General features: G+C 39.4%; 2 protein-coding genes across 3 annotated transcripts; both read left to right on the plus strand.

The window, feature by feature from the left end:
• Positions 1-22,060: 22,060 nt before the first annotated feature.
• On the plus strand, positions 22,061-31,611 carry GAPT (GRB2 binding adaptor protein, transmembrane). The gene is made up of 2 exons (XM_023545474.2): positions 22,061-22,642; positions 25,451-31,611. The coding sequence occupies exon 2, from the start codon at positions 25,459-25,461 to the stop codon at positions 26,326-26,328; it is 870 nt and encodes a 289-aa protein (XP_023401242.1). The 5' UTR covers positions 22,061-22,642; positions 25,451-25,458; the 3' UTR covers positions 26,329-31,611.
• A 100,052-nt stretch (positions 31,612-131,663) lies between these two features.
• RAB3C (RAB3C, member RAS oncogene family) lies at positions 131,664-440,485 on the plus strand. Of its 2 annotated transcripts, none has more exons than XM_023545475.2 (5): positions 131,664-131,938; positions 161,306-161,533; positions 284,237-284,355; positions 396,395-396,519; positions 431,837-440,485. In XM_023545475.2, exons 1-5 carry the CDS (start codon positions 131,921-131,923, stop codon positions 432,022-432,024), a joined length of 678 nt encoding a protein of 225 aa, XP_023401243.1. In that variant the 5' UTR covers positions 131,664-131,920; the 3' UTR covers positions 432,025-440,485. The 2 variants fall into 2 exon arrangements, with proteins under 2 accessions (XP_023401243.1, XP_064128271.1); XM_064272201.1 differs by lacking the exon at positions 131,664-131,938 and adding an exon at positions 132,000-132,738.
• Positions 440,486-567,727: the final 127,242 nt, after the last annotated feature.

Raw genomic sequence — 567,727 nt, forward strand, 5'->3', positions numbered from 1 at the left:
ATAGCAACCCTATAGGCCAAAGTAGAACTGCCCCATAGAGTTTCCAAGGAGTGCCTGGCGAATTTGAACTGCCAACCCTTTGGTTAGCAGCCTTGCACTTAACCACTATGCCACCAGGGTTTCCATACAAGTAATAGGATATTTAAAAAAAAAAAAAAAAGCCATCGAATCAATTTTGACCCATAGTGACCCCCCTGTATTACAGAGTAAAATGGTCCTGACAGGTTTTCTTGGCTGTGACCTTTATGGAAGCAGATCTACAGGCCTTTCTTTCGCTGTACCACTAGATGGGCTTGAACCGCCAAATTGTAGGCTAGCAGCCTATCACACACAACGTGCACCACCCAGGGATCTAATAGGATATATTGCAACAGTGAAAATGAATGAATTACAGATATCCACATTAATATGGTTGAATCTTAATAATGTTGAGTTATAAAAAGACAAAATTACCCTTTTTATAAAATTCTAAAACTACATCTAAACAGTATTTTGTTTAGGCATGCATATATATCTGACTAAAAATATTATTTTAAAAAACTAAGGGAGTGTTAAACACACAATGGAAAGTAGTAGTAATATGGTGTGGGTGAGGACTGGGGAGGAATATTCAAGTCCATATAAGTTATTGTCAATGATCTAATCCTAGGGTTAGATAGCAGGTTCATGGGTGTTATTATAATTCAATTAAAAAAAAAAAAAACACTCAAATGGGTCATGCATGCATGCAGAAACCAATGATAACTATGTCATGAGCCAAGAAGTCCAGCTAGGCCCACCTTAAATCCAAGTTAAAAAAAAAAAAATTACTTCTGCCAAGCAAGTGATGTGAGGAAAATAAAAGAATGAGAAAAACGTTTTGATTTGTGAGTGTGTTCCCAAGAGGATTCGAGAGATAGGTTGGGCATGTTAAATCCTGGATGATCTCTAAAACTTCACCTGAAGAGTGAAAAGAATCCAAACCTAATTTTATATTCATGACAACATAGGTAATTGATTAGATATCTAAATTTAATGTCCAACTCTTTGAAAAGTAGCTTAATGAATAAAAAAATAATAGGTTAATTTTAGAATTTAAAATTAAACATTAAACATGTGAACTATCTTTTATGTTATGTTCATTTTACATGCTGGCATTTTGAAAAAGAATAAAAACCCTGTGGTAAATCTTGCCAGTAATCTTTGACAGAGGTTTATATTACACATATTTTAAAATGTTTGACCAGAAATGATTTTATTTCTTATTTATTACCTTTATCCACTCATCCATCCGCCAGTTTTTTGCATGTGATAATAACAATATTTCAGGACAACTTTTATTTCCCCATTCACTGTTGCACCAACCTCAGTATATTGTTGTGGACTTAAATCTCCCTTTGCTGATACACAGTGATAACACCAATCAATACTGTAAAGTTTTTAAGGTTTTTTTTTTAAATGCAGCTATTCCGTTAAGTCCTACTCACCGCGTTGTTGCCTTGGGCAGCACCAGCGAAAAAAAGAAATCTGGCATTTGAATCTATATTAGACAGCACAATTATTTACTTTCTAAGGTCAATTCATTTAAAACTTTATGATTAAAAAACAAATCATTCCATGAACATAACATAAACAAAAACAAGCTAAAGGTGCTTTAGTTTTTCCTCATTCTTGGAAGTGAAAACCTCCCATAAATATTTTTACTATTAAAATCTTGTCTTACTGACATGTTAAAAAAAAAAAAAAAATTAGAGAAAAACTTCCATTCTTCCCTGTTTGGATTCTTACAGTTTGCTTATCCTCAGCGCATGAACTTCTAAATTTCCTATTCATTTACGACTGTGTCTTCAAATATATACTTAAAAAAAAGATGAAAACTTTTTTTTCTTACACTTTATACAGTCCATTGGAATTTAGACTCTTCAGAGTATTACCAACATCACAATGAAATCTCATTAAATTAGAATCTTATGCATACATCAATATCAACATGAAAAAAACAAACTTGCCGTCGAGTCAATTCCAACTCATAGTGACCCTATAGGACAGAGTGGAACTGCCCCATAGAGTTACCAAGGAGTGCCTGGTAGATTCGAACTGCTGACCTTTTGGTTAGCAGATGTAGCACTTAACCACTACGCCACCAGGGTTTCCAAATATCCACCTATAGTCCCTTAATAGCATTTTCTTTAAAGAACTTGCTTTTGCCTTTTCTGTTTTAACAGTGGAATTTTATGAGGTCCTGTTTTACTATTTTTAAGTCTACTTGAAAACACTAGTTAGTAATTGTTCGTTACCCCTGAAAAATTATTTTATTAGGAAATTTATGGGTACCTTAGATGGGAAATCAAAAGGTGGAGAAAAAAATCTGGGTAGATTTAGTTTTAGCTTCCCAGGACAACACAAAGACAAATGAAGATTATTAGAACTATTCCAAAATGCTGCTTGAAACACAGAATAAATAGCTAAAGCTATTGAACTTATATTTCTTATCAAGCTTGATAAACGAAGGGTGATTTAGCACACAATAACAAAGTGCACGCCCTCCCTGTCAGTGGATGGTTGTTTTATTAACCGGTTCGGAGAAAATACTACCCACTTTGGTGACTGCTCTGGAGTCCCTGGGTGGTGCAAATGGTGAAAAGCTTGGCTCCTAATCAAAGTGTTGGCCGTTTGAATCTACTCTGAGATGCCTCAGAGGAAAAGCCTGGCAATCAACTTCTGAAAGATCACAGCTATTGAAAATCCTGTGGGAAACCCTATGGAGCTCAGTTTTACCCTGAAACACATGGGGTCTCTATGAGCAGAATCTACGTGACAGCAATGGTTTGTGTGTGTGTGTTTTTTTTTGTTTTGTTTTCTTTTGTGACAACTATAACCCCAGGGTCTTTTTCCTCTTGAGGATTTCCAGTGAAGAACATGCATACATGTAAAACTGTTCTTTACTTTGAATATCCTGGTTCCAGTGCCTTTTTGTTCTTCCCAATAAAATCTCTTCCAGGGAGTCAAGGAGAGTTACAACTCAAAGTTGCTAAAATGCTTCAAAGACAGTCACTCTGGAAGGGCCAGTTAGCTTTGTGCTTGCCTTTTTCACCAGAGTCTAGACTTATATTATTCTTTTTCCATTTAAGAACTGAACTGTTTTCATTAACTAAAGGTTTTTTGTTTTTTTAGTTCTGTCCCACTTATTCTGTGTGTGACCTCTGTCAAGTTATTTTGAGTCTCTTTCCCCATCTATAAACTGGAGACAACACCACCTACCAAATAGGGTTGTTGTGAGGATTAAATGACATAGTCCATGTAAAATGCTTTCAAAAGTGTTGGAATATATTAAGTGTTCAATATATATTAACTATGAGGAACTTCTAATACCAACCACATCCACTGCCGTGGAGTTGATTATGACTCATAGCAACCCTATAGGACAGAGTAGAACTGCCCGATAGAGTTTCCAAGGAGCGGCTGCTGGATTCAAACTGTCAACCTTTGGATCAACGGCCTAAGCTCTTAAGCACTGTGCCACCAGGGCTCCCCAATAACAACATAGCTATATAAGTTAGCTTCCCCCCCACCCCCCGCCACTTCTAATCCAAGAAACTATCTAAAAGGAGAATGGATAATAAGACCACGACGTCCATTTTTGGTATACAAAGGAGAAAGACTGTATTTGTACAGGCTGCCAAAAACAAGCATAGTTGTTCAGAATTTGCATTAGAAAATCTTAAACAACAATTGGATCAAATAAAAATTGCAAACCTAAACCTAAATTTCAGAGTATGTAGAAAAAATAATGATAAAATGTTATCAGGACCTAAGTGATACAGCTAAAGCACGTAGTTCTCAACTGGGGCAATTTTGACCTCCCTTGGGACATTTACTATGTCCAGAGACATTTTTGGCTGTCACAACTCGGTGGTGGAGTGGTATTCACATCTAGTGGAAAGAAACCAGAGATATTGCTAAACATCCTGGAATGCGCAGAACATCCCCCACAACAAATAATTGTCAGGCCCAAAATATCAATAATACTGAAGCTGAGAAACTCTAAGCTAAAGTAATACTCAGAGGCAAATTCACAGCCTTAAATACTTCTATCAGTAAATGAAGAAGAATGAAAATAATCCTGTGTATTTACAAACAAGTAATAAAACGTATAAAGTGTTAGCTAGCTCACACTCTGCTCCCCCCACAACAAAAGAGAGGTAAGGGAAAGAGTAAATATACTTAAACAGAACTGAATGGAAATGTGAAAGAGAAATGGCATTCTGCCAATAGCAGTGACTTTAGCCTGGTTCTGGGGGCTCAGCATGGTACCTGCAACCTGGGATATTCAATCACTGTGAAAGGAGAAAGCCTTGTCAAAGAGGTGATGTACTGGGGCAGCTGGCTGTGCACTGTGACGAGAAAAATTATCAGTGGTGACAGGCAGCAAAGAGTCTTATTTTTTGTTTTAGTAAATTTGACAAAAATTGAATTATATAGAAAGGTGGAAAGAAGAGTACAATGAATATTCATATATCTACTACCTAGATTGACTTTTTGCCATATTTGCTGCATCTCAAATCTCTCTGATGTACCATTGAAGAGTATTTTACAGATACCATAATACTATCCCTAAATACTTACTCATGTGTCTCTTAATATAAGGAAATTCTTATATGTATTTCCAATACGCTTATTACACTTTTCAAAATAATAACTCTTCAATATCTAGTGTTGTTGTTTTTAGGTGCCATTGTACACCTATGTACAACAGAAGGAAACACTGCCCAGTCTTGTGCCATCCTCACAATCGTTACTATGTTTGAGCCCATTGTTGCAGCCACTGTGTCAACCCATCTCATTAAGGGTCTTCCATTTTTTTCCCTGACCCTCTACCAAGCATGATGTACTTCTCCAAGCACTGGTCCCTCCTGATAACATGTCCAAAGTACATGGGACAAAGTCTTGCCATCCTCGCTTCCAAGGAGCATTCTGGCTGTACTCATTCCAAGACAGATTTGTTCATTCTTCTGGCAGTCCATGGTATATTCAAGATTCTTCTCAAACCCCATAGTTCAAAGGCATCTATTCTTCTTTGGTCTTCCTTATTCATTGTCCAGTTTTTGCATGCATATGAACCAAAAACCCTTGAAAATACCATGACTTGAGTCAGGCACACCTTAGTCCTCAAGGTGACATCTTTGCTTTTTAACTCTTTAAAGAAAGAGGTCTTTTGCAGCAGATTTGCCCAATGCAATACATCCTATGATTTCTTGACTGCTGCTTCCATGGGTGTTGATTGTAGATTCAAGTAAAATTAAATCCTTGACGACATCAATCTTTTCTCTATTTATGATGTTGCTTTTTGGTCCAGTTTTGAGAATTTTTGTTTTCTTTATGTTAAGATGTAATCTATACTGAAGGCTGTGGTCTTTGATCTTCATCAGTAAGTGCTACAAGTTCTCTTTGTTTTCAACAAGCAAGGTTACATCATCTGCATATTGCAGGTTGTTGATAAGCCTTCCTCCAATCCCGATGCCGTATAACCCAGCTTCTCCAATTATTTGCTCACTATACAGATTGAATAAGTATGGTGAAAGGATACAACCCTTACGCACACCTTTCCTGATTTTAAACCATATAGCATCCCCTTTTTCTGCTCAAACAACTGCCTCTTGGTCTATGTACAGCTTTCTCATGAGCACAATTAAGTGTTCTAGAATTTCCATTCTTCGCAATGTCATCCATAACTTGTTATGATCCACACAGTCAGATGCCTTTGCATAGTCAATAAAACAAAGGTAAACATCTTTCTGGTATTCTGTGCTTCCAGCCAAGATTCATCTGACATCAGCAATGATATCCCTTGTTCCATGTCCTCTTCTGAATTCAGCTTGAATTTCTGGCAGTTCCCTGCCCATGTACTGCTACAGTTGTTTTTTAATTACCTTCTGCAAAATTTTACTTGTGTGTGACATTAGTGATATTTGATAATTTACAAATTCTGTTGGATCACATTTCTTTGGGATGGGCACAAATATGGATCTCTTCCAGCTGGTTGACCAGGTAGCTGTCTTCCAAATTTCTTGGCATACACAAGTGAGCGCTTCCAGCATTGTATTCATTTGTTGAAACATCTCAGTTGGTATTCTGTCAATTCCTAGAGTCTTGTTTTTTTCCAGTGCCTTCAATGCAGCTTGAACTTCTTCCTTCAATAGCATCAGTTGTTGATCATATGCTACCTCCTGAAAAAAAAAAAAATTGAGTGATGACGATGAGGAAAATAGAATATTATCTGGAAAGACCATTGGGGTTAAAGTCGTTTATTGCAGAAAGAGCAATTCAAGATGTTGGATAATGAAGGCTACTTGAAGAAATATGATCTCTGGCAGGGGTGGATTAACCAGGAAGCAAGGTACACACCGGCTTACATTAAGCAAGGTACACATGGGCTTACTTGTGTTTACTTCCTCATCTGTAGTGAACAATTTCACATGGATTTCACTGCATCTTTGATGTGATGGAAAACAGGTGAAATTGTTCACTACAGATCAGAAAGTATGCACAAGTAAGCCTTTGTATACGTTGTTTATTGGGTAATGCAGCCCTGGTTCCAGGGAGGGACAGAGGAGGAGGAGTTTGCCTCCAGGACAAGGAAGAAGCAAGTCTGCTCCTCTGAAATGGGCAGGAGTAATGAGAAGAGACTGGAGACAGCTGGAGAGAAAAGAAGTGATGAGAGCCCCCACTCAAGGCGATAATCATCTCAGTAAGTATAGAGTGAAGTCATGTGCTAAGAGTAGGGGTGTAGGAGGAGAAAAGAGAAGGTGTTAAACAACTGTTGGGAAGAGTATGCCAAGGAATCGATAGCAGAGGAATAGGAGAAAGCATCATTCAGGCTTGTTGCCCATCCTAGCTTTCCTGTGAGCTTTAAGTGTAATTTTATCAATATTGATCCCTTTAAAGTGTCTATATTTTTCAAACTTCCTACAATAAACAAGGAATAAATAATAATTTTTCAAAACAAGGCGTTTGAAAAAAAGATCAAGGAAAGGGAAGATAATCTCATCAGCAAGCCCGCTTAGTACTACAGTGTAAGAGGCTGCTGCATTTATGTGGAGTAATTTGATGATTCCTCAGGCTGTTTTGTCAGTCTCAGGTGGCTTATAAAGATTCCCTCTTAAATAGTAGACGGTACATTCAGGGAGTCTATCCACAGCTGAGCAGACAAGCTAGAATGGTCATCCCTCGAACTTTGCTCAAGTTGTGCTGGCCGGGAGTATGATGCTTCCTATCGATCAGTTACGTAGAAGTCATCTTTGTAACAAAAACAGTGATAACTGGACATGCAGCCAAAACTGGATGTGAGAGAGGGAAAAAAAAGCACAACCCAAGATTTTTAGCCAGTAGAGGGCAGCCTTTTCTAGGTTATTGTGGTTAAACAGCATTTGCTCCCATATTGTGAGGTCCTTCACTTATTATCTTTTTTCCCCTACGGGTCGTATAATCAAATTAAAAAACCGGTTGAGGTCAAATCCATTCCAACTCAAAGCAAACCTATGGGACAGAGTAGAACTGTCCCATAGGGTTTCCAAGAAGCAGCTGGTGGATTCAAACTGCCAACCTTTTGGTTAGCAGCACAGCTCAACCACTGCACCACCAAGGCTCTGGTGATACTGTAGAGGGTATGAAAAGTAGTTTAATGATAGAAATATAATTAAATACCCCCTTCTACAAATATAATAGTGTTGGTGCTTTGGAGCTGCACTGTGGCCTGAGAATTTGGGAGACGACTCCAAAAATAGCTATCTATGTCCTCAGGAACTGGTTGCCTGCCTTTTTCTTTTCCCTTTAAATAATGCAGCAGAACTGAAGGGGCCACCGTTGTTTTTCCTGCCCAGCATCCATTCTCTTCGTCTAGTCAGAACTTCATGGTATCCTTTGACGAACCAAGCACTGGTGGGGAAGAAGGAGTGGTTAACCTCACTCACCAGCTCCAGGGTGGGTATGATGCTGACCTAACACATTAGAAGACCACACACCTGTAGCCACAAAGGTTTTCCCAAGGATTGGCTTGAAACTTGACTCAGGCCAATAGTCAGCCTAGGACTTCTGGAACTGTTGAGAAGGATAAGCACTCTTGCCACTATACTGCTAGCTGCAAAGATATTAAGCCTGGAGCTTCAGGGGATCCCCATCTGGAGAGGGCCTACAGAGAAAAGGAAACCAAGCAAGAGAAGGCAATACCAAGCTATGAAGTTGTTCAAGTCCTTGGACCCAGCCATTTCATTTTTGTCTTATTTTGTTTTGTTGTACTTTATTATGAAATGTTTCAGATATTCATGAAGATTATTGTAATGATTATCCATGTACCCACCAGTTAGGTTGAGAAATAACTGATTACCAATGAAATTAATTCATGAACTCTTCAGTGACGTAGGTCAATGAATACATTTTGCCTAAGCCAGCTTGAGTTGTAGCTCTGTCCTTTGCAACAAAAAACTTCGGGTGGAATACACACATATTTTTGACTGCTGAATAAAAAGGACTTGAAGCACTTACTGATGAAGATGGAAGACCACTGCCTTCAGTAGGGATTACACCTCAACATAAAGAAAACAAAAATCTTCACAACTAGACCAATAAGCAACAGCATGATAAATGGAAACAAGATTGAAGTTGTCAAGTGTTTCATTTTACTTGGACCCACAATCAACACCCATGGAAGCAGCAGTCAAGAAATCAAAAGATGCATTACATGGGGGCAAATCTGCTGCAAAGGACCTCTTTAAAGTGTTCAAAAGCAAAGATGTCACCTTGAAGACAAAGGTGCATCTGATCCAAGCCATGGTGTTTTCAGTTGCCTCATATGCATGTGAAAGCTGGAGGATGAATAAAGAAGACCAAAGAAGGATTGATGCCTTTGAATTGTGGTGTTGGTGGAGAATATTTAATATACCATGGACTGCCAAAAGGACAAACGAATCTGTCTTGGAAAAAGTACAACCAGAACGCTCCTTAAAGGCAAGGATGGGAAGACTGCATCTCGTATGCTTTGGGCATGTTATTAGGAGGGATCAGCCCCTGGAGAAGGACATCATGCTTGGTAAAATAGAGGATCACCAAAAAAAGACCTTCAATGAGATGGAGTGACACAGCGGCTGCAAAAATGGGCTCAAGCAAAACAGCTACTGTGAGGATGGGGCAAGACTGGGCACTGTTTCGTTCTGTTGGACATGGGATCGCTAGAAGTCCAACCGACTCAGTGGCAACAACAATAAAAAAGCCTGTCCTAAGGTGGTATTTTTTTAAGGTGGTATAGGAAACTCTGGTGGCACAGTGGTTAAATGCTACGGCTGCTAACCAAAAGGTCAGCAGTTCAAATCTACCAGGTGCTCCTTGGAAGCTCTATAGGGCAGTTCTACTGTGTCTTTAAGGTGGTCTAAAAGCACGGTTTAAAATAAAAATGTTAGAAGTGTCAGTCACAGTTTTAGTTACACATGATACAACACAGTTAAGGCTGATTTTGTACCCTCTTTAAACCAGGGCTGCTATGAGTCGTAATCGACTCAATGGCAGTGGGTGGGTTTAAACCAGGGCTTCAAACAAGTTTATATTGAATCAGAATCTGCATTTTAACAAGATCCCCTGGTGATTCTTATGTATAATAAATTTTGAGAACCACTGCTCTACCAGTGGTTCTCAGAATTGTTCACTAACCGGTAGCATTAATATCACATCTCCCGGGAACTTGTTAGAAATGCAAATTCTGAGCAGGGGTTTGAACCAGAACTAACCAGTTGGAAGCCCTGTTTTAAACTTAAGGATGCGATGTCCCAGTGAACCTGGCCCGGATGCTTGCCTGCACTTGGTCTTGACAATATGCTGCTCTCTACTTCATGCCTTGTTGCCTAAAATCAGCTGAAGGCCCTTTTTACTCCTAGAAAAGAACTTGTTTTGTTTTTCTCTTTTGAAACCATACTTAGAAAATACAAAGCAACCCACTGGCTCTGACCATGTTTCCACTGAACATCCAGTGTCTGGGCCACACTAGAGCCCTGGCAGATGCCTGATAAGGAATTAATGTGTTTCCCATGGCACACTCAATACTTTCCCATTGACAACCCCAACCCCACCAGAAGAGGCTTTGTAAGCTCTCAGGGAAGCTGCGGCAGCCTGTGGTCTGCAGCTCGATGCTGCTTCTCTTACCCTGAAAGCCTCATCTAATACTGGTGGCCTTGCCATTTTTACATTAGTTGTGTCTGTACTTGCATTCCCGCTTTTCAAAGCTATTTAGAGACGCACACATAGGCGGTAAAACAGCAAAGAAAACCAAGGGAATGATTAACAAAAAATCAAGGATGGAAATGAGGAACGATAATATCATGGGATGGGGCAAATTGGGTGTTCCAAATCAGTGCTGCTTTTTGATTTCCTTATCTGAGTATTGACACACGGGCACTTATTATTATTACCATACATACATATATATTATCGTACACACATGTATGTATGCATGTGTATAAATGTGTATAGATATGTGTAAATTAAAAAAAAAAAAAACTGTTGCTGTCGAGTTTATTCTCACTCATGGTGACCCCATGTGTTACAAAGTAGAACTGGTCCATAGGTTTTTCTTGGCTTTAATCTTTAAGGAAGCATATTGCCAGGCCTTTCTTCTGCAATACATATGCATACATACATATAAATAATTTACATATTCTTTGGTGTATATTTATGTGTAACTCCAAAAATGTCATTTGTTTCAACACAAAGTTTATTCTCATAGAATTATCCTTGTTTCTTTCATTTATCCATTTAACAAACACTTATTGAACCCCTTCCATATGACATGACAGATACTGCTAGCAGTGAACAAGAATGACAAGGTTTCTGTTTTCACAAAATTAACATTATAGGAGAAGGGGGAAATAAGTAAACACATAAATATGAAAATATTAGATTGTGCTACATGCTACAGTGAAAATAAAATAGGGTGGTTTGATAGCAAGTGGCATTGTGTGCAGGACTGTACCTCAGACTAGGATAGCCAAGGAAGGTTTCCCTGAAAAGTGAATATTTAAGAGGATGCCTGCATGACAAGAAGGACGCAAGCATGGGAAGATCTGGGAGAAGAGCCTTGTGGTAAACAGAACAGCTAGTGCAAAGGCCTAAGGCAGGAACAAGCTTGGGGTGTTGGAGGAACAGAAAGACGGCAGTACGGCTGGTGCCTAGAAAGCAGTGGAGGAAGCTGGAGGAGATAACAGCAAGGCCTGGGATTTAATTCTGAGACTATAGGAAAGCAAATCTGCTGCAAAAGACCTCTTTAAAATGTTAAAAAGCAAAGATGTCACTTTGAGGACTAAAGTACGCCTGACCTAAGCCATGGTATCTTCAACCACCTCAAATGTATGCGAAAGCTGGACAACGAATAAGGAAGACCAAAGAAGAATTGATGCATTTGAATTACAGTGTTGGCGAAGAATTTTGAATATACCATGGACTGCCAGAAGAATGAATAAATCTGTCCCCAAAGAAGTACAGCCAGAATGCTCCTTAGAAGTGAGCGTGGTGAGACTTTGTCTCAAGTACTTTGGACAAGTTATCAGGAGGGACCAGTCTATGGAGAAGGACATTGTCTTAGTCATCTACTGCTGCTATAACAGAAATACCACAAGTGGATGGCTTTAACAAAGAGAAATTTATTTTCTTACAGTCTAGTAGGCTAGAAGTCCAAATTCAGGGAGTCAGCTTCAGGGGAAGGCTTTCTCTTTCTGTCGGCCTTCTCATCACCCTTCCCTTGGACAAGGAGATTCTCCTCATGGAGACCCCAGGTCCAAAGGACGGGCTCTGCTCCTAGCACTACTTTCTTGATGGTATAAGGTCCCCCCTCTCTGCTTGCTTCCCTTTCCTTTTAACTCTTGTAAGATAAAAGGTGGTGCAGGCCATACTCTAGGGTAACTCCCTTTACATTGGATCAGGGATGTGACCCTAGTAAGGGTGTTATAATCCCATCCTAATCCCCTTTAACATAAAATTACAATTGCAAAATGGAGGACAACCACACAATACTGGGAATCATGGCCCAGCCAAATTGATACACTTATTTTTTGGGGAACATAATTCCATCCATGACTGACATCATGCTTGATAGAAGGTCAGAGGAAAAGAAGAAGATCCTCAAGGGGATGGATTGACACAGGGGCTACAACAATAGCAAGAATTGTGAGGATGGCACAGGACCCGGCAACTTTGTTCTATTATATATAAGGTCTCTCTGAGTAGGAGCTGACTCAACAGCGCCTAACAACAACAACAATAGGAAGCTACTAAAGGGTCTTTAGCAAGGGGCTGATGTGATCTGATTTGTAATTTAAAAAATTTCACTCTGGCTGCTCTAAGGATAAAGTATTGTAGGATGACAAGGTTAAGATGAGGAAGACCAGTTAAGAGATTATTGCAGTTATTCAGGCAAGAGCTGATATGTTCTAGAATAAGCACATCCTTTGCATATGCAAAGAAGTGGAAAGATGTATTTTCAGCAGCTCACTAAGTTTAGTCAAAGCTAAACAAGAAGTTATTCCCATACATAGGCCCCATTTTGAACATGTCACTCCCCTTTAGAGAATTATACAGAACAAAGATTCTTAGTCGTGGACTTCATGAATCTTATACCTCAGCCTTTCATTTTTATACCTCCTCCATTATTTACTCATAACCCTCATGTTTTATTAAGACCCAGGCAAGAGCTGTGCTCCAGCCAGTATACTGCAAGCCCTCCATAGTCAGGATCACCATCTTTATCTCCAGTCAAATATTCCAAAATAGACAGGGACTCAACTAACTAGGTGCACACAATTTGAAATAAAGCAGCTCTTAATCTGGGGCTTCGTCATAGGAATTTGTACACAATTAAAGAATAAAAAAGTGAAAAGCACAGGCTCTGGGCTCAAGGTATGTGGCCCAAGTTTGAACTCAAACTCTGACATGAGCTATATGACCTTGGGTAAGTAATTATGCTTACCTTACTCATCTCTAAACTAGAGGATAATACTCACCCTTATACTCATTGTGCAGATTGAAAAAAATAATCCATGTAAAGGGATTATCGAGCTGTCCTTCACATGCTCAAGCGCTCAATAAATGTGGGCTATTAACACTATTTTAGCCAGTATGCAAATGCATGTTTTTCTTAAATAACATATATTTCTTTGATGACCTTTGAGTACTTCACAGATTATTATTTTTTTTTTGCAACACTACCTCTCAAGTTCCCCTTTTTACAGTGAAGAAAGCTAAAGTGTTAAGTGGCTTACCCAAGATGATACTGCACAGAGTCATGGAATATTAGTTCAAAAAAGCCCTAAATGCTTCTCAATACTGGCTGCCTGGGACTTTTAAATACCTGGAAAACTTAAAAAATACTGATGCTCTAGTTTTACTCTCAGAGATTTTGCTGTAATTTTTGTGGCCTGGAACTCATGCATTAATATTTTAAAAAGCTACTCAGGAGATTCTAATGAGTAACTAGAATTAAGAATCACTGACCCATTAAAATCCACTTTACAGATGAAGAAATTGAGGTGATATATGATTGAATGACTGGCCCAAGCTAGTTAATGTCAGAGACGGAAATAGATTCTGAAGACAGCAGTGAGATAATCTCAAAATTTTGATAAATCCATAAAAGGTGTATATCATTGTAAGGACTGTAAAGCTTTAAAAAGCAAAGATATCACTTTGATGACTAAGGTTCGCCTGACTCAAGCCATGATCTTTTCAATCTCTTAATGAGCATGCAAAAGCTTGACAATCAAAAAGGAAGACAGAGAATAATTGCTGCATTCAAATTGTGGTGTTGTCAAAGAATACTGGATATACCATGGATTGCCAGAAGAACAAACAAATCAGTCTTTGAAGAAATATAACCAGAATGTTCCTCAGAAGCAAGGAAGGTGAGATTTCAGCTCGCTTACTTTGGATACATCATCAGGAAAGAGCAATCGCTAGAAAAGGACATCATGTTTGACAGGGAGGCCCTCGATGAGACAGATTGACACAATAACCACAACAATGGATTCAAACATACCAACAATTATGAAGATGGCACAGGACTGAGCAACATTTTATACTGTTTTACATAAGGTTGCTATGAGTTGGAACCTACTGGACAGCAACTAGGAGCAACAACAACAATCATGGTAAGAAATATAGCTCTCTTAAGAAAGAATAACTTGACTTTAGCCTAATTTATTGTTAATACATCTAAAGAGAAGGCAGGAATCTACAAGGAAGCACAGAAAAATGGGCTTCAGAGATGCAGATTTTGCAGGAACATCACACCGGCATATCTGAGACCAAAAAAAAAAAAAAAAAAAAAACCCCAGTTGCCCTTGAGTCGATTCTGACTTATAGCGACCCTATAAGACAGAGTAGAACTGCCCCATAGGGTTCCCAAAGAGTGGCTGGTGGATTCCAACTGCCAATCTTTTAGTTTGCTGCTGAGCTCTTAAACGCTAGTTTGCCAGGGCTCCTACCTGAGTCCATGAACCATTTATGCCCCACACACTAAGGCCCCTGCATTCTGAGTGAGCTTTCATCAATCAGCCTTCTGAAGATGAATTTGTTTCCAAAGTATTTTTGCCCCAGGGGGAGAAAAAAGGAGTCCTGACTATCAGGACTCTTTTAGACAGGTCCTCGGCCCCACCCACTCTGTTAGTGTTTGCTTGCTTTCTTTAACCTGTCCTATTCCATGTTGGAATAGACTTATGCAAAGCACCATCCCAACTGGTAAAAAGAATGGATACGTAGTTGCTACTGCTCTCTGTCTGCCCTTGTTTCTCACCCAGAATCAGTGTTCAGCTGAGATCATGCAAGGTCTTAAAGCAAAAAGTTCTGAGGAGTTCAGCCTCTTTCTCCCTGCAGGCTTGAAATTATAATAGAGATTGACGCTGTCCATGGAATAAAGGCGTCAGCTCTGCAGTAGTTCTTACAGTTAGTCTGACTAGAGTGTGCACTTTCAAAATATTTATTTTAAAATTATGGCATATTATTATATACCTCCCTACATTTACTAAAAAGGTTGGAAGAATCAAAGACTGATATGGTGTCTTTTATTAATCCTAGTTTATAGTACTCTCATAGCGCTAGAAGTCAGAATCGACTCGACAGCAGTGATTTGGTTTTCTGGTTTTTGTACTACTCTCCTCCTCAAATGAACAAAAAAATCTGTTGAAATAGTTTATGAGTGATCTGACTTGTGAAATTGTAAACACAGTTGAAGATGAATGGGCTATCTACTATAAAACCTGTTGCCATTGAGTCAATTCCAACTGATAGTGGTGTGGAACTGCCACATGGAGTTTCCAAGGAGCATCTGGTGAATTTGAACTGCTGACCCTTCGGTTAGTTGTTGAGTTCTTGAAACCGCACTACCAGGGCTCCATACCTACTATAAAACAATTAAAAAAAAACATTGCCATTGAGTCAATACCTACTAATAGCCACCCTACAGGACAGAGTAGAACTGCCACAAAGGGTTTCCAAGGAGTGGCTAGTGGATTCGAACAGCCAACCTTCTGGTTAGCAGACATAGCTCTTTAACACTGCCTCACAGGGGCTCCATATCTACTATGGGAATCCTAAACCATGCAGCTTTCAATCTTATTTATGAAGAAGTAAAATGTTTTCTCATAAATTTTTTTTCATAATCAGTGGTTACTCAAGTTTCCCAGTGTCTACTTATTTTTACTGGAAGGAACAAAAAAGGTGAGAATAAGAGAGAGGGAGTGTCACTCAACCGACATTGAAGCAAACCTCAAGTCATATCTGATCTGCTTTAGCAATTAGGAAAGACTTATGGTGAAAAAGGGGAGTTGGACCAAAAAGAAGTTCTGTACTAAACATGAAAAGCAATGTCAAACATCCTCTTCAGAATGTGATGATGGCCATTTTTATACTGTTCATTTGTACTCAGTAGATTTTGGGGAACCACAGGGATCACCCAATTCATTACTGTCTTATGGGTAAAGAAAGCAACACTCACAGAAGTTGTGTTACTTACCCAAGCCCCAGAATCATTACTTAAACGAAAAATTACTTTATGCCTGTATGTTCTTAGGTTGCTTAATTTTTTCAGAAATAGATCTCTTGAGTAAGTCAAGGTGTGCCAATGACCGACTATATTCATGATCCCAGAAAGTATGAATTCCCTGCTTAGGCTCAAGATTCATTAATAACTCCCATCTTTTTTTACTGCAGTCTCATCAACCTCCACACTTGAGAAACTGCAGACAAAATTAGAGTTTATCTAGCTCAAAGTATACCTACAATTTAGCTAAGTATCCCTGCACTCAAACTAGTAGATCAATTTGCCAAAGATGGTAATATGAATAAATAAAGAACACATGTAGTCATCTCAATTTTTCATGGCTTTTGAAAGAATTCTGTGTCACTAATCATGACCTGGTGGTATAGTGGTTAAGTGCTACAGCTGCTAACCAAGAGGTTGGCAGTTCAAATCCACCAGCTGCACCTTAAAAACTCTATGGGGCAGTTCTACTCTGTCCTGTAGGGTCGCTATGAGTCGGGATCGACACAACAGCAGTGGGTTTTGGTTTTAATCATGACCAGTTTGTTTTGTTTTCTAAAATTAAGATAATTTACATAAAGAGCACAAGACTTTAATGTACAGCTTGATGAATGTTACATATAAATACACAGTATAACCACCACCCAGATCAAGATATAGAACATTTCCAGCCTCTGAGACTACCACCTATTTGTCAGTTTGTTGTTCTGCAGTGGCTTACATGTTGTGGTGATGCTGGAAGCTATGTGGCCAGTATTTCAAACACCAGAAGGGTTACCCAAGATGGACAGGTTTCAGCATAGTTTCCAGACTGACAGACTAGGAAGAAAGGCCTGACAATCTACTTTTGAAAATTAGGCAGTGAAAATCCAATGAATTACAACAGAATATTGTCCATTATAGTGCTGGAAGACTAGGCCCCTAGGTTAGAAGGCACTCAAAATACACAGTGGCCACACAATGGACTCAAGCATACCAACAGTTGTGAAGATGATGCAGGACTGGGCAACATTTCATTCTTTCATACCTGGGGTTGCCATGAGCCAGAGTCAACTTGGTAACTAAGAACAGCATTTGAGAAAGCTCCTTCATGCACCTCTCCATTTGTAATAACCACAGCTTTTCTTACCTCTAATAAAAAAAAAAAAAAAAGATTCATTTTAATAATTTTGATCTCATGTAAATGGAATCATACAGTATGCACTTTTTTGTGATGTGTTCTTTCATCCTACATTAGATTTGTGAAATTCGTCCACGTGGTTGTGCATATCCATAGTGTGTTCTTTTTCATTGCTGTGTAGTACTGCGTTGTGTGAATTTATCATGCTTTATTCACCCATTTTACTCTTGATGTACCTTTGGATTGTTTCCAAAGCTATAGCATATTATGAATAAAGTTGTTGTGAACTGAAATTTCTGTTGGATATATATCTGGTAGTGCAGTGGTTAAGTGCTTGGCAGCTAACCGAAAGGTTGGTAGTTCAAATCCACCAGCCATTCCATGGGACAAAAATGTGACAGTCTGCTGCCATGAAGATTTATAGCCTTGGAAACCCTATGGTGCAATTCTACTCTGTGCTATGGGTTACTATGAGTCGGAATCAACTCAATGGCAACTTTTTTTTTCTTTTCCTATACTCAGGAGTGGAATTCCTGGTCATTTTACTTTTTTTCTTTAAGTTTGTTCTTTTTTCAGTCCTAGACCATAATCTAGTCTTTCTAAGTTATCAAATGAACCATAACAACGTGCATCACTTTAGGCCTGAGAAGAGCAGGTGGCAGATTTCAGTTAAAAAAGGCTCCCCAGTTGGGTAACACCTTTCATGGTTCACTACCTCTGGCTCCCATGACGGGTTTTGCTCTCCCATTTCTCTGTCTCTCTCTCTCTATCGTAGTGTGGTGACTTATGTACTGCTACAATGCTGGAAGCCATGCTTACCAGTATTTCAAATAGCAGCAAGGTCATCCATGGTAGACAGGTGTCAGTAGAACTTCCAGACTGAGATAGACTAGGAAAAGAGGCCTGGCAATCTAGTTCCAAAAAGTAGCCAATGAAAACCCTATGGATCACAGCTGAATATTTTCTAATACAGCGCTAGAAGATGGGCCCCCGTAGGTTGGAAGGCACTACACAATAGCTACAACAATGGACTCAAACATGCCAATGATCAAGGAGATGGTACAGGACTGAGCAATGTTTCTTGCTATTGCACATGGGGTCTCCATGAGTGGGAGTCACTCAACAGCAACTAACACAGCAATAAAAATCTTCCCTGTCACGTGTATTCTGACTCAATGTTGGGGGGGGAGATAATCTCTTGAAGGAGACATCTGAGAACTTTCTCCTCATTTATTCCTCATGGAGGTAGTATGGCACAGTGGAAAAGCTCTGGGTCAGAATCAGAGGACTGGGTTTTTATACCCAGGCTAGGTTATTTTCTAGGCTGGAGGGTATAAATTAAACCACATCATTTCTCCAGCCCTCAGTCAGAGGTCTCATCTGTGTTAATGGTTTCCAAATCTGGCCACAAATCAAAATCATCTAGGGAGATTTTAATGTTTCTCTTTATTGCAAAAATGTTCAGTGGTAATGGAACAAGATCAAACAGTACAGAAGAATGTAAAATAAAAAGTAAAAATTCCTCTTCCTCCCACAGTCTGCACAATCTCCCATACCTCTAACCCAGAAATTCCTTGGTGGTGTTCTTAAATTTTAAAATACAGATGCTTGGGTCCTACACCAGACCTAACAAAATGGAATTCCAGGGCTCTAGGAATTCATTTTTGTTGTTGTTTTTAAGCTTCATATCTGATTTTGATATACTTTCAGGTTTGGGAATGCCTGACTAAATAATATCTGAGATCCCTTCCATTAAAAAAAAAAACCCAAACGTTTTATGATTTAAGTTTGCTGGCTGCTAACAGGATTGGCCCTAAGCATAACAAAAGCAACAATGACTTTATTTTGACCTCTTGCCTCTCTTCTCACCCTCTGCTGCTCAATTTCCTCATTTAAAAATTCTCCTAACTCCTTGTCCCACACAGTGAAATATTACAAGTTGAAATGACTTATTTCTTTAAAGCTCTAGTCGATCTGTAGTAAACATAAGCCAGCAAGTATTGATGAATTTGTTAGCTAATAAATATAGTATCTTTCCCAGGAAATATAATGCCTTATGTTAATATGTAGATTCCAATAACACCCTTAACAAGGGGCGTGGAGTTTTCAGTACCTTACAGAACATCCAGAAAGCTGCTTTTAGTCAGGCAGTTTTCAAATAAAACTCACACATACAAACATTTGTCAATGTGGTGCAGTGGTTAAATAAACGCTTGGCTGCTAACAAAAAGGAAGCCACTCAGAAGGAGAAAGATGTGACAGTCTGATTCTGTAAAGATTTGTTCTTGCTTTAAGGTGCCCTTGAGTCCGTCCTGATTCACAGTGGCCCTGGGTACAACAAAACGCTGCCCGGTCCTGCACCATCCTCACAATTGTTACTATGTTTGAGCCCATTTTTCCAGCCTCTGTTTCAATCCATCTTGTTGAGGGTTTTCCTCTTTTTCACTGACCCTTTACTTTACAAGCATGATGTCCTTCTCCAGGGACGGGTCCCACCTGATAACATGTCCAAAGTACATGAAACAAAGTCTCACCATCGTTGCTTCTAAGGAGCACTCTGGCTGCACTTCTTCCAAGACAGATTTGTTCTTTCTTCTGGCAGTCCGTGGTGTACTCAATATTCTTTGCCAGCACCATAATTCAAATGCATCAATTCTTCTTTGGTCTTCCTTATTCACTGTCCAGCTTTACTTGAATAAGCCATTCAGTCCCAATCACACTACAGAATTACCTCCAAGGCTTTCTACTGTCCATATCACATAACTGTAGAAGAAAAAGAAACCTAGGCACAAACTGCTGTGATTATAAAGGGAACTCTAGGAAGAAAATAAAAATGTGCCTTGCTTGGCGGAAGATCGGGAAATAGAAAAACAGAGCCCTAGAGATGATAGCTGATCCCTGCAAATAATAATTATACAATAATTTTATTTTCAGTGGATACAGCATTTTTTAAAATAAACTACAAGGATGATTATATCTATTACTCAAAAAAAAAAAATTCTTACCTAGTGGAACAGGCAAGACAATAAATATCCTTCCCTTGTATTTATTGGTAAAAAACACTGAAGTGATACAGGGTTCAATAACTCTCAAGTTTAAATGGCAAAACCTGAATGAGCCTCCAGTTGTCCTGGTTTTTAGGGTGGATCACATTAGTTAATACAATGTATTTACCGTATCATGTGCAGATTGTATACGTATGTGGTATTTGTGTGTATTTGGAATGGTGGCTAACATTGAGGTTAAATATACTGATGACTGAGGAATGTATTGAAGTTCATAGACTCACAACTTCATAATCTCACTCTGAGGTCTTCGTCTGGCCTCTCCTACTACACCTGATTAACCCCTTCCTATTCTTCGAGAGGTGCTCCTGGGGGGTTCAAACAGTTAATGCACTGGGCTGCTAACCAGAGGTTGGAGATTCGAGTCCACTCAGAGGTGCCTCAGAAGAAAGGTTTGGTGCCCGACGTCCGAAGTCAGCCGCTGAAAGCCCTGTGGACCACAGCTGTACCCTAACACACAGGGTAGTCAGCCGCTGAAAGCCCTGTGGACCACAGCTGTACCCTAACACACAGGGTAGTCAGCCGCTGAAAGCCCTGTGGACCACAGCTGTACCCTAACACACAGGGTAGTCAGCCGCTGAAAGCCCTGTGGACCACAGCTGTACCCTAACACCCATGGGGTCAGCACGAGGCAAAGTCGAGTCGTCAGCAACGCGTTCATTTTTTACTTCTATGAGGCTTTCGCAGGCCTTACCTTACCTGACCGCCCTGAGTTGAGTGCTGTTTTCCTGCTCCCACAGTTACCTGTGCGTGACTATCCGTTCCTTAGCTCTTGCCCTCTTGATCTGAAACGAGCTGTGGATTTAGCCCTCTCTGGCGTGCCATAGGGAGCGCCGTAAGGGAGTTTACCTGTTACTGCATCCCTGCTGCTTAGTGTAATGCCTGGGCACATTATTATTACTCTAATGACTGGTCGGTGTTTCAGTAACTAAATCCTTCTTTAAAAATTACCTTATTGAGCCCTGGTGGCACAGTGGTTAAGAGCTCTGCTGCTAACCAAGAGGTCGGCAGTTCGAATCCACCAGTCACTATGAGTCCGAATCCACCCGACAGCTTTGGTTATAGAAAGTTAACCCTCTGTGGCTGAAAAAGTTATAATACATTTTAGAAGAATTGTCATTACTTCATCATCTCATCTGCCTATGTCGTTTATCATCTTTCTCTTTCAATATTTCCTAATTTTGTATTCCATAGAGCTGGTCTCTGAGAGATATTGAATAAAGTAGTCTGTGTGGCTAATGTGTTATTCAACCCAGCAAGGAGAGGAGTGCAGTGGTTTAGCACTCAGGTGCTATAGTCAGATTGCCAGTCCACGCTGGGTGACATTATTTCACCTGTCTATAGGGGCATTGGACACACTGGTGGCATAGTGGTTAAGAGCTATGGCTGCTAACCAAAAGGTCAGCAGTTCGAATCCACCAGCTACTCCTTGGAAACCCTATGGGGGCAGTTCTACTCTGTCCTATAGAGTGGCTATGAGTCGGAATCGACTGCATGGCAATGGGTTTTTTTTGTTTGTTTTGGTTTTATAGGGTTGCTATGAGTTGGAATCAAATTGAGGGCAATGGGTTTTGTGCTTCCATTTCCATCTCTGTAAAATAGGAAATGACGGTGCCTCTCCCATAGGTTGGTGGCAGGGTTTACTGAGGGTTATGAAAAGGGGTTAGAATACTAAATTACTAAACAAAGTTAAACAGCTTTTCTTTCTTATTTGGTTTTGTTTTATTTATTTGCTGTAGGACTGTGCAGAGCTTTTAATGCTGGTATGCCTTTTGAATCACCAGGTAGTTTCTCATACTTACTTGATGGGAAATGTAGTAGAATATTCTAGAAATAGCATACCTCAGAATGTATTTTGGGAAATTCCAATCTAATCAATTTAAAAGAGTATCCTTTCAGAAAGAAAATTGGGACACTGGTTTGACAAGTACAGTTGTAACCTGAGGCACTGGGACATAGTATCTGAAGTATGGACTATTCTAGAAATCATACAAACAAATTTTTAAAAAAGCGAGATTCATGTTACTGCATTTAAAAATCTTTATTTTTGAACTTTAAAGTACCAGTGAAATGACTCATTGATTCTAAAGTGAGAACTTTCAGATGATATTCTAATAAAAAAAACACGCTTCACGTATCATTTTCTGATAAGTTGAAGAATTGTTAGTTGGTAAAGACGAAGGCTTGGACTTCCTTATTCAAAAACTCAAGCCATTTATCTTAATTCTGGTGCATCTGAAAAGAACTTCCTCTAGGGCCAGGAAATCTTGCAAGTATGAAATAATCTGAAAAGAGGAGGTAAAAAAGGAAGTAACTGACCAAAGTGAAAAAGAGGAACAAGTACTAAACGAAAGCAGGCTTAATGCATAACTGCACAAACAAGAGACAGTGTACTATGCCAGCCTGAAGGTAAGTAAGAACCTGGTTTAAGGTGTTTGGGTGATACAAAACTATAAGAAACAAGTTCATTTTTAACTAATGAATGCTCTTATGAACTCAATTTTTAGAAAAAAAAATTGCCTTAGGTAGTTATAGAAAAAACAAATTTATAACTGTTTGAGAGCAGTGTTAATGTTTTGTTACCAGTATGTATGCTCACAAATATAAGATCATGCTTTACAGCTGCCTTGTTCCCAAACAGAAGAGCAATATCTGATTTGGAAAATTTCAGAAGTTTGTCAATTATCTGTGATTTTAAAACAAATAAATAATTGTTAGATAACAGAACTGCTTTTCAAAACAAAACGAACACAGCCTTCTTCAAAACTGGGCAAACTTATTTATGGGTTAAACTATATCTGAAGTTTTCTTGTTTGAAATTCTTTTTTTTATTTTAGTATATCTTTGTTTTTCCTATAAAGTTGTTTTGATGAAAGGAAAGAATGCCTTTCTTTTCCTTTAAAAAATTTTCTTGTCTTTATCTCAGTGAACACCTCTTAGAAAAATTATTTTAATATTTGGCATGTCTGTGCTACATAGAACAGCATAGATGGTAAAAATAAATTCTCTTGGAAATCAAGAAGACCTTATTCTCAGCTGCAGAAGGGACAATAGCTAGACTTTCCCATAGTCAGGTCATGTTGCAGGCCTTGAACCTATTAAGCAAATGCTTGGTTTCAATATTTTCAATTTATTTCAAATATTTGAAATGCATTTCAAGTATGCTCGCAAATAATTACTCGACAGCACTGGGTTATAATCATTTACACCATAAAATATCTCACATATGATAGGTTCTCATCTGTTTCAGAGAAGGAAATGAGGTTGTAATGATTAAGTCATTTGTCAGACTTTCACCCTTAAATGAAGAATTGTGTCTGGCCTTATAAAGGAGGGACCCTACAGATGGTAAATCTCATGCGGTGGACCATATAATTCTCAACCCCAACACCACTTCCCAGAAATCCGAAGAAGATTACAAAGTGTCTAGATCTGGGATGTCTGTCCCTATATTATGACCAAATACATTTCAAAAAAAAATTAATTACCTGTGATATTCAATTTGATATCTCATATGAAATGCCAAATTGAAAATTTGCACATTGATGTCTTCTAACAGTGAACACATTTAGAAGAGTTCACTGTCATTCATGAGTAGTCAGTGAGGGCAGGGCACAACTTGGTGGGTCTTTTTTTTTCCTCCTCTCTGTTTATCTTTACTATCCTGTGAGCAGATTCCTTCGTTCACTCAACAGAGATTTTATAATGAGCTAATCTGTGCCTAGTGCTAGTGCTGGTGACACAAAGATAAATAAGACTTGGTCCCCCAGTCATCAGGAATCTCAGAGACAGTCAAGTGATACAAATTTAGTGATGAATGCGCCTGATAGCCATTTACAGACATTTGGGTAAGAATAACGTTTTGAGGAAAATGTTTCTTGAATCCGGGTTCAGCCTCTTCTTGGCTGTTAGTCAAGTTATATAATATCTTTAATCCTCTCTTTTCTTACCTATAAAATGGGAATAACAATACTACCTATTTCATACGGTGGCTGTAGAATTAAAGGGGATAATGCATGTAAAGGATTTAGAAGTTGACCCAAAGTAAGCTCTCAATAGATACTACTGATGATTGCATTCGTTAGATGATGATAATCATTTCACAAGCACTTTTACAATATTGACTGTAACCATTTCTATGTCTAGGTTGAAAACATACAGTAATAATGCTTCATTGATAACGTCTTAATAGAACATTCAGCCTAGTTGAACAATTCCCATTTTGCTCCGCTTTGCCATTTTAAGCCAGTGACTGAAAAACCCTTTGCTTTCGAATCTATTCTAACTCATAGCTACCCTATAAGAGAGCGTAGAACTGCCCTATAGGGTTTCCAAGGAACGACTGGTAGATTGGAACTGCCAACTTTATGGTTAGCAGCCATAGCTCTTAACCACTGAGCCACCAGGGCTCCAAACACACTAAAAATCTTAACTGAAAAAAGTTATTTCTGTAAGGTATGAGAAGACTGGGGATAGGAAGGGTTTCAAAGATATTTTGTTTTATTTCAAAGAGCTATTCTCATCTTTTAAATACAAACTAAATCCTTTAGAAGACATACTTTGAATTTTAAACTATCAACTTAAGCAATGGGGTACTGAAATTGGGAGTCATTTGCTCATTTAATTTATTTGGTTATTTATTCAATAAATATTGATTGAGTGCCTTTTCTTTGTTAGGTGTTATGATACTCTCTAGAAATATAAAGATGAAAAGACTTGGTCCCTGCCCACCACTTGATCAGATAGGAAGACACACAGTTCCTTGTAACATGAGGTTCCATGCTGTAGTAGAGAATGGGCTCATTAATATGGAAATAGAGAAAAGAAGCAGTGGTTAAGGAAAGGACGTGGTTTCTGCCCACTCCGACGAGGGATGAGCAAGGCATCACAGAAGAGGTAATGGGTAATGGAAAGTATATCATACATATGCTCTTTCCCCTTTCCTCCTACTGGGTTCAGAGCATTGTCTTTCACTTACTAATTGTTAGCCTTATTGTCAAAAAGCTTACTGAACTCTAAGTAATACAACCACTCAGGGCAGGGCAGGGACAGGTTACTCTAATTCATTTTGTCTTCACACAGCAGCTGGTACTGTATTCTATATTAAAGCAGAAACTCAATAAATTCTGGTACTTAATGTATTTGTAGAAATCGGTGATTTTTAAAATTATGCTGCGTAATAAATATGCAATTAATATATTTTTAAATTTATAACAGGTTACTGAATGGCAGATCGTTCAACCCTCATTTTCTTGAGTTTTCTGTTTTGTTATCATCTTCCATTCATTTTTGCTTCATCTTGTGATTCACTGATAGAAAAGGATATAGAATGGAGTAAAATCCCCTGCGATACTGTGCAATTGTACAGTAATGGTTGTAATGTAAGAAGCATCAGATGCAAAGAAAACTATCATCCAAGACAAAACTTACTCAATCTCTCCTCTAACTGCATCAGAACTTTGCCAGATAGTGTTTTTTCAAGGCTAAAAGGAAAGTGCCTGCAGCAGTTTCCAGAATTATTTTTGAACCGTACACCACTACAAAGAATTACGTTGGACTGTACCTGTGTATTCATTAAGGACAACATCAAGCTGCTAAACAATACCGTCTGTGAAGAAATGCTGAAAAGCTGTGGGGATACTTCAGTGGCCTTTTCCATAGGAATTTTTCTGTTTTTACTCGTGGTGTTCTTGGGAATTGGGTGCTTTTGGCACTGGAAACACCCTGACACAACCCGATTTACCTTGCCAAAGTTTTTGCGACGAAGAAGCAGCAAGAGAAACAACTATGCTAAAACGCCCTCCTTGAGTTCCCAAGTTATTGGCCCAAAGCATAAAATCTCAGCTCAAACCCAAGATCACAGATCTGCTATGGGGAAAACTACCATACACGGCAACTATGAAAATGTGGAAGTAAGACCTCCCAAAGCTAAAGAAGAAACTGATAAGGAAATATATGAAAACACAAGGCAGTCCAGTTTTGAGGAGCATATCTATGGAAATCAAACATCATCTGACTATTACGACTTCCAGGAGCCTCATACTTCTGAAGCCCCTCAAGATGAAGATATATATATTCTTCCAGATTCGTATTAACTTTTCAAAATACTGGATTTAGTTATTTGAGGATAAATATTCACTGGGGTTTTTATTGTACTAATATCATTATTAATCAAGTTCTTCTGATGAAATTCAGTGGCCGCTCATCTATCTCTACCCCTTTGAATCTTTTGTATGTGTATCAAGTAGATGAATTCTAGATGTCCTCTCTACCCTCTTTGCCTTTAGGTTAAATCTGTATTTATATTATTCTTCCTCCCAAATGTTACCTGAATTTATCTCTTCCTTCCGTTTCTACCGCTACCATTTTTTTCTGGCTCTGGATAATTGTCACAGCCCCTTCACCAGTCTTTCTGACCTTAGTTTCTACCCACTCAATTCCTCGTGATGCTGCCAGATTTTAATCTTCAGAAAATATCCTCAGTGTCTACATTACTCCTTTGCTTAAGAACTTTTAATGCCTCCTCTTTGCTAAAGACATAAGACCCATAACCCTAACTCCAGAATTCATGATTTTCCACAGTTGGGCCCAATTTACCTTTCCAATGACTTTTTCCTAGTAATTCCTCACTTCGCTGCTTTCATCAGAATCATCTAAAAACCTGCCAAACTCATCTCAACTCCATAGTTTTGCTTGTATGCCCCCCTCAAACCTGTCTTAGACCGTAAGTTCAACGAGTCTTCTGAATCATTTCAAACCTGCATTTACCTTTTTTTTTTTTTTCTAACTTCCTATACTTGTCCTGCCTGCTCAATGTCTTAGGCATTTAAGCATATCAATATTTGTTATAATATTTTATTACTAAATGTCATATGAAAATGCCTTAAATTCTCAGCTAAAGAATAAGGAACTGCCTCACATTCCTATTTTTATCCCCAATGCCTAGACCATCATATGAGGCAGTCAATACTTATTGAATTGACATGAATTGAATTGTATATTTTGCTAAGTAGCTTTGAGAAAAATCTAATAAATGAATTCATTACTCATCCACCCAGGCAATATTTATTGAGTACCTTCTGTCTGTTACAGTCCTGTGCACATGACCAGGGCAGGGGAGGGGAGCACAACAGTGAAAAGAGTGACTTGAATCCTGAACAGGTACAGTCTAGTAGGGAAGAAAAGCAATATACAAAACAAGCAAACAAATAAATACTGTTCTAGTTATTAACTATGATATCTCATCTCTGAACCTCCCTTCTATATGCTGCTCTGAATTGCTTGGGCTAGAACTTGTCAAAGTACATTTTTCCTTTGTCAGGTGACTCCATGTTAGGCTCTGCCAAAACTGGGTGCTAAAGAAGACTGGAAGACAATTTACCAGTTGCCATTAAGTCAATTCATACTTACAGTGACCTCATGTGTGTCAGAGTTGAACTGTGCCCCATAGGGTTTTCAATGGCTGATTTTTTCTGAAAGTAGATTGCCAGGCCTTTCTTCCAAGGTGCCTCTGGGTAGACTCAAACCTTCAACCTTTCAGTTAGCAGCTGAGGACTTAAAACCATTTATGCCATAAGTCAAAGCCAACTTGATGGCAAGTGGTTTGGAGCCACTAGGTGGTGAAAATAGTTAACACACTTGACTGCTGATCGAAAGGTTAGAGGTTTGAATCTACTCAGAGGCACCTTGGAAGAAAGGCCTGGTGATCTACTTCTGAAAGATCAGCCATCAAAAATCCTGTGGAGCACAGCTCTACTCAGACACGCATGGGATTGCCATGAGTTGGATTTGGCTTGACGGCAACTGGAAGGCTATAGGAAAAAAAAATTTTTTTCTTACTGTCCACATCAGGTCAGATACCCTAGCCATGTTCTTTACTCCAGCATTAGCTGGAGTTTTTAGCTTCCAGTTTCTGGCCCCTTCCAGCATTCCCAGAAACAGTTTTATTGCCCCCTGTCAGAAGTACCAGCACCTGCGAGGCAGTACTCACTCCTTACAGTCTGAGGACCAGCCTCCCAGGACTCTTCTCCAAATTCCTGAGGTACTAGCAGGAGCCAAGCAGCACCTGCTCTTCAGAGTCCTGGGTGCCAGACCTGTAGTTCTTCTCCTAGGTTCCAACAAACCCCAGGCTAAGGGGTGGTAGCTGCTTCCTGAAGTTACTATCTCTGTGGTAACTCAGTGTCTCTTTTTTGCCTTTTCAATCTGCTAATGCTTGTGTAACTAATTCCCTAGATTAAATTCTCTCTGTTAAAACAAGCTGGTATGTTTGTTGGATGAAACTGAATGATACACACAAAAATGGTTGTAGATACTTTGAAGAAAAAAATAGCTATTTTTAAGAGCGATGAGGTTAACAAGGGAAGAGGATTTTAATTTAAATAGTCAAAGGAGGCCTCTCTAAGAACATGCTTAAGCTGAGGGTAAGAAAGGATCTAGTCACGTTAATGTGATGATGGTCAAAGGGTAGGGATGGGATCAGAATGTGAAAAGAACCTGAAGCATGAAAGAATGCATGGTGCTTTAGGAACTTAAAGAAAGCTACCGTTGCTGGATCTTAGAGAAGAGGGGTTGAAGCGACGACACCTGATGGGTTGGTGAAGAAGGGACTAGCAGACCATACAACCTCTCATAGGCCTTTGTATGCATCTTAGATTCTATTATGAGTGTAATTATAATGTATAAAAGAGATTTAAGCCAAGAAGTGACATGACAACATTTTTTAAAAAGATTCTGGATTGAGAAATGACTGTAAAGGGGCAAGATGGAAGTTGACAGGACAGTTAAGAAATTTTTACATTTAATTTAAATTGGAGTGGTGGCAGCGCAAAGACATTGACAATGCTTCCCTATATTTTAGAGAAAATGCCTATAGTATGCACTGATGAACTGAATGTGTGTATTTGATTGGAGAGGGGTAAGACCTGGGATTGTGGGAAAGGGAAGAATCTAGAAAAGCCAACTCTATTTCTGGCTGGAGCAACAGGGGTGATTGTAAAGCATTTTACTGAAATGAAGAATATTTAAAGAAGAAACAGGTTTGGGGGTATATAAGTTAAGCATGAGTTGGACTGTCAATAACAGAAAATCAGGCTACATCGACTTAGACACCTAATCATTTTATTTCTTTCACATAACAAGGAGACTATAGTTAGTCATCCAAGGGCTTGTTGTATTGGCTCAGTGATACCATCAGAGATCCAGGATCTTTCTATCTTTCCTCTCTGTCGTTCTTAGTGTTTGACTTTTACTTCATATGTGCTGTCTCACAGTAACCATCTGGCTACGGAATCTCCAGGCCTTACATCCATGTTCATGAGGAAGGGAGAAGGAGAAAAGGAAATATCAGGAGATATCTGTGTATGTCCAGAATTGTGTCACATGGAACTCTCTAGGGTGGGAAATTAAATTTTAGTCTTTTTTCATCTCATAGAAATGGAGGTAAGGGAGAGCAGGAATTGTAAGTGGAATTTGGGTCAGCCAACCTAAAGATTTGCCGCATGGTCAATAATCAATTTTGGGCATGTTTATTTTGGTATGTTCTAAGACATGTATTAAGACCCAAGTAGAAATATGCAGTAGGTAGATGAATATACGTATTTGGATTTTGGAGAACAGGTCTTAGTTGGAGATGTAAATTTGAGACCTTTAAGCATTTAAGTGGTTTAAGCATTTACAAGAACAAGGATGTATGTAATCACCTGGGAAAAGACTATAGGGAGCAGAGAGTGAAGAACACGGAGAGAAGAAGGGGAGGAATTTAGAAGTTTCTCCCCAAAGCAATATTTAGAAATTAGATCAATAAGGAGAGTCTAGCGAAGGAGGCTGAGGAAGAGTGGCCAGTGAGAAGGGAGGTAAATTCTTATGAAATCTACAAATGGTGGTTGATATTGTGGAATATATTATAAATTGGAACTTATCTACTATAGTTAATTATCCAAAGGAGTCCCTAGGCAGTGCAAACAGTTAAGCCTTAAGCTCCTAATTGAAAAGTTGGTGGTTCAAATTCACCCAGAGGAACCTTAAAGGGAAGACCTGGTGATCTACTTCTGACAGGTCACAGCCATTGAAATCCCTGTGGGGCACATTTCTACCCTGAAACACATGGCATCACCATAAGTCAGAATCAACTCCATGGCAACTAGCTTGTTTTTGCTCTCCATTCTTCTCCCCATCCTATTTCCTAATTCCTCTTCTGTCTCCTCCTTCTTCTTTCTTTCTGTCTTTCTCCCCACCCCACTCTCCAGTTTCTATCTCCAAGGAGTGCTGATGGTGCAGCGGCTAAGTACTTGGCTGCTAACCATAAAGTCATGCTGTGGGAGAAAGATATGGCAGCCTGCCTCTGGAAAAATTACAACTTTGGAAACCTTCTGGGGCAGTTCTACTCTGTCCTACAGCTTCGCTATGAGTCACAATCAACTCAATGACAACAAGTTTTGGTTTTTATCTACATCTCAAAAGTAAAAAAAAAAAGGCCAATGAGAAATAAAGATAATAAAGTTCATGTCCATCTATTGAGAGCAGTTTTTATTTGTGTTATATTGTTAGCAAAAGTAACCACATGCACCACAATGAGAAGAGGAAGGATATTGGGGGTGGGAAAAGAGATGGTACCATCAAATACATTGAATGTGACTTTGCTATGCTATGTACTTAGAAATGTAGGCATGTTTATATCCTATGACTCATGGCTAGTTACTGTAAGACATCACGGCCAGCATCCAGCAACAATGAGCACTTGGCTTTGACCTCTCTCTCAGCCTGTAATTTGAAACACTTCACTTCAATCTGCCTTATACTTCACTTCTTAACCTATTACTTATTTCCACAGCAACCCTAGCCCATTTGTAAGCTTCCTTTACAACTTCCCAGTTATTGCTCAGCCCAGACACTTGAGGGTGCTTCTTCAGCATCCATTTCTGGCTTCTTACCTCGGTGGTGGCACTTACTCTCCCCTTAGACAATACTCCCTCACTGTCCTGATTTAACTCCCCTACCCAATCCAGCCTAGTCCCCAGGCTCCTACTGAGACATAGGCCCTGGTGGTATTTCTGTCAGGTTCCTTTCAGCTGCTGTGATCGGGTACCAGATAAACAAAAAAAAAAAATTTGCCTTTCAGCTGATTCTGACTCATAGCAATCATGTAGACAGTGTAGAACTGCCCCATAGGGTTTCCAAAGCTGCAATCATTACAGAAGCGGATTGCCACGTCCTGCTCCCATGGAATGGCTGGTGAGTTGGAACCACTACCTTTCAGTTAGCAGCCGAGTGATTTATTCAGTGAGCAATAGGCATGGATATTGATTATTCTAGCAAAAAAATGTCCTGTTTAGGACTTTAAAATTGTGGCCATCTTCTCCAAGTCCAATTCTGAAGTTGAGAGCAATATTAATACTTTCCTTCTCTAGTAGGCAAATAGAAGCAATTTCAAACATTGTCATTCATACTTTCTGAATTTTCCTCAGTGGTAAGGTATAGAAAAATAAACCAAACCCAAACCCGTTGCCATCGAGTCTATTCTGACCCCATAGGACAGTAGAACTGCCTCATAGGGTTTTCAAGGAGTGGCTGGTAGATTTGTACTGCTGAGTTCTTGGTTAACAGCAGAGCACTTAACCACTGCACCACCAGGGCTCCATAGGGTTTCTGAGGAGCAGCTTGTGGATTCAAACGGCTGAACTTTTGTCTAGCAGTCAAACTCTTAAGCACTGCGCCACCAGTAGCATATAGAAAAATACCAAAAAAACCCCAAACCCTTTGCCGTTGAGTCAATTCTGACTCATAGCCACCCTATAGGACAGAGTAGAGCTGCCCCATAGGGTTTTCTAGGACTGCCTGGTGGATTTGAACTGCTGACCTTTTGGTTAGTAGGGTTATATTTTAACCTGTGTTCGGCTTTACTGCTTTTAAAGAAAATAAATATGACTTTGATAGTGTTAAGATATGGAAACCTCAGACCAAAATGAGAGAAAATCAAAACAAAAAAAAACAGGCCATCCAAGGTCTGGGAGTCCACTGACCATAATCAAGCTATTTTGTACCAAAGAATGTGAATAATCAGCCTTCTGTGCTTTAGAATCAAGAAGTGGAAGCTGCCAGGCATTACAGAACTCCTTAAAGACAATCAAAGAGCCTGGTGGCACAGTGGTTAAACACTGAGCTGGTAACTGAAAGACTGGCAGTTCAAACCCACCAGCTGCTCTGAGGGAGAAAGATGTGGCAATCTGCTTCTATAAAGATTACAGCCTTGGAAACCCTATGGGACAGTCCTATTCTGTCCTATAGGGTCTCTATGAGCCAGAATTGATTCGACAGCAGTAGGTTTAGCACGAGTAAAGACAATCACTAAACTGTCCATTGGGTTTTGTCCTTTGCTACAATATAAAGCCATCAGGCCCTACTGTCTCAAGAATGGAGTGGAATATGGTGAGACTGGTGTTGCTATCAGAGTAATGGTGACCTCATAGATATTCTGGAATAGTTAGTACAGCACTGGTATTATTTTTTCCTTAAATGTTTAGTAGAACACACCTAGTTTACATATAAACCTGAGATTTTCTTTGTGGGAAAGTTTTTAACTACAAATTCAATTTCTTTAATAGACATAGAACTATTCCGTTTATCTATTTTGTTTTGATTGTATGTTTGATCAATTTCAGACTGCGGAAGTTGGTAAAAATCTTCAATTCCCTCATTATTGGCATTAGTGGTTGGTGCGTAAATTTGAATAATAGTCATATTAACAGGTCTTCCCTGTAAGTATATAGGTATTATCCTATCACTCACAGCTTTGTACTTCAGAATACAGCTTGAAATGTTCTTTTTGTTTATGAACGTGACACCATTCCTCTTCAATTTATCTTTCTCCACATAGTAGACAATATGATTGTCCAATTCAAAATGGCTAATACCAGTCTATTTCAGCTCACTAATGCCTTTTTTTTTTTTAATGCCTAGGATATCGATGTTTATGTGTTCTATTTCATTTTTGACAATTTCCAATTTTCCTAGATTCATACCTCGTACATTCCAAGTTCTCATTTTGAGTTGTGCCACCTCAGCAACTGAAAGTCCTGAAAGCTTTACTTTATCCACGTCATTAAGGCCCACTGTACTTTGAGGAGGGAGGCAGCACTTCTCTAGTTGTATTTTGAGCTCCTTCCAATCTGAGGGGCTTATCTTCCGGCATTATATCAGACAACATTCCACTGCTATTTATAAGGTTTTCACTGGCCAATTTTTTCAAAAATAGTCCACCAGGTCCTTCTTCCTAGTCTGTCTTAGTCTGTAAGCTCAGCTGAAACTTGTCCACCATGACTGACCTTACTAGTATTTAAAATATTAGTGGTGTAGCTTCCAGCATCACAGCAACATTCAAGCCATCACAGTGTGACAAACTGATAGATGCATGGGGTAATTACAGGTGATTGGAATGCAGAAGTTGGAAACAAAGAAGAAGGGTTGGTAGCTGGAAAATATGGCCTTGGTGATAGAAAAGACACCGGAGATCGAATGATAGAATTTTGCAAGATCAGCGTTTGCTCCATTGCAAATAGCTTTTTCCAATAATATGAACAGTGACTATATACATGGACCTTAGCAGATGGAAAACACAGGAATCAAATTGACCACATCTATGGGAAGAGACCATGGAGAAGTTCAACATCATCAGTCAGGGCAAACCTGGAAGCCAACTGTGGAACAGACCATCAATTGCTCATATCCAATTTCAAGTTGAAGCTGAAGAAAACTAGAACAAGTCCACGAGAGCCAAAGTATGACCTTGAGTGAATCCCACCTGAATTTAGAGACCATCTCAAGAATAGATGGGATGCATTGAACACTAATGACCAGAGACTAGACAAGCTGTGGAAGGACATCATACATGAAGAAAGCAAAAGTTCCTTAAAAAGACAGAAAAGAAAGAAAAGCCGAAAACAGATATCAGAAGAGACTTTGAAACTTGCTCTTGAACATCAAGTAGCTAAAGTGAACAGAAGAATGATGAAGTAAAAGAGCCGAACAGATTTCAAAGGGCAGCTCAGAAAACAAATTAAGTATGACAATGAAATATGCAAAAATCTGGAGATAGAAAACCAAAAAGGAAGAACACACTCGGCATTTCTCAAGCTGAAAGAACAGAAGAAAAAAATCAAGACTTGAGTTGTAATAGCAAAAGATTTTATGGCCAAAATTAAGCATTTGTCTGCTAATCAAAATGTCAGCAGTTGAATGTACCAGTTGCCACTTGAAAACTTATGGGGAAGTTCTACTCTGTCCTATGGGATCACTATGAGTTGGAATCGACTTGATGGTAGTGGGTTTGGTTTTGGGTTATGGGCAAAATACTGAACAACACAGAAGGCATCAAAAGAAGATGGAAGGAATGTACAGTCAACTGTTCCAAAAAGAATTTGTCGATATTCAACCATTCCAGAAAGTAGCATATGATCAAGAACCAGTGGTATTGAAGGAAGAAATTCAAGCTGCACTGTAGGGAATGGTGAAAAACAAGTCTCCAGGAATTGACAGAGTAACAAACTGAGGTGTTTCAACAAATGGATAAAGCACTAGAGGTGCTCACTCATCTATATTAAGAAATTTGGAAAACAGCTTCCTGGTCAACTGACTGCAAGAGATCCATATTTGTGCCCATTCCAAAGAAAGGTGATCCAACTGAATGTGAAAATTATCAAACAATATCATTAATATCACACACAAGTAAAATTTTGCTGGAAATCATTCAAAAGCTGTTGAAGCAACATATTGACAGGGAACTGCCAGAAATTCAAGCTGGATTCAAAAGAGGACATGGAACCAGGGATATTACCGCTTATGTCAGATGAATCCTGGCTAAAAGCAGAGAATACCAGAAAGATGTTTATCTGTGCTTTATTGACTATGCAAAGGTATTAGACTATGTGGATCATAATAAATTAGGGATAACATTCCAAAGAATGGGAATTCCAGAGCATTTAACTGTGCTCCTGAGGAACATGCACATAGACCAAGGGGCAGTTATTCGAAAAAAAACAAGGGGATACTGCATGGTTTAAAATCAGGAAAGGTGTGCATCAGTGTTGTATCCTTTCACCATACTTATTCAATCTGCATGCTGAGCAAATAATCAGAGAAGCTGGATTGTATGAAGAAGGTGACATCAGGATTAGAGGAAGACTCATAAACAACCAGTGATACACGGATGACACAACCTTGTTTGCTGAAAGCAAAGAGGACTTTAAGCACTTAGCAATGAGGATCAAAGACTACACACAGCCTTCAGTGTGGATTGCACCTCAACGTAAAGAAAGCAAAAATCCTCACAACTGGACCAATAAGCACCATTACGATAAATGGAGAAAATATTGAGGATGCCAAGGATTTAATTTTACTTGGATCCACAACCAATGCCCGTGGAAGCAGCAGTAAAGAAATGAAGACCTCTTTAAAGTCTTAAAAAGCAAAGATGTCACTCTCAGGACTAAGGTGAGCCTGACCTAAGCCATGGTATTTTCAATTGCCTCATAAGCATACGAAAGCTGTACAAGGAATAAGGAAGACCAAAGAATAACTGATGTCTTTGAATTATGATGTTGGTGAAGAATATTTAATACACCATGGACTGCCAGAAGAACAAACAAATCTGTCTATCTTGGAAGAAGTATAGCCAGAATGCTCGTTAGAAGTGAGGATGGTGAGACTGTATCTCAAGTACTTTGGATATACTCTCAGGAAGGACCAGCCTCTTGAGAAGGACATCCTGTTTGGTAAAGAAGAGGGTCAGAGAAAAAGAGGAAGACTCTCAACGAGATGGATTGACACAGTGGCTGCAACAATGGGCTCAAACATAGCAATGATTGTGAGGATGGTGCGGAACCAGGCCGTGTTTCTTTCTGTTGTACATAAGCGGCTATGAGTTGGAATCTACTCAAGGGTACCTACAACAACTGTATAAGAACCTTAAAGCAATACACTTCTGTTTATCTCCTCCAAGCCTTTGTGCTTTCATTATCATGCTTTTTACTTCTACATGTGTTATAAATTCGTAAAAAACTTGTTACTTTTGTTTGAAATAGTCAGTTATCTTTTAAAGATATTTAAATAACAAGAAAAAGTATTTTACGTTTATCTACCCAGTTATTATTGTACTTATCATACCTAGTTTGCTTTATTCTTTGTGAAGATCCACGTTTCTGTATATCATTTTTCTTTTGCTCAAAGGAATTTTTTTGTTTGTTTAATCTTGTAATGAAGGCTGTTGCTAAATTTTTTCATCATTTGTATGTCTGAAAAGATTTATTTCACCTGTAAAAAAAACCTATTTCACCTGCATTTTTGAAATATGTTTTTGCTGGGCATATAATTCGATATTGAGAGTAAAGATGTTGTTCCCCTGTCTTCTGAACTGTCTTGTTTCCAACAGGAATTCTGTGTGGATTCTTATCATTGATATCTTCTCTAAGAACGTCTTTCTTGTTTTTTTAAATGCTTTTAATATTATCTCTTTATTACTGGTCTTCAGCAATTTTGTTACGATGTGTCTTGTATGTTTGCTTGTTTCTTTTTTCTTGAGTTTAGTGTTTGTTTAACATCTTAGATTTGTGGTTTTATAGTTTTCATTGAATTCAGAAAATTTTCTGTTATTAGTCCTTCAAATCTTTTTCTGTCCTCCCGTTTACCTCTTTCCTCTTCACTAGAAACTACAATTGCATGTATATTAGGCCTTTAAAACAAACTAACAAACAAATAAACAAATCCATTGCCATCTAGTCAATTTCAACTCTTAGCAACCCTATAGGACAGAGTAGAATTGCCCCAAATGGTTTCCAAGGAGCGCATTGCATGGTGGATTCCAACTGCCGACCTTTTGTTTAGCAGCTGTAGCTCTTAACTGCTATGCTACCAGGGTTTCCATATTAGGCCTTAGGCCACTTGAAATTGTCCTATAGCTTAGTAATGCTCTGTTCAATTTTCTTTCTTTCTTTTTTTTTTTTTTTAGCTTTTCTCTGTTTCGTTTTAGGTAACTTCAATTGCTATGCTTTAGTTTACTAATCCTTTTAAAATGTTTAATCAGCTGTTTATCCCAACCAACAATTTTTTTTCTTCCCAGACACATTGTAGTTTTAATTTCTAGAAGTTTGATTTAAGGCATACATATATATTCCATGCCTCTATTTAATGTGCCAAATGTTTCCTCTACCTTCTTGTAAATGTGGCATACCATTATAATGGCTGTTTTCATGTCATTGTCTACGGCTTCTATCATCTGTGTCATTTCTCGTTCTGCTGCAATTATTTGATTTTTCTCCTCATTATGGGTCATATTTTCTGCCATTTTGTATAGTTTGTAGTTTTTTATTGGATGCCAGATATTGTGAATTTTATAGTGCTGGGTACTCAATGTTTTTGTATTCCTATAAATATTCTTGAGCTTTATTTGAGGGTGCAATCAGAAAGAGTTTGTTCTTTACAAGTTTGCTTAAAAATTTTTCTAGGTAGGAATACTTTAGTCTAAGACCAATTTTGTCCCACTGCTGAGGAAAAATGCTCCTGAGTACTCTACTCAATGCACCATCAACTATAGTGTCCCATTCTGGTGGTGGGAAAAGGAACTATTCCCAGCCCTGTGTGAACTATGGAGAAACTTTCCTCTAATCCCTTCAGGTGGTTATTTCTCTGACCTTGAGCATTTTCCTCACATGCTTGCACTGAGCAGTACTCAGCTGAAGACTCAAAAGGAACCTTCAGCATGTATCCAGAGTTCTCTGTGTACCTCTCTCCTCTTTAGTATTTTGTCCTGGTAACTCCAGCCTCCTTTATCTTCCCAGTCTCCTAGATCTTTCTCTTCAACTCAGAGAAACCACTGAGCTTCATCTGAGTTCCTCGTGCTGTGTGATGCAAACTTTTCCAGGCAGAAAACCTAGAATTATCTTACCTAGGAATTACCTTGTTTTTCCTGTCCCCCAGAGATCACCCTCTGTCCTCCGTTGCCTGATGTCCAAGGTCTTGAAAATATTCCTCATATATTTTGCTAGTTTTTTAGTTGTTTCTGGTGGGAGAGTATATCTAGACCCTGCTACTTAATCTTTGCCAGGGGCCAAAGTGGTCATTGAGTCTGGAATATTAAAATGACAACAGTCTGACACTTGGGGGTAATATCTGAGAGAATAGGTGAGTAATTGTCTGGGATGGATGGGTGCCAAATGAATTTCAGCAATCACCCACACCTTTCTTCCTCAGGTATTTCATAGGGATACACACACACATACAGAGAGAGAGAGAGAGAGAGAGAGAGAGAGAGAGAGAATGATGACAGCTATGCATCAGAACCTTGGAACGTTAAGGAAAGGGTACCTTTGGCCATGCAAAGCATGAAGAGAGTGGCCTTGAAAGCCAGTGTTGTTGGCAGGGTTGTAGAGTTCACACCAGTGACTCACTGATCAAACTCTCAAAGGTTACATTAGGTGGCAGTGAAAGGCAGTGTAGACCTGTATAACCTATCTCCTCTGCCTAGAATGCAAGCTCTACGAGTGCAGAAACATTGTCCGTCTTACTTTCTGCTTGATTGCCAGTGCCTAGAGTATAAGATATGCTCAGTTATGTTTGTTGATCAAATTAATAACCTTTTTTTCTTTAAGACTAACATTTTTATGTAATTACTGAAATATTATGGAAAATGACCTAATGGGAAGAATTACATTTATTATTTTAAATATCACTAACACGCAAGGATATATTAAGGCAGATTTTTGATTAATTCAGAGTCATATGTCTCCTTTGCTACCCATAAAACCCATTGCCATTGAATTGATTCTGACTTATAGCAACCCTATAAGACAGAGTAGAACTACTCCATAGAGTTTCCAAGGAGCAGCTGGTGGATTTGAACTGCTGAGCTTTTGGTTAGCCACCATAGCTCACTGTAGCTCTTAACCACTGCGCCACCAGGGCTCCCCTTTGCTTCTTAGTCAGATCAAAATCTGCTCCTGTGATTCCCAGTCACTAGAGCCAGGTGGTACCATCAGGTACTATGAGAGCAGAGGAGACCGGACACTTAGATAGGAGAGGCAGTTGGGACATTGGGCTCAGTGGAAGAGGTAAAAGAAAGAAATCAAAAAGCGAGTGGGGAATGGGGCCAAGATGGCGGACTAGGTAGACGCTACCTCAGATCCCTCTTGCAACAAAGACTCAGAAAAACAAGTGAATCGATCACATATATAACAATCTATGAACCCTGAACAACAAACACAGATTTAGAGACAGAGAACGAACAAATACGGGGAAGTAGCGACTGTTTTCGGAGCCTGGAGCCAGCGTCCCAGTCAGGTAACCTTGGCGCTGGGCTTAGGTCTGGGCCCAGGGGAGCTGATCTCAAAATCTTGTAATGGCACAAACAAGGGGCACAGCTCTACCTCCCTGAACTGACCCCTGGAGGGGGCCTAGCAGGTCTGCGCAGGCGGCCTGGTGATGCGGCTGGTGGGAGAAGTCCCCGGGAGGCAGTGACTGGATTTGGAGCCAGGAATGCAGCATCCCAGCCGGGGAACCTTGGCGCCGGGCTTTTGACTGGGCGCTGTCATGGCGCAAGCACGGGGTGCAGCCCTACTCCCCTGAACTAACCGCGGGAGGGGGCCCAGCCGGTCCACGGAGGCGGCGCGGCAACGCCACTGGCGGGAGGAGAAGTCCCCGGGAGGCAGCAACTCATTTTGGAGCTGGGAGTGCAGCGTCCCAGCAGGGGAACCTTGACACTGGGCTTTGGACTGGCAGCGGAGGATCTGACCGCGGCTTCAGAGGGACAGACCCTGGGGGGCAATCTCCACACAGCCTGCACACATAGGCAACACGCCCCTCGGGAATCTCAGATAAAATAGTCATTCCAAGCAAGATAAGCAACTTTGGCTATATTCCGAGGTGCTACTCTCCTATTTCTCTGAACCCTCCCCCACCCTTCCTAGGCGGCCTCATTAACATTGGAATTTCCTGAGCCAGAGGGAGAACCCCTCCAGCTCCGTGGCGGCTTTGCTTTTCCCTTTTTTTTTTTTTGGTCTTTTCCTAACCCATTCTTCCGGCCTGAGAGAAGGGACCACAAAAAACCCAGAGACCAAAAATCCATCCCTAATTGGACTAAAAACACAGAACCAGCTACAGCCAAGCACATATGATCCAAATCTCGGACTTTCATCCTTACAGGGAACAAGGTGGTGGTTATAATCCAAAGGCAGTTCTGACAGGGATCTGACTGCATTTTTTTTTTAGCGGATTTTCTGGAAAAACAAGTTTCCCAGGTCTGATATCTCTGCTTATTCAACAGAGCCCTAACTGACCCACAACAGGGAACTGAGGGCTGAAGCTCCCCCCAGACCACCTAGCCTCTTGCCTTAGGGGTCTAAGGAGGGTGACACCCACCAATCAGTAGAGGTACTTGCATTGGGGGCCTAAGGTACAGCTGCAGTGCCCTCCCACCAAGGTGCTATAGGAATAGAGACACACCTACCTCACTGACACTTGAGGGAAGCCTGTCAACATCCTACCCCCCCCCCGGAGGGTGAACCCCAGCTGCTAATAGAATCTGGTGCACACAACTATCACCACTACTTCTCGAGGTGGATAGGTGTTAGGGTGCAGCACAAACTTGATGACCCAAAATCAGATTCTACTCAAGAATAGTGAATAGACTCAGGCATATATATCTGGAAACAGCCCAAACCAGCTGGTAATAGGTCATAAGTAAGTCAAGGGCTACAACAAACAAGACAGCACAATCTAGTAGCCCATCCACGTATATTGAAAGAAAACAAAACAAGATAAGACTCAGTGAGCAATTATAGAATAAACCACTACCATAGTGATGGCTCGGAGACAGCAGTCAATATCAAACCACATAAAGAAGCAGATCATGACAGCTTCTACAACCCCCAAACAAAAGAATCAAAATCTTTCCCAAATGAAGATACAATCCTGGAACTATCAGATACAGAATATAAAAAACTAATTTACAGAATGCTTCAAGACATCAGGGATGACCTCAGAAATGAACTAAGGTAAACTGCAGAAAAAGTCAAGGAACACACTGATAAAACAGTTGAAGAACTCAAAAAGATTATTCAAGAACATAGTGGAAAAATTAATAAGTTGCAAGAATCCATAGAGAGACAGCATGTAGAAATCCAAAAGATTAACAATAAAATTACAGAATTAGACAATGCAACAGGAAGTCAGAGGAGCAGACTCGAGCAATTAGAATGCAGACTGGGAAATCTGGAGGACCAGGGAATTAACACCAACATAGCTGAAAAAAAATCAGATAAAAGAATTAAAAAAAATGAAGAAACCCTAAGAATCATGTGGGACTCTATCAAGAAGGATAACTTGCGTGTGATTGGAGTCCCAGAACAGGGAGGGAGGACAGAAAACACAGAGAAAATAGTTGAAGATCTGCTGACAGAAAACTTCCCTGACATCATGAAAGACAAAAGGATATCTATCCAAGATGCTCGTCGAACCCCATTTAAGATTGATCCAAAAAGAAAAACACCAAGGCATATTATCACCAAACTTGCCAAAACCAAAGATAAAGAGAAAATTTTAAAAGCAGCCAGGGAGAAAAGAAAGGTCTCCTTCAAGGGAGAATCAATAAGAATAAGTTCAGACTACTCAGCAGAAACCATGCAGGCAAGAAGGGAATGGGACGACATATACAGAGCACTGAAGGAGAAAAACTGCCAGCCAAGGATCATATATCCAGCAAAACTCTCTCTGAAATATGAAGACGAAATTAAGATATTTACAGATAAACACAAGTTTAGAGAATTTGCAAAAGCCAAACCAAAGCTACAAGAAATACTAAAGGAAATTGTTTGGGCAGAAAACCAATAATATCAGATACCAGCACAACGCAAGGTCACAAAACAGAACATCCTGATATCAACTCAAATAGGGAAATCACAAAAACAAATTAAGATTAATTAAAAAAAAAAAATGCTCATAACAGGGAATCATTGAAGTCAATACGTAAAAGATCACAGTAATCAAAAAGAGAGACTAAATACAGGTGGCATAGAACTGCCATATGGAGAGTGATACAAGGCGATATAGGACAATACAAGTTAGGTTTTTACTTAGAAAAATAGGGGTAAATATTAAGGTAACCACAAAGAGGTATAACAACTCCATAACTCAAGATAAAAGCCAAGAAAAACGTAATGACTCAACAAACATAAAGTCAAACACTACGAAAATGAGGATCTCACAATTTACTAAGAAAAACATCTCAGCACAAAAAAGTATGTGGAAAAATGAAATTGTCAACAACACACATACAAAGGCATCAAAATGTCAACACTAAACACTTATTTATCTATAGTTACGCTGAATGTAAATGGACTAAATGCACCAATAAAGAGACAGAGTCTTGGATTGGATAAAGAAACATGATCCATCTATGTGCTGCCTACAAGAGACACACCTTAGACTTAGAGACACAAACTAAAACTCAAAGGATGGAAAAAAATATATCAAGCAAACAATAAGCAAAAAAGAAGAGGAGTAGCAATATTAATTTCTGACAAAATAGACTTTAGACTTAAATCCACCACAAAGGATAAAGAAGGACACTACGTAATGATAAAAGGAACAATTGATCAGGAAGACATAACCATATTAAATATTTATGCACCCAATGACAGGGCCGCAAGATGCATAAAACAAACTCTACCAGCATTGAAAAGTGAGATAGACACCTCCACAATTATAGTAGGAGACTTCAACACACCACTTTCGGAGAAGGACAGGACATCCAGTAAGAAGCTCAATAGAGACACGGAAGACCTAATTACAACAATCAACCAACTTGACCTCATTGACTTATACAGAACTCTCCACCCAACTGCTGCAAAGTATACTTTTTTTTCTAGCGCACATGGAACACTCTCTAGAATAGACCACATATTAGGTCATAAAACAAACCTTTGCAGAGTCCAAAACATCGAAATATTACAAAGCATCTTCTCAGACCACAAGGCAATAAAACTAGAGATCAATAACAGAAAAACTAGGGAAAAGAAATCAAATACTTGGAAAATGAACAATACCCTCCTGAAAAAGGACTGGGTTATAGAAGACATCAAGGAGGGAATAAGGAAATTCATAGAATGAAACGAGAATGAAAATACTTCCTATCAAAACCTCTGGGACACAGCAAAAGCAGTGCTCAGAGGCCAATTTATATCGATAAATGCACACATACAAAAAGAAGAAAGAGCCAAAATCAGAGAACTGTCCCTACAACTTGAACAAATAGAAAGTGAGCAACAAAAGAATCCATCAGGCACCAGAAGAAAACAAATAATAAAAATTAGAGCTGAACTAAATGAATTAGAGAACAGAAAAACAATTGAAAGAATTAACAAAGCCAAAAGCTGGTTCTTTGAAAAAATTAACAAAATTGATAAACCATTGGCTAGACTGACTAAAGAAATACAGGAAAGGAAACAAATAACCAGAACAAGAAACGAGAAGGGCCACATCGCAACAGACCCAACCGAAATTAAAAGAATCATATCAGATTATTACGAAAAATTGTACTCTAACAAATTTGCAAACCTAGAAGAAATGGATGAATTCCTGGAAAAACACTACCTACCTAAACTAACACATTCAGAAGTAGAACAACTAAATAGACCCATAACAAAAAATGAGATTGAAATGGTAATCAAAAAAACTCCCAACAAAAAAAAGCCCTGGCCCGGATGGCTTCACTGCAGAGTTCTACCAAACTTTCAGAGACGAGTTAACACCACTACTACTAAAGGTATTTCAAAGCATAGAAAATGATGGAATACTACCCAACTCATTCTATGAAGCCACCATCTCCCTGATACCAAAACCAGGTAAAGACATTACAAAAAAAGAAAATTACAGACCTATATCCCTCATGAACATAGATGCAAAAATCCTCAACAAAATTCTAGCCAATAGAATTCAACAACATACCAAAAAAAAATTCACCACGACCAAGTGGGATTTATACCAGGTATGCAAAAAAAAAAAAGGCTGGTTTAATATTAGAAAAACCATTAATGTAATCCACCACATAAATAAAACAAAAGACAAAAACCACATGATCTTATCAATTGATGCAGAAAAGGCATTTGACAAAGTCCAACACCCATTTATGATAAAAACTCTCACCAAAATAGGAATTGAAGGAAAATTCCTCAACATAATAAAGGGCATCTATGCAAAAAAAAAAACCTAAAAACTTTTTTTTTTAGTTTTTTTTATGCAAAGCCAACAGCCAACATCACTCTAAATGCAGAGAGCCTGAAAGCGTTTCCCTTGAGAATGGGAACCAGACAAGGATGCCCTTTATCACCGCTCTTATTCAACATTGTGCTTGAAGTCCTAGCCAGAGCAATTAGGCAAGACAAAGAAATAAAGGGCATCCGGATTGGCAAGGAGGAAGTAAAATTGTCTCTATTTGCAGATGACATGATCTTATACACAGAAAACTCTAAGGAATCCTCCAGAAAACTACTGAAACTAATAGAAGAGTTTGGCAGAGTCTCAGGTTATAAGATAAACATACAAAAATCACTTGGATTCCCCTACATCAACAAAAAGAACACCGAAGAGGAAATAACCAAATCAATACCATTCACAGTAGCCCCCAAGAAGATAAAATACTTAGGAATAAATCTTACCAAAATGTAAAAGACCTATACAAAGAAAACTACAAAACTCTACTACAAGAAATTAAAAAGGGCATACTTAAGTGGAAAAACATACCTTGCTCATGGATAGGAAGACTTAACATAGTAAAAATGTCTATTCTACCAAAAGCCATCTATACATACAACGCACTTCCGATCCAAATTCCAATGTCATTTTTTAAGGTGATAGAGAAACAAATCACCAACTTCATATGGAAGGGAAAGAAGCCTCGGATAAGCAAAGCACTACTGAAAAAGAAGAAGAAAGTGGGAGGCCTCACTCTACCTGATTTCAGAACCTATTATACAGCCACAGTAGTCAAAACAGCCTGGTACTGGTACAACAACAGGCACATAGACCAGTGGAACAGAATTGAGAACCCAGATATAAATCCATCCACATATGAGCAGCTGATATTTGACAAAGGCCCAGTGTCAGTTAATTGGGGAAAAGATAGTCTTTTTAACAAATGGTGCTGGCATAACTGGATATCCATTTGCAAAAAAATGAAACAGGACCCATACCTCACACTAAGCACAAAAACTAACTCCAAGTGGATCAAAGACTTAAACATAAAGACTAAAACGATAAAGATCATGGAAGAAAAAATAGGGACGACCTTAGGAGCCCTAATACAAGGCATAAACAGAATAGAAGACATTACCAAAAATGACGAAGAGAAACCGGATAACTGGGAGCTCCTAAAAATCAAACGCCTATGCTCATCTAAAGACTTCACCAAAAGAGTAAAAAGACCACCTACAGACTGGAAAGAATTTTCAGCTATGACATGTCCAACCAGCGCCTGATCTCTAAAATCTATATGATTCTGTCAAAACTCAACCACAAAAAGACAAACAACCCAATCAAGAAGTGGGCAAAGGATATGAACACACACTTCACTAAAGGAGATATTCAGGCAGCTAACAGATACATGAGAAAATGCTCTCGATCATTAGCCATTAGAGAAATGCAAATTAAAACCACGATGAGATTCCATCTCACTCCAACAAGGCTGGCATTAATCCAAAAAACGCAAAATAATAAATGTTGGAGAGGCTGCGGAGAGATTGGAACTCTTATACACTGCTGGTGGAAATGTAAAATGGTACAACCACTTTGGAAATCTATCTGGCGTTATCTTAAACGGTTAGAAATAGAACTACCATACAACCCAGAAATCCCACTCCTCGGAATATACCCTAGAGAAATAAGAGCCTTCCCACAAACAGACATATGCACACCCATGTTTATTGCAGCTCTGTTTACAATAGCAAAAAGCTGGAAGCAACCAAGGTGTCCATCAATGGATGAATGGGTAAATAAATTGTGGTATATTCACACAATGGAATACTACTCATCGATAAAGAACAGTGACGAATCTGTGAAACATTTCATAACATGGAGGAACCTGGAAGGCATTATGCTGAGTGAAATTAGTCAGAGGCAAAAGGACAAATATTGTGTAAGACCACTATTATAAGATCTTGAGAAATAGTAAAAACTGAGGAGAACACATACTTTTGTGGTTACAAGGGGGGGAGGGAGGGAGGGTGGGAGAGGGTTTTTTACTGATTAATTAGTAGATAAGAACTGCTTTAGGGGAAGGACAACACTCAATACATGGAAGGTCAGCTCAGTTGGACTGGACCAAAAGCAAAGAAGTTTCCGGGATAAAACGAATGCTTCAAAGGTCATCGGAGCAAGGGCGGGGGTTTGAGGACCATGGTTTAAGGGGACTTCTAAGTTAATTGGGAAAATAATTCTATTATGAAAACATTCTGCATCACACTTTGAAATGGGGTGTCTGGGGTCTTAAATGCTAACAAGAGGCCATCTAAGATGCATCAATTGGTCTCAACCCACCTGGATCAAAGGAGAATGAAGAACACCAAGGTCACACAACAACTAAGAGCCCAAGAGACAGAAAGGGCCACATGAACCAGAGACCTACATCATCCTGAGACCAGAAGAACTAGTTGGTGCCCGGCCACAATCGATGACTGCCCTGACAGGGAGCACAACAGAGAACCCCTGAGGGAGCAGGAGATCAGTGGGATGCAGACCCGAAATTCTCATAAAAAGACCATACTTAATGATCTGACTGAAACCTTCTGTTGGCCCAGGACAGGAATCATTCCCGAAGAGAACTCATCAGACGTGAAAAGGACTGGACGGTGGGTAGGAGAGAGATGCTGATGAAGAGTGAGCTAATTATATCAGGTGGACACTTGAGACTGTGTTGGCATCTCCTGTCTGGAGGGGGGATGAGAGGATAGAGAAAGTTGGAAGCTGGCAAAATTGTCACGAAAGGAGAGACTGGAAGGGCTGACTCATTAGGGGGAGAGCAAGTGGGAGTACGGAGTAAGATGTATATAAACTTATATGTGACAGTCTGACTTGATTTGTAAACATTCACTTGAAGCTCAATAAAAGTTAATAAAAAAAAAAAAGCGAGTGGTGACCCTTGTTTGCACATTTTTAAACTGCCTTTCTAAGCCACAATAACCAGTTAGTTTTTAAAATTCAGAGGGGATAAGTCCAATACCTACTTCTTTGTGCTTACCTTGTATCTGTTTGCAGCATTATACTTTTGCACCCTCTTCTTTCCTTGTTAAGCTCCTTGGAAGGCTCCTTTTCCCTGTATACCCATTCCACGTAGTTCTCCATGATTCTTTCCTTGGCTATCAGATTCTTTCTTATCATTCTTTCCCCAGGTGACCTGAATGTTTAACATAAACTCACCTGCTCCAATATCTTTTCAGAGCTCTTGCCCCATATAGCTCATGACCTACTTGTGATGGTTAAGATTGTGTGTCAGCTTAGCTGGGGCCATGATTCTCAGTGTTTGTATGTGATCACTCACATGATGGGATCTGCTGTGAGTAGCCAATCTGTTGAAAGGGAGTTTCTTTGACTGCGTGGCCTGCATCAGAATATAAGTGCTTGTTCTGGGTTTTGTCTGCTCTGGGTCCTGCAGCTGCCTCTTCTTCGTCTAACCTCTGGCTCTTGGGACTTGAGCTAGCAGCTTATCTGCCAGTCTTGGGATCCATGGATCTTCACAGCCTGTGAGCAAGAGCCCTGCTCTCTGATCTGCCAATCTTGGGTTCACCAGGCCCTGCAGCTACATGAATCAGGAGAAGCCTTTCGGTCTTGCCTGCCATTCTTGGGATTTGTCAATCTTCAGAGCCCATAAACAAGAGCCCTGCTCTCCGACCCACCAGTCTTGGGTTCACCAGCCCCTGTGGCTACGTGAATCAGGAGAAGCCTCTGTCCTGATCCACAAACTTGGGATGTTCCAGCCTCTACAATCACATAAGCCATTTCCTTGATGTAAATCTCTCTCTCTGTCCCTCTCTCTCTCTCTCGTTCTCCCTCCCTCTCTCTCTTTCTCTCTCTCTCTATATATGTATGCTTTACTGGTTTTGCTTCTCTAGAGAACCCAACCTAAGATACTACTCTTTATTTCTATGTGAGAGTTCTTGGACACCTGAAGCTCAGCATGGGCCAACTTGATGAATTGGGGTCCAGGTGGAGGTGTCACTCAGAATTAGAGATGGAATTAGTGATGGGTTAGGAGAAGGCTCAGATGTGAAGGGAGGATATCCATTGCACACATTACTTGCTAATTGAAAAAGCAGAAAGCTCAAACTGTCCTAGTGTCAAAAATATAAGCCTTGAAATATAGCAGTAACAGTATACCATGTCCTGAGTGACTGCTTCTTCAAGATCAATGCCTGGCTCAAACAAACAAGGTTTGTCTCTGTGGACCCCCATCACTGGAGCCTGGTGGTAACACATTTAGAAAACAGCATGTCTTTTCCTGCTCTTTCCCTGCCTTCTGAGTGATGAACACTGTATGTGTAGTAGTAAGAAGGGGTCCAGGGCCATCAAGGCAGCAGGCAGAAGGACTTATTTGATAACTTCTAGGTGCATGGTTTGGTAGTGATTTATTCAATTTAATTCAACATTTTTCATTTGTTACTCATTTTTAAATTTCTTGGGATAGTTATATTGAGCTGGACCTAAAATCTATGGTTAATGAAATATATTATTTAAAAGAAAAAACAGAGCAGGTATTTTAGAATTTGTCCATTTTGAGTGAATGGATAGTCACTGATATCCTTCTGAAAGTTAAGAAGATGGCAAATATACTTTGAGTGAAAAACACTTTCTGGCAGATGACTGACTGCATTGGGATAGACAAAAGGTTGCAAAGCATCAAGATCATGGAATTTATAACAAGTGTCCTTCATGGGCTAGTAGGGTAAATAAAGTGATTTCAGTCTTTCACAAGTAGTTATTGAGGATATTGAGTGTATCAAGCATTGAGAGGGCACTGGGAATTTAGCAGTGGGATTAGTGGATGGAAGGTATAGGAATAGATGTTATCCCTACCCTCAGAAGGCTTACAGACTATGAGGGAGTTCAAATACTTATGTTGTTGCTGTTAACTGTTGTGGAGTTGGTCTCCTACTCATGATGACCCCATGCACAACTAAATGAAATGCTGTCCAGTTCTGTGCCATCCCCACAGTTGGTTCCTCCAGTGTTGTTTCTAACCATTGTGGTCCATAGGGTTTTCGCTGGCTGATTTTTGGAAGTAGATTGCCAGGCCTTTCTTCCTTGTCCATCTTAGTCTGGAAACTCTGCTGAAACCTGTTCAGTATCATAGCAACATGCAAGCTTCCACTGACAAACAGGTGATGCTACACATGAGGTTCATTGGCCTGGGTCTCATGCAGGGAAGGTGAGACTTCTACCACTGAGCCACCAATAACCTCTCAGATACTTGCACAGGCAAGCAAAATGTACTGTGGTAATAGTACGACAGTAGAGCACAGGCTGCAGTGGAAGACCAAAACCAAGCTTGGGGTTAGGAAAGCCTTTCTGCAGAAAGTGACCCAAAACTGAGACCTGAAGGACAATCAGAAGAGCCAGGCAAAGAAACTGGGAGAACAATGTTCCAAAAAGAGCAGACAACATGCGTGAGGCCCAATGCGTAGGGTGAGTTATGGGTTGAATTGTGCTCCCTCCAAAAATGTATTGAAGTCTTCCTCTGTACCTGTGAATGTAATCTTGTTTGCAAAGATTTTCTTTGCAGATGTTACCAGTTAACAAAGACATAATGAGTAGAGTGCATCCTAACTGTAATTCCTTCTGAGTGGCATCTTATAAAATAGAAGACAGACGTGAAAATAGTTGCACACAGAAGACAGCATGTGAGGATCCATTTACAAGCTAAGAATACCAAGAAGCTGAAAGAAATAAGGAAAGTTCTGTCCCAGGTGCCCACAGAGAGAGAGCGTAACCCTGCTGACACCCTAAATCTTGATTTCTAGCCTGTAGAACAATGAGAAAATAAATTTCTGTTCTTTAACACTACCCACTTTGTGATGTTTTGTAATGGCAACCCTAGGTAATTAAGACAGGGTTTGGTCAAGACACTGAAAGAACATAAAAACTACTTGATTGTGGAGTGTCAGTGGGCTAGTGGGAGGCAGGACATGTGAGCAAAGATCAGACGATGCCAAGTTTTAACATGAGGTTAAGGAGTTTAGATGTTATTCTAATAGACCTGATACCCATGACATTAGAATACAGTAATGGAAGTCAGGACTTTTCCTTCCGCTTAGGACCTTGCAAGCAAAGAATTTCCAGGCTGCAGTAGAATACTGGGAGCCCGATTCTGAGGTTTAGGATACAGCACCTGATTTCAGGAAGCACATATCTATGAGTTATAAAATAAACAGGGCTCTCAGTGTTTTATTAAAGGAAAAGTCCTTGCCTGCCTTCATAGCTTTTCATTTAAATCCAGTTCCTGTAGTTTTGCATTTTGAGATCCACCTAAAAGAGATGGGAATTAGAAAAAAACAAGAGCAGCTCAAACAAAAGGAAGCGCTGAAGGTGGTAAATTACCAAATGCAATCAAGGTTAGGGAAGGTGTGACTACAGCTATTGACCTATGCTGTTGCCATGGACACCAAAGCTCTGTGGTCCTGGAGTGCTTTTCCTTTTTAAGAGGAGATTGTCTTTTGTGAGTAGTTAGGGCCTTAAATTCTGGAAGTTGGATCATCCACCACCACATGGACTCTAAATTTCTGTTAGTGATAGAGACAATGGTTACGTGGATTTGAAAGGAACTTTTTTTTTCCCCAGTAGCCTAGAAGCTGTTAGAAGCTTAAGGTTGAAGCTCAGCGAAAGGCAGAGTTTAGCTGTTGCCTCAGGCTCAGCTCCTCTCTGTATCAGACAGACATGACATATTGTGAGTGATACCCAGAAATTAAGAGGAGTAATACAACTAACTAGGTTTACATCAAACTAGACAATCTGAAACTCATCAAACAAATAAATTCAAATATATGTTTGGTTTTTCTTCCTAGATATTTCTGAGAAGATTATAGTCTACATTAAATTCCAAGCACTGGAGTGCCTTTTCAATATGGAGTGTCATAATAAGGATTTACATGAATTATCTTTCTTGATCTATCAACAACCTTATCATGTAAATACTATCATCATCTTCATTATACAGATGAGACAATTGAGACTTAGAGAAGTTAAACTTTGACCAGAGATCTTAGAGCCAATACAAAAATAGAGGCAGTATTTGAACCCAGTTTGTCTGATGCCAGAGACTTGCTCAGGTTACTTTATTATGATATTATTAGTAGATGATAGTATTTTCTGTTTTGCCAGTATGGCGTTGCCATGAGTCAATTCTGAACATGGTGGCCCATTATGTCAGAGTAGAACTATGCTTCATGGGATTTTCAATTGCTAATATTTTGGAAGTAGATTGACAGACCTTTCTTCTGAGGTGCCTCTGGGAGGGCTCAAACCTCCAACCTCTCAGGTAGCAGCTAAGCACATTAACCACTTGCACCATGGAATTTTCTATCTCATTTTGAAAATAAGAACGATGAGCCCTTGAAAATCTAAGTGACATCCTTAAGCTCACACAGTGAATTAACTACTAACCAGGACCAGAACTCAGGGCTGCTGGTTTCCAGTTCATTGTGATTTTCAACATATGTTGCTGCCTCTCTTTTTGATTATGAAACTACAAAGTTTTTTTTTTTTTTTTTTTAAATCCAAATATTCCTCATAGCATTCCTTTGAGTCCTAGTTTTAAAGATCTTTGCTTCTCTCTATTATATCTTAGCTGGGCATTCTCTTCTCTGCATCCAGAAATGACTCTGATTTTCCAGATGTTGAGCAAAGACAGCCCTAAGAGAGCAGAGTAGACAGCTTTCCTAATGTGTGTGCTCTTGTGTGACCGGAATTAAGTAATGAAGGCAATCAATCAGGGGTGCAGCCATGTACAACATGTCCTCTTCTGGCCATTAGTTCTGAAAACATGCTCTTTTGTCCTCCTGCAGGACTTGTCCAGGCTAGATACAGTTTTAACTCAATTATCTGATAAGAGAAAAACAATGACCAGCAGAAGAGCAGCATTAAGAGTGACAAGTACATTACAATGAGAGGGCTGAAGAGCATATTTGAAGGAATGGCTGATGACAAAGTAAATATCCTCTCTCAGCTGGCATGGAAAAGAACTAGAGGGTATTTTTAGTCTCTTTGTTCCAGAAGAAGGTGAAGGAGAATATTGTGAAATACCACCGCAAAGAAAAAAAAACCTGACGCTACATTTAAGGGAGAGCCTCCTTTCAAAACAAGGGGATGAAGGAACAATAGTAAAATAATAATGAACTTTTAATTTACTAGGTCAGTCAGTTAAAGTTTAAAGCAAGGGTTTGGGAGAGGACCAGAAAAGGGCATGGGAGAGAGAAAATTAAGCAAAAGAAGTAATGAAGACATACACAAATAAAGAAGGCATTGATAGAGCTATACTCCCTTGATAATAAGCCAAAGACAGAAAGTTCTGTCAAAAGTTGTACACTGAGACATCTATAAGGGTTAGGCAGGGCCCATATAGGTATGAATTAGGTCCACTGAAAGGCAGTGGGTATCACGAGGCTTGTATTTTTGAGCAAGTGAAACACCTGCCTTAGTTGTATGCAGGGCATACAATATTCAAACAATATGTATCCCTTGGCTCTAAACTAAGATGTAATGGCTTGTTATTTCTATTTATATTGTATCATGCAGGTCTGTAGAAAGGATAAATATGGTTTTAATTTTACCTTTTTAGTAAAAGTCCTTTCTAATGAAATATTTTGTTGCTAAAGGAAGCCAGAGGGGAAGTGGGAATCTGTTCACTTCAGAATGTTTTTCATTTCCCTTTTTAATTAACTGCTTTGCTTAATATACTAATATCTTCTTCTCTCACATGTGTTGAAAAAGAAAGCTGTGAGACTTAATTTAGGAAACATCTCCTTGGTTGCACTTAAAGGCAGAATAAAATTATATGTGTATATATATATATACACAAAGATTTCTATTTTCAACACATGGATTAAGATCCTTTTGCTCCCTTTCCAAAGTCTAGGTTAAATCCCAGGTTATTCATCAAGCCTTCTTCAATACCAGCAGCCCAGACTGACCTCTCCATTTCCTGATTCCCTTCCTTTATCTATCTACCTATCAATGCATCCATGCATCCATACATCCATGCACCATGCACCCATCCACCCATCCACCCATCCACCCATCCATCCAGCTGTCCATCCAGCCATCCATCCACCCACCCAACAAATATTTGTTGAGTATCTATTCTTTGTTAATGGAGTCCCTGTCTGTTACAAATAGTTAAGAGTTTGACCACTAACTGAAAGTCCACCCAGAGCCTCCTCGGAAAAAAAGGCCTGACAATCTACTTCTGAAAACAAAATCAGTAATTGAAAACCCTGTGGAGTACAGTTCTACTCTGACACATATGGGGCTCACTATAAGGCAGAATCCACTCAATCGCAACTGGTTTGATTTTGGTTTATTCTCTGTTAGGCACTATGATAGGTGCTGAGGATTCATTCAGTGATGAACAAAACCACACAATGCCTACAGTCTAGTTGAAATAATTAAAAAAAAAAATCACAGAACACATGCATAATTACAACATAGATAAATACTACGGAGGAAAGAGAGACATGATGGTATGAAAGCTTATAGTAAAAGAAATTGACTTATTCAAATAGCCAGGACAGACCAATTAAACTGGATCACTAATATACTAATCATATAAGTAGAATTTACCCAGAAAGAAAACAAGAACTAATGACTGCCTTTCTACAAAAGAGACCCATTATTTTCGAACATTATTATTTGTGCTGGGTTGTTTGTTTAAAAAGGATAAAATCTCAAATTGTTTTTGAAGGGCTTGTAAACTGTGATTAAAAAATTAGAAAGAAATGTGAAAATATTAGTTGAGAAAATTTCATAGGGATTACTTTTCTACCCAGGTCTGATACAAACTTCAATAATTTTAGGTAGTATAATAAAACGGGAAAAAATAAACGCTATAACATATAGCACATGCAAGCCTGAATCACAGTTCTCTGAATATTAGCTACGTGGTCTTGCAAGAGTTATTTATCTTCACTGAACCAGAAAATTCACAGCTGAGAAGTGGTAATAATAAGAGCTCGACAAGGTTATCATGAAAATTGAATAAGATAATGTGTGAAAATGCTTCAAATATTAAGATGCATTTAAATATTAATCTGTCATATTACTTACTCAGTTATTTTACCTACATATTGTATGGGACTCCACCAATAAGGGCCACTCTTTATGATTTTCTTCTCCAAAGTTTCTGTGCTTTGAAATATTTTTCTCCATAAACTTTATTATATAATAATTCCTTTAAAATTTTTCAGCAATCATATGCTTGTAACTATCAGTCGGAACTTCTGATTAGCATGATCACACTGAATTTATGTATTTTTAAGTAAAAAAAAAAAATACAGAAACTGCCTGCACCATTTCTGCTATTTTGTTTTAATTAAAAATAACCACCCCTCGTCTGGGGTCTTGAATGCTAACAAGCGGCCATCTGGGATGCATCAATTGGTCTCAACCCACTTGGAGCAAAGGAGAATGAAGAAAACCAAGGTCACGCGATAACTAAGACTCCAAGAGACAGAAAGGGCCACATGAACCAGAGACCTACATCATCCTGAGACCAGAAGAACTAGTTGGTGCCTGGCCTCAATCGATGACTGCCCTGATAGGGAGCACAACAGAGAACCCCTGAGGGAGCAGGAGAACAGTGGGATGCAGACCCCAAATTCTCACAAAAAGACCATACTTAATGGTCTGACTGAGACTAGAGGAATCCCGGCTGTCATGGTCCCCAAACCTTTTGTTGGCCCAGGACAGGAACCATTCCCGAAGACAACTCATCAGACATGAAAGGGACTGGACAGTGGGTAGGAGAGAGATGCTGATGAAGAGTGAGCTATTTGTATCAGGTGGACACTTGAGACTGTGTTGGCATCTCCTGTCTGGAGGGGGGATGGGAGGATAGAGAAAGTTGGAAGCTGGCAAAATTGTCACGAAAGGAGAGACTGGAAGGGCTGACTCATTGGGGGAGAGCAAGTGGGAGTACGGTGTATGTAAATTTATAAGCGACAGTTTGACTTGATTTGTAAACGTTCGCTTGAAGCTCAATAAAAGTTAATAAAAAAAAAAAAAAATAGCCACCCCTCATATGAACGGTCTCTTAAAAGCAACTCTTGGTCAAATTCTTTTTCAGGAAAATCAGGGCACAAATGTTGAACCAAGAGCAAGGTTAGGCTTGGGCTGGAGGTAGATGAGGTATGTGACCCCCAACATCTCTGAGAAGCCCAACTGGACTCCAGTGCAGTAGAAAGATTTAGCTAAATACTTAGTTTCAATATTCATCAAGGAAAAATTATGCCTATAAACTCAAAAACATATTCTTTGTTGTTTCTTAAAGTTTCTGTTGATTCTAAAGTTAAATCCTTGACTCACATATTTGGATTGATTCTGTCATTACAGTGATATCTCGTCTTCTGAAGGTTGTCACATTCTTTTTTTTTTTTTTTTAAATAATATTTTATTGAGTTTTTGGTGAAAGTTTACCCAGCAAGTTATGCTCCCACTCAAAAAATTTCTCACAAATTGTTTAGTGACATTAGTTACATTATTACGATGTGTCAACATTCTCTTTGTGTTCTGTTGGTTCCATTTGTCACATTCATTTTTGTTGTGTTCTAAAAAATGTAGGAGCCCTGGTGGTACAGTGGTTAAAGCACTTGACTACCAACTGAAAGGTCGGCAGTTTGAACTTACGGCCGTTCCTTGGGAGAAAGATGCGGCAGTCTGCTTCCATAAAGATTGCAGCCTTGGAAACCCTATGGGGCAGTTCTACTCTGTCCTATAGAGTGGATCTGAGTTGGAATCAGTGAGTTTGTTTGTTTTGGTTTTCTAAAATATGTGTATAAAAATGCACAATTTGATTTACGTTTCTCCTCAAAAGGTCATCAACTTCTTCTGTATCTTGCTGCCTTGCCTTGGCTGCTGCCCTTTGAAGAGCTGACCCAGTTGGAGCATTATTGAATGCCTCAAGGTATTCTTACAATGGATGTAGAAGTAATGCTTAAAGAGAAAATGCCTTTAAAAATTAACAGCCTCCCTTATTTGAACCATGACGTGATGCTCAGAGGTGACCTCTTTTCAATCACCAAAATGGCTCAGGAGCCCTGGAGTTATCTGCACACACCCTGCCCCCCACCACACACAATGATTTGCTAGTGTGAATGAGTACACTTGACTATGTGTAAAGCTAACAGAAGAGGCTATCACTCTAAAAAAAAAAAAAAATCACTCTAGTCATGGTTAATTGAAGAATGTCAGCCATCCCCTTTACCCATATAGCTCCTGCTGTCACAGAGTGTGACGCTCACACCATTACAATTTTCCCCTGCTCTCAGGAGTCTCCAGGGTTTCTTTGTTTCAATGAACATATCTTTGTGTAATATGCTTTTAAACCATCATCTGCTATTTAATACTATCAAGAGTTCATGTTTCAGGTAAGTGATAGGAATTTGTACGAGAGCCACCCACACATTTGAGCAACTGATTCAATGCTTTCTTCTAAGGAAGACAAGTAGTAGCTTAGCGCAGGAGTTTAGGGGTCTGGGCTGGTTCCCATGAAAGTTGAGGTGGCTTTGGGTAAAAAGATACTGGCAAGAGACTTAGCCAAATTGCCCACATACTACTCCTATATTCCTGACTCCTGGACCCTGACTGTCCTTTTTAACCCCTAACTTTTGCCACCACTTCTGCTTAATTCACATCTCCTGCTGCCCTGCAGGTATCAGCCCATGCGATCCCCCAGCAAGATGTTAAGCTGAGGTATGACATTTGAAAGGCAAGTTCAGAGTTTGCTTCCTCGAGGGGACTTCTTGAAGAGTTTACAGTCTACTGAACCTTATAACCACATTTTTCCTCAAATCATGGATCGCTTTTTACTTTGCATTATTAAGCCTGAAAACTCTCGGAGCCCAGTATCATTCTAGGTACAACATATATTGCTTTATTAAAAAAAAAAAAGTGTCCACATATTAGAGAACTTACTAGGCTGTAGTGATATAATCTCACAGACTTCAGAGGTTATTGCGAATGTCACAAAAATAAAACAACAGTCTAGCACAAATATGAGTGCTATCTTCAGCAGAGGTGCAGATTCATAGGTATGTGAGCAGAGACGAGGAAGCCTAATTCTTCCCAAGAGGGCAAAATATGTCATCAGAAAGTCATGTTGAGCTGAGTTTGTGGGCTGGTACAAGACGTCATTACTTTGGAAGTCCCTGGAAATGTTAGATACAAGGTAAATGCATTTTCAAGTGAGAGAGAATCTGAGCATGGAGTCATGGAGTTAGAGAAGTATGGGAGCCCAGCAGGGGATAATGGGAAAACAGGGAGCATCATAATTAATTCTGGACAACTAGGGGCCAGAGAGGGTTTTGATGTCTGGAGAACACTAAAATTAGGGGACAGACTCAAAAAGGAGAGGTGAGAAGCTGATCAAATAAATATAAATGTATACTTAATGCTTGCAGAAAATGTATATATAAGTGTGTATACACATATACATATAACTCATTGCTGTTGAGTTGATTCCAACTCATAGCAACCCAATAGGACAAAGTAGAATCACTCCACAGGGCTTCCAAGGAGCAACTGGTGGATTTGAGCTACGGGTTAGCAGCCATAGCTAACTGTAGCTCACTGTAGCTCTTAACTACTGTGCCGCAGGGCTCCAGGGCTCCAATCTTTATGGGAGCAGACTGTCGCATCTCTCTCTTGCACAGCAGCTGGTGGGTTCAAACCACCAACCTTTGGTTTAGCAGCTGAGCACTTTAACTACTGTGCCAACAGGACCCCTGTTGTGAGTATATAGGCACTTCTAACATAAGCACTTCAAATAGTGCAAATTTAATAGAGAAGTTGGTTGCAGAGGTGTTGCAGGACTAGAGGAAAAAAGAAGGTAAATTTACTGAAAAGATCAGCAATTGCAGTAAGCCATTCCCTCCCCTACAGCAGGGAGAATCAAACCTCTGCCATAGAGTCAATTCCAACTAATAGCGTCCCTATAGGATAGGGTAGAAAACCCCCATAGAGTCTCTAAGGAGCACCTGCTGGATTCAAACTGCCAACCTTTTGGTTAGCAGCTGTAGCATTTAACCACTATGCCACCAGGGCTTCTCAGCAGAGAGAGCTAAAGGGAAATGGTGCTGCTGAGAGCTCACAATTACCATGACCCTAAGGCTGCTGCTAGTGGAATCAAGCTGTGGGAGCAGGAACCCAGGAAGCAACACTGAGCCATCATCGTTACTAATGCCATCACTGCCAGAGGTACCACCAGAAGCCAGAAATGGTGGCTTCTCACTTTCTCCCACCCTCCAATCTAACAGAAAACCAATGGGAGAGCAGTTTGAGAATTTGGGAAATATTTGCAGATTTCCAGCCGGGGGCAGATTAACCAGTAAGCAAGGTTCACATGGGCTTACATTAAACAAGGTATGTGTGGGTTTACTTGTGTTTACTTACTGGTCTGCAGTGCACAATTTTACATGAGATTCACCACATCTGTGATGAAAAACAGGTGAAATTGTGCGCTACAGTTTGGTTATTAAGTGCAAGTAAGCCCATGCATACCTTTCTGATTGGGTAATCCCTCCCTGTTTCCAGCCTTGGTGGTACATAGGAGAATACAGACATGAGACAGATGAGAGACAATTGGCACTATCTAGCAGCTTCATGTCCTGACTTAGGCATTTCTTGGGCCCCTCCGAGATCTCCAACAACAAAGAACAAATGGAGGACACACACGTACTTATTTATATTTTCATTATTACCTACATACATAGTTGTTTTTACTCTTGGAAAATTGTTCTAAGTACTGGAAAAAATTAAAGTTTGAGCAAATAAGAGAGATGCATATTCAGAAGTGAACCTTCAAAAGCAAGGAGAAAAGCTCCAGTAGTAATTATCTCAGAAAAGTAAGTCTCTTCCTTTCCCAATCTCCACTTTACCAAGACACAGGCACAAAATCAGATACACTTATTTTATACACTTAGGCTTTCATTTTAATGTTTTTCGGTCACCATATCTGATTAAATCCCACTGTTAAAAATTTGAGTAGAAAATGAGTTGTATTTTTTTTTCCAATTCAACAGTCTCTGATAATGAAATGTGACAAAGCTAATGCTAATATGCAGCTATTCAAGTTGTTCAAATATGTTCTATTGTATGCATTTGGACAGAAAAATAAAATGCATGTTTCAAAAAGAGATTAAATGGGTAAAGATTAGAGAACAGTGACAACAGGGAAACTCAGTTGGAGAACAAAACAGACATAAAACCAAAGATAGAAGTTTGGGTTTTCAATTTTAAATTATGAAATAATTCTGCTCTTAAGAATAAATCATTGCTTTTGTTAATATTTAAAAGATTAGTATAATAATAAAAAAAGTTAAAATAAGATCAGGAAAAATGATTTTATGCTTTTCTTTTTGCATTTCTATTTCCTCTACGTAACATTTAATTTTTAAAGGTACAACATACCAGTGGGACACACCTATACAATATTCTTTAGGGTCTATTTTAAATGGTAATTGGTGCCATTTGATTGAAAGCTCAAGTTGATAAACCAGGAGATGAAAGCGCCTGGAGTCTAAAGCAAAGTTCTTAACCTTACAATTAACTTGCAAAGTTATAAAATCATCCAAAAATTACTGGGTACTTGGGGCCAGTTTGCACAGTATTATTGTGTGAAGGTAGCATTCATGGTAAGGAACACCCCTGACTATTTGTATTTTGTTTAATAGTAATTTATTAAATGTATATATTTAATAAATAAAACTGAAAAATTTTTTTATGGATATTTAAATATAAATAACACATTGTAGTGAAATAAGTTTCTTTGTGTGGCCATTTTCCTTCGTTCTCTGAAAGAAGAGGTTGGAGATTTTTCCTCTAAACCCTGAAGAGTTACTTTTGCCCCAGTTTTCTGTTCCAGAGGATTTGTTACTTTTGTCCAGATTGATTGACATTTCCTGAGTAGGCTATAAACAACTCATAGTTTGATACTGTTTATCTGGTCCTGGGCTGCAGCCTGTCCTATGATTGGCCTGCTCCTTGCAAGGATTGGTCAATAGACTATGCAAATGAAGTGACTACAGACTATGAAAATGACATCACTATAGCCTGCTAAGAAAATGAAGTGTCTGCGGGCTACTGAGAGAGGATTGGTCAGTTCGTGGTGCCAGTGGCCAAGCCTTGAAATTGATGAGGAGTTTGTGTTTATATCCAGCCAAACCCACGAGGTTTTTCAGACAGGAAGCAGGAAGAAGCAGAAAGGAGAAAAAGCAAGAGAGAAGAAGCAGAGAGAAAAGAGGCAAGAAACCTCTTAAAAGAGCTGGAACATGGGTCAACAGCTGTAACACTGAAGACCGTGACAGGCCCGGAAGGGGCCCTGCAGCAGAATCAGTGGTGACAGACATCAGGGCCAAGAGGAACCTGTCCTGAGGGGGCCAAGAGGAGGCCTGTCCTCAGGGGGTCAAGATGGGGCATGCACAGCAGAGAGAAGGGCCTACATGTTGACACTGCCGAGAGGAGCTGAGAGAGCTGTCCTGCACTGAAGAAGCGTGACTTTGCCGGCATGCTTCTTGATCTTGATCCTGAATTTGTAGCCTGTTGATCCTGACCCCGAGTTGTACTGTTACTTCCTTAATAAACCACTTAACTGTAAGAATGGTCTGTGAGTTCTTTGTGACCATTGCAATGGATTATCGAACCCAGAAGAGAAGAAGAAAGTGTCGTGGAAGGAACAGCTAGTGTCAGATTTGGTAAAAAGGTTAGAGAGTAGAAATGTCTGACCTCCACCTCATGGGAATCTGCTTTGGGTTGATGCTGGTCATTATCCCCCCTGATGTTAGACAGGTTCTGATGTTACTACCACTCCTACCATTTTACACAGGTAAATAATTAAATTGCCTTTCAATTTAAGCTGGAAATAACGAATTCACTTGGACTTTTTGGATGCTTCGAACTTCATAAAAAGGCAAAACTTACTGTTCTACTAACTCATAAGCATTTCTACACCGCGATATGTGTTTCATTCATTCATTTATTAGTTCATACTTGCTATTAGTATATTAGTTATGTTGTTGTTATTAGGTGCTGTTGAGTCAGTTCTAACTCACAGCAACCTTATATACAACAGAACGAAACACTCTTGAGCCATCCTCATAATCCTTGTTATGCTTGAGCCCATTATTGCAGACACTGTGTCAATCTGTTTTGTTGAGGATCTTCCTCTTTTTCACTGACCCTCTACTTTACCAAGTAGGATGCCCTTCTCCAGGGACTGGTCCCTCCTGATAACATGTCCAAAGTACGTGATGCGAAGTCTCACCATTCTTGCTTCTACAGAGCAGACCAGTGTGGCTGCATTTCTTCCAAGACAGATTTGTTTGTTCTTCTGGCAGTTCATGGTGTATTCAGTATTCTTTGCCAACACTATAATTCAAAGACATCAGTTCTTCTTTGGTTTTCCTTATTCATTGTCCTGGTTTTGCATGCATATGAGGTGACAGAAAATACCATGACTTGTGTCAGGCACACCTTAGCCCTCAAAGTGACACTTTCTAAAAAGGTCTTTTGCAGCAAATTTGCCTAATGCAATACATCATTTGATTTATTGACACCTGCTTCCATGGGCATTGATTGGGAATCCAAGTAAAAAAATTTGATATATAGCTGGCACTGCAGTAATATAATTTTGATAACTTCCTGAGGTTGGAATAATCTTACCAAATCCAAGAGAAAAATATCTTCTCAGACCAGTCAAGGATTTTCATTACCAACGACTGAGACAAAGAATTTGACTACTTTTCCCAAAGTGAGCTTGCTCTGAATGGGTACACTTTACTTGTTATCTCATTAAGTCTTTTGAAAGGCCTCACTCTTCATGTGGATATTATTATCATTGTTATTTTGCCTCCGGGTATCTTTCCCCGGACATAATGTACTTTCAAATACTCACTTAGCCAGCATTATATAACCCACTGTCTTGTCATCATAATATATTAATCTAGTCTGTTAGCATTATTAAAAACTGGTGTAGTCCTTGCTAGAGTTTTATTATTATCAATGGTGTTGTATAAGAGTTTCATGTTCCAGGAGATAAGAAATTAGCTCCAGGTAGTTAGCTCTCTTCATTAGGGACATTAACTTATTTTTTATACTGAAACAATGTTGATTCTCCTCTCTATTTGTGTTTGTGACCACTTGTTCTGATTACTTGTTAATTCTACTTTTCTGCCTGACTCTTCTGTTGGATGACCTGTATTGCTCACTCATTCCTGGTCTTGCTACAGAGCCTATTCTTCCCCAGAACGTCTTGGTCTTCTCCAGGTTTCTCTTTTTATTCTTTCTACTATGCACAGGTGAAAGCAAGATCATACCTATTTTTTATAAACAGACAGATTGCAGACACATAAAAAGAGAAGAAACTGAACACCTTTATATAGTAATTCTTCTATAGTAAATATAGCCTTTTATATCTACCTTTCTTTACACTGTATTTTTTATAATGTTTATACAAATTGTTCTCTTTACACTGTATTTTTTTATAATGTTTATACAAAATTGCTGTCTTGGGAATGGCATTAGAAACTCAGTGACTTTCACAGATAGACCTTATTTAAGTTAACAGCAATGACCATTATTATTATTATTTAAAGTTTAAATTATCAAAACATGATCAATGAAACCTTTTTATGCAGGTTTTTTGTACTTTTGGAGCCCTGCTGGTGCAGTGGTTAAGTATTTGGCTGCTAACCAAAAGGTCAGCAATTCCAATCTACCACCCACTCCTTGGAAATTCCACGAAGCAGTTCTACTCTGTACTATAGGGTTACTATGAGTTGGAATCGACTTGAGGGCAATGGGTTTGGTTTCTTGCTTTCTCTTTTTTTGTTGTTGTTTCTGTCCTTTCAGACTGCCTTGCTTTTTGGTAATACTTGAACATATCCTGATATTTCTCTTCTCTATGACTAAGGAATCATAAGGAACCCATTACCTTCTGATGAGACCCATTGTGTCTTAGTGGAGAACAGTACTAGAGTGAAAAAAAAACCTCAGTGCTCAGATTGCACAGAGTGTTGGTAGTGGGCAAAATTGTTCCTTCTGCATTTGTCCTATTTTCATTAGTGACAGAGGTTAAAAAAATGCTTTTTTTTTTTTAAGGCATGAGTTTACCCTGATTTTTCAGTTTAAAATATATGAAGTTTCATCAAGTACCAGAAAGGATGTTTTGATGTGCCCACACTGATATTACGTAACTAGAGAAGAAAACTATTAGGCTAATGATAATAACACTTTACCCTGCCACTGCTAAATGATTAAGTCTAACCTTAATTCTGCAAACGATTAGGTTTTTGAAGCTGATAACTTAGTTTAGAGAATGAGTTTTACCCAAGCCTTAATCTCCTACTCAGGGTGCTGCATGGGTGTTTGACCTGTGCAGTCTCACAGGGCCTCTTGCTCATAAGGACCATCGTTTAATGCTCTGCTGTCTCTGTCTTGAAATTCTTCACAATTTTCTAACACAAGGCCCTGCATTTTCATTTTGTACTGGGCTCTGTAAATTATATACCCAGTCCTGATCATAATAGAGTCACTGGGTGGTACAAGTGGTTAACACACGTGACTGCTAATCGAAAGGGTAGAATTTTGAGTCCACCCAGAGGTGCGTTGGAGCCCTTGTGGTGCAGTGGCTAAGAGCTACAGCAAGCTATGGCTGCTAACCAAAAGGCCACTGGTTCATATCCTCCAGCCACTACTTGGAAACCCTATGGGGCAGTTCTACTCAGTCCTATAGGGTCACTAGGAGTTGCAATTGACTTGATAGCAATGGGTTTAATTTTTCTTTTGGTTAGAGGTGCCTTGGATGAAAGGCCTGGTGATCTACTTCTGAAAAGTCAGCCACTAAAAATCCGATGGAGCACAGTTCTACTCAGACATGCATGGTGTTGCCATAAGTGAGAAGTAACTTCACAGCAACTTCTCATAATGTATGAGCTGTTAAATTAGAGTTTAAGGTCCTTGTTCTCTTACCTTTTATTCATCCTAAATAAAGGGCAAATTCTTAGCATGTGTGCTTCCAAAGAATAACAAATTTATTAAATCCAAGGGACTTACAATTGCCCTCTTTTCATTCAAATTCTATATAAAATGTATCACCACAGACAGAGGAAACTCAGCCTAAAGTAAGTACTCTAAGTATTTTACCCCTCACGAAAAATCCTTATAGAATTTAAAACCATGGTTTTCTGGGCTCCTCTCCAGACTGAATTCAAATCTTCTGGGCTAGAAAAGAGAAATCTGTAATTAAAAAAAATTTTTTTTTTAAATCTTTAGCATTTTTTTTTTAATTGCAATTTACATATGGATGGGGGAATAGAAACAAGAGGCTTCTTTAGGCTGTTGAAATTTGTGATGTGAGAGGCTTGTAGTTACCATGTGGTGTGAAAGTTCTTGTTAGATATTAATCTGATACGGTTTCTGCCTACTTCCAATCCACCAGCAGGGTACCCAGTCCAATAATAGCTTCTGCTTATACCCACAGTGGATCTGAGAGCTCTCAGATTTTCTAACCATGTTCAGCTAATATTCCCAGGAAAACACTGGCAGAACAAGTCTCTTTTAGTTTTTCTAATATTACTCTCATTTATCACGTCCTCCTTCCCCTTTTGTGTCTCTATTTCCTCTGGTAACTATATCTGCTCAGTTCACTTTAAGTTATTCCCCTTTCTCTTTCCTGTATCTGATCTTAATAACAGCTGTTACTTTCTTCTGATCAGCTTTCCCACTTTTGTAGGAAAAAGAGAACAGAAGACAAAAGCAAAGCAGAAGCAAAAGTAGCATCTTAGCATTTACATCTGTGAAGTTACTGTTGCTGATCTCACATTTATGCTGCATAATTAGCACATAAGGGTGGCTGATTTCTCCTCTGCACTTGGGTTGTGTTTATCCTTTAGGTACAGAGCCAATGGCCCATAACCTTTAGTTTTTTAAGTTTAGTGGGTTATTAGGGAAAGGATAAAACAGGGGATCAGGATCAACTTGGAAGTACCAGGAACAACTCAGAACACAGTTCCTCAATCAGGACAGCATCTTCTTGCCCTCTGCCGCAGGATGCTGCTGGGGACCTTCTAGGGCAAATGTTACACCTCTTAGCTCCTTGTGTCAGCAAGCCCCACTGCAGAGGTCTCATGCCGATCTCCCGGTTCCTGCGGTCTCATGCCGCTGTCTCTTGCTGTCTTCTTTTCAGGGAACCAGGACCTTAGACAAACAACCAAAAAAGGAAGTATTGGCTCTAACATGAAAAAAATAAAACTGCGAAATCAAAATTGTTGTTGTTAGGTGCCGTTGAATCGGTTCCGACTCAAAGGACCCCGTGTACAACAGAATGAAACGTTGCCTGGTCCTGCACCGTCCTCACAGCCGTGGCTATGTCCGAGCCCATTGTTCCAGCCGCTGTATTCATCCATCTTGTTGGAGGTCTTCCTCTTTTTATCTGACCCCCCACTTTACCAAACATGATGTCTTTCTCCAGGGACTGGTCCCTCCATAACTTGTCCAAAGTATTTGATACGAAGTCTCGTCTCGCCATCCTCACTTCTAAGGAGCATTCTGACTGTACTTTTTCCAAGACAGATTTGTTCACTCTTCTGGCAATCCGTGGTATATTCAATATCCTTTGCCAACACCAGAATTCAAAGAGATCAATTCTTCTGTCTTCCTTATTCATTGTCCAGCTTTTGCATGCATATGAGGTGATCGAAAATACCATAGTTTGGGTCAGAATCAAAATAAGTAAATACCAATTAAATATATGTTACATTTACTTAATTGCCACTATAAATATTTGCAAACACTATATTACATTTGAAAATATTTTGTAAGTTCTTTTTTTCTCACTTTGCAAGAATTCCTGAGTATACACGATTGCTGAGAAATCATTGCTAAATGTTAATTAAATGCATAACCCGTAGCCAAATAATTTCAAAAACAAAACTACATGATTCCTGTCAAAATTATTCATGCAAAAAATATATTTATGGGCACAGATGCCAAATGAAAGAATTACCAATGGCCAAACCTGGTACAATTTGAGCAAAAAAAAAAAAAATAAAGAGCATAGTATTGGGTTATAACACAAAGTATAAAACAACTAATACTGTTATAAATATATAAATTTTAAAACATATTTCATGTGGGATGTAGGTAATTTAATATATTTTCTAAAATATGGGGAGGCCATCAAACCTAATGCCAAAAGTCTACCATGGTTTTAAAATATCCCCATTAATAAACTACTATTAGGTTTGTATCAGTTTAATAAAACTTTGGAAAGTCAGATTAGAATTGCTGTAGTAGACAATTCATTGAACCTGCCGTGTTGTGGTAGTAACTTCAAATATTTTATTAAAACAAAATTTTATTCAGTACTTCAATATTAAAAATATATAAATGGATATATAGATGATAGATTAGACAATGGATGGACGGACAGACGGACGGACGGACGGACGGACAGCTGATAGATAGAGGAGCTAATCTTCCCCTTATCTCCCGGGTAGTTCTTCAGAATTTAGACGCTCTGTGGAACTCAGTTTGTAATTTTTTGGTACAGTGGGAAAAGCTGGACCTTTGAAGAGAAGTCATAAGACTTAGAGAATAGCTGCAATATATGTATCTGATATACGGCATGCATCCAGATTATATAAACAACTTCTACAGCTCAATAAAAAAAATTAAGATGACAAAAATCTCCACTTAAAAAATGGCAAAAGATTGGAAGAAATACTTTACCAAAGAAGATATACAGATGGCAAGTAAGCACATGGAAAGTTTCTCAACATCATTAGCAATTAGGGAAAAGTACATTAAAACTAAAATGAGCTATCACTACATACCTAATAGAATAGATAAAATTTATAGACATATATCACGTGTTGATGAGTATTTGGAGCAAGTGGAAATCTCATATTTTGAAGGTGGGAATCCCAAATGGTGGAGCCACTTTTGAAAAGAGTTGGCAGTTTCTTATAAGTTTAAACATACATTTACTACAAGATACCCAAAAAAAAAAAAAATTTTTTTTTTTTTACCATGCCTAACTGAAGATAAATGAAAATATATGCCACACAAAGACCTAAACGTGAATGTTTATAGCAGCTTTATTCTTAATGGTCCAAGCCTAGAAGCAACTAAAATGTCCATCAACTGGCATATGGATTAAAAAATTGTGATACGTACACACTGTGATGTAAGGCCTAAAATTAAGACCTGATATTATGAGCTGCCTTGACATCTGGTGAAATTGTGAGGGCCTTATCTGGCCTAACTGCAATTTCCCCTCCTGGCTCTGTTCCCACAGATAAGTTCCCCTACCAAACAACCCTCCTTATCAAAGGACCATGCACAGTCCCTGCTTATCCCTGAGTAGTCAGTTTCAGTTCCCTGTCAACATGTGGAATTTTTCAAATGAACCTATCAATCCTCCCATGGAAACCAGAGGGCATCCCATTCTCTCGATACTACAAAGCCCGCCTCCCTAAGCCTTTGGTTGTTCACTCTATTCCTGAGTACAGTCCTGGTGTGGCTCTGGATGGTGTGCCGTGTTCCCTTCCCCTGGGTTGTGAGTATATGTGACTAATAAACTATTGTCAATCTCATCTGTCCAGTGTTGGATGTCATATATTTGGTCACCTCATACCCTAGAGTGAGAATACCTCCCTCATTAACGGGGTGAATGGTAGGCAATTGAAATGCTTACAGTGGAACACCACTCAGCAATAAAATGAAACAAACTATTGATACATCCAAGAAGGTGGATGACTATCAAAAGCATTATGTTAAGTGAAAGAAGTCAGAAACAAAGGGTTACATGTTGTGTGATTCCATATATGACATTCTGGAAAAGGCAGAACAACAGAGATGGAACTTAAATCAATGGTTGGCAGGAGCTGGGGTAGGAGGTGACTGAAAAAGGATATGGGAATTTTGGGGGTGATAGAAGTGTTCTATATTTTGACTGAGGTGATGACTGCATGACTAGATACATTTGGCAAAATAAATCAAACTATTCACTAAAAACCCGTGAATTATACTGAATATAAACTATATCTGTAAATCTGAACCTCATAAGACACTGTACGGCACATGATGTTGTTAGGTGCCGCCCAGTCGGTTCCAACACATAGCGACCCTGTGTACAACAGAATGAAACACCATGCCATTCTTAAAATCATTGCTATGTTTGAGCCCATTGTTGCAGCCACTGTGTCAATCCATCTTGTTGAAGGTCTTCCTGTTTTTTGCTGATCCTCTACTCTACCAAGCATGATGTTGTTCCCCAGGGACTGGTCCCTCCTGATAACATGTCCAAAGTACCTGAAATGAAGTCTCGTCATCCTTGGTTCTAAGGATCATTCTGGCTGTACTTCTTTCAAGAAAGACTTGTTCAATCTTCTGACAGTCCATGGTATATTCGATATTCTTTGCCAACACCATAATTCAAATGCATCGATTCTTCTTTGGTTTTCCTTATTCATTGTTCAGCATTTGCGTGCATCTAAGGCAATTCACATGCATCTGATGGCACACGATAAATGCCTAACAAATGTTAGTTTTGCTTGAAAACTTCAAAAAAATTTTTTTTAACTTTGTGATTGTTTTTGGTTCTTATCAGCCTTGGTTTGACTAAGGGAGTTAAATAAAAGAGCAACCATATTTTACCCCTCTTCTTTTTGAGGTTTGTTCTGCCTTTCCCATTGCTCCCCCAAATTTTACCCCAAAAGATTGAAACAGAGATTATAATCCGATTATGAGTTTCTATATTAATAAAAGGAATCTGATTTTTTTTGAAGCTGTATCCCAACATTTATCTTTGAAAAAGAAGACGAGCTATTCTACCTCTGAATATACATTCATTTCCTTAGAAGAATATAAACTCAAAAGCAAACAACAATTATCATAAATTGCCTTTCCTACCATGTTGTAGATTAAAAAAAAATTCCAGTTTGCTATAATGTTGTTTAAAAGTCAAGTAGTTCTTCAAGAACAAAGTACCATAGAATGACATTTTAATAAACAATTTAGACATTAAACATCACAGACTCATTACTTAATGTGTTCAGTACCGTATGTAAAGACCGTATGTAAAGCTAGCTAACTCAACACGTCTTCTTAACAACAAATAGATGTTGTAACATTTATAATATTTTTAAAATTATATTCTTACAACTGTCTAAGGTTATATTGAATTCGTATTTTTTAAATTCCTATTGCTAGTTTTAGATTACCACATTTATGCAGATAAATGACAAAGTGAGCTGATAATGATAAAGTGATAATGGATTCTTACCTACCGTATCTAAGAATATTTTCTTTTTACACTTTGGTCATCAAGAGAGAAATGACAGTGCAGAGCCTTCAGGACACAGTTTTCTAAGAGGAATTAAAAAACTTTGCATGGTAGAGATCCCCCATTAGCAGATTCTCAGAATAAAATTGCTAAATCATCTGTTAAGCGCTCTCTTACATTTTCTGCTTTTTGCATCCTCTACTAAAACTAGAAACGCTTTCATAGTTTTCTTTGGGATAAGCTCTTAGAATTCTTCTGCATTTCTTTTAAATGAGATGGCGGCATCATTTAATTGTGAAACCTGTTTCTTTTTTCTCTAAGAATTGTTAATTTACCCACCATACATCCTAAGAATTTCGCAGCTTTGTTTTTGTGCCTTCTTTCTCCTTTCATTGTATTCTGTGTTTCTCCAAATTGGCCTTTTTCTAATTGACATTTATTGTTTTCTACCTAAAAAGTTGCCTTCAGTAACTTCAGGGGTCTCAAAAGAGGGAAAAATAGTGATATTTGACCCCCAAACCAACTACTTTAAGGAGTCCTGGTGGCAAGTAGAGCCCTGGTGGTGAAGTGCTTAAGAGGTTAGCTGCTAACCAAAAGGTTGGCAGTTCAAAAAGCTGTTCCTTGGAAACCTTATGGGGCAGTTCTGTTGTGTATTACAGAGTCGCTGTGAGTCGGAACCAACTCAACTGCACCTAACAACCTTAGGCCAAATTATGAAGTGACGCAAGCAATTTTATATTTGGCATTTCTTATCTTATAGGGTCGCTATGAGTCAGAATCGACTGTGCACAGCCATGAGTTTAATGAGAGTTTTTACCTTTCCTTTCAGCATGGCTCATTTTTTTCCTTCCTTCTCCCTTTTTTGGTACATTTTTCCATCTCTCTTCAGCTTCCAGCTCTTAGGCCCAAGTGCCAAACTCCTGTCTGTAAATTAATGTGTTTGCTAGCCACCATGGGAGATAATCTGGATTTAATAGGAACTCAAACAACACAGTGTAATTTGAACCTCCTGGCAGCTTGCTATGGAGCTAATACAGGATGGAAGAAGTAAATCAGAGGAAAAAGGTAAAAGGATTTTTAGTTGTCAAGCCCCAATTTTAACTGCTTCACCAATGCATTAGGCTGGGCCTAAATCTTGCTAGATTCACTGGAGAATGGCTTGAAGTCATTGCCGTAATGAAAACGTGGTTAAAACAAATCATTTAAATATTTAATGTTAAAAGCTCACCATCTAATTTAATTTAATGGTAAGACAAAATCTTCCTACAAGTTGATGAAACTGTTACTATTATTCTTATTTGCTCCTTGTACATTTCTTTCACTTCTCAAACAAAACAATAACCCTCAGCATTTCTTTTGCTACTACCTCCATGTGCTTCTCTCTTCTACTTACTATAGAGTTCCATGAGGAGAGGATGGCAGGTGTCTTGCTCCAACTGCCAATTCCAATCCATATTGCTTTCACTCGTCTTTTAAGTTCATGTCATCCATTAAAAAAGTCAAATAAACAAACGTGTCTCAGTCAGGATTCTCTAGAGAAACACCGGAATCAGAGGGATTTACTTCAAGGGTTAGCTCACTGGATCATGGGGGCTGGCAACTCCAAAATCTGCAGGTCAGGCAGTAGGCTGGAGACTTCTGCAGGCTTGCATCCCAAGATCTGTAGGTCAGGTGACAGAAAAAGTGCAAAGTGGAAAGAGAAAGAGAGGGCCAGTTCTGCCAAAATACCTACTTGTAGCCTGGAGGCAGAACATACCCTAAGGGAAACTCCCTTTTCAACTGATCGATTAATTATACTACATTAGATGGCGTTGTAGAAGGTGATTACATTACATTGCATTGCATTGCAGAAAAGCAACTAGTCTAATATTTTGCCAACCTACTAGCCAAGTTGACACTTAAAATTAACCATTACTAAACCCTTTTTTGTATAATGAGAGACAATAAGTTTAGCATTAAGAACATGAAGTCAAACAGTCCTGAATTTAAGTGCTAGCCTTGTTCCTTCGTAACTGAGTAAATTTGAGCCTGTTACTAAAGTAAGTTACTAAGCTTCAGTTTTCTCTTCTATATAATGCAGGGTTAGTAATAATACCTTTCTCACAGGGTTGTAAATGGTAGCTACAACAGTTTTATACCAACTCTAAGACAATTCTGAATTTCTAGGAAAGTCTCCAAAATCTGTCTAAAAACCTAGAGTTATGCAGGACAAAATATGTCTGTGATAAACCTGGGGTCCATTATACTCTACAAAATTCTCTCTACACCATTTCATTCTATGGTGTCAACTTCCTGAGGGGACAGAGAATGCCTGTTCAGTTCAGCCATTACCTACCTAGTTGCTTTCAAATCAATAGGCTCATGCTTCTTTTCATCTTTCTGACATCTGTATTTTCTGCCAATAATTCTGGGGTCAGAAAGAGGCAAGCAGCAAAGAGGAGAGGGAGAGGTATGGATAGGAGGCAGGTGGGTTCAAAAGCTGGTTTAGAATTTAAGATCATAGAAGTGAAGTTATTTCTGATGACGACGAGACTACTGGCGAAGCAGAGCCTTAAGATGAATAGCTTCAGGAACGATGAGACTCCATGAAGTGTTGCCTCCTGAGTGAAACTCCCTATCTTCCCCCAACTTGCAGATAAGTTTACTTTATACTCCTCTGAGCTCCATTTACATTTGGGCCTCACAATTTCATCACCTCATGTGCCCACATCAAATGCTGAGTTTAATCTATTTCTCTTAAAACACTTTCTTGACTGGGCTTTGGCACACCACTCTTTCTTGATTCTTTTTCTATCTTCTTTGGATTTTCTTTTTTCAATCTCCTTTGCTTGTTCCTCTCCATCTTTCAGATGTCCTTGCAGGTACCATGTAGAAGTCAGTAGGGAGGCTAGTAGAAAGAGAGGGCCAGAAGCATGATAGGTCTAAACTAGTTAGTAGTGAGCATTTAGGATAATGTCACAGGTCAAGGACTATTAAGGCTGCATACAATAAGGTGATGAGGACTAGAAGAATTGAGAACACCTCAAAATAATACAGTGAGGGCTGAAGTGTGGAGTCTGGGGTCTTAAATGCTAACAAGTGGCCATCTAAGATGCATCAATTGGTCTCAACCCACCTGGATCAAAGGAGAATGAAGAACACCAAGGTCACAAGATAATTATGAGCCCAAGAGACAGAAAGGGCCACAGGAACTAGAGACTTACATCATCCTGAGACCTGAAGAACTAGATGGTGCCCGACCACAATTGATGACTGCCCTGACAGGGAGCACAACAGAGAACCCCTGATGGAGCCGGAGAACAGTGGAATGCACACCCCAAATTCTCATAAAAAGACCAGACTTAACGGTCTGACTGAGACTAGAAGAATCCCGGCGGTCATGGTCCCCAAACCTTCTGTTGGCCCAGGATAGGAACCATTCCCGAAGACAACTCATCAGATGTGGAATGGACTGGACAATGGGTTGGAGAGGGATGCTGATGAGGAGTGAGCTACTTGTATCAGGTGGACACTTGAGACTGTGTCTGGAGGGGAGATGGGAGGGTAGAGAGGGTTAGAAACTGGCAAAACAGTTACCAAAGGAGAGACTGGAAGGAGGGAGCAGGCTGACTCATTAGGGGGAGAGTAAATGGGTATATGTAGTAAGGTGTATGTAAGTTTATATTATGAGAGACTGACTTGATTTGTAAACTTTACTTAAAGCACAATAAAAATTATTAAAAAAAAATAATACAGTGGGGGGAGGTGATAAAGTGAATATGAGTATAGAAAAAACATGATTAGCCATTTGTTTTACATTTTGGAAGCTGAGTGATGGGTTGTTGTTATCTTTAGGTGCCATTGAGCCGGTTCTAATTCAAACTGACCCTATCTGCAATAGAATGAAACACTGCCCAGCCCTGCACCATCCACACAATTGTTATGCTTGAGATCATTGTTGCAGCCACTGTGTCAGTCCACCTCTCCGAAGGTCTTCTTCTTTTTCACTGACCCTCTACTTTACCAAGCATGACATCCTACTCCAGGGACTGATCCCTCCTGATAACATGCCCAAAATATGTGAGACATAGTCTCACCATCCTTGCTTCTAAGGAGCATTCTGGTTGTACTTCTTCCAAGAGAGATTTATTCATTCTTTTGGCAGTCCGTGGTATATTCAATATTCTTCACCAACACCACAATTCAAAGGCATCAATTCTTCTCTGGTCTTCCTTATTCATTGTCCAGCTTTCACATGCACCTGAGGCAATTGAAAACACCATGGCTTGGGTCAGGCGCACCTTAGCCTTCAAAGTGACACTTTTGCTTTCCACCACTTTAAAGAGGTCTTTTGCAGCAGATTTGCCCAATGCAACAGGTCGTTTGATTTTTTTTTTTAAGTTGTACTTTAGATGAAGATTTATAGAACAAACTGATTTCTCATCAAACAGTTAGTACACGAATCGTTCTATGACATTAGTTAACAACCCCACGACATGTCAACACTCTCCATTCTCAGCCCTGGGTTCCCTATTACCAGCTTTCCTATTCCCACCTGCTTTCCAGTCCCTGCCCTAGAGCTAGTGCGCCCCTTTAGTCTTGTTTTTTCCATGGGCCTGTTCGATCTGGCTGAAGGCTGAACCTCAGGAGTGGCCTCATTACTAAGCTGAAAGGGTGGCCAGGGTCATACTCTCAGGGTTTCTCCAATCTCTGTCAGGCCAGCAAGTCTGGTCTTTCTTTTTGAGTTAGAATTTTGTTCTACATTTTTCTCCAGCTCTGTGTGGGACCCTCTATTGTGATCCCTGTCAGAGCAGTCAGTGGTAGCAGCCAGGCACCATCTAGTTTTAATGGACTCAGCCTGGTGGAGGCTGGGGTAGATGTGATCCATTAGTCCTTTGGACAAATCTTTCCCTTGTGTCTTTAGTTTTCTTCATTCTTCTTTGCTCCCAAAGGGATGAGACCAGAGGAGTATCCTAGATTGCTGCTTACGGGCTTTTAAGACCCTAGATGCTACTCACCAAAGGAGAATGTAGAACATATTCTTTATAAATTATATTATGGCAATTGAGCTAGATGTTCCCCAAGACTGTTGTCTTACAGCCATCTCAGCCCAACAATTTGGTCCTTCGAGGAGTTTGGATATGTCTATGGAGCTACCATGACCTTGCCTTGTACAGATTGTGCTGGCTTCCCCAGTATTGTGTATTGTCTTACCCTTCTCCAAAGTTTCTACTTATCTATTGTCTAGTGTTTTTCCATCCCCACCCCTTCCCTTCCTCAGTGTTTTTCCATCCCCACCCCTCCCCTTCCTCATAACCATCAAAGATTGTTTCTTTTTGTATATAAACCTTTTCATGAGTTTTTACAGTTGTGGTCTCATACGGTATTTGTCCTTCCGTGATTCACTTATTTCACTTAGCATAATGCCCTCCAGATTCATACATGTTATGAAATGCTTCACAATTCATCATTGTTCTTTACTGGTGCGTAATGCTTCTTTGTGTGTATGTACCACAGTTAGTTTATCCATTCATCTGTTGATGGGCATTTAGACTGTTTCCATGTTTTTGCTATTGTGAACAATGCTGCAGTGAACATGGATGGGCATTTGTCTATTCGTGTGACGACTCTTATTTCTCTAGGATATATTCCTAGGAGTGGGATTGCTGGATCATATGGTATTTCTATTTCTAACTTTCCAAGGAAGTGCCACATCATTTTCCAAAATGGTTGTATCATTTTGCATTCCCACCAGTTGTGCATAAGAGTTCTGATCTCCCTGCAGCCTCTCTAACATTTGTTATTTCCTGTTTTATTGATTGGTGCCAGTAATGCTGGAGTGAGATGGTATCTCATTGTGGTTTTGATTTGCATTTCTCTAATGGCTAGAAATCATGAGCATTTCCTCATGTGTCTGTGGGCCACTTGAATGTCTTCTTTGGTAAAGTGTCTATTCATTTCTTTTGCTCATTTTTTAATTGGATTATTTGTCTTTTTGTTGTAGAGGTGTTGGATTTTCTTGTAGATTTTAGAGATTAGACCTTGTCTGATTTGTAAGAGCCAAAAATTTTTTCCCAGTCTGTAGGTTCTCTTTTTACTCTTTTGGTGAAGTGTTTTGATGAGCGTTTAAGTGTTTAATTTTTAGAAGATCCCAGTTATCTAGCTTATCCTCTGGAGCTTGTGTATCGTTTGTGGTTTGTATCCTGTTAATGCCGTGTATTAGGGCCTGTAGTGTTAATCCTATTTTTTCTTCTATGAACTTCGTGGTTTTTGGCTTTATATTTAGGTCTTTGATCCATTTTGAGTTAGTTTTTGTGTATGATGTGAGGTATGGGTCCTGTTTCATTTTTTTGCAGATAGACATCCAGATTTGCCACACCATTTGTGAAGAAGTATCTTTTCCCCATGCGATGGACTTTGGGCCTTTGTCAAAGATCAGGTGACCATAAGTGGATGGATTTGCATCTGGGTTCTCAATTCTGTTCCATTGGTCAATGTACCTGTCATTTTACCAGTACCAGGCTGTTTTTTCTACCATAGTTACATAGTAGGTTCTGAGGTCAGGTAGTGCGAGTCATCCTACTTTATTCTTCTTCTTCAACAGTGCTTTACTTATCCAGGGCTTCTTCCCTTTCCATATAAAGTTAATGATAAGTTTTTCCGTCTCTTTTAAGAATGTTGTTGGTATTTGGATAGGTATTGCGTTGTATTTGTAAATCGCTTTGGGTAGAATCGTCAATTTCACAATGTTGACTCTGCCTATCCATGAGCATGGTACGTTTTTCCATTTATGTAGATCTCTTTTGGTTTCTTGTAGTAATGTTTTATAGTTTTCATCGTATAGGTCTTTTACATTCCTGGTTAGATTTATTCCCAAGTATTTTACTTTTTTAGGGGCTGTTATAAATGGCATTGTTTTCCTGACTTCCTTTTCATTGTTCTCTTTATTGGTGTACAGGAATCCAACTGATTTTTGTATGTTTATCTTGTATCTTGCTGCTCTGCTGAATCTTTCGATTAGTTCCAGTAGTTGTCTCATGCAGTCTTTTGGGTTTTCTATGTATAGTATCATATCATCCACAAATAGGGGTGGCTTAACTTCTTCATTACCAATTTCGATGCCCTTTATTTCTGTATCTTGCCTTATTGCTCTAGCTAGGACTTCTAACAAAATATCAAATAGGAGTGGTGACAAAGGGGAATGTTTTCAGCCTCTCTCCAATAAGAATGGTGCTGGCCATTGCTTTTGTATATATATCCTTTATTATTTTGAGAAATTTTCCCTCTATACCTACTTTATTGAGAGTTTTTATCAGGAATGGGTGTTGGACTTTGTCGAACACCTTTTATGTGTTGATTGAGATGATCATGTGATTCTTTTCTTTCCTTTTATTTATGTGGTGGATTACTTTGATTGATTTTCTAATGTTGAACCATCCTCGCATACCTGGTATGAATCCTACTTCGTCAGGGTGTATTATTTTTTTTTTTGATATAATACTGAATTCTATTGGCTAGAATTTTGTTGAGAATTTTTGCATCTATATTCATTAGAGATATTGGTCTGTAATTTTCTTTTTTATGGTGTCTTTGCCTGGTTTGGGTATCAGGGTTATGCTGGCTTCATAGAATGTATTTAGAAGGATTGTTTCCTTTTCTATGTTCTGAAATAATTTGAGCAGTACTGGTGTAAGCTCTTCTCTGAATGTTTGGTAGAATTCTCCAGTAAAGCCATCTAGGCCAAGGCCTTTTTTTGTTGGGAGTTATTTTACTACCTTTTCAATTTCTTCTCTTATTATGGGTCTGTTCAGATTTTCAACACCATTTTGTGTTAGTATGGGTAGACAGTGTGTCTCTAGAAATTTGTCCATTTCCTCTAGGTTTTCAAATGTGTTGGAGTATAGTTTTTCATAAACTATGATCCCTTTCATTTCAGTTGGGTCTGTTGTAATGTCCCCCATTTCATTTCTTATTTGAGTTATTTGCGTCCTCTCCTGTTTTTCTTTTGTCGGTTTGGCCAGTGGTTTATCAATTTTGTTGATACTTTCGAAGAACCAACTTTCAGTTTTGTTAATTCTTTCTATTGTTTTTCTATTCTCTATTTCATTTATTTCTGCTGTGATCTTTATGATTTCCTTTCTTCTGGTTACTGTGGGCTTCTTTTGCTGTTCTTTTTCTATTTGTTCAAGTTGTGTAGTTAATGCTTTGATTTTGTTCCTTTCTTCTTTTCTGATGTGTGCATCTAGTACTATAAATTGACCTCTGAGGACTGCCTTTGCTGTATCCCAAAGGTTATGGTATCATGTGTTTTCATTCTCATTTGATACTAGGAATTTTTTTATTCCATCTCTGATTTCTTGTATTACCCAGTGGTATTTAAGTAGGATGTTACTCAGTTCCCATGTAATTGATTTTTTTTTCCTTTCTCCTCCTTTTTTTTTTTTTAAGAGAACCACCATAAAATCTTAGCAAGTGTCCACTGGGATTCAGAGATGAAGGAGCTGGAGCTTGACCCATACTTGGAAAAAAGGCATGTCAGTCAGTGTTCCACCAGAGAATCAGAACCAGTAGGATATATATAAGTATGTATACATACTTATATATGTGTATGAGAGAGAGAGGAGAGATCATCTATACATTTCTATATCTAGCTATCTAGAGAAATAGATTTATTGAAAAGAATTGGCTCATGCAATGTGGGGGCAAATCTGAAATCCATAGGGCAGACTGTTAGGAAGGTCAGGCTGGAAACTCTCAGGCAGCAGTTACTGCTGCAGTCTCCAGACAGAATTTCTTTTCAGGAAAACCTCAGTTCTACTCCTAAAGGCTTTCAACTGATAGAATCAGGCACACCCAGATCATTGAAGATAATCTCCTTTACATAAAGTCAACTCACTGTAGACATTAATGGCATCTACAAAGAGCTTGACTGCAACACCTAGATCAGTGTTTGATTGAATAACTGGGCACCATAGCCTAGCTAAGTTGACACATAAAACTGACCATCACAGGAGGTGCACTACCAGACGGGCAAAAAGCTTGTGGATGCATCACCCATGTCTAGGAATGTAGTGAGTACTGAGAAGAGGCCCATTGACAAAAACAGTCCACCTTAGAACCTGTCTTACCCAGAGATAGAAAATGATACTTGTGAAAAGTGAGCTTCTTGGATCAAGTAGACATACGAGACTATGCTGGTATCTCCTGTCTGGAGGGGAGATGGGAGGGCGGAGCGGGTCAGAAGCTGGCCGAATGGACATGAAAAGAGAGCGTGAAGGGAAGGAGTATGCTGTCTCATTGGGGGAGATCAATTAGGAGTATATAGCAAGGTGTGTATAAATTTTTATATGAGAGACTGGCTTGATTTGTAAACTTTGACTTAAAGCACTCCTCCTGTTGTTAATTTCTACTTTGATGGCATTGTGGTCAGAGAAGATACTTTGTATTATCTCAGTGTTTTGGATTTTGTTGAGGGTTACTCTGTGGCCTAAAATGTGGCCTATTCTGGAGAATGTTCCATGTGCGTTGGAAAAGAATGTGTACATTGCAGCTGTTGGGTGTTCTATATACATCTATGAGGTTCAAGTTTGCTGAACTTTGGTTGATTGTGCTCTTTAGTTCTTCTGTATCTTTGCTGAGTTTTTTTCTAGGTATTCTGTCCTTTACCAAGAGTGGTGTGTTGAAGCCTCCTACTTTTATTGTGGAACTGTCAATTTCTGTTTTCAGTGCTGTGAGAGTTTGTTTTATGTATTTTGGAGTCCTGTCATTGGGTGCACAGATGTTTATTATGGTTAAGTCTTCATGATGGGTAGTGCCTTTAATCATTATATAGTGCCCCTCTTTGTCTTTTATGGTGGATTTTGTTTTAAAGTCTATTTTATCTGAGATTAGTATTGCCGCTCCTGTTCTTTCTGGTAGTTATTTGTTTGATATATCTTTTTATCCTTTGATTTTTAACAAATTTATGTCTTTGTTTCTAAGTGTGTCTCTTGTAGACAGCATATTCATGGATCTTGCTTTTTTTTTTTATCCTTTTTGTCACTCTGTATCTCTGTACAGGTACATTTAGGCCATTTACATTCACTGTAATTATTGATAAAAAAAAAAAGATAGATGTGAGTTTATTGCTGTCATTTTGTAGTGCTTTTTTTGTGGTGCTAATGTTTTCTTTGTTCCTTTTACTTTCCTGTGCTGAATTCCTTTTGTTTGTGGATTCCTTCTTCTTCTGTTTTTGTAGGTTTTGTTGTTATTGAGACTTTATGTTTTTCTCTTTTTTTTTTTGATGAGTAGTTTTGTTAACTTTCTTTGTGGTTACCTTGAAATTTACACTTATCTTTCTAGGTTTGAACCAGTCTATAATTGCCCTGCCTTCCTCTCCATTAGAAAGTTCTATATCTACACAGTTTATTCCCTCTTTTATTGTTCTGATGTTGTTGTCATTTACAGATTAACCTCTCTGGTTCCCTGTTGCAATTCTTTTGGTTTTGTACACTGCTTGAGAGTTTATTTCCTATTTTGGTATCTGGCTGGGACACTCTTGGATCCTAGATTCAGGCTGTGGTCTGAAGTAGTTTGTTCTCAGACTAAAGGATTCCCTTTAATAATTCTCGTAGGTTTGGTTGGTTTTTATATATTCCTTTAATTTCTATTTATCTGGAAATGTCTTAATTTCATCATCATATTTGAACAAGAGTTTTTCAGGATATGTTATTCTTGGTTGGTAATTTTTTTCTTTCAAGGTTTTATATGTCATCCCCTTGCCTTCTTGCCTGCAGGGTTTCTGCCAAATAATCAGTGCTTAGTCTTATTGCTTCCCCTCTGTATGTGACTTTTTGTTTTTCTTGAGCTGCTCGAAGGGTTTTTTCTTTGTCTTTGGTTTTAGTGAGTGTGATTATGATATGCCCTGGTGTTTTTCTTTTGGGATCTATCCTATATGGGGTTCGTTGACCTTCTTGGATGATCAGCTTTTCATCATTCATGATATTAGGGAAGATTTCTGTCAGCACTTCTTCAGTGAACCTCTCTGTGTTTTCCATTTTCTCTCCCTGTTCTGGAACTCCAATCACTAGCAAATTTTTGCTTTTGATTGTATCCCACATAATTCTCAGGATTTCTTCCTTTTTCTTCATTCTTTTTTTCTGATTTTTCCTCAAACAGAGTTGTATCCAAGTGTTTGTCTTCAATTTTGTTGATTCTGTCTTCCATCATTTCAAACCTGCTCCTCAGCCCTTCTATGACACTGTCCATTTCTGAAATCTTGTTGTTCATCTTTTGGATTTCTAAATGTTTTTGTATGATTTCCAGTTGTGAATTTATTTTGGCATTTTGTTCCTGTATTATGTTCCTGAATTGTTCCATTTTTTTGGTCTGTATTTTCCATGAATTTGTCTGCCTTTTCCAAAAATTTGTCTATTTTTTCCTCATTTTTGTCAGTTCCTTGCTTCAACTCTTGGATTGCTCTGAATATTAGACATTCGAATTCTCTGTCAGGTAGTTCTAGTGCCTTTTCTTCCACTGGAAAGTCATCTGGTGTTTAATTTTGGATGCATACTGGAACTATCCTGTCCTTTTTTTTTTTTTTTTTTAATATGTTTTGATATTGTCTGCTGTCTTTGGGGCATTTAGTAATTATTTTCTTCATTTCTTCATTGTAGATTTGCTTGTTTCATCCTGATTTTTTGTTTTATTTGGTTATGTCTGAGCAGGGGGACTGTGCATTCTTTGTTGTTTGCTCATCTCTAGTCATGATACTGTTCATCTACTTGTCCAATGGGCAGGGCCAGTCACTCAGCTATGATACAGCTGGGCAGATCAAGCTGAAGGCAAGGGGCTGGGGTGGGTTGTTTGTGGCGCATACTAGGGTTGACAGGGCAGACCAGGAATCAGTGCCAGGCAGGTTCCAGTAGCCTGTGCCCGTGCTGCTCAGAGGTGTGATGTTCAGCACACGGTCATCATTTGATTTCTTGACTGCTGCTTCCATAAGTGTTGATTGTGGATCCAAGTAAAATGAAATCCTTGACAATTCCAATCTTTTCTCCATTTATCATGATGTTGCTGATTGGTCCAGTTGTGAGGATTTTTGTTTTCTTTATGTTGAGGTATAATCCATACTGAAAGCTGTGGTCTTTGATCTTCATCAGTGTTTCAAGTCCTCTTCACTTTCAGCAACCAAAGTTGTGTCATCTGCATACTGTAGGTTATTACTGAGCCTCCCTCCAGTCCTGATGCCCTGTTCTTCATACAGTCCAGCTTATTTGCTCAGCATACAGGTTGAATAGATATGGTGAAAGGATACAACCCTGACACACATCTTTCTTGACTTTAAACTACGCAGTATCCTCTTGTTCTGTCTGAAGAACTGCCTCTAAGTCTATGTATAGGTTCCTCATGAGCACAATTAAATGTTCTGGAATTCCCATTCTTCACAACATTATCCATAATTTGTTATGATCCACACAGTTGAAGGCCCTTTCATAGTCAATAAAACACAGGTAGACATCTTTCTGGTATTCTCTGTTTTCAGCCAGTATTCATCTGATATCAGCAATGATATCCCTGCACCCATGTCCTCTTCTAAATCTCACTTGAATTTCTGGCAGTTCCCTATTGATGGGTGATGGTTATATGGGATTTATTATACTGTCTTCCCTCCTTTTGTATACATTTGAAGTTTTCCATTATTTTAATATATTCATATGTATATATGCGTGAAAAGGAGTTCTGGTGGCACAGTGGTTAAGTGCTCAGCTGCTAACCAAAATGTCAGCAGTTCGAACCTACCAGCTGGTCCATGGGAGAAAGATGTGGCAGTCTGCTTCCATAATTTACAGTCTTAGAAATATGGGACTGTTCTACTCTGTCCTGTAGGGTCACTATGAGCCAGAATTGGTTAGACAGCAAAGGGTTTTAGATATATATGCATGTATTACATACATATGTTTATGTTCGTGTTTGTATTTGTGTATATATATGTGTATATATATGGAGTTTCTGAGTGGTTCAAATAGTCGACACATTTAGCTGCTAACGTAAAAATTGGAAGTTCAAGTCCAACCAGAGGTGCCTTGAAATAAAGGCCTGGTGATCTATTTCCAAAAAAATCAGCCATTGAAAACCCTATGGAGGACAGTTCTACTCCAACACACATGATGTCACCATGAGTTAGAGTCAACTTGACAGCAACTGGTATATGTATTCGTATCTGTATCTGTGTATACATATGTGCATTTGTATGGATGTGTGCATACACATACACATGTAAATATAAATATGTATATGCAGGCAGGAAGAATAGAAAGTTGACTGCATATGTCCACACATCTTGGATGAGCTCTTTTTTTAATATAACTTATTTCATTTTTGTTGTTGTCAAGAATATACACAGTAGATCATACACCAATTCAAAAATTTCTACATGTATAATTTAGTGACAATGATTACATTTTCGAGTTGTGCAACCATTTTTACCCTCCTTTTCTGAGTTGTTCTTCCCCCATTAAGATAAACCCACTGACCTCTAAGTTTCCTATCTACACTTTCGAGCTGATGCTTCCAATTCGATCCCGTATAAATAGATCTTAAAAGAGCACAATGTTCAAGGCAGGCATTCTTTACTAGTTAAGATAAATTATTGTTTGTTTTTAAGAAAACTTCTGGGGATATTTTTCATTTACAGTTTATAGGTTATCTCAGGGTAATAGTTTCAGGGTCTCATCCAGCCTCAATGGCTCCAGGAAGTCTGAATTCCATGAGAATTTGAAATTCTGTTCTACATTTTCCCCCTTTTGACCAGGATTCTTCTATAGACTCTTTGATCAAAATGTTCAGTAAAGATAGCTGGACTCCATGCAGTTCTTCCAGCCTCATGGCAAAGGGAGTAGTTGTTCATGATGTGGGTGAGCTCTTAACATACAATTAACTAGTTTTGTGTTTCTGATTGCATCGTTAGTGAAACAATGATGCCCTGATAGTGGCAATCTTACTACTTCATCCTGGGTACATTAGGTGCAAGATTATTGTTGGGTTTTGCCTAAGTTCAGAATCAATTAAAAGAATCCAAAGAATAAGCAAGATAGAGAGCAAAGTCCAACACTTATTACTGATATTGGCAGGTTTGGAGAAGTGGCTTTTGGTCTACCAGGCAAATTAGCTTGTTAATATTACAACACAAATTTGGCAGATTTATATATACAGTCACAAGCACAACTGGACATCCACAGCCGTTCCTTGTGGGAGCTTGCCACTATAAAATTCTGTACTTGGAATAATGAAAAATATGTGGTTTCCTGGTAACAGCTGGATCTTAAAAGAGGAAAGAGTCTGGGATATGTATGCCCAGTTCTTCTCTCCATGCTCACCAATAGCTTTTGGAGAGGCAGGGAAGAGCTAAGGCATATTCATCCACATAGAAGGAAACATTGTGAGTAGAATATAAGAGTTAACATCATATAGATGTGTTAAATAGAAGCTTTTACTTGGGAAATCAATAAGAAGGCACTATTACAGTTTTAGTCATCAACTAAGTTATTAGATCATATGCTATGTTTATTATGACTACATTTGAAGACTCCTTTGTTGACCCCCATTAAGGGCATCTTGAGTCTTGAGGCTTTGCTTAACATCATGGTTCTACTTCTATAGCATATGGAAGCTGTATAGTCTAAAAAATGATGGTTCCCCAGAAGTATAATTTTTTGAGGGCCTGCTTAGAAGGTAAATTTAATTATTGGCTCAGGAAGATTTATTTGATGTTTCCAAGAAGATAATTCCTATCATATTGATTGTACTTTTTGGAAGACTGTTTAAAATTCCAATAGATATTTCTGGCATGGAGGCTATCCCATCTATCATTACTGGGGTATCAGTCTTAGTTTCCTAGGCCTGCCATAACAAAATCCCACAAAGTGTGTGGTTTAAAGAATAGGAATTTATTTTCTTATATTCTAGAGGCTGAAAGTCTAAATCAGTGTCTTGGCCATGTTCATTCCTTCTGTGGGCCTCTCTCTTAGTTTTTTTTGGCTGCTGCAATACTTGGCATTCTTTTGTTGCTTATAGATGCATCTACCTTCGTAATCACATGACATCTCTCACTGTGTCTGCTCTGCTTTTTTTATACTCAGCACTCAGAAGCGATTAGGTTTACGATCCACCCTAGTCTGGGATGACTGTGTTAACATGACAAATGGAAACCCCTACTTCCAAACAGAGTCATATTTATACATATAGTGTTAGAACTTCAACATAACTTTTTGGGAACCCAGTTCAATCCATAACAGCATTTATTTTCAAAAAATATGGATCATTTTGACATTTGCCTTTAAGGCATTCCCCAAATATTCTGTAAATATGCTTAAGAATTGAGTACATCAAGAGATATTATTTCCCTTGAACTCTTACTACATTATATTTGCACCTCTCTTGTGATATCTTGTGATATTTGTTTAATGACATCTTTCACTCACTGGCAACTATTCTTGCCAATCCTGCACAATTAGAAACTCTTAAAGGGCTGGGACCATATCTAGGTCAATTCTTTATCACTACCAGCCTGAAGCAGAGTCAGTACTCAATAATTTTTGTTTTTAATGCATGAATAACCACATGACAAAGAACAAATCAAATTTCCTTTTTTATCATCCAGATTGTTTGCTGTGTTTTTCCCTTACAATTATTCTTTCCTGCACAAATCTTTCTGCCACTGAAGATCTTCTGCCTTCACGTATTTTTTCTGACATTATCTTTGTTGACTAGTATGTGATTTGTTCTATTTATTTCTATGTCCTCTAATCTTCAGATATTCTAGGCTTAAAATATAGCCGTGAGGAAAGAATGACTTTGGACAGAGAAAATAGAGTTAAAATGCTTTTTGTGTATTCCTTTAAAATGTCTATCAAAATAATACATATGCGGTAGTTTAAAAAATTAAATTGTCTAGAAGATTTTCTAGCAAAAAGACAAGTAATTGGTGACTGATGTTACTAGCCCTATTTTCCCTTCCTAGTTACAACCACTTTTAACAGCTTTTGAATCTTTTTCTGACTACTGTCACATTTCTAAAAAAAATATGGTGATACCATAATTTATTGACTATTCATACGACAGGTGAGGTGTTATCTCACCTGCTCTGCCAGCCACAATCACCCCTCTAGCTCCTCCTGTATATAGATGCATTTTCTATTGATAATCATTGTAACTTTAAGTTTTTGTTGTTGTTAGGTACCATCGAGTTGGTTCCAACTCACAGCGACCCTATGCACAACAGAATGAAACACTGCCCAGTCCTGCACCATCCTCATAATTGTTGCTATACTTAAGCCCATTGTTGCAGCCACTGTGTCAATCCATCTCCCTGAAGGTCTTCCTCTTTTTCACTGATCCTCTACTTTACCAAGCATGATGTCCTTCTCCAAGGACTGATCCATCCTGATAACACGTCCAAAGTATGTGAGACATAGTCTCGCCATTAAACGTAACATAAAATAGCATCCTTTAACCTTTTATTTCATCACCCATAAATGTATCTCAACATTTTTAATTTATTTTTTTTTATCATCACCTCATCACCTTCTCCTAAAGCCACCTATCGGTACACATAGCATATTTCTGTAGATTAGATAAAGATGCTCCTCCATGCAGAGTTACCCCATATGAGCATGGCTGATAGCTCTTTTACGTGAAGAAAAGGTACCCCTTGCGCTAAGTGTTAGCTTTCAGCCCCCATTGCTGTATCAGCTGGGTACCTTGGGCACTATACACTTGTACACTGACCCCAGACTTCACCCCTTTTTTCCTGCACTCTCCTTCCATTTACCACTAGTATCATTTTATCAACGGCACTTAATTTTTCAGCTCTTTCATTCTATTTTGTAACCATAGTCATCTATATTTTGTATATAAGCCAAATATTAATACTTACATTATTAAGTTGACGTATTCATGGCAGAAAAAAAGTGTGTTAAGATTACATTTCCTTTCTTTTCCATAGGTTTTTGTTTTCTTGGAATTGCTGTTTTTCATCTTTATCCTCGCTCTGCCTTTCTCTCCCTGTCCCACTTATCCTCCTTCTCCTCCCCATCATCCTCCTCCTCTTTCTCTTTTTTCTCCTTTCTCTCCTCTTTCTCTGCAGCTCTCTACCTTTCCCCTCTCTCTAGATATGTCCTATTCAGAGCTCTTCATTCCTTGCTTCAAGCTAGATTAATTAGTATCACACCTACTGCAGAGCTATCATGTAGGGTGTTTTCTTGGGTTTCTTTTTTTTTTTTTTTTAATTTACTGCCTTGTTTTGCTAGATTGAAGTAGAACCTCAAGCAACTACCTATGAAAGGAGATAAAGTTCCTCATTTCTTGGACATATAAATTATCTCGGAAACCCTGGTGGCATAGTGGTTAAGTGCTACAGCTGCTAACCAAGAGGTCGGCAGTTCAAATCCGCCAGGCACTCCTTGGAAACTCTATGGGGCAGTTCTACTCTGTCCTATAGGGTTGCTGTGAGTCAGAATTGACTCGACGGCAGTGGGTTTGTTTTTTTGAGTTAATAAGTTATCTCCTTGCTGCCCTCACACTTCATTGATAATTTGACTGAGTACCGAATTCTAGATTTAGCACAATTGCCCTTATAACTTTGAAGTAATGGTCCCAATGTCTTCTAATATCTGTTGGGGTAGATCAGATGTCTATTCTCAGTCATCTATCGTTTGGATCTGTTTTTCCCTGCCTTGTTCCGTGACCATACCTCTACCCTAATATAATTGTTATCAAGTTCTATTTCTCCTCATTGCTTTAAAATTTCACAGTGGCATGTCTAGGTGTTGTTCTTTTTAAAATTCACTTCTATGATATTCTAGTAAGCTCTTTCAATATGAAATCTTGTGTCTCCCTTCAGTATCTCTTGGGAACTTCTCTTCAAATTTCTTTGTAATTTACTCACCTCCCTTTTCTCTGTTCTTTATTTCTGACACTACTCTCAGTCAGATATTAGATTGATTGGATAGGAACCTTATTTTCGTATTTTTACCCCTTTGTGTTTTAGGTACTATAATAGACTCTGGAACAAGACTACATGAATTCAAACCTCGTCTCTCCACATGTTATCTGTGTAACTCATGGAGGTTTCTCAACTTCTCTTGCTTATGTTCATTCATCTGTAGAATGGTCTAATAGTGATACCTTCTTCATAAGATTGTCCTGAGAATTAAATGTGTTGATATATTTAGCATTATGCCTGTCAGAGAATTAAGTACCTAATAAATGTTAGCTATAGCACTTTTTTTTTTATATAGCACTGGGTTTCGGGGTTATAGTACTGAAAATAATATAGCATGGTATTAAACACATGGGCTCTAGAGCCAGACTGAGTTTTAATTCTTGCTCATTAGTTAAGCGACCATGGATAAATTGCTTAGTCTCTGTAAATCTCAGCTATAAAAAAGAGCTTCATACTACTATCTACATGTTAAACTTGGTGTGATGGTTAAAGTACTTGGAACAGTTCCTGGTACCTACAGCACTTAATAAATGCTAGTTATATGGAAAAGTTCTTTGACTTTATCTTTTAAACTTGATAAGAAGCCTTATATAATATATATATGTATATGTGTGTATATATACATTTAATTTCTATATAAACTAGTGTGACCCTTGTTGAAATTATATGTTTTAATATATAATATATATATTTTATATATTTACATATATATTTTGATGTATTCTGGAATTCATGTTCTTCACCTTGTCCAACAGGAGACATGAAGTGATTACACATTTTATCCACGTAAAATGTTTAGTAGTGTACTCATAGAGTGTCATAGCATCCAAGATTTAGAACATGAAAATGAGATTCCATTTTCAGCAAAGATTCTATGTAAAAATGAAGTGCTTCTACCAGAAGAAGTGGAATATAACCTCTGCGTGGGCAGAAGTCATGGTGCACAGACTTCTGGGGAACACTCAGACACAAGATGATTGTTAGGCCATGCAAAAAGAAAGACATGTCCTTGTTTGTGACTCAGTCAGACACAAAAGCTGGGTCATAAACACTCTCAATTTCTGCTTTTGAATCTTGACACTTAGAAAGATATAATAGCAAAAAGTAGTTCATAATTAATTTCTCCAGTTTTTAAAGTCTTTTACTTTAAGACTTCCATATTTGTATATAGACATACCAAGTATCAAAGATTTGACTTTATCTGGGCCTGCTTAGTAGAGAACATCTAGTTTTAAAAAATCAGGTTTACTATTGCTGCTGTAACAAACTATGCAATGTCAGAAGTCTGACATGTGTCTCATCAGGTTAAAATCACGATGTCAGAAGGCAGCATTTCTTTCTGGAGGCTCTAACAGAAAATCTGTTTCCTGCTCATTCAGGTTTTTGGCTTAATTTGTTTGTTGCAGTTGTAGACTGACATCCCCACATATGACTTTTATATTTTGTCAATCATATTTAAATTCTAAGACTTCCTTCACGTTCTCTGATAGTTCTTTTTTCATCACATACTGTTCATGCTTTGTGGTTACAGTATCTTCCCAAATTTCTCTGAGGATACTAATTCAACACTCTGTTCCCAGAATAATATTCATTTCTTTCTGAGAGATTCTAAAAATTTATTTTCTTCTTTTGCTTTTATTTAGAAAATTTCCCCAAAAAGCCTTATGCACCTTGATTGGTGATTTTATATTTCAGATCAAGGTCATATAAAGGTTAACTTGGGGTCCTGTGAATTTTTGTGGAGCATCTTAATGGTTACTATTGTTTTAGAATGAGTTGGCAAGGAGATGGTCAGTGGACTGGGCAAATCCCAGAAAGCAGTGGGCTTTGCTTTGGTATAACAATATTTACACTGGCTGCCTTTGTTCTCTCAGACAGTGTTTATTTAGTTTCTTTATGGAAGAACCCTCATGTTTTTCCTCAGGGATATGTCTGTCTCTGGCTGTCAGGACTGATATGGGAAAGTCGGCTACTCTGTACTCAGACATTCCGTTAATCCCCCACGTTTCACTCCCTCCACCAGGCCTTGAGTCTGAAGTCTTGCCAACACTCTACTGAGCAGGTTGTCAGCTCCCTTGGCAACATCACATACAGCATGAATTCTAGGCTGCATGCATCTTCCTCCCACTCAGCCTCTACAGTCAACACCATCTATTGCCTTTCTGTCTTGCAGAAATTTGTTAAATCTCTTTTCAGTTGATAATCTCTTACATTTTTTATTCATTTTCTACTGATATAATATAGACTTTGGGGAGAAAGGAGATAAATACAAATGTCCACTTTGCCATTTTTAATGAGAACTCTGGAGGTATATTTAAAAAGGTTTATCTTAGCCTCATTTTGGCACACTTTAGTTTTAATGTGTTAGTGCCTACATTATTCCTAGGTAGGGATGAGGAATGGTAAGAGAGATGTTTAGCTTTAAAGGCATTTGTCCTTAGTTTGTAAATACTAAGGAGTTTAATAAGGAAGCTAGTGGCACAATAGTTAAGCAATGCACTGTTAACTAAAATGTTGGTGGAGATGGAGCTCTGCTCTCATAAAGATTGCTGCCTAGGAAACTCTATGGGGCAGTTCTACTTTGTCACATAGGGTCACTATGAGTCAGAATCAACTCAACAACACACAACAGCAACAAGGAGTGTAATGACCCCTTCCTGCCTCTTGATAGTTGTAGCTCATGCCTCTTGGGTGTTAGGAAGCTTCTTCTTGTTGGTTTTATACCTTATTGGTTGCTTTCTGATTATCTTAACAAGATGTATTGTGGAAGATACTGGTAATATGCACATTGTTAGCTGACCTTTTCCCCCTTCTAGTCTCTAATCTGTATGAAAGGTCTAGACAACAAAGAACCTTCAAGAAGCACCATTCTATACAGCCTAAAGCAGAGCTATACCTAAGAAACTCATTTGATATATATATTAATTTCTATTGGAAAAAATATTTTGGCATCTCTATATTTGGAGATACAGTGGAGAGTGGGATAGACATCCTCCTTCTCATTATAGAGCTTATTCCACAGAATTCTTATTAGTCCAGGACTGACTAGTTCTTATCAGCTTTTCTGAGTTGATCGCTTCTCAGCAGAATGCGCTTCCAGTCCCACTTACTATTTGGGAGAGACTAGAACCTGGGAACCAGTAAGAGCTTCACAGAAAAAAGTCATAGTGTACTTTGCAGCTCCCACCTAAGGTTACATTGTTCCCGCTCATCTTTATCCTTAGGATCCTCTAAGTTGAGACTGATTAAAGGTAAGCAAATTCTGTTACCAACTAAACCAAATGTTGTTAGAAACTTTTTACGCCTACCCCGCATTTTAAGATGGCAATGAGAGGAAGGTAGAAGTACATTTCCTGGACCATTGTACATTGAACATCTCTCATATTTTCCTAAGAGAAGCTCCTGAACTACTAACTCAATAGCACATACAAATAAAGTCAAGAAGCACCAATAATGTTGTCTCTATTACATCTTCCACTCACCTTTTTGGTCACTTCAAAATTCCCTAGCTGTTCACATTAAATTCTGGGCATAAAACTCTTCAAATGATATACATTTGTTCTTTTTTTTTTTTTTTTTTTTGATGAGGCTGATGGCCACTAGAGGCCCTCCAAGCCCAGAACTCAACAATGGCACTGGAATACTAAACAGCTCTCAGCAGCATATTCCGCCCAGAGGTAAACGTGGGGATGATTAATCATTCTGAAAGCACTTATTTGCCGGCCACATACACAACTGGCATATTAAACACCTGCAATCTCTTATGGAGCCTGTGTAGCTTCTTTTCTGAAGACTACTGTCTAAGAGCAGCACGTTTGTTATTTTTCACCTGTTCACTTTACATTTCCTTTGCTGCATTTTTTTAAATAGTCTTCTGTTTCAAAACAAACTCTCAATGCTCACTGCCCCTTGTGAGGGAGTTCACAAACAGGCAAAGATGACTCTGCTTTCCCAATGCTGATAACACTCATTGTTATTCAACAAAGGATTGGCATAATATGTTTCATTCTATGTCATAAATAATAATGCTGAGCTTTGATTCCCTGAGTCAGATGGATGATTAAGGTTGAGTAGCCTAGGTTATTTCTTTGCAGCTTATCTTTACATTATGTGAGTATACAGGGAACTAGTTAGGGGATAGTCTAGGACAGAGCTCAATGGTCTCTCTTGTTTTCCACACAGGCACTGTCTTAGTCATCTATTGCTGCTATAACAGAAGCACCACAAGTGGATGGCTTTAACAAAGAGAAATTTTTTTCTTCACAGTAAAGTACTCTAAAAGTCCGAATTCAGGGTGTCAGCTCCAGGGGAAGTCTTTCTCTCTGTTGACCTCCTCATCAATCTTCCCCCAGACTAGGAGCTTCTCTGAGCAGGGACCACAGGCCCAAAGGATGCACTCTACTCCTGGCACTGCTTTCCTGGTGGTATAAGGTCCCCCACTCTCTGCTTGTTTCTCTTTCCTTTTATCTCTTGTAAGACAAAAGGTGGTGCAGGCCACACCCAGGGAAACTTCCTTTACTTTGCATGAGGGATATGGCCTTAGTAAGGGTGTTGCAATCCCACCCTAGTCTTCTTTAGCATAAAATTACAAGCACAAAATGGGGGACAACCACACAATACTAAGAATCATGGCCTAAACCAAGTTGACACATATTTTGTGGGGCTGCAATTCAGTCCATGACAGGCACCAATAGTAGAAAGAGACATTTCGTAATGGTTTTATCCTTCCAAGGTTGGGAACAAGATGTACATGCCAAGGCTGGCATAACTGTGGACCTGAGGAACACATTAAACCCAAGTATTCTAGGCCAAGAAGATCTCCCCACTAACTACCACCTCAATATTGAGAGTTTGTAATGATATTTTATTTCTATCCTCATTAAGATTCATCTTATTTCCAGAATGGCCCAGAGCAGACTGATTTCTCAGCTGGCTGTCAATTTCCCTTTCAAACCATTTTCATCCTGAAGCTATATTACCCTTTTAAAAATGTCACATCATCACATCACTCCTTTGCCCCAAGTACTTTAATGACTCTCCATTATTAGATAAGTTTAGACTTCTTTATCAACTCATTCAAGGTTTCCCATTGTTTTCTTCCCAATCAAAACTTCTCTACTACATCTTCCACTTCTCTTCTTCTCATAGCTCTTTCTATCCAAAGTTCATCTTTGCTGTTATTGTTCACCCTACTTGAAATTCTGCAACATGTTTCTGTGACAAGAACTCTACTCAGTTACAAGAAGTTCACTGCTAACCAAACCCTATGCATTTCTCTTGGACTGAGAGTTTGAGACAAGAAGAAAATGTTCTGGTCTTTGGGAGTGACTCCATTCTAATCTACTCCTCTAGTGAGGTTCTAAGAGCCCTAGAATGTGGCAAATACACTTGCCTTCTAGGGACATGGGCTGCCATATTTAGTTTAGGTTATTTGTCTTTTGAGAGATACCTTAGAGTTTCAAAGAGCACTGATACACCTTGGAACTTGGAACTGAGTAAATTTTCACGCAGAAAATACATTACTTGTAATTTATTTTAACTTCCTTAAAAGGTCATTTTTTTTTTAAAGGTCATACAATTGTAACTGTATCAAGAAAGGAGAACATATGCAAATAACTGCTCCTTTGCCATTAATTGAGATGTTGGTTCTATGATTAAATGCATTGTTCATATTGTACCTTAGATTTGCCCAGCTGTCTAGTCACTTAAGAGAATAATTTATTCAAGCACTCTTCAAGAGAAGAGTGCTTTAGAGTTTTTAATCAATTTAATCTGGCTGATAACAAGATGGCAAAATATCAAGATTCTGATCTTAACCAAATGACTTTTTTTAGTCATCAGATGGAAAGAATTTGGGAGTAACTGATTCAGCTCCTTAAATATTCTGTTTCTGGTGTGATAATTTCAAAAAGGAAGCAAATGTTTTCAGGGTGTTAACTTTTATTTGTATAGAACTGACCCAGTCATTTAACTTCCCAAATCTTAAAGAAAATGTCTTGCACATTAACATTGGTGAACTGTGACCTGTAATTGATTCCTTGTACCTTGATATTTTTTTTTACCTTGATATAGTGGACTGTTGACTTCTTGCTTCATGAGAATGTTTCTGTATTTTTAGTCTGAAATTCAAAAATTAAAACGAGCTATTCCCTACCACATTTGGACATGGCGATTTTAATAAGGCATGGTAGTGGTTTGCTGTTATCGTCACGACCTTTGACGCTGCATATGCACTAGTCACTGAAAAGAAAGAAGCTGAGAACAAAATTCATAATGATTAACACTGGCTGCTGCTTTTGAGAAGTGGTAGATTCTGTTGCTGGGAAACTAAGTGAAAGGGAATGAGAGAAAACTACAGCTTTTAAATTTGCAGATTTAACGTATGTGGAAAAAAGACTTGTTGCAAGAGTTTGATTCTCTTTTGCTTGATTTAATTCAGTTGATTGTGAGACAAGGCATCTGCATACTAGCTTTTAATATTCTCAGATCATTTAGTGATATTTAGGTGAGGATTTGTATTTTTAATCAATAGTTTGGAGCAGATAATCTGAGGGATTAGGAAACTACCCAAGGAAAAAGCATGCACGTGCTCATACACACGAGATCTAAAACGTGTAGCATTTGCCAGAAAGCAGAAAAATAACTCAATAAAATATGTGCTTCAAACATTGGCTAATCTGCGTGAAAACATCTCATTACTAAAGCTGAAACATGCTAGTGAAGAAAGCAAAAGCAGCTCTAAGATAAAAAATAATTTATGTAAAAATTTTGCTTTTCCCTACATAAGCAATTGCTCTAATTCACTACAGAGAGCTTACTGTTTTTTTTTTTTTTTTTTTTTTAGTGAGAGTCACCTTGCATTTATGAAGTAATTATCTAAAAATCTCAAATGGCATGGATTAACTTGCATTTAAGAATAACCTGTATTCTTTGAAAACTTTCTACCTCCCTAACACAGAACTCATTGACTATAATTCATTTAGGGCCTGGATTAATTTCATTTTAGAGTCACCTGGAGAGCGTTAAAACAAACACAATAAATAAACTAATGACCCAGCCCCACCGCTAGATATTCTGATTTAATCGTTTTTTTGTGTGTGTGTGTAAGGCCAAAAACCAAAAAAACCAAACCCACTGCCATCGAGTCGGTTCCAACTCATAGTGACCCTTTAGGACAGAGTAGAACTGCCCCAGAGAGTTTCCAAGGAGCGCCTGGCCTAAACAAACTGCTGACCTTTTGGTTAGCAGCCATAGCACTTAACCCCTACGCCACCAGGGTTTCCTTGTGTAAGGCACAGGTATTTATTAAGCACTCGGTGAGGTGATTCTAACATGCTATGAGCTGTTGCCCTAAAGATGACAGCCTAGAAAACCCTGTAAGGCAGTTCTACTCTATAATATAGGGTAGCTCTCAGTCAGAATCCAGGGCACCCAGTGACAACCAGGTTTACTAACCCCTGGTCCAGCTGGTTCATTTCTCCATTAGCCCCTTTCTCTTTCAAGCAGGGCTTCAAACCAGTTCTTCCCAGTTCAAACCCTTGCTGGAAATTTGCATTTCTAACAAGTTCCCTGCTAATAATTTGCATTTTGACCGGAACCTGAATCTATAGTTTAACAAGATTCTCAGGTGATTCTTATGTATAACTTCCTGGGAACTTGTTAGAAATGCAAATTATCAGCAGGAAAACTGTTAGAAATGCAAATTTCAGCAGGGAACTTGCAAATTCTCAGCAGGCATTCGAACCACTTCAAAGCCCTGCTTTGAAGCTATCCTACACATTGATGTTATGTTTTATCATGCTGTTTTATCACATCACTCCTCAGTTCCAATTCCATCACTTGCTCACCATTACTGGACCATTATCAGCTGTCTAAAATGTGATTTATATCAATGGGAAGGCTCTACTGTGTATAACAGTCACCAGTTAATATTAATGTTAATGCTGGGAAAAGGTTTTAAACCTTCAAAAACTAACACACAGTATGACATAATGAATCTAAATGCCCACGGTCAAAGCTGGGTCCACTGTAACATATGAGTTACCTATGTCGGATAAAACATTTCTTGCTTTGTGAATCATGTCTAGAAAACTGAAATTCCAGTATCAAGGCTTTTTTTCTTCAGGTTAAAGAAGTAGACTCTATTAAACTACAAATATCTATAAGAGGGAGGTCTAAACTGGGATTGCTTAGTATTTCCTTTCTAGCAGGATCCCTAACTGAAAGGAAGACATAATGAGGAGTTAGTAGAGAAACCCTGAGAACACTGGGTATCTCCTGGAACTCTCAGAATGAAGAAAAGCCTGCAACAGAGAAGGAGCGAGAATGCTGTAAAACCGTCTCTCTTCACTTCACGTTTTTCCTATAATGGTATTGATTTAAGATGTGTGTGTGTGTGTGTGAAATATGGATAATGGAATAGGGGAAATATTATTTTAAATTAAAACTATCCTCTAAACTTAGTTGTCGTTTAAGTAGCAGCAATCTTTTAGTTCAAAATTTTAAAGACAGAGCAATGAGAGAGAATTTGTTCAAATATTTAAAAAGCATTATACAGTTAAAAAAAAAAATAACCCAACAGTTGCAACAACTAAAATAGCATGGGAGTAGTGCAGGACTATGCAGGGAGATAAAGGAATGGGGAAAAAGCCAATAAACAGATTTAAGTATACAGATGTATGTATACATGTAAATATTATTTAGTGTATGATAAAGATTGCTTAAATATCACAAAGCCATTAATATAATGTAGAAGTATATTTATTTGCATAGAGAGTTAAAGTATGAGGCTCTTGTTTTAAGAATAGATAGGTAGATAGACAAGAGACTGGTAGATAATTCTGGAAATGTGTACACTCATGCTAAAAGAGGTTATTTCCAGGTGGTGGAACTTTAGATCATTTTTATATTTTCCTTTTTCTTAATCTGAAATTTTTAAAATCTAAATTATACTCATGTTTTAAATTGTTATAAAATTGTTTATTATTTAAAAATTTTAAAACTGATAAGACTTTATTTTTATATTAGATGCTTATTACTCAGTGATAATTTATCCTGATAATATTTTATAATTATTTCGCAAGGGTTCACAGAAGCTTAGACTGCTTGTAAAAACACAAGAGACACAGGAAAGCCTGCGGAGTATAGATTCACATCTTCAAAGAAATGATTCCCTAAAATCTCAGGGGAAGGTTGTGTAAATGTAGTAAATTCTAAGTTTAGAGAAAAACATGAACAGATGAATTGTCTTCCAGAAGCATGGACATGGAAGGTGAAAGTTCCAAAACTTTTACTGAGGCCTGGGAACTACAAGTTAGGTTGGAAGAACTTATTTTATCAATATTTCAAGATCAAAGAGGTCGGAATAAAGGGAAAATACAATTACTTTTTGCCTGTAATTTTCTCTGCCCTTTTTCAGGGACAAGCCAGCAAAGATTGAAAATGTGCACAGAATAACGCTGAGGATGGTGGCAACTCACTCACAGGAGTGAGCATGATCTGAGAACCCACACAAGGATTGAAGTAGCAATATGTTCCAGCAAGCCTCTGCTTGTATTGCTAAGGGGACTGTATAAATCAGATAAATGCCAAACTCATAATTCTCTCAGGCCCAGCTTTTAGACCAATCAGGTCAATCCAATTATCTCAGAGCAGGGACAATGGAAGGAGCGCCTGAGGATGTATCAGGCAGTTTTCCACAGGCAAAAGGGGTAAAAAATACAGATGTTCTCCACTACCACCTATCCCCTTTCATGTGTCCAAATGGCTCCCAGTAATAACCTGTTGGCATCAAGTTGATTCAGATGTATTTGTGATCCTACACACACACACACACACCCAGTGCCATATAGGACAGGGAAAATCTGTGCCATAGGGTTTTTGAGGCTGTAATCTTCACAGAAGCAGGCTGCGACATCTTTCTCCCATGGAGTGGCTGTTGGATTCAAACTGCCAACCTTTCGGTTAGCAGCTGAGCACTTAACCACTGCACCATCGGGACTTCTTCCCAACAATAACAGCCAATACTTATTAAGAGTTTACCATATGTCAGGTACTGTTTTAAGCCATTTGCAATTATTACCTTATTTAATGTTCATAACCCAAGGTGGTACGTGCTGTTATCTCCTTTTCATACACGAGGAAGCGCAGACATCAAAATTAGGTAACTTGATCAAGGCAATAGCCAGTGAGAGGCAGAGCTAAGATAAAACCAGAGTCTCCACATACTAGGTCATAAAACAAACCTTTGCAGAGTCCAAAACATCGAAATATTACAAAGCATCTTCTCAGACCACAAGGCAATAAAACTAGAAATCAATAACAGAAAAACTAGGGAAAGGAAATCAAATACTTGGAAAAAGAACAATACCCTCCTGAAAAAAGACTGGGTTATAGAAGACATCAAGGAGGGAATAAGGAAATTCATAGAATGAAACGAGAATGAAAATACTTCCTATCAAAACCTCTGGGACACAGCAAAAGCAGTGCTCAGAGGCCAATTTATATCGATAAATGCACACATACAAAAAGAAGAAAGAGCCAAAATCAGAGAACTGTCCCTACAACTTGAACAAATAGAAAGTGAGCAACAAAAGAATCCATCAGGCACCAGAAGAAAACAAATAATAAAAATTAGAGCTGAACTAAATGAATTAGAGAACAGAAAAACAATTGAAAGAATTAACAAAGCCAAAAGCTGGTTCTTTGAAAAAATTAACAAAATTGATAAACCATTGGCTAGACTGACTAAAGAAATACAGGAAAGGAAACAAATAACCCGAATAAGAAACGAGAAGGACCACATCACAACAGAACCAACTGAAATTAAAAGAATCATGTCAGATTATTACGAAAAATTGTACTCTAACAAATTTGCAAACCTAGAAGAAATGGATGAATTCCTGGAAAAACACTACCTACCTAAACTAACACATTCAGAAGTAGAACAACTAAATAGACCCATAACAAAAAAAGAGATTGAAACGGTAATCAAAAAACTCCCCCCCCCCCCAAAAAAAGCCCTGGCCCAGACGGCTTCACTGCAGAGTTCTACCAAACTTTCAGAGAAGAGTTAACACCACTACTACTGAAGGTATTTCAAAGCATAGAAAATGACGGAATACTACCCAACTCATTCTATGAAGCCACCATCTCCCTGATACCAAAACCAGGTAAAGACATTATAAAAAAAGAAAATTATAGACCTATATCCCTCATGAACATAGATGCAAAAATCCTCAACAAAATTCTAGCCAATAGAATCCAACAACATATCAAAAAAATAATTCACCACGACCAAGTGGGATTTATACCAGGTATGCAAGGCTGGTTTAATATCAGAAAAACCATTAATATAATCCACCACATAAATAAAACAAAAGACAAAAACCACATGATCTTATCAATTGATGCAGAAAAGGCATTTGACAAAGTCCAACACCCATTTATGATAAAAACTCTCACCAAAATAGGAATTGAAGGAAAATTCCTCAACATAATAAAGGGCATCTATGCAAAGCCAACAGCCAATATCACTCTAAATGGAGAGAACCTGAGAGCATTTCCCTTGAGAACGGGAACCAGACAAGGATGCCCTTTATCACCGCTCTTATTCAACATTGTGCTAGAAGTCCTAGCCAGGGCAATTAGGCTAGACAAAGAAATAAAAGGCACCCGGATTGGCAAGGAGGAAGTACAATTATCTCTATTTGCAGATGACGTGATCTTATACACAGAAAACCCTAAGGAATCCTCCAGAAAACTACTGAAACTAATAGAAGAGTTTGGCAGAGTCTCAGGTTATAAAATAAACATACAAAAATCACTTGGATTCCTCTACATCAACAAAAAGAACACCAAAGAGGAAATAACCAAATCAATACCATTCACAGTAGCCCCCAAGAAGATAAAACACTTAGGAATAAATCTTACCAAGGATGTAAAAGACCTATACAAAGAAAACTACAAAGCTCTACTACAAGAAATTCAAAAGGACATACTTAAGTGGAAAAACATACCTTGCTCATGGATAGGAAGACTTAACATAGTAAAAATGTCTATTCTACCAAAAGCCATCTATACATATAACGCACTTCCGATCCGAATTCCAATGTCATTTTTTAAGGTGATAGAGAAACAAATCACCAATTTCATATGGAAGGGAAAGAAGCCTCAGATAAGCAAAGCATTACTGAAAAAGAAGAAGAAAGTGGGAGGCCTCAGTCTACCTGATTTCAGAACCTATTATACAGCCACAGTAGTCAAAACAGCCTGGTACTGGTACAACAACCGGCACATAGACCAATGGAACAGAATTGAGAACCCAGATATAAATCCATCCATGTATGAGCAGCTGATATTTGACAAAGGCCCAGTGTCAGTTAATTGGGGAAAAGATAGTCTTTTTAACAAATGGTGCTGGTATAACTGGATATCCATTTGCAAAAAAATGAAACAGGACCCATACCTCACACCATGCACAAAAACTAACTCCAAGTGGATCAAAGACCTAAACATAAAGACTAAAATGATAAAGATCATGGAAGAAAAAATGGGGACAACCCTAGGAGCCCTAATACAAGGCATAAACAGAATAGAAGACATTACCAAAAATAACAAAGAGAAACCCGATAACTGGGAGATCCTAAAAATCAAACACCTATGCTCATCTAAAGACTTCACCAAAAGAGTAAAAAGACCACCTACAGACTGGGAAAGAATTTTCAGCTATGACATCTCCGACCAGCGCCTGATCTCTAAAATCTACATGATTCTGTCAAAACTCAACCACAAAAAGACAAACAACCCAATCAAGAAGTGGGTAAAGGATATGAACACAGACTTCACTAAAGGAGATATTCAGGCAGCTAACAGATACATGAGAAAATGCTCTCGATCATTAGCCATTAGAGAAATGCAAATTAAAACCACGATGAGATTCCATCTCACTCCAACAAGGCTGGCATCAATCCAAAAAACACAAAATAATAAATGTTGGAGAGGTTGCGGAGAGATTGGAACTCTTATACGCTGCTGGTGGAAATGTAAAATGGTACAACCACTTTGGAAATCTATCTGGCGTTATCTTAAACAGTTAGAAATAGAACTACCATACAACCCAGAAATCCCACTCCTCGGAAAATACACTAGAGAAACAAGAGCCTTCACACAAACAGATATATGCACACCCATGTTTATTGCAGCACTGTTTACAATAGCAAAAAGCTGGAAGCAACCAAGGTGTCCATCAACGGATGAATGGGTAAATAAATTGTGGTATATTCACACAATGGAATACTACCCATCGATAAAGAACAATGACGAATCTGTGAAACATTTCATAACATGGAGGAACCTGGAAGGCATTATGCTGAGCGAAATTAGTCAGAGGCAAAAGGACAAATATTGTATAAGACCACTATTATAAGATCTTGAGAAATAGTAAAAACTGAGAAGAACACATACTTTTGTGGTTACGCGGGGGGGGGAGGGAGGGAGGGAGGGAGAGGGCTTTTTATTGATTAATTAGTAGATAAGAACTGCTTTAGGTGAAGGGAAGGACAACACTCAATACATGGCAAGGCAGCTCAATTGGACTGGACCAAAAGCAAAGAAGTTTCCGGGATAAAACGAATGCTTCAAAGGTCAGTGGAGCAAGGGCAGGGGTTTGGGGACCATGGTTTAAGGGGACTTCTGAGTCAATTGGCAAAATAATTCTATTATGAAAACATTCTGCATCCCACTTTGAAATGCGGCGTCTGGGGTCTTAAATGCTAACAAGCGGCCATCTAAGATGCATCAATTGGTCTCAACCCACCTGGATCAAAGGAGAATGAAGAACACCAAGGTCACATGACAACTAAGAGCCCAAGAGACAGAAAGGGCCACATGAACCAGAGACCTACATCATCCTGAGACCAGAAGAACTAGTTGGTGCCCGGCCACAATCGATGACTGCCCGGACAGGGAGCACAACAGAGAACCCCTGAGGAAGCAGGAGATCAGTGGGATGCAGACCCCAAATTCTCATAAAAAGACCATACTTAATGGTCTGACTGAAACTAGAGGAATCCCGGCGGTCATGGTCCCCAAACCTTCTGTTGGCCCAGGACAGGATCCATCCCGAAGACAACTCATCAGACATGAAAGGGACTGGACAGTGGGTGGGAGAGAGATGCTGATGAAGAGTGAGCTAATTATATCAGGTGGACACTTGAGATTGTGTTGGCATCTCCTGTCTGGAGGGGGGATGGGAGGATAGAGAGAGTGGGAAGCTGGCAAAATTGTCACGAAAGGTGAGACTGGAAGGGCTGACTCATTAGGGGGAGAGCAAGTGGGAGTACGGAGTAAGATGTATGTAAACTTATATGTGACAGACTGACTTGATTTGTAAACGTTCACTTGAAGCTCAATAAAAAAAAAAAAACAACCAGAGTCTCCTATTGTAACCTCCATAATGTGTTTTGAGAGAAAAAAAATTGACTTAGTATAAAAGCATATTGATATTAACAAGTCTCCAACCCCAACATAGGATCAGTAAGTGTACTCAAATCTGACCAAATAGAGAAGAACTTCACCTCCTTGAAGGTAAGGATAGAGATGAGCAGAAAAAAAGAAATAAGAATTCAGGAAGAATGAGGAGAGGGAAATCTTAAGTCATTAAAAACAAGCCCCACAATGGTTAAGCAAACTGTGTGTTACAGATTGAACTGTCTCCCCCAAAAATGTGTATCAACTTGGCTAGGCCATGATTCCCAGTATTGTGTGGTTGTCACCATTTTGTGATCTGATGTGATTATCCTAACCCAGTGCTGTCGAGTTATTTCCGACTTGTAGTGACCCTCCAGGACAGAGTAGAACTGCCCCATAGAATTTCCAAGGGGCGCCTGGCAGATTCAAACTGCTGACCCTTTGGTTAGCAGCTGTAGCACTTAACTGCTATGCCACCAGGGTTTCCAAAAGCCTACAGCACCCGGTATTTCCAGGCGGTGTCCCATATAAGCACTAACCAGTCCAGAACCCTGCTTAGCTTCTGAGATCAGATAAGATTTGAGATTCGGGGGCATTTAGGGTGGTATGGCCCTGATTATCATCTGTGTTGTAAATCCTAACCTCTGTAATGTTAAAGAGGCAGGATTAGAGGCTGTTATGTTAATGAGGCAGGACTCAATTTACATTTTACTGTGAGATAATGTCTTTTTAAATTTAAAAGAGATAATGGAGCAGAGAGCAGAGGGACATTCTACCACCAAGAAAGAAGAGCTTGGAATGGAGTGTGTCCTTCAGACCTGGGGTCCCTATGTTGAGAAGCTCCTAGACCAGAGGAAAATTGATGACAAGGACCTTCCCCAGAGCTGAAAGAGACAGTAAAGTCTTCCCTTGGAGACGGCACCCTGAATTCGGACTTCTAGCCTCCTAAGCTGTGAGAGAATAAAATTCTGTTTGTTAAATCTACCTACTTGTGGTATTTATAGCAACACGAGATAGCTAAGGCACTGTGATTCATCCATACAATGGAATACTAAAAAAACAAACCAAACCCATTGCCATCGAGTCGCTTCTGACTCACAGCAACAGTATAGGACAGAGTAGAACTGCAGCATAGGGTTTCCAAGGAGTGGCTAGTGGACTTGAACCGCCAACCTTTTGGTTAGCAGCCATAGCTCTTAACCACTCGGCCACCAGGGCTCCAGTGGAACACTACTCAGCAATAAATGAAACAAATTACGGGCATGAACACACTCCGGAACATGAGTGAACTTCAATGCATTATGCTAACTGATGGAAGCCACGTACAAAATGTTTCATTCTGTGCAATTCCATTTACATGACATTCTGAAAAAAGTCAAACCTTAGGGTTACTGATTGCCAGGGATCTGAAGTGGGAGGAGAAGTTGACTGTAAAGCTGTGTTTCGGATGATGGCCTATGTCTTGATTGTACTGATGGTTACACAACTGTATTCATTTGTCAGAACTCTCAGAAGTATAAAATAAGTGAACTTTACTATATTTAGATTATACTTAGTTACAAAAATAAAAATATAGGGCCAGCAATATCCAGGACAGCTTTAAAAGTACCACTGCACCGAATCGACATTTGGTTGGTATTCAGTAACCACTTAGATACTACATTCTCTTTACGGAAAAAGCTCTCTTTGTGATGTGTAGTGGGGTGAGGGTTCTTCTGTTTTAATAGTGGGTTTTTTAGAAATTTCCTTTTAAAATTATGGCCTTGAGAATCGGTCCAAAGATAAGGGATATGGCATGAAATATACAGAGCTCACGTGTGATGATTCTATAGTATGGCCATTGGGGTGGCCTCGTAACTTCTAGTAGAGCAGTTCGTGTTCCTTAGCCCAAACCAGCCGCTCCCAAGATTATGGCATGAGATTCCTCCTAGAGCAAGGCCAAACTTTAAGTTTTGTACATGCTACACATATTTATTTAAAACTCTCTGAAGACTTTCCGTGCTGCCTGCAGGAAGGCACTCCATGTCCTGCCGCTTGTCAGTCTAGGTGTTTCAGGCCCAAAGATGTTGAACCATCCCTTCTTTGTCTCGAGAGGAGGCACAGCCATTTAATTAACTAAATGTAGTTAGTGTCTGATGACCCGGTAAAGTATCCTCCAGAGTCCAAGAACAATAGTTCATTCCCCTAATACAATGAACTCAATGAAAATAGACATATAATATCAAGAAATGCAAATGATTAAATATAATAATGTTTCCTGTGTGTACATGAACTGTAGTGTTGAAATATGCAAGGCCAGAATATTCAAACGTAATAATAATTACCACCTACCATTTACTGAGATAACAGCACGTCAAGTGCTTTCATGTATAATTTCTCATTTAACTCTTTAAGCAAGCATAAGAAGTAAGTTTTATTGTCCACGCGTTAAAAACTGGGCTCACAGCTTGAAAGAGCTTCCACTGGCTAAATATGGAACAATTTTTATATCAAAATAAATAATAATAGAAATGGATTATAACCCACTGGATAAGAATACATAAGCCTATATTGAAATATATGAATAAAAACATACCTGCATGTCTAAATGGGGGTAAAGAAAAGCTCTTCTTTACAGTAGAAGGCAAGATAATAAATGTAGAAGTAATGGAGTTTTTTTTTAAAAATCACCATTTCGTTGTCACCATAGTTATAACTATTCCTGCCAAAATTACATAAACTAAACCTAGTTATAACGGAACCTCAGACAACCCCAAAGGGACATTTTACAAAATTGAAGCTTGAACTCTTCAAAAATGTCAGAGTCGAGAAAGTGCATGAAAATCTAATTCAAGAAAATGAAAGAGACATGGCAACTAAATAAAATGTGTGATTATAGGGTTTATTAGGGAAGTAACAGATTACAATCCAGGCTCTGGATCTCTCAGGATACAGTTCTTCCCATCAGGACAGCCCTCTTGCCAGCCATGCTTACAGGCACACCTCTCTGGCCCTCAGCCTCTGCCCTGTTTGGCAAGTGTTACAGAGCTCTTTTAGCTCTGCCGATAACTGCCCAGAGGCACCCCATTCCGTCAGTAAGCCTTGGCTCAAAGACACTCAAATTTCTCACTCTGTGGGCCAGGTGTGGGCCAGAAAGTGCACTGTACCATCTCCTACTGGTCTTTCCTGTCAGTCTCTCCTGCCGCTATTTCTCTGCCTTCGTTTCTCACTGTCTTCAGTGACACAACTCTCTGTCTACTGGGTCCAGGCATTTCTCAGCACAGGGATCCTGGGTTCTTTGTAGTGGTAGGATCCTCTCCTTTCTGCCTCTGGGATGGCTCACCTCAAGCCCAACAGAATGGCAAAAACTGACCAATCCCCTTGGGGGGCCATGATTACCCTATTTGCACAGTCCTACCCAGTCACTTGAATGAGAATTACAAAACCAAGGCAAGAAAGGCCACACAAAAGCTACCCATTGCACTGCAACTGTCAATTAGGTAGTATTGTATCAAGGTTAAATTTCCTGATTCTGATAACTGTACTCTGATATGTAAGAAAATATCTTTACTTAATCTCAAGTAGCTCAGAAAAAAATCACAGGTCTGCAAATACGTACATACACATACATGTATCACATAGAGAAAGAAAACCACAAAGCAAAAGTGAAAAAAAAAAAAGTTAACAGTGAATTGAACTGAGGGCACATATTTCTTTGTATTCCTCTTGCAAGTTTTCTGTAAGTTTGAAATTATTTAAAAAAAAAAAAAACTTCATCCAAAAAAATCAGGGTTCAGAGAAGTTAAATAATCTATCAACAATCAGAACACTAGTATATGGATAGAATCAGGACTCAAACTCAGGACGGTCTGTTTACAAAGATCACTCTCTTTCCACTGATTCACGTTGATTTCCAACATGAGTCTACAGCCTGTCCCTGTGCCTCTGAAGTTCCACTATCAGAGAATAAGAAAAGAAAAATAATGATGTAGTTAGTTCACACAACAGTTCTAATGACGACAGCTTGACTGACACAGTAGAAATACTGCAAAACTACTGACATTTAAGTACTGAGATTAAGTAGCCCCATTCTTCTTCGTATAGTCTAGCTTCTCGTACTATTTGCTCTACATACAGATTGAATAGGTATGGCGAAAGGATATAACCCTGACACACACTTTTCCTGACTTTAAACCATGCAGTATCCCCTTGTTCTGTCCGAACAACTGCCTCTTGATCTATGTGCAGGTTCCTCAGGAGCACAATAAAGTGTTCTGAAATTTCCATTCTTTGCAATGTTATCAGTAATTTCTTATGATCCACACAGTCAAATGCCTTTACATAGTCAATAAAACACAGGTAAACATCCCGTGTCAATGCATGTCCTTGAGGGCCTTCCTCTTTTTCGCTGACCCTCTACCTTACCGAGCATGGTATCCTTCTCCAGGGACTCATCTCTCCTGACAACATGTCCCAAGTCTGTGAGATGCTGTCTCACCATCTTTGCTTCCAAGGAGCACTCTGGTTGTAGTTCTTCCAAGACAGATTTGTTCATTCTTTTGGCAATTCATGGTACATTCAATATTTTTCTCCAATACCACAATTCAATTCTACTTCAGGCTTCTTATTCATTGTCCAGCTTTCACATCCATATGAGGCGATTAAAAACTCCATGGCTTGGGTCAGGCAGACCTTAGTCTTCAAGGAGACATCTTTCCTTTTTTAACACTTTAAAGAGGTCTTTTGCAGTAGATTTACCCAACGCAATGCATCTTTGATTTCTCGATTGCTGCTTCCATGGGTGTTGATTGTGGATCCAAGTAAAATGAAATCCTTGTCAACTGCAATCTTTTCTCTGTTTATCATGATGCTGCTTATTGGTCCAGTTAAGAGGATTTTTGTTTTCTTTATGTTGAGGTGCGATCCATACTGAAGGCTGTGGTCTTTGATCTTCAACAGTAAGTTCTTCAAGTCCTCTTCACTTTCAGCAAGCAGAGTTGTGTCATCTGCATAACGCAGGTTGTTAATGAGTCTTCCTCCAATCCTGATGCCCTATTCTTCATATAGTCCAGCTTCTCAGATTATTTGCTCAGCATACAGATTGAATAGATATGGTGAAAGGATACAACCCTGACACACACCTTTCCTGACTTTAAACCACACAGTATCCCGTTGTTCTATTTGAACAAGTGCCTCTTGGTCTATGTACAGATTTCTCATGAGCACAATTAAACATTCTGGAATTCCCATTCTTCACAATGTTATCCATAATTTGTTACAATTCACACAGTCTAATGCCTTAGCATAGTCAATAAAACACAGGTAGACATCCTTCTGGTATTCTCTGCTTTCAGCCAGGATCCATCTGACATTAGCAATGATATCCCTGGTTCCATGTCCTTCTCTGAATATGGCTTGAATTTCTGGCAGTTCCCTGTTGATATACTGCTGCAGCCACTTTTGTGTGTGATATTAATGATATCATTTGATAATTTCTACATTTGGTTGGATCACCTTTCTGGGGAATAGGCACAAATATGGATCTCTTCCAGTCAGTTGGCCAGGTAGTTGTCTTCCAATTTTCCTGGCATAGACAGATAAGCACTTCCAGCGCTGCATCTTTTTATTGAAACATCTCAGTTGGTATTCAATCAATTCCTGGAGCCTTGTTTTTTTTTGTCAATGCCTTCAGTGGAGCCTAGATTTTTCCTTCAGTAAGTTCCTGATCATATGCTACCTCCTGAAATGGTTGAACGTTGACCAATTCTCTTTGTGTATTTCTTCCATCTTCTTTTGATGCTTCCTGCATCATTCAATATTTTCCCCACAGAATCCCTCAATGTTGAAACTTGAGGCTTGAATTTTTTCTTCAGTTCCATCAGCTTGAGAAATGCCAAGGGCGTGCTTCCCTTATGATTTTCTATCTCCAGGTCTTTGCACATGTTAATACCTTACTTTGTCTTCTCTAGCTGCCCTTTGAAATCTTCTGTTCAGCTCTTTGACTTCATCATTTCTTCCTTTTGCTTTAGCTACTCCACATTCAAGAGCAAGTTTTAGAGTTTTTCTGACATCCATTTTGGTCTTTTCTTTCTTTCCTTTGGTCTTTTTAATGACCTCTTGCTTTCTTCATGTATGATATCCTTGATGTCATTCCACAACTTGTCTGGTCTGCCGTCACTAGTGTTCAATGAGTCAAATCTATTCTAGAGATGGTCTCTAAATTCAGGTGGGATATACTCAAGGCAGTGCTTTGACTCTCATGGACTTGTACTAATTTTTTTTTATTTTCAACTTAAACTTGCATATGAGCAATTGATGGTCTGTTCTGCAGTTGGCATCTGGTCTTGTTCTGACTGATGATACTGAGCTTTTCCTTTATCTCTTTCCACAGATGTAGTCGATTTGATTGCTGTGTATTCCATCTGGTGAGGTCCACATGTACAGTCACAACTTATGTTTGTGAATAAAGGTATTTGCAATGAAGAAGTCGTTGGTCTTGCAAAATTCTATCATGCAATCTCTGGCATTGTTTCTATCACCAAGGCCATATTTTCCAACTACAGATCCTTCTTTGTTTCCAATTTTTGCATTCCAATCACCAGTAATTATCAATGCATCCTGATTGCATGTTCGATCAATTTCAGACTGCAGAAGTTGGTAAAAGCTTCAATTTCTTCATCTTTGGCCTTAGTGGTTAGTGCTTAAATTTGAATAATAGTCGTATTAACTGGTCTTCTTGTAGGCGTGTGGATATTATCCTATCACTGACAGCACTGTACTTCAGTATAGATCTTGAAATGTTCTTTTTGATGATGAATGCAACACCATTCCTCTTCAAGTTGTTATTCCTGGCATAGCAGATCATGTGATTACCTGATTCCAAATGGCCAGTACCAGTCCACTTCAGCTCACTAATGCCTAGGATATTGATGTTTACGCACACTATTTCATTTTTGATGATTAACAATTTTCCTAGAGTCATACTTCATACATTCCACTTTCCTATTATTAATGGATGTGTGCAGCTCTTTCTTCTCATTTTGAGTCACGCCACATCAGCAAATGAAGGTCCCAAAAGCTTGACTCCATCCACATCATTAAGGTCAACTGTACTTTTAGGAGCAGCTCTTCTCCAGTCATCTTTTGAGTGCCTTCCAACCTGGGGGGCTCATCTTCCGGCACTATATCAGACAATGTTCTGCTGCTCTTCATAAGGTTTCCACTGGCCAAGACTTTTCGGAAGTAGACCACCAGGTCCTTCTTCCTAGTCTGGCTTAGTCTGGATGCTCAGTTGAAACTTGGGTGCCATGGGTGTCCCTGCTGGTAGTTGAATACCTGTGGCATAGTTTCCAGCATCACAGTAACACACATGCCCCCACAGTACAACAAACTGGCAGATGCATGGGGGTGTACTGGGTTAGCTAGCACAAAAGTGGAAGAGCTAAGATTTGTTGGTCTGGTTGTAGGGTCTGTGCTCTAAATCATTCCCCTTTTCATCCTCTCAGGAAAGAAAAATGCTTGCCAATCACTTTGAAGCAAAGCAAACCTTCAGTGTCATGCATAAGCTTATGGCATCCATAGCAGCAACCTTACCTCAAAGATGGAATGATAGATCCCACGGAAGTTAATTCAAGTATATAGGGGTCTTTCTCCATCACCAATATAGAAAGAAAGTAATGACCATTTGATACTAAAGCAGAAAATGAACGTAGTATGATGATAATTCATTTTGCCTTTCTTGTTCTTCTTGGGACAAAATAAAGCAAGTGTCTGATCATCATCTCCCGACAGTACCTGATGACTGCAATCAGGACAATACATCATATTTGATCAATTCCAACATGTGCATTTTTACATTTCACATTTTAACATGCTTGAAATTGGGATGCAGCTTTGGTAGGAGCAAGGCATGGCTGATTGGCAGAGATTTTTTTTCTTCTTCTTCTTTAATGGTAAATAAAGTAATGATGTTTCATGCAGTGATGGCTTCTCAGAATTGATGAACTATGTTAATCTTCTCCCTTTCTCTCTCTGACCATAATCAAAGAACATGTAATATTAAAAAACATTATTTATTCTAGCTGATTTTCATTTTTTATTATACAGTATTTGCAGTATTGCAACATATATAACAGGAATTAATGAATTTGAACTAGTTTTTAGATAATATAATAAGGGACAAAGATATTGTAGGTGGCTACATTAGGTCTTATTTCATAATTATTATAGTGTAGAAAACTGTATTGTACTGATACTGAAGGAAGATCTTTATTTACTCCCAAATGTGTATTTTCACTTCTTTGAGGCATTTACTATGAGTCTAAGATCAATTGAAATGGTGAACATGGGTGAGATTACCTAGGGAGACAGTAAAGAGAGCGCAGGAAGGATATGAGGAATAACCGGAAGCAGCCCTAACATGTTCAAGGTGAGGAAGAGAAGAATAGCCCTTAAAAGAGAAAAGACTCTAGTTTTTAAATCAGGTTAAAAATAGGACTTACATGACAAGCCTCCTTTAGATTTAGAGATAAATTCACCTCAGTACCATTGCCTTTAATCAATAACAAAAAAATTTTTTTTTCTCCACAATTCATGTGTGGTTGTGAAAGAAACCAGCTGAGATCTAAAGACATCAAATGTGTCTGAGTTGTGGATATGCTCTCTTCCTACACTAACATGGTCTGACCAGCATGTGCTTTACAGGTTGAAAACCCTGTTCACATGGACGTATCCTTTCATTTAATCTGGAAAAAAAAAAGCCCTATAAGGTAGCAATTAGCATTATTCCCATTTTATAGACCAGGATGCTGAGGCTCAGAGAAGTTCAGTAAGTTGCCCAAGCTCACACAGTTCCATCCAAAGCCTCTGACTATCAGACTCATCAGTATAGCTCTTTAAACCGAAAAAAAAAAAAAAAAAAAAAAAAACACCACTGCCCTGGAGTCAATTCTGACTCATAGTGATCCTATGGGACAGGGTAGAACTGCTCCATAGGGCTTCCAAGGAGCGGCTGGTGAATTCCAACTGCCCACCTTTGGTTAGCAGGGCAGCTCTTAAATACTGCACCACCAGGGCTCTGATAGCTCTTTAGTGAACACAATATTCAAAAATAGCCCTGGAGCTATGGTTGTTCCTGTTTTGTAAACAGGAAAATGAAGGCTCACAGGAGCACAGAGGCCAATCAAAATCTCTTTGAAAGTGGAGTAACTGAACTTGCCTTCAGCTCTCTTGGCTCTAATGAACTTTTAAAACCTGCAGACTCACATTAAGCTGCTACTTAGTAAATCTTTATGGTCCATGACTTCTGTGACAGTTTTGTTTCGTTACATTCATTTGTCTGGGAATGAAACTGAGTCTCTAATTATCCTCAGCAAGCATTGTGTTTTTTTCTGGGAACTCACTAACTTTTTGCTGGAAGATACATAGTTCCTTCTGAAAACAAAAGAATAAGTAAATGTTAGCTCTAGTGATTATTTTTCTGCTTTAGCTCCAAACTCTCCTAGTATCATAAAGTAAAATTAAAATATGAGGGCATTATTTTGAAACCTTCAATTTTCTGCAAATATTAAATTTTGTCATCAAGATTATAAGTATCAGTTACAAGAAACAATGAGAAACAACAATGTAATTCAGTGGTTAATGCAGCAATACTGAAAGACCCTTGTAATATATAAAAAACTGATGAATCATTGTGGAAGAATCCACCTACAAATGATTGATTTGCCCACCCTTCACCATGGAAGTGCATACCACTGTTAAAACCGGTGTATTCATCTTCCACCTATAAGGTTGTTTTGAGGATCAATGATGTAATCAGTAAGAATGTCAATGGCAAATGCCCTCATTATCAGATTTCTGTTTGTGAAGCAGACCCATTCTGCCACAAAGCAAATCACCTTGCTTAAAACTTCTTCACAGGTAATATTTTCATCCAGATGAACTCAATCAATCCAGAACTCCAGCACCAATGAAAAGAATATTCAGATTTAGGACTGGGATGTTGTTGAAAGAGAAAGTGCCTCAGGGCCTTGATGAAGGCTCCTTTTTCACTTCTCCAAGGTTCTAGGTGCTTGGTTCCCAGGGCAATGCAAGTGCTGGAGTGCTGACCTGAGGAATAACCTTGTATTTCCTAGAATGGCGATTATGCCTAGCATAATTTGTGGTTTCTTTTGTAAAACTGGGTTCTAGTTTTGGGTCTTCCATTTGCTTGATTTACAACCTTATGCAACTCATTTTATCTTTGATTTTGTTTTCTCATCTATAAAATGAGAATTTCAACAATAATGCCTCTACCACAGTTGCTACAAAGGTATAAGGAATTATTATTTTATTACTCTACTTTTTCTTCTGTGTGTGGAGCCCTCATGGTACAGTGGTTAAGAGTTTGGCTGCCGACCAAAAGGTCAACAGTTCGAATCCAATAGCGACTCCTTAGAAACCCTATGGGACAGTTCTGCTGTGTCCTATAGGGTCGCTGTGAGTCAGAGTCAACTTGACAACAGAGTTTGATTTGGAAACCCTGGTGGTGTAGTGGTTAAGTGCTATGGCTGTTAACCAAAAGGTCGCAGTTCGAATCCACCAGGTGCGTTTTGGAAACTCTACAGGACAGTTCTACTCTGTCCTATAGGGTTGCTATGAGTCAAAATCGACTCCACGGCAGTGGGTTTTTGTTTTTGTTTTTCTTCTGAGGTTTTATAACACCGCATCCTTCTCTTTGAAATGACTGGAATGCAATGTTACAGAATTATTAAAGGGAAAATATTTGTATATAAGAAGCAATGTAAAAAAGGAGCATATGTTCTCTCTGTATAATACCATGAACCTAATGAATCTCAGAACATATGAACTATTTTTTATAAATAAATACACATATTCTTCCTTTAAGATTCTTATCTCAGACTGTATTTTTATTTTCATTATATTTTGCATTGGTTATTTTCTTAATTCAAATTTTAGATTATGGAGGGGCAGAGTGAAGATGGCGGAATAGACAGACACTTCCGTCGAGGCCTCTTTTCAACAAAGACCCGAAAAAACAAGTGAAACGAGTATATTTGTGATAAGCTGGGAGCCCTGAGCAACAAAGGCAAGCTTAGACAACGAACTGAGGGGCAGAGGGAGGAAGAGACCATTCAGAAGTGGAGAAGAGTTACCAGACCTGATTCACGGGGAGCCCTCAGGCACTATTTCCCGGAGCAGCTGCAGTGGCGGTGGCAGGCTGGTACTAGCGTTCTGCCGCAGTTTCCTCAGGGAGAAGCAGCCAGGCACACAGCCTACTCACACCTCCGGAACCTGAGGAGAAGGGCGCTCTCAGCAAAAGCTAAGTACTTACGTATATTTTACTGCACCCCCACCCCCACCCCCAAGCTGGCTTCAGCGGCTGAATCCCTGCACCTGAGATAGACCCTGGTGAGCATCTAGAGCCATCCTCCCTGCCTTGGGGAAGGAAAAAATTTGCAATTGGGGGAAAAAGATAATTTGCTAGCTCCATTAACTGGAGGAGCTCAGGACGGAAGCGGCTCCTGCCCAGGCATAAACCATCCATGGACCTTGAACACCTTTCCCTTCTGCATGGACCTGTGTGGGCCTATTTTGGGAGAATAGTCCCTTGTTGGCAAACTCCAACCATTTCAGCCGTGTGGTGGAGAGGTAGGTGTTTGATGTTTGACATTGCTTTGCCTATTAAAAAGGTCCTCACCTATCCACATCAGGGACCTAAGGACTGGTAGCTCCACTCAGGTCATCCAGCCACCCGTGATAGGGGTCCAAAGATAACTGTTACCTCCCAGTCCTTACAACCAAAAACTTTGGGTGCCCACGGTCCCTCTGGAGAACCCACCCACCAGCACACTCTAGGGAACATAGACGCATTTTCCTCAGAGACACTTGGGGGTCGGCTCTCAGCCCCCTGACTTGTTCAGACCATGACCCCTTTCTGCAATCAGATATTGGTATATATGCCAATCACCCCCTCCCCTCTAAGACTGTATGACAGAGCCTGTACCACACACTTGATATCAGCTACCTGGAAACCCGAGCTGAATTTATATAAGAAAACTGATTGGACTCCTAGACTGATATACCTGATAACAGCTCTACCCAGCTAGGGACAGGACACCAAAGCTCCAAAGGTGAAAATAATCAAGCTACCTCACTCAAGCAACCCATAGGGGTATACCAAAACAAAACAAAACAAGCAGCTATGACACAGTAAGCAAGCATAAACTAAATACAATAACTTATAGACGGCTCGGAGACAACAGTCAATATCAAGTCACATAAAGAAACAGACCATGATCATCTCAGCAGGCTGTCAAAACAAAGAATCCAGGGATCTTCTAGATGAAAGTGCATTCTTGGAATTACCTGATGCAGAATACAAAAGTTTAATATACAGAACCCTTCAAGACTTCAGAAAGGAAATGAGGCAATACACAGAACAAGACAAGGAACACACAGATAAAGCAACTGGAGAAATTAGAAAGATTATTCAGGAACTTAATGAAAAGTTTAATAAGCTGGAAAAATCCATACACAGACAGCAATCAGAAATTCAGAAGATTAACAATAAAATTACAGAATTAGATAACTCAATAGAAAGTCAGAGGAGCAGAATTGAGCAAGTAAAAAAACGCAGAACCCAAGAAAGTCAGAGGAGCAGAATTGAGCAAGTAGAAGCTAGAATTTCTGAACTCAAAGATAAATCACTTGGCACTAATGTATTTGAAGAAAAACCAGATAAAAGAATTAAAAAAATGAAGAAACCTTGAGAATCGTGTGTGACTCTATCAAGAGAAGTAACCTATGAGTGATTGGAGTACCAGAACAGGGAGGGATAACAGAAAATACCTAGAAAATTGTTAAGGATTTGTTGGCAGAAAACTTCCCTGATATTCTGACAGATGACAAGATATCTATCCAAGATGCTCATTGAACTCCACATAAGGTAGATCTTAAAAGAAAGTTACCAAGACATATTATAATCAAGCTTGCCAAAACCAAAGATAAAGAGAGAATTATAAAAGCAGCGAGGGATAAATGAAAAGTCATCTACAAAGGAGAGCCAATAAGAATAAGCTCGGACTACTCAGCAGAAACCATGCAGGCAAGAAGGCAATGGGATGACATATTTAAAAAATTGAAGGAAAAAAATTGCCTGCCAAGAATCATATATCCATAAAAAAAAAAAAAGCCTCTTAAATATGAAGGTGAAATTAAGACATTTCCAGATAAACACAAGTTGAGGGAATTCATAAAAACCAAACCAAAACTACAAGAGATACTAAAGGGAGTCCTTTGGTTAGAAAATCAATAATATCAGGTATCGACCCAAGGCTAGAACACTGGGAAGAGCAACCAGAAGTCAACTCAGACAGGGAAATCCAAAAAAACAAAGCAAGATTATATATATATATATAAAAAACCCAAAACAGGGTAACAGTGATGTTATTATATAAAAGAAGACAACATTAAAATAACAAAGAGGGACTAAGAAATGTAATCATACACCTTCCATATGGAGAGGAAGATACGGCGATACAAAGAAATAAAAGTTAGTTTTAAATTTTGAAAAATAGGGGTAAATAATAAGGTAACCGCAAAGGAGACAAACTATCCTACTCATCAAAATAAAATACAATGGAAAAATACAGACTCAGCAGAAACAAAATCAACAACAACAAATATGAGGAAAGGACAAAATATAAAGCAAATTTACTCAGCACATAAAATCAATGAGAAAAAGAAACTGTCAACACGGAAAAAAAGACATCAAAATGATAGCACTAAATCCATAAAAAAAAAAAAAAAAAATTACCCTGAATGTAAATGGACTAAATGCACCAATAAAGAGACAGAGAGTGACAGAATGGATTAAAAAACAAGATCCGTCTATATGCTGCCTACAAGAGACACACCTTAGCCTTAGAGACACAAACAAACTAAAACTTAAAGGATGGAAAAAAAAAGTTTAGATTGTGAAAGTTGAGACAGAGATTCCTGGAGAGGGAAATTCTATGAGATTTGATTTTTGAACACGCACCTAATGAAAACAACTAGCAATTTGTGTGCTAGTTTGGGAACTATTTGTTTAAAATTTAAAAACTGAGAAAGTCTAGAGTGACAAAGCCAAGCACCAAACCTACCTCTCTGGTGTTGCAGAGAATTATTCAAGAACTTCAGAAACTATCCTGCATATGTTTCTCATCATAACAGGGCGGGATACTTGTTCCCTTGTGGGAAAGGCCTGTGGCATGGCCGGATAAGCATGTAGCTCTGGACTTCGATGACCTGGATTGGAACCCTTATATTTTTGCTTCCAAAAGGCAAGCTTCTTAAACTTCCTGTGCCTCCTTACCTATAAACTGAAACCATTATAACATCTACCTTGTAAATTTTATGTGAATAGAAAATGATAAAATAATACATGTGAAAGGTTTAATAAACTCTCCTGAAAAGCTAGTTATTAAATGCACTGGTAGATTTTGTGCCTAAAAAATGACTTTGTCTTACCTTTGTCTTATCTGTGCCTATGATTCATAAGAATGAGACAACAAACAGGCCAGTAATCTAAACCTCATCATTCACGAGCATATAAAATATACATAATTCATAGGGCAAAACTTTTTCCTGTGTATCCTTATCCCCACTCTTCCAGAAATCATTTGAGCTGCATGAGTTAAACTTAAAATCACTTTGTGGATTCCAGGTTAAGGAAAGAGCTGACATAGCTGCTACTCTGAAGTCTTTGAATGCTAGGCTGGAGAGCACTTCTGAGATTATATATTCCATCTACCTCATTTCTTGAATAAGAAAATCAATTCTCCAAAATCTTGTATAATTTTTGTCTTTGTTCTCTACAGGCAAAACAATGAACACAGAAAAAAAAAATTAATAATGGAGTGAGTTAAACTGAAATCCAATTCAATTCAGTTCAATTCCAATAGTGCTGAAGTGCTTAGGTGGGAATGCTGTGTTCCAATCTAGAATCTCCTCTGAGGGTTGAAAGTAATTCTCTCTCAAGTAGCTTCTGAGAGTTAAGAACAAAAACCAACAACCACAAAAACACTTTCTGTAAGTCCATTGGTAATGAAGGGAAAAACTTCCTACTTGAAAGTTCTTATAATCTGTGATATCACGAGGCATCACAGGTGACTTTGAGAGAATCACTTACTGTAGTATGCTAAAAGCAACATAAATTGACAAAGTGCAAGAATCCCTGGCCTCGACTGGCTACTATTCACAGAGGGAGTACTTTTTTACCAAGACATAATGGTCCATTAGTCATGGGATGAAAAGGTTAGATCAGAAATTGCATTTTGCCACGCTAACTAAACGCAGCTAGAATTTATAGTCCTAGCAAAGTACAGAAAGTAAGCTGGTTATTTTTGTTTCTTATTTCTCAGTGTGGTAACTAACTTGCCTGGTTTATGCAAGACTTATAACACTGAACGTCCTTCAGTCCTGGCCAAACTGAAATGGTTGGTCACCCTATTTCCTAAACTAAGTCAGTCCTACTCTGAGCTACATTTATAGTGTAATATTCAGGATTCCAAAAGCCCCTATCCCCCTAAAACATCTTCATCAGCTTGAAATACATCATTTGGGAAGAGATAGCAGTATCATATTCATTCTGAGCTGTGGTCACAATTAGTATCACAATGGCTCAAGATCCTGCTTGTAGGCTAAGTAAATGAGCCAGATGCAGAAGGACAAATATTGTATAATTCACCTTCTGCAAAATATCTAGAATAGGCAAATGCAAAGGGATAGAAAGTAGATTAGTGGTTACCAGGGCCTTGGTGAAAAGGTAAATGGGAAATTTTGTTTAATGAGTACAAAGTTTCTGGTTGGAGTGTTGAGAAATTTTTGGAAATAGTGGTGATGGTTGCATTGTGAGTACAATTAATGCCACTGAATTGTACACTTAAGAAATAGTTAACTATCATATTTTGCATTATATGTATTTTACTACCTTAAAAAAAAAAGCTCCCCATTGCTTATTGGCAACACAGTCATTCATACATCATTTGGCAACAATAAGACAGTCCCAGATGTCCAGGCACTTATTGTGGGGAGAGAGGCCATTACCCAAGACACCTCAATACACCCGGATAAGAGCTGTGATAACAGAAGCTCTGAGCACTGTAGGAGCATGGGGAAGGGTGTGTGTGTGTGTGTGCATAATATACCTGGACTGTGGAAGGGCCAGGAAAAACCAACCAGAAGGAGGGACATCTAAATGGAGATCTTAAAACGAAAATAAATAAAATTTATTCTTAAGTTAGGGCTAGAAGCCAACAAACAATGCCTTAAACTGAGAAAGGAAGCCGAGCAGGCAGGTTTTCCTGAACATCCTACTACCTAAAACAGCAGACATCGCTGGGGAAAGCAGGCGATCCAGAGTGGGAGGAGGGGGAATGAGGGAGAAATATAGGTGCAGGCACTGGAAGGAGCATAGTGGGTAGCTCCAAAAGAGACTTTTCTCTTATCATGTTTGCCTTGATTTCCTGTGAGAAAAAGATAGTCCCCAGGACTAAGTCCCTCTCAAGTCTAAAGTACTGAAATGCCCTTCCCATTCATACCTATCACGCTCTGTTCATGTTTCAGTGGACCTCTTAACATCCCTATTTTCTACCAAGCTTCCTCTGTCTACTTCGATCCTCCTTGGTCTTCATCCTTCCTGGCCTCCTCTTTACTGCGCGTGCCACACATTTATGAGTTTTGTTATGTTTGACCGTCAGTATATGATTTTTCTTTATTATTTATTGATTCATCAATCCTTTGTTGAGGACCCACTATGTGCCAGGCACTAGTGCAGATACTGAATAAAAAGTAGTGAATAAGTCAGACACGATTCCTGCTCTCCTGGAGCTATAGTGCCTTTTTCTTCCCCCTTTTAAACAAGATAATAAAGAATGAAAGTTTCAGATCATGTCATGTATAGCTATGTATCCCTTAACTGCATACAACAGTCGTGGACACATATGAGGCAATTAATAAATACTTAATATCCTGAGTAATTAAAGCGCTGGGTAGTAAAATTGCTTGTATTAGGAAGGAATAATCAAAGTAGATGAAAGAGAGATGGTCCATAGAGGTTGCTTGGGGGCTGGTTACATGATGATGCAGGTAACCATCCCTTACATTGTAGTGCTGGGGATAATAAGGACATGAAAGATAAATGGTGAAATATAAGTATTTTTTTCTCTATACCACACTGAATAGGGCAGTTAGCACATATAATGCAAAGAGAACTGAAAAGACTCAAGTTTAAACGGTTTTGCCTCTGTGACCTAAGAAAGTCATTTTTTTTTTTTTTTGGACCCTCCAATTTGCTCATGTTTAAAATGGTGGATGTGCTGATATCTCCTGTTTGTCTTCCTTATCCACCTTTGTACACCCTTCAACGCCCTGCTCTGTATCTTAGGAGCAAATACGCACAGAAAGCATAGGCAGCCTCTCTGGGTTCTGGTTTCAGCTGAAAGAGAGCTAGCAGGAAGAAGAGGGTGGGACCCAGAGCGCTGGTTATTTCCTCCCACTGAAGGTCCTATCTCCTGCCAGGCAGCCCTCTGTGATCAGCAATTTCTCCTTGTTCTTGTAAATGCTCTCTTCCTGTGCCTTGACCCTTCTGGCAACAACTCATCAGGGCTCCTTGCTGTTGCCAGTCCTTGTCATTTTTTGTTAACCCTGCCCACATCTTTGCAAATAGTCCCTTTATTAAATTCTCTACAGATTACCCAGTTTGAGTCATCTTTTCCTGTTGATACAGAAGACAATCATATTGACCTCTTGCTGTTGTAAATATTAAGTTAAACTATGCGATGTATCTGGCACAGTGCCTAATATAAAGTAAGTCTTTGATAAATGTGGGTCTCTTATTCTCCTTCCTATAGAGAACTCTGGCACTTATAGACATGGTCTTTATCTATGCTCTGATGGAATCTGTGGTTGATGTGATTTGTAATAGTTTAATGAAGTTCTCCTTGAAGAGGCTTTCATTACTGTAAAGGAAAACACTTGGGTATGTAAAGATCATTAGCAAATAAAATTAAGAGAATACATCTTTCCAAAAGTCATGGCATAAGTGGACAACAGTAACTCTAAAATGCAGGCAAGAACTTTAAAGGGCAGAGAGCATAAGTTAACAGTGGTGAGGCAACATGGCAGAGAAGGGGGAATAGTGTCACAATGTGAAGTATGTAACTATCGTCAATAAATTGTACATGTAAACATTGTTGAATGGGTATATGCTTTGTTGTGTATATTCTCCTCCTCCCACCCCCCCCAAAAGTCATGACAATATAAAGGAAAACATATTTCAACCATAATTGTTTCAAAGAGAGTTAAATATATGCATTATAATGACATGATTTCCCCCCCATCAGGAATACTCATGTACACAGACTATAAGAGAGCTAGAGGACCAGATTGAATAAAAAGTAGATGGGAGCAGTCAAATTATTTGACAGAGACAAAATGTTTGCGGACAAAATATTGTTTACAAAAATTTGTTTTGGAAATGATTGATAACATGTTTAGCTCAAGTTTGTTATACATGTCCTGGCAGGGAAGTTAACTGAGAATTTAATATGACAGAATAGCTATTGAGAAATGACTGGGTCTTTTTTTTTTTTTTTTTTTTCAGTAGGATGCTCACACAACAAAGAAAGATGTTCTCTATTTGCAATAGGGGTAATTAGGCTTGTCAGTCCTTCTGTCCAGGAGTTCATACTTTCCTTTCTTTCTCAGGCATATTTAACAGCTAGAAGGAGAATTTATCAGCTATTGTGGGTCCACTGGAAGGAATTTCCTGAACTTATCCTTGTTATTTTGTTCGAATAGAACAAAAGGAATACTGCATGGTTTAAAGTCAGGAAAGTTGTGTGTCAGGGTTGTATCCTTTCACCATACCTATTTAATCTGTATGCTGAGCAAAAAACCCAAGAATCTGGACTGTATGAAGAAGAACAGAACATCAGGATTGGAGGAAGACTCATTAACAACCTGCATTATGCAGATGACACAACCTTGCTTGCTGGAAGTGAAGAGGACTTGAAACACTTACTGATGAAGATCAAAGACCACAGCTATCAGTATGGACTACACCTTAACATAAAGAAAACAAAAATCCTCACAACTGGACCAATAAGCAATGTCATGATAAATGGGGAAAAGATTGAAGTTGTCAAGTATTTCATTTTACTTAGATCCACAATCAACACCCATGAAAACAGCAGTCAAGAAATCAAAAGACGCACTGCATTGGGCAAATCTGCTGCAAAGGGCCTCTTTAAAGTGTTGAAAAGCAAAAGATGTCACTTTGGCCTGACCCAAGCCGTGGTATTTTCAATTGCATCATATGTATGAAAAAGCTAGATGATGAATAAGGAAGACCAAAGAAGAATTGACGTCTTTGAGTTATGGTATTGGTGAAGAATATTGAATATACCATGGACTGCCAAAAGAACAAACAAAGCTGTCTTGGAATAAGTACAACCAGAATGCTCCTTAGAAGCGAGGATGGAGAGACTACGTCTCACATACTTTGGTCATGTTGTCAGGAGGGATCAATCCCTGGAGGAAGACATCATGCTTGGTACAGTGTCAGCGAAAAAGAGGAAGACCCTCAATGAGATGAATTGATGCAGTGGCTACGACAACGAGTTCAGGCATAACAACTATTGTGAGGATGGCACAGGACCAGGCAGTCTTTTGTTCTGTTGTACACAGGCTGGCTATAAGTTGGAAGTGACTCAATGGCACCTAACAACAATCCTTGTTATTAAAGGCTTAAATAATTAGATTTGTCAAAGAGGAAATGTATCAGTAGAAGAACTGCAATTGAGGGTTGAAGAGGTGCCCTGTGTGGTTGATTATATCCCTTGAAACCAGGAAGATAGTGGTAGTTATGGTTTCAAGAGCAGCAAAGGCAGAAGCTCACTTCTTCACTTGTGGCTCAAATGCAGAACCTCTGAAGTGGTAGAGCCTTGGTGTGGTCAGTTGACTGTGGTAGATGGCAAAGATGGTCCCAATTTTCCATGCCTTCTTATACTTATGTCTTTTGAAATGTGTCTTTGCAGCTCCTCATATTCAGAGATGGAGCCTATTTTTCCACTTTTTAAATCTGAGCTGACTTTTGACTTCTTTTGGTCAATATAATGCAGCCAAAGCAAAGCTATGCCAATTTCAAGCCTAGACCTCAAGAGACATTTTGTGTTTCTGCTTTCTTTCATGGAACCCTGCAAAGCTACACTGTGTACAAACCTGATATAGCCTGCTGGAATAAAAGAGACACATGACCTAGTCCCTCCCTTATCCCCAGCCAACATTCTGATAACCCCCAAGAAACAGAGCTACTTTGCTGACTTATAGCTGACTGCAGATGCATGACAGATTCCCACTGAAACAGAAAGAGCCACTCAGCAAAGCTCAGCCCCAATTGCCAACCCACAGAATCATAAATTAAATAAATGGTTGTTATTTACCTCACTATGTTTTGAGGTTGTTTGTTTTACAGCAAAGCTAACTGATGAACTATGCGCCTGTGATCTTGGGACTTTGGTCAGCATCTTTGTGTTTTTGCTTGGCATGAGATGAATGTAGCTTCCTGCCTGCAAAATGATCACATTATCCTGAAAAAGACAGCATCAGCAACCATCAAAGAGTGAGGAAGATGCCCAGTGTCCACCATTTTCCTGTTCTACCTATTCTCCAGAGTTCTTGTGCAATGCAACGGAGGAAGGAAGGAAGAAATCTCCCCCTCCCTACTCCTGCCAAACCAGTTAATCCTGGACTTTATCCCACCCTAATATGTGGGTGACCTTGGTGGCACAGTGATTAAGAGCTTGGCTGCTAACCAAAAGGTCAGCAGTTCAAATCCACCAGCCACTCCTTGGTCCCATATGGGGCAGTTCTACTCTGTCCTGTAGGGCTGCTATGAGTCGGAATCAACTCGACACTAAAGTGTTTTTTTTTTTTTTTTTTGGTTTAATATGTGGCGACTTGGGTCAAATTTAAACTTAATTAGAAAAATTATGAAACTTTAGTTTGGTAGCTTAATTGCTATGTTACATTTTTTTAATTATATATTTTTCAACATTTTCTAAGCCCTTATTTGAAGGAGAGAGCATTATAACTCAACTCTCCTTGGATCATATACTCTGTTCTTGTATCACATACAACCTGTAAAGGAGAGATAATGATCAGATCTGATATCTTTCTATGATGAGGTTTTTAACTTCTGATTAAATGTATAGTAATTTCATGACTTTTGAGCAAAGGTATGGTAAAGGTATGAGACAGTAAATAAGTATTCGAGTCCAAAGTAGTGTTGTTGAAACATGTACGCTTACAAAGAGCTGTGGACCTGAAGTCACATGAATTCTGTCTTATTCTTGGCTGTATTACTAATCAGTGGTATTGTAGGTGAATCATTACCATCTTTGGACCTTGATTTCTTTATCTGTAAACTAAGAAAGGATAACTAAATACTTTTTAAGTTCCTTTCAAATTCTCATAGTCTATGTCTCTCGTTCTTCATTTACCACTGAATGGCCTTCTTAAACATACAAAGGCATAATTTACTCCTCCATAGAATGTCCCCTAACTGATAACTCTCTCCTATAAATCTTTATGGCAAATACTGATGATAAGGGTGCACAGTTAATCAGGCGCTGCTTTGTGTTATCTCTGTCACTGATGTGCTACTTAACTGTTAACCTGTTTATAAAAGGACCCCTGATGGTGTGATGGTTAAGTGCTTGGCTGCTAATATAAAGGCTGGTGGTTCTAATCCCCAGTGGAAGAAAAATCTGACAACCTGCTCCCTTAAAGATTAAAAACAAAACAAACAAACTCGTTGCTGTTGAGTCAATTTTGACTCATAGCAACCTAGAAAATCCTATGGAGTAGTTCTACTCTGTCACAGGGGGTCACTATGAGTAGAAATTGACTGGACAGCACCCAACAACAACAACCTGTTTGTATATCTGGTCTCCTGAACTAGTTTGGAGCCCCCTTGAGGATGAGGACAGTGTCTTACACCTTTTAGTGCTTCATTTTAAATTATAATAAAAACCAAAAAAATCAAACCCGTTGCCATTGAGTCCATTCTGACTCGTAGAGACCCTATAGGACAGAGTAGAACTGCCCCATAGAGTTTCCAAGGAGCTTAGGTACCCCTAAAAATAAAATCTATAAAATGGATTGTATTAATAATGTGCAGAATACTTTCAGAATAGCTGTCTTTTGTCAAATATTTGTTGGATAACTTGTAGGCTTTAGGTAGGTCATTTTACTTTCCAAGGACCTAATTTCTTACCTCCAGTGGCACAGTGTTTAAGCACTCAACTGCTGTCCAAAAGATTGGCAGTTCAAACTCACCCAGCAGCTCCGTGGGAGAAATACCTGGCAATCTGCTCCTGTAAAGATTACAGCCTAGGAAACCCTATGGGGCAATTTTACACTGTTATGTGGGGTCATTAGCAATCAAAATCAACTGGATGACATCTAACAACAAAAACAACAATTTCTTACCCATAAAATGGGGGGCTTGAGCTAGGTTATCCGTAAGATCTCTTCTTGGTGTACTAGTCCATCACACACACACATAGACTGTCCACCCTGTTACAAGCCCTCCCAGAGATGCTGCCTTTGGCCACCCTCTGTTCTTAGAGTCAATGCGTTGGATTGCATTTCTTTCAACAGGTTAGAAGGCTATAAACAGAATGCTTTACATCTAAACTGCGCATAAGTCAATCTGGTCTTAATAATAAAATTCTTATCAAAATTCCTAATAACTTTACAACTGTAATGATTTTTTTCTTTTAAGATAATGATAGCTCTGTCTTTGGAAGTACACCAAGGTTTAAAAAAGGCATAAGTCACATAACCCAAGGATACCAATCTGAAACCTGCAGCTGAATAAGTACTTTGCAAGAAATGTGGGGATTATTGCTTAGTAATGGCTCATTATTTGAATAATTATTATCTACTTATTCTAAAATTGTCTTCCACAAGCTTCAAAAGACCTGAATTTGATTTTTTTTAATTTCTTAATAATAATATTTCTAATTAATCAAATGCATTGGTATTTATCTGAAAATGTTGATAGTTTTCAAATTATCAAGTGTCACATGAAAAGATATGTGTAACCCAATAATTCTGTGACAGGAATGCTACTATAAAATAGTATCCTCATTCCCAAGCAAGCTCAAAAACAACAAAAATTCAGTAAAACTTCTTTGTAAGAGATTTTAAAACACAATGTTTTGAAATAACATTATCTTCTATGAGAAAAACTGCGATTAGGAAACTAGGCTTTGAAATCAGATAGCCCTGAGCTTAAATCCTGACTAGTGAGGTGTCCATAAGCCAAATACTTAACCTCTCTATTTGTTTCCTTCTTTGTAAAATAATAATTGCACTATTATTTAGTATTAAATGGAATAGTATAGGCAAAGCGCCTACCACAGAGGGGGTGCTAAGAAAGAGTGGCTATCATTAATAGTATCACTTTTATGTTACAGAAAGAAAATACCATTTTCGTTTCATTCAGTTAAAGTGCATTTATTTGTATTTTACAAAGCGACTTATATTGAGAATTTGTGAGGTTGGAAACATCATGAGCAGGAATGAGTTAAAATGACTTTTCCTTTTAATTAAAAAAATCAATAATATCATAGAGACATTTAATTTCTTCAAAAGGGAACACTAGACAATTGATAGCATCTGTTGGTATGGTTGCTGCATAAAACTGAGATCAAAGCCAGCACAATACAGTAAGCCAGACAAAGGTAATTGAGCTCAGGCCAGAAAAGCCTCTCATTGGATTGGAAATGGTCCCAGAGTTACCAAAGATTAGACACCCAGCCACATCCTCTTATTATGAATTTGAGCAAGGCTTAGGTGAGGGAAGAAGTGAATTCCCAGGGACATCCATATCCCTTATACCAATTCTCAGTAACTTTACTTTTCAGTGTAAATCCTAAGACAGAGATAGTGACAGTGATGGAAACAAAATGTATATTGTTATTTTTTTTTTTATTAAACTAACATCATCATTATTAATTGATACTTAGTTATCTTTGTTCTTGGCTTTGTTTTGTAAAATAAGTTATCCCCACTTGATCCTACTTGATATAATTTTACTGTTTAACAAAGCTAATGAAGACATGGACTGATAGTAACAAGGGAAATAATAAAAAAGATAGATAAATAGCAACACAAAGTAAATACTAGCAAATATTAAACCCAGAGTTGTAAAAAGCCAGTCAATAATAAATGGTGATGTGGGACAGTAAAAAGAAAACTGAGCCAGAAAAAAAAAAAAAAATTAAGAGTTCTAACCCCAGCTATTCCTATAGTGGTTTGTGTAACCCTGGGTAGTGGTTGTTGTTGTTAGGTGCCGTTGAGTTGGTTTCAACTCGTAGTGACTCTAGGTACAACAGAACGAAACCTGGCTCCATCCCGCATCATCCTCACAATCGTTGTTATCCTTGAGTCCATTTTTGCAGCCACTGTGTCAATCCATCTTATTGAGAGTCTTCCTCTTTTTCACTGACCCTCTATTTTACCAAGCATGATGTCCTTCTCCAGGGACTGATCTCTCCTGATAACACGTCCAAAGTATGTAAGACGTAGTCTCACCATCCTTGCTTCTAAGGAGAATTCTGGTTGTACTTCTTCCAAAACAGACTTGTTTATTCTTTTGGCAGTCCATGGTATATTCAATACTCCTTGCCAACACCACAATTCAAAGGCATCAATTTTTCTACTGTCTTCCTTATTAATTGTTCAGCTTTCACAGGCTTATAAGCCTATTGAAAACACCATGGCTTGGGTCAGGTGCACCTTGGTCTTCAAGGTGATGTCTTTGCTTTTCAACACTTTAAAGAGGTCCTTTGCAGGAGATTTGCCCAATGCTGTACGTTGTTTGATTTCTTGACTGCTGCTTCCATGGATGTAGATTGTGGATCCAGGTAAAACGAAGTCCTTGACAACTTCAATCTTTTCTCCGTTTATCATGATGTTTATCATAATGTAACCCTGGGTGGGTTGCTTAATTTCTTGGGTTTCTACATTCTAAAATGGTGATATGCTCATGTTATATACTTCGTGATATTCACTGGTGGCCCTTTCTCCTAATTGTATTCTGATATCTGTATTCTGCTTTTTTGAATCTTTTAATATCAACTTCTAATTAAGGAGCCTGGGTGGTCAAGAAGTTTGTGATCAGCTGCTAACTGAAAGGTTGGCAGTTCAAACCCACCCAGCATCTCCATGGAAGAAACGCCTGTAACCTGCTTCTGTAAAGATTACAGCCAAGAAAACCTCATGGAGCAGATCTGCTTTGTCATCTGGGTTCCCCTGAATCAGGAAGTGACTAGGCAGCAGCTAACAACAACTCCAGATTCATATGTAAGTGGAGGATGTTTCCTTCTTTCCCTGTTCTCTCATCAACAGTCAGAAAATTCTAACCTTTGGGCATCCTTTTAAGGCTTTGATTGTTGCTAAATTATAGATATTCCTGGAAATTAGTAATTTTTAAAATAGACATTTACACCTCAGTGTAATCGCAAGGGAGGAAAATGCTGCAAGCTTTATTTTACAGTCCCCTTTATCTTTTTTTTTTTTTTTCATCCCATGTGGCATAGACTGACAGCTGTCTGTACCTTTTCTTTCTTTCTTCTTTTGTAATAGAACTTCTGATCTTCAGCTTGACACATATCTACCTGGAATAAAGACTATATTTCCCAGGCTCTCTTGAAACTAGGCGTCTTAGTCATCTAGTACTGCTGTAACAGAAATACCACAAGTGGATGGATTTAACAAAGAGAAATTTATTCTCTCACAGTCTAATAGGCTACAAGTCCAAATTCAAGGCATCAGCTCCAAGGGAAGGCTTTCTCTCTCTGTCAGCTCTGGAGGAAAGCCCTTGTCATCAATATCCCCCTGGTTAAGGAGCTTCTCAGGTTCAGGGACCCCAGGCCCAAAGGACATGCTCTGCTCCTGGTGCTACTTTCTTGATGGTATGAGGTCCCCATGTCTCTCTGCTCAATTCTTTCTTTTATATCTCAAAAGAGATTGGCTTAAAACACTAATTTTGTGGATCTCATCAATATAACTGCCACTAATCAATCTCATTAACATCATAGTGATTTAAAACACGTAGGGAAATCATATCAGAGGACAAAATGGTAGACAATCATACAATCCTAGGAATCATGACCTAGCCAAGTTGACAGATATTTTGGGGGGACATGATTCAATTCACGACACTAGGTAGGGTGATATCATTAAGTCTTAGGCACTGGTGTGCTTAAAGGGATGAGAGATTGCCCTTCTGTATCCTTTCGTCCTTCTCTATGGCTGGGATGTGAATGCAAGAGCCTGAGCTCCAGCAGCCACCTGCTGACTTTGGGAATGGAATTCGGATGGTGGAGTGATTTTGAGCAAAGTTACAGTTTTGCTCTGACCAGGAAGATAATCAGCTCCAAGCCACTTTTATTTGTTTAGTTAGCTCCTGGCTAGCTTTACTTCCCTCAACCCACCTAAATATCCAGCTGAGACAACAGAAACAAGACAGAACTAAGTTTGTTGAAAACTTTTGCAACTCTATTTTTTTAACTCAATTTTCACAGGTTGTTCTTTGACAGATAAAAGACATGCTAGGAAAAAATAAAGAGGTATATCATTTTAATAAACAATAAGAAGGGATGAACATTTCAAAGATTAGTAAATTTGTAACACTTAAAATACTTGTAATATTTAAATATATTCTATAATACCAGACTCTGAATTCTTAGAAGTTTAGAAAGTGAGGGTATTACCAAAATTACAGGGAATTGTTCTGAAGAAACAGAGGCCCTAAAGTAGCTGGGCAAATATTTTACTATTAAATGCCAAAAAATTCTACACATTTAAGAGGCAGTGTTATTTTGTTAGTACTTCTCTTTCTTTTGTTATTGTTGTTGAGAATGTACAAAGCGAAACACACAATTCAACAGCTTCTACACGTACAATTCAATGAAATTGATTACATTCTTCAAGTTGTGCACCATTCTCATCCTCCTTTTCTGAGTTGTTCCTCCCCAATTAACATAAACTCACAGCCCCCTAATTTTTCTATGGAATCTTTTGAGTTGTTCTTGTTCTAGATCTTGAAAGAGCACAATACTCAAGGCAGACATTGCTTACTAGCTAAGCTAAACTATTGTTTGGTTTTAAAAATTCAGGGATTATTTTTGCTTTAAGTTTCAGGGGTTCATCCAGCCTCCATGGCTTCAGAAAGTCAGTAGTCCATGAAAATTTGGTATTTTATTCTTAATTTTCTCCCTTTTGATCAGGATTCTCCCACAGAATCTTTGAACAAAATGTTTGGTAGTGGTAGCCGGGGAACAATCCAGTTCTTCTCATCTCATGGCAAAGGAGGCAGTTTGTTTCATGGAGGCAATTAGCCACATTCCATATCCTCTTCCTATACCTGACTTTCCTATTCCTCTGTTGTTCCAGGTGAGACCAATTTTTGTGCCTTGGATGGCCGCTTGCAAGTTTTTAAGACCCCGGGCTCTACAAAATGAACAAGAAGGTAAAATAAAAGCACTAAACACATTATTAGGTTGATTAACTGGGATGTGCCATGAAACCATCACCCCGAATCTTCAAACCAAGAAACCAAATCCCATGAGGTATTTGGTTGTATAAAAGCAGCTTCAGCAGCTACTGGTTTTTTTTGTGTGTGTGTGTGTAAGTATATATGTATCACAACTTTTGCAAATTCATCTTTTTACAGGTGTACAACTTACTGACAGCAATTAGTACTTGTCTTGAAGGAAAAAATTTGTAAAAAGGTGCATCTTTAGATATGTCTTAATTTTTTAAAAAATTGCATAAGTCTAACTTCTAATAGGTTGCTCCCATTGAAGTATATCGTCATTGGATTCTCTTTTACTTTTGTTATTAGATAATTTAAACACAATTGCTTTAACCATCACATACCCCACAGCTATGAGGTAAGCATTTTTTAAATATATATTTTTTAATTTTTATTGTGTTTTAAGTGAAAGTTTACAAATCAAGTCAATCTCTCAAACAAAAATTTATATACACCTTGCTATATACTCCTAATTGCTCTCTCCCTAATGAGACAGCCTGCTCCTTCCCCCAAATCTCTCTTTTCATGTCCATTCCTCCAGCTTCTAACCCCCTCTGCCCTCTCATCTCCCCTCCAGATAGGAGATGCCAACATAGTCTCAAGTGTCTACTTGATCCAAGAAGCACATTCTTCACCAGCATCTTTTTCTAACCCATTGGCCAGTCCAATCCCTGTCTGAAGAGTTGGCTTGGGGAATGGTTCCTGTCCTGGGCTAACAGAAGGTCTGGTCTCAGTCAGACCATTCTGTCCAGTCTTTTTACAAGAATTTGGGGTCTGCAACCCACTGGTCTCCTAGAGGTGAGCATTTTAACATGTATTTTCTGAATAGTTACAGAAGCTATTTACCTAAGTGATAGTTCATTATTTTCTCACTGATTGGAAGATTAGAAGACAGATCTTAGTCAATTTTTTTAAACCTAAAATTAACAGAGCATTTTGAATATGGTGAGGTCTCAATACATGATTGTTGTGTTTTGAGTCTATGCTGTGAAATTTTTGAGGTTTATATGTTTGAGAAAGTCTTACATACAAATCCTTCTAAGGCAGTATTTCTCAAATTGTGGTAAAGGAAGCACTTGCATCCAGAATTGCTGGAATATTTGTTAAAAACACAAATTCCTGGACCACTCATTTAGATCTAGTGAGTTGGAATTTCTACATGTGGCTTGATAATATGAATTTTAAACAAAACCCCTCCAAGAGATTTTCAAGCCGAATGTTTTTCTACTGCTTTTTTCAATGCAACGAAGTTTCAGGCTGATTCGTTATTTTTTCCATGCCTCCCTGCCAATACTATAACTATTGCTTTTCCACTGTGGCTTCAATATCATATTTTGACCTCATGCCAAGGCAGCGATCGAAGCTGGATTTAACTAACGTTTACTCCTGAGGGGAGTGGGGTATCTCTAGCGGGGTGAAGACATGGGTGGTCCTACGTATTAGTTAGCTAAAGAGAATTGGGGGTGATAAGTGTAGCAGAAGTATAGTTCCAAAATTTCAAAACCATTTTTACACTAGTCCAGGCGGAGTAGGATTGTAACATAAGGAATAACTGTTTTAAAGAAAGGACAGCCTAACTTAAAAAAGGTCTCCCAGCTCATTCTGTGACGGTACTTCTGGGCTCTGGTGATGAATGTGTTCATGTTGCATGACTTGCTTTGGGTAAATAACCCAGTGCCCTATCAGCTCTGCAGCCCGCGGCCAGTGGCTACTGCGTGTGAGCGCTAATGACGATGGAAGGTGCCTGGGGGAGGGCCTGGGGAGGGGCTGCCCAGCGCGCTCGCGCCCCTGGCACTTCCTAGGAGACTCTCAGCCCTTTCTCTGCAGCTGCCAGTTGGAGACTCCAAGCTTCCCCTACAGAGGAAAGAAGCCGTCCATCTAAATCTGCTGTCCATTCCATGTCCCTCGTTTCTCCCTTCACCAGCTGCCACCCTTACCGCTTCCATTGTGCCGTGCCTTTCCAGTTCAGCCCCCCTTCCTGCGAACGACCCCAACCCGGTTTGTAGCAGAAAGGCTTTTTTGAGAATTTCGGAACCTCGGTTTGCAATGGAGCTGTATGGAAAGGTAAGCAGCTCAGCTTGCTCAGGGTGAAATTTCGTTCTGACGGACTTTGGAGTGTGTGTGTGTGTGTGTGTGTGTTGTGTGTTGTGTGTTCATGCTCATGCCTTCTCAATGCAATTGTGCGAATAAACCACTTTTCGTGTGTGTGTGTCATTTACCGTCTTTCTCCCCCGCGTTTGTTGAACGAGATTGTAAAACCACCCCACTCTGCCTATGGAAAGGTATAAACTTTCCCCATTTGAGAAGGGGAGGGGTGGAATGGAGAGTCTCAGAACGCAGCGCAGGCTTCGTTAGTATTAGGAATTAGCACAGGATACCGCGTGTCTTAACCAGGAAATCACAATCTGGCTTCGGAAGGCCATCGTTAGCGGAGAAAAAGCTCCAGCTGAGATGAGCTGGGTCACTTTTGCCTGCGTTTTGCGAGGAAACGGCCTGGGGCGGAGGAGAGCGCTAACCGCCGGGAGCGAGCCAGCCAGAGGAGAAGGTAGGCTTGGCGGCGAGGGCCGACTGGGGGAGCTAGGTTGTTTTATGCTTGTTTGCCGGGAAGTGTAGTTCGCGGCTGGCCGGTTTCCAGGGAAGTCCGGCAGGACGAGACTACAACTCCCAAGAGCGCACGGGGCTCTGGGCCAGTACGCGTGTGCGGCGCCAGGAGGGACAGCTCCGGTGCTGATGTTGGAGCCGGTTAGTGAACCCCAAGTGTGCAGAGTGTGGAGCGTGGAGCTGTGCACGCGTGATCCGGCCAGCTGTCTTAGCAAGAGATAAAGGACATTTTGCCAACAATGAGACACGAAGCGCCCATGCAGGTGGGTCTATGAATAAAGTGTGGCCTCAGAAGGCGTAAAGGGAGATGCTTGCTCCTCATTTCGGGCACGAACTGTGACCAGCCGAAGGAAAGGTCTAGGCGGCCACCGGCGGAGACGCGGCTCCGGGACTGGGTCCTGGGGACAGAGTTGGGTTCTTGAGCTCATGGCTGTGACTGGTGCTGTCTTGGTGAGGGACAGGGATATTCGTTATCTTTGCGGGCTCCGCAAGGAGGGTGAGAGGGTCTGTTTAAAACGAAAACCCCAGCAAACAAAAGTCAGAGGAACATGCAATCTCGTGCTGGCATTGATCTGCCCTCTTGGCTTCCCTGGTTTGTATTCAGTGTACAAAAGCACAGACTTAAGGAAGATCAGCCAGGTCCGGGGTTACGAGCTCTCCACTGGAGTAAGAAGAGATCGAATTCCTTTTGGATAGGAGCGCGTTAAGTAGGGGGAAGCCAATATTAGCGTCCGCAAAGCCCCCTTTCTTTAATTAGGGTCCTAATAATATCAGCGGAAAATGAGAAGCTCATCCAGGCTTGGCTCACCCTACAACTATACCCGTTGCTGTCGAGTCAATTTTGGACTCACACAGCTGGTTTACTCCTGCGTGCCGGAGAACTCCCTCTGAGCTTTCCTGTGTAATGTGCAGGTTGGTTGTACGCTCTGATTCCACATTTCAATCAGATGCTTAGATTTGCTCCTTCGAGAAATGCAAACGACCCCGGTGCAAAAGTGCTTTTGCTTAAGTTTTATTTGTAAGTAAAGATGAGTGATATTTTCTCCTTTGTATGTACAACCAGTTAACGCTAAACATCAGCCTGTGTTTGTTAACCAAACGGGGTGTTACCGTTGAGTAACAGAAAGGCACTTTATGAATGGGGTTGAGAGAATGGAACACACCATTTGAAATGTGTTTTCTCTTGAGAACCCTCCTCTGCTTTCAAATGCAACAATATAGGCATTTGACTTTATTTCACGTTTAAATGTTTTCCAATTGCTATCTTCTGAATCAAGAACTTTAAACTTAGGCTTCAATTTACTTTTAATTTATTTTCTGGGTTATGTATATTAAGATACACTAACTGGACTATTAAGTCTATAGAATGTGTTTGTTGAAAGATTATATAATGGAAGCCCTCAAATTACCTTATGAGTTATTGAAATTTTGATACGTTCCATAGGACAGTGACCCCATTGTGTCTTCTAATACCTCTGTTTGTAACTTTGCATTTCATTATAGACCTGATGTGAAAAAATCTGGACAGACAATAAAGGTACAGGCTGTTGCAATCAAGACCTATCGGCTTATGATAATTTTCTGATACTAGAGGGTCTGTCAGGAGCCAACAGATGAAATTAATCATACTTGATTAGAAATAAACATTGATGATAGACTTTAAAAGTAGCTTATTATATTTAAAGTCAATCCCATGTATCTTCGAAGTGTTTGTCAAAATAACTAACTAAAATATTAACCATACTGTGTATTCATTTTTATTTTCTTACAGAAGTTGCTTAAAATGGTAAGAAAGGTTATTCTAATTTTACAGAACTGTATGAAATTAATGCCTTTGGAAATATTTTAAATTATTTCATGTGCCCACTAATTATAGTAGGCACTGTAATTCTACATTTTAGTTAAAACTTGAAGAAATAATTAATATAAAAATCAGGCAACATAAAATTAATCTTCTGGTAGATAGAGTTTTTTTCATATTTGTGATGGATTTTATCATTGGACTAGATTTTTGAAATTTAAAGATTTAAATACCCAACTGGTATCAGGAATAATATGTACATTTTAAGAAACCAAATACTATTTTCTTTATCATATTTTATTAAAGAATATGCATTGATTCAGTTTAACTAGTAAATATGCTGTTGTCATGGTGACTTTCCTCTCCATTACTATAAGGTTTTTAAAAAGATATAATGATAGGGGGAGCTCTGGTGGTGCAGTGGTTAAGAGCTATGGCTGCTAACCAAAAGGTCAGCAGGTCAAATCCACCAGCCACTCCTTGGAAACCCTATGGGGCAGTGCCACTCTGTCCTGTGTGGTTGCTGTGAGTTGGAATCAGCTCGATGCCAATAGGTTTTTTTTTTTTTTTTATATAATGATAAAAAATAATGATAGGAAGAGTAAAAACTATAATGTGCTTAATTCTTTTTTAATGGCAAACAAGGTCTCGGCGCCCATGCTTGCTACTCATAATTGTATTTCAGGTGAGTTTGGTATATAAAAATGCAGTAAGATAAATAGTTGACATTTCATATTTTTCCATTTAAAGACTATACCACATCATCATTTTAAATATATGCCCAAACTATTTTTTACTTTGGTTTCCAGACGATGAGTCACAAGCAAAACCTCATTCTATAGTTTCATTATCTTAAGAGATTTGCTTCTCCTTTTGAAAATATCCATTTAGTTAATTTGCAAATATGAAACAAAATAAGACTTTTAGTTTAATTGTTGATTTTCTAATTTACTTATTATATTTCCTTAAAACAAGGAAGCCTTTTTGAAAATTACATAATGGCTTTTAGAAAGCATTTGATGCACCTATGTAGACAGTTCGGTGTTCTGTTCAAGGTAGCTATCTTTGATATACGCATATTTTCTGGGGAATCTTTATTTCTGAATCAATGGAAAATGAGGGATACTAATTGTTCTTTTATAGTGATTATTAAAGCAATATACAATGATGGTCTTTGATATCTGTATTTCCTTTGCAACTAAATAACCAGGAATAGCATTTGGTAAGTGTTCCAAGTGATGAGCTTAGAATTTTAGTGCAGGAGATGGTCATTTTATGTCTTCTAATCCAGTGCCTACAGAAGTGGAGAAGAGCAGGGCTAATGACTTGAGGGCATGACTCTGGTGTAAAAACTGTCCTTTGATTCTGGAGCCAGACTGGATATATTCCAGTTTATCCAGTGCCTTGTCTGTGCCAAGTACTGTGTCTTGCCCTCAGACTTCATTTAATATTTATAACAATACTTTAGCCTAATTACAGGCAAGATAACTGGAGCTTATGAAGATTAAATAACTTTCCTAACATGGTAGAGTCCAAATTCTACCAGATCTCTCTGTCTACAAAGCCTGTGTTCTTTCTTCTGTTATTTTTCGTTCCGCAAGAAGACCCAAAAGGGTAGTATAAAGAATGTGGACACTGTTGATATAATTTGATTCATTCGTTTTGTTCAGAAGACAGAAAGAATGACCCTGTCTTCTCTTTATAAAATAAATTGTGTGAACTTAACCAAATATTTGATATGGGCCAGTGTTTTATGTCTCCTGGATCTGTAATCACTTGCAGGACCAAAGTAGAATCAATTGTCTCTGATTAAATGCTGACTCTTCAGTTTTGTTATCCACAGGTTTTGTGGGTCATCTCATAAATGCAGAGCCTTCTGACTATGGAAAAACTTCAAAGAAAAATATCCAGCCAAAGCATGGAGCAGTGTGCTTGGAAAAAAAAAAAAAAAAGTTGTTTGGCTAGCAATGAGGTGGACTGAAAAAAGAATATAGTTGTAGGCTGAAGATGAAGGCGAGATGAAAACTGTAGAATATTAAATTATACAGTTGTGCTGTATGCAAAAACAACTTACAAAGAAAGTCCAAATATCATTGTTTCATTAGGCTATGGAAAGTACATGGTATTTTTGCATTTTATGTTGAATTTGTGACCATATCCAGCATCCTTGAGGATCCCTTTCTTTTTGTAAGAAATGGAAGTTTATCCTCATCCCTCAAAGAAACAGAGAAAATCCCTGGTGGGCTTTGGAGAAATAAGAAATTATTTTCTACTCCATTTGGGCTAACTCTTCAAGTATCTACCTGTCTTCCATAAAGCAAAGTGGTAGATACGGAGGGTACTTAACCCATAGTAAAAATAGATTTACATTGTGCAAGAATAAGTTTCCATTTCCAAGAGGTTGTAGATTTATTACATGGTGCCATTTTAGGCTTGCATTGGACCTGGATATTCCTTTCTTAACCACCATGAATTAAGAAGGAAATATATTTTATGCCCAGGCATGGGTTTTCCTGGGACTGCCCTTAAGCCAAGGACACCCATCTCAATGAGTACAAAAAACTGGGCCACTTGAAAAATATTCTTGTGTAAGTTAAATGTTGTCCAACGATTTCCCCCCTTTTATCATTCATTAATTTGGTTCAGAGGTTCTAAAGGAACCATTTTAGTAAGTCTATTACAAAGAATACTGCAACCTGTGAAGATTACATCTTTGAGAGCTAGATGGAATTATAGAGATCTATAATATTTTGTGTTTGTTGGCTTATAGTTTTTTGTTTTGAGGGAATATTTATATACATTGAAACACATAAATCTTATAAGTGAACAATTTGGTGAATTTTGATAAATGGATATACCAATGTTAACACATATTGCTAAAAAAATATAGGATATTTCCATCACCCCAGGATGTTCCTTCATGGTTTTTTTTTTTTTCCCCCAAGTTAATCCCTCTACACAAAAAGTTTGGACTTTTTCACTATAAATTAGTTTTGCTCGTTCTAGAACTTAATGTGTTTCGAGAACATACAGTATGTACTCTTTTGAGTCTGGCTTATTTTGCTCAGCATAATGTACGTGAGATCCATTCATGTTGTTACATATGTCAGTAATCCATTCTACTTTATTGCTGAATATTATACTGTTGTATCAATCTATCACACTTTCTCAATTTATTCTCTTCTTTTTGATAGAAGACATTGAGGTGGTTTCCAGTTAGAGGCTACCATGAATGAGGCTATAGACATTCTTGTATTTTATATTATTTATAATAATGTGTGTTCATTTATCTTGGGTTAATACCTAAAGAGTAGAATTGCTGGAATAAAGAGTAAGTGTATATTTAGTTTTATAAGAAACAGTCAAATCATTTTCCAAAGTGGTACTGCCATTTTACCTTCTCACAGAGTATGTGAGTTTCAGTTTTTCCATATCCACACACACATGGTATCAAGGGTGTTTCTAATTTTGGTCATTTTAATGGGTGTTTTTTGGTATCTCATTGTAATTTGAGTATGTATTTTCCTGATGACAAATGATGTTGAGCATATTTGTGTATGCTTATTGGCCATTTACATATCTTCCTTTGTGAAATGTTTCAGCGTTTTAGCCATTTTTTTGTGGAGTTGTTTGCTTTTTTATTGTTTAGTTGTAGATTTTTATATAATCTTGAAAAAAGCCCCTAATCAGATATATATTTTGTGTTTTTCTCTTGGTTTGTGGCTCGTGTATTTATATATGAGTAGCATCGCTTGATGAGATTACTTTTATTTTGACTCCAGTTTATCATTTTTCATTTATGGTTATTGCTTTCGTATCCTATCTAAGAAATATTTTCCTATACACATGTTTCAAAGATATCTTCTCAAAATTTTTAGTCCAGCTCAAATTATTTTTTCTATATTGTAGAAGGTAAAGATTGAATTTTTTTCCCCCCCATATATCAAGTTTTTCTAGCTTCTCTTGAGAAAATATTCCTTTCCCAACTGAGTTGCTTTGATGCCTTTGTCAGAAATCAGTTGACAATGTAAGTGCTTCTTTAGGTGGACTTTCAGTGTTCTATCTTTAGCCTGTTCATATTGACTCTGCTCCAGAGACCTTGCTAATTTTATTATTTCTAGTACTTTTTCAGAGACTCCTTATGAATGTCTACATTAATAATCATATCACCTGCAAATAGAGACAGTTTACTTCTTCCTTTCCAATGGCCCTAGTTTTTTTTTCTTTACTGATCAGGGAAGGACCTCCTGTGCAATGCAGAATAGAAGTAACGACAGTGGACATCCTTGTTTCCAATCTTAGAGGGAAATCATTCAATTTTTCATCATTAAATAGGATGTAAATGATTTTTTTTAACAGATACCTTTTATCATATTGAGGAAATTTCTTTCAATTCCTAGTTTTCTTTTAATATAAATTGATGTTGAATCTTGTCAAATGCTTTTTCTACATTTATTGAGATGCTCATGGCTTATCTTCTTTATTCTGTTAGATTTTCACTGTCTTTTTCCAGTTGCACTAAAGGTTTTTCAATTTTGTTTATGTTTTCAAGTGGCCAACTTTGGTTTTGTTAATTTTTTTGTTGTTTATTATTTCATTGATTTTGGCTATTTATACTTGTCTTCCTTCTGTTATTTTAGTAGAACCTCTATTTTAGCTACTTAAGGTGGAAATTCAAATAATTGATTTTAAATATTTCCTTTTTTTCTAACAAATGTAGGCATTTAATGTGATAAATTTCCCTCTTAAGTACTGCTTTAACTGCCTTCCACAAATTTCTGTGTGTAGTATTTGTATTGTCTTTTATTTATAACTATTTTCTCATTTCCTTGTGATGTTTTTCTTTGGCCCTTGAGCTATTTAAAAGTGTGTTGTTTAATTTCCAACTATTTGGGAATTTTTAGATATTTTATTGATATTTATTTTTAATTTAGTTGCTTCCAAAGAACATACTCTGCAACATTTCAATCTTCAAAAATTTTTAGACTTGTTTTAGGCCAACATGCGGTCTGTCTTCATGAACATTTCATGTACAATTGTGAATACTTCAATTTTGGTATATACCCAAAAGACCCGTTGCTTTTGAGTCGATTTGGACTCATAGCAACCCTATAGGATAGAGTAGAACTGCCCCATAGGGTTTCCAAGGCTGTAATCTTTATGGAAAAAGACTGGCACATTTTTCACCTGAGGACTGGCAGGTAGGTTTGAATTGCCAACGCTTTGGTTAGCAGCTAAGCACTTTAACCTGGTGTTGCTTAGATATTTTTATTTCGATTAAATTCTGGTCTAGTTATTCTATCAATTACTGAGAAAGAGTTTTTAAAATCTTCAACCATGATCACCAATTTGTTAATTTTATCTGTTAGTCCTTTCAATTCTTGCCTCATATGTTTTTGAGCTCTACCATCGAGTACTCATTTATAATTGTTGTAGTTTCCTGAAGAATTTTCCTTTCTGTTGTTACAAAATGTCCCCCTTTATCTCTAGTTATACTCCTTCCTGGAAGTCTATTTAGTATGAAATTGGTACAGACACTGTTACTTTCTTAACAGTGTTTTCAGGGTATGTATACTTTTTCATATATTTATTCAGTTTATATGCATCTCTGTATTTTAAGTGTGACTGTCATGGTCAGCATATTGTTGGCTCTTGCTTTATTATCTAGTCTGGAAACTCTCTGGCTTTTAATTACAATTTTGGTCCATTTTCCTACATTGCAATGATGAATATGTTAGATCTACCATTTTGCTATTTTACAATTATTCTTTCTGCTTATTTTTGTTTTGGTTTCTTCTTTCCTGCCTTCTTTTTGTTTAATTAAATATTTTCAAGTATTTCATTTAATTAAATATTTTAAGCACTTCATTTTAATTCCTCTGTTGGCTTTTCAATTATACATCTTTGTAATTTTTTAGAGTTTATTATAAGGATTATGATACGCATCTTCAACTTATCATAGTCTTTTTAGAGTTACTAATAAAAAACTAAAAAAAAAAAATTTTTTTTTTTAGTTTTTTATTGTAATACTAAACACAAAATGTAGTAGCTTTGCAGTAACAGAACTTCATTGACCTCATCCTTTGTGAAATTGTTATGATATATACTACATTTGCACTTCTTAAAAATCCCCCCAAAATAATCTTATGTATTTTTTAATTAAGATAAAAGCTATACACACACACACACATTTGTCTATCACCCATTTAGAATTTCTGGTACTCTTCATTTCTTCCTATGGCAGCTGTTAAGTGCCTTCCAACTCATAGCGACCCTATGTAAAACAGAAAGAAACACTACCAGGTCTCGCACCATCTTCACAGTTGTTGTTATGCTTGAGCCTATTGTTGCAGCCACGGTGTCAATCTGTCTCATTGAGAGTCTTCCTCTTTTTTGCTAACCATCTACTTTACCAAAAACATGATGTCCTTCTCCAGGGACTGATCCCTCCTGATAACATGTCCAAAGTATGTGAGATGAAGTCCCATCATCATTGCTTTTAACGGGCATTCTGGCTGTACTTCTTCCAAGACAGATTTGTTTGTAGTTTTGGCAGTCCATGGTATATTCAATATTCTTCACCAGCACCGTAATTCAAAGGCATCAATTCTTCTTCAGTCTTCCTTATTCATTGTCCAGCTTCTGCATGCATATGAGGTGGCTAAAAACACCATGGCTTGGGTCAGGCACACCTTAGTCCTCAAAGTGATGTCTTTGGTTTTTAACACTTTAAAGAGGACTTTTGCATCAGATTTGCCCAATGCAATGTGTTCTTTGATTTCTTGACTGCTGCCTTCCACGAGCATTGTTTGTGGGTCCAAGTAAAATGGAATCCTTGACAACTTCAATCTTTTCTTCGTTTATCATGATGTTGTTTATTGGTCCAGTTGCGAGGATTTTTGTGTTCTTTTTCTTGAGGCATAATCCATACTGGAGGCTGTAGTCTTTGATCTTCATCAGTAAGTTCTTCAAGTCCTCTTCACTTTCAGCAGGCAAGGTTGTATCATATGCATATCGCGGGTTGTTGATAAGACTTCCTCCAACCCTGATGCCCTGTTCTTCTTTGTATAGTCCAGCTTCTCGACTTTTTTGCTTAGCATGTGGATTGAATAAGTATGGTAAGAGGGTACAACCCTGACTGAGGCACACCTTTCCAGACTTTAAACCATGCAGTATCCCTTGTTATATTCAAATGACTGAGTCTTATCTATATACAGGTTCCTCATGAGCACAATTAAGTGTTCTGGAATTCCCATTCTTTGCCATGTTATTTCCTTATTGTCGTTCTGAGTTTCTGTCTGGTGTCATTTTTCTTGAACCTGAAAAACTTCCAGTAGCATAGTTTGTAGTGTAGTTCTGCTGGCAAAAAGATTCAGTTGTTTTTAATCTGATAATATTTTCATTTCGCCTTCCTTTTTGAATGATAGCTTCACTGCTTTTTGTTGTCGATTTGTTCTTTTTTTCCCTTTCAGTACTTTAAGCATGTTGTTTCATTATCTGCTGAATTCCATTATTATGTGAAGAAAGCTATTTTTCATATTATTACACTCTTATATGTAATAAACTACTTTTTCCCCCTCTGGCTGTTTTCAAGATTTTTTTATTTAACTTTGAATCTTAACATTTTGAGTATGATGTGCCTAGGTGTAGTTTTCTTTATATTTAATCAATTCGGGGGCTGAATGAGCTCCTTAGATATTTAAATTTATATATATATATTTTACCAAATTTGGAAAATATTTTGACTATTACAGGTCAAGTATCTTTTTTTTTTTTTTATCTCATTCTTCCCTTTTTTCCCTTCTGAGACTCCAGTTACATGTGTATTAGATTTTTGCTAGTGTTCCACAAGTCACTGAGGCTCTGTTCATTTTTTTCTCCCTTCTGTTGTCCAGTTGTATAATTTTTAGTGGCCTATCTTCAGATTAGTTAATCTTCTGCTGTCTGTAGTCTTTAGTTAAGTCCCTGTAGGACTTTTTGATTTCTGGTATTATGCTTTTCATTTTAGATTTTGTATTTGTTTCTCTTTGCATAGTTTAAATTTCTCTGCTGACATTACCTATCTACCCATTCAATATGACTTTATCTTCCTCTAATAATGCTTTAAAATAATTTCAACATCTGGGTCATCTTAAGTTCAGTTTCTGTTAACTGCTTTTTTTCGTGACTATGAATCATATTTTTTTATTTCTTCATATGCCTGTTTATTTTTTAATGTACATTGGCTATTATGGATGATTCATTGTGGGGACTCTATTTCAGTTATGTTTCTCTGAAAAGAGTTGAGTTTTATTCTAGCAAGTAATCCATTTGGCTGCATTTGAACTGTGGTCTGTCCTCCCTGCAGTGGGCAACAGCTTAAGTCTGTTTTTTTCAGCTTCCACCTGCTATCTTTACTAGGCCTTCTGGACTGTTCACTGTACGTATCTGCTTCATTGATCATCCAAGAATTTGGGCAGAGTTTATATGCAGATTTAAGGCTAATTTTCCTGCAGCTCCCTTCTTTCCAGGACTTTTCTTCTACATTTCCTGCAGTACCAAACTCAATCCAAAGTATTCCAACGTTAGAATTTCATTGATTTGAGTAAAAATGATATTTCATAAAAAGACTTAGTGCTGGCTTCTTTTACATTCAAAACATATATTGTCAAGTGAAGATAGATATAAGCTCTTGGGATGAGATATTTGAATACTGAAAGAAATTATTAGGACTCATTTATAGTATTGTACAGAAACCAAGAAAGCACAATGATGAACTGAGCTTACAGAGAAGGTGATATAGAAATGTCAGTAATAATGTTAGTGCTTCGATTATTCTTTTAGAATTTTTTGGAAACGTATGTTTACATTTCAGTTTCTACATTTAAAGTATATTTCTACTGGTCATTGTTTCTGTGGTGCTGTACTTTTATCTTTGTTGTTTTGAAATAAAACTGTGGGCTGCAAGAGGATTTTTAAAAAATTTGAACAAGGTACAGAATTATAAAAATAAAATAATAATGTTAACCATTACTTTCTTTTGCCAACTAATGTATTCCTTGACAGCTTTAACTCTGTGGACACAAAGTATCTTTTTCAACACTCCAAAACCAAACCAAACCAAACCCAGTGCTGTCAAGCTGATTCCGACTCGTAGCTACCCTACAGGACAGAGCAGAACTGCCCCATAGAGTTTCCAGCGTGCGCCTGGTGGATTCAAACTGCTGATTCGAACAGCTATAGTGCTTAACCACTATACCACCAGGGTTTCCTTTTCAACACTAGCATGTTGCAGATTGGTTTGAAGTGTGATATCAGTTCTATCGAGGTTGTGAAGTGTCGTTCTGCCCACTAAACGATGAAACCAGAGGAATAAATGTTCTAGATCTTCATTTATCTAAAAAAAACAAACCAAACACATTGCCATCAGGTTGATTCTAACACATAGTGATTCTATTGGACAGAGGGTTTCTAAGGCTATAATCTTTATGGAAGCAGACTGACAAATCTTTCTTCCCTGGAGAGGTTGGTGGGTTCAAACTGCCAACTTTTTGGTTAGCATATGAGCTCTTAACCACTGGGCCACCAGGTTTCCTCTTCAGTTATCTACTGAATGGTAAGAGGACAGGATTGCTGGTTATTTGAACTACTCCAGCATGTTGATTGGATTGTGTCTAGTATTAGGGATTTAGGTTTAGCAAACTTAAAAAAAAAAAAGCCACATTCTGTGCCTATCTGGCTTCATAACCAGGAAAAACTTGAAACTATAGTTACTTAGCTTCTACACACTGGGCTTTTTTGGGATCTGGGAAGCCAAATCATAGTTAACTTCAAGAGGTGAAGCATTGACCCTCTCATCATTTGTGTAGTTGCTTTTAACTCAGGGCTTTGATCTAGTTAGTTCAGGTTTGAACCTCTGCTGAGAATTTGCATTTCTAACAAGTTCCCAGGAAACTATATGTAAGCATCACCTGGGGATCTTGTTAAACTGTAGATTCAGCGTATCTTGGGTGGAAATGCAAATTCTCAGCAGGGAACTTGTTAGAAATGCAAATTCTCAGCTGAGGTTCAAATCAGAGTGAAACAGTTTGATGCCCTGTTTAGCTTAACTTTACTCCGTCAAACATAAATGAGTGTGACTTGTTAGGCAGCCAGTAGCTCGACTGGTATCTAAGGCTCATCAACTATAGAAAACTGTAAGCCAGCACTGATGAGGAACTTTTGTTGAAATGACCATAGCTTGAGGAACCTGAGAGAGCTTAAAGAAAGAATGTGTTAAGTACCAATTTGCAAACCTGTGATTTTCACATGGCACTAATCTACGATGCTAGCGTTAGCAGTAGAACAAGGCTTTTGTGAATGCTTGATTCACTGAACACCTGTCTGAGCGGTAGGACTGATGAAAAGGGATAATGGAAACACAGCACACCTGTGGATGTGAGCGCTCTTATAAATGTGCATGCCGACTTGTTCTTTGTAGTAAATAATAGCAGTAGCTTTTGAACGAAAAGCAGAGATGATTATAACTAGAAAGTGATTCTGTAAGTCATCCTGACTGGTAAGATTGCACACTCTGGAAACACAGATATGTAGACTACTAAGCCACCAATTTCCTCATGAATGGTACACAAATCCTTTTGACTCATAAGTACGTGGACAAAGGATGATTGACTCTACACATAACCTACCCTGATGAAGGAATTAAGGGAAGACAGATGTCAAGATTTGGAAGCAGTCTCTAGAGCAAATATTTGGAGGCATTTTGCAAGGGCCCAAATGTTTAAAAAAATGTCTTAATGATGAAAACTTTCTGGGAAGCAAATATGTTGATATCAAAACTTAGTTTTTTTTTTTTTTAATCTAAGGAATATTCAAAGTATTTTATTAGATAACTTTTGAGGTTTTTTTTCCTTATACCATTGTCTTAGGTTTGGTTCTCTAGAGAAGCAAAGCCAGGGAAGCATAGATAGGTAGGTAGGCAGGTAGACAGAAAGAGATTTATCTCAAGGAAACGGCTCACACAGTTATAGAGAGTGGCAAGTCCCAAGTCTGTGGGTCAGGCATCAGGTTGGAGGCTTCTCCTGAGTCACGTAGCTGTAGGGGCTGATGAACCCAAGATCAGCAGGTAAGACAGTAGGCTGCTGACTCAGTCGGCAGAGGCTGACGAATTCTGAGATCAGCAGACAGTATGGCAGGATGCTGGCTCAAGTCTCAAGAACAGGAGGTCAGAAGTTGATGAATCAGATGCAAGATTCAGAGCGAGCAAGAGCCAGTGAGCTTTGCCAGAATGTTGATATATATCGGATGCAGGTCGTACCCCCGAGGAAACTCCTCTTGCAACTGATTGGCTGATCACATCAGATCACGTCATGGAGGTAATGACATTATATTACAAAATAGAGGATAAATATTACATAAGTGCCAAAGTACATCATTATGTAACTGCCAAACAATATCGTTGCATAACTGCCAAACCTCTAAGAGTCATGGCCCAGCCAAGCTGACACACAATCTTAACCATCATAGTCACATAGTCCTGGGTATGTCTATTCTGTTTACGTTTTTCTTTTCAGGAACAGATATGCTTATATCATTTTGTTTACTCTTTGAACACTGTCCTCCTGTAGGTGTGTGATGCTTTCTTATGGAGTGAGGGGAAGTAATGTCCAATTATGCATCATTTTAAAAAGATTCATCAAGAAAGTCAAGACTACCTTACTACCTACCTTACAGAGCTAAGCAGAGCAGAGGTGCATGTGCTCTGAAAATGTGATTACTGCTTCTTATGCTGCCATTCCTCTTCATAGCCTACCAAGGAGCTCAGTGAGTTATATCTCAGGTCCTCAGGAGGGTCTTGTTTTTAGTACCAGTTGCCACCGAGTCTACTCTGACTCATGGCGACCCCATGTGTGTCAGAGTAAAACTGTGCTCCATAGAGTTTTTAATGGCTGATGTTTTGGAAGTAGGTCAACAGGTGGATTTCCACCTCCAGCCTTTTGGTTAGCAGCTGATCACATTAACCGTTTGCATGACCCAGGGACTGCCTGGCTCTTAATAGGAGAGAGATAATTCATTAGACACATTTCTCAGAATTCAGCTCACCTGGGCAGGCTGGACATTGTAGAGTGTAGACCCTTCTCAGCAAGAGTCAAACATATTATGGTGAGATCTGTTGTCACTGTATTGCTGGAAGAGGTGGCTAGTGACTACAGCAGCTGGTAGAGACCTCTGTGCTCTTATTTCACATCCCCTGGGATCTGGGCCTAAATGTCAGATTACTCAATCTCCTCTTACATACATCCCTGAGGCCTTGACAACATGCACCTGCCCTGGCTTCCATGAGACATTTGTTAATACATTGGATTGCAAGCCTTACTGATCAGAATCATAGGCGCAGCTTTAAAAACCATAGATTCCTGGTCCTTCCCTGAATATTCTAATTCTGCAGGTTACAGGTGGAGCTCTCTAAGTTTGAGATTCTTGAATCTAGTTCACCCTATGAGGATTCAGTTTTATATTCCTGAACAGTGATGAGATTATTTCAGGGAAAGCTTTAGTATACTTTACCCAGATCCATGAGAAAAGTTTTGAAGGATTCTTCTCATTTTGTAGCTGATGGAGAGGCCCTTTCATTTTTATAAATTAACATCTGCATACAGGAAGTGTGAATGTCAGAAATGTTTTATGATTATTTTTTATGTTTTAAGTTTAATTTTGTTGTGTCAAACTTATATATGGGGGAGGTAGTTCCTTGGCTATACAGAGCCAAGGAGGGATGTGGGGCTTGGGCTTTCAACCAAACCAAAACCAGACCTGTTGCTGTCAAGTTGCTTCTGACATAACAACCCTATAGGACATAGTAGAACTATCCCATAGGGCTATGGATGTAATCTTCACAGAAGCAGGTTGCCACATCTTTCTCCCACAGAGTGGCTGATGGGTTCGAACTACCAACCTTTCAGTTAGCAGCCAAGCACTTTAATTACTGTGCCATCAGGGATCCTTGACTTTCAGCCAGTCCTCCTGTTTTCCTGCCCTGGCGATCAGCTGTCCCACAATTCTGCTCTGACACACATGGGGTTGCAATGAGTTGAAGTCAACTCAACAGCAACTGGTGTCCCACAAAACCACTCAGTTTTAGGCAAACCAGGACAGTTGGTCACCCTGGCTACATCCCATAATCAAGATCTCTGTTGCTCTAATCCCTAGACCATTATAGATTCTGCAAGGTAAGTGTCTTGTGAGCTTTCCTAGCAGGCTTAGGATTCAGTGGTCTCTAGTTTATCTGGTTCCAGAACTCAAAATTTTGTTAAGCTTTCTTCTCTCCTGTTGTCTCTTTTCTTCTTAAGGATTTTTGCTTTTGCAGAAACATTTTTACCACTGTTTCAGAGGGGTTTGAAAAAGAATGGTGATAAACATCATGGGAGCCTCCAAATGATTTCTAACTATGAAATGAAAATATTGTGGACCTCAGTGATTTTTCAAATTTAATATCAGAGGTTAGATTAAACTTCACTCAAAACCAAATCCAAGGCCATATGAGAAGGCAGAATTTTCTGTAATCTCTATCAGTTCCTGGGCTCCTTTTCTCATGTTTTTCTCACTGTACATTATTACTTGCATTCTGCTTCTTATTAGTCCAGAAGTGAAAACTAGCTCTCTCTCAATGTTCACAGAAGTCTACTCAAATCCAAGGATTTCATGAGTTTAGTAACTTTCCAGAAGTTTCTGGGTAGTAGGCAGGGTCATAGGGCAGGTCACATCACAGTTATAGGGCTTTTGGTAACGTCTTCCTCCTCATACCCCTTTTGGTCACAGAAAGCTTTCCATCTGCTTAGTTGCCTTCGTCTCAGCATCTACCCTGAGCAGTATTTTGGTGAGTGCTGTCCATGTCATAATGTTTGAAATGAAAGAGTGTGTTAAGGTGTTCATTTCAATAATTATTAAAGTTTATAGAGTAGAAGTGTTGGGTGCCAAAACTGCTTGCCCTCTGAAGTTATGAAATAAGCATATTCTATGAAATTGATCATTTCTGTTTTGGAGAGTAGCATCAGTGGGAGTTGGGGAAGAAAGTGAGTGAATGGCGTTTGTATCATTTCAGTGTACCATAAGGGATAAGAAGGATGATAATGGCAGCTTTCATCAAGCACTTAACACATAACAACAACTTTAACTTGATGATCTCCTTTAATTTTTGCAAGAAAAGGTATACAGTCATCCCTAATTAACAGATGAGGAAATTGTGGCTGAGAATTGTTAAAAACAAACAAGCAAGCAAAACACTTTGCTCAACATTACACAAGTAATAGGAGTCCCTGTTGTTGTTGTTGTTAGGTGCTGCCGAGTGGGTTCCGACTCATAGCAACACTATGCACAGCAGAACAAAACACTGCCTGGTCCTGCACCATCCCCACAATCACTGTTATGTTTGAGCCCATTGTTGCAGCCACTGTGTCAATACATCTTATCAAGGGTCTTCCTCTTTTTTGCTGATCCTCTACCAAGCATGATTTCCTTCTCCAGGCACAGTCCCCTCCTGATTATCCTGATTGTCCAAAGTATGTGAGACAAAGTTTCACCACCCTCGCTTCCAAGGAACAATCTGGCTAAATTTCTTCCAAGACAGACTTGTTTGTTATACTGGCAGTCTGTGGCATATTCAATATTCTTCACCAATACCATAATCCAAATTGTCAGTTCTTCTCCAGTCTTCCTTATTCATTATCCAGCTTTCACATACGTATGAGGCCATTGAAAATATCATGGCTTAGGTCAGGTGCACCTTTGTCCTCAAAGTGACATCTTTGCCTTTTAACATTTGAAAGAGGTCTTTTGCAGAGGATTTGCCCAGTACAATATGTCTTTTAATTTCTTGACTGATGGTTCCATGGGCATTGATTGTGGATCCAAGTAAAATGAAACCCTTGACAGCTTCAGTATTTTCTCCATTAATCATGATGTTGCTTATTGGTCCTGTTGTGAGGATTTTTATTTTCTTTATGTTGAGGTGTAATCCATACTGAAGGCTGTAGTCGTTGATCTTCATCAATAAGTGCTTCGAGTCCTCTTCCCTTTCAGCAAGCAAGGTTGTATCATCTGCATATCACAAGTTGTTAATGAGTCTTCCTCCAATCTTGATGCCACATTCTTCTTCATGGTCCAGCTTCTCAGATTATTTGCTCAGTGTACAAACTGAATAATTATGGTAAAAGCGTATAGTCCTGGTGCACACCTTTCTTGATTTAAAACCATGCAGTATTCCCTTTCTTTCTTTGAACGACTTCTTCTTATCTATGTACAGGTTCCACACGAGCATAATTAAGTGTTCTGAAATTCCCATTCTTCTCAATGTTATCCATAATGTGTTATGATCTACATAGTTAAATGTCTTTGCCTAGTCAATAAAACACAGGTAAACACCTTTTGGCATTATCTGCTTTCAGCCAAGATCAGTCTGACATCAGCAATGATATTCCTGGTTCTGCATCCTCTTCTGAATCTGGCTTGAATTTCTGGCAGTTCCTTGTCAGTGTACTGCTACATCTGCTTTTGAATGACCTTCAGCAAAATTTTACTTACATGTGATGTTGATGATATTGTTTGATAATTTCTGCATTCTGTTGGATCACCTTTCTTTCAAATGGGCACAAATGTGAATCTCTTCCAGTCAGCTGGCCAGGTAGCTGTCTTACAAATTTCTTGGCATAAATGAGTGAACACCTCCAGTGCTGCATCTGTTGTTGAAACATCTCAATTGATATCCTATCCCTAAGTGGCACAGATGGCTAAGTGCCTGGACTAGTAACCAAAACATTATCATTTCGAACCTACCCAGAGGTGCTGTGGTAACAAGGCCTGGTAATCTTCTTCCAAAATGTCATAGTCTTGAAAACCCTATGGAGCAGTTCTACTCTGCACACACAGCGTAGCCATGAGTCAGAATCAACTCAATGGCAACTAACAACAACAACACACAAGTACAAAATAGCAGACCAGGAATTCTGTCTCAGGCAGCCCAGCCACAGAGACTGTGTTCTTTACCCATAAAAAAACAAAAACAAAAACAAAACCCCAGTGCTGTCGATTCCGACTCATATTCACACAAAAAGGTGGAATGCTGTTTTTCATTTAGATGTCTGTGTGCACATCATTTCAGAACTGCTAGAGAAAATGGTATTTCTCAACCTCTCTGCATGCTGTGATTCCTAAGCCTGGATTTGTTGTACCTGGGTGCTCGCCAGCATCCCAGGCATGCATGAAAGACCCTCTGGCTTCAGCATCAGGGACGATGTGCTGGGGCTGCATCATGACAGCTGTCAGAGCTGCATTGTCAGAGTCCAGAGCCCTCTCCCAGCCACTGCAGTTCCCAGCAGACCTTACTTACAGTCCTCTGTGGTCGGGGTGTCTCCTTTATCCAGCTGCACAGCCCCAGCTCAGGCTCCTCGCTTCTGTGAACCCTTCTGTACCCAGACCAGGAGAGAAGTGCAGCATGGGCTGAGAGGAAATCAATTGTCTTTGATACTAATAGGAACCATTTTTACATGGTTTGATAAATTTTGTTTCTTTTTTCTTGACATTATAGCATATGCATCTACAAATTTCAAAGTGGGTTTATTTAACAATCATAATGAATTTTTAAAATATATATCAAGTTTAGGTCATGTTTCTCTTCAACAAAGGAATCCATGCTTTCTAGAAGCAAAGAGAAATAGCTTCCTTGCCCCTTCCAACATTCTCCTCTGTGATTGAAGTTCCAGACTTGCTAATTTGGTGAAGAGAAGAGTGAACCAGCTGATCCTGCATATCCCTAACTCTTGAAAAAACTCATTTGGTCCAGGTAATCAGGGCTCAGTACATTGCCTGAGAGGAATGAAGATAACTTTTTGAGAAACAAGAACAATTACACTTCAGCTTTCTCTCCAACCCATTGCTGTTGAGTCGATTCTGACTTGTATCAACCCTATAGGACAGAGTAGAACTGCCCCATAGAGTTTTCAAGGAGCACTTGATGGATTTGAATTGCTGACCTTTTGGCTAGCAGCTATAGCACTTAACCACTACACCACCAGGGTTTCCAGCTTTCTCTCAGAGATCCTTAATTTTCTCACCTTTAAAACAGGGATACTAATAGTTACGCCTCCTTGGAATACCAAAAGGATCCTGGTAATTTATGTAAAGCACTTAGGACAGTGCCTGGTACATAATAAGAGCCGTTATTGCTGTTATTACATTACTGTTACCCTGTACATATGCTGAGAGTTATCCACATCTACTAAGGAAGCTATGAGTGAGGTGGACACCCAGACAAAGGCTGTAAGGAGAATATGGGATTTAGCCTGAAGAATGCCTTTAAAATCTTACAGTGATACACATCTTAGAAGCACCACTGTAACTTGGCATACCGTCATATTCATCCTTTCATGAGTCTTGTTGTTAGGTGCTGTTCAGTTGATTCCAACTCATAGCGACCCTATAGGACAGACTCGAACTGTCCCATAGGGTTTCCTAGGCTATAATCTTTACGGGAGCAAATTGCCAGGTCTTTTCTCCCTCTGAGCAGCTGGTGAGTTCAAAGCACTGACCTTTTGGTTAGCAACCAAGCACTTTAACCATTGTGCCACCTAAGATTTCTGAGTGCTGCTTCATTTATCCCAGACTGTTTATTTCAGAGGCCGGGGTTAGTTTAGAGTTTAAATCCGTTGGTGCCTTGGCTGCTTCCAAATCCCTGGACAGCATCCTCTCGGCTCAACAACAGTGACATAAGTAATGTCTTATTGCTTCTCAGCGGGCTTCTGCGAGCACAAACAGGAACAAACACATGGAGAGCTTGCTGGCCATGATTGCAGAACATCCCAGTCCAAATCGATCTTGACAGACAAGCAAACAGCCCCAAACCTGTGCCCAGATGAGGACATTGACGAAGAGAAAAAACTGGAGTCCAGATGACAGCTGCCTGGAAATCCTAACCTTTAATATTCCCTTCTTGGTTTTAACAATTTAGTCTTTACTTTGAAGCTCCCAGCAATACTTCTTGTTTTTCCCCAGCTAACAACAATTGAGATTTGAAACTATTTTATGTGTTTCCACACTTCTAATACAATGTCCCATTCGTACTTTCATCCTTCCAATTTCAAAGAAGAATTTCTTTTTCTGAATAATTTAACCTTTCCTACCCCCATTGTCTACCAGGCGCTCCTTGGAAACTCTTGGGGCAGTTCTACTCTGTCCTATAGGGTCACTATGAGTCGGAATCGACTCAATGGCGCTGTTTTTTTTCTCGGACCCCCATTGACCTTCAGGCTGTTACCCGTACTTGTAGCTGAAAAACAGTACATTTTTTAAATGACTTCTTTTTGTTTTCTTATGTCAGATCAGCAAAAAGGCTGAGTAGAGTTTAGATTTTTAAGCGCCTAAGTGTTTTCCTGAAAATAATTTGCTTCTCCTGTTTATTTTGAAAAACAAATGTCAAAACAAGGAAGAACAATTTGGAATAAGAGGCTGAGAATGGTTGCACAACTTGAAGAATGTAATCAATGTCACTCAGTTGTACATGTAGAATTATTGAATTGGTATATGTTTTATTGCATATATTTTCAACTACAATAAAAAAAATACTAAAGTTGGCTGTAATTGAATATATGAGTCAGAGACATTCTATTTGGCCCCTGGCCAATACGACATCCAGGGAAACTAGAATTGAGATTAACAAATGGCATATCACTGAAATCCATGATTACCTGCTAATGGACCAAGGTACACCTAGAGCAGCAGTACAGCTGCAAGATTTCTAAGGCACCAACTCCCAAAGGTTAAGGCTTTACTTCAAACTCGCCAGAGTCCTTAATGACATATTGTGGCGGTCTCATCTATAAATTTAAATATTCAACAAGTAAAAACATTAATTGTTATTTGTCTATCAACTCATTAGCATTTTCATCAGGGTCTTAGATGAATATATATAAAATGTACCTTGATCAAATTTAGGAATGATAAAAATCTGGAAAAGATAACTAATATTTTTGATGATTGGACATAAAGCTACCAGATCAGAATCAAATTGTAGATCAAAACAAGCAAGAAGAAATTTAACAGGATCCATATAAGGGTCAGTACCACCAATAAAAAATAAATTCCCCAAGAGTAGGGTAAGAATGGGGAAGACCTATGTTCATAAATGTTAATATGGAAAAAGAGCTGAGCATTTTACTGTTAAGTGGATCTCTGTGGTGGTACAGTGGTTAAGAGCTACGGCTGCTAACCAAAAGCTCGGTAGTTCGAATCCACCAGCCACTACTTGGAAATCCTGTGGGGCAGCTCTGCTGTGTCCTATAGGGTTGCTGGGAGTTGGAATCAGCTCGATAGCAATGGGTTTTGTTTTTGCATGATATCCTCATTGTACTTTGCACTGACCAGATAAATATCTAGAATATTATGATCAATAGGGAGACATATATGGGACTGTGACAATCTGGAAAGATGTCAGTTTTAACCTGGCAGTTTGAGTGAGGTTTTTAGGGCATGTCCTATGGGAAAGAGGGGAGAGGCTAAAGCACTTGGGCTCTTTCAAGCAGGAGAAGAGGAAGCTTAAGTAGCATGACTGCATTTCTATCAGGTAGAAAGGAGTGGACTCTCTCTTTCTTGATTCAGAAGGTAGACTCTAGAGCACATGGGCAGAAGTTACAGGGAGATAAATTTTTTTAAATAATTAATTTATTGTGCTTTAAGTGAAAGTTTACAAATCAAGTCAGTCTCTCATACAAAAAGTTATACACACCTTGCTATGTACTCCCAGCTGCTCTCCCCCTAATGAGACAGCATATTCTTCCTCTCCACCCTGTATTCCCCGTGTCCATTCAACCAGCTCCTGTCCCCCTCTTCCTTCTCATCTCACCACGAGACAGGAGTTGCCCACATAGTCTCATATGTCTACTTGAGCCAAGAAGCTCACTCCTTACCAGTATCATCATCTATCTTATAAAAAAAAAAAAAATTATAGTCCAGTCCAATCCCTGCCTGGAGAGTTGGCTCGGGTAATGGGTCTAATCTTGGGCCCACAAAGGGTCCGGGGACCATACCTGCCAGGTCCCTCGAGTCTCAGTCAAACCATTAAGCCTGGTCTTTTTACGAGAATTTGAGGTCTGTGTCCTACTGTTTTCCTGCTCCATCAGGGATTCTCTGTTGTGTTCCCTGTCAGGGCAGTGATCGGTGGTAGCCAGGTACCATCTAGTTCTTCTGGTCTCAGCCTGCTGGAATCTCTTGTTTATGTGGCCCTTTCTGTCTCTTGGACTCATCTTTACCATATGTCTTCAGTGTCCTTTATTCATAGGAAGGTATATTTTAACTCAAATCTAAGAAAGAAATTTATAACAGATGGAGTTATTCAGCAATGAGATAAGCTGCTTCACAGTGTCGTGAGCTTCCTTGGGTAAAAGACTAGACTAGACCCTTGTGTACCTAAGATGCTGAGATGTCATCACAAGGGATCCCTGGAATGAGTGAGAAGTGGGACTGCCCTGAAAAATATTTCCAAACTCTACGATTTTGTCCTTTCTGACATTCAAGATTAAGGCGACTTGAAGGGTTATCTTTTACATATATTTTATGAAATTCAATTTGCTCTCTGGGAGGTTAGTTCATGCCTACTCATATTTTCAAATTTTATATTTTCCCATTTTGAAAATGTTCACGTGATTTAGTATTTAGAGGTATCAGTAAATTTGCATAGTGACTGTCTACAAGTCCCTTTGACATTCATATGCTGTCAAATTGTTTCATTTCTGTTCTCAGCAAGATTAGGGCTGCCACTTTCTCCATGCTCTGAATGAGGATTTATTTCATTGTTCTGGGGTTTTTATAAAACACACATACATTCCCATCTTTTTTGCTCTTTGTCAATTTTGTTTTATAAATCGGGAAATAGTAAAAAGAAATTGTAGTCTTCAAAAATAAGCAGGTTAGTTAACTCATCTAATTCTTCAGGGGCTTTGCTCTGAGAATTGTACTGCATACACATATCCGCCACCTCCATCCTCCCTAATCCTAGACAGCCTTTGTGCTCCCATTACCCCCTCTGCTGCCAACACAGCAAGGCATACTAACCCTTGAAATTGAAGATGCTGCTGTCCTGGTATGGTTTGCTCTATCCAGATCCCCACAATTCCATACCAAAAGTCTGTATTGCGGTGATGTGTATATTTCTTCAGGTTTTGGAATCAATCTAATTTTGGTATAGGACGTGGGGTTGATAGCAACAGTGTTACCACGTTGTTTTGAATCAACCTGAAGATTCACAGGGCTGTGGGTGCAAGATGTGATAGGCTATCTGGCCAAGTAAATGCACTGCTCTAGGGAATTTATCCACCACCTGTCTTTCAGTTTGTCATACTGTGATGACTCGTGTGTTGCTATGATGCTGGAATCTATGCCATCAGTATTTGGGTTGGAAGGTAACAATGGACTCAAGCACACCAACAATTGTGAAGATGACACAGGGCAAGGCGGTGTTTTGTTAAGTTGTATATGAAGTGGAGCTGACGTGATGACAACTAATAGCAATAGTATCTCTATAGGGTCTCCTTTCTGGCAGTTTGTACAACCAAACAAAACACTGCCTGGTACTGCACTTCCCTTACCATCATTGCTATGTTTGAGCCCATTGTTGAAGCCACTGTGTTAATTGATCTTGTTGAATGTCTTCCTCTTGCCCTGGATATTTTTAATCCAGAGCCAAGAATCTGGGCTGTTTCATAAAAAGGTGGTAAGAGGATCTTATTAACAAAGGCCATTTGCAAGGCGTGGTTGAATGTAGCAACTACATAAGAGAAGGATTTTCATTGTCGAAAGGCCTGAGCCTTCAGGAAGAAGAGTGCCAAGCAGAACAGTTACCTGATTTTCTGAGGTATAAGAAGTTATCAAAGCAGGACATCATTGTTGAAATTGACAGTCGAGAAGTAATCCCACTTTTGTCCCTGGCTGTCTGCTTATATTAGGAGAGGTTAACCTTAGTAGATGAACTCTTGAGCCAGAAAGTGATAATATCTCCCTGTTTTAGTGGCTCAGTTTTTCTCACTGACAAACACTTGTTAAAAATTGTAACAATTGCCAAATAGGTAGGTGTGGTTGTTGTTGTTTTGTGCCATCGAGTCAGTTCTGACTCACGGTGACCTATGTACAATATGTTGCAGCCACTGTGTCAATCCATCTTGTTGAGTCTTCTTTTTTGCTGACCCTCTACCAAGTGTGATGTATTTCTCCAGGGACTAGTCCCTCCTGATAACATGTCCAAAGTGAGACGTGAGTCAAAGGCTAGCCATCTTTGCGTCTAAGGAACATTCTGGCTGTACTTCTTCCAAGACAGATTTGTTCCTTCTTCTGGCAGTCCATGGCATAGTCAATATTCTTCGCCAACACCATAATTCAAACACATCAGTTCTTCTTGAGTCTTTCTTATTCATTGTCCAGCTTTCACATGCATATGAGGCAATTGAAAACACCATGGTTTTGGTCAGCCATGCCTTAGTCCTTAAAGTGATAGCTTTGCTTTTTAACACTTTAAAGAGGTCTTTTGCCGCAGATTTGCCCAATGCAGTATGTCCTCTGATTTCTTGACTGCTACTTCCATGGGCATTGATTGTTGGATCTAAGTAAAATAAAACCCTTGACAACTTCAAGCTTTTCTCCGTTTATCACGGTGCTGCTTATTGGTTCATTTGTGAGGACTTTTGTTTTCTTTATGTTGAGGTGCAGTCCATATGGAAAGCTGTAGTCTTTGATCTTCATCAGTAAGTCCTCTTCCCTTTCAGCAAGCAAGGCTGGGTCATCTGCATAATTCAGGTTGTTAATGATGATGCAGTGTTCTTCTTCATATAGTCCTGCTCCTGGGATAATTTTCTCAGCATAGAGATTGCATAAGTATGGTGAAAGGATACAACCCTGACACACACCTTTCCTGACTTTAAACCATGCAGTATCCCCTCGTTCTGTTCAAACAAATGCCTCTTGATCTATGTACCGGTTCCTCATGAGCACAATTAAGTTTTCTGGAATTCCCATTCTGCTCAATGTTACCCATAATTTGGTTTGGTCCACACAGTTGAATGCCTTTACATAGTCAATAAAAGACAGGTAAACATCTTTCTGGAATTCTCTGCTTTCACCCAGGATCTATCTGATATCAGCAATGATATTCTCATTCCAAGTCCTCTTCTGAATCTGGCTTGAATTTCTGGCAGTTTCCTGTCAATGTACTGCTACAATCTTTTTTGAATTATCTTCAGCACAATTTTACTTACCTGTGATATTAATGATATTGTTCAATATTTTCTGCATCCTGTTCGATCACCTTTCTTTGGAATGGGCAAAAATATGAATCTCTTCTGATGGGTTAGCTAGGCATCTCTCTTCCAGGTTTCTTGGCATAAATGAGTGAGCGCTTCCAGCATTGCATCCATTTGTTGAAACATCTCAACTGGTATTCTGTCAATTCCTGAAGCCTTGTTTTTCACCAAGTGCCTTCAGTGCAACTTGGACTTCTTCATTCAGTACCATCAGTTCTTGATCATATGCTACCTCCTGAAATGGTTTAACCTCGACCAATTCTTTTTGGTACAGAGACTCTGTGTCTTCCTTCCATCTTCTTTTGATGCTTGCTGCATCATTCAATATTTTGCCCATAGAATCCTTCAATATTATAACTTGAGGCTTGAACTTTTTCTTCACTTCTTTCAGCTTGAGAAATGCTGAGCTTGTTCTTCCCTTTTGGTTTTCTAGCTCCAGGACTTTGCACATTTCATTATAATATTTTACTTTGTCTTCTTGAGCCACCCTTTGAAATCTTCCGTTCAGCTCTTTTATCATTTCTACCATTTGCTTTCGCTACTCTATGTTCAAGAGCAAATTTCAGAGTCTCTTGTGACATCCATTTTGTTCTTTTCTTTCTTGTCTTTTTAATGACCTTTTGCTTTCTTCATATATGATATCCTTGATGTCAACCCACAACTTGTCTGGTCTTCAGTCATTAATGTTCAATGTGTCAAATGTATTCTTGAGGTGGTTTCTAAATTCAAGTGAGATATACTCAAGTTCGTACTTTGGTTCTTGTGGACTTGTTTTAATATTCTTCAGCTTCAGCTTGAACTTGCATATGAGCAACTGATGGTCTGTTCTATAGTCAGCCCCTAGCCTTTTTCTGACTGAAGATATTGAGCTTCTCCATCGTCGCTTTCCACAGATGTATTCGATTTGATTTTTGTGTATTCCATCTGGTGAAGTCCACATGTATAGCTGCCATTTACGTTTTTGAAAAAAGGTTCTACCAGTGAATAAGTCACTGGTCTTGCAAAATTCCGTCATGCAATCTCCAGCATTGTTTCCATCACCAAAACCATATTTTCCAACTACTGATCCTTCTTTGTTTCCAATTTTTACATTCTAATCACCAGTAATTATCAGTGTACCTTGATTGCATGCTTGATCAATTTCAGACTGCAGAAATTTGTAAAAATCTTTAATTTCTTCACCTTTGGGCTTAATGTTTGGCATGTAAATTTGAATAATAGTCATATTAACTAGTTTTCCTTGTAAGGGTATGGATATTATTCTATCATTGACAGCATTGTACTTCAGGATAGATCTTGAAATGTTCCTTTTGACAACTGATGTGATGTCATTCTTCTTCAATTTGTCAGTCCCAGCATGGTAGACCGTATGATTGTCTCATTCAAAATGGCCACTACCTGTCCATTTCAGCTCACCAATGCCTAGGATATCCATGTTTATGCGTTCCATTTCATTTTTGACAAATTCCAGTTTTCCTAGATTCATATTTCATACATTTCACATTTCAGTTACTAATGGATGTTTGTAGCTGTTTCTTCTCATTTTGAGTCATACCACATCAGTAAATGAAGGTCCCAAAAGCTTGAATCCATCCATGTCATTAAGATCAGTTCTACTTTGAGGAGGCAGGTCTTCCCTACTTGTCTTTTGAGAGCCTTCTAACCTGAAGGGCTCATCTTCTAGCACTATACCAGCCAATATTCTGCTGCTATTCATACGGTTTTTGCTGGCTAATTTTTTCAGAAGTATATGGCCAGGTCAATTTTCCTAGTCTGTCTTAGTCTGGAAGTTCAGCTGAAATCTGTCCAGCAAGGGTGACTGTGCTGGTTTTTGAAATATTGGTGGCATAGCTTCCAGCATCACAGCAACACGAAAACCACCATGATACGACAAACTGACAGATGAGTGGTGAATAGGTATAGTTATATGGATTTAAAAAGAGAAATGCTTAAGCTTACCTTTAATAAGAAAATGTAATATGTGATCAGAATCCTTATTGCTCTTAGCTTTCATAATGGATATAGATTTTCTTTTTGTTCTTATAATCTTGGTGACAATAAGTATTTGTAGAAGGGAGTGTGTTGTCTTATCATTTACCTTTTCCGCTTTTATTCAGTTGCCTGTAAACACACACACACACACACACACACCCCTGACTTTAGTCAACCAATGTCTTAGATGAGACCGAGCATTGTTTTCATTTTCTAGCATTCCACCATCTGCTAGCGCTTCTCCCTTGTACCTGTCCCTCTCAAGAGAGTAATTATTAATCATCTTTTATGGGAAATGAAATAAGGGATTGTCTAGACCAGTACTGTCTGATAGAAATTTCTGCAATTTTGATACTGTATATCTGTGCTGTCCAATACAGTAGCCATTAGCTACATGTGGCTATCGTGCTCTTGAAATGTGGCTAGTGGATTGAGGGACTGAATTTTTTATTTTAATTAACTGAAATACAAATTTAAATGGCCATGTATGACTAGGGGTTACCATGTTAGACAGTGCAGCAGTACCCAAAGAATTCATAACATAAGCGAAGTTGATAGATAAAATCAATAGTGTTTATCATTCTAAATAACTCTCTTCTATCTTGAGCCAAATGGCACCTAGAGGTAATGTACCATTATTTTTGATAGATGTTGAGATTATCATCAAAAATCTGAGAGAAAAAAACAACTCAAACATTTATAGTTAGTAATACAGTCTATTCTCTGTTCTGTGCTGGGTACTTTGCATATATCATCTATTATTTTCACAATTATTCCAAGTAAGATACATATTTTTTTCCATTTTATGTAAGAGAGGCTAATGAGGTACACCAATTTAAAATAGCAAACCCGAGGGGACACAGCCATAAATGGTGTAGCCAAGATTTGAACTAGAAAGGGTTCTTCATTTATACATCTCACAATGAATATTTCCCACACCGTCTTTTAGAGCACTTACACATATCTTCTTAGTCATCATTGGGAATATATTGTGGGAATTAAGAACATGGACTCTGGGGTCACACTGCCTGATTTGAACCTTGCCTCTACTACTTACTACCTATGTGAACTTAAGCAAGTTACTTAATATCTCCGTGCCTCAATTTCCTTGTTTTAATATATAATCAATAAAGGTCCCAGTTTGTAAGGTTGTTGTGAGAGTGAAATAAATTATCAGGACCTGGCATGTTGTTTGAACTGTAGTGTTTGCCGTCATCATTGTAACTGATTTGGAAAAGACTGTCATTTAGGATGCTGATTAGATGTGAGGTTAAAAGATGAAATAGAGATATTCTTTGGGTGTGCTTCCCTAGGAAATAAGACAGACTCTGTACTTCAGGAGGAAACGCCCTGCTGCGCAACCACTTTGGTGTCTGCTTCACTGAGATCACAAAGTTTCAGGGCCCACAGGCCCCTGCCAATTCTTCATAGCTTTGCTTTTCATGTTAACCTTATAGATGTCTCCTTTGGTGTCTTTGATTGGCTCTGAATGCTGAGCAGAGACAAACACCAGCACAGCTGGAAAGAGCTGTAAGACGTGCTGTTCTCCCTTCCAGCAGGGAATTATTGCCATGGATACCAGCATCAGAGAAGACTGGGGAACACTCTCGGCTTGCCTCCTGAGTGGTCTGACATCTGTTTCTGGCAAGGCCAATAATGAGTGTGCTGCTAGCTTCATATCAAATGGGAGATTGATTCACACCTCTTTTGTTTTTACCACAGATGGCCTCTGCCCAAGACTCCAGGTATGGCCAGAAAGACTCCTCTGATCAGAACTTTGACTACATGTTCAAATTGCTTATCATCGGCAATAGCAGTGTGGGAAAAACATCTTTCTTGTTCCGTTATGCGGATGACTCCTTTACATCTGCATTCGTCAGCACGGTTGGGATTGATTTCAAAGTAAAAACTGTATTCAAAAATGAAAAGAGAATCAAGCTTCAGATTTGGGTAAGTGACTTTGACCTGACAATGTTCTTCAGTCTGGGGTGCTGAATGTATAAGTGTGTAAGGGAAAAACTTTCTTCCTTGTTCTGTCCCCATGGGTCCACAAGCTTCTATTTCTAGGTTCTTCGCTGCAGAACATTTTGTTTCAAAGGCTGTAGATGATATATCTTTAAGGTATGCAGCTGAATTATGCCTTGTTGTAAAATGATACTCCTTACAAGTTTTTCAGAAGAAAAAAATCCAAACGTCTCTCTTGTTGGTGGTAGAAGGAACACTCAGTGAGAAGTCTGGCTCAGCCTTTTGTTATCTGTGTGAACTTGAGCAAATCTATGAATCCTTCTATGCCTCTTTTCTAATCAACAAAATAGGCAAATTAGATCTAGCCTTTTAGTTCACAGGAATCAGCCTGTCCTGGACATTTTAAAGAAGATGGTCAACAGCTAAAGGCAGGGAAAGCTTGGGTTTAGTCCCTTCATAAAACCACTGGCACAACACTGAACATGGTCTATTTACACTTCACAGACGTTGTGTTCTTAGCTCTGAACCCATTGCCGTCGAATGTTTATACACACACTCAAACACAAACAGAGCAAAACAAAACAAAACACTTACTTGGAACAGGGTCTTCTCTATTCCAAATAAGGAAGGTTTCCTGATAAATTTTGAGACCATTTGTCTAGCTTTCTACCTCTCCCACTCTGTCAGGATGAAGATCAGAGGCTTCTTAACTAAAGTGCTGGGATCAGTTTAGGAGAATAGCTAACAGTAAATAGAAGGAAAACATATGTGGATATCAGGTTGTTGTTGTTAGGTGCTGTCGAGTCAGTTCTACCTCATAGCGACCCTATGCACAATAAAACAAAACACTGCCCAGTCCTGTGTCATCCTCACAATTGTTGCTGTGTTTGAGTCCATTGTTGCAGCCACTGTATCAGTCCATCTCATCGAGGGGCTTCCTCTTTTTCTCTGACCCTCTACCTTACCAAGTATGATGTATTTCTTCAGGGACTTGTCTCTCCTGATAACATGTCCAAAGGACATGAGACGACGTCTCCCCATCCTTGCTTCCAAGGAACGCTCTGGCTGTACTTACTCCAAGATGGACTTGTTCATTCCTCTGGCAGTCCATGGTATATTCAATATTCTTGGCCAACACCGTAATTCAAAGGCATCAATTCTTCTTCAGCCTTTATTCATTGTCCAGCTTTTGCAGGCATATGAAGCGAGTGAAAATATCATGGCTAGAGTCAGGCATACTTTAGACCTCAAAGGTAATATAAGAGATGAGATAACCAAAAAATTATTTATAACAGGAGGATTGTTGTTGTTGTTATGTGCTATCAAGTTGGCTCAGACTTAAAGTGACCTTATGTATAACAGAATGAAACATTGCCCAGTTGTGCACCATTCTTATAATCATTGCTATGTTTGAGCCCATTGTTGCAGCTACTGTGTCAATCTGTTTCATTGAGGGCCTTCTTTTTGCTGACCCACTGCTTTACCAAGCATAATGTCCTTCTCCAGAGATTGGTCGATCCCTCCTGATGACATGTCCAAAGTAAGCGAGACAAAGTCTCATCACCTTCACTTCTAAGGGGCACAGTAAAAAAATGTATGAACATCAAATAATGCATAGTACATAGGTAGAAGGTTTCTGCAGTCAGTTCCACCTATACACCTGCCATTCTTAATTGATTTTAGCTATCAACAGGCATTTCCTACGAGGTGCTTTCTACCTACTTCTGAGACAATTCTGGTAGCTACTACCATCAAGACCTGGTGTTAGGGTTGATATATAGGACTAATGAGAAACCTTCCCCCTCAAATATAGAAATTTGAAGGAAAGATAAATTCCAGAGCACAGCATTTATATTCCTTTTATGCCCTGTGTTAAAGTATCTGTATGAACTGGGTGACCTTTAAATATCTTAAAGCTCTTAGAAGTAAAATTGAATGTTTTGCAGCAAAGAACCTGGAAATAGAGGCTTGTGGATACCATTGGGACAGATAGAGACACAGACAAGTGTCTTCTTAGGTAGCTAATAATAGATTGTTGCTATTTCATTTAGCCTAACTCTGACATTTTCTAAGTCTAATCAGAACTCATTTAAGAACTTGGAAAAGTAGGCCCCAGGCTGAGTGTCTTTTCTGCTGTGCTGTTACCTAAAGCCATATTTATTAGGAAGGTCTTTCTTTCTTAGATGCTTTATCTCAAGGATGTAGATACCTATGTTTATAGAAGCAGAAGGAACCCTGTCCATGGCTTCACATTGGGGTCTAGGTTGTTCTCACATCCTTCTGAGCTTCAGACAACCAACTTTCATATTGAGATCACTTCGTATTCAGGTTTAAGAAAGGTCCCTGTACTCTAAAGAACTTTGGTGAATTGAAAATTAAATTAATTTGGTAACTACACACCTCTTAACTCCGTGACAGCTTTCTTTCTGGTGATATGAAAGAACAGTCATTCCTCTGGGTAACAACTTCTGTTTTCTCCTCCCTGCTTTGTATCTTAGAAATGTTTAAAGATGGTTAAAAAGAAAAAAAAGTTGTCAAGTCGATTCCAACTCATAGTGACTCTCTAGGACAGAGCAGAATGCCGTAGGGTTTCCAAGGAGCAGCTGGTAGATTTAAACTGCCAACCTTTTGGTTAGCATCTAAACACAACCACTGCACCACCAGGGCTCCAGAGATGATTATTGTGATAATTTAGATGAAACCCCAATGTGGTTTGTTAACTGAATACTATAATCCGTAGTAATTTCTCAATCTAGGCTTTTGACAGAAATTCTCTGTGGAGATATAAAATCATTTATCCTTAATCTAAAGCGGATATGTTTCAAACAATATAAATTATCTTTCATACTTTTTTTTTTTCTTCTTCTTTAAAATGCTTGCAACGAGGCCAGAGCTAATTCAGTCACTTTTCTTGAGCTGTAAAGTTATTCTGTCTAGGTCTTATTTCAGAATGAAGGTTGCTCTTCTCTGAGCCAACCAAAACTCAACCCGGATACTTGGGATGCCTCTATTCTAACAGCTCCTCATGCTTTGTAATGTCCATGACATCACTCAAAAGCCTTTGAGATATCATTCTGTTCAAATTGATTTCTAACCTTCCAGGTCCCATAATTTATCTAAAACCCTCAATTCTCTGCATAGACCTGTGCAGCCTGGGACCTCATTTAAGGGCTTCCTGTCTCCTATCCTTTGGACACCCTCACTCAGGAATTAGCCATTCAGGAACCCATCATCTTGGTCTCTTCTCATTCTCAACTGTATGTAAAAACTGTATGTAGATGACCATTATTATCTTTGTAATTAAAACACAAATCTATTTCTTTCTTTTTATGTACATTGGGAGCTCTTAACCCATATGTGATTCTGGGGGTAGAAAATGACATTTATAGTACTGTATGCAAACTGGCCTACCAAATTGTGAAACGTTCAAAAGGCATACTTGTCTTAGGCTGGGTTCTCTAGAGGTGCAAAGAACATTCATATATATTGGATGCAGGTCATACCTGCAAGGAAACTGATTGGCTTTCAACTGACTGGCCTTTGAACTGACTGGTTGCTCACATCAGACCACTAAAAGGGAGATGATTACATAATATCTGCCAAGCCACTAAGAATCATGGCCTAGCCAAGTTGTCACATAACTTTAACCATCATAACACTATATAAAGATTTTACACTCACTGAACTTGTAATATAGTTTGAGAGAGAAATTAATGCTTATGGAATAATAACATATTTCTACATGTAAATGCCAAGTTATGTAAATATACATAAAAAAAGCCAAACCCGTTGCTGTCCAGTTGGTCCCAAGTCATAGCGACCCTAGAGGACAGAGTAGAAATGCCCCATGGGGTTTCCGAGGAGTGCCTAGTGGATTCAAGCTGCCAGTCTTTAGGTTAACAGCCAAACTCTTAACCACTATGCCACCAGGGTTTCCATAAATATACATAGAAAGTGTTTATTGAACATATACTTATGCTAGGCATTATCTATGCCTCATTTCTAATTTTCACAACAACCCAAAATGATATTTATTATTCTTTCCCTTTTACATGACAAATCTGAAAAGCAGGATAAATATTTTGTCTAGGATCATACGTGATAATTGGCTCAGAGAGGACTCCAAGCCAGGTCTATCAGATTCTAATGCCTATACTTATTCCCCTTCACCATGCTGCTGTGATTACGATGAAGTCTTTTTGAATATACTGGTATTTTTGTGAAAATAGAAATCTTGGGAGAGACATCTTGGAATGTTGAAGGAAATGTTTCTGAAAGCGTTTGGCTATCTCAGTTAACTGAGGCATGGGGCGCATTCCCACAATAATTCTAAGAATCCTTGATTTATGTTATAAGTATGCTGAGAAAATATTTTAATGCAAAAATGTTTAATGACTTTAACAAATCATTTATTTTGAGGGTATGTTTGTTACTGGTGGGATTGTCATCTCATTCTGTTTTAATAACCAATTAACTGTACTTCCCAGCTCATAGTATTTTTATACACTTATCTTAATGTGTAACAAATTCATTAAGATGTGCACAATCATCTTAACCTGTTATATATTTCAAAGCAAGGGAAACAAAATAATTTTATAGTAATAAAAACCATCCTGGATTAGTGCAATGCACTATTACTTTTACCAGGACAGGTTGCAAATATTGATATAATTCTGATTACTGTATTAATCTTAAGCTGTTGACAAATAGAACTATTTCCAGGTTAGGAAAGCACAGTATAAGGAGCTTAAGTGTATTTGACCTTACCTTAGAGTTAGTGCTAGAGCAAAGCTAGAACAAATCCAGGTCTCCTACTAGCTGGGGCAGTCTGATTTCTACTACACCAAGTAAGCTCTTGGAGTAAGTGCTGTGCTGTAACAAATGTGATAAATCTGAACCTTGCTGTTCGTGGAATCCACCAGGCATAGAAAAATCAAACTGTATACTAGATTTCAAGTAGCATTTCTAAATATGTGAGTGAGGAACAGCCTGGGTGGGATGACTGCCCTGTGTTTCTGGGTAGATTGATGTGCTACTTAGCAGTTTTCTTTTTTTATTTAGAGGAAGGTTTACAGAGCAAATTAGTTTCTCTTTAAACAATTAATCCACGTGTTGTTTTTTGACATTGGTTGCCAACTCCATGACATGTCAACACTCTCCCCTCCTCGACCTTAGGTTCCCTGTTACCAGCTTTCCTGTCCCCTCCTGCCTTCTCGTCCATGCCCCTGAGCTGGTGTGTGCATTTAGTCTCATTTTGTTTTATGGGCCTGCCTGATCTTTGACCAAACGGTGGACGTCAGGAATGACTTCAGTACCGAGTTAAAAGGGTGTCTGGGGGCCATACCCTTGGTGTTTCTCCAGTCTGTCAGACCAGTAAGTTTGGTTTGCTTTTATGAGTTAGAATTTTGCTCTACGTTTTTCTCCAGGTCTGTCCAGGACCCTCTATTGTGATCCCTGTCAGAGCAGTCAGTGGTGGTACCTGAGCACAATCTAGTTGTGCTGGATTCAGTCTGGTAGAGCTGTGGTAGTTGTGGTTCATTAGTCCTTTGGACTAATCTTTCCCTCGTGTCTTTGGTTTTCTTCATTCTCCCTTGCACCAGTAATTAATGATTTTCTGATTCAGGAAACTCAATTACTAGATTTCTAATAGTGTACATTCAAATAAAACATTTTAATGGTTTTTAGAAACATCAACATCTCCTTCTGGAAGTGTTACAGCATCTCTCTGTGGAAGTTCATTTCTGTCTTAGGGTAAACTTGTTTATAGAAATATCATTGTTCATTTGTACTTAGTTAAAAACTTTGTCTTCCTCCAGTATATATATGAATCCCTCTATCCTTTACTATATTAACCTTTTTATTACCTTTACATTTTATTGTCATTTTTATGATTTTCAGATCACAAATTTTCAAAATTTTAGAGATCCCAAATATTTGGTTTGTATCTTTTATTATTGTGGCTGTTTAATGCTATTATGAATACATGAGAGATAAATTCAGTGTTGTTTTTCACTTTAATTACAGAAAAATATTTTACAGTGAGGGTCTGTGATATTTTACTTATAATTTGCAAAACAATTTAGCCTTGAGAAAGGATATATAGAGTGAATTTCTGCCCATTGAGAAGACTGAAAACAGTATAGTATCCATTCCTAAAGAGAAAGCCTCATGTATTTTTCGTCTAGATTACTAGTAAAAGAACATTAAGACTTATAGCAGATCTTTGCAAATTAAAGGAAATTATTAAAATTAGACTTTGTAGAGTGCCAGTCCTGAGACTATGGTTTCCCTGAATAAGTGGCAGTTTCTCTGGGTTAAGAAAGAACATGGATCTCCTTCTTCAACTACATCTGTGGTACATTGTTTAAGGCCAAAAATCACGGGTGACTCTAACTGATGGAAGGCTTAGCCTGCAAAAACCACAGCTTAAGTACAGAATATAGGTTTAACACGGGCAGGAGGCAGGATAGGAAAGATTACTGGTAAGAATTAGAACACATTTATTATTTTTAATGGTAAACTGCATTCATTCAGTTGAATGTAAGTTCTAATTATATTCTCTTTTTCCCACCCTAACCCTTTAACACTCCTTGTTTTTCCTCTTCCTCCATCCATGTTCCTGCTTTCTCCCTCCCTTCTTCATTTCTGAGCTCGGGCTGTGTTGAGTTAGTAGGAAAATCATCTTCAAAGTGGTCCGAGACCAGGGCTGCCCCACATAGATGTGCAAGTTGTGTACTGTTCAAGGGTGGCTGGCCAAAGGGTCAAGCAGGACTGAGATCCAGCAAGAGCTCTGCTTGCTGAGCCTGTGCACTTGCTCAGGGCTGTGACTGGATCCAGGAAAAGGTGCTTCTTTCTTCTTTTAAAGGTGTTTTCTGTTTACCAAGTATTTGCCTCCTGGTATGCAGGAAACCAAAAGGTTTTCTGATTCTCATAAAGCAGCCATATACATAGGCAGTATCTCAGTCAGATGCTAATGAAGGAGATGGAGAAGCAAACTGAGAAGGACAGAAGCCCTGATTATCTAGCACAGGCCAGAAAAAAAGCGCAGTTTCTTGGAACTGTAGGAGCAGCCTCTTCCACTGACTCCATTCTGACAAATGTTTGTGATTTCACCCACTCTCACCACAGACTGGGCACATTTCTGAGTCTAAGTATTTGGAACATTAGATCAGGAAAACATCTTACAGATTTTCTGGCTCAGCTCCCTCACTTGAGAACACTACTAATAATAACAACATTTACCGAGCCCTTACTGTATATCAGGTGTGGTGGTAAGCACTTATGTTTATATGCATTTCTAAATTTATTCTTTGCAGCAAATCAATGAGAGAAGGTGATATTATTAGCCTCATTTTATAGACAAGGAAACAGAGACTCAGACAGATAAGGTGATTGCCCAAGGTCACTCTGGCCTCTATCAGAAACAGAATTCCAACCTGAACACTAAGTTCAAAACCTATGCATGTGGCATATAGGAGGTTCTGAAAGGGCAATTGATTTGTCTAAGGTCTTCAGGGGATCCAGTGTTAAATCCTGCATACCTTAGTCCTGAAAAAAAAAAAAAAAAACTTTTTCCATGCTATTTCATCACTCAATATCTTTCATAATTCCTTCATTGCCTGTTCCAAAAATTATGCACCATTTCAGAAAGGAATCTGTTGAAACTTGCTATGTGCCAGCATGAGTGGTTTGTGCATTATCTATTTTATGTTTAAAACACATATATATGCACGGAGGAAGGACTGGAACACATTCAACTATCTTCTTCATGCACGTCCTGGATTGCCTGTTTCTACTTTTTTTTACTGCTGGAGATATGCATAGGAGGAAGAGTACATGCTGGGAGGGGATTGAATAAGATGGAATAAAGACCCACAGGAAAATATTTCTGCCTGTAAGGCATTTGTGCTCATTTAGCCTATTCCTCCTGCCTGTTGATTTCAGGGATGGTGTCAGAATCATCTAGTCTATAAAGGAACCAATATTTCCTGCCCAGGCGAGTTCCTTAAGAGACCCACAGAAGCCAGTGACAGCTGCCAAGACCATTCCTGGTGCTGTCATTTGTATGCTCTTTTCCTTCATCGCATTTCTTCTAACTTAGCATCTGCTTTTCCTGAGAGATTGGGAAAGGCAAGATTTAGTTTCACTCTGGAAAGGAAACTGATACTCTGTGTGAAATGTCAAGATGCATGAAAACATTCACTTTGTTAGGCAGCCTCAAGTAGCATCTCCTGCATGCTGCTGTGTTTCAATCACTCTTCTCATCAATGACAAAATACAAAGGACTGTAAAGGCTTTCTTTGTTCATAGCCTCTAGTAGAGTTGACCAGCTAAGTGGGAAGACAGGAGCATTATTAACATGGAAGAAAGTAACACCACATGAATCACATGGCCAAGAGGCAGTGTGGTCTAGCTACTTCAGAATGGAACATTGGAGCCTGGAGATCCAGGGATTCTGAACCTGACTGTCACTGCCTGTGTGACTCAGAGCTCTAACTTTTCTCTGTGCCTCCATTTACTTATTTGTGAAACCAAGGAAAATAACACCTACCACTTAGCTGCTAAGTATTTGCTATAATAAATACTTATATTTAGTAAAATACCTGGCAAAAAAGAAGCACTCTCGCTAAATGTTAGCTTTCAAAAAATTAATAAATGTTAGCTTTCTTCTTTTCTAAAAATAGTGTACCAACTTTCAGATTTTTGTATTTAATGGAGTAATTTACTTGATTCAAATTCTTGTTGGGTGCCTACACTGTGCTAGGTGCTGGGATACAATGGTGAAGGATATACAGTGTCAGCCACAAGGAGCTAATCATCTGGAGGGTAGATGAACAGGTAAAGAGAAAATTCCATCTGCTGAGATGAATGTCTCAATATGGGTGAGCACCCCAGTACACAGGAAAGATGCCTGATCTAGTCTTGGGGACTTAAGGAAGGCTTCCTGCGGCAATCTAGATATAAACTGAGAACTGACAAATTTACTAATCAGCATTTGAGTTTTAACTGTGTGCCAGACACTGTGAAGGAATTTAGAATTGCACATAAACACACAAAAATGTATAGATTGTGAAAGGGCTATGGAGAAATAACATACTCTGATAAATTAAAAACAACAACATAAGAGAGAAACCTTCTTTAGTTAGATGATTAAGGAGAATTTGTATAAGATGATAACTCAGCTGAGACCTGAAGGATAAGAAGGAACTGGTCTTTTGAAGATTCTTGTTGTTGTTAGGTGCTTTTGAGTTGGCTCCAATTCAGAGTGACCTCATGTACAACAGAATGAAATGTTGCCTGGTCCTGCATCATCCTATCAATAGTTGCTATGTTTGAGTCCATTGTTTCAGCCACGGTATCAGTCCATCTTGTTGAGGGTCTTCCTCTTTTTCTCTGACCCTCTCTTTACCACGCAGGTTGTTGTTCTTCAGGGATTCATCCCTCCTGATAAGATGTCATCCAGAGTAAGTGAGCTAAAGTCTCACCATCTTCTCTTTTAAGGAGCATTCTGGCTGTCATTCCTCCAAAATAGAGTTGTTTGTTCTTATAGTCAATATTATTCACCAACTCCGTAATTCAAAGGCATCAGTTCTTCTTTGGTCTCTCTTATCCATTGTACAGGTTTCACATACATGAAAAAAAAGGCAATTGAAAATACCATGGCTTGGGTCAGGTGCACCTTAGTCCTTAAAGTGACGTCTTTGCTTTTTAACACTTTAAAGAGGTCTTTTGCAGCAGATTTGCCCAATGCAATATGTCTTTTGGTTTCTTGAGTGCTGCTTCCATGGGCATTGATTGCAGATTCAAGTAAAATGAGATCCTTGACACCTTCAATATTTTCAGGAAAATATTGAATTTGAGAATTAGAAGTGAGTTTTGGCTTTTGAAAGGGGGTATGAAGAGAGAGAACTAATTTTATTTTCTATCATAGTTTCATAAAGAGCATTTATAGCCTACTGCTTCTTTAGCAAATCTAGCTTTTCTTCAGTTTTGCCCTTCATTTGAGCAGGGATGCTTTCAGAGTATTGGGGCCTGAAACTTTTACAGTTTGGGAACCTTCTTTAAGGAAAACGGTAAAAAAAAATCACTTTTGGAAAAGCAACAAAAAGCAGATACCCACGTGAATGCATTGCTGGGTTCCACTTCGAAGGAGAACTAAGGGTTAATCCTTAATCAAATTCATGATAACTCACCTCTGCTTTTGAGGAACACTTTACCTGGAGGTCAGTAGGGCTGAAAGGACATGTTTGGGTAAGGAGGAGCAGTTACATCTAGTGCAAAAGAGGAATGAACGGTGGGAGCGTGTGGGCAAGCCAGACAGAACTGTGTCAGGGCAAGTGGGATAGAAGGGAAGGGACATTGGCATAGAAGACTGGAGTCCCCACCCCACTGTGTGACCTTACAGCAAATGACTTAACCTCTCTGGCCATCAGTTCTGCAGTCTGTAAAATGAAGGAGGATGGACTCAAAAACAAAACTGCCATTCAGTGATTCTGAATGCGCCAAGCGTAATTGTACATGCTTTGTTAAGTCTTCAAATCCTCACAAAAACCTTATGAGATAGATGCTATTCGTATCTCCAGTTTATAGATGAGGAAACTAAGGTGCAAACAGTGTGAGCAACTTGCTCATGGTCATGTAGCTAACAAGCAGTTAGAAAACCTGGGTATGAGTCTTCTAACTTTGAAGCCTTTTCCTTAAACCATTTCACTGCCTCCTCCATAACGGCTACTGTCCAGCAATTACTCTGGACCAACCACTGTGCGGATTTTTTTTCTGATGTGTGTAACAACCTCCAAATGTTGGTATTAATAACACTTTTAAAGATGAGGAAATTAAGGCTCAGAGAGGTTAAAGAATTTTCCCCAGGTCACATAGCTCTTTCCACTGATTTTGGAGTAATTTTGAACTTTATCACTCTTCTGGTTATTGGGGAAACAATCAAGAAGTAGTCCGTAAGCAGTGGAGGAATTTTTTTCTTCCAGAAATGTATACATATGGTATTAATGGAGAAATCATGATGTCATTTTGCTACTAGAGATGTATCTTTCTTGATCCTCTAGTTAGCCTTTTTTTTTTTTCAATGACTTCTATCCCAAGACTTCTGCTCTTAAACCTTCTATAACTTGGAATACCACCTTTGGGAGCAGAGAATGATGATTTTGTGTAAGAGAAATTGCACATAATTGAAGCTTTAATTTACCAACATTTTAAACAAATATTTTAATAGAAATCCTTCTAACGTGTTTGTTGCACATTTACTAACCTTAAAAAAAAAAAACAAAAAAGACATTTCTGTCAAGTCAGTTTTGACTCATAGTGACCCTATAGGACAGAGTAAGAACTGCCCCATAGAGTTTCCAAGGAGTGCCTAGTGAATTCGAATAGCCAACCTTTTGGTTAGCAGCCATAGCACTTAACTGCTATACCACCAGGGTTTTCTTACTAGCCTTAGAGGACAAAAAAAGAACATGAAAGATAACCATGTCGTCTTGGAGTCTCAGTATTATCAGTATGAATCCCTTGTGGATGTCTATTCCATTCAGTCATCTCAGCATGATATTTTCTGTATTCTAAATTTTACTTTTTTTTTTTTTAATTTCTTTCTCCAATGTCAAGCTATTCTCCTTTGTATCTCTAGCTGCCTTCATCTCCCATCCTAATTTGTTTCTTCCAGTATAGTTTTCTTATAAGCCAAGTAACCAAGTTTATTGTCATTGTTGGCAGAATTAAGAGGAAAGTGGCTCAGATTGTGAACATACGAATCTTTATTATTACCACGCATGAGCTTTGGTGTATGGGTGCTGAGAAATCTACTTTGACCTCACAGAAGTCTCCCTTTGCTACCATATTGATATCTCCGTCTGTTTACCAACCAGATGTTTTATCTGCCTGAACACATTGGTATTAGCTTGACATTAGGCCTATTCTAGAGTTCCTGTTGTTTCTGCTTTGTGCCGTTGAGTTGATTCCGACTCATAGCAACCCTGTAGGATAGAGTAGAATTGCCTCCATAGGGTTACCTAGGCTGAGATCTTTATGGGAGCAGATCATCAGGTCTTTTCTACTGTGGAGCCAGTGGTGGGTTCGAACCCCTGACCTTTCAGTAAGCAGCTGAATGCTTAATCATTGCACCATTCTAGACTTAAACCAAAAACCAAACCTGTTGCTGTTAAGTTGATTCCAACTCATAGTGATTCTATAGGTCAGAGTAGAACTGCAACATAGGGTTTCCAATGCTGTAATCTTTACAGGAGCACATCACCACATCTTTCTCCCATGGAGTGGCCGTAGGTTTGAACTGCCAGCCTTTCATTTAGCAGCCAAGTACTTAACTCCTGTGCCACCAGGGCATTCTAGACTTAAAAAACTTGGATTTAAATTCCCCCAAGATGGTAGTATTGTGGTTTTATGATTTAGACTCAGAAACTGGGCTGTCTGGGTTCAAATCTTGGTTGTAAGACTTATAAATATTGTGATTTTGGGCAACTTAACTTCTTTGTACCTCGTTTTTTCAACCCATACACGGGGGTAATAATAATGTTTTCCTTATTGTCTTGTGTAATTATTAAATAAATGATATTTGTAAATTTCTTAGCACAGTACCTAGCACATAATAAGTGCTCAATAAATAAGTCATTATTGTTTCTCTCAGTCCCCTGCTCTTTACCAATACTGACCTCACCTATCTAGCCTCATACTCTCTGGAACTATAAATGGAATTTGGGGGTCATAAATTGCCAGTTATTACAGATGGACATTTATCTAAGGAACTATAATTTGAGTGTCCTGATACAGTTGTGAAATATACAAGTACACTGACAAGGTAAAACATTTTCTGGGCACTTGGGTTGATCTCACCATCCACTGGTAAATTTCAATATGCCCAAGTGTAGTCAGCTGTGCTGTTGAAGTGTTCCGTGGTGTTTTGAACCATCTGTGCATCTAAATAGAGGCATCAGCTCCATGGGGGAGGCAAACCTATACAGCTTGTTTATTAAGTGCTAATAAAATTGATGTCGTGCCCCAGAACAAAACAATTATAAATCATTGGGTCCATAGAGAGCTATTATTAAAATACAGGGATATAATTTTCTCAGGATATAGCCTAGCTCTGCTGACAGCTTCTGATCTAAGAAGGCTGTATCTGTGTCACCAAGTCACTCATTGTTATTTTCTATTGATTTGTTTGAAGTTTTACTGAACTGACCAGTTGTTTTGGCATTATATAAAGACAGACTAAATCTAGGTACAAATAAAGCATTTAATAACCTTCATGTTTATTCTTTAAGTTAGATTTAAGGAAAAAACACAAGATTTCCCTAGATAAATAGTACTTGGAACAAAATGACGCCAATTGTTGTCAAGTAAATTTCCTACTCATGGCTACCCCACGTGTGTCAAAGGAAAGCCATGCTGTATAGGGTCTTCAATGGCTGTGATCTTTTGGAAGTAGATTGCCAGGACTTTCTTCTGAGGGGCCACTGGGTGGATTCGGTTAGTAGCCAAGTGTTTAATCATTTGTGTCACCCAGGGATTCCTTAAATAGTGCTTACTCTACTTATTTTCAGTACTAGAAATTTCTTTCTTCTCCGTCTAGTTTTGCTCTCCTTACACACTAATTTTACTAGTCTTAAACCTTGTCACTATAGAACTGAACCAGAAAGACACAAGAAATAACAAATGTTAGCATCAGTTGATACAAATCACTTTGTTCAAGCATTGACTGATATGCAGAAATGAAAGGCAAGTTCTGTGCTCTCAAGGAGTTTACAGTCTTTGAAAAGCAACTGGGTCAATTTTAGGATGTCTTTATAAAGCATCTTGTGCAAAATTATAGTGTAGAAGCTAAATGTAAGTGTACAGAGAAGATATAAAAGTAAAAAGAATTAAGACTGGTGAAAATATCAGACAAATCTTGGCAAGAAACAAACAGGGTAATGTAGAAGAGTTTAATGACCCTGCAAAGGTATGGGCACGGTTTAGGGAACCAATGAAGAATAGTGCAGACTCCAGAGCTTGCACGTCAGAGAGCCATGACCATCCCTTGGACCGGAAGGGAAGAGGAAGGAGCAGTTGCTGGGACCAAGAGAAAGGTGGAGCAGTAGGAGAGGGCCATTAGACTGGAGCCTGGGCCTTTTAGAAGAATGTAGACACAGCTAATCAGTGGCTCAGCAGGGAAGGATCCAAAGGAATGAATAGTCTGACCTCTCATTCCTCCTGTTCTCTGATCTCTTACCAGTGCTTGTGTTGGCTGAACTCACCAGGAAGGTAGGACTCAGGGAGCTCTGCTTTAGCAATTCAAAACAGTTAGCCTCCTGGAGCACAGAGTAAGGTGGAAATGGATAAAGCCCTTGGGTCTGGAAAAGGAAAAGAAACATACCCAGCACAATGAAGAAGGTGGTTTTTGATTAATATTTTCAATATAAAGCAATTCAATATCAAAGAAGAAGGAGTATGATGAACATAGGAGCTCAGCTGCTAACCGAAAGGTCAGCAGTTCCAATGCCCCAACTTCTCCTTGGAAACCCTATGGGGTAGTTCTACTCTGTCCTTTAGGGTCACTATAAGTTGGAATTGACTCAACAGCAACAAGTTTTAGTTTGATATGAAGGATGTAAGGAGCCCTAATGGTGCAACGGCTAACTGAAGGGTTTGTGGTTCGAAACCACCCAGCAGCTCCATGAGAGAATGACCTGGGATCTGCTTCCGTAAAGATTACAGCCATGAAAACCCGTGGGGAAGTTCAGCTCTGTCACATGGGATCGCTATGAGTCAGAATTGACTTAACGGGAACGGGTTTTTTTATAATTTGGTAAATTTCACAATATATTTTATTTTGCTTTGATTGCCCACATGGTCTCCCATAACTATTTTAACAGGCATTCATTGGATAATTCTATTTATGCTTCATGATATTGTTAAAGAATCAGCCCTTTGAACATAATATGTTAATGAATGTGTGCTTCATAAAGAGACAAATTAATTTTCACTCAAAATTGGGTGAACCTCTTCATTGAGAAAATACCAATGAGCAAAGACTCTTTATCTAATCCTCTCTCACAAGCTCCTGTCCCCTGGAAAGGAAAAACAAGACAACAAATGGCATGAGAGCCTCAGTACACCTGCATTGACAGGTTGCTAAGTGTCAACACTGAGGGAAAGAATGAGCTGATATGTCATTGCACTTTATTTTAGTCAACAGATCTGTCCTCCTGTTTTAAAAGAGAAAAAAGTACAGTAGGTTTTTTTTTTTTTTTCTTTTCAAATTTTGCAAAGCAATTAACCTCTGGGTCAAAACAAAGCTCAGAAGATTTCATCTCTACTGCTTAATTCTTCACAAATTTATAATCAATTGGAAACCAGAAAGTGAGAATTCAAAGTGTTTTTCTTACTTTGCTGTATGGCTGGCTTCTGATATAATGAGGTCTGTAGGTCTGGTTTTCAGACGGAAATTCTAAATTGAGTTTTGTAATAACATGGCTACCAAGGGCTGTAAGCAGGGATGAAGGGAAAGAGGCTTGTTTTCTCAGGGACTGAGGAACAATCAAGACCTGCTGAGACCTTTTAGCTTGGCCTGATTGATGGCACGGCAAGAGCAACATGAAGATGATTCTCAGTTGTGAGGCACTCAAATTTGCAAATAGGCTAATCTCAGAATGTGAGATAAACTCATGTATGAAAGTAACCAGACAAAGAAGTCTGTATAAAGTAGGGGCGATGAACAGTTTTGTTTCCCTGGAGTTCACAGTGTTATTGTTTCCGGAGAAATTTCTGGTCAATGATTTGAGCACAGAAACCATAACCTCTCCAGAGATAACATTCCTCAAAGTGTGGTCCCACAGTCTGACCCTTGTCCCAGTTGTTCTGGCAATTTGTTAAAAATATAGACTTTTGAACCTTATCCCAGTTCTGCTGAATCAGAATCTCTCTGTGAGCAGAACCAGGGTCTCTGGAAGTTTCCCAGATGAGTCTGATGCAATACAGTTTGAGAACTGTTGTCCTAAGGAACAGGTCTCAAGTGGCCTAAAGGACCTCCTGGCACATGTTGTCAGCTCATGTAGAGCAGAAGGTAAGTCCACTTGAGTCAGTTAATGGTGAAAATAGATCTGGGGAGGGGCAGACTAAGGTGCTGTTCTCAGACTGCGTCCTGACTTCTGGGGCTGCAGAACAAGTGTTAAAAAACCTACTGCTGTAGATTCGTAGTGACCCTATAGGACAGAGGAGAACTGCCCCATAGGGTTTCCAAGGAGCAGCTGGTGGATTTGAACTGCTGAGCTTTTGATTAGCAGCCTGAGTTCTTAACCACTGAGCCACCAGGGCTCAAATATAAGAACAAGTGTTATGCTGGCCCAAATGTGGCTGCTGAACAGAGGTATATTCTTCAGCGTATCTGGGGACAAAAGGGCATACGCCTGGAAGAGTTACATCGACACTTCAGGGCCTTGAACACACTCTGTCTGACCACAGGTTTACTTACTCCTTTACCTCCTTTTCCTCTCTCTACCAGCAGATTGTCCATCCCTGTCTTCAAGGCTAAATACAGTCCAGCTTCCTATAGTTCACTAGCTTTGCTCTTGATTCCTGCTTCTCTCTCTTATTGGATTAGATTCCCCTCCTGTTGGCTCCTACATCCTTAGATAATTGAAGTCTGGAATCCATTCTCTCTCCATTCCCCTTCAGCTCAGGTTTCTATCCCATGTCTCTGAATATACCGTCAACTAAAATGGGATGGGGCGGGTCTAGTGCTATCTCTGTCCCAAGCAAAGAGAATTTTGTTTCCTCAAGCATTTGCCACAGTTATTTGCATGTATTTGTTAAGCCATGAATCATTTCTTCAAAGGAAGGCAAATGGAAAAGCCCATTAACTAGAGGGGACTGGCCTGTTTTCAGCACAGTAGAGAGTCCAGAGCCCTGTTCCTTCGTCTTCCCAACCCCATACTTGGATGAGGGCTCAGCCTAGAAAAATCAACGCTCTATGGGATCTTGTAGAAGGAAGGCTAAGGATTTTATAGGCCATGCCTCTTTCTGACCCCATCTGTAAGGCAAATTCCCTGGGAGATGGCATATCTTAATGAAAGAGCCCAAGGCCCCTTAAAACTTCAGCTAGGTTTCTATTCCATGTCTCTGAACATTCCATCAACTCAAATGGGATGATTCTAGTACTAGGTATAAAAAGGAAGGTGGCAGGGGAGATATAGGCTTAGGATATCCTACCCACAGGGCAACCTGCCATGACCTTAGTCTTCTAATTGTGTGTGTTCGTATGAAGACGATTTGATCATAAATAGTGCCAGTGAAAACAATTAAGATGGATATTCTTTCCTGATAGTAGAGAAGAAGAACAAATCAATATGAGAGCAACAGTTAAAACTTGCTATATCTAAGTAAAAATCATATTAACAGACATTTACCTGAACAATCTGTCATTTAGTTCTTGACTTTTTTATTTTCTTCTTCTACTACATTATGTGCGTCTAGGGAGGTGTACATTATCCAGCTCAGGGTTTCCAGCACCTCAGATGCCTGGTCTGTAGGAGGTGTCAGTGTGTGTCGTATACCCAAATGAGTGTATTATGACTGACAGGGCTACGACCATGCTTGTTAGCTCCATAGATATTTGTTGTCAAGTTTATTTGACTGTACTCCTAAATTTTATTCACATATTTTCATTTTCTCATAATAATCACCATTCTACCTTCCAATTGCAGGTAGTCCCTGCCTTATGTTGGAGTTGCGTTCCCAAGGACTCTGTCATAAGTCAATTCTGATGTCAGTCAAACACCTCTTCTTTTTTTTTTTTTTAGTTTTCATTATTATTTATAAATCCAATCTTTATTTGTCTTTTGGGGCTTGGTCCTTGTAACTCGAATACATCCTAAGTCAGGGACTACCTGTATTTCAGTTGCTCAGATTGAGGGATATTTGTTGTTACCTTTTGAAAAAGTGGAGGAATTATTGTAAGGGCAAGAAGATCACCTGGAGGAGCTCTGCCTCCCAGGAGAAAGTATAGCATCCTGGTTAGGAGCACAGGCGTTGAGGTCAAACTACCTGAGTTGAAAACCTGTATCTGCAGTGCTCTAGAAGCTTCCTAAGCTCTCAGGCTCAGTTTCTTCATCTGTAAAATGGGCATAATGAAAATGTTTACCTCATAATATGGTTTGAGGGATAATAAGGGTAAAACATGTACATCACTTAGCACAGAACCTCGTAGATGGTAAGATTCAATAAATGTTCACTCTTGTTATTATTTCAGGCTTGGATTAAATATAAAGCTCAACATTCAATCTCATAAAGTTGTGTTTTGTCTTTTTAAAGCTTTCTTCTGTTGTTATAAGATTACCAAGTCAGAGTGCCCCACCAACACCACATAGAATCACACTTCTCTGACTCTTTACCTGAGAAAGACTGGAAGGTCTAAAAGATGCAGGTGGGCCCCCAAATTGTATAATCCTCAGGCCCCACAAAACCTGGAACCACTCTTGCTTAAACTTCTCCTCCAGGGCAGTTGGAAGAAAACCAAGGAGTAACAGATAGAGGTACAGTGAGGGGTGGAGCCCTTGGCAGTATAGTAACAATACATTGGGGGTTGTTGATCCTCATTGCAGAAGGAACGGTCATTCAAGACACAAACTTAGAGCTGTACAAAAACAATAGTGATAGAGATAGTGAAGAAAGGACAGAGCGTCTTTTATGCAAAAGAATTCCACTTTTAGCTAAAGGTGCATAGTTGAATTCAATTCAATTTGGATGCCCACAGTAAAGGGTGATAAGGAAATTGTTATCACCATGTTCAATATGAGTTGAAGGGATGAGACATCTGAGCCATCTATCCTGCAGACGAAATGCTAGAACACTGACCTGTATGTAAAGCTCTTCTATATTTTCTCTGGTGACAAAATAGGAAGACATATGCTGAAATGACCTAGTGAAAAGCTTGTTGGTCAAATGCTTAGGGAAGAATGTCTTGTTTTGATATATGGAGAATTTGCAGTCCTCCCTTAACACAAGCTTTCCAAATGAATACATTTTAATTTGGCTTCAATAGTTTAAAGAAAGCGGAATATTAAACTGACAACTTATAAAGGTGCTTGCCTCCAAAAAAAAAAAAAAATTTTTTTTTTAAATTGTGCTGTCTGGCATGTGGAATAAATCCCTGAGTTTACAGGAACAATTTTGACACAATTGGATTTATTTTTTTAGCCAGACGGAGAATTCTAATTCTGGGAAACAAATTCAGACTAATTGTGTCTGGACCTGGAAAGTGCCTGTGACCTGGCTGGTACGAGTGCCTGTCAGGACCAGGGTTTGTACATTTCTCCCTGACGTTTCTTCTAGCTCCTGAGGCTGTGCTGCAAAGCAAACTTTACTTCTAGAATGCTTGTTCCCTAGTGTTTACTTCCTGTCCTGTTATAGGTAGTCGATGATCATAATGTGGGCAACAGGGCTCTCAGAAGGACAGAATTTACTTGATGGTGGACAATACATGGGGTTGTGTAGTGGAAGTGCTGGGAAATAATGGGAAGGGGCACATAAAAAAATAGTGTTTATGCTTCAGATGTTTATCTTAATATGTTATTTAATTATGATGCCTAATTTATACTTGCATTTTGGAAATGGATTAAATACAGACATTGGAAGTCTCTGAGTATATTAAAATTGAAACGCATTCAAATTAGGAATGCTTGAGAGAGGACCAGGAGTGTATAGCATTATGTTAATTATCTGTTTGGCTCATTGCTCCTGTATCTCTCAAATTTGCAAATATGGGACAGCTTAAATCATTACTTGTTATTTTGGTCCCACTTTGGGACCAGTCCTTTGTGGATGAAGGAAAATAATGAATCAAGACACACTTGTTCAAGTTTTAAGTCTTTTTTTTTTCTAGTTGGTCTTCTTTGTATCCCAATTTCCAAGAAATTGGATTTTCTTTATCCAGAATCCCAGTTATCTAGTTAGGTGGGTTCCTGCCTGGATCACCTTCCCTAGAATCTCACTCCTTGTGGGGGCTACACTCCTGTCCCTAATGTTAATCTCTGTATAGTCTGGACTCTGGCCAAGTGTCCATTAGGGCCTGACCTTTTAATCTGAGACCTATCTTTTGACTCATATCCTTGTGTGTCTGCCTCTTGATTAATCATCACCTTGCTTTTTTACTCACATTCCTTTATTTACTTTTGCCTTACCTTGTTGATCTGCCTGTAGGAGTGTTCCTGAGTTTTCTGATTTGACTCCCCATGTCCCAATCCATGGAGCCCTGATGGTGAAGTGTTAAGGGCTCAGCTGCTAACAAAAAGGTCAACAGTTTGAATCCACAAACTGCTCCTTGGAAACCCTATAGGACATTTCTAGTCTATCCTGTAGGGTCACTATGAGTGAGAATCGACTGAACAGCAATGGGTTTGTTTTTTTGTTTGGTCCCAACCTGTTGTTTGGACCCCATATTTGGCAAATGCTTCTACCAGTCTATTTTCAGTTGTGGTAAGAGCCCTAGTGGCATAGTGGTTAAAGTGCTCAGCTGCTAACAGAAAGGTCAGCAATTTGAACCTACCAGCCACTCCGCTGGAGAAAGATGTGGCAATCCGCTTCCATAGGGATTTACAACCTTGGAAACCCTATAAGGCAGTTCTACTCTGTCCCTGCAGGGTTGCTATGAGTCGGAAACAACTCTATGGTGATGGGCTTTTTTTTTTTTTGGTTAAGATCATTTTGTCAGTCTTCCTTGATGAGAAAAGATCAAATAGAGAGAGAGAGAGAGGAAAAAAAAAAAAAAAACAGGCCAGGATGGCAAATGAATCACCCATAAAGTGGTGAATCATAGTCCTTGGAGTCTTGCTTTTCATCCCCAGGGGATCAGTGCTGCAATGTGAAGGCAATAACAGACCATCAAAAAGAAAGGCATATGAGAATTTTAACCTTCTTATTGATTTTGTCAGAGCCTTTCATGTGTGTGCTTCTTAATTCCATGCCTTTGTATAATCTTCAGATTCAATATATCACTTGGAAATGTTGGGAAAACTGATAAGGGCGTATAGAAATCAGAAGTATGATTAGGAAAAAAACTTTTAGTAATTGATCAGGCTACCATTTTTCTAGCAAATTCACAGTTCATGAGCAGTAACCATGGAAAGAACTTGGCCATTTGGAGGAAAAACATTATCATTGAATTTCTTTTATCCAAAGAACAATTTTTCCATTTCTACTATCCAGTTTGTACTTTTATGGTTAATTTCTTATAGCCCACCCGTGATAGTTCTTACACAGATAACTACCACATGTGGGAAACCGTGGGTCAGGCTGGTGACTTCTCCTGATTCATGTAGTCACAGGGGCTGGCAAACTCAAGTTTGGCAGGTCAGAGAGTAGGGCTGTTGCTCAGAAGCTGCAAAAACCAGTAAATCCCAAGATCGGCAGGTAAGATAGCAGGTAAGCTGTTAGCTCAAGTCCTAAGAACTGGAGGACAGATGAACAGGAGCCATCTGCAGGATCCAGAGCGAGCAAGAGACCATGAGTCTTGCCAGAAAGTCTACTTATATATTCTATGCAGGACACACCCCCAAGGAAACTCCCTTTCATCCAATTGTCTACTCACAGCAGATCCTATTATGGAGGTGATCGTATTATATGAAATCTCATCATGAAAGCGATCACATCATCATATGGCTGCCAAACTGCATCATAACCGCCAAACCACTGAGAATCATGACCCAGCCAAGTTGACACATAACCTTAACAATCACATTAACTATAGCATTAAAGTAGAATTTTTGAAAAATAGAGTAATTTGTTTTTATTAATATTTAAAAGTACGTACGTGCATTGTAGAAAATGTGCAAATAAGAGTAGAAAGAAAATCACCAAAAACTTTACTACCCAAAGATAATTATTAATAGCTTGGTGTATAACTATTCATTTTTTTTCTGTATGCATATTCCATATTTTAAAAACAAAATATATACTATATTCCCAACTGTTTTTAACTTATATATTATAAACTTTTTCCAAAATACTTAAGTATACCTTGAAAGTCTGATTATAAATAGCAGTATAGGAATAATTTATTTACTCGATCTCTTATTGCTAGCTTTTCATTTTGCTTCTGCTTTTTATTTTTCTGTTATAAATTAGTCAGTTTTCACTAATATAAATACCTCTTTTTGTGGATAAATTCAAGGAAATAGAATTAGTTTTTTCTTTTTTTAATTTGTGTCATCCAGTTAACATCCTGGATAACTACGATTTTACATTCTCAACAAGACGTGAGAGTCCCATTTCCTTGAACCCTGCAATATATGGCATGATCACTTTTTAATTGGTAATTTTAAATCTGTTGTATTTTCCCTTTGAATTTTTTTGGAGGTTTTTTTTTTTTTCAAATGTTTGTTTTCATTTGCATTTTTCTTACTTAAATTACTAACTTTTCTATTGTGCTGTACACATTCTTATTGATTTGTGCCACTACTTTTTTTCCCCAAAATAAGTTTGTTCTTTCTGCAAGTAAGTTTTTCCTAATTCTTTGCCTTTAATTCTGTTAATGGAATTTTTTGGCATACTTTTTGTTTTTTTTTAATGGAGTCACATTTATCAATTTGTCCTTTGAAATCAGAATTTCCAAAAGAAAATCCATAGTAAAATCACACTACTATGAGACAAATACATCCTGTTGTTCTTTTGAAATTATAACCCACTTTATAGCTCAGGTATTTATGCCAGGATTAAGGATGATGGGAACTTCAGCAAAGACTTAGAACCTGTAAAACAGCAATGCCAGAATAGAGACACAAAGGAGTTTAGAATGAAAAATAACAGAATATGGACAACCCTCAAAATGTTGCTGGAGGTTCTAGATGTAGTTGACATCATCATTTGAAAATGGTATTTCCTTCTTCAGTGAATGTATGTAGCAGGTGCCTCAGGGGCCCCTTACTCATTTTCTTGGACTGCTTCTGATTTTTAGCTGCAGCTGCAGTAAACAGTTACGTGCATGCTCAGTGTTCTACTTCAAACACATCTCACTTGTCTTTCTGCATTCTAAGGGCTCAGAGCATAGCTCACCAGGTCCATGCTTGCAAGCAAAATCTGGAAATGCAGGGACATGGATCACCCTATGCTGACAACCCTCTAGTTGCCATCCAGTTGATTTTGGCTCATGCCGACCCCATGTAAGTTAAAGTAGAACTGCTCCAGCAAGCAAGGAAGAATGAAGAACACTAAAGATAAAAGGGAAAGATTAGTCCAAAGGACTAATGGACCACATGCACCATGGCCTCCACCAGGCTAAGTCCAGAATAATGAGATGGTGCCCAGCTACCACCATTGACTGCACTGACAGGGATCACAATAGGGGGTCCCGGACAGAGCTGGAGAAAAATGTAGAACAAATTTCAAACTCAAAAAAAAGACCAGACTTGCTGGCCTAACAGAGACTGGTGAAACCCTGAGGGTATGGTCCCTGGACACTCTTTCAGCTTAGTAATGAGGCCACTCCTGAGGTTCACCCTTGGCCAAAGACTGAACAGGCCCATGGACCAAAACAAGACTAAAGGAGCCTACCAGCCCTGGGGCGGGGACTGGAAGGCAGGAGGGAACAGGAAAGCTGGTAATAAGGATCCCAGAGTTAAGAAGGGAGAGTGTTGACATGTTGTGGGGTTGTTAACCAATGTCATAGAAAAATGTGTATAGCAGCTGTTTGATGAGAAACTAATTTGTTCTGTAAACCTTCATCCAAAGTACAATTAAAAAAACAAACAAACTGCTCCATAAGGTTTTCAATGGCTGATTTTTCAAAGTAGGTTGCCAGGCCTTTCTTCTGAGGTACCTGAGTGGACCTAAACTTCTAAACTCTTAATTAACAGCTGACCCAGTTAATCATTTGTACTACCCAGGGACTCCACACCAACAACAACCCTCGCTAATAAAGCATCAGAGCCAGTGAATAAATCCTCCAGCCTCTTTTCTTTCAGATGGACAATTCGGAAAAGCTTTCTGCATGCTTTTCAGGAGATTTTAGCAGAATGGAGACCCTCTCCTTACTCACTGCAGTGACTTCAATAATATTTCCTTACATTGTCTTTTTCTTCTGTCTGTCTCAGTCTCCCTTTTCCTTTACTCCTGTTTTCTGGAATCACCTCCCACCTGTACTCAGTTCTCCTCTCAGGCTCTGCTTTTGGGGTTAACCCAAATTAAAACAATATCTTCTTAAAGACATGTGTGTTAATTGCTCTTGGATGAAATACCAGATTTCTTAAAGACTTATTTATAAAGGCATTTCCTCTTCCTTTCTGATGTTTGACCGCCAGGGTTTCCTAACACTGCCAGCCTCTCTGTGTTCACCAGATTCTGTCAAATAACCAATGATTTTTAGATGTTCTAGAGATATTTACTACATACAGAGAAAATACTATACACATAGGTATAATGTAAAAAACCGTGCATGCTATGTGTCCTTTCTGTGAAGACACATTTCCATCCCTAGTACCTTTTCAAAGTGTGCTTGATTTCTTTCCCATCCTCATTCCAGCTAACAATGGAGTGGCGGTGTGGGGGGAGCCTCTCCTGGTTTCTTTCCTGGAGCCAAGTTCATTCTTGGCTCTTGGAATGAACGAGCTTCCAGCTGCTGGCAGTAAATTTGTCTGCCTGCCCGGGAGGTGTTTTACACCCACCCAGATCCCTGCCAGAAAGATGACTATCAGGAGTCGCTGTGTGAGCATCAGAACTTCCAAAGTAGTAGGATAGCCATTACCTCGCCCTCTTCCCCAAGCCCTGTGCATTCAAAATAGCCTCTAGGGCAGGGAAGATTCAGGCTGACTATGAAATCACTGCAGATTGCATTATTTCTATTCGGATAAGCAGTTATCCCCACAAATGCCAGGAAGGTTGGCGATCACCATTACAGAGAGAGGGCCATTAAAATGTATGAGCCAGCATACCGTGAGGAAGTAATTATAAGTAATAATTACCATGATGCTCACTGCTATTTTTATTTGGAGTTGCCTTCCTTCAGGTGGTTTATAAGATGCAGCTGAAATATATGATTCTAAGAATACTTTTCTAAGCATGGTCTAAGGATTCCTGAAATGGAAGAACAGAATGAAAAATCAGATGGCTTTCAGGGGCACTGTTGTCAGAGGAAATGCCTGCTTGTGGGAGATGCTGGCCTCCCTTAATGTCGCTGTAGGATGGGAACAGCAGTTCTCTTGCTGTAAACCAGGACTCTAGTGCAATATTGTAATGACATTAACTTTGCAATTATGTGACAAGAAAGGTTTCCAAAAGACAGTTTTAGTCGCGTTGCATTATTGGCATTTTGCACTAATCTTTTAGGAACAAGAAAATAAATGTTTTCTTTATCACATCTTTCCTTGGATTATGGTTTATCTCATCAGACCAAGCATCTGGAATCATGTCAGTGAAAAAACTGCTTCCACTGCTTTTGATCTCCCCTTCAGGCTATCAGCCATCACCTGCAATCAACGTCGTATAATAGAATCCAGCGTGCTTTGTCACGTTTACATCAGAGTTGACCCGTCAGGCTGGGATGTGCTGCTGGTACCGACTTGCTCAGTAGTCAATAGAACATAGAGCAGAAGCTTCTTGGGTACTTTTGCATCCATCAAAACTTTCCTACTTCCTCACTTTCTTAACTGAGAAAAATAAGAATCAGCCCTGCCAATTAGAATGGAAATACTAAAACAGGATGGCTTGTAAGTAAATCCAGGGGAGACAATTATTAAGAGAAGTAGGGATCCATCTGGACATAATAAGGAAAATATTATAAAAAACATAGGATTATAATATTTATATTATAAATATAATTGTATTATATTATAAATATTGGGCTTTCTACCCCCATATCTGCACCCAATATCTGCATATATTATCCTTAGAGCCCCAGGTAGACTAAAAACACCAGTAAAACCAAACCAAACTAGTTGCCATCGACCCCATGGTGACCCCAGGTGTTGCAGAGTAGAACTGCACTCCGTGGAGTTTTCAAGGCTGTGACCTTTCAGAAACAGATCACCAGGCCTTTCTCCCAAGGCACCTCTGGATGGTTTGAACCACTAACCTTTTGGTTAGTAGTAGAGCACTTAATCGGTTTTGCCACTCAGGGACTAAAAACAAGCAAAACAAAACAAATAACATTCTTATCATATTCTACATGAGAACTTTCAAAACAGCTTTCATACTTTTCTCATATCCAATCTCCATCTTAAAAACGTGCAGCCTTCCACATGTTTATATCATCACTTGCAACTTAGAACATATTTTCCTGTTTTGAAATATTAGTGAAGAATAGTTCTTCGAGAGAGCTACAAAAACCTATTTAGTTCATAATATAACAATAATAACAAGAAAATCAGGTTTGGGAACTATGTAAAGAACTTTGGAGTTGACTGGATACAAAAAGATCAGAAGCCTATTTCATTTTTGAGGGACTTGTATTGCCAAAGAAACCTATTTATATCCCCCAAATCTAAATCTCTGCTTCTGTGCCATATATGAGACCCACTAGACATCTCTACTTGATGTCCATCACATAGCCACTCAAACTTAACAGTCTAAAACAGAAGTAAATTACATTAAAATCTGCTAACTTTATCTTCCTGGTCCTTGGTGACCTCAGCTGTCATACTGACTGAGGCTTCTTGAGAACATTCCACCTACCATACAGGCAATGAGCTGGGCATCTTACCATTAAATCCTCACAGCACTATGCAAAGTCCTTATCACTCATCCCCATAAGGGACAATCAAAACTCAGAGAAGTGATTCTCTTATGGTCACTCAGCTAGCGAGTGACAAAGCTAGAAATTGAATCCAGTTCACAAAACTCGGGTGCTTAACCACTAGTCTGTTATCTCACCCAATTTCTCATGATTTTTAGGATCCTCTGTTTTTCTATTATTCTACACATATCACTTCATAAAAGACTGATACTTTGTGGCAGATAAAAATAGTATTCCTTTGGCAATTTAAATATACTTTTTATTGTGTTTTGTTTTTTAAGTTCTAGTTCTATCCCTTGCCATTTATGGACTATTCAACTTTTAGAATACAGTCCAATTTTCTACATATAGGTTATACTCATTATTTGCCCCCAGTCTGTTTTAAATTCACCTTTTCTTCTTAATTATTTTGTTGGCTGCATTTTATAGGAGCTGGAAAGATGAGCTGTGAAAACCTGAATGATCTTATCCTAGTTTCAGAGGTGGTATATTCCCATTATCTCTTGGGACAGGTTACCAAGACAACCTAGCTATGATTTAGACCAGTTCCTTGGATGACTCCGATAGGTGGGGATGTGGTCCTTTCCCAGCATGAGCTGGGAATCAGCAGGAGAGGAATTGGTGGTGTGGATCAAGGGGAGGCATTTTGGAGGAGGCCAAACCTGCTTGGCCTATATACTTTGATATAGATGGAAATTGATGCTAATTGTTTTTATTACTTTCATAATCTGCATTTAGTCAGCCCTATGTAGCTGATTTAACTTCTATCCCAATTTCTACAATAATTAAATAGAAGAACAATTTCTGTTTGTTCTTCTAAAAGATGTGTGGAAAGAGAAAAAAAAAAATCCTTGGACCCTAAAAATAGTCACAGGTGTTACTAGTAGCAGAATAGCTGAATGTGCATAGAAATAACCCGGATAACTGACTCTTGTGTCCTTTATCCTCAATTCACTGAAAAGGATTATTCCATATTGAAGTAGTACTGGAGACTTCAAAGGGAAAATGCTCTTTTAGAGGTTAATATCAATTATCTGCGAGTGTACTCAACCGCATACCCCATACTTGGGAAATCTAAGGTTACAACACGACAGGTATTTTAATGGTATGTAATTGGTAATTAGCTATAAAAACAAACTATTGGCAAATGTGCCACATTTTGCTTTTAGAAGTTTAGGCAAATTGCACTCAGTTAAAAACATACATTAAAATGTCTGATTTGGCTTCCAGGTTGATGTATGAGTGAAAGTAATGATTTTCTACCTTTTAAGCCATCCTTTGTGACCTTCTAAATTCCCTATTGTAAATTGCCCGTTTCTGAAATCATGCCTTTGTGTCGCCACATCCAATTAATTATGGTACCACTCCTGAAAAGGTTTCCTGCCTCACTCTCCATAAAATAGTTCATTAGCTTCTCAGGGATTTCACTCCAATACTATATTTAGTTTGCACTCCCTGAGATGTTGGAAACAGAAGAGTGAACTCCCTCAGGAGGAAGCAGCAGGGTTAGAAGAACAATCAGGAAATAAATATCTGGCTTTGAAAAATGTCCTTGGCTGTAAGGAACAAAGCATTACGAGGGATGATAGTAAGTCAACAGCACTGTTTCTCTAATGGGCTTTCTCTTAATGTGAGCTATCCCAGGCAAATCAGGCCTCGGCTTTCTCTAACAGGGAAAATTAGCTGTGAAGCTGAGGAGCTATACCTGCTATCACTGTTGTCCTTATGTTTAAAATGCTACTGAGGCCTAGTATTGTACCCTTCTAAGTACCACGTGGTTGCTGACTAGACTTAATAGCTGCAATAAATGGGCAAGCAGAGGGAATGTGAGAAGAGCAGTTAATAGAAATCGTAGTTATGAGCGAGACAGCTTAATGTAGAAGAAAAGCCATTGGCTCTGGAGTCCAGACAGGTGGAATGTCAAGCCTTGGTTCTACCCCATGTGACCTTGTGTGAATTATTTCACCTCTCTGGGCCTCAGTTCCACCTTCCATTGGAACCAGAGAACCAGTTGCTATTGAGTTGATCCTGACTCAAGATACTCCCGACTCATGACGAACCTATGTATGTCAGAGTAGAGCTGTGTTCCATAGGGTTTTCAATGACTGATTTTTCAGAAGTAGATCACCAGGCCTCTCCTCTGAAGAGCCTCTGGGTGGGCTTAAACAGCCAACCTTTTGGTTAACAGCCAAGCGCCTTAACTGTTTGTACCACCCCTGGATTCCTCTTGCATTGAACTAGGGCCTAAATCTAAGATTTCTCAGGTCTCCTTTAATTCTAGTATTCTGTGATTTAGTATGATGCAGGCTAAACAGATTACGTGCCTCAAATTAATGTTAGGCCAACAGCCAAAGCATCTCATCAAGCAAATGGTGTGACTTAATAATAACAGTAATAGTACATGCAAAATAAGCACTGGGATATGCCAGGCACGTTATACTTACAATAACCATAGGAGTAGGTGTTACTCTTATTCTCTCCATTTTATAGAAAGGAAACCGAGGCAAAAGGAGTTCTGTAACCTGTCCAATTTCATGAAACTGATAAATGGCTATGAGCCTAGGCAGCCTGACCACAGAGTCTGTATTTTTAATTACTATACTTTCACACAGACCAATTATTGGTCAGTATATTCCAAAAATGTTATTACATAAATATCATAAATAATAACATCCTTCCCCATCTGAGTTTTGAGGAAATCGAGGAAAAAAAGACAAAACTATTGACAGATAGAGACAAAAAACAAACAAAAAAACACCTTTAATAATTATAAGGCTGATATTGGAGGAATATTAGGTGTGAAAGCCCTGGAGTTAGATAGACTCATCCCTCAGTAACAAAATGTGCTGGTCTACATAGACCTCCCCAAAGGGCAGGTCGTCTTAAAAACTCCAGCCCCAAAGAGCAGTGAGCAAATTTCCCACAGGAAGAAGCAGTGCTTCACAGTCTTTGTCTATTTTGTTTGTTTGTTTTTGCTTTTCCTCAGACTCACTAATCAGCTAAGTCTGCCTGGGCAGAGTCGAGTGAGAGGCAGAAAGAGGCCAGGAGTGTTCTAGTCACTGATGGTCCCTCAGTTAGAAGGAAAAATCAGGAATGGAGAAGAAATGTTCCCATCTTAACCCTTTCTTCTGGTTCTTCATTTATAATTTAGTTCCTCATTTTCATGGTATTTACTTCTGGTGCTAAAATTATTTAAACTATTTTGACCAGCATGAAAAGAAATTAAGATGAGCACCAGCTGAGTTACTGTCGTTGCAGGCTTCCATGTCCTTCTGTCCTCACATTTGTAAGTGGGCCATGGCAGGGGGCTTGGAAAACGAAATAGTAACACACAGCAATGAAAGCCTGATCCATAAACACAGAGCACAGAGAACGTGGTGAGTTGGCTGTTTGTTGTCTAATAACCAAAATGAGTGGTTCAAGAATCAGACAATATTGAGGAAGCTATTTATGATCAAAAGCAGCTATCATTTGGCACCTCGATTCCAAGACGGTGTCCAAGACAGTGGAGCTATCAGGAAACAAAAGGTTACATGATTCAGATGAAGCCCCTTGAATATGGCTTTGAGACAATTGAAAACATCAGAGGATGACTGAGCCTCAAATGAAATTAAACAAGTCTCCCTCTGCAAAGCTTATTAGGCGGCAGCCTGTCGGCAAGTGTCACTGGTTGATTATTAACACCACTGAATACAAATTGAGATATCACTGGATTTTAATTTTCTCTTGTAAGTCTCCTAAGTGCATGTGTGGGTCATAAATTTCCATGACCAATCATGTGTCTCACTTCTAAAAGAAAAAATATGCTTCAGATTTACATAGATGCATGAAATATAACTAGCTGAAAATATGGAAGAAGAAACTAACAGCAGTTGCTCTTGGAATAGGATGACTGTAGGAGTTCTCGGGGTTCCTTAAAGACAACAGAAATATAAGGGCGTAACAGTTTTTCATCCCTCCATCTGTCCATCCGTTCATCCATCCATCCATCTTTCCATCCATCTATCTAACCATCGATCTACCCGTTCACCCATGCATCCATTCATTCTGTAATTGTGTTTGAGTATATACTGCTTACCAGACACTGTGTACAAAGAAAAAGAGGACATAAATCCTGTCCTTAAAGCAGACAGAGTAAAAATATAAGAGTGCCATTAGTGCAATTTGTGGTAAGCTTGAAGTAACCATGTTTGGCAAAGTAGCCAGCCAGTGCTGTTGAGTTGAGCAAAGTAGACGGCCGATGAAAACAAGGGAAACCCTCAGTGAGATGGATTGATACAATACATGCAACAATGAACTCGAACATACCAGTGATTGTGAAGGTGGTACAGGGCCAGGAAACATTTCATTCTGTTATATAAGAGGTAACATTAGTTAAAAAAAAAACCATTAGTTAGAACCAAATTAATGACAGCTAACAACAGCAACAGAAGTAACCAAGCAGCGAGTACCAGGCGGAGCACAGAAAATGGGTATCTAACTTTTATGGGGAGCCCTGGTGGCACAGTAGTTAGGAGCTCAGCTGCTAACCAAAAGGTCAGCAGTTTGAATCCACCAGCCGCTCCTTAGAAATCCTATTGGGCAGTTCTACGCTATCCTGTAGGGTTGCTATGAGTCGGATTTGATTCAACAGCAACGGGTTTGGTTTTTTATGGGGGCAGTGCAGGAATATTTTCTAAGATATGATTGCTTCTCTGAGCCCTAAAGTCAAGAAAGAATGAATAGGGGGTAGGTTAGGTGGGGAGTAGCGAATTCCAGGCAGAGGGAGAAGAAAGGGTCTGAGGTGGGCCTGGGGCTCCTTCTGGCAGATATTATGGACACCATGGGCCGAGTAGGGCCTGATGATGAGTGACTTTGAGCAGAAATGTCATTCTTGGGGCTTCTCAAATTATTGCTAAGGCTACTCACCTCCACTTGAGCAGAGAAGAGAGTGACTTTAGAAACAAACTTCTTTCACCTTCACTTTGCCTGTTGTGATTTGGGCAGGACAACAGCTGCTCTCTGGAGCCTCAAGTCCATTCTACCAGCTCAGAATTTCACTAATGGCCTTTTGCTATAGAATTTTCAAGAAAGGTGAAAGCTAATGATTTTTTTCTCTGCTGCATGATTACTACTTTGTTTTTTTTATTTTGGTTTGTTTATTTTTGAATTATAGGAAGCCTCTGGGGCACTACCCGTGCCCATCCCAAGACTGAGTTAGCCACCCTTCTCTCTTCTCATAGCACCTTCTGTCACTGTACCTAGCAAAGTATGTTGTAAATAATGTTTAAAAATAGTTCCTGTCTCTGTTTCTTGAGGGGCATAAAACAATGTATATCCTTAACAATTGGCATGATGTTTGGCAGATATTAGTACTCAGTAATGTTCTTTACAAGAATGAATCAATGAATCCATGAGATAGCTGTTCTGATGGATTTTAAGAAAACCTGCTGTGTGTGACGTTTCCTAGGAAAAACCCTGTTAACAGGGCAAGCGTCACACCAGTAACCCATTCGGCGAAGCAGATACCATATTCTCCCCTGAGCTTTTTGTAGGCAACCAGGCTGTCATAAAAGGGAAGAGCAAACCCAGCTCACTCAGATGGTTGGGGAGGGCTGTATAAGGAGAGCAGGGAATCCACCAATGGAAATAGAAGGCATCAAAATCAATTTCTCCTGCTTCCCAATGTTGCCTCTAGCCTCCCATAGCTGTCCCCCCAGCACTGTGGGGGCAGGGAAAGTCGGCCCCATGCATCACTAGCCTGGGCTTTAGAGCATCATTAAATGGAGAGACCAGTGATCAGTCATGGCTGACACATTCAATTAGGAGCGGAACAAATAATTCTTCTCAAGCTGCCCCTTGGCACCTTCTGCTGTATCATTTTAAAGTGCAGAATCAGCTAAGGAGAATAATGGTCACACTCCATATTGCTCATCTGTATTGCAGGCTATGACTATTAGTTCTAGGTCTACCTAGAAAGTGTCTAGATATAAAGGAGTAGTGTGTTACTTGATTCAGTATTCCCCTTCAGGAGCTGGAGGTCTGAAAGCAAAATCAGATCCTCTATTTTGAAGAGCTTTTGGATGAGGCCCTTAAACCAATTAAAAGAAAAGTCAGCATTCAGAATGAGTGAAAAAAAAAAAAAAAAAAAAAACCATACAGCAACTTTTCAGCTAATAAGATACTTCAGCTATTTTGTTCACCTGATGAACAGAATAATAGCATCCTGGACCCAAGACTTTGAGTTATGTATTTGTGCTGACAATTTATGCCTTCAGGCAACCTCACAAGCACATCTGAAAGCAGATGGTATTATGTTGAGTCCAGGATAAATAAGTACCATAGGATTTTTTAATGACATGCTCGACTTGATGGCAGCTGGTTACCGATAAAGTTAAAGATGATCCCAACCCTTAGATTCAATCATGCTCAGAGCCTCACGTGTACTGGAATTGACTAGATAGGTCTAGAGATTGAAGGTCACCATGATCCTTTAATATTGGAAACAAAATAGTACTTTGGTATTGCCTCTCATTCCCTTTACAGCGACTAAAAACCACCAAACCCATTGCTGTTGATTCCAACTCAGAGTGATCCTATAGGACAGAGTAGAGCTGCACCATACAGTTTCCAAGGAGTGGCTGGTGGATTAGAACTGCCTACCTTTTAGCAGCCGAATGCTTAACCATGGTGTCACTGGGACTCCTTACAGCAACTGGTTAAGGTTAAATGAATGTTATCATCTGTGTATTTCAGATAAAGAAAAACAACAGCAACAGAGATTAAAACATAAGTGATGCATTATGGGGAAAATAACACCATTCTTGGAGTATGAAAATCAGAGTTTTCACCTAAGTTTTGACACAGAGTAACTTCATGGGTATGAGCAGATCTCTTTACTTTCCTGGGCCAGTTTTCACACGGCAAAATGAGAAGCTAAAATGAAAAAGACATCTAAATCCTTCTAAGTCCACTGATTCAAGGAGAATTCTGCACCACAAAGTTAATTAGCAGAAGACCCCAGGTTGATCTCCATAATTGCCTTCTAATTTAATTTCTGCTAGTATATGGCTTTTCTAAGTAGCAATGACTTCATTTGTTCACTCAACACACATTTACTGGATCGGTCCAATAGACTCTGTGCTGTGGGTACAAAGATGAATGAGACACAGTCCCTCCCCTTAGAGAGATCACAATATAACATCACTTGTGCTGGCTTGGGATTCATGAAATGGGCCTATCCGTGTGAATGGAAACCCCTCATAATTCGCTGTACTACGGATGTAAAGCATGCTCCAAAATGTGAGAAAACAGAGAACAAAATCAAGCAAAAATCCTTTATTATTTCTGGGAAAAATTTTACCACCAGATCCAAGAACTTATTTCTTTAAATCCTTGTAGTTCTTCGGAGGTTCTACTTTGCTGAAAAGGGAACTAGGAAAGACCTGGCTGGGCAGCCACTTCCTAGAACACATCTCAGTTGTTCAGCCATATTCCTGTGGTAAATAGCTGCTGTCTCAAGTTCCCCAAGTGCCCTATCATCAGCTGGCCCACTGAGAACCTCTGAAACTCCCTACAGTCCAGAGACTAAAGCGTTAATACCCAAAAGGGTGCGTGCTCTAGGATTCTGTCCCACAGCTCTGCCTGACATCCCTTTTGATTTGTTGGTACCCATTTAGTGCTGTTGTTAGTTGCCATCAGTGGTCTCAGACTCATGGAGACCTTAGGTATAACAGAATGAAATATTGCCTGGTCCAGCACCATCTTCATGATTGTTGGTATGTTTGAGTCCATTGTTATGGCTATTGTGTCAGTCCATCTAATTGAGGTTTTCTGTCCTTTTCCCTGACCCTCTACTTTACCAAGCACGATGTCATATTCTGGCACTTGGTCTCACCCGATGAGGGGCCAAAGTAAGCATGCCAAAATCTCGCTATCCTCACTTCTAAGGAGCATACTGTTTGTTTTTCTTCTAAGACTGATAGGTTCATTCCTTTGACAGCCCATGGTGTATTAAATATTCTTTGCCAACACCGCAGTTTGAATGCATCAATTCTTCTTTCTTTTTCATTAACCAACTTTGGCATGCATATGAGGTAATTAAAAAGACCATGGTTAGTTGTTAAATATTTTGCTTATCACTGACCTCTACAATCTCATTTTCTCTATGGGAGCTCCTTTAAACTTGATGACTGATACTTTCCTGAAATTCTCCATCTTCCTTTGCCAGGATACATATCTAAAAAAAAAAAAAAAAGTACCTACTTCCCTCAAAACCTCATTTACCAGCTATGGTCTATTCCCACCCTCTTCTTTGTCCATTCCTCTCCTGAGTCCCCTAACAACCCAGAAAGAGAGTTTGATATTCCCTCCAATGTACAAAGGGCCTTAATCTCCCTTGGCTTCTGGGTTCTTCACTGTCAGGCTCTACCAAGCCTAATACAACAGGCTTCTGGGCTCTTGACATATGCTGTCTCCCTCCAATAAAGAAATATTGCCAACCCCACCTCATCAAAATCTGCCAGGCCAATGTTGCTTTCCCTGGAACTCTGAACTCTATTAGCTAAAGTAATGAACACATGTCTGCTAATGTTTTAATGAATGGCCTGCCCATCCCAGACAGCACATTTTCCTGACAACTGGAGACTGCTAAAGATAATGCCTTAACTCAAAACACCAGCACTTTTGCTAGTTCTTTCAGGCATTACAGCAGCTTCCAACTCGACTATTCCTCCCTTGTCTATGCTGGCCCTGATTGATTCTTTCTTTTCTGCCTTCCTTCCTGTCTGCCTTCCTGCATTCCTGTCTTCCCACCTTTCTGATTACAATTCACAATTTATATGAAAATAATTGTTCACCATCTGTCCATTACAACCTCAAAAAAAAAAAAAAAAAGCATAATATTCTTAGAATCCTATTTACATGGGATTAAAAACTGGACTCATTTGCCCGAACACTTTAAATTATCAAGTATTAATACTGACTTTCCATCAATTCACATTTTCTTAAATGTGACATGGGGATTTCTCTATTTTTCACTCAGATTTAAGGTGCAGTATTTTTATATAACTTGTGCTTGTAATTTAGAAAAAAGGATGATCGTTAGTAAATTCTTAGTAATGTTACATAAAAGAGTGGAGAGCAGAATCAAAGATGAAAGAGAGGAAATGAGAGAAATAAAGAGAGAGCTCTAAGGAAAGAGGGATAAGGGGAGAAGGCTGGTGAACCTGGGGAACAGAGTAACAGTCAAGAAAGATTACAAGAAACAAATGTAAAATTGTGGTGTTTGAATGAACAATGAGGAATAATGAATGATGGATTTAGCAAGTAATGAGGTAACTCTAGTAAGGAGGACCCCTGAGAGTTGCTAATACGTATGATAATTGGCATATGTATGCTAAAAGCTATATTATCAACTCTGCATTCACATATAATGAAGTCTTTTCATACCTCAGTTTATCAGCTTTCATAATTATATTTGTAAATTATAACTAGGGAGGCTAGTCCTCGAAAAATAAATATGGTCAGATTTGTCAAATTTCTATTTATTATCGCCTCAGAATCTCCTGTAGCTGTGTTTCTGCAGATGGTTGAGTACAAGCATTAGCAACCATGATTCCCCTAAGAATTACTGAGAATTGGCTTGGAAATCCCTGAGACCTGCTTTGAAAATAACTTCCACAACACACTTGTAAATTCCAGTTTGAAAAAGACTAAACTCCAAGACAAAGAAAATGGGAAAATTCCGAATTGAAACACAGAACAGCCTTGAATATTTGGATGAAGCAGGTTCATTCAAGATTCTCAGAGATCTTTTTTTTTGACCTGTGATTGGATTGGGTATCTGGTTCCATAGGAGCTGGTAATGTCTTTGCTTTGTAGCTTACATCAAAATGCATAGTCTGTAACATGTCACTGGCATGGGAATGTTGAACTTGGATAAATCTGATTCTACTTAAAGTCGGTGTTTTTTCCGTTTACCATGTAAACTGCAGGATCTGCAGTAATTAGTAGCAACCTCAATGCTTTGACATGAAATATGTCATGTCACACATTGTGAGACAAAATGCTGGTGTTCGTTAGTTATGGCCACAGTACCCTTGAGACTCTTGCGGGTGTTCTTTCACTATTAAATGAGACAACATGTGAAACTTTTGGTGACTATCTTTAGAGCAGTAGTCTTCAAAGTGACAGGCGTGGTAGAGGTAATGGATGTAATGGAGGGGGTGAAGGTAATGTTCACAAGACAATCCATTAGCAGTAGATATGAGAAAATGTATTTACCCTTAAAAAAAATTATTTTTAAGAATATGTTACCATGTACATATCACATCATATGTGAAAGCTGGCAACAAATAAGGAAGACCGAAGAAGAACTGACACCTTTGAATTGTGGTGTTGGTGAAGAATATTGAATATACCATGGACTGCCAAAAGAACGAACAAATCTGTCTTGGAAGAAGTACAACCAGAACGCTGCTTAGAAGCGAGGATGGCGAGACTGCATCTTACATACTTTGAACATGTTGTCAGGAGGATCAGTCCCTGGAGAAAGGACATCATGCTTGGTAAAGTAGAGGATCAGTGAAAAAACAACAACCCTCAATGAGATAAATTGACACAGTGGCTGCAACAATGGGCTAAAGCATAGCAATGATTGGGAGGATGGGGCAGAACTGGGCAGTGTTTCATTCTGTGGTACGTAGGGCCACTATGAGTCAGAACCAACTGGATGGCACCTAACAACAACAACAGATAATATACTAATACAGTGGTTAAAAAATAAAATAAAAATAAAAATTAGTTGCCATCAAGCCTATTCTGACTCATATAATTTATTATGTACATAAGCTTAAAACAAATAAAATGATTCATTATCAAGACTGAAATTCAAACCCAGCTTATTTATTATTCATTCATTCAACAAACACTTGCCTAGCACCTATTTTGTGTCAAGCTCCATGCTAGGCACTGGGGATACAATAATAAATGAGATAAGCACAAACCCTACATTCACAGCTTTCAGTCTACTTGGAATAGTAATTGTAAGGGTGATGGGTGCTATGTAGGCTTATAATATGGGGACCTGGCCTAGTCTGGGGCAGGAGTCATCGAGGAAGGCTTCTTAGGGGAGGGATGTTGAAGCTGAGCCTGAAGAAATAGTGATGTTCAATATTCATCAGTGATGTTTCACTCTTTGGTTGCATTTTATTCTACTGTGTTTTAGCTTCTGGTAATACTTGGGAATATTTCAATAATACTTATTGTCCTAATCTGAAGAATTAAATGCAATATAGTTCTTTTTTCCTCTTTGTCGCTGTTGTTATTAGGTGCTATTGAGTTGGTTCCAACTCATAGCAACTCAATGTACAACAGAACAAATTGATGGTGCTTTACTATCCTCAAAGTCATGCTTGAGCCCATTGTCATAGCCATTATGTCACTCCATCTCATTGAGGGTCTTCCTCTTTTTCACTGATCCTCAAGCATGATGTCCTTCTCCAAGGACTGATGCCTCCTGATAGCATGTCCAAAGTACATGAGATGGAGTCTCATCATCCTCCCTTCTAAGGAGCATTCTGGTTGTCCTTCTTCCAAGACACATTTGTTCATTCTTTTGGCAGGCCATGGCATATTCAGTATTCTTCAACACCACAATTCAAAGATGCCAGTTCTTCTTTGGTCTTTCTTATTCATTGTCCAGCTTTTGCATGCATATGAGGTGACTGAAAATACCATGCCTTGGGTGAGGTGCACCTTAGTTCTAAAACATCTTTGCTTTTCAACACTTTAAAGAGGCCTTTTGCAGCAGATTGGTTGTTTGATTTCCTGACCGCTGCTTCCATGGGTATTGATTGTGAATCCAAGTACAATGAAACCCTTGCCAACTTCAGTGTTTTCTCTGTGTATCATGGTGTTGCTTATTGGTCCAGTTGTGAAGCTTTTTGTTTTCTTTGTATCAAGGTGCAATCCATACTGAAGGCTGTAGTCTTTGCACTTCATCAGTAAATGCTTCAAGTCCTTACACTTTCTGCAAGCAAGATTATGTCATCTGTACATTGCAGGTTGTTAATGAGTCTTCCTCCAATCCTGATGCCCCATTCTTCATATAGTCCAGCTCCTCCTTAGGTTTTATAAATATGTATTGTTGGGAGTGGTGGACATAAAAGAGGAATGGACATTTTCTAATTCTAACATTCTTATGATTTTCCTTTGAAATTGAAATTAAAATATATTTCAAAATATTATCTACCACAATCAGTTTATATTCCCTAAGGAAGCCAAACCCATTGCTGTCGAGTCAATTTTGACTCATAGTGACCCTATAGGACAGAGTAAAACTGCCCCGTAGGGTTTCCAAACAGTGGCTGGTGGATTTGAACTTTGGACCCTTTTGGTTAGAAGCCGAGCTCCAGGGCTCCCCCTAAGGAAGAGAAAGTGATTTTTTTTTTTTTTCTCACAAAACTTTATGAGTTATATATGCTCTTTTCTCCATTGTCTTCTTGGAAGTTGAAATCATTATTATATGAAATGTGGCGGCAGAAATACTATTATTGCTAAGCTTAGAGTGTGGCCCAGAGGTTGCCATCGTTCCACTAGGAAATAAAAGGATAAATACTGTTAATCATACGTTGCAACACATAGTTTCAAACCCTGTAACTATGTGTGTGTGTATATATATATATATATAAATATATATATACCCAAAACTAAACCAGTTGCTGTTCAGTCAATTCCGACTCGTGGTGTCACCGTGCATGTAGAGTAGAACTGCACTCACTTGTATTTCTAAGGCTGTGACCCTTTGGAAGCAAGTTGCCAGGGCTTTCTTCTGAGGTGCCTCTGGGTGGGTTCAAGCTGTTAACCTTTTGACTAGTAGTTGTGTGCTTAACCATTTGTAACACCCAGGGCTGTCTCCCTGTCTCCTTTTCTCTCTCTCTCTCTCTATATATATATGTATCTCCTGATGTATTATATATTTAATAAAGCTAGCTGGTTGGAGACATGAAAAATAGCTAATAAGGTTTTTTTTTTTTTTCTTAATAAGGAAAAGAAATTCGGCCACAAAGACAAACAGAAAAGATGAGATAAATTCACTGATGGCCATTTATATAAGCTTTTGAATTTTAATCATCTAAGTCAGATTAAAAAAAAAAAAATTTCTAAAGGAAAATACGTTTTAATAAAATACATATCCTTCAGCAAATTAGGTGACTTTTTTAGTTTAAAATTACTGTAATAAAAGTGTCATTAATCATTGCACTGTGCCCAAAATATAGTTCCTTGTATTTTATTGTATCAATTTCATAAACAGATAAACTGTTATATTTAAAGTTATTATTTTACTTGTATAGCAAATGAGATACACTGGGAATGAAATATAATAATTAATGAGTTTAAAACTTTTTTCCTGTATACCAATCTACATAGTTTCTCTCTTTGTATATGAATTATGTGTTCTTTTCAAAATATGGAATTCCAGTTTATTTTTCTTTTGTAATGCTTTTGTAGGTATTTCCTAAGTTTATTCTTTCATATAAACTTTATTTTGTTTAAAATAGCTTTGTAAATGCTTTAAGTCCTCTTTTACAATTATTATACATGTTATTGTCAAAAAGGAGCCCTGGTGATGCAGTGGTTAAAATGCTCAGCTGTTAACAGGAAGACGAGTATTTGCAACCCACCAATCACTGCAGGAGAAAATGTGACAGTCTGTTTCCATAAATAGAACAGCCTTGGAAACCCTATGGGGCAGTTCTATTCAGTTCTGTAGGGTCGCTATAAGTCGCAATCAGCTCAACAGCAGTGGGTTTAGGTTTTGATTATTGTAAAAATTTCAAACAATACATAAATATTCAGAGAAGAACATAAAAATGATCAGAAATCTCGCTATTCCTGTTGGAGGATGATTATTGTTCTTATTTTGTGGTACATCCTTCTAGACTTCTCTCTGTATATTTATAGACTTGTAGAAATAGATGTAAAATTTTATAGACCTATTTAAATCTGCCATTTTACTCAACAATATTTCGTATCTATTAAAGCTTTGTTGTTGCTGTTAGTTGCCACTAAATCGGTTCTGACTCGTGGAGACCCCATGCATGCAGAGTAGAACTGCAGACTGTCAGGCCTTTATTCAAAGCTCCCCTAAGTGGGCTTGAACCACCAATCTTTAGGCTAGTGGTTGAGCACCTAACCATTTGTACTACCCAGGGACCGTCTAGTAAAGCTTTTTCATATATTAAGGATTTTAATTCTTTGTCATTTGTTTTGTAGATTTTTTTTGCAATATTCTCTTCATCAATCTTCTGAATTTTTTTTTTTTAAAGAAAGTACTACACTTCTAGGATTTCCAATATGTTTATCCATGTTTTCTTCAAGTAATTTTTTATTTTGTTTTTTTAAATTTAAATCTTTGATTCTTATGGAAGCTATTTTGGGGAAAAGATATATGGATCCAGGTTTTTTGTTTTTCCCAATTTCACTGGCTTTGTTGTTCGCTTTCATTGGGTGAATAGTTATCTCTCCCCAATTACTTTGGAGTGCCATCTTTATTTTTCTGTTATATATTTGTGTAGTTTTCTGCATACTGCTTTCACCGATCTGTCTGTCTAGTTCAGTGCTAGCGCCTTGCTTTTAATTATTCCAGTTTCAGAATATGTTTCAATATCTAATAGGACACTTTCTGTCTCCATATTGTCTACTGTCAGAAGCTTCCTCTATTACTCTTCTAGATAAACTTTAGTAAAATTTTGACAGCTTCCAAAGTAAAATTTTATTTGAATTTAATTACATTGAATTTATAATTTAGGAAATTGTTGCTATCTTTACAATATTGAGTTCTTATAACAAAGGGAAAATACATTTCATTTATTCAGTTCTGTTGCATTCTTCAGTACAATTATACAACATTCTTTATATAAGACCTACACATTTTTTATCAAATTTAGTCCTAGATACTTAAAGCTTTTTGTTGGTAAAGTTGCAGCTTTACTTTTAATTTCTAAATTGTTGTTGCTTTAGAAAAGCTGTTAATTTTTGTTTTTATAAAGGTCTTTTTCTGGCTGTTATTTAAAAGTGAAATAGGTGACATTTTATTGTAACTCTGGAAGAAAAATTACAGGTCATTACTAATGCATTATAAGTGTTTTCAATGTATTCATAAAATAAGTGTTGCCATCGAGTCAATTCCGACTCATAGCGACCCTATAGGACAGAGTAGAACTGCCCCATAGAGTTTCTAAGGAGCACCTGGTAGAGTCAAACTGCTGACCTCTTGGTATGCAACTAAAAAAAGTATGACACAAAGAACAATGCAATTTCTTTACATAAACTTAGTTTTACATGTATACAATTATAAAACACTGATATGCAAGAAGAATATTATTTTTATTTACAATGTTAAGTGATGCGAGGTGGGATGATGAGTTTTGGAAATGTTTCTTGTTAACAAATTAACGTCTCCCAAGAAGCATGGTATTTAGTAGCCTGCAGGAAGTGAAAGAGACATGATGGGAGATGATTTGGGAAGACTGGTTGAGTCCAGATTGTGAATGATTATCAGAAGTTTGAATTTTGAAGGCAGTAATGGCTGGCTTTGTAGCCCTGGTGGCACAGTGGTTAAGCATTCAGCTGCTGATCAAAAGGTGAGCAGTTCGAATCCAGGAGCTGCTCCTTGGAAACCCTATGGGACAGTTCTACTCTGTCCTGTAGGGTCACTATGAGTCGAAATCGATGCGACAGCAAGGGATTTGGTTTAATTACTGACTGGTAACTAGTTAAATAGGGAATGAGAGTAAGAAAGGAAGACTATGGGACTTTTTATTTGTGGAGCCAAGTGAATGGTAGTGTTATTGGCTGATATAAATAATACAGATAATACAGGAGATAGTTGAGTTTGTTTGGGCTCTGTTAACGTGATGATAGGTGATAAGATGGTGGTAAAACATTCGGTTGGTGATGTCCAGTGGAGCATTTCGAAGAGATGGGAACTGGTGATAAAGATTGGGACATCGTTGGCCTTTAGATGGTAGATGGAGCATGAGAAGATAAATTGTATTCTGATTGAAAAAAAAATTGTCAGAGTTTTGTGCATACTCAGTAAGTCCCACAATCTTTCAATTACATATAACCTACTTAAATAAAAAAATAAAGGTTCCCATTATTCTTATCATAACAGCAGTAGGAAGAATAGGCAAAGTGTTTTAGAGTAAATAACCTTGGAAATAAAACCCATAGTTGTAAAAATTCATATTTAATTTAATGTTTTCTGCATTTGCTTTTCCCTGACCATCATTTTTCAGACCTGATTTCTTCTGTTTTTTTTTTTTTTTTTTTTTTTTTTGTTTGTTAGATGAGCTGGCTCAGTCTAAGCATTTGATTTTAAAGCTTATAGCTATTTAAGGTTTTCCAAAGCATTCTTTGATCCACTACTAGACTGTAATATGTCACGGAGGTAATAAATATTGCTTGGACAGTATAATTTACCCAAAGGAAATAGTTTTTAAAAGCAGATAATAAAAGGACTTTTCATGGTCAATGATTTATGAGCTCTTTCCTGTTTTTTTTTTTTTTCCCCTGGGAGCCCAGTTAGTTGAAATATATTTTAAACTTAGAAATAAGAAATATTTTCTAGAAGTCTTATTTTATTCTACAAAATTCAAGTCCCACTTTTCAGATAGGTTTTATGACAGGGTATATACCTGATTTTGTAATTTATAGTTATGATTTAATTTTTTAAGTCAAAGGCATGCTACAATTTCTGCTGCAGAGAGGGTACTTACATAATTAAATAAATTTTGTTAATTTCAAATGAAATCTTTGAACTTGGATGAGAACATGCTTCAAGAAATTCTCATTGTCATTAAAAGCCATTAATAGAAAAGTTCATGGAGCAAGCAGCAATTAAATCACTTCATATGTTTCATAGTAATAATTCAGTAGCATTTGTTTATTTTTTTTACTTGACAAATATTTACTGAGTGATTACTGTGTCCCAGGCACTGTCCCAAATGGTGGGGATATAAAGCAGAATGCCTCAGAGAGCTTATATTCTTGTGGATGAGACAAATAATAAACAAGTCATCAGATATATACACACATACACAAACATTTAACTTCTGTAGTAGTAAATAAATTATATATATATATATAAAGTTCATTAAAGATTAGTAGTATGTAGAAAATGAAGTAGGCTAAAAGAGACAAAGAAAAGCCCTATAGGATGATGATTGCTTTCTAAAACCAAATCTTTTCTTTCATGGCCCCAAAGCTATGCAGATCAATAAGGAGAATAAATAAAAAGCACCTACAACTCATGCCTAAAGCATAATTGGGATACAGAGATACAAAACATCAGAGAATCCTATACTCAAGTTCCCTTCCTGTGGTACAAACTAGATGAGCTTTATCTAATCAAGAGATGAGTGGGGTGTCTTTGGCAATAAAGATTTACAGTGACCCTTGAAATAAATGGAAATCAAAGGTGGGACAAGAGTGGAAAAATAGCCTCTAAGAGTTTTGTGTTTTGACAAAGTAGAGATAACCAACTCAAGAAATCGAGGAGGCAGAGAAAAAGAAAAAAAGTAGACTAAGCTCTTTGATTGCCATATAGGTAATAGATAGGAGGCCAAGGATGAAACTTAAGACTGATAAACCAAATAGTAGAAAGTTAAGTAAGGAAAAGGAGAAATAAGAGAATTACAAAAGATAAAGAATAAGATTATTGACTAAGAAAAAAAATGTAAGCCTACCTAATTACCAGAATTGGTTAAAAAGAAAAAGAAGTGCAAAGAAGCAGATTATTTGTAGGAAAAATAAAAATACAATTAATATAATACCATAGTAAAAATAACTCAAAATTTCATGACATAGTTGAAACCAGGCATATCTATCATATCAATATATCAGCTAAAAAAAAGAAACCAAACCCATTGCACTGTTGAGTTGATTCTGACTCATAGTGACCTTACAGAACAGAGTAGAACTGCCCCATAAGGTTTCCAAGAAGAGTCTGGTGGATTCCAACTGCTCACCTTTTGGTTAGGAGTGGTAGCACTTAACCACTACACCACTAGGGTTTCTAATAACAAAAAATGAGGAGAAGGGACAGACAGTACCCTTGGGGAAGTAGCTTTAGAAAGGGTGGCCAAAGAAGGACTTACTGAAGAGATGATGCTTGAAAGAGATCTGAATGATGATATGTGCACCATGTGAATATCTGGGAGAGGAACATTCAGACTTGGGGAAGAGCAGTATAATAGCCATAAAGGCAAGGATAAATATGGAGTTCCCATGCACCAGTAAAACAGTCAGTTGCCTCCAAGCAAAGTTAGTGAGAAGAGTGGTGGGTGATGAGGTAGGAGAGATGGGCAGGGGCCAGACTATAAAAAAATACTGGGTGTTAATAGGCTGTTATGAAGTTTAGATTTTATTGTAAGTGAAAGGGAAACCACAGAAGGATTTCAATCAAAAGGAAGATGTGATCTCACTTCTGGAATGCACCTTGACATAGACAAGGACTTAATCCTCCTTTTCCTCTAATTTGATTCAAATGAAAAAATATTGTTATTTGTTCATGCTATGCTCTTCTTCTAATTACTAATTTTATTCGTAACATAAACTTTGGGAGATGTTAAATGTAGTAAACCTAGTGAAAAGACCCATGAATATGTTTTTGAAAAATCCAAGAAAAGAACCACTAGAATTAAAGTTAGCCAACCCTTTATCTCAGAGTGGTAGTTCCAGAACTAGTCAGTGACACGAGGGGCTGTTGATCATTTGCACATTTAAAAATAGAGGGAAAGAAAAGTTTGGGAGGAATAAGAACTGCTTTATAAGTCTCTATTATGTTTCAGGAGCCCTGGTGGATAGTAGTTAAGAGCTTGGGTGCTAACCCAAAGGTTGGCAGTTCAAATTCACCAGCCGCTCCTTGGAAACTTAACAGGGCAGTTCTACTCTGTCCTATAGGGTCGCTATGAGTTGGAATTGACTTGAAGGCAATGGGTATTACGTTTCAGGCATAGTATTGGGAAATTTATGTGTATTACGTTATTTAATTCTCCCAACAACTCTATGAAGTATCATCACTCTCATTTTACAGAAGGACAAAGTATAGAGAGACCAAATGCCTTCTCCAAAATCTATTTAGTAAATATGTGGGGAATTTGGAATTTAAACTCAGGCTTGCTTACGTGTTTACCAAGGTGAGTCCTGGAAGAAAGGAGAATTGTACATTAGTAAAGAGAAAGGAAAGCTTTACTTTTTAAAATAAATAGAATATTATTTAGCAACCTACTAAAAGCTGTGTTATGGTTAATGCAAAGATTTAAATATCTCTTACTGGTTGCATCAGTTATCTCTTACTGCTTAGCAAAACATGCTAAAGCTTAGTGGCTTAAAACAACAACCATTTATTTAGCTTAATATTTTATGGGTTAGTAATTTGGGCTGGGCTCAACTGTGTGATTCTTTGGGTCTTTTTCAGGTTCTCTCAAGCATCTGCAGTCATCTTTATATTGGCAAGGCGGCTTTGTTTCTGAGAGTTGATTGGCTGTTGGTTGGGGCATCGGGGTAGTGGGGTTACTGAATCATGTATATATCATCATCCCAGCAGGCTAGCCTGGACTTGTTTACATGGAGTTTTGGCAAAGGTGAGAGAGAAAGGGAATAGAAAGAGAGAGAGACAGCAAGCATTCAAGACCTCTTAAGACCTAACTCAGAACTAGTACAATATCACTTCAGTGTTATCTATTGACCAAGCAAGTCAAATTCAAAGCCAACCCAACTTGAAAGGAATGAAGAAATAGCTACCATCTCTTGAACAGAGAAGCTGCAAAGTCACATTAAAAAGGGGGCATGGAGACAGGTAGGTTTGGAAAATCGTGACAATTTTTGCAACCTACTACATTAAGCAGAAACCCTGGTGGCGTGGTGGTTAAGCTCTACGGCTGCTAACCAAAAGATCAGCAGTTCAAACCCACCAGGCACTCCTCGGAAACTCTATGGAGCAGTTCTACTCTGTCCTACAGGGCCGCTATGAGTCAGAATTGACTTGACGGCAACAGGTTTTGTTTTGTTTTGTTTTTTGGTACTACATTAAGCACACACACACAAAAATCATTTCCTTTCGAATGAGTTAATCACACAGGAAAGTAATTCTCAGCATTGCTATTTGAGATACACACAAATATATACATACACGTTATATAGATTATATTTCCAGATTGCCTTAGGCTGGGTTCTCTAGAGAAGCAAAACCAGTAAAGCTTATAAATATATATATATAGAGAGAGAGAGAGAGAGAGAGGGATTTATATCAAGGAAACAGCTCACGAGATTGTAGAAGCTGGAATGTCCCAAGTCCACGGATCAGGATAGAGGTTTCTCCTGATTCACGTAGCTGGAGGGGCTAGCAAACCCAAGATTGGCAGGTCGGAGAGCAGGGCTCTTGCTCACAGACCGTAAAGTTTGACAAACCCCAAGATTAGCAAGCAAGACCACAAGCCTTCTCCTGATTCACGTAGCTGCAGGAGCTGATGAAGCCAAGATCAGCAGGTTGGAGAGCAGAACTCTTGCTTACAGGTTGTTAAGATTAATGAATCCCAAGATCATTGCTGCTAGCTCAAGTCCCAAGAACCAGAGGTCAGATGAGCCAGAGGCAGCTGCGGGATCCAGAACAAGCCAAAAACCTCAGCAAGGCAAGCGGGAAAGAAGTAGGCGGAGGGCCGAGAAATGAAGCCTGAGGGAGTGGTGAGCCACCACAGGCCCTGCCCCCAAAGGTACCATTCAGCAGATTCCATCACGGGGGTGATCACATATCAGATTTCAACAGGGAAGTGATCACAACATTATACAACTGCCAAAACACTGAGAGTCATGGCCTAGCCAAGTTGACACACAATCTTAACCATCACACAGATAATGAATATGAATATATTTTTTCAAATTAATAAAGATACTGAATCGAAAGTATGTCTCTTCTGCTGGAAGCAGTAATGTCTTCACTACATATATTTTCTCATTCCCTCTTGGGGATTTATGCCTGTCATATAGTAAACTCTCAACAAATATTGGGTGAAAAATTATTTGCAGAGTTTATACGATTTGTTTTTTTCTTCCTTTAGCTTTACAGAGGAAGAAGCAATTATCTATTCTTATATCACTAATGTTTGCCAATGAGGAAGGATAGACTTGATTGTTTTTCCAGATGACCTTGTACACCTCCAGTCTACAGTAGGGAGGAACATTTATTTATACCCTCGGTGCTACCCAGAGATCAATTAGTCTACTACATTTCTCTGACAGAATCAAGCTTTACCTAGCTGACTTTAATTCTAGGAATTAAAAAAAAAATTTTTTTTTAATTGCCAGTGTTTTATTTTCCAAGAAATAATAAAATTAATTTTTACTCACGCTCCTGAAAAATGGTTATAATCTACTGGCCGTTGATCTCATAATGACCACCTCTTTGCTTAAGTTCTTAATTTGCTGATTACCTTGCGTTGCAAAAAATAAAAGTGCAAAGAAACAGAAAGCTTACTATTCTGTCCCTGTCTATGCAATGTAGATAAATGTGCAATTTCTTATATGACTTCTTAGACCTATGACATTTTAGAAGCCCATTATGGAAATTCTAATTGTTTTGCCTGAGATTCAAGAAGTAAGAGATGAAATAGTTTCTGAGACTGCTGCTCTAGGGCATAAACTTCCCTCCTGGAAAGGGAAATATTTAACCTTCTTCCCACCAACCCCTGACCCCAAGCCTGCCCATGCAGAAATAACAGTAAGAGGATGATCTCAATGGATCCCCAAAGATATCTGCATTCAGTCTCTGGATTTGGAGGGATAACTCATCTTTTATATATCCCCCATACTTTAAAGTTTTGTCATTTTTTAGGGCAGAATGTTGGCAAGTAGTCTGCATTTCAATCTATCATCATTAACCCATTTTATCATATGCCACATTTTTACACAGATAACATGCATATTCTGTGTTTGTCAACCGTGCCCTCCCCTGTGAGTATTTTTGCAAGGGCACTATGCTAAGTTTTTTTATGGCAAAAATCGGCATAGAGCACTTATGAAAATACCTTGAGGGGGGGAGGGTTGGCAAACAAATGCAGAAGATGTGTACATTATTTGTGTAAAAATAAATCAGATGTGAAAAAGAGACCATATTGGTCAGGGCAATTGATGGTAACACAGTAGACGAACCCTAAAGTCTTAATGAGGTAATACAATACATGCTGATTGATTTCCCATGTCATGGTCTGAAGCAGACTGAATAGTTTCTCTGTGTGGCACTCCTAAAAGCTTCAGGTCTCAGGCTACTTTTATCTTCCAACTTGGCTATCTGGGAGTCCTATATTTTCAACCATTAAGGAAAGAGAGAGAGCACACGCAGAAGGCACCAAAAAAAGAAAAAGAAAAATCCAAACCCGTAGCCATGAATTGATTCCTACTCCTGGCAATCCCATGCGTTACAGAGTAGAACCACTCTGTAAGGTTTCCTTGGCTGTAATCTTTATGGAAGCAGATCACGGGTCTTTCTTCTCAGGTGCTGTTGGGAGAGTTGGAACCACTAACCTTTTGGTCAGTAGTTGTGCTCAAAACACTTGCACCATCCAGGGACACTGTAGAAGGCACACATGTTCTTAAAGGGAATGGACTGAAAGTGAGACATCACTTTTGTCACAATCCATTGGTGAGAGTGAGTCACAGGAACCATGTATAATGGATGCACTGGGGCTGGGGAATTTAAAGGAGTATGTGGAGATTAGGTGAAAGCTCACTACCTCTGTCACAGAGAGGTATTCACAACTCTATCAAAATAAAAACATGATAATGTTCATGCCCACCAAAACCTATCATTTAAAGGTTCCATTAAAGTCATGATTGTACTTCATTTCTCATAAAATAAACAACAGGGTATTTGTTAAGATGTGAAAGAGTAGAAACTCAAATTTACTTTGAAGTGCAGTCATATGGTCTCATTAGAATTTTGCAAACCACAGCAAATATCATTATACTCAATGAAATAAGCAATAACCCGAGGCCAGGAAGGGAAGAGTGCTGACAAATTGTGGGGTTGGCAACCAGTGTCACAAAATAATATGTGTATTAATTGTTGAATGAGAAACTAATATGTTCTGCAAAACTTCATCTGAAGTACAAAAAAAAAAAAAAAATTGTAAAAGAAGCCCAAGACATATAACAAAAATTGAGAAAAATAAAAGGAGAAATGAAAAAAGAAGTAAATTAATGCATCACATAGAGTTATGTGCCCATATGTTACTTATGCTCTGATTTTTTTCTATGAGGTTGTTTTTAATATGTATGTTGATGTTAATAATTTGTCATTCATAGTAAAACAGTTTGCACCAACCCAAAAAAAAAACCCGTTAATTTCCTAGAACCAAACATTGGCTACTTAGAGAAGTCATTGTGTACATTTTTTTCATACTTACCATTGCATTCCTGACTAAGCCACTAGAATAATCCAAGCGTGAAAGACCCTTCTGAGCAAATGGAGCTGCAGCTGATTGAACAGAGAAGCCCTAGATGAGACAGAATTAACTTTCATCAGACATATGGGCTCTGGCTTTCAAGTGCTAACCTTGAGGAGGAAGGGGTAATGGTAAGAGAGAGACGTTGTTTAGCCAGTTAAAGCAAAGTTAGTTAACTAAATCCATTAGCCCTAATCCTGAAAGATGCGAATTGCTGGAATTATTAGCCTCCTTTCATAACCCCCTCACCCAAGCTTCCTCTGAATGATGCTCATGTTGTAATCTCGTGGATGCACAACAGAGGAAGAAATGGACCGGGGGCAAGAGAATAAACTCAAAATGGGATGAACAATGGTAAAAGCAAAACAAAGCTAAAATATCAGTTAAAGATTTTCTGGTGTGAGCAGGAAAGGATTTGGGAGAAGTCACCAATCAGGGAGGACACATGTAACCCTTCCTGCCACACTTCATCTTTCACACCCAGTTCCTCATTTAACTGAATCAGGGCAGGAACGATAAGACTATTTTTAGAAGAAGGGAAGGCCTTTGCATTTAGTCTTATGTATTGACCTTTCTGGGAGGGCTTAGTGAGGCCTTTGGTTCTGGTCTCTCACTCCTTTTCTAGTCGGGAGAAAGGAGGACATTTTGCCCTTTTCTTGGAAGTCATTTGATCCTGGAAGGGGCAGAGTAGAAACTGGGGCAGAGAAAACAGAACTGACGGCTGCTGATTTGCTCAAGTCCAAAGGTGACAGGGAAGAAGGAGGCAGATACTTGGAGAATATTTGTTCAATAATAAAAATTATGATTGTAGAATTTCCTTTGTACTGATTTCTTTCATAGAACATGTCAAACTTGAATAATGTTTGCAGAGCTTCAGTAGTATTTTCTTCCTTTGATAAGCAGAGTGGGTAAAGGATAACTCCACAGTGATACAGATAAATGTATTGAGCACCAAGCCAAGTACTTTGACATTAATTCTCACAACAACCCCATGAGAAAGGCACTAATAAGACCATTTTCAGCTAAGGAAACAGGTTAAGTAATTGGCCCAAATGTCATGCAGCTTGTAAAGAGCTGGGATTCATCCAGTGAGCTGGGTGAATCTCAAAAACATTATGCAGAGCAAACGAAGCCAGACACAAAAGAGAACAGACTGTATGATTTCATTTATATAAATTCTAGAACAGACAAAACTTAATTTACAGTGGTAGAAATCAGATCAGTGTTTGTTCTGGTGTGGGGTGGGAGGGAACTGACTTCAGTGGGTCATCAGAGAATTTTAGGGGATGATGGAACTCTCAAAAACTCATCAAACTGTAATTAAAAAATAAGTATATCTTATTACATATAAACTTTAACCCAATGAAGTTGATTTTTTAAAAGCCAATGCACCTACCGGTATGAAACATTTTTTCCTCTTGAAGATGTTGCCACCAAGAGAGAAACTGTTTCTGCCCACATAAGGGGAGCAGGATAGAGAATATAAACATAGGATTGCTTGCCTTCAAAGGAAGAGCTAGATTGTGTTTCCTTGGTCTGAATCATCCAGGCAGTACTTCTGCGTTTTTTGTATTTAACTGCTGAATGTTTCACCATATTAAATTAATAGAGACACTTACTAAAGTTATGTGTAAATATACAGAGTATGCAAAGTATAAAACCCAGGTAAACATTCTTTTGTTTAATTATCTACTTTCTTCAAATTAAAAACAAAACACGTTTTGTTGTTAGGTGCCATCAAGTTGGCTCCGACTCATAGCGACCCCATGTACAACAGAAAGGAACACTGTCCAGTCATGCTTGAGCCTCTTGTTGCAGCCACTGTGTCTGTCCATCTCGTTGAAGGTCTTCCTCTTTTTTGCTGACCCTCCACTTTACCAAGCATGATATCTTTCTCCAGGGACTGATCCCTCCAGGTAACATGTCCAAAGTATGTGAGATATAGTCCCACCATCCTTGTTTCTAAGGAGCATTCTTGTAATTCGTCCAAGACAGATTTGTTCTTTTGGCATATTTTAGGGAATTAAAATATTCACATGACTTTTTAAATTAATCTTAAATGTGTAGACATTGTATATGTGAAGATAAGGCTTTGTTTGCACAGCTGACTACTGCCTAGCTTGACCCCAGTAGGAAATGGAAGTTATAAAATTATGTCTCAGTTCAGATCAAAGGTATAGAATTAGTAGACTGGTCCTTGGCATAGACATTCTGCCCTATAAATACATTTCACAAAGAGATTTGGATAAAATTTTGTTATTATTTGTTGTAAAATTAATTTTTCAAAGAAATTAAATCTCTTTCTCCTAAGAACTTCAAGTTTAAAAAATTAAAGTACAACCAAATTTATTTGTATGAACCAGAAAAGGGAAGATTTATCCAAGTGTAACCATTTAGCTAAAAGTAAATATCACTTGGGGAAAAAAATCTGAACAGACATTTCACCAAAGAAGGTATACAGCTGACTGATAAGGATATGACAGACACTTAATATCATTAGTCATTCCAAAACCAAAACCAAACCCGTTGCCATCGAGTCGATTTCGACTCATAGTGACCCTGTAGGACAGAGTAGAGCTGCTCCATAGGGTTTCCAAGGAGTAGCCAGTGGATTCGAACTACCAACCTTCTGGTTAGCAGCCAAGCTCTTAACCACTGCACCACCAAGGCTCCCATTAGTCATTAGGGAAATGCAAATTAAAATCACAGTGAGATACCATGACACAGTTATTAGAGTGGCTAATGTAAAAGTAAAGTAAAACAAAGCAAAAAACTTGGTAACACCAAGTGCTGACAAGGTTGCAGAGTAACTGAAACTCTTCAACAGGGATGGCAGGAATATAAAATGGTACAGACATTCTGGAGAACAGTTTGGCAGTTTTTATAAAACTAAACAAGCCTACAATGTGACCCAGAAATTGCAGTCCTGGGCATTTTCCCAGAGAAATAGAAACATGTTCCTACAGAAACCTGTGCACGGATGTCTACTGCAGCATTACACTAAATAGCCTCAAACTGGGAACAACCAGTATGTCCTTAAATAAGCTGTAGTGCATCCATAAATGCAACCACACGGGTGACTCTCCGGAGAATTACGCGGAGTATAGAAAGGCAACCCCCAAGGTCGTATATTATGATGCTATTTAAATAACATTCTTGAAAAGATAAAATTACAGAAACATAGATTAGTAATTCCTAGAGGTCGGGGGAAGCTCTGGTGGCATAGTAATTAAGAACTACAGCTGCTAGCCAAAAGGTTGGCAGTTCGAATCCACTTGGTGCTACTTGGAAACTCTATGAGTCAGTTCTACTCTGTCATATTGGGTCAAAATGAGTTGGTATTGACTTGATGCCAACAGGTTTGTTTTGCTTTGCTTTTTTAGAGGTCAGGGATGGAGGAGGGCGTGAGATGCGAACGTGGCTAGAAAGGGCAACAGGAGGGATCCTTGTGGTGATGGAAATGTTCTGTAACTTGACCATATTAATGTCAATATCCTGGTTGTGATACTGTACTATAGTTTGTAAGATGTAACCAATGTGGGAAACTGGGTAAAGGGTACACAGCATCTCTCTATATTATTTCTTACAACAGCAAGTAATAAAAAGTTGAATTTAAAAACAATACATCAAATCACGTTATGTTATTCCTTGTCTCAAAATCATCCAATACCTTCCTATCACAGTAAAAATCCAAAAATCCTCAATATTGCCTTATAAAACCTGTTCATGCTGGCCCCTAGCATTCCCTCACAACTCATTTTTTACCATTCTCCTGCCAGCTGAGTTTGTACTAAAACCACATTTGACTTCTTTCCATTTCTCAAATACTCCAAGGCCATTTCTACTTCAGGATCTTTGCACTTGATGTCCCTGGCCCCTTGAATACTCTTCTCCCAAATTTTAGCATGGCTTATTCCCTCACTGTTCACATTTCAGCTCTGTAATCTCACTGATCTGATTTCGTTTGTGAAAATATCACCTCCTGAAAGAGGACTTCCCTGACCACTTTATCTAAGGCAGTACGCCCACACCCCATTCTCACAACATTCTCTATTCTCTGATGCTGCATAATTTCCCCTTTGGGTATTTATTATTCTTACTTAACATTATGATACCATTTTTATTTGTTTATTTATCATAATAATTGGTAATGTTAAGTTCCATTGTAGATGATCACTGAAAAAGAGGAAGACCCTTGATGAGATGGATTGACATAGTGGCTGCAACAGTGGGCTCAAACACAGCAACGACTGTGAGGATGACACAGGAACATGCAGCGTTTCATTCTGTTGTACGTGGGGTCGCTATGAGTCGGAGCCAAGTGGACAGCACTCAACAGCAATAACAGGGGCCCCATCTACCCTATTCACCACCAAATCCCCTTCCTCTATAATAAATATTTGTTAAATAAATATTTTTAAATTAATGAATGAATGAGCGAGCAGACAGAAGCAAGTTGGGAAAGTATACATACATATTTGACAGAATTGTAGATAAAATGTAGCACAAAAATCATTATATAGTATTTCATCCTTTTAGGCAGTTTGTGCACATTGCTTCACTTTATGAGTGACAGAAGAGGCTGTTACCTGATGGCCATTAGTGTTTTTGCAGAGGGTATGGGAGTATGATCTAAGGAAAGTATATTATGAACAAATTTGATAGCAACTCCTTTCTGTTGTAATAATTTTCCTAGTTATTTCTGTTAAGCTGTCCTGTAGATAAAGTAGATGCGATGGCCTTGTCCTTATAAAAATACACCAAAATTTGGGCCTTACCAGGAAACAGAATGTTGTTGATTATCTCCAAAGTATGGCACCAGTGATTTCAAATTTAAGCAGTATAATGAGAGGTCAGTTAAATGCTCTTGAATCTATGTGCTCTGATTCCATTATGTTATTCGATTAACTCCTCGATGGACTCTAGTTTTAGAAAAATAATCTTTCAAATGCAAGCCCTGGGACCAATGCTCCTTGAGGTTATTCAAGCTCTGTAGTATTCATTTTATATTTCCTTGGCATCATCATAGTGCTTTGCATCAGAACGTTGCCTTGGTTCTCAATAAATAATGTTTTAGAACAAAGGAATAAATGATCAAAGAACAATGCAATTCTATTCCACATGGTTAGGAATGGGCATCTTTGATAAGCTTATTTCTTCTGAATCCCCATGATGTCATGGAATACCCAACTAGTAAAAAGAAATCCTTAAATGATAGATTTAGTGGGAAATCCTTATGTCCACTGAGGACCATGAAGTCCAACACTTCTCACCACATTCTTGAGGGAAACAAGGAGCTCTTTTTATTGCCTGCGTTGCCAATTCCTGTTTGCTGCAATAGCTTTCTATGACTATGTAATAGGCAATACTATATATTAATTCAATGCTTCCAGCAGATATCAACACGCAGGGGTGAGAGGGTGAATCAATATGTAGGCAGCTATGATTATTTGGTTAAATTGTATAGGGTGACATTCATTGTCCCTCAGGAAATAGCATGGCCCAATATAATTGACTTCATTTTCTTATGTTTGGAATGTTCTTGTTTTGCCAAGCCAGCTACGCTTCATCTTAATGCAATTAAACCAACAATATTTAAAACATTCTCTGCTTGTAAATGGTCATTGACAGAGAAGGCAAACAAGCTATTTCTTGTATGAATGATTAGCCCCTTTTTTTTATCAGCATCTCTATTTCTGCTGAGCGTTGAGGGTACAGATAAGCTGAAAACCCCTAGAGGAAAGGACGGTGTTTCCCAAATTTGAGTATAAACAAGAATCTCTGAAAGTTTGCTAAAAGTTGAGATTCCTGCACCCCACTCCCAGAGATTCTAATTCCATAGATCCAAGGCAGACACAAGAAATTGCATTTCTAACACGATCCCAGGTGATGCTGGTCCACAAACTACACTCTCTGGAGCTCTGCACTTGGCCTGGAGAGGACCATATACATAGAAATAGAAATGGAGCCTGCTGGTCATACTCTTAGCTGAAATTTTAGGTGAAAATCAGCTAGAGGCTTGAACTGAGGTAGGAGCAGAAAGGTCTGCATTTTCCCCTGGCGGGAGGGAGGAATTACAACCTCTCTGAAGACAGATGATGAATATGAAGCTGATTATGTGGGAGATGACTCAGGATAATGGAAGTGATTCAGGGAAAATGGCGACTGCTCAATGGAACGGAGACGTGAGAACAGCAGTGAAGTGACAGTGTGCGTAGAATGTCAGACCAGAGCCACAGCTTTCTTTTATTTGCATTTGGACCTTTGAGCATTTAGTGCTAGGCAAATAGCAAATTGCCATTAGGATCAGAAAACAAAATTGTGTGATCCTTTGATAGAGTACATGATGTGTAAATTCATTCTAGTAATAGCTGTGGAAGACCCTCCTGGTTGTTTTCCCCATATCATTTCACCCACTCCACCTTACCAACAAAGCCACAATATCGTATTAAACTCTGTTGCTGTCAAGTCAATTCTGACTCATAGCGACCCTATAGGGCAGTGTAGAACTGCCCCATAGGGTTTGAAGGAGCAACTGGCAGATTCAAACTGCCGACCTTTTGGTTAGCAGCCAAATTCTTAACCAGCGTGCCACCAGGGCTCTACAATATAATATTAAGAAAAAAAAAATTTTTTTTTTCTTAATATTATATTAACCGGGGGTAAATGTGAATTGGTTTTATACACTGATGGTAGTGACAATGGGACAGATTACTTTCAGTATAGCAATGTGCCCAGGAGCCACTAGTGGTTCAGTGGTAATTCTCTCTTTCCATGCAGGATTCCTGGGTTCAGTTCCCGGCCAGTGTACCTCATGCACAGCCATCACCTATTTGTAACTGGAGGTTTGTGTGTTGCTATGATGCTGAACAGGTTTCAGGAGAGTTTATATATTAAACCAGACTAGGAAGAAAGGCCTAGCAATCTACTTCTGAAAATCAACCAGTAAAAACCCTGTGGATCACAATGGTCCAAGCTGAAACTAGTCATAAGTTTGGGGCAGAACTGGCCAGCGTTTTGTTTCATCGTGCATGGGCTCACCATGAGTTAGAGGCCAACTCAAAGACCGCTAACAACATCAAGCAAAGTGCCCAGTTATAAATTTGAATTCTTAGGCTTCTTTTTAGCTATGTGGATCTACATGCCTGAGTTCTAGCATGTGAGATATAACCAGAAGTCCGCTAGTCAGGCTTTTTGGAATCCTATTCTTTTCCTAAATTAAAGAAAAAAAAAAAAGACTGAGCTGGATCGTGCCCTTTGCCATTTCTTCCTCTTCCTTGCTTGGAACGTAGTCCTTAGGCCTGGAGACATAGGAGTCGTCTTTGGACGCATTAAGACAAAAGCCCTGTGGGAAATGGAAGGAGCCTGAGATTTTGACAGCGTAACAGAGCTTCCATACCAGCCCTGGGCTGCCCACCCCAGATTTCTTTTTGCATAACAAAAGTTTGTGCAATGGAATATTATTCAGCCATAAAGAGAAATGAAGTTCTCGTACATGCTCTAACATGGATGAACCTTGAAAACGTTATGTTAAGTGAAAGAAACCACACAAAAGGACAAATATTATATGATCCTGTGTATATAAACCCTGGTGGCATAGTGGTTAAGTGCTATGGCTACTAACCAAGAGGCTGGCAGTTCAAATGTGCTAGATGCTCCTTGGAAGCTATGGGGCAGTTCTGCTCTGTCCTATAGGGTCACTATAAGTTGGAATCAACTGGACGGCAGTGGGTTTGGTTTGGGTTTTATATGAAATATTTAGAATAGGCAAATGCATAGAGACAGAAAGTAGATTAGAAGTTGCTAGCAGCTTGGGGGAGAGGGGAATAGGGAAATATTGCTTAATGGGCATAGAGTTTCTGTTTGGGGTGATGGAAATGGTATTGGAAATAGTGGTGATGATAATACAGTATTGTCAATGTTCTTAAAGCCACTAAATTGTACATTTAAAAATAGTCAAAATGGTAAATTCTAATGTTATTTGTATTTTACCACGGTAATTTTTTTTCAAGTGTGTATTTGGTTAAGTAGCTATTTTTTGTGTACCAGTTGCCTGTTGCTGTCGAGTTGATTTTGCCTCATAGTGACCCTACAGGACAGAGTAGAACTGCCCCATAGATTTTCGGAGGAGTGCCTAGTGGATCTGAACTGCCAGCCTCTTGGTTAGCAGCCATAGCACTTAATCACTATGCCACCAGGGTTTCTGTTGTTGTTAGGTGCCATTGAGTTGGTTCCGACTCATAGCGACCCTATGCACAACAGAACAAAACACTGCCCAGTCCTGCGCCATCATTACAGTTGTTGTTATGCTTGAGCTCATTGTTGCAGCCACTGTGTCAATCCACCTCGTTGAGGGTCTTCCTCTTTTCTGCTGACCCTGTAATCTGCCAAGCATGATGTCCTTCTCCAGGGACTGATCCCTCCTGACAACATGTCCAAAGTATGTAAGACGCAGTCTCACCATCCTTGCCTCTAAGGAGCATTCTGGCTGTACTTCTCCTAAGATGTATTTGTTCGTCCTTTTGGCAGTTCATGGTATATTCAATATTCTTTGCCAACACCACAATTCAAAGGTGTAAACTCTTCTTCTTTCTTCCTTATTCATTGTCTAGCTTTCACATGCATATGACACAATTGAAAATACCATGGCTTGGGGCAGGCACACCTTAGTCTTCAGGGTGACATCTTTGCTCTCAACACTTTGAAGAGGTCCTTTGCAGCAGATTTACCCAATGCAATGCGTCTTTTGATTTCTTGACTGATGGTTCCATGGGCATTGATTGCGGATCCAAGTAAAATGAAACTCTTGACAACTTCAGTCTTTTCTCCATTTATCATGATGTTGCTCATTGGTTCACTTGTGAGGATTTTTGTTTTCTTTATGTTGAGGTGCAGTCCATACTGAAGACTGTGGTCTTTGATCTTCATTAGTATGTACTTCAAGTCCTCTTCAGTTTCAGAAAGCAATAGTTGTGTTAACTGGTCTTCCTTGTAGCCGTATGGATATTATCCTATCACTGACAGCATTGTACTTCAGGATAGATCTTGAAATGTTCTTTTTGACGATGAGTGCAACACCATTCCTCTTCAAGTTGTCATTCCCAGCATAGTAGACTATATCATTGTCCGATTCAAAATGGCCGATACCAGTCCATTTCAGCTCACTAATACCTAGGATATCGATGTTTATACATTCCATTTCATTTTTGATGATTTCCAATTTTCCTAGATTCATACTTCGTACATTCCAAGTTCCGATTATTAATGGATGTTTGCAGCTGCTTCTTCTCATTTTGAGTCATGCCACATCAGCAAATGAAGGTCCCGAAAGCTTTACTCCATCCACGTCATTAAGGTCGACTCTACTTTGAGGATGCAGCTCTTCCCCAGTCATCTTTTGAGTGCCTTCCAACCTGGGGGACTCATCTTCCAGCACTATATCAGTCAATATTCCGCTGCTATTTGTAAGGTTTCCACTGGCTAATGCTTTTCAAAAGTAGACTGCTGGGTCCTTCTTCCAAGTCTTAGTCTGGAAGCTCAGCTGAAACCTGTCCTCCATGGGTGACCCTGCTGGATCTGAATACTGGTGGCATAGCTTCCAGCATCACAGCAACATGCAACCCCCCACAGTACGACAAACTGACAGACACATGGGGTTTCTGTTATATAGAGCCAAATTTCCTAACTGATGAAATGGATAGTATCTATTGAGAATTTACTATATGCTAACTACTTTTTAAGAATTCCATGTGTTATATGTAGAAAACCCTAAGGAATCCTCCAGAAAACTACTGAAACTAATAGAAGAGTTCAGCAGAGTCTCAGGTTACAAGATAAACATACAAAAATCACTCGGATTCCTCTACATCAACAAAAAGAACATCGAAGAGGAAATCACCAAATCAATACCATTTACAGTAGCCCCCAAGAAGATAAAATACTTAGGAATAAATCTTACCAAAGATGTAAAAGACCTATACAAAGAAAACTACAAAGTACTAGTGCAAGAAACTAAAAGGGACCTACATAAGTGGAAAAACATACCTTGCTCATGGATAGGAAGACTTAACATGGTAAAAATGTCTATTCTACCAAAAGCCATCTATACATACAATGCACTTCCAATCCAAATTCCAATGACATTTTTTAATGTGATGGAGAAACAAATCACCAACTTCATATGGAAGGGAAAGAAGCCTCGGATAAGTAAAGCATTACTGAAAAAGAAGAAGAAAGTGGGAGGCCTCACTCTACCTGATTTTAAAACATACAGCCACAGTAGTCAAAATAGCCTGGTACTGGTACAGCAACAGGCACATAGACCAATGGAACAGAATTGAGAACCCAGATATAAATCCATCCACATATGAGCAGCTGATATTTGACAAAGGCCCAGTGTCAGTGAATTGGGGAAAAGATTGTCTTTTTAACAAATAGTGCTGGCATAACTGGATATCCATTTGCAAAAAAATGGAACAGGACCCATACCTCACACCATGCACAAAAACTAACTCCAAGTGGATCAAAGACCTAAACATGAAGACTAAAACGATAAAGATCATGGAAGAAAAAATAAGGACAACGTTAGGAGCCCTAATACAAGGCATAAACAGAATACAAAACATTACTAAAAATGACGAAGAGAAACCAGATAACTGGGAGCTCCTAAAAATCAAACGCCTATGCTCATGTAAAGACTTCACCAAAAGACTAAAAAGATCACCTACAGATTGGGAAAAAATTTTCAGCTATGACATCTCCGACCAGCGCCCGATCTCTAAAATCTATATGATTCTGTTAAAACTCAACCAAAAAAAGACAAACAACCCAATCAAGAAGTGGGCAAAGGATATGAACACACACTTCACTAAAGAAGATATTCAGGCAGCTAACAGATACATGAGAAAATGCTCTCGGTCATTAGCCATTGGAGAAATGCAAATTGAAACTACGATGAGACTCCATCTCACTCCAACAAGGCTGGCATTAATCCAAAAAACACAAAATAATAAATGTTGGAGAGGCTGTGGAGAGATTGGAACTCTTATACACTGCTGCTGGAAATGTAAAATGGTACAACCACTTTGGAAATCTATCTGGCGTTTTCTTAAAAAGTTAGAAATAGAACTACCATACAACCCAGAAATTCCACTCCTTGCAATATACCCTAGAGAGATAAGAGCCTTTACATGAACAGATATATGCACACCCACGTTTATTGCAGCACTGTTTACAATAGCAAAAAGCTGGAAGCAACCAAGGTGTCCATCGATGAATAGTTAAATTATGGTATATTCACACAATGGAATACTACACATCGATAAAGAACAGTGACGAATCTGTGAAACATTTCATAACATGGAGGAACCTGGAAGGCATTATGCTGAGTGAAATTAGTCGGAGACAAAAGGACAAATATTGTATAAGACCACTATTATAAGTTCTTGAGAAATAGTATAAACTGAGAAAAACACATTCTTTTGTGGTTACGAGAGGGGGGAGGGAGGGAGGGTGAGAGAGGGTTATTTACTGATTAGTTACTAGATAAGAACTACTTTAGGTGAAGGGAAGGACAATACTCAATACACGGAAGGTCAGCTCAATTGGACTGGACCAAAAGCAAAGAAGTTTCCGGGATAAACTGAATGCTTCGAAGGTCAGCGGAGCAAGGGCGGGGGTTTGGGGGCTATGGCTTAAGGGGACTTCTAAGTCAATTGGCAAAATAAATTCTATTATGAAAACAAACATTCTGCATCCCACTTTGAAGTGTGGCATCTGGGGTCTTAAATGCTGACAAGCGGCCATCTAAGATGGATCAATTGGTCTCAACCCACCTGGATCAAAGGAGAATGAAGAACACCAAGGTCACACGATAACTATGAGCCCAAGAGACAGAAAGGGCCACATGAACTAGAGACTTACATCATCCTGAGACCTGAAGAACTAGATGGTGCCCAGCCACAACCGGTGACTGCCCTGACGGGGAGCACAACAGAGAACCCCTGAGGGAGTAGGAGAACAGTGGGATGGAGACCCCAAGTTCTCGTAACAAGACCAGACTTAATGGTCTGACTGAGACTAGAGGAATCCTGGCAGTCATGGTCCCCAAACCCTCTGTTGGCCCAGGACAGGAACCATTCCTGAAGACAACTCATCAGACGTGGAAGGGACTGGACAATGGGTTGGAGAGAGATGCTGATGAAGAGTGAGCTACTTGTAGCAGGTGGACACTTGAGACTGTGTTGGCATCTGCTGTCTGGAGGGGAGATGGGAGGGTAGAGAGGGTTAGAAACTGGCAAAACGGTCACGAAAGGAGAGACTGGAAGGAGGAAGTGGGCTAACTCATTGGGGGAGAGTAAATGGGAATATGTAGTAAGGTGTATACAAGCTTATATGTGACAGACTGACTTAATTTGTAGACTTCCACTTAAAACTAAAAAAAAAGGCACAATAAAAATTACTAAAAAAAAAAAAAAGAAAAGAATTCCATGTACGTTGTCTCATTTAATCCTCACAACAGCCCCATGAGGTATATTGTTACAAAAGCTTGTAAGAAGAATGAATGACTTTTTTAAAAAAAATGCACCTTTAATAATGCCAGGGTAAATTTACTTGGGTAAATTTGGGTTGCATTTATTTTGACCTGTCTTAACTATTTAAATAGTCTCCTGACAACCCATTTTATACTGATATTGTTTTATGCCTATTATAAGGACTTGTAATTATCAGTCTTCACTTCCCATTGCAGTGAGAAACAGGTGAAACTTCTAAAAACAGACCAATTTTGATTCTTGTAATGCGGACAAAGACGATGGAGAGAGGCTGCCTTAAGTAGAAACTGGCCCGTTGTAGGTGCTGTCAGTACATAACATAGATTACCCATGTTTATCCTGAAATTAATATTACATTCCAGCAACACAGAAGGTTTCATTATTATTTTTTTTTTATTGCAATTGCCTCCTTAAAATACTGTCTGTGTTAAATTGTGTTTCTCCCTCTCCTCTTTAAAGAAAAGTGATTAGAACATTAAGTGGAACAAAGTGACCTGAACCTCAGAGATAAATAAAGGGAGAAATTAGCTTGCAGAGAAATGGTTTGCACTATTTAGAATTTATTAGCAGCTTGGGTATGGGGTTGGGAGGTTAGGAGCCTGGAGACAAATTGAGAAACTGCTTTCAAATTAGATTTAAATGTCAATCTGGAATTCTAGTTAAATATCCTTAAAATGCCTGAAAATTTCTTTGGCATTGGCTGTTCTGTAAAGTCATTATTAAAACTAATAGTTTTAATAAATTCCACAGCATAATCCCGTTTATGGAAGGTATCACCTGAGTTTACAAAATCGTATCTTCTGATTCATATCAGTTGTTATGGCCTGGATTGTGTCCCTCAGAAGTATATTGGAATCCTAACCCCTATTCCTGTGGATGTAGCCCTGTTTAGAAATAGATTTTTTATTTGTTTGTTTTGCTATGTCAATGAGACCATGTAAGTGTAATGTTTTCTAAACCTAATCATTTCTGAGTTATAAGGATCAGCATAAAAACCCAAGAACCAGTTACTATTGAATCGATTCTGACTCATGGCAACCTTATAGGACAGAGTAGAACCACCCCAGAGGGTTTCCAAGGAGCAGCTGGTGGATTTGAACTCCTGACTTTTTGGTTAACAGCCAAGCTCTTAACTCCTGGGCCACCAGGGCTCTAGGAGCAGCATAGACACAGACAGAGAAAAGCATTCCCTGCTGGGGAGGGTAGATGCCACGTGAAGATTGCCAAGGGACCTAGGAACGTTGGGACTGTACAAGTTTGACAACGGCCTTCCCACAGAGCTGGCAGAGAGCCTTCTAGCCTCCTGAACTGTGAGAAAATAAATTTCTGTACTTTAAAGCCACCCACTTGTGGTTATTTCTGTCACAGCAGCACTAGAAAACTAAGACGAACATCTAGTATCTTTTTTTATATCTATTGTTGTTTTTTTTTTTTTTTTTTTTTTTTGCCTTCGAGTTGATTTTCTACCCATAGCAGCCCCATGTGACACAGTAGAACTACCCTCATAAGGTTTTCTAGGCTGTAATCTTTATGGGAGCACATCACCAGGTCTTCGTCCTTCAGAGCCACTGGGTGGGTTCAAACAGTCACCCTTTCAGTTAGCAACCCAGCACTTAACCATTGTACTACCAGAAAAAAAAAAAAAAAAAAAAAGCCAGGGCCTCTAATATAATATCTAGTTTTGTATAAGGTGGCATGTAGCATCCAGTTTTATATAATAGTTTGCAAATAACACACTATAGCTGAGAGTTGAAGTCACCCCTGCTAGTAACTAAGTCAGGACTAGAATTCCTAATCTACATTAAAAACTATCCCATGATCTCCCATGGAAGATTTCCTTGGCATTTCTTTCTATATTCTGGGGATCACTAGGTGTGTATAACTTTTGAACTCAAGCAACTGATCGCCTTCAAATGTTTTCCTTTGCTGCTGCTGAAATCTAATCCCCATCCAAACTATGGTCACATACAGTATCATTTCCTGTGGACAGGAAGAGAAAATTCCCCTTTGGAAGTATACCACTGTTCAAAGAGCCTGCTGCCCAGGTCACCCCAGACTACTCCCAGAAGCTGCTAGAATAGGAGAGAAGGCTTGTCAGCACAGAGGGATAAGCTCAGCACACCTGCTTGCTGACAACTTCTCTCAGCCCCAAATCAAAGGTACAACAAACAGTGATGGCATAAATGGCCATTTTGAGGCCAGCCCAGCGTCTCCGTGGAGGCACTAGTCCTAGGAATTAAGAAAAACTGGCTTTGGAGTCAGAATGCCTGGGATCAAAGGCCAGCTCCAGCTCTTACTACTTAGTTCATTGATCTTGAGCAAGTAGTTCATCCTTTCTGTACTCTGGTTTTCTCATCTGTAAAATGAAGCTAACTTTTAACTTGTGTAGCCCTGGTGATGCAGTGGTTAAACATTCAGTGGCTATCCAAAAAGTCTGCAGTTTGAATCCACCAGCCACTCCTTGGAAACTCTATGGGGCACCTCTACTCTGACCTACAGGGTTGCTATGAGTTGGAATTGACTCGATGGCAAAGGGTTTTGGGTTTTTTTTTTTTTTTTTTGGTTTGGTTTTACCTCATAGAGTTAAAAGAATCAAATGAGATGAGTCATAGAAGGATCCTGGTCCATAGTAAGTGATTCTAGCACTAGACTTTTTCACAATATATGAATACTACTCGTACAGGCGAGACAAAGTCACTCAAAACTCAGCCTCCAGCTCTCATAAAAGATGAACGCTTCACGTTTCCTTTTCTTTAACCAGCACATTTTCCATGAGACGTTTTGGAAACTTCTGAATACTTTACTCTGTTTTGCCCTCATCCTCTTTTGTCTTGGCAATCTGAGAGGTAACACCACCATTTAAACGTCTGCATGAATATTCCCTCATTAATGAGCCTATCCACAAGTCACCCTTTCACCTGTTTCTGCATTCTCAGCACTGATTTTATTTTTAAGGGGTCATAGAACTTTTTGAGAATCTGATAACAGCTGTTACCATCCCTCCTCTCACCAACCACTATCCCCACATATTACCTACAATTTCAGAGGCCCCCCTACCTTCTGATGCCTATTCATAGACCTTCTGGGAAGGTCAGTAATTACAAAGTCCTCTCTTCTACATACACTTCTTAAAATAAAGATGTTTTCTGAAGAATAGATTAAGAAAAAAAAATGTTCAAACTTTAGCTAAGATATAATTTGAGAAAAAATTTGGTAAACAACAGAAGTGATTTGTGAGCAACTTCAGTGGAAAAGACATATTCCTCTTCAGCTGTCTTTCCCTTTTTGGTGATTTTGGACTTCCTCAGCTAGGCTGAATGTGGTAATATTCTAAGTCAAATCTTTCTTCAGGGGCTGCGAAATTTCAAAGCAAAGTTGTGTAATTATACTCTTTCAACATATGGAAAAGTTAAAAGGTACACATGGAAACATGCCCCCCAAATGTGAAAATGTTAGCAAAGACAAATTATATATTTACCACCTCAAAGTTCTGATCATAGAGAACTGCAGTTATTATTTGTTTCAATTATCTACCTGAGATGTAACTGTTAAGCAGAGGCCTTATGCCCAATTTTATGGTAAAGATATTTAATATGTTTTACTATAGAACTTTCAAGTGGGGCTACAGCTACATCTTCAGGACCATATTAAGCTTTTGAAGTTGAACCTGAAAGCCCTCTAACCACTGCCTGTGTGTGTCTCTCATTGAGTGGCTTTCTCATGCTCACCCAACAAGATTTGCTTCAACCTCAAACTGTCTCAGGTTTAGTGAGTATCTTTCTACAAGACTTCGCTGTGAAAATCACTCATGGTTCATCCCATATTCCATTAATTTAGGTTCCTTGAGACTAAATTTCAGATGACATTCAATATGTCTCTGAAAAAGAGAAACATATTTTTCCTCCAAACTTAATTCAACACTTCCTTTATCTAACTCCCATTTCTGTAATAACACTTTTAAGCTAAACACTTTTAAGATTATTTTATAAAGATACATTTTTACCTTTCTGTATATCGTAATTTAAGTTTTCTGTTCCTTTCTCCCATCTGCTGTTCAGTTTGTTTTGGTTTTTTTTTTTTCCTCAGCAGAAAACCATGCCAGTGCTTCATATCCACACATGGCAGGCATTCAAGCATAGCGAACTAGAGTCACAGTTACCCTGAAATGAGAAGGAAATGTGCTTCCCAAGGCCCTGCCAGTGTCTCCACGAGAAGCCATTTGTCTTTTCTGCCCCCCATCCATTTTTTTTTTTTTTTTGTCTTTTAAGCAAATGATTACTGAAATGATTATCAAATCCCAAATCAGTAGCATCTCAAGGATTGTTGTATACGTCACTGGATTTGATCATTTAAGGTTTAGAATTTCTATTAAAAATGGTGAATCTGAGCTGAATGTAGCATCTAAGCTTTCCTTTATTCTTTCTCAGCCTTCTCATTTTCATCTCATCCTACTTTAGCGAACCTTCTGCTGGCATCAGCTTTTCCTTCCAGGTGGTTCTTTTGGGCAGGGCTCCTTTCCATTCAGCTCGAGCCTAGCTCTTTTAGCAGGTCCCCATCTGCCCAAGAAATGACTCGTGCATTCTCACCCTGGGGTCCTGTGGAAGGACAGTCCTTTGGCTCTTTGCTCTGCAAGGAACATGCTCCAGTCAGCTTTTTACTTTTAGGCTGTTTTCAAGGAAAAATCCCTACATTCCCCAGGCTCCAGGGGACATGGACCCTGCTTTCTGAGTTGTTCTCTGAAGGTTTCCTCATTCAAAATCCCTTGAGGGCTGAGAAAATGCCATACCACTCTGAAAACTTTCTCTCTAAACTCTAAAGAACCCATCACCACCCTGAATTTCAGCCCTTGCTTGTATAGACTCAAGGTGGGGATGGGCTGATATTGGCAAACTCAGTTTTGATCACCCTCTTCACAAACCTTGCATGGGTGACCCAGCGCCTTGATTAGTATGTGAGGATACTTGACATGGATTTCGGTCAGCTTTGGAACCAAAACTTAATTTCAAAAAACAGGAAGGTTTTTTTGTTTTTTGCTTCATTTTTCTTTCCTTTGCCAGACAAATTATTTTTTTACTCTCTGTGTGTTCAAAATTATCAATTGTATGGCTAGATTTTATGTTTGCTTAGAATGGCCTTTCATATTCCAATATTTATTCAAATTGTCCCTACTCTTTTATATAACTTTCATGTAGCTTGATAGCTAGAGATAATCAACAGATAAAAACCAAAACCAAACCCATTGCCGTTGAGTCCGACTCATAATGACCCTATAGGACAGAGTAGAACTGCCCCACCACGTTTCCAAGGAGCGGCTGGCGTATTCACACTGCTGAGCTCTTAACCACTGTGCCACCAGGGCTCCAAGGTAGACAGACAGATAGACAGACAGCCAGATAAGATAGACAGGAAGATAGGCTTGCTTTTTGTTTGTTTTATTCCCCCGTTGGTGATGCGCTTGAACTTTATTTTGGTATAAGGAAGGAGATGGGCATAGGGATGCCCCTTGATACTTTGCAAAAGAGTTAGTGCTAGCTACAGTGTCTTACTCATTATATTATCCTTTCCAGAGCCTAGCAAGGTGCTTGAAACATACCAAGTATTCGATAAATAAATAAATTGAATCAAACTACTTTCTAGAAAGCTGAATTGTTAACTTTATGATTAGATGATACGTATCTACCTGCTGATTGTTCAAATAGGGTCTACCTAGAAGTTTGATCTCAGGTTGTGAAGAAATTCTAGAGAGTTGAAAGAGCCACAGCTGCAGTGATCTGAAAGGATATTGAGTTAAAGAAATACAAATATTTTTCTATTTATTGAAGAAAATGAACTTAGTTCTTGCTACATATCTTCTTTACGAGCCTAGAGGATGAAGTAGTGAACTAAATTTTAAGACTGATTTGCAATATAGATATCCTCTAGTTCTACTGTGAGGTAATAGTTAGATTGGAGCCCTGGTGGTGTAGTGGTTAAGAACTTGGCTGTTAGACAAAAAAAGTAGACAGTTTGAATCTACCAGCTGCTCCTTGGAAACCCTATGGGGGTAGCTCTACTCTGTCCTACAGGGTCGCTATGAGTCGGAATCAACTTGACGGCAACAGGTTAGTAGCTATATTAAGGAGCTCTGGTGGCACAATGGTTTAAGTGCTTGGCTGCTAACCAAAAGGTTAGCAGTTCAAATTCACCCAGTAGCTCCGTGGGAGAAAGACATGGCCATCTGCTTCTGTAAAGATTACAGCCTAGAAACTCTATGGGGCAGTTTTGCTCTGTCACTTGGGTCACTATGAGTTGGAATTGACTGCATACAAAAACAGCAACAGTAGCTAGATTATCTGAGATGTATGTATGTGTCTGTTAAGTTTATGTATGTGGGATGGGGTAAGGAAAGGTCTAAACCCAGCTATGGAAGCTCATGAAAATGTTTATAAGCACCATTTTAGAATAAGGACAATAAGTCATTGTTTTGGATCCACTCTGAATTTGAAGCCTTAGAGAATCCTATTTTATGGTGCAAAATTCACAAGTATTTATTTTTCAAATAATACATTAAAGTGATGGAAAATATTGAAAACTAAGTTTTGGTGACTAGTAAGAAAATTTGTATGCATCGTGTTTGATATTTGGTAACAGTTATGTACTTGGAACATTACAATGTGAGTAACTGAAATTTATACAATATAATTTGTGTTCATGTCCAATCTGATTAAACCAAACCCATTGCCATCAAGTTGATTCTGACTTATAGTGACCCTAAAGGACAGAGTAGAACTGCCCCATAGGGTTTCCAAGGCTGAAATCCTACAGAAGCAGACTGCCACATCTTTTTCCCAAGGAGCGGCTGGTAGGTTCCTACAGCAGACTTTTCTGTTAGCAGCCGATCACTTAACCACTGCCCACCAGGACTCCTCCCAATCTGATTACAGATACTAATTTGTGTTTAAAGGAGTATATGGTCAGCTTTATCCTTATCCTTAAATGAAGATGCTTTATATGGCAAGATAACAAGATAAGTCACTGACTTCAGGCAAGTGATTAGCAAAAATATATGTTAAGAGGTCATGTCTTAGCAAAACAGTTCATTGCTTTTTGAAAATTTATTTAAACATGCTCTTCTCCGCTTGTCTCAGAGAGAGTATTAATGCTTTAGATTCTAGAAACAAATCCTTCTTATATTATTAGCAGATATGTTTTTCTAACTCTGCCTAAGAGATTTATTTTAAACTGAGTAGAAACTGAATTGCAACCATTCTGTTTTCTCTACATTTTAACAATAGCCTAACTGCAAGTCATCCCAATTCCAATATAATTGTGATTAAAGAAAAAAAAAAAGAAACTTATATGAATTATGCCAAGTTTCTTTATCATTGATTCAAAAGGGTTATTCTAGTAAAATATTTTTCTTTTACTGTTTTTGCTGGATGTAGAGTATAAATAGAAAAACTCCGTATAACCAGGAAAAGGCTGTTGCTATCATTGTTAGGAGCCATTGAGTCAGTTCTGACTCATAGCAACCCTGTGTACTACAGAATTGAAACACTGCTCAGTCCTGTGCCATGCTCACAATCATTGTTATGCTTGAGCCCATCGTTGAAGTCACTGTGTCAGTCCATCTTGTTGAGAGTCTCCCTCTTTTTCGCTGACCCTCTACCTTACCAAGCATCATGTCCTTCTCCAGGAACAGATCCCTCCTGAAAACATGTCCAAAGTATGTGAGAGGTAGTCTCACCATCATTGCGTCTAAGGAGCATTCTTGCTATATTTCATCCAAGACAGATTTGTTTGTTCTTTTGACAGTCTATGATATTCAGTATTCTTTGCCAATATCATAATTCAAAGGGAAAGGCTATTGTGTGTCAAATAAGACTTTTTTTTCTATTTAGGAAACATTAGCATTTTATATTCTGACTAATATATGCTTCCTGACCTGATGGACTACAAACTGGTCATATTTTGGCCCCTGTTGTACACTTCCACCACAATTATCCAAGCCAGAAAAAGGAGACATAGTGTGGGGTGCTGTGAATGAGGAGATGCACTGTGTAGTGGTGTGAAAGAGGAGAGACAGTGTGGGGTGGTATGAATGGAGACACAGCGTGAGGTAGTGTGAATTAGGAGACACTGTGTAGGGTGATATGAACAGAGAGACACAGCGTGGGCTGGTGTGAACAAAGAGACACTGTGTGTGGTGCTATGAATGAGGTGGTGTGAATGAGGAGGCATAGTCTAAGGTGATATGAACAAGGAGACACTGTAGAATAATGTAAATGAAGAGGCACAATGTAGGGTGATGTGAATGAAGAGACGCAGCATGGGATGGTGTGAATGAGGAGAGACATTGTGGGTGGTATAAATGAGGAGATGCTTTGTGGGATGGTATGAATGAGGCGAGACACTGTGGGTGGTGTGTGGTGTGAACAAGGAGATGCAGCGTGGGATGGTGTGAATGAGGAGATGCAGTGTGGACTGGTTTGAACTTGAAGACAGTTTGGGGTTGACAGTGTGATTAAAGGCAAACAGTCAGGGGTGCTATGAATGCCCTGGTCCCGAGCTCAGGACTTGGCTCACTTTCTGTGGCTCTCAGTGGGTTCATTGATCGCTTTGAGTCTCATCTTCACAATTTGGACTAGATTCTCTCTACAGCCCTGTCTTAGTCATCTAGTGCTGCTGTAACAGAAATATCACAAGTGGATGACTTCAGCAAACAGAAGTTTATTATCTCACAGTCTAGTAGAAGTTCAAATTTAGGTGTCATCTCCTGGAGAAGACTCTCTCTCTCTCAGCTCTGGAGGATTAATCTTCCCCTGGGCTAGGAGCTTCTTAGCGCAGGGACCCCGTGTCCAAAGGACACACTCTTCTCCTAGCGTTACTTTCTCGGTGGTATGAGGTCCCCACGTCTCTCTGCTAACTTCTCTCTTTTATATCTCAAAAGAGATTGGTTTTAGACACAACCTAATCTTGCAGATTGAGTCCTGCCTCATCAAAATAACTGCTGCTAATCCCATTTTATCAACATCGTAGAGACAAGATTTATAATACATAGGTAAATCACATCAGATGACAAAATGGTGGACAATCACACAATACTGGGGATCGTGGCCCAGCCAAGCTGACACATATTTTGGGGGGATACAATTCAATCTATTACAGCCCTTTCTGACTCTCAGATGCTGTAATTCTATCACTCTGAACAGTGACTCCCCTGAAAGAGGATTCTTTTTCCTGATTGAGAGCGCAATATTTGGAGCATTTGAATCTCATTATTTTTGAAGTATAACTCTGTTAAATTATCAGCTGGTTTTCTTATTAACTCTGTTATGACCTATTAACATGGTGCTCTATTTCACATTAGTTCTGTTACGACTTTTAACCTTCTATGGTTTTTCCACATGTTAGGATGCATTCAAGTTCTCCATAATCTCAAGCATTCTTTCCTTTGACCAAAGGCATTTTTTCCAGTTAAACATGTTTTCAGTAGCTGCCTCCCTGAAAAGGGGGAAAAATATAAAATGCTTTCAGAAGGTGTCTGTACTGTATGTGAATGATTTTACCTCAAATTAAGCAATTTAATGCTGCTCTTCAGTTCAAAAATCAGAACCAGAGAATCCAAATGTGAGTTATCAGCAAAGGCATGCAGACTCTCCTTTGCACAGTGAAATGAGCAGAGGAAATGTTTTCTTCTGAGTCAGTGAATGGCAAACGTGTCCTTTAGGCAATGGAATGTTTGATTTTCGGTGCATAAATGTGTGCTGAACTTGGTCTTTTAAAGGTTCGGTTTGTCAGCAGATTTTCATGTCATTCAAATGTTTGTTTGTTTCTTTGGGAATTTAACATTTTTTTGTCTGGATATTTTAAATAACTTATGGCCACAACCTTATAAACTGAAGTAAATCAGAAAATTGGAGTTATTTACAAACAGTAAGCAGGGAAATGTGGCACCAATTTATAGCAGATAATAAGGATATAAAAATAGAAGGAGATTATACAATTTATGAATGAAGAGTTCAAAAATTTCCTATTTAAAGAAAATAGCATACCCCAGAAACAATACCAGCAATATAACTTCTTGTTAAGTGGGGCATTGAACCTTCCCCTGAGATTCAGGAATCTGAAAAAATAGGTAGCTTTGCCAGGCCATCTAACTAAGGAAAAAAAAACTTAACAGTGACCAGAAATCAGATCAAGAATGATTCAGAAAGATCACAGCTTTTGAATGTGATGTTATTGAATTGTGAAAAGAAAATGACCTGACTGCTCGGGAAAAGCAACAACAAAAGGCTAAGCAACTAACTAGGAAATAAAATATCACTTATACCCTGTGGTACTTTCTTATGGTGTAACAAGTTACCACAAGCTTATGGTTTAAAACAACACAAATTTGTTATCTTACAGCTCTGGAGGTCAGAAGTCCAAAATCAATCTCACTTGACTAAAGTCAAGGCGTTGGCAGGGCTTTATTCCTTCTGGAGGCCCTAGGAGAAGATTAGTTTCCTTGCCTTGTCAAGCTTCTAGGGGCTACCTGCATTCCCTTGGCTCCTGGCCCCTTCCTTTGAATGACATCATCCCAAATGCTGCTTCCTTTGTCACATCTCCTCCTCTGACCCTCATGTGTCCCTCCTACCCATTGATACCCGTTGCTGTCGAGTTGATTCCAACTCATAGCAACCCTATAAGACAGAATAGAACTTTCCTATAGGGTTTCCAAGGAATGCCTGGTAGATTCGAACTGCCAACCTTTTGGTTAGCAGCCGTAGCTCTTAACTACTGTGCCACTAGGTCTCTATACATTGGGTTCACCCAGACTATCCAGGATAATCTCCCATCTCCAGATTCTTAACTTCATTCCATCTGCAGTCCCTTTCAACATGTAAAGTAGCACAAGTTCCAGGGATTAGGACCTAGATATCTTTTGGGGACCATTATTCTGCTTACCACATATTCCTTGCTTAATTCCACTGTTTAAAAACCAATTGCATAACCCTTAAAGGGAAAGGAGCTTTTTTTTTTAAAAACATTCATATATCTATCAACAGAGACCTGACCATGTTTGTGGGAAAAATATATGCTGTTTATATAAATTTTTTCTTCTATCAAGTGTCGCTTATTTCTAATCTTTGAAATAGATTAAAAGTGTCAGAAAAGAGATGATTACAGAAGGAATTAATGTCTCACTGCTTTCCATGTTCAAAGAACCTCCACCGCTCTTACAGCATGAATGCTGGGATCTTGCCAGTGTGAAGATCTGCTTTATCCTTGAAATGAAGGAAATTAAACATGTACTAAACTAGAATATCATTTTGGAAAATTGAATAGGCAGTTAGAGGAAAATTCATATTGTGATGAGGTGCTTTTATTTCCCATGAGAGAACTTTACATTTAAATAATTACAATTAAGCAACTTCTTCTTAAATTAAGATGAAGTGGCTTAGGATACCTGAGCGAATAAATAAGATTTTGATTGCTCTGTTTCCTACAAAAATCAGGTTAAAGCTGTTAGGATGAATGTCTAGTATGAACCACCATGAGCCAAGATGAAGGAAACATTTGTATCTGGGAAAATAGTTGGAGTTGAGAATACATGAGAGAAAAAAGTCACCGTTGAAACTTCTGAGGCTATTGCATGGAGATCCTTAAATGCCAGACTGTAGACTAATATTGGTTTTAATAGAAAATGAGGGATGATTGGGAATTTTGAGCAAGGTTGTGATGTTTTTAGAAGTGTAATCTAACTGTTCTGTATTATTAGATGCAGGTTGAGTTAATTAGAAAAGCAGTTAATGAGGGGCTAAGCAAGTTGTAGCCAAGGTAATGCAAGAGGAGGGGAAGGAAGATATCTGAGACCGAGCAGAGAGAGCGTATTCATAATATAGCAGCCAATTAGATTTGGATACAAGGGAAGAGCGTGACTCCAAGATGAGAACAAGGTTTCCAGCTTTCAAGCTTTGGTAATAGCTGATGGCATTAATAAGAACTGTAAAGGCATGAGGGGAAACATTTGTGTGTGTGAGGTGGGGGGCATGTGTAAGTTCGGTTTGGGAAATGTTGAGTTTAAGGTGTCCGCAGACATGCCAATGGTGATGTCAATTGAACTTGGTGTGGGAAATTCAAGAAGAAAGGTCAGGGACAGAAAGGAGAATTGAGTCAATTGCTTAGAGGTTATATACTAAGTCACTAAATGTGAGACTGGCTGTAAGGTAGACTGTTATTCATTTTTTAATCAAATTTCTTTTTGAACTTAGGTCATTTTCCTACTGCCGTTATATTTTAAAATAGCATGGAAAATACTCTCGTGAAGCAATATCATTTAAATACAATTTTAAGACTATTTCAGAAATATAGAAAAAGTCCAAAGAATATTTAGTTCCATTATACTGATGAAGTTTAATTCTCTGCAAATCGAGCTCCACACTATATGATGATTCACTATTGTGATCAAAGTGTAAGTGGAGGAATTATAAGTAGTTATGAGTATGTCAGACCATTTCAGAGTAACCTTTCCATAGATCCGTGCATTGCTCGAGATTTTGGTATTGCTTAAAATATTCCTCAGAATCTACAATTCCCAGAGTTATAACACAAAATACTACTGCTGTGGATTGAATTGTGTCCTCCAAAAAGGTAGCCGAAGCCCTACTACCTATACCTGTGAATATGTCCATGGTTAGAAAAAGGGTCTTTGAAGATGTTATCAGTTAGGTTGGCATGACATCATACTGGAGCAGGGCGGGTCTTAATCCTGTATGACTGGTGTCCCTATAAAAGAGGAGAAGATACACAGAAACAGAGAGACAAAGACAATAACACCATGTGACGCTGCAGCTGCAAGCCAAGGAATGCCTGGAGCTATCAGAAACTGAGAGACAGGCATGGAATATTCTTTCTAAAAGCCTCGGAAGGAATCAATACCACAAACACCCTCATCTCTGATCCCCAGCTTCCACAACTACAAGAACTGAATTTCTTTTCTTACAAGTCATCCAGCTTGTGGTATTTTGTTACGGCAGCCCTGGAAAACTAACACGACTACATTATCAACTAGTAAGTCCCCTTACCCTGTGTTGTTATTGTATGTCATTACACAGGAAGCAAATAGTAACTTCCCTGCCTGAATTAGACCATTTTTCTCTTTTCTCTTACTGAATGGGGCCTTGTTGTCATACCATCAGTCTACTTTGAGAGATACTATATGAAATAGCCATTTGGTACTTATTGCTTTATATATATTTAGAGATGTTGTTGAGAACATTGTTTATTAAGTTGCACTGTGTCCACTCTATGAGGATACACTGGAGAAATTTCTCCCTCATATCAGGATCAGGAAGAAATATGTTTCTCATGAGCATTGTATATTATTGTGTGGCTCAAACACTGAATCTTGTATCACTTTGCATCATGTATATCTCTTTGCATTGGCTGCAGAAAAGCATAGAGAAAAATTTTATGACCATCTTAGCAAATGTTTAAACCTTAAAACATGTAATTTGGGTACTAATTTAATTCCTGGTTTCATTTTAGATTCTCTTTCTGCATTTCCACTTCTTTTGTGCATTATTTTTTACTTTCTTTAAAAAAAAAAAAAAACTTTATTATGTACATTTTGTGGGCCATTTGGAATCATTTTTGTAACCAGTTGTATATGTATGCATTTTTGTTATATCTGCATACAGACACACATACAAACATACTTTGTCATCTTACTAGGATAATGTATTAGTTTCTTATTGCTGCTGTAACAAATGTTGTCACTAGTTGCTGTTGAGTCGATTCTGACTCATGGCAGCCCCATGTGTGGAGAATAGAACTGTGTTCCATAGGGTTTTCAAGGTCATGACCTTTTGGACACAGATTACCAGGCCTATCTTCTGAGGTGCCTCTAGGTGGGTTTGAACCACCAACCTTCCTGCTACTAGTTGAGCACTTAACCTTTTGTCACCTAGAGACTCCTGTAACGAATTACCACAAACTTAATGGCTTAAAACATCACTAATACGTTTTACAGTTCTGAATGTCAGGTGTCTAAAACGGTTCTGCAGGGCTGCATTTCTTTTAGATGTTCCAGGGGAGAACCCCTTTCCTTGTTTTTTGCAGCTTCCAGAGACCACTTATTGGATCATGGTCCCCTTCCTCCATCTTTAGAGCCAGCAGCATAGCATCTCTTGTCTCTGAATTCTTGCCTCCCTCTTATAAGTACTTTTGTGATTACACTGGGCCCACCCAGGTAGTCCAGGATAATCTTCGCATCTCAAGGTCCTTAACTTAATTACATCTGTTAAATCCCTTCTTCCTAATAAGGCAACATATTCATGGGTGCCTGCAGTTAGAACTCAAATATCTTGGGTAAGGCGGAGGACGTTATTCAGCCTTCTATAGATAATGGCCTCCTACCTGAGGGAACTGGGCCAACCTGAAGTTGTTGTTGTTGTTAGGTGCCATCGAGTCGGTTCTGACTCATAGCGACCCTATGTACAACAGAACGAAACACTGCCTAGTCCTGAGCCATCCTTACAATTGTTGTTATGCTTGAGCTCACTGTTGCAGCCACTGTGTCAATCCACCTCATTGAGGGTCTTCCTCTTTTCCACTGACCCTGTACCCTGCCAAGCATGATGTTCTTCTCCAGGGATTGATCCCTCCTGACAACATGTCCAAAGTATGTAAGACGCAGTCTCACTACCCTTGCCTCTAAAGAGCATTCTGACTGCACTTCTTCCAAGACAGATTTTCTCATTCTTTTGGCAGTCCATGATATATTCAGTATTCTTTGCCAACACCACAATTCAAAGGTGTCAACTCTTCCTCGGTCTTCCTTATTCATTATCCAGCTTTCACATGCATAGGATGCCATTGAAAATACTATCATGGCTTGGGTCAGGTGCACTGTAGTCTTCAAGGTGACATTTTTGCTCTTCAACACTTTAAAGAGGTCCTTTGCAGCAGGTTTACCGAATGCAATGCATCTTTTGATTTCTTGACTGCTGCTTGCATGGCTGTTGATTGTGGATCCAAGTAAAATGAAGTCCTTGACAACTTCAGTCTTTTATCCATTTAACCTGAAGTTAGTTGATATAACTGACTGTTCATCTGTTTTTGTAATACATTTATCAGAATTTTGTTGAGTGTCTACTGTGAGCTAGGCATTCTGCTAAAAGCTAAAGATACCATAGTGAATAAATCCAGTAAATTTCCTTATTCTCTCAGGGTTTAGAGTCTATGTGAAAAAAATTCTAGGCACATAAAAAAAAAAAAAAAAAAAACTTAGAATATATGTACCTTTCCAAGACTTGAACGGTTTTATTTGACAGTAGCAGAGTACAGGGAACAAAAGAATCAAGTTATTGTGAGCTATGCTAGGAAATTTGGACTTAACCCATAGGAAATGTTTTCAAAAGGAAGGTAAGTGACATGATTAGATATGTAATTTACAAAGATTCTTTTGGCTTAATTATGAATTAGAAGGAAGCTAGACTGGAGGTAGGAAGACCAATAAGAAGATGCTGCTTTAAGCCAGTGGATAAGTTATCTGAATTAAGGTAATAGCATAGGATGAGGCAAGAAGTAGAATAACTTAAGGCAGAACAAAGTGATTGATGATAATCACTATGACAGTTGTAGAGCAACCTATGGAGTCAAATATGAAAAGGAAAGGGAGAAAGAAGGAGCCTGAAGGGAAGAAACAAAGGGAACAAGGAATTAGAGGTCTAGATAAAGTAGAAAAATAGGTATAGTGGGAGTGTCTGTGTGAGAAAACCGGAAGAATTAGTGGTTATAGTCAGAGAGGGAAGGTCTGACTTCAGGAATTCAGAACAGATGACCAGAGTGCGATCATAAGAGTGGTCAGATGACCTGGACTTGGATGTAAAGATTGCAGGTGATACATAGGTCAAGGAAGTAAGTAAGAGGCTAAGAAATGAGCCATGATTAGGGACATCGAAGTTACTACAAGAAACACAGGTTGGGTGGGAGATTATGTACCAGTGTTCAGAAGTCTTCAATGAATAATTAGAAGTAACTGGAAAGGATGGAGAGAGGGATAACCAAAGAGTCTGAACCTCAGTGGAGCAGGGTAATATTGATCTGGAGGCAGCATTAAAGGTATTAGCCCCAGTGACCAGTCTTGAGCATGGCACAGTAATTTTCTTGGGGACAAATTGACTTAAGGAAAATTTAAGAATATACTCAGTGAAGAAGTTGAGGTAACATAATTTGTTAAACAGAATGGTAAAAGAGTTGATATTTATGGGTAAACATAGAAATTTGAGCACAACATTTATCTTCTCTACTCTCTAAACCGCCAGTAAAATAACAGAAATAAAGAGAACAGGAAAGGAAAAGAACATTTTATGAATTTTGGAATATGGAAAGCTATGGAAGGGAGCGGTAACTGACTTAACAGATGGTGGAAGCCATAACTCAGATGCTAGGAGAGGATTCATTCTGAGGAATCTTGTAAAATCTCAGAGCTAGGTAACGCCAGGTACCATAAAAGGTGGAAGGGAAGATAGATTATCCGATGTGTTTTATCAAGTGACAATTGTATTAAGAGGCCAATGGAGTAATTACAAAGAATTAATCATAGGTCCATACACTATAAAACAAGTGAAAAATCAGGAAATAATTAACTTCAGGAAAATCTAAAAGATGAACAGGAAAGGAACAGCACTTCTTTCAATGTGAAAAATAGCCACATAGTTATAATAATATAAAAATGACCGTTTGATTAAATGAAAGTTTGTACTATTTTGCTCTTAATTCATTGAGTTTGGGAGGAAAGAAAGTTGGGGAGTAGGGGGAAAATTGAGCTCAGTTCCCCTCTACTATAATAGGAAGCCAATAGATATGTCTGAAACTAATCAATTAGAAGTAGCAAGAGAAATATATTATTGAGAAATACGGGTGTCAAGATTGATGTTGTATGGAACATTGGGGCCTTTGACTGCTATTTTTCATAATATGCCTTTCAAACTAAGTGTACATATTGCTATGATTAAAATTAATATTTATTAGGAATAAAAACAAAAAGAGGGTCAGCCAGCATTATCCTAAATGGAGAAAGTCTGAAAGCATTCCCCTTGAGAACAGGAACCAGACAACGATGCCCTTTATCACTGCTCTTATTCAACATTGTGCTGGAGGTCTTAGCCAGAGCAATTAGGCTAGATAAAGAAATAAAGGGCATCCAGATTGGTAAGGAAGAAGTAAAAGTATCTCTCTTTGCAGATGACATGATCTTATACACAGAAAACCCTAAAGAATCCTCAAGAAAACTGCTGAAACTAATAGAAGAGTTCAGCAGAGTATCAGGATACAAGATAAACATACAAAAATCAGTTGGGTTCCTCTACACCAACAAAAAGAACATCGAAGAGGAAATCACCAAATGAATACCATTTACAGTAGCCCCCAAGAAGAAAAAATACTTAAGAATAAATCTTACCAGAGATCTAAAAGACTTATACAAAGAAAACTACAAAACACTTCTGCAAGAAAACAAAAGAGACCTACATAAGTAGAAAAACATACCTTGTTCATGGATAGGAAGACTCAACATTATAAAAATGTCTCTTCTACCAAAAGTGATCTATAGTTACAATGCAATTCTGATTCAAATTCCAGTGATATTTTCTAATGAGATGGAGAAACAAATCATTAACTTTATATGGAAGGGAAAGAGGCTCTGGATAAGTAAAACATTACTGAAAAGGAAGAACAAAGTGGGAGGCCTCACACTACCTGATTTTAGAATCTATTATACCGGCATGTTAGTCAAAACAGCCTGGTACTGGTACAACAACAGATACATAGACCAATGAAACAGAATTCAGAATCTGGACATAAATCCATCCACATATAAGCAGCTGATATTCAACAAAGACTCAAAGTCAGTTAAATGGGGAAAAGATAGTCTCTTTAACAAATGGTGCTGGCATAACTGGATATCCATCTGCAAAAAAAAAAAAAAAAGAAACAAGATCCATACCTCACACCATGCACAAAAACGAACTCAAAATAGATCAAAGACCTAAAAGTAAAATCTAAAACAATAAAGTTCATGGATGAAAAAATAGGACAACACTAGGAGCCCTAATACATGGCATAAACAGCATATAAAACATTACTAACAATGCACAAACTCCAGGAGAGAAACTAGATAATTGGGACCTCCTAAAAATCAAACACCTATGGTCATCCAAAGACTTCACCAAAAGAGTAAAAAGATTACCTACAGACTGGGAAAAAATTTTTAGCTATGACATTTCCGATCAGCATCTGATCTCTAAAATCTATATAATACTGCAAAAATTCAACAACAAAAAGGCAACCCAATTAAAAGATGGGCAAAGGATATGAACAGGTACTTCACTAAAGAAGACATTCAGGTAGCTAACAGATACATGAGGAAATGCTCATGATCTTTAGCCATTAGAGAAATGCAAATAAAAACTACAATAAGATTCCATCTCACTCCAACAAGGCTGGCATTAATCCAAAAACCACAAAATAATAAATGTTGGAGAGGTTGTGAAGGGACTGGAACACTTATACACTGGTGGTGGGAATGTAAAATGGTACAACCACTTTGAAAATCGATTTGCTAAGCTAGAAATAGCAACTTCGCTAAGGCCACCTTTGATGCCATCTCCAAGACCTACAGCTATCTCACCCCTGACCTCTGGAAGGAGACTGTGTTCACCAAGTCTCCCTACCAGGAATTCGCTGACCACCTGGTAAAGACTCACACCAGAGTCTCCTTGCGGAGGACCCAAGCTCCAGCTGTGGCCACCTCATAGTGGTTTTTATACAAGAAAAATAAAGTGAATTAAACCTGAAAAAAAAAAAAAAGCTAGAAATAGAACTACCATACAATCCAGCAATCCCACTCCTTGGAATATATCCTAGAGAAGTAAGAGCCTTTACACGGTCAGATATATGCACACCCGTGTTCATTGCAGCACTGTTTACAATAGCAAAAAGATGGAAGCAACCAAGGTGCCCATCAGCAGATGAATGGGTAAATAAATTACAGTATATTCATACAATGGAGTACTACACATCAATAAAAAACAATGATGAATCCGTGAAACATAACATGGAGGAACCTGGAAGGCATTATGCTGAGTGAAATTAGTCAGCTGCAAAAGGACAAATATTGTATGTGACCACTATCATAAGAACTCAAGGAATAGTTTAAACAGTGAAGAAAATATTCTTTGATGGTTACTAGAGTGGGGGGGAGGGAGGAAGAGAGAGAGGTATTCACTAATTAGATAGTAGACAAGAACTACTTTAAGTGAAGGGAAGGACAACACACAATGCAGGAGAGATCAGCACAGCTGGACTAAACAAAAAGCAAAGAGGTTTCCTGAATAAACTGAGTGCTTTGATGACCAGAGTAGCAGGGGTGGGGTTTGGGGACCATGGTTTCAGGGGACATCTAAGTCAATTGGCATAATAAAATCTATTAAGAAAACATTCCGCATCCCATTTTGGAGAGTGGTATTTGGGATCTTAAATGCTAGCAAGTGGCCATCTAAGATGCATCAGTTGGTCTCAACCCACATAGAGCAAAGGAGAATGAAGAACACCAAGGACACAAGTTAATTATGAGCCCGAGAGACAGAAAGGGCCACATAAATCAGAGGCTACATCAGCCTGAGACCAGAAGAACTAGATGGTGCCTGGCTACAACCGATGACTGCCCTGACAGGGAACACAACAGAGAACCCCTGAGGGAGCAGGGGAGCAGTAGGATGCAGACCTTACATTCTCGTAAAAAGACCAGACTTACTGGTCTGACTGAGACTAGAAGGACCCCAGAAGTCATGGTCCCCAGACCTTCTGTTAGGCCAAGATAGGAACCATTCCCAAAGCCAACTCTTCAGACAGGGATTGGACTGGACTATAAGAAAAGGATACTGGTGAGGAGTAAATTCTTGGATGAGGTAGACACATGAGACTACGTGGGCAGCTCCTTTCTGGAGGGGAGTTGAGAAGCAGAGGGGGACAGAAGGTGGCTGAATGGACATGGAAATACAGGGTGGAGAGAAGGAGTGTGCTGTCTCATTAGGAGGAGAGCAACTAGGAATATATAGCCAGGTGTGTATAAATTTTTATATGAGAGACTGACTTCTAAACTTTCACTTAAAGCACAATAAAAATTAAAAAAGAAATGTTCTTATGAAACCCTTGGAAAGATGTTATATTTCTTCTCTCCAATTTTCTTTTCCCACTCTAAAATTAGGGTATTTATCTGGGTCATTTTTGCTCAGAGATTTCTTCCTAATCTTTCAGTCAATAGGACTTTGTGAGTAATATCATCTGTAAGTGAGGATTTTTTTATTTTTTGAAAACCAGAGAGGAAAGTGAGCCAATTTTCTGTATGATTTAGGTGGAAAAAAATAAATGTGATGCCTAGATCATCGAATTTAGTTGTCTATTTTATTCAAGTTTTACCTACATAATTGTCTACACAATTGCAAACACAAACCCCCAAGTAATAAACTAGTAATTACCACTGTTGTTAGGTGCCATTGAGTCTGTTCTGACTCAAAGTGACCCTATTTACAGTGCAAGGAAACACTGCCTGGTCCTGTGCCATTCTCACAATCTTTGCTATGCTTTAGCCCATTGTTGCGGCTACTGTGTCAGTCCATCTCTTTGAGGGTCTTCCTTTCTTTCGCTAATCCTCTACTTTACCAAGCATGGTGTCCTTCTCCAGGGACTGATCCTTCCTGATAACATGTTCGAAGTACATGAGATGAAGTCTCGGCATTCTTACTTCTAAGGAGCATTCTCGCTGTACTTCCAAACCAGATTTGTTCGATCTTCTGGCAGTCCATGGTACATTCAATATTCTTTGCCAACACCATAATTCAAAGACATCAGTTCTTCTTCGGCCTTCCTTATTCATTGCCCTGCTTTTGCATGCATATGACATGACTGAAAATACCCTGGCTTGACTCAGGCACAACTTAGTCTTCAAAATGACATCTTTGTTTCTAATACCTTAAAGAGATCTTTTGCAGCAGATTTGCCCAATGCAATATGTCATTTGATTTCTTGACTGCTGCTTCCATTGGTGTTGATTGTGGATCCAAATAAAATGAAATCCTTGACAACTTGAATCTTTTCTCCATTTATCATGATGTTGCTTATTCGTCCAGTTGTGAGCATTACCAGTAGTTGTCCTTAAGTGTTTCCCGTTTAGCTCCAACTAGCAAAAAATGTCTATTATTATTATGATCTGTGTCCTGTTGCTAGCTGTGTCTCTCTTTTCTATGCTGTCTCTGTCTCTGATTCTGTCTCTCTCTCTCTCTCACACACACACACACACATACACACATGAAGATTTGACTCATAGGGCCAGATTTCCTAATCAAATTAGGGAAGAAGAAAAAAGCCTGGTCACTACCTTTCATCTTGAAATAATTTTATAAATAGCAAGTCCACTTCTTGGCCTGTATAGTTGCCCAATCCAGTGACCACAAAACCGGTAAATTTAAGGAGGATATATGCCTTAACTTATTGAACAAGATCTCTCTGACAACATTACCAATGTTGATGCAAGCCCAATAACCCTTAGAGTTAGGGGGGGAAAAAAAAAAAGTCTTAAATCTAAAGAGATTTCAACCAGTGACCTAGAGCTCAAGGACTTTTCCATTGATAGCGACTACAACCACCCAGCTCCCCAGTGAATAATAATGTCAATGGAATCATCTTTGCTTCCGTTAATGGTTTATTGGGAACAGGATCATTCTGTCAGCCTTCATGATTTGAAGCTCTTCTAGAAATGATTGTGGTTCATTCTGTGCACCCACTAGATACCAAAATAACCTGCTGCCTTCGCAAAATGTGTATTCTCTCCCCAAATCGTATTTTATGCCAAGTTTGAGCAAAGAGGGAACCATGCCAGGATTCATTTTAAACCAAACTCTGTTTTCTATTTCTAGTTCTAGCTTGTGGTAGACAGCTGGAGAGTACTTCATTTAAGTTGATTTCATCCTTGACACTTTCTTTTCAGATATGAATTAGCTAGAATGGTGCTAAAAATGAAGTTATTTCATTCTGAACTAAAAAACAAAAAAAGGTCTTGATATGTGCTACATGCTACAACATGGGTGAACATTGAAAACATACTAAATCAAATAAGTTAGTCACAAAGGGACAACTGTTGTATAATACCACTTATGAAATATCTGAAATAGGCAAATAATATGTTATTCTTAATATATCAGCTATTTTAATTGATTCTTATAAATGCTTTAGAAAGGCCAGAATGTATGTTTTTATAGAAATGCCAAAAATTATTGTTCTTGGTATTAAGAGGTATGGATTGTTTCCTTTTTGGTGGAGGTATTCTCATGATCGCTCTAGAGAGTCCTATGAAGAAGGAGTCCCATAAAAACATTAAACTCAGTTGACTGTTTTTCTCATTCATTCCTTCTCTTTCTTCTAAATGTAAGTTGCTCCCCACAGCTCTGACCCAGGCTGGCTAAAGTTTCTTTTCCCAAGTAGCATATTCCATATTGGCAGTTCTGCACATCATGGGCCAACTCTACCTCTCCCTGCCATACTTCTAAATAAATAGGAAGATTTCCAGGACACAGAATAGGTCATGGACAACTCTAAATTGTGGCTTCCATTTTGGCAATTTATTTACCCCCATCCATTCTGTAGATTTTATCTGATTATATTCAGAAGGCAGTCTAATCCATCTATTTAGAGAGCAGCCTTTCTATGTCACTAATTTTGAAGCTGGTAACTAATGCAACATCCCACCCAAAAGGTTTAGTTCCTCAGTTTTCATAAGAACATATCAATACTACCGTTTTCTCAGGCCAAAGATTCTGCAGGAAAAGCAAGCAACCTTTATGTCCTTTATTTTATCACCTTATAGTCTATTTTAATAACTTTGCATTTTTATCGATATTTTATTAGCCTTTGAGTATATGGACAGGAATTTATCATAGATAAGCTCTGTGAGCATATTATACATCTCTGGTTGTCAATGCCAGTGACTTAATACTACGGAAAAAATTAGCAGAAATAGTCTCTTGAAGGATCCAGTAGTAATTTCACTGAAATTAAATATATGTTTGCTTTGATTCACCTTCTTTGTAATTTATACCTTAATAATTTGTTATAACTTTTTGGTTAATTGGATATATAGATATAGATATATCTTCTCTGATATATATCTTCTATAATATATATCTTCTATATATTTGTATCTTCTGTAGTTTGTATCTTCTATAATATAGAGCCCTGGTTGCACAGTGGTTAGGAGCTCAGGCTGCTAACCAAAAGGTCAGAAGTTTGACTCCACCAGCCGCTCCTTGGAAACCCTGTGGGGCAGTTCTGCTCTGTCCTATAGGGTTGCTATGAGTCAAAACCGACTCAACAGCACCTAACAACAACAATAACACATATATATCTTCTATAATGGGGAATAGAGATATTATTAACCTTTTACTGTGTGTCAGGAATTATGCTAATCATTCTATATAGTTCATCTCATTTAACCCACACAGAAACTCTAGGAAGTTGATGCTATGTTTACTTCTCATTTTTACAAGTAAGGAAACTGAAATCCAGAGAGATTAGCAAAACTTAGACAACTTATCCTGCTCCCTAGTGCCAAAGTAATGTTTTACATCAAACATCTAAAACTAAAGGTAAATTTGGAAACCAATTCCTAAGGAGCTTGAGTTACGATTCTGAAGCAAGTTAGATCTTTCAGTTACATAGATGACTCTTTTGTAACCAGTTAACTTAGAGGGCACCCTGTGAAGTAATGGTCTCCCTAGGTAAGTATTATCATATATGCTTTAGTAAAGAAAAACACGTATGGCTCAGATGGGTTTCTGGTTATGTTTGTTCAAAGATTTGGGAGTAGATGGTAAAATCAGTGTAGCCATGCTTCATGGTAAAGACAATAAGGCCTCAATTACTCATTTATCTGTTTGATGGAGCAGATGCAAAGTTATTTCTTAAGGAGACTCATGGTCTTCTTGTATTCCCTTGACACACTTTGAGTGAGATTGAAATGTCCTGTCTTCAGGCTGTTATCAGCAGCCTCCTCAACTTCTCTAAGAGGATATAAGAATTCTCCTTGTTCAGATGACTACTAAACCATATTGCTTAGTGCTTAAGGGGTATCATAGACCAGTTGCTCTCCAGATTCTTATCTATTCTCTGTCACACAATATTTATCAACAGCTCAGTTGAATGAAGCAGTATTTAGAGAGGATATCCTGAAGGTTATGTCTACCCATCCCTTTAAAGTGCTTTACAATCTGTTCTTTGATTTACACACACTAACAAAAAAATGTATATATATAACCATCCAAACCACCTCCTTCTAATAGAATGGCTTTTCTGAATTTGCACCTTTTACTAGAAGGGGTAGAAGTAAGATTATAGGGAAGCAACAGAGACTGCTGTATAGGCCTCCATGTCGTTCTCTTCTGCATTAAAAATAAATACTTCTAGTTAAGTAATTCTATATTCATTTGAGTTCTTTTTTTTTAACTTTAAGAGAATTATTTAAAAAAATAAAATAATAGTCACTGAATACATTGCTATTGCAGTTATTTGTCACAAGGTTACAAATCACCCAGAAGCTAAGTGGCTTAAAACATTTCACTGTTTTTTTTTTGTGATTTCATGGGTCAGAAATTTGAAAAAGGAACGGTGGGGATGGCTCATCTCTCTCTACATGATGTCTGCTGGATTAGAATGTCCAAAATGACTTCTTCACTCACATGTCTCACGCTTGAGCTAATATGGCTAGAACAGCTGGGGTTGGCAGGAGTGACTCAAGTTGAGTTGTAAGTTTGTGGCCGAGTATTTAATATAAGCATTCTGAAAAGGCAGTTTTGTCTATCATCTGGGTTTCTTAGTTTTTCTTCATGTTGTCTCAGGCTCTTTCCTTCTCTCTATGGTCTCTCCACACAGCCTTACCTTTCATGGGATCTTAAGGCTCCTAAAGGCACAAAAGTTGCAACTGATAGGCTTTTTTACTGATTAGGCTCACAGTTGGCACAAGGTTACTTCCAGTGCATGTATAGTTAAAGCAAGCCACAGTCCCAGCCCTGTGTAGGTCTGAATGTCAAGAGGTATGGTTAGTTGGAGACCACCAATGCTACTGACTACCACAGTTCCATTAGGTTGTAATACAGTGAAGTAACTGATAAGATTTGTAATAAATAATAAACCCAATTGCCACATTTTAAAATGCAGCAGTTGATCATGAGATAAGAGGCCATTATTGGTGACAATCTGTAGAGGTAAATTTCCTGTGTTCCTTCCTCCACCACTTTGATGCCCATTGTGGAGTGAATGAATATTAAGCAGGGCATGGTGGAAGGTCAGCATGTGGTAATTGATCCAACTCTCAGGAAATCATCTGGGCCCCACCCCTGGGTAGTAACAGGAAAATGCCCCCAGATATCTAAGGCACATCTGAGACCCATGGCCATTTGATTTTTAATAGATTATCAATTTTGAAGATTCTATAACTTCCACTGGGATACAGATCTAGTGACTTTTGATCTTTTATAGTCAAATAATTTTTCCACACAAGTGAAATATTTACTGAAAACTTGTTAGGTTCTAAGCACTAGGCTTTTAGATTTGAAAGACTCAGTCTTTGCCATGTGCAACTCATGGTAAGGTGTTTAGTTAAGCATGAGACTAAATGATGTCCTTTCTAAAATGGTATTGTCTACTATATAAACCAAACCATGGGAAGCCATGGGGGAAAAGCTGTTTGGTTTGATCATCTTGACTTGAAAGTTGAAATGTTATACCTGTCTCTGCTGTTTGGTTGTGAAAACTGTGAAGGGGTAAATATGAACAAGAAATAACGGGTTCAATAGATGCAGGTTTCTTCTCATGCTGTGCTTTTAGGAATGGGTTAGGGCTACCTCCTTCATTTTAGCCATGTTGACTTTAAGTGGTTTAACTTTGAGAAGTGGTATGATGTGAGATCTAAATTATGAGAAGGAACTAGCCTTGTGAGATTCTGGGTGAAGAATGTGCCAGGCAAGCAAGATCACATATGTTATTGTAGATTATGTTGAAGAGTATGAATTATGTTTTAAATTCACTGAGAAGCCACTGGAGGACTTTAAGTATTAGAAGATTATTTGTCCGCTATGGGGGAATATGGAGTTGAATCTGCATTTGTTAGTACGTAGACTGAGGTTTCTCCCTCCAGATAGTAAAGAGCTTAACAATCAGAGTGCTAGAGACATGCAGATGGGGATTCTGATTGATGAATATCAGTAGAATCCACAGGAAATGGAAAGCCAAGGAAAGAAACAAGGAAGGGAGGAAGAGAAGTTGTTCCTGTCTGCTTGCCATTTGTAGAAGCTCAGCATTAATGCAAATGTAGGAGAAAATCAGCCAAAACACTTTGATGATCCTTAAACACACTAATTAAAGTTCTGGCTGGAACCATTACTGAACGTTTTGATCAAAGATTCCATAGGAGAATGCTGATCAAAAGGGGAAAGTGCAGAATGGAATGCCAAATTCTCATGGACTTAAGATTTTCTGGAGCCACGGAGGCTGGATAAACCCCAGAAACTATTGCCCTGAGATAATCTTTAAACCATAAACAAAAAATATCCCTTGAAGCCTTCTTAAAACCAAACAGTAGTTTAGTTTAATTAGTTAAGAATGTCTGCCTTGAGCGTGTTCTTTTAAAGAAGTATCTACATGGGATTAAATTGAAAGCAGCAACTCCAAAGGTTAGATAGAAAGCTTGGGGGGCAGTGAGTTTATATTAAGGGAAGAGGAACAATTCAGAAAAAGGAGGTAAGAATGGTTGTACAATTTGAAGAATGTAATCAGTGTCACTTAATTGTACATATAGAAATTGTTGAATTGGCTTATGTTTTGCTGTGTATATTTGAAAAAAGTTCTGGGTGGAAGGGGAAAATATAGATAATTACTAAGCATAATGGACTATCTGAAAGACTTTGGCTGGCACTCAGGATGAGCAGTCTTGGTATAAAATGTCTTTTCAGGGAACACACGTAGTGTCCCAATTCACTGAAAGTTTCTTGTAGGCAGAGAGTGTGACTTCATTGTACGTTGTACCTAGAACACAGGCACTCAGTGAATACTTAGTGGGCGTTTGATCGCAAGAAAAAAAAATTTTTTTTTTCTTAATGTAGTTTTGAACTAGATTTGATCTATTTTCTCTTCATCTATGATGTCACTGAAAAAGATACATCAGATAAATTTCATTTATACCATGATTTGATTAGTGTGTGGAACTGGTCTTCCTGTTCTTTTAATCACAAATGAATCATTCTACTCTTCTCTTCACAAATGTCATTGTGTTCTGAAGATTGATGGATCCAAGTACATTTTGGACTAGGGGATCACAGTCTAGACTTCAGCTAAAGCAAGGTCGGAATACCCAGGATGAGTAGGCTTGATGCCTAATTCCCATTTAACAGACTAATCTATTACATTTGACATAAAAATAGCCCCAAAAGTTTGGATACTTTTGGAGTAATACAGCAATGAAAGAAAAAGATGGTATATACATAATTTAAATGCATCTCAAATATAGGTATTTGTCTTTTTATTGCAGTATTTTATAAGCCCTAAGTTTAGCTAACAGAATATTATTCAATGTGTGTTTAAATGATTGAATAGTGCATTTGTCAAAAAAAAAAAAAAAAAAAGGATTTATTTATGATTAACCAGAAATGTAAGATACATATTTGCTAGTAAGAAAATAGTGCTAAGGGAAAAAAGGAAAGAATAGATGGCTCTCATATTTATAAACGAATAGTAAGTTCAGGTATGACATCTTCTGCCAGCAGTTAGAATTTTATTGGGCCTCCTAGGTGGCACAAAGGTTAAGCACATGGCTTAAAGTTTAGTGATTTGAATCCCCCCCAGAGGCAATTCAGAGGAAAGGCAAGGAGACCTACTTCCAAAAGATCATAGCCATTGAAAACCCTATGGAGCACGGTTCTACTCTGAAACTCTTGGGGCCACCATGAGTTGGAATCAACTCGATAGCAAATGGTTTGGTTTGGAATTTTATTTTGATGTTAAGCACAAAGTTAAGTCAACTATCCACAAGATATGCTAAATGTAAATAGAGAAAAACAGTTTGAAAATTAGAACACATTCCATTTGCTCCTGTGTTTGACCCATGTCATTTTTACTGCAGTAAACATTGAGGTAAAAATGGCATTCTATTTGAATATAAGTAAACTATTAGCATAAACCAACCTCCTATTACCACCATGTGTTTAATGAGACTCTTCCTTGGGACAAATTTTCTGGCATTGCTTTTCCATTTCTATTTATTTTTAAATTATTTTCCCAAAAATAAAGTACTTAAGACAATGGTTGTAATACCTTAAAATACCTATAATTTTACAAACCTTTATAAACTCAACATTTAATTTTTTAAAGCTATGTAATCTACTTGGAATTTAAATTTTAATATAGCCTGAGAATGAAAATTTTTTGTTTCCATCTGTGAGAGATAGGGCATAATACATTAGCTCAATACCAGCCATCACATTTTTCTACTTTTTATCCAAATCTGCCTTCTCAAAGTAGAGACCTTAATGACAAGGATGGAGTAAAGCTTTCGGGACCTCCATTTGCTAATGTGACATGACTCAAAATGAGAAGAAACAACTGCTAACATACAATAATAATTGGAATATGAAACGTATGAATCTAGGAAAATTGGAAATTGTCAAAAATGAAATGGGACGCTTGAAGATTGATATTCTAGGCATTAGTGAGTTGAAATGGGCTTGTATTGGCCATTTTGAATCAGACAATCATATGGTCTACTATGCCAGGAATGACAAATTGAAGAATGACATCATATCAGTTGTCAAAAAGAACATTTCAAGATCTATCCTGAGGTACAACGCTGTCAGTGATAGGATAATATCTATACATCTACAAGGAGAACCACTTAATACAACTATTATTCAAATTTATGCTCCAACCCTAATGCCAAAGATAAAGAAATTAAAGATTTTTACTAACTCCTGCTGTGTGAAATTGATCAAACATACAATCAAGATGCAATGATAATTACTGGTGACTGGAATGCAAAAGTTGGAAACAAAATAGAGGGATTAGTAGTTACAAAATATGGCCTCAGTGATAGAAACAACACTGGAGATTGCATGATAAAACTTATGACCTATTCATTGGAAATACCGTTTTTCAACAGCATGAACAGTGACTACACAAGTGGACCTTGCTAGATGGAAGACATAGGAATCAAATAGATTACATGTATGAAAAAAGACAATTGAGAAGCTCAATATCATCAGTTAGAGCAAGGCCAGGGCCAGACTGTGGAACAGACCACCAATTGCTTATATGCAAGTTCAAGCTGAAGCTGAAGAAAATTAATGCAAGTGCAGGAGACCCAAAGTACAACTTTGATTATATCCCACTTGAATTTATAAACCCTCTCAAGAATAGAATTGATGCATTGAACACTAATGACCAAAGACCAGAAAGATTTTGGAAGAACATCATACACGAAGAAAGCAAAAGGGCATTAAAACAGACAGGAGAGAAAGAAAAGGCCAAAATGGATGTCAGAAGAGACTCTGAAATTTACCCTTGAACATCAAGTAGCTAAGGAAAATGGAAGAAATGGTGAAGAAAAAGAGCTGAAGATTTCAAAGAGCTCCTTGAGAAGATAAAGTAATACAATGAAATGTGCAAAGCCCTGGAGTTAGAAAACCAAAAGGGAAGAACACTTTCAGCATTTCTGAAGCCGAAAGAACTGAAGAAAAAATTCAAGCCTTGAGTTGAAATATTGAGGGATTCTATGGCCAAAATACTGAATGATTCAGGAAGCATCAAAAGAAGATGGAAGAAATAGAGTCACTGTACCAAAAAGAATTGGTCAACATTCAGCCATTTCAGGAGGTAACAAATGACCAAGAATTGATGGTACTGAAGGTAGAAGCCTATGCTACACTGAAGGCATTGGTGAAAAGCAAGGCTCCAGGATATTACAGAATACCAATTGAGATGTTTCAACGAACGGATGCAAGGTTGGAAAAGCTCAGTCATCTATGCCAAGAAATTTGGAAGACAGTTACCTGGCCAACTGACTGGAAAAAAAAAAGATACCCGTATTTCTGCCCATTCTAAAGAGAGGTGACCCAACAGAATGCAGGAATTGTCAAGCAATATCATTATTATCACATGCAAGTAAAATTTTGCTGAAGATAATTCAAAAATGGGTACTGTAGTACATTGACTGGAAACTGCCAGAAATTCCAGCTGGATTCAGAAGAGGATGTGGGATGAGGGATAACACTGCTGATGTCAGATGGATCCTGGCTGAAAGTAGAGAATACCAGAAAGATGTTTACCTGTGTTTTATTGACTATGCAAAGGCATTTGACTGTGTGGATCATAACATATTATGGATAATATTATGAAGAAAGAGAGTTCCAGAAAACTTAATCGTAGATACGAGAAACCTGTACAGAGACCAACAGGCAGTCATTCGAACAGAACAAGGAGATAATGCATGCTTTAAAATCAGGAAAAGCACCTCTCAGAGTAGTATCCTTCTACCATACTTGCTCAATTTATATGCTGATCAAATAATTCGAGAATCTGGACTATATGAAGAAGAATGTGGCATTAGGATTGGAGGAAGACTCATTAATAACCTGCAATATAAAAATGACACAACCTTGCTTGCTGAAAGTGAAGGGAACTTGAAGCAGTTACTGATGAAGATCAAAGACTACAGCCTTCAGTATGGGTTACGCCTTAACATAAAGAAAACAAAAACCCTTACAACTGGACCAATAAACAACATCATGATAAATGGAAAAAAGATTGAAGTTGTCAAGGATTTCATTTTACTTGGATCCACAATCAATGCCCTTGGAAACAGCAGTCAAGAAATCAAACAACATATTGTACTGGGCAAATCTGCTGCAAAAGTCCTCTTCAACGTGTTAAAAAGCAAAGATGTCACTTTGAGGACTAAGGTATGCCTGACTTAAGCCATGGGGTTTTCAATCACCTTATTTGCATGTAAAACCTGGGCAATGAATAGGGGAGACCAAAGAAGAATTGATGCATTTGAATTATGGTATTGGCTAAGAATATTGAATATACCATGGACTGCCAGAAGAACAAACAAACCTGCCTTGGAAGAAGTACAGCTGGAATGGTCCTTAGAAATGAGGATGGCGAGACTGCCTCTCACATACTTTGGACCTGTTACCAGGAGGGATCCGTCCCTGGAGAAGGACATCATGGTTGGTAAAGCAGAGAATAGGTGAAAAAAAGGAATCGTCTCAACAAGATGGATTGACACAGTGGCTGCAACAATGGGCTGAAACAGAACAAGATTATGAGGATGGCACAGGTCCAGGCAGTGTTTCGTTCTGTTGTACACAGGGTCACTATGAGTCAGAACTAACTCAATGACAACAAACAACGACATACATATACATACACACACACACACACGCACACACACACACACACACCATTGCTGTTAGCTGCTATCAATTGCGTACTTGATTTATGGCAACCCATGCACAAGGAAACCAATGAGATCCAGCCTTGTGCCATCCGCGTGATAGACTGCTGATTGCACAGTGTTTCCTTATGAACTATAGGGTTTTTTCATTGGCTGATTTGCGAAGTAGATCTCTAAGCCTTTTTTCCTAGTGCATTTTGGCCTAGAAGCTCCGCTTGATTATACTTTAGTTCACGTTGGCATTTCCTTTCCAGGATGTTGCAATTGCCTCCTTACTGTTTTTCCCAGCTTCTAGGCTCCTCCTAACAAACCTGTTTGTATAGAACCTGAATTAATTAGCTACTGCTGGTATAAACTTAGCGGTTTAAATTAATGCAAATGTATTATCTTACAGTTCTTAAAGTCAGAAGTTCAAAATGACTTAGCAGACCTGTGTTCCTTCTGGAAGCTCTAGGAGAAAATTCATTTCTTCGGCCTCTCCAGCTTCCAGAGTCACCTGCATTCTTTTGCTCAGGGCATCCTCCTCCATCCTGGAAGCCAGCAAGGTAGCATCTTCAAATACCTCTCTCTCTTTCTCTCACTCTGACCTCTGCTTTTATTGTCACATCTTCTTCTATACATGTCAAAAGTATGTAATATGCAGTCTCACCATCCTTGCTTCTAAGGAGCATTCTGGTTGTACTTCTTCCAAGACAGATTTGTTCATTCTTTTAGCAGTCCGTGGCATATTCAGTAGTCTTCGCCAACACCCCAATTCAAAGACATCTCTCCTTCTTTGTTCTCCCTTATTCATTGTCCGGCTTTCATATGCATATGATGTGATTGAAAATACCATGGCTTGGGTCAGGCGCACCATAGTCTTCAAGGTAACATCTTTGCTTTTCAACATTTTAAAGAGGTCCTTTGCAGCAGATTTGCCCAATGCAATGAATGTGTCTTTTGATTTCTTGACTGCTGCTTCCATGGGTGTTGATTGTAGATCCAAGCAAAATGAGATCCTTGACAACTCCAGTCTTTCTCTGTTTGTCATGATGTGGCTTATTGGTTGAGTTGTGAGGATTTTTGTTTTCTTTATGTTGAGGTCCAATCCACACTGAAAGCTGTGGTCTTTGATCTTCGTCAGTAAGTGGGTCATGTCCTCTTCACTTTCAGCAAGCAAGGTTGTGTCACCTGCATTACACAGATTGTTAATGAGTCTTCCTCCAATCCTGATGCCCTGTTCTTCTTCATATAGTCCAGCTTCTCACATTATTTGCTCAGCATGCAGACTGAATAATAATAAAAAAAAGGTATGGTGAAATGATACAACCCTGAAACACATCTTTCCTGACTTTAAAACACTCAGTATCCCCTTGTTGTGTCTGAACAACTGCCTCTTGATCTATGTACAGGTTCCTCGTGAGCACAATTAAGTGTTCAGGAATTCCCATTCTTTGCAGTGTTATCCATAATTTGTTATGATCCATACAGTCGAATGCCTTTGCATAGTCAATAAAACTCAGGTAAACATTTTTCTGGTATTCTTTGCTTTCAGCCAGGATCCATCTGACATCAGCAATGATATCCCTGGTTCCACATCCTCTTCTGAAACCAGCCTGAATTTCTGGCAGTTCTCTGTCAATATACTGCTGCAGCCACTTTTGAATGATCTTCAGTAAAATTTTGCTTGTGTGTGATATTAATGATACTGTTTGATAATTTCCACATTCGGTTGGATCACCTTTCTTGGGAATAGGTATAAATATAGATCTCTTCCAGCCAGTTGGCCAGGTAGCTGTCTTCCAAATTTCTTTGCATAGAGAAGTGAGCACTTCCAGTGCTGCATCCATTTGTTGAAACGTCTCAACTGATATTCCGTCCATTCCTGGAGCCTCTTTCACCAATGCCTTCAGTGCAGCTTGGACTTCTTCCTTCAGCACCATCGGTTCCCGATCATAAGCTACCTCTTGAAATGGTTGAATGTGGACTAATTCTTTTTGGTATAATGATTGTGTGTATTCCTTCCATCTTCTTTTGATGCTTTCTGTATCATTTAATGTTTTCCCCATAGAATCCTTCACTATTGCAACTCGAGGCTTGAATTTTTTCTTCAGTTCTTTCAGCTTGAGAAATGCCGAGCATGTTCTTCCCGTTTGGTTTTCTGTCCCCAGCTCTTTGCACATGTCATTGTAATACTTTGTCTTCTTGATCCGCCCTTCGAAATCTTCTGTTTAGTTGTTTTACTTCATCATTTCTTCCTTTTGCTTTAGCTGCTGGACATTTGAGAGCAAGTTTCAAAGTCTCCTCTGATATCCATATTGGTCTTTTCTTTCTTTCCTGTATTTTCAATGACCTTTTGCTTTCTTCATGTATGATGTCCTTGATGTCATTCCACAACTCATCTGGTCTTTGGTCATTAGTGTTCAGTGCCTCAAGTCTTTTCTTTAGATGGTCACTAAATCCAAGTGGGATATACTTAAGGTCATACTTTGACTCTTGTGGTCTTGCTCTGATTTTCTTCAGTTTCAACCTGAACTTGGATATGAGCAATTGGTGGTCTGTTCCACAGTCAGCCACTGGCCCTGTTTTGAGTGATTATATTGAGCTTTTCCCTCGCCTCTTTCCACAGATGTAGTCAATTTGATTCCTGTGTTTTCCATCTGGCAAGGTCCATGTGTATAGTCATCATTTATGTTGGTGAAAAAAGGTATTTGCAATGAAGAAGTCCTTGATCTTGCAAAATTCTATCATTCGATCTCCAGCATTGTTTGTATCACCAAGGCCATATTTTCCAACTACTGATGCTTCTTCTTTGTTTCCAACTTTCTCATTCCAATCAGCAGTAATTATCAATGCACCCTGATTGCATGTTCAATCAATTTCAGACTGCAGAAGCTGATAAAAATCTTTGATTTCTTTCATCTTTGGTCTTAGTGCTTGGTAGGTAAACCTGAGTAATAGTCATATTAACAGGTCTTCCTTGTAGGCATATGGATATTATCCTATCACTGATAGTGCTGTACTTCAGGATTGATCTTAAAATGTTCTTTTTGATGATGAATGCAACACCATTCCTCTTCAAGTTGTCATTCCCAGTATACTAGACTATATGGTTATCCAATTAAAAATGGCCAATACCAGTCCATTTAAGCTCACTAATGCCTAGGATATCAATGTTTATGCGTTCCATTTCATTTTTTACAATTTCTGATTTTCCTAGATTCATACTTTGTGCATTCCAGGTTCCTGTTATTAATGGATGTTTGCAGCTGTTTCTTCTCATTTTGAGTCGTGCCACGTCAGTAAATGAAGGTCCCAAAAGCTTGACTCCTTCCACTTCATTAAGGCTGACTCTACTTTGAGGAGGCAGCTCTTCCCCGATCATCTTTTGAGCGCCTTCCAACCTGGGGGGCTCATCTTCCAGCACTGTATCAGACAATGTTCTGCTGCTATTCTTAAGTTTCTCACTGGCTAATGCTTTTCAGAAGTAGACTGCTGGGTCCTTCTTCCTAGTTGGTCTTAGTCTGGAATCTCATCTGGAACCTGTCCTTCATGGGTGACCTTGCTGGTAACTGAATACCAGTGGCATAGCTTCCAGCATCATAGCAACAGGCAAGCCCCCACAGTATGACAAACTGACAGATACTGGGAGAAACAAACCCTCTAGAGATAATTATTAATATTCGTATATTTTCAATTAATCTTTTTGATATTTAGGTCTATATACTTCATTAAACAAAACTAGGATCATGCTATAGAATGGCACACCCTGCTGGGGATAGACCTGGCATTGGCCTGGATAGTGAGCATCAGTTATGACCAGAGATTTTATACAGAAAAATCCAGGGCAACCTATATATTGGGTTAAGGAATACCTAGGATATATGGTAATTAAAGGTGACTTCCATGAGGAGGAGAAATTTAAAGAACTTTTAATAAAAGAACAAAGAGCTGATTCAGAAATTTTATGTGGCAGCCAAAGTTGAACTCTGCAGATAAATAACATTATATGTATTTTTTCATAATCATATTTCTGAGGGCAAAAGAAGTTATTTGGAATTATTAGTATACCTTAATATCCTGTTGAGGCAGTTTTTCCAAGGATTAAGCCAGGGTTTTTGAGAAATTGCTTTGCTTCTTTTAAGTCACTAGCTCAATTTCAAAGTCCACAGGACACTTCCCAAGTAGTCTATCTCTGTCTCTGTCTCTCAGAGGCTATTAAGTGCCGATTCCCATGCCCCATCCTCTCTCCTCTGTCTTACTGAATCAGTCTTTAGTGATGGGGCTCAGAATTTCCACTTTTAGCAAGATTTGATGCATAATAAATTTTGAGCACTGAAGCTAGTAAAACCCTTAAATTAAAGTACTAAACAGCTTTTTAAGGGTTTTATACTGTGTGTGGAGTCCCTGCAAATAGTTAACATGTTTGGCTGCTAACCAGAAGGTTGGAGTTTTGAGCCTGTTCAGAGGTGCCTTAGAAGAAAAGTCTGGCTATTTACTTCTGAAAAATCAGGAATTGAAAACTCTGTGGAGCACAGTTTTACTTTAACACACATGGGGTCACCATGAGTCAGAATTGACTAAACAGTAACTGGTTTACTGGTACAGTGTGTGTTAATGTAAATTCTCCCTAGAAATCTGTTCATTTGTGTATATACATATATATATATACACACACACATATGTATGTATCTTGGGTACATGAGAATAGCAAAATAGAAAATATATTTATGGCACATGTTTTCATGAAATAGTTTTAAAAAACTTTTCGTTGTGTTTTATGTGAAAGTTTACAGTGCAAATCAGTTTTTCATTCAAAAATGTATACAAAACTGTTTTGTGCCATTGTTTGTAATTCCTGCAAATGTGTCAGCACTCTCCTCCATTCCTTTTCTACCCTGGGCTCTTCTGTCTGTTTGTCTGGGTTTCCTGTCCCTTCCCGCCTTCTCGACTTTGCTTTTGGACAGGTGTTGCCCATTTGGCCTCACATACATGATTGAACTAGGAAGCATGTTTCTCATGTGTGGTACTGTTCGTTTTATAGGCCTGGCTGATGTTTGGCTGAAAGGTGGACTTTGGGAGTGGCTTCAGTTCTGAGTTAGCAGGCTGTCCAGGGGCCATAGTCTCGGGCTCCTCCAGTTTCTGTCAGATGAAATCAGTTCCCTTAAAAAGGCTTAATCTTAGGAGTCTTTAGAACTGCGAGAGGTCTTTAAAATTTATTAATTCAGTCACCTCGTTTTACAATTAAGGAAACCAAAAAGATGAAGTGACCTCCCTGAAGCCACAGCCCTGAGTGTGGAAGAACCTAGCGTTTTACTCAGAAAGAACTGACTCCAAGTCTCTTCCACACTGGAGTATGTTTAATATGTCCACTGTATTATCTGTTTCAAGCCACTTTCATCACAGCCATTTTAATCCTTGCTTATTTGTTTTCTAATGACAAATCCTGAAGCCAATTTTTTTTTTATAAAAACACATTTTGCTGTTTAAGGAGAAACATGCCTGGCTTTAATGTAATGAAAACTGCAGAGCCATGAAACCTCCTTTGTTGATTGCATTCGGCTTGGGGCTTGCATGTAATTTGTTGTCCATAATTCTCAAGTTTACCTGCTGGTGTACTCTGATAAGAGGAAGCATTGGGATCTCCAAATTAAAGAGCTCCAATAAAATAAACTGCAAGGGTATCTCTATTTCCAGAAAAGGAAAGAACTCTGCTTGTTTAGTGAGGTGAAACGTAATCTAAACAGCTGATATAATCTCAAGCACAGAATTCTTGAAAGCACTGAGAATCTGGTAGGAAAAATACACAAAAACAATGCTGTACTAATGAACTGTGCTGAATGTATGAGAGGCTGAGATTCTATTCCATTTCACACCTGCAGTCATAAAAAGGAATGTGATGAGCAGGTAAAATGACTTCCTTTATCTGAATTATTTTGTTCACTATTATTTTCATAGGTCTAAAGAAGAGCTAACTATTCTTCTATTTTATTGCTGTGACTTCCATTCTACTCTCTTGTTAGATAGCTCCAGGTTTAATTAGGAGTGGTGATCCCATTGCTAAACAAGAGAAAGCCTGATTTGTAGGACAATGCCTTGTTCAAGATTAATTAACATAAGAAACCCAAGTTGCCAAATGAGAGAGAACTTCAAGGAAGTAACTAACTGTGGGAGTTTCCATGGATGGTAGATTCAAAGTGAGTCACAGTGCAATGATGTACTGAGAACCAGTTTCATCAAAGCAAAGCAGATAATAATTCATTATTTTAAATGATCACTGCAATACTTCATTTTCCCCCCTGGATATTTGTTAATGTTTTCCTAACCATGTAGTTATTATGGCATCATGTTGTATGTCACACCAAGGTAAGGTGGAAAGATATTTCTTCAAGGAATCTCTACTTTCATAGAACTTTTACAGTAAACAACTGACAAATAGAATAACTATACACCTTATAGAATATTTTTTAAGTTCTTATTTTGTAAGCAAAGCAATCTTGACCTTTAGGGAAAATAGCTTCTCACAAATGAATTTCCTTATAGCAATTGGAGAGAGACGTGTCTGGTTCAAATGTGAACAAGAGTCTCCCGCTTTTTCCAATGTCACTGTTAGGTGAAATAGCCGGAAATCTACTAAGAATTGGCTTTCTCTTGTGAACTCTTAGAATATTTTAATGATGAGTTTTGTGTTGTGATATTTAGATTCTTTAGATAGGAGGTAAGAAGTTACTTGAATTTAGAATCTGGGATAAAATAAATTTGTTTTTTGGTTAGCATTAGTAAGGTTCTGAGTTAGCAGGCTGTCCAGGGGCCATAGTCTCACGGGTTCCTCCAGTTTCTGTCAGACGAAATCAGTTCCTTTAAAAAGGCTTAATCTTAGGAGTCTTTAGAACTGAGAGAGGTCTAAAGAAAAGACTCCTTTTGGAGGTGAGTATAAATCACTTGGAACTGGATGTATGGAATAGAACTAGATTATTCCCATATTTACAATTGGAAGAACTCCCTGATTAAAATGACTTGTTCTCAAGCACTTTTGTTCTCTCTCTCTCTCCTTTCTGTCTCTCTCTAAGGACCTTCTGGTTCTTAACCCAATTTACCATGTTTCTGGAAATGAAGCAAATTACATTTTGTATATTAATTTCTTATGCCAAAGTATCTACCTCCTCATGACCAGGAGATTAGGGTTGCATTTGATCCTATGTTAGCCAGTCCATCTCCTGTTACTTTCACATTGCTTATAGTAACCTTGCAGTTTACTTAATCATAGCAGATACTTAGACGTTGCATCTTCAATATTTTCCATATAAAATTATGATTTTATGACCCATACTATTTCTCTGATTGTTTCTGGGATAATTGGGACAACCTGTAAAAATACAAATGAAAATGATCTAGTGCCAACAACCATTGGGTGATCTAGGAAGCCCTAATTCATATTCATTGCTAAGAGTAATGCCCTTATTAGTGCCATAGAGCATCAATAAGTATAAAGGATATTCCAAATATAGACATATTTTTTGGTTAAGGAGTAGCTTATGGTGGCTGCCTCGAATGGTAAGCTCTACTGTCCCACCAAGTGAAAAGATCTCACTCAGTTCCAGCTTTCAAATGGTGAGACAGCTGCCTCAGAAGTCAGAGAGATTGGACACACTCTGGAGAAGCATATTTTCACCTGCTACTTTAGATGTCTGTCCCAAATTTGCATCTCCCTTTAGAGATAAATGGCACATCTCCCTCACTGAACCTTGTAGGATAGGAAAAGCAGAAAACTGTAAGTCAAAAAGTTTTTGGAAGAAAAAGTATATTTGTAATAAAATGGGAAAATACCTCTTTATAGATTGTTGGTTTTAGAACAGCTCTGCTTAGAAGGTTCTACCTAGACCTAGAGTAAAACATGTCTAAAATCTGAGTTCCTTGTCTTTCCATAGACTTTCAGTAACTTCTCCACTCCTTCTGTAATTATCAATGACACCAACCTTCTAGTGGAGTCCTGGGCAGTGCAAATGGCTAAATGCTTAGCTACTATGTGAAACATTGGTGATTTGAACCCACCCAAAATCTCTGTGGAAGAGAGTCCTGGTGATCTGCTTCCAAATGGTCACAGCCATGAAAACCCGATGGAGCACAGTTCTATTCTACAACCCATGGGCTCACCGTGAGTCAGAATTGCCTTGAAGGCAACTGATTTGAAATATATATATATATACACCCATATATAGAACGGGAATTCCAGAACACTTAATTGTGCTCATGAGGAACCTTTACATAGATCAAGAGGCGGTTGTTCGTACAGAACAAGGGGATACTGATTGGTTTAAAGTCAGGAAAGGTGTGCGTCAGGGTTGTATTCTTTCACCATACCTATTCAATCTGTATGCTGAGCAAATAATACGAGAAGCTGGACTATATGAAGAAGAACGGGGTGTCAGGATTGGAGGAAGACTCATTAACAACCTTCGTTATGCAGATGACACAAGCTTGCTTAGTGAGAGTGAAGAGAATTTGAAGCACTTACTAATGAAGATCAAAGACCACAGTCTTCAGTATGGACTGCACCTCAACATAAAGGAAACAAAAATCCTCACAACTGGACCAATGAGCACCATCATGATAAACAGAGAAAAGACTGAAGTTGTCAAGGATTTCATTTTACTTGGATCCACAATCAACACCCATGGAAGCAGCAGTCAAGAAATCAAAAGACACATTGCATTGGGTAAATCTGCTGCAAAGGACCTCTTTAAAGTGTTGAAGAGCAAAGATGTCACCTTGAAGACTAAGGTGCGCCTGCCCCAAGCCATGGTATTTTCAATCGCCTCATATGCGTGTGAAAGCTCAACAATGAATACGGAAGACCAAAGAAGAATTGACACCTTTGAATTGTGGTGTTGGTGAAGAATATTGACTATACCATGGAATGCCAAAAGAACAAACAAATCTGTCTTAGAAGAAGTACAACCAGAATGCTCCTTAGAAGCAAGGATGGCGAGACTGCGTCTTACATAGTTTGGACATGTTGTCGGGAGGGTTCAGTCCCTAAAGAAGGACATCATGCTTGGCAGAGTACAGCGTCAGCAGAAAAGAGAAAGACCCTCAACGAGGTGGATTGACACAGTGGCTGCAACAATGAGCTCACGCATAACAACCATTGTAAGGATGGCTTAGGAGTGGGCAGTGTTTCATTCTGTTGTGCATAGGGTCGCTATGATTTGGAACCGACTCAACAGCACCTAACAACAACAACATATACATATATATGTATGTGTATCTATGTAGAGGCTTTAAAAACCCCATACAATAAACATAAAGCATATTAATGTATAAAACTGCATATGAAAGAGAAACTTCAGAAAATTAAAGAAGAGCTGGGGTTTTAATGGCTAAAACATGTATTCTCCCTTCCTGTGTTTGAGGTCCTTTGTCAAACAGGTTACCTGCATTAGCTCATTTAATCTTCAGCAACCTTAGGAAATAATCTAGCATGATCCTCTTTTTAAAATGAGGAAACTGAGAGGTTAATTGATTTATGCAATGTCACACAACTAGTAAGTGATGGAGCCAGAATGTGACTACAAGTCGTCTAACCGCAAATCCTCTTACCAGTTGTCTGGTATTGGTCAAACCAAGAGCATTCAAATCACCAAAGGTGCTTGGAGAAAATGCAAATCCCCACACTCTGCAGCCACACCTACTGAAGGAGAACTTCTGAGGGTGGGGTGCTACGTCAAGTTGCCAAATGTAATTTATAAATAACCCAAATAGAAGGAATAGGTCTCTTAAAACTTCCCTGATAATGAGGGATAAGGGGGACTCTCCATTGTATTTGTTTCTCCAAGTCAGCCCTGAGCTACATCAGAATTTGACTCCAAGAGGAGGAAACCTTGCCTCACCTGGTCATGTTCTCCAGTAGCTTACAGTAGTCTTTGGGTGCAAAGAATTACCCCTTCTTCTCCCTGTGAAGAATGGTTAATCTGTGCAAATCTGGCCTTACAGTCTTGCCCAACCTTCTGCCTCTCACGTCTGTGAAATAACTAGCCAGCTTGAGCAGATAGTTGGCACTTGGAGGGAGAGAAGAGCACGCAGGGATCAGACCCTGACCTTATTAGCACAGCATGATCATCAGGCCTAGCAAAGCCCAGCCTTGGTGGTGCCCAGCTGGAGAAGTTTCTATCTTTCCTGTAGGAGAAGGGTCAGTCGATGCCAGTGCATCTGCTCTCTGACTCTGCTATCCAGCTATTCATTGCAATAGTCTGTTTACACGGTAAGCAAAATACATTTGTCTGGCACGCAAGTCCTAAAAGAAATGTTTGCGTTGAAAGTAGGAATTTGGATTTTAGTTGGAATGCTAATACCCTTTTAGGCTTCTGATGTCAGCATTCATGTTGCCAGTGAAACATAAATGTGAAAAAAATGTCTTTATATTTTGTCATATTAGTAGACAAATGATTTAGGTGTATTTGGTCTAATGGCAATACAGCGATTTTTGTAACTTTTTACTATGAAAAAAACAACTAAATTGTGCTTTTTAAATGGGTTTTTGTTTTGTTTTTTCCCCCATTAATAATGATTTGCTTAGTCCTGACTAACCTTTCTTTTTAAATTTAAAATGCTAATTTATGGGTATATTGTATGTAATATGGCATATACTGCAGTGGCCTGCCTGCGCTCTCTTTCATACAAATCAGTACAGGTTCTTTGTCACGTGTGGCTTTTACACTCTTATCCTCTGTTGGTCTGGGAATTATGCTGTTGGTTCACTTGTAATGACAACTGGAAACTTACTGTTTCTTACTTATAGAGAATTTAAACCCTAAGTAGAATTCAGATTAAATAAATTCAGTAGATGCTATTCTAGATGTAGATTGCAAGTTTTAACACGAGTTTGGCTTCATTTTAGATTTTTTACTTTGGCTTCACTGATGGACTTTGTCCCATTCAAAGGCAGCATCACACAATAACAGTGTAAATGGGTGCTGGCCACTGAGACGCTCACTCTCCCCTCCTGGCTCTGGCCCTTCTACCTATCCAGAGGGCAGGGGGCTCTCCTCCACACAGGGAGAACACACAACTCATAGTCCTAGAACCGGGGTGACTGACTTTCTAGATTCCCCAATTCTTGCTACCAATATCCAGGTCCTGTTTCCCTCCCAGTGACGTCCAGTTCTGTCTTGAATAGAAAAAAATAAAAAGCCTCCCATGCTATCAGAAAGACATGTATATCTTCCTAGCTTGTAGGAAACTGAGGGCTGAAGGAAGCCCCCTTGAATCTCTTTCCATTGGCACATCTCTCAAATGTTTAGTCCTCTTTGTAGCTGGCCTCTGCCCCCTGTCTCTGATTTCGGTTCCTCCATCCGTGGAGCTGAGCACCAGACTCAGCTCTGTATTGGTGTCTGATCAGAGCTGAACAACTGAAGCCATCTCTAGGTGCTTTCGACATAAACAAAAAATGTAGACAAAAAGCCAGTGCTTGTCATCTATTTAACCACGTGATCCTAAAGCCTCACCTGCAATTACATTCATCTTAGGAGGCCCTGGATGGCTTTGTGCCTTGTAAAATTTGACATTACATAATCTTATACAGAAATATGAGGTCACAAAGGTCACATGTGAAAGTGTTCCATGCCACGCAAGGCCTAAATCTAAGGGTCTCTGTTTCCTGAATGCCAAGCAAATGGGCTTAATATTTTCCACTATTAACAAATTGTGAGATAACTACTCAGCAACCCAAACTGTCCTTTGATGTTTAGATATTCCAGTTGGAACGTAATATCATCTCACTGCCTTCTTAGTATTATTTAAGTCTAAAGGCTGTTTTTAGGAGTGGTTAACCACCTGGCTGCTAACTGAAAGATCAGCAGTTTAAACCCACCAGTCACTCCCTGAGAGAAAGATGTGGAAATCTGCTTTTGTAAAAATCACAGCATTGGAAACTCTATGAGGTTATTTTTCTACTCTGTCCTAGAGGATCACAGAGTCAGAACTGACTCAACGGCAACAGGTTTTTTGTTGTTGTTAAAGGCTATAAGTAAGTGCTGTTGTTTTTTGTTGTTGTTGTTAGGTGCTGTTGAGTCAGTTCCAACTCATAGCAACTCTGTGTACAATAGAACAAAACACCATCTGGTTCTGAGCCATCCTCACAATCATTTCTATGTTTGAGCCCATTGCAGCCTGTGTGTCAATCCATCTTTTCTTCTTTTGCACTGACCCTCTACTTTACCAAGCATGATATCCTTCTCCAGGGACTGGTTCCTCCTGATAACACATCCGCAGTACTTGAGATGAAGTCTCTCCATCCTTGCTTCTAAGGACCATTCTGGTGTACTTCTTCCAAGACAGATTTGTTCGTTCTTCTGGCAGTCCATGGTACATTCAGTATTCTTCACCAACACCATAGTTCAAAGACATCAGTTCTTCTGTCTTCCTTGTTCATTTTCCAGCTTTCACATACATATGAGGCAATTGAAAATACCATGGCTTGGGTCAGGTGCACCTTAATCCTCAAAGTAACATCTTTGCTTTTTAACCCTTTTAAAGAGGTCTTCTGCAGATTTGCCTGATAAAATATGTCATTTGATTTCTTGACCGCAGCTTCTATGGACGTTGATTGTGGATCCAAGTAAAATGAAATCCTTGACAACTTCAATATTTTCTCCATTTATCATAATACTGCTTACTGGTCCAGTTGTGAGGATTTTTGTTTTCTTTATGTTATTTTTTTTTTTTTTATGTTAAGGTATAATCCATACTGAAGGTTGTTGTCTTTGATCTTCATCATTAAGTGCTTCCAGTCCTCTTATAAAAGAGAAATGTATGTAATTTATTAATAGGAATATTATTTAGGTCAGTGAGGCATTGGTGGTTCAGTGGTAGAATTCTCACTTTCTGTACAAGAGACCCAGGTTTGATTCCCGGCCAATGCACCTCAGATGCAGCCACCACCTGTCTGTCAGTGGAGGCTTTCCAGTTGCTATAATGCTGAATAGGTTTCAGTAGAGCTTCCAGACTAAAACAGACTAGAAGGAAATTCTGGCGCTCTGCTCCTGAAAATCAGCCATTGTAAACTCTGTGAATCACAAAGGTCCAATCTGCAGTCCATCATGAGGATGGTGTAGACCGGACAGCATTTCCTCCTGTTGTACGTGGGGTCACCAAGAGCTGGAGGCTGACTCAGTAGCAGCTAACAACAACAACATTTGGGTCAAGTCAAGAAGCCTTTCCAAAGTAGACACTCAATCCTTGACATGTGTTCTTCTTGGCTTTCCAGTGCTGTTTCCAGAATCAGACAACCCCTTCAGCCTCTTGTTGCCCTCGTCTCTTGCACAGCCAGCTGTCTGCTGCAGTCTGGCTTTTTCCCTACAAGGAGTGCCCAGTGAGATGCTGCAGCAACTTCTGTTTCTCTAGCATCTGATTTCTACATTTTCGTTTCCTTTGTCTCCCTGTATATTTTAGAGCATACGTTTGCCAGATATAATTTTTTTTATACTTATTGTTAAATGATGTTTGTCAACCAATGTGAGCAGTAGTTTGAGATTGAGGATCATTGCTTTGATCTTGAAACACCATTGTAATTCACTAGGCATTTTCTCTCAATGAGGGTCAAAACAATCATAAAAATAAGAGTGTGCAGAGGACCTTGAAGGACCCAGTAAGCATAATTAAGTGATCATCATGATAGGATTTTAATTGCGTATTTCACCTTTGAATTCTCTTCCTTTTTTATATAGTGAAGGGTGGAGCGAGTGAATGAGGGCATATGGATTTGGAGTGATTTTGAAGGTCAGATACCTTTATTTTGCCTCTTCCTGCAGGGATGAGATGAGTAAGGAACTACGTACAGTGTCCTACTGAGCAATCCTATTGCATCTTAACAGACATGTTCTAGTGGGATTTGATGGACTGGCTTCGATTCTTTCCTCTCATTAACACAGTCAGTAATAATGATGCTATTTATAGCATTTTATACTTTATGTAGAACTTTTCTTATTTGCAGCTTGCAATTCAACTAAGTATTAGGCATAGATTTCATTTTGGAAATCAGGAAACTGAGGTTCAGAGAGGTTAGGTGATATTTCCAAAGCCACACAGCCTATGAGTCTCAGAACAGGGTAGGAACCCAGGTGTTCTAACTTCAAATTCCATGTTCTTTTGTCCAAACATTTCTGCTTCTGAAAAAATGGAAGTGTCATTCGTTGAGCACCTAGTGTGTGGAAGAAATGTTTGTATTTGTGATTTTATTTAACCCTCACAACAACCTCAAGTTAAGGAGACTGATAATATTATCTCTATTTTAGCTAGGAAATGAAAACCCAGAATGCTTAAGTTAGTTGCCCAAGGTCATACAGCTGGTCCTGGGTCATAGATTATATTTTCTCTCTTCCATTCCATATATGGATCCTGATGTAGAAGGAGCAAGAATTTGTCCTGTGGTCCCCCCCCCCCCGCTATTTGTTATAGTTTAAAGAAAGAGAAATGGAAATCATACTACCAGTTGCAGCACCTGAAGAATTTTTAGATGCCAAACAAAAGCCTCCTGCAGTACTTAAAGATAAACATTGTTTTAATCATTGCAGAGGAAAAGTGGTGAGCAATGCACAAAGGATAAACAGTGTTTTCATTTCCTGACCCAAGCCCATGGCTTTTCCCATCATCCTGACTGCGGCTGTGTCACTCCTCTGTTAACCACATCTTCTCAGCTCTTCAAAGCCTGCCCATCACTGGGGATCTGCACAACCCTACCTTTTCTGCAGCTTTTTCCAGCTTTAGTCTGTTCTTTCTCTGATTCCTCTACCACATATTGCACACATTGTATTATAAACACTTCATACACAGCCACGTTCTTGGATTGCTTTATTTGCCTGTTTACAGAGAATGTAAATTCCTTGATTTAGAGATTGCCTCTCATGGACACTTATTTTGTATTCTTCACAGTACGCAGCGCAATACTAGGCATATGAATTTTCAACGTGCAGTTGGTTTTTAATGGGAAGCTGAGAGAGAATACTGACTAGGTAAAATCTGATTTTTGCCTTACGTAAATTTTGAAGCCCAAAGCTAAATTTGACCTAGGCACTGAATTACTCGGACTAAGTCAAAAACTAGTTTCATTCTTGGTTAGGAAGCTCCAGAAAAAGAATATTCAGTTGATAGAGTATTTTTACTTCTTTTTGAAGACATTCTTGGGTTCTCTTGAGCTTGAAAACACAAGGCTAAACGAATGGGTGCTTTGATGAATATACTTGCGTGAAAAGGACACAGATATCAGGAAACATGGGGAGGAATTGGGAAATGTGGTCAAATTCTGACATGAAGGGTATAAAAAGAGGAATGAATACATATAATGAATAAAAAGAGAAAGTTGGAAAGGAATATTGGGCCAGATGAAAAGAACCTAAGGAATTTGAACTTTATTTCTGGCCAATTAGAAGACATAGGATGGTTTTGAAAAGGGAATAAAGGTTCTAGTCCTACCATCATGGTAGTATACTACTACTGATGATAGTGACGGTGGTGGGGTAGTCTCAAACTGCAATACCTCCGGGGCCAGGCAACCACATAAAGGAGAGAAGAGAGCCAGATGAGAATATAAAAGTGACAGTTGCTACTCAGTTCCAGCCTTCTGTGGCCACACGGTAATGCAGGCATCATTTTTGCCATCTCCTTTAATTTTTTCAAAAGAAATTAGAAATCTGATTCTTTATATAAAAATTCCCAGATTTTAAAACATTGGCTGCAGAAATTTTAAACACTATGTTAATCAAACAGAACCCTTTTGTGATTGAGATAGCAGTCTGTGATCCTGACCTGCAGAAATAACACAATCTCTTTTCACCATGGATAAAAGAAGAAAGCTGACCAGAGAAAGAAGTGAATTGAGCAGCCAACCTAATGATCTAACTGGATAGGGACTGAGTAAGGCACAAGAACTCTGCTATTCTAATATTAAACTCAGACCACAGCCATATATTTGCACCCAGCTCTGGTTTCATTTTAAAACTAGCAAGGTTTGCACTGCCGTTACTCACCTGACCTTTAGAACTTTTTCAAACCTTTTTTTTCAACTTTTTAGAACTGAGAGTGGTGGTATGACAGGAATCTATAAATGATCTCAGAAGCTATGGGTGTATTTTGAAAATCCAGACCTGGTTTCAAATGTGAATTAAAGTGCAGAAGTTCTAGAGAACTTTTGAGTATGAAAAGAGACAAATTAATTAATCAAGTTGGTATGTAAGCATGAATTGATCATAAACTGAGGCATTCCTGGGCTAGCCAGGATGTACAATGACCGTATCTACCTGGCATCTAGTTGGAATTCCAAAATAAAAGAATAATAAAAATGGGCTAAAAAAAAGAAAAAAAAAAGGGAGAGGGAGAGAATGGCTGAACTTTTTTCCCCCAGAATTGTCAAAAGATAAGAACCCTAAAAATTAGGAAGTAAGATGACCCCCAGCAGCATATGTAAAAGAAATATACATGTAGACTCATCATGGTGAGACTGGAGAACACCAAAGATGAAAAGTTCTCAAAGGCAGTTTCAGAGAAAAGATGTTGTATGAAAGATGTTGGTGTGTGCTGAAAACAATGGAGTAATGCTATAAATAGCAGAGGGACTATAACTAGCATTGTGTAACTAGATAAACATTAATTATGAATAATGGTTAAATATACAGTCAGACATACAAAAGTAGAGAAGTTATATCCTGCCCCTGCTAGAATACTCCATAGCCTATTGTGCCTCATTCAATAGACAACCCTCCTGGATGTGAGTCCATGGTAAGATGCCTCAAGTGCAGCTACTTGCTGGCGTGTTCACTGATCCACTGGAAACTCACATAACCTAGCCGTGCTAAGCAATGAGATATCAACCGCTGTACTGCATCCCCCTCCTCAATCCTGCTGTCTCTCTCCAGGTATCATATACTTCAGCATAAAGCACAGAGCAGCAGTTCCACTGCTTAAGCAGGCATCCGTCCAACCATCCTGGCACATGGCTTGTGGGAGTGGAAGCTCCCCATTCCTTTACAAGGAGAGTCCTGATTTGAGTCTTAGTTGCTAATTCTCACACAGCAGTAAAAGACCCACTCCATAGCCTGTTATCCTTCAAAACAGTGTATTTAATCTGATGCAGGCATTTCTATAAAGAAAAAGCATTTCTATAAAGAAAAACACCTACTAACCTTGGCTAAAAGCTCTAAGCTGCCTGCATTTAAATATTTATGCCCCAGGTTTTTTAAGAAGTTGAGTATAATCAAAATCACCCTGGAAGAAGCATGTCAAAAAGATTAATTAAGAAGGAAGCAAAAAATGGCATCTTCCCCTGCCTCTGTGCTAAGCATTCTTGGAAAACAAGCTCTCAAATAAAATGAGTAAAGACTCCTTTACACAGCTTTGATTGCAAATTTTGCCAAGGTCTTAAAGAGAATTCATCTGAGTATTTAAATAGTATTTACTAAAAAGCATCTCCAACTTTCATGAGCATAAGAATATAATTAATAGATATGCCAGGGTATCATTGACGATGGAGTCAAAGGCCCCCTATAACAGATCTATATATGGCTTTTTCTCTCTTCAGGAGAAGATGAATTGCCATGGTAACACTGCCATGAAATAATAGGTCAAGTTTTATCATTCTGCCTTGGGCTTATTTTATTAGGTTTTACTTAAAAGTGGATGCCATTGTAAAATGGAGGTTTTGGTATTTCAAAGCTAAACATCATGACAAGAAAGTCTAATCAATAAAATCTGCTGGCGTCAAGAGGATGGATAAAGGACAATAGGTAGGAAGAACATTTAATTTGATTGAAGAACTATTTAAAGGTAGGTTTTTTAGTACTGTCTTCTAAAATGTGGGCTTGTTTTACAAATGCTAGTATAGCTAAGTGTGTGTAAATGAATTCTAACTGACTGCACAAGATTAATAGTGAAAAGAGGTTTGTAAATTTTATTTTATTGGAGGATTAACTGCTCTAAGGCAAAAACATTCTTATTCTAGGTCAAAAATAAATAAGCAAAAAGAAAGCATAAAATATTTAAGCTTTCTGTTTTGCTTACTATTTTTATAAGAATGAATTCAATGCTGCTTTATGTCTATTTATGGAAATAAAGAAGTACAGCTTGGGGAAAAGTAATATCATGCAAAAGAAGTGATGTGTAATAATGAGCATTTTGGGTTTTTTTTTTGTGTGTGTGCATTTTTGGATGTTGTGTCTCAGTATACATGATGGCTTAAAAATTTTCTGTAACAGTATCTCAATCATTGCAGGATGAAATTCCAGCATGAAGTAATATATGATTTTTGTCACTTCAAACAATGTTATTCAGTCCTTCTAGCAGTCTTATGCATAAACAGATAAGAGAGATGGATTACCAAAGATCTAGTTTTTAAAATAACAACATATCAAGCCACCTTCTTCTTTTAACAGAATTAATTTTACATAAATAGGATATAAAAATACATTTTAGCATAACATCCTTCATGAATTCACACAGTAAGACTATGTTAGACTTCCCCGTAGGACTACCTTTAATTTTCTGTATTTTGTCTTCTGTAACATAATAAAGGGGTGTGTTAGTAACTGTGAAATTTATACTGTTTTCGTCATGATTATGAAGATTGCAAACTGGAGTCAGTCAGTATGAATTAAAGGACCTTACCACTGAGTGAATTCTCTTCCTTGAGATTTTTAATTGTTATGCTGTCTGGTTCTTTAAAAAACTGTATTTTCAACACTATACGTAACCTTTTGCACACATGTAGGAAATATAGCATTCTGGTTAATAAAATTGTTCTAGAATATTTAAATATACAAAACAGGCCTAGAACAGACAAAATAAATTTAATATATACATACACAGTCCCTGGGTGGTACAAACGGTTAATGTACTTGGCTGCTAACTGAAAGGTTGGCCGTTCAAGTCCACCCAGAAGTCCCTTGGAAGAGAGGCCTGACGATCTAATTTCAAAAAAAAATCAGCCATTGAAGACCCTATAGAGGAGCAGAGCTGGGAAAGATGGTGGCGTAAACAAACCATCTTTCCAACCCTCCCCACAAATACAACAAGGAAACTGCTGGGCTTTGAGAGACTCTGAATAGGGGAGCAGAGGAAAGCAACAAATCAACATATCAACAACAGGTTGCATGCAGTAGGAGAATCACTTCTCCCACCGTCCCTGCCCCTCCCCAAGCCACACAGGTCGTGGCTGCTATGAACTGGGATAGTGCCTCGGGGTGGGGGTTGGGGGGGGGGAAGCCTGCTTCCCTAACCACCACTGCTCCTGTCTGTACAAAGAGACAGGACGCCAAGTTTCTGCCCTAAAATCAACAAGGCAGACGCTCCATATAGGTCTGTTTGCTGTATGACGGCCTCTCCTCACCCAGACGCTGTCACCTGCAATCTTGCCGTGAATTCCTACAGAAGGGCCCTGCAATGGAGTCAGCTCTCACAGTCAGCTCTCTAGATGCTCCCTGTGCACTCCATAGCTCTGGCCTCTGAAACCAACAGGACAAAACTACCTGGGAGTCAATTAGGGTTAGTCTGCCGCCACTTCCAGTTACTGAGGACTGCTGACTGAGGCTGCTGCGTGTTGGGAAGCAGGAGTCTTGAGTGGAGGCTGCACTTACAACCAACAATCCACCAGGGAGACTCTGATAGCAACAAGGCAGACTTCCACGAGGATCTGACCAGAATGTGACACTTCCTTCTCCACCTGGTAATTGTTGGCTGTCAGGCTGTTGCTAACTGCTATAGAAGGCCCCCACAGTGGAGTCTACACCCATATCAGAACTTTACTTGCCTTCCTATGCACTCCATAGCTCAGGCCTCTGAAACCAACAGGACAGATATCTCAGGGAATCAACTGTGTCTGTTTGCTCACCCTTAAAGATGTTACTGAGGACTGCTGACTGAAGCTGTGTGTGCTAGGAAGCAGGCATCTTGAATGGGGGCTACACCCACAGCCAGCATATTTCAGCATAGTACTGGGCTCTGATAGCAACAAGGTAGACTTCCCTAGAGATCCATTCAGAGTGTGACTACCCCACCCCAATTGGTAACTGTTGGCTGCTGGACTGATACGAACTCCTACAGAAGATTCCCTTCAGTGGAGTCAGGAGGTGGGTCTTCTAAGCAGAGACTGCTCCCCCAACCACCACAGGGTTCACTGGGGCTCTGCAACCAATAAGACATAGCTTTTGTCAGTCCTTCTGGGAAGTGCCAGCCTCTCCTCCTCCTGAAACGAAGCAAATCTGCCTGTGTTTGCCCTGACTGCCAGCTCAGATATAAGCAGCCCCCACAGAGCAGGTAAGGAAACCAGAGACAAAACTGGAGGGCAACACCTATCCCCGAAGAGGGCTTGCTGGGTGTGGGTTTTCTGACTAAAAATGTGATTGCAGAACCACAGAAGGGAAGGGAGTAACATCCAGAGAAGGGACTGCACTACCTGGGGGACAGATTGATTAGTACACAGTATCTCACCTGAGTGGCAGTTCCCTCTTGTGGACAAAGTGACCGCAGCATGTTCTCTGGTCTGTTTGGGAGAGATTGAAAGTTGAAAAATGAGATCTGAAACTTTTGAATCCCAATTAAACCAAGGAGGGAGAAGGAGCTATGACAGAGAGAGAGGAACTGGTAAGCAAAGGCCAAAGGCTCTGCCCACCTTAGAGTTTCTTACAGAAAGTAGTGTGGCAAAAACATCAAATACAGGGAAAACCAAGAAAGTTAACACCCTCAAAAATCCCAGTGCCCCAACAAAAGATCACGAGACATACAAAGTTCAGAGAAACAATGACCCATCCAAATGAACAAGACAAAGGGAGTGAAAGCACATATAGCGATGACCAAATAATGAAAAAAAAAAAAAAAAAGGAAGAATATAATGCAGCAACATTAAGGGAAAACATAGACAAAAGCTAAAAGAAATAAGGAAAATAATGCCAGAACAAAACGAGGATCTAAAAAAAAAAGATATTGCAGCTGAAAGGGACATTAACTGAAGTGAGAAACACAATAGAAGTATTTACCAACAGATTTAATCAGGTGGAAAAAAGAATCAGTGAACCAGAGGATGTTGTTGTTATTGTTGTTAGGTGCTGTTGAGTCGGTTCAGACTCATAGCGACCCTATGCACAACAGAATGAAACATTGCTGGGTCCTGCGCCATCCTTACAATCGTTGTTATGCTTGAGCCCATTGTTACAGCCACTGTGCCAATCCACCTCATTGAGGGTCTTTCTCTTTTCCGCTGACCCTGTACTTTAGCAAGCATGATGTCATTCTCCAGGGACTGATCCCTCCTGACAACATGTCCAAAGTATGTAAGACACTTCTAAGGAACATTCTAGTTGCACTTCTTCCAAGACAGATTGTTCTTTTGGCAGTCCATGGTATATTCAATATTCTTCGACAACACCACAATTTGAAGGCGTCAATTTTTCTTCAGTCTTCCTTATTCATTTTCTAGCTTTCACATGCATGTGATGCAATTGAAAATACCATGGCTTGGGTCAGGTGCACTGTAGTCTTCAAGGTGACAGCTTTACTTTTCAACACTTTAAAGAGGTCCTTTACAGCAGATTTGCCCAATGCAATGCGTCTTTTGATTTCTTGACTGCTGCTTCCATGGGTGTTGATTGTGGATCCAAGTAAAATGAAATCCTTGACAACTTCAATTGAACTAGAGGATAAAAAAAAAATAAGCGAGTTAAAATTACAGGCACTGAAGAGCAATAAGAACAGAGGCTCATGAAGGCTGAGCTCAGTTTAATGGAATTATGGGACGGCAACAAAAGACCTAATAAATACATCGTAGGAATTCTGGAAGGAGGTAAGAGAGAGGGAGAGACATAAAGAATATTTGAAGAAATAATAACAGAAAATTTCCCCAATCTAATAAAGGACATGAATCTACAAATCTAGGAAGTTCAAAGAACCCCAAGCGGGATAAACCCAAAGAGATCTACTCCAAGTCACATCATAGTTAATTCAGTGCCCAGTGCTGTCGACATCATAGTTAGGCTCCCAAAAATTAAAGAGAGAATCCTGAAATCAGTGAGAGAGAAGCAAACAGCCACATACAAAGGATCTCCAATAAGATTAAATGCCAATTTTTCCTCAGAAACATTGGAGGCCAGAAGGCAATGAAGTGATATATTTAAAGTTGTACACCTGTAAAAAGTTGAATTGGCAAAAGTGTGATGGATGTATTTACAACAAAGCCAAAAAAAAAAAGGAGTAGCTGCTGGGGCTGATAATGTACAAACACACACCTCATGGAATTTGGTTCCTTGGTTTAGAGGTTTAAGGTCATGGTTTCATGGGACATCCCAGTTAATCGGGCTAATAAAAACATAGTTAGTGCTTCTGTTCTATCGCCTAGTTCATTGCCTAGTACCTGGACTCTTAAAAGCTTGCAAGTGGCCAGCCAGGGCGCAGCAATTGGTCTCTGTTCACTGGACAACAGAGAGAGAAGGATGGTCAGAAATAGGAGGAAGATATGTAATGAGTGGCTAATTGCCTCCATGAACAACTACCTCCTTTGCCATGAGACCAGAAGAACTGAATGGTGCCTTGCTACCATTACTGAACATTTTGATCGAAGATTCATAGAAAAATCCTGATCAAAAAGGGGAAAATGCAGAACAGAATTTCAAATTCTTATGGACTCCAAACTTTCTGGAGCCATGGAGGTTGGATGAACCCCTGAAACTATTGCCTTGAGATAATCTTTAAAAAAATTAAGCTGAAAATATCCCCTGAAGTCATCTTAAAACCAAACAGTAGTTTAGCTTAACTGGTAAAAAAGGTCTGCTTGGAGGATTTTGCTCTTTTAAGAACTATTTTTAAAAAACCCAGTGCCTTTTTGTAAGGGATCAAATTAACAACAGTAGCTTGAAAGATTAGATAGGACCCTTAAGGGGCAGTGAGTTTATTTCAGTGAGGGAGGAATAATTTAGAAAAGGAGGATGAGGATGGTTGCACAATTCATAGAATATAATTGATGTCATTAAATTGTACATATATAAATTGTTGATTTGGTGTATCTTTTGCTGTGTATATTCTCAACAACAAAAGCAAAATTTAAAAAATTTAGGAAGACAGGAAAGCCCCGTGGAGCACGGTTTACTCCAACACACATGGGGTTGCCGTGAATCAGAACTGGCTGGATGACAACTGGTGATGATTATGATGATAGTGAACTTGTAGTAGATATTCGCTAAATGTTTATTGACTCCATAAAGGAATTGATCAATCACTTTTAAAATTAAGCTATATTGAACATAGTTTAATCTTCCTTTGGTGATTTAAAATAATCCCTTCAAAAAACGCTTAATAAACAGTAGATAAATGGTAACTTTGGTGAAGGGTAAGACAGCACACAATACGGGGAAGCCGGCACAGCCTGTGTGAGGCAGGGCCATTGTAGCTCCATAGACACACTCAAACTCCCTGAGGGACCGAATTGCTCGGCTGAGGGCTGTGGGGACCATGGTTTCAGTGAACACCTAGCTCAATTGGTGCAACAGAGTTTATAAAGAAAATGTTCTACATTCTACTTTGGTGAGTAGTGTCTGGGGTCTTAAAAACCTGTGAGTGACCATCTAGGACACTCTACTGGTCTCGCCGCTTCGGGAGCAAGGAAGAATAAAGAAAACTAAAGACACAAGGGAAAAATTAGTCCAAAGGACTAATGGACCACATCTACCACAGCTTCCACCAAACTGAGTCCAGTACAACCAGATGGTGCCCGACTACCACCACTGACTGCTCTGACAGAAATCACAATAGAAGGTCCCGGACAGAGTTGGAGAAAAATGTAGAACAAAATTCTAACTCAAAAAGAAAGAGCAGATTTGCTGACCTGACAGAGACTGGAGAAACCCTGAGAGTATGGGCCCTGGACACCCTTTCAGCTCAGTAATGAGGCCACTCCTGAGGTTCACCTTTCAGCCAAAGTTTAGACAGGCCCATGGAACAAAACAAGACTAATGAGGTGTACCAGCCCTGGGGTGGGGACTGGAAAGTAGGAGGGAACAGAAAAGCTGGTAATAGGGAACCCAGGATTGAGAAGGGAGAGTGTTGACATGTCATGGGATTGTTATCCAATGTCATACAACAATGTGTGTACTAACTGTTTGATGAGAAACTAGTTTGTTCTATAAACCTTCATCTGTAAAAAGAATAGTTCAGTAAAAATAAATAAAATAAAATAATCCCTTCAGGTAAAATGTAGCAAGGCACAGGTTAAGAGATCTTCACTTGCTTGAATGCCAAATGACTGAGCTGTTATCCCATTTCACCTCTTTGTGTTCCTCTGGAAGCTCACTAGCTAATGTGTATTTTATGTCTTGTGTTGCAGTGTTCCTAGTCCCCATTTATACTGACTTTCCCTATAGACTATTGCATAGCCTTCAACTTATTTCTGTAAGTTTAATTAAATTGCCTTTGTTGATTGATTAACACCAGTGTGTTCTCTCCATCTATAAAATTACTTAGTTCATCGTGTATAAGGATTGTCCATCCTACTATCTATTTTTCTCTGTCTAGACATTCAATAAATGTATTTTGATTGTGTTAATATTGAGTTCTGTTTCTTTACTAATGGTTGGTTCCATTTAATTCAATTCAATACAGCGAGAAGTACCCGCCACAACAAAGAGCAAATTATAATACAACTCATACGTTGCAAATAAAAGCTATTTCCTCACTCCTAAAACTACATATTATTATCTCTGTTTGGCCTCCGGAGGATTTGAGAAGGCAGCACATACACAATTGAAAAAATAAAATGTTTCATTGGGGAAAATCTTTAAAAAAATATAAAAACAAAGACAAAATGCCAAAATTCAAACTGACAAAAGCTATTCTTCTCTTGACAGTTAATGAAGTATTTGTTAATCAAACCTATCATTAAAGTCAATTTTTGTTCTTAAAAATACTACTGGAAAGTCAAAATATTTGACCCAAGTAAAATGATTTTAGTATTCTTAGAAAAGGGGAAAATGAAATCACTCCTGGAAGAAAGTTTTTATTTTTTTCAGGTGTTTCTCCTTCATTTTCTTGGTAAGAGATTTCCGGTTGTGTTCTTCAATCACTAGAAGACTACATTTATAGGAAATCAGCAGGTATTGCAGTTACTAGAGTCAGTAGGGGCTAGGAGGAACTCAAAGCCAGGTTTAGAGCTGGTTTCCTGAACAAGCTGAGAAAAGGTACCATTTTAGTCCCTTACTTTCGGAGATTGCTCACATTTAATTACATTAGTGGTACTTGACATTATAAAATGGTCTTATTTTTTTTTTTTTTAAATATAACCTTCGGTCGTCATTAGTGAATGTAAAATATAATGAAGTGTTTTTCTGAGCTCTTTTTCTTCCGGATATCATGGAAGAAAATGCTAATGAGTTTATAATCCTGAAATTGTCTTAATTATCCAGAATCAATGCACAGCCAACTTGGAGTATGTTTATTAGTTTAGTTTTATTCTTTATATTTTCTTTATATACGGAGGGAAAAGAAATTCCCTCTGTGTTTTTTGCTACATTTTACTCATCTGGTGTGGTTTCTTATTCTTCTTAAAAGCTTTTAGGTAACAAGTACCTCCAATTAGATTGTGTTTCTGGGATTAAATCCATATAGTGTTGAAGATCCTGCCCCTTGCTGTGACTTGAATGCTACTGGGTGGCATGAACAGTTAACCACTCAATTACTAGCCAAAAGGTTTACAGTTCAAACCTACCCAGAAGGTCCTTGGGAGACAGGCCTGGTGATCTATTACCAAAAGATCACAGACTTCGAAATCCTATGGAGCAGTTTTACTCTGCACACATGTGCTTGCCATGAATTGGAATCAACTCAAAGGCAACTAACAACAACAACAACACTGCATATAACATTTTCTGTTTTATTTTTTCTTGAAAGCTGTTTTTTTTCCCCTCCCCTTTTTTTAAATTTTGATATGCAGTGGTTATACAACCCTGTAGTTGCTAGCAGTTTCCTGTAACATTTCAATCATAATATAATTGGGCCTTGATTTCAGCTCTCTCAGAGATTTAATACACCTACAATGTGAAATTAATATATTTCATAACGGTAGAGCTAGTTTCTTTACTGTCAAAATGAAATTAACATCTTAAGAAAAAGGGATGCTGTTCCTGGAAGAGGTCAAGAAGAAAGAGGTGAAGTATCATTTTTAATGTCTGTGTTGAAGACATGCTTGACAGGAAGGGTCCAAGTCACCTTTTAGCAGTGTCCTGGCTATATTGGCTGTTTTCCCCTGCTGAGAAGTTGGGGAAAAGATGCTTATTGTATAGAGAAGGTAGCAGGTATTGGGTCCCCAACCTGTAAGAATGTTAATCAATTCCAAGAAGACATTTTGCCAAGAGAAAAGTCATTTAAAGTTTTTTCAAAATGGCGGGGGGGGGGTGGGGTGGGGATACAGGTAGATAGATGATAGACAGACAGACAGATAGGGAGAGACAGACAGAGCGTTCTGGAAAATAGGAACGTAAGTCAATCAAATGTCGAAAAGTTTAAAAATAGGCTGATTTTTTCAAGGGGATCTGTTCCCCAGAGACCTAAAACACATTACAAAATCTCTGATTATACTTTTTTAAATGTAGTCTTTGGGAATTTGGTTCTGGCATTTTATCCATGTTCTTTATCTCTCTTCTTTGTTTCACAGTAGGATACACTGTTAACTGAGTTAAATGTAGTGGGTATCCAAGAGTATTCACTATTAAGCTCAAGATTGGCTTCTTTTTTTAAAAATATTTATCCCAATTATATACAGTTTCTAAGGTCTGTGTTTATCTCTAGTATCTACAGTTTCATTTTTAATATTTATAAAATAGTAAGCAAAGTACAATAAAATATTCAAATACTTGCCAGGTAAATTCTGTTATACAGGTATGCAACTCTGCTGCAAAACGAGAGATGATTCCACCCCATTTGCATTTCTGTTATTACTGTTGGGATTGAATTCTTTTACAAGTTAACTTACCATTTATGTGCCCATTTATAAATACTTTTTAATTAGAATATTTAACATTCACTTAATGATTTCTAACATCACTTAACATATTAAAGATATTAACTTTTGATCTCTCTGTACAATGCAAAAATACTTCCCAGTTGGTCATTTGGTTTGATGTCATTTCAATTTTATTCATAGCTTTTTTTTCTATATTCAAGAAATTGCCAAAATTTTATATTTTGAGATCTATACTTTCTTTCCTTTTTGTTTCCTGCCATTAATATTATGTTCTAAAAGATCCTCCCCACCTGTTTTGCTTTATTTCTGCTATTTTAGGTACCATAATCTGTTCTCATCCTACCTTTGAAGCCTCATTTCTTCATACTACCTAATAAACACCTTCTTCCTGCTGCAAGAGTAGAATGTAATTCTTGCTGGCTTTGTGAAAAGTCACAACCTTAGCTAGTTTCCTAGTTCCGTTTCACGTCCTATTTTCTTCCAGAATCATTCACCGATTTCCCCAGCTTTCTTTCATCACCCCTCTCTGAGTTTTTAGGAGGCAAATAGGATATACCACACAGAATTGTAAGCAATCTTGAGTTCTCATTGTTGATCTGTGATGGAGTGAAACATCCAAACAGGAGGACACCTGTGGGTGAAGAACATTATATTCAGTGTGATCCTATCTCAGTTGTGATATCCACAAGATGCTAATTTTATTCTCATAGTAAAGGATCCAGTTCTGTGTCATTCAATACATTAACATTCACTTTAGAACAAAAGAACTCTTGCCCTTGAGTAGACTTTGACTCAGGTCAACTTTGTGTTCCACAGTACTTTCACTGGCTGATTTCTCAGAAGTTGATCTCCAGGCCTTTCTTCCAAGGCACTTCTAGGTAGACTCAATCCTCCAGCCTTTCATTAGCAAGCAAGCCAAGTGTGTTAACTGTTTTCTCCACCCAGGGACTCTCTTTTTTATAGTTAAGCCATTTGCCAAGAACTGATTCCGGCTCAAGGAGATGCCATGTATGCCAGAGTAGAACTGTGCTCCATAGGGCTTTCAGTGGCTGATTTTTCAGAAGTGTGTCACCAAGCCTTTTTTCCGAGGCACCTCTGAGGGGATACAAACCACCAACCTTTCAGTTAGCAGTGAGCACACTAACCTGTACCACCAGTGACTCTTTCTATAGTCAGATGCTACTTAATAGGAGTGAACGTTAAGTATAAAGTATTTGCGCTAGATCTTTGCCAAAAAAAGAATTTTTCAGAATATTGCAGAGCCACCCTATGAAAATCATTAGGAAAAACAAGACTAAAAAATATAAAAGAAATATGTAGTTATATTTTGCAAATACATTTTAGAATTTGTGCTACGGATTTTCAGAATCATGTATCACTCTGCAAAAGATGTTTTGCCTTATTTTTGAGAAATTATTACTGTTGTTATTTTTTAGGACACAGCAGGCCAGGAAAGATACAGGACTATCACCACAGCCTATTATCGTGGGGCCATGGGCTTTATTTTAATGTATGACATCACAAATGAAGAATCCTTCAATGCAGTACAGGATTGGTAAGTAAGAACAAATACTTCCATTACTAATAATGATCATTTTCATTCAACTCTTTCTTCTTCCCTAAAGCAATTACCATATTGCAGCACAACATATATTTTTATTATACTCTACAGTCCTGTTTGTCATTTATAAAACAAACAAATCAAGTTATGCTTGGAACCATTATGTAATGATTGATGACAAATCGTTTTGGTGTTTTTTTTCTACATTTTTTCAGTTCTAATGCTTTGCATTCTGTCATCCTTAGTTCCATGGAGAGTAGTACCTTGCTTTTGATTTTTTTTTTTTAAATGCAAATGATGAATGGTTTGAAAATTTACTAGTCTAGAACGGACATCAACAAACTACAGCCTGTGGGCCAAATCCGACCTGCAGGCCAAATTCAGCCCACTACCAGTTTTTATAAATAAAGTTTTATTAGAACACAGGTGGGTTCTTTTGTTTATTGTCTACATTGCTGACACCCTACAGTGGCAGAAATGAGTCATTGCAACAGAGACCATACGGCCTGCAAGGCCCAAAATATTTACTATCTGACCCTTTACAGAAAGTTTGTTGGCTCCTGGTCTAAAAGAGTTGCTAAATAGGTTCTTCAAAATGAAAAACTTCAAAGGACTGGGATGAAGGAAAAGATAAAACCAAAACCCTTCCTGACTCATGCTACCTGAGACCATCTGAAGATAAATCTGTACATTATCAGTGTGACTGCAGGGGACAGATCACTACAACTTTCTGATGACTGCAGCTTTCTTCCTCCTTCCCCATCAGTGACTTGGGAAGAGACAGTGGAGATTTGACGGTAATGAAGTAAAGCGGTGAGGCTGAAGTGGGCTGTTCTTCTGTAGAATGTCCTAGAGTCTAACTACAGCTTTGTGTGACATTAGGAGGAAAACGAAATCCCACTCATGTGGATGGAAAATAGTGACCAGTACTGAACAGACACCACATTTTAACTCCAAATACTGAAACAGGCAGTCACCCCTCGTCTGTGTAAGGGAAAATTAGAATACCCAGGTGAAGCACAGATCATTTTTTTTTTTTTTTTAATCTGTTTTCCATGATAGTATTATCCAAAATGATTTTTTGTTACATGTCTATCACCTTACTGAGGGGCAGATGCTATAGAAACTTCAATTAGCTTTAGATTCTTTTTCATTTTAATTGTTCATCTGGGAAGACACCTACATTTTCCTCATATATACACACATACACACGATGCAAGAAATACTGTTTACGATAGTAACTCCAAAGGGAAATATGTAGTTATAAACTGAAAAGATTTAGGGCCTATATGGAAAAAAAAACACAAAACTATCTTTCATTGAAGGACATAAAAGGAGGTTTAAGTACCCTTCTCTTTAGAAGATGCAATATTATCAAAATGTCAGTTCTTAGCAATTTGTAAATTCAAGAATCCCAATACCAGAAGGTTTGGTAGAAATAGAGTGAAATAGAGTCCAGAAACAGACACAAATGCATATGAAGATTTAATTTTTGATAAAAGTGGATTTCAAATTAGTGACAAAAAAAAGTTTTTTCAGTTAATAGTGTTGTGATAGCTAGCTAATTGTCACACATAGCTTCGACACATGTGTTGGCCAGTAAAATGGTAATTTTAACCTTCACCATTTCAGGAAATAATGGGACCCAGTGTTCCTAGGCAGGACATGTTCATGAATGAGGTTCCAGACTTTCAGGGTGTCAAATGCTCTTTGTACCCGTAGTTCTTCTTGCCCTGCTACTTCAATTAATTGACTAATGAGATTACACTGAAGAATGCACTGAGCTCATTAAAATCAAATGGCAACAACGCCAGGACCCATGCTGTCAGTATCCCTGAGTCTAGCTTCAAAAGTCATTGGAAAAGTTCAGCTTTTTTGTGCCTTCCTCCACGCCTTTCCTCTATAACCCCGTCAGTCTGGCTTCCACCCCACCAATGCTTCCTCACATGTCAACAGGACCACCTCCTCTTTCTCAGTCTTCTTCCTCCTCCTCAAATCCTGTAACTATTTGACTTTATCTGCTCTTCCTTTTGAAGCTCTATTTTATGTCTCCTGAAAGGCTACATTTTCCAGATTATTTTTTTCTCTTTCTAACAGTTCCTCTTTCTCCATTCTAGATCTCACTACCCTCTCCCCGCGACCACCACCACCCACCAAAAGCAACTGTGCCCCTGTGACTTTTTTTCGTGGGCTTATTCTTTGTTTCCTTGGCAATTGTATCCTCTTATACAGCTTCATTTATCACTTATATCCAGATGGCTACCAAATTTAAATTTTTGGCCCCCAATCTGTCTTCTAAACTGCCGTGTTGCCTTTCCAAGTACCCAAAATATTTCTCCACCTGGACACCCTACTCGCACTTCAGAATCAATTATCATCACCAGAAGCTGCTTACCACCCTAGCATCATTATTTCTGTTCATTGAAGCCTCATTGCTGTACATCACCCAGGGTCCACCCCAAGTCCAGTGCTAACTTCCAGCATCCCAATCTGGGTCCTGATCTTGCATATTAATTTTTTTCTGAATATCCTGTGCATCTGTTCCTTCCTTTCCATGCCTTCTGTGGCCATCCTTGTTCAGTTTATGATCTTTTGCCTCTGCCCTCACCGTAATCTTTCAACTAATTTTTATCCCTGTAGACCTCTTCCTGTCCCGTTCTATCCTACCCACCGATGCCATAAGAATCTTCCAAAAGAACATGACTCTAAGGATCACAGAACACCCCGACTCAAAAGCCTCCCATGACTCACCATTGCCTCCTGAATTAATTAAAATTTACTCAGCTTGAGTTTTAGACACACCACATTATGGCCCACTATATCTTTTGAAGCTTATCTCCCTTGCCATTCTAGAATGAAACCGGACTATTCACTGTTTCTAGAACCCAGCCTATATTTTTCAAATTTTGTTTTTTGTTTCTTTTGCGGTTCCCTCTGCTTTGCATATCTTCTTTCACAACTTTCTACACACCCCTCAACTGTATAGATCTGTCAAAAACCTACAAAGTCCAGCTTATAAACTAATTCTTGCTGATTTTTTCATCCACAATTGGCTTAGTAGGTTCTTTTATTCATTCAACAAATATTTTTGAACACCTATTTTTTTTTTTACTCTTTGAGAGTAAATTTTCTAGACATTGTGTTTAGTACCTGTTCCAGCATTTACTATCTCAGTTAATGAATCCACTAACACTCGGTTATCTGACATAGAAATCTGAGAATTATGTTTGATTTCTCCCTCTTTACCCATCACATCTCATTGACTATCAAGTCCAACCATTTTGACTTTCTAATTGTTTCTCAAATCTATTCCTGTCCTTTATCCCTATTGCCACTGCCTTAATCTAGACTGTCATTAGCTCACTTCCTTTTTAGGAACCTTCTATCTTGTCTTCTTATGTTCAGGTCTCATTCTTTCCAGATTATCCATCATACTGCCATCAGAGCTATCTTTCAAAATAAACTTGAACATGACTGTCACGTTAAAAATAAAACCTTTAATAACATCTTATTACCATAGAATCTTATTACCATCGAATGTTATTAAAGGTTTTATTTTTAAGGTGAGAGTCATGTATTACCTACAGCAATGATTTGAGAGCACACCTGAATCACCTGTGGAGCACTAACAATGTGTAGATGCCCAGACACCACTCTGGACCTGCTAAATCAAAATCTCCAGTGATAAATTTGGACATAACATGTATTTGTTTTATTTTTTATTGTACTTTAGATGAAGGTTTCCAGAACAAACTAGTTTCTCATTAAACAATTAATACACATTGTTTTGTGATGTTGGTTGCCATCCTACAACTTGTTGACACTCTCCCCTTCTCGATCTTTGGTTCCCCATTACCAGCTTTCCTATCCCCTCCTGCCTTCTCATCCTTGCCCCTGGGCTGGTGTGCTCATTTAGTTTCATTTTGTTTTATGGGCCTATCTAATCTTTGGCTGAAGGGTGAACCTCAGGAGTGACTTCATTACTGAGCTATAAGGGTGTCCAGGGGCCATTCTCTCAGGGTTTCTCCAGTCTCTGTCAGACCAGTAAGTCTGATCTGTGTGTGTGTGTGTGTGTGTGTGTGTGTGTGTGTGGTCTGTGTGTGTGTGAGTTAGAATTTTGTTCTACATTTTTCTCCAGCTCTGTCAAGGACTCTCTATTGTGAGCCTTGTCAGAGCAGTTGGTAATAGTAGCCAGGCACCATCTAGTTGTGCTGGACTCCGTGTGAAGGAGGCTACGGTACTTGTGGTCCATTAGTCTTTTGGAGTAATCTTTCCCTTGTGTGTTTGGTTTTCTTCATTCTCCTGTGCTCCAGATGGGGTGAGACCAGTGGAGTATCTTAGATGGCTGCTCACAAGCTTTTAATACCCTAGACACTACTCGCCAAAGTAGAATATAGAACATTTTCTTTATAAACTGTTAGAGACATATGTATATTTGAAAGCTCAAATATACAAAGGAATCTGAAGCCTGTTTCTGGTTCAGACTGCTGATTTAGAATGAAATCCAAATTCTCTAATGCAGTGGACATTATAGCCTCCATATATCTTTTCACTAATATCATCTCGTACCATTTTCTTCCATGTTTCATTCAGACATAATTTTTCCCAATTTATAAAATTTCTGACCTTTTGATACCTCTGCCTGGAACACCTTCCTGTTATCTGCATAAATTCACTCTTCAAGCCCAATTCAAATGTCAACTCTTCCATGGAACTTTTTGAGACATCTCTACCCTTCTCCTACCCACCCCAATCTCTCATCTCTACATCCATCCTGCCATAAAGAACATAATGGACTATCTTAGGCTGGGTTCTCTAGAGAAGCAAAACCAGTAAAGCATGTAAATATATAGAGAGATTTATATCAAGGAAATAGCTCATGTGGTTGTAGGTGCTAGAACGTCAAGTCTGTTGATCTGCATAAAGGCTTCTTCTGATTCATGTAGCCACGGGGGCTACTGAACCCAAGTTCGGCAGGTGGGAGAACAGGGCTCTCACTCATGGGCTGTGAAGATCAATGAATTCCAAGATCAGCAGGCAAAACAGAAAAGCTTCTCCTGATTCTGTAGCTGCAGGGACTGGTAAACTCAAGATCAGCAGATTGGAGAGCAGGGCTGTTGCTCACAGGCTCTGAAGATCGACAAATCCCAAGACTGCAGGTAGGGTGCAAGCTCAAGCCCCAAGAACTAGAGGTCAGACGAACAGGAGCCAGCTGCAGGATTCCAGAGCAGGTAAAAGCCAGAACATCCACTTACATTTGGATGCAGGTCACACACCCAAGGAAACTGACTGACTACTCACAACAGAACCCATCATGGGGGCGATCACATATCAAATCTTAACAGGAAAGTGATCACAACATTATACGACTGCCAAAACACTGAGAATCATGGCCTAGCCAATTTGACACCCAATCTTAACCACCACACTGATTCTTTTGTTATTTCTGTTAGACTATGAGTTTGTTGATCTTTTTCTGAAGTACCGAATCAGTACCAAATACAGTGCAATTCAATATACGTTTTGAATGGGTGATCCAAGGAACCATAGAGGGTCACATCCTTCCTTGATTTCCCAATAGAAAATATAGAAATTACTTCAGACTGACATAGTCAGGAATCAGTGGTTCTATTCTTTCTCTCAACCAAAGATTTAAGCTTGTGTATACATTGCTGCTATGGTACTAAATATATTTAGCTTTTTATTGTTAAGTTATACTTCTCTTAAGCCCCTACTATATTATAAACTACTTGCAGGGAAAGACTGTATCTTACTTGTTTGTATCCCCTAGTTAACATAATAACTAGCATAACATGGGTATTTTATAAAATACTTTTAATTGAATAAAAGTATACAAAATGTTCCATCAAAAACTTGGGAAATGCTTAAGGGATAAGAACAGAATTACAGAGTAAGAGAACACCTGTTGGGAAAATCCAGTTCAGCAGGTCGAAGTTGCTTCACATGTACAGCATTATTGTGTGGGGTTGCGGGTGGGGAGCTTGCTGATAGTCAGTGATGACACCCTACTACTGGATATAAGGTATTCTGAGAGAAAAAAGCATGAAAGAACACATTCTTTAAATTACAGGTCTCCAGGTGCTTATCTGAAAGTTAGAGAAAACAAAATGGAAAGATATGTGTAGTAAAAAGAAAAATTAATCAAAACTAGCATACAACTAAAATTTCAAATATTCTTCATAACAAAATGTACTTTAATTATACAAAAAGATAAAATCATTCTTTCTGACTGTAATCTCAGGAAAATTCTTTAAATTAACTACAGAGAGATTTAGGTTAAGTATTACATTTCTTGAAATTTAACTACTCTCAAGGCATGGAGATTTTGAGAGTATACCAGTTGAGTCAATTCCAACTCACCTGTGTCAGAGTAGAGTTGTGCTTCATAGGTTTTCAATAGCTGATTTTTTGGGAAGTAGATTGACAGGCCTTGCTTCTGAGGCACTTCTGGGTAGACTCAAACCTCCAACCTTTCCATTAGCATTAGAGCACATTAAGCATTTGTACCACACAGGGGACTCCTTCAGAGATAATAGCCACAAGCGAATGGATTACTTTGAGGAAATAGAGGCTACCCCTTTTTTAAAAAACAGAGTAAACTAGGCTTTGAATTTTCTAACAGAATTTTATTTGAGGAATTAAATTAAATGAACATATCCTCTTTGTTGTTGTTGTTAGGTGCTGTCGAGTTGGTTCAAACTCATAGTGACCCTATGAACAACAGAATGAAACACTGCCCGGTCCTGAGCCATCCTTACAATCATTGTTATGCTTGAGCTCATTGTTGCAGCCACTGTGTCAATCCACCTCATTGAAGGTCTTCCTCTTTTCTGCTGACCCTGTACTCTGCCAAGCATGATGTACTTCTCCAGAGACTGATCCCTCCTGACAGCATGCCCAAAGTATGTAAGACACAGTCTCGCCATCCTTGCCTCTAAGGAGCATTCTGGTTGTACTTCTAAGACAGATTTGTTCATTCTCTTGGCAGTCCGTGGTATATTCAATATTCTTCACCAACACCACAATTCAAAGGCATCAATTCTTCTTGGGTCTTCCGTATTCATTTTCCAGCTTTCACATGCATATGGTGTGATTGAAAATACCATGGCTTGGGTCAGGCGCACCTGAGTCTTCAAGGTGACATCTCTGCTCTTCAACACTTTAAAGAAGTCCTTTGCAGCAGATTTACCCAATGCAATGCATCTTTTGATTTCTTGACTGCTGCTTCCATGGCTGTTGATTGTGGATCCAAGTAAAATGAAATCCTTGGCAATTTCAATCATTTCTCCATTTATCATGATGTTGCTCATTGATCCAGTTGTGAGGATTTTTGTTTTCCTTATGTTGAGGTGCAGTCCATACTGAAGGCTGTGATCTTTGATCTTCATTAGTAAGTGCTTCAAGTCCACTTCACTTTCAACAAGTAAGGTTGTGTCATCTGCATAATGCGGGTCATTAACGAGTCTTCGTCCAATCCTGATGCCCTGTTCTTCTTTATACAGTCCAGCTTCTTGTATTATTTGCTCAGCATACAGATTGAATGGGTATGGTGAAAGAATACAACCCTGGCACATACCTTTCCTGACTTTAAACCAATCAGTATCCCCTTGTTCTATCCAAAGAACCACCTCTTGACCTATGTAAAGGCTCCTCATGAGCACAATTAAGTGTTCCGGAATTCCCATTCTTCACAGTGTTATCCATAATTTGTTACGATCCACACAGTCAAATGTCTCTGCATAGTCAATAAAACACAGGTAAACATCTTTCTGGTATTCTCTGCTTTCAGCCAGGATCCATCTGACATCAGCAATGATATCCCTGGTTCCACGTCCTCTTCTGAAACCAGCCTGAATTTCTGGCAGTTCCCTGTTGATATACTGCTGCAGCCGTTTTTGAATGATCTTCAGCAAAATTTTGCTTGTGTGTGATATTAATGATATTGTTCTATAATTCCCGCATTTGGTTGGATCACCTTTCTTGGGAATAGGCATAAAAATGGATCTCTTTCAGTCAGTTGGCCAGGAAGCTGTCTTCCATATTTCTTGGCATAGATGAGTGAGCACCTCCAGCACTGCATCTGTTTGTTGAAACATCTCAACTGATATTCCATCAATTCCTGGAGCCTTGTTTTTCGCCAGTGCCTTCAGAGCAGCTTGGACTTCTTCCTTCAGCACCATCGGTTCCTGATCATATGCCACCACTTGAAGTGGTTGAACATCGACTAATTCTTTTTGGTATAATGACTCTGTGTATTCCTTCCTTCTTCTTTTGATGCTTCCTGCATCGTTTAATTTTTTCCCCATAGAATCCTTCACTATTGCAACTCGAGGCTTGAATTTTTTCTTCAGTTCTTTCAGCTTGAGAAATGCAGAGCATGTTCTTCCCTTTTGGTTTTCCATCTCCAGCTCTTTGCATATGCCATTATAATACTTTGTCTTCTCAAGATGCCCTTTGAAATCCTCTGTTCAGTTCTTTTGCTTCATCAATTCTTCCTTTTCCTTTAGCTGCTCAACGTTCAAGAGCAAGTTTCAGAGTCTCCTCTGACATCCATCTTGGTCTTTCTTTCCTGTCTTTTCAGTGACCTCTTGCTTTCTTCATGTACAATGTCCTTGATGTCATTCCACAACTCGTCTGGTCTTCAGTCACTAGTGTTCAATGCATCAAATCTATTCTTCAGATGGTCTCTAAATTCAGGTGGGATATATTCAAGGTCATATTTTGGCTCTCAGGGACTTGCTCTGATTTTCTTCAGTTTCAGCTTGAATTTGCATATAAGCAATTGATGGTCTGTTCCACAGTCGGCCCCTGGCCTTGTTCTGACTGATGATATTGAGCTTTTCCATCATCTCGTTCCACAGATGTAGTCAATTTGATTTCTGTGTGTTCCATCTGGCGAGGTCCATGTTTATAGTCACTGTTTATATTGGTGAAAGAAGGTATTTGCAATGAAGAAGTCGTTGGTCTTGCAAAATTCTATCATTCGATCTCTGGCATTGTTTCTATCACCAAGGCCATATTTTCCAACTACTGATCCTTCTTCTTTGTTTCTGATTTTTGCATTCCAATCGCCAGTAATTATCAATGCATCTTGATTGCATGTTCGATCAATTTCAGACTGCAGCAGCTGATAAAAATCTTTTTCTTCATCTTTAGCCCTAGTGGTTGGTGCGTAAATTTGAATTATAGTCGTATTAACTGGTCTTCCTTGTCGGTGTGTGGATATTATCCTATCACTGACAGCATTGTACTTCAGAATAGGTCTTGAAATGTTTTTTTTGATGATGAATGCAACACCATTCCTCTTCATGTTGTCATTCCCAGCATAGTAGACTAGATGATTTTCTGATTCAAAAATGGCCAATACCAGTCCATTTCAGTTCCCTAATGCCTAGGATATCGATGTTTATGCATTACATTTCATTTTTGATGATTTCCAATTTTCCTAGATTATACTTCATACATTCCAGGTTCTGATTATTAATGGATGTTTGCACCTGTTTGTTCTGATTTTGAGTTGTGCCACATCAGCTAATGAAGGTCCTGAAAGCTTTACTCCATCCACATCATTAAGGTCGACTCTACTTTAAGGAGGCAGCTGTTCCCCAGTCATCTTTTGAGTGCCTTCCAACCTGGGGAACTCATCTTCTGACACTGTAACAGTCAGTGTTCCGCTGGTATTCATAAGGTTTCACTGGCTAATGCTTTTCAGAAGTAGACTGGTAGGTCCTTCTTCCTAGTTTGTCTGAGTCTGGAAGCTCAGCTGAAACCTATCCTCCATGGGTGACCCTGCTGGTATCTGAATACCAGTGGCATAGCTTCCAGCATCACAGCAATACAACAACACGCAAGCCCCCACAGTACGACAATCTGATAGGCACGTGGGGGTATATCCTCTTTAATTTGGCTAAATTCCTCAATTCTGTGAAATTAATACAAAATTAGCTCACGTCAGCTTATTTACATGTTTATTTATAGTCTGTAAATTTTCAAAATGAATGTGAGAAACTAAAAACAAAAAATACATAAAAAGTAACTCATTGTCATTAAATCAATTCTGACTCATGATGTCGCCATGTGTTACAGACTAGAACTTCTCCGTGGGGTTTTCTTGGCTGGACTCTTTACAGAAGCAGCCCTGGTAGCACATTAGTTAAGCACCTGCCTGCTAACCAAAAGGTCAGTGGTTCAAATCTACCAGCCGCTCCTTGGGAGCGAAGACCTGGGGATCTGCTTCCTTGAAGATTACAACCTAGGAAACCCCATGGAGAAGCTCTACCCTGTTATACAGGATTGTTACGAGTCGGAATTGACTTGACGGCATACACCACCACCACCAACAATCTTGACAGAAGCAGATCGCTAGGGCTTTCTTTCATGGTGCCGCTGGGTGGGCCTGAACCATGAACCTTCAGGTTGAGCACAAACTGTTTATGCCACCCTGGAACCTCCAGAAAAATACACATGATATAGTTAATAATATAAGAATAGAAAGGGACTGAAGAACCAGGAGACAATATTTGTTTTAGTCCTTCTTCCCTAGAAAACAGATTATATGCTGATACTCTTTTGGGAAGTACAGTCCCAGGGAGGCAAGAGTGAGAAGAAGAGGCAGTACAGCAGTGAGGAAGGGAGAACAGCCACAAACAGGTGTGCTGTGAACCACACCACTCAATATCAAGTGTGAAGTGATCACTCATCTTGTAGGAACATGCCTTATGTCTCAGGACAAACCCTCTGGTCAAAGGAAGGGAAAATAATTTATCTGTAAGCTCTTGTTTTTATTGGTCAGAAGTTCACTTCTGGGGCCTTAACTCCTCCATACTTCCAGATTACATGTACCTGGGTGACTCATCACTTAGCAACAACAGGGAAGCTTCAGTGTAGGAGGTAAGAGCTGTGCTGTCTGGCCTGAGGTGAGGTGCTTTTGGCTTGTGCCCATTCCAAGTTACTAACAGATATAGTTGAGCACAACAGGTGGTTGGCAGCTGGAATGGAACAAGCGGACAAGAGTCCTGCAGAGAAGTGAGTCTGACAGGGTCTGAGGGGGCACATGGAAGGTGGCTGGTAGAGGATTTAAAAGCTTATGGAAATCCAAAGGGTAAAATGACTCGTCATGGTTGTCGTCTTTATTTGCCATCAAGTTGATTCTGACTCATAGTGACCCTCCAGGACAGAGTAGAACAATCCCACATGTTTTCCTAGGCTGTAATCTTTACGGGAGCAGGTCACCAGATCTTTTCTCCCTGGGAGCTACTAAATGGCTTTGAGCACTTAACCATTGCGTCACTAGGGCTCCTACTGTGTTAATATTAAATTTGATTCTGAGCTTCCTGCAAACCAAGGCTAAAAAAAAGTAAACACAGTATATTATGTTATATAGGTCTCATTATAGGAAAAAAAAGGGGCGGGGGGAACGATGAAATAAAAACTACCAATCTCCCAGGACAGAGAAAGTTTTCACTGAGCTAAATTCTGATGGAAATGCCTTTTATTTGGGGCACATTGGGTTTATGTCAACAATGACTTTTACAACTGGTAGAAAAAAAACCTCGTGAGACTGCTTTTTATAGCACTTTGAAAACATAGAAGGCAAAACATAAAAGCATCTTTCATGGAGGTCCCTGTGAGAGGCTAGGCTAGTGTAACCCAAGCACATACACTTCTCCAGGTCGCAGATGACCCAAGGATCAAATGGTAACCACTCAAGGGAATGGATGTAGTGCATCCTACCTAGACTGCCTTCCCTAAACATTGTTTTTCTATCCTATGCATTTGACAGGCTTTGGATAGAAGGCAATATGAGGTTAGGCACTCTGAAGAGGGCCTTGAGTGCTTATATTGCATCTGATGCTTTGGAAACCACATGCTGACGTTGTATTATTGTGCTGGTTAACTTCTTTGCAGTTTCTGAACTTCTTTCAGTCCCTTGGACTTCTCATACCTGCAAGCGTCTCTTCCTGTGGACCTTCACACATCACGAGCCTTCTGTAAGAAACCATATTCCTCCACCTTCTACCCTATCAAATTAGTTTCTTCCCACCCTTTAAATCTCATTTCCTCTGAGATTTTTCTAAGGTGACTCTCTGAACACCCTCTTCTGCATCTCTTGTGACATATTGTAATAGCTCCTTTAGTTATCTGTTTTCCTTCTGGAGTCTAAGTTCCCTGAACACAAGGACTATGCTTGTCTTCTTCACCTTTATATCCTCAGTGCCTTGTCTACTGCCTGGCGCTTAGTGGCTGCTCAATAAGTATTTATTGAATGAATGAGTGAAACCTGCATGAAAAGTGCAGACTGAGCGAGGTCATCCTAATTAATTGGAGTGTCTTGTTAAATTACCCAGGAAGTTAGAATGGTTGAAAACAACTACACTGGAAGCAGCAAAGAGGCTTACAGTGTTCTTCAGATTTGTCCATGTGGTGAAATGTGTATAATCATGGTTGGTAACTAGACTAATTTGCTCGGAGACCCATTTGCTTAAACCTGCACTTTGTTAAGGTGAAAACTGGCATGGACTTGCAGAGGGAATAACAGCAATCTAGTGGCATCATAATTTTAAGAAAGTAAAATTTCGAAAACCAAGTATTCTGTGATTTGAATCCTCGCACACAGGATTTTGAATCCTCCAGTGAGGAATTAAATGAATTATTTGGCAAAGAGACTGGTTCAGAATAGGTTAAATAGTTATAGAAGCACAAGATCACTACTGAAAACATCTCTCCTTTTGAAATTTCTCGAGTAAGTTGTGGCCAGAGAGTTTACGGGATCTCAGCTGGAATGCAGCCTCAGGTATATTGAATTAGAACCAGTCGTCTAGGTTTTTCTGGACATCTAGCACTGTGACTCCAAGTGCATACACATTTTTTAGTGCATTTGAACTTGACTTACAATCTTCCCCAGCCCCCACTTTGAACATTTTTCGGTTCTGAGCGTGGCATGGCCACAGGTTGCTGTGTTTCCTGAAGGAGAATGTATTGACTTATCCTCTCCCACCTTATTTATTTACATTCTGCTTTTTATGACACAATGAGGAACTATAAATATAAGGTCTTTTTTTAAAGCAGGAAATCTGTTGAGCAGATTGATGTTTTTCTAAAAACTACCAGACTGAGGATAAAAGTCTGACACCATCTTCCCACCAGTTTTCAATAATTCATTTCTATGACTTTCAGGGTCCCTCTGCAGATGTGTTGGGACTGAAATGAAATTTCACCTTCAAATATTCACTTCCTCCGTGGTTTTTTCTCTCTTTTTATTTTCTCCCTCCTTCCAAAAATATGTATCGGTCTTAAGTTAAGGTGACCTCATGTTAAATAGGAAAGAATTTTAGTCTGATAATAACAACTAAGACATGATGAGCAATTAATTGCTAAGCCTTTTCTCAGGCTTCCTAATTGCTTCCAATGTTCCTATCAACTATAAAGTAGGTACTGTCACAGCTTGAAGGTGGCATCCATGGGTGTAGAGTGCAGGTGTTTGACTCCCGATCCATCACCACCGCCCACTGGCAATCAAGGAGTCCCTCTCTCCCTGGATGTGAATGACTACCTTTTGAAAGCTGGCCTGAGCTGGCCATAAAACAATTTGCTTGTAAGGATAGCCCAGCATAAACTCAAGTTTATGTATAGAGGACAAATGGCTTCTAAACCATCGCCCCTTCAAAATAACCACCCCCGCCAAAATTTCCTCCGTGGTTTTTCCCATCTCAGTAAATGGCACCTCCGCCTTTCCAGCTTATCAGACCAAAAAAACTTTGGAGTCATTCTTTTTCTCAGACCCCACATCCAGTCCTTCAAAAAGTACCATTGTATCTTGGACCTAATTACAAAATAAATTCAGAATCCCACTGCTTCTTACCATTTCCACTGCTACCACTCTGGCCACGCCCCATCATCTCTTGTCTGGGTAATTGCAAGAGGCTCCTAATTGGTCTTGGTATTTCTACCACTGCCCCAGCCCTAGAGTCCTCCCAGCACAGCAGCTGGAGTGAGCCTCTCAAACTGTAAATCGCATCATGTCACTCCTCTGCTCCAAACTTTCCAGCTTCCACCACTCCTGGAATAAAGCCCAAGTCCTTGCAGTAACCTGTAAGACCCTCTGAAATGATCCACTGCCTCAACTTCTCTGACCTTACCTTCTGTTACTCTGCCCTCCCCCACCCAGCCTGGCGAAACCAGCCTCCTTGCTATTGCTAGAACATGCCAGGCATGCCTCCATCTCAGGGCCTTTGCACCGGCTGTTCCCACTGCCTGGAAGTCCCTTCCCCAGATATCCTTATGGCTCCCTCCCGCACCTCCTTCAGGTCTTCACTGTCATGTCACCTTCCCAGAAAGACTGTCCTTTCCCTACCCATTCTATATTGCAGCTGTCCTCAGTAATCTCTATCCCTTTTCCCTGCTGTATGTTTTTCCATCACATTTATCACCATCTGATATAGCATATAATTTGCTTATTTATTGAGTTTATTGGCTACCTCCCTAACAAGAATGCAAACTTCGTACAACAGGGATTTCGGCCCTTCCTGGTGGCACAATGGTTAAGTGCTTGGCTGCTAACTGAAAGGTTGGTAGTTCAAAGTTCCCAGCCACCCTGGGGGAGAAAACAGCTGGCAATCTGCTCTTGTAAAAATTAAAACCCAAAACCTATTGCCCTCGAGTCAATTCCGACTCATAGCGACTCTATAGCCTAGGAAACCCTATGGGGCAGTTCTACTCTGTTCTGTAGGCTCACTGAGTTGGAATCGACTAGAGGGCACACAACAACAACAACATATCCTCTGTGCCTAGATAGTCCCTAGCACATCAAATCAAAACCAAACTCACTGCTGTCGAGTCAATTCTAACTGATAGCAACCCCTAGGACAGAGTTGAACTGTCCCTTAGGGTGTCTAAGGCTGTAGATCTTTAAGGAAGCAGCCTGCCACATCTTTCTCCTGCAGAACTGCTGGTGGTTTTGAACTGCCGACCGATCGTTTAGTTAGCAGCCCAGCGCTTTAACCACTGCAACACCAGGACTCCTCCCTAGCACATAAGATAAAACCAAAAACCAAACCCACTGCCGTGGAGTCGATTCCAACTCACAGCAACCCCACAGAGCTTCTAAGGCTGTAAATCTCTACAGAAGCAGACCGCCACATCTTTCTACTGCAAAGCTGCTGGTGGTTTCCAACCGCTGACCTTTCAGTTAGCAGCCCATTGCTTTAACCACTGTGCCACGGGCTCCTTTCTCTAGCACATAATAAAAATAGGTATTTAATAAATATTTATTGAATGAATGGGTGTCTGAATTACCGAAAGAGAAAAATGTAGGACACTCGTTTTGTGTCTCCATTATCTCCAGGCACATAGTGGGTCCTCACCAAATAATTTATGAGTAAGGGCTGGAATAGTATCACCTCATTCTGATGAAAAAAGTCAATATTCTCAATTCTGGCAGAGTAGAACTGCCCCATTGGGTTTCCAAGGAGCACCTGGTAGATTCGAACTCCCTACCTTTTGGTTAGCAGTCAAACCCTTAACCCCTTCTCCACCAGGATTTCCCAAATATTGTACCAAAAACCAAACCAAACCCGTTGCCATCGAGTTGACTCCGACTCATAGCTAACCTATAGTATTGTAGGCACCAAATCTGTGCTTGTATAGCAAAGCCACACCTTCCTAGGAAGATTGAAAGGATATGTGGGTAGGATTGATATAGTAAACAAGAAATGTGTCTTATTTCATGTATTAGATAATGTGACTTGAAGTTATCTGGTTAGTCACTGTAGCACATTCTAGTATTAAAAATGGTATTTTTGGCGGGGGAAGGGGAAGGGTATTTGGGAAATGGATTGGTACAAATAGGTATGCAATTCAGGGCACCTAAAAAGAGCCAGAGATGTCATCTAACCTAATGGAAAAGATCTGCCTTTCCCTCCTGATCTCAGTTCAGTGTTTCTCTTGATTCTGCTTCCAATCAACTCAACTTTCTGCCTCTGGGTTCTCATCCCCGCCGCCCACCCCACCCCTCCTTTATTTTCTGTACTTGGCTCTGTCCTATTCCAAGGAATTCCATAACCTGGCTACAAAATGGAAAGTAGCTCTATGAAGAATGCAGACATGTTAAAAAATGTGTAGCCTTAAAATGAATGATATCTTATTTGAGCATTTTATTTTATCTAGTATCTATCCAGACTACAAAGGGAAAACCTGGGCTTATATTCTGGTCACAGAAAGTCTTTTCTTTGTGACCAAGGAAATAGCAAATGGCTTGAAGACTGAAGTGCATATTAGCAGCTAATGTGCTGATTATGTAGAGAAGGAGGTAAGGGAGCAGACAGAGGCACACGGCCTTTGTGGTATGGGTGCCTAAGTAACTTCAACTATACCTTGGAAGTGGCAATATTCCATAAATATTGACACTAATGTCAAAGCTAGAAGCTAAATTCCAATAGCTGCAGCTTTACCCCAGTCAGGCTATATAAGGAATATAGAGATTAAATAAAAGACTTGGCCTCTTGACTGAAAGGTATTATTTAAATATAATTGCTATTTGTTCTGCTTCATTTATACTTTGAAAATATACTCGCTGGCAGCTTGTAATGTGTAGATTTGTGTCACAGTATTTATTACAAGTACCAGTATTTTCTAACAGGATTTCCTTGGTTTCCATCTATCATAATATACCTTCTTTTCTTTGAAATTAGTTGCCTGCCTTTTGAGGAGGGAAGGGAGATTTGTCTTCAAGGACAATAATTATACCTATAACTCCTCAGGGAAGGAGTTTGAGATAAGTGCCCATTTCCTGTCCTAGATATTAAGCTTGGTATCTGGAGGGCATTGTTAATGTTAGTTGCTTAAAGAGCAAGTCTGTGGGATTGTTGACGATTCTATTTGGAAAAACAGAATGCTAGGTTTTAAAAATGAACAGATGCACTAGTGACTTACTTGAATTTTACCAGTATTTTCAGGTCCATCATCCATATGATTTCCATGAAGTCTGCTTTCTAACTTCAAGGGATATACTTAGTATTTTATGATACATGCCGTCGATCCTTATTTTCTAATTGCCCACCAGCAAGTTCTTTCAGGTAAATATGCGCTCAGTCAGTGTATTATAAAATGAGTAGAAAGGCTAACTCTTCTGAGTTGATACAAGCCCATTCTAATCTCAACCCATTTCCAAATCCATGTCGCTTACTCTAGTGGAAGGATTTTGGAGCATGTCTGTTCATTTTCCCTTGAGGCGGGTTTAGTCATTTATCTTTGCAGTTCAGTAATTTAAGGTAATTATACTAATTACTGTTTGTAAACCACCCTTCTACACACCCACTTCTCTGAAACAGGAAACAAAAGAGAGCCATTGAAGGGTACCTTTCAAAAGAGATTAGAAATATTGCACAACATTTAGTCATTGGAGGGTTATATTTGGTCACCAGAAGAGACAGGGCATGGTATATGATGTCTGATTCCATTAATTTTAGACAGAGCCTAAATTAAATATTGTCATATACCTCTCCCTTTCTGGACCATCAGTTTCCAAAGCAAGGGTAAGAATTGCAAACAGCCCAACCATATGTCACAGTGTTCATATCCTCAGTCTCTCGTTCCTTAAAATCTCTTCTCTTTAAAAACAGAATAACCCTTAGAATAGCTCTTATTTGAAGTCTATCATGTCCTATAACCTAGTTCATAATTTGTAAATGTCAAATGAATTTGTTTGTTATGGTTTTTCTCCCCATAGCATAGTGGATGGCAGGAGAGGGAAGAGACATCACAAGTCATGAATTTTCTAGATGGGCTCAAAAAAAAAAACCTTTTTTTTAACCAGATACCCTTAGCAATTAAAACTTTGGAGTAGCCATTCTAAAATATGTCCATTTATTTATTTATAAAAAATAAGCATGTTGTTGTTATATGCCATCGAGTTAGTTTTCAACCATAGCAAACCTATGTGACAGAGCAAAACTACTCCATAGGGTTATTTATCTAGGCTGTAATCTTTATAGGAGCAGATCGCCAGGTCTTTCCTCCCATGGAGCCACTGGTGGGCTCAAACTGCTAACCTTTTGATTAGCAGCCGAGCACTTAACCATCGTGCCGCCAGGGCTCCTTAATAAACATATACCACAGTGCCAAAATATTTAACCCATATAATTGATAACCCATATAAACTGTAATGTACATTACAAAACATAGAGAAAACTAGATATTAAAAAAGTATGAGTTAAATATAAATAGAGCTTCTAACATTTCCTTCCAACTCCCTGTAGAAGACCACTTTGGGAAAACCTGTGCTAGGAAACCCTGGAAGGCTGGCTAAAGTGGCACAACACCAGCTGCACCGACACTGGCACACTCAGTATTCTAGATGTATTTCACTTTCCCTTGACATTCTTTCCCACTCTTGTTCTTGTTGGCCATTCGGATCTGCTTCATTGTCACTGAAGTGAAACATAAGCCAATATGACAGGTCATTTTGACATAGTCCTCATCAAAATGTCTGTGTCAAAATGTCAAAACATTCTTTGTGTATTAGCCAATAGTAGAACAACAGATCTTTTGACCCCACTCCATCTCTATGGAGTCTGATGGCACAGTGGTTAAGTGCTGGGCTGCTAACCAAGATGTCAGCAGTTCAAACCCAGTAGTGGCTTTGTGGGAGAGAATACCTAGTGATCTCCTCCCATAAAGATTATAGCCTAAGGAGCCCTGTAAGGCAGTCCTACTATGTCCTACTGGGACACTGAGCCAGAATCAACTCAAGGGCACACGGCAACAATGACCCCATCCCTAAACCCATCTCCCCATCTCTGGTCAGACCCTTTCCCTTAGCCTCACACCCACTCTGAATCCCCTAGAGGCTTGATCCTAAACATAAAATTTTTGATATATTTGCTACCTGCCATTCAAAGAGTTAAATCTAGTAAAAACCAGCTGTGGCCCCCAAACCTAGCACTTCCTAATTGCATATCAAACATTTCAGCAATGTGAACACATAGATGTTTGCTACAATAGAAATTATTTCCTTATCTTTCAGTTTTTGATAAACCATGAATTTTAAATATGTATATTAACATGGTAATTTATGTAAATCTTTGTCTTCGTATTTTATATTCTGGAGATGAGTCCTTTCTGAATTGCTAGAGCACAGAATTTTACATTCGATGACCTTATAATACATATTGAAAAATACCAAATATGACTTAATTTGTGTAGCTGGATATAACAGATTTTTACCTTTAGAAAACTTTCTTTAAACTGGGAACAAAAGTTGCTTTTATTTTAATTCCCTTAACTTAAAACTGACGGAGGTAGGAGCCTGGGAGGGAATGAGAAAGGCAGAAAGAAGGCCACCAGTGTGGGAGTAGGGTTATTGGTTAAAACTCCATGTTGAGAAGGGGAAAGAGGCAGGCTGGGAATTTTGAGGCTTGTGAGGAGGGCTTGCAAGGGAAGCCTCAGAGACATTCCAGCCAAGGCTTTGTGAACCTTCCATTAATGTCCCTTAACTCAAAGTTCAACAAATCCAACAGAAGAAAATACTGTGTAACTCTGGAAATTTTTATAGTACTTTACCCTTCTCAGCCTTACTTGATTACCTGTAGAAAGGGGAAAACAATTCCTAATTTCCAAGCTGACTATGGGGAAGGGAAGAGAAATGTAATGCCCCTGGCATATCGCAGGCACTAAATGACTTTATCTCACCCTTAGGTCTATACAAGACAGTAGTCTTTAACCTAGACTGCACGTTAGAATCATTCCAAAAATCTTTGAAAGGTATACTTGTTTAAGCCCCATTCTATGCTGATTCAGTCAGAATCTCTGCAACTCCAGGATGAGAATTAAAAAAACAAAACACTCCAGGCGATTGTAATGTGAGGTCACATTGAAAGATGAGAGCTTTTCCCAAGGCAGTTTTTAGTCACAGATTATTAGAATTGGACTGTCATGTATTAATAATAACATTTTTGGAAAGTGTATATTTGATGGAGTTTCTTAATCTTTTGTACATTTAGATTCCGGAGAATGATTTTTCTTACTGCCCTTATCCTTAAAGCCAATTCATTAAAACCAGGGCTTTGAACTGTTTGTTCCGCTTCAAACTCCTGATAATTTGCATTTCCACCCCAGATATACTGAATTAGAATCTACAGTTTAACAAGAAATCATCTTGTTAAACTACATCAAAATGTAGATTCTGATTCAGTATATCTGAGGTGAAAATGCAAATTCTCAGCAGAGGTTCAAACCAGAAGGAACTGTTCTAAAGCCCTGATTAAAATTCCTGAAGCCTGCTTTTCGACAGGCCTCTAAAACAAAAAATAACACATGTGAGGAACGTGCTTCTTAGTTCAATCAGATATACAAGACCAAATGGGCAGCTTCTGTCCAAAAGCAAGACAAGAAGGCAGGAAGGGACAGGAGCTGGACAAATGGACACAGGAAACCCAGGGTGGAAAGGGAGAGCATGCTGTCACGTTGTGGGGATTGCAACTAATGTCACAAAACAATACATGTATAAGTTTTTAAATGAGAAATTAACTGGGGCTGTAAACTTTCACCTAAAGCACAATAAAATTAAAAACAAAAACTGACAACTCTATTCCACCTACTTTTAACTTTTTGACTTCAGCTTAATGCTATACTGTTTTCCAGTGTTTTTTTTTTTTTTTTTAGAAATTCTGTGATTCAGGTAGAGATATGATACAGAGTCTGGGCATGTGTCAGGGATTCAAACCAAAGAGTTTGAATTCAAGATTCTAATAACAAGCCCCAGTTATCATCAGTGAGGAACTGCGGCAATGCCAGTTACTTTCTGGGGCAGGAGTTCATTCTAGTCTTCCTCCCAGCATGAGAACTGTTCTCCAAAGAAAGGTAGACTTGAACTCAGAGGCGGAATCAAGTAGTTTCCTCTGGAAAGGGTATGAGATGCAGTGACAAGAAGGTGTTCCTATCAAAGATTTATCATCAGTGATGGTTCTGCAAAGGTTTACGGGACCCACTGACTTACTATGAAGTGCTGCAGAAGAACTGATATGGAAAAAATTTTCTGAAGGCCTGGGGTAAATATGTCATCAAACGTAGCTGTCACGTGATTTACGGGAAGTTTATGGCATTTCCAGCTAATTCCGTCTAGGACAGAATTCTCGTGAGGTGACTGTTACATGTTGTGCCTCCTCCTGTTTTCCTTTTTTTCTCTGATGAGATAACTACACAGAAAGAGGCAAGGCCAGAGTCTCTGAATTTTGGAGACATCCTGAATTGGCAACGGTGGATGATGGTCAGCTTCGTAGCTTTCAAACGTCATAATTTTTGTTTGTTTGTTTTAACTAGGTTGTAAAGCCCATAGTAGGCTGAATATAGCATACAAGATTTCATTCAGTCAATAAGGATTGGGTTTGTGTTTTGTTTTGTTTGTTTTTGTTTTTGCAATCAATGGGTTTTTGCATGGCAATCACTGTGAAGGATACCCAAATGAATCATATTCTCTTCTCTGGGACTTCAGAGTCATTCAGGGGAATAAGACAAATAGTTCTGTGGCCACCAGGACACTATTGCAGAATCTACCTTTGTCCTTTGTTGTTGTTTTAATTGGCTGCTGTCTGGTAGGCCCACAACTCATACCAACCCCATGCACATGAAACAAAATGCTGCACCATCTCCATGATCCGTTGCGATGCCTGGCAAGCTACTTCTAAAAAATCAGCTGATGAAAACTCTATGAATCACAACAGTCTTTGTCCCTCACCCATTGCTGTTGAGTCGATTCCAACTCATGGTGATCCTTTAGGACAGAGTAGAAATGCCCCATAGGGTTTCCAAGGCTATAATCTTTACAGAAGCAGACTGCCACATCTTGTGGAGCAGCTGGTGGATTCAAACCGCCAACCATTCAGTTAGGAGCCAAGTGCTTTAACCACTGTGCCACCAGGGCTCCTCTTTCTTTGTCCCTAGGATTGCCTTTTTGACTAGTCTGTCAGCTCCTACATTTCCTTCCTCCCTTATATGTCACCAAAGCTTTCATGCCCCTCTGGTTTTCAATACTTCCCCTCTCCCAGGTGTGCTGCTTAGGAAGTAGAAGGGGTATAGTAACACATGCCCCTCTCCACTCCAGCCACACCAGACCACAGGCCTTTACCCAGATGTGTCTGCTCCTGGCTGCCTCTGTATGGTTCCATCAGAGTGAGGGGCTCCTTTCCTTACTGCTGGCCTCTGCAGTCCTCCTCTTCTGTGGCTCCCTTCGACTACATCTTCCTGCTGAAAATGAGGGCAAAGTGCCTGGCTGAGGCCAGCCAGGAGGCATATACTCATTAGCTGTTGGTTATTTTGCATTCCTCCTGATCTCCTGGCCAGAACCAATTGCTTTTTTCGGGCTCCTACAGCAGTTACTTCTCTATCTTGTAAGTACTTATTTCTCTGCCTGCATTGTCACCTGTTACCTCCTCATTCCTTCTACTATGTTATAAGGTTCTTGGCAGTTGAATATGAATTAGATTTATCCTTACATTATCCAAGGATAGCTCAAAGAACTTTATACTTATTAGGCACTCAATTAATATACCAATGAATATAAATGACTGAATAAAAAAAAAAATGAATGCAGAACAAATACCCATGCCTGACTCTACCCTACATAACATGCCCTTCTGCATGGTTGTCTCCCTATCTAAACAACTCCTATTAGCTGATTGCTTTGATACCTTCCAGGGACTAATCATATTAAAATAATTCACAGGATGTACAAGTTGACATTTGATTTGATAGGGTTAATGTGGACATTTGCACTTTAAAAGAAGAGCTTGGTATCCTGAAGCTAATCTTCACTTTCTAAAGGATTTATGGCAAATATAAACAGAAGATTCTTTTTGTTCCTTGCTGAGGCTAGGGAAAATAAAAACAAAACAAAACAAAAGCTACTTCTCATTCTAGACAAGTCACCTTCCTCCCTGTAACTAGTCTAACTAGAGAGCAGACACATGGAACCAGCATCATTTTGTGGCTTTCTCACTGCCCACCCCTTCTCATCACCCTTCCAAAGAGCTCTGCTATACATGGGACTTACTGAAAACAAAGACATCACTGAGGGGACTGAGGATGGGTGCTGAATATTTTAACTGGGAGTCAGGAATCGGCTATGAGAGGGTGGCTGTACATATATGCCTATACACACAGCTATCCTTGTGGTATTTTCAGTGAAGTACATGTGGTAGCTTGAGCTTAGCATTAAGGACTTTGATTTATGATTTCTCATTAGCAGCTACTACAGAGAAATGTGATTCAGTACCATCTTGCATAATAATTAACTCATCCATAAACTGACAGCTGGAATGGAAAGCAATATTTGTTTCCTGTTATCTCTGCAGCTGTAGAGGGGACTCACACCATTTTCCAAAAATCAAGATAATCTCATGTATATCTTCCTGAAATGGGAAGGTGTTTCACATAGTTGTTTTAGGAATCAAATGTGCTAACAGATTCTGAAAGAATTCTAAAACAGTAACACTGCACACATAAAGATATTTATTAATTTAATAATTACCCTTGATATTTATGTTTCTAGATTAGGAAGACTGCTTGTTTGGATCCTTGAACTTAATAGCTAGTTGGTCTATTGGGAGACATAAGAAAGCTAGTAAGGGGACAGTGGACACTAGAACTGAATCAAGTACTTTCCTCTGGAAAGAGTATGAGATGCAGTGACAAGTAGATTGTCCCTATCAAAGATTTATCATCAGTGATGGTTCTGCAAAGGTTTACAGGACCCACTGCCTATCTTATTATGAAGTCCTGCAGAAGGGCTGGTATGGAAAAAGTTTCTGAAGGCCTGGGGTAAATATGTCATCAAACATGTAGTTGTCACATGATTTACTGGAAGTTTACGGCATTTCCACTTCATTCCTCTCATCAATTAAAAACACTCCCTGAGGAAATATAGCTCTCATTGATCCAACACCTACAACTAACACTCGTTTTTTTTTTTAGTGGCATTTCTTACCAAATCTGTTTTTAATGAGATTTGTTAGATGACAGTAAACATTTATTATGATACCATTTGAAATATCGTCAACAGAACTTTTAATAGGATGGCCAGATACAGCAAATAAAAATACAGACTATTCAGTTAAATTTGAATCTTAGATAAAGCAACGAATCAATTTTTAATGTAAATATGCCTCATGCGATGTTTGGGACATACTTATACTAGAAAAAGTAATTTTCTGTTCATTTCGTAACCCTACTTTTAGGGACATATAGGCAAATTGAGCACACTAGAAAAATTTTTAACATTCTAACATTTCTTTATTAACTTTCCTCTCACTGCTTCCTGCCATCTGCCTCTCCCATCTTCTGCAGGTCACAGCTGGTAACCAAAAACATGCTATTATTTAGTCAAAACATTTATCATTTCTACCAAAAGCATGTGAGCTTCCAAAGGCTACGGTGGGAAACTCTCACGCAGAAAACAGCATACTGTGGGTTCACTGTTAGCTATTGCAGGTCTCCCAACCGACCCGATTTCTATGATTATGTCCCTATATATATATATATTTTGTTAATCTTCTCTTTATTTAAATATCTGCTTTATTTCATCAATAGAATTATAAAATTCCTTGGCTTGGGATGGTGTAAAGTAAAACTCTATAAATCCAGTAACGCTAAACACCAAGTTATTAAATTTGTAAATACTTGGTAAATACTTATTTTAGGTAACAGAAATTATTAGAATTGAAGCCTTAAAAAAAAAAAAAAAAAATCCAGGGCTTAAATGGCTCTAAATGAGACTTGATATTGCCTATGTCCAACCCCTCCCCCCCATTAAAAACCAGTTGCCATGGAGACAGTTCCACCTCATGGTGACCCCATATGTGTCAGAGTAGAACTGTGCTCCATAGGATTTTCAGCAGCTCACTTTTTGCAAGGAGATCACCAGGCCTTTCTTTCAAGGCATCTCTGGGTGGACTCGAACCTTCAACCTTTCGGTTAGCACACCCCCTCCTAATTAAATCCTTGAATTCTTTCAGATTTTTAAGTAGTACATTTAGAGTCATCTTGGGGGAAAAAAAAAGTAGAGTTTATACTGTTAATACATGTGGCCAGAATGATAACTGCTGTATTACAAGATGGAACAACAATGACAATAGCCTCATTAGGGAGGTGGAGAACTTATCTCCTGCCTTTCTACCCTAGTCCTCATATTTGTTAATAGAGTGGAAGTGAGAGAATTCTTTAAAAGGCACATAGTCTATTCCATGTTATCCAGGAGGAACTTTAAGGGGAAACGATCTATCAAGACAGAGAGAATGGTGAGAAACACTAAGAATGAGAAAGATATTTAACTTTTTAAGTATTAAAATTATTCTTATTTGGTCATTGTGTTTATCCTTCATATTGTAATTATCTGCTTTTGTATCTTTCTGTCCATGAGACTGAGAATTCCTGTGAGGTGGGAGAAACCCTGCCTCGTTTCTACAGGTCTTATTATTGTCTAGCATAGTACCTGGCTTCTAGTGCAAGCTCAGTAATTATTTCAAAAAGTCTGAGAACTGGTGCTATAACTAGGATGCAATTAAACTGGAAGAGTTAAGTACACCTACATAACTCCCTAATTTGGGAAAGAATCAAATCTCTAACTTCCTTGGCTTACTTATAGCTCCAATCTTGTGTTTTTCAAAAATCCTGAAGTCATATGTGTGTGTACGTGTGTGTATGTATATCTTCTATTATTTAAAGCTAGCTAGATGGATAAATAGACAGATACCAAAAAAAGAAAAAAGAAAAAGCCCAAACCCATTGCCATGGAGTTGATTGCAACTCACAAAAAACCTGTAGGACAGAGTAGAACTACCCCATAGGGTTTCCAAAGAGCAGCCAATAAATTCGAACTGCTAACCTTTTGGTTAGCAGGAAAGCTGTTAACTACTGCACCACCAGGGCTCCTCCACCACACTTAGACTCCCCTTTTTTTCTATAGTATAGTTACTGGGAACTGGCTGCAGTCAGGGACTACGTTTCCCAGGTTCTCTTCGTGGGCCACATGATATACTTCTTACCAGCAGATTCAACTAAAGTAATGCTAAATCCAGGACACTGTGGCTATGAAATGAAATTGCTTTCTTCGCTCCCTTTTTCCCCTTTAACTGGCTCAATGCAGAGTTTTGGAAGCTGTGTGACGAAGATGATATAGAGCAAGGAGATGGAAGGACCCTGGGTTTCTAGAATCACTTGGCAATGAGCTTTACCCAACCCCCTCACTCAAAAACATGCATTTAGACTTTATGTGAACAAAGGAATAAATTTCTATTGTGTTCTAGCCATAGGTTTGTTTTCACGAGAAAATAGCCTGACTCTCAACTAATGTATTTTATAAGTAAGATATATTACTTACATCTTACTTATAACTTACTTCATGAAGTTCTTCATATAACTTCCTTCACGTAACTGACTTCATAACTTTCTATTGCTTTTACTTTTAGCCTTTTGCTGAACAAAACTTCCAGTTATTAGCTTATGTTTCAATAACCATAATTATATCTCATCCACAATTTTTTAAAGTTTGAGGTTTTTTTTTTAATCAAATTTTAAAAATCCATCTGGAATTTGTATTTAATAAATTATTTTATGCATTATTAATTCATTTTAAATATATGCTTATCAATCATTAATTATTTATTTTCGTGTTCATTATTTTATTTCACATAGTTTTATTACTTAATAAACTCATAGACTTGATTCTACCCTAAGGGTTTCCGGTGTGTTCCATTATTGTATCACACAATTTTGGCATCTGGTACTTTATAATTACATTTTTATAAATGACGGGGAGTTACTCAACATTAGTCTTTCCTCTTACTCTTCCCAATTTAATATAGTGTTCGCTCAAGCAAGGGACCGATTCCTGAAAGGCACAAGTTTAGAAAAGGGTACAATTAATGAGAAGGATTTGAGAGGGTTAGAAAAAAGAAAATAGTAATATATATACTTAGTGGTTCTTATTTCTTCTGGCTATTACACATGCTTCAGGGACAGAGGTCTCGTTCTTCATTGTAACCCTATTTAGGACCTAAGAAAATAGATGCATAGTATACATGTTGAGTTGAATCACTGCCTGGTCTTGGCCCATTTATTTGCATGTCAGTAACTCTGTTCAAGGACCAACTGGGGAATGCTTGCATTCAGCAACTGTTTGTAAGAGATATAGACACTCTAAGAAATATTTATTAGAAAACATTGGAACTTTTAGGTTATGAAGACTTTGTAAAAGAAGATAAATTAAGCCTCTGGCTCTCTCAAAAGTGATTAACTGCATATAAGATTTCACTCTGAGTCATTTTAATATATATGGAAATTATTCCCTCAGTCCATAGACTGCAGATGGTTTAATCAGACTGCAAAGCTTTCACTTTGTATGTAGCTAATTGTAACCTATGTCTTTACTTTAAACAAAGTTTTAAAATTAGGTCAAATTTGGGAAAATTCTTATATTTATAAAAAGGAAAATGTGTGACCTCGTGTATGGTCCTTGACCATAATTCTGTTTGCTGACTGTTAGTAGAAGTGTGCACAGTCAAAAAAAAAAAAAAAGGCCAGATCATAGCTGAGACAGGAAGCCAAAGGTAGAATTCAAGTGTCTGGCTTGTTTACTGCCATATCTCTAGTACTAGAACGGTGCCTGCAAGATATACAGTAGGTGCTCAATAAGCATTTGTTGAATGATTAAGGTGATGCCAAGCCTAAGTCACAACCAGAAAAGTGGCTCACTAAAGAATTAATCAAAAAGTCTAAGTCAGGGAGGTTGCAAAGAAGTCAGGGAGCAGAATACAGGGTGGATTAAGGCAAGCAGTTTGGACAGAAGCCATGAACAGTGGTATGTGGTGGGAAAGAGAGTAGACTTCCTGGGTTTAAGAAGCATGACAGGATAACAACACCTGTGTATTGGATAAAAAAAGTATTTGAAATTTTTGCATTTCTTCCATTGTCCTATGGCTAACGTCTATTTTTGAAAGTACACTGAAATTATAAGTAACTGCTTAGTAGAAATGACTTCTGGTCGTATTAGTTATGTTGTGTGTGTATGAAGAGCTTATTTTGACTGACCTGACCTTATATTTGGAGGCTTGATGGTGCAGTGGCTAAGAGTTCAGATGCTCAACCAAGAGTCAGCAGTTCGAATCCACCAGCCACTCCTTGGAAACCCTATAGGGCAGTTCTACTGTCTTATAGTGTCATCATGAGTTAGAATCGACTTGACGACAATGGGTTTGGGTTATTTTTGGTTTTGACCTTGTATTTGGTGAAATAAAGTGTTTTTCAGAACTCTGAATAATGTTTGCTGTTTTATTTATTTTTAATTTTATTTATTATTATCTCATTAGTTTTATTTATTTTTAAGTAAAACTGTAAATTAATGATTCAAATGTAGGTCTGAGATGTAATTGTTGATTTTTCTTAATGATCAAGAGGCAGGTGTTCAGGTAGAACAAGGTGATACTGATTGGTTTAAAGTCAGGAAAGTTGTGCATCAGGGTTGTATCCTTTCACCATACCTATTCAATCTGTATGCTGAGCAAATAATCCGAGAAGCTGGACTATATGAAGAAGAACAGGGCATCAGGATTGGAGGAAGACTCATTAACAACCTGCGATATGCAGATGATACAATCTTGCTTGCTGAAAATGAAAAGGACTTGACGCACTTACTGATGAAGATCAAAGACTATAGACTTCAGTATGGATTACAGCTCAACATAAAGAAAACAAAAATCTTTACAACTAGACCAATAAGCAACATCATGATAAACAAAGAGAAGACTGAAGGTATCAAGGATTTCATTTTACTTGGATCCACAATCCACACCCATGAAAGCAGCAGTCAAGAAATCAAATGATGCATTGCATTGGACAAATCTGCTGCTGCAAAAGACCACTTTAAAGTGGTAAAAAGCAAAGACGTCACTTTGAAAACTAAAGTGTGCCTGACCGAACCCATGGTATTTTCAATCACCTCATTGGCATGTGAAAGCTGGACAATGAATAAGGAAGATCAAAGAATAATTGACGTTTTTGAATTATGGTGTTGGTGAAGAATATTGAATATTCCATGGGTTTGGCCAGAAAAATGAACAAATCTGTTTTGGAAGAAGTAAGCCAGAATGCTCCTTAGAAGTAAAGATGGCAAGATTTCATCTCAGTTACTTTAGATGTATTATCAGGAGGGACCAGTTCCTGGAGAAGGACATCATGCTTGGTAAAGTAGAAGGTCAGCAAAAAAGAGGGAGATCCTCAATGAGGTGGATTGACACAGTGGCTGCAACAACAACGGGCTCAAACATAGCAACAGTTGTGAGGATGGCACAGGACTAGGCAGTGTTTAGTTCTATTGTAGATGAAGTTGCTATGAGTCAGAACCGACTAGATGTCACCTAACAACAACATTCTAGGGCAATGCCTTTTGATGTCCTGATTTAATGTGGTTATAAGTCTGAACTAATTTTACGTTATAAATGCTTAATTGGCTACTTACTTCCAATTAACATTTCTGTTTAATCTAGCTTTTTTTTTTTTCATCTGGCATAGATTGCTATTCCTTAGGACAGGATGCACTTTGTGTTTTGTAAAATGGTGTGTTCATGTTTCAAGTAACCAAAAAAAAAAACCAAACCCATTGCCGTCAAGTCAATTCTGACTCATAGCGACCCTATAGGACAGAGTAGAACTGCCCCATGGAGTTTCCAAGGAGCACCTGGCAGATTCGAACTGCTGACCCTTTGGTTAGCAGCTGTAGCACTTAGCCATTACGCCACCAGGGTTTCAGGTAAGTCATTCCTAATTATCACGTTTCTGAATATTGAAGGGACTATGTCCATAGGCTATTGCAAGAGAGCATTGGGGGCTGGACAGGACAAGGCATCAGGATTAGAAGCAGACAAGACAGGGCAAGAGTGGGTGAGAGCATCTGGAAGATTGCAACATTGGGGAAAGGAAATTCCTGCGGCAAAGCTTGTGCTGCAGGAGGAAACCTACTTCTCATTGACATCCAGAAGGAGCAGCTGGGAGTCTCTCATTCTAAATGTTTCCACTGGGCAGCATTTTGGAACCCAAAGATTTGCAAAGTGGGAGGACTGCTGAGTACTATGGAATAGTTTGTAAACTTTCACATTATCACTGACTTTATTATCCTCTCACTTTTGAATTTAAAATGAATTTTAGTAGGTAAAACATGACACTCTGAAAAATTATGATTTAAAAGAGTGTGGCATGATACTTTTGAATACATTCTACCCCTTTTTAAAAACTTTTTATTTGGAAATAATTTCAATGTTTTAGATAAGTTACAAATATAAAAATAGTACAAAGAACACCTGTATGCCCTTTACCCAGAATCGCTTAACGTTAGCATTTTCTACAATTCGCTTTGCAATTTGTATGCACTCTCTGTGGTTCTGTCTCCATAGATATTATATGTTGTTGGGTCCTACCGAGTCAATTTCAACTCATAAGCCATCCCATATGACAGAGTAGAACAGCCATATTGGCTTTTCTTGGTGGTAATCTTTATGGAAGCAGCTCGCCAGGTCTTTTTCCCGTAGAACTACTGGGAGTGGCTTCAAACCACCGACCTTACCATTAGTGCTTAAGTATTTGTACCACCAGGGTTCCTTACATATTATATACATACATTTTTATTCTGAACGAGTTGTCACATACATCCTGATCCTTAGTCCCCAAACTTCAGTATGTATTTCCAATTTTTGTTGCTGTTAAGTGCCATTGATTCAGTTTCGACTCACAGCAAACCTGTGTACAACAGAATGAAACACTGCCCTGTCCTGCACCATGCTTACAATCATTACTATGTCTGAGCCCATTAGTACAGCTAATCCATCTCATTGGAGTTCTTCCTCTTTTATGCAGACCCTCTGCTTTACCAAGCATGATGTCTTTCTCCAGGGACTGGTCCCTCCCAATAACATGTCCAAAGCACATGAGGTGAAATCTCACCATTCTCACTTCTAAGGAGCATTCTGCTGTACTTCTTCCAAGACAGACTTATTTGTTTTTCTGGTAGTCTATGATATATTCAATATTCTTCACCAACATCATAGTTGAAATTCATCAACTCTTCTTCAGTCTTCCTTATTCATTATTCAGCTTTTGTATGTATATGAGAGAATTGAAAAAACCACGGCTTGGATGAAGTACACCTTAGTACTCAAAGTGATATCTTTACTTTCTAACGCTTTAAAGAAGTCTTTTGCAGCAGATTTGTCCAATGCAATACATTGTTTGATTTCTTGACTGGTGCCTCCGTAGGTGTTGATTGTGGATCCAAGTAAAATGAAATGCTTGACAACTTCAATATTTTCTCCATTTATCACGATGTTGCTTATTGGTCCAGTTGTGAGAATTTTTGTTTTCTTTATGTTGAGATGTAATCCATACTGAAGGTTACAGTCTTTGATCTTCATCAGTAAGTGCTTCATGTCCTTTTGGCTGTCAGAAAGCAAGATTGTGTCACCTGCATATAGCAGATCATTAATGAGTCTTCCTCCAATCCTGATGCTGGATTCTTCTCCATATAGTCCAGCTTCTTGGATTATTTACTCAGCATATGGATGCTGAAAACCAGAGTTGTGGGATAACATCGAGGACATACCAAAGTACACTGAAGGCCGGAGAGTTGTGGGAGGACTTCATACATGAAGATCATTAAAAAGACAGGAAAGAGAGAAAGGGCCAAAGTAAATGTCAGAAGAAACTCTGAAACTTGCTAAAGCAAATGGAAGAAGTGATGAAATAAAATAGCTGAACAGAAGATTTCAAAAGGCAGCTCCGGAAGACAATGTAAGGTAATATAATGAAATGTGCAAAGACCTGGGGATAGAAAACCAAAAGGGAAAAAAACAGTCTGGGCATTTCTCAAGCTGAAAGAAATAAAGAAAAAAGCTAATCCTTGGGTGTTGTATTGAAGGATTCTATGGGCAAAATATTGAACGATGCATGAAAAATCAAAAGACAATACATGGAGTCACTGTACTAAAAAGAACTGGTTGACATTCAGCCATTTCAGGAGGTTGATCAAGAACTGATACTATTAAAGGAAGAAGTCCAAGCTACACCGGAGACATTGGTGAAAAACAAGACTCCAGGAATTGATGGAATACCAACTGAGATCTTTCGACATAAGGATATAATGCTGGTAGTGATCATTTGTCTATGCCAAGAAATTTGGAAGATAACTACCTGGCCAACCGACTGGAAGAGATCCATATTTGTGCCTATTTTAAAGAAAAGTGATCCAACAGAATGTAGAAATTATCAAACAGTATCATTAATATCACACACAAGTAAAATTTTGCTGATGATTATTAAAAAATGATTGCAGCAGTGCATCAGCAGGGAACTGCCAGAAATTCAAGCTGGATTCAGAAGAGGATGTTCATTGAGGGACATTGCTGATGTCAGATGGACCTTGGCTAAAAGTAGAGAATACCAGAAGGATGTTTCCCTGTGTTTTATTGACTATGCAAATGCATTTGACTATGTGGATCGTAACAAATTATGGATAACATTGCAAAAAATGGGAATTCTACAACATTTAATTGTGTTTATGCAGAACCTGTACATAGACCAAAAGGCAGTTGTTCAAACAGAAACTGCAAGTTTTAAAATCAGGAAAGGTATGTGTCAGGGTTGTCTCCTTTCACCATATATATTTTCTTAAGAATGTGAGTATTACATAGTCCCAAAACAGTTGGCAAGTTCGGTAAATTCAACATTGACAGAATACTTTAATCCACACTTCATGTTTCAGCTTTGTCAGTTGATCTAATGAGGTCCTTACAGCATTTCCGATCTACCATAGAACCAATCATTGGTCAGCTGTTGCATTTAGTTGCCATGTCTCTTTAGCCCCTATCAACTGGTGTATTTCCACAGCCTTTCTTTGTCTTTTATGACATTGGCATTTTGGCGTAATTAAGTGCTCCCTCTCCCCTCCCCGCCTCTTGTAATAGAACATCCCTCACTTGGGGTTTGTCTCCATTTCCTCATGATTAGATTCAGGTGATGTAGTCTCAGTTGGAATATTGCACTAGGTGATGTTGTGTCCTACTCAGTATATCACATCTGGAAGCACACAATGTCCATCTGTCCCTCTCTGTTGTTGTTAATTTTGATCACCCAGTCAAGTATTTTCTTATTTCTGCACTATGTAATTACTGTTTAATTTTCTCTCTTGCAAGTAATAAGCAGTCCATGGGGAGACACTTTAATGCCATGCTAATATCTAGTTCCTCATCAAGATTTCCCCCTAGATTTACCATCTGTTGATGATTCTTGCCTGATCCAATCTTTAATGTAATGGTTGCAAAATTATGATTTTCCAATTCCAGCAATCCCTGCACATCTGCCATCAGCCCTTAGCTTTCAACTTTAAGCAGAAGCCCCCATTTATTAATGTATTTGTTTATCTGTTTAATACCAGTGTGGACTTATAACTTTTTTTTTCTCAGCGGTTTATAGTTTGAAATAAAATTTTAATTGAATGGCCTATTCATTCATTTATTCAGTGAGTATTTATTGAGAACCTGCAATATGGTAGGCACCCTGATACGTTTTAGATCTACAACTGTGAGCCAAAGAGATGCAACTTGTTTTTTCCCCATATATTCAGACATATTTAAATATTTACATACAGAGGTTTGAGGACAAGCTATGACCTAGGAGAACATTTTTATCAATACGTAAATTAAATTTGTTTATTCAACACATTCATCAAACATCTGTTTGCTGAGCCATGTCCTAGGAGCTGAGGGTACAGATTGGTTCCCTACTCTTAGGGAGTTTACTGTCAAATGGGAAGGCAGGCAATAAGCAAAAGGACAAATAACATCAAATGTTACAGATTTTGGAAGTACAGTGAGACAAAAAGATGTCCTCCTCTACCAGCTGATCCCTCCTGATTATGTGTCTAAGACAAGCGAGTTAGACAGTGTTCTGCTGTGATCCATAAGGTTTTCATTGTCTAATTTTCAGAAGTAGATTACCAGGCCTTTCTTCCTCATCTGTCCTAGTCTGTAGGTTTCACTGAAACCTGTCCACCATAGGTGACCCTGCTAGTATTTGAAATCTCTATGGCATAGTTTCCAGCATCATAGCAACACACATGTCATCACAGTATGACAAAATGACAGATGGGTGGTGGCCATACCAGGAAGCAAATGGTCAAATAGTCAAACCAGGACAGTTAATACTACAGACCACCTCACTGAATCATTCAACAAATATTTAAGATGTGCCAGGCCCTGAAAGACAGTGGTGGATAAGACAGAGAGTAACTCTTCTATTTGGAATGTAGATTCCAATGAAAGATACAAACGATAGTCAAGGCACTCTGCTAAGTCTAACCATAGTGGTAAGCACGAGGTTTTGAGGTTATACAAGGGATTATAACCTAGTATAGTGGGGGCAGGATGAACGAGAAGAAAAGGCTTTCTAGGAAACGGAGCACATATTAAAGGATGGCTACAAATTAGCCAGAGATTACAAGCTGTTTCCTATGTCCAGGTACAGGGAACAGCATATGCAAAGTCACAAAGGAAGTGAGCATGTGGGCCCTGATTCTCTAGTTCACCATTGTACCCCAGTGCTGGCACATAATTGACACCTAAGTATTTTAGGAAGAACTAGTGAGTACATGCATGAGGGATCTTTCACCATTGGAAGATGGAATAGCTTCATAAGATTCAACATAAAGTTCTTTAAAATATTCAGTGTATGAGATTCTACTTAGTTTTCTATCAACGACACATCCATACTATAGTTTTAATCCCATGTAAGAGAAGAGCATGGAACAGTTATGGAGTCTGCTGGTTTTGAAATATTTTGCTGATATCTTTAAATATGTGGGTTGTAAAGTACATAATTTGTACTAGAAGAACTGGCTTCTTTCACCCATTTAATTTTTCTAATTAACTGAGAGCCAGGTTGGCTTGGCTTTGGTTCACTCTTGTGGTTGAAATTTCGCATCATGTGTACCGACTAATTAGTGATGAGTCATTTAGCTTATAAGAGCATAAAGTTCATGGTGGAAAATTTAGAGGATGAAAATTAGGCCACAGGGGGAGTAATGCCTTCAAGTGCCATTCTTCGTTATTAAAAATGTCCCTGCCAAAGTGGAACTAATAGAAGAGCAGAGAGAATCCAAGGCAAGTGTTCCTTCTCCCTCCTCTGCCTCTTTGACCTAGATAGGTCATTATCCCATCCCAACTACCATTATGGCAATGTAATGAATAGAATACACGTGTAATGAATTTATGTGTCAAGAGAATTTGGGTGTTTGTTTGTATGAAAAATTTAGACTGTTATTTGTTGTCTACCATACCAAAACCAAACACCTATTGCCGTCAAGTCGACTCTGACTCGTAGCGACCCTGTCTACCATAAGCATATGAAAAACAGTCGTGAAAGTTTGGGAATATAAACATAGAAGTTGAGAAAAGGAGTTCTGAGTCAAATGCCTAGGTTCAATGCCCAGTGCCACTACTTAATACTCACAGGTCTGTTGTGAGGATTGAATGAATTGATAAAGTACTTAGCGTGGTGACTCGCTGATGCTCTCTAAGCTTCCTGTCAGCATTATGATTCATCAAATCCCAAAAGTCCATACTCAGCTGAACATCACCTCTGACAGGAAGTATCTGAGGAATTATTATTTGTAACCAATCAATTTGTCTGGTGTTCAAGACTAGAATATCTTGCATAACCAATTAAACAAAAAAATAGTTGTCAAGTCAACTTCAACTCATGGTAACCCTGTGTGTGTCAGAGTAGTCAGGGTAGAACTGTATTTCATAGGGTTTTCAATAGTCGATTTTGCAGAAGTAGATTACCAGGCCATTCTTCCATGGTGTCTCTGGGTGGACTTGAACTTCCAATATTCAGTTAGCAGCCAAATGCATTTACCATTTGCACCATGCAGGGACTTCAATTATTATACACTGATAAAATAAGAACTATTATTGAGAAAGTATTTCTGAGAACCTGCCATGGACATATCTCTATGCTAGATTCTGTAGTACACTTAAATATGACTTGCTTTCTGCCCTCAGACAGATTACAGTCTAATTAATGGAGACATGGCATGCACACATGTGTCTAACAACTCCAATACAGCTGGTCATATTAGTACATTAGGCAACAGAGGCTGCCTGGCAGTGTCAAGACTCTCAGTTAGATCCCAAAGGAAGACAATACTGTAGTTATGCTTTTCAAAAGCAGTTTATATAGTAACATGAGTTGTATTATGTCATTCTAATGCAAACACATACACACACATATACCAAGAATGAACCTGGAAGGATGTACATCCTATTACTAACTGTGGACACCTCTGACAGAGGGGACGAGAGTGGGAGTAGGAGGCTACTTTTCACTTTTTATTCTTTATCCTTTTGTATTGATTGATTTTTTCTTTTACAATAAACATTTTATATTTTTTATAATTAGAAAAATAAATGAAATTATTTACTAAAAATATACAGAAAAAAAGTCCCTGAAAAAGCACAGTCTCTCACATTAATGAGTTTTTACTTGATAGGTATATATTTTGTTCTTTCACTGTAAATGAAAATTACACAGTTAATGTATGCATTTGCAATACACAGAAACAATTTTTTACTTTGGGGAGATAAACACCATAAATCCATATGCTACTTGCTCTGAAAAGAAAAAAAAAAAAGAAAAGGTCAATTTTCAGGATCTTGTTTGATCTAAGAATTCAGACTGTTTCCAGGGTAACCAATCATATCTGTAGAATGTTTAGCCAAGCTTATGCCTGTTTCTTCATTTTGAATGCTCAGCTCTTTTCATTTCCTCATGGAAACCTTGCACTTTCACACTCAAATACACACTCCTGATTTTGCTTGCTTTCCATTAAGGATAAAAGGTGCAACAAAGCTAAACATCTGGTTATTTGTTTTTAAACCATGTAATGTAGCTGTTCCAGTATCTTTTCTGCCTTTATACACTGAAAGGATGGCAGCTAATTGTTGTGTGATTGTTCATAAGAAGCAGCGTATTAATTTTGCATGAATTCCCAGGTAACTGCTCTTCAATTCATGATCTTTCATTATTCTTGCTTTGCTTTGCCTTTCTTCAGTGTAGATATTGAACCCAAAGAATATCTCATAATATTTAGTAAAATAATATTAATTTTTGTTTTTGTTTAACTCCTTAGACTAGGCCTGTGGCATAGAAAAATAATGGGAACTACATGTTTAATGTTAAAATCACTAGTGGCTATGTCAAAAAGGTAAAAAGAGACATAAAATTAATCTTTAAGATGTATTTTATCTAACCCAATTTATTCAAAATTATTTCAACATATAATCAATATAAAATTATTAAGATATTTTACCTTTTTTAAATACATTTTCAAAATCTCATGTACATTTTATTTACAACACATCGCAGTTCAGACTAACCACAGTTCAAATCCTCAGTAGCCGTCTCTGGCTTAAGGCTACCATATTGGACAGTGCAAACATAGATGATGGTTGTTCCTTCCTTAAAGCTGTTTATTATCATTTTATCATTGGGATATTTAAAGATATAAGATACCATTTTACAGGATTTTTTTTTCCTTTCTGAAATTTAGTTTATAAAAACTAAATTAGAAAAACACATAAAAAAGGTTAAGTTTACTCTCTTAATAGAAATTTTTTTTTTTTTTTTTTACTTTTCACAAGTATTTGTCCTTTTGGTTATTTTTTCCTACCAATAACTAGTCATCTGAGAAAACTATAATATAAAATATCTGTTACTTAGTATCTGTTAAAAGATAATTTTTAGGAAAAAAAAGTAAAATCAGGACTCATACAAAAATAAAATGAACATTTGTTAAGGTATTTATTTTACCTACATGATATGATAGAACCAGGCAGATGTTATAACTGGTTCAAAGGAAAAGTCAAAACAGTATAAATTTATATAGAATAAAGAAATATTGAGATGAATTGTAAATGGAGACAAAATGGGTTTTTCTACAGAGGGAGGAAGTCAATCAAAATTTCTACCAGATAGGCCAGAAGAGTACCTGTACTTATAGAGAGTTGTAAAAGAGCTCAAAGGTCATAAACAGGGCTAGAATCAATAACTTAGGAAGATATACTGTAGATGATACATAGTTTTCATTGAAATACAAAATGTTTTTTCTACATATCAAAATAATAAATCCTTATATTTCGCTTATGTTGACTATATTTTGTTCAGATACAGATATAACATATTATGAATGTACAAAATATATTCTGATGACGAGAGCCTATCAGCATTTATTAGATTTTATGTATATTGATACATTTGCTACTGAACTCATATTTTATTAAATTATTCTTATTAGAAGTTAAAAAAAAAAAACAGTTGCCAGATGAGAAGGCTAGGAGAGGAAGGAAGCAAAATCAATGGAAACAGATCAAACAAAACAGAAATATTGAGAATGTTGACACATTGTGAAAATTATAAGTAATGTCATGGACAATTTGTATAAAAATTGTTAAGTGAGACCCTAATTTGCTACATAAACTTTTACCTAAAACATAATAAAATATTTCAATTTTTTTTTGCTTTTGAGTTGATTCTGACTCATGGTTGCCCCATGAGTTGCAGAGTAGAGCTGCTGCGTAGGGTTTACAACAGCTGATTTTTTTTTTGGAAGGAGATTGCCAGGCCTTTCTTCAGAGGTGCCTCTGGGTGGACTTGAGCTGCCAACCTTTTGGTTAGTAGTTAGGCACTTAACTGATTAGACCACCCAAGGTCTCCCCTAAACACTTTAGAAGTATATATATTCAAACCTGATTTTCCATAGTAATGGAAAACTTGGATAACTTTTCAAGATAAGACTTAAATATGTCCTCATTTTGTCTTTGAGTTTACTATCTGCTTCAACAAAACCTTTTATCTTAACTGCTAGGAGGTTACTATTTTAACTGAGCTGAGGTTAGTTCTTTTCTTCCCCGAAGCATTTCGATTGGTGGGCCTAATAATAGTTGAGGGGAAAATAGGTAGCTAGAGGAGAGAGATAAAATAACACAGAGAATCCACATTATAAAATATGAGAACTAAAATGTACTCGTATTTATGTCTTCGGATTTGATAGTTTATATAAAGCCATTTAGGCCTCAAGTCCCAGCTCTGCCCCAAAACTATGGAATAACCTTAGACAATTCAGAGAGGTGATAGTTCACTGTGATATCCTTATTAATATCTGAGGGGTGGTGTTAGATGTTCTATAAGCCCTTTTCTAGAAATATGATTTTTTGAAAAGAAAATCTCCAAAAGTACATTTTTACCTACACATCTCCCCTGCAGGTACTAAAACAATGGAAAACAGAAGCAGGCGCCATCCCGAAAGCAGGGCCCCTGAACTAGACTGTTAGGTCCGGTTCTTTCCAACAATCTCCCAGGCTTCCTCATGATGCAATCAAATGCATACCGTAAGAGTTTGCAGTTCATCAGAAAGGAACAGATGACCAAGCCTCTCACACATCTGGGTGCTTACCCCTCTGTTTGCACTCCCACTGAAGAAAGGGTACTACCTTCTTGGTTTGCAATATATACATGTAATAATAAAATTTGCCTCCCCAGAAACATGGGAAAAAACAAACACAGCAACTTAGAGAAGAAAACCATTTGCTGTCCCACTAGCCAGGCGAAAAGGCAGTAGAGTGATCAGGATATCCTGGTGGAGAGGGAAATGGATGATGCCACCATGATAGCGTTCAAGGGCATATTGGGAAAATTCTTGTAGGGCAGGGTGATAGAGTGGAAGAGCAATGGATTGGAAGTCAGGGTCTGCACCTAGCTCTGTTGCAAACTTCACTCATTCTCGGGAAGTCTCTCTCAGCTTCTCCTAAGTGAGGTCACGCCCCTCTGACTGGATAAAGGTTTTGTTTTTAACTATTTCCTTTAAGAGTAAGAGTGGAAACACTTGGACAGCATTAAAATAAGTCTGATGTTCTGGCATATATCAATCTTTGGGATCCTTTGTTAGAGCCCAGCGTAAAAATCTGTGCTGTAAGGATGCAGAAATAGTGTCAAACTTCAGAGAAGAGACGGTTTCCTTAAATTACTCATTCAACCTAAGGACTAGGAGTCTCACCTCCATGTAAACTTCCAAATGTCTACCCACCCACCTCCACCCCCACCCCCAGGATGTTTCCGAATCTAACCTCCATCCCATGTGTTCATGGTTAAGGCCTTTAGGTCATAATGCATGGTGATGTGCTTAGAAAGCAGTTGCTCTACAAGGAGTCTTGCGGTGGAGGTGAGAAACCAAACAGGGTCACATTTGGTACAACCCTCAGCCTTCCACCGTGGGAGATAACTACTGCTGGATGGTACCCGAGGGTCTGAAGGAAGTATCACTGCCAGCCACAAGCCACTTTCAATTAAACAGATGCGTCAGTGGTATCTGGAGTACTTCCTGCCATATAATGTTAAAAATCCACTTGAACTAGGAAGACCCTCAAAGCTAAGAGGCATTAACTGCCAGTCTTTAAATGAATATACAGTTTAGCTTGTCCATGTTGGTAGAACTGAACCCATGTCATTGGACTATTCCCTTGTTTTTTAAATTAAAAAAAAAATCTCTTAATAACATGGTACATTTGCATTATCTTTTGTTCCACATCTGGAGTAAGTCACTTGTCTCTAGGGCAATCAGTTTGGAGGCTTTCAAGGTGAAATACTTCCATGGACTGATTTTATCGACTGTTTCTTTTTTCAGTCTTGCCACTTCCTATTCTATGCTATGATTTCTTTTCTAACAGAGGGAAGCATTAAGGAGAATATTGCCCTTAAGACATCTTCTTTTTTTTTTCAGGGGAGTTGGGGGGGGTGCAAGTTGTTGTTGTTAGATGCCATATAGTCTCTTCCAACTTATAGCTACCCTCTGTGCAACAGAACGAAACACTGCTTGGTCTTGTGCCATCCTCATGATCATTTTAATGCTTGAGCCCATTGTTGCAGCCACTGCGTCAATCCATTTCGTTGAGGGTCTTCCTCTTTTTCAACGACCCTCTACTTTACCAGGCGTGATGTTCTTCTCCAGGGACTGGTCGCTCATGAAAAGATATCCACTTCTAAGGAGAATTCTGTCTGTACTTCTTTCAAGAAGGATTTGTCTGTTCTTTTGGCAGTCCATGTTATATTCAACATTCTTTGCCAACATCACAATTCAAAGGCATCAGTTCTTCTTTGGTCTTCTTTATTCATTGTTCAGCTTTTGAAAGCATATGATGCAATTGAATACACCATGGCTTGGGTCAGGCACACCTTAGTCCTTACAGTGACACCTTTCCTTTTAGCACTTTAAAGAGGTCTTTTGCAGCAGATTTGCCCATTGCAATGTGGCATTTGATTTTTTGACTGCTGCTTTCATACGTGCTGATTATGGATTCAAGTAAAATGAAATCCTTGACAAATATAATCTTTTCTCCATTTATCATGATGTTGCTTATTGATCCAGATGTGAGGATTTTTGTTTTCTTTATGTTGAGATGTAATCCACGCTGAAGGCTGTAGTCTTTGATCTTCATTAGTAAGTGCTTCATGTCCTCTTGGCTATAAGAAAGCAAGATTGTGTCATCTGCATAATGCAGGTTGTTAAGGAGTCTTCCTCCAATCCTGATGCCCTGTTCTTCTTCATATAATCCAGATTCTCAGATTATTTGCTCAGCATACAGATTGAATAAGCATAGTGAAAGGATGCAACCATGATACACACCTTTCCTGACTTTAAACCACACAGTATCCCCTTGTTCTGTTTGAACAACTACCTCTCGATCTATGTACAGGTTCCTCATGAACACAATTAAGTGTTCTGGAATTCCAGTTCTTCACAATGTTATCCATAATTTGTTATAATTAACACAGACAATTGCCTTTGCATAGTCAACAAAACACAGGTAAACATCTTTCCGGTATTCTCTGCTTTCAGCCAGGATCCATCTGACATCAGCAATGATACCCCTTATTCCACATCCTCTTCCAAATCCTGCTTGAATTTCTGGCAGTTCCCAGTCAATGTACTGCTGCAGCAGCTTTTGAATGATCTTTAGCAAATTTTACTTGCACGTGGTATTAATGATATTGTTCTATAATTTCCACTTTCAGTTGGATAACCTTTCTTTGGAATAGGATCTCTTCCATTCAGTTGACCAGGTAGTTCTCTTCTAAATTTCTTGGCCTAAACACGTGAGCAATTCCAGCGCTGTATCTGTTTGCTGAAATATCTCAATTGATGTTCCGTCAATTCCCAGAACCTTGTTTTTCACCATTCCCTTTAGTGCAGCTTGGACTTCTTCCTTCAGTACCATCAATTCCTGAGCATTTGCTACATCCTGAAATGGTTGAACCATTTGAATGGTTGACACCAATTCTTTTTGGTATAGCGACTCTGTGTATTCCTTCCAACTTCTTTTGATGCTTCCTGCATCCTTCAGTATTTTGCCCATAGACTCCTTCACTATTGCAACTCGAGGCTTGAATTTTTTCTTTAGTTCTTTTAGCTTGAGAAATTGTGCGTGTGTTCTTCTCTTTTGGTTTTCTAACTCCAGGACTTTGCACATGTCATTATAATACTTTGTCTTCTTGAGCCACCCTTTGAAATCTTTTGTTTGGCTCTTCTACTTTATCATTTCTTCTGTTCGCTTTAGGTACTCTACATTCAAGATCAAATTTCAGAGCCTCTCTGATATCCATTTTGGTCTTTTCTTTCTTTCCTGTCTTTTTAATGACCTCTTGCTTTCTTCATATATGATGTCCTTGATGTCATTCCACAACTCATCTGGTCTTTGGTCATTAGTGTTCAATGCATCAAATCTATTCTTGAGATGGCCTCTAATTTCAGGTGGGATATACTCAAGGTCATACTTTGGCTCTTGTGGACTTGTTCTAATATTCTTCAGCTTCAGCTTGAGCTTGCATATGAGAAATTGATGATCTGTTTTTGCCACCTCATAGTTATTATTTTCAAGCATTTGCTTTTTGGAAAAAATCATATTTTTGAAGTATTGTATTTTGAAATTCAATTGACTTTCTTCAGAACTGCCAAGAAATTCAACTAGAAAGCAGGAAAATTTTTGCAAAAAGAAGGAGAAGAAAAGTGGAGAAACTGATAATGATTCTATGATGAGCATTATGCATGATCATTTGAGGTACTGTTTGGGAAAAGTAAAGCTAATAGCAAACAGACCCCTAGCTTTCTAGCCTGTCATAAGCTGCATTCATAACCGGTACCTCCTGCCCCTAAGGTAGGAATAGGCCCAGATTCTCAGTGTGCCTTGTAGGCCTGGGTCTATTAAGCTATGACCGGCACAAATTTGTCCATTTTCGCCTCCCTCAGCTAACATTTTCCTTTAACTTTTACATTATTATGAATCAAAAACTAAAGGGTCAAATAATGGGCCCTTAAAAAAAAAAAAAAAAAACCAAACCCACTGCCATCAAGTTGATTCTGACTCATGGTGACCCTATAGGACAGAGTAGAACTGCCCCATAGAGTTTCCAAGGAGCATCTGGCGGATTCAAACTGCCAACCTTTTGGTTAGCAGCTTTAGCATTTAACCACTATGCCACCGGGGTTTCCATGGGTCCTTAACATAAGTTTTATCTTTCTTTCCTCTTTTTAATTGTGTTTATAAAGATAGCACTTAATAATTTGTTGAAAATGTAAATACTACGTCATGTATACAGAAGGAAACACAGATACCCTTAATCTTACCACTAGTAATATTTGCTGAGCAACTTTTCTCACCTCCTTATTTTTTTTTTATACATACTTTCTGCTCTGGTTTCAAGGGACAGCTAAATTTTGTTGGTGCTGCTAATTTGGGAAAGCCAGGTTATCTGTGGAGACTTCACAGTTCTTATGATAGCTCAATAGGTTTTAAAGAAAATTTTAAAGCAGTTGTTTCATGAATTGAAGTGATGCAGGCAGCCAAACTCAGAAATTAGGCCAAAATAATTCGCTTGGTAATTCTCAGCTCTGAAAGGTGGGCTGAGATGTTGCCAAGCAGTCTAGTTTTGTTCTGTGATACAGTTCTGGCAAGCACCCAACCAGCAGATCCTTAGCCTTATTCTAGATACTCATTTCATTCATTCATTCACTCCTTCAATAAATATTTCTTGAGAACCTGCTATGTGTCAGACACTCTGCTGTGCACTGCAAACATAGATAAATAAAACACAGTCTTCACTCATTTCAATGAGAAGAGAAATCATACCATACCACAATTGCAAGAGAAAGTGGCTGAGGTATATTTGGGATAAAAGAGAAAAATTTTTCTTTTTCTTTTTGCAAAGACAGACCAACATCATTTTACACATCAATAAGAGACTTTTCGTGGGGGTGTGGATAAGCATTCCGGTAATATTTCAACTAGCACTTCTTAGGTACCCAGTGGATTCAGGGAACTAAGCTCATATTCATATTTAAGAATCGACTCTATGGCAAGTAGTATTCTCTCTAAATTTCCATGCTTGCTTTCTCCTAATCAAACTAGGGGTTTTCAAGGAGAGCACCACAGATGTAAAAACTAAAGCCAGGAACTTGCTGAGTCCAAGGAGCAACAAAATGGCCAATGTGACTGGAGCTTGGAGAGCAAGGAGAGGGTGTCAGAGGTGAGGGTGGGAGAGGTGACATGCCCTGGATCATGGAGAGCTTGTTAGTTGTATTGGGAAGCCAAGAGAGTGCCGTAGTACTTGTATTTTTATAAATCACTCTCAATGCTGTATAGAGATACACTGTGGGAATCCAAAAAAGGAAACCTAGAGGCCAATAAAGAGACTGGGACTATGGCCTGGGGAGAATATGATGGTAGTATGGACCAAGACATTATCATTGGAATGAGAGAGGAGTGGTCAGATTCAAATATATATTGAAAACAAGCCAGGCAGGGCTTGATGATGATAGGAGAGAGCAAGGAGAATCAAGGCTGGATCTTAGGTTTGGTTCTGAGCTACTGGTAGACAACGGTACCAGTAACTGGTAGGCAAGACCGAGAGGGAGGAGCAGTTTTGGTTGGCAGTGGGGGCAAGGGTGAAGGTAGAGATAGCAGTGTGTAGAGCCACACCTTGGGCATCTCACATATTCAATTTCTGTGGGACATCCAAGCAGAGGTGTTAAGTTGGCAATGAGATATTTGAGTGTGTACTTCAGGAAAAGTCCTCTTCACTTTCAGCAAGCAAGGTTGTGTCATCTGCATAATGCAGGTGGTTAATGAGTCTTCCTCCAATCCTGATGCCCCGTTCTTCTTCATGTAGTCCAGCTTCTTGTATTATCTGTTCAACATACAGATTAAATAGGTATGGTGAAAGAATACAACCCTGACGCACACCTTTCCTGACTTTAAACCAAGCAGTATCCCCTTGTTCTATCCGAACAGCTGCCTCTTGATCTATGTAAAGTTTCCTCAAGAGCACAATTAAGTATTCTGGAATTCCCATTCTTCGCAGTGTTGTCCATACTTTGTTATGATCCACACAGTCAAATACCTTTGCATAGTCAATAAAACACAGGTAAACATCCTTCTGGTATTCTCTGCTTTCAACCAGGATCCATCTGACATCAGCAATAATATCCCTGGTTCCATGTCCTCTTCTGAAACCAGCCTGAATTTCTGGCAGTTCCCTGTCGATATACTGCTGCAGCCGTTTTTGAATGATCTTCAGCAAAATTTTGCTTCCGCGTGATATTAATGATATTGTTTTGTAATTTCCACATTCGGTTGGATCACCTTCTTGGGAATAGGCGTAAATATGGATCTCTTCCAGTCAGTTAGCCAGGAAGCTGTCTTCCATATTTCTTGGCATAGATGAGTGAGCACCTCCAGCGCTGCATCTGTTTGTTGAAACATCTCAATTGATATTCCATCAATTCCTGGAGCCTTGTTTGTCACCAATGCCTTCAGAGCAGCTGGGACTTCTTCCTTCAGTACCATCGGTTCCTGATCATATGCCACCTCTTGAAATGGTTGAATATCGACTAATTCTTTTTGGTATAATGATTCTGTGTATTCCTTCCATCTTCTTTTGATGCCTCCTGCGTCATTTAATATTTTCCCATGGAATCCTTCACTATTGCAGCTTGAGGCTTGAATTTTTTCTTCAGTTCTTTCAGCTTGAGAAACGCCGAGCGTGTTCTTCCCTTTTGGTTTTCCATCTCCAGCTCTTTGCACATGTCATTATAATGCTTTACTTTGCCTTCTTGAGAGGCCCTTTGAAATCTTCTGTTCAGTTCTTTTACTTCATCAATTCTTCCTTTTGCTTTAGCTGCTCGACGCTCAAGAGCAAGCTTCAGAGTCTCCTCTGACATCCGTCTTGGTCTTCTCTTTCTTTCCTGTCTTTTCAATGACCTCTTGCTTTCTTCATGGATGATGTCCTCGACATCACTCCACAACTCATCTGGTCTTCAGTCACTAGTGTTCAATGTGTCAAATCTATTCTTGAGATGGTCTCTAAATTCAGGTGCGATATACTCAATGCCATATTTTGGCTCTCGTGGACTTGCTCTGATTTTCTTCAGTTTCAGCTTGAACTTGCATATGAGCAATTGATGATCTGTTCCACAGTCGGCCCCTGGCCTTGTTCTGAGTGATGATATTGAGCTTTTCCATCGTCTCTTTCGCAGATGTAGTCAATTTGATTTCTGTGTGTTTCATCTGGCGAGATCCATGTGTATAGTTGCCATTTATGTTGGTGAAAGAAGGTATTTGCAATGAAGAAGTTGTTGGTCTTGAAAAATTCTATCATTTGCTCTCTGGCATTGTTTCTATCACCAAGGCCATATTTTCCAACTACTGATCCTTCTTCTTTGTTTCCAACTTTCTCAGTCCAATTGCCAGTAATTATCAATGCATCTTGATTGCATGCTGGATCAATTTCAGACTGCAGCAGCTGATAAAAATCTTCTATTTATTCATCTTTAGCCCTGGTGGTTGGTGCGTAAATTTGAATAATAGTCGTATTAACTGGTCTTCCTTGTAGGTGTATGAATATTATCCTGTCACTGACAGCGTTGTACTTCAGGATAGATCTTGAAACGTTCTTTTTGACGACGAATGAAACACCATTCCTCTTCGAGTTGTCACTCCCAGCATAGTAGACTATATGATTGTCCAATCAAAATGGCCAGTACCAGTCCATTTCAGCTCACTAATGCCTAGGGTATCGGTGTTTATGCGTTCCATTTCATTTTTGATGATTTCCAATTTTCCTAGATTCATACTTCATACATTCCAGGTTCCGATTATTAATGGATGTTTGCAGCTGTTTCTTCTCATTTTGAGTCGTGCCACATCAGCAAATTAAGGTTCTGAAAGCTTTACTCCATCCACATCATTAAGGTCGACTCTCCTTTGAGGAGGCAGCTCTCCCCCAGTCATCTTTTGAGGGCCTTCCAACCTGGGGGTCTCATTTTCCAGCACTATATCAGGCAATGTTCCACTGCTATTCATAAGGTTTTCGCTGGCTAACGCTTTTCAGAAGTAGACTGCCAGGTCCTTCTTCAAAGACCACAGCCTTCAGTATGGATTACACCTCAACATAAAGAAAACAAAAATCCTCACAACTGAACCAATGAGCAACATCATTATAAACAGAGAAAAGACTGAAGTTCTCAAGAATTTCGTTTTACTTGGATCCACAATCAACAGCCATGGAAGCAGCAGTCAAGAAATCAAAAGACACATTGCATTGGGCAAATCTGCTGCAAAGGACCTCTTCAAAGTGTTGAAGAGCAAAAATGTCACCTTGAATACTAAGGTGCACCTGACTCAGGCCATGGTATTTTCAATCACATCATATGCATGTGAAAGCTGGACAATGAATAAAGAAGACCAAAGAAGACTTGGCTCCTTGAATTGTGGTGTTGGCAAAGAATATTGAATATACCGTGGACTGCCAAAAGAACAAACAAATCTGTCTTGGAAGAAGTGCAGCCAGAATGCTCCTTAGAGGCAAGGATGGTGAGACTGTGTCTTACATACTTTGGACATGTTGTCAGGAGGAATGAGTCCCTGGAGGAGGACATCATGCTTGGCAGAGTACAGGGTCAGCAGAAAAGAGGAAGACCCTCAGTGAGGTGGATTGACAGAGTGGCTGCAGCAGTGAGCTCATACATAACAACGATTGTAAGGATGGCGCAGGATAGGGCAGTGTTTCGTTCTATTGTGCATAGGGTTGCTATGAGTTGGAACCGACTCGATGGCACCTAACAACAACAACAACAGCTTCAGGAAAGAGTTTAACGTTAGAGATACACTGTAAGGAGTCATCAGCATGTAAAGGGTATTTAAAGATGTCTTTAAATATCTACACTGGCACTTCCTTCTTGGCACAGAGAGGGATAGGACATGTCATACATGTGCTGTTCCTTTCCTCGTAGTCTTTTTTCTCCAGGGAAGTAGATGCTCTTAGGGAAACCATATCTGCTTGGAAAAATTAAGAGAATCCTAACAACCTTGTCTTTAACAAAAGAAGAATTGTCAGGACTTGATTTGAAGGAGCTTCTGAAGTTCTGACTTAATCTTTCAGTGCATAATTTTAGTAGATTTGGGCTTATTTCCTTCTGCCTTTATGAACCTGCTATTCAGCTGAATTCTTATATATAATTTGTACCAGGAGGTAAAATCGTTTATGCATGTTTCTTTCAGAGAAATTTAATCATCTATAACATTTTTCAAGATATAAATTTACATTTACTCTTCTCCACTGGGAAATACTAGTAATATACAGTGTTTTCAGCAGGTTATTTCTGATAAAATATGGATGCTCTGGAGAGTGTTAATAAAAGTAACTAAATCACTTCTAAGAATGACAGTCCATGATAATAAATCTAAAAACACCTAGTTTAGAAGAGTAGAGTGTGTAGACAGTGATGCTGTGATCCATTCCAGGATGACAATTATAATTATTTTTGCTGGATTGTTTCTGTGTAATGTTAATTATTCACTTTGACACAGAATAATATTATTATTAAAGGATAAAGATTATTAATATGTCCTGCCTTAGGGTGGGTGCAGAATGTTTAATTAGTGAGCTACCCTTGTCACTTACCTTATGGAAGGCTCATTGATAAGATGCATGCAGTATAGCAAGCTATTATGTGTTCAGTCCTGCTAATGGACTATCCAAATCATTTTCTCAATGAGAGTGGAAAAGAAGTCACTGTCTATAACCCAGAAATGGTATTGGCAAAGAAACTGAATAATAAAGAGAATGGCTTGGAATAGTGTTTGTTCTGGGTGGCTAACAAAATACAAAGAGGGAATGAAGTTCTTCAGGGCTTGATACAAAGCTGAATTCAGTTCAGGCTTTCTTGGAAGTAGCTTCTTTCTTCGCCTCAGATGTTCCTTATCTTGGAGGGTCTCTAAAAGATGTTTCTTTGAACCTGTTGATAGAAAATGTCTTTAATAAATGGCATTTTATTGTAATTTGCTTTCTTTAAAGACTATAGGAGCTCTTCAGATCTTCAGCAAAGGAAGAAGTAAAATTTGAAAAGCTATCACTAATGTTGTTATATTCCACAGTCCTTGCCCAAATATGAGCCACAATTAATCTTAATTAACAAGGTATTCTTTCTTTTACTTTAAATGCATCATTTTTATACCTTCTTAATATTCATATAAAATTAATATGAAGCAGTTAAACACAATTTCGAATATTTTAGGAATAGACTGGATTCTGAAACACACATAGTCCCATAAACTCACACACAAAAAGACATAGATATCATGTAGTTATTCATAAATTCATATTTTAAATTGAAGTTTCAGAAATACTTAATGAATACTCCAAGTTTTCAAAAAGACTAAAAATGTTTTATTACATATGCAGTCTGACCCACAAAGAGATAAAAGTGTCTCACTATTATATTACCTGACCTATATTGGGGCCAAATTCTCAACTTTAGTGTCACCAGCTCCTGTTCTGCCAAGGCCAATTAGACATTGGTATGTCTTCATAGGGACAAAAATCATGAGTAAGCTGCTAAAAATAGTCATTCTACAATTACTTATTGGAGAAGGGACAATGCTAGATACTGGGTGACTGATTATATGTGTATGTATGTATGGAATCCCTGGTGGCATAGTGGTTAAGAGCTATGGCTGCTAAACAAAAGTTGGCAGTTTGAATCCACCAGGCGCTCCTTGGAAACCCTATGGGCAGTTCTACTCTGTCCTATAGGGTCACTGAGTCAAAATCGACTCGACGGCAGTGGGTTTTTTGGTATATATATATATATATATATATATATATATATATATTCTGATCTAAGGAGATTCCAGTTTGTAAGGGAAGAAGTAAATATTTAACTAAATACTGTAATTTAAATGAGACAAAAATTCTCAAGCTATTGCTTTAAATAAAGAATCCATCAGATTTGTAGGCTCATTGAACTTTAATTTATGAAATGAGAAGAAAATTCTAAAGCTCCTCTTCAGTTACGTAAAAAAATTGCAAATATTTGTAACTTAAAATATTATATAACAATAAATTAGTAGGCAAGACAAGTGAAAGCTACTGGCATCTGAAGTCCTCTAACTTTGTAAGGTGGATGGATAATCAGAATCAACATCAGCCCAAACCTGATTCCTGTAAGGGGCAGCTCAGACATACTCCTACTCTCCAATCTTTTTTACCAGGTCTGACACCAGCTGTCCCTCCCACAGCACTCTCTACTTCTCTGGTGTGTTTATTAACTCAAAACATTCCAATAGCCATACAGAACTCACAGACCATACTCATGATTATGGGGTTTATTAGGGAAGTAACAGGTTACAAAGGAGCCCTGGTGGTGCAGTGGTTAAAGAGTTCAGCTGCTAACCAAAAGTTGGCAGTTCAACCCCACCAGTAGCTCCACTGGAGAAAGATGTGGCAGTCTGCTTCTGTGAAGGTTATAGCCTTGGAAACCCTGTGGGGCAGTTCTACTCTGTGCTATAGGGTCGCTATGAGTCAGAATTGACTCAACAGCAATGGATTTGGTTTTTGGTTTTTGGACATGTTACAGTTCAGGATCAGAACCAACTTGAAAGCAACAGGAACAACTCAAGAGACAAGAGACAGTTCATCAATCAGGATGGCTTCCAACCAAGACAGCCCTCAGCCCCTACTGCCACCAGGCCCTTCTGCTCGGGCCTGCTGCCCTGCTCAGCAAGTGATATAGCTCTTTAGCTCTGCCCACAAGTACCTGGAGGCATCCCACTCTGTCAGAAAGCCTACTGCCCTAAGGCGCTCAGCTTGCTCACTCCATGAGTCTGTGAGCCCACTGCAACCACACTGCTCTATGGGCTGGGAAGCCAACTGTAGCTGCCTCACACCAGTCTTCTGGTTCTCACCACTTGTGCCATCTTGTGCCATCTTATGCTGTCTATCTCCAGTGTTACAGCTTTCTCTGTCTCCTAAGTATAGGAAGTTCTTAGCACAGGGACTGCAGATCCAAAAGACGTGCTCCACTCCTGACTTTTTTTTTTTGGTGGTAGTGAGGCCCCCATAATCTTTGTGGATTTGGCTCTTTTAAGCCTAGTAGCAGGATGGCAAAACTGAGCAACCCCTTGGTAGGCCACAGGCACCTTATTTGCATAGTCACTGTCCAGTTCCTGTAAGAGTTTTACACACATTATTTGCACAGGCCCAGACAATCATTTTGTGGAAGTTAAGAGACCATGGCTAGAAAGGCCATATACAAGTCATTTACTTCCACAACAAGCTATTAGAAACTCAAAGTTTTAGAAGAAAAGATTAGAATTCTTAGGACGTAGCAGTAGTTGCTGAGTTCAGGGGTTCTCTAACCCTTTTTATAAGTAACACTTGCAAGGACAGATTTTATAGTAACAGAAATCAGAAAAGAATGGTTATAGTAACACAAGCCTCCACACTGGAACAGAGACTTTAAGACTGGTACTCTTATGAAAGTTCTCAGTTGTAGAATTCTTCTATATGATGCAGAATAGTATCTGCATTTCTGAGTCTGCAGAGGAAGTAGAAACATCTCGTTATTTTTTCTTGTCATTCTTTTCACTGGCAGATGTTAATAGGAGAGTAAGAATCTCAAGGCCAAACACTGTAATTCCATTTGTTAGCAGCAGAAGAAGACCTTAAAGCTCAAAACTTAAAACATGGAAATAGAAAAGAACAATAATGAAACATGAGGAATGAAAAGTTTTCCTCCTACACTACAAAATAATATAAGTGCTACACTTTAAATGTTGGTGTACTATGGTAGAAAAAATTATAGTCACAAGACGTGAGTTTGTATAATGATTGTCTTCCACCTGTATGTCCTTGAACAAGATACTTAATCTCAATGAGTCCCAGTTTTTGCATGTGGAAAATGGGCATAAAAATTCTTCCCTAAGGATCTTAAATTCTTTCGGTAATGAAAATACAAATAAACAAATTAGTGAAATAAAAATAGAGCCTCACAGTGTTCGTTTAGAGACTAAATAAGGGAATCTTGGTTCTTGCTAGGGAACCTGTACCTGAATTTCCACATGAGTGATACAAAGTTCCAGTGGGTAAAAATTACAGCTCATTAGTTAATCAAGAGAAATTCAAAGAAGAGGTGATATTTGAGCTGGACTGTGAAAAATGGGAAGTATTTATTTAGAGGCAAGTAAAAGCATAAAAGGTGGAAACTTTTAGCCAGAAGAAACAGCTTGAAGAGAGCAGAGGAAGTGTGGTGGACTGTTACAATGGTAGTCCCAAATAAACATGCCTCTTGGTATTTACAGCCTTATACAGTCTACTTTCACACTGACTCTGAGCTTGGCCATATGACTCACTTTGGCCAGTGGGACATTAGCAAGTGTGTTATAAGCAGAGGCTTGATAAGTGCAGCTTGCTCTGTTGAAATGGTTGCTCTTAGAGCTCTGAATCACCACCTATAGAAGTTGGACTTCCTTAAGACCACCATGTTGTGAAGAAGTCCCAAATAGCCATATTGAGAGAACACTTGGAGGAGCACAGAGATACTGATGTGAGTGAGGATTCCCCAATAGATACCATACACAGCAGATGAACTACCCAGATGATCCCAGGTCATTTGCAAAAATAATAATTTTGAGAAATAGTAAATCATTGTTTTTTTATGCCACTAAGATTTGGGATGCAATAGATAACTAAAGCTAGAGGAAAGAAGGAAGGAAGGGAGGGAGGAAGGGAAGGAGAGAAGGAGAGGGAGAAAGGAAGGAAGAAAGAAAAATCACTAAATTGCATATAATACGATTTCACTGAATTATGAAGTTTACAAAGAAAACTGTAGAGATAAGACTAGAGAGAGAAGTTGCACCTCAATTATAAAAGGTGTTAAATGGCAGAATCAGAATAATGTACGGCATTTGGTTAACAGTAGGGAACTAAGTGAAGGTTTTTAAGCAAAGGATTGATGGACTCAAAGTAGTACTTCAAAAATATCAAAAAATTAGCAATAGATATTGGTGATGGCTACACAACTGATTGATGTAATCGATGTCACTAAATTGTACCTGTGAAAAATATTGGATGGGCAAATGTTGTGTTATCTATATTTTTACAACAATAACAATATATATATGAACCTGATAATGGTGTGTACAATAGAGTTACATGGAGAAGGACAGTTGGGAGAGGGAGAGCAGGGATAGGGAGAACATTTGGGTGGTTAGCATTATCTAAGTGGGTCTCTATTAAAATAGAAGAGCAGATAATCACACTGTTTATTAAAAAAAAAAAGGACTGTTATTAGGTGTCATCAAGCAAATTTTTGACTCATAGTGACCCAACATGAGAGAGTAGAATTGCCCCAAAGTGTTTCCTGGGCTGTAATCTTTACAAGCACATATGTTGTCATTGTTAGGTGCTGTCGAGTCAGTTCCAACTCATAGCGACCCTATGTACAACAGAACGAAATGCTGTCTGGTCCTGTTACCATCCTCATAATTGTCGTTATGCTTGAGACCATTGTTACACAGCTACTGTTTCAGTCCATCTCGTTGAGGGTTTTCCTCTTTTTCACTGACCTTCTACTTTACCAAGCATGACATCCTTCACCAGGGACTGATCCTCCTGATAACATGTCCAAAGTATGCGAGACGTAGTCTCACCATCCTTGCTTCTAAGGAGCATTCTGGCTGTACTTCTTCCAAGACAGGCTTGTTCGTTCTTTTGGCAGTTCATGGTATATTCACTATTCTTCACTAACACCATAATTCAAAAGTATCAGTTCTTCTTGGTCTTCCTTATTCATTGTCCATCTTTTTCATGCATAGGAGGCAATTAAAAATACCATGACTTTGGTCAGGCACACCTTAGTTTTCAAGATGACATCTTTGCTTTTTAACATTTTAAAGAGATCTGTGGCAGCAGATTTGCCCAATGCAATATGTCTTTTGATTTCTTCATTGCTGCTTCCATGGATGTTGATTGTGGATCACAGCAAAATGAAATCCTAAACAACTTCAGTTTTTTCTCCATTTATCATGACGTTGTTTATTGGTCCAGTTACGAAGATTTTTGCTTTCTTTATGTTGAGGTGTAATCCATACTGAAGGTTTTAGTCTTTTATCTTCATCAATAAGTGCTTCAAGTCCTCTTCCCTTTCAGCAAGCAAGGTTATGTAATCTGCATATTTGCAGGTTGTTAATGCACAGATAGCCAGGTCTTTTCTCTTTTGGAGCCATTGGGTATGTTAAAAACCAACAATTTTTCAGTTAGCAGCTGAGTGCTTAACTACTGCACCACCAAAAAGCAAAAACCAAATGCATTGAGTCGATTCTGACTCATAGCAATCCTATAGGAAAAAGTAGAACTGCCCCATAAGATTTCTAAAAAGTGGCTGATGGATTCAAACTGCCAACCCTTTGGCTAGCAGCCCAGCTCTTAACCACTGGATCACCAAACTAAACCCATTGCCATTGAGTCGTTTCCAACTTATAGCAACCCTATGGGACAGAGTAGAACTGCCCCATATAGTTTCCAAGGAGTGCCTGGTGGATTCAAACTGCCGACCCTTTGGTTAGCAGCCATAGCACTTAACCACTGTGCCACCAGGGTTTCCACTGCATCACCAGGACTCCTTAAAAAAGAACTACAAGAAAAGAACTGAAGTGCCCCAGTGATGCAGCAGCTCTTTCCAGCCACTAGGGGCAGAAGTGGAGGGCAGTAGCCGAGCCCTTGCAGATGATACTCTCTAGAGCTAGATCAGTTTCTCCTAAGAGCTGATTTTCCTTATGGGTTATGCGTGTGGGAACTTTTGAGTCTCTGCTGATCCATGTAACCAACTGTACATAAGCTGGACCAGGAGTTACATAAGACAATGATATCTAAGTTACTGAACAGTTTAATCAAAGCTTATCTCAAGAAATTGGAACATATTCTAAATACCATTTTAAGGTTCATATGCTCACTGTTCCTAGGCTCTTTCCTTTCATTGTCATGAGAACAAAGAAGACAGGAAGGCATGCTCATGGGTCTTGTCTCTTTTCCTGATATCCCATGATGGCATACTCCAAAACACTCCTTTGGACTCTAGACGTTTATAACTATGCCAAATGGGTCAGTTCCAACACAGTGATCCAAATCTTTGTGGTCTCCTGAATTCCAGCATTCAAACATCAAAAATCTTAAATTGCTTAGATTTTACATATCAAGTAAGAAAACCATAGGTCTATTGTTTAGTGAGACATAAAAATACAGAATAGAGAAGTAAAGTATTCAAAGATGACAAAATACCATGATGCATTCATAGGCCATGAAGCCTATGAGAGATTGTCAGGTTCCTGATAGAAAGGAAGGGTGGTCACCAGAAGCAGGCATTTTTATGGCTCTTATGCATCATTTGACTAATTCTAACCCAGAAGTATACATGAAGAGATTTTCCAAACGAGTATCAGACTCACACTGTGTACCTGGGGAAGTAATCATAAAAATTTTAGAAAAAATTCTAAGAGATCCAGGCAAAGAGGAGAATAAATCAACCTGGCTCATCTTAACAGCATCTTGTAAACAGTCACTGTGGACAGGTAAAACCAAGGTGAGTCTGGGGCCAGGGAACTAACCAACTGTAGATCTGGCCCAGAGTAGAATACGTACTGGTTCAAATCATTTTCAAAGAGGTATAGCAAATAGAGACTTGTATAACAGAGTACCTAGACACTGATTTAACTTGTATTTCATGATTTTTCCAGTTGGGAGAAAGATTGCTGCTTTGTTCTTGTTGTTGGGTACCATTGAGCCGATTCCAACTCGTAGTAACCCCATATGACAGAGTAGATCTGCCCCATTGGGCTTTCTCGACTGTAATTTTTACAGAAGTAGATCACCAAGTCTTTCTCCTACAGATCCGCTGGGTGGGTTTGAACTGCCAACCCTCTGGTTAGTAGACAAGTACTTAACCGTTACACCAACAGGGCTCCTATCCATCTACTCCCCCCTACTCCAGTTGCTGTCGAGTCAATTCCTACCCATAGCAATCTTATAGGACAGAGTAGAACTGCCCCATAGGGTTTCCAAGGAGTAGCTGGTGGATTCAGACTGCCAACCCTTTGGTTAGCAGCCATATCACTTAACCGCTGTGCCACCAGGGCTCCAACTTAAAAAAAAAAAAAAAAAGGAGGTGTAAATTCTCCTTGAGCAATTAAGACCTGATTTGAGGGGAGGGGAGGTGAAATAGCTCCTTTGTCTTAGAAAAGGATATAATTAGCCCTTTTACATTTGAAAGAAAAAGTCACCCACCTCTGAAAATATTGATCTCTAGGGAAGAAGAGAGGGCATTGGTTTGCAAGTGTCTGCAAGTTATAGATGCCAAACCAGTTGACACAGTGTTTCTTGGTGTTTGTAACCTTGGACCAATTGCTATAATAGGACTGAAAAAGCAATCGCTCAGAAGTATATCCTTGGGAATTCAAGTAAGAAACTCTCTTAAATGAACATGGAAATGACACATTAGAGTCATTCTCCTTTAAAGGACTTCAGCTGCCTGTTCCAGAAGCTAGACAAATAAGGATTCACCACAACACGGGCCAAAATTTCTGCCCTGGTGGCACAGTGGTTGAAGCATTCAACTGCTAACTGAAAGATTGGTGGTTCGAAACCACCAGCAGCTCTGTGGGAGAAAGATGTGGCAGTCTGCTTCCATGGAGATTTATAGCCTTGGAAACCCTACTATGAGTTGTAATCGCAGTGGGTTTTTTTTTTTTTTCTTAGTGATGGATCAGGTTTCAACACGTCATTGTGTGGACATTAAATGGATACACCCCTTTTGGATAATTTATGGGAGATAAGGGGAGTGGAGGCCCAAGAATATATAGATCAACATTTCTGTTATTCAAATTTTGTTGAGTAATTCACACTGGTTACACTTGTCTGAGGCAAGTACCAATCTAAGAGCAGTGGGGGGGTGGGAGGAGCCACAGTTGTCTTATCAGTGGCATTATTCCAAATCAGGTGAATGACATCAAGGTGTTTGACAAGGTAATGGACTGTTAGGTTTAGGGACTGATAAGTTAATCCCCTACCCCCGATCCTTGACATCACCCTCTCCTAACAATCCTCAAGACCAATTTATTCCAACCATCTGCTTTTCTCTGCTTCTGCTTCCAAGCTGCAACTACTGCTGGAGAAAACCAGATACCTGTGCCAACAGGCACCACTACAACCTCTGATGGGCCCTCTGCGCTGATCAGCAGTCCTTTCACATGTCCTCACCACCTCCCATTTACAGTGCCTAGAGCAGCTGTTCCAAACCCTTTACACTCTCCTCAAGTTTCCTATAGCTCTCCTTTCCCCTCATTCTCAGCTATGGACTTTGTTCCTACGTAGAAGAGAAAATAGAGGGCATTGCCTCTGCACCCCTAGCGGCTAGCATAGTACCCAGCATACATGGGGTGCAATAAATCAATGAATGAATAAATCTATGTATTAGTGAATGGTAATTGGTAACAGTCAGTTTCCCATCCTCACCTCCTAACCTGTACCAGTACCTATTCTCACCTTCTTCCCACCTACCTGAAAAGGAGAATTCTCTTTCTGCCTTTACAGGGCCAGCACCTCCACCCAGGCTCTTTCTCCTACCTGCTCCCATCTTACCCAGGATCATAACCTACCATTTATGTGCTCTATTTCCTGTACTTCTCATTCCATTTTCTATCTACACTTCAGCCCACATAAGTCTCTCTCTCTTCTCTGTCTCCAATCTAGCTAGTATGTACTGAGCACCTATTATATGCTAGGCACTACTCTCAGTGCTAGGGATATATTAGTGGGAAAAAAATACACAATTTCTATACTCCAATGAAATACAGGGGAGCCAGAAATAAATAAATTTAAAATAGCCCAGTATCTATAAATGCCTTGTGGAAAAATTACCAGGGAATGTGGACAGAGTATCCTAGGAAGGGAGCAGGGCAGTGGGGGGAGACTACTCTAAGTAGAACAGTCGGGTATAGGTGATATTGGGCCACAGACCTAAAGGAGGTGAAGGAGTAATCCACATGGAATATCTGGGGAATAGCATTTGAAGCAGAGGGAACTGCCACTGTAAAGATCCTGAGGCAAGGTGGGAGCGCTCCTGGTGCAAGTTAAGGAGCAACAACGAAGACTGGCTGGAGCAGAGTGGGAAGGGGAAGTAGGATAGGAGGTCAGGGAACAGGCTCTGAGGACCTGGTGAGACATTGTGATTAAAGACTTTGGCTTTTATTCTGGATAAATTGGGAAGCCTCTGGGAAGGTTTTGAGTAGAGGGACGACATGATCAAACCTACCCTTGAAAGAACCCCTCTTGGCCGCAGTGTTATGAGTTGACTGCAGGCGACAGAGGTAGAAATGGGGAGCCTGGTTAGGAGGTGGCTGTAATAATCCAAAAGAGAGATAATATAGGCCATCTTTCCTTCCATTTGCCACCACGTTTGTGTAAAGAGAAGTTCTACCTATTGCCTCCATGCCCTCAATCCTCATTTAGTCCCATCTGGCTTATGTCCACACCGATCTTCTGAAAATACTTTTGGCTGAGGCCACAAATGACCTAACCACCAAATGCTAAATCTGGGGCCTCTGTTAAGTGTCTGGTGTTCCTTTAAGAATCCTCAGAGCTAAAGCAACCTGAACTGTGTCTTGACCTATTAAAAACAACGCCAAGTAAGAAGATACCTCCGGAAGGTTTAGTGAAATCACGACAGCCACAGAGACTTGAGTTTCCCGTTTCTATTTTCTTAGAGCAGAGCTTGCAAATGAGTTTTACATCCAGAATGTATTTGTAGTCTTCAGCAGTAAAAAAGAGAGACAGTAAGCATTATTTCTTAAAGACCACGTTCTAGGACCACATTTGCCTTTCAGATGTAAAATATGAAGCCTTTTTGTTTTAACAGCCCTCTATTGCATTATGTCCTATAACATTATTTATTTCAATTGCTTCGGTTCTTTCTTGGTAGAAGATGACTATATAATCTCCCTTGATTTCCAAGAGATGTAGGTTGTAGATACAAACACTACTTATGTACGTATTCGTAACTATTCCTTTAGGCTTCAGTATTTCTCAAATGTTTCATCGGTGTAGTGCTGGCTGACTGAATGAGTGTTCTTATAATTATTCTTTCCTCTCCTCATTAGAAATTAATGAGAGCCCAATACAGACACATACATGTTTACAAAACACAAATATTCCCTACACCATATCTGTAACAGAGATAAGATTTTTAACACAATCCCATATGAGAGGTTCAACAAGTGAACTTTTTTCAGATTAAAGGTTAAAAAAAATCCTTACTTCAAGCTTAGCAGAGTAGAAAGTGTATTATCTAATTTTTATATGGTGAGAAAATTCATATTGGCATTTCAATCATTTAGAAAAAATGAATGTCTGAAGTACAGGAATAAAGACATGTGTGAATTATATAGAACAAAAAGATTTTCTCAAGCGCCTGGTACACCAAAAACAAATCTGCATTTTCTTCAGAAGAATTATAATTTTTTACTATTATATATTCCAGATAAGTAATTTTTGTTTCTTCTGAAGCAGGGAACACAGAAAATCCATTATTTATATTTTAAGTGGTTCACGAAATACCGAGAGAGGAAAGAGGCAAAGTGCTTTCCACATGGCGCTTAACCTGGCTTGAATACTTTTAAAGTAAATGCAGTAATGAGTATACTGTGATTCATGAAGGCACTTTTCCTATAGGCATGTTTGGGTATGTGGCCAGGCATAATCTGGGAGTCCACTAGGGGATTAAAACTTAAAACCCTCAACCATTGAGTCGATTCCACATCATATCAATCTTATAGAACTGCCCCGTAGGATTTCCGAGGAGCGGCTGATGGATTCAAACTGCCAGCCTTTTGGTTAACAGTCAGGCTCTTAACCATCGCACCACCAGGGCTCTAACCATGGAATTAGACATCGAAAATCTCTCTTTTCTTCTCTCCTCCACTTTATCTTCTAACCACAATTTTCCTCAAGTTTCCTGAGCAAACAGCCCAAACTCTGAGAAGCTATTGTTTTCAACCTTAATGTTGGCTTGAGTTAAACCCTTTCGTGGTAAATAGAGCATTTTTGTGCCACTTTGAGGCAAATAAAAGTCATTTGGAAGACAGAAAGTAGAAATGGGACTTAGATTTTGTTGTGAATCAAGAGTCTGTGGATAGAGATGAGGGAAGACACTTTAAAGGGTAGCCATGGGATGCTGTGCCAGGTGCTCCTTTCAAGGTGGGGCTGTGCAGGGTCCAGAGTGGCAGTCAGGCCATGTCAGCCATCCTTGACTGGATGAAGATCCATTTGCCTTTCTTGTTTGAAACCAAAAAAAAAAAAAAAAACTCCAACTCATGGCAACCCTGACTCATGGCAAACTGACTCTTGTGTCAGAGGAGAACTGTGTCCTATAGGGTTTTCAATGGCTGAGTTATCGAGAGTAGTTTGCCAGTCCTGTCTTCTGAGGTACCTCTGGGTATACTCGAACCTCCAATCTTTTGGTTAGCAGCTGAACTCGTTAACCATTTGAAACCATACCTTAAAAATAAATGGGTATAAAAGCCTAACCCACTTCAAAAATTAGGAAACAATATACATTTTCATTTTCATTTCATTTAAGCTCTGGGCTTAATCCATGACTGTTTTTTCATTAAAAAAAAAAAAAAAAAGTGTTGCCAACCGACTAATAAATTATCTCAGATGTCACCAGACATCTTCATCATGTTTCTTAATGCTGGAAGAGAGGGAAAGAATCAAGAAAGAGACATTGAAAAATGCTAAAAGGAGCATGCAAGGGAGACAAAAATTATCTACCTTTGTCTTACTTCCCCATTACGTCATTACCATGTTTGAAAAGAATCAATGAACTTAAGGATCATTAGCATGCTTTCATATACTTTGTGAGATGAAGTTGAATATATTTAAGAAAGTATTTCAGTTCTAAAAATGAGCTTGGAATTGCCTATCTCATTCACATATTCAAGGTATTGCCTCTGGTTGCTTATCCATGTCTGGTGTGCATCTCCGGGACTTTGAACTGGTTCATTCTGGTTTAAACCCCTGTGTTGATAATTTTTTTTTTTTTTTGATAATTTGCATTTCCACCCCAGATATACTGAATCAGACTCTACATTTTAGCATACATATGTATATGTAAGAATCACCTGGGGATCTTGTTAAAATGTAGAGTCTGATTCAGTATATCTGGGGTGGAAATGCAAATTCTCAGCAGGGGTTTGAACTAGAATTAACCAGTTTGAAACTCTGTGTATCTCACAGGAAACTAGTGGATAATGTAAGGGTGAAAAGCTAGAGTCAACTTTTTCTCTGTAGCAGGAAGAGGTGGACTAGATTTTGCATCTGGAAATAAGAGTGACCAGTTATCCCAGTTTGCCTGAGACTGGGATTTTTCTGGCATGCAAGACTTTTGGTATTAATACTAGAATAGTCTTGGGCAAACCAGAATGGTTGCTCATCCTGAAAACCTACAATTTAGACTTTCTTCACCATTGAACAAAAAAAACAAACCAGTTGCCATCATGTTTATTCTGACTCATGGCAACCCCATGAAGACTGTGCTCATAGAACTGTGCTCTGTAGGCTATTCAATGGCTGATTTTTTCTGAAGCAGATCCCCAGGCCTTTCTTCCCAGGTGCCTCTGGGTGGACTTGAACCTCCAGTCTTTTAGTTAACAGCTAAGCACATTAACTATTTGCACCACCCAGGGACTCCATTCACCTTTGAAATTCTTCTAAATCCTGAGCTTTCAAAGCTGGGTTGTACATTGGAACCGTGGGGAGTTTTAAAAGAAACCGATGCCAGTGTTCCACCCCCAAAAATTCTGATTTAGTTGGTACAGGATGCAGCCTAGGGGCTGGGAGTTCTTAAAGCTCCCCAGGAGACTCTAATGTGCAGGGCAATTTGAGAACCCCTGACTAAGGGATTTTGCTAAATTATTTAACCTCTTGGAGCCTGAGGGTTTTTTTTAAGTAAAATTTTGCCTACTCATTTGCATATTAATTTTGCAAGCTATCATAATTTGGAATTTTCTAGATCAGTGCATAGGAATCACCTGGGGATCTCATTAAAGTGCAGACTGTGATTCAGTGAGTGTGGAAAGAGGCTAGAGAATTTGCATTTCTGACAAGCTCCCAGGTGATGCTGATGCTGCTGGTTCATAGACAATGAATGTCTTTGAGTCATAGATTTAGAACCAAAGGATGAGAAGGATTTTTCAAAATAACTTCCACTTTCCTTTGAAGATTAGTAAAAGCTAGCCGAGGTGTCATTAAGGGGTATAAGAAATCAATAGATAATTTGTGTGTACATTTTGGGTATAGTGGTAGGAGAATAATGACCTCCCAAAGATATCCACTTCTGAATCCCTGAAACCTGTGAATATGTTATGCTACCTGGCAAAGGGGAATTAAGGTTGTAGAGAAAATTAAAGTTGCTGATCAGCTGACCTTAAAATGAGCTGATGATAGTGGATCATCGAGGTAGGCCCAATATGATTACAAGGGTCCTTAAAAGCAGGAGTAGAAGACAGAAGAAGAATCAGTGTCACAGTGATGTGATGTAAGAGAGACTCCACTGGCCACTGCTGGCTTTGAATATGGAAGGGGACCACAAGCCATGGCAGTCTCTAATAGCTGGGGAAGGAAAGAAAACGGATTCTCTCCTAGAGCCTCCATAAATGAACGCAGCCCTGCTGACACCTTGATTTTAGCCAGTAAGACTTGCATCAGATTTCTGACCACAGAACTGTAAGGTAATAAAGTCGAATTATTTTAAATCTTTGTGGTAAATTTGTTACAGCAGCAATAGAAAACTAATACAAGTATGACATCAATCTTCAAACTTGCGTGGACAAGAAATACAATTTCAGTTTTCATTAAGTCAGTTTCTCACTTTGACTTCCCACTCTCCCAGACCTGAACCTCAGTCCTTCATGAAGTTTTGAACTCTTCACCCCCATCTCTGGGTTTGGGTACAGTTCTGGAATACAGAGTAGGGATAGGTTGAGGGAACCAGGCTAACCTGTCATCCTTTTTCCAAATGGCCCATTCATAACTGTGTTATTCCTGGGCCAAACTCCAGGGCCTGGAATCTTGGCAGGGCTGCCTTTGGGGTGACCCATCCACCGTGCCGCCGTGTGGGTCCTGCAGATTCCCAGACATGCTGAGAAGAGGTGAAGCACAGTCTCCACTGCACCCTTCTTCTTTTCCTCCCCACCTCTTTACGGTCTCACCTCGTCTTCCTTTGTGGTTCTTCAAAGCGCTCTTTGGAAAATAAAATCCAGAAAAAAGTTTAGGTTATTTTGATTTTCCCCCAGACCACATGGCTCCCCTGAGGCTAAGCAAGAAATAGTTTAGAGTGGGTGTCTTGCTTTCCTAGGGCTGCCATTAACAGAATACTACAAAAAGGTGGCCTAAATGTATTTATCTCAGAGTTCTGGAGCTAAAAGTCCGAACCAACATGTTGGCGGGATCATGCACTCTGAAGGCTCTAGGACAAAGATCCTTCCTTGTCTGTCAGCCTCTGGTAGCCCCAGTTCCTTCACTTGTAGCTACAGTATAACTCCATCTCTGCATCCATCTTCACATGCTTGTCTTCCCTGTATGTGTCCCTCTGTATCTCCTCCTCTTTTATAAGGACATCACTCAGCTTGGATTAGAGTCCCCTACTCCAGTATGACCTCATGTTAACTGATAACGTCAAAGACCCTATTTCCAAACAGGGTCATTTTCACAGGTACCAGGAGTTGGGACTTCAACTTATCTTTTGGGGAGGACACAAGTCAGTCCATAAGAGTGGGGGTAGAGGTTGCTCTGTCTTAGTCATCTATACTGCTGTAACAGAAATACCACAAGTGGATAGTTTTAACAAAGAGAAATTTATTCTCTCACAGTCTGGTAGGTTACAAGTCCAAATTCAGAGCATCACCTCCAGGGGAAGACTTTCTTTCTCTGTTGGCTCTGGAGGAAGGTCCTTGTCCTCAATCTTCCCCTGGTCAAGGAGTTTCTCAGGTGCAGGGATGCCATGTCCAAAGGACACACTCTGCTCCTGCTGCTGCTTTCTTGGTGGCATGAAGTCTCCAACTCTCTGCAAAGGTAGGGCAAGCCACACCCCAGGGAAACTCCCTTTATATTGGATCAGGGAGGTGACCTGAGTAAGGGCCGTGTAACAATCCCGCCCTAATCCTCTTAACATAAAATTGCTATCACAAAATTGAGGACAACCATGGAACACTGGGAATCATGGCCTAACTAAGTTGGTACACACATTTTCGGGGGACATAGTTCAATCTATGACAAATGCCATGGAGAGCCCTTCATGGTAGTGAAGCACATATCTGGGCTCACAGTCACAGCAGGTGAGGAGGCCCAGGAATGTGGGCACTGCCTTTGAGCTACTCCACCCACTTCCCACATCCCTTAGGGTAATGGGGAGGGGGAATGCTAGGACCAAGAGGAAGGAACCTGGTGGATAATCACCTCTGTCTTTTCATTGTCTGGAAAGGAATGGGATGGTGGGCAAGGAAATGCCCAAAGAGGACTTTTCAGTGGCCTTTCACCCTGCCCATCACCTTAAACACATCTCAGGGCCCACAGGCCCAGGTGCTCACAGGGGCTGCTAAATCTAATTTTCCCTCTGTATCCTCCCTCCACACACACATCCTCCCTCCCAAGAGGCAACTCCTAAGCTTCACTGCCTGTGCCTTTGGAAATCCTGTGAGCAAAGTCTTTATCATGAGGGCAGGTGTGACCTAGCCAGGGTTGAGGGGTGGAACTGCCACCACTGAGCCTGGATGAGCCAGCAATAAGCCTTGAATCCCCCATCCCCAATCAACTGTAAGGGTTGACGGTTGGGGGAATACTGTTACCTCCAAATATAGACTTCAAAGGGATATATCTGCCAATCTTACTGGGCTAAGACTAGAATCACCATTAGATCCTGTCAATAATAAATACGTTAATAGGAATACAAATGACACATTAGTAATACTAATTACAATAGTAATACTAATGATACTACTAAAGACATTTTTAGACTTTCTTGATGTACATGACCACATTTGTATCTGCATATTGTCAAAGTTCTGTGCAGTAGGCAGGAATTACTGGCTCCTTTTCCAGGTTATGATGTCAGTGGCAAAGCCAGTACCAGTAAGTCAGTTGTCCAAATTCCTTTTCCAGGATGCTGAACAGTCCCTTCCACTATTGTAGGTCAAGGGCTACAAGCCAAGCTGCGATGAAGCCTGTCCTTTTCTGAAGAGGTGTTGTAGATAAATCTCCAAATACAGAGAGAAAGGAAACACAGATGAAGGTTGAGGGAGGACAGAGCCAGAGGGAGACAGCAGCTCTCGCCTACCTTCTGCCAGGCCGAAAGTCACCCAGGTCACCGTTTATTTCTCCGCCAAGCCTGCTATTAGCACTAGGCCAGAAAGCTTTGAACTTAACTGATGCACATAAAGCAAGCTGTTCATTTAATCTGCACATTTAATTCAGCCTGCTCTGCGTGCTGCTCCAGTCTGGCTTCTTTCCATATAAGGAGTTCGCAGTATCTTTTGCAGCAGCCCTGCCCCTGTCTTGGAAAACAGCCAAAGATAGCTTTGTGTTTAATACATGTGCTATAGGTTTCGCACCTCAACTGTACTGCTACCACCTTGCTCCCTCCCTCCGAGCCAGGTAAGTCCTGGGAGGTCCATTTCTGTTTCTCTCTCAAATGAGAATGTGCTCGATTCTCATACTTTGGCTTTTTTGATGGGAATGAATGGGAAGAAAATCAGTTTGAATTTTGCCTATTTATGAGGTTATATCAGGAACAAATACATTTATAATTTACAACGTGTGTATAATTTTCTGTTGGTGAAAATGTGGTTTGATCTGCTTTCGTGTATCTTAGGGCAGATTGGATGAAAGCTGCAGGCACGGTGTTCAGAGAAATGCATTCCAAATGCTTTCAGGTCTGTAGGAATGAATACTGTGTGGCGGGGAAAGGAAAGGACATTTTCTCACTCGTACAATGTACTGTTCTAAATAAATACTGCCAAAGTCTGCATCTAATCATAGTTTTATTAAAAGGTGCCAAGAGGTTAGCATAGATGATTGTATTTTAGTGCATATCACAAATAAGCAGTATTTGTTGTAGAAATCTCATATTTTTTAGATAATAGTCTGTAAATTTTCCCTTTTCTCTAAGTGGTTTCTATGGTTTAATGCCTGTCAAGGGTTTGCGAAATATCTGCAAAACTAGATGATGCTACTGAAGCGAAGGAAAAAGATGAAAAAATAGACTAGATTTGGAAGCTGTGCTAAGGGAACATGGACGCAGGCATGGTGGGGGTGGGGTGGGAGTGAAAGAGTACGGCCTAGGGAAAAGAAATAGTAATTAAAAGGCACGTGAGAAGGGAAAGGCATTATAAATACATACATATGTATACACTTACACATATAAAATACATATGTAAATGCAAAATGGGAACGGAGGAAAGATGGTGTTGGTGGAAAAAAACAAGGAACTGCTGCCTTGCTTGGTTAGGCCTTATCATCACTGCTCTGCTGGGTGCATCAGCTGCCTTACTTAGGATCCATTCTTCTCACAACATTAACCAAGGTTAGAGTATTACAGAACCCTGACAGTGCAACTCAAAATATACTGTGGATGTCTCCTCAGGGATGGCTGTAGACCTCAAGTGGAATGAACTGAGCTTAAGACTATTATCTGCAGCATAACATATATTTGTTCCTGTCTACTATGTGAACTATATACTTTTTTGCAGCTATTATTATCAATATTTTTAATAATTTTTTTTTGTTGTTGTTGAGACTATACACAGCAGAACATACACCAGTTCAACAATTTCTACATGTACAATTCAGTGACATTGATTACATTCTTCAAGTTGTGCAACCATTCTTACCCTCTGTTTTAGTTATCTAGTGCTCCAAGTCTAAAATCTCATCTTCTGAATTGTCCAAATCAAGTACAGATGGGACTTTAGGTGTATTCCATTCAGAAGCAAAATTCCTCTTCATCTGCAAACCTGTGAAATCAAGACTGCAAGACACCTGTTTCCAAAGTACAATGGTAGAACAGGCACAAGGCAGATATATTTCCTTTACAAATGAGAGAAATTGGAGAGAAAGAAGGGATAACAGGCACCAAGTGAGTCCAAAACCCAGCAGAATAAACTACATTAGCTCTCCAGGCTTAAAAATAATCTTCTGTTCTCTGAGACCATCTGGGCAATGGCCCTGCCTTCCAGACTGTGGGTGTTGGCTACACCCTCTGGATTCTGGGTGAAGGTCCCTCAGCCTTGGGCTTTGTCTCCACCTTCCAGGCCTACTGGGATGGCAACTTTTCTTTCTTGGCTTTGAGCGGCCCCGCTCTCCTAGTCCAACTGAGTGGCAACCCCACCCCCTTGGCCCTTTCAGCCCCTGTTCTCCCATCTTTTGGCCATGACAGCCCTGCCCCCTTAGCTTTGGGTGGTGGCTACATCCCCCTGGCACACCTTAATGGCAACCCCACACTCTGGAACCGAGTTGGCAAAAATCTGACTCTTTGAAACCTAGGGGTCTGTGTGTGGCTCTACCCTTTGAAATCCAGGAGATGGTGGTCCCACCCTTTGAAGCCAAGAAGGCCCTGCTTCCTGTGCCCCTTCCAACAGTTCTGCTGATCTCTAAGCTGCTCCAAGGATGCTCCTTTTCTTTTCTTGGAGGACAAAAGATGTAGCTCCTTTGACCTGTCTCCTGCCTGTAGAATTCCAAGAGGGAGGCAGTGTTCTTTCCTTTCATTCTTTCTCTGTCCCCTTCAGTCTAAGTTTATGGGTTTTCTACTGTGGTAAATGGTTAGAACCATCAGTCATAGGCTTAATCTCTTTAATGAAAGATTGTGTAGCCGTGTCCTTTGTGAACATCCTAGGACATGTGTCCTTAGTTCGAACAACAGAATTTTCCAAATCTTTTTTTTTTTTTCATTTTACACAGCCTATTTTTAAGTCCATCTCTTTCCTCTTGCATTTTACTATAAGCAGCAAGGAGAAACCACCTGGCCCCTTTAAGATCTTGCTTCAAAATCTGCTCAGCCAGATATCCAGGTTCATCACTTACAAGTTCTACTTTCCACCAAACATTTGGACATAATTCAGACAAGTTCTTTGCCACTGCATAAAAAGCATTGCCCTTTTATTGTCCAATAACCTGTTCATCATTTTCTTTTAAAGCCTCACCAGAAGCACATTTAATGTCCACATTTCTAGCAACATTCTATTGCTGACTGCATATGTATTCTCTAAGATGATACTTTATCTATAGCTCTCCTCACTTTGTCTCCTCACAAGAATCATCTTTGACATCCATAGTTCTATCAACAGTCTCTTCAAAGCAATCTAGGCTCTGACTGTTAGGCACTTTAAAACTTTTCCAGCCTCTACCGATTACCCAATTCCAAAACCAGTTTCACATTTTTTTGGGGGGGGTATCTGTTAGAGCTGGTGGTGTAGTGGTTAAATGCTATGGCTGCTAACCAAAGAGTCGGTAGTTCGAATCCGCCAGGTGCTCCTTGGAAACTATGGAGCAGTTTTGCTCTGTCCTATAGGGTCACTATGAGTTGGAATCGACTCGATGGGATTGGGTTTGGTTTTTTGTTTGGCTAGAGCATCACTCAGCTCTTCCAATATCAAATTCTGTTTTAGTTATCCAGTGCTGCTATAACAGAAATATCACAAATGGATGGCTTTAACAAACAGAAATTTATTTTCTCATGGCTTAGGAGGCCAGAAGTCCAAATTTAGGGTGCCAGCTCTAGGGGAAGGCTTTCTCTCTCTGTCACCTCTGGAGGAAGGCCCTTGTCTCTTCTAGCTTCTGCTCCTGGGTGATATTCATGTGGCTTGACATCTCTCTTCCCTATCTCTGCTTTTGACATGCTTGTTTAATCTCTTTTATATCTCAAAAAAGACACAAGACACACCCTACACTAATCCTGCCTCATTAGCATAAAAAAGACAACCCATTCTCAAATGGAATTATAACCACAGGCATAGAGTTTAAGATTTATAACACATATTTTGGGGGAAACGCAATTCAATCCACAACACCCTCCTTTTCCAAATGGTACCTCCTCCATTAACATAAATTCACTGCCCCCTAAGTTCCCTATCTAATGTTTTAAGTTACCATTATCAATTTGATGTCACATAGATAGATCTTAAAAGGACACAGTGCTCAAGGCAGACATTCTTTACTAGTTAAGCTAAACTATTGTTTGGTTTTAAAAAGACTTCAGAGGGTATTTTTGGTTAAAGTTTTAAGGTTTGTGCCTGGTTTTTTATTTGAATTCTCTCCTTTATTGCCTACACCATAATAAATTTATGCTTAAACTTAGCATTCTAAAAGTTAGTACTGACTCTCCCCATTTTTACAAATAAGAAAAATTAAGACTCAAAGGATTTAAGTATCTTAGTTGGGTCACACAGCTCACAAGTGGAGGAGGCAGGATTTGAACCCAGCTCTACCTACTAGGGACATCTCTATGTTCTTTCTATTTTTATGTAGCCTCTTTCGCTTTAATTTACAAATTTCATAGAATTATGGGATAAGAAAAAGTGGAAGAAGGGACATACAAAGAAAACCACATTTGGTAAAATTGGAACCACAACCTAAGTCAATAATTAAATCCCAAAGTGGTTTGATTTATTGCCTATATTTTCCAGTATGTTGAAATACTAGCCAGAAAACCTGGGGCATTGTTTCTCAAACTTGGTTACACATTGTGCTAACCTGAGAGCTTAAAAAATACTGGTGTGTAGTTTGTACTCCCAGAAATTCTGCTTTAATTGGTCCGAGATATGTCCTGGACATGATTTTTTTAAAAGTTCCCTAGGTGACCTTAAGGGTAAGCAAACAGGTACCTCCCCAAATTGTCCCCCTTCTAAAGCCTAGACCCATAAGTTGAACTGATTCTTAGCCGTATCTAACTTAGTATCCCTCAAGCATCTCAAACTTAACATGTCTAAAACAGAGCTTTGTCTTTTCACTTAAACCTGACCCTTCTTTTCCTACATGTCTTTTTTTTTTTTTTTTCTTCTTTTTTTGAGATATCAAACACCAGTCAGGGTATTGAGTGGAATAGATTATTATTCCAAGTTATTCATATCTTAGGTAAATAGAGTCCTTAGGTCAAAATAGGTATGCCTGACCACTAAGTAGCTACTATATAAATTTGTAGGGCTTCTTTGAGATTTCGAAAGCCTAGCAACTTCCAGCACCCACTGTAATGTAAATGTTAAGATATCTTCCTCCAGAATCCAAAGGAAGAATGATGCTCAAATTAAATGTGGTACATCAGAAGGTTAGTTGAAATGAACATGTGGGTCTTATTGTCCGTAAGAAAGTGAGCCACCTATCAAATCTCAAGTATTTATGAAATTTTTACTCTCCCCAAGGTACAGTATTTATGGAGTATTTGTACCCAATTTTTTATACCCAAGGTATGCCATGTTCCACAGGGACACAAAAACCAATATGACTTTGTGGGATAAAGAATTTAACTTTACCCAAAGTCATTTGATCTTTGCCCTTGTTTCCTGAGAGACAACTCTAAAACCTTGTAGTTTCCTGAGTAATTTAGGTACCTTTGTTATCTAAATCACACCTGAGGGTTTGTGCTGATGGATTGGGGCTGGCCTGACCGGAAAGACCACCACATGGTCTGATATCAGTGACCTCAGGGGAGGGAGAGGAGAATGAAACCAATAAAGGTTCTGGATACAGAAGCCCCAAAACTTCCTGGTTGGTGAGAGACATCAAGGCACTTGCTGAGCGCTTAAGCACTGCACCACCAGGAGCCCTACTTGAGAGAGTCCTATTGCCCATAATTGTCTAGTCAATTCTGACTCATAGAGACCCTTTAGGACAGAGTAGAACTGCCCCATAGGGTTTCTAAGTCTGTAAATCTTTACGGAAGCAGACTGCCGTATCTTTCTCCTGTGGAGCAGCAGGTGGGTTTGAACCACTGTCCTTTGGGTTATCAGCCGAGTGCTCAACCACTGTGCCATCAAGGCTCCTCCTTGGGAGGTAGCAAGCCTTTTTTGAGATTGGAAAGGTTTGTATTGGAAAACCCTCCCAGACCTTGCCCTATACATCTTATTTGTGGTCGTCCTGATTTGTATCCTTTTTGCCATAATAAATCTGTAATCGTTAAGTATAGCACTTTCTGTGAATATCACTATTATTAATAATAGTAGTGGTATTGAACCCAAGCAAATAGTGGGAGCCAGCAAGTCAGAAGTGAGGGAGCCCAGGAGGGCCTCAGGCTTGCAGCTGGCATTCTAAAGGGGTAGAGCGGGACCCCAAATTTGTAACCAGCAGGTCAGAAGTTAAGGTGTCCTGTGGACTCTCAAACCTGAGCTGGCTTCTACATATTTGACAGTCTGAAGGACAATGTCCTTCTTACTTATGAGATCCAACCTTCAGGTGGCTAAAGTCAGAGAAAAAGTGCTGCATGGGTGGCTGGTGTCAGACAGAACAGCATAGCCCTTTGCTGTCAAGTCGATTCCAACTCATAGCAACCTTATAGGACAGAGTAGAACTGCCCCATAGAGCTTCCAAGGAGCGGCTGATGGATTCAAACTGCCAACCTTTTAGTTAGCAGCCAAGCTCTTAACTACTGCACTGCCAGGGATTTGTTATAGCCTCATAGCTGAGGACAGACTAGTGGGATCCTGAGATTTCCAGTCAACTGAGGCTCACTCTCTGCCTTCAAAAAGCTTGCCATCCAAACCAAGGGGATTAGGTGGCTTCACAGGTAAAAACTATATGACAGAAAATGGGACATGATCTCAGAAGAATAAACTGATGTGTTTGCCTTAGCTATGGCTATTGGAATTATTTCATGAAAACTCAATTTTTCTGGAGCAAAAACCTGAAGCTATTGACTCAGGGGCATAAATAAATTCAGAAATTCAAACAATGGTGACACCAAAGGTCTCTGTCTCCCTGGATCTCTCTCTTTCTTGACTCTGCTCTGCCTCAAATTTGGCTTTACTCTATCATGCCCTTTCACCACAGTGGCTCCCCATAATCTAGCCCTGCCCAGCTCTTAGTCCACCAAAGCCATTTTCTCTATTCACAGCTGTCTTACAAAGCGTTTGAAATTGAGGTTCATTGGACCTGCCCCTGAAATAGTCACTGTGGATAAGGTAGTTTGTTTAGCTAGGCTTTTACCATATGCTTGTCCCTGTACTTGGGAGAGTTGGCCCAATCAAACTACCTGGGACTTAAAAGGGGAGAAAGGTGAGTCCACACGGAAAATACAGGCTGTTTTACAAGAAGAACGATCAGATTTGGTTGGGAAAAAGTGAGAAGTCCCCAATGCTGCCTCGACAGTTTAGCAAAAAAGACATCTCCACTGGAGGGTGGGGGAAGCAATAAAAGGGGGTTCAAGGAGAAGATACTATTTGGGAAGGATGATCTTGGGAGGATGGACAGGGTAGGAGAGGAGATATAAAAAATAATTAAATACTTAGTTTACACTGACTGTACTTTTTTTGAAATATAATTCATATCCCCCACTTCTCCCTCTACCATTATGAATTTAAGAAGCCACTTAATCATCTAATGTCTAAATCAAAATGTTTGTGTTCCTCAGATAAAGGTTCTATTCATAATGAAGGAGACCATATTACTTAGATACTTAGATATGTCGACCTACATTGTTAGGTCTTATAATGTCTTGTAAAATGACTGGTGTGGAGTGAGCTTCTTGGATCAAGTAGACACATGAGACTAGGTGGGTGGCTCCTGTCTGGAGGGGAGATGAGAAGGCAGAGGGGGTCAGAAGCTGGCTGAATGGACACGGAAAAACAGGGTGGAGAGGAGAGTGCTGTCTCATTAGGGGGAGAGCAACTAGGAGTATATAGCAAGGTGTATATAAATTTTTGTATGAGAGACTGACTTGATTTGTAAACTTTCACTTAAAGCACAATAAAAATTTAAAAAAAAAAAAAGACAAAGCTCCCTAAATTTGGGTTATTTTTTCTGTCTGTCTTTTTACACATAAGCATTGAAATGTTTTGAAACTATGAAAAAAAAGTGAGAACTCATTTAAATAAAGTGTTTAAGCTTAATGTTTTGTGAGTTCCTCCTACTTGATTCTGAATTTCTCCCGTACAGAGGCAGTCTTGTCCTGTGAATTCCTTTCTATCTTTCTCTAACTGTAAAATTGGGATGAACATTCACTAAATCTCGTTTACCAGAGAGTCAGAGCTAGCTTGCTCTGATAATGAAAAGAATGTTTGCAATGGCATTTAGAGGCAATATGATGTCAGGGAAAAGAAGTCAAATGAAAAATTTTCTTTCTGCCACTTGCCTTTCCATATGATTTTAGGCGAGTCATTTACATGGTTTACTTATTTTAATAAGGAGATGATATTAGATGGTATTAACAATAACTGGTAAGATTATTAGAAATATCAAGTGGAGTAACAAATGAAATTGCTTTGCAAATAGCAAGTACTACAGAAATAAATGTGAGATGGTGTTATTGTAGTGTTTTTGGAAGCAATACCTTATGTAAGGAAATTAGATGTTAATAGGAGTATCTCTTTTTTTTTTTTAATTGTAAGCCACCTCCATTTTATATTCATTAAATTCACCACCAGAGCTTATTATGATAATTTAACATTATGGGTAAAGTCTGTTACTGTTTACCTTGGAAATATATAACCCTGGTGATTTCTACACCTGGAATAATGCCAGGAATTAAGGGAAAGGCGAGAAAGAGCAGCTTCCAAGCAACTAACAGTAACGGCCTTGGCTACAGGGTACAGAAGAGTCTTCATCGTGTGGTAGGTGGGTTTTCTCAGCAGAGGTAAAGGGTCCTTCTCACTGGCTGGCAGTGATGATCAGATCCCAGCATTAGGCGAAGGAGTCAAGTACATAGAAGGAAGCAAGAAACTCTACAAAAGGAAAAGGGAAAGCACGAACTAGAAGAGAAGAGCAAATTCAAAAGCAGGGGACCTTTTAACAGTGAAGTGGAGATTAGACCACCAGGCAGGAGCCGTGACCCACAGAAACTCTGCCGCTGGGAAGAGCAGAAATGGAGGCCAGCTGCAGTGTGCCTGCCTGATAGACACCCAGATGCGCAGAGCAGCCCGTTTCCTGACAGCCCGTCCCATGTACAGCAAAAGCACCTTCACTGATAATTAAGATGTGAAACAAATAAGAATAATGACCGGAAAAGAAACGCAGTGAAAATATCCTTATACTGAACTTTGTGTATATGATCATCCAGTAAAATTAAATAGGATTAAGTGAATTTATCAAAACTGAAACATCTGCCACGGAAACAATTTTGGCAACAACTAAATTGTCCACTCAATATTTAATTCTATCGATTTGTTATTTTTCAAACAAGTAATTTAAATACTGAAGTTTATTTTCACTTTAAAGTTATTCAAATGTTGCAAAACAGTCTGCATGAACTAAAATTTGCATTTATCAAAACACAAATTAAACCTTGCCGTTCACATTCTGTTTCAGTGTTTTAAATTTAACTGCAAATAAAAACTCCAAGTGGTCATGTAGAATGGCACATTGAAGGAACTCAAGGTCTGATTCTTTTGTCTTTGCAAGCACTGAACTATCATAATTTGAAAATATTGTTCAAATATAGAAATACGTAGAAACACAGAGACTGGAAGGTAATAGTGCCTGTAGGGAGCCTAACAGTTGTTTAGAAACTTTATGATCTGACTCTCGAAACAAACATAGGTAGCTGAGTTCACCTGTGTCTGGGGCCAACTGTGTAACTGTGAGTTCTCCAAATTTACTTCCGTATAGAGTAAAATGGAAACCCAGCGGCGTAGTGGCTAAGTGCTACGGGTGCTAACCAAAGGGTCAGCAGTTCAAATCTGCCAGGCGCTCCTTGGAAACTCTGTGAGGCAGTTCTACTCTCTCCTATAGGGTCGCTATGAGTCAGAATTGACCGGACGGCAATGGGTTTGGTTTTTTTGGTATAGAATAAAATTGGAGCGTGGTGGCATAGTGGTTAAAGAGCTTGGCTGTTAACCAAAATCTCAGCAGTTCGAATTCACCAGCTGCTCCTTGGAAGCTCTACGGGGCAGTTCTACTTTGTCCTTTAGGGTCTCTATGAGTGGGAATTGATTTGACGGCAGTGGGTTTCAATGGGTAGAAAAGAGTTATCCTCATTTAAGCTTATATGAGTGTGAGATATATGTGTTTGTGTATATATATATACTTTTTTTTTTTTAACAGTAACCGCAGCAATTGTTTAGAGTTTAGACTAACAAAAGATTTTTGAGGGGAGGAGTATTTTATCATTGACATTGTTGAGAATTGCTGGTACATGGCGATAACAGAAACGTTTAAATAGTTTTGTTATTGTTGTAAAATCCTCTACAGAGAGTGCACTCTCTTATTACTTGCGCCTGAGGGGGACCCCTCCCACCACTGGAGGAGAGTCAACAGCCCAAATGGAAAATGTTTGGGTCATTCTGCAGAGAACAGACACCCAGCCTCAAACCTCCCAGTGACCTCTAAGGGCTTTGCTAAATTATATAAAAAAGTGCCAGGCAAAAATGAGCACTCAACTTATCCCATTATCTTGATCCCTAGAACCCTGTGGATATACAACACCAAAAGAGAAATTTCAGAATTTAATAGTAGGAGAAATTTGGCTTCTTTAGTGTTTTCTACTATAAAAATTTCTATTATGAGAATTATGGAATTCATTTTGAAAAAATATATACAAAGTATGTGTGTATAATCACCTTATGGTCTACATTAATTGTTATGAAATGTAGAGGAGAGCTTTAAGAAGTACAATTTCTGGGCCTCCCATCTGAAGAGATTGAGTCAGTATTTCTGGGATGAGACTCAAGAATGTGTAATTTTTTAAAGCACACCACATTTCTGATAGTCACGTAGGTGGGGGAATCAACTGGTGTCTAGATTTGTATTTTTCTAGTTCTGTTCTCATAGTATATATTTTACTTCTGTTAAATTTCTCTGGTCTTGATTTTATGTTTCTATTTTGTCTTTTTTTTTTTTTGTCTATGTTCTTGTTTAGGCTTGGAGATTACCTTAATATAGAATTATACTTTAATTATTAAAGGGAAAAAAAAAATCCCCTCTTTTGAAACCATGATTTCTTATAATTGTGGGCACAGGATGCGAACTCGCAAGGTTGAGAGGTCATAAATCAGCTGCAACTTTCTCAGCAGGGTGTATATTAAAATGTAAGACCTTCTGTTCTTCTAGTAGATCACTATAGAACTTTCCAAACCAGCAAATACAATGAAAATCATAGTGCTTTTCATATACTTACAGGTAATATATTACTAGATTCTCCCTCAGCGATGTATAAAACTATTTAGTCTATTTAGGTAATAACCTTTTCTGGTCCTTTAGACAAAACTCACAATCCCAAAAGAAATAAAGGGAAGAGAGAAGGATAAGAAGAAAGGCGAGCAAAACAAAACACAGAAGCTTCTGGGAAGCATGGTAATTTATTACTTCATTTTTCTAGCTGCGAGATTGTATGAAACATAGAAAAAGCAATATACTATGATTTTTCTGTCTCTACTGATATAGGCACAGAAACCATGATGGTTGGTTTAGAGCTACGGCCGCAAACCAAAAAGTCAGCAGTTCGGATCCACCAGGTGCTCCTAGGAAACCCCACGAGGCAGTTCTACTCAGTCCTTTAGGGTCTCTATGAGTCAGAATCGACTCGACGGCAATGGGTTTGGTTTTTGGTTTTTTTGTTTATAGGCGTGATCCAACTTGTAGCTCAGGTATTCTAATTGATATGCCTTTAAAAACCATTCTTTCACTCTGTGAGCCTTTCTTAAATACCAAACGCCAGTCCACGTGAATACAAGCAGTCCCCGAATTATGAACAAGTTCTATTCATTAAGTCGGTCTTTAAGTAGAATTTGTATGGGAGCAATTAGGTACGTTCATATCTAGCTTCAGTTAGTCATATGTTTGTCTTAGTATATAGTGTACCTTTCCATGTATTAAAAAAATTAAAGAAACACTTCCAGATATACTAAAACATCTTAACATAATGCAGTAATAGTAATAATGTTTTGACAAGCGTCACAAAGTAGCGCCTGTTTGTCATTATGAACCGTTGTATGTACCTCAAATTTTTAATATAATAAGCTTTACTAGGGTTGGTTTGTAACTATGGGTTATGTAAGTCAGATGTTCGTAACCCAGGGACTGCCTGTACTAACCGATTGATTCTATTTTATTATATAAGAGTCATTGGTTTTAATACTTATTAAAACTACCATTTATTGAGAGTATTCCAGGCATCGGACCAAATGATACTTTACTTTCTACAGCACCTCTGTGAAAGAGATATTCTCCCCATTTTACAAATGAGGAAGCTGAGGCTCAGAGAAGTTCAGTAACTTTCTCAAATTATTTAGCTTACTAATTGTAGAGTTGAAATTAAAACCCAGATCTGCTGGCTCAAAGCCTATATTTATATTCATAATGCCAGTTGTTCTTTTACTTTGGTATACCTAAGAGTCTCCTCTGAGAATTGTTTAAAACGTTGATTTCTCCCTAAAGACGCTCCTCCCATAGGTCTGAGTGATAGCCCAGAAATCTGCCTTTGTAACAAGCAAAAAGATGAGCCTGAAGCAGATGGTGCTTAGACCACACTCAGGGAAAGCTTGCACTGTGGGCCCCCCTTTCAGGAAGACACCTCAGCATTCAGGACATAAGAAGTCCATAACGCTGTGCTGTTTCTGTGTCATCACTTGGCTTTTGTCCCCTCAGATCTCAGGCCCCAGAAACACACAGCCCAGCCTAACCACCTTAGCCTGCTGGGTGTCTTTCAACTAGAAATTTTCTTAACAGATCATGTGAGAGGAAAAAAAAAGTACTTAAAATGCAAAATGAACTTCACTTAGGATAAAGGGCCAAAAGAACCTTGTGAGAATTATTGAGAAAGTGGAAGTTGAGAGAGAAGACTCAGGAGGAGAGAAGATAGGAGTAGCTTTAACTGTCTCACTGGGCCTCCCAACCTGTGGGCCTCTCATTTCCTATTAATGGTAATCTCCTTTTCTGCCTCAAAGAACAGCACACTCACCAAAAACTGAGGTAGCTTTGAGACAAGGAAAAAAAAAGAAATTCGACAGCAATAGTAGAAAAAAAGATAGGAGGTTGGGCAGAAGTACAGGCATAAAGAAAAGAGGAAAGAACAGGAAAAAAGAGGGAAGATAGAAGAGATAGACCCATAAAAATTACAACCAAGGAAACTCTATGGGACAGCTCTATTCTGTCACATGGAGTTGCTAGAAAGAGACTCATGGAGAGTTTACTTCCAGGGATATTGGCAAGGAAAAGAATTGGGATGGTGAGGCACCTGGAGACTAATTACTGTAGGAAACTATTACTACCCGTACAGCTGAAGGCACAGGGAATGGGAAGAGATTTAGCTATTATCCAGTGAGAGCGGGAGCTATGGAGGAGAGTGCTGCAAGAGCTGTAGTTGTGATGAGACCCAATTACTACCAGAGAAACAGGGAGGAAGTAACCTTTTTATCCTCCTGCCATCTGACCTACTGTAGGACCTTCCTATTACCAAACCCAATAGGGAGCCAGACTGTAAGGAAGCCCAGGTGACATAGTTCATAGGAGTCAGCCTCCCTGGGCACAGAGCAGGGCAGGGATAGACATAGAATGGATGTGGAAGGAAGAGGTAAATAGGAGTTATTCGATAAAGGTATGTATGCTTCTCAACCCTAATCCACCAAGAGCACACACACATACTAACTACCTCCTTGTATTTTCAAATAAAACTGCGTGTCTAGGGCTGGGAGAAGCAGTTTATATTTAGGTAATAAATCCCACTGATAATTATTTGCCAAATGCAGTAATGAATTCGAGCTAAACATTGCTTTTCCTTCTCCCAAACCTCAGGACCATTAGTGGTTATGTACTTGGCAAGACATATTAACTCTTGGACACAAATTCCATCTATAAGTTATTTAAATATCCTTTGGATCCCTGAGAGAATTAATGTGCTTCCCTAAAGACCTTACTAATTTATTGCCAATGACTGAATTCAGCACCGAGGATATCCGACTCCCTAAAAAAAAAAAAAAAACCCACTGCCGTTGAGTTGATTCTGACTCATAGCGACCCTATAGGACAGAGTAGAACTGCCCAAGAGAGTTTCCAAGGAGCGTCTGGCGGATTCGAACTGCTGACCTCTTGGTTAGCAGCTATAGCACTTAACCACTACACCACCAGGGTTTCCTCCCACTCCCTAGTAGAGTAATAAGAGTTATTAGAAAATGGGCAAGCAACTCACTGCATATTGCTACTGCCTCTACTTCCCAACTACTGCTGTTTCCCCGAGACAGCTTGTTTAGGTAGAGACCCTGGGAGATGCAAAAGGTTAACATCATCAGCTACTAACCAAAAAGTTGAAGGTTTGAGGCCACCCAGAAACACCTCAGAAGAAAGACTTGACAGTCTACTTCCAGAAAATCAGCCATTGAAAATGCTACAGAGCACAGGTCTACTCTGACACACATGGTATCACCATGAGTCAGGATTGATTTTCATGGCAATTGGTTTTTACTGGTGGCTTATTTAGGTAAGGAAATCCTGGTGGCATATTGGTTAAGTGCTATGGCTGCTAACCAAAAGGTCAGTAGTTCAAATCCACCAGGCGCTTCTTGGAAACTATAGGGCAGCTCTATTTGGTCCTATAGTGTTGTTATGAGATGGAATCAACTCAACGGCAGTGGGTTTTTTGGTTCTGTTTAGGTAATGGCTTTTCAGCAAACTGGAGCTACCTCCCATTTGAAAGAATGACCCTCCCCACATTCACCCTTATGTTGTTGTTATTAGGTGTCATTGGAAGAAAGGCTTGGTGATCTGCTTCCATAACAATTACAGCGAAGAAAACCCTGTGGAGTACTTCTACTCTGTAACACTGGGGTCACCACGAGTGGAAAGCGACTCAAAGGCAATGGGTTTGGTTTTAGTTGGTATAGGTAATACAGTGTTTGGTGAAAAAATGAGTAGTGTTATTGATCCTACTTTTTCAAAAATGGAAACTGAGCTTGAGATCACCCAGCTAGTACAAAATGCTGAGACTAATAATCAAACTCAGGTCTTTCCAACTCTACGAACCTTTTCCATACATTTGGTCCTAGCATAATCAGTATGCAACATGGTCAACATGAAACAGTCTTACCAAAGAATTCTATTTATTTCTCTTAGGTTCCTCATGACAGAAACAGACATAGGCCACTCCCTGAGGGATAAGGACCTGGCCTTCATTTACAAGTACACTTCCCTCCTGTCCCTGGTTAAGGAGGCAGGCACTTCCTCCTCCTATGAATATTACAGAGACTGGTTTTGAATTCATTCAACATAACACCAGTTATTAAGGTCCAATGAAAATTTGTGGAATGCTGGGATCTAAATTAGTCCTGACTTTTCAGTCATCTCATGATAAAAAAAAAAAAAAAAAAAGAGTAACAGACAACAGAAGGTAACTTTGCATATAACCTTAGTAGAGGTCCATGTAACACGCTGTTATTGTGGACTTATTTTACAGTGATAACATCAGAACAAAAAAAAGAGAATGAGGAAAAGAGCATTTCTTCAAGCCTATTGACCCCCTTTATTCAAAGAGATTATCAGTTATTTATGAAAGCAAATATTTATTATGTTGTTATGGTGGTTAGCTGCCATCAAGTCAGTTCCACCTCACAGCAACCCTGTGTGCAACAGAACAAAACACTGTCCAATCCTGGGTCATCCTCATAATCATTTCTATGTTTCAGCCCACTGTTGCAGCCACTGTGTCAATCCATCTTGTTGAGGATCTTCCTCTTTTTCACTGACCCTCTACTTTACCAAGCATTATGTCCTTCTCTAGGGTCTGATCCCTTCTGATAACGTGTCCAAAGTACGTGAGACAAAGTCTTGCCACACTAGCTTCTAAGGAGCATTCTGACTCTACTTCTTCCGAGACATATATGTTCCTTCTCCCTGCAGTCCGTGGTATATTCAATATTCTTCACCAACACCATAATTTAAATGCATCAATTCTTCTTCATTTTTCCTTATTCATTGCCAGATATTTTTCCTTATTCATTGCCCAGCTTTCACATGTGTATGAAGCGACTGAGAATACCACGACTTGGATCGGATTGCCCTTAGTCTTCAAGATGACATCTTTGCTTTTTAACACTTTATCGAAGAGGTCTTTTACATAAGATTTGTTCAGTGCAATACATCATTTGATTTCCTAACTGCTGCTTCCATGGGCATTGATTGTTGATCCAAATAAAATGAAATCCTTGACAACTTCAATATTTTCCCCATTTATCATGATGTTGCTTATTGGTCCAGTTATTTATTATATCTGGTATATATGGGGTGCTTAATCATAAAATAATGTACTCTATTGAATTTGAAAGTATCTGTCTCAGGTAATGCCTGCTTAAACCTATTGCAGTTGAGTTGATTCCAACTCAAAGCAACCCTATAGGACAGGGTAGACCTGCCCTCATACGGTTTCCAAAGCTGTCACCTTTATGAAAGCAGACTGCCACATCTTTCTCCCCTGGAGTGGCTGGTGGGTTCAAACTGCTGACCTTTCAGTTAGCAGCCGAGAATTTAACCACTGTGGCACCAGGGCTCCTCTTAATGCCTACTTGGTGTCTGTGAATTTAGATAAATCTGCCCAGACTCCTCAGTGAGTGGTGTTTAGAAGTTTACATTTTTGTCTAACTCATTATATTTCTCCATAATAGCATATTCTTATGGCATTTGAGTAAGATTCTCACTTAAAGGTTTTAAGTCAATAAAGGTTGGTTAGAAAGGAAACTCCTTCTTGGGTGGTTTACGGGCAGCAGCCCCACATCTCTATGTATGTGTGTTGTCTATTTTTACTGTACACATAGTTTTTAGATTTTATGAGTAGCCAACAGGAGACAGATCTTTTTTCTGGAAAGTTTTTGGTACAGACAGGAGGGAAGAACTCACACTAGGCTAGTGGTATCATTAGAAATTTTGTTCCTTATAGAGCAAGAAAATATAATCAGGGTTTTTAAGCTATTAATTCTGTAGGCTAGTACTTCCTTCCCAGCAGGAAACATTAATTTTCTCCACCCCTGAAGATGGATATATATAATTTTTTAATGTTTGAGCAAATCCCTGCCGTGCCTGTGTCCCTGTAAGTATAATGAAAGCACTGTGCTTCAGTGCCACCTGTGGGGAGTGCACCAGGGTGAATGCAGGGTCCTAAGTCGCGTCTCAGTTATCACACATGGAGGATTGTTGTTGGTTACGAGCCATCAAGTAAGTTCTGACTCACAGCAACCCCATGTACAACAGAACAAAACGCTGCCAGGTAATGTGCTAGCCTCACAGTCGTTGCTGTGTTTGAGCCCATTGTTTCAGCCACTGTGTCCATCAATCTCTTTGAGGGTCTTCTTCTTTTTGCTGACACTCTATTTACCAAACATGAATTCCTTAACCTGGGACAGGTCCCTCCTGATAACATGTCCAAGGTATGTGAGAGGAAGTCTTGCCATCCTCACTTCTAAGGAGCATTCTGGCTGTACTTCTTCCAAGACAGATTTGTTCATTCTTCTGGCAGTCCATAGTATAGTCAGTATTCTTCACCAACTCCATAATTCAAATGCATGACTTCTTCTTTGGCCTTCCTTAGTCATTGTCAAGCTTTCACACGCATATGAAGCAATTGAAAATACCGTGGCTTTGGGCAGGCACACCTTAGTCCTAAAGGCGACATCATTACTTTTTAACACTTTAAAGAGGCCTTTTGCAGCAAATTTGCCCAATGTCATAGGTTGTTTGATTTCTTGACTGCTGCACCCATGGCACTGATTGTGAATCCAAGTAAAATGAAGTCCTTGACAACGTCAATATTTTCTTCATTTATCATGATGTTGCTTTTTGGCCCAATTGTGAAGATTTTTGTTTTCTTTATGTTGAGGTGTAACCCATTTTGAGGGCTGTGTAGTCCTTGATCTTCATCAGTAAGTACTTCAAGTCCTGATCACTTTCAGCAAGCAAGGTTGTGTCATCTGCATATGGCAGGCTGTTAATGAGTCTTCCTCCTATCCTGATGGCGTGTTCTTTTTCATATACTCCAGCTTCTCAGATTATTTGCTCATTATACAGATTGAATAAGTGTGGTGAAAGAATACAACCCTGACACACTTTTCCTGATTTTAAACCACACAGTATTCTCTTGATATATGTACAGGTTCTTCATGAGCACAATTTTGTGTTCTGGAATTCCCATTCTTTGCAATGTTATCCATAATTTTTATGATCCACACAGTCAAATGCCTTTGCATAGTCAATTAATCACAGGTAAACATCTTTCTGGTATTCTCTGCTTCCAACGAAGATTCATCTGACATCAGCAATGATATCCCTCATTCCACTTCATCTTCTGAATCTGACTTGGATTTCTGGCAGATCCCTGTCAATGTACTGCCTCAACCATTTTTTAATTATCTTCAGCAAATTTTACTTGTGTTTGATATTAATGATATTGTTTGATAACTTCTGCATTTTGTTGGATCACCTTTCTTTGGAACGGGCACAAATATGGATTTCTTCCAGTCAGTTGGCCAGGTAGCTGTCTTCCAAATTTCTTGGCATAGATGAGTGAACGCTTCCTGAGCGCTTCCAGCATTGCATTTGTTTGATGAAACATTTCAATTTGTTATTTCATCAATTCCTGGAACTTTGTTTTTCACCTATCCCTTCAGTGCAGTTTGGACTTCTGCCTTCAATACCATCAGTTCTTGGTCATATGCTACGTCCTGAAATGGTTGAATGTTGACCAATTATTTTTAGTACAGTGACGTGTATTCCTTCCATTTTCTTTTGATGCTTCCTTCAGTATTGCAAGTCCAGGCTTGAATTTTTTGTTTAGTTCTTTCAGCTTGAAAAATGTTGAGCGTGTTCTTCCCTTTTGACTTTCTATCTCCAGGTCTTTTCACATTTCATTATAATTATTTTGTGTTCTTGAGCTCCCCTTTGAAATCTTCTGTTCAGCCGTATACTTTGTTATTTCTTCTGTTCACTTTAGCTACCCTACATTTAGGAACAAGTTTCAGAGTCTCCTCAAACATCCATTTTGGTCTTTTCTTTCTTTCCTGTCCTTTTAATGACCTTTTACTTTCTTCACATGTGACGTCCTTGGTGTCATCCTATAACTCATCTGGTTTTTGGTCATTAGTGTTCAATGCATCAAATCTATTCTTGTGATAGTCTCTAAATTCAGGTGGAATATACCAAAACTTGTACTTTGACTCTCGTGGACTTGTTCTAATTTTCTTCAGCTTCAACTTGGACTTGCAGATGAGCAATTGATGGTCTGTTCTGCAGTCAGCCCCTGGCCTTGTTCTGACTGATGATATTGAGCTCCATCATCTCTTTCTACAGATGTAGTTGATTTGATTCCTACGCATTCCATTTGGTGAAGTCCATGTGTATAGCCGCCGTTCATTTTGTTGAAAAAAGGCATTTGCGATGAATAAATCATTGGTCTTTCAAAATTCTATCATGTCATCTCCAGCATCATTTCTGTCACCAAGGCCATATTTTCCAACAACTAATCCTTCTTCTTTGTTTCCAACTTACCCATTCTAATCACCAGTAATTATCAATGTGTCTTGATTACATGTTTGATCAATTTCCAACTGCAGAAGTTGGTAAAAATCTTCAATTTCTTCATCTTTGGCATTAGTGGTTGATAAATAAATTTTAATAATAGTCATATTAGCTGGTCTTCCTTGTAGGCGAATGGATATTATCCTATCACTGACAGCATTGTATTTCAGGATGGATCTTGAAATGTAATTTTTGACAATAAATGTGATGCCATTCCTCTTCAATTTTTCATTCCCAGAATAGTAGACCACATGATTATCTGATTCAAAACGGCCAGTACCAGTCTATTTCAGCTCACTAATGCCTAGGATATTGATCTTTATGTGCTCCATTTCATTTTGGACAATTTCTAATTTTCTTAGATTCATACATTATACATTCTATGGTTCCATTACCAGGGGATGTTTGTGGTAGGTTTTTTTTTTTTTTTTTTTCTCATTTTTAGCCATGTCACATCGGCAAATGAAGATACTTTTGAAAGCTTTACTCCATCCACATCATTAAGGTCAATTCCACTTTGAAGAGGCAGCTCTTCCCCAGTTGTATTTTGAGTGTCTTCTGACATGAGGGGATCATTGTTTGGCACTGTATCAGACAATGTTCTGTTGTTATCCATAAGGTTTTCACTAGCTGTTTTTTTTTTTTTTCTCTTCAGAAGCAGATTGCCAGATCCTTCTTCATAGTCTATCTTATTCTGAAAACTCTCCTTAAACCTGCCCACCATGGGTGGGTGTGCTGGTGTTTGAAATTCTGGTGGCTTAGCTTCCATCATCCCAATAACTCATAAGCCACTACAGTGTGACAAACTGACAGCTGAATGGTGGATAGAGGGTTAAGGACAGGGAAAATCACATTTTGTGGAGGATCGTCCACATTTTTTTATAATGGAATTCTTTAGCAAGCTTGAGGAAAATTAATAAGGAAAAAAGAGAGAGTGAGAATGTGGGAGACTAGAGAGAGGCAGGGTCCCCAGATACTAAGCTGAGCTCTGAGTGACCTTGGATGAATTCTTTCATCTCCCTGAGTGAAATGAGAGGGTTATAGGTAAATGAATTTTTAGGCTCTGTCCAGTCATTCTTTGGACTTACCCCATGAATTCAGGGTGTCTTTCTTCCACCTGAAATGATTACCTTTTCTCTTACATCCATTTGATCGTTACCCACACTCACAAACACCCTGTTAATCTCAATATTCTGAATTAGGGAGCTTCTTTTTTCATATTAGTAATGGAGCCTATGTTCTTTACTAATGGACCAGAGTACAGTAGTTCCAGGTTCAAAAAGATAACAAGTAGGTACCGTGCTGTTTCTTTATTGTCAGTGCTTATAAGAAAATGCATTTGTGTGCACCCTGCCAAAGGGCAGAGAAATAAGTGATGCAGAAACCTCACTTTCAGAATTCACAAAAAGAAATGTCAGCTCATAACTAACAGCCATGACTGCTGTCAAAGGACAGATAATAATTAGACTGGTAAATTTTAGAAATTGCACTGGTCTTAGAACTAAGTAATGCATTAATAATTTGATCCCATTAGCTTCAAAATGACTGGCCCTGAGAAGAATTTTCCAGCTTCTGTGAAGAGGTAAGAATTTGCATAAAGAGATTGTTCCAGATGAAAGTTATACCGATAGGTGGGTGCAGATGAGGGCGTGTGCTGAACATGTGCAGATTTAGTTAAAGAATCCTGTATTAGGTAGTATAGAAACTAAGCTGTTGAATCAAAAAGACCCTAAAATACAAGGCTTAATGACACAAGACAATGCTTTCTGTCTCATTAGCATGACTAGACTAAGGTGGAAGGGGAGTCATGCTCATGAGGTCATTCAGAGACACGGGTACTTCCAATTTGATGCTTCAGTCTTCACTAGAGCCTTAACCTCGTCTGCATGGTGGAAGCTTGGTTACCATCTCAGCCACATTCCTGCAGAAATGAGCAAGTGAGGCAGTCCAGGGCAAGCGCATCTTTTACTCAAGCAAGGAAGAAGCTGTGCCCATCCATTCCATTCACATTGCATTGATCAGTGCTTGGTTATTGCCTTAGTTATCCAGTGGCTGCTGTAACAGAAATACCACAAGTGGGTGGCTTTAACAAACAGAAATTTATTTTAGGAGGATAGAAGTCCTAATTCAGAGTGCCGGCTCTAGGGGAATGCTCTCTCTCTGTCAACTCTGGGAGAAGATCCTTGACTCTTCGGAGCTTCTGCTCCTGGGCAGTCTTCATGTGGCTTGGCATCTCTCTTCCCCTATCTCTGCTTGTTTGCTTGTTTAATCTCCTTTATATCTCAAAAGAGATTGACTCAAAATGTACCCCATACTAATCCTTCCTCGTTAATGTAATCCCATTCCCAAATGGGATTATAACCACAGGCATAGAGGTTAGGATTTACAATTCAAATTTTTGAGGGACACAACTTAATCCACAGCACTCATATAGCCATATTTAGCATGGGGTCTGGAAAATTGTGTCTCCAACTGGTAAAAATTTCCCAGAGGAAACTGATTTGGAAGGGACAAATAGCAGTCTACTGTCTAACTTATAGTTCTCTCTACTAAGAGTCTTATTCTCTATAACAAAGACCTGTTTCTAAGAGTGTCATGATGATACATAATGGAGCTCTCCCAGAGAAATTCAGATAGATTTCTATGTCAATTTAATAAAATGCTGTGACAATAAAGCCTTATTCCCATGTTGAAGTGTCAACTCTTTGATATACACTTTTCTTGTATTAATGGCCTGTGCAGAGTATACCAGTTACTGGGTTTCCCCATTTTCCTCTCTTACTCTCTATTTTCAGCGGGGATTCTGATGCCAGAAGCATTAAGCAAGCAAGCTTCATTTCTGGGGAAAGCCATTAATGAAATAAAAACAAACTCAATGCATTAGACTAAGAGTTTAGGTTTTTGGTTTTCCCTGGTGAGATCATAAGTATCTTTTGATGGTCATTTCAAACTGTCCAAAGTGAAAAGTGGCTTGTGGTGTCCTAGAAGCAGTTGGACTGCCTCTGAGGTGTGCAACAGATTTACCAGATAAACCTGGGCTGCTCGCTGTCAGAGATAAACTCATTTTCTTACAGACACCAGCTCTATAGCTGTAAAAATAAGAACAGCTTCCGGTTGTCTATGTCAGACCCATTTTCTCGTGACCCGCCAGCCTCCTGCCAATGATCCAGAACTTCGTTAGTGTCACATCTGCTTCAGAGGCTCAGGGGGGATGATTTATTGTGCAGCCAAGTTGGAAAGGGTAACTCCTGGTTGGAAAATAGCTAGGGGACCAGGAAGACAAAGGTAGCCAGAACAATGAGCTTAAAAAAAGTTCAGACTATTCTCTGAGCTTCTTAAAAATACGAAATTTTTATAAACAGTTGGGATCTTTAGTTAATTGTCTTTTTCTAAATCCGGTGATCTGTCAATGGATTTCTTCAGTAGAAATTATTAGTCCTAGAGGACCAACTTTTTTTTTCCCTCTCATTTCTAGGATGTCTGATAGATAGCAATATACCAGCTATTTTTCATGTCTCCCTCCACATTTAAGTGCCAGGAGCCCCACAGATTTTAATTGGGTTTTTAAATCAGTATATTTCCTTTCTTGTGTGTTTTGCATTCCTTTTCCCTCCCCTGGAAACCCTGGTGGCGTAGTGGTTAAGTGCTATGGCTGCTAACCCAAGGATCAGCAGTTTGAATCTGCCAGGTGCCCCTTGGAAACTCTATGGGGCAGTTCTACTCTGTCCTATAGGGTCACTAGGAGTCAGAATCGACTCGATGGCACTGGGTTTTTGTGTGTGTGTGTTCCCCTGATCTTGAAGAGTCCCCAGGAATTGCTCCTGCTCCACTCAGATTTCCCCCTCCACAGGCAAACCCCCCATCAGGAAAGGGGTCTGAGCAGAGTACTCAGGGCTGCACTTCAAATCACATGAGTTCACAGTTGATTTCTTACTTCCACCAGGTTTTGTCTCATTTAGCACCATTGCTAGCACCTCTTTAACACTTCCCTAGCAATAAAAGCAAGTTTAAAGCAAGTTTAGAGAAGATTGTTAATCTAAAGCTGGTTTGGCCTGAATGCCAAGGAAGAAACAAAATCACTGTAGACAGTGGGTGTGTGTGTGTGTGTGTGTGTGTGTGTGTGTGTGTAGTCACACGACATAAAGCATCCCAGTACCTTTTCTTCAGAGCAGTGTTCATATGCACATACTAAATTAAACGAACATGCCCTTTATGCAGAAAGTACTAAGAATGTGTAGACTATGATTTCTCTACAAAACAATAACAACTTATATTTTGGTACTAATAAATGCCTAAAGATAACATGTTTTTGTTTGGTTGTCTGCCTATTTATCATCATAACATCCTTTGACCTATACTAGATGTTTCACATTATTTATAAATGTTGTTAGTTGCTGTTAAGTCAGATTCAACTCACAGTGATCCCGTGTACAGCAAAACAAAAGTTACCCAGTCCTGCACCATCCTCATGGCTGTTGGTATGTGTGAATCCAATACTGTGACCACTGTGTATTTTTAGTGAATATGTTAGAGATTTCAGTAGTAAAAAGAGTTAGAAGCAGGAAGAAGTAAAGGTATTTTTATTTATCTAGGTTTTAATTTAGTCTTGAAAAACCAACCTTTTTTTTTTTTTTCTTTCATTTCTAGGGTGGCTGACAAAAAGCAATTTACCAGCCATTTTTCTTGTCCTCCTTCACATTCCAGTGCCAAGAGCCCCATGGATTTTATTTAGGTTCTGTTTTCAGAGCCAGAATCGTCTTTTTCTTCCAAACTGCATTTACTCACATCCTTTATTCAATCATTTTCTTAATATTTTTCGGGCACTGTTAAATACTTTGGAGAATACAAAGAAGTCCAAGAGCTCCTATTTTCAAGAATCTGACTTCATAATTCAGGGGAAAAACTACTTGTGTGTAATGCGTTATAACGATACCAAATAATACTCCCTAGGATTAAGAGCCAAAAGAGCAGTATAGAGAGCAAGTACTGTAAGAACCGAGAAGACGGGATATATCACTTGAAGAAGGTGGAACTTGAGCTGGGAGTTGAAAGATGGATAGACTTTGAGTATATGGAAAGAAGACAGAAGGTATTCCAGGCAGAGAACATAGAAAAATGTGCCCTGCTAGAGATGAGGTAGCCCTGTTGGAGGAAACATGAACAACCTGTGAGAGTAGAGAAGTAGCAAGAAGTATGCTGGAAAGGTAATGTGAGTACTCAGCCTAGGTAGGCAAAGGTGAGAATGTCGTAGGTAGAGTACTAGAAAACCTGTCACCCCAAAAAGTGACTCCACCACGTGCAAGGGAGTATAGCTGGGGGGGAGACGTCTATATAGGGCAGCTCACATGAAGTCCACAATGTGGCCAGGGTCCTAACTTTTCCAGTTTAATTTCAAATGCATAAATGTTTGAATTTCTAGAATATGAGTTTCTAGCTCCCTTCTTATTTTTCCTGTCTCTTTAAGCAACCTGAGTGTGGATGGATTCACATCCAACAGAAATTTTGTAAAAGGAGGAAGGGAAATGTATCAGAGAGATAGAGTATCTTATCCTCCAAATGCAATGTCGGTACAGAGGTAATGTGTGCGGACTGATTCCCTATAATACCTCCATTTATTGCTGTGAAACTCTAGGCAAGGAGCTTAAACTCCCTGTGCCTTATTTTCCTTAACTGTAAAATGGGGACAACAGGAATCTCATCTCACAGGGTTGTTTTGAGTATTAAATGGGACCAAACACACTAAAATTCTTAGAACAGCTCCAAGTACATAGTAAGTGCTCAATTAATTCTAGCTATTACAATTATTCTAAGGAGGAAGAAAGGACGTAAGCAAACAATGCCTCAGTTTTAGAGTGGGAGGAAGAAGGACTGAGTGAAAATCTAACTATCTTGGCTACATGTAGTGATAAAAATGATGTAAAAAAAAAAAAAACTCTGATAAACCGCGGGAAGGAAATTGGAAGGTTTAAACCTATTCTGTCTAGTTGCAGACCTGTGTGGCCTCAGGAAAACAGGAGGCCAACGTATTGTTGTTTTTTAATCTGAAAAATGCCACCCCCCAAAAAATCATCCTATTTTAAAGAACAGTCTATTCTCTCTAACATTTTGGATATGTCTTTTTACTTTTCCAGTAAAGCAATAGCTGTTGCTTGCTGCCAGGTAACCAGTAGAGTTTTATGCTTCTTCAAAGCAGCCCGAGTATCTTTCTTGAGTGGACTGGCATAAAGAGTTCGTTTGAACTAATCACACCCCACCACTCTTCCGTTATACCAAGGTGAAGCACCAGCTCCCTCAGGAAGCAATTATTTAAGAAGAGAAATCTATTGTATCTGTTCAAATAGGGCTTTTCAACTGTGGCACTATTGACAGTTGAGGCCCGATAATTCTTTGCTGAGGAGATATCCTGTGCATTTCAGGATACTTAGCACCATCTCTGGTCACACTTTTCTGGTCACTATCCCCTAGATACTAGTAACAGCTCCTTCCTCCAGGCATGACTATCAAAAATGTCTCCAGATTGCCAGCTATCTCCTAGGGGGCAAAATCATTCCCAATCAAGAACTACTGTTTTAGAATCACTAAATGGAAACCCACTGCTTGTGTTTTTCAAACAAAAGAGCGTAATCAAAATAAATACTGGTGCCTTTCATTCAGACAAACATTGGCCCATGCCCACTCAAATAAACCAAGGCTTCCATCACAATGGGTTCATTGGTCAGTAATCAACCACTTCATGTCCCAGTGTTAATGGCAGGTGGGTGGTGAGGCGAAGATCATCAACAAAGAGGAGGAGTGGGAGATGAACTGATGACTTTGTAAAGTTTGAGTAGTGGCATTTTTTCAGCCAGCTGGAATGATCTGGTAGTGACAGCATCACCTCTCCTGCAGAATGGGGAAATATAAGAGTAGCCATTTTTCTTTTAGAAAGGGTTACTTTGATTCATACCTGAATTTTTCACTGATAATAGGTATCTTAGTTATCTAGTGCTGCTATAACAGAAGTACCACAAGTGGATGACTTTAATAAAGAGAAATTTATTTCTTTACAGTAAAGTAGGCTAGAAGTCCAAATTTGGGGCATCGACTCCAGGGGAAGGCTTTCTCTCTCTGTCAGCCCTGGACTAGAAGCTTCTCGGCACAATGACCTCAGGTCCAAAGAATGTACTTTGCTCCCATCACTGCTTTTTTGGTGGTATGAGGTTCCCACTCTCTGCTTGCTTCCCTTTCCTTTTATCTCTTGAGAGATTAAAGGTGGTTTAGGCCACACCCTGGGGAAATTCCCTTTAAATTGGATCAGGGATGTGATCTGGTAAGAGTGTTACAATCCCACCCTAATCCTCATTAACATAAAATTACAATCACAGAATGGAGAACAACCACAGAATACTGAGAATCATGGCCTAACCAAGTTGATACACACATTTTTGAGGGGACATAATTCAATCCATGACGGTAGGTATGTGAATTTGCGCTATATTTGACGCTTCTTGCTTCCTCAGGTGTGATGTGCTTTTTAAGGCAGCATGTTACTACAGGTGCTTCAAACGACCTTTCTGGCTACTAGGGTTCTGTTTCTGCCTAGCGAGCCCACAGCCACAACGCTGCACTCATTTTCAAGTTTCAAGGTCAGATATATATACCTTTATATGTAAAGGCATAGAGATAAAGGTCAGCAAATATACCTTTAGGGAGTTTTCTGTAAAGCTCACTATTCTTATATTGCTTGTCCCTACCTAACACAAACTCTGAAATCTGCTAAAATTCAAGGGTCATATACTTCTCATTTTTTATTTTGTGTCACTACTAAGCTTTTTTTTTTTTTTTTCCTCTCAGAAAAGAGCTTTCAAAACTAGAAAACCTTTTTTCTTTCATCAAAGGTCTGCCTTCAAGGAGGCTCCCGGCACAAATTTTCAGTGGTATTTTGAAGGCAAAGGTGCCTTTTCCAGAGAGAGGCATGATTCCCCAGGGATTCCTTTCTACTCTTTTTTTTTTTTTTTTAATCTAAGAAGGAAAAATTGGGGGTCAAAATTAAATATTTCAAACTCAGAATAAGTCATTTTACACCACAGAATTTAATATTACACTCCATTCGTACACAGTGTTCCAGTTACACTAAATATCAATATTCCCCGGGTACATCACATACTTTCATTTCCCTGGGCCTTTGCTCTTGTTCCTCATGCTGGAATGTTTTTAGCTAGAAAAGCTGATGACATTCTCTTCTCATATTAAAGCAAGCACAGAGAGGGTGGCAGAAACCTATGACTACCAAGAATGGTACATGGGATTAGGGAGGGTCAGATGTTAGCTCTGCAAATAGAATTTTTATGAACTTGATTACTGATATGCTAAGTCAACAGGGCAGGAGAGCTAGTTATGTTTCTAATGCTAAGGGGAGTGATACCATCCTCTGTGGTTATGTCTAGAAATGTTTCTAAATATCATGATAATGAGGCCAGTAGAAATCAAAGCACACAACAGTGGACAAATACGAAAGAGTACTCACCATGTAGCAGAAAATCATCAAGAATAAAAAGCTTTTTAAAATCATTAGGTTTAAGTCTGAATGAAATACAAATTACATATAAGTAGAATCTCTTCAAAGTAATTCTATTATTGATCTCATTATAAATTACTTAATTGTGTTACGAGTCAAAGAAATTGGAAAGAACTCTTGGGCCACTCAATCTAGCTACCTGTCAGCATAAGATTTTGCCCTATGGGTTTATTTACCAGATCAGGCTCAAATAATGGGGGGAGAGGGAGTAGTACTAAGATAAAAAAAAAAAAAAATCTTGTTGAAAATGTTATTTTTATTTCTTGGTACAAAGATCCAACTTCCTTGCCTTTAATTTCATCTTTAAGCTCTTTTCTCCTTTGGAGTCAAGCAGGAATATTTATTCTTTCTGCAGCTTTCCTCTGTGCACTGGTTTGTCAAATTCTCAAAAAATGCTGTATTTTTTTTTATCATTTTGTAATTCATTGGTTTTGCCGGAAACCAGCTAAAATTATTTCAAATAGCTCAGTAAACACTACAGTTTTAGAATTTTTACCCAAATTTTTTTTCTTTAACATAACCTATATTTTTCTCCATTTATAATTATTCATTTCTTCCTGTTGGTAATGTCATTTTATTTTTTTTAAATTTGTTGGATAGTGCCACTGCATAGTAGCTATAAACTAATATCTTAGTTACCTAGTGCTGCTGTTACAGAAATACCACAAGTGGGTGGCTTTTAAGAGCCGGAATGCATTTTCTTACAGTTCTGGAGACTGAGCCCAAACCACGGTCTTGACCATGTCAGTTCCTCTGTGAGCCTCTCTCTCAGTTTCTGGTGTCTACTAGCAATTTTTGGCATTCCTTGGTGTCTTTCCCCTTTGTGTATCTGTGTCTACTCTGGTCTTTTTACAACTCGGAAGTGATTAGGTTCAGGAGCCACCCTACACTGGTATGGCCTCATTAACATAACAAAAGAAAAATCCTATTTCCAAACAGGATCATCTCCATAGGTACAATGACTAGGAGTTTAACACATATTTTGAGGGAACACAATTCTACTCATAACACCTAGTATACAAATTTTAGTGTTCTCACAGATGACAACACATTCATTAAGCTAAATGTGATCTCCTTGGGGTTGATAAATTACAATGGGAGACCTCTAGGTACATCAGCTTTATTACTCACTGATCTTCCATTCCAAATTGAGCATGGCAGATGTAGCTTCCACAGCAGTTGTAAATATGAAGCAGCCTATACTTTTGGAGCTACAAAATAATGTTTTGTTTCCTGAATAAAAAATTATTGAAATATTAATACAGTATATTAGTGAAGGTCCAGTCCAGAAAACAGACCTGAGCCAAATCATTCAATAGAGGGAATTTAATCCAGGATAATTGGGAGCAATGAGACAACCCAGAGATTATTAACTCCTCAGGTTTGAGGGGCCAAGCAAAGAGGCTATGTTACCAGCACCCAAGAGCGTGGGTGGCTGCCTGGCAAGATCAAAAACCATAGAGCTACTTTACCTCCTAGAGAGGCTGCCCAAAGCTGAGCACCTGAGCTTCCCTCCTCCTTCTGTCCAGTCTCCTGCTGGTTTCCTCTCATTGGAAACCAGCTGTCAATATAGCCTGGAAAAAACAAGAGTGCAAGGGTCAACCTCCTGCCTTAGAAAGCACAGCAGGGAGGGCAAGCACGCATCCTAGAGAAAATAGGCAGATGACTGACGGATCTGGAAAATACTGGTCAAGAAACAGAAGTGCTCCTATTTGTCAAAAAGAAAACGCCATCCATGTGCTTGTGTGTGTGTGTGTGTGTGTATATACTTTTTTGGAAGTCATTTTGTTTTGTTCATTTTAACTTGTGATATGATTGTTACTAGTTAATGCAATGAAGAAATATGGTGATATTGAACAATTTCTTCTGAAGCAGGAATAGAAGGACTCATGTATACTTCAAGAATGTATGTTATTATGTGTTGTGAGTTTCATCTCCTTTTAGTAGATGTATTGCCCTTAGACAATGTGTCGCTTGTCTTTCGTATTCATTTTAATGGTGGACATTTGGGATTCGCCCCACCGGGATGGTGCAACCATGGCCTTATCTGCCCCAAGGAATATAGTGTGAACATGAGTAGCTGTGGTCATAAAGAGGCATAGATTTGACGCACCATTTCTCCATTGCACAACAAAGTGTATTAGCACAGTGCTACAGCTATATGCACGGCCTGCAGCTAGATACGTTATTGGACACATTATTTGACGTGGGATCTGAAAGACTGACTAGCAATTACTCTCTGCAACCAAGGGCAAATGGCAACTGTCGAGCCTGGCCTTTTCGTATTTTCTGGTTTCCTGAGGCTAGAGTTCTCTACAATGACAAAAGCACTCTGCTCTGGTTCATTTTAAAACTGTTGTCATTTTAAAGGTTAGATTGTGTGTGGGCATGGGTATGTGTGAGAGAGAGATGACTTTGCAGTGATTCTTATAGAATTCATAGGAAAATGCAGAGAGCATACCATTCCCGGCTCTTCCAAATCTGTTTTACCGGAACCCAAGGCTTAGAAAAGGCACCAGCAGCAGTCTTTAAATAAATCTATTACTTGGCCCTGTAGCTAATCTCTCCTTGCCTCTCTGCTTATCATTTCCCTTCCCTTTTCACACCTCTCCCCTTTTTCCACTACACAAAGCTAGCTGGGAAGACCCTTTACCTACACCCCACCCCTTTTCTCTCTCCTAAAGGCTAAGGGCTAAACACCATAGTAGTAAATCATTCAGAAAAGGACCGAGGGCAAATCCCAGACACATCCTCCCTCTACTGCCCCACATGTTCCCACCACCAGTGCCAGACATGATGCCCCCAATCAAGCCTCAGTTCCTCAGCCCCTTCCCCAGGCCTTCACCCCAGAGATTCCAACCCCGTTCTGTCCCCTGTGATCCTCTGTTTCAGTCTGAGCATTTTTCTGACTGGAGACTAAATCTAACTTTCAACTTCTGAATATTTGTTGTTGTTAGGCACCATTGAGTCAGTTCCAACTCATGGTGACCCCATGTATATCAGAATGAAACACTGCCTGGTCCTGTGACATCCTCACAATCCTTGCTATCCTTAAACCCATTATTGCAAACACTATGTCAATCGATCTCATTGAGGGCCTTCCCCTTTTTTGCTGACCCTCTACTTTACCAAGCATGATGTCCTTCTCCAGAGACTGGTGACTCCTGATAACATGTCCGAAGTATGTGAGATGTAGTCTGAATACTTAAGCACCCATAATTAGTTTCTTATTCAAATTTGACTGACTTTCTGGACCCAAAAAAAGCATTTAAAAAAAAAAAAAAAGTAGTGCAAAAGAATTATAGAGAGAATGCTTTACTCTGTTTATACCTCTCCTTTGTGGCAAACAGGAAAAAAAAAAAAACTCTTACAAAACTTGGATATGACTATGCACTCATTCAGAAAAAAAGAGAGAGAGGCTGGGGTGGGGGTGGGGGGTGGGGAATGACCAAAAACACATCCTGGGGTCATAAAATGAAGTAGAAAATCATATGAACCTAATATCCATCTCCCACCCTCGCCTCCACCACCCCAGCAAATACCTCACCCTTTTGACACCCCCACCACTTCTGCAAATATCTCATCCTTGTGAAAACCCTGGAGTCCCTAGGTGGCATAAATGGTTGAACACTGGACTATCAGCTGACAGACTGGTACTTTAAACCCACTCAGAGGAACCTGGGAAAACAAGTTGAAAAATCTGCTTCCAAAAGGGCACAGCCGTGCAAAACCTATGGAGCAGTTTCACCCTGCACACATGGGGTTGCCATGAGTCAGAATCCACTGGACAGAACTAACAACAACAGCGATGGAAACCCAGTGCACTAGTCCCTGTCGTACATTGTCACCACTCCACCTGCTTCCTACTTTGCAGAGGTCCAATCCCTGTCCCTCACTCAGTCCAAACACATGCCTTCTTTCTACCACTTGTTACCACTAATTTTTTTTAATAAGGTAAAATCACACCTCTCATACAAATATAAAATAAACACTTTAAAGATTTTATTTAACTCATTAATTAATGATGGGGCCAGTAAGATGTTACCACTGGTTCAAAGGAATGTTCAAAGAACACGCACATATAGGCAATCAAGAATGCTGAAATGGATTTACAAATAGATGCAAAATGGGATAATATCCATGGGGCAGTAATTAATTGCATCCCACTAGACACAATTCGTTTGTACTTCTGTGGACAAGAATTCATTTATATTATTTTCAGTTTTCTACCATCAACAACAACAACAAAAAAAAAACAAAACAAAAAACCAAACCCATTGCCATGGAGTTGATTCTGACTCATCATGACCCTATAGGACAGAGTAGAACTGCCCCATAGGGTTTCCAAGGAGTGCCTGGTGGATTTCAACTGCTGACCTTATCGTTAGCAGCTGTAGCCCCTAACCACTTTACCACCAGGGTTTCCCTACCATCAACAGGGTTGTAAAAATAGCTCAGAGGCAATGAAAGGCACAGATAACCTGGAAAAGTGTGTTCCTGACAGATCTCAAAGGAGCAGACTAGCGACAGAACAGAAAATATGACTATATCCAATGTCCTTATCTCCCTTTCTGGAAAGTAACCTTCACAGTCCTTTCAAAAGACTTAAGTGGACATTTCCCCTTTCTCTATCTTTATTGTTGTTCTTGTTAGTTGTCATCTAGTCAGTTCTGACTCATGGCAACCTCATGTGTGCAGAGTAGAACTGCATCATAAGGTTTTCAAGGCTGTGAACTTTCAGAAGCAGATTGCCAGGTGTTTGTAATCCAAAAAACCAAACCTGTTGCTGTCAAGTCGATTTCAACTCATAGCAACCCTAAAGTACAGAGTAGAACTGCCCCATAGAGTTTCTAAGGAGTGGCTGGTGGATTCAAACTGCCAACCTTTTGGTTAATAGCCGAGCTCTTAACCACTGTGCCACAAGGGCTCCCATTAGTCATTAAAACCATTGCTGTCTAGTCAATTCCAACTCATAGCTACCCTATAGGATGGAGTAGAACTGCCCCACAGGGTTTCCAAGGAGTGGCTGGTGGATTTGAACTGCTGACCTTTTGGTTAGCAGCCAAGCTCTTAGCCACTATGCCACCAGGGCTCCCAGGCACCTCTGGATGGGTTCAAACTGCCAATATTTCTGCTAGTAGTGAGTGCTTAACTGTTTTTGCCATCCTATATTTCCTTTTAATACTTCATTGGTTCCTGCAGCAACCAATGTCAAAGTCCCACATACTAGTGGCTTCACCCCTTCTCCTTGGAAACCCCACCTTTCTCACAAGAGGAGGAAGATCCCTCCTCCTCAGACCTATCTTCATATCTTCCAAACGTCGGTGCTCAGGCTTTGGTTGAATGTGAACAGTTTTTCCTCCACACAGCCACTGGGACTCTCAAGCGGAAGGACACAATTTGAAATCTGCGTAAGGGCAGAGCAGATGCTAGATTTTAAGTTCAGCTTCCCCTCAGCAAGAGCTGCCTGATGATCTTACCATTAACCTAAGAACCATTCGCATCTTGTCAAAAGACAATTCACTCAAGGACAACACAATCTTGCCTAATTTGAAAGAAGCATATTTCTATTAACATGACTTTGGCCTTATTCTTTGTGAAAGAATGTTGTTGTTGTTGTTATCATGTAAAACAGAACCAGCAGAATTGACCATTGTGATCCCTAGGGCTTTCATTGGCTGATTTTCAGAAGTAGATCACCAGGCCTTTCTCCCTAGTTTGCTTTAGTCTGGAAGCGCCACTGAAATCTGTTGATAATAGCAACACATGAGCCTTCACCGACAGGTGGTTAGTGGCTGTGCACCAAACATGGATCTCTTACATGGACGTCAGGAGTTCTACCACTGAACCACCAATGTGCCTCACACATTCTTAAGCTAAGGAACATTTGACCCTTTCCAGGGTCAGACTTCCATTGTACTTACTGAAGGAAGACCTCTCTTTGTTGTCCAGAACGGTGATGCTTGCTCTACCAGTTGTATTTTTTTTTTCCTTGCTTGCTTGCTTAGGAGAGAAATGTCCGATTATCTCTGCCATACCTATGATTTTAAAAAAATAGACAAAATTTGTCATCTTGTGAAATCAAAAGAAGATAAGAAGTCATATAGAGCATGATGGAAATGGACCTAACCTAAAAAGGCTGAATTTAGACTAATCTTACTGGTTAGTCTAGAGGTGGTGGCTCCAGTATCCCACTGATCAAGAAGACTGCTATCTGAGTTCTTGAAATAAATTCTCAGATTGACATTTAGCAACAGACTTACTGCAGAAAAGTAGATCAAACAGATCTTTCAGGCACATCCAGTTCTGTTCATTCCCAAACACACAGCCTAATGACAGTACTGTCTATAAAGAGATTCAGGGCTTTTGGTTTCCATAAGAGATTTTTTTTTTTTTTTAAGATAATCAAATATTTTCATATGAATTTCTTACCAAGTTCCACGTTCAATAAAATGTAGTCATTTTTCTTCCCTGTGAAAACAGCATGTTGTAGAAAAGTCATTGGGAGCCTTGAGTTGTAGACCCGCCTCAGCTGCTAGTTAGTTGTGTCATCTTAGTGAGTTGTATCATCTCGAGTCTCAGCTTTGTCATGTATAAAATAAAGGAATTGAACTAGGTCCCCTCCAAAGCAACTATTCCACAATGCCACGTTACTCGGCGGTTCTCTGAGATGTTCTCTCCCTGACTGTTTGGGCTAGATTGGAAAGGAAAACTTGACTCCTCTAGACAGGAATGAATAGCTAGTCACAAATATGGCCTTGGAAGGATGTGGAGGAGTCAACACTTGCCTTCCTTTACCACGGACACTGTCAGGGCATAAAAGGCCGGGGAAGAGCTTTGCCAGCATCACTTCCTACAGGGTGCAGTGGGGCCTTGACATTGCATGAGATGGTGATTTCCTGGTATCATTTTTATTTTATACTTATATTCTGAATTATCTGAACTTCTTAGGTACTCTTGCTACATTTCAGTCTAGACATTTGCTGAATGCTGGAGACATAATGGTAAGCAAAACAATCAAGCTCTTCACCCTCATGGGATCCCTAGTCAGAGTTGGGGGGACGCTTATAGACAAGTGAAAAATGTCATGGCCAGTGACATATTAGGGGCCCAGAGGAATATATATGCTGAGATGAGATGGGAGAGGTTGAGAACCTGACACAGAGGGGATAAAGGTGTTTTAGTTAGATGACACATGTGAAGGCTACAGGTGGATTACTTAGGAACCTAGTGGAGCTTAAGTTATAGTGCGGTACTACTAGTCAATAAGCTCTTTGCAAAAAAAAAGGAAAAAACAAGGGAAAAAAATCCTCGTTTGTAGCATTTTCTAATTTCCATGGTATAAATACTCCCACCATGGTCAATTTCCAGCTACAAACAATTTAACCATCAATTTGAAAAAGTTCTTAATATATAACAACCAGCTCTTACGAGCCAGGACTGCCATCTCTAGCACGCCCCTACTAGTAAGCTTGGCCTCTTATTTGCACAAGCCCTTTCCAAGTGTCTTAGTTGGGATCTCCCCAGAAGTAGGCTCTAGTCAAGGATTTGCATACAAATAGTTCATTTGGGAAGTGCAAGAAGCACCCATGGGTGTTGTGAAGTGGGACAGGAAAGGGAAAGCAGCCCATAAAATGTGCATTTTCAAGGCAGCTACCATTGTGGGTAACTCAGTGGCATTATTAGGGGGGTGCGGAGGGTGTGAAGTGCACTGGGTGACACTGTCAGAGGGGTTGACACCAAAATGACTGTCTATAAAAATTTGTGCAGTGTTTTAGCAGAAATTTATTATTTTTATAAAAATATCTCTGTAGTTAGTTATTAACAGCAAAAAAATTCTTTTGTAATCCCAGCTTACATGTATCAATATACCTACAAGGCTAAAACTAAGCTAATTTACTTTCTGAACCTTCTAATGTACTCCAGTCAGAGCTGTCATTACTCAGTTAGAGTGATGCTTCAAACCATGTGGTTTCATCTATACGTACTACAAACACATTGCTGCCAGTGTTTTTATAGTCACTGACTTTGTCAAATTTTCTGGTGTTTTAGCTACAATATTGTGGTAATTAGCATGAGGGGGTGACACCATGAGTTATCACACTAAAAACTAGGTGACATCAATCCTAGTGACACCACTGGAGTAACTAGAGCTTAGTCCTGCTGGAAGTTTCTGGGAAACAGTGTAATTGCACATCTCCTGTCAGTCATTGGCTGAAGTCTGCTCCTGGGGCAGGTTGTTTCTCTGTTAATTTGGTGTTCCCTGAAAGGGCAGAGTGGCTTTACATTGCTTTGGGAGAAGTTGTAGAGCGTAGAGATGCAAGTACTAGTAGTTGGAAGTCAGCCAAAAAGCACAGACGTCGTAAGGCCTAGGGGATATGGGCAAAGCACCAACAGCATCTGCTATAAAATGACCTGTACCTAATTTAGTATTTGTAATTTTCTTTCTTAAATTGGGCCCTTGGATTTTTATTCATTTCAGGCCTCACAAAACCTGAATACCCACAGTGATCCAAAACCAGAAAAACTCATTGCTGTTGAGTCGATTCTGACTCCTAGTTATCCTATAGTGATAGCCTCTACTTATCGAAAAATGCAGCACGTATGGGGGATTAAAAGAAATTTAATAGGACTTTATCACAGTTGGTAGTAGGAAAGACAGCAAGAGATGAAGCTAAAAAGGTAAGTCAAGGCCATACGAAGGGCATTTTGTTAAACTGGGCTCTCCTCGGCTTGGCTAAGATCTGCTGGCTTCTGTGTGACTCAGCTGGACTCCTTGTGGCATCTATTCCTGGGCCAGGTGGACAGACAAGCCTCTTTCTGGGACAGGCTGTTATCATGATGAAAACTAAGAACACAAGAGGGCTGATGGAAGCTCACAATGCTTCTGACAGCTATTACTCACAAGTGGCACATGTCAAATCTCCTCATAGTCCATCAGCAACACAATTCATTTGGCCAAGTCCAAAGTCAGTGGGGCAGAGAAATATAGTCCACATACAAGGAAGAAGATGACTTAGTGAGAACAGTAATACAATCTACCACAAGATTTTCACCAAACGTTCATAGTGGTTAATTGGGAACAGTGCCATTTCTGATTTTTTTTTTCCTTGTGCTTTTCTCTATTGTTATTTTCAGTGAGAATGTAGCAATTTTGCCCCAAAATGTAAAGCTATATCTTTAAATAATAAAAGATAATCTCAAATATTGGAGAACATTTGAGGATACCTTTTTTAATGTTCCTTTTTAAATCCTTTTATTAAATACGTTAATATACATATAAAGAACCTAGCTTCTCAACTTCTTGAGACTGTCAGTTAGCATTGATAAAAAAAAAATTTTATAGCAGCAGTAAATTATCAGAGTTTATTATGTTCCTATTTCTGACCCCATACTACTATTTTCTCATTTTAAAATTTCTTTATTTTGTGTGTGTCTTTGTAAACTACTCTTGAATAATTCGTGAAATTAGATGGAAAATAAAGAAACAGATTATTTAAAAACTAAAAAAAGAAAAGGTGGAGGGAGTCATTCTAGTGATACTAAGCTCTGGTTGCACACACAAACCGCCTAGTGAGATTTTTTTAATACCTGTGATGAAGCCCCCAGAGATTTTGATTTAATTATTCTGGGCTGGGGTAATTTTAAAAGCTCTCCGAGGAGTGAGAAAAATTGAATAAATAAATGATTAAATTAGTGAAAACAGCACGATGAGCATAACCAAAGTCACTGAATTGTACATATAAGAAATGTTGAATTGCCAAATGTTTTGTTAATATATATATTAACCACAAAAATAATTTTGTAAAAAAAAAGAAATTAAAAATTAGGGTATTGAGGATCCCTGGGATTCGGATTTGAAAAAATAGTGAAAACAAAACAAAAAAACCCCAAACCCATTGCTGTCGAGTCGATTCCAGCTCATATCAAGCTTATGGGACGGGGTAGGAGTGCCCCACGGATTCCCAAGGCTGTGAATCTTTATGCAAGCAGACCGCCACATGCTTCTCCCCAAACAAAACAGAAGGGTCAGTTTTCCTTGAGGAGCGCTAGCAGCTTGGGAAGCTACCTTACAATTTTGAAGTATGCTGAGATGCTGAAAAGTTGAGACTTCTGAATATTGAAGAGAATAAGAGAAACGGATCCAGTGGAGAAATACCAGCTTCCAGTATGAAGGAAGGGATTCGGACAGGTTAAGACCTCTCTGAGCTTGACTGGGTTAGGGAGACTGAGTCATAGTCTCTCTGATGCCCAATCTTCCCCAGGCACAGCCCAAAGTCAGACCCTACGAGACAGTTGCTTTTGGGGGTCACTGAGGTGCATTTTGTGCTGTGTTCTTCAGAACCTGGTCACTAGCAAGAGTCTATTCTCTGAGAAGAGGTTGAACTCACAGGAAATTATTTATATACCCAGGACAGGGGAGGGGGAATAGAGCTATTTTAGGAATTTGGTTTCTTTGCTTATGACTCTCCATACTTAACTATTTCATTCCATACATAGTTCAGTTATTTATGTGTAAAGTATTGAAAACTTTTTTTTTTTTAAATCTCCCTCTGATCTACCTCAACTTTTTCGAAAGTCTCTACTTTCATATTTAACTAAAACTGAAATGAGGGTAAATTATGCTTTCCTTCTCTCTCTCTCTCCCCCTCGTTGCATGTGTGTAGAGAGAGAGAGTGCTTGTGTTAGCTAAATGACAAATAACAGCTTTTTAGTAACTGTGTTCTGGTACTGGTAAGGTCTGAGTTAAGTGCCATTTGTGAGGTAACCATGGGGAACAGCATATTGCTTCTGAATCCATTAATCTTGCTGAGATTAACCGTAAATCCTGAAGGATCTTTTGTAATGATTCAGAAATAAATCATCTTTTCACCTGTGTATTATTTGATTACAGCCACTTTCTTTAAATATGCATTTCTAACCAACAAAGAATAAGACTGCCCAGACCCTCTAATGAGGTGATTAGAAACCCATCCCCCAAATAAGAAATTATACAAAATACAGCAAAATGACCAAAAAGTAACTATATCGAAATACACATGAAAAGGAGGATTTATTCACAGACGTTTGTCATAGTCCTAATAGACATATCAGAAGAAGGTCATTTTACTCAGAGAAAGTTATCTGTTTAAAACCCCAGCCTAGAGAAATGAATAGGAGACAAAATTTGAGACTCTTTGATAAAATATATAGTCAATTATTACTTAGATTATAGGAATTAGAAATGATTAATTGAACTGAATTTGGGAAGAGAAACAGCTGGTTGTCCAGGCTAGGGCTAACATGTACTCTTTGTAAAGAGATCTTTACAACACAGAAGGTGCAGTGTGTTCCCACCTCAAACCAGATTTGCCCTGCAACATCTCCAGAAAGTAGATAGAAATGTGCTAGCTCCATTTTACAGATGAAGGTATGGGGCTAAAGAATGCTAAGTGACTCCTCTATACTTGCTTAGTATTAGAGCTTTCTCTTAAATTGACTAAATAAATTGTTAGGATTCTGAATTGGAAGAAATTATATTTGGATTAAGATCCCGATATTCTTTTGACATTAATTCACATTACAGGCTAGGTGAAGTTTGCATAATTCTTGGTCTTTCTCTCAAACCATGGGGCTTATTCTTCCTTATCTCCAAGTTTATCTGAGTTAAGAAAATAATTTGACCTCTTATTTCAACCTATATCTTCATATGTAAAAGAAATACCAAGGAAAAAAAACAGCATTTTGTTGGACCTAAGACACACAGTTTTTCGTATATTAACATCTCTGAAATTGGGTCTTATAATCAATTTGTAGATAGTGCAAACAGTTAACTACTCAGCTGCTACCTGAAAGGTTAGAGGTTCAAGTTCACCCAGAGGTACCTCAGAAGAAAGGCCTAAGAACAGACTTCCAAAAAAAATTAGCCATCGAAAACTCTATGGAAGACAGTTCTACTTTGACACACATGGGGTCACCATGACTCAGCATCAACTAAATGGCAACTGGTTTAACCAATAAATTATTGTAATCACTATGCAGAAATATCAATCATGGATGTATTACCTGTGAATGCACTAACTTGGTCATAGCTGCCTATATTTCCATCACTTCAATTATGTTAATAGGGGAGGAACAACTCAGAAAAGGAAGGTGAAAATGGCTGCACAGCTCAAAGAATGTAATCAATGTCACTGAATCGTACATGTAGAAACCATTGAAATGGTGTGTTTTGCTGAATATATTCTCAACAGTAACAGCAACATAATAAAATTTTTTTTAAATGCTAAGTATAAATTGTGATAAGCTGTTATACACACGAAGAATAACTAACGATTTTTGTTAAATAAAAGTTTGATGCAAATTAAAAGTGAACAAAAATAACCCTTGTTGTTAGTTGCCATGGAGTCAATTCTGACTCATAACAATTCTTTGTATGACAGAACAAAACGCTGCCCAGTCCTACGCCATCCTTATAATAATTGTTATACTTGAGCCCATCATTGCAACCACCATGTCAATGCATCTTGTTGAGGGTCTTCTTTTTCACAGACCCTCCACTTTACCAAACATGATGTCTTTCTCTAGAAACTAGTCCCTCCTGATAACACGTTCAAAGTATGTGAGACATAGTCTTGCCATTGTTTCTTCTAAGGAGCATTCTGGCTGTACTTCTTCTAAGACAGATTTGTTCATTTCCCTGGCAGTCTATGATATATTCAATATTCTTCTCCAGCACTGTAATTCAAAGGCATCAATTCTTCTTCGGTCTTCCTTATTCATCGTTCAGCTTTCGCATGCATATGAGGCAGTTGAAAATATCATGGCTTGGGTCAGGTGCACCTTAGTCCTCAAAATGACATCTTTGTTTTTAAAGAGGTCTTTTGCACCAGATTTGCCCAATGCAATGCGTCTTTTGATTTCTTGACTGCTGCTGCCATGGGTGTTGATTGTGGATCCGAGTAAAATGAAATCCTTGACAACTTCAACCTTTTCTCTGTTTATCATGATGTTACTTATTGGTCCAGTTGTGAGGATTTTTTTTTTCTTTGAGATGCAATCAGTACTGAAGACTATGGTCTTTGATCTTCATCAGTAAATACTTCAAGTCCTATTCACTTTCAGCAAGCAAGGTTATATCACCCGCATGTCACAGGTTGTTAATGAGTCTTCCTCCAATCCTGATGTTGCATTCTTCTTTGTATAGTCCAGCTTCTCAGATTATTTGCTCAACATACAGATTGAATAAGCATCATGAAAGGATACAACCTTGACACACACCTTTCCTGACTTTAAACCATGAATATCTCCTTGTTCTGTTCAAATAACTGCCTCTTGGTCAATGTACAGGTTCTTCATGAGCACAATTAAATACATTAAGGTACATCACAATCTAATTGCTCAAAACCAATGGTAAATAGTCTCAAAAGCAGCAAGAGAAAAGAGAAATGGCATGAAGAGAAAAACAGTGATAAAGATAACAGCAGATTTCTCATTAAAAAAACAAATGCAAGCAAGGAGACAGTGGAGCAATATCTTTAAAGCACAGAAAGAAAAAAAAAAGCCACCACCAACAAAAACTTGTCAACTTAGAAGTTTATACCCAGCAAAAATATCTTTCAAAAATGAAGATAAAATAAAGACTATTTCAAATGCACAAAAGCTGAGGGACTTTATCAGCAGACTCTCATTATAAGAAAGATTAAAAGGAGTCTTCCAAGCAGAAGAGGATGATGTCAGATGGAAATATGGATCTAACAGTGGATTAAAGACCACTGTAATGGACTGAATCGTGTCCCCCCAAAAGATGCTTTGCACTGTGCATGTAAACTTGTTGGGAAATAGAATCTTTAAAGATGTTATCTGTTAAGCTCATATGAGGTCATACTGGAGCTAGATGAGTCCCCATCCAACAGGAGTGGTGCCATTATAAAAGAGGAGAAGAGATACAGAGAGAGAAACAGAGGGCACGGCCATGTGAAGATGAAGGCAGAGATTAGAGCTATGTTGCCACAAGTCAAAGAATGCCTTGGCTACCAGTAGCTAGGAGAGACAAGAAAGGATCTTCCTGTAGAGCCTCAGAGAGTACATGTCTCTGCTGACACCCTGAATTCAGACCTCTGGCTTCCAAAACTGTGAGACAATGTGTTTCTGTTGTTTTAATCCACCCAATTTGTGGTACTTTGTTATAGCAGCCCAAGGAAACTAATACAAGCACCAAAAATAGTAAACACATGAGTAGAAAGTTATTGTGTATACAGAACAAAGTATCGGTTTGATATTTATACTGCAAATACTCATTTTGGAATTTTTGTTGCTGTTCTTCATTGCCCTTGAGTAAATTCTGACTCATGGTGACCCAATGTGTACAGAGTAGAACTACTCCATAGGGTTTTCAAGGCTGTGACCTTTCAGAAGGAAATCACCAGGCTTGTCTTTCAAGACACTTCTGGGTGGATTTAAACCACAATCTTTCAGCCAGTAGTTGAGTCCTTAACTGTTTACACCACCCAGGGGCCCTTTCTTTCTGGAGTAGTGAGTACCATTTCATATTTTCTTGTAAAACAACAACCTAATGCTCCTCAGGACGAATGAAGGGAAGGTACCCACAAACAGATAAAGCATGATAACTTTATTATTGAGATTTGTTGTTAGTTGACATTGAGTTGGCTCCAACTCATGGTGACCTATGTATAACAGAACAAAATGTTCCCTGGTCCTGTGCTGTTTCCGTGAGTCTTGGTATGTCTGAGTCCGTCGTTATGGCAATTTTGTCAGTCCATCTCACTGAGGATTTCTTTTGCTTTTGCTGACAACTGCTAAACAGGATGTCCTTTTCTAATAATTGATCTTCCTGATCAAGCATCCAAAGTAAGAGAGCAGAAGTCTCACCATCATGAAATAATTGTCTATCATCCACTAAGCAAAGCTACTAAAGGCAAGAAAAATTGCTAATAACCTCAGAATACATGAAAGAAATTTCAAAGCAACAGGAAGCTGATCTGACTGACAAATGTGTTTAGCAGGACTGTTGTTAAAGTGTTGTGTCATAGTTTAATTGGCTGCATTTTTTTACTCTTGGCCATTCATAAAATAATTTTCATCTTATGATTGATAGATTCTTAGACTCAGTCAACATTGTTCTGATCGCCTCTTGCTGATAATGGAACTGTACCTGCAGCTACCTTCCCTGCTTTGTTGATGGGTGACACATCAGGAAGTCCAAAGTAGTAAAAATCAAAGCCAAACATTGAATATTTAAAGCCTTGAGTCCAACCATGAAATTCACCAACTCTAAAAGCAAATTAATCTTTCATTTACCTTGCAACAAGTGTTCCAGACCACAATTCTTATTTGGTTAAAAAGAAAAAAATTTCTCCATTGGCTGTGTGATGGGTTGAATTGTATCCCCCCACTCCCAAAACACTTGTTGAAACCCTAACCTCTATACCTGTGGATATAAGCTAATATAATGTAATGACCTTACATTTAATGTAATCACCCTTCATAATGAATTCTAATGTAATGTGATCAATCAATCAATTGAGGTCATACCAGTATAGAGTGGATCCTAAACCTAATCACGTCTGAGTTATATAAAGAGCAGCGTAGACACTGAAATACACACATCGGGGAAGACAGATGCCATATGAGGATTGTCTACAAGCCAAGGTACTTCAAGGAACCAAAGAACACCCAGGGCTACTGACAACGAAGGAATCAACATGGTGGAGACCCTGATTTGGACTTTTAGTCTCCAGAACTGTGAGAAAATTTCTGTTTTATAAAGCTACCCACTTGCACTATTTGTATCGCAGCATCACTAGGAAACTGAAACAGACCGATTAGGGATGGTTCTGATATATTCACGGAAAAAAAAAAAAGTATGTTCTTTCCATATATTTTTACAAATTTTTAGTGATGAGGAAAGTTGTGTATGCATAAGTGTATATTTGGTTGCAGTAGCCCTTGACTCCTTGGGTTATTAAGTCAGCATAACTTAGATATTCAGTCATGTTTAATGGCAGAGCAAGAATTCAATTAACTTGGCTAAAGGATACAAATTAGCTAGTACCTGCTGAATTATGTACCTTCCTTACCTTCACAAAGGCACAACACAGCCTGAGGTGAGTTTATACAGTCAGGGATGGAGTAGGATCTTTTTGCCCGGATCAGAAAGTACTAAGTTGCCTGAAGTTAGGCATTTGCTCCGAGGATCTGGCCCCGACCTCTTTCTTACACAACCATGACACTCTCTTGTGACTCCCATGTCACTAAACTCATTCTAAATATCTGATTTCTAGCTGTGCCACCAGGCCTAGAACTTTCTCCCATTAGCATAGAGGTTCTCTACCTAGAGCCTTTGCAAGCACAGGCCTGGCCTTGGCCTCCAAGGCCTATAGGGGCAAAGGGATAATAAAATAGTTAATAAGGAAATCTGATCAGATTCTGAGTTCTTTAAAAGAACTTTTGGAGTTTCTTTGTAAGACTATGTTAGCACTTGATGTTTAAGGCGTATCTACGTGTGGGATATTTTTCACATCTTAATTCACTGTGAAGTCATCATTTCTCATATACTTAAAACATAGGATGAGGTAAGGAAAAAGTAGTAGTTTAGAATCTCTGCTTATTTTCCCCAGTCCTATATCCCCTGCTGAGTCTCACTGTCACTAGAGGACTATGTTATTAACTCAGGTCTCAGAATTAGAAAGGTCATGTCACCCAGATTTTTCTGAGACATCCAGGTGGAATCAAGAGTACATTTCACCAGACATTTCAATTTCATTTTAAAACTTGTTTCGGAGGAATACTCTGAAATAATACCCTATCTGCCTCTTAGCTCTCTCCTTTCTTCTCAGGAGGGAGAAACAGTGATCACATCTCATTGAAAGCTCTTCTACTGTAGTTTAAAGCTATTTGCTCTTATTCTCTCTTCAAATTGAGAACAGTTTGCCACTATTTTCTATTTAATAATCCTCAAGGATTTGACAGTTGTTAGTAAGGCCATCCCAAGCTTCTCTTTTTGACACTTTACAAATCTATTCCTTTAAACTTTCCTCTTTTTTATTTTAGCTTTTCAACTTTTCAGTAACTCTCCCCTGACTGCCCACTGGGTGATATGTCTTTCCCACCTGTCTTAGGTTGTTATTCTCAAATAAGAATGTAGCCAATATAAAGGGAGGATTAGAGAATATGACTTTCTGCTTCCTCTCTGAGATGACAATAAATACACTAAAACTTTACTTCTCAAATTTTTAGTAAGTAGTGTGAAAATGTGTTTAAGAGCACAGGCTTGGAGCCATAGTGCCTGGGTTTAATTTCCAGATCTGCCCTTACTAGCTAAGTGATCTTGGACAAATTATTTAACCTCTCTATGCCTCATTTTCCTTAACTATAAAATGAGGATACTAGTATCCCTACTTAGTTATTGTAAGGATAAATTAATTTAACATAAATAAATTATATAGAATGACACCTTACAATGTTAACTATTAAAATTATTGTCTAAGTTTAAAAATCAACAGTAGGTTGTATACATCATAATCCATACCAGAAACTTATTTTGAATTCTAGGTATTATATTTATAGTAACTTATAATGCCAGCCCACTATATTATAATTTTGATACTAATCAACCTAGCACTTTTTTATAAGAGAAAATGTGAATGAAAGATACATACATATTTATTCTTATGATTCCTTTTTAAAATGATTATTATCCCAGATTTTCTGAGCCCTGATTGCCTTAGCTTTTCAAGTTGTGATTGTAATAAGGAAAAATGTTTTGGTGAGATGAGTTGTAAATGGGAGGACTAACCATTTTGAAGGTTTGCCTGGATCTGAGGGGTTTCTTGGGACGTGGGGATTTTACTGCTAAAACTTGGAAAATCTTGGGAAAACCTGGATACTTGGTCACCCTAGCCGTCAAGGTAACTAGAACATGTTACCTTGATGGCTAGGGTGACCAAGTAAAATTCCCACATCCCAAGAAACCCCTCAGAGGAAAAGGAAGAAACAGTAGTAGTAGTAATCTCATCATATACAAAAAATTCTTAATACAGCATCACTGTTCTCTTGATTTTAGACTAATGCAATCCTAGATGAGTATCTCAAGAGTGAAATTGCACTGAATTAATTAATTCTAAATGTCAGGAGTTTGGGCTTCAGTTTTTGCTGTTATCAGAATCTGTGGGATATATTTCTTCTCCTTTGTGTATGCTGTTCAGCTTTCCTCTGATTGTTTTGTGCTTGTTCTTTTTCTTTTAGGTCAACTCAAATCAAAACGTACTCTTGGGATAATGCCCAGGTTATCCTGGTTGGGAATAAGTGTGACATGGAAGACGAGCGGGTCATCTCAACCGAGAGAGGCCAACATTTAGGAGAACAGCTTGGTAAGAAACAAATTAATGAGAACAAGAACTTGGTAATTACGTGTCACACTGTACAGAGTCTCAGCTAATTGCCAGGGTTGGTTTAATAAAAGCTTGTCAACCTGACAATAGAAAGTGGCGCATCCGCCCTAAGTGGTAAGTGCATTTCCCTCCCACTTTCTTGTGGCGTCATTAGAATTTAAACACTGTTGCAGAAACAAAACTGACAGCCAGAATTTGGTTCAGTGCAAAGTATTCCAATTCTTATTCCATGAGAAACACAAAGTTTTGCATTAAGCGGATACTTTATTTTATGGCGTAATTGTAACTATTCTCAAAGGAGCCCTGGTGGCACAATGGTTAAGCATTTTACTGCTAACGGAAAGGTTGGTGGTTTGAACCCACCAGCGGGTCCATGGGAGAAAAGAGCTGGTGATCTACTGCCGTAAAGGTTACAGACTAGGAACCCGTATGGGGCAGCTCCACTCTGTCCTGTAGGGTCACTGTGAGTCAGAGTTGACTCAATGGTACACAACGGCTGTTATCAAGCTTCCTTTGGAGGAAGGTAGTGTGGCACAGAGTAGGTCACATTCTAGATTTTGATTCTAGGGACACCATTAACAAGATACCTACTGTTAACTGCCAGTCTTCTCATCTCTCAAGCATAGTATCATAATCCATGCCTACTTCACCAAGTCCTTGTAGATAAGATCAAATGAGAGAATAGATGTGAGAGAACTTTAGAAATGCAAAGCTATTTTAAACACAAAACATTGTCTCTAAGGAGAAAAATGCTAGAATGAATAGGATAGTTTCTGTGCAAAGGTTGGGATCATGATTGATTCATTAATTCAAGACATTTTAACTGAGCATGTATTATATGCTCTGCACGTATGCTCTACATTATGTGCCAGGCATCAGGTGGAGGGGATACAGAAAAGTGTGATCTCTAGTCCCTCAGGAGCTCTTAATTAAGTGGACAGACTAGATATACATGCACAAAAGCAGAAATAGAGGGCAGACCAAGATGACAAAGTGAGTGGATGCTCCTGTGTTCCCCCCTAGCAACTAACCCACTGCCCAATGCATAAGAACAAGCACAGACTGAGATCTCAGTACTCCAGATGGCAGCTGAAGTGTTGGAGAATCGGCGTGATTCCAGAAGTGAGGGAGAGGAGGAGCGGGGACAGCATAGAAGCTGGGCAAACCTACCCACTAACATCTGGAGCACTTGCTCATCACAGTCATTCTGGGATGCGGCTGCTGGGCAACACCCCAAACAGGCAAAACAGAAAGGGACCTAGCTAATCTGACGAAGCTTCAGCCCTATTTTTTAAGGTAGCACAGGTTGGTCGTGGAAGTTTGTGGGCTGTGCAAGTGGGAGGGGGAGAACGGAGACTGTGGAGCAGCAAGAGAGTGCCTTTGAACCTTCCTGAGGCCCAAGGTGGTCGCTAGAACCAGGAGGAATTGCAAGAGCTGCAGGGTGAGGGAACTACTTCGAATGCCTCCCCGTTTACAGCAGGACACCATGGGAGAGGCTGTTCAGGGGAATCCACAAGGGAAAGACACAGAGGGCCCCCATCTTTGCCACAGAAAAGTCCATCTCGAACCCCACCACTTAGATCAGCATCTGCAACCAATGAACCACACCCCTTTGTGCTTCTTGAGTTCCAGAGGTGAAGCATCAAGAACTCCTGAAGCAGCGGTGAGGAAACCTAAGGGTAAGAGTGCCCTCCAGTGGCTCTCAAGAGAACGTATCAGGCCCACTACCGCTGGGCCAGCTGACCCACGGGCACCCTGTGGGGCAGAGTGGAGCTGTCCCGTAGGTTTTCCAGGGCTTGTGAGCCTTTGTGGAGGCAGGTTACATCTTTTTCCTACAGAGCAGCTAGTGGGTTTGGGCCCAGCCTTTTGGTTGGCAGCCATGCACTTGGCCACTGTGCCACCAGAATGCCCAATCACAAAATTTTCCACAAAAACCAGAATACAAAATTTAAAGCCAACAATAATAATAACAAAATGGCCCAAGCTCAAAAAAATAGGGAGAAATTAAGACATTCCCAAACAAACAGAGCTCTGGGAATTTGCTACCACCATACCAGCTTTGCAAGTATTACTCAAGGAAGTACTCCAAATGGGAAGGCAAGAGCATTAAATAAATTCTCATATATATACACAGGAAAAATAAATAATGAGAGAGAGATCGCCAAAAAAAAAAAAAAAAAAAGAGCAATCGTAAAGACCATAAACTCCATAATTAAATCCTGCAAACAAGACAACATCAAGTATGTAAGAAATAAATACAAAGTAAACTTATCAAATATAGGTTGTATATTGATGTTAATGGAGACACGTCAACAGAAATGGAGGAGGGGGTCATATCATAATAGATTCATTATGTTAAAGTTTGTATGTTAACTGTCATTCATATGTTAAATGCTGCTGCAGTTTTAAGTTGTATAACATAATGTATTTGGTAACCACTGAGAAATCACCAAGAAAAAAAAATTCAGAAGAAACAAAGGAAGAAAGCAAAAAGGCTCATCATAAGAAAGCAACCAAATACAAACAAAAACAGAAAAATCAGAATAAAAAGCAAAAAAAAAAAATGAAACACTCAAAAAACAACAGCAAAATGATTGAGGTAGACACCTCAATTTCAGTAAAAACTTTGAATTTAAAATGCCCCATACAAAAGGTAGAGAGTGGCAGAATGGATAAAAGAATATGATTCATCCTTTTACTGTCTATAAGAAACACCCTTAGGTGTAAGGAAACAATAGATTGAAAAAAAAGGATGGAGCAAAATATTTCATGCCACCAGTAAACAAAAAAGAGCAGGGGTAGCCATACTGATATGACATAAAATAGACTTTAAATCAGAATCTATTGCAAGAGGTAAAGAAGGACGTTAAAAAAAAAAAAGGACGTTACATAATAATAAAAGGGTCAATCCAGCAAGAAGACATAAAGATCATAAATATATATGCATCCAACAGCAATGCTTCAAAATGCATAAAATACTGACTAATGTGGTAATAGAAAAGGAGAAATAGACTACTCCACAATAACAGCACTTCAACACACCCCTTTCGATTATAGATAAAACATCTAAAAGGATCACTAAGCTGACTGAGAACTTGAATAAAACCATAAGAAAATTGGTCCTAACAGACATATATAGAACACTCCACCCAACATCAGAACAATATACACTCCTCCATTGCACATGGATCATTTTCTAGAATAGACCAGATGCTAGGACACAAAACAAGTCTCAACAAATTTAAAAATATTGAAATCATACAAAACATCTTCTCTGACCATAACAGTGTGAAGCTAGAAATCGAGAACAGGAAAAAAAAAACAAACAAATACATGGAAAATAAATAATATACTACTTTTTTCTCTTAGTTATCTAGTGCTGCTGTAGTAGGAATACCACAAACAGAAATTTATTCTTTCACAGTCTAGTAGGCTAGAAGTCTGAATTCAGGGCACCAGCTCCAGGGAAATGCTTTCTCTCTATGTTGGTTCTGGGGAAAAGTTCTTGTCAGTAATCTTCCTCTGGTCTAGGAATTTCTCAGTGGTGGAACCCCAGGTCCAAAGGATGTGCCCTCTCCCCACTCTTGCTTTTTTGAGGGTATGAGGCCCCTCTCCTCTCTGTTTGACTCTCTCTTCTCAAAAGAGATTGATTGACTGAGGGTATAACATGATCCTGTAGATTAGGTTGTGCCTCATTAACATAACTGCCTCTAATCTGGCCTCATCAACATCACAAAGCCTCATCAACATCACAGAGGTTAGCATTTACAACACAGGATAAATACATCCGATCACAAAATGGAGAACAACCACACAATACTGGGAATCATGGCCTAGCCAAGTTGACACACATTTTGGGGGGACACAGTTCAATCCATAAAAACTACGAAAAAACTATTGGGTCATAAAAGAAATCAAAAGTAAAATTTAAAAATTCCTTGAGTCAAACAAAAATGAAATTACAACATATCAAAACCTTTGAGACACAACAAAACCAGTACTCACAGGGAAATTCATAGCAATAACTGCCTATATTAAAAAAGAAGAAAGACCTGAAATTATTAAACTGACAACTTGAATAGAAAAAGAACAAAAGAAGCCAAAACTTATCAGAAAAAAAAAGGAAATAGTAAACATCTGGGCAGAAATAAATAAAATAGAAAAACCATAGAAAGAATCAATAAAACCAGAACTTGGTTCTTTGAATAGATCAATAAAATAGACAAACCACTGGCTAGATTGACAAAAGAAAAAAAACAGTAGAGGCATATAATTAAGAAATGGAATTGGTGACGTCACAGCTGATCCAACAGAGATAAAGATCATAACAGATTATTATGAAAAACTGTACTCCAAATTTGATAACCTAGGTGAAATGAACAAATTCCTAGAAGGACACTACCCACCAAAACTAACACAGAGGTAGAAAATTTAAACAGAGCCATTACAAAAGAAGAGATTAAAGATGTCATCAAAAAATAGCAAAAAAAAAAAAAAAAATTCCAGGACCAGATGGATACACTGGAGAATTCTACCAAACATTTAGAGAAGAGTTCACACCAATCCTACTTGATCTCTTCAAAAACATAAAAAAGGAAGGTACACGATGGAAGTCTTTCTCTGAAGCCAGCATAACCCTGAAACCTAAACCATGCAAAGGCACACACAAAAAAAGAAAATTACAGAGCAATATCCCTTATGAACATAGATAAAAAAAAATTTCAACAAAATTCTAGCCAACAGACTTCAGCAACATATCAAAAAAATCATATGCTGTGATCAAGTGAGATTCATATCACGATTACAAGGGTGGTTCAACATTAGAAAATCAATCAGTGTAAACCACCACATAAATTAAACAAATGGAAAGAACCATATAATTTTATCAACTGATGCAGGGAAGGCATTTGACGAAATTCAACACATTTTGCTGATAAAAACTTTCAGCGAAATAGGAATAGAAGGGAAATTTCTCAACATAGTTAAGGGCATGTACGCAAAACCAACAGCCAACATTACACTCATGGAGAAAGGCTAAAACCTTCCCTTTGAGAATGGGAACGAAACAAAGATGCCCATTATCACCACTCTTACTCAATACTGTACTGGAAGCACTAGCCAGAGCAATAAGACAAGAAAGAGAAAAAAAAGATACCCAAATTAGAAAGGAAGAAGTAAAACTATCACTATTTGCAGGTGACATGGTTCTACACATAGAAAACCCTGAAGATTCTACAAGAAAACTGCTGGAACTAATGTAATAATTTAGCAATGTTGCAGGGTACAAGTTCAACACACAAAAATCAGTTGGGTTCCTCTAGACTAACAAACAGTACTCCTAAGAAATCATTAAAACAATGCCATTGACAATAGCCTTTGAATCAATAAAATACCGAGGAATTAACCTAACCAGGAACATAAAAGACTTATGCAGTGAAAATTATAAAATACTACTATAAGAGACTTCCAAAAATGGAAATATATCTTGTGCTCATGGATCAGAAGACTTAATACAGTGAAAATGTCAATTCTACCTAATGCAATATACAGATACAATGCAATCCTGATATAAATGCCAACAACATTCTTTACTAAAATGGAAAAACTGATGACCAATTTTATACAGAAAGCAAAGAAACCCCAAATGAAAATTATAATGCCAATGCAATATTGAAGAAAAAGAACAAAGCAGAAGGCCTCACGCTCCCCGAAATCAAAACATACTATACAGCCACTGTAATCGAAACAGCCTGGTATTGGTTCAATGATAGACATAAGAACAGTGGAATAGAATTGAGAACTCAAAAATTAGACCCAGCTCTCTATGGGCAGGAAACCCCGGTGGCATAGTGGTTAAGTGCTATGGCCACTAACCAAAAGGTCAGCAGTTTAAATCCTCCAGGAACTCTTTGGAAGCTCTATGGGGCAGTTCTACTCTGCCCTATAGGGTCACTATGAGTCGGAATCGACTCAATGGCAGCGGGTTTGGTTTTTTTTTTTTTTTTTTAATCTATGGACAGTTGATTTTTGACAAGGGATCACAGTCCATCCAGTGGGGCAGAAATGGTCTTTTTAATAAATGGTGCTGGCAAAACTGGATAGCTATCAATAGAAAAATGAAACAGGACCCATACCTCACACAATACCAAAAACTAACTCAAAGTGGACCAAAGACCTAAATGTTAAATCTAAAATCATAAAACTCCTGGAAGAAAACATAAGGAGAAAACCATGGAACTAGTCCACAAAACATATAACATAGATGGATCTGGAGGATATAACCCTAAGTGAAATAACTCAAGTATATAAGGACAAATACTGTAGGATCTCTCTTTCACGGAAGACAAGAATATATATATATATATATATCATATATATACGTATTTTTTTTTTTTAAGATAGAAAGCAGAAATAACAGGACAATGAGGAGATAATAAGGTAGAAGGCAGATGCCAAGAAGAAAGCACCAGAAAGAGGGAGGCAGACCCAGAGAGAGAGAAGGCATTGCCAGAAGGATGGAGGTATAAGAGTGGAATGGGACAAAAGGCAGATAAAGAACAATGCAGCGGGGACACCTGGAGTGATAATGTGTAGAAATGGGCAACACAGCCAGGAAGAGGCGATTGATGAGAGGAGATAGAGATCACTGTGGGTTAAGTGACAAGATCAGACTTGAACGGTCCCCAAAGGAGAGTAGAATTGAAAACCACAAAGAGGAGGGGAAGCATTTTGAGTAAAGGACGCAGTGGAATGGGAACACTGAGATGGGCATAACGTGAGGGGACAGCGAGTAAAAAAATTGGAACACAGCGTAATGTTGAAGAAGTGGAAAGTGGATTAAAGGATCAATTCCAGTTATCAGAGGTAAAAGAGCTGGAATTCCTTTTGTTTGTTTTAGACAACAGAGAACATTGAGGGATTCTTAGCAGAGAAAAGCCTGCTAAGTCTTCCCAACCTTCTCAACCAAGATCCACAGTAAGAAATACATTTTACCTGGCAACCCGGTACACACATACATATATACAGAAAGAATGAAACAGAAAAAATCACAAAACATATTTCCCTTTGCTTGATGAGATTCGCTCTGATATTCTATCATACATGCTTTCTTTCTTCTTTTCCTTTTTTTTTTTTTTCTTTTATAGTGGTCTCAATCCATTAAGCTGATCTAGGACCCAATAATGAGTCTTGACCTGTAATTTAAAAAACACTACTATGAAAGGCATGCTTTGGGGTGAATCTGCTGATAGTGTGCAGAGTGGATTGGAGAAGCAGACACCCTCCTAATAGGTCATACTATCGCTTGGTAATCTCAGTCTTATCACTTGGTAGGCATAGTCCACTCTGAGAGCTTCACTGTTTCCTCATGAGATTAATGAGCTCATTAGACTAACATTTATCATGTGATGACCTCAAGTACCCTTCTATCCAATGTTCTTAGAGCCACTCCTGTAAAGTCACACAGCTGATTTCTGACCTCACTGTGACTGTTCTTGAGCCTTTATCTTCTTGGTCATAGGGCCTCTCCCAAATGTATCAACTAACAATGTTTTAAAAGTCTGAAAAATTTGGCAGTCTTTCCTTAGTCCTCTTAGTACCTCAGGAAGATACAAAAAAACAAAAAAACCTGTTGCTGTTGAGTCAATTCCAACTCGTAGTGACCCATAGGAGAGAGTAGAGCTGCCCCACAGGGTTACCAAGGAGTGGCTGGTGGATCCAAGCTGTCGACCTTCTGGTTAGCAGCTGAGATCTTACCTACTGCACCAGCGGGGCCCTTCAGGAAGACAGGGATGGGAAATAATAGATCCCCTAGGGAAAAGAGAAGGGAAACATGGGAAAGGATTGTCAGGGTGGCCTCCTAAGAACTGTCTCTTCCCTCCGTGTATTCTCTTGGCCAGTCAGGCACATACCAACGGGGGAGAATGTGCTGCACAGTTGCAGGTTGTCTCTATAAATAAACATGGATATTGTTTGGTTCAAAGAAAAATAGATTGGAAGCAAGGATAGTTTAATGCTGTCTACACAGTAGAGGCAGGTGACGGCTTAATTCCTTACCACTCTTATAAATTACTTTGGAAACCCAGGTGGTGTACTGGTTAAGTGCTACAGCTGTTAACCAGAAGGTCAGCAGTTCAAATCCGCCAGGCGCTCCTTGGAAACTCTACGGGGCAGTTCTACTCTGTCCTATAGGGTTGCTATGAGTTGGAATTGACTCAATGGCAGTGGGTTTGGTTTTGGTTTTGGTTATAAATTACTTGGAAACCCTGGTGGTGAAGTGGTTAAGAATTCGGCAGCTAACCAAAAGGTTGGTAGTTCGAATCTACCAGGTGCTCCTTGGAAACCATATGGGGCAGTTCCACTTTGTCCTATCAGGTCGCTATGAGTTGGAATTGCCTGAATGGCAACGGGGTTTTAGTTTTGTAATTTACTTGGATGTTGAGTTTATCAGATATAGAAGGGAACATTGATGTGACAGAAATTCACCAAGAGACTGACTTCCCATTGAACTCCACCAACTGTCACATACACAAACCCTTCCCATGCAGTACACAAATGTGGGAAAGCTCCTGAAATTTCAAGGCAAAATGTTTTATGTCCCTGTGCAAGTTCTTCCAACGTTTTCTAATTGATTTCTTGCTCTTTAGTCAATAAAAACCAGCAGATGTCATAGCAACTGACACAAGTACATTCCTGAAGAGTCATTTACCTCCTTTATTGTGGTTTGTTCTTCTCATGACTACACATACTTCCACAAATGATCATGAGAGACAGTCAAAAATGAAAAGGCATAACCTGACAATCTAAATCTAAAGGTTTTAAAAGTCTTTGTTCTTCTTTTTTTTAATTATAGTAAAACCTCTTTGTTCAGAATACTCTTACACGCAAAAGTTAGGCATTTTTTTTTTTTTTAAATGGTATTACCAAATCCTGGCAGATGGCTCATCAATCAGATTACAATTATATCCTGACAGATGGCTCATCAACCAGATTACAATAAATTCTCTGTAGTGAATGGTTATATCCATATAATATTTGCTCACTCTAATGGCGCTTAATAGAACTCAGTTGTAGTTGAGCTCTTTAAAATTCTTTTATGGCAACTGCCTTTGCCAATCCAATCCATGCATTTTTTTACATTTACTGTTTTTTTTTTTTTTTGTATGTACATGGATCCCTGGTGCCACAGCGGTTAAGCATTTCGTTGCTAACCAAAAGGTCGGCAGTTCGAATCCACCAGTTCTGCACCTTGGAAACCCAAGGGGGCAGTTCTAGTTTGTCCTATAGGGTCGCTATGAGTTGGAATTGACTCGGCAGCAAGGGTTTTTTGTTCTTGTTATATGTATAAAACAAAAAAAATACCAAACCCACTGCCATCGAGTCGATTCCGACTCATAGCCACCCTACAGGACAGAGTAGAACTGCCCCATAGAGTTTCCAAGGAGCACCTTGCAGATTCGAACTGCTGACCTCTTGGGTAGTAGCCGTAGCACTTAACCACTACACCACCAGAGTTTCCGTTACACGTATATACCCCCTAATAATTATGTTTTGTGGTTTTATTTTATATAAAATTTGTAATATGGCAATAGGCTATATATGTCAATCTCATAAATTCATATAATGTAGGACTATTAAGCATTAAATGAGAAAAAAATCTGAAGTTATGATAAAAGTTTTTTTTTTTTTTTTTTTTGCAAAAATAGAGTTTAACTGGGAATAAGAACAAAGAAAGGAATATATGGAGGACAAGATTTAGATTGCCTTGCAATTGTAGTTAAAAGAATACTTGGACCATTTTTACAAGCTCTAGAAGGGAACAAAACAGCAGAAACTCTGGGGTTTCCCAAAAAACATACTCAGAGAAACAGACTGCTAAAATTGCTTCTTCAGAGAAGTGATTATGTTTTATTAATAAATTCATAAGGAGCCAGTTTTCAAGTGCTTTTAATTTCCATTAATGTTTCTTCTTAAAGAATATCAGATACATATTCCCTATTATTCTGCATTCAAATAATTCTTATGATATCATGTGTATGTCTTACTAAATTCCAGACCTATTATCTGCATCCCTCCCCCTTGTTTCACAGAGACCTACTTCATTGTGATTTCTGACAACACAAACTATTCTTACCCTTTACCGTCTTCACCAGCTGTACAAACTCTCTCTTTTCCCATTTAGTGACTTTTTTTATTATTCATATAACAAATACTTATTACACACCTATAATAATATCAGAGGCATAAAACATATATCTTCCCTCTTCTGAGCTAGTAGTATGTTCTGTATATTAGAAAAACATTCATATGTCATGAATATATAAATATGACAGGTCTGAAAAACATCAAAACAAGTATAACGTGAATGTTCAAGGGGTAGTCATGAAGTTCTATGAGTGGACAGTTGTTTCTGTTTTAAGAATATGTTCCTTTTGTGAGTTGCCATCAAGTCGGCTCTAACTCATGGCAACCTTATGTATAACAGAACGAAATGTTGTCCCGTCTTGTGCCATTTTCATGATCATTGGTATGTTAGATTGTCAAAAAGACATATTTTGTGTCTATAAACTCTGAAAAGTGTTGATATGGTAAATACTGGATAATTCAACAATTCCGTTAAGGAGATAACCTCTTGAAATAGAAAGAGGTACATTTAGGACAAATGAAAAAAAGATACTCTTTTGCATAACAACACGTACACCAGTGTAACTGATTGTCTTTGAGTTGGGAGATAGTACAGGCAAGAAAGGTAATTACTTCCCAAAGATCTAGATAAGTCAAAGGGTACAGATCTACCATGGCTAATAGAGGGAGTTTAGATGCTCACTGGGATATTTGAGTCCTATCAAGGATAAGAGTTTAGGAAGATTGACAATGCTGCCTCACTTCCTTTGCCTTGGCACTATTATTAGAGATAAGGTGGCTGGGTGATTGGAACATCATTATAATTCAGCAAGGAAAGTCCACTTCCCTAGATTCTAGTAACCATGCTTCTGATTCCTGCTGAGTCTAAGTGACCTGGATCAAAGTTACCTGATTTGGGAAATCCAATTTTGATGTTCTATAATCTGCTTAGTGTAGACCACCCCTGGCCCATTGACAGCCCAGGTAAGAGAGATGGAGGCAGTAGCTGCTACATGAAATCAAGTTCTCCTGAGAACCTTGAACTTATGGATACATGTGTTCTGACCCTAAGCAATCAGAACTTTTCAATACATTTTCTATCAAAGAGAATTATAATAACAGTATCACGCCTTCCCTGACCACTAAACTAATACTCCAGTCATCATACCCTTGACACAGTCTTGAGTTAGGTGATAGGTCTTCTGTGAATTCACTTTTCTATCCTACAATCCAGCCAGAAATCAGGGCCTATGTAGCTGGTAAACCTATTTAAACTCTATTCTTGGGCCCATAATATTCCTGATCTAGCAGAATGACCAGAAAATGACCAGACCATTATTAAGGATAAGTCCTCAAAAATGTAATTTTATTCAAATACATAATTTCTCTTTTTAAAAAGTGCTCAGCATTCTATGTTCTCTCCAGCTAATCAACCGGAAAACTGGCCATCGCAGCTACGTCTGCATTGTTAACTTTCTCTTTAGTAAAAGGCTATGGCTGATTTAATGGTTTGTGGTGCTCACAGTTTTATAGCTAATCTCATTTCATTTAGCTTCCAAGGGCCATTTGCTTAGCTCAGGTGTCAAAGCCAGAGTAGCCTGGGTGGTGGACTTGCTCCTACCTTGGCCATTTTAAACCTTTTCTCTTAAGCGCAGTCCCACAATGCTTTCTCCAACCATCTGACTTTAGTGAAGGATGATTTTTTTTCTTCCAAATTTTTAATCTTTTCCCGCTTGTCCCTGCAAAAACAATTCAGTAATAAAGCCAGGTTGAGGAGCCAGAAACTCTAATATGGATAGCATTGCTCTGAAACCTATTTTTAAAACTCAAACCACCTGCTCCAAATGTGCATTGATTCTGTTCTTCAGCAGCATTTAAAGTTTTATTTAAATCTTAATTGTAGTGTTTATGAAAGAATGGGGATTGCCAATTTCTGGATTCAGCAGGGAGCCCCAACAATGCTATTCAAATGCTCTAAGTACCTGTCTGCACAAAGCTTTCTGTGGAGAATCATTGCCAACCTACCATTATTTCCACTGGCTCATGTTCTTCTTGACTAAGTATTCCCAGGAGTTGTAAAATAAACCAATAGGCTACATTTTAATGTGTCTTGGTTGGTTTAGGTGTAGTCATACTCATGGGTAGGGGTAAGAGACTCGTACTTCCTCCTAGTCCTCATCTCCTTTGAGCTCCCCAATTCCTTTTAATGATTGATCTCTCAATTATTCCATGTTGTTGTTAGTCAGCTCCAACTCATGACAACTCCACATACGACAGAACAAAATGTTGTCTGGTCCTGCACCATCTTCATGATCATCGGAATACTTGGGTCCGTTGTTGTAGCCACTGTATATTTTGAGTGCCTTCCAACTAAGGAGGCTTATCTTCCAGAACTCTATCAGATAATATTCTGTTGTGATCCATAAAGTTTCCACAGGCTAATTCATTAGATTGCCATGCCTTTCTTCCCAATCTGTCCTAATCTGAAAGCTCTGTTAAAACCTATCCACCATGGATGACTCTATTGATATTTGAAATACCAGTGACATAGCTTCCGGCAACATCACAGCAACACAAACCACCACAGTATGATAAACTGGCAGAGGAATAGTGGCCATTATTCCATAACCCTCAATTATTCTATAACTCTAGGAATCTCCACTCTCGTGACTGGCAGCTGAAATTCACTCTCCAGTATATGTCTGTTCCTTGTGGATAAAATGACAATACATCTCAGTTTTCCCAGGACAGTACCAGTTTATGCTTGTTTCTCAATGTAGGGTCGCTATGAGTTGGAATTGACTCGACGGCACTGGGCACTGGCTTCTCAGTGTAAGTAGTAATAGCACCTCATTTCAATCTCAAAAGTGACTCCCCTTGAATGATAAATTTTATGGTCATCCTACTCATGAAACCCCACCCAGGCAGCACCTTTGGGAGGCAGATTTAACTTCCTCACTAGCCTCAGAGTTCCACACGCTTCCTGCCTTTTCAGCCTCCACTCTACTTACATCCTTATATTCCCCAATGAACGAATTTTCCAAAAACTGAAAACCAAGCCCATTGCCATCGAGTTGATTCTGACTCATAGCCACCCTATTGAACTGTCCCATAGGGTTTTCAAGGAGCGGCTGGTAGATTCAAACTGCCTACCTTTTAGTTAGCAACCAAACTCTTAACCAATATGCCACTAGGAATCCCCAAAACCTTGGAAAACCTGTCTTTTACTCATTGCTTTCTTCAGCCTGTTCATTAGCTTTATACATTTGCCAATGTCATTTCCTTTCTCTCATGGTAAATATGTCAGAGCTGGGAACACTTGGGGAACAGATCATACTAACCAAACTCATAGGAGACTGATTGCTAAATAAAAATGCCTCTTATTATTTGTGCTGAGAAATGTAAATGCTACGTAGATCATAATATTCCTGCCAGATAATGAGTACATCTTTTTATCGATAGAAAGAATACCTTCAGGAAAGGCAATCAGTTTTGTAAGGTTGCTCAGTAACTCTAGATCAAAGAAAAGGAAGTCCAATTATGTTCATGCATTTGTTCCTTATTCTGTTGAGTGCTTACTATGTGCCAAGCTTGTGACATTAAGTAAATACCATTGAGCAAATAGAATGATCTCTTCTTCCTGAGAAGCAGGCAAACCCAAATACACTGCTTAGTACAAGCATCTTCTCCCCTGGACAAAACACTTTCATCTCTTTACTTTTCTATTTTCTTGACACTATCCAGACCAAGTCAGTTTCCTTTTGATGATCTCATCTTGACAGTTTTACAATTCATTAGACTGTAGGTAAGAGAGAGATCTTGTTCTCCCAGAAAGAAATCTATAAGACACCCTAGTGCCTTGATGGATTTTGGGGAGTGTTGTGGATTGAATTTGTCCCCCAAAATATCTGTCAACTTGGCTAGGTCATGATTCCCAGTATGAATGATTATCTACCATTTTGTCATCTGATGTGATTTCCCCGTATGTTGTAAGTCCTATTACTATGATGTAATGAGGTAGATTAGTGGCAGTTATATTGATAAGATCTACAAGTTTAGTGTCTTAAGCCAATCTCTTTTGAGATATAAAAGAGAGAAGCAAGCAGAGAGAAATGGGTACTTCATACCACCAAGAAAGCAGAGCCAGAAGCAGAGCGTGTACCGTGGACCTGAGGTTCCTTCACTGAGAAGCTCCTCAACCAAGGGAAGACTGATGACAAGGACCTTCCTTCAAAGCCGACAGAGAGAGAAAGCCTTCCACTGGAGCCTGCCCCCTGAATTCGGACTTCTAGCCTACTGAACTGCGAGAGAATAAACTTCTCTTTCTTAAAGCCTTCCACCTGTGGTATTTCTGTTATAGCAATACTAGATGACCAAGACAGGAAGTGTCTTGGTCTCACCAGAAAGTCATTTGCTAACCCTATCTTCAATTGAGTTACTCATACAGATGACTAATCTTATTCACTTTGTATCACTTAGTTACTTTATCATCATTGGGTGACTTTTTTTATCTCATTGCCAAATTCAAAGGATACACTCTATTTGGTGCCTGAAGGCACCCCTTCCTCACTCCATGTACCAACTCGTTGTTGTTGTTATTGTTGTTAATTGCCGTCAAGTTGATTCCAAATCATGTTGACCCCATGTGTGCAGAGTAGAACTGCTTCATGGGTTTTCAAGGCTGTGAATTTCCAAAGCAGATCACTAGAGGTGCCAGAGTATCCAGGGTACCTCTGGGTGAGTTCAAACCTCCAACCTTCTGGCTAGTAGTTGAGTGCAAAACCGTTTGTGCCACCCAGGGACTCATATGTACCGACTTGTTATTACATAGTTAAGTGCTGTCAAGTCGATTCTAACTCACAGTGACTCCATGTATAGCATAACGAAACGCTGCCCAGTCCTATCCCATCCTCACAATCATTACTGTATTTGAGTTTGTTGTTGCAGCCACTGTGTCTACCCATCTCATTGAGGGTCTTCCTCTTTTTTGCTGACCCTCTGCTTGACCAAGCATGATTTCCTTCTCTAGGGACTGGTCCCTCCTGATAACATGTTCAAAGCACGTGAGACAAAGCCTTCCCATCTTTGCTCCTAAGGAGCATTCTGGCTATACTTCTTCCAAGACAGATTTATTTGTTCTTCTGGCAGTCCATGGTATATGTGAATACCATAATCCAAATGCATCAATTCTTCTTCAGTCACCCTTATTCATTGTCCAATTTTCACATGCATATGAGGTGATTGAAAATACCATGGCTTGGGTCAGTCACACTTTAGTCCTCAGAGTGACATCTTTGCTTTGCTTTTTAACACTTTAAAGAGGTCTGCTTCCATGAGCATCGACTGTGGATCCAAGTAAAATGAAACTCTTGACAACTTCAATCTTTTCTCCGTTTATCACGATGTTGCTTATTGGTCCAGTTATGAGGATTTTTGTTTTCTTTAGATTGAGGTGTAATCCATACCAAAGACTGTAGTCTTTGATCTTTATCAATTAGCACTTGAAGACCTCTTGGCTTCAGCAAGCAAGGTTGTATCATCTGCATATTACAGGTTGTTAATGAATCTTCCTCCAATTCTGGTGCCACATTATGCTTCATATAGTTCAGTTTCTCTGATTATTTGTTTAGCATACAGATTGAATAAGTATGATGAAAGGATACAACCCTGACACACACCCTTCCTGATTTTAAGCCATGCAGTATCCTCTTGTTCTGTTCAAAGGACTTCCTCTTGGTCTATGTACAGCTTCTGCATGAGCACAATTAAATGGTCTGGACTTCCCATTCTTCTCAATGTTATCCATAATTTCTTGTGATCCACACAGTGGAATGCCTTTGCATAGTCATTAAAACACAGGTAAACATCTTTCTGGTATTCTCTGCTTTCAGCCAGGATCCATCTGATATCAGCAATGATATCCTCTTCATTCCCTATTCTCTTCTGAATCTGACTTGAATTTCTGTACTGACTAAACCATGATATTTCATCCATGGAAGCCATAAGAATAGAAGTTTTCCCTACTAAGTCTAGATATTGTTGTTAGTTGCCATCAAGTCGATTCCACTACTGGCAACCTTATGCAACAGAATAAAATGTTGTCTTGTCCTGCCTGATCCTCGCAACTGCTACCATATTGAAGTCCATCATTGTGGCTATTGTGTCAATTGAACTCACCAAGTGTCTCCTACACTGTCCTTGGCCCTCTACTTCACCAAACATGATGTCTTCCTCTAGCTATTGATCCCCCTTGATAATGAATCCAAAGGAAGCAAGGCAAAAAATGTTCTGTCATGATCCATGGGGTTTTCATTGGTTAATTTTTAAAAGAAGATCACTAGACCTTTTTCCTAGTCCATCTTAGTCTAGATTTTACACCTTTTTTCTGTTTCTCTCTTTTGCCTTTAATTTAAATTAACCAACATCACCTGGTTTGGTTTTAGTTGATGAAACCAAGAAACAGGTTTAAAAACTTTAGGATTCCTCTTTAATCTCATATTCTGCCTTCAGGGTTCAACGGATGAACCATCTGCCACTGGAGAGATAGTTGCTTTTTCAGATACAAGATTCATTAAGAGAATGAATAACTTAACCACAGCTTTAAGAACCTATCACTCTAGGAAGAAGAACCATTTTTGTAAGCATCACATAGTTTTCCATGTCTGCTCTGGACAAGTGGACTAGGCTAAGCTACTGTAGAAAAAAGAAGAATTTCTGATATTAAGAATTGTTAAACATTGAAAAATATTACTTAGGGTAGATAAGAATCCCTGGAAATATTTTTATGAAGCCAGCAGCTATCATTCTGTGATGTACGTGTGTGGCACTGCCAGAACATAAGAAGACAGATGTTAGAAATATGCAGGCTTTAGAGTCAAACATTAGTTCTTATCCTGGTGTACTAAAAGTGTGACTCTACACCGTATCTCAACTGTGAAATGGGCATTGTAAAGGTACCAACTTCCTTAGGGCTGGTTCCAGGATGAGAGAATGAATTCAAAATGTCTAGCACAGTACCTGCACATAGTATGTGCTCAATAACTGTTAGTTCTTTGTATATCTCTGGGTATCACAATGAAATCTCATTAGTTTGGGCTCAGCTAAATGAAAATTTATTATGCTGTTGGATGTATTTAATATTCATCCTTCACAGCAAAAATAACCTGCTAACTGATAATACATATAAATACTATTGTAAACTGAAAATCCTCTACAAATAAAAGTTGTTGATGTTTTTGTTAGCAATTCATACAGAGGCCTGGCTGGAAGTTGTTTCCTTTATCTTTGATAGCCAATAAAAATGTTAAGAGAGTACAAAGGGAATATTTAACAGGTTTAAGAGAATAAACTTTGGTTTTAAAATTTATTTTTTTGTTGTTGAAAATATACATGGCAGAACAAACACCAACTCAACAATTTCTACATGTATAATTCAGTGACTTTGATTATATTCTTCAAGTTATGCAAACATTGTCACCCTCATTTTCTAAGTTGTTCCTCCCCATTAACATAAACTCACTGCCCTCTAAGTTTCCTATCTAATCTTTCAAGTTGCTGTCATCAATTTGACTCCATATAGATAGTTCTTCAAAGAGCATGATATGCAAGGCAGACATTCTTTACTAGTTAAGCTGAACTATTATCTGGTTTAAAGAAAACGTCAGGTAATATTTTTGGTTTAAGGTTTAAGGATTATCTCAGGGCAATAGTTTTGAGCATTCGTACAGCCTCGATGGCTCCACAAAGTCTAGATTTCATGAGACCTTGAAAGGCTGTTCTGCCTTTCCCACCTTTTGATCAGGATTTTTCTATAGAATCTTTGATCAAAACAAGACCAAACTCCTTGTAAACACTTAGTACCTATTTGCACACAAATAATTACTCAACCAATCATAAATGATCCTTATTTCTTTAGAACAAGTCTCACAAAACCTCAGCTTCTTAAAACTTCAACAGCTGTTAGTTCGGATGTTGATATGAATCAACCCTGCATTTCTTCAAATTTTTCAGTAATGTCTCTTTCTTCACAGTGGAATAGAGCAGGTTTAATTTGTTTTATATCATGGATTTCCCACAGGGAAAAAACAAAATGATATTAATGTGTGTGCTAGCCTTGGTTTTACCCCACCCAGAAATAACTTAGCTGACAAAATAGCTGACAGGTTTAGTCACTTGATAACTATGAACAAAGGAAAAACGGATCCTCCTTCTTTCCATTTCTCCATCCTCATCCCCTCTGCTTCCTCCAGCCAGTTAACTGCAATCAGTCCTTTAATTAGCAAACAACTGCTCATGCAGGGCACTGTGTTAAATATTTGGAGGAATGCAAAGAGACCTTATGGGATGTACAGTCTAATTGGGGAAGCAAAATATGCCCAGAATGCGGGAAGAAGGGAATCGAGAGTGGCCGCCTAATAGGTACAGGTTTTTTTTTTTTTTTTAACTGTGCTTTAGATGGAAGTTTACAGCACAAGTTAATTTCTCATGCACAATTTATATGCATAATTTTATGTGACCCTAGCTGCAATCCCTATAACATGACTGCACACACCGCTTTTCCACCCTGGGTTTCCCGTGTGCATTCAACAAGCTCCTGTCCCTTTCTGCCTTCTCATTCTGCCTCCAGACAGGAGCTGCCCATAGAAGCATACTCTTCACGAGTATTATTTTGTGTTTTATAATCCAGTCTAATCTTTGTCTGAACAGTTGTCTTTGGGAATGGTTTTAGTTCTGGGTTAACAGAGAGTCCAGGGGCCATGTCTTCTGGGATTCCTCTAGTCTCAGTCAGACCATTAAGTCTGGTCTTTTTACATGAATTTGAGTACTGCAACCCACTTTTTTTCTGCTCCATCGGGGACTGTCTGTTGTTTCCCCTGTCACAGCAGTCATTGGTGGTAGCTGGGCACCATTTAGTTCTTCTGGTCTCAGGCTAATGGAGTCTCTGGTTTATGTGGCCCTTTTGTCTCTTTGGCTAATATTTTCCTTGTATCTTTGGTGTTCTTCATTCTCCTTTGCTCCAGGTGGGTTGGGACCAATTAACGCATCTTAAGGCCACTCATTAGCCTTTAAGACCCCAAACGCCACTCAACAAAGTGGGATGCATGTCATTTTCTTAATAAACTTTGTTATGCCAGTTGATCTAGATGTCACACAAAACCATGGTCCCCAGACCCCTACCCCTGCTACTCTGTCCCTCCAAGTGTTTGGTTGTGTTCAGGAAATTTCTTAGCTTTTGGTTTAGTCCAGTTGTGCTCTCTTCCCCTGTATTGTATGTTGTTCTTCCCTTCACCTAAGGTAATTCTTGTCTATATTTAGTTAATGAATTCCCCTCTGCCTCCCTCCGCACCCTCATAACCATCAAAGAATATTTTCTTCTGTGTTTGAATCTTTTCTTGAGTTCTAATAATAGCAGTCTCATACAATATTTGTCCTTTTTTAACTGACTAATTTCACTCAGCATAATGCCTTCCAGATTCATCCATGTTGTGAGATATTTTGAGGATTCATCATTGTTCTTTATTGTTGTATAGTATTCCATAGTGCGAATATACCATAATTTGTTTATCCATTTGTCTGTTGATAGGCACCTAGGTTGTTTCCATCTTTTTGCTATTGTGAACAGTGCTGCAATTAACATCGGTGTGCATGTATCTATTTGTGTGAGGGCTCTTATTTCTGTAGGATATATTCCAAGGAGTGGAATTGCTGGATCTTATGGTAGTTCTATTTCTAGGTTTTTAAAGAAGTGCCAAATTGATTTCCAAAGTGGTTGTACCATTTTACATTCCCACCAGCAGTGTATAAGTGTTCCAGCCTCTCCACAACCTCCCTAACATTTTTTTTGTGTGTTTTTTGGATTAATGCTAGCCTTGTTGGGGTGAGATGGTATCTCGTTGTAGTTTTGATTTGCATTTCTCTAACAGCTAATGATAGTGAGCATTTCCTCATGTATCTGGTAGCCACCTGGATGTCTTCTTTGGTAAAGTGTCTGTTCATATCCTTTGCCCATTTTTTAATTGGTTTATTTGTCTTTTTGTTGTTGAGGTTTTGTAGTATCTTGTAGATTTTAGAGATTAGACCCTGACTGGACATGTCATAGACAAAATTTTTTTCCCAGTCTGTAGGTTGTCTTTTTACTCATTTGATGAAGTCTTTTGATGAGCATAACTGTTTGATTTATTTTAAGAGCTTCCAGTTATCTAGTTTCTTCTCTGGTGTTTGTGCATTGTTAGTTATGTTTTCTATTCTGTTTATGCCATGTATTAGGGTTTCTAACATCGTCCCTATTTTCCTTCCATTATCTTTATTTTAGATTTTATATTTAGGTCTTTTATCCATTTTGAGTTAGTTTTTGTACATGGTGTGAGGTATGGGTATTGTTTCATTTCTTTTTGTAGATGCATGCCCAGTTATGCCAGCACTATTTGTTAGACTGTCTTTCCCCCATTTAAGGGACTTTGGGCCTTTGTCAAATATCAGCTGCTTATATGTGAATGAATTTACATCTAGATTCTCAATTCTGTTCTATTGGTTTATGTATCTGTTGTTGTACCAGTACCAGGCTGTTGATGACTACCATGGCGGTATAATAGATTCTAAAATCAGGTAGTGTGAAGCCTCCCCCTTTGTTCTTCTTCAGTAATATTTTACTTATCTGAGGCCTCTTCCCTTTCCATATGATGTTGGTGATTTGTTTCTCTATCTCATTAAAAAATGTCATTGAAATTTGGATTTGGATTGCATTGTGTCTGTAGATCGCTTTGGGTAGAATTGACATTTTCACAATTTTGAGTCTTCCTATCCATTAGCAAGGCATCTTTTTCCACTTATGTAGGTCTCTTTTGGTTTCTTATAGTAGTGTCTTGTAGTTTTCTTTGAATACATCTTTTACGTCTCTAGTTAGATTTATTCCTAAGTATTTTATCGTCTTGGAGGCTATTGTATTGATTTGGTGATTTCGTTTTCAATGTTCTCTTGTTGGTGTAGATGAATCCAACTATTTATGTATGTTTATCTTGTATCCTGATACTTGCTGAAATCTTCTATTAGTTCCAGTAGTTTTCTTGAGGATTCTTTAGGGTTTTCTGGGTATAAGATTATATCATCTGCAAATAAGGATGCTTTTACTTCTTCCTTACCAATTTGGATGTGCTTTATTTCTTTTTCTTGCTTTATTGCTCTGGCTAGGACCTCCAGCACAATGTTGAATAAGAGTGGTGATAAAGGGCATCTTAGTCTGGTTCCCATTCTTAAGGGAAATGCTTTCATGCTCTCTCCATTTAGGATGATGTTGGCTGTTGGCTTTGTATAAATGCCCTTTATTATACTGAGGAATTTCCCTTCTATTCCTATTTTGCTGAGGGTTTTTTATCATGAATGGGTGTTGGACTTTTTCAAATGCCTTTTCTGCATCAGTTGATAAAATCATGTGGTTCTTTATCTTTTGTTTTATTTATGTGATGGATTACATTGATTGTTTTTCTAATGTCAAACCATGCCTACATAAGTGGTATGCATCACACTTGGTCATGGTGAATTATTTTTCTGATATGTTGTTGAATTTTATTGGCTGGAATTTTGTCGAGGATTTTTGTGTCTGTGTTCATGAGGGATATTGATTTGTCTGTAATTTTTTTTTTTTTTTTTTTTTTTTTTGTGGTGTCTTTACCTGGCTTTGGTATCAGAGTTATGCTGGCTTCATGGAATGAGTTTGGAAGTATTTCTTCCTCTTCTATGCTCTGAAATACCTTTAGTAGCAGTGGTGTTAACTCTTCCCTGAAAGTTTGGTAGAATTCTACAGTGAGGCTGTCAGGTCCAGGGCTTTTGTTGTTTTTGTTGGGAGTTTAATTACCTCTTCAATCTCTTCTTTTCTTATAGATTTATTTAGTTGTTCCACCTCTGTGTTAGTTTAGGTAAGTAGTGTGTTCTAGAAATTTGTCCATTTCCTCTAGGTTTTCAAATTTGTTGGAGTACTATTTTTCATAGTATTCCGTTATGATTCTTTTAATTTCATTTGGATCTGTTGTGATATTGCCCATCTCATTTCTTATTCAGGTTATTTGCTTCCTCTTCTGCTTTTCTTTTGTCCATTTGGCCAATGATTTATCGACTTTGTTGATTTTTTCAGTGAACCAACTTTTGGTCTTATTAACTCTTTCAGTTGTTTTTCTAGTCTGTATTTCATTTAATTCTGCTCTAGTTTTTATTATTTCCTTTCTTCTAGTGCCCGTGGGTTTCTTTTGCTACTGTCCTTCTATTTATTCAAGTTGTCGGGTTAATGTGTTGATTTTGGTCCTTTCTTTTTGTATATGTGCATTTATTACTATAAATTGACCTCTGAGCACTGCTTTTGCTGTGTCCCAAAGGTTCTGGTAGGATGTGTTTTCATTCTCATTTGGTTCTGTGAATTTCTTTGTTCCATTCTTGATTTCTTAAATAACTCAGTAGTTTTTGAGCAAGATGTTCAGTTTCCATATATTTGATTTTTTTTTTTTCCTTGCTTTTTCTGTTATCGATTTCTACTTTTATGGTTTTAGGGTCAGAAAAGATGCTTTATAATATTTCTATGTTTTGAATTCTGTTAAGGCTTGCTTTGTGGCCTAATATGTAGTCTGTTCTGGAGAATGTTCCATGTGTGTTGGAAAAGAAAGTATACATGGCTGCTGTTGGGTGGAGTGTTCTGTATATGTCTGTGAGATCAAGTTGGTTGATTGTGGCATTTAGATCTTCCGTGTCTTTACTGAGCTTCTTTCTGGATGGTCCGTCCACCAAAAGTGGTGTGTTAAAGTCTCCTAGTATTATTGTGGAGATGTCTATCTCTCTTTTCAATGCTGTAAGAGTTTGTTCTATATATTTTGGAGCCCTGTCGTTGGGTTCATACATATTTATTATGGTTATATCCTCCGTGTATATTGACCCTTTAGTCTTTATATAGTGTTCTTCCTTATCTTTTGTGATGGATTTTGCTTTAAAGTCTATTTTGTCAAAGATTAGTATTGCCACTCCTGCTCTTTTTTGATTGCTGTTTGCTTGATATGTTTTTGTTTTTTTTTCCCATCCTTTGAGTTTTAGTTTGTGTCTTTGAGTCTAAGATGTGTCTCTTGTAGGCAGTATATAGATGGATCATGCTTTTTTAATCCATTCTGCCAGTCTCTGTCTCTTTATTGGTGCATTTAGTCCATTTACATTCAGAGTAATTATTGATAGGTATGAGTTTAGTGTTGTTATTTTGAAGTATTTTTGTGTGTGTGTTGTTGACAGTTTCTTTGTTCCACTTGATTTTCTGTGCTGAGTTGTTTTTCTTTATATATTTTATTTTCATCTTTTTTATTATTGTTGATTTTGTATTTGCTTAGTCTTTATGGTTTTCTTCTTTTCTTATTTTGATGTGTAGGATTGTTAGTTTCCTTAGTGGTTACCCTTAATATTTACCTCTATTTTTTTAGGTTTAAACCAGTCTTTTATTTCTTGATATTGCCTTGACTTCCTTTTCATATGAAAGTTCTGTGACTGCATTATTTAGTCCCTCTTTTTTGCTTTAATGTTGTCATCTTTTACATATTGACATCTCTGTTTCCCTATTTTCAGTGTTTCAGCTTTGATTTTTGTGTGTGTGCGTGTGCGTGTGTGTGTGTCTTCCCTCTGTGGGTTGATATTTTGTTGTTCTGGCCTGTGTTCTAGTCTGATGCTACTAATTTTCTGACTGGAGGATTCCATTTAGTATTTCTTGTCATTCTGGTCTGGTTTTTACAAATTCCCTTGACTTCTTTGTATCTGGAAATGCCCTAATTTGCCATCATATTTGAGAGACAGTTTTGCTGGATATATAATTCTTGGCTGGCAATTTTTTCCTTCAAGGGTTTTTATATATCATTCCATTACCTTCTTGCCATCATGGTTTCTGCTGAGTAGTCAGAGCTTAGTCTTATTGACTCTCCTTTATAGATGACTTTTGTTAATCCCTAGACACTCTTAAAATTCTCTCTTTATCTTTGATTTGGCAAGTTTGGTTATAATATGTCTTGATGACTTTCTTTTGGGACCTACCCTGTATGGGATTTGATGACCTTCTTGGATTGGTATCTTCTTGTCTTTCACGATACAAGGGAAGTTTTCTGCCAAAAATTTTTCAACAATTCTCTCTATATTTTCTGTTATCACCCCCCCCCCCCCGCCCCACACCCTGTTCTGGAACTCCAAGCACTCATAGGTTATTCCTGTTGATAGAGTTCCACATAATTCTTAGGGTTTCTTCACTTTTTTTTTTTTTTAATTCTTTTATCTGGTTTTTCCTCAAATAAGTTGGTGTCAAGTGCTTTATCTTCGATCTCACTAACTCTGACTTCCATTGCCTCAGTTCTGCTGCTATGACTTTCTATTGAGTTGTCTAATTGTGAAATTTAATTGTTAATCTTTTGAATTTCTGTTTGCTATCTCTCTATGGATTCTTGCAGCCTGTTAAAATTTTCATTATGCTTTTGTATAACCTTCTTAATTTTTCTTTGTCTGTGTGTTCCTTGTCTTGTTCTGCATTTTGTCTGATCTCCTTCCTGATCTCTTAAATATCTTGGTATATTAATCTTTTGAATTCTACCTCAAGTAACTCCAAGACTTTATCTTCCTTCAGGAGGTTTGTTGGTTCTTTGTTTTGGTCACTTCCTAAAGCCACTATGGTCTGCCTTTTTATGTGATTTGATATTGACTATTATCTCTGACCCATCAATAAGTTATTATATTTATTTATTTTATGTTTGCTTACTGTATCCTAGCCTCTTGTTTTGTTTTTGTATGCTCAAATAGGCTGGTAGTGTGAGCTACTTTGATTATTGTCATCTTTGAAGCTCTGACGTCCTGTCTCCCTGTGGTTAGAGCTGTTACTAGGTATGTGAGCCCAGGAACCCGTTCACTTTACTTGTGTAGATTCAGCTCAGGTGTCCAGATAATCGGTCACTAAGTGTGTGGTGCAGGCTCTCACCTACAGTCCTAGATAGGCAGGACTATGCAGGTGTGATTGGATTAGCACAGGTATTTAGCTGCAGCAGGGAGTTATGTGCTGAGCAAGGTAGGGGGCTGTTGGCTGCCCCTGATTGCCTGGGTAAAGGTGTGTCCCTGTCCTCTACAGCACATACTAGGCTAGGTGGAGTGGGTGGTGCCACCAGTCCTCACACCCCTGATCTGGGTAGGTGAAGACCCTGCTTAATGGGCAGGGTGGTATCAAATGTCTCAAATCTACTACTCCCCTTGAGCTGTTGCAGTTGAAAATAGGCTTCGGGTATATACCCTGTTGTACTGTGCTAATGAGGGTCTGTGCTGTTGGAATAAGCCCACACGGGTCTGGGCTAGGGTGAAAGGCATTCAAAGTCCACGGACCCCTTGTGCCTGTGCCTAGGCAAAGAGGCTATGCCTGCCCTGAGTTCCCAGCTTAGGGGAACTGGCAGATTATTTTTTTCCTGTTTGTTAATTTATTCCCTCTCCATAGCAAGGAGAATGGCTTAGGGCATGCAACAGGTCCCACTTCCAGCCTAGGAGGTGTGGCAATCACTGAAGACTGACAAGGACCAAAGCAGAGCTGGGAGGGGGTGGGTAAATGGGAGAGGTACTTCCCAGAGGAGGGAAGAGTTTTTTGATCCCAGGCAGTAGGTTAGACACTTGCACTTAACTTTCGCAGATTCAGCACCACTTCTCCCTGGTTCTGGAGGCTTGAGCAGACTTTCTGCCACTCAGTTTCTCCCGATGTGGAAAACATGTCCCTAGTGTTACTGCTTGCCTCAGTCCATATGAACCAGCCCATCCAGGCTACAGTGTGCCAGCCAGGTCAGGTCTGGCAAATCCTCCCTGCTTCTGAACTGTCTCTTCCTCCCCCTGCTGCTCACTTAGACTCCTCAACTTTGTCTTTGATATTCAGGGCTTCTAGATTGTCATATATAATTGATTCACTTGTTTTTTGGGGTCTTTGTTGTAAGAGGGACCATAGGAAGCATCTGACTACTCTGCCATCTTGGCCCCACCTATGGGGTTTCTTTTGGAGTGATAAAAATGATCTGGAGTTAGTGGTGATGGTTGTACACCATTAGGAATGTACGAGACGCCACTGAATTGTACACTATAAAGTGGTTAAAATGGTGACTTTTATGTTATCTGAATTTTGCACCTAATACAAAATTGCAACTAATAAATTCCAAATATATGGTAGAGAAAAAAATGGTAGGGAGCAGGTAATACTCAATAAGCTACAGTCATCAGGTAAGACCTTATAAACTAGTTGCCTTCTAGTTGGTTCCAATTCATGGCGACCTCATGTGTGTTAGAGTAGAATAGTGCTCCATAATGTTTTTAGTGGCTGATTTTTCAGAAGGAGATCACCAAGCCTTTCCTCCAAAGTGCCTCTGGGTGGACTCAAACACCCAACCTTTGAAACACATTAACTCTTTGCACCTCATGACCTTATAGCTGAGTGGGAATTCACCTAGGCCTTGAAGGCTTTAAACATAAATGCCTACAGGGTATGTGAGGTGATGTAAATAAGTAAATTAGTAACTCTGCCAGGTGTAAAATCCAAACACAATTTGTTTGCAGACATAGACAAATGTTTCACAAAAGTAATGTACTCTCTCATTTCACCTGAAATAAGAAGTCCTGTCTGTGTAGCATCCATTTTCTGTTAATAAAGATGAGTGCAAATGCAAAGAGAACTGACAATTGAAACATGGATTTAATGCCAAGGAGACAGAGAGATAATGGTAAACTAGAGAGAGAACACCCTTCTAAAGTGGACCAGCCACAGACATCTGGATGGGCTATTATGGACTCACTGAGTATCCCAGTTTTTAAAAATAAGCCCCAAATCTGAATTTTTATGTGAAAATCTCTCTAAAGTTTGGTTTAACATAAAATTTGTAATAGTTAGCAACCTCTGTTTTGAAGATTAAGTTGGCCTGGGGAGGGGGAAAGGATGAAGGAGTTCTTCAAGAAGAATCACAGAAGGGCAATGCTGTAAAGGGACTGTGTGAAGCCTATTCACCAGACAGGGAGTGTACAGGCTAGGCTGAAGTAGAGGGTTTGAGATGTGAGTGCAGGTGTTGGGATGAGATTGGGTCATCTTCGTAGTTAGCTGCAGTCAAATCAGCCCACAATTCATGGGGACCCCATGCACAATGGGATGAAATGCTGCCCAGTCCTCCTCCATCCCCATGTTCATTTGTGGACTAGACCTTTGCAATCCATAGAATTTTCATTGGCTGATTTCCAGGCCTTTTGTCTTAGTCTTAGTCTGGAAGCTCAGCTGAAACCTGTTCAGCATCATAGCAACCCACAAGCCCCCAGTGACAGGCAGCGCATGAGCAGGAGCAGATTAACTGGTAAGCAAGGTACGCACGGGCTTAATGTGTATACTTACTAATCTGTAGTACACAATTTCACATGGGTTTAACAACATCGAAGATGTGGTGAAAAATATCTTTTCTCTACATCGACCAGAATTTGTGAAGGTCAGAATGACTCTTGCACATTGACAGAAGCAGGAGAAAGCTACCATCCAGTCAGGCCTATCTAAGGACAAAGACTCAGAGGCTAAAATACTTGAACAATTTTTAGCAACACTCGTCTCTGGCCCATCTTCTGCTCTTGCTGCTTTCCAGCCCTGGTCTGCTTCCTTTGGTCCTTCTTCAGAAAAGTAGGTCAGATCCTTACCCGTAAAGTCTGTCTGAAGGCTGTGACCCAGCGTGGATAAGCTTACACAACAGCTCGTCCCACTGCTCAGCAATGCCTAGTTCTGGTCCAAGTGTCACCCAGCCGAAGAGAGACCTTTTCTTACAGCTCTGGCTTAACAAATTCCACAGGAAAGGGAAGACAATCATTGGACCTGCCGATTGAATCTGGAAATATAAGGTCTTCTCATTTGGGAGTTTAGGAATTTAAGACCATATCATGGATTTTTAAAAATTAGAGATGAAAATGACTTACTGCAGTACGAGTTTAGCAGTTACTTTCCCTCTACAAAAAGAAATAACAGTTGGAATTTTTCTTTAAAGTAAAGTTAAAAAGACCAGTCAGAGTGTCCCAAATGCTGTTTAGGATTTTTCTGGGGTGGAAAAAAAAAAGCAATTCTCAAACCAGCTTATGAAAACAAAAGGCTTTTCACAATATGGGATTCACAATTGATATATGGGAATGAATGAAATGCTGCCTGTAAAACTATTTTAAATGCACTGGAGAAAGGGGCTGGGAAAGCGGTTGCTGAATGCTCAGTATTGCAGTTGTGATTATGACCGGTAATACAGTGCAGTTTCAAGTTGAATGGAGTCTCTCGTGGGGTACTGTGACATTTCAGTACTCTTCAAGTGCCAGAGTGACAGCCTGCAGCCTGCCACCTCAGTGAGCAGCATGCTTTCGGCATAAAGGCCCTGCTTGCTGCCCTGTGGGTGTTGGTCTGAAAAGGTGCCAGACTTCTCTGAGGCCCCAGGCCTCCCAGGGTCTTCAGGGAGCAAATGGAGAAAGCAGTGCCAGCAAGCCAGGCCCATGCCTGCAAGCCAAGCTGTATGGGGTTCATGTTCTTCAAGTTCACCGGAATGTATTAAAACCTACTCCCCAGGGGCAGATTATCCAACACGCAAGTAAGCACGGAGCTTATCTTGCTTACCAGATCATCTGTAGTGAACAATTTTACTTTCTTTTTTTTTTTTTTTTTACCACATCGAAGATTCTGCTTCTAGGTATGGCTGCCACTGTCTCTCTCTCAACCCCACAGACCTTCCTACAAAATGAAAGCATTTTTTAAATTTACAATTCCTGACAGGGGTGGATGACTCAGTAAGCAAGGTAAACACAGGCTTATTTGTGCTTACTTAGTAGTTTCACCTCATCCTGTGTGAAATTGTTCATTACAGATGACCTGGTAAACAAGGTAAACACTATGCTTACTTTGCTTATTGGATAATCTGCTCCTGCTACTCCCCAATAAGCAGGTGCTCTCTCTTCTTCACTGAGACCACAGCAAAAAGGAATTGAATTTAACATTTGTATGAAGGGTTCATGCTGGGCATTTGGGAGACATGTTCTGTTAGAGGAATCTGTCAGCCATTGGAATGGTTTCACCGTTAAAGCATAAGATTCCTTCTGGAGAGATCTCTGACAGGCAATATGCATTCTCATTCATTTAGGACAGTGGTTCTTTTATTTTTTTCTTAGTTGTAACAGCTTTGTTAAGACATAAAAGGAGACTTGGTGGCATAACGCTCAAGCACTTGGCTGCTAACCAAAAAAGCTGGCAGTTTGAAGCTACCCAGCAGTTCCATGGGAGAAAGACCTGGCAATCTGCTTCCATAAAGATTATAGCCTAGGAAACCCTATGGGGCAATTCTGCTCTGTCACATGGGGCCGCTATGAGTTGAAAGTCAACTCAATAGCACCTAACGACATTGAGATATAACTCACATACCATACAATTCACCCATTAAAAGTTTATATATCAATGTTTTTTTAGTACATTCATAGTTTTGCAATCATCACCACGATCAATTTCAGAACAAGCAATTTTCATTGTCTCAAAAAAAAAAAAAAAACCTTACCAATAAGCAGCCCCTCCCATTTCCCCTCATTCTCCCCCAAACCTAGGCAACCACTAATCTACTTTTGTCTCTATGGATCTGCCCATTCTAGATATTTCATATAAATGGAATCATACAAAATGTGGTCTTTTGTGACTGGCTTATTTTATTGAGCATAATGTCTTCAAGGTTCATGTATGTTGTAGCATGTATCAGTACTTCATTTCTGGCTATTGTTGAATAACATTCCATTGTGTGAATACACCATATTATGTTTATCCATTCCTCAGTTGATGGACATTTGGGCTGTTTCTTTTTACCTTTTATCTATTGTGAATAATGCTGTTATAATCATTCATGTACAAGTTTTTGTGTGGACATATGTTTTCATTTCTCTTGGGTCTGTACCTAGGAGTGAAATTGCTGGGTCATATGGTAACTGTATGATTCTCCATTTGAGGAACTGCCGGACTGTTTTCCAAAGAGGCTTCACCATTTTATATTTTCTCCAGCAAAGTGAGAGGACAATAATTCTCAACCTTTTACATGTATAAGAAACCTCTTCAGAAGCTTGTTGAAAATTTATATTCCAAGGCCCAATCCACTCCTTGTAATGTCAGTTCAGTAAGTCTAGGGTAGGAGTCCCTGGAGCATTTGGCTGCTGACTGAAAGTGCGGAGGTTCCAGTCCACCCAAAGAAACCTCAGAAGAAAGGCCTGGCAATCTACTTCTAAAAAATCAGCCATTGAAAACCCTATAGAGCACACTTCTACCCTAACACACATGGGATCGCTGTGAGTCAGAATCAGCTTAAGGGCAACTGGTTTTATGTCTGGGGTGGAGTTTAGAAGTTTCATGCACTTCAGGTGATTTTAAGCTGGTGGGCCTCCATCGTATGAAGTCGGGATGTAAGATCACAACCACTGGGCACCACAGTGTGTTCTGATTTGCAGGGCCTCTCTCTGCCACCCACTCAGTCATATACACAGTATGAAGAGGACAGAGTGTTGTCGTCGTGCTTTTTCCCCTCTTTCTTCAATGTAACTAACACATTTTTCCTTAAGAAATCTTTCCCAAGCATCTATGTTGGTCCCTGGCATGGAATGAAGCTGAAGCAAGGGTTAAATGTAGATTAGTGCCCAGCAGTGCCTGTAATGGCTTCTGGAAAGGGCAGGAGTGATCCTTCCAGAATCAGACATAAAAAGGCCTAAAACAGAGAAGTGCTGAGTGGCAGCTCAAGGCTTATCCAACTCAGGAACAGTGCTATCTCTGCCAGAGAGAAATTAGAAAGGTTCTAATGAGAGAAGAATGAGACAGAATAATTGGAGTTTCTCTGGTTAATTCAAGGTGCCCACTGATTCGATGAGGAAGTCATATGAGTACACTGAAGTTATTAGTATCAGATGATGTAGTCTGAGGGACCGGTGTCTGAGGCTGGAAGCTGAATCAGTAACCTATTTATCAGGAGGTCTTGGTCAGATTTCGCAGTTGGCTTGCTGTGTGACCTTGGGCTACTTACTTGATCTTGCTTAACCACACTCTCCTCCCAAGCAAATTGGAGGTGATCTTCAGAGTCTTGTAAGAAAGACTGGCTCTATAGCTGTCATTGACTGACTGCTGGCTCCCACTGATGTTTGTATGTATAGTGGAAGGTTACAGATTTCTGAGAACAAGTTGTTGTTGCTATAAAAAAACAAAAAACAAAAAAAAATCACTGTCAAGTCGATTCTGACTTATCTCGATCCTACAGATGAGGTTAAGATACTGAGATACTGGGAGGTAAAAAAAAAAAAAAAAGCTGTAAAATCCAACAAAGAGTTAGTGAAGGAAAAATGCTATAGTGCTCGGGTTTCTGTTCTGATTTAGGCCATGAGCTTTAAACACCTGGTGGTGCAACAGTTAAGTGCTCGGCTGCTACTGAAAGGCTGGCAGTGTGAACTCACCCAGCAGCTTTGTAGGATAAAGACCTGGCGATCTGCTTCTATAAAGTTTACAACCAAGAAAACCCTATGGGGCAGTTCTACTCTGTCACATAGGGTTGTTATGAGTAGGAAATCAACTTGACAGCACTTAACAACAACAACAGACACATAAAGGTGTGGGACTTATGTGGCCTCACAAACGGTTGATGGAATAAAGATGCTCATTGACCTCAATGGAGGATCATTTATTGCACAGTAAACTTTCTTTTGCCCTGAACCAAAACCATTAAATGCTAAAATAATACTGGCCTTTATTTTGATCCTGAATATCTCATTTTGTGACAAACTTGTGACAAGTGGGACCAGCATATATGATCAATGAGAGGCAGTCTAATTTCCAGAACCAACTCTAGAATTCTATATAGAGATACACCTGCCATGATGGTCGTCATGGTGAATCTTAAGCATTATAAGATGCCAGAGTACCTTTGGAATCATTAAGGAAAGATTGAGTTTCATTTGGTGTACTGACAGTGTTAAATCTAGTTAACTGCATTTTTATTATTTAAACTGATGATTGTTTATGGTATATAAACAATTTGTTGTGTTGTTTATGGAGCACCTGGCGGATTTGAACTGCCAACCTCTTGGTTAACAGCCGTGGCACTTAACCACTATGCCACCAGGGTCTCCGTGTTTTAAATAGTACCTGCTATATTGGGATCACTCAATATATGTTGGTTTATTGTTGTCGTCGTCATAACATTTTCCAGTTTGCCTGGCACTGTTACATATGTTTATATATATATTTGAGCCTCATAATAAATACCCCGGAAGGTAAGTAAGACAAATTTCATAAATAAGAAAAGTGAGGATAAAAGAAAGTGAATTGCCCATAGTTCGAAGCTGGTAAGTGTTGATATTGGGGCTAAATCACCCATCTCTTGACTGGTGGTCCATCCCTCCCCCCATATCACAGCATCTCCTTCTCCAGTCACTCTGGATAGATGGAGTGCTCTTATAATATGGTTGTCTGTTCCTCAGACACTTAGTGGCTGTGCCTTCCTGGGGTGCCAGGTTAATGTTGAGGAGCTTGGAGCTTGATAGCTCTCAGGATCAAGGATTTGAGTTGTTCACTAACATCACAGGGTGTCTGGAAGCCCAGATAGGAGTCCCATTTGACAGCAGATTATATGGATTACCACCTTTACACAATGGCTAAATCTTTTTTGATCTCCTTCAAGTTCAATGGCTTCCCAAATCACACTAATAAGTAAAAGAAGTGTTAGCTGAAGAAATGTGAAAATCGAACCTGTAAGTGAAATCTTTGTGCCAAATTCTGAGTTTTTTTTTTTTTTTTTTTTTTTCTGAAAGTCTCATCCAGGAACCTTCTTCAGTGGGTTTTTGGTATCTTGTGACATAAAGCACTCTCCTGTTAGCACTGAGATATTCCCCACAAGGATGCAAACAGTTCTGACATCTTAGCATCAAAGATGCTGCTTAGATCCATACTTGCCCTCCTTAAAATAAAATCTGGAAACCAAATGGGTGGAAACTGAATGATCTAGCCCTACAGACTGTGCAAATGTTAGAAAAGAGAGTTTTATGTGGCAGTTCTACTCTGACTCATAGGGGCTCTGTGAATTAGAATTGACTTGACAGCAATGGGTTTTTTGGTCTTGGTTAACACCAAATGGTGTTATCTGTAGAAAGAAATGCATAGTGTAAGACAGCCATAAAAGGACTATTCAAGGAGACAAATGAAAGAGAAATACATATCGAAGCTAGTTTGAAACATCCACCAGTATTTTATAGAACCTGGCTCTCCTGATGCTTCTTCAACCCAAATCCTGCAATTATTCACTTGATTTTAACAACAGAATACACAGTAGTTGGTAAAATTCAAGCTCAGATGCAGTTCGTCCCACCAGATAGTGTCATAACTAAATTAGCAATTTTGACACACAAGAATTGCTTTTTGTAGTCTAACCTTCAACACTATTTAAGAAAATAAGTATCTCTGGGTTATCATAGGGGTTTTGACATGGATTCTTTCTCCTTTGGCCTCATAAGCTAGGATGAAATCACATGATTTAATTGCTCTGAATCCATGTGGCTCCACTGAGATAGGGCCAGATGCAACCAGAAGGATTTATAGGCTGGAAAATTTGGAATGGATTAGAAAAGCATTTCTGTGTTCTGCCCAATGCATCCTAAATCAACGGCCCCAGAATGGCCCAGAGTGATCTCTGGCTTGTCTAGTGGGAACGTTGTCATGGCAACTGACTGGCAAGCTCAGCCAGTGGAATGTGAATACAAACAATAGAGTGATAAGATTGTGTACAGAGCAGCATACAGAGAGAGCTGCTTCTACCCAGTCAGTGATGCATCAGTGGAAGTGTAAAACTGTCGCTGCATTTTGTACCTTTTTGCAATTCTGGCAGCTCATTTGAAATTTATCAAGTGTCTCCTCCCAAGTGTCTGTAAAGCATTGCTGCTGATAGATAATGGAAGCTGTGGAAAAAAATTGCACCAGTAGATAGGTGCAGTGGTATACAAAGCCCCAGAAGGCTGTTAGGCTAACACTTCAAAATATCCTAATAGAGGAAGAAGCACACCTAAGGGAAATCCTATGACTCTTTAGTGCCACCTTGTGTCTTGTTAAAAACCAGTTGCCACCGAATTGATTCCAATTCAGGGCAACCTTGTGTGTGCTGAAGAGCACTGCTCGCTAGGGTTTTCAAGGCTGTGACCTTTCATAAGCAGATTGCCAGGCCTGTCTTCTGAGGCACTTCTAGGTAGGTTCGAACCACCTACCGTTTGGTTACTAACCAAGCACTTAACCATTTGTGCCACCCAGGGCCACCCTATCTTGTTACTCAAAACCAAACCCTTTGCTGTCGAGTTGATTCCAACTCACGGTGACCCTATAGGACAGGGTAGAACTGCCCCATAGGATTTTCAAGGATGAGAACTTTAAGGAAGCAGACTGCCATATCTTTCTGCTGAGGAGTGGCTGGTGGGTTCAAACCGCCTACTTTCAGTTAGCAGCCGAGCGCTTAACCACTGCATCACCAGGGCTCCGTGTCACTGGAAATTCACCAAAAGCTCACCTTCAAACCCTTCACTGGGCAGCAGCAAGCATACATTGAAAAAGTTGGAGGTGGATCCTGTTGGAGTTTGTTAATTCCTTTTGTAGAAAAATACACATATGAAGTCTTCTAGGCCTCGAATTGATCATAAAAATGAAAATTAATAATTTTGGTAAAACCTGGGAATGGGAAAAGAAGAAAGTGCCAGGTAACACCAGTCCCAGAAAAGATTGCAAGCGGCTACTTAGTGGACTGGGGATCGGGGCCAGAGATGGTAAAGACAAGCCAGTATTGAGGTGTCTTGATGTTGCCGTCACTAGTAAATACTTGCAAAGGAATTTCTAACCTATTCAGACATGCTGATGGCATAAATGAATCAGTGGAGAAAAATAAAATTCGGACATCACCAATTCTACTTTATAACCCCATTGTTCACAGTTAATGGGGAGCAAGATGGTAAGTGGAACCTCATGCTCACCTCTCATTTCTTACCCAAACCAAACCCACCACCCTCTGCTGCCCCACCATCAACCATTACCATCAAAAACCATAAAGTCCCACTTAATTTCAGCAGAAGCATGTAATGACCAAGCTGTGCTTCTGTGTGTTTCTTCCAGGGTTTGAGTTCTTTGAAACAAGTGCCAAGGATAACATTAACGTCAAGCAAACATTTGAGCGCCTTGTGGATATCATCTGTGACAAGATGTCAGAGAGCTTGGAGACCGACCCGACCATCACTGCCGCAAAGCAGAACACAAGACTGAAGGAAACCCCTCCCCCACCACAGCCCAATTGTGGCTGTTAATGTCCCCATACGCACAGGCAGCTCCAGTGGGTTCATCTGCCAACAAACAGCATTGATAAATGGTCGATTAGCCTTCATTTATACTGCCTAATAGTTATTTGAGGGAAGTTTTTGATGTTGATGGCTCATACATGCATTCAATACTTAGGAGATATGCTGTGTTCATATGTGGCAAATGTGTGATCTTAAATTTGTAAGGACTAGCCATCTATAAACATCTGATATTTGCATGTGACTAGGTATTTGTCTTCTAGGCTTTTTTTTTTTTTCTTCAAATTTCTTCTCAGCTAAGCTACTGTTGTGACCTCAGACAATAATATCACCACAACTGACTTTTGTGCCACAGATTCAAACTATGCTCTTCACTTATAGAGATGATAACTGAGGGACTGTGTGTGTGTGTGTGCGTGCACGGGCACACTTGCACCCATGTGTGTGTATGCATGCGTGCACATACATACACATAAGCAGAGAAGATTTCAGGAGACCTCATGTCTTCATTTGCTTTACTCTTAACTAAAATTAAGTGGAAATATTACTCACAATCAGGGAGACTGTCATGGGGCTGGTTAGTTTACTGCTCAGGAAATGTGTCTATTTTTCTCTGTTAATATCTGAGGAGACCACTGACTATAAGGAAATTGAAAAATTGTTTTTATGGTCCTTGAAAATTTCCTAAGGCATTAACATGACTGGAACTAGAATGAAACAAATTTTAGTTTACATGTTTAAATAAGCAATTGCTCTAACCCAGGATTACTATTTCCATGGGCTCTACCCAATGTTCTGAATATTTGGGGGGCATTAAACAGACTGAGGAGTCTCTGGGGGATGCAAACGATTAATATGCTCGGCCGCAAACCTAAAGGTTGGCAGTTCCAGTCACTCAGAGGTGCCTGGGCAGAAAGGCCTAGCGATCTACTTCTGGAAAATCAGCCATTCCAAACCCTGTGGAGCAGTTCTACCCGTACACACATGGGGCTGCCGTGAGTCCGAGGTGACTCTATGGCGGTTGGTTGGTTGGTTGGTTGGAGCAGACTGAGACTTATCTGCTAAATGCCAATTATGCAACAAGCTTTTTTTTTTTTTTTCTTTTTAGCTAAAGAGGGTATGAGTATCTGTAGAATTCCAAGGTCTGGTCTCCCCCCGTTTTCTTAATGTCTTGCCCCTTATCACATACACACCACCACCACCACCACCACCATGGTCACTTTCTTGGAACCATCACCAGCTCTTGAAACGGAGGATTCGTTGAAGCTTTCTTACACTCCTCGTCCCATAGGGTGTAGGCTTACTTCCTCAGCCATTGCCTTCCACTCAAAACACAGCTAAATTCTAGTACCTAATTAGATGTTATTTAAACACTGTCTCAGTGGGTCCCAGGTTGAAGAAAAGACAATTTTCATCTCTTTTTCAATGAAGCTGTTCATAACTCTAAAGAGTATCCCCATTGTGTAAGCTCTAATCATGCTTTAGTTACTCTGAGAATCCTCTTTGGAACAGAGGATTACAGAAACACTCAGAGTGCCATAAGCAATTTGAACATGGGAGGAAAACCATTCAAAAACCCAGATATTTTATTCTAGATTTCCCGAAGACCATTATGAAGAACAAGCAAACAACAAATCCCACCAACTGGGCTGAGCCCTGAAGGGAAAGCCGGCTTCTGTATCCTTGTCCGGCATTAATTGCAGCCGGGATCATAAAAAGGCCGCAGATACTGTTTGGTGGATTTGGAAGGACAGGTCCATCAGGTCGACTTTCCTTTTTTTTTTTTTTTGGTGGTCATGTTAAAGGTTTTTCTCTCTCTCTCCGAAAATAGAGAAGTTTCCCATGAAAATATTGGGTGGAATTTATTGGGCAAAGGTACTGATCAGGAAACATGCATGTCTAAAGATGTCTCTGTAAGATAAATGCCTCATCAGGAAACTAGGCCACGTACATTTAGTAAATTGTTTTTAGCTGCCTTTGGGTCAGCACCCAGCTTATGAAAGCCCTGGGTACAACTGAAGGCAACACTGCCCAGTGCTGCACCATCCCATGCTCAGTTGCCAATCGAACCGTTGTGATCCATAGGGTTTTCATTGCTGATTTTCAGAAGTAAATCCCCAGGTCTTTCTTCCAAGTCACCTCTGAGTGGACTCGAACCTCTGACCTTTCGGTTAACAGCTGAGTGCATTGACCATTACACCATCCAGGGACTCCTATTAGTAAGTCAGAAGATGAAAATTATAGAAGAGAGCATTAGCGATGTTTTAACCATGTCTATGTTATTTCTCACCTTTTTAGCTTAAAATTCCACTAGTTGGTAATAAATTTCCACTTTGGCACCCTGCAAGGCAAGCCTTACCTCAATGAAGATAGAACAACATTCATGTTTTATTAGGTTTTTAAGAACAATCAGCTTCAAAGTCACAGAAATTAATGTGAGAGTAGAGGGAAAGAGGGGGGCATAAAAGCAGATTTGTTTGCAACAGTAGCCCCAGTGTCAAACATGCCAAAGTTTAACTATTTTATGCCAGTCTGGGGAACATGATGCAGCAACAGCAAGTGAGTCAATTGCCAAGAAATATTTAATACTTTCTATTGCCCAGCCCCCTTTGGAAGTGAAGCCTTCCGGGTTGATTCTCTGTCCTGGAGCATGCACCGTTTTGTAAACTCCATTTGGAGTAATCGAATGAGAAATTTCCAGAGAGGATTGTCACAGGACTCTGTGGAGGAATGCCTGTGTTCCTTCTATAAAGCAGTGGGAAGAAAGGATTGTCTCTCCCTTGATCTCATCAAAAGATCCTGAAATTAAAATCAAATTTGGCAATTGAGGGACAAGCCCAGGGTTAATTAAGTGAGCTTCTATTGGCATCAACATATATCACTTACAAATCACAGTGCGCGTGCGCGCACACACACGTGCGCGGTACACCTACATCAGCTCCATCTGCCCCAGCAACCAAATTACCACAGGCCATTTTTACCAAAGACCCATAAACCTATCTGAATTTACATTTAAAAGAGCAAGACACCTTGAAAGGTACATGCTTATGTTAGTTCCTAAATCCTAGCTATCCACCCCTTGTTGTCCTTGATGCAATTAAATTAGTGTTTGAGGTATGAATTTCTTTTGCTCTGCTGCTCATCTCACCACCACCACCACCCTCCAATTGTTTGTCAGAAACAAACCTTGAGTTGTTTTGAGCAGGTGCTTCCAAGAGCTCAGGAGTTGGAACATTCCTTTCCTTTCCTAATTCAACTGAAACACTGGATTGGAAATCATCTCCTGTAAATAGCCATCCTCAGAGTAGACCAGCGTTTTAGCTTTTGGAGATGAGAATAGATGTAAAAGGTGCATGAAATATCTTAAGATGGCAGTTTAAAAAATTAACATCACATCTATGGGCTCAAAAAAAACCCAAACCAAACTCAGTGCCGTCAAGTTGATTCCGACTCACAGCGACCCTATAGGACAGAGTAGAACTGCCCCATAGTGCTTCCAAGGAGCACCTGGCGGATTTGAACTGCTGACCCTTTGGTTAACAGCTGTGGCGCTTAACAACTCTGCCACCAGGGTTTCCTCTATGGGCCCCTGAGAGGAATTACTTCAGGACAATAAATCAGTTCCTTGTGGCTGCCCCCACTGCACAGCTTGTACTGCCTTGATAAACTTCTAAGGACTGAGAGAACCAGAAGGTTCTTTGGCTCACTTGATGTCAGTAGCCTGGTAAATCAGTGCTAAGATTTTAATTTGGAAAGGAAACTCTTGAGTATGCCTTCAGTTGTAGCAGACAGCTACAGCATGGTCATGATAAAAGTGAAATCTAATTTCTACAATGTTACAGCTCAAATTATACAAGGCACTCAATAATGAAATACATATTTCACCAATTTAACTCTTAACCCAGATTAACTGTAGTCTTTGTGTTTAGCTTATATTTTTTAGGAGTCAATTTAAACTTCCAATTTTAACCACATCTATGCTGACAATAAATTTTCAGGTATACAATGTTCTTTTTTAAAGGTAGAAATCACCCACTATTAACTGAACTTCTATAAAGCAACATTAATGTTGGAGTGTGATCTTTCATAATCAGTGGTTCATTGTGATGTGCTTTACCCAACACACATCTTAGTACATGGCGAGGATGTACTATGCCATCCTTTAGTCAGCCATGTGGCATTTGTGGGACTATATTAAAAATGTATCCGAACTCTACTAAGCTATACTAAGCTGAGAAAGCAGCTGCATGTGAAAAACTGTGATAGAAATTTTATTTTAAAGTCATGACTAAAATCCTTCTGGACCAAAAAGTTACTCTATGTTTCTTAATAATTTTCTTAGATTTTTGGAATGCTCTACTGGGTATTCTTGGTATTGCATTCTTGGGAACTGACCTGTCCTTCTCTCTGAAGAGTCTGTCCTTTTTCCCTAAATTATAGTTTTCATGACCGGTGACTTGAACTCTCAGTTCCTTGGCTGTAGACTCAGTGTGCCAAGTCAGGGTGCATGTGAGCGACTAGGTCCATGTGGCCTTTCTAATCAGCCTGAGAGGTGCAATTTCTACAACTTTGCTTAGCTCTGCCTATCTGTACATAATACCCATGCTTTAGTTTGCCAGTACAATGGTGAAGTCTTTCTGACGTGCTCAACCATTTTATTATTAAGGTCAGCTTTTTAGAGTTCTTCATATTTTAGGTGAATTTTTTACCAATGTTAGTTAAGGGCATAGACCTGTTTTATATCCTGAAATGAATTGGGACAAATTAGGTAAAAGATGAAGTTTATGGCCAGAAAAAAAGGGCCTTTTTCCTTACATTGCACCTGAAGGGCTCTAGATTCTAGAAATACAGTATCCCCTACGGGGTCAAAAACAGGACTGGGGAGTTTATCTAAAATATATCTACCTATTGTTATTGGTATTTCTAAATAAATGTAGTTATTTTTTTTCTTAAAAGAACCTTTACAGAGATGCTTGACACTCCAGTCAAATAATATTTCCCTATATAGTAATAATATTATAAATAATATTAAGATTAAAATATTTACCCTTGGACCACACACATAGTGCTGCCCTCCCAACACACACACTCACACACAGAGATAACCTTTTTTAATTAAGGCAAAATTCCACATATGGTGCTTTCTCAGGGCTGGGGAAAAGGGAGCCTTTGTTATGTTCCAACTCTAACACATGTTGCTTAAAAGGGTCCATGAAATAGCTCCTTGACACTGATTTGATTCGATTAGTCTGTGTGCCTGTGAACATAATTAATTCCTGTTGAACAGAGAGGGTAGAGAGACAGCATTATTTTGCAAATATTCTAAACAACAGAAATGAATTTAACTTCAGCCAGGGCTAAAGTATTGTGATCAATACCATCTAGTTAGTGGACAAATCAAATATTCTATTTGCGATTCTCTTTTCCGTTTCCTGATTTTGGGTTATCATATTAATTTTTTAAAGTACCATCTTCATAGAATGACAGGACCAAGAATAGAAAAGTGACTCAAGTTTCGCCATTTACCTCCTATCAGCAACCATTATTAGTGGAATCTCAGCTAGTCATTACTCGCTCAGTTGAGGTTTGGGGATTTTACCTGCACATTTCATTCCCCTGTGCTCATCTTTCCTTCATCATGGACAACTGAGAGTTGGCTATGGCTTTATCTCTTCATGGAACTATTTTCTGTATTCATGTTGTTTCAGGCTAGGGATTGCTTAGGTTCATGAATACTGTTCTTAAAAGACACAGACGTACATGAGCCACAGAGACACCTGGCCTTTCAGGGATGTGAGCGTGACCTACATCTGTCTGAGAGTTTCATACTTCCTCTTGTAAAAATGAAGTCTGGGGATTGTTTGCTGTACCCATGTGATAGCTTGCCATGCATTGTCTCCTCAACCCTAAGATGTGTGCTGAATGAAAACTGTCCTGTAATTCATGTTAATATATTGTTAATGTCAGACGTGATGTGATACCTTTGGACTGTCCAAATGTACAGCTATTTAATAGTGTTTGTGGAACTGAAATGTCTTAAATGTTGCATGAAATATGTTATAAAAATAGATTTGTTTTCTATTTTTCAACACCTCATAATTGAGGGTTCATGGGCCAATAAGTGCAATATTTAATGACTTATCAGTGTATATAAACTAGTGTGAAAGAGTGAGTGGTAACGAATGTGTGAGGCGCTTTGATTGCTGTGTAACTTATTCAAATGATTTCTAGTAGCTGTATTTGTCTAGTGGTGCAATTTATACAGTAAATACCTTATTGGTGTCATGTGAAACTCCTCTGTGCCTATTTCAAAGTACTTTTTTTTTTTTCTATAAGACCAAGCACTTAGTATCTGTGAATACATGTCAATCTTATAGAATTGTGGAGTTTATTTTCAAGACAGAATGGCTGTTAATTTAATTTTATAAAGGCATTTCCTTCTTTATTTCAGAATTCTCCCAAAGTCTCTTATAAGATTGTACATTTTATTTAATTTAGGAACCTAAGAAAAAATATGCATGTAAGGAAAAGTCACTTTTTTTCTTCTCGGAAAGGCTGAATTCATGTTCTATCTACTAAGAATTTTTGCTCTTGTATTTGTGTGTGTATTTTATTGGTACTCAACCTTGTATTTTGTTTGCAAATTTAACACTATCAACCCTGGGAATCCTAAAATATCAATGTCTTTTTAGGTTGTAGCTAATGTTACATTCACTCTCTATTCTCGATTGTCCACACTGGTGATACAGGAGAAACAAATATCAGAATCCTTAAATCACTTCGGAATGTCATAAACTCATGTATTCATCCTCACATCCTCTTGGTTAATCCCAGAATTGGTGGCCTGGAATGTCACTGAGCAGGAAAAACAAGAAATTTTAGCCCTGGTTGCTGGATTACCAAAAGCTGTTAACGTTTATGTGTGTGATGTTTAAAGTAAGTCAAGCACCTTAAGCTCTGTTTCACCATTTCAATTTGTAAAGCAAAGCAATCATTTTAATACTGTGCTTTGCCTTTTCATTTAGTTAGCAGAGTAAGCCATGATACCCTTAGAAAAAAAACAAGTTATGAGTTGTCCACTAACAGTGGTGGAGGGCAGCTGGCTCTACAAGGCCATGGCCATCTGTATGTCATAAAAAGCCTTCAGTTTTCTCTGTGGCACTTGGCCTGAAATTGATACATGAGGATGTGCCAATCACACTAACTGGCTTTGGGCTACCAAGAGTGACATCTGGCCCTATATTAAATATGATAGCCTGAAATTTGTACTCAGCTCTCAAAATCCACTGAAGAAATCAAGTGAAGATAGGTGAAACAAGGAGATTAGTGAGGACTTCGTGCCAAATTTAAGAAAGAAAAATGGAAGACGGTAGTCGACATTAGAATGATAATTTAAGAGTGTAGTTAAACGTTTAGGTAGTCAACACAGTTATTGAACACCTACCACGTGCTCAGTGCTGTGGAATCAAACATGGAAGAGTTACGGCTCCTGCCCCTGATAAGCTTACTGACTGAATGAGGAACAAGACAAAATACTAGGACATAATCTAGGTGCTAAATTATGTCAGGGTATAGAGCACAGAGAAAGGGGGACTTATGAGGTCTGGAAGAGCCAAGGATTGCTCCATTGAAAAGGTTAGGCAGGATCCTAGGAAGAATTAGGTAGCGAGGAGATTGTTCCAGACACATAAGCGGGAAAGGTCTCAGTGTGCTCCCTGAAAAGGGAAGGGTGAAAGACCTGACAGCTATGGGTCATTGTTTTTCTCAAGAGCACCAAACGGGCCTTTGAAAACCCCAAACTAACCTAGTTTGGCTCCCTGTGCTTTAGTCCCCGTGAGGAACACAAGATGTCACATTGTCATATCCCTCTGTGCTGGTAGCCCAGAAGAGGCCACAAAACGCAAATTGCTTTAAAGCCACCTTAGAGCAGTTGATTTAGACATTTTACCAATGTACCAAACCATGAGACATTGTCTAACATAGTGTCACCTAAATAGATGTGTACCCAGAGGCTTTTCTCTATGCTGTCCACAAAAGGCACTAAGAAGTAAACAGATGAAGACTTCCTTTTGTAACCGGGCACTTTGGACACCTTCTCAGTGAATGTACTGTGGAACTAACTCTTCTTGAGAAAAAAAAAAAAAATTGAGTAAGAGCTTAATGCTTTCATATAGTGATTGTGATGTTTAGCTAAAAACTACTGCTGCGCGGCAAATATCGTGACTCTTCATGTCTCCACAAGAGCTCTTGTCTGGGTTTAAAGCTATGAAACTTATTCACATTGTGAAGTTTTAATTCTCCTTATTGAAATTAATTGTGTAAAGACTGTGTGCTCTATTAGGTATTCAGTTTGTATGTGAATTCTGTATGGAAAGTGGTTTTTGTTCTTTGGATTTGTCTTGTTTTATTTTTTGGAGAATACAATAAATATCTAAGAGACTATATTCCTGAATTCCTCGGCCTTAGTCTGATGAATTTTTTCATCTTCCTTCAATTTTCCTTACTTTTGGTCCTAGGATATCTATTGCCATTGCCTGTTACTTCCTTCTTCTACAACCCTGGGTAGAACACTGAAGCTTGAATTAGAGACACAAAATGAATAAATTTTAATTTAGGGCTATGAGTATCCAGCAGGGGAATTTGGACTTTTTTTTTTTTTTTTTTAAGGTATAGGAGTTAATTCCAAAACTTAAAACCTTTTAAGGTAAGTTACTTTTTCTGCCTGATTAACTCTGCATTCCTGAGTTGCAAAGCCCTTGACTCTAGAATCAAGGATGACACAAAGGTCATGTGTACACGGTCTAGGCCTTGGTGATCATTTTGGAGTGCTATTGGCTCAGGGTGAGAAAGGAGGAGTCAGCAGGAACAATGTGTGGATGTGTGAGTGGCTTGGACTTCTTTTAATGTCACAGTGCTTGATGAAATGATGTCAATTGTTGTTCAGGCTCTGATTGGTGTTAGACCTCAGGACATGGCGAAGCAACTAGCTACTGCAGCATTCATATCACAGCCAACTTATTACCAGTTTTGAGATCCCTGAGGGTTCTTATTGTGCCATTAATGCTAATTTTACTTACGTTCTTACAAATATGTCTCTCATGGCCATTCCCAGGACTCTGCTGAAAATAAACCAAGTGAGAAGAGCCACACAAGTTGAATTATCTTCTTGAACTGAACTCAGTGACAGGAGGGCCACTGACTGGGGTAGACAAAGCAAGTAACATGCAAGGAATTAAAAATATGGGAAAAAAATACAAAGTTAAGGGCCATTCCAGTAATATTGTCAACAAACATTTACAGAATGCCTTCTATATGCTAGTTTCTTTGTTACATAAAAATAAATAGGGTCCTAGCCCTCAAATAACTCATGCAACTGTGATGGAGGTAAGCAAATAAATTAATATTAATGAATTATGAATTATCAGTTTATAAATTTAATATTCCCTAATACTTCTATCTAATGAATAATTGAAATGTACATTAGAAACTTGTTTAATATCAAAAGAGCATACAAAAGTATCTTCTTTGAAATGTTATAGAATGTATTTGTTAAACAGTTACACAGTAGCAATAGGGCAAAAGCACTACATATGTTTCCTAGCTATCCTGAGGTTTTTGTGGCTTAATCAAATCCAACTTGCTTTATCCACAGTGCCCTCTACCTTCACTCCTCAGTAATAACACTCTTGCTTTGGATTTTTTTTTTTTTTTTTTTAATTGTGCTTTAGGTGAAGGTTTACAGAGCAAATTACTTTCTCATTAAACAATTAATACACATATGGTTTTGTTACATTGGTTGCCAACCCCACAACATGTCAATACTCTCTCCTTCTCAACCTTGGGTTCCTCATTTCCAGTTGTTCGGCTTTCCTGTCCCCTCGTTCTTCTCATTCTTGCCCCTGGGCTGGTGTGCCTATTTAGCCTCATATACATGGCTGAGCTATGTATATTATTGTTTGTTTTATAGGCCTGTCCAATGTTTGGCTAAAGAGTGAACCTCAGTAGTGACTTCAGTATTGAGTTAAAAGGGCGCCTGGGGGCCATACCCTTAGGGTTTCTCCAGTCTCTGTCAGACCAGTAAGTCTGGACTTCTTCTGTAAGTTTGAGTTTTATTTTACATTTTTCTTCAGCTCTGTCCAGGACCTTCTGTTGTGATCCCCATCAGAGCAGTCAATGGTGGTAGCTGGGCACCATCTAGTTGTACTGCATTCAGTCTGGTAGAGGCTGTGGTAGTTATGGTACACTAGTCCTTTGGACTAATCTTTCCCTTGTGTCTTTGGTTTTCTTCATTTCCCCCTTGCTCCAGACAGGGTGGAACCAGTAGACATATCTTACGTGGCTACTCACAGGCTTTTAAGACCCCAGACACTACTCATCAAAGTAAGATGTAGAACATTTTCCTTATAAACCATGTTATGCTGATTAAGCTAGATGTCCCCTGAGACCATGGTCCTCAGCCCTCAGCCCAGTATTTCTCTCCTTCAGGGAGTTTGGATGTGTCTATAAAGCTTCTATGACTTTACGTTGGCCAAGTTGTGCTGATTTGTCCTATATTGTGCACTGTCTTTCCCTTCAGCAAAGTTGACACATCTACTACCTAATTAATGATTTCCCCTCCCTTGTAGCCACCAAAGATTGTTTCTTTCTGTGTGTAAACCTTTTCATGAATCTTTATAATAGTGTCTCATATAGTACTTGTCCTTTTGTGATGAACTTATTTCACTCAGCGTAATGCCCTCCAGATTCATTCATGTTATGAGATGTTTCGCAGACTCATCATTGTTCTTTATCATTGTGTAGTATTCCATTGTGTGTATGTAGCATAGTTTGTTTATCCATTTATCTGTTGATGGACACTTAGGTTTTGGATAAATTTTTAAAAGGAAGTTATTATGTGGCTCTTTCTCAACAGCTTTTGGACTGTTACCTGAAAAAGAACAAACCTGTCACCCTCAGAAGATGCTAGCTCATTTGCAGCCTCCTGTTGCGTTTGAAAAAAGATCTTCTAAATATAAGGCCACAAGGCAGGTACTAGTCTTTGAAAACTTCTCAGGGACCCTCCAGCTCTTAGTTCTCTTATTCTCCTCTAACTTTCTTCTCATCCCCACTCTCTAGTGTCAGTTCAAAGAATCTTTAGTCTGGTGGAGATGTAGTCAGGCTGCTCAACTTTTCTTAACTATTTTTATGCATAAATATTAAACTCAGGGTCCTTTCAGGATAGGCTTTCTTGTTGCTGTGTATTAATTCTAAATCACAGGTAATTTTGACTCAAAACTATGTTCTCTATTTTTGTTTAATAAATTATCTCCCCCCTAAAGCAATTCTGCTGGCTGATTTGAAGAAAGGTAAAGGGTATGGAAAATGTAAGGAAGGTGGTGATGGGGCGTGGGGGAAGAATCTGAATTAATATTTCAGAATAACATCCTACTAAGCAGACAATGATAATGTAATTTGACAACATAATATAAACCAATATAGAGGTTAAACACCAGCTATTATGAAAGCACAGAATAGGAGCAATTAACCCAGACTGAAGGCGAGGGTTGGGATGTTCCAAGAAGGCCTACTAGAGGAAATGATTCCTGGGCTAAAACTTATAGGAGGTGTAGTAGTTGTGCAGGGACAGAAGAGAAAGATGGTTCCAAGCTGAAAGAACATCAAGTACAAACAACGGAGCTGTAGCAGAGCATGATATATTTAGAGAACTCTAAACCTGTTTATATAGAGTGACCAAAGGGTGGGAGAAAAGGAGGAGTCCAGGAATGAGATCATGTAACTTGTCTGAAATGCTTTGAAAATCTGGATTTCATCCTCTAGCTCTAGAGAACTCTTGAAGGAATTTAAGCAAGGAAATTATTTGATTAGATTTAAATTTTGAAAGACCTCTCAAAAATGAAAAGTAGACTAATAGGGAGGCAATAGTATAAATAGGAAGACCATTAGAAGCTGTTATAGTAATTTAGTAATGATATGCTTGAATTAAAGTTGGGACAATACTGTCACAATAGGAGTAGAGAGTAGGGGGTTCGTGAAATTCAATTTAGAAAGTAGGAAATGATGACCAATAGGATTAAGGAAGAGTGAGAGTTAAAAATCAAGGGTGACTCTCAGGCTTCTGGCTCTGTTGATTAGGTGGATGTTAGTGTCATTAGCTAAGAGAAAAAGTAGAGCAGGAGCAGCATACGAAAGGGGGAAGATGAGTTCCATATCAGAAGGTTGTGTTTGATGTTTCTGTGAACATGCAAATGTTGAACTTCAGTAAGCATTTGGGTGTATAGTTCTCGATCTCAGAATAGAGATATGGACAAAAGACACTTCTGGGAAGCAGAAGTGATAACCATAGGTGATGATATACAGATGATAGTTGAACTCTGGGAGTAAAGAAAATGAAATGCGGGAGAATGTTTTGAATGAGAAAAGAGGGGACTGGGGGCTAGGGTATACTACATTTATAGATAGCTGAGAAAGGGAAGCTCAAAAAGGAGACTTGAAAAAGAAGTAGCCAAGGATATGGAAGGAGAATCAAATGAGAGCAGAATATGACAAGCCAAGAGAGGAGAGAGTTTGGAGAAAGAAGAAGTGATCCACATTTTCATATTAAAATATTATGTGGAGTAAAATTAAGATTGTCAGTAACCTGGGCAGAAGCCATTTTAGGACAGACACGGGGGAGAACAACAGATTGGATTGAGATGAGATGTAAAGAGTGATGATAAAGACTGTATACTATTCTTTCAAGTATTTTGAAAGGAGGGGTCTGTGGAATGAGGAGAGGCTAAGGAGAGTTTTATTTCCAAAATGAGAGGCTTATACATAGTTATAGGTTGATGAGAAAGCCAGTAAAGGTAGGATTTGAAAATACAAGCTAAAATTTATACTCTCCTACCCAAGTCTTATTCTCCCATTTCTACTCCTGTTCCTATCTCCTCTACTCCCTCCCGATGTATCTTACCAAGGTTTATCTGCAATCATCTGAGCTGACTGTATATTCTCCAAATTGCTGCTAATTCTGTAGGGTACAGAACTTTCCACAACTGTTAATGGTGAAACAAGAACAACCATTTTTGAGGTTTATTCTTTAACAGAAGCTAAAATTGTTTATTGATTTTTTTTTCTTATAATTTGCAAACCAAGAAAGTTTACAAATTATAAGAACTAAGGAAAGATCCCCCCACATGTCTGTCAGTTTGTTGTACTGTGGGGGCTTGCATGTTGCTGTGATGCTGGAAGCTATGTGAAGAGGACTTGAAACACTTACTAATGAAGATCAAAGACCACAGCCTTCAGTATGGATTATGCCTCAACATAAAGAAAACAAAAATCCTCACAACTGGACCAATAAGCAACATCATGATAAATGGAGAAAAGACTGAAGTTGTCAAGGATTTGCTTTTACTTGGATCCACAGTCAACACCCACGGAAGCAGCAGTCAAGAAATCGAAAGACACTTTGCATTGGGCAAACCTGCTGCAAAGGACCTCTTTAAAGTGTTGAAAAGCAAAGATATCACCTTGAAGACTAAGGTGCATCTTACCCAAGCCATGGTATTTTCAATTGCATCACATGCATGCAAAAGCTGGACAATGAATAAGGAAGACCGAAGAAGAATTCATGCCTTGAATTGTGATGTTGGCAAAGAATATTGAATGTGCCATGGACTGCAAAAAGAACGAACAAATCTGTCTTGGAAGAATAACCAGAATGATCCTTAGAAGCAAGGATGGCGAGACTGCATCTTACATACTTCGAACATGTTGTCAGGAGGGATCAGTCCCTGGAGAAGCACATCATGCTTGGTAAAGTACAGTGTCAGCGAAAAAGAGGAAGACCCTCAAGGAGATGGATTGGCACGGTGGCTGCAACAATGGGCTAAAGCATAACAACAACTGTGAGCATGGTGCAGGATCGGGCAGTATTTCGTTCTGTGGTACCTGGGGTTGCTATGAGTCGGAACTGACTGGACGGCACCTAACAACAACAACAACAAGGAAAGCTCTACCCCTGCTCAACAGTGCTGAATACATAGTTCAATGTAATAGAAGCCAGAAACTAGTCAATCAGTTAAGTGTGTGACAAGCCCAACTGAGCTGAGGTTTTAAATTGTTCTGTTTCCACCAAATCATAAGCATTTGCAAATCATTTGCGGTAATAATGAAGGTGATCATGTTTCTGAAAAGCTGGAGCTGCTCCTTTATAATTTTCCTCTTATTGGGCTGCACCAGGTGTGATGCATTCCTTGTAGTCAAAATCACTTCAGAGCCAGTATAAATTAGCATATCCCTCAGCATCTTTTTGCCCTCACCTCTATTCACGGAGCAGAAAAATCAAAAAAGAGGGGTCACTCAATGAAGAGCAAGCCAAAATTAAAAGGGTATTTAAAAATAGAACTCTGGAGAGACGACTGGTGTTGGTAATGGAAATTCTGGAAACTGACACATAACCATAGGCTTAGCAAGGAAAAGGAAGGCATTCGGAAAAGAACATCTGTTGACACTTGAGCTGAAGGGGAAGTCAAGTTTGTAATGGGAGGAGGAGGGAGACATTTCTTACTAATAGAGTTTTGAGAGTTTGAACAAGAAGTCAAAGGTTGGTTTTAAAAATACAAGTGTCTTGGAAAACCAATTACATCCTCTGGTGTCATAAATTCCAATACTAGTACTGCAAATAAAGTCTTGACAAAAATATTCTTCAAGGATTTTATGTATTATCAAACATAAAATGCAATTACTCTTAAGATACACTTACATATGTGGGTGTTTTCCTTAACAGCCTCTAGAATTTACAAAAAAAAAAAAACTCTTTCTAATGGACATTTCAATGTTTCTCTCGTATACCTGTCTGTCTGTAAATGGATAAATGTCTAGAAGGATTTTGCTGTACTGTCAGTAGAAAAGACAAAAAAAAAAAAAAAAACTTCAAATGACAGTGTGACATAGAAAAGTGCAATTACAGCTTTTTGGAATATTTTCAAATTAACTTAATTTCCATTTTATCTCCAGGCCAGCGCCATGAATACAGTGATCTGAGTTTGAAAGAATCTACTTTTGAGTTTAAAGTGTAAATCGTTCATTATTATAGCCACCAGAGTTACTCCATGATCTAATAATTAAAATTAAGTACAGTTTTACGGTATCTTCGAGTTTTCTTTCAGGGGCACCAAAGTGTATTATTTGATTCATCTCTTCACTCAATATTTAAGAGCCTTTTTTTTTTTTATGCATCAGGAACATACATATAGTTCTTCATAACCCTCTGAAATTCTTTCCCATATGAACAGCAAGTTGGCCAGTAGTTAGCTTTAGCCTTGTAGGGGAAAGCATCAACCAACCTAAGTCAGCTCTGTGGGTAAGATCCCTGTCTCTGCCTTGCCAATCAAACCAGAACCTCCGGGGATAGGGTCCAGGAGCAAGCATTTTAGCTTCTCAGGTCTTCTTCCTGTGGTCCAATGTTATGAAGCACTAAGAAAAATCAACAGGAAATAACACAATTCTGTACAGCTTTCCCAAATATGGAGCAAATAACTGCTTTCTTCACCCTCAAGAGTTATCCAGTTCTTTAGGGATAATTACACTTTCCCTTCCACCGGGTCCCTATCCTCGTTCAACCAGGAGTTATTAAGTCTAAAAGTAGCAGTTGTGTTATTTGCATTAAGCTCAACAACTGAGAGTACAAATTTAGCGCTGGAAGAGCTAGTTAAGCCTCGGCAACATTTTGAGAAACGATCCACCAAACCAGCCCACCAAACACACTATGAATGGAGAATTAACCATCAAAGTGGTTTTACTGGTCTTTAGGAATCATCTCCCTTTTTCTTTTCAGGCCATTTCTAATTTCTAATGGTGCCCCATAAGGTGTCCATTCCTCTTGTCGTAACAGTGCAGGAGCATTGCATTAATTTTACTTCTGGTAGAATTGGCAGAGGGACCCTAAAGAACGTGCTTTCCTTGTGGCTATGAGTAAGTCATTTATTCTCTGCACAGGCCAATGTGAGAGGCGGCCTCTAAGATGACCTGCAATTATCCCACCTCTGGTAGCCATGCCTGTATAGTTTTCTACTGCTGCCGTAACAAATTACAACAAACTTAGCAGCTTAGAATAATACCACTTATCATCTGACAGTTCTGTAGGATAGAAGTCCTATACAGATCTCACCAGACTAAAATCAACCTTTGGGGGCTGCAGTCCTTGCTAGAGGCTTTGGCGATAAATCCACCTCCAAGCTCATTCAGATTGTTGGCCCAGTTCTGTACGTTATGGTTATAGCACCGAGTTCCCTGTCAGCCAGGAACAGTCATTATTCCCAGAGGCAAAGGCAGAATCCAGATAAGAGAAACCAACATTACCATAAACTTGGGACTGGCTTATATAAATTGCAGGAGGAAAATCTAAGGTGGCAGTATGTTTGCGCACACTGAGAAGAAAGACATTGCCTTTCCCTTTGGTAGTTGTAGCACTTACTCAGGGAAATGTTTCTCAAAGTGTGATCCATAGAGCCATTCAGGATGGTTGAGCTTCCAAAACTATTGCCCAGAGATAATCTTTAAAACTTAAACCAAAAATATCCCCTGAGTCTTCTTGGAACCAAACAGCAGTTTAGCTTAACTAGTATAGGCTTGCCCTGAGTCCGAATTGACTTGACGGCAGTGGGTTTAGTAAAGCATGCCTGCCTTGAACATTGTGCTCTTTTAAGAACTATCTATATAGGATCAAACTGAGAACAGCAACTCGAAAGGTTAGATAGGAACCTTATTGGGCAGTGAGTTTCTGTTAATGGTGTAGGAACAATTCAGAAAAGGAGAGTAAGAATGGTCGCACAACATGAAGAATATAATGAATCTCACTGAATTGTACAAGTAGAAATTGTTGAACTGGTGTATGTTCTGTTGTATATATTCTCAAAAACAACAACAAAATATGTATATTTTTTTAAAGTGAAGCCCATGGGCCACTTAAATTAGAATCACCTACAATGGTTGTTTAAAGTGCAGGCTCCTAGGCCTTTTTGATTAGAATCATCAGGGAGGAAATATGCCTTACTAATAAGCTTCTCAGATAATATTTATTCCCATAGAAGTTCGACACTGATTGACATGGCGGTTAGGGATGCAGGCTTTGAACAATCTACATTCAAATCTCACCTCTTCCATGTAACTCTGAGGGCATAGAATTTTAGCTGTTTAGTTCATGCAGAATCCCCAGCATTTAGGACAGTGCCTAGCACATACGTGATACTCGAAAAATATTTAATGAATGAATGACCAAGGGGGCAATTGTCTTAAATTCACCAATTTTCTTAGAATAAAAGATTAAAGATGAAAATAGTAACCCTATCTTATAAAATTCTTGTAAGAATTAAATGAGCTAATGTATATACAACAGATACCACTGTGCCTGATAGTTATACAAAATGCACAACATATGTTGGGTGGCTTTGGCACTGGTGTTAATATGGCCACCACATAGATGCTCTGACAGCAGCAATTAGAGGGAACTATTTGCTCTCAGAGAAACCCGGGAGCTAGATAATGTGCTCTATATACGCTTGTTGTTGAAGAGATGCCAGGAGTGAGGACACATTCCACTATTTCAGAAGAAAGTTTTCTTCAGAAGGCCCAAATAATCTTCTTTTCAAGTGAGGATATGACATAGGAAAATATAACTTATGTTCTTATTTATCCTCTGCTGCCTCCTTTTCCCTTTCCTTATTCCTAAAATAAGGAATTTTGATATTTCTGGCCAGAAATTGCTGGATGTTTTATGGCTTCTGACATCAAAGATGTGTCAACTTCACTAAGAACAATTTTGAAAACTTTAAAAATAATTCAGACTTCGCCCCATCAGGAGAAGGGGAGAATGAAGAGAACCAACGATACAATGAAAAGATTAGTCTAAGGACTAATGGACAACAACTACCACAGCCTCCACCAGACTGAATCCAGCACAACTAGATGGTGCCTGGCTACCACCACCAACCGCTCTGACAGGGATCACAATAGAGGGTCCCAGACATAGCTAGAGAAAAATGTAGAACAAAATTCTAACCCACAAAAAAAAGACCAGACACTGGCCTGACAGAGATTGGAGAAACCCTAAGAGTATGGCCCCCAGAAACCCTTTTAGCTCTGTAAGGAAGTTACTCCTGAGGTTCACCCTTCAGCCAAAGATTAGACAGGCCCATAAAACAAAAGGAGATTAAATGGGCACACCAGCCCGGGGGCAGGAATGAGAAGGTAGGAGAGGACAGCAAAGCTGGTAATAGGAAACCCAAGGTTGAGAAGAGAGAGTGTTGACATGTCATGGGGTTGGTAACCAATGTCACAAAACAATACGTGTACTAATTGTTTGATGAAAAGCTAGTTTGTTCTGTAAACCTTGATCTAAACACAATAATAACAACAAAAAAAAGAAAACGTGAGAGGATTCTTACCTATTAAAATAAATAATTCGGGCTGAAAGGTACCCTGTGAATACAAGGAAACAGTGATATTTGGGGAAAAAAAAATAACTTGTGTAATTTAATAACTTCTCTAGAATTAATATATTAGGGACAATGGCATTTAATTTGGTTTACCAAAAACCCCATTGCCATCAAGTCGATTCTGACTCATAGTCACCCTGTAGGACAAAGTAGAACTACTCCATATGGTTTCCAAGGACCACCTGGTGGATTTAAACTGTTGAACTTTTGGTTAGCAGCCATAGCTCTTAACCACTACTCCACCAGGGTTTCCTAATTTGGTTTAGAACTTGATTAATATAGGATATATTCATTATCTCAATTGTGTTACTGGTTTCATGGGTGTGATGATTTTAAGATATATTCGCAATGTTTTTTATACTCCTCCCTTCAAGATGTAGAAGTTAATCCTCTCCCCTTGAGTGCAGGCTGAACTTGGTGACTTGCTTCTGATGAGTTGAATAGAGTGGAAGTGACGATAGCCTTCAGAGGCTAGGTCACAGGAGGCACAGCAGTTTCCTCTTGCTTGCTCTCTCTTGGGTCCCTCATCCTGGAGTAAGTTAGCTCCCATGCCTTAAGGATGCTAAAGTAACCTAAAGCCTACTGTGAACAGCAAGCAAGAAACTGAGGCCTCTTGCCAACAGCCATTAGAGTGTACCATCTTGGAAGCAGACCCTTCAGCCCCAGGCAAGCCTTCAAATGCCTGCATCCCCTGCTGACATCTAACTGGAGCCTCATGAGATAGCCTGAGCCTGAGATACCCAGCTAAACCAGTCCCAAACTCCCAAAGCCGCCAAGTTCAGCCTGTACTTACGGGAAGAGGAATTAAATTCTACATTTTGAAGGGAGAAGTATAAAAGTAATTGTGAACATATTTTAAAATCACCACACCCATGAAACAAGTAACAGAATCTGTGACCTAACAAATGTTTATTGTAAGCCACTGACTTGGGGGATAATTCATTATACAGGAATAAATAATACTACAAAAACCAAACCAAACCCATTGCTGTTGAGTTGATTCTGACTCAAAACATGTGTATATGTATATATTAAAATGTGTCCAGATATACACTTTAAACATGTACAGTTTATTATTTGTCAGTTATAACTCAATAAGGCTAAAAAATATTTTAAAAAACATAATATAAGGTAAAACTAAAATCCTATCACTTATTATTGAAAGGGTATTTGACTCTTTTTACAATTACCAATCTGCAAATTAAAGCTAGCTGTAGAACCGGCTTTTTGAAAAACCAGACCAAATAAAGAAAAAGAATTCCAGGAAAGAGAAATAGGAAAAGAGTGGAATGTTTAATGTTACTGTATCACCTATGCACTAGAACTAAGCATTCAGTCAGAATTGCTGGATTCATACTCCTGTTGGCCTTCAAGGTCTTTTCCTTATTCAGCTCAACAATCCATGATAGGCTAAAACAAAAATGTGAACACTTGACAATTTCTTTCTGACAGTAGTGGAGATGGTTTAAATAAGAACAATAAGTTCCTGATTATGTGAACTAATGGAGGAAAAAAATAGCTCTGAAGTGACTTAGAAAATTCTGTGTGATTTTGAAGGAGAGTAGCAATCAGGAGTCAAGGAGAAATTGCTCCATGGGACAGGACATGTGTCTACCACTTTTATTCCATTTTCCTGGCACCTAACATATATATATATATTTTTACACTCACTTTCCCCCTCTAAGAATTGGCACAATCAGAATCAAGGCAAACCAAGGAGCTTTGGTACAATGCAATTCTAGATAGAAAGAGACTCCACATACCAACCCAGGAGCTATGCTGAAAGCTGATTAATCTTTGCAAAATGAAAGTGATGGCTATCTTGTAGAGAAGACACTTAGGTGCTGAACCATAGTGAGAGCTTCCTTCCACCCTTACCTCATCCACCTTCAATATCTGAATTTTCTTGATCTTCCTTTACCTACACACACATACGTACACACACACGTGCACATCCACACACATCCAGTATTGAAATTGCGTGGACCTGAAAATCTGACAACCCGTGCCAGATTGAGTAAATAGAGTGGTGGCTAGAAAAGGGATAGAACAAAGGTTAAAGGTGAACAAAGGAGCCACAGAGCAAAGGGGAAAGAGAGAAAAGGTCCAAAGGAAAAAGATCCCAAACAGAAAAGTGAAGGCCATGTTGTAGTGCAAGTCTGGATGGAGGAACTAGAGTGAAGGCCTCTATGACCAGTCAGAAGTTTAGAGATCAACTGTACAAAGCAGAGAAACTAAGCCCAAATCTCTACTTCCTGAAGGCCCTGTAATGAGTTGGGATATATGACTCAAGGATGAATTTAAAGAACTTCTTTACACATTTTTCTGAACTCGAAATACATGCTTGACTACTTAACCTGTAACCTCCTGCCATTGAGTCAGATCAGACTCATAGGGAGGACAGAGTAGAACTACCCTATAGGATTTTCAAGGAGCAACTGGTGGATTCAAACTGTCAATATTTTGATTAGCAGCTGTAGCTGTTAACCACTGCACCTCCAGGGCTCCTCTTGATTACCTAATAGCAAATTTTTTTTTAAATAAATTCAATCATACCTCCCTTGAAGATCATAACATAGAGCTTGCGTTTACACTATCAATAGTGCCTGGGAAACAATGTCAGGTATCAGGGAGTTTACAAATCTCTGTGGATAAGTAACTCACAGTGCAACTAATTCACCTGCGATTAAATAGAAGTTGACAATATGGCCACTGACTCTTACTTCTCTGAGAATCTGACAATGGTTGTGAAAAGATCTAAGTTCTTGTTACGTATCAGTCTGAACTACACGTAGCTGTCTTCAATCTGTAAATCCATAGAACATCAATGCTGAAAGGGGCCTTCAGTCCAGCTATCCACCCACCTGTCTAATACACAAGTACCTTTCATGACAATCCCACCAAACGGCCATGTGGGGATACTTCTAGGGTCAAAAAACACATAGTTGCTCAAGGCTGCCCCATGTACTTGAACACCTCTGGTTATCTTGGGAAACGCTGGTGGCGTAGCAGTTAAGTGCTATGGCTGCCAACCAAAAGGTTGGCAGTTGGAATCCACCAGGCGCTCCTTGGAAACTTTATGGGGCAGTTCTACTTTCTTTTAGGGTTGCTATGAGTTTTTTTTTTTTTTATGAGTAGGAATCGACTCAACGGCAACAGGTTTGGTTTTTTGGTTTTGGGTTATCTTAAGCCATTTTGTTCCCAGTTTATCCCCAGACATTTACAACTCATTAACTAAAACAGAAAAAAGCAAAAACTAAATAAATAAAAAAAAACTGTCTAAACATTTTAAATGACTTCTTTCCACTCATCTGTGTACCTTTTCCGTTAATATCTATCAAAAGCAGACTTGGGAAAAATATAAAAATTGTATTTTTTTCCTGTTTCTTACATTGATACACATAATTTTTTTCTCAGTATCCTTGAGTTTTATTATTTTTATGTTGTAATTTGATATACACAAACATGCTTCATTTGATATCATTTGTTTCTGTTTATAAAAGTGACAATATATGCTCATTATTTTAAAATATAGAAAATAACAAAGAAAAATTATTCATACCAGCACCACCTAGAATGCCATCATTACCTCAGATATTTCCCTCATGATTTTTGCTGTATTTATGCCACAATGTATGTGTATAACTTGAATATATAATAAACACATACATATTTTTAAAAATGTATATATATATACATATATACACATCTTTTTAACAGTAATTTTGTATTCTGGTTGTCTTTTTCCACGTATCATCACTATGTTGTGAGCAGTTTCCCAAGTCATCTCCTACCTCATATAGTATAAATACTATAATGTATATGAACAATCCGCTATTATTCATACTTTGATTATTCCTACCTTTCCGGTAGTTAATAATGTTTTGACAAATGTTTCAGCTACAGCTTTGTTCTCTTCTGTCTTCAAGACACATGTGAAAGTAAGAGTTCAACTTCTATGAACATTCCTTTTTTTTTCCTTGAGGGTGATGGACATATTCTATATTTTGTTTAAAATAATTTTTATTGTGCTTTAAGTGAAAGTTTACAAATCAAGTCCGTCTCTCACATATAAACTTATATATACCTTACTGCATACTCCCACTTACTCTCCCCCTAATGAGTCAGCCTGCTCCCTCTTTCCAGTCTCTCCTTTTGTGACCATTTTGCCAGTTTCTAACCCCCTCTACCCTCTCATCTCACCTCCAGACAGGAGATGCCAACATAGTCTCAAGTGTCCACCTAATACAAGTAGCTCACTCCTCATCAGCATCTTTCTCCAACCCATTGTCCAGTCCAATCCATGTCTGATGAGTTGGCTTCGGGAATGGTTCCTGTCCTGGGCCAATAGAAGGCTTGGGAACCATGACCACTGGGATTCTTCTAGTCTCAGCCAGTCCATTAAGTCTGGTCTTTTTATGAGAATTTGGGGTCTGCATCCCACTGTTCTCCTGCTCCCTCAGGGTTTCTCTGTTGTACTCCCTGTCAGGGCAGTCGTCGGTTCTGGCCGGGCACCATCTATTTCCTCTGGTCTCAAGATGATGTAGTCTCTAGTTCTCTATGAACATTCTTGAAGCACTTATTACAAATTACCAAATTGCTTTCCAAAAACACCATGCCAATTTATACCTCATTGATGTGATATAAAAATCCCTGTCTCAACACATTCTTGCCAGGGTTATGAAAGTATTTTAATTGTGCCATTTATTTTTCATGGGTTTCCAAGGCATTTAAAAAAAATTTTTTACCATTCCCACAACAGATTGAAAGCAATTCCTTAAATATAACATTATTATCAAAGATTGCCTGGGGAAAATAGTTGCCAAAGAAAATAAGCAGATCAATCATTTCTTAATCTTGTCAGTGTCTCACTCCCGGCAAACACATTGACTTGAATATATATATTTCTTCCAGAAAAGCAGTGTACAGTGGATCAGATATATCACCCGCCAGTGTAGTACTACAGATCGCTTTCAGAAATACCAAATTCCATCATCGTTTGAAAGGAATGAGTAGCCAAATGATGCTTGACATTTAAACTGGCCCTCTGGAATGAAGTATTTTTCTCCTTAATTACTAGATCTTTCAAACAAAAATTAAGTCTTGGGTAATTTTCCTACCTTATTAGCTTAGAACAACTCTCCTAGTTGATAAGATAGACAAACCCTCACACCCACTATCAAACTATCAAACATGCTATCAGGGCCACAATCTACCTCAATCTATTAGCTCATCAGGCTAATAGGTTGCTGGGAAAGCTGCCATGGAAACAGAGCTTCCATTAGCTGGTCTGCCCTCTCTCCTCCCAGAACCCCTCCCAGGTGTGCAGATGTAGAACCTGCCAATGATTGTAGGCTTTCCTGTCTGTTACTAATGTGGAACTCTACTTCCTAGACCTTACTTTCTGTCTTAGTCATCTAGTGCTGCTATAACAGAAATACCACAAGTGAATGGCTTTAACAAAGAGAAATTTATTCTCTCACAGTCTAGGAGGCCTGAAGTTTGAAGTCAGCTTCCAGCTCCAGGGGAAGGCTTTCTCTGTTGGCTTTGGGGGAAGGTCCTTGTCATCAATCTTCCCTGGTCGAGTAGCTTCTCAGCTCAGCAACCCCAGGTCCAAATGATATACTGTACTGCTGGCTTTTGTTTCTTGATGGTATGTGATCCCCCTGTCTCTCAGCTGGCTTTTGTCTTTTATATCTCAAAAGAGATTGGCTTAAAATACAACCTAATCTTGTAGATTGAGTCCTACCTCATTAATATAAATACTGCTAATCCCACCTCATTAACATCATGGAGATAGGATTTACAACACATAGGAAAATCACATCAGATGACAAAATGGTGGGCAATCACACAATACTGAGAATCGTGGAGCAGCCAAGTTGACACATATTTTGGGGGGACACAATTCAATCCATAACACTGCCTCAGGTCTCCTGTCCCCTAGGACTCTTCTCAATAAGTACGAAATGCCCATCTCTGAATCTCATGCATCAGAATCACCTGTGTGTGTACTGGGGGGTGGGGGTATAAGAGTGGGTGGAGGGCTATTAAAATTACACATTCCCAGGTACAGCCTCAGACCCACTAAGTAGACTCTCCCAACCTGGATGTCAAGAATCCATAATTTTAACAATTTTATTAGGTGAATCTCATAAACAGCAGATTTCAGAACTGCTGAGCTAGATGAGAGCTAGCAAATTGTGCATCATAACAATAATACTAAATTTTCCACAGCATTTACAGTGTGCAAAGTGACTTATCCTGAATTTTCTCGCTGACCCATCGCAGCCAGACTTATGGGATAACTATAGCCTCAAGAGGCTACTAGCATTGCTTGTTTTACATGCATTGCCTTGTATTCTCCGTGAAGTAGGTTCTGATTAGGATTATTTTTCTAGATGGATAACTAAGGCTTAAAAAAAAAAAAAAGACATGATTGTCTAGGATCAGATTCTAGAAGTGAGTTAAAGTTTGAATCCAGACCCTTTAACTCATTCCATGACACAACACAGTCTTGCTAACTTCTGAAATGGACAGAGGCAGGTCTCACCTTTCAGAGTAAGGAAACTTAGCTCTAGAAGGTCCAAGACAAAACCAAGACCCAGCTCCTTTCTGAGTACCTAATGCTTAATTACCTTGACAAAAACATTCTTTAGAGGTAGGTTAAATGTTCTTTTTATTATTTGTAAGGGTGTTCCTGAGGTGCTTGCATTTGGAATTACTTTTCAAACAGCAGAAATAGGTTTGGAATCACTCAGCCATATTCTTCCTAGGTTTTCTTAAAAATAACCTTTCAGTTGAATGAGATATAGACAGAGATTGAGGAATCTATAGCCATAGAAGACTCAAAAGATGATAGAATTCCAACTTTACCCTTATAAACTAACTGTAGCAGAATGTATTTTCCAGAAACAGCCACGGCAATATTTCCAGTCCCACTTACATTTCTAGAACTTTACCATTCACCCATCAAGAGGTAGGGTCTGTGCCCCCTGCCCTGATCCTGGGAAGAATGGTGACTGCTTCAGTCAATAGACTGTGGCAGAAGCTATATGACTTCCAAGCTGGGTCATAAAAAAGGGAGTCAGGTTCTGCCTAGCTCTCTCTTCTTGCGACACTTGCTGTGCACAGTGTGAGGAAGCCCAAGTTAGCCCATGTGTAGATGGGCTGGAACTCCCAGCTGACAGCCAGCACTAACCCCCAGGCATGAAAATGAGCAGGGCTTCAGCTGATTCCAGTCTTGCATCTTTCCAGCTGACACCCTGGACATCTTAGAGCAGAGACATGCCAGTCCAACTCTATCTAGTCTGAATTCCTAACCCACAGAATCTGTGAAGATAAGTACTTTTCACTCCACTAAATGCTGATGTAATTTGTTACATAGCCATAGAAACTGGAATTTTGGCCATAGTCAGCTCCATATTTAGACTCAACTAACATTCAGTATTTTTGAAAAAAAAAAAAAAATCATCTAAACTGAAGTGAAGCGACTTATCAGTGCCTTTCAGACTTTTTCACTCAAAGTATCCCTAGGCAGAGTTGAGAGAACAGGCCCCCCTGTGAATATGGGGATGTAGCCACTACCAACTGCTCTGACTAGGATCACAACTGAGTCCTGGACAGAGTGTGAGAAAATTATAGAACAAAAAACCAAATTCACAAAAAAAGACCAGACTTACTGGTCTGACAGAGTCTGGAGGAACCCGTGAAACTATGGCCCTAAGACACGCTTCTGACCTAGAACTGAAGCCATTCCCAGAGACCACCTCCCAGGCAAGTAATAGACAAGCACATAAGATAAACAATAACACCCGAGAGGAACGTACTTCTTAGAACAATCAATTGTATACGATCGAAAGGGTATTATGTGCCCAATAGCAAAGACGAAAAGACAAGAAGGGATAGAAAATCAGCATGAAAGAAAATGGGGAACCCAGGGCAGAAATGCGGAGAGTGCTGACACATTGTGGGAAATGAAACCAAGGTTACGAAACACTTGATGTACAAACTATTGAATGGGAAACTCATTTGTTCTGTGAACTTTCATCTAATGCACAATAAAAGATAAAATAAAATAATGCTATGTATTCCTTATCAACTTCCCTTTGGTAAGGTTCTAACCACCAACATTTTGGTTAGTAGTTGAGCACTCAACCATCTGTGGCACCCAGGGGCTCCAATATCAGTGGTGGGAAGGCATTCTGAAGGGCAGGTGAATTATTTACATTTCTATCCAATCATGTGAAGGAAGCTGACACTTTGCACAAGGGTAAAGCACAAGTTCGACTGCACCCCAGTAGCTTCTAATATGGAGCAAAAGGAATTTGGGCAATTAGCTAATTTCTCTTCGTTGGCCACCTGGATTGTTCAGAAGGAAACCGTTTTAATTAGCAAAACTCAATCATGTAACTTTTTTTTTTAGTAACCCAGCATGACAGAGAACTACCCCAAAGGGTTTTCTAGGTTGTGATATATATACATATATTTTTAATAATATTTTATTGTCTTTAAAGTGAAAGATTGCACAGCAAATTAGGTTCCCATTTAATAACTTATACATAAATCATTCAGTGATATTGTTTACATTTTTCACAATGTGTCATCATTCTTATTTATTACATTCTGGTTGTACTAGTTCCAATCCTCTAGTTTTCCTTTCCCCTTACCTTCTCATCTCTTCTTTAGAGTAATTTTTGACCATTTGGTCTCCTATACATGATTTTTTAAAGGAGCTCATTACTCAGAGGTGATATTCTTTATTTTATGAGCCAATCTGTTATTTAGCTAAAAAGTGACCTAAAGCGTAATTTCAATTTAAGGTTTAAAGACTATCTCAGGCGAATTATATAACTTTTAAAAATATTTTTCATGCTTTCTAAATTTAATGAGAAACATTCTTGGTGTCAATGTGTATATGAAGGATATAAACAAAACAGCTATATATTAACAAGATGGTGTGATGTGGTATTTATAATTAGTTTTTACTATCCAATCACAGCATGTTTCTTTGATACTGGAAGCTTTGCCACCAGTATTTCAATACTAGCAGGGTCACCTTTGGTGGACAGGCTTCAATGGAGCTTCCAAGTTAGGACAGACTAGGAATAAGGACCTGGTAGTCTACTTCTGAAAAAACTGACCAGTGAAAATCTTATGAATAGCAGCAGAACACTGTCTGGTATAGTGCCAGAAGATGAACTCCTCAGTTCGGAAGACATTCAAAATACAGATAGAGAACAGCAGCCTCCTCAAAGTAGAGTCAATCTCAATGACATGGATGGAGTCAAGCTATCAGAACCTTCATCTGCTGATGTGGCACAACTCAAAATGACAAGAAAGAGCTGTAAACATCCATTAATAATCGGAATATGAAATGTATGAAGTATGAATCTAGGAAAATTGAAAATTGTCAAAAATAAAGTGGAATGCATAAACATTGATATCCTAGGCATTACTGAGCTGCAATAGACTGGTACTGGCCATTTTGAATCAGAAAATCATATGGTCTACTACATCAGGAATGACAAACTGAAGAGGAATGACATCGCATTCATCATCAAAAAGAACATTTCTAGAACTATCTTAAAGTACAACACTGTCAGTGATAGGATAATATCCATACACTTGCAAGGAAGACCAGTTAATACAACTATAATTCAAATTTACACACCAACCATTAAGGCCAAAGACAAAGAAACTGAAAATTTTAATGAACTTCTGCAGTCTGAAATTGACGAAATGTGCAATTGGGATGCATTGATAAGTACTGGCAACTGGAATGCAAAAGTTAGTAATTAAGAAGAAGGATTGGTAATTGCAAAATATAGCCTTGGTGATAGAAATGATGCCAGGGATTGCATGATAGAATTTTGCAAGACCAACGACTTTTTCATTGCAAATACTTTTTTTTTTCACCAACATAAATAGCAACTATACATGTGTACCTCACCAAATGGGATACACAAGAATCAAATCAATTACATCTTTGGAAAAAGAAAATGGAAAAGCTCAATATCATCAGTCAGAACAAGGCCAGGGGCCAACTGTGTAACAAACCATCAACATGTGCAAGTTGAAGTTGATGAAAATTAGAACAAGTCCATGACAGCCAAAATACGACCTTGAGTATATTCCACCTGAATTTAGAAACCACGTCAAGAATAGATTTGATGCATTGAACACAAATGACCAAAGACCAGACTAGTTGTGGAATGACATCAAGAATATCATATGCAAAGAAAGCAAGAGGTCATTAAAAAGACAGGAATGAAAAGACCAAAATGGATGTCAGAAGAGGCTCTGTAACTTGCTCTTGAACGTCTAGTAGCTAAAGCAAAAGCAAGAAACGATGAAGTAAAAGAGCTAGACAGAAGATTTCAAAGGGCAGCTTAAGAAGACAAAATAAAGTATTACGATGACATGTGCAAAGACCTGGAGTTAGAAAACCAAAAGGGAAGAACACGCTCAGCATTTCTCAAGCTGAAAGAACTGAAGAAAAAATGCAAGCATCAAGTTGCAATATTGAAGGATTGCACAGAGGCGCTGTGCCAAAAAGAATTGGTTGACATTCAGGCATTTCAGAAGGTAGAACCGGTGGTGCTGAAGGAAGAGGTCCCAGCTGCACTGAAGTCATTGGCAGTAAATAAGGCTCCAGGAATTGACACAATTCCAGTTGAGATGTTTCAAGAAACTGATACAGTGCTGGAAGTCCTCACTCTTCTATATCAAGAAATTTGGAAGACAGCTACCTAGCCAACTGACGGGAAGAGATCCGTATTTGTACTCATTCCAAAAAAAGTTGATCCAACAGAATGCAGAAATTATTGAACAGTATCATTAATATCACACACAAGTAAAAGTTTGCTGCAGATCATTCAAAAGCGGTTGCAGCGGTACTTCAACAGGGAAGTGCCAGAAATTCAAGCTGGGTTCAGAAGAGGATGTGAAACTAGGGGTATCATTGTTGATGTCAGATGGATCCTGGCTGAAAGCAGAGAATAACAGAAAGATGTTTCCCTGTGTTTTAATAACTATGCAAAGGCATTCGACTCTGTGGATCATAACAGATTATTAATAACATTTCAAAGAATAGGAATTCCAAAATGCTTAATTGTGCTCATGGGGAACCTGAACTTAGACCAAGAAGAAGTCATTTGAATAGAACAAGGGGATACTGCGTGGTTTAAAGTTAAGAAAGGTAAGTGTCGGGGTTGTATGCTTTCACCATACTTATTCAGTCTATATGCTGAACAAATAACCCAAGAATCTGAACTATATGAACAGCAGGGCGTCAGGATTGGAGGAAGACTCATTAACAGCCTGCATTATGCAGAAGACACAACCTTGCTTACTGAAAGTGAAGAGGATTTGAAGCACTTATTGAGGAAGATCAAAGACCACAGCCTTCGGTATGGACTACACCTTTCAACATAAAGAAAACAAAAATCCTAACAACTGGACCAATAAGCAACATCATGATAAATGGAGAAAATATTGAAGTAGTAAAGAGTTTTATTTTACTTGGATCCACGTCAACGCCCAAGAAATCAAAAGACACATTGCATTGAGCAAATCTGATGCACAAGGCCTCTTTAAAGTGTTAAAAAGCAAACATGTTACTTCAAGGACTAAGGTGAGCCTGACCCAAGCCATGATGTTTTCAACCACCTCATAAGCATGTGAAAGCTGGACAATGATTAAGGAAGACAGAAAAAATTGATGCCTTTGAATTATGTTGTTGGCACAGAATATTGACTATACCATGGAATGCCAAAACAAACAAATCCGTCTTGGAAGAAGTACAGCCAGAATGCTCATTAGAAGCAAAGATGGTGAGACTGCACCTCATATACTTTGGACATGTTATCAGGAGGGATCAGTTGCCAGAGAAGGACATCATGCTTGGTATAGTAGAGGATTAGCAAAAAAGAGAAAGGCCCTCAACAAGATGGATTGACACAGTGGCAGCAACGATGGGCTCAAGCATAACAACGATTGTGAGGATGGTGCAGGACCGGCAGTGTTTCCTTCTGTTGTGCATAGGGTCGCTACTTGTGAGTTTTGTAGACATAACCATAGCCTCAACTTGCTGTATAACTTTAGGAAAGTCATATCACCTCTCTGGTTCTTAACTATATTATCAAAAGTGAAGAATCTAAATTATTTAAGTCTTAGTTTCTAAGTCTAACATTCTGTAATTTCAGGGCCCAGACTTTGCCTTCACCAGAGCCATAAGAAGACTAGTTCCCAGCGAGGACTGAACTAGAAAACTCACCTTCGACTTTATGCCAGGAATCAACTCTTTTCACTGTATCATTTAGGATGCATTTTGCTACAAATAGCAAAATCTAACTCAAAGTGACTTTAAATATAGATTTTTTGAAAATCCAATATAACAAAAATTCCAGAAGTAGGATGGGTTTTAGGACTGGTTGATAGAGTTGCTTAATGATACCAAGACTCAGGATCTTGTAGCCTTGATGTTGACTCCACCCATAGGCAGGTGACCAAACGGCTTCAACAAAATGAAGCATCACTTCCAGACAAAATATCCTAAGGAAGAAAAGAGAATATCACCTTCTGAAACTTCCTCTCACATGCAAGAAATTTTCCCAGAATATCACCATTTCACCCATTCCCAATCAGCAACAGTAGACTTGTCCTTTTGTTTCATTGACCAGAGTTGAGTCATTTCCTATCCCCTGAATCCTCTGCCCAGAGGAATGAGGGTCCCTGGTTGGCATAGACTAAGCTTGTTTGGTGCTGTTGAGTCAGTTCTGACTCATAGCCACCCTATACACAGAACGAAACACTGCCTGGTCCTGCACCATCCTCACAATCATTGTTATGCTTGAGCCCATTGTTGCAGCCACTGTGTCGATTCATCTCCTTGAGGGTCTTCCTCTTTTTGAATGACCCTCTACTTTACCAAGCATGATGTCCTTCTCCAAGGACTGATCCCTCCTGATAGCATGTCCAAAGAATGTGAGATGTAGTTTCGCCACCCTTCCTTCTAAGGAGCATTCTGGTTGTACTTCTTCCAAGACAGATCTGTTCGTTCTTTTGTCATTTCATGGTATATTCTATATTCTTTGCCAACATCATAATTTAAAGGTGTCAATTATTCTTCAGTCTTCCTTATTCGTTGTCCAACTTTCACATGCATATGAGGCGACTGAAAACAGCATGGCTTGGGTCAGGCACACTTTAGTCTTCAAGGTGACATCTTTGCTTTACAACACTTCAGAAAGGTCTTTTGCAGCAGATTTGCCCAGTGTAATGCTTTTTGTGGTTTCTTGACTGCTGCTTCCATGGGTGTTAATTGTGGATTCAAGTAATACAAAATTCTTGACCACTTCAATCTTTTCTCCTTTTATCATGATGTTGCTTATTGGTCCAGTTGTGAAAATTTTTGTTTTCTTTATGTTAAGGTGTAATCCATACTGGAGGCTATAGTCTTTGATCTTCATTAGTAAGTGCTTCAAGTCCTCTTCACTTTCAGCAAGCAAGGTTGTGTCATCTGCATAACTCAGGTTGCTAATGAGTCTTCCTCCAATCCTGATGCCCTGTTCTTCTTCATATAGTCCAGCTTCTCAGATCATACGCTCAGCACACAGATTGAATAGGTATGGTGAAAAGATACAACACTGATGCACACCTTTCCTGACTTTAAACCACTCAGTATGCCCTTGTTCTGCCCAAACAACTGCCTCTTGATCTATGTGAAGGTTCCTCATGAGCACAATTAAGTATTCTTAGCAATGTAGCCTATAATTTGTTATGATCCACACAGTCAAATGTCTTTGCATAGTGAATAAAACGCAGGTAAACATCTCTCTGTTACTGTCTGTTTTCAGCCAGGATCCATCTGACATCAGCAATTATATCCCTGGTTCTATGTCCTCTTCTGAATCCGATCCGAATTTCTGGCAGTTCCCTGTTGACATACTGCTGCAGCAGCTTTCGAATGATTTTCAGCAAAATTTTGCTTGCATGTGATATTAATGATACTGTTTGATAATTTCTGCATTCAGGTGGATCACCTTTCTTGGGAATAAGCATAAATATGGACCTCTTCCAGTCAATTGGCCAGGTAGCCGTCTTCCAAATCTCTTGGCATAGAGAAGTGAGCACTTCCAGCACTTCATCCATTTGTTAAAATATCTCAATTGATATTTGGTCAGTTCCTGGAGCCTTGTTTTTCACCAATGCCTTCAGAGCAGCTTGTACTTCTTCCTTCAGTACCATCCGTTCCTGATCATATGCTACCTCTTGAAATGGTTGACTGTTGGCTAATTTTTTTGGTATAATAACTCTGTATATTCCTTCCATCTCCTTTTGATGCTTCCTGCATCGTTTAATAGTTTCCGCCATAGAATCCTTCACTATTGCAACTTGAGGTTTGAATTTTTTCTTCAGTTCTTTCAGCTTGAGAAATGCCGAGCATGTTCTTCCTTTTTGGTTTTCTATCTCCAGCTCTTTGCTCACATCATTATAATACTTTATCTTCTCAAGCTGCCTTTTGAAATCTTCTGCTCAGTTCTTTTACTTCATCATTTCGACATTCGAGGGCAAGTTTCAGAGTCTCCTCTGACATCCATCTTGGCCTTTTCTTTCTTTCCTGTCTTCAATGACCTCTTGCTTTCTTCATGTATGATGCCCTTAATGTCATTCCACAACTCATCTGGTCTGCAGTCATTAGTATTCAACGTGACAAATCTATTCTTGAGATGGTCTCTAAATTCAGGTGGGATATATTCAAGGTTGTACATTTGCTGTCATGGACTTGCTCTGATTTTCTTCAGTTTCAACTTGAACTTGCATATGAGCAATTGATGGTCTGTTCCGCGGTTAGCCCCTGGCCTAGTTCTGACTGATGATATTGAGCTTTTCCATCATCTCTTTCCACAGATGTAGCCAGTATGATTCCTGTGTGTTCCATCTGGTGAGATCCATGTGTGTAGTCCCCGTTTATGTTGGTGAAAAAAGGCATTTGCAATGAAGAAGTTGATGATTTTTCAAAACTCTATCATTCGATCTCTGGCAGTGTTTCTACCACTAAGGCCGTGTTTTCCAACTACTAATCCTTCTTTGTTTCCAACTTTTGCATTCCAACCACCAGTAATTATCAGTGCATCCTGATTACATGTTTGATCAATTTCAGACTGCAGAAGCTGATGAAAGTCTTCAATTTCTTCATCTTTGGCCTTAGTGGTTGGTGCATAAATTTGAATAATAGTCATATTAACTGGTCTTCCTTGTAGGCATACGGATATTATCCTATCACTGACAGTGCTGTACTTCAGAATAGATCTTGAAATGCTCTTTTTTGACAATGAATGCAATAGCATTCCTCTTGAAGTTGTCATTCCCAGCATAGTAGACTACATGATTGTGTGATTCAAAATGGCCAGTACCAGTCCATTTCAGCTTACTAATGCCTAGGATATTGATTTGTATGCATTCTATTTTGTTTTTTATGATTTCCAATTTTCTGAGATTCATACTTTGTACATTTCATGTTCCACTTATTGATGGGTGTTTGCAGCTGTGTCTTCTCATTTTGAGTTGTGCACATCAGCAAATGAAGGTCCTGAAAGCTTTACTCCATCCACATCATTATAGTTGACTCTACTTTGAGGAGGCAGCGCTTCCTCAGTCATCCTTTGAATGTCTTCCAACAGGAGGGCTCAACTTCCGGCAGTACATCAGCCAATGTTCTGCTGCTATTCTTAAGGTTTTCATTGGCTAATTCTTTTCAGAAATAGACTGCTGGGTCCTTCTTCCTTTCTATGAGATCAACAAAAACAATAAAAAATAACAACCTATAAATAAATGCCATCTGTCCTGACTTATACTCTTTTCAGACTTCATCAGGAATAACTGAAGAAAAATAATCCTATATGGTGCTGACCTGCATTTGCTGACCCCCAATGCAGTTTTGAAGCCATCCTGGTAGTGCAATGGTTAAGCACTTGGCTATTAACCAAAAGGTCTTCGTTTCGAACTCGCCAATCACTCTACAGTAGAAAAGACCTGGCAATCTGCTCCCATAAAGGTTACAGCCTAGGAAACCCTATGGGGCAGCTCTTCTCTGTCCTATAGGGTCACTATGAGTTGGAATCCACTCGACAGCATGCAACAACAATGTAGTTCTACAGTAAATGCATCTTCCCCAACATACTTTAGCAGAAAGTTCATGTTTTACAAAAATTAGATGTATTCTGACATGCATGGATTCACTGCTTTGCAATCAAACATTACCAAGATTTAAAATGATTTTCATTCTTTAGTTTGTTTTAAAACGGATCTTGGCAGCACTCAAACTCACACTCTTGTAGGACAAAGAAAGAAGCCACCAAATCTGCCTCTTCCCTACCCCAACTATATCCTAGGAATAAAAGAAAGGATTTTAAAACTTTAGTTCACTCTAATGTCAAAGATAGATTAAAAAATAAAAAAATCAACAATATTCTGCCCATAACATACTAAATTTTCAAGTTGTTTCTTTCAACTCCTGTTGGTTATCTCACCTCAAAATAGATAGCTTGGGTAAAGTAAAGTTTGAAAAGAAAGAGAATATTATTCTCTTAAAATGGAAGTGAAAAGTTCTGGGTCAATTTAGAAAGAATGATATAAATAATATGAAAATAAACTGGGGCAAGGGAAGTGCAATTTCATCCATCTAAAACCACACCAAGCCAAGGGGGGAACTCTTCTGTGAGCCAATGGATTGTAAAAGGAGAGGGCAAACCACCTCACTCAGGTCCTTCCAAACTGAGATGGGAGGAAATAGAACACTTAGGTAAAAAGCCTACTAAATATTTAATAAACCAAGTTCATAAAACTGTTTCTATCTTTATAGTTTTGATTGCTCCTACTTTTATCTTTTCTTTCTTCCTGTCCTCTGTGAAGAAAACAATCTCACCCACTCACACAGCTTTAACCCAGCACTCTCAAGCCCTTTAACTCTCACACCCCAGGGCACTCGATGCCCATAGCTTTATATTTTAGTTTCTGTTTTACAACTGTCTTCTGGACCTTTCCTCAGCTCCTCAAATGGAACATTTCCTATGATCCAACTATTCCATCCAGCTCTTTCTTCTGATTATTAAATTTCTCTTTGTGGCAACAATATCCCCTCGTCATTCAAGCTTGAAGGCATTCATTTCACTCAGAGCTTCCAACCTGTTTCGTTCTGGCGAGAACTCCTGCTGAAAATTTGCATTTTCCACCCCAGAATAGAAACAGAGTCTAACGAGATCCCCAGGTGATTCTTATGTATAATAAATTTTGAGAACCACTGCTCTATTCTACCTGTCTTGGAAGAAGTACAGCCAGAATGCTCCTTAGAAGCAAGTATAGTAAGACTACGTCTCACATACTTTGGACATGTTATCAGGAGGGATCAGTCCTGGAGAAGGACATCATGCTTGGTAAAGTAGGGGGTCAGTGAAAAAGAGGAAAACCCTTGATAAGTTGGACTCACACAGTGGCTGCAACAATGGGCTCAAGCATGACAATAATTGTGAGGATGGTGCAGGACCAGGCAGTGTTTCCTTCTGTTGTACATAGGGTCACTGAGTCGGAACCAACTTGATGGCACCTAGCAACAACTTCTACAAATTGTTAATTTTACTTAAAAATATTTCAAACAAATAGAAAATCACAGTGAATAATCTAACAAACTTTTGTTCCACCCAATGTTATCAATTCTAAAGATTTTGCCACACCTACATTAAAAACCCAAAAAAGTAAAGCATTACAGATGTATCCAGGGCTGGATTATCCAATAGGCTTACCTTGCTTACCAGGTTATCAAAGATACGGTGAAATCCATGTGAAGCTGTTCAGTAGATTAGTAAGTAAGCACAAGTAAGCCCACGCTTACCTGGCTTACTGTGTCATCCAAACCTGTCAGGGATTGTAAATTTGAAAAGAGGCTTTGATTCTATAGAAAGGTGAGAGAGATAAATGTTCACCATACATAGAAGCAGAATCTTTTCTGATGTGGTAAAATAACTTGAAATTGTTCACTACAGATGATCTGGTAAGCAAGGTAAGCGCTGTGCTTACTTTGCCTATTGGATAATCTCCCCCGGATGTATCTGAAGCACCTGTGGACCGCTCCTCAGAACTCCCCAGAGTTAACCACTGTCCTGAAAGTGGTGTGTATGATACTCTTGTGTTTTTAAAAGGATAGTATCCAAGAAAAACAAGGAAAGTCTAGAAACTGTCATAGTCAAGAGGAACCCAAGAGACAGGACAACTAAATGCAGTGTTTTACCTAGATGGGTCCTGGAACAGAAGAGGACATTGGGTAAATGTCAGGAAATCTTAATAAAGGGTGGACTTTAGTTAGTAATAATGTGCCGATATTCATTAATTGTACAAATGTAGCACACTAATGTAAGATGTTAATAATAGGAAACACTGAGTGTGGGGTATATGGAAACTATCTGTACTATCTCCGCAATTTTTCTGTAAATCTAAAACTATTCTAAAATAAAAGCCTTATTAAAAAAATATTATCAGCTGTGTCTGTATGTTTTCAAATTTATGTAAATGCTGTCATATTACACATTTAATTATAGAACTTGCTTTTTTTCATTGGTTTGTCTCCAGTGCTTCCCCACTTTCACTCTCTGTTCTTCTCCAGGATGCTCTGTGCCCAAAAAGACTGACTTCCATGGCCAGCATCCTCAGGCTTCCTTCCTTCTTCTTCTGGTTGGATTCGCCCATTGAGAAGCAACAACAGAAGACTGGAGAGTGGCAAAAGAGAAGCATGGTGTGGCAGGCAGAATAATGGCCCCCAAAAATGTTCATTCTAATCCTCAGAACCTGTGAATATGTTACCTTATAAGGCAAAAGGGGCTTTGCACATGCGAATGTTTAAGGATCTTGAGATGGGGAGATTATCCTAGGGGAGATTATCCTTTGTGATTATATTGGGTGGCCCCAATGTAATCACAAAGGTCCTCATAAGACGGTCAGACTTACGGAGATAAAGATTGGAAGACGATACGCTGGTAGCTTTAAAGGTGGAGGAGCACCCATGAGCCAAGAAATGCAGGCAGCTTCTAGAACCTGGAAAAGGCAAAGGAACAGAGTCTCCCCTAGAGCTTCCAGAAGGAGCACAGCCCTGCCAATGCCTCTACTGTCACCCAGTGTAACCCATTTCGGACTTCTGACCTCCAAAATTTTAAGATAATAAATTGTGTTGTTTTAAGCCACTAAGTTTGTGGTGATTTCTCACAAGAGCAATTGGAAGCTAATACATGTGGGGTATGTATTTCTCCTGCTACCTCCCTGTCTGGTTGCAGTTCTGGCAATGGCTTCTGGCAATAGCTTCATTTCTGGTGATAGATCCCTTCTAGCAAGCTCTCTTCTATGGCGTCAGCTCTCACTAGCTCCATTAACGACTATCCCTCCCTTTATAAACTCAGACTTAAAGGTTTGAGACCCACCTGTCTGTTTGTTGTACTGTGGTGGCTTGTGTGTTGCTATGATGCTGGAAGCTATGCCACCAAAATTTCAAATACCAGCAGGGTCACCCAGGGTGGACAGGCTTCAACAGAGCTTACAGATTAAGACAGACTAGGAGCAAAGGCCTGGAAATCTAGTTCCAAAAATTAGCCAATGAACACTCTATAGGTCACAACAGAATAGTGTTTGATATACTGCTGGAAGATGAATCCCCTAGGTTGGAAGTCACTGGAAATACGCAGTGGCCACAATGGACTCAAACATACCAACAAGATGGTGAAAGACCAGGAAACTTTCCATTGTGTTGTATATGGGATCACCATGAGTCAAAATCGACTTAATAGCACTAACAACGGAGGTGGTAAAGGTTTCCCATTGTTGCTAGTTTCTGAGTGCTTTCTCAACCCTTCTGGTTCTATTTGCCCATTCACACATCTAAATATAGTCTTTTCATTATATTATCTTCAGTGAAACCCTGCAAGTGAGCTGTTTTCTGATGGGACCCTGAAAATGTACTTTTTTTCTCTTAACATTGTTTTTATTATAGATCCATGCTAACACATGTAGCTTTAACTCATTTAATCTAATAGGTATATCACATTCTATCATATGAACTCTACTGTATGAAAATGCCACCTTTTATCCATTCTCCTGTAGATGGACATTTAGATAGATTTCATTTTTACCCATTAAACATTCTTGTATATGTTTCCTTAAGTACAAGAGTCAGGTTTTCTTTAAAGTATAAAATTACTGGTGGAATTGCTAGGTCATTGACTATACATAATTTGCAATTTTACTAGATATGACTGATTGGCTGTCCTATATCCTCTCCCAAATATGTATCCATTAAAATCCTGCCCATTCTTCAAGGCCCAGCTTCATCCCACCCCCTCCTCCATGCAGCCTTCCTTGACTCTCCCAGCTTTAACTCATTTCATCTTCTCTGGATTCTCATAGCACTATTTTAGTAACACTCACACGTCATGCACCCTCATCTCCTTCCCCTTTTTGCTTCATTATTATTATGTGTATGTTTCATCTGTCCTAAAAGCAAGAACAACGTCTTTCTGCATCTTTGGGCAGCAAATTACATTTGTAACCCAAACAATATCTATCAGCACATCTTTTTCCCAAACCAATTTCTTTTCTTGATTTCCATCTTTCTATTAGTAATATCAAAGTCCTCCTAGGCCTCAGACATCTTAAATTATTTTTGCTCCATCTCCTGCTGAATTGTCATTCACTCAGGACTGTGGCAACTATGGCCACCATAGCTCTTGAGCCCAATCCTTCATTCCATTCCCATTGCTGCTCCCTTGGACCAGACCCTCTACTTCTCTTTGGACTTCTGGAATGACTCTCGACTGGTCCCCCACCTTTACCCAAGATGCTATCACCCTGTGATAGCATTCCTTTCCTGCTCACACACCTTCAGAGCTCAGCACTGACAACAGAACCCTCCAGCGGGCGTTTAAGGCCAGGTTGAGCCTAAACCCGCTTATATTTCTTTCTCTTCCCCTGACCCATTACAACTGGGCCCTTCATCTTTTTCAAAATATGTCTCTTCTTTCCCCTGCATCTGTGCCTTTATTCATTCTCTACCTTTTATCTGGAAGACCCTCCCTTTTACCTGTTAATTTTTTTTTTCTCTCTCTAAGACCTTTTCTAACGTCACCTACTTCACGAAGAAGGACCTGCTTCTCGCTCCGTTCCTACTTCCACCTCCTGCCCTCATACCACCACCGCCAGATCTGGATATCTTCTCACCTTCCTTAGGAACCGACCATATTTTGTAACTTGTGATTCCTTTCATGGCATTTAGTTTATCATCCCCAGCATTATGGTCATGTGTAGATTTCCATAAATTCTTATTAGGGGAAATAGTCTGCTTCAATATTCTGTAATTCTCCAATGACACTTACCATTGTGCTTTGCATATAGTAGATGCTTAATTCATACAAAGGTATGAAGGAGAGAAAAATGAAGAAGAAGAATCTGTAGATTTGGGAGAAATCGTGGAAATGGAAGAAACTTTAGAGACGATACAAACCAACTCAAGCTGTGTTCTGATTCTCCCTTCCTTAAATGCAAATGCTCCAATGACTACTGAAGTCAAAATTCTCAATGTGGCTTAAAAATTCCACATGGTCAGGTCCCTGCTCCTCCCTGGCCTCATCCTGGGCCCACTCGCCCACACTATTCCACTCAGCCTTCCCCCTTCTTGCCTCAGACCCTCACTGTGCTTCTTGCTCATTCTCTACTGCTCTTCTCCTGGCTTCACTAAAGTAGCTCACATTCATCCCTCAGATCTCAGCCTAAACTTCATTCACTCCACAGTATTGGTTAGGTGTCTACTGTGTACCAGGTACTTTTCTAGTCCCTGGGAAAAGAGAAATGAGCACTACACACCAACATCGCTACCCGCGTGGGGTTCATATGCCTCCTCCAGGAAGTCTTACTTGCCTCCTCCCCAACACACACACACACACACACACGTGGTCTGTTTCCCCCTATTATATGCAGTCAGTGCACTCTGGGTTTCTCTTTTATAAAACATGTGCCATTATAAGTACTTACCGATTTCAATATTTCATTAACATCTATCTTCCTTTTTTTTTTTTTTTTTTTCCTGTAGGATCACTATGAGTCGGAATCGACTTGTCGGCAATGGATTTATCTTCCTTGGTAAGCTGAAAGATTCTCAAGAGTTGGATTACGGTCTCCGTTCTTTACTCTTGTATCCCCGGCACCAAGCACAGTTCTTGTAGGTCCTCAGGAAATTTCTTGAATAAATGAATGAAGTAACAAAATTTAACCCTCACTGTACAGACAAGTGGTACAGGGTTGGAGGGTCACCAGCGCCTCCACATAACATAATGAGGTAACACGATGAGGGAGGGACTGGACTCAAACCTGAGCCACCTGACTCCCATGACAGTGCTTTTTTTTTCACTTTAATAACGTTGATATGGAGAAGGTGATGTAAATGAATTGGGGAAGAGGAGAGGGGGAAATGTGAAAGATGAAAGTATGCTAAAAGAAGAAAAGGAGAAATAATTAAAATGTATTATTTTGTAAACAAAATATAAAAAGAACAGAAAAAGGGAAGACATGTGTCTTAGTTATCTGGTGCTACCGTAACAGAATTACCACAAGTGGATGGCTTTAACAAAAAGAAATTTATCCTCTCACAGTCTAGGAGGCTAGAAGTCCAAGTTCAGGGCACCAGCTCCAGGGGAGGCTTTCACTCTCTGCCAGCTCTGGAGGAAGGTCTTTGTCATCAATCTTCCCCTGGTCTAGGAACTTCTCAGCACAGAAACCCTGGGTCCAAAAAATGTACCCCCCTACTGGCTCTTCATTCTTGGTTGTGTGAGGTCCCTGTATCTCTCTGCTCGCTTCTCTCTTTTATATCTCAAAAGATATTGACTCAAGATACAACCTAATCTTGTAGATTGAGTTTTGACTCATTAACATAACTGCCTCTAATCCTGCCTGATTAACATCATAAAACCCACTGCCATCGATAGGGGTAGGATTTACAACACATGGGAAAATCACATCAGGTGACAAAATGGTGGACAATCACACAATACTAAGAATCATGGCCTAACCAAGTTGACACATTTTTTGGGGACACAATTCAATCCATGACAACATGTTAACAGATGAAGAGACAACTTGTGTGGGAACCCCCAAGAGACGATGCTGGGCAGCAGCACTATATGTATTTCTATTTGGACCCTTTGCCTAGAATTTTGTAGTGAATATTTATCTTTTGGGGAGAGGCGAGGGGACGGGGCATCTAACACCTTAGGTGGGAATGTTGGATAGTCTTCATTTGCCCCTGCAGATTGACTCTGTGGTTGAAAGGCTGACCTCCAATGACTGTGTCATGTGCTCCCTGGCCTTCTAACCTCTGACTGGGTTCAGCCAATGAGAGGCACCAGCAGGAGACAAGCCACAAATTGGCAGTATCTGCCTTCCTCTCTGTGAGGCCACAGGTCCTACAGCAACAAGTCTAATATTTCACTAATAACTCCTTATCCTTCAGGGTCTGCGGGTGGTAGTGTCTTCCCACTGTTGCTGGCCCTGGGAGGTTTCACTATCATTTGTTGGTTTTCCCTATTGCCATTCACATCTTCGTAAGTACAGTAGTTCTTTATTAAACTTCATTAAACTCTTTGAATCATCTACTTCCTGCGAAGAATCTGATGAAGAAATGAGGTTTGGAGAATTTCACCATCTTAGGAGGCAGAGACAACCTTGTTTAGAGATGCCTGATGCTCACTCTCCCAGTCTTCCTTGCAGCGAGGGTAGAGCATGTGACCTGGGCCCCACCACTTGGGAGCACCAATTGAGATTTTGAATCTGAAACTGGAAAAGCAAAAGGATGAGTTGTATGGCTTCCATTCTGGGGAGGAGAACTGCAGAGCTGACAGTTCCTGGCTATTTAGGCTCAAAGCCTGATTTTTCAATCCTCGCAAAGATTCTGGAAACCCTATTGGCCTAGTGGTTAAGAGTTCAGCTGCTAACCAAACGGTGGGCAGTTTGAATCCACCAGGTGCTGTTTGGAGACCCTATAGGGCATTTCTAGTCTGTCCTATAGAGTGACCGTGAGTTGGAATCAGCTCGATGGCAATGGGTTTGGTTTTTTGGCTTTGCAAAGATTCTAAGAATAAATGTCTTCTGCTTCAACAAGCCAGAGTTAGATTCTCCTATTGGCCACTAGAACTATGACTGATACTGCCGTCTCCTATGTCCCTTAACTCTGATACCTGGCTGATTCTCCTGACTTATTTTCTCATCTTCCAACTAGAAGTTAGGTTTGACTTCAAAATGTCCTCTTCCTGCACTGGAAAAAAAAAAAAAAAATGTTTTCTTTGCTTCCAATTATGGAGATTGGTCTTATAAAACTTGACTTAAAAAAAAAAATTATTGTAAAAACTGATCATTCGGAAACCAGGAAAATAGAGTTGCTCCCTACATGGTCTGCAGGCTTTCTCTGCAGGAGGCTCTGAGTCCAAGCACCCTCCTTTTCTTCCTGCCAACTCTAACCCTGTTCATTTTTGGTTTCCATAGAAACTGTACCTCTGGCTTCTTGTCCTCACATTCTACAAAGGCTGACCATGAGCAGTGACACAAAAAGGGCTATTTCTGACCCTGGCCTTTGCTGCTTTTCAAAGGAGGCTGACTAGAACTCAAATTTTAAAAAAAGGAGAAAACTCCTTTTAAAATAGAATTTTCACCTATATTATTACTTATACACTGTGGGTTTCCACTATGCACAACTAATGGCAAAGCACATGTGCTCAAGTACACAGTGTTTTAGCCCTAGCGGACTAGAGAACAGATCCCAGGAAGGAACATTCTTTTTCTTCTGATAAGCTGTTCAAAGACTGGACAGGGGAAATTTCATTTGTGCCTCAAGATGCCTTCTTGAGGATCCCAAGTCAGTTAGTCCGTTTCACACAGGGCTAGAGAAAATAAGGAGCTTAACTGATCCATGTCCAGAAGGTAGAGTGCACAGTGCAGAATGGCATGAGTGAACTTACCAACGCCTGCTAATTATTACTGCCATTTTTTTTTAAATATCTTTGCTTTCACAAATCACCAACACCTAATATTCTGAGTAACAGAAGGCTTAAAATTCATGGTTAAATTCCTTCATTTTATAGATAAGGAAACCGGAATCCAGAAATGTTAAGTTCGTGCCCAGTCAGACAGCTGCTAAAAGGCTGAGCTAGACACCAGCCTGATTCTTTTTTGGCTCCTAGACTAGCGTATTTTGAATCTCAGGAATCTACCCCTCCAGATAACAGGGGGGAAAAATTACTTCAAAGATCCATTAAATTTGTCTGCAGAATATATTTTCTGAAAGAAAAAAGTGGGAATAATATGCTATTTACATTTTAGGGTTGAGAAAATTAAAGAGTAGAAAGAAAGTAATTTAGGTTTATGCTTTTTGCTACAGTAGCAAAACTAAGCACAAAATCTGGGGAGCATACCTGGTGAAGTGAACCATCTTTTGATTGTAAATGTGGTTACAGGTTAGTTGAAAATGGTGACTCACAAAGAAATCAAAATGCCAGCTGTGGAACCTGGTGAGTGTCCCCATCCGTGGCTGAGTGATGGGCAGTTCTGTGCTCTACACATCATTTGCTTAAGAAGACAGGATGCGGTGGTGGCTGGGAGCGTGGGCTCTACATTATGACCCTTCAGAGACAGGTCCCACTCCATGGTTATCTGCATTTAATCTTTGCCCATAAGGGATCTTCTCTGTACCTCCATTTCCTCATTTGTAAAATGGGAGACAGTTATGTCTACCTCGTGATTAATATGAGAAATAATACATTTAGGATCTGGCATGCAACAAGTGCTCAGTAAAGCTAGTAATAACCATTCTCAACAAAAGAACCTAAACAGAGATCTAAGGGTTCACACAGGGCTTGTCTTTTTCTAAGTTTGGTGGGCTAGGAATTAAAAGAACATGCCCTGAATAGCCACACGAGGGAGCTCTCTGGTCAGGTTGGAACGGTAGAGGGCTTGCAGCAAGGGCAGCGGTACACTGATGAGTATTCTCCTTCGGTGTCGGCAAGACATCTGATCCTAGAGAGAACCAAAACACCGTGAAGCTGAGACCCACGGGATTTGTAGATCAGATGCTCACTTGGAGCTGAGGCTTCTGAGGAAGATGGTTTGAATTTGTCTCTGAATTGCCCTTCTTTTAAATTCAAGTTGCCTGAGGCTGCAGTTCTTCACAGTAATCAGGGCTCAGTTGTGAAAAGAGTTATTGATGATTTGTAAAAACACTGAGGTACTTTAATATGAAGATCACACACACACACACACACACACACACACACTTCCTATATGCCCTGGGTGATGAAAACAGTTAAGCACTGGACTACTAACCAAAAGGTTGGAGGTTCAAACCCACCCAGAGGCACCTTGGGAGAAAGGCCTGGTGATCTCCTGAAAGGTCACAGCCTAGAAAACTCTGTGGAGCACAGTTCTATCCTGCACACAAGAGGTCGCTGGGAACCAGAATCGACTCAACAGCAACTGGTGTCTTGGGTTTTGTTTTATTATATATATATAAACCAAACCAAACCCATTGCCATAGAGTCAATTCTGACTCATACCAACCCTATAGGACAGAGTAGAACTGCCCCATAGGGTTTCCAAGGAGCAGCTGGTGGATTCCAACTGCCGACCCTTTGGTTAGCAGCTGAATACTTAACCACTGCACCGCCAGGGCTCCTATATATATATTCCTCCATCATATATACGTGTGTGTATATGTGTGTGTGTGTGCATGTGTGTAAATAGATATACACATAGAGAGAGACCAGAGTCACAGTGCTCCATTTATAATGTCACCACACCTCTCGCATTTCTGATTTCTGAGTGTGAAAGAAAGGGAGGGAGTAATTGTGGGAGCACTGGAAACTCATGGGAGTTTGGGAAGATAAATCTTCTAGAAGTTCAGGACCCAGGTCTGGGGCAGGGAGAGCCAAGCTGACTTCTAAATGGCACAGGCACCTGAGAAAGACACAGACTGGTGTATAAACTGCTGCCATTGAATCGATTCTGACTCATAGTGACCCTACAGGACAGAGTAGAACTGCCCCATAGGGTTTCCAAGGAGCACCTGGTAGATTCGAACCGCCAACCTTTTGGTTGGCAGCCATAGCTCTTAACCACTACTCCCCAGGATTTCCATCCGGGACCTATTTAGGTGTAATTTAGACAAAACGTGCACGTTCTCTCAGAGTGGGGACTAGGTGAGGCAAGAGAGACACCTAGGGTGAAGATTAAAGGAGGCAATCCCCCTGCAATCACAGACCCTGACAGAAAAGGAATGTTCCCTTCAGTCCTGTGCTCTGGGCACTTCTCTTGCCTCACCCTAGTCCTGGCCTTGTGTTCTTGTCCCCACTTTGCCACCTCCAAGCCCTTTGCAGGCCCAGCCTTGGGCTTAATATTCACTCTTGCCAAATCCAAAATGTCAAGAGACAACCTGATTTAGTCATTTACCTCTCAGTTTGACTTCGGGACAGCATTCATTCTTTCAGAAGCATTTATATTTTAACACTTAAAAAACCAACAACCTGTTGCCGTAGAGTCGACTCATAGCAACCCCATAGGACAGAGTAGGACTGCCCCACAGGGTTTCCAAGAAGCAGCTGGTGGATTCAAACTGTCGACCTTTTGTTTACCAGCAATAACTCTTAACCTTTAACACTTAGGTGTATTTTTTCTACTTTAAGGCATTCTTTTTCCTGTCTCCCTTCTACCGTCATCTTCCAGCATCTTAAAGTCATTTCAGGGGTCACCTCAAGCTTAGAGCAACCCTCACCAGCCGACTAAAGGTTTTCCCAGTGAGGTGCCTTTACTCGTTGCTTCTGTAGGTTCCCAAAGACAAAAATAGGGACAATTACTTTATTAGAGACTATCCCTCTGGTTTCCTGCTCGCCAGCAAATTCTGTCACTAAACCCCAGGCCCAGCTGATTTAATCATGCTGATAAGTACTTCTGAATTGGGAGTGGGGAAATATGGGTGGAGGCAGAGGGATATCACCAACTTGCTCCAAGTCAGGGCTCAAAGCATTAGGTGGCCTCTCTTGTCATTTCTCTCAGAGAAGGCCAAGGCCTTGCCACCATGGGCGTGAAAGAGTACCCTGACAGTCCTACGGTTTCCACTTCTAATCCAACGGTTGACCTTTGAGCCTCTTGGAGTCTGGAGAAGCTGAACCATTTCTCTGCTGGCCCTGTGTCCAAGCTCTTTGACTTTTAGGTGCAAATGGTGTCTGGACAGCTGCTGGCCTTCTCAACTTAGCAGCTGGTCCTCTGGGCTCTGCCCAAGGGAAGGCTGACTCACGTTGCTCGGGTTTTGTACCCTTCCTGTTTGCTTCCCACCTCCTCTGCCTTGTTCTTCCTCCTGGGCTCGGACACTGGGCTGCCCCTGGCCCCTCTCCTTACACCAAAGATCACTTCAGCCTCTCTTTGTCCCTGAAAACTCAGTTTTTTCAAAAGCCCATTTATATACTCACAAGAATTTTTCCCAAATCACTAGCCCTCCTGATCAGCATCCACCCCAGCCATAGGGTCCGGTCACCACATCCCTCTACAAGGATTTATAATAAAAATCAACATGGGAAAGATTAACTGTCATCTTTCCTTAGATGGCCCTGATAATCTTCCCTTAATATTTTAAAAATATTGGAGCCTACAATTGCTTCTTGAGGAGGGGGTGTTGTTGGCAGTGTGTTTATTTTTCAACTAAAAGCCCCTTTTATCTCCTTTAAAAACCATACCACAAAAATAAGTCAACAAATAAAACTAAAAAGCATTCTATGTAGGCTGCATTGTCTTAGCAATGCCTCCCTGAAATAAAGCCAGCCCAGGTTTTGTTTCATTTGTCTGCAAAACTCTCCCATCTCCCTCCCAAAATTCTGACGTCATTCCTGGGCACTCTGGAATCGAACCTCTAAGACCAGGAGACCGGAAGTGGTGTTGGGGTGGAAAAAACACAGCCTTCTTTTTCAAGTGTGTTTAACTCGCTGCGGAAAAAAGGAAAACACAAACCTAGAGCAAAGTGGGTTTTTATTGCTTTTGCCACTTGCCTCAAGTAATAGTTTGCTGTTGCTGCTTTCAGGGCATCCAGAGTATACAATTTTGTCAGCCCTTTAACCATGGTTTTAGTAAATGGAATAAAATTCAGCAAAAAAAGAAAAAGAAGGTTCTATGACAGATCTCTCTTGTTACCTTTAGCTGCGTTAAGCCGGTGCCCAACTCATAGCGACCCCGTGTACAATGGAAAGACACGCTGCTGGGTCCCATGCCATCCCTGTGATAGGCTGTGGATCAGACCATTGTGATCCATAGCGTTTTCACTGGCTTCAGAAGTAGGTCACCAGGCATTTCTTTCTAGTCCACCTTAGTCTGGAAGCTCCGCTGAAACCTGTTCAGCATCATAGCAACATGCAAGCCTCCACCGACAGGTAGGTGCTGGCTGTGCTTGGGGCCCATTGGCCGGGAATAGAGACAGCCCGAAAATTCCATGTTTCCTTTTTTCCTCTCAGAAAAGCTACAACGGCTTAACTCTGTGCTCAAATACATACCATTTGTGCTTCCATTTCTGGTCTACCCACAGGATGTGGACAACAGCTGAGACTGTGCAATTGTAGAGGGAAATTCTCCACTACCCAACTGTGTGCACAAACAGCCTGGACCTTTATGCCTGGGAGTAAACCTTGTCCTGTTGGTGTCCTCCCTAATACCTAAGACACTGCATGACTGGCTCATTAAACCTTAGGGGCGGCAGGCAGGTAGAGACTATGTGATCAAACACCTCCATTTCCCAGAGGAAAAGACAACCCTGTGATTATCCTGAGGCAGGGTGGAGGGAAGGAAGCATGGCCTCTGGAGCCAGGCTGCCTGGGTTGGAATCCAGCTTCTCAAATTCCTAGCTGTCACTTAATAATTCCTTGGGCATACTACTCAACAATTCTGCGCTCAGTTTCTTTCCTTGTAAAAATGAAAATAATGACGGCCTTTGCCTCGTAGGGTTGTCAAAGTGAGTTAATATATGCACAGGGCCTGGAGCTGGGTGAGCACTTGCTATAGGTCAAACCTGAAGACGTACTTCTGAAAACTCAGCCATTGAAACCCCTGTGGAGCACAGCTCTAGTCTGACGCACACGGGGGCACCGTGAGTTGAAGTCGACCAGATGGCAACTTATAATTCATCTCGCTTACTTTGGTTATGTTTTCAGGAGGGACCAATCCCTGAAGAAGGTCATCATACTTGGTAAAGTAGAGGGTCAATGAAAAAGAGGAAGACTCTCGATGGGATGAATCGACAAAGTGGCTACAACATGGGCTTAAGCATAGCCAAGTATTGTGAGGATGGTGCAGGACCAGGCAGTGTTTCCATCTGTTGTACACGGGGTCACTATGAGTCAGAAGTGACTCAAAGGCACCTAACAATAGCAACGACAGCACCGAGCCAAGGAGCCCTGGCGCCGCAATGGTTAAGCTTTCAGCTGCTATCCAGAAGGTTGGCAGTTATAACCCACCTGACAGCTCCATGAGAGAAAGACCTGGCAATCTGCTACCATAAAGATTACAGCCTAGAAAACCCCTCTGAGGCAGTCCTACTCTATCACGTGGGGTCACTATGAGTCAAAAACTGACTCAATGGCACCTAACAATAGCAGTGAGCCATGTGCTGAGTATTCAGTTGCTTCTCAATAAATACATCATGAATGAATAAATAAATAGGGATTAGGATACCCACTTTACAGATAAAGAAATGAGGCTGGAGAAGTTAGGGAACGGACCCTAGGTTACAAACGTAATGATAGGTGAAGCAGGGCCCCAGACCCAGCTCCTGGCCCCGTTCCCTGACCCCACTCTGTTTCCCTTTGACAGTTACCACGTGCAGCTCAACAACAGCAACCTGTAAGGTCACCTCTTATCCCGCCTGACTCCCACTGACACTCGGCCCAACGCGTGATCCGCCCTCATGTGGCAAACAGAGCTCTGCCTACAAAGTGCCAGCTTTAACCCAGCTCCTCAGGCAATTCCCATAGCGCTATCCACTGAAGAATTATCGCTGTGACATTCCAGGGAGGAAAACCCCAGCATCTGCTGTTACTGGCTCCTTCTTTTTTAGACCAAATTGTCAGGCTGGCTGCCTCTGCCCTCGGCAGCCTCCCACAGCGCTGTCACTGCCACCGAAGCTGAGGATCCCAAAGTCTTTGTTCTCTTTGTTTGGAAGGTGGCTATGTCTGCAGGGCCCTCCTTCCTGCCCTCTCCTCTCAGCCCACTCCTACTTGCTCAGCTCAGGAGACTCTGTCTGGAGAGCAGGGAACCCCCCCGTGTAGTTCTCCTCTTTCCCTTTCTCCTCTCATCTTCCCTCCCTCCCTTTCGCCCTCTCTTAAGTATCCCTACCTTTCTTTCCCATCTGTTTTTCTTTGCCTGTTGCTCTTAGTTTATGCCCTTTCTGCTTTAAAGAGAAAAAAAGAAAAAGACTTCCAGTGATAAGCCATCGGCTCCCGGTTCCCCCTGAGCATCCTAATGAGAACGGGCCAGTCCTTACACTTCATCCTAGAACTATCAAAATGTCCTATTTGCCATTTCGTTGCACAGCGGGGAGATTAAGGGCATCTGTTAGGAAGCATAATTGTCACTGTTCAGTTCCATTATCCCAAGGAGCTGCCTCCTCTGACGTTACAGTGAGTGACCTTGAGCCGCCCGAGAAAAATGCAGTGTCTGTTCTAGCGTTCCCGGCCGCCAGAATTCCCCCAGGAGCAGTTGCGTCAAGGATGAATGAGATCAAGAGCAGCAAAATCGCATCATTCATCTGGTAGAGAGCGAGGTTTCAAGCTTTGCTTTATGTGGTTCAGAAGTGAGTTTTTGTTTTTTAAAGAGAATTTCTTTCTGGGGGAGGTGAAATTTCACCTTGTGGTATCAGTATTCTGTGATGACACCCAGACACCAGGGAGAAAGGAGCACTCAGGCCACCCTCCAGCCTGGCCCTTTGGCATTTCTCAGTGATGAACACGGGCCGGAGATAATCGGAACCCAGGAGACACAATTCTTGTTTGCAACGTGGTTCTGTTTTAGTCACGTCCCTGGATAGTGCAAAATGGTTTGCACTCAACTACTAACCTAAAGGTTGGCGGTTTGAACTTACCCAGTGAAGTTACAGAAAAAAGCCCTGGTCATTTCCTTCTGTAGAGATTACAGCCAAGGAAACCCTATGGAGCAGTTCTATTCTGTAACACAAGGGGTCGCCAGGAGTCAGAATCGACTCAACAACAACAGGGTTTGGTTTTTGTTTTTGCTTTCTGTTTTAGTCACAGTAGGGCCTTTCGGTCCAGATTTTTGTTTAGTCTCTCCCTGTCTCTCTCTGTACCTGCCTGTCTTACCCTTCCCTCAGCGATCCCACTTGTTTCTCTGCTTTCTGCACTCCTTGGTTTTCTATGGGCCATGTGAGTGTCACTCTCTCTTTCAATCATTGCCACAAAATGAGCTTAGGTGACCTCAGCCTGAGAGAGACCTAAGGTGCTGCAGCCTAGTGACGCTAACAGATGAGATGACACGCCCTGGTAACAGTGGGATAAACACTGCAGGTCCAAGTACTTACCACCAGATGGCACACTACTAAATTCTTTGCAGATGGCTTGGCTCTGAGAAATGTTTGTTCAAAAAAAAAAAAAAAAAATCAGTGGAAAGAACGAAAGGCCCCTCAGCCCAGTGGTCTCCAAATATATATATTTTTTATTTCTCACCATATTAATAAATTTTTTTGATCATGCACACATGCATCCATTGATTTGTAAGTATATATGTACTGCTATCCATCTGGAAACCCTGGTGACGTAGTGGTTAAGAGCTTCGGCTGCGAAACAAAAGGTTGCCAGCTGGTATTCACCAGGCGCTCCAGGGAAACTCTGTGGAGCAGTTGTACTCTGTCCTATAGGGTCACTATGAGTCGGAATCGACTCGACTGCAGTGGGTTGGTTTGGGTTTGGTATCAAACTGGAGCCCCGGTAGCACAATGGTTAAGAGCTTGGTTGTTAACCAAAACTTCAGCTGTTCGAATCTACCTGCTGCTCCTTGGAAACTCAATGGGGCAATACTACTCTGTCTTATAGGGTCACTGTGAGTTGGAATCGACTTGATGGCAATGGGTTCAATCTACATTGGTCGCATGTAACAACAACTATCAATCTGTATTAAATCTTGGTAAAGCTTAATAAAAATGTGTTTAGATAAAAAATTGAAATGGCTACGGAGACATTTTAATATTTTATTCGTAGAGTACAATGGACACCTCCCAGGGAGATCATTACTCTACCCCATATTTCCCTTCTCCAAAAGGGCCACATATCAATAAACATGTATATTTTGAGGACCTGTTGTATACTTGGAGCCCTGGTGGTACAGTAGTTAAGCACTTGGCTGCTAACCAAAATGTGGCAGTTCAAATTCAGGGCTCCTTGGGAACCCTGTGAGGCAGCTCTACTCTCATCCTGTAGGGTCGATGGGAGTTGGAATTGACTCAGCGGCAATGAGTTTGGGTTTTTTAATTTGTTTTGTTTTTAATTGTGTACTCAGTGTGTGTGTGCTTTTGTTTTTTTGTTTTGTTTTTTATTGTGTACTCAGTGTTTTGTGCATTGTGCAAAGGAGGAAAAACTATTTTAAAAAAGGACAAAATGTGTTCTCTATCCAAAAGGTTCTTATAGCTGTGGAGGCAGGATAAAGCATTAAACATAGAAGCTTTAAAGACGATATAAAACAGTATGCGTATATTAGCTAAGACTCTTGGTTGCAAAAAAGATAATCTACCCTTGGTAATTTCAGCACGAAAAGGAGATTTATTAGGAATTCATTAGGTAGCTTACAGAATCTCTTGCAGGACCAGAAAACCAAGTTTAGATGCGAAGCAGCAGCCAGGAGACATAATCAACCATCCAAGGGCTGTTCTGATGGAAATCACTGGTACAATTGCCTGTCACTCAGCACCAATGGTGCCAGGAACCAGAGAGTGGAACCTGTACTAGAGGTTCAAAGTGAAAACTAATACACTGACCACCGTATTTGCAAAAAAAAAACTGAGCTCCCTGTAGGCAGCCACTCTTTTGCAAGGGTCACTTCCACATTCCAAGTCATATGTGGCTGAGCCTGGACCTCATCCAGAACCAAGCTTCCAGGGAATCTGTTTAATTCTCCTGCTTCTGCTGTAGGGAAAGGAACAAGAAGCTGCAACAAATGTCCAGTGGGCCAGTACACAGCACTCGCCACATTGCAACAGTGCCAGTTTGAGGAGAAAAGAGAAAGTGTTTTGAGCACTCCGATGTCATCTGAGAGGCTAATTCAGGACCTGTGAGCTGTGACCCCAGGCTCTGTTTGGGTGGGTCTCAGTCTGAGCCAACCAAGGATTCCTGCTACAACAACAACAAAAAAAATACAACAGGGAAGTTGTAAAAGTCTTTGCTACCTGAGGCAACTTCACCTAAAGTACCAGAAGTTCCTTGTATTTATTCTGATACGTCTACTTTTCCTCTCCCAATTGTACATCTGGTTTTCACCCTCTGCTGCATTTTAACCTCCAGATTCTCCTTTGCTCTTCTGTTTTTACTTATTTGCCTGACTTTTAAGCTCAATTTTATATTGACCTCCATTTCTCCCTGTTTCTTGGCTCCTCTGTGCAAACAAATATTTGATTCATTGCTTCGCCCTAAAACTTTGGCTTTTATCTTACCCCTTGTCTTGCTCCAGCATCATCCCCTGCCTCTGCCTGAATCCCACCTTACTCCTCATCTCCTTAATCTATATGGGCTCAGCCTCAGCCTTAGACCTAAAGGAAGTGGTCTCTGAGAAATGGGTTATATGGATAATTTGAGGAAGGGTATTCTTCAAGGGGACAACTGGGGGCAGGGTTACTCTATGGCTGGCCTGGAGGGCAAGGCAGAGAGCTAGTGACAAATAAGAGTATGAAAGGCCTAGATAAGCAGGAAAAAAAATACATATCTTTATAAGAAAGTTGAAATAAATGATATAATTTACCAAAAACTGAGTATTCCTTGATGTCTTAGTTAGATTATGGTGACAAAACACTGAGCACTAAAATAAAAGTGGTTTAAACTGCTCAAAGTTTATTTCCCTGCCATAAAAATCCAAGCAGATACTGTAGCTCTGTTCACAAAAGGTGTCAGGATTCAGCTGCTCGTTAAAGTTGTCCAGGCTTCAAGAAATGGCTTCCAACTCTAGGCTTCCACCATCTTGTCCAACAAGAAGAAGGAAATGGGAAGGGAAACCATGCTCTTCCCTTTAGGAGCACATCCCAGAAATTGCACACATCACTCCCTCATAACTAATTGGCCAGAAAGTAGCCACCTGACCACACGAATGTGCAAGGAAAGCTGGGTAATATGGCTTTCACTGGTCGTGTGCTCAGCTAGAACTTCTATTGCTATCCAAGAAGGAGAAATGAATATTGGAAGATGACTAGAAATCTTTGCCACATTTAGTATTCCTCTTTGTGACTAGGCTTTTGGAGCAGTTCTCAGGGAAAGATCACCACTGTCTCTCAGGATAAGAATTACCAAGGGAGTCTTCCTTTCTCAGAGTTTGAGTCAATGAATAGCCAATGCCTTCTTAGAAGGAGTCCCTGAGTGGCACAAACAGCAAAGTGCTCAGTTACTAGCCAAAAGACTAGCAGTTCAAAGTCACCCAGAGGCATCTCAGAAGACAGGCCTGGCTATCTGTTTCTGAAAGGTCACAGCCTTGAAAGCCCTAGGGACCACAGCTCTACTCTGCACATGTGGGGTTGCCATGAGTCAGAATCGACTCAACAACAACTAACAACAAGACATGTTAGAAAACATCGTAGTTACTGAAGTACATGGTACCCTCATATAGGAATTAATAAAGGCAGAGGAAAGAATGCAAGCTGACCTTGCACTGTCACCCTCCATTGACAACCCTAATCCACAGCCTGGCTGAGAGCCTAGGGGAGCACTTCAGAGCACTGAGTCAGGCCACACAGCTCTAGGTTGAAATCCCAGCTCTCACACCAACTACCTGTATGATCTTGAGCACTTTGCCTTCCCTCTCCGTGCTGCCATTTCCTCATCCATAAAAGGGATAGTAATAGTACTGCCTCATAAAATTGGTCTGAGGGTTAAAGCAGCTAAGGCATACGCATAGGACCGTTGCTATAGTAATAGCTCGATGATTCTTGGCTATTAATATTTTACTGACTGCAAACATAAAAACACCTCCTCTCACCCCCACCTTTTGGTTAGCAGGCAAGCTCTTACCCACTGTGCCACCAGGGTTCCCGTTGCAAGGTAGCAAAAAATAAATTTAGAGAGTTCAATTCAAGCATTCATCAATAAACACTGATAAAATGTGAAACCATCTAACAATGAAACTCTCCAACTGTTTCCAACCCATCTGAGAAAGAAATTCTCAGCACCTCCTATGGCAGTGGGAACACTTGCTACAACGGTCGCAACTAAGCATCATCAGGAGCATAATTAATAAGTCAATGCTTTAACTCCCCAAATGGGTCTCTATTTCCTGGTTTACACTACCGTATCTTGACCCAAACTATCTGGAAAAACCTTGGAAAATTAGAAACTATGTCCATATATACCCTTCCCCCAACTCCCTGCAGCCTACTGCATTTGTTGAGTACAAAGGTGATTCTCGGTGGTATGGAAGGAGAGTAGAGGTCCCTTTAGCAAACTTCTCAGAATCACCTGGGGAACTTTTCAACCTCGAACTACATACATCCTCCCACAGACTGGAATACTCACTCACTCACTAATGATATGCTAGAGCCAGCTTTTACTAGCTCACAAGAACAGATTGTATACGTCTCTTCCAGGTTCAGTGACATCCCGTTAGTAGCTTGAAATCAGATATGTTGAGGGTGTTTACACCATGGACATTGGCAATCATTACAAACCCGTACTTTCCTCCTGTCCCCAGATAGTTTTTTTGTTTAATGTTTACCAGAAGAATTCTGCCACCCACTGTTGAGAATCACTGTAGTAAAACCTGCTGCCATCGAGTTGATTCCGACTCATAGTGACCCTATAGGACAGAGTAGAACTGCTACATAGAGTGTCCAAGGAGCGCCCGGTGGGTTCGAACTGCCAATTTTTTTTTTTTTTTGGTTAGCAGCCATAGCTGTTAATCAATGCTCCACCAGTGTTTCCCACCGTAATAAGGACTCATGTTATCAATGAAAATGTACTATATCAGCCTTTTGGCATGTTGTGGTGGGAAAAAGGTTGAGAATTCAATGCTCGACAATATATGAAGAACTTTTTTTTTATGCTGGGAGCTGCACGGCCTCTGTTCTTCAAAATGGTCAGATGTGTGATGATTATAGGCTTCCATGAAAAAGCACCTTTAGGTGAAGATACCCAGGGAGTATCAGACACAGTCAGTGCCTTGTATGATAGAGAGTACATATACCATAAAACAATGACTGATATGTAATACACGGTAATATATGGAGAGGTACCAAATAACTGGTGTAGATAATTAGTACGCAAAGGAGTTAAAGGAGGGTTGATTGAGTGTCTCTTCTGGGTGCCACGCACAGCGGTAGGTTCTGGGTATTTTACAGAGCAAAACAGACCAGGTCACTTCATTCCCACCTAGTTTCGTGTCTTTCAAGGTGTGGTCTGAACCAGTCATATCAGAACCATCAAGGATAACAATAAAAAAAAAAAAAAATAGCTATCGTGTATTAAGGATGTGCTATGTGCCAGCCACTGAACTAAGTGCTTTACATGCATTATAATTTCATTTACAGACTGTGTTAGTCATCTAGTGCTGCCATAACAGAAATACAAGTAGACGGCTTTAACAAACAGATGTTTATCCTTTCACAGTCCAGTAGGCTAAAGTCCAAAGGCAGGGTGCCAGCTCTGAGGAAAGGCTTTATCTCTCTGTCAACTCTGGAGGAAAGTCCTTGTCATCAATCTTCCCATGTCTAGGAGCTTCTCTGTGCAGGAACCTCATGTTCAAAGGACATGCTCTGCTCCCAGTGCTGCTTTCTTGGTGGCATGAGGTCCCCATGGCTCTCTGCTTGCCTCTCTCTTTTATATCTCAGAAGGGATTGCCTTCAGACACTATCTAATCTTGTAGACCTCATCAATATAATTGCTGGTAATCCATCATATTAACATCATAGCGATAGGATTTACAACACGTAGGAAAATCTCATCAGATGAGAAAATGGTGGGCAATCACACGATACTGGGAATCATGGCCTAATCAAGTTGACACATAGTTTGGGGGGACACAATTCAATCCATGACACAGACCAACCCTATATTTAATCTATTATTGCTATCCCCATTTTACAGAGAAAACTGAGACAAAGAGAAGCCAATTACCTTGCCAAAGGTCACACAATTAAGAAACAGCACAGCCATGACTCATACCTGGAAGTCTGGGTTCAGTGCCTGTGTCCTTAACTACTACATTAAAAAGACAGATCCCTGCTACTAGATCCCAAGAATCTGCATTTTTAACTGGTTCCCTGATTGACTGTGATGCCTACAAATAGTTAGACCAATGGCTTGGTGGTGAAGTCAGCCTTAAAATTAAATAAGCAATCATAGGAAAATAATGCTTGATAGAGGCACGGAAAGGGGAATGTTATGGAATGAATTGTGTACCCAAAAAGTATATATTGAAGTCTTAATCCCTGTACCTATGACTGTGGCCCTGTTTGGAAACTGAAAGTTTCTTTTGTCATGTTAATGAAGTTATACAGGGGAAGGGTGAGACCTAAATCAATTCCCTTCTGAATGGTGTCTTATAAAATGGGAAGAATAGACAGAAAGACATAAATAGGTGAAGACAGACGTCATATGAAGATACATCTACAAAAAGTCAAGTAATGCCAAGAAACTTCAGGGGCTATAGAAGCAGAAAGAAACAAGGATATTCTCCTAAAATCCCCAGAGAGAGAGAGAGCCTAGCCCTGCCAACAATACCCTGAATTTGGACTCGTCACTTCCAAAACTGTGAGACAATAAATTCCTGTTCTTTAAACCCACCCATTTTTGGTACTTTTTGTTACGGCAGCACCATGTAATTAAGGCAGGGAAGTACAAGATGCTAAGGAAGTATAAACGCATGATTTCTTTAATAAGAATCAGCACAAACCTGGTTCCTATGAGCCGGAGATTAAAGATGTCCCAAATGCCCAATTTCTCCAAGCCGCTGTACCACTCCATCATCCCTAAAATCAGCTATTCCTTCTCACCACCCAACAGTCTCCCTCCTGTCTTTGGGTTCCGTAATTCACACAACGTCTCATAGAACCCGGGTACTGTCCTTACAGTTAAGAAGTATATTGGGAAAGTAACAGGTTACAGCTTGGGATCAGGTTCCACCAGGAAGTAACAGGAACAACTTAAGAAACAACCAAGACAGCTCTCAGCTCCTTCTTAGGCGCTCCTGCAGGCAGGTAGGAAGGTGAGGCCCCAGTCAAAGAGACAGGTAAGAGAGACAGGTGAAAGTCAGTAAGGGTCTCCTGCATATGGTGGGGCTGTCTGTGCACAGCATAGAGTGGCTGCATCCATCTAGAAAAGGCCGTTTTTGTAATTCAACCTGTCTTCCTGCGGTGGTACAAATGGTTAACACACTTGGCTACTAACATAAAGTTTGGAGGTTCGAGTCCACCCAGAGGAACCTCAGAAAAAAGGCCTGGCAATCTACTTTCAAAAAATCAGCCCCTGAAAACTCTATGGAGCAGAGTTCTACTCTGACACTCACGGGGTCACCATAAATTGCAATGGACTTATCAGCAACTGTTCTGTTTTTTTCTACATACCTTTATGCACAAAGATATGGCATGGGTCTGTCGAGAAGGGCTTCATTTATAACCTGGATTCAGTTAGGATAATGGGTAGCTGTTGAAGGATTTTTAAAACAGGAGTGACATGGTCAGATTTACGTGTTTGAAGGATCATTCTGTGAAGGACACAGAATTCTATGAGTATATATATATAAAAAAAAACTGTCACTGCAGAGGCAATCTCATGTGTTACAGGGTAGAACTGAGCTCCATAGAGTTTTCTGTCTGGTAGGAGCAGATTGGCAGGCCTTTATTCCATGGCGCCACTGACTGGGTTTAAACCACCAGCTTTTCAGTTAGTTGTTGTTGGGTTCCATCGAATGGATTCTGACTCATAATGACCCCATGTGACAGAGTAAAACTGCCCCATAGGATTTTCTTGTCTGTGATCTTTAAAAAAACAGATCGCCAGCTCTTCCTTCCCAGAGTCACTGAGTGGGTTCGAACTGTCAACCTTTTGGTTAGTAGCTGAGAGCAAACTCTTTTTGCTACCCAGGGACCTCCTCTATAAGCACCAGAAAACCAAAAAAAAAAACCATTCTGTCCAGTTGATTCCAATTCATAGTGACCCTATAGGGCAGAGTAGAACTGCCCCATAGGGTTTCCAAGAAGCAGCTGGTGGATTCAAATTGCTGACCTTCTGGTTGGCAGCCAAGTTCTTAACCACTGTGCCCTGGCTCCTCTATGAGCACAGAGGTTGTAAATCTGACTCCTTGATGAGGTCCCCCTGTGGCTCCTCCTTTCCCCTGAGGCTACAGATTCCTACCCACCCACTGAGACGCTGAGTTTTCTCACTTACACTCCAAGATGTCACTCAGTCAGACTTACCCACTCTTAAACTGTCTATGTGCAGCAGCACACTTAATCCTCACAACTGCATTTACACAGAAAGAAACTGAGGTTCAGAGAGGTTAAGTGATGCCCCCAAGGCCACACAACTGCAGAAACAGAATTTGAAAACAAGTTTTTTTCCCCCCAAAAGCTCTTACCTCTGTACTCAACTGCCTCCAACCCCACGTAAACTGAGTGAAACCAGACTCTCCTAGGATTCCTCGTTAGTAAAACCCTCCGGGGAAACTCTGAAGCACTCAATTTCTTCCTGAACCTTCCATGCCACAGAGTAGCCATGAATGAATCAAAGCTACTTGTAACGGACAGGACTGGTTCAGCTCAAAGTGACAGAAACACAGCTCATACTGACTCAAGCCAGAAATTTAGATAGCTCATGTAACTAAAAAGTCTGATTTCAAGCCCAGTGGGTCATAAGGCTTGGTGACTCTCTCTCTGTCTTGGTTTTGCTTCTCTCTCTGTGTGCCTTGATCCGCAAGCAAGCTTTCCTGGTGGAAACAAGGACAGGCAATAGCAGCTCTAGCTGCTTAGCCACCTCACGGCGGCGGGGGGTGCGGGGGGATGCCTTTCTCAGTGGATCCAGAGAAAGTCCTAGCTCGAGATTGCGTTGGCCAGGCCTGGTGCATGTGCGCCCCTCTTGAGGGGGATAAGGTGAGCCCCACTTGGTCACATGGTGTGAAAGTGGGTGAGTAGTGCTCTGCAAAGGAAAATGGACATGCTGTTAGCAAAGAAAGGAAAATTCAATGGAAGTCAGGGTGAAAAAAATAGGCGTTCAGAGCCCTACAGAATTTTCTAATCCCTGCTACTTAGACCCGCCAAAAGCACACTTTTCCTACAGATTTCTGGGCCTTTCTGACGGCAGTGATAATTCAAGACCCTTCCTGATGAGAACTTTCAACAAAAATGTCTGAATTTCTCTTTTCAGTTTTTCTTATTTTTGTTTTTTAGCATTTTAACATAAGAAACAAATTGAATGAAGTTCTAAGGGAAGTGAAGTCATTGATTTTGTGAAAATATTCAAGAATGTACTTAAATAGTTAGAAGTGTAGTAAGACAGTAAAAAAAAAAAAAAAAAAAAAAACTGAAGAAAGAGAACATTGTTTAGTTTAACAAGGATCAGCTGCCAAAAAGAATGAACAAGGTAGGAGACAGAAAGGAAAAAAAAATTTTTTTGAAAATTGAGATTTCAGAGAAGGGAGGCTAGTCAATGATGGACATTTCAAGAAAGCAGAAATCCACCAACTTAATCAAGGTTTTTCTACCTTAAAATGCCTGAGCTAACTGGTATGCAGCTTTTCCTAACATGAAAGGTCGTAGAGTAAACCAAGCAAGCAGGAAAAAATTTTTGCCGCACTAAGTGCTTCCTCCATCACCATGGCAACCTCACAAGTGGAGAATGGTGAGACTGATGACGTTGTAATCTGGTCATTTGTCTCTTCCACCTTCATTATTTTTCAGTGTTCAGGATGATGATAATAACATTCCTTTACTTTCTTTATTCCATGCAAGCTTTTCTTACTGAAGTTGTTAGAAATTGTAATTGCTATTCTGTATATTTCATAAAAAAAAAAAAATTTCATAAAGATAATAAATCATTTAGAGAAATTTAAAAAGGATTTGAGAGAAAAATAAAAGAAAATTCCTTTTTTCCATGTTTGACTTACTAGTGGTTTATTATTTTAGGATAACTCTATCCAGCTGTATGGGAGAAGTGTCTCACCAGTGGTCATATGTATTCACTACCACCCAGTATAGACGCATTGAACATTTCAGGTGCGGATAATAACATTTTACAGTTGAGTGATTTTGGGTTTTGTTTTGTTGTTGTTGTTTTAGGATAATAACATGGATGGTTGTGTTAATTCAGTCACAACCATCATTATTATCTTTGAAATCATCAAAATAGTTACTGCGTATTAAGTGCTTTTCATGTGCTAGTCACCATGTTAAAAGCTTCCTGTGTCCCCATTTTACATGTGAATAAACTGAGGCTTAGAGCGCTCAAATAACTTGCTCAAGAGGATGGATTTAGGGAACAGTAGAACCAAGGTTCACGCATTGGGCTGGTTATCCAGGTTAGCACCCCACATTAATGAAGGCTTCATTCAGGAGCCCTAGTGTCACAGTGTTTAAAGCGCTGGGCTCCTAACTGGAATTTTGGTGGTTCAAACCCACCAGCCCCTCTGTGGGAAAAAAATGTGGCAATCTGCTTCCCCAACTGTCCTACAGGGTCATTATGAATCGAATTGACTAGACGACAGTGTGTTTAATCACAGATTAAATGTTTTGTTGTTGTTGTCGTCAAGGAGTCGTGGTGACCCCCGTGTGTGCAGAGTAGAGCTGCTCCAATAGGATTTTCAAGGCTGTGACTTTGGAAAACAGATCACCAGTTCTGTCTTCCAAATCACCTCTGCGTGAGTTTGAACCTTCTGGCTAACAGTCAAGTTCTTAACCATTTGCGTCACCCAGTGACCTGATTAAATGCTTACTGAGACCAATTAACCTCACAACGTTCTGAAGCAATTAGCCTCACTGTGTTCTAAGGACAGGGAGTTCATTCTTGCCCCTTGCCACTGAAACAGCTAAGGCAGTGTACGTTCTTCAACTACCAGACGTTCACCTCACGATGTGCACAGCTAATAATCCGCATCATCCCCATTATATGGGAAGCCTAGTGTATGATTCGTCTATGTTATATTTATTATACTAGATTAAGTTGCTTGGGATTTTTATTTATTGACTGCCTACTACGTACAAAGCACTGAGCCAGCAACTTCAGGAAGAACAAGTATGAATAGGATGTAATCATTGTTTCAAAGAATTTATAGCCTGGAACAGGGTGGGAAAGGTGGGAGAAGCTACAATGAGCACTCTATGAGTAAAACAAGCCATAATTTGAAGAGCACCATTAAAAAAAAAAAAAGCTGTAAACCCAGTGTTATAGGAGTTCAAAGAGAGGGGAATGGTGTCCGTTTGTGGAAAGGCTTCAGAAAGGATGTACCATTTGATTTGGTCCTGGTAGATTTGGCAGGATTTCAATATGCATGGAGGGAAGGAGAAGAGGGCATGCCAGGCAGAAAGAGCAATATAAGAAAAGGCAGGTAACGTGAACGTGTGGTCACACACACACACACACACACTCACGTGATGAATGAAGGAACCAAATCTAGTTGTAGATAAATATGTGTGTCTGGGGAGTAATAAGAGGTATGGCTAGAAACAGATTGGCAATTGCATTAGTTTCCTGTGGCTGCCATAACAAAATTCCACAAACTGAGTGGCTTAAAAGCACCAAAATGTACTGTCTCACAGTTCTGGAGTCTAGAAGTCTGAATTCAGGGTTTTGGCAGGGCCATGCTTTTTCTGATGGCTCTAGGGAAAGATTCTTCCTTGTCTCTCCCAGATTCTGGTAGTCCCAGACCGTCCTTGACTTTGGTAGCATAACTCTAGTCTCGGCCTCCATCTTCACGTGGCCATCTTTCCTATACGTCTATGTTTCGTCTCTTTTTACAAGAACACCAGTCAGATTGGATTAGGGTCCACCCTACTCTGGTATGACTTCATGTTAACTAATAACATCTTGAAAGATTCTCTTTCCTAACAAGATCACTACATTCTCAGGTACCAGAAGTCAAAAGTATCTTTTGGAGAGACCCAGTTCAACCCATAGCAGAGATTCTGTGCCTGGACTTTATTGCCAAACTGAAAGGTTGGGCTTGCTTTGTTAGGTCATGGGGAAGACCTGCAAACCATTGAGCAAGAAGCAACTGGACTAGATAGCAGTAACCAATTGGACTGGATATGACCAGGTTGTTATGACGACTACTTACAAAGTATTTTAGGCCAGCTCTTCTCAAACTTTGACATGCCTAAGAATCATCTGAGGAAAACCTGGTGGCATAGTGGTTAAGAGCTATGGCTGCTAACCAAAAGGTCAGCAGTTCAAATCCATCAGCACTCCTTGGAAACCCCATCAGGCAGTTCTACTCTGTCTTATAGGGTTGCTATGAGTCGGAATCGACTCGATGGCAATGGGTTGGTTTTGGTTCTGTGAAAGAATCATCTAGGGATCTTGTTAAAATGTGGATTAGCATTCAGTAGTTTTGAGATGGAGTTTGAGAGTCTGCATTTGTAACAAGCTCTGAAGTGACATCAGTGTTGCTGGTCCCCAGAACACACTTCGAGCGGTAGCAAGGGATTGGAGTTTAGACAATTACACGAAGTAGAAAAGTTGAAATAATTTCAATTTTTTAAAGCTGGTTTTCAAATAAATTTACTCTAAAACTTTCTTACTTTTTATTAAGCCAAAAACTCAAAAGCCTAAGTCTCTATAAAGTAATTCCTTAGACATTCTTAGGCAGTTTACATCATTTGTTATTCCCAGACTTTCATCTGCCCAGTTACGTTATTTGCTATTTTGCATTTTCAACTGCAAATCTGAAATTTCTACCCACATCTCCTCCTGTCCCCCCATTTTTTTTTTAACTATATAAATACAATCTTGAAGAATAGGAAGAAACAAACAAACTAAATGAGGTCATTTAAGCAATGTGTGGTTTCAGCTGCAGGTTTTTGCAATCTGCAAGGGAAGCAGCAAGCATGTGGATGTATAAATAGAGGTGTGGAACAAGTTCACGGAAATTTATTCTCTCGCTGTATAAGGATGAGCTAACATTTAGAATGCAGGGCTCATAGCTGGTTGTCTTCGTGAGAAGTGGGATACTGCTTACACAGAGGACAATTTGAGCAATTTAGGTCTTTCCGTCACTTGCTGTGGACCAGGTGCTGGGCTTTGGCCTCTGGAGCAAATTAAACTGAAGGTATTTAATAGCAGCCTACATCTTAAAGGCTGAAATAGGAAACACAGCAGAGGACTTGAAACTAGGTCAAGGAGGGAACTCTAGTGAATCTCCTGAAATGGCTTCCTTTTCAAACGTTATAATTCTCAGATTAGCCATTTTCAAATGGGAAGCATGTTTTCCCCAGTGGTATCCTTCCTGAACCCCTAAAGTAAGATATGTAATTAGTTGTGCGTAGAGAAATACAGGAACAAAATGAAAGCCAGCCATGTACCCCTCACTTCTACACTGTCCAACTTTCTGTTCCTGTCCTTTCCCCTTCCATGTTATACTGCTTCCTGGCCACATGGTGTCATGAAGATGGGAGCAAATTGACCTGGAATGAGAAACAGATTAATTCAAAGTTTGGGATTTTTGTAATTTAATACACTATGGATGGATCATCTGGCCGATCTGATTGACTGAACAGATGATAGCAGTGTACATGCACAAGCCCTGGTCAATCTCCTGTCCAATGTCCACTTATATACCAAGGTAGAGATTGTTGTTGTCGCATGCCATCAAGTCGATTCTGACTCATAGCAATCCTCTATAGGACAGAGTAGAACTGTCCCATAGGACTTCCTAGGCTGTAATCTTCATGGGAGCAGATCGCCAGGTCTTTTCTCCTATGGAGTGACTGGTGGGTTTGAACCCTCGACGTTTGGGTTAGCAGTAGAGCACTAATCATTGTGCCACTAGGGCTCCTAAGGAAGAGATGAACTGCCAGCCTGAAGCAAGGTTAGAGGTTTCACTTATACTTTCTAAAACCCCATTAGCATTCTCTTACATGTAATGGCATTCCTTTGTGAGTAAAGAAATAAAATCTTGCCTATCCAACACAAATATTTCCTTCTAGAACTTAATGTGTCACAAAAAGGACATATTATAAAGTGAGTAAGCAATCATTCTTATGTCAGATTAAAATATGTGAGACAAGACATTGAAGCCATAGGTGCTTTCATTGAAAACAGTGTTTATGGCAGACAGCCTGTTATGGATTGAACTGTGTACACCTCCCAAAAAGTTACCTTAAGCCCTAATCCCTTTACCTGTAAATATGACCCTGTTTGGAAAATGGCTCTTCTTTTGTGATGTTAATGAGACCATAAAAGAGTAGAGTGAGTCTTAAACCTCATCACTTCTGAATGGTGTCATAAAAAGAGCTGAATAGACACAGAGACACACACAGGAGTAAGACAGACACCTAGGAATACCAAGAAACTCTCAAGACTACTGACAAGGAAGGACTCACTCCTAAAGCTGATGCCCTGAAAACTACGGGAAAATAAATTCCTGTCCTTTAAAGCCACCCACTTTTGGTAATTTTTGTTATGGCAGCACTAGGTAACTAAGACATAGTCATTGTGTGATGTCTATGTCCTTTGAGGAAAAAGCGCCCCACTGAGGAAAGGGGCCCCAAGCAGGAAGATCAGTAGGAGCAGCAATGTTAAGGTCATTATCACCCACCTTGATATAAAAGCTACCAATCTCTAGCTGACTTGCACTTACTCAAGTTACCGCCTTATTTGACTCACACCTTTTGTCTTACAAGAGATGAAAGGAGAAAGAAGCAAGCAGAGAGAATAGGGAGCTCGCTACCACCAAGAAAAACAGCCAGGAGTGGAGCATGCCCTTTGGACCCGGTGTCCCTGTGCTGAGAACCTCCTAGACCCAGGAGAAAATTGATGTCGAGACACATGGAGATCTCCAAGGAATGCCAGGTCCACAGATGTTGAAAGGAGACAAGGACCTTCCACCAGACCTGACAGAAAAAAAGCCTTCCCCTAGAGCTGATGCCCTGAGTTTAGACTTTTAGCTTCCTAAACTGTGAGAAAATAAATTTCTATTTGTTAAAGCCATCCACTTGTGGTATTTCTGTTATAGCCACACTAGATAACTAAGACATTCCTCAACCATCTTTCCTACTCACTACTTTCCCAAACGGTGTGCTTAGTCCAGATATTTTTCAGAATCTGAGCTGTATGAGTGCAGTGAAGACAAAGAAATGGTAGAAAGTTCTCTAAAGCTTCTGGGTCATTGTTTCAAAAAAAGAATTTCTTTGCAAAATAATTTTTCCCTTCCTTTTTCTGTCATTCCATGACAGCTTCCCCTGCTATTCAAAGCCTTCGTGCCATCATTTGGAATGCAGCTTGCATCATTGGTGAGCACTGTCACTGAAATCTCTCTCAAAGGCTGTCACGAGGAGAAGATCCTCGGTGAGTCTCAGAGCTATTGTCTGTGACTACAGTGAGTGTACAGATCACCATGGCAACACATGCTGTGCAAAGAAGAACAGCATTATTATTCCCTCATCGGTGATGCTACAGAAAGAGCCTTGAGTTCTCAGTCTCAACCTCTTATATATCCTGTTAGGCCTTTCACCACCTCTTGGTGCTAGAAGCCACCTTTTCCTTCCTGGTAACTAGATTGCAGTCAACGTGCTGGGAAATGCTATATATAAAATAGATATATCAGTGCATCATCTGCTATGCATCTGAGCATACCTAAAACACTATATATACCTAAAATGGAGCCCTAGAGGGAAGGGGGAGTCCAAGAATTCTGAATCATTTTCCTAAATGCCTGTCTTTAAATTACTGAAAAAAAAGGATAACAAGATCTTAAATTTTATGTCACTTACTGTCTTGCATTTAACACTTCTCAATATTTTTCTTTACGTTATTACCAAAATTCTAAAGGCTATTAAAATTTCTTATCACCAATGAAGAAGGGACTATGGTGAGGTTGAAGACAACAGTACCTACCTTTTGAGATGAAATCTGCAAAAGCTAACATGGCTCTTTTTCCTTCATAAGAGTTATACTCTTCTCTCTTCCTTAGAGAAAGCAAAATTCCTAAATAGGCAATTTTAACTCAAAACATATAGTCAGATCTTACACAACCTTCTAAATTTGTATGCGACAGTGTGGTGCGGAGTTAACACCTAGCTGTGTAACTGTGGTCAAGTTACTAGCTTATCAAGTCAGGAGAACTTGGTAACCTTGGTCAAGTTACTAATCTCTCTATCAGGGGAACTGGGTTGTAACTACAGTATTATCACTAACTCATCATATGTTCTTGTTGTTAGCTGCCATCAGTCAGTCTCCAGCTCACGGCAACCCCACGCACAATGGAAAAAAAAAAAAAAAAAAAACACTGTTACTTGGTCCTGTGCCATCCCCATGATAAGTTCTGGATCAGATCTTTTTGATCCACAGCATTTTTATTGGATAATTTTCAGAAGTAGCTCACCGGGCTTTTCTTCTTAGTCTTAGTCTGGAAGCTCTGATGAAACCTGTTTAGCATTATAGCAACACACAAGCTTCCACTGACAGACAGGTGGTGGCTGTGCGTGAGGTGCATTGTCCAGGAATTGAACCCAGGCCTCCTGCATGGTATGTGAGAATTCAACTACTGAACCATCAATGACCCCTAACTCTTCGTATAAACATGAGCAAATCAATTACCACACCTCATTTTCCACAAATATCAAATTAAGGCAAGACTTGGGCTCAATTATTTTGAATACAACATCAGGAAAGACTAATTGCTCGAAAAGGACATCATGACTGGTAAAGTATATAGTAGCAAAAACAAGGGAAACCCTAATAAGATAGGTTGACACAATAGCTTAAACAGTGTACTCATACATACCAACAAGACTGGACAATATTTCATTCTGTTATATATAAGATGGTTAAGAGCATAACTGCTAACCAAAAAGGTCGGCAGTTCAAATTCACCAGTTGCTACTTCAAAACCCTATGGGGAAGTTCTACTCTGTTCAATAGAGTCACTACGAGTTGGAATTGACTCAAAGACAATGGGTTTGGTTTGGTTTATGAGTCGGAGCCAACAGCAACATTGTTGTCTCCCTATTTACCTTAAAGCAGTGATCCTTAGCATTTTGCCCATCAAGGTTATAACTATGGACAACAGTTACAACTTGGATGTCATGGCTCACTAAAGGGCCAAGTAAGCCGTGGTGTCACCAGGGTTGGTGTCACCCAGTGTAGTAATACACTATGTCACCCCTTCACCTATGGACCTCCTCCCTTACCAGACCACAGAGAATCCTTAGGACACCCTCTCCTCACTTATGGGCATAGCTAGGTTCCAGAGACCAGGTCATTATGTGAAATCAGTGTTATGCAAAAATAGAGGATGACCACATTAGAGCACAAAATGGAGGATGACTACGTCATTACATAACTGCCATATTACATCATTACATAACTGCCAAACCACTGAGAATCAGGTCCAATCAAGATGACACAACTTTAGCCATCAAAGTGAGCATTACTCTTGCCTTGCACCCCAGCATTTGTTACTGTTCATTACTGCCAGGTGTACATCGTTAATGCACGAAATAGTCAGATAGAAGATTTTTTACTAGTGTTGTAATGCAAAATGTTGGATAATGCAATAGTCAATATAAGGAGAAGGTGTAATTTTTTTTGTACTAATGTTACTCAAATTGTAATTCCTGTATATCACTCCTTCTTTTCCTTTAATTACTACTTCATCCTCAAAAAAGTTATTGATATAGGTTCATGAATACTAATTACCACAATGTTGTAGCTAAAACACAAGAAAATTTGACAGAATCAGTGACTATAAAAACACAGGCAATGTGGAAACAACAGAGTGTGCTTGTAGTTCATGCAGATGAAACCATGTTATTCAAAGTATCATTGTAATACGGTAATAATAACAACTCTGACCAGAGACCATTTAGAACGTTCAAAAAGTAAATTAACATAAAGGTTTAGCTTTGGAGGTATATGGATAAATGTAACTGGGCTTACAAAAATGTTTTTATTGTTATAACTAACTACAGGGGTATTTTTATAAAAAATAACATATTTCTGCTAAAATACACGAAACTTTTATAGTCAGTCATTTTGGTGTCACCTCCTCTGACAGTGTCACCTGGTGTGGTCTGCATCCCCCACACACACACCTCTTCATCCTCCCAGTGACGCCACTGCAAGCAAGTTAGATTGCAGGTTATTCTCAATTCTCCAACTGACACTAACTCCTTCTCTTGCTGATCCGAGATTTACCAGTGTGGCAGGCAGCCTCTAAGATGGACCCCAGTAACGCTTACCTCCTGGTATTCATACCCTTGCACAATCTCTTCCTCTTGGGTATAGCTGGACCAAGTGGCTTTCTTCTAACCAATAGAATTCAGCAAAAGTGATGGGATGTCATCTCCATGGCTGTGTTGCAAAAAGACTGTGACTGCTTCTTACTCACCCTCTCTTGCCTGCTCTCATGCTCACTTTGATGAAGCCAGCTGCTTTGTTGTGAGCTGAGGTGTGGAAAGGCTCTCATGTTAAGAAACTGAGGGAGACCTCCAGCCAAGAGAAAGCAAAAAATTGAGACCCACATAGAACAACTAAAGAAACCTATAACAAAAGAAGAAATTGATTCCCAACAAAAAAAAAGCACTGGCCCTGATGGCTTCACTGGAGAATTTTACCACACTTTCAGAGAACAGTTAACAGCACTACTACTAAAGATATTTCAGAGCACAGAAAAGGATGGAATACTCCCAAACTCATTCTATGATGCGAGCATAACACTGATACCAAAACCAGGTAAAGACACCACAAAAAAAAAAAAAAAGAAAATTATAGACATATATTTCTCGTGAACTTAGATGCAAAATCTTCAACAAAATTCTTGCCAATAAAATTCAACAACATATCAAAAAAATAATTCACCACGGCCAAGGGATGCATAACAGGCATGCAGGGATGGTTAACATCAGAAAAGCAATCAATTTAATCCATTACATAAATAAAACAAAAGATAAGAACTACCTGATCTTATCAATTGATGCAGAAAAGGCATTTGATAAAGTCCCATACCCATTCATGATAAAAACTCTCAGCAAAATAGGAATAGAAGGGAAATCCCTCAACATAATAAAGGGCATTTATACAAAGCCAACAACCAACATCATCTTAAATGGAGAGAGTCTGAAAGCATTGCCTTGAGAATGGGAACCAGACAAGGATGCCCTTTATCACCACTCTTATTCAACATTGTGCTGGAGGTCCTAGCCAGAGCAATCAGGCTAGAAAAAGAAATAAAGAGCATCCAAATTAGTAAGGAAGAAGTAAAAAACTCTAAAGAATCCTCAAGAAAACTACTGGAACTAATAGAAGATTTCAGGATATAAGATAAACATACAAAAATCAGTCAGATTCCTCTACAACAACAAAGAGAACATTGGAGAGGAAATCACCAAATCAATACCATTTACAATAGCCCCCAAGAAGATAAAATACGTAGAAATAAATCTAACCAGAGACATAAAAGACCTATACAAAGAAAACTAAGACTTTACTGCAAGGAACCAAAAGAGACCTACATAGGTGGAAAAATGTACCTTGCTCATGGTTAGGAAGACTCAACATTGTGCAATTGTCTATTCTACCCAGGGATACAATGCAATCGCAATCTAAATTCCAATGGCATTTTTTAATGAGATGGAGAAGCAAATCACCAACTTCATATGGAAAGGGAAGAGGCCCCGGAAAAGTAAAGCATTACTGAAAAAGAAGAACAATGTGGGAGGCCTCACACTACCTGATTGTATAACATGTTATATTGCTGCAGTAGTCAAAACAGCCTGGTACCAGTACAACAAGAGATATATACACCAGTGGGACAGAATTGAGAATCCAGACATAAATTCATCTACCTATGAGCAACTGATATTTGAAAAAGGCCCAAAGTCAGTTAAATGGGGAAAAGACAATCTTTTTAACAAATGGTGCTGGCATAACTGGATATCCATCTGCCAAAAAATGAAACAAGACCCATATCTCACATCTTGCACAAAAACTAACTCAAAATGGATCAAAGACCTAAATATAAAATCTAAAGTGACAAAGGTCATGGAAGAAAAAACAGGGAAAATGCTAGGAGCCCTAATTCATGGCATAAACAATGTACAAAACATTACTAACAATGCACAAACACCAGAAGAGAAACTAGATAACTGGGGGTTCCTAAAGACCAAGCACTTATGCTCATTCAAAGACTTCACCAAAAGAATAAAAAGACAACCTGCAGATTGGGAAAAAATTTTTGGCTACGGCAAATCCGATCAGTTTCTAATCTATAAGATATTGCAAAACCCTAACAACAAAAACACAAATGACCCAACTAAAAAATGGACAAACATATGAACAGGCACTTCTCCAAAGAACACGCTCGGGTGGCTAACAGATACATGAGGAAATGCTCACAATTATTAGCCATTAAAGAAATGCAAATCAAAACTATAATGAGATACCAGCTTACCCCAACAAGGTTGGCATTAATCTCCAAAACATGAAATAATAAATGTTGGAGAGGTCGTGAGAGACTGGAAAACTTATACACTGCTGGAGGGAATGTAAAATGGTTCAACCACTTTGGAAATAAATTTGGCACTTCCTCAAAAAGCTAGAAATAGAAGTACCATACGATCCAGCTATCCCACTCCTTAGAATATATCCTAGAGGAATAAGAGCCCTCACACAAATAGATATATGCACACCCATGTTCATTGCAGCATTGTTTACAATAGCAAAAAGATGGAAACAACCATGGTGCCCTTCGACGGATGAATGGATAAACAGATTATGGCATATTCACACAATGGAATACTATATTACACAACGATAAGGAACAGCGATGAATCCGTGAAACATCTCATAACATGGAGGAATCTGGAAGGTATTATGCTGAGAGAAATTAGTCAGTCACAAAAGGACAAATATTGCATGAGACCACTATTATAAGAACTCAAGAAAAGGTTTCTTTGATGGTTATGAGGGTGGAGAGGGAAGGAGGAGGTATTCACTAATTAGATAGTAGACAAGAATTATTTTAGGTAAACAGAAGGACAACGCACAATACAGGGGAAGTCAGCACAACTGGACTAAACCAAAAGCTAAGAAGTTCCTGAATGCAACCAAACACTTCAAGGGACAGAGTAGCAGGGGTAGGGGTCTGGGGACCATGGTTCCAGGGGACATCTAGGTCAATTGGCAAACCAAAGTGTATTAAGAAAACGTTCTGCATCCCGCTTTGGTGAGTGGCGTCTGGGGTCTTAAAAGCCAGCAAGTGGCCATCTAAGATTTACCAACTGGTCTCAATCCACCTGGAACAAAGGAGAATGAAGAATACCAAAGACACTAGGAAAAAATGAGCCCAAGAGACAGAAAGGGCCACATAAGCCAGAGACTCCATCAGCCTGAGACCAGAAGAACTAGTTGGTGCCCGGCTACCACCAATGACTGTCCTGACAGGGAACACAACAGAGAATCCCTGATGGAGCAGAAGAACAGTGGGATGGAGACCCCAAATTCTAGTAAAAAGACCAGACTTAATGGTCTGATTGAGACTGCAGTAATGTCAGAGGTCATGACCTCCCAGACTCTCTGTTAGCCCAAAACTAAAACCATTCCTGAAGCCAACTCTTCAGACAAAGATTAGACATAAGACATAAAATGATACTGGTAAGAAGTGTGCTTCTTAGCTCAAGTAGACATATGAGACTATGTGCACAGCTCCTGTCTGGAGGTGAGATGAGAAGGCAGAGGGTGACAGGAGCAGGTTGAATGGACATGGGAAATATAGGGTGGAGAGAATGACTGGGCTGTCACATTGTAGGGAGAGCAACTCAGGTCACGTTATAATGTGTGTATAAGTTTTTGTATGAGCAGCTGACTTGAATGGTAAACTTTCACATAAAACACAATTAAAAAAAAAAAAATTGAGACCCTCTAAGTCTACATGGAGAACCTGGTGGCACAACAGTTAAGCACTTGGCTGCTAACCAAAAGGTCAGCAATTGGAATCCACCAGCCACTTCTTGGGAACCTTTCGGGGCGGTTCTACTCTGTCCTATAGGGTCACTATGAGTAGGAATCAACTCAATGATAATGGTTTTAAGTCTATATGAGGAGCTCTGGCTACGCAGTGGTTAAAGCACTTGGCTGCTAACATAAAGGTTGGCAGTTCAAACCTACCTCATGCTTCACGGAAGAAAGATGTAGCACTATGCTTCCATAAAAATATACAGCCTTGGAAACCCTATGGGGCAGTTCTACTCTGTTCTAAAGTGATGTATGAGTTGCTATGAGTTGGAATCCACTCGACAGCAATGGGTTTGGTTTTGGTTTGGAAGCCTACATGAAGATGAATGTGGCATCAGGATCGGAGGAAAACTCATTAACAACCTGCGATAGGCAGATGACACACCTTGCTTGCTGAAAGTGAAAAGGACTTGAAGCCCTTAATGATGAAGAGCAAAGACTACAGCCTTCAGTATGCATTACACCTCAACATAAAGAAAACAAAAAAAAGATTGAAGTTGTCGAGGATTTCATTTTACTTGACTCCACAATCAATGCCCATGGAAACACCAGTCAAGAAATTAAACAATGCATTACATTGGGTAAATCTACTGCAAAAAACCACTTTAAAGTGTTAAAAAGCAAAGATGGCGCTTTGAGGACTAAGTTACACCTGACCCAAGCCATGGTATTTTCAGTTGCTTCACATGCATGTGAAAGCTAAACAATAAAGAAGACTGGAGAAGAGTTGATTCATTTGTATTATGATGTTGCATATACCATGGACTACCAGAAGAATGAACAATGTGTCTTGGAAGAAGTACAGCCTGAATGGTCCTTAGAAGTGAGGATGGCAAGGCTTCGTCTCATGTACTTTGGACTTGTCATCAGGAAGGCCCTGTTCCTGGAGAAGGACATCATGCGTGTTAAAGTAGCTGGTTGGCAAAAAAGAGGAAGACCTTCAATGAGTGAATAACACAGTGGCTGCAATAATGGGCTCAAGCATAGCAATAAGTGTGAGGATGGCACAGAACTGGGCAGTTTCTTTCTATTGTATATAGAGTAGCTATGAGTTGGAACTTACTCTATGGCACCTAGCAACAACATCAAGCCCACGAAAAACTTATTCCTGCCAACAAACATACGCATGAGTGTGGAAGAAGATTCCCCTCTCCCTCAACTGAACCTTCAAATGAGACCACAGTTCTGGCCAACACCTCCATTGCAGTCTTGTGAGACACACTGAGGTAGGTGCACCCAGTTATGTAGTGCCCGGATTCCTGACCCACAGAAACTGTTAGATTATAAACGGATATTGTTTTAAGCCACAAAGTTTTGGCATAATTTGTTACATGCAGCAATAGATAACTAATTTAACTAGTACAGTCAGTTATATTAGTCAGTTATATACCCCGCTTAGGGAAAGGAAGGGAAGGAAAGAGAAAGGAAGGGAAAAGAAGGAAGAGAAGAGAAGTGAAGGAAGTGAAGAGAAAAGAAATAAAAATTCATTATAAATGTTAAGGGTAAATACAATATTACAAAATTTTTATTTTATATATATTTTACACACTAGGTCATGATGTAAAATGTATTTCTTACAGCGAGTTGGGTCAAAAAATGTTTTAAAGACATAACCCTAAAGGGCTGTTGTAAAACTCAAATGAAATAATCAGCAAAATCCAACCAAATTTTAAGGCTTGGCTCAAGTCCTACCTTTCTCTAAAGCCTCCTTTCACCACTCTAGCTCACTGGTTTTCTCCAACTCCTCTTGGAATATAAGACCTACAAGAATTTAGTGTCAAGGATGCAATGTCTTGTGCCAGTTATATAAACATAAATTGTTATGCATGTTGTGCTTGGCGGGGGGTGTGTGTATTTCTATCAAAGTAAGTGGCAAGATACTTGAGAACAAGAGCTGTAATATCACTTTCTAGTAAACTCCATATTATATATTTTGGTGAGTATAAAGCTTATAAAGGAAACGCATTTGGATCACCTTTGGTGATAGAGCTTTGTTGTAAAGAAGTACAGGAATGCAGCATAGCACTGCAATTGCTCTCTTGTGGTTAACTGAAAAATGTCCCCCAAAAGATATCCATGTCCTACTTCCTGGAACTTCTGGCTGTTATGTCATATTGAAACAGGGTCTTTGCAGATGTGATTACGTTAAGGGCCTTGAGATGAACAGATTATCCTAGATTATAAGGGTGAGCCCTAAATGGAATCACATACATCCTTTTAAGAGAAAGGCAGAGGGAGATTTGACATAGACCAAAGAGGAGAAAGTGATGTAAAGACAGAAACAGAGATATAGAGGAGGGATTCAGCCATAAAGAATACCAACAGCCATCAGAAGTTGGATAAGGAAGGAACACATTCTCTCCTAAAGCCTCTGGAGGGAGTGTGGCCCTGCTGACACATTGATTTTAGCCCAGTAATACTGATTTAATGAATGAAGATGAATGTGGCATCAGGATTGGAGGAAGACTTATTAAGAATCTGCAGTATGCAGATGGCGCAACCTTGCTTGCTGGAAGTGAAGAGTACTTGAAGCTCTTACTGATGAATATCAAAGACTATAGCCTTCAGTATGGATTACACTTCAATATAAAGAAAAACAAAAATCCTCACAGACTGGACAAATAAGCAACATCATGATAAATGAAGAAGAGATTGAAGTTGTCGAGGATTTCATCTTACTTGGATTCACAATCAATGCCTATGGAAACAGCAGTCAAGAAATCAAATGACATATTGCACTGGGCAAATCTGCTGCAAAAGACCTTTTTAAAGTGTTAAAAAGCAAAGATGTCACTTTGAGGGCTAAGGTGCTCCTGACCCAAGCAATGGTATTTTCAATCGCTTCATATGCATGTGAAAGCTGAACAATAAATAAGGAAGGCTGAAGAAGAATTGATGTCTTTGAATTATTGTGTTGGCCAAGAATACTGAATATACTATGGACTGCCAGAAGAACAAACAAATTTGTCTTGAAAGAAGTACAGCCAGAATGCTCTTTGGAAGCAAGGATGATGAGACTTTGTCTCATGTACTTTGGACATGTCATCAGGAGGGACCAGTCCCTGGAGAAAGACAACATGCTTGATAAAATAGCAGGTCAGCAAAAAAGGGAAAGACCTTCAAGTAGATGGATTGACACAGTGGCTGCAACAATGGGCTCAAACATAGCAACAATTGTGAGGATGGTGCAGGACCAGGCAGTGTTTTGTTCTGTTGCACATAGGGTAGCTATGAGTCGGAACTTACCTGATGGCACCTAACAATGACAACAACAATACTGATTTTGGACTTCTGGACTCCAGAACTGTGAGAGAATAAATTTCTGTTTTTCATAACCACCTAGTTTGTGGTTATTTGTAATTGTGGCCATAAGAAACTGATACTCTCTTAATACTCTTTTTACCGTTGGTTGCAAGAATTCCCAACATTGTGATATGCAAGGGGCTTTATAGACTTCAAAACCATTATTTCTTCACATTTCTCAGGAGAATAACCTGAAATGCAGTAACCAACTTTCTCTCCAAAGGAAGCTATTAGAGGCTTGGTTAGTTTATTGCCACCTAATATAAAATTCCCCCCAAGTGTCTGTCAGTTTGTCACACTGTGGGGGCCTGTGTGTTACTGTGGTGCTGGAAACTATGCCACCGGTATTCAGATACCAGCAGGGTCACCCAACCAGGACAGGTTTCAGCTGAACTTCCAGACTAAGACAGACTAGGAAGAAGGACCCGGCAGTCTACTTCTGAAAAACATTAGCCAGTGAAAACCTTATGAATAGTAGTAGAACATTGTCTGATATAGTGCTGGAAGATGAGCCCTCCAGGTTGGAAGAATTGACGATTAAAGACCACGGCCTTCAGTATGGATTACACCTCAACATAAAGAAAACAAAAATCCTCACAACTGGACCAATGAGCAACATCATAATAAATGGAGAAAAGATTGAAGTTGTCAAGGATTTCATTTTATTGGATCCACAATCAACAGCCAGGGAAGCAGCAGTCAAGAAATCAAAAGACGCATTGCATTGGGTAAATCTGTTGCAAAGGACCTCTTTAAAGTGTTGAAGAGCAAAGATGTCACCTTGAAGACTAAGGTGTGCCTGACCCAAGCCATGGTATTTTGGATTGCGTCATATGCATGTGAAAACTGGACAATGAATAAGGAAGACCGAAGAAGAATTGATGCCTTTGAATTGTGGTGTTGGCAAAGAATATTGAATATACCATGGACTGCCAGAAGAATGAACAAATCTGTCCTGGAAGGAGTGCAGCCAGAACGCTCCTCAGAGGCAAGGATGGCGAGACTGCGTCTTATATACTTTGGACATGTTGTCAGGAGGGATCAGTCCCTGGAGAAGGTCATCATGCTTGGCAGAGTACAGGACCAGTGGAAAAGAGGAAGACCCTCAATGAGGTGGTTTGACACAGTGGCTGCAACAATGAGCTCAGGCATAACAACGATTGTAAGGATGGCTCAGGACTGGGCAGTGTTTCATTCTGTTGTGCATAGGGCCGCTATGAGTTGGAACTGACTCGATGGCACCTAACAACAACAACGACAACAATATAAAATATTCCTAGTAGGCAGTGATCTTGACAAATTATCTCAAGGCTATCGGAATCTTTCATATCTATACCATTTTGGTAACTTTTGGGTCATTCCAGTCTTAATCAGTTTCCCTAGATGCAGAGCCTGAGACAGGGATTTTTGTCCAAAAGATTGATAGGGAGATGTCCTCAGGGTAAAAGGAGTGAGGAAAGCAGAATAGAGGGAAGCAGAACAGATAGGGGGTAAACTAAGTCAGATGTGATCTCAGCTAGAGACTAGCTTTGGTCTGATCACACATGAAGGCTCTGGAACAAAAATCATAGCACAAACTTAGTCCCAATATGAGGCAATGGGGCCAGGCTTTGTATCCCTACCCTGTCACGCCAAGATTGGGAAAGAGGGGTTGGGCAGGGCCAAGATGGTGGAATAGCCAGACGCTTCCTGCGAACCCTCTTACAACAAAGATCCAAAAAAAAGCAAGTGAAATGATTATATTTATGATAAGCTTAGGAGCCCCGAACATCAAAGGAAAAGTTAGAAAATGGTTTGAGCAGCAGGGTGTGGAAGGTATGGTTCAGAAGCAGAGAGGAGTTGCTAGACCTGAATAACTGGGATCCCTCAGGCACTATTCCCAGGAGCAGCTGCAGTGGGCTGGCAGTAGTGTTCAACTGCAGTTTCCTCGGGGGAAGCAGCCAGCTGCACAGCCTACTCACACCTCCGGAACCAGAGAATAATGGCACTCTCAGCAAAAGCTAAGTACTTGCATACATTTTACCACACCCCTCCCCACCCCAAACCAGCTTCGGTGGCTGTTGATTTCCCTGGGCCTGAGATACGCCCTGTTGAGTGCCCAGAGCCATCCTCTCAGCCTTGGAGAAAGAATAAATTTGCAGCTGGGGGAAAAGATAATTTTCCAGCTCCACTAACCTGGGGAGCTCAGGCCAGAAGCAGCTCCTGTCCAGGTATAAACGGTCAGTGGAATCTGAATACCTTTCCCCCCTGCATGGACCTGTGTGGGCCTATTTCAGGAGAATAGGCTCTTGTTGTCAGACTACAACTGTTTCAGCTGTGTGGTGGAGAAGTGGGTATTTGATGTTTGACACTGCTTTGCCTATTAAACAGGGTTTTCACCTACCCACATCAGGGGCCTAAAGACTGGTGGCTCCACTCAGGTCACCCAGCCACCCATGATAGGTCCAAGGATAACTGGTACCTCTCAATCCTTACAACCAAAAGCATTGGGTGCCCATGGTCCATCTACAGAACCTACCCACCTGTATGCTCTAGGGATGAGCTTTGCGCTTTCCTCAGAGACACTCCAGGGATGGTTCTGAGCCCCTTGCCTTGTTCAGAGCATGACCACCTGCTGCAACCAGATACAGTTACCTATACCAATCACCCCTGCCCCTCTAAGACTGTAGGACAGAGCCTGCACCACACACTTGATGATCAGCTGCCTAGACACCTAAGCTGAATTCATACAAGATAAGTGAATGGACTGATATACCTGATAATAGCTCTAGCCATCTGGTGACAGGAAGTCAGAGTGCCAAAGGTGAAAATAATCAAGCTAGCTCACTCAAGCAACCCATTTGGGCATATCAAAACAAAACAAAGCAAGAAACTAATATAGTAAGCAAACATAAAATAAACTAATACAATAACTTATAGATGGCTTGGAGACAACAGTCAATATCAAGTCACATAAAGAAACAGACCATGATCACCTCAACAAGCTCTCAAAACAAAGAATCAATGCCTCTTCTGGATGAAGGTGCCTTCCTGGAATTACTGGATGCAGAATTCAAAAGATTAATATACAGAACTTTTCAAGACATCAGGAACGAAACTAGGAAGGAAATCAGGCAATATGCAGAACAAGCCAAGGAACACACGGATAAAGTAGTTGAAGAAATTTAAAAGGTTGTTCAAGAACATAATGAAAAATTTAATAAGCTGCAAGAATCCATAGAGAGACAGCAATCAGAAATTTAGAACATTAACAATAAAATTACAGAAGTAGACAACTCAATAGAAAGTCAGAGGAGCAGAATTGAACAAGCGGAAGGCAGAATTGGTGAACTTGAAGACAAAGCACTTGGCACCAATATATTTGAAGAAAAATCAGACAAAAGAATTTTTAAAAAATGAAGAAACCTTAAGAATCATGTGGGACTCTATCAAGAGAAATAACCTACAACAAGTGATTGGAGTACCAGAACAGGGAAGGATAACAGAAAATACAGAGAGAATTGTTGAAGATTTGTTGGCAGAAAACTTCCCTGACACTGTGAAATATGAAAAGATATCTATCCAAGATGCTCATCAAACTCCACATAAGGTAGATTTTAAAAGAAAGTCACCATGACATATTATAATCAAACTTGCCAAAACCAAAGATAAAGAGAGAATTTTAAGAGCAGCGAGGGATAAATGAAAAGTCACCTACAAAGGAGCGCCAATAAGAATAAACTCAGACTACTTGGCAGAAACCATGCAGGCAAGAAGGCAATGGGATGACTTATTTTAAAAATAGAAGGAAAAAAATGCCAGCCAAGAATCATACATCCAGCAAACCTGTCTCTCAAATATGAAGGTGAAATTAGGACATTTCCAGATAAAGAAAATTTTAGGGAATTTGTAAAAACCAAACCAAAACTACAAGAAATACTAAATGAAGTTCTTTGGTTAGAAAATCAATAATATCAGGTATCAACCCAAGACTAGAACACTGGACAGAGCAATCAGATGTCAACCCAGACAAGGAAATCACAAAAATAAATCAAGATAAAAAAATGTTCAAAACAGGGAAACAGAGATGTTATTATGTAAAAGAAGACAACATTAAACCAATAAAGAGGGACTAAGGAATGTAGTCATAGATCTTTCATATGGAGAGGAAGACAAGGTGATGCAAAGAAATAAAAGTTAGGTTTAAATTTAGAAAAAATAGGGGTAAATATTAAGGTAATCACAAAGGAGACAAATCATCCTACAAGTCAAAGTAAAATACAAAAAAATAAAATAAAAATAGAGACTGCAGACACAAAATCAACAACAATGAATATGAGGAAAAGGCAATATATAAACTACTCAGCCCAAAAAATTAAGTGCGAAAAAGAAACTGTCAACGACACACAAAAAAAGACATCAAAATGGCAGCACTAAATTCATACCTATCCATAATTACGCTGAATGTAAATGGACTAGATGCACCAAAAAAGAAGACAGAGTGGCAGAATAGATTAAAAAAAAAAAAAACACGATCCATCTATACGCTGTCTGCAAGAGACACACCTTAGACTTAGAGCCACAAACAAACTAAAACTCAAAGGATGGAAAAAAATATATCAAGCAAACAACAATCAAAGAAGAGCAGGAGTGGCAATATTAATTTCTGACATAATAGACTTTAAAGTTAAATCCACCACAAAGGATAAGGAAGGACACTGTACAATGATTAAACGGACAATATACCAGGAGGATATAACCATATTAAATATTTATGCACCTAATGACAGGGCTGCAAGATACATAAAACAAACTCTAACAGCATTGAAAAGCGAGATAGACAGCTCCACAATTATAGTAGGAGACTTCAACACACCACTTTCAGTGAAGGACAGGACATCCAGAAAGAAGCTCAATTAAAACACGGAAGATCTAAATGCCACAATCAACCAACTTGACCTTATAGGCATATAAAGAACACTCCACCCAACAGTAGTCAAGTATACTTTCTTTTCTAGTGCTCTTGGAACATTCTTAAGAATAGACCACATATCAGGTCATAAAGTGAGCCTTAGCAGAATCCAAAACATTGAAATATTACAAAGCATCTTCTCTGACCATAAGGCCATAAAAGTAGAAATCAATAACAGAAAAAGCAGGGAAAAGAAATCAAACACTTGGAAATTGAACAATACCCTGCTCAAAAAAGACTGGGATATAGAAGACATTAAGGATGGAATAAAGAAATTCATAGAATCCAATGAGAATGAAAACACTTCCTATCAGAACCTTTGGAACACAGAGAAAGCAGTGCTCAAAGGTCATTTTCTACCAATAAATGTACACATATAAAAAGAAGAAAGGGCCAAAATCAAAGAATTATCCCTACAACTTCAACAAATAGAAAGAGAGCAACAAAAGAAACCCTCAGGCACTAGAAGAAAACAAGATTAGGAAAGAGGAAGAGTTGGAGGGAATTATGGTCTCTCAGATAAAGAAATGCCAGTTCCATTGGCTTGTTAAAAAAAAGACTGATAAAAATATTTGTAAAGAAAACCACACATGCAAAGCATTATATAAACAGTTAATGAGTTTAATCATTATAAGGAATTGCCTGGATAAATTTAGTTCAATTCTGATGTGCTAGTTAAATGCGGTCAATGGGTATTGTTTATCATCCCTGACTTTGAACTTGTGGCCCCTCTAGCCAGTGGCACAGCATTTCAGCCTGAAAAACCTTGACCAGGTTGCAAAAAAAAAAAAGATCCTGCAATAGAATAACAGTGGAATGATACTCAGCTCAGAGAATGATTGTAAATGGCATTACACAAAGGTGAAAACATATTCTTACAGTCCTGTGGAGAAATCTCTCCATGACAGGTAAAGTCTACAAGTCAACTAAAGCAGCCTCTGAGGGGTTTATGACCACATTATCACCCTTATTTGAGACCAAGGTGAAAGGCATGATCCAAACATGGCCTAGATGGATACAGGGCTGTTTTTTTTTTGTTGTTGTTATCCTTCAGGCAGACAGAGTGAAACAGCAAAGTATCCACAGAGGTGTGAATTCCACTGCTCGTGTGGGAAAATGTGTGACCTTCAAAACGTAGATTTTGATCATTTAAGTCCAACACTTCCAGGAAAGTCCTTGAAATTTAGAAAACTTTTTGTGGATTTTCAAAACATTTTTGAAACATACTAGACTGCTGCATTTACTGAACTCCGCTAGGAGCAAGAGTCTGGGCAGAGACCGGACAGTGAGGAGTGGAAATCACTACCACAGGGAGGCTAGTCATTCTTCACCAGAGTCCAGTGACCGAAAACACAATGCCCTCAGCTCTGTTCCTATCTGTCATTTACCAAATAGATTCTTGGATTTTACTGACGGATAAAAGTTAAATAGGTAGGTAGATAGGTAGATATGTACACAGAGAAAGAGAGAGAGAGAATGATAAATGGAGACTGAAACAACATTGCAAACTCTTATTTTTTAGGATATTTTAACACAACAAAATATCAAAAATATCATTCAGTATCATCATTACTGTTGTCATCAAGTCGACTCTGACTCATAGCCCTGTAAAACAGAGTAGAGCTGCTCCATAGAGTTTCCCAGGAGCGACTGATGGATTCCAACTGCCAACATTTTGATTAGCAGCCAAGCCCTTAACCACTGTACCACCAGGCCTCCACTATCATCATTAGTACACAAATAAAAGCCATTTGTATACCAAAAAAGAAGGAAGCACATAGTATCAGAATAAAAGGCAACCCTTTAAGTTGACATTTAGTTTTAGGACAAAATCTTTATATGCTTACTTTTTCATTTTATTCCCCATCAGCACTCTAAGTGCTCTGACAGCCACAATTTGAGACTTGAGCCCCTTTAAGCTTTCTCTTCCCATTCTTCTCATACAAACTGAAAAGAGCTAGGCTCCTTCTGGCTTTAAATCAAACCAAAAACACCAAACCCATTACAGTCGAGTTGCTTCCGACTCATAGGTCATGGAAACTTTTAAATCAGCCATTTCCCACTCTGGTTTTTTGAATACACGAGGGACTTTTAGATTATCAGTAGGGCTGCTAGGGAAAGTTTCAGTAACCTAGAAACTGAAATTTAACTTTTGTTTTAGATGTCTATGTCATTTAACACTATTAAAACTAAAGTTGAAAACATTATTTGTTCAACATTAACTGAGTGTCTGACTATGTGTCAGGTGCTATGTCAAGACATGGGGATTAAGACATGCATTTTTCCCTCACTTAAAAAAATCGCTGTAATAAATTGCATATGTATAATTAAATGTGCTCTTTTTACTGTACAATTCTAGGAATTTTGACAAACACATAAGTTGTGTAACCATCACCACAACCCAGATATAGGACTGCTCCATCAACCCCCAAAATTTCTCCACCTCTTTTTGCAAAAAGGGCAGTTGGAATTTTGACAGGCATTGCATTGACTCTGTAGTTCAATACGGGGAGTTGTGCCATCTTCACAAAAGTAAGTTTGTCTTCCAATCCATGAACATGGAATGTTTTCTATTATTTAAGTCTTCTTTAATTTTTGATAATATTTTGTGGTTTTCTGGGTATAAGTCTTCGTCTTCTTTGTTAAAGTTTTTCCTAAATATCTTACCGTTTTATGCTATTTTAAATTGTTTTCTTAATTTTACTTTCAGATTAATTATTGCTGGTGTATAGAAATACAACTGGCTTTTTTATATTAATCTTGTATTCTACAACTTTACTTATCTTGTTTATTAGTTCTAATCATTTTTTTGCAGATTCTTTGAAGTTTTCATAATATAAGATCATGTCATCTGAGATAGAGATAATTCTACTTTTTCCTTTCTAATCTGGATGCCTTTTATTTCCTTTTCTCTCCTAATTGCCTTGGCTAGAGCTGCAAGTACAATGTTGAATTAAAGTAGCAAGAGCAGACATTCCCAACTTATTCCTGAGCTAAGGGAAAAGCATTCAGTCTTTCACTGTTAAGTGTGGTGTTAACTGTGGGTTTTTCATAGTTGCCTTTGATCATCAGATAGAGGAAGTTCCCTTCTGTTTCTTGTGTTTTGAGTGTTTTTATTATGAAAAGGTGTTGGATTTTGTCAAATGCCTTTTCTGAGTCAATTGTGATGATCATATTCTCCAATTACCAATATTTGATGCATGATCTGAGAATATTGAGAAATAAAAAGAAATGAAGTAAGGAGGAAAGTACACATGGAAACGCTTTGGTGGAGCCTGGACCTATAGCTTTTGGCCTTCCCCTTCCGAACTTAAGCATAGGGCAAGGTGTTTTGACCTTGATGGTTTATAGACGCTAATATTGGGCAAGAGGCTTTAAACTTCTTCCATGTGGTATTTTGACCTTAGCCAGTGATTAATGCTTATGCAACTTTGTCCACAGGCAAGTGGCCAATTAATGTTAGAGAGACAGGAACTAAACAAAGAACAGGCTTTTGCAAAGAATTGCAGGGGAGAGGGGGCCAGTGCAAGGGGCACAAGAGGGCCTGACTAAGTGGGCAAGCTGGCTCATAAAGGTCCTCAGCAGACATGTGGTTGGCCATGTGGACCATACGCCAGCAAGCCCCAGGGGCTTTACTGAGCAGGTCCAGCTGGGCAAGGATTGCGGGCCCATGGGACCTTTGATAAGCACAGAAGCCTCAGGCCCATGATGGTTAACCCTAACTCAGCAGGCACGGTGGGGCAGAGATTCCACAGTAGAGAAGAGAGCTGACAAGCCTCTTAGGCATTGGCCAACTGAGCAATGTTTGCTGCTTGTAGACTACAAGGCAACTCTTCCACATGTGTTAGAAAGCACTACTGAGGTTCTAGTTTTGAAACACTAGTGCTGGGCCCAGGCAGGCAGTGCTGTATCTGTTGCCTCAAATTCTATTCTGCATTCAGGGCCGGAGAATACTAGAGGAATTATCAAATGAATTCATGTGGTTTGTCTACAGGTTCTTAAAGGTTACTGCCTACCACAGATTCTCAAGTTAGCTCTGGACTGGTTCATCATGTAAGTGTTCACCATGGCTGTAGATTTCTCAGGCCCTAACTGCGGCTTCAGGCATACAAGTTAGATAATTTTATTCTAAGGAGGATATATCCCCATTTGTCACTTGAGTCGAAGGAAATCTCAGTGAAAGTATTGTAAATCCCAAAATAAAATTATAAAAACATCAAGAACCTAGGACATTTCATTTGCTCAGGAAATCAGAGAGATACTCGAGGGGTTTGAAAAGTAGGCCTACAGAAAAGAAACAGGCTTAGAGAAATCGGGAGAAAACAGACTTATTAAAGTGGAGGAAGAAATCTTTTTCCTTGAGAGAAAGGTTACAGTTAAAAAAATTAAAAATTAAACAGAAGTGATGGGGGAAAAGAGGTATTAGCTTCAGGATAGAATAATGGAAAAGGCAATAGGAGAGTCATCAACATCTAACTGCTCTTAAGGAGGACAACTGTAGTTTAGTTGCTAGTGGATCACCTAAGGAGCCCTGGTGTCACAGTAGTTAAGCACTGTTAACCAAAATGTCATCGGTTCAAACCCACCAGCCCCTGCTCTTTGGGAGAAAAGAACTGGTGATCTACTCCAGTAAAGATTAAAGGAAAAAAAAAAAAAAAATGCCATCAAGTTGATTCCAACTCATAGAGTACAACTGCCCCATATGATTTCCAAGGCTATAATCTTTACGGAAGCAGACAGCCACATCTTTCTTCTGCAGGGGGCCTGGTGGGTTCAAACCTCCAACCTATGGGTTAGCAGCTGAGTGTTTAGCCATTGCACCACCAGGGCTCCTTCCCATAAAGATTACGAATTATAAGAAACTTTATGGGGCTGTTCTACTCTGTCCTGTAGGGTCGCTGTGAGTAGTAATTGACTTGGCAGCACACAACAACAACAGATATAATGACCAGGACTGAAAGAATTCCCTTGGAAGGTGAGAGGCAAGATCTGAGAAAACAGAATGTAGTAACTCCCCCAAAGGAAGTAAAGGGCCTAGAAATATTTTAAGGGTATTCTTGAAAGCACAGAGGGATAGTTCTTGGTAGACGCACTCCTTTAAGATTTAGATAGCTCTATTCAGTGGGTACTAAAACCATCTGGACAGATTTGAGTAGAAAGAATTGAGTAAAATGCCTAAAGCCTAACTGGGTGGATTAAAGGTCACAGCTATTGGAGAATTGCCCAGACTTCAAGGGAACATTCCCAAGAACTTTGTGGAGTTAAGATTTTAAAAGAAAGCACGGCAAACTGAAATGAGAGCCAGGAAGGACAAATATAGATTGAGACCAAGCCTGAGCTATGCTAATTTGGTGAACAAATATCTTCCAGCAGGGATTACCCAACTCAAGCAGGGGAAGGCAGACAAAATTTGTTTAAAAACAAAGATGTTTTTCACAGACCCAGAACTTACTGGCTTCATATTTTTCATTACAGGACACCTCATAATACAGTGGTATGCCTGAAAACAAAGGCCGGGGCCAGAAAGCATAGAAAATGCAAAAAGAAAGCAAGCGGTGCTGAGAAAGAAAGAGGCCAGTTTAAGGAACAGATGAAGCTGTTAGAGGCTGGCTTAATTTTTTAGTGCTGCTGTAACACAAATACCACAAGTGAGTGGCTTTAAAGAGCAGAAATCTATTCTCTCACAGTTCAGAAGACTAGAAGTCCAAAATCAGGGCACTATAAAAGAAGGCTCTCTCTGTTAGCTCTAGGGGAGGTTGCTTGTCTCCTTTAACTTCCGTAGCCCTGGTGTTCCTTGATTCCTCTGATACCTTCACGTGGCATCTATCTTCTCCCTTTTGTGCTTGCCCGCTTCTGCATATATGCTGCTTCTTATAACTCAGACATGACTAGGTTTAGGATGCACCCTACACTGACTGTCTTTTTTGAGTTAAACTTACCAACATAGGAATTTTGCTTTCTCTGAGGGAAAAAGGAGAGCATAACTCTTACGAAGGAAGCAAGAGCCATGTTAGTTTTTGCAAATTTCATCTCAAGAGGTAGGCACTGTTGTCTTCAACCTAACATAACAAAGAAAACCTTATTTCCAAACAGGATTACATTCACAGGTAAAGGGGTTAGGATTTCAGCACATATTTTGGGAAGACATAATTCAATGCACACCAGAGACTAAACTGAACATTCCCCAAAGTAGAGAGGAAACCAAAAAAAAAAAAAAAAACAGACCCAATGCCATCGAGTCGACTCTGACTCATAGAGACCCCATAGAACAGAGTAGAACTGTCCCATAGAGTTTCCAAGAAGCACCTGAGGGATTCAAACTGCCGACCCTTTGGTTAGCAGTCATAGCACTTAACCACAACGCTACCAGGGTTTCCAGAAAGAAAACAGCCAGGGAAAATAAAACACTAGAGGTATAATCCAGTGCTGTAGGGAAAAAGCTCACGGAGAAAATGCTACTCAAGACCTGGAACATTCAAAAGCAGACAGGATACAGTAACAGAAGGTGTACTTGGCAGAGTCTTTGCAGGCCTCTAAGCCCCAGGGAAGGAGCCCTGGTGGTGCAGTGGTTAAAGTGCTCAGCTGCTAACCAAAAAGTCGGGGGGGTTCGAACCCAGCAGTCGCTCCGTGGGAGAAAGATGTGGTAGTCTGCTTCCATAAAGACTGCAGCCTTGGAAACCCTATGGGACAGTTCTACTCTGTCCCGCAGGGTCTCTGTGAGTCCAAATTGACTCAACAGCTGTGGGAAGCCCCATTGACCCAAGCTTTCAAAGCAGCTTCAGTTCAGGAATTTATTTAACCTGGTTGTCCAAATACAACAAATGGAGAAGAAAGAACTTCCTCCAGGAGGCAGATTTTCAGACCTGAGCAATGTCATAGCAAGAGTCCATGAAAAATAGGCATTAAGCAAAGAATAGAAAATGTCTGCTTTACAAGCAATCCAGAATGCTCCTTAGAAGCAAGAATGGTGAGGCTACATTTTACATACTTTGTACTTGTTGTCAGGAAAGATCAGTACCTGAAGAATGACATCATGCTTGGTAAAGTACGGGGTCGACAAAAAAGAGGAAGACCCTCAACCAGATGGATTGACACAGTGGCTGCAACAATGTGCTCAAGCATAGCAACGATGGTGGGCATGGCACAGGACCAGGCGGTGTTTTGTTCTGTTGTACGTAGGGCTGGTATGAGTCAGAACCGACTCAACGGCACCTAAGAACAGCAACAAGCAATAGTAAAGTCGAGGTCACAGACAGATGTGATGGGATGGGGGGTGAGGAAGGGGACAGGAACATAGGGCACAAAGACATAATTGGAATGAAGAAGTTTTGATTATAGTCGAAAAACCTTGTACCGTCACATATGTGTGTATATAGGCATGTATGGGTATGGGTAGATAGAAGTGTGTACATAAGGGGACTCAGAAGTATCTATATGTATACATACATACTTACAGGTATGGGTGTGCATGCATATATATTAATAGAGGACACAGTTACAGATATTTCTCAGATATAACCAAATACCTTGTGAGATTGGTTTTCTGGGTTTGAAGGCTTAGGACCTTAATCTCATGGGACAACTCAGTCGACTGGCATAACCTAGATCATAAAGTTCATGTTCTGCATCCTAGTGAGGTGAGTACCATCTGGGGTCTTAAGATCTTTTAAGCAGCCACCTAAGATACAGTTATTGGTTCCCACTTGTCAAGAGCAAAAGAGAAAGAAGTAAATCAAAGTCTCAGAGAAGAAAATAGTCTACAGGGTTAATAGCCAGGACTTCATCTATCTTGAGACCAGAAGAACTAGGTGGGGTCTGGCTACCATTACTGACCGTTCTGATCAGAACCACAGTAGATGGTCCATGACAAAATGGGAGAAAAACACAGAACAGAACTCAAATTCCTAAAAACTCCAGCCTTACTGGACCAGTTGAAACTAGGGGACTCTCTGAAACGATTGGCCTGAGATACTTTTTAAACCTTGAACTGAAACTATTCCCTGAGTTCACCTTTTAGAGAAATAACAGATTGGCATGCAAAATAAAGGATATTACCCATGAGTATGGTGCTCTATTAAAAAACCATCTATATGAGACCAAAAGGCCAACAATTACTCTAAAGCAAAGATGAGAAGATAAAGGGACAGGGAAACTAGAGCACTGGAAATGGAACAACCAGAATGCAATTAAAGAGAATGTTGACACATTGTGAAAAATGTAACTAAAATCACTGAATGATTCATATAGAAATTGTCAGACAAGAACCTAATTTACTGTATAAACTTTCACTGAAAAAACAATAAAATATTTTTTAAAAAGAAATTTTGATCATGCTATATAGAAAAGCATGGCAACTCAAATAACATGTGATGGCTAGGGCTGCCTCCAATGCAAATTTAAACAATGAAAGAAGGCAGCAATAACCTCAAATGCCACTTTCAGAGAGGAGAGGGTATACATAGAAGGATTTTGTCTTTGAGACAAGGCAGTGTACAGTGCAAGAAGATTTCTCCCCAGTAAATTTAAGTTCTCAGGTCATGGATTCTGGACAACTAGCGTTGACTGACTAGCTTTTTAAAGAGACTGAAATCAAAAAGAGTTCTTCTGTCTTCCCTTCATCACTCAGAAACCACTGAAGTTCTGACTGAGACTAAGTGGAATAAGGAATTTGTGAGGATTGTTTTTGGACTTTAAGATCAGCAGCTACAACTTGGGATCAGAAACAGGAGGCACGTAGACAGTCTCCCTTCTTTAGTGCAGGACAGCTCTCCCAGCTCTTGAGCATACAGGGCTCCTGTTGGCTCACTGAGGTCAGGCTCCTCTCCACCACCTAAGGACAGTCTCTTCTCAGCCCCCTGAGGACAAGCCTCCTCTTGGCCCCCTCTGGAGGGGCCTCTTCTCTCAGCCTTTATCCTAACCTCTGCCCTACTCGGGCAGCTGTTACACAGCTCTTTTATCTCTGCTGGTAAGTGCCATTCCAATGGCAAACCTCCTGCCCAAAGGCACTCAGCTCTCTCGTTCTGTGGATCGGCTCACTCACTATAGCTGCCTTGCTAGAGGGGCCGAGATGTCCATTGTGCCATCTCATGTCAGTATCTTGGTTCTGTTGCCACTATTTCTCTGCCACGCTTGCCATCACTTCTTACCATCTTGTGCCTTCTCCAGTGTTACAGCTCTCTGTCTCCTGGGTCTAAGAGGTTCTCAACACAGGGACCCTGGATACAAAGGATGCACTCCACTCTCAGCTCTTCTGTCTTGGTGGTACTGAGTTCCACTCTTCCCATCTCTGGGATGGCTCATTTTAAGCCTAGTGCGATGGCAAAACTTCCAATCCCTTTGTTAGGGCTCCGTGCACCTTATTTGCATGGTCTGACCCCTGCAAGGGTTCCATGCACCTTATTTGCATTGTTAGCAAGCTGTCCAATCCCCTTGGTGGACCACAAGCACCTTTATTTGTATATTCCCACCCAATTGCTCTGTGGGAGTTACAAGACCATGCATGGCTGAAAGGGTCATATTAAGTAATTCACTGCGCTGCAACTGTAAATGTCCCCTTATAAGAAAAAAGTGTTGTTGCAGGTGTGGTGAAGTTAGAGAGTTTGAGATGGAGAAATTATTTCAGATGATCCAGGTAGGCACTAATGTAATCACAAGTGTTTTTATAAGACAGAACCAGTGGGAGGTTTGACCACAGAAGGAAGAAGGTCATGTGATGGAAACAGAGGGAAGCTGGGTCAGAGAGAGGAAATGCTACACCACTGGCTTTGAAGATGGAGGAAGGGGACATGAGCTGAGTAATACAAGGAATGCAGCTCTAACCACTGGAAAGGGCCAAGAAACAGATTCTTCCCCAGAGGCTCTCAAGGGAGCATGGACCTCTCCACACCTGATTTCAGCCCAGTGAGACTCATTTCAGACTTAACCTGAGAACTGTAAGAGAATAAATATGTATTGTTTTAAGTCACCAAGTTGGTGACAATTTGTTATGCAGAATAAGAAACTAATATATTAAAATGAATAAAATGGGTATATGCTATATTGAATTTATAAATATAGAAAAGACAAAAGGAGAAAAGGGGTTGGGCTTGAGTGAGACTGAGAAAGACTAGAGAAGGTGCTGGATATAACAAAAAATGAAGCTCGTGAATTCAGAAACAAAAGGCAGGAGGCTGAAATTCACAAACATCAGACAGCATCCACAGTAGTCACAAATGGAAGTCTTACCAGTCATGAAGATACAAGAACCCAAAAGGAAGGAAAAAAAGGTGAGTGAAAGCATAATTACACAGTGCGCAGGATTATTAAACCAGGATTATGTTAACTTTATTCCTACTATTTATTTAATTTATTTATACACTACCTTTAATGAGTCAGAATCAACTTGACAGCAAAAGGTTTGGGTTTTTTTGGTTTTCCTACAAAGATTGAAATGGAAGAAACTAGTTCATTTTTTAAATTTTCTTCTCCCTCTTCCGAGATACATAAACAAAAACCAGAAGAATGGCACAAAAATGAAGAAGAAGAAATTGCTTTTGGCTAAAGGCATGGAGCCGTACAGGAAGTCAGAGCACCTCTTTGTTCAGGGCAGCTTGGCCCCTGTGATGAGCTTAGTGAAAGGACTAGTGTCAAAGGCAAAAATTAATAACAGACATCTTACTTTGATTTTAAGGTTTTTCATACCCACGAAACCAAATATTAACCTTAAAAAAATTAATCCAGACAGCAGCTTTTTTCACTCAGTTTGTTAATCTTTTCTTTCCTGTTGGAAGCCAGGCTTACTTAATTGAAACTTCAAAAGATATCATGGCTGCAGGTGGCTAGAGAGCCAAAGACCACTTTGTGACCTGCTATCAGTTGATTTCAGTAGAAGGGAGAGGACAGGCTTCAACCAATCATGTTAAGTTTAGCCAACAGTTGATATTCCATTCTTCTTCTTCCTCTTTATAAGCTGCATTGTAACTAGCCCACTTTGAGCCATTTATTTTTGGAATCAGAAGTGTTTCACTATATGCATAGAGAAGGTCTGCTCAGAATAAACCTTATGTTTTAATTTCTTTCAGTTTTGATTATTTTAATGCTAGATAGATCATTGTCTTGCTGATAAAGCAAATTGCTGCAAGAAAAATCATCAGATTTGAAATGTTATCCAGGCTTCCAAAATTAACTAAATAAAATTAAAAAGAAAAAAATGCAATGCAATTTCTGACTTTGGACTCTATATAATAATACCATTACTCCAGCAACAGAAAACTCAACTGGGAAACAACCTGATTCCTTGGTGTTACAAGTAGAGTGCCTTTGCCAAGTGCTGTTCCATGTGATCCCTGGATTTTCATATAGACTTTTTCTTCCCATGTCCCTCAACCTTGGAAATCACCAAATGCTCTCTTAAAGGAGAGAATCCCTTTGCTGCTTTCCTCCTTTTGCAACATGAAAGGAATGCAATTGTATAGGATCATCCAAACAGTATAATTAGACTCATTCTTTAAAAACAAAACAAAACAGGAAATGATGACTTTCAAAAAGAATTATTGCAAGAATTATTGGAGGGCAAAGGGCTAAAGGGAAGGCAAGGAAAGGAGCGTTGTGATCGGAGGGAGGTCATACAGGTGAGAGAGACAAACAAGAACTAAGTCTGTGTTCCTACTCCATTGAATTAGAGATCTGGAAGGGTTTGAAAGGCTGAAGTGAACTCATGAGAAAACATTGAAGTGCTAAAGACTGTTGGAGCGCTTGGTGGCGCAAAAAGTTAAGCGACTTTTTTAACTACTGAACAAAATGTTGGGGGTTAAAATCCACCCAGAGATTCTTAGACAAAAAGCATGGTGATCCACTTCTGAAAGGTCACAGCCATGAAAACTCCCTAGAGAGAATGAAGAAAACTAAAGACACAAGGGAAAGATTACTCCAAATGACTAGTGGACCACAAGCACTACAGCCTCCACCAGACTGAGTCCAGCACAGCTAGATGGTACCTGGCTACACCCACCAACTGATCTGACAGGGATCACCATATCGGGTCTCAGACAGAGCTGGAGAAAAATGTAGAACAAAATTCTAACTCACAAAAAAAGGCTAGACTTACTGGCCTAACAGAGATTAGAGAAACCCTGAGAGTGTGGCCCCCAGACACCCTTTTAGATCAGTAATAAAGTCACTTCTGAGATTCACCCTTCAGCCAAAGATTAGACAGGTCCATAAAACAAAATGAGACTAAATGGGCACAGCAGCCCAGGGGCAAGGATGAGAAGGCAGGAGAGGACAGGAAAGCTGGTAATAGGGAGTCCAAGTTCAAGAAGGGGAGAGTGTTGACATGTTGTGGGGTTGGTAACCAATGTTACAAAATAATATATGTACTAACCAGAGAAGCTGGACTATACGAAGAAGAATGGGGCATCAGAATTGGAGGAAGACTCATTAACAGCCTATGTTATGCATATGACACAACTCTGCTTGCTGAAAGCGAAGAGAACTTGAAGCACTTACTGATGAAGATCAAAGACCACAGCCTTCAATGTGGATTACATCTCAACATAAAGAAAATAAAAATCCTTGCAACTGGACCAATAAGCAACATCGCAAAAAATGGAGAAAAGATTGAAGTTGTCAAGAATTCCATTTTACTTGGATCCCCAATCAACACCCATGGAAGCAGCAGTCGAGAAACCATAAGATGCATTAAAAAAAAAAAAAAAAAAAATCTGCTGCAAAAGGCCACTTTAAAGTGTTGAAAAGCAAAAATATCACCTTGAAGACTAAGGTGCAACTGACCTCAGCCACGGTGTTTTCAATCGGCTCATATGCATGTGAAAGCTAGACCAGAAAACCGAACAAGAATTGATCCTTTTGAATTGTGGTTAGTGAAGAATATTGAATATACCATGGTCTGCCAAAAGAATGAACAAATTTGTCTTGGAAGAAGTACAACCAGAATGCTCCTTAGAAGCAAGGTTGGCGAGACTACATCTCACAGACTTTGGACATGTTACCAGTAGGAATCAGTTCCTGGAGAAGGACATAATGCTTGGTAAAGTAGAGGGTCAGCAAAAAAGAGGAAGCTCCTCAACAAGATGGATTGACACAGTGGCTGCAACAATGGGCTCAAGCATAGGAATAATTGTGGGGATGGCACAGGACCAGGCAGTGTTTTGTTCTGTCGTGCACAGGGTAGCTATGAGTTGGAACTGACTCAAAAACACCTAACAACGACAACATTAATTGTTTAATGAGAAGCTAGTTTGTTCTGTAAACCTTCATCTAAAGTACAGTTAAAAAAAAAAAAGAAAAAGAAAACACCCCGAAACGGTTCTGCTCTGCAACACATAGGGTACCCATGAGTCACTATCAACCCTATGGCAACTGGCTGAAAAGTTATTAAAGAAAGGGTAAACAGTCAGGTGTATCAATCACATGAAGTTATTTCCTGAGTTGATTGCGATTGTTAGAGAGAACATGTTCTATCTAATTCTGTAAGGGCCAAGAAAAAGGAGGGGTCAAGTGCCAAGAGTCAGGCAGGAGCCTACCTGGAATTTAGTCAAACTGAGGGGAATGTTAATGCTTTTCCTGGTCAGCCATTTTCCAGAACACAAAAGAATGGGGGGATTCCCAGGATCACAGAGTTTGGGTAAAATTCAACATTGACAGCCATAATTATATGCAGTGAGTGCAGTTGACTAGTAGATACAGCTATGGTTTAAAGACATTCAATAAGCATCTGATCATTTCAGTTCCCTTTTTCTATTTAGGAATCAGGATTATTTTGGGGGACTCAGATATTTTTATAAACCCTACTCTGCCTAAATATTAAAAGGCTACAACAGGCCAGAAACTTTGGTCTTCTCACTGCATGCCCACTTGTTTCCTCTCCTCCCTGTGATATGACCCCATTTTGGACACAAGAAAACCTTTTATGGGATGCCTGTGGGCGCAAGTAACAGAACTCTGACTCACATAGACTGAAGCAAAAGAAGGAAATGTATCTCATGTAACAGGAGCTCCAGAAGAAGGGCTGGCTCCAGTACTACTTTACTGTGATTTTCTTGGCTTTACCGTCAGTGAGATAGCTACCTCCTCTAACTGGCAAGATGGTGGCCAGAGTCCCCAGCTGACAACATGGCTATCTCAGCTCCAGGCTGAAAACAAAGCTGCCTCAACTCCAGGCTGGCAAAATACATACTACAGTTCCTGGGTGACAAGATGGCTGTCATGGTTTTGTCCTAGTGGAAACACTGGACTGATGCACCGATAGAAATTAGAACAAAATTTTTATTGAAGGTATAGTTTCTTTCTGCAAAATGGAGAAATGCATGGCATTCAAACAGACTGCAGCACATGTTTTGCCTTGCAGATAGAACAGTGGGGTATTTAACAGGCAGACAAACAGTTTCACATCCAATAGGAGTGGAGCGGAAGGAAGGGAAATTTACAAGGGATAGTTAAACTACAAACTTTTTAACATCAATTTTTAGCCTAACACAAATCTCTTATTCCTGATACAATTTGATGGAAGTACTATTTCTAAAGTGAGTCGTATAAACATTCTTGATGTGGGGGGTTAGTGATAGATTGCAGGCTGAGTCAAACGTAGTTGGAGTACTGGAAATGTAAAATTGACCATTACTTAGGAAAGTGCGAAGATTAAATCAGCTCTAAATCTGAAGTCCTTTGAAATGTAAACATTTACCGTCCAACTAAGGAGGGGTGAGTTAGGGCCTGGGGATTCACTGGATGAATTCCCTGAAAGCAGTTAAGATAGCAAGTTTACTTACCTAAGTTAAAATCCAAATCTCTGCACTCTTTTGTGCCACAGTTATTTACAGCTGTTGATCTGCCTCCTTATTTTAACAAACTTAGTCTCTAACTAATTACAAATTGACAAAGAACTGTCAGAGATACAGTGGAAAAATTCCAATGAGTAATAATTAATTTGGGAGTCAGGACGTGGAACTAAGGCTTGATATATACTTATCTTGGCCATGAAGTTATTTACCTATCTAACTTCATTTAAAATTATCAGTCCTATTTTTTATTTCCTACCCTTCTGTTAAGCAAGGTACATTCTCTGGGGCCAACTGTGTAAATATTCTGTATAGGCACCAAGTAATTTTTTATCCAGGTTAGAATCCTGACTCCAGTTTTCTTTGTTTTTTGTTTCTTAAGCACTAAAACCTTGACAAAAGGCTGAGTGGTTTCTTTAAAAAAAAGAGTAGAAATGAAAATCTTAGTTTAATTTAGAGTGGAGTTTTTAATTTAGGTCTCAAGCCACGCAATTCAGATATGCCAGCACCCCAATGTCTAATATTCACGTACACAGTTCCAAGCTAAGATAGTTGCCATAGCTCCAAGCTGACAAAATGGCTGCCGTGACTCCAGGCTAGCAAGATGGTCATCATGGCTCCAAGCACAAGATGACTGCTCTGGATCCAAGCTGGCAAGATGGCTGCTGTGTCACCGTGCTGGCAAGACTAATGCTAAGGCTCACATGAGAAATGCCATTGATCCAAGCTGGCAAGACATATGCTGTATTTCCAGCCAATAAATCCAGCTAAGAAGGTGCATGAAAGAGACTGTGTCTTCTAGTATCTCTCTCTAGAAGCATGGAAAACTTTCCAAAAAGACCTGAACAAACTTTCTCTCAGGTGCCATTGATCAGAAGTGGGTCACTTTCCTTCCATTAAAATCTTCACAGTTCGGAGTGGGAACTAAAACCATCTACAACCAACTATAGCTTGCTGGCTATATTAAAATGAATTTATTATTTCACTGTCTTCATCAACATGACTTTACTATTCCATGAATCAGTTGCCCAGAAAGACCAGAGCTGCAAATGACCCTACTGGTTGACCTCAGGAAAATCCATTTAAAACTGCACAACTTTTCAATAAGTAACACCGTGTCAGCTTAAGCACCAAGAGTCTTTGAAACCCTCACATCACTGTGACCACCAATCTTAAACTATTATAACATGATCCTTGTTGTTGCTGTTGTTAGGTGCTGTCAAGTAGGTTCTGACTTTCTGATTCATAGTGACCCTATGTACAACAGAATGAAACACTGCCCAGACCTCACGATCATTGCTATCCTTGAACCCATCATTGCAGCCACTATGTCAGTCCATCTCGTTTCCTTTCTTTCACTGACCCTCTACTTTGCCAAGCATGATGTCCTTCTCCAGGGATTGATCCCTAATGATAAAAATGTCCAGGGTATGTGAGACAAAGTCTCACCATCCTCTCTTCTAAGGAGCATTCCGGCTGTACTTTTAAGATGGATTTATTTGTCCTTCTGGCAGCCCAATACTTCAGTATTCTTTGCCAACACTATAATTCAATTTTTCTTCATTCTTCCTTATTCATTGTCCAGTTTTCACATGCATTTGAAGCTATTGAAAATGCCAAGGTTTGAGTCAGGTGCACCTTAATCCTCAAAGTGACATCTTTGTTTTTTTTAACACTTTAAAGAGGTCTTTTGTAGCAGATTTGCCCAATGGAATGCCTTGTTTGATTTCTTGAATGATGCTTCTGTCATGGATTGAATTGTGTCCCCCAAAAATATATGTATCAATTTGGCTAGGTTATGATTCCCAGTATTGTGTGATTACCCACCATTTTGTCATCTGATGTGTTTTTCCTATGTGTTGTAAATTCTAATCTCTTCCTGTGGTTAATGAGGTAAGGCTAGATTATGTTAAGGAGGTTTAGGGTGGGATGTAACACCCTTGGTCAGGTCTCATCCTTGATCCGATGCAAGGGTTAGTTTCCCTGGGGTGTGGCCTGTACCACCTTTTATCTTACAAGACATAAAAGGAGAGAGAAGCAAGCAGAGAGACATGGGACCTCATGCCACCAAGAAAGCAGCATCAGGAGTAGAGCTCATCCTCTGGACCCAGGATTCTTGCGTGGAGAATCTCCTAGTCCAGGGGAAGGTTGATGACAAGGACCTTCCTCCAAAGCTGAGAGAAAGAGAAAGGATTCCTCTGGAGCTGATGCTCTGAATACAGACTTCTAAGCCTACTAGACTTGACAGAATAAACTTCTGTTTGTTAAAGCCATCCACTTGTGGTATTTCTGTTATAGCAGCACTAGACGACCAAGATAAATTCCATGGGCATTGACTGTGGATCCAAGTAAAATTAAATCCTTGAACACGTTAATATTTTCTCTGTTTATCATGATGTTGTTGATTAGCCCAGTTGTGAGAATTTTTGTTTTCTTTATGTTGAGGTGTAAGCCATACTGAAGGTTGTGTAGTCTTTGATTTTCATCAGTGAGTGCTCCAAGTCCTCTTCACTTTCAGCAAGCAAGGTTGTATCATCTGCATAACCAGGTAGTTCATGAGTCTTCTTCCAAGCTGATGCCCCATTCTTCTTCATATAGTCCACCTTCTCAGATTATTTGTTTAGCATACAGATTGCGTAAGTATGGTAAACGAATACAACTCTGACATACATCTTCCCTGATTTTAGCCCCACAGTATCCCCTTGTTCTGCCTCTTGGTCTATGTACAGGTTCCGTATGAACACAATTAAGTGTTCTGGAATTCCCAGTCTTCACAACGTTATCCATAATCTGTTGTGATCCACACAGTTGAATGCCTTTGCATAGTCAATAAAACACAGATAAACATCTTTCTGGTATTCTCTGCTTTGAGCCAAGATCAGTCTGACATCAGCAATGAAATCCCTCGTTCCAAGTCCTCTTCTGAATCCAGCTTGAATTTCTGGCAGTTCCCTGTCGATGTACTGGTGCAACCTCTTTTGAATTATCTTCAGCAAAATTTTACTTGTGTATGATGTTAATGATATTGTTCGATAATTTCTGCATTCTGTTGGATCATGTTCCTTTGGAATGGGCACAAATATATGATCCTTACCCAATCCTAATTAAGTCCTGTATTAAAAGATCCACTTTAAACCAAAATCTCAAAACCTCAATACCCCGATTTTATCCCCACTCCTCTTCTGTATTAGGATTCTTTGAAGTAAGTTTGTAAAAAACAAATCCAACTTTATCTTATCAACAGGTTGTTTTGGTGATATTTTCAGGGAACAAGCATTTAACAAAATGTACATGAGTCAGGTGCTTATTTGAGAGCAGCTAACAACAACAAGAATCACCATGCAGTAGACTGAAACCAATCAGGATAGACGTACCACTGGAATAAATCTCCCCTGAAGGGGTGAGAACTTTCTGCCAACAAGGAAGAAAAGGGAATAAATGTCAGAGAGACAACCAATACTGTTTGCTTGGAAAAACATTTAAGCAAGGTCCTTGGATTAAATGTTTGTCCAAGGTCACTCAACAAATTGCCAGAAAAATCTGGCAGGAGAATCCAGTCTTCTTCACCCAAACTCTAAATTTTTTTGTCTGAGCAGGCATTGCTATTTTCCCTCATTCCCACCAGAGGCCTGGTAGGTTCCTTCCCTGCATCTCCCTAGGCACTACTGCCTCAGGGTGACTCAGGAGGAAACTCCTGTCCCTAGCCCCTCCTATTCTTCTTAACAGATTATAAAACCTTGCAGTGGGATGGATCACTTTTATATGGCCCTTGTTGCCATGGTCTCATAACTTCCATCAAATGACTGTGTGGGACTATGCAAATGAGGTGTTTGTGGGCCACCAAGAGGATTGGATAGGTTGCTAAAAATGCAAATAAGGTGCATGGAAAATTTGTGGGAGTGGGACCATGCAAATAAGGTATATGGAACCCTAATGAGGGGATTGGTCAGTTTTGCCATCCCACTAGGCTTAAAAGAGAGGCAATCCCAGAGCAGAGGGAGACCTGACTACCATCAAGAAGAGATGGGAGCAAAGCACATCATTTGGACCCAGAATCCCTGCAATGAGACCCTCCTAGATTCAGGAGACAGAGAGAAGTGTAACACCAGAGACATTAAGATGCCAAGAAACGGTGGCAGAGAAACGGCAGCAGCAGAGGCAGCAGAACCAGGAAACTGATAGGAGACAGCATGGTGAGCTTCACAGCCCATGGAGCAAGAAAGCTGAACACCTTTGGACAGGAAGCTTACTGGTGGAGTTGGGTGCCTCCAGGCATGTGGTGGAGCCAGGCTCGCTGATCCATAGAACAAGAGAGCTGAGGGCCTTGGGGTCAAGGCTTACTGGTGAAGTTTGGTGCCTCTGGGCATTTATTGGCAGAGCTAAAGAACTTTGTAACACTTGCCCCAGTAGGGCAGAGGCTGGGGGCAAGAGAGAGGCCTGCCTGTGGGCACAGCTGAGAAGAAGCTATCCTGATTGAAGAACTGTATCCTGAATTGTAACCTGTTACTTCCGTAATAAACTCTGTAACTCTGAGTACAGTCTCTGAGTTCTGCGTGGCCATTGCAATGAGTTAACAAGCCCAGCAAAGAAGTAGAAAGTGTTGTGAGAGGGACAACTTGTGTTAGAATTGTTAAAAGGTTGGAGGGTAGAAGTATGTCTGATCTCTGCCTCATAGGAACAGCCTTGGGCTGTTGATCTTGATTCTCCTTCCCCCTTGTGAAGTTACAGGGGGTCAGATGCCCCTCCCACTGTGCCATTTTTACAAACCTAAAACATTTACCATTCTGTGTACCAAAAAACCAGAATTAATTACTTTGATGGGTCACGATAATAGATTTTAATGTATGAGTTTGCCATTAAGAAAAACATAATAGGGTCATAGTCCTCTTTTTCTTTTTCGTTTTCCATAGCCCGATTGTTTGAGGGCCAGCTATATTTCATTTTGGAGCCCTGATGGCACAGAGCTTAAAAGCTTGGTTGCTAACCAAAAGGTCGGCAGTTGGAATCCAGCAGCCACTCCTTGGAAACCCTACATGGTAGTTCTTCTCTGTCCTATCGGGTTCCTATGAGTCAGAATCTACTCGACAACAATGAGTTTGTATTTCATTTTGGACCATCCTTGTTACTGTTGTTGTTAGTTATAGTTCAGTTGGTTCCAATTAAAAGAAACCCCGTGTATAACAAAATAAAACGCTGCCTGGTCATGTGCCATGTCCTCACAATTGTTGCTATGTTTGAGACCATTATTGCAGCCACTGTGCCAATCCATCTTGTTGAGAGTCCTTTCTCTTTTTCACTGACCCTCTACTTTACCAAGCATGATGTCCTTCTCCAGGGATTGGTCCCTTTTGATAACATGTCCAAAGTATGTAAGATGAAGTCTTCCTATCCTTGCTTCTAATGAGAATTCTGGCTGTACTTTCAAGACAGATTTGTTCATTCTTCTGGCAATTCATAGTACATTCCACATTCTTTACCAACACCATAATTCAAATGTGTCGATTTTTCTTCAATCTTCATTCTTCCTTGTCCAGCTTTTGTATGCATATGAGACTATTGAAAAAGTCAGGTACACCTTAGTCATCAAAGTGACATCATTGCTTTTTTAAGATTTAAAAGACGTCTTGCAGCAGATTTGGCCAACTCAATATGTCATTTGATTTCTTGGCTGCTGCTTCTATGGGTGTTGATTATTGATCCAAGGAAAATGAAATCCTTGACAACTTCAGCATTTTTTTCTGTTTAACATGATGTTGCACTTGTAGTGTTTCTGTTACAGCAGCACTACATGACTAAGACAGGATTTGGTTTTAGGAGAGTGGGGTGCTGCTCCAACAGATATCTACAATGTGAAAGCAGATTTAAAACTGCATGGGCAGAGCTGGAAGAGTTTTCAAATGCCTAATAGTAAGAGCCTAGATTGCCCTGAAGAGACCATTGGTGGAATTATGGACATCAATTCTGGTGAGGACTCAGAAGGAAGTGAGGAGAGCTGTTACACCAGAAACTGTGCAGGCAACGAGAAGCAGCAGCAGAGAAAAGGGAGCAGCAGAGCCAGGAGACCGGAGTGAGACAGCTCTAGAGCTGACTCACGGATGGAGAGAGCTGAGTGCTTTTGCAAAAGAGGCTTCCTGGCAGAGTGGGGTGGCTCTGGGTACTTATCAATGGAGCTAGGCTTGCTTACCCATGACCCACAGAGCAAGAGAGCTGAGTGCCTTCCAGACAAAGTTTACCGGCAGAGTGGGGTGCCTCTGGGCACTTACCAGCAGATCCAAAGAGCTTTGGAACACTTTCCCCAGGAAGGCAGGTATGGACAGTAAGGCCTGAGGGGCTAAGAGGCCAAGGACCCAGGAAGCAGAAGCTGAAGAGACAAGGAACACAAAATGCAGAGCAAGCTCAGTCTCAAAGGGTAGGGCCATGACCTCTGGAGTCTCAAAGGGTATAGCCATGGCCTTGAATTACTAAGGGTGAGACCACAGCCTCCTAGCTTTCAAAGAGTCAGATCTTTGCCAGCTAGGTTCTGGAGTGTGGGGCTGCCTTTCATGAGTGCCAGTGGATCGAGCCAGATCCGCTGCCCAAAGCTGAGCAGATGGGTTGCCATGCCCAAGGGGCAGAAGAACAGGGACTGCCAGGGCTAATGGGGTGGAGTTGCCACTCAGATGGACTAGAAGAATGGGACCACCTAAAGCTGAGGAAGCAGAGCCTGCATTCCAACAGGAATGGAAGGTGGAGCTGAAGCCCAGGGCTGAGAGGCCTCCATCCAGAATCCAGAGAGTGTGGCCACCACCCAGAGTCTAGAGGGCAGGGTCATTGCCTAAATGGTCTCAGAGAACAGAGGGTTACTTTCAAGCCTTGAAAGCTAATGTAATGCATTCTATGGACTTGCTTGGTGCCTGTTATCCCTTCTTTTCCCCCAGTTTCTACCATTTGCAGTGGAAATGTGTACCTTGTGCCTGATCAACCATTGTATTTTGGAAGTAGATAACTTGTATTTTAGATTTCACAGGTGAAGAGGAATTTTTAGATTTTGGGCTTGGAGTTGATTTAAGACATATGATAGGGTGAACATGTTTTACATGTGACAAAGTATGAATTTGGGGGGACTAAAGGGTAGAATGTTAGAGATCAAATTGTATCCCCCTCAAAACGTGTGTCAACTTGGCTAGGCCATGATTCCCAGTATTGTGTGATTCTCCACCATTTTGTAATCTGATGTGATTTTCTTATGTGTTATAAATTCCACCACTGTGAAGTCAATAAGGCAGGATTGGAGGCAATTATGTTAATGAGGCAGGGCTCAATCTACAAGATTAGGTTGTATCTTGAGTCAATACCTTCTGAGATATAAAAGAGAGAATCAGCCAGAGAGACAGGTGACTTCCTACCACCAAGAAAGCAGAGCTAGGAGCAGAGGGTGTCCTTTGAACCTAGAGTCCCTGAGCTGAGATACCCCTAAACCAGGGGAAGATTGACGAGGACCTTCCCCAGAACTGACAGAGGGAGAAAGGCTTCCCCTGGAGGTGGTGCCCTGATTTTGGACTTCCAGTCTCTTAGACTGTGAGAGAATAAATTTCTGTTTGTTAAAGCCATCCACTTGTTGTATTTCTGTCACAGTAGCACTAGATAACTAGGACAGTTGCTTATTGGTCCAGTGGTATCAGTTATAGTACCACTTGTTGACTAAGACAGTTGCTTATTGGTTCAGTTGTGAGAATTTTTATTTTCTTTACGGTAAGGTGTAATTGGACCATCTCTTCTTCTTTTTATCTGAAGTCTTTTCTTCTGTTAATGTTAAGATCAACTTTCTCCAGAAGATTTTGTTGTCCACCTTGGATCATCTGACTAAGGTGACCATATAATTTATTTTCAAATTGATCTGAAAACTGAGCTGCCTCAACTCTAGGCTGACAACATGAATACCACAGTTCCAGGGTGGCAAGATGGCTGCTATGGTTCCAAGCTCATAAGATGGCTAACAAAGATCCAGGCTGACAAGATGGTTGCCATGGTTCTAAGCTGACAAAATTGCTGCTGTGGCTCCAGTCTGACAGGATAGTTGCCATGGTTTCGAGCTGACAAGATGGCTGCCATGGTTTCAGGTTAAAATGGCTGCCATGGCTCCAGGCTGTCAACCAACACTTCCAGGCAAATCAAGCTATACCATTTCTGCAAATGGCCTTGCTTTGTTTATGGTCTACCTTCTGAGTTGACTACGTCATTAGTTAACTTTTCAAGTATCAATCCTGAGTCAAGTTTTTCTAGTTGCACATAAGTAAAACCCCTTAAGCTAGCTTAAGCCAAAAAAGAGTGGGGAGGGGCAAGGGATTTATTTTAAGGTGAGTGGACAATCCTATGGAATCCAAGAGCAAAGCGCACAGTAGGTTTCTTGAGCCCCTTGCAGAGCCAGTAGCAAGGAAAGTTTGGGAGCCAAAGATATTCATCAGACTGTGATCTGTGTATTCTCTTCAGGCGGACAGCCAAAACAGGGGCTAGATAGTGGAAGGGAAGGGTTAAGCTACACATTCTGACTTCGTTCTAGTTCCAGGAGAAACCACTAGAGTGAAAAATAAGGGGCTGGGGCAAATACTGGACAGAGTCAGTCTGAGATGCCCACGCAGGCACAGAACAACACACGCATGTGCAGATAGCCTCAACTTGTCCTCCAGGTGACATATTACAGAGATGTCGCCAACGGGGGAGGGGGATTAAGAGGAGCTCAGCCACCATTTTCCCTTCTCCAAGGCCATTTTTTGAATCCTGAACCCCAATGCAATTGTGTCCACTTGATGACAACAGCATTGTCATAGAAGTTGTCCACCAATCCTGACTGACCATGTTCTTAAATACACCCAGAAGAAAAGCCCCCGCTCTGTTTCCCTCCCTGTATAAACCCCTGTGCCTGCTAATTGAGGAGCCATCTTGGGAAGGCAAGTCCGCATGTGCTCCTTTGCTTGACCAAACAAATAAAAGTTTTCTTTTGCTTTCACCCCACTCATGTCTCAGTGTTGTGCTGAGCAAGATCTGGAGGGTGGGTCCACTTCTCTCTGTTCATCAGCTTTAGACTTCTCTTTCTCTGGGAACACAAATAGAGAATTTGTGGGAAACTGTGGGGTGCAAAACTTCTGGCTCAGATGAATGCCTTCAAAAAGATGCCTCCATGCTGACTGGCCATGTGGTTTCCTAGTTCTTCATATTCAGCTATGCAAAAGGCCTGAGGTTTTTGTATTCACTGACGGCTCTGTTTTATACAGTTTTCTTAACTGCCTCCCTCACTTCCAGGGGGGTATTTGAAAATGTGTATGGGAATGTGAGGTGTTTCTCAAAATGTTGGGGGAATCTGGCACTTAATGAGAGTTAAATATCTGTCAATCCCCCGCATGTCTGTCAGTTTGTCATACTGTGAGGCTTGCATGTTGCTGTGATGCCGGAAGCTGTGCCACCAATATTTCAAATATCAGCAGGGTCACCCACCGAGGACATGTTTTAGCTGAGCTTTCAGACTAAGACAGACTAGGAAGAAGGACCCAGCAATCTACTTCTGGAAAGAATTAGCCAGTGAAAACCTTATGAATAGCAGCAGAAAATTGTCCGATATAGTGCTGGAAGATGAGCTCCCCCGATTGGAAGGCACTCAAAAGACAATTGGGGAAGAGCTGCCTCCTCAAAGTAGAGTTGACCTTAATGTTGTGGATGGAGTAACGCTTTGGGAACCTTCATTTGCTGATGTGGCATGACCCAAAATGAGAAGAAACAGCTGCAAACATCCATTCATAATCAGAACCTGGAATGTATAAAGTATGAATCTAGGAAAATTGGAAATCATCAAAAATGAAATGGAATGCATAAACATCAATATCCTAATGCCTACAAAGAAAACCAGTTAATATGACTATTATTCAAATATACGCATGAACCACTAAGGCCAAAGATGAAGAAATTGAAGATTTTTTTCAGCTTCTGCAGTTTGAAATTGATCGAACTTGCAATTAATATGCATTGATAATTACTGGTGATTGGAATGAGAAAGTCAGAAACAAAGAAGGATTGGTAGTTGGAAAATATGGCCTTGGTGATAGAAATGATACTAGAGATCACATGATAGAACTTTGGGAAACCAATGACTTCTTCATTGCAAATACCTTTTTTAACCAACATAAACAGCAGCTATACACATGGGCCTCGCCAGATGGAATACGCAGGAATCAAATCAACTACATCTGTGGAAAGAGACGATGGAAAAGCTTAGTATCATCAGTCAGAACAAGGCCAGGGGCCAACTGTGGAACAGATCGTCAATTGCTCATATGCAAGTATCTCAGTCATCTAGTACTGCCATAACAGAAATACCACAAGTGGATGGTTTTAACAAAGAGAAATTTATTTGCTCACAGTCTAGTAGGTTACAAGTCCAAATTCAGGGCACCATCTCCAGGGAAAGGCTTTCTCTCTCTGTCAATTCTGGAGGAAGGTCCTTGTCCTCAATCTTCCTCTGGTCAAGAAGCCTCTCAGGTGCAGGGACCCTGTGTCCAAAGGACACTTTCTGCTCCTCATGCTGCTTTCTTGGTTGTATGAGGTCCCTAACTTTCTGCTTGCATCTCTTTCCTTTTATCTCTTGAGAGATAAAAGTTGGTGCAGGCCATAAAAAAAAAAGAAAAAAAAAAAAAATACACCAGGGAAATTCCCTTTACATTGGATCAGGGATGAGACCTGGGTAAGAGTAGTTGGTGTTACAATCCTACCCTAATCTTCTTTACATAAAATTGTGATCACAAAATGGAGGACAACCACAGAATACTGGGAATCATGGCCTAATCAAGTCAATACACACATTTTTGGGGGAACATAATTTATTCCATGACAGCAAGTTCAAGCTGAAACTGAAGAAAATCAGAGCAAGTGCATGAGAGCCAAAATATGACCTTGAGTATATCCCACCCAAATTTAGAGACCATCTCAAGAATAGACTTGACACGTTAAACACTAAAGGCAGAAGACCAGATGAGTTGTGGAATGACATCAAGGACATTGTACATGAAAAGAAAGAGGTCATTGAAAAGACAGGAAAGAAAGAAAAGGCCAAGATGGATGTCAGAGGAGACTCTGAAACTTGCTCTTGAACATCAAGCAGATAAAGCCAAAGGAAGAAATGATGAAGTAAAAGAACAGAATGGATGATTTCAAAGGCAGCTGGAGAAGATAAAGCAAAGTAGTATAATGACATGTGCAAAGACCTGGAAATAGAAAACCAAAAGGGAAGAACATGCTCAGCATTTCTCAAGCTGAAAGAACTAAAGAAAAAATTCAAGCCTCGAGTTGCAATAGTGAAGGATTCTATGGGGAAAATATTAAACGACGCAGGAAGTATCAAAAGAAGATGGAAGGAATACACAGAGTCACTATACCAAAAAGAATTAGTCAACGTTTAACCATTTCAGGAGGTAGCATATGATCAGGAATCGATGGTACTGAAGGAGGAAGTCCAAGCTGCAATAAAGGCACTGGTGAAAAACAAGTTTCCAGGAATTGACAGAATACCAATTGAGATGTTTCAACAAAAGGAGGCGGCGCTGGAAGTGCTCACTCATCTATGCCAAGAAATATGGATGACAGCTTCCTGGCCAACCAACTGTCTATTCCCAAGAAAGGTAAGCCAACTGAATGCAGAAATTATCAAACAATATCACTAATATCACACACAAGCAAAATTTTGCTGAAGATCATTCAAAAGAGGATGTAGCAGTATATCAAAAAGGAACTGACAGAAATTTAGTCTGGATTGAGAAGAGGACTTGGAACCAGGGATATCATTACTGATGTCAGATGGATCCTGGCTGAGAGCAGAGAATACCAGAAGGATGTTTACCTGTTTTATTGGCTATGCAAAGGCATTCAACTCTGTGAATGATAACGAATTATGGATAACACTGTGAAGAATGGGAATTCCAGAACACTTAATTGTGCTCATGAGGAACCTGTACCTAGATCAAGAGGCAGTTGTTCAGGTAGAACAAGGGGATACTGATTGGTTTAAAGTTAGGAAAGGTGTGCATCAGGGTTGTATCCTTTCACCATACCTATTCAATCTGTATGCTGAGCAAATAATCCTAGAAGCTGGACTATATGAAGAAGAACAGGGCATCAGGATTGGAGGAAGACTCATTAGCAACCTGCGTTATGCAGATGACACAACCTTGCTTGCTGAAGTGAAGAGGACTTGAAGCACTTACTAACGAAGATCAAAGACCACAGCCTTCAGTATGGATTGCACCTCAACATAAAGAAAACAAAAATCCTCACAACTGGACCAATAAGCAACATCATGATAAACGGAAAAAAGATTGAAATTGTGACGGAGTTCATTTTACTTGGATCCCCAATCAACACCCATGGAAGCAGCAGCCAAGAGATCAAAAGTTGCATTGCATTGGGCAAATCTGCAGCAAAGGACCTTTTTTAAGTGTTGTAAAGCAAAGACGTCACCTTGAAGACTAAGGTGCACCTGACCCAAGCCATGGTATTTTCAATCGCATCATATACATGTGAAAGATAGACAATGAATAAGGAAGATGGAAGAAGAATTGACACCTTTGAATTGTGATGTTTGTGAAGAATATTGAATGGACTCCCAAAAGAACAAACAAATCTGTCTTGGGAAGAAGTACAACCAGAATGCTCCCTAGAAGCAAGGATGGCAAGACGGCATCTTATGTACTTTGGACATGTTGTCAGGAGGTATCAGTCCCTGGAGAAGGACATCATGCTTGGTAAAGTACAGGGTCCGCAGAAAAGAGAAAGACCCTCAATGAGATGAATTGACACAGTGGCTGCAACAATGCACTCAAGCATAAAACACTCGTGAGGATGGCACAGGACCGGGCAGTGTTTCAGTCCATTGCCCATAGGGTCGCTATGAGTTGGAACCAACTCAAGTGCACCTAACGACAACAGCAACAATGAAAGGAGGGGAACAAGATACTAATTGTTCTTCATTGCAAGGGACAGCCATATACAGTACAATGAATTGCTCAATCCCACCCCCATCTCTACCCTATCAGCACCTCCTACCCCACTAAAATGCCAATAATGCTCTCACTGAGAGATACTGAAACACCCTGCTGCCGGCAGGAGCCTGGATGCCCAAGTGTGAAATATGTCACTGACTTGAAATGAAGCATAGTGTTCTATTCAGATTCTGTCAGCAGGCAGAAAAACACTTTCAACGGTCCTCAATGCAAAAATGAAAACTATTTATTAAAAAAGTGAATTTTGTTGTTGCTGCCTTTATACACTAGCTGACCTCTGTGTGCCAGATGTCACTCAGAAATATTTCTGGTCCTGACTATGTTAAATGAGAGCCACTGAACGAAACCTCATAGAAGAGCACTGAGAGAAGTCATTCCCACACCCCCAGGATGCTCCGACCTTCTTCAGAAAGAAAACTTAAAAATTTCCCAGATTGAGCATGCTATGTAGGCTGACAAAGCTGGAGGGTGTTAAAAATAGCCTATGTTGATGCCTGGGATATTTCATCCAATCTGATCAAAGCACTTGCCAAATGTCAGATCCTTCTATCACCTGGTTTTCTTCAGCTTTCCTGTCTGTTGTTTCCCACACTGAGTTGAGGGGGCACTTGCCCTATAAACCACAAGGCTTTGAAGCACAAAATCTAGATGGACTTGAACTAGTTCAGTTAGTGGGTCTGCAACTACTTCTAAGATGGAATTTTTGGCTTTGCATGTCATAGATTCTTGAAAGGAGCAACTGAGCAGAGAACCCTAATGCGTACATGAAGACTCAGTGGCTGGCACTGTTCTTCCTTAACCCCACCACCATGTCCAGGGTACATGGCCTTCCTCACCTTGTGCTGTGACTCAGCCAGGCACGTGGCTATGGGTGGAACCTGGGCTCCACCCAAGCTGATCTCTTGGAGAATACTTCAAACTGCTTATATCTAGTATCATGAAGCAGGGAGGAGGCTTACATTGACATCTTCAATAGCTTTCCTGGATGACAGAGGAAAAAGAAATCCTGAGATGCAAAAAAAAAAAACTCATCAGCTTCATCAAACTTCACAGCAGAACAGCTTCACTGCCTTTATTATTAATGAAGTCAAAAAAGAGTCTGAATTTTCCATCCAGGAAGCACAAAGGGTAAACGTGATAAACACTCTTTGCTTACCAGGCTCAGGTGGACACTTTTCATGACAGGCAGCTCAGTGTGTGAGCAGCTGGCCTGCAATCTAGCTGCAGGCCTGCTGTGTGTGCAGGCAGAGGCCCAGTGCACAGGCCTCACGTAAAATAATCTCAGCTCACCTGCACATTCTCCTAGGCAGGATTCAGGGCAAGAACTAATACAGGTTTGCTTGGTCATACAGGTTTTTGATGACAGAGTTAAATTTTACCTGAGGCCCATGATCCTGGAGAGTAGGTTGACTAAATAAATCCTTCCACCCTTCTGTTCCAGGAACCTGCTTACTGAAAACAACTGAACAAAACAAAGTTACTGATTTCCTCTGTTTAAATCAACTTTAAAATATGCTTTTATTCTTACTTTATCTCCCCAACCTTCCTCTCTTGCTCTGTCTTTACTGTCTTCAGGCATGTAATCCCTTATCTCCTTCTCCTTTCCCTGGGTCTCCCCAGGTGGTCTTATCTTAGGAAAAGAAAACATTTCCAGCCAAAAGGCCCTAATTTCAAACTCTGTGAATCACTCACCTATCCCAGTGATCGACCCCCCTTGATTTTCATTTTAAAACCTCTCTGTTCTTTGACCTGGAGTCCCTGGGTGGTACAAACAGTTAAAACTGAGCTACTAGCTGAAAGGTTGGCAGTTCAAACCTACCCAGAAGTACTATGGAAGAAAAGCCTGGAGATCTGCTTCCAAAAGGTCACACACAACCTTGAAAACTCTATGGACCAGTTAGTTCTACTCTGTGTCAGGTGGTGTTGCCATGAGTTGAAATTGACTCTATGGCAACTGGTTTGACTTGGTTTTTGAGTGTTTGTCCCAGTTGAGTGGCAGATTCAGATTCTCTCTGGCCTCTTTCCACCACAATAGTATTCCACTCCTACTGTGGCATACCTTCCCTTCGTTCTTTCCCCTCAGAATAATCCTCTTGGGTGAAGTCATCCTTGCCCAGCGCAATTATTTCTTTGACGTTGGGTTGTGATTGCTATTAGTGTCTTCCTCCTTCCAACCAGGTATGATCACGTCCGTTGTCCCAGCACACTGAGTTAAACTCTTTTTATCTTTATCCTGCAGACTCATGTCATTTGAACAGCAGTTGTAGTCATTGGTGTTACTCTGTTCACTGAACAATTGAAACCTTTCAGCGCATTCTAAGACAAATGATAGTTAAGAATAAAGAGCATGCTGGGTACTAAAATTTGTCTTAGCTTAAGTCGTGTCTTGTTTTTAGCTTTCCATTCTTTTTCTCTGAGTCAGACATCTGGAGAGTTGTTTTTCTTTTTTTTAATTGCTTAAATTTAAAATGCCTAATGTTACATGAATTGTGTGTGAAATGTCAAGCCCATAAAAGGAAATTTGGTGATGGCTGCTCAACTTACCATTTTGTAGTTAGAGCTAGAATTCAAGCTAGAAAACTTACACAAGATCACATATTTTACACGCACGAATTCAATATTCCAAGCATGTCATCTCTATTCCAAGATGAATCTTCCCCCATCATCTATCTTGCCTGTGATAATGATGTGTTGGCTGAGTATAAAATGTCACAGGGACGTCTGACCTCCTCTAACTTCAGGAGAGGGAGAGTCACCGTCAGCGTCAACAGCCCAAGGCAAATTCCTATTAGGCAGAGGTCAGATATACCTCCTCGCGCCAATCCTTTTACCAATTCTGACACCAGCTGTCCCTCCCATGGCACTCTCTACTTCTCCGTGGGTTTGATAATTCATTGCAATGTCCACACAGAACTCACAGACAATACTCACAATTATGGGGTTTATTAGGGAAGTGACAGATTACAATTAAGGATCAGGAACAACTCAGGATACAGTTCTTCAATCAGGACAGCTTTTTCTCAGCCATGCCCACAGGCAGGCCTCTCTCTGTCCTTAGACCCCTTGGCCTGGCCTCTGCCCTGCTCAGGCAAGTGTTACAAAGCTCTTTAGCTCTGCCAATAAGTGCCTGCAGGCACACCACCCCACCCATTAGCCTGCTGCCTGAAGATGCTCAGCTCTCTCACTGCAAGGGTCCTCATGCTGGCTGTAGCCACCTTGCTCTGTGGGCCAGGAATCCCACTGTGCTATCTCCAGCCACTCTCCTGATTCTACCCATTGCGGTCAAGCTGATTCCAACTCATAGCGACCCGATAGGACAGAATAGAACTGTACTATAGAGTTTCCAAAGAGCACTTGGTGGATTTGAACTGCCGGCCTTTTGGTTAGCAGCTGTGGCACCTAACAACTATGCCACCAGGGTTTCCCAAACCATTGCGGTTGAGTTGATTCTAACTCATAGTGACCCTATAGGACAGAGTAGAACTGCCCCATAGGGTTTCCAAGGAGCGCCTGGCGTATTCGAACCACCAACCTTTTGCTTAGCAGCCATGGCTCTTAACCACTATGCCACCAGGGTTTCCCGATTCTACTGCCGTCATTTCTCTGCCACTGCTTCTTGCCATCTTACACCATCTTCAGTGTTACAGCTCTCTCTCTCTGTCTCCTGGTATAAGAGGGTTCTTAGTGCAGGGATCCTGGGTTCAAAGGACGTGCTCCACTCCCCGCTCTGCTTTCTTGGTGGTAGTATGGTACCCTCCCTACTCTGAGATTGGCTCTCTTTTAAGCCTACTGGATAGTAAAATTAACCAAACCCTTAGTTAGGGTTCCATATACCTTATTTGCATGGTCCCACCCCACAAGGGTGCCATGCAACTTATTTCCCATGGCAAGAAAGGCTACATAAAGCAATCCATCACACCACACTGAGTCTCCCACATTTTGCTGCTTGCACCTTCTTATGACCAGCAGCTCATGAGATGATTTGCTGATGTTGGGGTACAATCTAGCTATGCAACAGAGTTCCACTTCTGAGTAAAGCTGAAAGGTCTAAATGGAATTTTTATGAACAATCTTGGCACAATTAGCACCAGTGATCTCGTTTTATGCAGAGATTTAAATTGCTGCTAATATGAATATTTTATCCTTACTTTTAGAGCTAACCAGGGAAAGGTCATTCTTCAGCTTCTCTTTGATAGCATCTAAAATTGGTCAGCCACATTATTTCAGGCCAAGGTGCAAGTGTAATTTATAGGGTTGAGATCAAATGATGTTGTTTGTATTCTCATAAATCTTTCTAAAAAATAATATTTTATTAAAAATTTTTTTTTTTTTTTTTATAAAAGACGTGGTGTAGTGGTTAAGTGCTACAGCTCCTAACCAAAGGGTCAGCAGTTCGAATCCGCCAGGCACTCCTTGGAAACTCTGTGGGGCAGTTCTACTCTGTCCTATAGGGTCGCTATGAGTCAGAATTGACTTGACGGCACTGGGTTTGGTTTTGTTTTTTTTTAATAAAAGAAATAGTCTAAAATTGAATATAAGAAAGGTATATTTGGAGCAAAATGTTTTTGTTTTGTATCTTATTCTTCTAGCTCTGTGTCTTTGAAGTTACTGGTCACCCAAGCATGGGTCTGTCGGTATACCCAGTGAAGGTTCCCAAAAAAAAAAAAAAAAATTCGAACCTGTTGCTATGAAGTTGATTCTGACTTACAGTTGCCCCATGTGTTACAAAGTAGAATTCTTCTGTAGGGCTTTCTTGGCTGTAATCTTTACAGAGACAGATTGCCAGTCCTTTCTGCTGCTGGACTGCTAGGTGGGTTCTGATTACCAACCTTTAGGTTAATTAGTTAATTAGTTGTTTGCACCCCCCAGGGACCTCAGTAAGGGTTAGACCTGCATTAATTAGTCTTAATGATGGAGGAGCTGTCACAGTGTCTAAGCAAAGGCATAGTGTTGCTGGGCACATGGCATGGGCCACCTGGAAACAAGACAACAGAGCAAGGGTAGTTTGGCTGTGTGTCTAGAGGGGTGCCCAGGAGGCCTTGGTTGTGGTCCTCACAACCTCATGAGATCTATGGCTGTAGCTTCTTCTGTACTCCAGGAATTACTTATCCAGTCCTGTTTTGTAGGATTTTATCTTAGAAAATTAGTAGAGAGATACTCAGGTGACATGCATAAACTCATTTAGTTTATTGCAAGTTAACCATGGCAAGGCATTTGAATAAAACCTCACAACATTCATTTAGAACCGGAGAATCAGAATTCACTATTACAATGTTAGTTCAACAATTAGAATCCAAATTTTCAGATTTCAGGATTTTACCTTTTACGAGAGGTCTCGGTAGGAAGGCTTGAACCATGGGTTGAACTTGGCGGAGGTCCCTCACAGCTAGGGTTTGAGTTCAGTGGCAGTAGTGGGCAGAGTCTCAGCAGACTCTCTGTGTTTGCCTCTGTCTTCTCTCAGTGAGTGAGCAAAAATTTAGGGTTTATACTTGAATTTGTCACCATGGCTTCACATGATAAGGCCAGTGTGACCTCACAGTTATGTCTTTTCATCACAGTTAGAGATTAGCCAAATGACACATCTTTTCTTCAAGGTTAGAGATTAAGGAGATTGTTTAGGCTTATGTCTCAAGGCTAGTTCACAAAAAAACTATGTTATATCTTCTTTTATCCTAGCCTGTCATGTCAAAGTCAACGTAACTTAAGGATTGGTTACCACGCTCTTCGCATACTTCTATGTTTCTATGTCTAAATTCAGCAATTTTTAAAATAACTTTCTTAAGACTTAAGGTTATCTAATGACTCAAAGTTAATGTTAGAGAACCTCACAAAGGTAGACATATTCCTAAATTCATATTATGAGTGCTTATACGTATGTATGTATTTTGAAATCATAATGGTGACTTATACCTTTTGGGATTGGAGATCATTATAGAAACATATAGAACAAGTCCTACTCTTGCTTACCAGTCCATTTGGATATAACAGGCCTTTGCTAGTCCCTGGCCAGTTCGCCTCAATTCAGCAACTTTTTACAGGAGAGCCTATCGTTATCTTAGATAAATGAAGGAGGTTAGAGGTTATGGAAGTTAGAACAAAGCAATAATTTAAAATAAGATCTTCCCTAGGTGTCTTGTCGCTGAGACAGGAACAATAAATTTTACCACCTAAAACTAGTGAGAAAAAAAAAAAGGAACGAAGGAAAATAACTACTATAAATAGGAAGAATGCCAGCATTCTTTGCCATAATATATAATCCTTTTTCTCTTACCCCATACTCTAACCAGAGGGCCTCGGCCCCTGACCTTGTTAGTCATGTATGGACTCATTTGAGTGTTTCAGAGGAAGTCCCAGTTTCTTGGATATGAACTCTTTCAATTTTGTGTTGAGCCTTCAGAATGTTGAGGTGAGTTCTGGGGTTGGTGCCTGTTTAGTTTCCTAAGGCTGCTATGACAAAATGCCACTAGTTGGGTGACTTATAAAAACAGTTCTGGAGGCAAAGTCAGAATACTGGTTGTGTTGATTCCTCCTTAGGGCTCTGAGAGAGAAACTGTTCTATGCCTCTCTACTGGCTTCTGGTAGCTCTAGCCTTCAGCAGTAGTGTTAACCACGTGATCTTCTTGTCTCCCTGTGTCTGCATACTTTCTCCTCTTTTATAAAGGTACAAATTGTATGAACTGGGACTCACCCTGGTACCTGAAATTGGGACTTCAACATGTCTTTTGCAGGGACACAATTTAATCCCTAACAGTGCTACTTCGTGCTCATGAGTACAATATTCTCTTTCATCATCACCTCCCCCACCCACTGAGCCTTCCACCTCCTTCTCAAAGCAAGAGATTAGAACTGTAGGTGCTAAGACTTAAATAATTTGAGAATTTACAAACGCTTGGCAGGACATGTAGAGGAGGAACAATCTTGAACTCTAAAATAAATTTGATTTCTAAGTAAGCGTGGAACAAAAAATTCACTTGGATTTACCTCCTTTAAGCTTTAATAAGGAGCGAAGAGCATGACTTTTCTATGATTTATTTATATTGCCTGCAGATGAAATTAAATACATGCTGATCCCTGGTTACAGCCTAGCCTGGGAGCATCATGCCTGCAGTTACAGCTAACACCAGTTTACATCTCCTGAGGTATAAAACCAAGCCTGACGTTGGGTACTCTGAGTCAGCCCTGTGCTCAGGGTGTGGGAAGGGCAGGGATCTGGGCTCCTCAGCTAGAAACCTCAATAGCTGGCAGCAGAGCAATAGCCAGACACCACAGCAGTCCTGGGAGAATAGGGGCCTTCTCCCCTCCCTCAAACTCTCCATTCAACCCCTCAACTTTGACTCATGGCGATCCCATATGTGTCATAGCAGAACTGTGCTCCGTGGGGTTTTCAAGGGCTGGTTTTTCTGAAGTAGATCACCAGGCCGTTCCTCTGAGCCTCTGGGTGGACTCCAACTTCCAACCTTTCAGTTAGCAGGTGAGGGGGAGGATGTTAACCGTTTGCACCACCCAGGGACTCCTCCCCTCCCCTTAGCACCTGGAATTCCAATCTTAGAAATTCATTTTATAATGTTGTTGTTGTGTCGATTCCTACTCATAGTGACCATGTATAGGACAGTGTAGACCTGCTCATAGAGTTTCCTAGGCTGTAATCTTTAAGGAACCAGATTTCCAGGTTTTTTCTCCCTCTGAGTGGCTGGTGGGTTTAAACTGCTGATCTTTCACAGCCCAGCCTTTACCATTGCACCTCCAGGTCACCTTACTTTTTGTTCTTGTTGTCCTTAAGTTGTGTCAAGAAGGTTCCCACTCAGAGCCACCCTATGTACAACAGAACGAAACATTGTCTGGTCCTGCGCCATCCTCACAAATACTGTTATGCTTGAATGTACCAAAAAAAGAAAAAAAAAACATTACCGTTGAGTCAATTCCAACTCATAGTGACCCCTATAGGGCAGAATAGAACTGCCCCATAGGATTTCCAAGGTTTTAATCCTTATGGAAGCAGACTGCTACGTCTTTCTCCTGTGGAGTCGCTAATGGGTTCCAAAGGCCAAACTTTCAGTTAGCCACCCAGCATTTAATCACTGACCCGCCAGGGCGCCTCTGTTTAATGTAGTAAGAGACAGAAATTTTTATTTCTTTGAGTCTAACAGAGACCAAAATCTTTAATGTTTTAACATTTCCCCCTACCAGCCTTATAAGGGAAGCCCTCTGTTCACATTGCTCGGCTGCATTTGTTTCTGATGATTAATGTAAAGGGTGGAGAAGCATAAAGAAGGTCACTTTACGTATGAAAGCGTGTAAAGCTACTAGGGAAGAGAGGAAACGTGAGAAAATCACTTGGCTAAGAAGCTGGAGGAGGGGAGAGAATTGGATTGAAGATCCAGAAGAGACAGCTAGGGGAATCAGCTGGGGTGAGGATGCTGTAAGATTAATTTTTAGACGTTTTGATGTGTGTTTTATGACAAAATGTTTTTCCCTTTCCCCCAATTTTGCCACCTTATTTAAGATTTCAGGACACACAGTATTTTTCTAATCTTTCTTACTATATTTTTATTTCTTTTGAGATAAACCTTAAGGATGGAGCAAAAAGACCCAGATTTACTTGGATTCTATCGATCTACTTCTTAGCATAAATTGTGAGTCAGCCAAGAAAAGCCAGATTTTGCTGAGGGCAGACGGCTGGGTAAAGTCATAAAATGGACAGAGGATTCTAGAAGACAGTGTGGTGAGGCACCCCAGGCACACTCTCCCTCTCCATACTCTGCCCTAGGCTAGCCCCACTGATCTTGTTTTTGGCCTTCTGCATGCCCTTGTTGCGTCAAAGGAGTATCCAAGCAGCTGCCACCAGGGAGTAGAGCAGCTGCAGCTGGGAGACTGGGCAGAAGTCCAAATGCTCATGGCTGCCAACTCTCCAGGCCCTGCCCACCCTCCCAGCCCACTAGCTCCTCATTAGGAAGTCAAAGGCTGACCTGAGGCCTCCCCAAACCCCTCCACCTCCTCCTCAGTCCTACAAATGTCCCAGGGATGTCCTTGTGGTATCGTCCCCAGGCAGAAGCACGTTGCCAGCTTCTCCCACGAAGCCAGCCTAGGGCTCTATGCTCCATGTGGCTCTTCTGGGCCAGCTCTGTTAGGCACAGACAGAGGAAACTTGGGTAGAGAAGTTGGCACTTAATTGCAAATCTGTGTTCTTAAGAAGTGATTTATAACTAGGGAATTCACTGCCTCTTTTGTGTTTTTAGAAAACAGTTTCTGACTTGACCGAGGAAGAGAAACTTTTGTGGAAAACCCCTGTCATTCATGTTCCTGGGAAATCTGCAAGCATTTTAGGGCACAGATGTAGCTCTGATTGCACACTCTGCTAACGCAGACAGGACCTTTGTCGAGACATTTGCTGCGGTGTGTGCCAATTGGCAGACAAACATGGTGGGGCTCAAACAAAGAGCAAAGGGTGATTTCTCCCTTCTGAGCACCAGAGGGTGAGGACTTGTGTTCTCTCCAAACACCTCAGACCACACCCTTACACTGTACACCCCACCTGAAGGATGAAGTGCTTTCCGTCGGGACCTAGGGGACCTAGAATGCACTAAACTAAACTTATCCCAACTGAAGCTGGCCTGATCATTGTCACCCTGAGTTGGCAAGAGTGGGAGGTAAACTAGCAGAGATTGCACAGGAACTTCCCCTCAGAAGCACCAGGCAAAGAGCATATAAGCACAATGCTTTTGTTGTTTGCTAGCTGAAGATGCTTCTCCAGTAATAAATGTGCTAACAACTTGAACCTTTGCTCTGTGATTTAGACTTGTGGCACAAGAAAACAATCCTTGGGGTGGGTTGGGTTAGAAACTCATTAATCTATATTGGTCTCATGAAGAAAAGTTCTAATCATTCTAGAAGGACAAAATTAGTTACCTGGCTAGGCATAAGAGCCTGGAAAGTAGGTCATGCCAACTATGGGCTTTATTCGCCCACTTCTGATTAAAGTTTGGGGAGACAGATAGGTAGGTAGGTGGTGAGTAGAAAAATAGATAGACAGACAGACAGATAGATAGACAGGTAAACAGAATCCTGCTTGTCTGAATAGATATACTAAACCAAAAACCAAATCCATTGCCGTCTAGTCGATGCCAACTCATAGTGACCCTATAGACAGACTAGAACTACTGCATAGTGTTTCCAAGCTGGTGGATTCAAACTGCCGACGTTTCGGTTAGCACCCTAAGGCTTAACCACTGCACCACCAGGGCTCCCTGGATAGATACAGATATAAAATTTTTAATTTCTTCAAAGATTACTGAGCTGAAATGAGGTTCAGCTAAATTTTGAGAATGGATCTCCTGATTTCTGTGACTATTATCTATCCTTGAGAAATACAAGGCATGTGATAAGGGACCAGATAAAGCATGCATGATTTTACACACAGATATACTACTCTCCCTTACCAAGACTTTAAGCCAGAGCCACAGCTACAGGTGGTAATTGAAAGACGGTCAGTTCCTTGGCCTTACACAGTGAGAAGCAAAGATGATACCTTTAATTCTCCAGGGGTATAATTATCCCATGAAAACTCAGCTAGTTGAGAAGTCTCCTTGCTATTATTAGATTCCTTTCAGTATGGGATGTAAGTATACGCTGAAAGTCATTCACTGAGAATTACTGGTTTCTCTATCAATGTGTTTGAGATCTGATCTCTGTGGTGATTAATTTGGGGCTTGAGTTAGGTGACATTTCTTTTTGGGTCTCCGGAGTGCAAAGCTTGATTGGGAATGAACTGGCACGTGACTCCTTATTGTACTTTTTTGTGTGTTCCCAGAAAACAGCAGGATTGTTCTCTGGGACTTCTGAGATTCTGTAAATTCGCAGCTTTGTTCTATAGACTTCTTTTCCTTCAACAGTTTCAAAGGTTCTTAATGACATTTTTTTTTTTTTAATGTCATAACCAGTGAAGTGAATGGTCAAAAGCGAGTCCTGTGGTCATGTCACTTGATTTCAGGTGCCCCTCCTACCCCAATCCTTTTGTTAAATATGTTATCATGTTTGCCGGAATCAATTAAGTTTCAGCAATAGGCAAAATGATTGACCTGTTGATTCAAAAGGATGAAAAAAATAAAAGAAGAAACTTTCCCATCTAGATTTAAAAAAATGGGCCGGGTTTATCTCTGTATCTCCATACATGTGTATTTACATGCAAGCATGTGCTCATGTGCGCACACACACACACATAATTATTAGCTAGAAATCTAGCAAATCTCTGCATTAATCAAATGACCAACTAAAAACATGACATGAGACAAAATCTATTTCCAACAGTCAGCAGCAGATAATGTTAATATCTGTTAGACACCTCTGTACACCAGGTATCGCAGACATTTTATGCAAATTACCTATAGTGTCCTACAAAACTGGGCTAGGTAATTACAGTTATGTTTATGTTACTAATGAGAAAGGGGAGGCTTTGAAAAGTCAAGGACTTACCGAAGATTGTACACTTAAAGGAAGAATGTGAACTTGCATCTGTAGTTTTAAAGCTGTTCTCTTTCTATTCCACCATGACTATTGACAGCAGTTGGCTAAATATAAAATAACTGGCTTCTATAATCCAAATTTACCCATATTTTATGCAAATAACACGCATCTTCTGTGTTTGTTTGCCTGCCGTGCCTTTTCCCTTTGAGGCACCCTCACGAGCACCACCGAGCACCGCCATGCCAATCTTCTTGCACATGTTGCTGTTAAAAAAAAATTAGCATAGCATGATTACAAAAATATCTCACAGGGGGAGTGCAAGGCTGGCAAACAAACTCAGAAAGTGTGCCTTATTTGTGTAAAAATACGGTATTAGCCAATTCATTATTGAATTCTTTGTTCTCTTTCGTACAAGTCAAATGAGACTTGCTCAGCTCTTACTCCAGTCAGTGGTTTCCAGCAAGAAGTCTTCAGACTGGTAAGCCTGGCGATTTCTCCTGTTTCTTTCTTCTCCAGGGCTTGGCAGGTTAGGTGCTTTCTCCCGATATCTGCACCTCTGTTTTTCCTGTGGTTTTTAGTCAAGAATTTGGATGGTTCACTAACCCACAAAATACTGAGTCTTGGAAAACTATGCCCCTTGATATTCCTTGTAATCGCTGTCTGTGTTCTTGAGCAACACCTAGGACGGAAACCAGTAGCTAAGCTGACCTGTGGCATCAGGGGCTCAGACTCTGGTCTTTTTTGATGATTGCATGAGGCTATTGGGAAAAATTTCCCTCCAGTTTTGGAACACCTAGCACCTCACCTACATGTGTTATCAGTCCCACATAGTGCTGTCCTGAGAACTCTCATATTATCACAGCCTCTGAGATCTTGTTTGCTGAAAGTGAAGAAGATTTGAAACACTTACGGATGAAAATCAAAGACTACAGCCTTCAGTATGGGTTATACCTCAGTATAAAGAAAACGAAAACCCTCACTACTGGACCAATAAGCAACATCATGATAAATGGAGAAAAGATTGAAGTTATCAAGGGTTTCATTTTACTTGGATCCACAATCAACACTTATGGAAGCAGCAGTCAAGAAATCAAAAGACACATTGCATTGGGCAAATCTGCTACACAAGAGCTCTTTAAAGTGTTGACAAGCAAACATGTCACCTTGAAGACTAAGGTGTGCCTGACCCAAGCCATGCTGTTTTCAATTACCTCATATACCTGCAAAAGCTGGCCAGTGAAGAAGGAAGACCAAAGAAGGATTGACACCTTTGAATTGTAGTGCTGGTGAAGAATATTGAATATACCATGGGCTGCCAAGAGAAGGAACAAATCTGTCTTGGAAGAAGTACAACCAGAACACTCCTTAAAAGCAAGGATGGTGAGACTACATCTCACATACTTCAGACATGTTATCAGGAGGGATCAGTACCTGGAGGAGAACATCATACTTGGCAAAGTAGAGGGTCAGCAAAAAAGAAGAAGACCCTCTATGAGATGGATTGACACAGTGGCAGCAAAACAGGCTCAGCCACAACAATTATTGTGAGGATGGCTCAGGACCAGGCAGTGTTTCGTTCTATTGTACATGGTGTCACTATGAGTTGGAACTGACTTGATGGCACCTAACAACAATGACAACAACAGTGTTGTTGTGTTCTTGTTTTTCCTTCCTTACTTTCTTGTTTTTTTTATTCCTTATTTTCTTTCTTTTTTTTTTTTTTTTAGTGAACCTCAGGTACATAGAATTGAGTTAATCATAGGCCCCAATTTAGGATACATTTTTTTTTTTATTACTATGAATCCACACAAGGTCTCTTTCTTGTTTTGTATAAACCCAGCTCTTCCCCTTTCATCCTGATCTCCACTACCATCCTTTTCCCCTCAGGCCCCCACTGTAATGTGGTTGATATGTGTTACTTAACATACGTGTGTGTCTGTGGAAGACATTGCTCCTCGTGCTTTTTCTTACGTAGTGATAGAACGTGTAGCTGGGTGCAAGACATGGCCGCATGACTTCATTTTGGTTAATAGGATATGAGCAAAAGTGATATATGCAACTTCTAGATTGTGCCTTTAAAGGGCAGATATGTTCTCTCCTCTCTCCTTTCGCCCCTTCTCATTGGCCGAATTGTGATTGTGTTGGTAGAAGATCAAGCAGCCATCAAGTCTCTGAAATACAACCATGAATTGAGAGTGCCAAAACAAAATACTACAAAAGGTTTGAGTCCCTGATAATTTTGAACCCCTTGGATTGCCTACATGAATATTTATAAAAATAGAAGAAAAAAATCTATATAGTTTAATCCATTATTGTTTTGCCTGCTTCTATTTTTTTTTTTTTTTTATTAAAGCCACTAATCCAACTTCCTAATTAATTGGTGAGGGGAAAAGAGAGAGTCTCTCGAGGAGACGGATTGACACAGTGGCTGCAACAATGGGCTGAAACATAGCAACAATTTTGAGGATGGCAAAGGACTAGGCAGTATTTCGTTCTGTTGTACGTAGGGTCGCTATGAGTCGGAACTGACTTGACAGCACCTAAAAGCAATGACAAAAATCCTTGTGGAGTATGTAGGAGCATTTAATACGTCTGTATGTGTTTTAAATTTTAAGTAGTATTGCTCTGTTTCTTAGATTTTTTTCACTTAACACTATTTTAAGTAATCTATCCTTAGTGCAATGAACACATCTAGTTCTTGTTTCTATAAGCTGCAGAACAGTCCGTTGCATGGCTGTACCACATTTTTCCTACTCACCTAGTAATGGACACCTAGTTTGCTTCCCACTTCCCATGAGCACAAATAACACTATGATGATAGCCTTGGTGATGCCTCTTATGAACCTTTATAGAAATTTATTTTGGGTATATGTACAAAAGAATGATTTCTGGTCATAGAGTATTCTCGTGTTTAATTTCATGTTTAATTTCATTAAGTCCTGCCAAATCACTTTCCAGAATGGCTGTACCATTCTACACCTCCATTAACAATGCCTAAAAAAAAAAAAAAAAACAAACAAAATCCTTTGCTGTTGCTATTAATACTCATATCAACCCTATATGACAGAGCTCATAGGGTTTCCAAGGCTATGAATCTTTATGGAAGCAGATGGCCACATCTTCTCCACAGAGTGATTGGTGGGTTCGAACCGTGATCTTTTGATTAGCAGCCAAGTGCTTTAACCACTGTGCCATCAGGGTTCTAAAGAGGGCTCCTATTTCCTCACATCTTTGCCAATGCTTTGTAATGTTTAAGTTTCTAATTTTTGCAACTCTCAGGTGACTGATTTTCATTTGCAGCTCTATGATTTATTAGTGTTTGTAGAACTGTTCACGTAATTGTTAGCCATTTGGGTTTCCCTTTCTGTAAATTGTCTCTTTATACCCTTTGCTTGCCTCCTGGTATGTTCTTGTTGTTAGTTGCCATCAAGTCAGTTCTGACTCACAGCCACCCCATGTACAACAGAACAAAACACTGCCTGGCCCTGTACCATTTTCATAATTGTTACCTTTGGGCCCACTGTTGCTGCCACTGTGTCAATCCATCTCATAGAGGGTCTTCCTCTTTTTCACTGACCGTCTACTTTACCAAGCATGAAGTCCTCCTCCAGGGGGTGGTCCTCCTGATAACATGTCCAAAGTATATGTGACATAGTCTCACCATCCTTGCTTCTAAGGAGCGTTCTGGTTGTACTTCTTCCAAGACAGATTTGTTCATTCTTTTGGCAGTCCATGGTATATTCAATATTATTCACTAACACCATTATTCAAAAGCATCAATTCTTCAGTCTTCCTTATTCACTGTCCAGCTTTCGCAGGCATATGAGGCAATTGAAAACACTGTGGCCTGGGTCAGGTACACCTTAGTCCTCAAGGTGACATCTTTGCTTTTCACCATTTTGAAGAGGTCTGTGCAGCAGATGTGTCCAGTGCAATGGGTCTTTTGATTTCTTGACTGCTGCTTCCATGGGGGTTGATTGTGAATCCAAGTAAAACGAAATTCTTGACAACTTCAATCTTTTCTCCATTTATCATGATGTCGCTTACTGGCCCAGTTGTGAGGATTTTTGTTTTGTGTTGAGATATAATCCATGCTGAAGGGTGCAGTCTTTGATCTTTATCAGTAAGTGCTTCAAGTCTTCTTCACTTTAAACAAACAAGTTTGCATCATCTGTATATCACAGGTTGTTAATGAGTTTTCCTTCAATCCTGATGCTCCATCCTTTTTCATACAGTTCACCTTCTTGGATTATTTGCTTAGCATAAAGATTGAGTGTTGTTGTTGTTGTTGTTAGGTGCTGTCAAGTCAGCTCTGACTCATAGTGACCCCGTGTACAACAGAATGAAACAATGCCGGATCCTGTGCCATCCTCACAATTGTTGCTATGCTTTAGTCAATTGTTGCAGCCACTGTGCAAATTCATCTTGTTGAGGATCTTCCTCTTTTTCAATGGCCCTTGACTTTACCAAGCATGCTGTCCTTCTTCAGGGACTGATCTCTCCTGATAATATGTCCAAAGTACGTGAGTAGTTTTCTTTATGTTGAGGTATAATGCATACTGAAGGCTGTAGTCTTTGAACTTCATGAGTAAGTGCTTCAAGTTCTCTTCGCTTTCAGCAAGCCAGGTTGTGTAGTCTGTGTAATGCAGGTTCTAATTAGTCTTCCTCCAATCCTGATACCCCATTCTTCTTCCTATTGTCCAGCTTCTCAGATTATTTGCTCAGCATACAGTTTGAATAGGTACGATGAAAGGATACAACCCTGACACACACAATTCCTGATTTTAAACCACTCTGTATCTCCTTGTTCTGTTAAATGACTGCCTCTTGTACAGGTTCCTCATAAGCACAATTATGTGTTCTGGAATTCCCATTCTTTGCAACGTTATTCATAATTTGTTATGATCCACATAGCCAAATGCCTTTTCATAGTGAATGAAACACAGGTAAATATCTTTCTTGTATTCTCTGCTTTCAGCAGGATCCATCTGACATCAGCAGTGATATCCCTGGTTCCATATCTCTTCTGAATCTGGCTTGAATTTTTGGCAGTTCCCTGTCAAAATACTGCTGCATCTGCTTTTGAATGATCTTCAGCAAAATTTTACTTATGTGTGATATTAGTGATATTGTTCAATAATTTCCACATTCAGTGGGATAACCTTTCTTGGGAATAGGCATAAATATGGATCTTTTCCAGTCAGTTGGCCAGGTAGCTGTCTTCCATATTTCTTGGCATAGATGCGTGAACATTTCCAATGCTGCATTCATTCATTTGTTGAAACATCTCAGTTGATACTCCATCAGTTCCTGGAGCCTTGTTTTTTGCCAATGCCTTCAGAGCAGCTTGGACTTCTTCCTTCAGTACCACCGGTTCCTGATCATACGCAACCTCTTAAAATGGTTGAACGTTGACTAATTCTTTTTGGCATAATGACTCTGTATTCCTTCCATCTTCTTTTGACGCTTCCTGCATCATTTAGTATTTTCCCTATAGAATCCTTCACTATTGCAACTGGAGACTTGAATTTTTTCTTCAGTTCTTTCAGCTTGAGAAACACCGAGCGCGTTCTTCCCTTTTGGTTTTCTATCTCCAGGTCTTTGCACATGTCGTTATAATACTTACTTTGTCTTCTCGAACTGCCCTTTGAAATGTCCTGTTCAGCTCTTCGACTTCATTATTTCTTCCTTTTGCTTTAGATACTTGACATTCAAAAGCAAGTTTCTGAGTCTCTTCTGACATTCATATTGGTCTTTTCTTTCTTTCCTATCTTTTTAACGACCTCTTGCTTTCTTCGTGTATGATGTCCTTGTTGTCATTCTACAGCTCATCTGGTCTTCAGTCATTAGTGTTCAATGCATCAAATGTATTCTAGAGGAGGCCTCTAAATGCAGGTGAGATATACTCAAGGTAGTACTTTGATTTTCATGGACTTGTTCTAATTTCCTTCAGCTTCAACTTGAACTTGCATATAAGCAATTGGGGCAGCAGTTGGCCTGTGGCCTTGTTCTGACTGATGATATTGAGCTTTCCATACTTTTTTTCAGAGATATAGTTGATTCGATTCCTGTGGATTCCATCTGGCAAGGTCCACATGTATAAATGACATTTATGTTGGTGAAAAAAGGTATTTGCAATGAAGAAGTCATTGGTTTTCCCAAGTTCTAACATGTGATCCCTGGAATTGTTTCTATCACCAAGGTCATATTTTCCAACTACCAATCCTTCTTCTTTGTTTCCAACTTTCTCATTCCAAACACCAGTAATTATCAATGCATGCTGGTTGCATGTTTCATCAATTTCAGACTGCAAGAGTTGGTAGAAATCTTTGATTTCTTCATCTTTGGCCTTAGTGGTTGGTGCATAGATTTGAATAATATTCGTATTAACTGGTCTTCCTTGTAGGCGTATGGATATTTTCCTATCACTGGCATCGTTTTTCAGGATAGATCTTGAAATGTTCTTTTTGAGGATGAATGCAACTCCATTCCTCTTCACCTTGTCATTCCTGGCATAGTAGGCCATATGAGTGTCTGATTCAAAGTGGCCTATACCAGTCCATTTCAGCTCACTAATGTCTAGGATATCGAAGTTTATGTGTTTCATTTCATTTTTGATGATTTCCAGTTTTGCTAGATTCTTGTTTCATACATTCCAGGTTACAATTATTAATGGATGTTTGCAGCTGTTTCTTCTCATTCATTAAGAGTCATGTCACATCAGCAAATGAAGGTCCCAATAGCTTGACCTCACCCAGATCATTAAGGTCAACTCTACTTTGAGGAGGCGGCTCTTCCCCAGTTGTATTTTGATTGCCTTCTAACCTGAGGGGCTCATCTTTTAGCACTATATCAGACAATGTTCTGCTGCTATTCATTAGGTTTTCACTGGCTGATTCTTTTCAGAATAGACCACTGCATCCTTCTTCCTAGTCTGCCACTTGTCTGTTAACAGCTGAAATCTGTCCTCCATGGGTGACCCTGCTGCTATTTGAATACTGGTAGCATAACTTCTAGCATAACAGCAACATGCAAGTTCCCACAGCATGACAGATTAACAGACGTGTGGGGGACATTTTTTTTTTTGGGGGGGGACAAATTGAATAAGTATGGTGAAAGGATACAACCCTGATTCCTACTTTTCTTGACTTTAAACCATGCAGTATCCCATTGTTCTGTTTGAAGGACTTCTTCTTGGTCTACATACAAGTTCCTCATGAGCAAAGTTAACTGTTCTAGAATTCCCATTCTTGGCATTGTTATCTGTAATTTATGATCCACCAGTCTAATGCCTTTGCATAGTCAAAAAAAAAATGTGTAAACAACTTTCTGGTATTCTCTGCTTTCAGCCAAGATCCATCTGACATCAGCGGTGATACCCCTTGTTCCATGTCCTCTTCTGAACCCAGGTTGAATTTCTGGAAGTTCCCCATTGATATACTCCTGCTACCACTTTTGAATGATCTTCAGCAAAATTTTACTTGTGTGTGATATTAATGATATTGTTCTATAATTTCTGCGTTCTGTTGGATCACCTTTTTTTGGGATGGGTACAAATATGGATCTCTTCCAGTTGGTTGGCCAGGTAGCTGTCTTCCAAATTTCTTGGTACAGACAAGTGGGTACATCATGTATGAAGCCCAGCTTTGTACAACAGAGCAAAAACATTGCCTGGTTTTGCACCATCTTCAAGATCATTGGTATGCTTGAATTCATTGTTACAGCCACTATGTATTTTGAGTGCCTTTCAACCTAGAGGGCTCATCTTCCAGCAGTGTATTGGACAATATTCTGCTGTGATCCATAGGGTTTTTTAGCAGTAAATCACCAGGTTTTTCTTCCTAGTTTGTTTTGGTCTGGAAGCTTCACTGAAGCATGTTTGCCATGGCTGACAACACTGGTATTTGAAATACTGGTAGCCCAGCTTTCACCATCATGGCAATATGCAAGCCACCACAGTTTGACAAACTGACAGGTGGGTCGTGGTGAAAAGACAATATGTACAGCTAAAGTGAAGATGGTAAGAAGTGATCTGAAGGAGGACACATAGCAAACTAAGATGTGTTGAGAGTGAAAGAATAAGTGAACTTGAAGAAATGGACTTAAGAGAGCAAGGAAGGTCTGAAAGCATCTCTCTAGTAGATGGGAGCTGTGGACCATGAGAAGATTGCCAGGCAGTGTTGAAAGTACAGCTGAGGCTGAAGACCATTAATTTGTCAAGTGCCTCAATCAGCACCGTGGTATGGTCTTTGTCAGAAGTACTCAGCAGGAGCATTTCTCCGTGGGAGCAGAGAAGGAAGATGGCAATCTACTTGAAATTTGCTTTAAGCCACCCAGTTTGTGGTGCTTTGACTATCGTGTCTTTTACCAGCTTCTGTCAGAGTACTTAGCATGCTGCATTGCAGTTGCTCATCTGGCATCTCCTTCTACTAGCCAGTGAGCTTCTCCACTGTTTCTTATCTCTGAAATTGCAATGCTTAGCAGGGCCACTGGTGCTGAATAAAAGTTTGTGAAATGAGTAAATTAATAAATGAACAGAGTAAGAGTGTAGATGATAGTAGCAGGACATGGCTGTGGCATTTACAGTAACCTAAAGTCTGCTCAAGTAGATTGCATGCTTAAAAGAAAAAAAAAAAAATCCCTCCATTTGTCTGTTGTGGACTCCACGATAAATTTTTATCAGTCCCAAAAGAATGTAGTAGTTCACCAAATGGTCAGCAGGACAAATGTTCACATGAACCTTTTTGTAAGCCTTCTGTATGTCAAAGCATGAGGCCTATCATCCTGAATGAGAAGCCAAGAAGAACCCTGTATAAAGACAAGGAAATAGTTAGCTAACCCAACCTAGAGAGACCTTAGGAAAGTGGGCCCCTTTATGGCTTCTGAAACACATTTTGCATCTCAAATGGGGCCTATATTAACCCTTCATTACCCCTCCCCCCCAAAAAAAACCATTTGCCACCGAATCAATTCCAACTCATGGCAACCCCATATGTTGCATAGTAGAACTGCACTCCATAGAGTTTTCAAGGCTGTGACCTTTCAGAAATATATTGCCGAGCCTTTCTTCCAAGAGGCCTCTGGGTGAGTTCAAACCACCAACTTTTCCGTTAGTAGTCCATCGCTGAATGATTCGTGCCAACCAGGGACCCCCCTCCAATACAGCTCAAGTTCTGTTGAATACAGAATGGGAAGGCTATTAAAGTGGGGGAGAAGTGGACACCCTTGGAGAACAGGATATCTTCTTTTTCAAGAGCAGGGACCTTGTTTGTTCACCTCTGTATTTGCTAGAATAATTCCTGGTACATTGTAAGCACTGAAAAAATAATGATGAATTATTACACAAATCCTTTTTTGGTAACACAATGAAGTGTTAACAGTAGTTGGCACTCAGTGTGATATTAAGTCATTTTTTTTCCTGCCTTTTTATGCTTTTTGGTTCTATCCAAGTTTTCAACTATGAGCATGTATTCCTTTTATAATTCCATTTATAATCAGAGAAGTGTCCCATGGAAACAAAGGAAGCGATTGTGTAATGCAGTCATATGGCAGTGTGGGAGGTGGTTACGGTGATACTCCTGTAAAGTTTCTGCTTACCCACTATTTTTTTTAATGCCTTCTAGATGAATGGGAATACCTTATACAGAGAAGTTAAGGATGAAAGGCCATCATAAAGGCCAAAGCATGATCTCTTTTTCTTTCTATTGCTCATTCACTCTCTTGCTTCCTCTTTCTTTCTTTCTTCCTCCATTTCTCTGTCCCTCCTTCACTTAGAGCAAAAGACTGTGTGGGCTGCCTGTGAAGACAGTGCAGAGACAGGAAAATCATAGGGGTTTTCCTTGCACTGGCAAAGCTGTGTGGGAATCAGTTCTTTTCAAATCACATGAAAAGTAATTTAAAAACCAAGCCCTATTGTGAATGGTACATTAAGGCGGATCTCTCAGGACAGTCCTAGTGTGTACAAATGAAATACTCCCACGTGTCCCTTCACAGCCTGAGAATTCCCCAGCATGCTGGCATTAAACTAGATTTAAAGGCCACGGAGTTCTGAAGCTAGTATTGCTTCCCCACTCCCCCAAACAACAGTATCACCACACACTTCATACAATTGCCAGTGAGGAAACCATCACCAAGAATAACTAATACTGAGCAAGAACAAATGGAGCCGTAAATTACGGGGTACAGGCAACAGAGAAAAATAAATGGTTTCAGCTGGCATTTTGAAAGGAATTGAGCTGATGGGCAAATGAGTCAGTGAGAGAGAGAGAGAGAGAAAGCCAAGTCCTGTGAGAAACTATCAGGTAAACAAGCTATCTGCAAATGGGCTGTCCAAATTTGAGTACAAGCTCCAAGTCATTCCAATCCATTAAGATATTTTGGTTTTGCCTTCTAAGAAGTCAACAATAATGACATCATTTTCCAAGGTAAGAAGTTTTCTAGAGGATGGAAAGGAGAATTCTTCCATTTATTTGTACATATCTAGTGCTTTCCTCAAGTAGAACCTGCTTACTCAAAAAAAAAAAAAAAGAAACAGTTCATTTGTAACCCTTAGGTCACCATTACTATCATTTTCTGCAATTAACTTCCAAGTATCTTTTTTTATTTAAATACATTTTTTTGGGGGGGGAGGTTTATGTGTTTGTAACTTACCTAACAGATTTGGGGGCCATTTGCTTGCATTTGGATCCATCACTAAATCACTGACTTTACCTACATGCCTGACTGTGACCAAATCCGAATACCATTTCCCCAGTGTTGTTCTTCTCCATTTCTGCCCATATTTATCGTCCATAAAACACCATCTTGTTACTTAACTGACATAAAATTTCAGGGTATATTCCCTCTTTGTTTTTCCCTTCTAATCTCTCTGGCCACTTCTTTAGATGCGAAACAGAAGATTCTCAAGAAATACTTCAGGTTGATTAATTGAAAACTGCCCTTCTGCTGATTCTTTTCAAATTAATTTTTGGCGTGTTCCCCTTAATTCTTTACTTTTCTCTCTGTACTGTAAGTCCTAGATGTTACAGAACTTTTATAGTTTTAATTACTGTTAGTGATTGAATTGTGTGCCCTAAAATATGTATTAGAATCCTAACCCCCATACCTGTGGCTGTAATCTTGTCTGGAAATAAAGTTGTATTTGTCATGTTAATGAAGAGCCCTGGTGGTGCAGTGGCTAAGAGCACAGCTGCTAACCAAAAGGTTGACAGTTCGAATCCACCAGCTGCTCCTTGAAAACCCTATGGGGCAGTTCTGCTTTGTCTTAAATAGGGTTGCTATAGTTGGACTCGGCTCTATGGCAATGGGTTCAATGGGTTTTCAGACTTCTGAGGTATCAGAAGCAGCACAGAAATAGAGACAGGTAAGCACAAAAGGGGGAAAATGAATCTACAAGCCCAGAAATGTGACTACCTTGTCATAGTGGCTCCCAACATATGGAGTAATCCTTGTTTTTCTTTCTGTTATAGATTGAATTGTGTCCCCGCAAAAATATATGTTTGAAAATCTAACCCCTGCACCTGTGGATGTAATCCTATTTGGAAATAGGTTTTTTGCTATGTTAATTAGATCATACCCAACTAGGGTGGTTTTTAAATCATTTCTGAGTTATAAAAAGAGCAGATTAGACACAGAGACATAGTCAAACTGGGGAAGATACACACCATGTGAGGACCACCTACAAGCCGAAGGACCAAGGAATGCCTGGGGCTACTGACAAAGAAAGAATTGACATGGCCAAGACTCTGATTTGGACTTTTAGCCTCCAAACTGTGAGAAAATAAAATTTTGTTTTTGTTTTTTTTAAACCAACCACTTATAGTATTTGTGTTACAACAGCACTACTAAGACACTTTCACATGCACTTGAACTCCCTGAAGATTAAAGCTGCCTCTGCTAAGAAGTGGTAAGCAATCTCCACCTCCACCCAGGTACCTTCTCCTGACTGTCTCTAGGCAGTGAGTAGAATTACAAAATGCATTCTCCTTCTTTTCTGTTGCTCAGGCCCTTTCTAGGATGTGTGCTGCTAGTAAGGGAATATGAAAAGAAAGGAGTACACTGTGTCTACACATTAGAGCAAAGCTACCTGCTCCCAAAGCAACCAACTTTCCCGTGAGGTGAGTGGATGAAAGGCAAGGGGCCTCCCATATACGAGGGTGTCTGGAGGCACATCCTATTGTTTTCCTTCCCTTCCCATAAGACACTGACCATCACCACAATTCACTCCAGGACTATTCCAATGATACAGCATAGGATCAAAACAAGGAAAAGGAAACATATTACCCTGATCATTTTTCAGTGAATGATTACACAAATATAAATGACTTATGTTTCTATTCAGCCCCGGACTAGGTAAAATTCAAGACACAATCAAGTCTGAGATATGTATCTTGTCCTCAAGGAGTCTACAATCCAGTTGTTAATTTTCAGCCAGTCCTTCAAAGTTGTATTCCCGAATGGTAGTGTTGCCTTTGTCCTCTAATATAGATGAGCTGACATCCTTGGCCATCAATCAATAGTCTACTTTCAGAACCAGCCTATGGAAACCACAGATTCTCAAAACCCCCAGAAATCACTTCTTTGTCTCTATTTCCCTCTCCAGGCAACATAAAACCTTGCTCTATTTTCTTGAACACTGCTCCATCATGCTGCTCCAAAACTATTTGTGGCTCCCTATAATGTTTCTCATTAAACCTGTTGCTGTTGACTGGACTCTGACTCATAGCAACCCTATAGAACAGAGTAGAACTGCCCCATACGGTTTCCAAGAAGTGCCTGGTGAATTCAAACTGCCAACCTTTTGGTTAGCAGCCATAGCTCTTAACCACTATGCCACCAGGGTTTCCTGTTTCTCATTAGGCCTCCTTTTTTGGCCAAGTTTTATTTCTATTTAGAAACCAAGTTGATATCATGAAAGGAAAGTAAATTGTCAGGAAGGGAGGTTGGTGAGGGACCTGGGATTTTGTAGCCATCTCTGGTCTTGAGTTTTGTAATTTTTTTTATGACCTAAATCAAGAAATAGGTTTATCTGGTAAATACACACACACACAAACACACACATAAATGTGTGGTACACAGTGACACTTCATATTCTCTTTTAGTTCTTTTAATTTTTTAATGTTGTTGCAGCCATCTTTTGACTTCACAACCTGCTAATGGATCACAAGATGTAGTTTGAAAAACTGTCATCTAAGGTTTACAGTGAGATTAACATTTATTAATTTATCTGCTCTCATAACACTGTGAAGAACATATGGCAAATTGTAATATTATAGACACCATATCTAAGACGAAGAAAAGTATAATTCAGAGATTAACGTGTTTAATCAGTTAACCCAAGGAGGCTTGGTGATACAGTGGTTAAGTACTTGGCTGATAACAGAAAGATCAACAGTTCGACCCCACCAGCTGCTCTGGAGTAGAAAGATGTGGTAGTCTGCTTCCATAAAGATTATAGCCTTGGAAACCCTATGGGGCAGTTCTACTCTGTCCTGTAAGGTCACTATGAGTCAGAATCGACTTTATGGCAACGGGTTATATGGCAGGCACTGAATTTAGCCCTAGGAAAACAAAAATAAATAAGGCACAGTCCCTGTCTGTAATACCTAAAGGCCTTGTTTTAAACATTTAACAGTACAAAAACTTGGCATCTACTGCTTTGAATGGGGGTGGCATGTAGCCTGAGGCAGGGTTATGATTAAAGCAATGACAAGCTTTTGGACAAGCAAACCAAAAAAAAAAAAAAAACCCATTGCCGTCAAGTTGATTCTGACAGCCACCCTATAGGACAGAGTAGAATTGTTGCATAAGGTTTCCAAGGAGCAGCTGAGGGATTTGAACTGCCAACGTTTTGGATAGCAGCCAAGCTCTTAACCACTGCACGACCAGGGCTCCCTTGGGCAGTAGCAGTGAGGAAAAAGAAGAATGAAGGCAAAAGAAAGCAAGTAAAGTAAGAGAAAGGAAAGGAAGGAAGAGGAGCGGAAAAGAAGTGAAGCAATATGATGTGACATAATATGTTCCCATGCTGGCTACTGCTTCTCAATGAGCTGCCAAGAGACACAGCATGTTGCCTGGTAGGTGTTTTTTGGGCATGGAAGGATCCTTATGATGGACATCAAGGAAACCATGCCTCAGAAAAGTCTGAGGAGGGAGAAGGAGAAGGAATTAATTAGCCTGGCTCTCTTCCACCTACCTATTCTCTGTGGTCTTAGTTCATCCATGGGGAGTTACCTTCCCTGAACTTCTGAGGTGGGTCATTTGGCCCTGTTGATTGCCCCTTGTGATGTGAGATTCCCAGACCTGTGTTGTATAGTTTCATCTAATTACCAAAGCAGAGGGTCACCCAGCTATGTGATTACAAGACAGCCAAAATGGGGCAGAGAAGACTGAGAAGATACTCAATGTTCGAGTCTATTACGTTAATAATGGTCTTGCAGAAAAGATAGCTCTTTTTTTTTCCTTTTGTAGCCTCTTCTCTCCTAAGCTTACACCATTTGCCCAAGCCAGTTTATGATGCTAATCAATGTCATGATGATAACAGCCAATCCCAGGTTTTTCTCCGATGCCTGAAGGCAGCTAATAGCTGATTTGATCATTCCTTTCTTGCTTGCTGGAAATTACCAGTCAAAACTATGATTGTATTGCTCCTCAGACTGCCATCGACTCTTAGGGTCACCTGCTGTAACTCCTGTTGTAATACATACCCATTTGATTAAATGCAATGATTTAGAAAGGTGGTTGAGATTATTCCTTTCCATTTTGGAAACCCAAACAACTCCATGAGGTCTTCAACAGTGCTTCTCTAGCTTTATGGCACATAAGAATCACAAGGAGAACCAGCTAAGGCACAGATTCCTGGGCCCACCTTAGAGACTATTATTCAGTAGGTCTAGTTTGGGTCCTGATAACTTGCATTTGTTGATGGTGATGTTGATGCTGACGTTGAGGGGTGCTGGTGTTAAAGGGGAAAGAATAGTCAAACATTAATACCTTGACTTAACTCCCCACTAAAAAAAAAAAAAACCGTCGCCATCGAGTCAATTCTGACTCATAGCGACCCTATAGGTCACAGTAGAAATGCCCTACATGGTTTCCAAGGAGTGTCTGGTGGATTTGAACTGTGGACCTTTTGGTTAGCAGCCATAGCTCTTAACCACTACACCGCCATGTTTACCTAACTCCCTACTAGATAGGCAAAAAGGAGTAAGGACATTGCCTTCAAAGATCTTACCATCTGTGAGAGTGAAAGAAAATA

This window comes from Loxodonta africana, chromosome 2 (genome assembly GCF_030014295.1).
Source record: "Loxodonta africana isolate mLoxAfr1 chromosome 2, mLoxAfr1.hap2, whole genome shotgun sequence".
Lineage (NCBI taxonomy): Eukaryota > Metazoa > Chordata > Mammalia > Proboscidea > Elephantidae > Loxodonta > Loxodonta africana.

What these genes read in the sequence shown, in the direction of transcription:
- GAPT (XM_023545474.2), top strand. Translation starts at nt 25,459, where the DNA reads ATGGCAGATCGTTCAACCCTCATTTTCTTGAGTTTTCTGTTTTGTTAT.
- RAB3C (XM_064272201.1), top strand. Translation starts at nt 132,715, where the DNA reads ATGAGACACGAAGCGCCCATGCAG. An exon ending in GAATCAAGCTTCAGATTTGG is followed by an intron (nt 161,534 to 284,236) that starts GTAAGTGACTTT and finishes GTTATTTTTTAG; the next exon opens with GACACAGCAGGCCAGGAAAG. An exon ending in ACATTTAGGAGAACAGCTTG is followed by an intron (nt 396,520 to 431,836) that starts GTAAGAAACAAA and finishes TGTTTCTTCCAG; the next exon opens with GGTTTGAGTTCTTTGAAACA.